At 50.8% G+C, this 559,695-nt stretch overlaps 18 protein-coding genes and 1 non-coding gene across 38 annotated transcripts; 12 read left to right on the forward strand and 7 right to left on the reverse strand.

Annotated features, from left to right (window-relative positions):
• Nucleotides 1-12,044: 12,044 nt before the first annotated feature.
• Nucleotides 12,045-41,994, forward strand: RAB26 (RAB26, member RAS oncogene family). The gene is made up of 9 exons (XM_061992911.1): nt 12,045-12,254; nt 14,691-14,801; nt 35,725-35,766; nt 36,617-36,683; nt 37,108-37,160; nt 38,536-38,601; nt 38,780-38,836; nt 39,257-39,333; nt 39,599-41,994. The coding sequence occupies exons 1-9, from the start codon at nt 12,045-12,047 to the stop codon at nt 39,699-39,701; spliced, it is 786 nt and encodes a 261-aa protein (XP_061848895.1). The 3' UTR covers nt 39,702-41,994.
• A 1,130-nt stretch (nt 41,995-43,124) lies between these two features.
• On the reverse strand, nt 43,125-43,215 carry LOC133625257 (small nucleolar RNA SNORD60). The gene has a single exon (XR_009818571.1). It is a non-coding gene; the product is annotated as a small nucleolar RNA SNORD60 (small nucleolar RNA).
• A 391-nt stretch (nt 43,216-43,606) lies between these two features.
• TRAF7 (TNF receptor associated factor 7) lies at nt 43,607-79,334 on the forward strand. Of its 4 annotated transcripts, none has more exons than XM_061992127.1 (21): nt 43,607-43,764; nt 57,622-57,740; nt 57,984-58,041; nt 59,199-59,290; nt 64,180-64,296; nt 65,606-65,698; nt 67,442-67,475; nt 68,760-68,943; nt 69,639-69,773; nt 70,701-70,918; nt 71,512-71,585; nt 72,603-72,651; nt 73,174-73,301; nt 74,395-74,477; nt 74,871-74,910; nt 75,293-75,409; nt 76,490-76,612; nt 77,653-77,772; nt 77,965-78,096; nt 78,311-78,430; nt 78,658-79,334. In XM_061992127.1, exons 2-21 carry the CDS (start codon nt 57,660-57,662, stop codon nt 78,670-78,672), a joined length of 2,013 nt encoding a protein of 670 aa, XP_061848111.1. In that variant the 5' UTR covers nt 43,607-43,764; nt 57,622-57,659; the 3' UTR covers nt 78,673-79,334. The 4 variants fall into 4 exon arrangements, with proteins under 4 accessions (XP_061848111.1, XP_061848113.1, XP_061848112.1 ...); XM_061992128.1 differs by lacking the exon at nt 43,607-43,764 and adding an exon at nt 46,827-46,914; XM_061992129.1 differs by lacking the exon at nt 64,180-64,296.
• Nucleotides 58,727-128,482, forward strand: MLST8 (MTOR associated protein, LST8 homolog). Of its 2 annotated transcripts, none has more exons than XM_061992132.1 (8): nt 58,727-58,731; nt 123,944-123,995; nt 124,075-124,237; nt 124,337-124,412; nt 126,386-126,538; nt 126,732-126,856; nt 127,269-127,432; nt 127,977-128,482. In XM_061992132.1, exons 2-8 carry the CDS (start codon nt 123,980-123,982, stop codon nt 128,093-128,095), a joined length of 816 nt encoding a protein of 271 aa, XP_061848116.1. In that variant the 5' UTR covers nt 58,727-58,731; nt 123,944-123,979; the 3' UTR covers nt 128,096-128,482. The 2 variants fall into 2 exon arrangements, with proteins under 2 accessions (XP_061848116.1, XP_061848115.1); XM_061992131.1 differs by lacking the exon at nt 58,727-58,731 and adding an exon at nt 123,440-123,775.
• Nucleotides 81,786-112,318, reverse strand: CASKIN1 (CASK interacting protein 1). Its single transcript, XM_061993411.1, is given in 20 exon segments — nt 81,786-81,882; nt 82,344-82,740; nt 82,846-84,957; nt 85,034-85,172; nt 85,551-85,652; nt 85,746-85,856; nt 86,239-86,336; nt 87,940-88,027; nt 88,923-89,041; nt 89,196-89,281; nt 92,803-92,951; nt 93,024-93,118; nt 93,221-93,329; nt 93,554-93,662; nt 93,738-93,868; nt 94,053-94,148; nt 94,237-94,382; nt 94,476-94,573; nt 97,317-97,368; nt 112,225-112,318. Coding segments are annotated over 20 exon segments (4,428 nt in total).
• On the reverse strand, nt 115,062-122,684 carry LOC104553998 (hexosaminidase D). Its single transcript, XM_061993351.1, has 14 exons — nt 122,616-122,684; nt 118,649-118,745; nt 118,248-118,485; nt 117,989-118,098; nt 117,613-117,700; nt 117,366-117,530; nt 117,088-117,271; nt 116,830-116,901; nt 116,515-116,719; nt 116,340-116,422; nt 116,045-116,123; nt 115,713-115,814; nt 115,477-115,566; nt 115,062-115,353 (listed from the first exon to the last, which is right to left on the reverse strand). Exons 2-14 carry the CDS (start codon nt 118,741-118,743, stop codon nt 115,170-115,172), a joined length of 1,695 nt encoding a protein of 564 aa, XP_061849335.1. The 5' UTR covers nt 118,744-118,745; nt 122,616-122,684; the 3' UTR covers nt 115,062-115,169.
• Nucleotides 128,483-128,491: 9 nt separating the features above from the next.
• On the reverse strand, nt 128,492-132,330 carry BRICD5 (BRICHOS domain containing 5). Its single transcript, XM_061992126.1, has 6 exons — nt 132,298-132,330; nt 132,006-132,137; nt 131,243-131,395; nt 130,873-130,980; nt 129,452-129,602; nt 128,492-128,974 (listed from the first exon to the last, which is right to left on the reverse strand). The coding sequence occupies exons 1-6, from the start codon at nt 132,328-132,330 to the stop codon at nt 128,880-128,882; spliced, it is 672 nt and encodes a 223-aa protein (XP_061848110.1). The 3' UTR covers nt 128,492-128,879.
• A 2,582-nt stretch (nt 132,331-134,912) lies between these two features.
• PGP (phosphoglycolate phosphatase) lies at nt 134,913-138,329 on the reverse strand. Its single transcript, XM_061992722.1, is given in 3 exon segments — nt 134,913-137,207; nt 137,629-138,218; nt 138,220-138,329. Coding segments are annotated over 3 exon segments (1,026 nt in total). The 3' UTR covers nt 134,913-136,881.
• A 425-nt stretch (nt 138,330-138,754) lies between these two features.
• Nucleotides 138,755-149,071, forward strand: E4F1 (E4F transcription factor 1). 4 transcript variants are annotated; one of them, XM_061994331.1, is made up of 14 exons: nt 138,755-138,985; nt 139,416-139,567; nt 139,704-139,803; nt 140,173-140,378; nt 140,581-140,701; nt 140,981-141,133; nt 142,000-142,166; nt 142,694-142,930; nt 143,211-143,316; nt 143,827-144,044; nt 144,410-144,608; nt 145,787-145,947; nt 147,275-147,337; nt 147,966-149,071. In XM_061994331.1, exons 1-14 carry the CDS (start codon nt 138,829-138,831, stop codon nt 148,311-148,313), a joined length of 2,388 nt encoding a protein of 795 aa, XP_061850315.1. In that variant the 5' UTR covers nt 138,755-138,828; the 3' UTR covers nt 148,314-149,071. The 4 variants fall into 4 exon arrangements, with proteins under 4 accessions (XP_061850315.1, XP_061850317.1, XP_061850318.1 ...); XM_061994333.1 differs by having other exon boundaries at nt 142,697-142,930; XM_061994334.1 differs by having other exon boundaries at nt 142,039-142,166.
• Nucleotides 142,540-158,182, reverse strand: ZDHHC4 (zinc finger DHHC-type palmitoyltransferase 4). Of its 3 annotated transcripts, none has more exons than XR_009818554.1 (7): nt 157,642-158,182; nt 154,964-155,037; nt 153,110-153,288; nt 152,881-153,006; nt 151,983-152,227; nt 147,453-150,961; nt 142,540-143,487 (listed from the first exon to the last, which is right to left on the reverse strand). XR_009818554.1 is itself a non-coding variant. In XM_061994335.1 (7 exons), exons 2-7 carry the CDS (start codon nt 157,762-157,764, stop codon nt 150,680-150,682), a joined length of 1,029 nt encoding a protein of 342 aa, XP_061850319.1. In that variant the 5' UTR covers nt 157,765-157,772; nt 157,853-158,182; the 3' UTR covers nt 144,565-150,679. The 3 variants fall into 3 exon arrangements, 1 of the variants encoding a protein (XP_061850319.1); XM_061994335.1 differs by lacking the exon at nt 142,540-143,487 and having other exon boundaries at nt 144,565-150,961; nt 157,642-157,772; nt 157,853-158,182; XR_009818555.1 differs by lacking the exon at nt 142,540-143,487 and adding an exon at nt 144,566-146,038.
• Nucleotides 158,183-163,225: 5,043 nt separating this feature from the next.
• On the forward strand, nt 163,226-199,016 carry GRID2IP (Grid2 interacting protein). Of its 2 annotated transcripts, XM_061993386.1 has the most exons (25): nt 163,226-163,617; nt 163,735-163,789; nt 166,586-166,740; nt 177,175-177,429; nt 178,932-179,017; nt 179,270-179,339; nt 180,926-181,020; nt 182,424-182,607; nt 185,072-185,215; nt 185,840-185,848; nt 186,721-186,752; nt 187,096-187,197; nt 188,600-188,697; nt 189,176-189,293; nt 189,695-190,020; nt 190,247-190,660; nt 191,837-191,924; nt 193,085-193,162; nt 193,907-194,103; nt 194,628-194,783; nt 195,653-195,739; nt 196,269-196,398; nt 197,778-197,896; nt 198,351-198,515; nt 198,945-199,016. In XM_061993386.1, the coding sequence occupies exons 1-25, from the start codon at nt 163,226-163,228 to the stop codon at nt 199,014-199,016; spliced, it is 3,627 nt and encodes a 1,208-aa protein (XP_061849370.1). The 2 variants fall into 2 exon arrangements, with proteins under 2 accessions (XP_061849370.1, XP_061849371.1); XM_061993387.1 differs by lacking the exons at nt 163,226-163,617; nt 163,735-163,789; nt 166,586-166,740 and adding an exon at nt 173,723-173,757.
• A 7,939-nt stretch (nt 199,017-206,955) lies between these two features.
• Nucleotides 206,956-219,243, forward strand: SLC5A11 (solute carrier family 5 member 11). The gene is made up of 15 exons (XM_010200715.2): nt 206,956-207,087; nt 208,003-208,074; nt 209,106-209,210; nt 209,290-209,349; nt 209,848-209,952; nt 211,302-211,407; nt 212,215-212,295; nt 212,709-212,914; nt 213,713-213,848; nt 214,517-214,624; nt 215,011-215,161; nt 215,398-215,566; nt 216,323-216,538; nt 217,753-217,915; nt 219,023-219,243. The coding sequence occupies exons 1-15, from the start codon at nt 206,956-206,958 to the stop codon at nt 219,241-219,243; spliced, it is 2,031 nt and encodes a 676-aa protein (XP_010199017.1).
• A 1,160-nt stretch (nt 219,244-220,403) lies between these two features.
• TEX47 (testis expressed 47) lies at nt 220,404-224,878 on the forward strand. Its single transcript, XM_061992134.1, is given in 8 exon segments — nt 220,404-220,511; nt 220,600-220,672; nt 222,151-222,207; nt 222,210-222,418; nt 222,789-222,862; nt 223,636-223,852; nt 224,310-224,469; nt 224,841-224,878. Coding segments are annotated over 8 exon segments (936 nt in total).
• Nucleotides 224,879-225,092: 214 nt separating this feature from the next.
• Nucleotides 225,093-273,749, reverse strand: ARHGAP17 (Rho GTPase activating protein 17). 4 transcript variants are annotated; one of them, XM_061992275.1, is made up of 21 exons: nt 273,618-273,749; nt 250,307-250,346; nt 246,059-246,163; nt 245,169-245,245; nt 243,977-244,088; nt 243,718-243,794; nt 242,896-243,007; nt 242,187-242,255; nt 241,943-242,024; nt 239,728-239,855; nt 239,250-239,361; nt 238,605-238,686; nt 238,090-238,170; nt 237,250-237,363; nt 236,825-236,916; nt 236,534-236,690; nt 235,077-235,319; nt 232,948-233,111; nt 231,947-232,564; nt 230,945-230,968; nt 225,925-226,014 (listed from the first exon to the last, which is right to left on the reverse strand). In XM_061992275.1, exons 1-20 carry the CDS (start codon nt 273,668-273,670, stop codon nt 230,946-230,948), a joined length of 2,541 nt encoding a protein of 846 aa, XP_061848259.1. In that variant the 5' UTR covers nt 273,671-273,749; the 3' UTR covers nt 225,925-226,014; nt 230,945. The 4 variants fall into 4 exon arrangements, with proteins under 4 accessions (XP_061848258.1, XP_061848262.1, XP_061848259.1 ...); XM_061992276.1 differs by lacking the exon at nt 230,945-230,968 and adding an exon at nt 228,926-228,970 and having other exon boundaries at nt 225,929-226,014; XM_061992274.1 differs by lacking the exon at nt 230,945-230,968 and having other exon boundaries at nt 225,093-226,014.
• Nucleotides 273,750-273,925: 176 nt separating this feature from the next.
• On the forward strand, nt 273,926-294,334 carry LCMT1 (leucine carboxyl methyltransferase 1). 2 transcript variants are annotated; one of them, XM_061993971.1, is made up of 11 exons: nt 273,926-274,402; nt 275,590-275,681; nt 276,270-276,391; nt 277,796-277,872; nt 278,853-278,914; nt 286,206-286,308; nt 288,186-288,306; nt 289,070-289,171; nt 289,589-289,680; nt 291,695-291,792; nt 293,413-294,334. In XM_061993971.1, exons 1-11 carry the CDS (start codon nt 274,305-274,307, stop codon nt 293,433-293,435), a joined length of 990 nt encoding a protein of 329 aa, XP_061849955.1. In that variant the 5' UTR covers nt 273,926-274,304; the 3' UTR covers nt 293,436-294,334. The 2 variants fall into 2 exon arrangements, with proteins under 2 accessions (XP_061849955.1, XP_061849956.1); XM_061993972.1 differs by having other exon boundaries at nt 274,309-274,709.
• Nucleotides 294,335-306,395: 12,061 nt separating this feature from the next.
• AQP8 (aquaporin 8) lies at nt 306,396-311,684 on the forward strand. The gene is made up of 5 exons (XM_061993846.1): nt 306,396-306,607; nt 308,808-308,934; nt 309,721-309,935; nt 311,152-311,286; nt 311,642-311,684. Exons 1-5 carry the CDS (start codon nt 306,396-306,398, stop codon nt 311,682-311,684), a joined length of 732 nt encoding a protein of 243 aa, XP_061849830.1.
• Nucleotides 311,685-329,763: 18,079 nt separating this feature from the next.
• On the forward strand, nt 329,764-455,601 carry PRKCB (protein kinase C beta). Of its 2 annotated transcripts, none has more exons than XM_061991950.1 (17): nt 329,764-330,135; nt 330,448-330,479; nt 378,793-378,875; nt 392,348-392,459; nt 393,482-393,610; nt 408,908-409,064; nt 409,450-409,584; nt 411,692-411,788; nt 417,761-417,907; nt 423,791-423,964; nt 427,767-427,858; nt 428,823-428,885; nt 430,756-430,894; nt 433,691-433,771; nt 434,042-434,149; nt 440,456-440,596; nt 455,349-455,601. In XM_061991950.1, the coding sequence occupies exons 1-17, from the start codon at nt 329,966-329,968 to the stop codon at nt 455,499-455,501; spliced, it is 2,013 nt and encodes a 670-aa protein (XP_061847934.1). In that variant the 5' UTR covers nt 329,764-329,965; the 3' UTR covers nt 455,502-455,601. The 2 variants fall into 2 exon arrangements, with proteins under 2 accessions (XP_061847934.1, XP_061847933.1); XM_061991949.1 differs by lacking the exon at nt 455,349-455,601 and adding an exon at nt 449,846-451,231.
• A 9,831-nt stretch (nt 455,602-465,432) lies between these two features.
• CACNG3 (calcium voltage-gated channel auxiliary subunit gamma 3) lies at nt 465,433-495,976 on the forward strand. The gene is made up of 4 exons (XM_061993626.1): nt 465,433-465,643; nt 491,853-491,936; nt 493,891-494,031; nt 495,465-495,976. Exons 1-4 carry the CDS (start codon nt 465,433-465,435, stop codon nt 495,974-495,976), a joined length of 948 nt encoding a protein of 315 aa, XP_061849610.1.
• Nucleotides 495,977-526,330: 30,354 nt separating this feature from the next.
• RBBP6 (RB binding protein 6, ubiquitin ligase) lies at nt 526,331-555,715 on the forward strand. Of its 5 annotated transcripts, XM_061993660.1 has the most exons (18): nt 526,331-527,020; nt 532,150-532,249; nt 534,139-534,177; nt 534,807-534,843; nt 539,541-539,585; nt 541,954-542,042; nt 542,163-542,259; nt 543,088-543,227; nt 544,123-544,295; nt 545,014-545,117; nt 545,558-545,913; nt 546,971-547,064; nt 547,145-547,223; nt 547,316-547,373; nt 548,513-548,875; nt 549,235-549,336; nt 550,754-552,499; nt 553,603-555,715. In XM_061993660.1, the coding sequence occupies exons 1-18, from the start codon at nt 526,855-526,857 to the stop codon at nt 555,290-555,292; spliced, it is 5,478 nt and encodes a 1,825-aa protein (XP_061849644.1). In that variant the 5' UTR covers nt 526,331-526,854; the 3' UTR covers nt 555,293-555,715. The 5 variants fall into 5 exon arrangements, with proteins under 5 accessions (XP_061849644.1, XP_061849646.1, XP_061849645.1 ...); XM_061993662.1 differs by lacking the exon at nt 549,235-549,336; XM_061993661.1 differs by lacking the exon at nt 534,139-534,177.
• Nucleotides 555,716-559,695: the final 3,980 nt, after the last annotated feature.

A 559,695-nucleotide genomic window follows, 5' to 3' on the forward strand; every position in this document is an offset into this window, starting at 1 on the left:
TGACGGTCAGAGAATGCTGGGGAGCTGCTATCCTGACACCCCACAGCAAGTGTTGTGTCAGTAGGGCCCTGTCAACTGGAGGGCTCAGGAAATCTGCCTGGAAGCTTTCAAGGGAGAAGCCACAACAAAAAGGGGTGGGAGACATACTAACTGTCCACAAGTATCCAAAGAGTGTGAGCAGCAGGGAGCCAGAACAATTGTTTGGGGTGGTACCAAATGAACGATGGGAGCTTGCCTACTGCAACCCCACTGTTCCTCTTCTGGGAACAGACCTGGGGGAGAGGAGGGCTGTGGATGTTTGCCTGTCTTGGTGGCTGGCCTTTCCTAAAACTTGTCTCTCAATCAGTGGAAAATGCCCTTGCTGGAGTTGTCCTGCGTACATGCATTTGCTTGGGGGATGAGTTTTCACCACCTTCCCCGGCTCCTGTGTCCAGGTGAAACACGGGCACTTTCTCTTTGCCTCAGAGAAATCAGATAATTGTTGCTGAGCTGCCTCCACCTTGGGCACGCTGTAATCTCCAAAAGCTCAGGAAAGAGGAGGATGATTAGCCAAGGGTGACAGTCAGTTTGGTTTCAAATCACATAGGAATTGTTAAGCTTCTTGTGATTTGGGGCACGTAGGATTGTCTAAGGAACAAGGGACCAACCTGCTAGCGCTGGGTGTACATCCACTGCTAGTTATGAAGCCTGTGTTACATCTCTGGAGCAGCTCATCCCATCTCTGCTCTTCCCTGTGTGCTTGATCCCAAATGGTCCCAATCCAACAAGGTCTATAAGCATCTACCTGTTTTTAGGTATGTGTGGTGTCCTGCTGAAACCAAAGAGGTGATATCACCTGGGGCTCTGGCCCCCCTTATCCAAACGCTGAACAAACCTTAAATAAGAAGACTGACAGCATCTGATTTCACTCCTTGGCATGGTACTCACTGTGAGAATTCACTTTCCGAACACATTTTGTGCCTTTTGGACTTAAAATCTGCTTGAAAGACACATCATCCTTTGCATGAGGTATTGTGCCCAAAATAGCTCAGCGGTTACTACTGCCTCATGTGACTACGATGTATTTATTTCCGCTCCCTCAATTGTAAATTGCTTTTTGGGTTTGTTTGTTTGTTTTCCCTTTCTTCTGTACAGATGCCCATATTTTTTCAGATAACAGCAAGGAGAAAATTTCCTGTGTGTGGATTGTAATCAGCAGATTAGATCCCTACTGTAGTCCAACAGATATAATGAAGTTCAGGGCTCCCCCCCCCCACCCCTCAAAGCTAGGGCTGCCAAGCTGTAATGAGGGCAACAAACAAACGAATAACTGAGTGAGGAGGAGACAGCAAACCTTGATACAGCTGCAAGAGGCTCACTTGTTCACGTCAAATCCTACTTTTTTTATTTTGGAGAAAGGTCTCATCGCTGAACTGGGACAGATTTTAAAATGCACACTGCAGAAAACGTGGAAAGTGGAAAATGTACTCGGGTGGGAGGCTGCTGCTTACTGGGAGGCTGGGAATGGCTTAGTGTTGGGAAAGGATTCTTCTGGTTCCTCCTACTGGCAAGAAAACGGAGAGTTTCTCAACATTGTTTACTTGAAGCAGAATTAAAAGCCCAACGAAGAGGGTGTTAATTCTCCATGTCCCACCAGTCCTGCAGCCTGAACGCACCCAGAACATCAGCAGCGGTGGTAGATACACTGTGCTCAGCAAAACGTGACCAAGCTGTGGCCATCCAGGAATGTGCTGCTGCCTCCAGGCCCCTCCAGCCAGATCCCAAAAGTGCTGCAGATGTCTTCAGTGGCACCCACACAGTCCTGAACACTGCTGTGCATGGCCAGAGCCTGAGGCACTCTAGCACTGCCTTGCTATACATTAAGGAGCTATTTTGCTCACACCTGCAGTGCCCCAGTGCAGAGGGCCGTGAGCAGCTGGAGCAGAGCATGCTGTGCTCCCCACAGCCGTGTGCTGCAACCACTGTGCTCTGCAAAAATCCTCTGCATGGGCACCGCACTGGGCTTCATGGCAAGACATGATGGCAGCTGCTAAAACATGCACTGGGAGCAAGTGTCTTCACTGCATTGCCCTCCGACTCTGTTGTTTGTTTCTCACTTAGAAATCCTTTGTCACATTTACTCATGGGGAAGAAACGGTGGGGACACGTCCTTGCCCAGGTGGGTCCATGGCCCATGAGCAGCTCTGAGCAGGTAGGGGTTGGTTTGGAGCCAGAATAATTGAGCCAGGACAGGGAGCCTTCTGCCTCCAGCAGCACGTATCCACCGTACTTATGTGCAGTTTGAAAAAGATAGGGAAAAAAACAACCCTTTGAACCTTCTGCCCCTTTACTGTGAGCTTTGATCCCTTCAGAGGACAGCTGTATTCACTGTGGCCATCGTGCCCGGTTTGATATTATGTCCTGCTCAGAAACTACTGCCCTCCTGCCCAACAAGGAGCATGGCTTGTCCTCAGTGGGTGTTCAGGGGGAGAGAGTGAGTGCCCCTGAGGAAGTGAGGATCTCTGCCTCTTGTGCTCTCTGCCTGTATTTTGCCTGCCCCTTGCTTTGCAGAGGGTCTGCACATGCACGATGCCACGGCCCCTCCTGCGAAGGGAGCACCTGGCGAGTGACTCCCCTCGAACCGTCTCCTTCGCCTCTGGTACGAGCTGTTCCCCATCCGTTACCCAGGTCCTAGAGGGCTGCAGCCAGATCCATAAACTCCCCATCGCCCTCCAGGCTCCGTTCGCAGCGGCGGGACGGCCCCGGGGGCTGAGAGCGGGGCGGGACCTCGGCAGGGGCGGGCGGTTCAGCCCCTCACCGCGGCATCCCGGCTCTCGGCGCCGGTCGGCGGGACCCGGGCGCCCTCTAGCACAGCCTCCCGCTATCCTCAGGAAGAAAAACCAAGGGGGAAAAAACCAGATCGAGCTGCCGCACAAACGACGGTGCCCTAAAATGCGATGGAAAGGGAGCCCACGGGATGCCCGGGCCGTCCCTGCCACCTGCGATGGGCATCGTGGGGTGAGGGTGAGCAGACTCCTGCCCCCGTGCACGCGTGTGCACGCACCGAGAGCGGCACAAAACCCATCTCCGCGTGATGGAGCGGTCGCTGTGACGGGTGATTAGCCAGGCTGGACCGTGCAGAGCGGAGCCCTCCGCGTCCCCAGCAGATTGAACCTGCGCTGGATGAATTAAGCAGCCATATGCCCACCAAAGGGCTCCCGACAGCACTCGCTGGGCACAGGATACTGTAGATGAGGCAAGGAGGCATCAGCTCTGCACTGCAGAGTGGAGTGCCCACGGCCAGGTGGGATGAACATGACCACTCAGCCTCTCCCGGGTGGCTGGAAGAGAGAGTCCCTGCTCCCTGCACTGTGCAAGACACACAGCTTTTATTTAGTGCTGGAGTTGCAGCTGCTCAGGGGTGAGTTGAGTCAGCAGTGCTGGCACAAGCCCCTCTCAGGCTTTTTCTGGATGATTTGTGTGGACAGTTTCAGCTCAGGAAGTGAATTTATTCACGCTGCTTGTTTTCATCTGTTTGACGTAGTGTGAATGCACAACAGAGCCCAGCGGTTTCAGTGACAACACTTTCTGCTCAGTAACTAATTGGTGTCAATTCCATTTTTATTTACCACTCTTTCAAAGCACACAAAACTTCATGATTTCTCTCTCAGTAGTTTTTGATGTTCAAGGTTTTCAGGGTCGTTGGCTGATGGAGGAACAGACCCATCAGGCTGAACTTGCAGACTCTTGGTTTCTGGCTGTGGGTGCTCTCTGGCCCTTCCCACTCAGTTCTCCCCCCCATCAGCTCCCTGGTGAGCACTGTGCACCCCAGAGGGTTTATAGCTCCTCAGGATTTTCCAATATGCAAGTCCCTTCCCACCAGCAGAGGCAAGGTCAGAGGGATTGCTTTGGCTGCAGACAGGACGGATGGAGAAGGTGTTTGTTCTCAGGCACTTGTTAATCAGAAACTTCTGGGAAGCACACTTGGCCTGGACAAGAGTCAGCCACATGCTACACTCAGAGGACACTGCATGCCCTGCACACAGGCTGCAGCACATGTCACTGCTAGGGTGGGACATGAGCTTTGGGGCAGGGCCAGGTGCCAGGGCCAGCATGGCAGTGGGCTTTTGAACATAGGGCTGGCCATCTGTCACCTTTGGCCACCACGTGCCACAGTCCCTCTGAGAGCTGATGCTGATGAAATCCCTCTGCTGGCAGCAGGGACAAAACAGCCCCAGTTTCTTATTTCTTATGTTGCTGGAAAAGTCCAAAGCGCAGGGAGGTAATAACCAGTTCAGCCAGGAAGATGCTGGTGAGCGCTGGCGGCAGAAGCCAGGCAGAAGGCTGCTCTGTGCAGTGGGTGCTCTGTGGGGGTCCAGCCTCACTGCACTGGGGCTGACCGTGGGACAGTGCAGTGGGCAGTAAGGGGACAGCAGTACCTGCCCAGCTGCAGTATGGTCCCCCCAAACTGCTGCAGCTCTGCACCCGTTGCTATAGCAATGCTGATGTCGCAGAGCTGTCAGGAGGCATTGCAGTGCTGGAGTTGGCATCTTTCATTGAGGCGAGTTCAAGCCATTCTAGTTTCTCTCCCAATAAAAAGTTGGGGAGTGGACACAGCGTCTCATTTCCCCATGGCAGGGACTTCAGGAAGCTATCTCCCGTCTCCCTCGTCTCACACCCACTGTCATGCCATCATCCTGCCCCGCACAAGGGAAAGACTCCCAGCCTGCTGCAGAGAGCCTAGGAGAAGCATTTTCTGGCACCAAGCTTGGGTCCTGCTTCCACTGCAGGTGCCACAATGAGAGGAGGTGAAGGCCAAGGCTTCCCCTCCCCTCTGCAAAAGGGCCCTGTGACCATTTGCACACAGAAAGCAGAGTGCAGTAAAGGCACTTATGAAGCCAGAGGGCAGCTATCGAGAGGCACAGAAGCAGATATGTGGACTCAAAGCCTTCAGTACAGGTTGACTCCTTTGCCCCCTCCAGCCTGGTAAAGCCCAGGGTACTTAGCACCTGGGTGAAGTGAGACAGTGTTCCCCAAAACACTGGTAGGACACGGCCTGTCACACCACAACACCTCTGCTTTTGAGATGCCGGCTTGGAAAGGTTGCTTCTGTGCAGACTTTTGGCTTTGAATTGGCTGTAGGTGGTTGGATGTGACTGTGCCTCACTCTCTGCCTTCCCCAGGCAGAGCTGATCGCTCCCACGTGTGCTCAGCTGCCCAGAGGAGATTAGTCCCTCTGATCGCAGAAGGACAACTAAGGCAAAGCAAATTACTTGCAGACAAAATGTTTACAGGGCTGAGACAAACTTTAGCTTCACTAGGGAAGAAGATATTTCCATCAATAAAGAAGAAACACTTTCAAAAAGACCAGGGACTTGTAAATTCTCACAGAAAAGAGAAGGCAGGAGGAGACTGGCTAAGCAGATCTGTTGAAGCTGATGGGGTTTCAGAGCATAGGGTACCTGGAAATGGCTGGCTCTGACTGGCCATGCTGCTGGCACACTGTCCTCTTGAAGAAAAAAGTAATTACCCAAACTTGATAGAGTTTTGTTGAGAGGAAATGCTCAGCCTTCCTTGGAAATACTAACAAACACCATGAAAACTCTAAGCTGCATCTTCATTGTCCAGATTATTAATTACCTGGAGCAGTGCCACTTGCTAACAGCTCCGAATGGCGAATGTCATTGCAGGTGTGTCAGGGGATGAGCAGAAAGACAGAAGCTATTGATCCCTGGGCTGATAAATAACTGCCTGGCGTTTGCTGGCTCTAATCGGCGATCTGCCACTGATCTGCTCTGCTGAGTTGCTGAACAAGCTGCGGGCACTGATCTGCATCTCCCCAGCAAGCGTGAGCCCAGCTCCTCATCTGCCAGCTCTGCAACAGCCACCCAGGAGGTGGCCCCCCTCCTGCTCCCTGGTGCCTGTGGCTTTCACAGGAGGTGCATTTGATTTTCCTCCTAAGAGACCTGCCCATGGAGCCAGACCCCTGGCCAGCAAGGAGCCAGCACAGCTGCTGCAGGGGAAGACACAGGCAAACCCAGCCGAGGCACCGATGCACCAGCTCGTGCCAGCGGGAGCTTCTTCCCAGCCTGGCCCTTAGTGGTTCACTTATTCTCTGGGGCAAGGGCTTTATAAGCTTCTGCACATTTCCATGCTCACTCATTATGACTGCTGATTATTTTACAGGCCCCCAGAGCACTACAAGCACTACACACATCCCAGAGCCGGCGCTGGCCCAGGGTAGCTCTCTAGCTCTGTATTGCTTAACTCGCCATTTACAACGAGGAGAGTTTTCAGGGGTTTATGCAGGCTCCATGGGCTCTGCTGTGGTGGCTTTGCAGGCCGGGCCACAGGAAGATGCCAGGCACGGGGCCACCGGACTGACCTGTGCTCCCGGACATGGTCTGACTGGTGTGAACATATCTGGGATGGAAACGGCTGAGAGGGCACGAATAATGGACACACTCTGTGATATTTGTACTCTTGCTTTTGAAACCATAACCACGCTCTTACACTTCCCCCATCTCAGACTATGTCTGCATATGGCTACAAAACATCTTGGATGGTTTTGAGATATTGTATTTCTAAAATATTTGGTGCCACTGAGGCGTGTCTGAAAAGCGTTTAAACCAAAGCGTACACCAAAGAGCCTGTGAAGGTCTCGTATCTGGGAGGCTGAACGTTTGTCACTCGGCCCTCTTTCTATCTCAGTAAGACATGTTTCAAAGGCCCTTTGAACATCCAACTCTTCATCACGTTTGAAAGCTCTCGTGGGTGACTGCTGGAGCTGGAGGCTTTCCTGTGCTCGGTCTCCTCTGGCTGAAACCTTGGCTCGTTTCAGTCTTGGCACATGGAAAATTAATTTCCTGGCCTCTGCCCAGTGCAGGCTCATTAGGATCTGGCACAATCACCCTTTTGTGCACAGGAGGGGATGGCAGGGGCCCAGGGCAGCACCGTGGCTCCCTGGGGATGCCCGTGGGGATGTGCCAGGGATGCAGGAGATGCCAGGCAGGGCCTACGTCCCAGCACGCTGCTAGAAGGGATGGGGGATGCCGACCTGCAGGGAGCAAAACCCTCCAGGTGCAAGGGGCAGTCCCTGTCTTTGCTGGGGCTGGTTTATTTTATAGTCAGTATCAGCAGCCACACTGTGTCCTGCTCAGCCTCAGCTACTGCTGCCACCTCGCAGTGCCACGCTGTGCCATGGGCAATCCCAGAGCAGGGCAGAGGGAGAAGCTGTGCCACATGTCTCATCTGCCAGCTTGAGCCCAGGACAGTCAGCTGGGTTCTTGCTCTGTTCCAGAGCAGGGGACTGAGCCACCTTGGCTCTGCTGCTCTGCCGTGCTCTGGAGATGGGGAAGGATTCAGACCTGCAGAGCTGTGCCTGGGGCAAAGACCCCATCCCATCCTCCCACTGCCCATGGAAATGGTGTCTTGGCAGTATTTTGGGTGGTGCTTTTGCTGCCAGCGTGGGTCCTCCTCTTGAACATTGCCAGGGGGTCCAATGTGCCAGGAAAGATGTTTTCTGTTGACTTCACCTTTTGGAGAGGGAAAAGGGGCTGGTGGGGGCACTTCAGTGGATGAAGGACGGCTTAGGCTTTGCCCCTGGGCTGGACATATTGAGACAGGGCGCATGCTGAGGTAACAGCATCTAACCAGCTCTGTGGTTTACAAACTCCCCTGGGGCTCTGGCTGCTGCTATTACTGTAAGTTGCTCCAAAAGCAGCAACTTCTGCAAGACATTAACGTGCCAGCCTGTTTACAGGGCTGGTTTGCAGCATGTCAGAGCTGCCCTGCCCTGCATGGTGATGGACTGCACCTTTCCAACCCTCAAACCTCCCTGGGTCCCACTGGCATCACAGGGAGCACAGAGAGGGAGCACAGTCTTCCTGCACTGCCGGAGGAGCAGGACCTGCCAGGCCAGCCCACTGGTGAGAGTCCCGGGGCCCATTCAGCAGGGCTGACCTTGTAAATAAATTGAAGAGTTGAATGCCAAGAAGCACAACTTAGTACCAGGCTGGGCTCTCCAAACCTCCTGTGTACTTTGCAGGGCAAAAAAAAACCCATCAGTGATAAAAAGGCTGGCAGGTAAAGCTGCCCTCCAGGAGGGATCAGAGAAGCCAAGGAGCCTGAGATGGAAACAGAGGGACTGTGCACAGGGGAGATGGAAAACCAGCCAAAGGAAGGAGGGTTGCAATGCAAGACTGGGCTTGGCAATATAAGAAAGACAAGAGACAAAGCCAATCTCCCAGCAAAACACTGGAATTTAACTTTCACAGCTGCAAAAAGGAAAACAATTACTTCCCACACAAAAATAACTGATGGGCTGCGTTGATGAGATGATGTCTGAGGAATTTCAATTAAAAGCCAGCGACAAAGGCAACAAGATTGAAGTGTTCAAAGGTAAGTGAGCAATGGAAAATGAAGAACAATAAATGGTGAGGGAGGGAACAGTGCCTGCTCAACACTGTGTGGGCTGTGCCCTTCCTCAGGCAGCAGCAAAAGAACCTTCACCTGCTGAGGTGCTGGGCTGCCCCTCCAGCACGCTCCCCTCTGCCTCCCTCCCACACACCCACACCCCTGCTCCCCAGGGGGATGCTCACTGAAGCAGGTCTGTCCTTTCCACCTGACATCTCCAGGTGATGTCTGCTCATGCGCAACACAGAACCCAGATCTCCATCTCTCTGAGCCAGCCCCGTGAGCATGGTGTCACCGTGGTCAGGCTGCCTTCCTGCAGCTCTCATCCAGGTGATGTCCACGGCCTCAGGCCCTTTCTCTAGCTCATGTCCTTGGCAAAGGACCTGCAGCCCAACAGGGTGGGAAGAGCTCGAGAGTTTACACATGGTTATGAGAAAAATCCCTCGAACCTTGGCTGGTGGCACTGCAATAGGTGACAGCAGAGACGAGCCAAACTGTTGCCAGTAGCACATGGGAAGAGCCTGCACTGATTTTCCTGCAGCCAAAGGCAAAGGAGATTAATGTCTTCCAAGACACCACAGCTGACATTGTCTCTGATGGGAATAGCTCATCCTTGCAGCCCACCTGCGGAAGGGACATCTCTGCTCCATCTGAGTTGGCAACAAGAGCTGGGACCAGGAGGGCAGCAGCAAGCTCAGTATGCTCTTGGTCTGCTGGGAGAGGTATGGCTAGAGCCTGACTGGGACAAGGCAGATATCCTTGCCTGGGATAGGATAGCAGTGAGGAGCAGATGAGGCTGGGGGAGCACAGGGGCAGCCGTGGCACAAGCCAGCATTAGAGAAACTTGGCCGAGTGGGAGAAAGGAGGGATGGCCTCGCACTGAAATGTCTCACTTGGCTCCAAGCATGATGAGCAAATTCTGGTACACAGAGAACCCTGGCAATTGCCATGCCAAAGAAAATAGCTCGATTTAGAATATCATAGCACAGTGTTTTTGCAGAGCAGCTGGCCAGAGCCTGCTGCCTAGCCCTGGTCAGGCTCCCCGTGTCTCCAGCCCTGCACCAAGCTCTGCGCCCAGGAGGAGATGGCTGAGCTGTGGGCAGGTGCCTTCCCCTGCAGGCTTTGGGCTGCTGCTCAGCGATTGGCACAGGCAGAAGTGGCTGGCACTAGCTGCCTCTTGGTGCTTCCATTGACAGCCCCCCATGCGCTGCAACACAACAGACCTCTTTGGTTGGCAGCCCTGACAGGGATGAGCTGATTTTCTGCTTTTAAAAAGACCACAAATCTACTTATATCTAGATGTATCAGAGTAACAGATAGCCACTGTCAAGGCTGGCCCCGCTCAGAGCCCTGCCAGACACCAATCCTGCCTCCCCGAGGCACGCCGTATCTTCAGGCGCCTGTTGTTCCATTAATCTATTTTTAGTAACTATATCCCCCTTAGTTCAGCTGCAGTTATCTGATTAGTTCCTGTAACTATATGAGGAGCAACATCTCCAGGCGCGACTGCGATTTCTGAGCAGACTGTGTCTCTCTGCACACGCGTTTGCTAAAAGAGAGCAACTTGCTGAAGGTGCTTCTCCCTCTGGCGCTCACGGACGCGCTGCTCTGAGCTCTGGCACCGCATGAGGCTGAGTTTCAGGGGGCCAGGGGCAGCGTGGATCAGCACTACTGCAGGCACTGGGACACACGACCTTTGACAAAGGGAGGGTTAACCCAGACACGCTTCCCTGCTGCTGCCCGTGATAAGGGGCCATCCTCCTCCAGCGTTGCCCTGCTGCGGTGGCGATGAGCAGCTGGCTTTGTTTGCTCCCGAGCATGAGGCTGTTGACGTAGATTTCCACCATCAACTGTGGCTGAGACAGGGGAAGAGCTCTCTGCATCAGAGCTCATGGCCTGAGGGGGGGTGCACCCTGAAAGTGTGGAGGCCTGGGGCTGAGTCCCCCCTTCACCTGCACAAGTAACACCAGGGAAAAGCTCCACTGTGGCGTTGTTGCTGCACGGAGACTGGGTCAAAGCCCTGCAGCCACACAGATGGCTCCAGCATCACACTTTGCTCTGAGGCCTCAGCCTCTATTGACTGCAGCTTTCCTGGAAAATCAGATTATAGTGCAAAGCTCTGTCATTGAGTTTGCTCTGACGAGTCAGGTCTTCTATCTCCTGGCTAGATCATCAGGATGAAGAGCACATGAAGGCGAGTGGGGGGATAAGCCTCAAATGTGACAGCTTTTCCTCTGGCCTCAGCTGTGTCGGAGGACTGCTGCAAACCCAGAGCTCCTCAGCGTTCCTTGGGCCCACGATGGCTATGGCCTGGGAGAAAGGGGATCGTGCACAGGAACTCCTCACCCAGCTCCTCTCTCTTGTTGGTGGCCAAAGCCATCAGAGTTCTGCTGTCCACTCCTCTTTCTCCTTCCCCGGGAATGCTTTAGGCCACTGAACAGAGATTAACTATAGATTTAAATACTCCCAGGGTGGCAAAGGGAAAAGCTCGCCCGTAAGGCGTAAGCCCATAGTGACAGCAGCCGCTCAACATCACCATGGCTCGCACCTGAGCTTCAGCACTGGCCCTGGGGTTGCCAGGCTGCCTGTACTCGCTGTGGTGGCCATCACCTCCCCGCCTGCCTGTTATTTAGGTACATCTCCATTCTGTGCCTGCCTAGCTTCCACCACAGCCATTTAATTTCCACTCCTGCTTCGCTGTGACAGTTCAAGCCTCCTTTTCCAGCCAGGATGAGGCTGTGCTGCTGGAAATATGTCACAGAGCTACAGACATGTATTTCAGTCGAGAGACTCGCAACCGCCTCAGGTGACACTTCATTTGCAGTCAGAAAGAAAGACACCGATTGTTGCTTGCTGAAACCAGTTGCTGAGACAGGCAGAGGACTACATGGGCTCCCAGCTCAGAAAAGCTCGAGCCTGCTGTCCCCTGCAGCCCATGTTCCATCACCTTCTCGAGGGGCTCTGACCCCAGTGAACACCCCCACTGTGACAAACCCAGACCCCAAGCCTGGCTGGGGAGCTGCACCTGAACCCTGCTGTACTCCCACACTGGGGGGCTGAGGTGAGCGGGTGGCTTGGGGGGCCAGCGGTCGGGGCTGGTGTGGAGCACCCCACGCTGCTTTCCAGGGTGCAAATGCCGCATGGGTGTGTGTGCACTCTCAGCACTGCTCCCTTCACTTGTCCACCACTCCCCTCAACCTCTCCTCCCTTCGTGTGTGCAGCACCTCCTAATCCCTGCTCCCTTTCCGTGTGCAACACTTCCTCGGCTCCTTCGTGTGTGAAACACTCCTGCAACCGCTTCTCCCTTCGCGTGCGTTAACCACCGCGCCGCTCCCCTCGGCTGCGCATCACCTCCCCAGCCCCTTCTCCCTTCGCCCGTGCAGCACTCACTCCGCACCCCGCTCCCTTGGGCACGTGCCGCAGCCCCCCGCGCGTGCGGCGCCGTCCCCCCCGGCCGCTGCCGGTTCCCGCGGGCGCCGCGCGGGGCGGGGCGGACCGGCCCCCGCCCCCGCCCCCGCGGCGCTGCCATTGGCGGCGGGGCCGGGCCGTGCCGTGCCGGGCCGGGCCGGGCCGGGGGAGGCGGCGGCGGCGGCGGCGGCCGGTACAACCCGCGCCCCCCGCCCCGCCCGGCGCGGTGCGGCGGCTCCGGCATGTCGCGGAAGAAGGCGGCTCGCAGCAAGGGCGGCGGTGCCGCGCCCTCCGCCGCGCTGCCCCCCGCCGCCCCGGGGCCCGGCCGGGCCGCCGCCGCCGCCGCCCCGCGGGGCTCCGCGCCCGCCCCCGAGCTGCCCCGCAACGGCGGCGCGGCGGCCGGGCGGCCCTCGCTGAGCAGCAGCGGCGAGTTCTACGATCTCGCCTTCAAGGTGCGGGGTCCGGGGGGAGGGGAGCGCGCGGAGGTCGGAGCACGGTGCACGGAGCCGGTGCGGGGTCCGTCGGGTGCGGGGGACGGGGTGCAGCTTCCCCGCGGCCGCTGGAGAAGTTCCCGGGAGCGGGCGGGCATCCCTCCTCCCCTCCCTCCCGGCTCCGGCTTCGCACCGCTCCTGGATGCTGCCGCCGGGGCTCTGGCCGGGGCCGGGCTGAGCAGGGGGCTGCGCCCGCAGAATCCCCGGTGGCGGGGCTGCTTCTGCGGGACTTTTGCAAGTGATGCCTCAGGGCTTTCTGCTTTGCTGAGTTTCTGGGGCCCCTCACAGGGGGAAAGATGCGGTTGTGAAACGGGGCGAGGGTATGCCTTGAGTCGCATCAAATCTGCTCTGGCTGCTGGTGAAATGTCTCCAGCTTGCGCCTTCTTCTAAGGGCTCAGGTGGCTTCTTCTCCTCGCTGCTTCAGATCTAACGTATTTGCACCCCCCTCCATCGTGCGACCTGATGCAAGCCCAGCTTGGAGCTTGCTAAACGGTTTTGGCTGAGGCTGCAATCCAGCACGACCCATCTGACTGCATTTCTAACACAGATCTTCGTAGCCCAGCGTGGGGGATTAAGCTTTGAGAAGATGGTGTTTGCTATGGCGTGTGTATGCTGTGCCAGAAGGCTCGGTGTAGTTGTTGTGGCCATCACGTTGTTAGAATTTGGGACATGGGGTAGGAGATGAAGGGTGCTCAAGAAGTTAATTTGGTTGCTTTGGTCCTGATCCAGCTGCAGTGGCGGTTCAACAGCATCCCTACAATGGAGCTACCTCTTCATCACACTGTTTCCTGGCTCCTTGATTCTCAGTGTCCAGGCTGGGGCTTTCCTTGAGGAATGCCCCCATGGCCCAGGGCTGAGCCGAACCAGGTTTCAGATAACCCCAAACATGCCAAGGACCCAAAACCTCTGATAACGCTCTGGCTGGTTTTGAAGCAGTGGCAGAAAGTGTTTCACAGTCAGTAAAAACCTGGTTTATTAAACTTTCCTGTACCCCTCACTGGAAACCAGAGCTCTGCGAGAGGCAGTGGGCAAATGTGAGCCCTGGGCACAGGGTCCTGATCACCAAGCCCTTGATATGAGCCTGGCCCCGGGTGCTGTGGTGCTGAAGATGCTTTTGAGGGTCTCTGTGTTCCAGAACAGAGGTCTAGAAAATTTAAAAAGAACCAATTCTACTGTTTTGTACTAAAAATTACTTACCCACCCCCCCCCTTCCCCGAGCTTCTCACAGATATGCCTGTGGGCTCGCTGGCTTCCTAATCCTGTTGTGCCGGAGCTTGGTGTGTGGCTGCGTGTGGTGCTCCAGTGCTGGGCTCTGCACCGTGGGCAATGCAGCATCATTGCTCCCCTCCCTGGCCATGCCCCCTGCCCCAAAACAAGCTACAGCTGTGGCTGAGGCTACTGCCAGCCCTCAGGACCGAGACATGGAGCAGTGGGGGCATTTGTGGCTTCAGGTGGCTCCTGCCTGGGTTCAGCATGACCCAGGGCAGTGCATTCAGTCACGGGCTAATGGCTTGCAGAAGGCTAATGGCAGGGCTCTCTGGAGAGAGGGAAGCCTGCCGTGTCGGCATGGATCAGTGTGGGTGCACAAGCTGCTAACACCGCTTGGCTGCATGCTCCAGGATTTCTCAATGGCGGGAAGCTGTTGTCCCACTCAGGACAGGAGGGAAGGACAGGACAGGAAGGGATGTGGTTTGAGCAGAGGCTTCGGGGAGCTGCATTTGGGAGCAGCTTCAGCTCTGCTGTGGTTTCTTTGTGGTGGGATGGGTGCCTGCCCCATCAGCATCTGAGGCTGCTGCTGGCTGGGGAGACTGAGACAGCAGCAGGAGCTGCTCTCTTGGCACCTGCTGAGGATGGGGAGAGTGGCCATGAGGCTGTGTGGGTCATGCTGTAGGAGTCTGCTTGCAGAGTGTACCCCTGGAATTGGCATCATGCTCAGAGCCCCCATGGAGTCTTCCCATGGGCAGCGGTGCTCATCTGAAAGCCCTGTGTGTGGTGGGGTGCAGGGTGTTTCGTGGGAGCACCAGGGGCAGCGTGGGCCCCACAGCCGTGGAGTCACATCCTGCCTCGCCCAGACAGAACCTCTTGGTTTACAGGGAGTGTTTGTGCGCCCACGGGGGACCTGTTAAGTACTGGTCAGGGGAAGGTGTCTCGAGTTTGGCCAGTGCTTGGGAACACACATGATGCAGGCTGGGGACTGTGGAGCTTATTCTTCTCCCCCTAACCCTCCTCTGGGTCTGCAGACATTGCTCTTGAATGTGCTTTATTTCCTCTCTCTCAAGAATATGGGATCTGCTTCCTGCTCCCAGGATGGAGCTTTTCATATGGAGACGGGTGACAGCTATGGTGGGGCTTCCTCCCTGAAACCCGGTGTCTAGCACTCCCCTCCCTCCCTCGCAGGTGATGCTGGTGGGCGACTCGGGGGTCGGCAAAACCTGCTTACTGGTGAGATTCAAAGATGGTGCTTTCCTTGCCGGCAGCTTCATTTCCACGGTTGGAATCGACTTCAGGGTAAGTACCTGGGAGCTCCCTGGCCCCTGCCCATGGGGGCTGGCAGGTGAGTGATGGCTTTTGCAGAGGAGTAACAGAATGTTGCTCCAAGGACTTAAACCCAAAATGTGTCATCTCCAACTGGGGCACCTCAGGGCTGATCAACTATCTGATGGCAGCGGCAGCACAGCAGCCTCTTCACTACCGCTTTGCATGAGGATGAGGAATATGTCCTCTGCTCTGAGTCCTGGCGATGGTTCGTGTAAGAACAACTGCTGAGGCCCAGTGAAAATTTCTCCCTGAGTCAGTTTCCGTGTTTTTACGGTTTTGAAACAGGACTGACACAAACTAAAATCTCTTGGAAACATCTCTTGAGAGCAGCTCTGGGATGCTGATGTGGGATATGGTGCTGGGGTGGCCCCACACCCTCTGGCATGGAGGTAATGTGTTGTGCCGATGGATCTCGGAGCTCTCAGAGAGGTTTTTTTTTTGTTGGTGGCAACTAAAGCATCTTGGTGCTGGGGCAGCCCTGACAGCAGTGTGTTGGGACTGTGGGAACCTGCTCCAAGGAGGGAATAATGTAAGGAGTAGCGGGGCAGAAGAGGAGACAGCTTATCTCCTGCAATGCCCCGGTGTGGGCAGAGCATCCTTGGTGCTGTCCAGGGCCCTCAAAGCCTTTTCTGGGTGGCATTTCCCCAGCAGTACCCTGCTGAGACTGGGGGATTTCTGCCCAGGGATGTCTGTCCAGGCAACCCCTGGGGAATGTGGGTTGTGGTGCTGCCCCGAGCACCCTGAGTTGCAGAGCTGTCACCCCTGGGCTGGGACAGCAGAGTGAGAGGGATGGCGACGTTACAAAGATGGCATCAAAGACACCTTAAAGAAGCTGTGAAGGATGAGCAAGGGAGCTTTGCTACTACAGCAGCAGGCAGCAGCATACGTGGCCTGGGTTGCTGGGCTGACCATTAGATGCTCCCTGTCCTTCAGAAGTTCACCAACCCCTTGCTTCTCCCCAAACCACGAGCTCACTATCCCCAAGACATCCGTCTGGTGCCACAAGCTCCTGGGGGAGGCTCAGGCCTTGGGGTCGGGGCCGTGCCTGGTGTATGTGCTCTCCTTGCCCCGCTCTCGGGACACCAGCTGCATCGTCTCACCATGCTGTAGCTTTTTGGCTCCATTTCGGTGCTGCAGTGGCGATGGGTTCCTGTGGTGAAGAGCTGGTGGTGTTGCCAAGTGCCAGCTTTGAATCCTCCCAACTGTCTTCTCTCGGCAGGATCTCAGATCTCACCCTTTCCTGGAGGATTTCTGGGAGAGGAGTGTCTCTTGCAACCTGCTATTTCACCGGGGTGTGAATAATAACTTGCTGGTGGAGTGACAAGTGGCAGAGATGAGGGACGGCTCGGAAGGCCTTTAGAAAGCAAGCAATGTTCTCCCGCAAATAGGCATTTGGCGCAGAGCAGCACTGCGGGCTGCAGCAGCGACATGGTGGGGTTGGTACTTTGGAGCCCATCATTTTATACAAGGGTAATTACACGGTGTTTCAGGTGTTCTTAAAATGAAAAGCGTTTTATTACTGATTGCCATGACTGATACCAAGGGCAGCCATAAAATCCTGTGACTTATTGATTAGAGCACTGAAACGACTACTACTGAGAAGCAATCAAATTAGGGTTAATTTACTTCTGTAATAGAGCTGCTAGAGCTACATCAGCTTGAAATGTGCAGATTATACAGCGGGAAAGATCATGTGTGTGCCCTAAAACTCATTAATACCATCTTTGTGAGGCATTCATCATTTTGGGGGGATGTGGAAACAGTTTTTGCTTGCACGTCTGTTTCCGTCGAGACAATCCCATTTGCAGGCACTGTGTGATCGTGGCCCTCTCACCATTTGCATCACGATGCAGATGAAGCTCTGGGGTGGTAACACTGGAGGCTTCTGCCGGCAGAGCATGTTTTGGTTTGAATTGGTGTCGATCTAATAACGAAAGTGTCACATCGCAGCTCGTTTTCTCTGTAATCCCAGAATCTGGCATCGGGTTTTCTGACTGAAGCAAGTGAGGCTGCTCGCGGCCACGGGCAGCTGTGGCTGGAGAAGGCAGTCGCTGGGGTTCTGCTGCATTCACCTTGGACTGTCACAAGAGGCCCTGAGCAAGTGCAGGATGTTATTTCAGTGCATCTGACTTCTTTTGGTGGGGTTTGCAGTGGTCGCTGAGCCTCGCTGGCAGCAGAGACCGTGGGGACCTCCCCAAGGCCAGGCCATGCAGCAGCTGCGCTCCTGTGCACGCCTGACCTTGCCGGGCCCAGGGAGAGCTGCTAGGAGCCTGGGGACAGCCTGGGGACTTCACGGGGTTGGAGCTGCCCAGCTCCTGCTGTTGTTTTTTGGACTGTCCCCTCTCCTCTAGATACTGTCTGGTCTCTGTGAGCACCCTGGGATGGAGCTGTGTTGGGGATCAGCCCTCGTGCCCATCCAGCCATTCTCTGCCTCCTCTCCCGGTCCATCCGCCAGTGCCAGTGGGCTCCGGGATCACCCTCTTGTTTTCAAGGCTGTCAAACCATTAGATACACACAAAGCTATGGCTAATGGATTCTGTAGGCCTGAACAAACGTGAATAAATAGAAATCCATTAAAATTAATCTGGCATTACAGTTCCTAATGGCCCCCGAGGTTTTTTTCTCTCCTACTGTTTTATGCCAAGGAGAATCTCTTGCATTGTGTTTGTTTATTATCATCTCTTAAACAAAGAAGGATGCTGATCTAAATATATTTAGAATATAAACCACTGAAAGGGAAATGAAGATGATCATAGTACTAAAAAATGCATCGAAATATTACCTTTTGGCTTCTAGCTTAGGAGATGCTGAGGAAACACCTTTGAACATTGGGTTTGCTAGGGGAGCATCTTTACTTCCTCAGGAACACACCAGCCATCCCTGTTGAGCCAGGGCAGTGCTGAGGTGCCCAGGGTGCCGAGCTGAGGGTTTGGCCAGGGATACACTGCTGAGGTGAGACCCCTCTGCTGTGGGTGCCACCAAGGTGCCCAGAACCCTTGGGTGAGGGATCTTGCTGCCAGCGGCGGCTTAGTCTGAGCAGAGGGCTCACTTGGAGTGACAGAAACTTCAGTCTGAGTTACTGTGATGCTTTCCCCAGAGGGAAACGCCTTCTGTGGGAACAGACTCTTTTCTGGCTCTGGTGTCATCTCTGGAGTTTCCAGATGTTGCTAGATACCAGGGGGCTTAATTATTCCCTCCCTGCTGCGTGGTTGTGCTGAGCTGCAGCATGAGGTCTTCCTTCTTGCCTTCCCTGTGTCTAGGGGATCTTGGCAGATCCAGCTTGGGGGCAGTGGTGCGGCTGGGTCTGTCCCTGCAGATCCCACCAGTGAGGGCAGAGTGGCTCTCTGGGGCAGGTCGTGCATGCTTTCCTAACTCCATACATGAGAATTTTGGGGAGAAGGGTCTCTGTCGAAAGAGCAGGTTTGGCTCAGAACCGTGACTCCCATTTTTCTCAGTGCTAACGAAGGAGCTGCTGTTTGCTGTCATCTTGGGAACACTGCACAAACCTTGACAGAAATGCAAGTTCCAACGGTACTTCAGCCTTGCAACAGCTAACTAAGGAGAGGAATGTCTCCAAAGGGCTGTGCTGTGTGAGCCCACTGTGGGCCCTCCTGCTGGTGCTGGGCTCCGAGGGGCTACCCAGCCGCTGCTCACAGCCCTGTGCTCTGTCCCGAGCTTCACAGGGTCAGGAGAGGGAAGGTTTTTCTACTAATTGGACCTGAAAGGAGAAGAACATAAAAGGAAAAAAAAATAAAGATGAGACTCTTCTCCCCAGGAAGAGGTGCTAATGAGTTTCTTTACATTAGCAGGGGAGATGGCTTCTGTGCTAATCAGTGGGATGAAGCCATTAGGAAGCCTTTGCTGGCAGAGTTCAGAGCAGGGTGGCTGGTGTTCATTTTCCACGAGGTCTGTAGCGATATCGCTTCTTTCTTGCTGTCCCAAGGAGCAGGAGCAAACCAACCTGTTCCTGGCACACAGCATGCTTAAGTGCTGCTGAAGGAGGAAGAAGGTGCCAGCCATGGTGTTTTGGCACAGTTTTGGGGTCCCTAAGCAGGCAGCTGGGTGCAGAATCATGGAATCATTTGGTTGGAAAAGACTTTTAAGCTCATTGAGTCCAACCACTAACCTCACACTGCCAAGCCCGCCACTAAACCATGTTCCTGAGGGAATATTTCCTCTGCAGGTTGGGCTTTGACACCCACCAGCTTGCAGCAGCATGACCAGGAGGGATTTCTGCAGGTTGTTACCTGCGGGCATGCAGCAGAGGCCACACTCTGTGCTCCAGCCTTGGCCCTGCCACAGGTAATCTGCCTGCTGGGGCAGCTGCTCTGTGCTCTCGATACAGGCTGTCACTTATGATGCTGAGCTTTAAGGACTCTTGATGACATTCATCCCTGTGCTGCTTTGGGGGTGGAATCAGCAGTATATAATATGGTTTTTTGCATAAGAGATTTGTTGCATCTCTGTTTATTTTTTGTATTGTGTGTGTGTGTGTGTGTGCACCTTCTGTCGGATAAACAGCAGCTGCTGGCTGTCCGCTGGCTTCCTCCACAAGCTTAACTTTGCAGGAGAGGTGGAAAGCTCTGTTCCAGCCGTTTAGGGTACACAAGCTAACACTGGCCACGGTCTGCATTTGACAGATCTGGCCCTGGGTCTCCGTGTACTCAGGGGAGGGAGGTGTGGACGCCCTGAGCATCTGCTGGTCCCCAGCAGGTGCCCACAGCCCTGCCCTTGGGTGATACTCCAGCGCAGCCTTCGCCGTGGTGCAACCTGTAGCCATCTGAAAGCCAAGGGCTGGCTTTTATCTCAGGGATTGGCTCGGAGCACTAGCAGGGCTAATTTTCTGATGGATCAATCTGGAAAAAGTGGGAGGGGATCTGCTTAGGCCAGAAGAAAGAAATGGAAATAAATTAATTCTGGCATGTCTTTCTATACAAAATTAGTCCCAAACGTTTGAGGGAAGGAGCTCTGGGCATGCAGCAGAGCGTTCCATTCAGATGCTTTGCAGTGTAGCATGGCAACGTCTGCAGGGTCAGGTAGGGGGCTGCTGCAGGCTGCAAGTCCTTGGGTTTAGGTTGTTCCCTGGGGCTGTGAGCTGAAGCAGCAGAGGGGACAGCCCTGGCTCCTGCAGTGGAGGTGCCCTTCCCTTGGGAGGTGCTCTTCCCTAGGTTGCTTGTGCCAAATGTCCCTGTGTGGGGCTGCCATGCCAGTGGCAGCGTGCAGGGAAGGAGCCCTTTGTGGGTGCTGGCACGGCCAGGTGGGCAGGGGCTGCCTGTGTGCCTGCCTTGGGGGATGTTTCCAGCAGCTGTTTGTCTGAAATGGGCTTGTTCCACATCTCCAATCACTGTATAAATTTTAATAGAAGCCTGTAGCTGATTTGGTACTTTTGCCTTTCTCACTATGAGGAAAGCTGGTCTAGATTTGCCCAGAGGAGCTTTCTTGTGATGTTTTCCACTCTTTCTGCCTGGTTGCAGGAGGCAGATGAGATACTGGCACTAGTGCCCTAAGGATCAGGCCCTGCCTGTGCCCAGCTGCAGGCAAGGCAGGTCCTGGAGAGCCCATGCAGGGAGGGCAGGTGCTTGTTAGCCAGAATCACTATGGTTTTATCAATTTATGTCATGTCTGACTCTTGGGATGACAGCTTCTCCGCAGCTGATGCTGGTTCCTGTTCCCCACTCCCAGGATGGACTCTCTAGGGAGTAAATAGCTGTTTTTTCCTGGGAAACTGATCCCTGCTTTGCTTTCGGCTGTTGCTGTCCTCCCTTGCAGAGGGACACAGCTTTGCAGTCAGCGAAGCCTGTCATTTGCATGCAGGGGCTCAGTTGCCAAGAGATGCTGCGAGCAGCTCCCGTGGAGGGCTGCACCCGCTTTCTCACATCTGCTAGGATTTTATTCCTGTTTCTTTGGCTCTTGCATTTGTGTTTAAAAAAAACCCAAACCAACTCCTCGGTGTGCTCCAGTTCTGAAGCATACCAGTAAACTGCAAACACCCATGTGCTGGTGGTAATCCCGGTGGACAACAGACTCGATTCTTGCCTTGGGGGAGGCAAAGAGAAGTAAGATGAATGTCTTCAAAGTGGAGAAGTGCTTGAGCTGCTCTTTAAATGAGCAGCTGGAGGAGCATCAAGACCCAGAGCCTGGTTAAGGAAACTGAACCAGTTTGCAGGATGGTGTGAAGGTGCCTTCCCCACTCTCGGCATGCCGGGGCCTCTCCCACCCCCTCGGTGTTTAGGAAATACCACCCAGAATAGATCAGTTGTTTAATCCAAGTGTGAAATTTTGCATCCATCTCTGCTGATGGTGAGAGCGCTGGGGACGTGGGGGTTTGTGGGAGATGCTCCTGGAAGGGTGCCGGTGTCTCCCAGGCTCCCACCGCCCCACTGCTGTGCAGTGCCTTCCCAGTGTGTGCTAACAGCTGCCGGCCCCACGGGTCTGTCCTGGTCCAGAATGGTTGGCATAAAAGATGTATTGGCTCAGGTAGGGGGCAGGAGGCCTGTGGTGCTCGGGAGCTGCAGAAACAGGGCACAGGCAGGGAAAAACTACACTTGGGGGCTGCTGGTGGAAGGAAGGAAGTTGAAAAGCTCTTCACCTTAATCTGCTTCTGTATCCCCCTCGTTAGAGCTGTGTGGGAGCTCAGAACCCTGTTAGAGGATAGGGACCAATATGGTGGAATGTCGGCTGGAAACTACGGTTCCCACGTGTCTGCAGCCTGTCATGGGAAGGTCGAGCCAAGTCACTTCCCGAGCCTTGTGCTGTCTGACCAGAACATCTCTCAGCCTTTGATTTCTTCTCCTGGTGAGTTGTGCTGCCGCACAGGCAGGTAGGGAAGTGACATCCGGGTGCCTGTGTTGGCACTGCGGCATCCCCTCCCCAAGGGCCATCAGCAGGCACAGCCGTGGGTGTACAGGGCTGGCGACGTCTGTCTGCTCTGCCCTTGGCATGGGGATGGCACTGTGCCATGAGGATGGCTGCCTGCATTCCTGCAGCCCTCCCATGCCTCTGTCTGCTGTCTGTTTTCCCTGCAGCAGCATGAGAAGGTATGTCCTGCTTCACATGGTGTAACATTGTCCAAGTTTTTGACGGTAGCTCAGTGGCTTCCAAGTGCCCAGCAAGGTCCTGGGGGGTGGTTGGGTATTGGTGAGGGGGTGATGGACCTGTTCATGTGAGCATCCTTGCTGCAGCATCTCCTGCAGGGACAGTTCTGCCTGTGAGCAGCAGCCAGAGGCATTTCTCCACATCTTCTGGGGAGTGAGTCACTGTCCCATTCCCCACTTCGTCCAGCCTAGCAGGTTCCCAGGGTGAGGAGGATGAAGAAGTTGATGCTGGAGGAAGGCTGTGGGCAGACAGATGTGGTGTATCTGTGGCTCTCTGGATGGTGCAAAATTGGTCCCAGGGAGGTCAATTTGGGTGCTGGAGCATCAGCTGCCCCAGTGCAGAGCCAGGCGTGATGCTGGGTCGCTCCTGGTGCTGGGGCCTGCGAGGGAGCATTTTATAGCCAATAAAACATTTAAATGGGTCTAGAGTAAGTCTAAATGGTTTGAATATTTAATGGAATACATTTGGCTTCATTTCACTTTCATCTTTTATTTGTGATAAAATACTGAATTCAGCTGTGCAGAACTGGGTTTTTCTTTGAAAGTGGAGGGAAGGCGGGGGGGAGCAGGCTTGGACGTGCCACTGCCTCCACTGCCTGCTTCCCCCACCAAGGGCATTTCAGGGCATCCCTGCCCATGGCTCTCACCTTGCTTGCCCCCTGTATTCCCCCCGGAGCCCTCGCTGCCTCTCCACAGAGCTGCTGCCTCATCTTGTTATTGCTGATTAATTATTTGCCCTCAGCAGACTTTGGTTTATTGCCGGTGTGTATGCACGTGAGGGAGGGCAAGGTGCTGCTCCTGGGTTCAGCAGTGCTGGGGGGGGCTGCAGTAGGATGTCCTTCATCCTCGTTCCCAAAAAGCTGGTGTGTGGGGAGCCAAGCTGGCTGGCTGTTCATTAGCCTTCCCTGACAACCACTTTCTCTGCTGTCCTCATGTCTGCAAAGGGTGGTGAGACTTGAGCTGTAGGGATAGCGGTCAGGATGGTCCCATCGGTGGGGCTCCTGCTGGGACCTTGATGGTAACGCTGAGACTCAGTGTGGCAGATTGGAAGGGCAGTTCCAAAGCCTGGAACAGCGAGTGCCACCAGCAGATCATCTCTCTCAGGGAAAACAAGTGGGAAAAACACTCCCATCCAAGTGGATTGAGGCTGTGTTTACAGTGGAAGGAGCTGCAGCATGGTGTGTGTCAGAGCGATTGTCTGGTCGTCCTTGGCCCAGCAGAAGGGAAGGGAGCCACAGTGCTGCTGTCTTTGTGAATGCTGGAGCTGCCCCAGCCCCACTGGCAGGGATCTCTGCACAGTGGTGTAACTCATACAGCCTTGTTTATCTAACAGGGGCACACAGCATTTTTAATCCCTGGGCCGTTGCCTTGAAAGACTGCAGAACCTCTCAGAAGCAATACCCGATATTTTACCTCTATGCCTGCATTGGAGAAAGTATTTCTCCCTGGTCATAACTAATATGTGTTGAGAGATGATACTTCTTCAGCTTTAAAGATTGGTGGCCATTGCTCTGGTTCACAGCTGTCCCAGGTTGAGAAGATGCCCAGTGAGAGGTCGGGGCCTTGGTGATGCTTCAGGGCTTCTGTATGGGGAAGAACAATAGAATTCTTCACATTGGGGAAGACCTTTGTCAAGTCTAGCCATTCCCCCAGCACTGCCACAGCCACCACTAACCATGTCCCTCAGCCCCCCAGCTACATGGCTTTGTAATCCCTCCAGGGATGGAGACTCCACCACTGCCCTGGGCAGCCTGTGCCAGGGCTTGGTAACCCTTTTGGCAAATAAATGTTCGTGTGAGACACTGTGGGAGCCAGCGCTGCCTGCAGGCAGGTCAGCAGGCAGGAAAGGTCGTCTTCTAGAGGTTGTACGACTGGCAGCATGTCTCTGAGGATGCAGCTGGTCCTGTTCTGAACATCTGGACAGGTTTAGTTTCATTTTATGTGGGTTTTTTTAGATGTAATTTATTGAAAGGAAGGGAGTAGGAGACAGCCATGCCCAGCAGCATCAACGCAGCGACACAACACGCTGGGGAAACGGAGGCTTTGGTTTTGCCAGCTTTGCTTGCGCGGGCGTCGCCACGGCAACCCTCCCCCCACCGCCTCACCAAGCGAGCGGTATTAGCCAAGTGCTGCAAAGCTGCCACTGCCGGCCCTGGACACCCGCTGCCTGCCCTGGGCACCCACTGCCTGCCATAGGTACCTGCTGCCTGCCATGGGCACCCACTGCCTACCATAGGCACCTGCTTCCTGCCGTGGGCACCCACTGCCTGCTGTGGGCACCTGCTGCCTGCCATGGGCACCCACTGCCTACCATAGGTACCTGCTGCCTGCCGTGGGCACCCACTGCCTACCATAGGCACCTGCTTGCTGCCGTGGGCACCCACTGCCTGCTGTGGGCACCTGCTGCCTGCCATGGGCACCCACTGCCTACCATAGGTACCTGCTGCCTGCCGTGGGCACCCACTGCCTAACATAGGTACCTGCTGCCTGCCGTGGGCACCCACTGCCTACCATAGGTACCTGCTGCCTGCCGTGGGCACCCACTGCGTACCATAGGTACCTGCTGCCTGCCCTGGGCACCCGCTGCCTGCTGTGGGCACCCACTGCCTGCTGTGGACACCCACTGCCTACCATAGGTACCTGCTGCCTGCCCTGGGCACCCGCTGCCTGCTGTGGGCACCCACTGCCTGCTGTGGACACCCACTGCCTACCATAGGTACCTGCTGCCTGCCGTGGGCACCCACTGCCTACCATAGGTACCTGCTGCCTGCCATGGGCACTCACTGACTGCCCTGGGCACCCACTGCCTGCCGTGGGCACCTGCGGGGCTGTACGTGCCAGACACACAGCAGGAGGGTCCTGCCCCAGTGCTCTGCTCTGCTCCTTGGTACCACTGTCAGGGCTGGACTGACCTTGGCTCCTGGTACCATCCCTGTTGGTGTCAGCTCTTCGACTCTCCTCTACCCTTTGCTCTCAACCTTGAAACGACTTCCCGCTAATGACTGTTTTTTCACCCTCAAAGATGAGTAGAGGAGGCTGCTAAAGGTTTTCAAGAAGCCTCAGCCCCTCTGGGGAGTGCAGAGCTTGTCTGCTTGGTCAGCAGTGCTGAATTTGGTCCGAGTTGCTGGGGTTTGCTTCCCCTGTGCCGCTCGACGGCAGCAGGTCCCTGCCAGCACCTCCGTGCCTCACTGTTTCCTCTGAGCTGATGACTAAGAAAAACACAACTGTGTGGCTGGATGAATAATTCAGCCCAGCCTTGTTGTCAGGGGGTTCATAGAGAAGACCTTGTCCAGGCCCTTCCTTGTCAGAGGGGGCTGGTCCCTGGATGAGGATCTGTGCTGCAGCAGAGATGCAGTGCCCTGAGCGGTGCAGGGTCTCCACTCCCCTTCCTGGATGCACAGAGCCCTTTCCTTGTGCAGCCAGATGGCTGGGCTTTAATTTGTGAAGGTTTGTTTCCCCGGTGTTAAGCACACTCTGCTCTCGGGAGCTGTGGGGAAACAGATGTTTCTCTGAGGTCATGGACGTGGGAAGGACAGCACCATTTCCCTGGCATGCCCAGGTGCTGGCCCTCCTGCCCCGCTGGCAGCAAAGCCCCGTGGGCTCACTGCTCTCGGCGTCACCCCCTTTGCTGCGCGCCGTGGCGGAAGCGCCAGGGGATTGTTGCTACTCTCAGCATCAATTTTTAGAGCGCGGCGCGGGTTTTGGCAGCAGCAGCGGCCAGCCCACGCAGCCCCGAGCTGTGCCAGCCTCAGGAAGGACGGGCAGCTCTGCCGGGCTGGGAGCGAAGGGGCTTTCAGGGGGGACAACACACCATGCCGTATGCCCGTGCGTGGCACCAGCGTGGCAGGGCCGGCTCGAGCAGCGGGGCTGGGAAGGGACCCTGGTCTTCTGATGGCTATGCCACGCTGCCCCAGGCAGCCCTCACCAGTTGCATTTATTTTCCACTGTAACCATATGCTCTGGGGTGTTTCCATAGGGGCTGTGGGGTGCTGTGTGGTCACAGCAGTGGGGTCGGGGCTGTGAAGAGCCTCAAGCCTTACCCTGCAGGCGTGGGCTTCCTCGGGCTCCCGTGAGTCAGTGCTTTCTGAAGGAAGAGCTTTCCCAGGAGATCACGCATCGCAGGTTTCAGATGAGTGGGCTTTGCTTTTTCCTCTGAGTGCTGAGGCACACACGGCCTGAAGCCAACCCTGAGCAGCTCGAATGGTGCTGGGTCCCAAGCCCCGTGGGCACTCTTGTCTCCCTCTCAGGGACTCTGGCCACGGAAGAGGCTGGCTCCTTCCCCAGCTCCTTCCCTAATCCTGCGAGTTTGCTTATGTGGCTTGGGGAAATACAGCTGATGTGGTGGGACCGGGTGAGGCTGGGAGTTGCTTCCCAGTGGCTTCTGCTGCACTGTGTTTGGGAGAAGGGCTGGCCATGGGGCATCCCTGTGGGACAGTTGCCCTGTGGGGCATCTCTTCGGTGCATTGCCATGGCACAGGCACAGCAGCCCTGCAGCAAACAGCAGTGGCAGAGCTGGGGGAGCTGGAGCCATAAGATGGGTGACCCTGACCTGTGTCTGCCCGAGATGCTGGTTTGTTGTAATGAGGAGGGGGAATAAAGGGAGACTGTCCTCCTCGCTGCTCCCACTGTTGCTGCAGTAGGTCGGTGGTGCTCATCTGAACAGCAGTGTGCACCGGGGTTCTCCAGGGGCTTTGCTCACCCAAGAGAGCTGCAGGGATGGAAACACCCAAAATATGACAGCACAGCAAGCTGAGGGCTTCACTGGGAAAGGGCCAGCTCCTGCAGCATCATCTTGCTCTGAGAATGCAGGACAGGCACAAAAATCCCATTGAGCACTGCCTGCCGTGGCCCTGCATGCTGTGGTGCTGTCTGACCCCATGGAGCGGCACCGCCAGCCCTTGATTTAGTTTGTGATGAGGAGCTGAACCTGGAGAGCTGGATCTTGCTGCAGCAGGGGAGAGTGCTGTACCCACTGGCATCGGGGTGAAGGGCAGCTTGGCAAGGTGACTCACCAAGGGCTGGGGCTCAGCAAGTGCGATTGTACCTCAGCTCCAACTTTCAAATACAATAAAGTGCTGCACTTATGAATGTGCATGAATTAATGTGAGAAGTACTTGACAATACCTAAAATAACTTTGTTCCCAAGCGAGCATTAATGCATGGCAGATGTTTTTTTTCTCTCCTGAATAATGCACACGTGAGGTCAGATTGCTCCCAAGAGCTGGGCGTGCTGGCAGTGCCACGGGGCCTGGCATCACTGAGGGAGCGTGCCAGTGAGTGTCACAGCTTTGGGGGTGAGCAATTCCCTGGGGGAGCAGCCCCGTGGCTTAGCACAGAGGTGCCAATCCTCTCCTGAGGACCCAGCTGCTCAAGCCTGAGTTGTTGGCTGCTGTTGGGCTTTCCAAGGGATCTCCCTGGTGCAGCAGAAAAAAAAAAATCAAGGCAACTGCACGTAGGGTTTGGTTCAGTTTTATTTGTAAAAAGGGGCTCATCCTGCCTGATGTTTCCCAGTGGCTTTCTCTTCCATGAACCCCACCACTGCATGGCTGCATTGGGACCAAACCAGTTAAACCCCTCCTGAGCTGGGAGGGGTTCTGTGCTGGAAATGAGATGGCTCTTGCAGGGCTTAAGTGTGATTCCAGGGACCCTACACTCAGACACAACTGGACTGAGTCAAAATCACATCCTCTCTGGAGAATGGAGCACATGGGGTCAGGGTGCCTGCCCAGGGCTGGCTGCAGGCACCAAGTCTTTGGCAAGAGGGAAGCATAGGGTGCAAACCCAGGAAGCTGGTGAGCAGTGAGGCAGCAGTGCAGGGACAAGAGGAAATGGCCATAAGTTGTACCGGGGGAGGTTTAGGTTGGAGACTAGAAAAAAATTCTGAGAGGACAGTTAAATGCTGGCACAGGCTGCCTAGGGAGATGGTAGAGTCCCCATCCCTGGAGGGATTCCAAGGCCATGTAGATGGAATGCTGAGGGACATGGTACTAGTCGTGGGCCTGGCAGTGTGAGGTGAGTGGTTGGAGCTTAAAATGTCTTTTCCAGCCTCAACGATTCCATGATTCTATTATTCCACAACTCACTCTGCAGCTCCTGCTGCTCCAGCACCCTGTCGGCTGCTGTGAAGGGAGAGCTGGGTACAGGAGCACTTCTGACACAGGACTGTCTTGGACATAAAAACTGATACAAGGCTTTATTCCCCACCCCAGAGCAAACAGTTCCCTGTCTAATGGTAACTGATGACCCATTTCTCATTCTCATGGCATTGACAGGCACTGTGTTTGCTGTAAATGAGAAATGATATCGCCATAAATGCTCTGTAGACATTCCTGTTCTGCTTTGCAGCGCGGTGTGTCCTTGACGAAGAAAATGAAGATAAATATGTTGAGTGCCACGTTACTTATTCTCGGTATTGGCACAGATCTGCGTGAGCCAGTTCTGCCCCCTTTGTTTCTAAGACTGCTTGGTTTAGAAGGAAGCAAGCATGGATATTTTTAAAAATCTCTCTTCTCTTATAAAGTAGAAAAAAAGAGATGGAAGGGGTGAGTAATGCAGCCCTGCATGGTGGGGGAGCCACCGCAGACCACCTCCGGGCAGGAGGAGGGATGTGGCCATGGGCTCCATCTGCTCCCAGGACCCGACTGTGTGCTGGGAGCTGTGGGGATAAGCTGCAGCCTTCCTGTGGACTCTTGCTTTTCGGAGGCTCTGGGCTCCAGGATGGCTATAGCAGATCCTGTCCTGTAGATTTTTAAGGGTGGAAAACCGTTTCTCTGGCTGCCCACAGGGCTGGGGCACAGGCTCGCTCTGACACGGCAGGGACGGTTGAAAGTCTCCACCTGTTGGGATGAGCCTGAGCGGCCCCATCAGGCTTAACAGCAGCAATGGTCTGAGTCTCCTCTGCCTGCTGCTCCTTCAAGGAACCGTCCCCTTGGCCATCCTGTAGGCACTGCCTTGCCGGTTAGATGGAGCAGCCAGGCTGGGGAGGGAAAGCGTCACCAACCCCGTGCTGCTCCCTCAGTGCTGGGAGCCAGGCAGCTGCGGGACACAGCTGCCGCGGGCAATGCCACGAAGCGGAGCACAACTGTTTTAAAATACATGATCTTAAACAGATCCTCTTACCTCTAATCTGTCCCTAAGACAGGATTCTCTGCTTCATGCCAGAAAAACCTTTTATGTGCAGACTGATGGGAACAGAAGATGATAAGTCGCTAATTCTTCAGCGTGCCTGCTCTAACAAGAGCCTTGACTCTTATCCTCTGCAGGGCTGGCAGCCAGGGAGATGTTAATTGTGCTTTAATGTAGCACACATGGCTCTTGACACAAGCTAGTGCTGTGGCCAGCCCTGGGGAGGGGGCTGCGCTGCCTGTGGAGGAAGGGGCCCTACAGGGCACATGGTGGGTCCGTGCCCACCTCAGGACGACATGTTGAGGTGATTTATATCAGCCAGGGCTTGTGGCTTCTCCCATCTCACCTGCAGCGTGTGGGGCAGGTTGTGCCCTGGCCAGGACCCGGTGTGCAGGGGGAGAGGAGACACAGTGACCCCTTGAAGGAGGCGAGCGGGGGGACACAGGGCTGGCTTCAGCAGCAGAGCAGATGAGAAGCAGTCTGCCATAAAGTGCCGTGTTGAGCTGCTTTTCGCGGGTCTGCCGTTGAGCTGAGCCGCAAGCGCCGACACGTTGTCGTTTCTCGAAGGATCTTGGCACTGGGGATCGTCGTCTGGCACTGCTGGAGCCTCTCTGCTGCAGGCAGCAGTGTGCAAGTCCTGGGGAGGGAGAAAAAACCCAACAAACCATGGCAGAAGTTTCTATTTTTAGCTCCTGAGTGCAAGTGCACAGAGCTACTGGGGAAACAAATCACCTGCCCTGGAAGATGAATGGTCGGGTTTTCTCTCTGAGCAGGTTTATGGGACAAAGTGGAGGGACTCATGGAAGGATGTGCTGGCTGCCCGGATCTCCTTCGGGACAGGGGCTGATTGGGCACGTCACTGGCAGTGGCACAGCTGAGGAGGAGGATCATCAGAGCAGGTTCCCAGCACCTGGGCTGTTCTGTAGCAGGACTCTGCTCTGCATGGCCGGGAGGAACTCCTGTGCTGCCCTGTGAATGGTGATGGGCCGAACAGCCTCTAACGTGCACTGAAATCTTGTGTGAAGATAAGGGCTCAGCGCTGCTCCTGTTGCTCTGGTGTCTGCTCTTTGTTGCTGAAACTTAAATATTTATTCCTGGTGACTGTTTATCTCGATGAGCAGGATTTGCCTTCGGAAGTGCAGTTCCTTGTGCAGCTCCAGGTCAGCCTCCTGCTCACTTCCCTTTTGCTACCCCAGCAGAAGTAACAGGATCACTTGATCTATGTGGAACTGCTTTAGCAGGGGACTTGGACTAGGTGATCTCTAGAGTTGCCTTCCAACACCTATCATTCTGTGATTCTATGATGCTTTAAACCCAGCTGCTGACAGGACAGTTTCTCCAACAAAAGCTCTGGGCAGCTTTTTCCTTGGGGTCAGGTCCACTGTGATGGCCTTGGGCACAGCTGGGCTTGGGGCTGCCCCGTGGCATCATGCCAGGCTGTGTTGGGCACAGCCGCTCTCCCAGTGGGATGGGCAGAGCCAAAATTTGCTGGATGCTCACCCTGGGGGCCCTGAGCTTGCACCGAGCTGCTGCTGCTCTCCCTGGGCTATGCCAGGGGTGTGCACAGGCTGTAAATAATGCAGAGCTGCAGAGTGGGAAAAGCTCCGGCTCCACACCTGGAGGCTGCTCAGAAGGGCCCTGCCATGAGCTGGACCTTGCTGCTTTGTCCCAGCCTCTGAGCACTCCCTCTGTGGGCTCTCTGCGTTGGCCAGTTTACTTTTTATTTTAGTTTCTCTGAAAGGAAAACAAGACTTTTTCATGTTCAGTCTCAAAAACCGCCCAGTTTGGCTTCTTTCATTTTGAGGGACCAAATTACTAGAGAACCACTTGCACTGAGGGGGCAAGGAGGGCAGCTGCTCTTTGAGCCCTGACCTTGGTAATGGGCTGAGCTGTCCCTGAGCCAGGCTGCTGTGGCTGCAGAAGATGCTGAGCTGCCAGGACCAGCTTGCTGGCAGCAGCATGTGTGCGCTTGTGGGAAAACTTCAGGGTTTTAATGAGCAAATTTAATGCAGTGTCCTGCTGTTTTGGGCAGATTTCCATATCGATCCTTAATCTATTTTTGGAGGCGCTTTTGGAGGTGGTGTTTATTTGTCTGTCTGCTGTAGCCCCATCACAACTGCATCCCAGCTCCTAGCACAGAAGCATTTGTGCTTGCGGAGGCAGAGGCTCTCCGGGGCTTTGCCAGGTGGGAATTTGGATCCAGGTCCTGCCTTGGCGTGAGGCTGGGATCCCCCAGCATCCCTTCAGCCAGCTTGTCCTTTCCCTTCTGCTGTTTTCCTCATCTTCCTGAATATAAAGGATCCCCCAGTCTCTCACTTCTCCCTGCACCCCCTTGAGTGGTGATGGGGCCCTGGCAGCACAGCCAGCGTGTGATGCTGTGTCCCTAATGAAGTTTGCTGGTGGCTGCAAACGTGGTGCTGGTGTTTGCTGGTGGCTGCACCATCAGTCCCACCACAGAGCCATTACCACTGCTAATGAGCTCAGCCGGTGCCCCTGCTGCAGGCTATCAGGTTTGATGGACATTCACTAATGTCATTTTTTACGCTTTCCCCCCATTCAGTGCTGGGGGTGGGGGAGAGGTGCCACTTCCACAGTGTACTAATGACATTTGGGGTTTTTTTATTTACCGTTGTAGAGACAGGGATGGCTGGGGCTGGTCCCTTCTCGGCTCTGGGGCCTAGCCCACCACAGCAGAGGTGCTGGTGCAGCCACAGCCTCTGGCAGCAGTGATGGGGGTGGGTGTCACCAGTCCCTGCCAGGACTCCACAGACCCCCAGTTCCTCTCCTCTCCCCCTCTCCAGGCAACAACCCCAATGGTTTGGGGAGGAGTGAGGCTGTGGGCCGAGCAGTTCAGAGTCTTTCAGCCAGTTCTAAATGCTGCTCATCCCCTCTCCCCATTTGGGGCCGTGCATTTGGGGCTGCAGCCTGGCATGCACCGTGCCCACCCATGCAGGGGGACGCACTGGTGGGGGGTGGGCATTGGCGGGTGTTCCTGGGCAGCATTGCTGGAGCCAGTTCCCGTCAGAGGTGATGGGGAGACAGATGAAGGGTTCCCCTGGTGGAAGCCTGAATGGTGTCAGCGAGCAGCTTTCCGTTTGTCAGGCTCATCATGAAGCAAGTTAATCCATGTATCCAATTTACTTTTTAAGGCCTTGATTAGTGAGTTTAATGCGTGGACAAGCTGGGGAGAGGCCGGCTTGTGGTGTGACTGCTGACCCAGGCTTACGCTGCAGCCGTTCCCGGCGCCAGCTCCGGTGCCTGTGGACAGGCCGGGATGTGCCGGTTGCTCCTGGTGTGGTTCAGCGGCACCATGGGCACCGTGTGGACCTGGGGAGTGGCATCCCCCAAACTGCAACCGCTCACCAGCTGAGCCGAGAGCATTGTCCCTCGCTCGGGGCATGTTCTGGGGAAGAGACGTTTCACTCCATCACCTTCTCCCCGCTCCTCCCTGCCTCGGAATGGCCGCTCTCGCGCCGTTGCCGGGGCTGTTGATGTGTTAACGCTGCTCTTAATTGAGGACCATCTGCACTTGGTAATTTAATTTTTGCTGCATCTGCGAGGTTCCAACTTTATTTATCTGACATCCTGAGGATTATTTAGCTTACGAGCGTCATGTTCCTCCAACAAAGGCACTCCAGGCATTCCACCGCAGCCCCTGCTTGAAGATATTTTAATAACACTGCCAACACCCCAGGAAAAAGGACACTTAAAAACTGAAATTGCAAAGGGCAGCAGCAGAGCTGGCTTTCCTGCCTGCCTTCCCATAGCGGGTGGCCTGCTGTGAGCATTACCTCTGCTATATTAAACTGTGCAAGAGGAAGAACGAGCCCTGCACAACGCAACCCCTCTCATTGCCGTTAGGCCTGGCAGGCTATTTCATGTCTCAGAGAATTGACACACGTTGTCTTTTGTCTTTGGATGCTTATTAGTTGCTAAAGCCCCCCAGCTGGGCCTTTGAAGGGCTGTGAGGGTGGAAGTGAACTGCAGCTCCTTAATAACAATAATTGGAGGCTGGAAAGTCTATTAGCTGTGGTACGGGGGAAGACTTGGGCAGCTACTTCACGTGGCAGCAGCGGGAGCCGTTGTGTGCTGCTGGCAGGAGCCCCTGCCCTTTCCCACTCCACTCCTCCCACCTTCTGCTAGGTTTCACCTACATTTTGCAGCTGCCCTCTGCAGGTAGGGATGCAGGCAGGAACTGCTGCTCTGGAGTATCTCCTGCCTGCAGGAGCATCTCTGCAAGCATTCGTCCTGAAACACTGCTCTGTTCCACACCCAGACCCCAGAGAATCATCTTTTTTCCCCAGCACCTGAGTCCATGTGCAGACTTTAATTGGTTTAAGCGTTTCCCTCTCCTAAAATGTAGGTCACTTGTAATTAGTGTGAATCCTGCTGCCGCCAGCTTTGCTGTTAATTAAGCTCCTGAAGTGGAGGTTGCTGCACGAAGTGCAACAACAGAGCTTCAGCTTTCTTGGCTGCTCACCAGATGAATTGTGGTCACTTTGGCTCGACTGGCCCACGCTCAGGGCCAAGGTCACATTCTCTCTGTCTCCCTCGTGGTGGCTAGTCACCTATGGAGTACGGGCAGTGTGAGGCCATGGCTACATCCCTGAGCACAGCATCCCTCAGTGCCTGCTCTCCTCTGAGCTGGAGGTGCTGACGCAGCTGTGGGGCTACGCAGAGCACGCTTGTTTGGTGTATCTTTTAATGTGAAGCTCACGGTATCTTCATCCCTCATCATCATCCATCACACCGAGTGTCCTTGTTGCCCGTGACAGCAGCTGAGATCCAGAGCAGTCAGGTGTTCCAGGCCCAGTGAGGAAATGCAATTCCCTTCCACAGCTCCTGGCACAGCAGCCGTGGTGTGGACCCTGGCAGGTGGCATCAGCAGCTGGTTGCCACCAACTGGGGATGGCATTTGGACGAGCACACAGTGGTGCAGAACCCGAGGCTCCCAGCCCTGTGCCTCGCAGGATGCACTGGTGCCAGACCTTCAGGTAGGACCTGGGGATGCTCAGGGAGCAGATCTTCTGCGGCAAGCAAGTCTGCCCCATGCCACCTACCCCAAGGGTTCTTGGCGGTGCAGTCCTCCATCTGCCGCGATGATGGTGATGCTGCAGCTCTTCTTCTCATGTTTTCTCAGTTCTGTTTGCTGTAAAACATGTTTCCGTGCCGGGATGACTTGTGGCCACGCTCAGCCAGGAGTCAGTGTGCAGAGGCACTGGGGAGCACCTCGTGGCAGCAGGGAGTCTGGGGCTTAAGCATTTCCAGCCTTCTTTAGCCTGGGGCAAGCCTCAGCTCCAGGCAGGGGGCACGGTAAGGCAGTCCTGAGCTGCTGCCCAGCCCCCTGAGTGAGCCCTTCTCGGCTCTCCTACCCCACAGCCTGGCTGCCTATTTTTACTGCTCCTGGGCTCTGAATCACTTTGCTCCCTCATCTCAGTAGTTGTCTTTGAAGGTATTTATAAACTATGATTGCCTCCCCTGCTCCTGCTATAGCAGACACTGTAAATTTAGTGCTCCGGCTCATTACTGCCCTCTCCTACTTGCCTGGATCATCGCTATTTGGGGAGCATAGATGGGCAAGAGCTGAAATGCTCCCTCTACCCTAATGAAAAACATCAACCCTGCAGTGAAGAGCCTGGCCAGCACCATCCTGGCAGGGTGATGCCAGACACCAGCATCCTGAGGTGCCAGGCGCTTGGTGCAGAGTGGTGTGGGATGCAGGAGCATAGCTGTCGGTACCTATGCGCTGCCATTTGCCTGAAGGGGTCTTGATGGCATTGGAGTTGGTGGCATGTCCAGTGCTGGGAGAAGAAGTGAGGCAGAGCCTTGCATCATGCGGGATGGTGCTGGGGAAAGTGGGGAATGGGGCCAAGCTGAAGCCCAGCCTGGGTCAGGGCAGCCCTGGCTGTCCCACAGCTGTGTGTGTGTGGAGGGGTGAGCACCCCTCAGCTGCTCCAGAGCAAATGAGATTTATATCGGTCATCATCAGAGCAATGGGGTGGCAGTCACTCTGGGACATGGTCAGGATCCATGCCCAGCCCTCACTGACTGATACAGCTGCCCTTGAGGGGCACTGATGGGCTTCCCCTGTGTCTCCATGCTGCTCCACGCTCTGCCAGGGTGTGCTCTGGGCAGCCACTACAGGTTTCTTGTTAGCTTTGAGGAAAACCTTGCAGGGCCACTGCCCCCTCTCCTCCTCCTGCCCACCTTTCTTGCTAAAACCAAGCAAAACAGAGGAAAGAAAAACAACTGAGAGAGAAACTGGGAGAAAAAAATGGTATAATCATCAGGAAGAGGAGTTATTTTTAAGATGCTGGCTGAATATGGAGTAGTTGGCTGCATCTTCCAAAGGCCATTAAGATGGGTTGCTGGTGCTCGTTAATTCATTGCCAGAGGTGTTCCAGCACGAGCCACACACAGCACTACACCAGCCTTGCCGATGCAAGGAGTTAAGTATTCAAACAGATGCAGCTTGCAGCAGGTGCAGGAAATGATCTCCTGGCTGGGCCATAGTACAAATGGCTCCAGGAGGCGCTGGGAGTGATGTAGGGAAGTTTAAGCACTGGGGAGCGGAGATCAGACCGAAACACTGGGGCCTGGGTTGCTCATCTTCCCAGGCTCTCAGCATCCCGCAGCCATGCTCACCCCTCACTGCCCTTTCTCTTCTGTTTCAGAATAAGGTGCTGACGGTGGATGGGGTGAAGGTAAAGCTGCAGGTACGTCCCCATGTCCCTGGTAGCAGCTCTCTTGCCCCTCCCAGGTGTTTGGGGAGGGCAAAGCCACCGGGCAGAAGAGCACCCCAGAAGCGGGTCCTCCATCTCCATCCTCTGTCATCGTGTCTCCTGCCCCAGGGCAGCCTTACGAGCCCTTTTGGCTGCTCTGTCCCCTCAGCAGGAGCCTGCTCAAAGCTGGGGGCTGTTCTGGCCGCAGTGACCCCGTCCCAGCCCACCTGCCTCCTTGCTGCTTGGTGACTGCAGCCGGAGCTGGTGGGAGCGGGCAGCACCTGTGGGGCCTGCCCGGCACTTCCATGCGGCTCCTGCTTTTGAAAAGGCAGCTGATGGTGAGAGGGGATTGAGATGCTCTGAAGTGATCCACATGCCCTGCCTCAGCCTGCATGCAGCCCGCAGGACAGGCAGATTTCGCATTCCCCTGCAGCCAGAGCTGCTCTGGCCCCCTGAGACGTGACCGTTTCTCTGCCCCCTTTGTCAGGAGCTCGGTAATGACATTAGCGCTGCTCTTCCCCCGACAGCAGCGTGGCACTCTGCAAGCGCATTGCTGCGTTCAAAACCGATACATTGAATTAGCGAGTCCCCACGCATTCATCTGCTGGATGGATTTTCTGATTAAGAGTTGTGTCGGGAGCCCTTTGCCACACGCCACCGTCTCCACGCACTGAGGAGCAGGGAGGTGCTGCTTCAATATTTATTGCGCTCGGCATTTTTCTTCTCTCCATCCCTAGAAGCAAAGGGCTGAAGAAGCTTCTCTGGGGTTGCTGTGTGCCGTTTGGCTTGGTGTTGGTGCCGGGTGGCCCTTTGGCTGACCGCTGTGCTCCTCTCTGCCTTCCAGATCTGGGACACGGCCGGGCAGGAGCGCTTCCGCAGCGTCACCCACGCCTACTACCGAGATGCCCATGGTAAGCGTGGCCGCCTCTGCTTTGTGGTGGCGGGGCCCTCCCTCTGGCTCTGTAAATTCTTCAAATGGAATGCACTGTAAGTTCTCGGTTACTTCAATTTTTGGAATTCAACTGGAAATTTGGGCCATTCAAATTTCCACATCAGGTGCCCAGCTGCGACTCCAGCCAGGTGAGTTGGGAATCACTGGAGCGGTTTCCCCTCAGGAAGCAGGAGCTGAGGTACAAACACCTCAACTCTAAGGCATTGCCCATGGTGGATTTAAGCACGTTGCTCTATGTTTTACAGCAAGCACTTCGGCCATGCTTTAATGCTACGTGCCCAGGCCTCAAGGAGCAGGGCAGAGCGAGCTCTGAGCCATGGGCTCTGCTGGGCTGTGCTCCTGCCTGGCACCACGGCACTAACACGCTGTCCCTGTCTCCACAGCCCTGCTCCTGCTCTACGATGTCACCAACAAAGCATCATTTGACAACATCCAGGTACAACCACAGCCCCGGGCCCCTCCTGCCTGTCCCTCGTGGGCGATGGGCTGGGGGGCTGTGGTGGGTTGGCCAGAGGGAGGGAGTGTGTGCCATGAGACGTGTGCTGGAGGTGTGAACCACCATTGTTTCCAGAAGGGCTGTGGTTAGTACCCAGTGTCTGTTTGATGATGGGTCTGCCTATGAGGACACTAAAGGACAGAGAGAGGTTTTTCCTTTCATAGCAAGTGGAAGGAGTGATAGATTCACTTTGCTAGCAAATTAATGCTATGTGTAATTACAGCTGCAGCTGGAGAACTTGCTCTGGTAAATGCACACGAGCAGCTTTACCGAGGGAGGGGCTTGGAGCAGAGGACTCAAATCTATCAAAAGTCAGGGTGGAGCAAATGCTGACCGTGGGCATGTTGCCATGCCTGGGGTGGTCAGGAGGATCTGGCCTGGGTCTTGTCCTGCCAGACCCATGCAGCTGGGGGCCACCTGCACCAGTGCTAGTAGAGCCCAGGGAGCAGTTAGCCCTGAATGAATAGGATATAACTGCTCATGTCCTGGACACAGAGTACAAGGATGAGCTGGCTGCACCCCTGCAGAAATACAGGAGGTGCTGTGTGGGAGGGATGTCCATGGTGCCTAAGTGCAGTGCTGGTGTCCCTTGGGCCAACTCATCCACAGAGCTGAGTGCCCTGAGGACTGCTGGAGTGCAACAGGGTCTGAATGCTGTGGCTGTATGTGTCGGGCTCCTGGTATGATCAGTGCAAGGCTCTAATGCTGAAGCAGCCCTCACTTCCCTGGCAGGCTGGGTGCTGGTGCAGGATGCTGCTGGGCGAGGAGCAGTGGTGGTGTGGGGATCTCCTGGCACTGGCTGTGAGCCCAGCCGCGGGGCTCAGCTGCTTGCCCAGGAGGCAATGAGCGGCTGCTCACTGCCAGGCCAGGGATTACAGGGAATTAGGGCAGGTTTGATTAGATTAGGTTGGATTAGAGGGCAGGGAAGACACCCTGTGGCTTGGGGAGGCAGGTTCAGCTGCCTGCCAGGACCAGTGTGCTCGGCACAAGGGCAGCATGTGCAGGACACTGGTATGGAACAAACCCTCAGCCCTGTCCTCCAAAAGGAGGTTTAGACTTAACATCCCAACATGGGGGAGTTTGGGTTACAGTCCCACATGCGCCAGTGGTCAGATGGAGTGGGCAGCAGGGTTGCCTTGGGAATTGGGATCTGGTCAGGAGCCAAAGCAGGGTGTTGATTCAGTCCCTTGAATGCTGAGCTGGGCTTTTTGCTTTGCATTGAAGCCCCAGGGTGCCCAGGACTGGGGCAGCTCCCCATCCTCTTCCTCCTCGCCCCAGAGCTGTCGCTAATCCCTCTCTGTCTGTCTCCCTCCAGGCTTGGCTGACAGAGATTAATGAATATGCTCAGCAAGACGTGGTCCTTATGTTACTGGGAAACAAGGTGAGTCCAGCCCCGTGGCTTCACCAAAGCCTCCTCTTCCTCCCCTGAGGGTCCTGTGATGGAGTCACACTGCAGCCATGGGGAGGGGTGGCTGGGAGGGTGTAAGGGGACGTGATAGGTTGCCTACTGGTGACCTTCTCAGTCATCCCAAATTGCTCTTTGCTGTTACTGTTGGCAGGTGGATTCAGCCCAGGAGAGAGTGGTGAAAAGAGAAGATGGAGAAAAACTAGCCAAGGTACGTGAGGTGTCCACCTGCTGCGGCAGAGTTGGTTGTTACATGCTCTGACCAGCAATGTGCCAGTGCACCAACGTGTACTTGATGCTGTAACCCAGTGAAATCGGTAACTGGAGACCAATCTGACCCAAAATGTATCTGGGAGCACTTGGCTTTTCTTCCCGTATCTTGCTCTCCTCTTCTTCCTTGTCTGCTCTTCTTTAAGCTTCTACTAACATTTTTCGCTTCTTTATCCTCAAAAATTATTTCCAAAGCTGTGTGAGAAGCGCCTGAGCTGTGACCCCTGGCTCAGCTCTTCCTGCCCACCGTGGCAGAGCTCCTCTCCCCCAGGCGGGGTGTGAGCTGTGCCATGGCAGCACCAACGCCAGAGCAGCCTGGGGGACGTTCCCGACACTGACACTGGTGTGTCTCATCCTGCAGGAGTATGGAGTGCCCTTCATGGAGACCAGCGCAAAGAGCGGCCTCAATGTGGAATTAGCCTTCACAGCCATTGCAAAGTAAGTGACTCGGTGGCAGCCGTGTCCCAAAGAGGGACACCAGATTTGAGACAGGAGATTGGCACTGTCCCCACACTTCCATTCCCTGGGGAACCTTCAGCTCTTGTGCTGGCAAGTATTCGCCATCTCACATGAGGTATGAAATGCCTCATCAGGCAGGGCTTTAGCAAACCGTCTAGATCAAGTCAAGCTCCACTGAGCAGGGCCAGGCACCATGGAAGCAGGTGGCACAGGCAGAAAAATGACGTTTGTCCCCTTCCCGCAGGGAACTGAAGCACAGGTCCATGAAGCTGCCCAACGAGCCCAAATTCAAGCTCCACGACTATGTGAAGAAGGAAGTGAGAGGCTCGGGCTGCTGCAGGTCCTAATGTGCTCAGCACATTTGTACAGAGACTCATGCCAAGTGTTTGTGCACCGCGCTCTCTCACCTTGTGGACAACGTGTGCATGTCTGTCTGTCGTGTGTGTATCTGCCTAAAAGGGGAGCCAAGAGGTGGGGAACAGAAGCAGCAGCAGATAAGAGCTCTGTGGGCCAGGGTGGGCACTGCCCCCCGAGCCCCCATTGCACCCATCCGCACTGCTGGCCTTCCGCCTGCCCTCACCGGCCGCTCGTCTCTGTGCAGGGGGAAGGTGGGTGCTGGGGAAGCGACTGGGGCGGGCCAGGGTGCTGCCGGGGTCAGAATTACGGTGTGACTACGGGGAACGAGCGCCTGCTCCACAAGAAATCTCTGGGTAGGAAAAGCCCCAAATTCCCTTTTTCTTTCCCTGCATACCTGGAATTCAGCTGCTCAAGAGCCCTGGCCTGGGGCACACGGGAAAGACTGGTTTTTTGGAGGCAACCGTTTTTGTACTTGCTTACTTCTGCCCGTCCATCTCACGTGGCATAACGCACCTCCTCAATGAAGGTTTCTCCTCTTCCTTGCAGAAGACAAGAGCTTAGCTGTCTGTGTGAGTACGCTCCTGCTACCCTATCTGTTGTACAGAGATCTCCTGAATGTTTATCTGTTGGGCAAAGGCTTTGGTTCCCTTACTACTGCTGTTTCTAGTACTTTAATTGAGAAGCAAGCTCATGTATTGCAGCTTATTCTAAATGCCTTCATGTAAGTGTGATAGCATTTTTAGACTGCAACAATGCTTTGATATCTTCAAAGTTCTCTTGGGACAGCTCGCTCTTTTAACTGAGGAAAGCTGGGGGAAGTGCTGCAGGTGCTGATTGTGCAGGCTTCAGCCTCCTGCCAGCTCTCTTCAAAGGCGTTCTCACCCCTTTGGGCTGTGTCAGGTCTTTGGCTTTTATTTTTTTCCTTAAAGCTGCACTTCTGAGTACAAATTTGAATTTGGATCAAGGGTTTGGCAGCTTTCTTTGAAAATTCCACGCTCAGCACACTGGGTGCCCACCACACTGAACCTCCCCATGCTGCCCTGAATGGGCCACTTCAAAATAAAACAGCCCATCCTTTGCCCTCCAAGCAGCGGCTCCTACAGCGTGTCTCGCTCGGGGCTCAGCTCAGCACTGCCCTCCCAACCCACACAAAGCCCCTCTGCAGCTTCTACTGGGCTTCAGGCAGGCAAAGGCTCCGCAGAGCCATAGTAAAATGAGTCCTGCTCAGTAACAGTATGACAAAGGATCCTAAAATCAACCTGCTGCAAACAGAGCATTTTTTCCTAAATAGGTTTAAGGGAGAAATGAGCCTTTCAACCAGCTGATTTAAGTTATTTCAATTATTGATTGCAAACCTGTTTCTGCAGGACTGTGTGCAGCACACAGCCACAGTAAGTCAGGGCCCCCCGTGTCCCAACCCAGCAGCAGCACTCCCCAAGACCCAGCACTGGCACAGCTGCCACTTCCTCTGAAATCCTTGGACCTCTCTGCACTTTTCCCCCTCTGAAAGGCACGGTCCTCACCACATGCCCTCTCTGGCCATTTGTTTGTGAGTAGCACCAGAGCAGAAGGAAGGCTCTGCCAAGAAGCACATGGGAACCTGGAAAGCTTGGTTTGCCACTGCTTTGGTGAGCTTCACCGTGCTCCAGTGGCACCTGCAGCACTGCTGTCTCCTTCCCTCTTACAGGCGCCTGCATTCTCATTCTGGGCTGTCACACACCCACCTGCTGGCTGAGGTTAAAGAGCAAAAATAAGAGAGTGGGATGTCAAGTCCTGAGCTTGCCCAGTACTATTTGGTATCTCAAGGGCAGGACAGGGCTGGCCTCCGTGTTTTCCCTGGATCTCCCTTTCCCGGGTGCCAGTACCAACACATTCCCCCCAGGAGCCATGGGCTTGTCCCAAAGGCAAAAATCACAAGTGGTTATTCTTAATGCTCCCAGCAGGTTGCTGCCTTCCCTCTGCCTTGCAGGGCAGGAGCTTCACAGCTCAGTCTTAAAGAAAACTTACTACTTCAGGGGGGGACCAAACCAAATTTACAATGAGATATAATTGCTGCCCTTTGGAGCACTTTAAACGTGCCTGTTGGGAGACACCACAACCGCCTTTGTGGTATTAAACCTAAACCTTAAGCCACTCAGCACCCCCCCCCCCCCGCGGCAAGTTCCCACCTCACCCTAAAGCTCTTCCTCTGCTTACATGGGCTTTTACTGCCACCAAGTGACAAAAAATTGTTCCCCGTGCTCAAATGAGCCAGAGGACTCAGCCATTACATGCAACTTCTCATTGCTGCCTCTTGTTTACAGCTTTTGTTTCATTCCTGTTAATAAAATTTTTTAATACTCTTTGTGGCTAGAAGGGTAATTGAACAGCCTAACATAGGCCTGCAGCATTTTATCAGTTCAGCTTGTTCCCCAACCCAGCTCGGGAGCAGCATGAGTCCAGGTGCAAGGGCCGAAAAGGGAGCAGAGCTGCAGCACACATCGAGGCACTCTGGTTCCTATAAAGCCAACAGCAGATAGGGTCACCTGGGCCCCCAGCTGCAAAGTTTAGAGCTGGTCTGGGGCTGTCCAGGCTGCCCCTGGGATTCGTGGGGAAAAAAAAAGAAGCAAACAAGTCTTTTGTGAGCTTTTATTAATCCGTCTGTAAGCTACAAAACTGGCTTAATATAGAAGCTAAAGGGTAGATACAGCAGCAAACAATTTAGGAATGACAAGGATAAACATGATTTGAGACTCCAAGGACAGGATTCATATTGGTCATTTACAGAGTCCAGGACTGGAGTTCACCTGTACCGCAGGAACTGACGCTGTGAATCCTTCCAGTTACCCACCCTCCCGCACCCGCGTTAACCAAAACTGACCGCGTGTGGTAGAAGTCGATGACTTTCGACTTCTTGTACTTCGGGCAGTTCTGCAGCTGCTCCTTTGTGCTTTGCAAACTGCCCTCACTCACGAGTTGCGCTGCAGGTTCCTTCTTTGATATAGCAACCCCCAGAAAGAGCATTTTTCAGCTGTACTGAGAGTTGCATTGCTCGCTCCACTCGGGAGCTTGTGGTACGCTGGTACCACAGCACAGACTTGCTGCTCCGGCCCGTTAACCCACCCCAGACCCACTCGTGCTTTCCCGGCACGCCCTACGGGGCTGCGGCCATGCTACAAACAAGCGCTGCCGCCTTGTGCCAGCTCAGAGCCCCGGCACCCTTCTCGCAGGCAGCAGGGTCTGCGGGCGCGCGCCCGCCGGAGCGGCACGGAGCGTGCCGGTGCCCCGGCCGCGCGGCTCCCAGGTCGCCGTTCACGGCCGCCGCCATCCTGCTCCCGCCGCTGCGAGCCAGTTCCCGCCGCGCCCTGGGGAGAGAATCAGCGCGCGGTGAGCGCGGGTCGCTCCGCCCCGGCCGGCCCCGCCGCCGCGCCCTCGGGCCTCAGCCGTGGCTGCTCAGCAGGGGCCGCGGCCGCCCGCCGCCCTCAGACGAGGTGTCAGAAAGATGGATAGAGCTCATCACCGGCCCGCCCCCGGGAACCCGCCGCCCCGCACTAGCCCCTGCTCACCTCCCAGCCGGAAAGGCCGCCCGCGCCCCGCGCCGCAGACTTTATAGCCTCCGGCACGTCGCTATTGGTCAGCCCGCTCGACGAAGCTGCCAATCGGAAGCGATTGGCGTGATCGCTCTCCCGCCTCTCCCGGCGCTGATTGGCCGCCGCCGATCCTCGCTCCAATGGCGCGGCGCGGCGCAGCGTGGCCCGAGGCGGTGGTCTGCCGCCGCCTGATTGGCCCCTGGAGGAGGCCGAGCCAAGCCAGTAGCAGCAGTGGTTGTAACATAGAGTGACTGGGAATGCGCCAATCAGCGCCGGGCCGACAGCGCTGCTGGGAATTGTAGTCTCAATGTGACAGAGGCGCGCCGGGCAGCGGGTGGCAGGTGGCGCGCCGGACTACAAGTCCCGAGGAGCGCGGGGCGCGGGGCTTCCGGCCCGGAAGGCAGCGGAGCCGCTAGTCAGGCGGGGAGCAGGCCCGGGGGCGCGATGTGCCGGGGTCAGGCACCGGCGCTCGGGCCGCTGCCAGGTACGAGCGGGGCTGGGTCGGGCTGATGGGAGCGAGCCTCTGGCTGAGGGGAGCCGGCTAGGCCCAGCGCTGAGGGGGCCCATGAGGGGAAGGGCCGGGCGGTGAGGGCCGGGGGCGCTGGGCCGCGGGGTCCCGCGGAGGGGCTGCGCGGCGGTCCCCAGGGCCTCTGCGGAGGGGCTGCGGTAGCTTCTCCCGGCGCTGCGGGGTTGCTCGGGACGGCTGCCGCCGCTCCTGCCGCCGCGTTCCCGTCCATGGGCGGTTTTTGTGTTGGCTTTTGAACTCTGGGCAAGTGCCAGAGAGATTTGTCAGGTGCACAGAGGAGCTCGTGTGTCGCCTCCTGTGCTGTTCGGTCCTGAGTGAATCCTGCCCATGCCTTGCATTCTTCACCGCAGTTACCTTTCCTTTGCTGCTTGACATAACTCTTCACAGGACCTGCTTAGCTTTGTCTTTTTCTGTTAATGGTTCTGTCTCCCAGTAATCTCATCTCCTTGTGCTTTCATTCCACAACTTAAGCAATATTGGCTGTTTGGTGGCACATCTCCATAACTGCCCCAAGACAACTGCACATCTTGGAGCAGGCAGTGATATTGCGCTGCCCTTGCTTCAAATGTGCTGTTTAGTTCTGCTGTATTCTATTGGCAGCTGCTGTGCCTCTGACAGACTTACTGTCAAACACATTTCTCCTGTTTGATCTGTGGCTGTGTTGTGTGAAAGCCAGAGGTGAAGACCTTTCAGTTCAGTTTTCTTTGGAGCTACACTGGCATCAAAAACATCTGCTAGGGAAGGCTCTGCTGGGAGCTGAGGAGTGTGAGGCTGGTACGTAATTTGATAGTTTGATAGTATACAGCAAGCCAGGTCCAGGGTATTGTACCCCCTGGGGGGTAATGTATTGTAAAGATGTCTGGTCTAGCAGTTCTTTTTTTTCAACTTTGACAATGTTGCCCAACACTTTGTTTGAATTCAGCACTTTAGTTTTGCCTCCTTGTGCATTTTCACCCCAGGGATGTATTCTCTTTGGTCTGTCCTAAGCAGTTAGTGTTCCACTTAAATAGCTGTTGCAGTTTGGCTTTCTGTGTTTGGCTGTTGGTGACTCTTACAGGCACATGACATTTATCAAGTGTGCAGGGAGAGGGCTGTGAGTGAAAGACAGCTCCAGAAAGCCCTTGCTGAGGGAAGGTGGTGAGAGAAAGTCAACCGCTTCCATGACAGCCTTTACACGGCTCCCTGGGAACTGTGTGAGGAGGGAAGGTGGTTCACAGCAAGTGTGTTGTGGTGAAGGTAAAACCCAGTGCACCACCAAAAACTGGGCCATATGGTGTCAAGTCCTGTACAGATATCTGCTACCCAAAGAGCTGCCTGTCACCCTTGACAAGGGGCAAGATGGTGCTATCCTCATTGCACACCTGGGCAGTGGGAGATCAAAGAGTTTTGGATTTTTCTAAGAGTCATGGCAGAAACTGAAGGAGTGGGGAACTGTCTGCTGAGTCCTTCTCCATCTCTGTCATGGGGTCCCCCACTTTGGGCACTGCTCTATCAAGTAAGGCTGAGAAGGGACAAGGTAAATCCAGCCAGAAAGCTCCAGCCTGGCAGTTTGCTTTGCTGCAGCATGCAGCAGCAGACTGCTTGCAGCTGAAACTGCCCTGCAGAGAGGAACATTTCACCGTGAGGGAGGTTAAATTTTACTAAGACGCAGTGAGCAGCCTCAGCTGATCTGGAGTGAAAAGAACATTTGGTCAGGGAGTGCAGGTGCCTTCACTGGTAACACCAAAACGTGAATTTTCATGATGTTACTTGAATCTAAGGAAAAGGAAACAACCCCAAATCCATAGTTTTCAGGTAGTTTGCTTCCCTGATCGGAGGGATTGCATGGTGAGACCAGCCACACTGCAGCATGAGTGGTGGGGCTGGGCCCACACCTGTCTGTTCCTGTGCCAGCATGGCTGTCAGTGACTTTAAGTGACAGGTAAGTTTATGTCCCCTGGCTGAAACCCTTCTGCGGTCAGCTCTTCCCTCCCTGGGGCTGCACCAACACCAGCCAGCTGCCGGAGCTGCAGGGGGCCTGTGGGCTCTGGGAAGCTGCCGAGCAGCGGGTGATGGTGCCAGTGCCTGCTGTGCCCACTGTGCCGTGCCATGAGCTGCCCAGGAGCGGCCGTGCCTCAGGTCCTGAGCAGTGCCCAGCGTTTCACAGCTCTGCCAGCTGTTCAGCCGTGGGGCACCTCCTGGGCTGAGGGTTTGCCCATTCTGCAGGACCTTCCTTGCCCCCACAGGCATGGCTGTGATGCTGTCTGAGGCGGGATCCTACCTGCCTCTCAGGCTGTCTCAGCCAAGCCTGGCTATGCCAGGAGAAAGGCGCTTGAGAGAAAAATCCTTCCAGGATTCACTAACTCAATGCTTGGATTACGTGGACAAGTTCAGTCCGAGGTCAGAGCTTCAGCCTACGTTACCTCTCTGCTTTTAATGAGTTGTAAAGACTGGAAGAGGTGTATCAGGGGCTGGAGTGGGGTGAGAGCTCTCCCTGCAGTGCCTGCTCCTGGGAGAGCCTCAGCTGTGTGAGCTCATTGTCCTCTTGCAGGGGGTGGCTATGCGGGCAGAAGGAGCCCCCCACCATCAGTGTCCTGTCTTTCAGGAGAGCCCTGCTCACCATCTGCCTTTTTGTGCAGGTTCTTAGTGAACTGGGTTTCTCTGGATTGTCTCTACAAGCAAAGGCTGTGTTGCAGTTTGTTAGGCTGCTCGATTTTCAGTATTCTGAGTAGTTTGGGTGAGAAACTCAAACTCCTCTTTGAAGTGAGCGATGGACTGTCCCGTCCCTGGAGATTCCTCTGATCAGAGGAGTGAATCTGTGTATGCTAAGAGAGCCGGGTTTTTTTCTGCACTAGATTAAACCTCTTCGGTCTCAGAGCAGCCAGGGCAAAGCCGTGAGGCAGCGTGGAGATTGGCTGAGCTGTGGGATTTTCCAGCCCAATTTACATATCGCCCACTGCTCTGCATGCCTTTCTGTTTACATCACTCCACAGCGATACACACATGCACGCACACAGATAGCAGAAGAGACGTTTTGACTGAGGAAAAGCCTGCCCACAGCTCAGGAACTCAGGGCACGGTGGCGTCTCGCCGGGTTTCGCCGCTCTGTGCCAGCTTGGACAGGCAACGGTGAGTGTCCTCCGAGGCACAGCGTTTGCGCTGTCGGCAGCGTGCCCCGGGGCTGCTGCGCTTTAGCGGTGGAAGACGGTAGTGAGGGGGGAACTGTTTTCATCCCCGCGTGGAGACAGAGGTGTCTGAAATCCAGCAGCGGGTACCTGTCGCCCGTCCAAAGAAGCTGGAGCTGTGTCGTGCTGATTTTGTTGGTCCTCCAGAGTGAGCTTTGAAAGGATGTGTGACGCTCTGTGGCCACCCTGCAAGTGTTTTTCTGAGGTTGTTTCTGGCGGTTTCAGAAGTGGGAAATTCTTTATATTCTTGAAGCAAAGTTGTGAGCCAAGAAGTCAAGTTTGTGAGGAGAGGTGGTATCTGCCACAGCCTCTCCCTGGCATTCTGGGTCACCGTGGCTGCGTTACAGCTGCTGATGGCACACCATGGGAGCGAGTTAAATATGGCTTTCCCAGAGTAATGTTTGGTGGTTGTGGACACTGAGTAGTGCTCCTGTCTGAAAGTTGTCAGTAGATTTGCCATGGTGGAAGTGTCCATATCCACCGTTTTCTTTTGGAATCGAGGATTCAGTGCTTGTTTGTCAATGGGCAGGACATCACTAGTGAGCTGAGCAAAACACGATGAAACGTGCTACCTGGAAAGCACTATGATTCTATCCCCTTCCCCGCTGCTGGTTGACACTCCCTCGCAGTAAGTGTAGCTGTCTTCCATGTGCCCTCCTGCCTGCTCTCAGTGGCAAAGTCCAAACTGCAAAACCAGAACAGGTGACTGAAATGTACAGGATTTTCTTTTGTGTGAGGGTTTTTGTTTGTTTTTTGTGAAGGAGCTGATGATTTTCAGCCTGATCTTTAAAGTGGTCTAATTGCACCCAGAGGGCAAGCAAGAGCGTGTCATAAAGTTTCAAAGCTTTGGAGGAAGCTGGGGGGAGGAGGCAGTGGAAGTGATACTCTGTGCATTTTGAGTAATGATTGTGAGCTCAAGTTTCTTATGACTTTAGTCTGGAAGAATCCCATAATGTTGTAGGAGTGGTTGGTTAAACCTTTCCAGAATCGTGTGACCACCTGTAAGGCAAAGCAGTTTGAAAAGCCCTCGTTGACTGCACAGCAGTTGAGGAATGGAGTGGAGGAGAAACTTTAATGGCCTTAAGTCTGTCAGGCTGCCTCCAGGAGAGGAGAGTGCAGGAGGTGAGAGGAGCCCTTGTTCCTCTGGCTGTTTGGGAGCACAGGGGCTGCAGCATCTGCTAAAAGCTTGGTATGTTTATTGGTGTTTAACTCCTTTCCCAGGCCATCTGAGTGATGGCTTTTGAACTTTGGTAAATTATCAGCCCAGCGTGGGAGTAGGCTGTCTGGGGATGGGTTAGTTGCTGGTTTTCATGGACAAGTCTCCCGTGTACAGCCTATCCGAAGTGCTTGTGCTGACACTGCATGGGGCAGAGGTGAGAGATGTGAAAGGGAGTCTGGGCTCTGTTTGTACAGGTATTTTCTGTGTGAGCTTGTGCTGCTCCTGAACTGATTGACTATGACTAAAGCTCTCCAAGCAGAGATTTTGCTTCTTCATGTACTGTTTAGCCGGGAGAGAGGCCGAATCTAGCCAGAACCCAGGCTTTGCTGCCTACTTGGTGTGCCTTAGACGTTTTTTTTGAGTGACTTGCAAGTCTGCCTGTCTACTGGATTCCCGTGGGTCAGTTTGGGGCAGGGAAACCAGCAGCAGAGCCTCAGCGAGCCCACAGGACCCCATGGGTCTCGTCAGCCACTTGCTCTCACTATCAAGCAAGGCTGAGGAATTGCCAGTTAGCTGCAGCTTTGGTGTGATTTGTGTAAGTGACTATTCTTAGCTTTTGAAGGGTGATATCTTATATCATGACCTGCCTTACACAGAGGAGATGGCTAATCCCTCTCTAGATACAGCACTGGGACTGAGATTTTGCCTTGGAGGAGTACAAGTGTGTTGGTTTGGGAGCTTGGCTGGGTGTTTTTTCTTCTTTTCCCTAAACAAATCCACAATTTAATAATGCAAAAGTCCTTGAATGAGTCTGTTCTTTGAGTGATGATGTGAGAAAGATCACAAGCTGTGAAAGAAGCAGCATGCAGCACTGTAATGTTAGGGCCAACTTTTAAAGCACTTTTTAAGGTGTTTGTGTGGAAGAGCTCAGAGCACAGCTGTTTTAGCCAGCCTAACCACCCCAGCAGCCACTACAGAGCCAAGACAAGCCCATCGTGGCTGCAGGGACTGAGTGCTGCTCAAGCCTGGTCTGCAACCTTATGCATGAGTAAAATGGTGTAGTAGGTGGATGCTTCTGAGTTTCCTAAAATGGAAATGAACCTTCGAGTGTAGCTTCTGTGTCCTGGAAACAGCTGAGAAGGTTGGCCTCTGTTATGACTTGATTTTAGGTTTTTGGGAAAAATGTGATGCTTCATTGCACCAGAGCAATCACTTGTTATCCAGCTACAGACATGTTTGAAAGTTACTGCTTCAAGTTTTAACATGAAGTATTGCAAAAAGTTAATCTGTCCCAAGGACTCATTACCCTTTAGGAAAAGCAGCCAATACAAAATAATTTGCCTTCCTGAACTGCATTTGTCCAAAAGAATGACGGTGTTCAAACAGCTGTTGAATGTGCTCTCTCAGCTCTGCTGTCAATTGAAGTGCTGGTAAAAGTAGCTTCAATTAAAAATGCCACTTTTCTTTCTGTTGATGGCAGCTTAGTACAATTGTCATCACCCTTTAAGTTTGTATGACTTCTAAGGCCAACGCAAAACTTGTAAACAATAAAAAAACTCTTTGAGTTGCACAGAACCAAAGACCCACCAGGTGGAAGTGCCGAGCACTGTCAGTAAGGCTCAAATTCACGTTTTATGTTCTTCTAGCACCGACTGCACATCTCTGCATACGAGTCTGGTCTAAGCGAGGTCACCCTGAGTGTAAGAGATGTCCCGTTGGGTCAGGGGATTGCCCTGCCTGGCCCCAATGCTGTCTTCAGCAGTTAGGAAAATGGATGCTGTTACTGGAGAGCACACAAACCTGACCACTTTCTACCATCCATTTGCCTCATATTTCTCCACCACTTGGAGCAACTGGATTAGGGACTGATCATTTGATTTGTTGTTCCCCGAATTTTCTCTAACTATGCTGTGGCCTTCTTCTGAAGCAAGGGCCAAAGCTGCTACAGTGCTCAGGGCACAAGTACATCAAGGTTTTATGTAGCACCGCAGTGACATCCTTGCGGTTCTCCACAACTTTTGTGATGCTGCTCAGCATTTTGTTGTGCTGGTTGCTGCTGCCCTCTGGGCTAAGAACTGCAGCTCACTGTCCGTGGAGACTCCAGTGCCCCTTTCCTGAGTTGTAGCTGCCAGGTCAGAGCTGAGCATCATAAAGGCCTGCTCTCATTACTTTTTCCATAGCTGCACTGCTTGGTATTTATCTCCATGAAAGCTCATCTGCATCCTTCTCAGTTTTGTGAGGTTCTTCTTGAATTCCTGATGATCAACGTGATATCTAAGTATGCAAAAGGGCTTAGTGTCATCTGCAAACTTGGTGATTTCACTGCTTGCTCTTTCTTCACCATCTATGGCCTGGAAAAGCTTATTCAGCAGTGGTTCCCGCAGGAACCCTTGCGTAGTCCCCTCTAACCTGCAGGATGAGTGGTGTGCTCCACTCTTCACTTCCTGCCTGGTGACCGCCCTGATTGATGTCTGTCTCTGTGATCTGCTGTAGCTCACGCACATTCTTACGGCCCATGTTTTACAAGTCAGACTAGATGCTGATAGTCCTCGTCACCATGTTCTTTACACCCTGTGAGTGCAGTTCACAGGCACTCATGAGTGCAGTTTCCACTGGGGGCACTGACCAGGCAAGCCAGTGTGACCATCCCATGGCTGTCTCTGTAGCAGAGTTGGCACTTGAGGTTGTGAGTTTTGTCTCATTTTTGCTTTGGTCCGAGACGCTTCCTTGTAGGTTGCTGAGGGCCACTGGGAATCAGTTCACAGAAAGAGTGGGCAATACCTTGGTACTGCAAAAGGACAAAGTGGATGAAGCCTGCTGGCACTGGGCTGGATTTACTAGCCCTTTTGTTTCCCTCAGAAGAGCCCTAGATGTGCAGGGACCTGGGGTGCTGCTGAGAAAGGGGGTGTAGCCCACAAATCCCCACCCCCTGCTCTCAGCCCTGCTTACCTTGTCCTGTTGAGCTGGGCTGTTAGAGCACCATGATGCCTTTTGGCTTTTGCAAGAGGATTTCCTGGTGATGTGCCAATACTCTCAAGGATGCATAACCCTTCTTGTTCTGGCTGCAGTGTTGCAAGAGGCACAGAAGCTATGTCTTATGCCATAAATGCCCAAGCTGTGAAATAAGGAAATTGATGTCACCCGTGGGCTGTTCCCGGGGCAGCAGGATAACCCAGTGCCTGCTTTCTCACGAGGCCAGCTGCGTGTGTTGGCCTCGCTTTCCAGAAAATGTGCCTGTTGTGTATGATTTTGCCAGCCCAAGAGTTTCCTTGAGGGTAAATAACTTTAGAGATGGCTTCAATGAACTGAAAGGGAGATGAGGGGGAAGAACAAAGCCAATGTAGGACATGTAGCTGAGCTTATGAGCTGTTGATTGCGTAAGGCAGAGGTTTCTTGCAGATCTCTTGGCGGAAGCATGGGGCATGGTGTCTGCCAGCCACTCCCCGGCTGTGCCACGTTTCCCCTGTGGGATCCACTGCTGTGCCCGTCTCGCCCCGGAGAGCAGCCAGAGTACAAACCCCAGCAGTGCCCGCAGCCATGTGGTTCCTGTAGGAGATGTTTGTGAAGGATGGGATGCTCTGCCATCCCTTCTTCTCATGCTGTGTCCTCCCTCAGAGCCTCACTTTCATCTTGAGGTTGGTTATAAGGCTCTTTTACTGAATATTTTGAGTAGCCAGGGGCATGTGTGTGTGTGCTCTAGGGGCTCAGAGGGGAGACCCTTGAAGTCCCTGTGCTGATCCTACAAGACCTCTCTTGTGGGCAGACTCTTGAGCACAACCAGATGAGTAGCTGGACCACTGGTCCTGGAGTGATTCCCCTCATTGTTCTGAGGTGCAGTGATGGGGTTGGCAGCAGCATGAAACAGCTATCAGAAAACCTCCCTGTTGCTGATTCTGTTGGACTCTGCAATGGGGAGAAGGAGCACTGCCTTCCCCATCTCTCTCTGCAGCCACTGGTGGTTGTTTTTTTCCTTGCCTGGAGTACTAAAGTAGGAATTTTAAGGCTTTTTGTCTTGCTGAGTCTCAAAAGCCTGAGCTTAGTGCTGTGGTGTGCAAATGCTGAAGCCCAGCCCTTCCCCTCCCTCGCATCTGGTTACTATCAGCTGTGTGATTTGGCAAGTAGCAAAGTCCCCACGGCTTCTTTCTTCCAGGGTGGATTTTTCTCCCTCTTTTTTTTAATGTCAAAACTACTAAAGTTGCGTGTTAAAAAAAAAAAAGTAAATAAATGAACTGCAGGCAAGGAGAGCCTGCATCACAGGCTGAGTTCCAAGCTAATCTCCAGATGCATGGGTCCATGTGTGCCTCTGGTTTAGAGGGCAGCCCTGGGCTGTTGTGCTGCTGAGTCACACAGGTTCTTTCAACAGTTCTCATCTTTTCAGGGCACATGGAACATATCTTCTCACCGCAGGTGTCAGGGTGCTTCTGCAGCCCATTTTGCTGTAGATCATAACCTGACCTTGTAGAGTCCTGGGCTGGAAAATTAAGAGACTGTTTCTACTATGAGAGCTTCTGACCTGCTGCTCTGTGGAGCTGCTGAAGATACTCTGGGGATTTGTGGAGCCCCTTTGTGTTTGGTCCTCCGAGAAGGATTTAGGAGCCCAAAACATTCTGCAATTTCCAGTAGTAATTTTCCTTCTAGGTCACAGAACACATGTGCTTTCTAACATAAAATATTTTATCCTTTTAGGATGTCATAGTCTGTATTTCCTCAGGACACTATTCTGCTTGAACCCCACAGTCAGAGCAGGGTTAGGGGCTGCCTGTGGCTAGTGCAGGGTGCCCCAGGGAGGGATGCTAGCCCCCCAGGAGGGATCCTCTTCCTCCAGGCCTGGGAGCACAGGATGGCATAGCTGTCAGGTTCAGATGACAAGCTGAGATTCAGAGATCTGCTGGAGATTTTTGCAACTGCTGTAGGAAGCTGGTATTAATGTTGAAAACAGCAGCTCCTTCCTACCTCCTTTTAACTAATTTGATTTCAGTTAGAAAAGGCCCTTCTCAGTACCTCTTGAAAACTGAGATGTGAAGGAGCTGTCAGTGCTTTATAGAGAGGTGTCTCCTCTGTTGAAATGCTTTCTATATATGGTAGTCACAGAGATTTGGGCTGAAATCAGATATTCATGTGGTCACTGGTGTTCTGCAGCCTGGCTGATGTTCCACTTGGCGTTTTTACCATTGCTCACATTCCTCTGGTTTCTGTTCCGAGCAGACATGAAGCAGGCTCCCTGCTGCTGCCTGCAGGTAGGTTGCTTAGCCATAAACAATGAGTGGAAAATCCCTGTGTTTCAGCCCATCTCCCCTTCCTCACTTTGGATTTATCCTAGACCTGTTGAAGCTGGAAGGCATTTTGCATCTGTTTCAGTGGGGCTTTGGGACGGAGAGAAGCTGGAGATGTGCCTCCTTAATGCCTCTTGGCAGTAAGCAGTCCTGTGGCCTGCTGGGTTACCCCGAGAGCTGCACCATGGTGGACAGCTCCTAGCTCCCACGGAAGTTTCAAAGGCAATTGTTTAAAGGGTCATACTCAATCTTGACTGACAGGCCATGACTCACTGATTGCAGGAGCTCAAGTGCCTGCATGTCCCTGTCTGATGCACGTCTGCTGCTAAGTTTAATAATATTACAAAACTACTCAGACTGTTGGTTGTCCTCATTCCTGTTTTTTCCTGCCTCTTTGTGCTTCCCTATTGCTTTTTTTGAGTCGCCATCTGTTATGTTTGAAGGCAATACATACCCTGAAAATAAGAAGGGGATGAGGCATCTGCCTGCATCTCCAGACAGCCCACAGTCCTCCATAAGGATGGACTTCCTCTCTTTCCATCTGGGAGTCATCATTTGCATTGAAACCATTTAATGGATGGGGTTTTTAAATGGAATATTTGATAGGAGAGGTTCCCTTAGCGCTGAGATGGCTGGTGAGGTGGGAGCTCATCCTTGCTCTTGTCTTGTGAGAAGTGCAGGATGGAAGGTGTTTGGGTAGATGCTGCTGAGGTTCTCTGAAGAAGGAATCATCAGCTTATATCCCTGAAAAATGAATCCCTCTGTTTCCATCCTAATGTGGGAGGAGACGTGCTGAAACCCTCGAGAGGAGAGCTCAGTGGGCTTAGCCATATTATTAGACACAGGGAACCTGCAGAGGGGAGGAACTTTAGGGATACATACCTGCCATTAGATATGAGATAACGCAACCTTGAGACATAAAATTCCAGGGTATGTGGCAATTTGTGTCATTGCTCATGGAAATAGTTGCTTTACATTATTTATGAGCACTGCATCATCTGGAGGCCCCAGCTGAGGTTTGTGTTAGATGCTGCACAAATATCCAAAGGTTCTTTCATCTTCAGGCTTTGTAGTCCAGATATGCTGTGCAGAAGAGGTAAACTAAAGAGATTCGTTCAGGGAGGAAGCAGAGAGCTGCAGTGCCTTGTCCAAGGTTGCAAAAGGGTGAGAGGGATTCAGATCTCATGGGGCCATGGCCAGTGTGTTACCCAAAGTCTTTGCCTGCCCCTTTCCCAGCCACTTGCCCTCCTTGTGCTTCCTGCTATCTGTGCTCTAAGGAGTCACTGGAAGGAGTAAAAGGATCTTGCTGACCAGTGCCAAACTTCTCACTTGCTGGAACCCAGCTTTAAACTCATCAGATCTCCACAGTGCAGCAGCACACCACTTCTTCATTCCTGTTGTTCTTGAGACAAGTCCAGCAACTCTGCTTAGCATCTCCTAAGGGATCTGGCATTTGCAAACAGCCAGGACAGTGCTTTCAAATGTGTGCAGAACATTCTCCAGATGCCTGTTTTTTGAGATGGTCTTGGGTTTGGTTTGGGGGTTTCTGTTTGTTTGTTTGTTTGGGATTTTGGGTTGTTTTGGATTGGTTTTGTTTTAGACCATAGCTTTTTACAAGAAGTTAGACCTCAACAGTGATCCCCTGGACTGTGCTGCAGCTGTACCCTGGCTGCCTGGCAGCTGTCCGATACGGAGCTGCAGTGAGCAACATGAAGTGCTGCGTCAGGCGTGGCTGAGCACAGCTCAAGCGGTGCCTTTGCAGCTAAGTTTCAGATGGGAGTGCAGGCTGTTACGGGCCCTGCGGGCCGGCAGCCCTGTGCTGGGGCTCACAGGGGAGCTGTGTGTGCCTTTGGGCTGGGATTAAGGAAGCCTTGGGCAAGTCCCAGATCACAGCCGCATTGTGTGATTGTGTCTCTCTGAGCCTCAGTTTCCCATTCTAGAAAGTGGAGAAATCACAGTGATCTCTTTTTCAAAGAACTTGGAGATTTAGGTCTTATCACCCTCAAAAAACAATTGCTAGAAACACCCAAGACACTTGACGTCCCCAGAAGCTGGAAATGGGAGCGTCAGGAGCAGGAAAGCGTGGCCAGCACTGTGCCACCTCAGCAGGGCCTGAGAGCTCTGCCTTGCCTGAGTGCAGATGTCTCTCCCCTTGTTTCACCCATTGCTGGTGGTTGGCTTCTGTCCTGCAAAACCAGATTTTGGTTGTGTCTAGATAAACCATATTTTGACCCGTCTGTCTCACTGCAGATGTCTGTCTGTTTAGCCCATGGACTCCGCTGCTGGCAGTGAGAGTACCAAGACTTAACTAAACCTTGGACAGAAAGGAGTCTCTTAAGCTGCTCAGGAAGGATCTTAATTATTCCTGGAGCACACGTTCCTTGTCTCCTTGGGTGGTGCACGGGAGCTTTCCGGAATCAAAGACGTATCCTCATGGAGGTAGAGTCAGTGTTCGTTTATTAGTAATACACACTGATATTTATACAGTAGTACAGAATTCAGGTGATAGTAACATAACATTTATTGGTCACATCTGCAAAGCAATACGCTACTCGACACAAGCTAATTGGTTAATTGTTAAAGCTCACACTCTTAGTTTAAGCAAAATCTCAGTACAGATGTGATTAAAAATATCCTGCTTTTACTTCTTCTCAGCTACTCACTGTTTTCAGGCAATCTCCTCCTGGCATGTGCCCAAGGTCAAGCTGACCTGGCTATCTGTGTGAAAGCTTGGATTGTGCAAACATGCTTCTAACAAAACTCCATATCCTGTATTAGAAAGAAATTTCACTACACTTGGGCAAGCTGTAAATAACAGAGGACAAGAAATGAGCCCCTTTGCTGTCTTCTAGGGGGAAGAGGGTTTTTCCTTCTGGGTGATGATCCGGACTTTGCTAGTTGTTTCTGAGTGGCAACTGGGAGTGAGATCCAGAATCACAAACATGTTACTTGACGTAAGGTGGCTTTGATGGTTTCCTTGACCTCAGAGCTCAGATCATGCTGTAAAGAACTCCTTTAAATGTAAGCACAACTAAATCAAATGTGGGATTTCTGCTTTCTGCTGAGATCTAGCCCTGGCTTTTGTGTTCAGCAGTATAGCCCAGGGCTTTTGAATTAAATAGCAAAACCCCTGCTGAGTTCATCACAAGAACAGAGCAAGAGAACTCATCGCACTTTTGAATGTGAGACTGCTTTAAGTTCTGTGGGTGTGGGGAATTTTAGGCTTTGGTTTCCTTGTCTGGAAGTGCCAGAAAAGGCTGCACAGCCAGCCTAGGAAAGGGGCTCCCTTGGAAGAATCCCTCTCTGCCGCCCCAGCTGATGAGGATGTGAGACTGCTGAGCTTCCAGGGCTCATCTTCTTGCGGAGAAGGAAGGCAGTCACAGCCTCTCTGCTAAAGTAAAACCCTGGATGACTGAATGGGATGTTTTTGTCGTGTGCTTAGAAGGTGGTCTAAGCTGCAAAGCTAGGAGTAAACAAGCTCCCTGGGCTCTGGACCCCAGGAGTTCAGCTTCAGCCTCACAGTTAATGGGATGAAGGTTTTATTGGTCTAGCTTTACACTCGGAGACCTTCTCTGCCCTCCGTACGCTCAGCTCCCCAGCATGATCACGTTTTTGTCTGTGGCCTAAGATGAAATCCCTCTGCCTGCTGCGGCAGTCTGCTCTGTGCTTGCCCTTGCTGTGTGTTCAGGAGGAGGCTTCCTTTTAGGCCCCTATTCACTAGTTGCTGCTCTGCATAGAGTGTTTTGGGAAGCAGCAAGCAACCTGCTTTCTGAACTATGGACCAACCGGGCCAGGAGAGGGGACCAGACACAGAGCCTGCGTAGGGTTCTGCTCTTCTGGGACTGTCACAACCAGTACATACTCTCATTTTGAAAAGGCTGATACGTATCATGGCAATGGGATGCTATCTTAGAGTAGCCTGAGAAGTCTCATCTGCTGTTGAAACAGTTGTATATTTGTAAAAGCAGCTAATGGTTAGGAGTGCTTCAGTATTTGGTAGACTGAGGAGTTATTTTTAAAGATAATAGTATTTTTAGAAAGTGATGAACGCTCATCAGGGAATGATTGGAAGGAACCTGACTTCATCCTTGCCACTTGCTTCTGAAAATCCAGGTTTATGTGAGTTTAGGTAAATACTTACACTTAATGCTGCAGGAGAGTGTTCTCTGAGCCCAGGAAGACACATACAATGAACCTCTCTTTCTGTCTTCCTCCACAGTGCGAACTTCCCATGACTAACAAATGCTGGCCTAGATTATGAGCTCAAGCAAGAACGTTCGCTACAATCGTTTCTCCAGTGGCACAACAAACATCGCTACTTCTGAAAACAGTAACGGGGTAAGGCTCAGTGCTCCTGGCAGAGGGTAGGGGCTGGGGCTGCTGCTTATCTTCTCGTCCTTCCTTTTGAGCAGATGAGGATACTTCTTGACAATATGATCTTTTCACTCCTCTTAAAAATTCCAATATCCACACATAATAGTCAGGAGTATGTGTGTGTTTTTTCAGCATTGGGAAAAGGCAGCAAACCTTTGGGCTGTGCTGCAGTGATGTGCACTGACCCTCATCTTATCAATATTTCAGGCAAGAATGGAAACAACTTTTGGGACAGCCTACTCTGCTGTGACAACCATCACAAAGGGTGAGCGCATTTCACGCGTGGAGCTTCTCCCCAAAGCACTACGTGCAATTCCTACCAGGTTTTGTTATTGTTGTTGTTGTTTTACAAACCATAAAGCTGTAGGGAGAATCCCTGTGTTCATTACAGACAGGTGCCAAGATGCTGTTTTTAGCGTTACGCAGCCCGAATGTTATTTAATCGTGGCATCTGATCACCAGACATGATGGAAGTGAGCATGCATGGGAATTTTCTCCCATTAGGCAGATTTAACAGTACCACTGGGAAGCCCTTGCTGAAATTAGGATAGTACAACATGGTTTGATACGGAGCTCAGTACCAAATCTTATTTATCCCCGTGACTTCTCACTAGCTAGTCATACTAGCGCTGAATATTCCCATCTTTGCTGTCTGCCTGACTGTGAGTCACTCTGCACACGTTGGTAAACCACCCCCTGCCCATTTTTAGCTCAGACAGGAGGGAGTGCAAATGTACCTGCTCATTTAAAATTCTTGTGCTTCGTTCCTCAAAGCCCAGCAGGTGTGGAGTCTGAGCCCTGGCACGTGGTGTGAATGTGAGAAGAGGTCTACTTTCACTTCAGAATAAAAATATCCTTACTCTAGTAAAGACACTCTGGCACTTGACACTGATTTAAATAACAAAATGAACATCTGCTCAAGGAAAATGTTTGAATTACATTTGTCCAGGACTCCGGACTCTAGATGTTTTTGGACTCTGTAATATTTACATTCAATATGTTATATAAGTCAGTAATATGATCCTTATACAAATATCTCATATTTAATTTAGCATGCTTCCCTTAATGCTACAGGAATATCCAGACCACCCTTGATCGAAGCAACTTTTGTTGGTGACTGAGATATATGCTAGTATAAGGTTTCCTTTTAATAGTATTTTTGACCTATGGACCTGGTAGAATGTTATCTGTGCTCTTTTCTGGGCAAGCTGCCTTCAAAGAGCTGAATGCACGTCAGCAAGCTATTGGAGATCAGGGTTGCTCTGCCTGTGCTGTTGTGTCCAGGCCATGAACTGGAGTTGGGGAATCCCTAGCCTTTTTCATTTTTAAGGAACAGCTGCAGAGACTGACCCATAGCTTGGAAGTGTTACTGAGGAGCCTAAATGCCTTTTTTCTTTTTTTTTTTTCCAACTTGCTTTAAAGCTGATGGGACCAATACTTTTAAACAGCATCGTCGGACCCCATCCTCCTCCAGCACACTCACCTACTCCCCACGAGACGAGGACGATGGCATGGTAGGTGTTGCCAGGAGTCCCCTAGTGCATCAAATGAGTCCTCTGGACTCCTCTGTCTCCATCATCATTCCCATGCCCTGCATTATGTCAGAGGCAGATGTTTGCACTGGAGGCAGGACCAGCCTCAGCGTTTCCTGGCTGTTGTCATGGTTGGGGAAGTAGAGGCCACTGCTGACCTGGGGCATTAGGCTGGTACTGCTCATTTTCAGACTGCTTGAAAGTGGTATGGGGTTATAAATCCCAGGAGCTACAAGTCCCTCAGGCCTGCTGTTGAGGATGTACCTGCCTTCTGATGTGAGCAGTGTGCTTTGGGTCTCCTGAGCAAAGGAGAAAACAGAATTACCGTCAGCTGTGTCTGGGGCTGTGACCAAGGCCAGTCAGTCACGATAAGGGTGTGTTGGATGCACCTTTGAGCAGCACGGCTGGCCCTGCAATTATGGCCAGAAAATCTATTCCCGTTTCTACCTCCAGATGGAGCTTCTGACCACAGGGAGTAGGTTTGAAACCTGCAGAGTGGGATGTTGGACATTACAGACTGTGCTCAGCTCCTGGGGATTACATCATTGGGGTCTTCTCACACAAACCATTCCCATGTGTCACAATATCTTTGCAGAAAAGCACTTCCCAATTTTGTATCCAGCTTTTTCATTCATCATACTCACTCCTGAGTAACTTATTTTGGGGGAACTTAGTGATCCAGCAGGCCTTGAGGTTAGCTGCGTAAAGATAAGTTAAATCAATTAAATCAAGAGCAGTGAAGCAAACCTCGGTGAATGGATGGATAGCTCTGAGGCCTTGACTTTCTCCTGTCCCTAGTTCTCCAGTCACATTTCATAACCACAAGCTCCTGTTTAGATTTAAGCATGTTAGGAGCAGACTTCCAATTAAGTAAGCACTTGGAGACTTTGTCAGGTGATGAGGCCCAGCTTCCAAGGCAGGGATAATGGGATCACTGCTGCTGCTGAAGCTCAGTACTGTCAGAAACTGGGGTCAGCAACAGTATGGAACTACAACACTTCTTAAAATAAATTTGACACCAGATTGCAAAAAGCTTTATTGTCAGTATCCTATAAAGTTCCTTCTGTTGCTCAGAGATCTTGCTGTGTTTTATGTGAGCATGTATTTGGTTTTGTTGTTGATTTTTTTTTCAAAGTCCTTTGAACATTTGCCTCATGTCCTTGGCAAATGCAGCTCTCCATCACATCACTGACCCCATGCTGCTGGGCCACTGTTCCAGGAAGCCCTTGGCTGTCAGCACTGATCCTGTGGGCTGAGCGCTGTGCTCGCTGCACCCTTTGCACAGTGCTGCAGTTCTCACAGGGCAAAGGGGAGGGTTTTTCCAGAGGAGCCAGGAGGTACTGGGGACATTATGTGTAGCCATGTCTGGCAGAGAAGCTCCCTGGCTCTTTTGGAAACCCCAGTGCCACGAACCGAAGTGTGCAGCCAAGGACAAGCGAAATCTCTCATAGGGCCTTGCCTCAGTCCTCTTGGGCAGCCTCAGCCCACCTTCACTGGAGTGCTACACATTCTTAAGCAAGACTTTCAAGAGAATTATTGAGTGATCTAGGAAGCAGCCTGCAGTGTGAGGTGCTAACACACCAGAAGCACCACAGCTATGCTCTGCCTGCTGCTCTAACCCTTTAGGAAGCTTCCTCTGCTTTGTAAAGAAATAATCTGAGATTTCCCTTCTTCATCACTAAGTTTTCCCTTCTCCATAAGCTGCCAAGGGCTTCTTGGCCATCAGAGAGACAGCTGGAGACAAGTCAGAGTCCTCCTGTGACTTCCACCACTCCTTTGTCTTTCTTTTTAAAACTTCTGTTAATGAAGCCAAAAGCAGACCAGTGGGTTCTACAGGGATTATTGAACAGGTTGTTTAGCCTGGGGAAAAGGAGGCTGAGAAGAGATCTTATTGCTCTCTACACTTCCCTGAAAGAAGATTGTAGTGAGATGGGGATCAGTCTCTTCTCCCAAGTTAACAAGTGGCAGCACAAGAGGAAATGGCCTCAAGTTGCACCAGGAGAGGTTTAAATTGAACATTAGGGAAAATTTCTTCATAGACAGGGTTGTCAAGCCCTGGCACAGGCTGCCCAGTGAGGTGGTGTAGTCCCCATCCCTGGAGGGATTCAGAAGCCTTGTAGATGTGGTTTATTAGTGGCTGTGGCAGTGCTGGATTAACTGTTCAGCTCAATGATCTTAAAGGTCTTTTCCAACCTGAACCATACTGTGATCTTTCCTGAAAACAGTGCCATGGGTTTCCAGCCTCAGTGTGCCTACAGGGAGTGGGAACAAGGGCTGTACTAGAGTCTTCACATAGAGGCTGCTATTGTAGCTGACACAGTGGGAACTGCACCTAAGGATTATAGCCAAATATTGTGGCAAATGTGTGCTAATGGATGAGTAGCTGTCTTCATTGTTCAGGGGAAGCTTCACCTCTGAACCAGAGGCTGGACTGAGTTACTGGCCAGCCATAAGCTATCCATCTTCCATCAAAATATGTTTGAGCACTCCATCCTTGGGCTGTTTGAAGGTGGGTTTGATGTTTAGTGAAGAAGTAGCATTGGTGCAGCTGTGGGGAGCTGGGACTCTTCTGACAGATCCTCCCAAATCCAGCCCTGGCTGAAGCAGTGCCCCTTTGCCCCTGAACTCTGCAGGCCTTAGCCTGCAAACCCTGTGACAGAGCCTGGTGATCCTTGGCTTTGGTGCATATGGGTCCCCTCAACCTGGACAGGTGCCCATAGGATAGAGTTCCTGTGGTCTTTGCACTCTCTTGCTCTGTTTGCAGTGCAACAGCACCCTGCAGTCAGTCCTCTTATGCTGGCTGCTGTGCACACCACTAGTGCTGCAAAGCTCAAAGTAGCCAGGCTAGGAGTGGGGAGCAGTGCTGTAGGGCTGAGGTCTCTCGAGTCTCAGCCTTATTCACTTAGCAAAGCAAAGGCTGTGGATTCCTAGAGGGGCAGTGAACACCAGCACACACCTCTGCCATTCAGTGTTGTCTCTGCGTCCCGAGTGTGATGGTGTTTCTCAGCACATCGGCTTCTCTCCTGTGTAGCTAACACCAGCATTAGCCCAGCCAGGACACAGGGAGCTGAGCCCACAGTGTTGCACGAGCCTAGCAAGGCTGTGCCTCACATCCCTGCCTCCTGGAAGTGCTCTGGGCTGCAGTCCCCCCGTCGCCATTGGTGATCCACACAGGATGTTGCTCTTGATAAAAATGCCTCCCTACAGAGCCTGCCTTTGCTACCCTGATGTCTGTGTCACCTCCAGAATAAGAACTGTGCACAGTCACTCTTGTTATTTTAATAACTTGTGATACCAGTGGAGGAAAATAATGAAATTAATGGGTACACATAAAGTTGATTTACCTCGTTATAACCATTCCTCCTCGAGGTTTACATATTTAGCCAATAAACATGCCAACTTTAAAAAAATAAGAGCTTTATACTTTGGCTTCTAAGCAGATGCAGCATTTCTGAGCTCCCAGGATGATAAAAATTAAGCAGCAGAGCAGTGTGAAGAACCAGCAGGATCCTGGTCTGCTCCTCTTTTGCAGCCCAGCAAGGACTGCACTCAGACTGCAGTACAGTCTGTCTCTGGGGAAGGCAGCAGCCTCTGAACCTCATCTTACATGTTTTATTGATGAATTTCACAACTGCCCCACTGGACTAGTCTGTCCTTGAGTCTGATGTCCCACACTTTCACCCAGAGTGGGTGCACAAAATGCAGCTCAGGAGGTTCAGGTTGAACATGAGGGAAAAACGTTTTGCTCCCAAGGCAGTGCAGGGCAGGAACCCAGGGCAGCAGAGCCTCGGCCGTGCAGCTTTCCCATCCCAGCTGGGCAGTGCTGAGGCTGACCTGATCCTGGGCCAGGGAGGGTGTCTCTTTGAGTGGGCAGCAGGGCCAGCGATCTCCAGAGCTCCTGCCAGCCAGCGCTTGCAGGACATTGTGGTTGATGCAGGCAGTGTACACATGTGGTATGTGCAGGTGAAGGCAGCCTAGGCATTGGTCATCTCCTGACACCGACTGAAGCTTATGGCTTCATTCTCCCTTTTCTTTGTCAGCCCATCTGTCCCACTCCTTTATTGCTTCTCTGCACTCTTCCCAGCCTGCCACCAGCATCCCTTCCAGAGTCACCCCACAGTGGCTGCCCCACCAGCTGTGCTAGACCCCCAGTTCCAACCATCCTGTGGGCTGAAGTCTCTCCAGTTTCACTTTGACACCGAATCGAGTCTCAGCTACACGCTGCAGGTTGAAATTGCACCCTTGGAGATGTGCTGCTGGTTAGTATTCCAGCAGCAGCATTCCCTCAAAGCCAATCCCAAGGCCTCTGTAACCACTAGGATTTTTCTTGATTGGTGCTTTCGATGTCCACTTAGCTCTCCCCTCCCGAGCAGGAAGCGACAAAGCCAGTCTGTTAGTGAATTGAATTGAAGGAAGTCTCCACACACGCAAAGAAATTTGGCAGAAGTTAGATAGCGAGCGAAACAACAAGTGCTGCTGCAGAGATTGTAGAAGTTGCAGAAGCTGGTAGCAGTCTCTGGGGGAGATTTACAAAGCTTTCTGTGAAGGATTAGTTCTTCCAAAGCGTTGCTTCATGGGTGCACACGGTAAGTAGCCACACAAATGCACCTCTGGGAAAGCTGCATGCTTGGAATTCAGACGTCAGCTGGGTTTAGTGAGCCCAACCCGAACCATGGCTGTCCTGCCTGCCAGCACGGGGCAGCAGTCCGGCTGCCAGGAAGGGCTCACAGCAGCCGGGCGCCTGACTTCTGCGGGCTGCTCAGTGCAGCTGGGCAGAGTAGATGAACAAATGGAGCAGCTGAGTTTTGTGGAGAGGGAAACTGAACTTGAATTCTTGGAAGTAACAGGAACTGGATTTTCTCTCTTTGAAGCCTCCGATCAGCACCCCACGCCGCTCTGACTCTGCTATCTCCGTCCGTTCATTGCACTCTGAGTCCAACATGTCCTTGCGCTCGACGTTCTCACTCCATGAGGAAGAGGAGGAGCCAGTAGGTATTTGGGATTTGGGAAGGAGCAGTATTAGGAAGTTCAGTGTCAAAAGAGTAACTTAATGGACTCTTGTGAGGATGTTGAGCTGTTGTGGGCAGATTTTTCATGGTGTCTGGCAACTAAAAGCTTGGCTGTCAGGGCTCCTGCTTTTAATTTGGTTCCCACCGCTGACTTGTGCACGTTACTTTGTTTCCGTGTGTACCGTTTCTCTATCTGTAAAGAGGGGGCAATGTTGAGGCTTTTCTGCTTCTCAGAAAAAAACTGTAAGTCTTTGCAAAGTCATGTATGAGTCCCTGGCTGTGCTGTGGAGCAGTAGGGGGCTGCAAGGCTTCAGGATGGTGGTCCAGCCCCAGGTGGCAAGACTAAAACAATTCCCCACTGATTCAGAGCCCTATCTTAGTCAGTATTTAGGGCTAACTTGGTTGTAAGCCCCAGGAGGGTGCAAGGAATTGTCCATATGTGACTCTTGTTTGAGGAGGACACTTTTAAGCTGAGCTTAGTTTGTCACCCAGTAAACTAACCCCAGACTGGATGCATAAAAAGTTCAGCATCATTTTGCCACAGATTTGGGATAAAAGAGTGTGTTTCATATTTAGGAACCCAGAGTGTTTTGTTTGCATTTCTGAGAGCAGCACAGGATGAAAAGAAAGAGTGAAGTGCAGTGATTGATGCTCTGAAATGTGAAGCCTTGCTCTGGCGTGGAGTGGAGAGCTGTGCTGCTCCAGGAGGACGTGCTGAGAGCCCATGCTCCAGCAGTCTCAGTTGGTAAACAAAATCAGAGATGGGCCCATTGCAGCAGAAACAATGTTGTTTCTGCTTTGTAAAGAGGAATGAAAGAGCCCTTCCTTCAGGATGTTTCAAAAATACAAAAGGGCAGGCTGTTTAAAAATTGCTTGTAAACTTCAGGCTTAGTACAGGGGACATTTCTGACAATGCACTGTTCAGCCCAGCCAAGCAAAAAGTACCAGACCGTGCAGCTCACATGATTCTGGTCACCTGAGTCACTCTGGCTAAGAAGTTTGTCTCTACAGTCTGCTGTCAGGTCCTGATCCTACCAGATATTGGCATCCCCAGTTTGTGATGAGCTGAGGGTCTCCAGCCATCCCCAGGTTCCTCCTTCCCCTGCCTCTTACACACTGGAGGTCAGCAGATTCAGACAAAAGTTTATTTGGAGCTAATGGAATCCTTAGTGTACCCTGTGCCCCAGGCTCACTGCTGGAATTGTTTTCTTCCTTCTGCAGAGCTGGAGGCTCTTACATTTGACTAATCCTTGTGCTCTCTCTTGTCCCTTTCTCTCCCCCTCTTCAGGAGCCACTGGTGTTTGCTGAACAACCGTCCGTGAAGCTTTGCTGCCAACTGTGCTGTAGTGTGTTTAAGGATCCAGTCATCACAACCTGTGGGGTAAGGCTCTTCCAAATCCCCAGCGTGGGCTCCACAGGTGTCCTGTGTGAGATATAGCCAAGCCCTGACTGTGCCCAGTGACTGACAGCCTGACTGAACAAAGAGGAGGCAGCCCCTGGCTGGGGCAGCCAGGCCAGCGTAGGAGCAGAGCTGCTGATGGGCACGTGTTAGATTTCCCCACGAGCAGCTCTGCAGCAGTCTGCACTGGGGGGGGTGGGGCGCTCTGCGGTTAGCTGGAGAAGCATTGGGCTTGCTTAAAATTGGGTGGCTTTTCCCAGGAGAGCTGTACTGTCAGCCTCCCTGTCCTGGCCACGTTCAGTCTCCTTGATGTGGCTTCAGTGAGGGCTAAAGCTCCTCGTTCCCTGTCCTGAAGGGCTCTGCGGAGCACTGCTGCCTCGTGGGCACCCCAGGGACAGCGGCTCTCCGGTTGTGAAGAAAGCGTTTCTTATAAAACAGGAATGGCTCACAGCTTCATTTAGTTAATGCTTGCAATGGGATTTGAGATGCTCTGATGAAAGGCACAGAATATTATGAATATTCTTCTATATGCCATTTTACTGGGATTTAATAGAAACTGTATATTATTCCTGCTCTGTGCTACATGTGATGAAAGATGGCTTTGTGACGGGCTCTCCAGTGCTTCTGACGTGCTCTGATTGCTAGGATGGAGCTGTAGCAACAAAAGCAAGACAGCAGGGTGGTTTATTGCAGTGAGGGTGCTATCCCCAAAGGTGCTGGAAGTTGGTGCAGTTTTGCTGCACCATTTCAGTAAGCAGCTCTTCATGGAGACACCGAGAGTTACTGGTTAATATGGAAAAAACAAAACCTGCTTCAGGAAGCAGACTGACTTCATTTGCAGTCCTGGTTTGGCAGCTCTGGAGAGAGCACCAAGCAGCTGTGCCGGGCAGGAAAAGACTCTGTGAGCAGGGCAGCAGATAACAGCTCTGGAGAGTGACTTGCAGCCTCTCAAGCACTGCTGCCAAACTCTGTCCCTGTGGCATGGGAATGTGGCTGAGGAGGCTCCAGGAGAACCCACAAGGCAAGCTCAGGACCAATGAAATGCTGCAGCCTTTGTTCCTGTCTTTATATCCATTAGCATGTTAGATTGTGTTTGATACTTGAAGTTAAACTGTTACTATACATTTATGCTGTAAGAAGAGAGAGGGATTTAAAGTGGCAAAAAATTACAGTTCATTTAATGGGCTTAGAAACCAGCTGTCCCATCCACCTGACAGCAGGACAGCTTCAGCTGTGTTAGAAGAGCTAGAGAGGAATATATGTGATGGGCTGACTGGCCAAGGACAGGGAGAGGCCAGGCTTCCCCTTGCTCCTTCCCTTGATGGCTTCTCAGGGAAATGAGGGGAATTATGTGGACTGAAGGAAGAAGTAGAAAAACCCCGTGCAGACTTGGAGAGCAGGAATATCAGTGTGGCAGAACATGCTCATGGCTTTGGCTTGCACCATGATCATGGCCTGATCCCGAACAGGACAGAACCCTCAAAACTGTGAGCTTAATACTCAAGAGCAGGACCCGTGTTGCACTGTCAGTTGCCTGAGCACACAGCTGGTTTTTGCCCTGTGGTGCAGGCTCAAGAGCGTGCTGAGCTCTAAAGCAGTCAGAACAGCTGCTGAGGCCCCTGAGCCTCAGGCTTTGGTATCTCCCACCTTTCCAGGATTAGCCACAGGGAATAATTTGTCCAATACTGTTTACGCTGACACTGCCGTTCCTCTTTGTCTCCACAGCACACATTTTGTAGAAGATGTGCCTTAACATCTGGTGAGTACAGATCTGCTCTTGTGTGATGCAGCCAAAACACTGTTATTTTCTGGTTTGTTTGCTTTCACTTAAAAATCAACCTGCACAAAGATGTCTGAGGGGCTGAAAACGAGCTCTCAGTCACAGACAGCCACTGCAGCAGTGAGGGGCTGGGGTACGTGGGGCTGTGCAGCTCTGAGCTCTGATGGTACTTGCTGTAGCATGGGCACTGGAGGGCTGGGCCCAGCTCTTGGGCACAGGATGTTCTCAAATCCAGGAATATGCACTGGATAATCCCAGGATAATACACGTCTCGACCAGAGCTGCCCCATTGATTTCAGACAGAAAGCTTTTTGTGGCTGCCTGTCTAAGGAACAGGGGGGCTGTATTTGGCAGAGACCCATCAAACCCCTCCTTCCCCCATCCTGCTGGTGCCAGCTCTCTGCCCGCTGGCCAAGCCCGTGCACAGCAGCACACAGGGCTGCTTTAGCTCACTCAGCTCTTCCAGAAGCCTGGTGGAGCCCAAATGTCTGGCTACTGGCCTGGCCTAACCAGTTCCCGCTTGGTTTGGACACTGTGCTGCAAGAAGGACCGTATTTGGCACAAGCCATTGCCCCTCTTGGAAAGTGGCTGTTCAGCACAAAGCTATTCCTATTACCAGAATAGCAAGCCCAGAGAAGGCTCCCTGGGGAGCTGAACGAAGCAGCAGCTCTTTCTGCCTTAACCATGTTCATCTTCTTCATGTGAGGGTCCTTCTGCTTTGCACACTAATCTCCTGTCACCATGTCATGCTGTATCTATCCCAACCAACAGATTTATAGTAAAAGGCTTTGCAGTTGCAATCCTGAATTGCTCAGTTTTGCTGCTGCCCTCAAACCTCGTGTCTTTGCATCTCTGCAGCATCCCTGGCCTGCAGTGCCTCGCTGAGCCCCAGGCCTGGGTGAGGGAATGACTTATGTGTGGGGCATCCGCTGATCTGTGGTCATCGGCAATGAATACTCTTTCACTTCAGTGAGCACAGGGTCCTCTGAATGAAGGTGGCCCTCTTTCCTCAGCAGCTAGTTCAAATTATCATGAGTTGACATAAAATGTAACTTTTCACCAAGCCCAGAGCCAAGCCAGAGGCAGTGGCTTGCAGGCGTCGTGTGAATCTTCACGCTTTGCTCCGTTGCCGCCCATCTGGGAGCTGGCTGTCTTGGCCAGAGAAGGCAAAAGAATCAAATCTCAGTGCAGAGGCTCTTGGAAATGCCTCTGCACTGTCTGGGTCCTTGCTGACTCTCTCTCTCTCACTTCCCTACCTGGCAGAGAAGTGCCCGGTGGACAACGCCAAACTGACGGTGGTGGTGAACAACATCGCGGTGGCTGAGCAGATCGGGGAGCTCTTCATTCACTGCAAGTACGGCTGCCGGCCCGCAGCCAGCAGCAAGCCTGCTGCCTTCGAGGTGGACCCCCGCGGCTGCCCCTTTACAATTAAACTGAGTGCCAGGAAGTAAGTGGCTTGTTACCTCCTCAGGCAAAGGGCTCCAGCACCAGCAGTCTGCTGTTTTATCTGAGCTGCCCTGCACAGCCCCTGCCGGCAGTGCTCTGCTGGGGGGTGGGAATGGGCAGGGTGACTTGAGGGGAACAGTCTTTGCATTGTATCTCGATTTCAGGATGATGACAGATGGGCTGGTCTCAGGAAAATGAGGCTGTTTACTGTGCCCAGCTTACCTGGGTGTCAGTTTGGGACAGGGGATACACTGTGGAAGTAGCCACCTCACATCTGGGTTGAAACATTTTGGCTGTGGTCAAGCAGAAGCTTTGGGATTCTTTATTTGTAAGAGGAGTTACCCTAGTCACATCCTAGGAATCTGAAATCTACCTGAAATATATCTAACCCCCCATCCCAAGTGCATTCACCATCTTTCCTGTCACCTGGCCGTTGCCCATGGTTGATGGCTGCCTGAAGGCTTAGCCAATCCGCTGCAGAAGTAGGTGTTCCCTGTGTAAATGTAGTCTACTGTTACTCTCAACTTACTGACCAAATGAGAATTTAAAGCTGTAATTGCAGTCTTAGAGTAGGAGGCTTTCAATCACCTGGCAGCTTCACAGGGCTGCTTTGCTTCTTTACTGATGATCTGTGTTGTTTCTGTGAATTTTTGCTTATTGCTGATTTTCCCTCCTTTTGCTTCTCTCTGTGGGCAGAGATCATGAAAGCAGCTGTGATTACAGGCCCGTTCGCTGCCCCAATAACCCCAGCTGCCCACCTCTCCTGAAAATGAATCTGGAGGCACATCTGAAAGAGTGTGAGCACATAAAGTGTCCCCATTCCAAATACGGGTAAGGAGCTGGTGCTTCTTAGTGGGAACAATGTACTGAGCTCATTTCTGAGCTGCTTTTAAACTACTGCAGCTTTGGGATAGCCCCAGGGGCTCTTAGTAGCTCTACCCAGTGCTGTGCACTGGCCTGAAACTGAGATGAGGCCTGCAGGGCTCGCAGATGGCAGCCCCCAGGCTGTGGAGAGTGGGCAGGTCACGCTGCCCAGCTGTGAGCCTCACTGGAGGAGGAGGCTGAGGTGTGAGGGAAGGAGAACCATCTGGAGGAGAGTCAGAGCAGTGGTTGTGGGCAGAGCCATGCAGGGAGGAGGATGAGAACAAGAGTAATTTGAGCATCATGTCAGTGTCTTTCAAACCAGTCCTCTTCCCAGAGCAGGAGAAGCGCTGACCAGCCTAGGGAGGGCTGGTGATCACCCAAGCAGGGGTGCAGCCCGGGTTGGGGGTTCCCTGCAGGATGCACAGCTGTGGTTACTGGTGCAGGCAGAGATGTCCTGCCAGAGGCAGAGCAAGGCAAGTCCTGGCAGAGCAGCTCTGACTCCCTGCCATGCTGCAAGCCCCAGACAGCATCTGCTGACGTCAGATGATTTTTCCATGCGTTTTGATGGCTCTTACATTGGGCTCTTGATGAGCACACGGACTGACACCACATTCTGTCTCTTGCCCAAGATCTCCTTTTCCTTGCCACTGCCTAGACAGACAGGCAGATAGTTCAGTTTGGAGTCAACACTAGAAGAATGGGAGCTGCTCGGCCTCTCTGTTGCCCTGCAGTTGCCTGCACCCAGCAGGATGGTCAACCACAGCACCACTGCTCCTAGCTGGAGCAGAACAGCCAGGGACCCACAGATGCCTCACAGCTCCCTCTGAGGAGCCAGTTGAACAAGGAGGTGTCCAGTGAGCCCTGCTCCAGCCAATGCCTGCCTTCCCCTTGTAGGTGTACATTCATTGGAAATCAAGACACTTACGAGACCCACTTGGAGACCTGCAAGTTCGAGGGTCTGAAGGAGTTCCTGCAGCAGACAGACGATCGCTTCCACGAGATGCAGGTGGCAATGGCCCAGAAGGACCAGGAAATTGCCTTCCTGCGCTCCATGCTGGGGAAGCTCTCAGAGAAAATTGACCAGCTGGAAAAGAACCTGGAGCTTAAGTTTGGTGAGTCTGCACTGGATGAGCTCTGTGGTGAGAGCTGTAAGCAGCCCTTTGTTAGGATGATCCATTACAGGATTCTTTCCATGTTTAAAACTGGCCCTGAGCAGTTTCAGGAGGTTCAGATATTCCATTGCAGAGCAACAAATAGGGTTTCCATCGACTTCTCTACTGCCAAAACACGATGGGACTTAATCCTGTGGTCACTGGTCACATGGCAAGTCCTAGAAATGTCTGCAGGCAGCTGCCATCTTTCTCCTCTGACATTTTCCTGTGCAGTCCATGGGCACACACCCCTATAAAAATCAGCCAGTCCAATAGCCAACAGTGCAGTCATCCTCGAGCAAGCATGGTTGGTGGGCACCTTTGCTGTGTCCAGCCTTGTCTTGCTTATGAAATTTGCCAGGTCTTCATCATCCAAATACAATTTGCATTTGAGTAGCAGCCGCCCTCCTGCTTTTCCCTGCTGATCGCAGCAGTGTGTTCCCCTCCCTCCTTGTCAAGAGGGTCGGTGGCAGCAGTGGAGATGTCCTCTGCCCATTCCCCCCAGATGCTGTCTCTGGCCCTGCAGTGACACTGGGCCTCTCTGTCTCTCCTAGACGTGCTGGACGAGAACCAGAGCAAGCTGAGCGAGGACCTGATGGAGTTCCGCAGGGACGCCTCGATGCTGAACGTGAGCAGGGGGCTGGGCCCCGGGGCGGAGCAGGGCTTGCCTGCAGTTAGCAGCGTCTGCCACTAGTGAGGCTCCTCCTGCAGAGGGGGAGGCTGTGTGGTTCCCTGCTGTGTGCTGCCTCTGCTCAGCCCAGGTGTGGTTTGCTTTTGCTGCAGCTGGGGTCTGCATGAAGGTTTTCCGTTGGCTGAGTTAAAGGCAGCTCAGTGAGCACATGCTGGTCACTGTATCTGGGCTGCCATTTTAACTGTTTCTTCTGCCTGTTTTCTGAGCCTGTTGCTGCTCTGTAAATGTGTTAACAGAGGAAAGGACCCTGCAGTCAGGAGAAAGCCCTCTGCTTCAAAGCCCACGCACTCCTGCACTCCTCATACTAGGCAGGAACATTAAACCCTTGTCCCTGCCTGCAGAGAGAGCGGGAAGATAAGCAGATCCCTGCTAACATGCGGAGAGTGAGAGCTGTATCATGGTTTTGGACATTATTGGAGCCCTGTTGTTGGGTAGATATTCCTCCCTAGTTTTCAGGAGGAGTTCACCCTGCTTTACCTAAGCAAACTGATGAAGAAGGTCCCCATGGACACAGTAGGGACCGGGCCGTGAAGAGACTGCAGAGACCTTCTAATTCATCTCCACCGAGGTGGGCTTCAAGAGCCCAGCTGAGCAGCAGTCCCCATAACTGATCTGATTATTTTAGCAGTCTGGTGAATGGCAGAGCAAGGACAGTGTATTCTGAAAGGTATTTCTGTGCCTGCTTGTGTACTGAAGAGTTTAGTGTGGGTCTGAGATGCTGTCAGAGACCTGTAGTCTCTGGAGAGAGGAGAATGAGAGATGTATGCATAGTCTTAGACCAGGAGACATCAGAGCAGGAGTCATCTGCTGAGGGAGGGCCTTCACAGGGAGTCAAGACCTGTCCAAAGGCAAGAGTGGCTTTAGCAGTGGAAGGAGACAGTGTTAAAGCCATGCCCAGGAGGACAGGCTGGTCCTGATGGCTCTGCAGCTCATACAGCTTGTTCTGTTTTTCAGGATGAACTCTCTCACATTAATGCTCGGCTCAACATGGGCATCCTTGGCTGTGAGTATGCATGTGGTTTCCATCCTCTCTGGCTGGTTTTGTGTTGATGGCCCAGTGAGCCCTATCAGGGGTCACAGATATGCAAATTAATGGTTGTGTCTGGGAGCAGCAGGAATTTGTTCCCAGGGTCACTGCTGCTGCCGGAATAAATACTTGTGGGAGAGTTTGCCAGAGGCACTGGCTGAAGGAGAACCGCCAGTGCTGTGGGGCTGTTAGCTGCTAGGGGCAGATGTCAAGTGACCTCTCTGCATCTCTGGCTTCCCTACATTCAACCTGGGAGCTGCATTGGGGAGAGGAGTCCTGGGCCTCAAAGCAATGCTAAGTTGTTGATCTGTAAGGGTGGGACATGAGAACTTCCAGCCAGACTGGGGAGGGTCTCACGATTCCTTCTGGCCTGCAACAACATGGAGAGCAAGGAGGACCAGCCAGGTCAGCACAGGGAACTCTGTCCCCTCTGTGCTCAGCATGATGTGAGGTGCAGCACCATTCTCCCACCTCTCACCTGCCCTTTTGTTTCTGTAGCCTATGACCCTCAGCAGATCTTCAAGTGCAAGGGGACCTTTGTGGGACACCAGGGCCCTGTCTGGTGTTTGTGCGTTTACTCCATAGGAGACTTGCTCTTCAGTGGCTCTTCAGACAAAACCATTAAGGTAAGAGCTTGCCTCTGCTGCCTGTCTTCTGTATTTGAAGATGTGCCTCAGGTGGGACAGAAGCTGAGCTGCAGTTTTGGGGTTGGGGAGGGGAGGGAATGTCACTTCCCAAAGATTCTCCAAATGGATCTGAAGTGATTCTTTGCAATGATAGTTGGGCAGAATTCCCTGTGATGAAATGTTATGTGATGGAGAAGCCAAGAGACAGCAGTGATTTTTGCAAAGCCCTGGTTAGAGAGTCATTCCTGCTGCTGCCAGGTTTGCTTTATATGGTGTTTAGGGCATTCAAGCCTATTTCAGCCTCTGATTTTATTTTCCCTTGATATAAAAAGTCATCTCAGGACAAAAAAAAATAAATGTCCCTGATCACATGTGTCCTTTTTCCATCTTATGGCCTGTTTGTTTTGCTTTGTGCTGTTTTCAGTAACTCAAGCTGACAGCACTGCTCCAGTGCAACCTCACTAACCATTGGCAGTGCCACGGCCGTGGCTGTGGTGGCTGCTGGCCAGGCTGGGAAGCCACGTGTCCTGCCCCAACTAACCCAACAGGAGCAGGGCTTTGCTTTCCTTCCTTTGAGCAACAGCAAGGGCTGTGTGGAAGGACGTGGACATTGCTGTACTTTAGTGAAAGAAAACAGCTTTCTCTCCTGTCCCAGCAGCTCTGGGCACCACATTCCCCTGTCCCCTCTCTTAAGAGTGACGTGTGCTCAGTGGGGAGCACCTTTGCAGGGGCAGAGGAGGCTGTGCTGTGCCATCAGAGCCCTGGGATCGGTGTGAATTGCTAAAGCAGGAACCCGAGAGCTGCTTCTCTGGTTTGATGTGTTTTGTTGGTCTGGGCTGTGAAAGGCAGAGCTGGTCAGGGCTGACGCCTGCTGCTGTTCAGTGTCAGCTTGTTAACTTCAGCCTGACCCTTTGCAGTGAATTTCCTTTCCTAGACAAGCTTATCTGTGCCTGGGAGCCTGGCAGGCAGGTGCTCAGGTGACAGCCTGTTTCCTCATGTCGGTGCTTTTGTGGCTTTGCTGACATCCTGCCCGGGTCCCCAGCTGCTCTGTCTGCTGGCATGTGACCCTCTGCTGACTTGTGTTTCCTGTTAGGTGTGGGATACCTGTACCACATACAAGTGCCAAAAGACCTTGGAAGGTCACGATGGAATTGTACTGGCTCTCTGCATCCAGGGGTGAGTGGAGAGGGACACCTACCCCAGCAGGGGAGAGGGGGGAGAGCACTGGGGCTCCTGAGCTTGTCTGTGGTTCTGCATGTGCCAAGATTGTGCATGAGAAGCACATCTTGCCTCTTTGCTCTTTAAAAACCGACCAAGCGTGTGCCCTGCTGTCCTGGTTTCCCTCCCTGCTCGCCAGTGGGGTGCCTGGCCTCCTGCTCAAAGGGCCAGTCCAGCCTGGCCTCCCCATGAGACCCAGCCTCCACTCCTGGGGTTGGAGTGTTTAGTCTTGGCCCAGTGAGGCTGTGGGACTGCAGCTCCTCACCCAGCACGGTGCCTGGGAACGAGCTGGGACCCTGCCCGCGTTGCTCTCCCTCGCTGACCTCCTTTTGTTTTCTGGTGACATTACAGGAACAAGCTGTACAGCGGCTCTGCTGACTGCACCATTATTGTGAGTACCCAGGCCCCCTGCTCCGCTCAGCACTTGGGATGGGACATGTAGGGGCTGGCCCTAGGCTAGGACAGGGCAGGGCCCTGCATCCTTGGTTTGTAGAAGGGTCTTTGCCGACTGGTGCTGTGTTCTGCCCACTGCCACCAGCCACGAGACTGGGGGTTGAGTGTGGGGTGTCCTGCAGGCCTAGGGAGCAGGCGGCTGGTGCTCTGAGCCCAAGTGGGTCAGTCCTCATCAGGCCAGGCCAGCGGCTCCTCCAGCTACCTGTCCTGCTGCTGCAATTGCCTGTGTGTGACTGCCTGCCTCCAGAGGCAAAGAGGAAGGGCTATAGCACAGGGGACCTGCCCCTGCCCCTCATGGGTGCTCTTCTTCTCCTTTGCAGGTCTGGGATATTCAAAACCTGCAAAAAGTGAACACGATCCGAGCACATGACAATCCTGTTTGCACTTTGGTCTCTTCACACAACATGCTGTTCAGTGGCTCTCTCAAAGCCATCAAGGTAGAGTTCTGGGGTGGTTTCTCTCAGTCTGGTTGGGGACCAGTGGTACAAACTGTCAGGCAGCAGCATCCAAACAGGAATAAAGTGGCATTTGGGGCTCTAGGTGACCTTGTTGCTGTGCTCTCCTGAGCCACACAGAGAAGCACAGCTACGCAGAGCAGCCTGCGCTGCTGAGGTTTACCCCCTGTTCTATGTTGAAATCAAAGATGTTCTGGGGCCTGGCTGCAAAAAACACTTGTTTCTTCTAACTCTAAGCCTGAGTCTGCAGGTGAAACGTCTTGGCAGTTGCTGAGCACATGTGTCCTTCGGTCCCCGACGGACCTACTCATTGGGAGCTGTCTCTGGGGTACAGAATTGGCTGGGGATTCAGGCTGCCTGTTTTGCAACCCAAAGGATCTCGAATCTGCATTCTTTACCTAAAAGCATGCAGAAAGCAGGGAACAGCTTTGCAAGTTGCCCTTTAAAGCCTTGGCTAGCTTCCCTTGATTCTGCTTCCAGCTCCTGGCGAGACAGCTTATGGGACTGTCCATCTGTAAGAGGGCACATGCTCTTTTCTTATCTGGGGCCTGGAGTGTTTCAGGAGAACTTGAGGCCTTCTGTTTTTGTTGTCCCCAGCCACTCTGTGCCAGATGAGCTGAGGAGGCCCTAGAGCTACTCAGAGAGGCGGGGAGGGGATCAGTCAGTCTTTGGGTGCTGGGGCGTTTGGCTCTGGTTTCCAGGAGCTATGGGAATAGAGCTTTGTGGGGAGGGGCTGGGAGTGGAAGCCCAGAGCAGTTCTTTACTGTAGGTTTGGGTTAGGCTTTTCAAGCCCATGAGAAGAGTCTCTGCCAGGGCTCACGCAGACTCCAAGCCAGCCCAAGGGCCGTCAGGGAACACACTTGCTCAGTGTAGCTGTTGTGTGGTTTATCTGCAAGTCAGTGGGTTCAGGCAGGTCCTCCTGGGCAGGAGAACAGTGCCAGGTCCTGGGCTGTGGGCTGGTGGGGCAGAGGTGGGCAGCACCTGGCTCCCCTGCTGGAGGCTGACCCCAGCCCACTGAGAGCCTCCTTTGAACTTGTGTGTGTGTGTTTCTGCTTTCCGCAGGTCTGGGACATTGTAGGTACCGAGCTCAAGCTGAAGAAGGAGCTGACGGGTCTCAACCACTGGGTGCGAGCACTGGTGGCTTCTCAGAACTATCTCTACAGTGGATCCTACCAAACAATCAAGGTGAGCCCGAGACCTGTGGCAAAGAGCAGCCATCGGCTCTCCCGCTGCCTCTGTCTGTGTTCTGCAGCATGGGGTGGGAGAGCAGGACAGAAGGTAGCTGCCAGGAGGTGGGAGCACTGCCACAGCCTTGCTGGATGTTACTGTGCCAGTGGCACCCTGGCAGGCCCACGGTTGCCTGGCTGCTGGGGATGCTCATGGAGGTAAAACAGCCTCGTGATGCCTCTGTGGCTGCCACAGCCTTATCAGTCCTGCTGATAAGGGGGGAGGTCACTGTCTAGCTGCAGTTACCACAAATCTGTGCGTGGTTTCTAAAGTGCCCTTATCTGTGTTGGCTTGGGCTTTGATGAATAGTTCATCTCAGCATCTGGGTGACACATGAGAATTTGAACTCCTCGGTGTTACTTAATCCTGATTCATTTGTCTGCATCTGGTTTTAGTGCTCTCAAAGTCTGGGTTGTGTGTGCACATCTGTGCATGTGTGTGCATTGCACATGCATGTACAGTGTGCACAACTTTTCCAGCCTGGATGTCCAAAGCAGGGCAGCTAAGTCTGTCAGCACTCAACGTTCCAAGACATACAGATTTGTCCTTAAATAATACTTAGAAGTACCTAAAGGGTGATGTCAGGAGGATGGGGCGACACTTTTTTTCTGTAGTGCCCAGCAGCAGGACTAGGGGTAATGGACACAAGCTGGAACACAAAAAGTTCCACTTAAGGCAAAATTTCATTGCTGTGAAGGTGACAGAGCCCTGGCACAGGCTGCCCAGGGAGGGTGTGGAGTCTCCTTCTCTGGAGGTTTCCAAGCCTATCTGGACACATTCCTGTGTGACCTGGTCAAGGAGAACCTGCTTTAGCAGAGAGTTGGGCTGGATGATCTCTAGAGGTCCCTTCCAACCCTAACCATTCTGGGATTCTTGTGGTAAAGATGTAACCTGAAGCCCCATGGAGCCTGGCCAGAGAACAGCTTCAAGGGAGCTCCCTCCTGGAGAAGGGTCCATGCTAAGGCCTCATCCTGCCTTTGCTCCGGTGTCTCTTTCAGATCTGGGATATCCGCAACTTGGAGTGTGTGCACGTGCTGCAGACGTCGGGAGGCAGCGTCTACTCCATCGCCGTGACAAACCACCACATAGTGTGTGGCACCTACGAGAACCTCATCCACGTAAGGGCTACAGGGTCTGGCACACTGGTTGGCCTGAGCCTGAGGGAGAGGGGGAGGAGATGGGTGCCAGGTTCTGTGTGCACCTGCACGGGTGCAGCCCAGAGGTGTGCGTGGAGGTGGGCACACTGCTCGGAGGACGAGGCGGTGGCCTGCAGCCCAGTGCAACCTCTGAGCCCTGCTCTACACCCACAGGTCTGGGATATAGAGACAAAGGAGCAAGTCCGCACGCTCACTGGGCACGTGGGTACGGTCTATGCCCTCGCCGTCATCTCCACGCCAGATCAAACCAAAGTCTTCAGTGCGTCCTATGACCGGTCTCTCAGGGTACGTCTCCAGGGCTGTGCAGCTGCCTCTGAGCATTGAGCACTGCTGTGAAGCAGGGACAGCCTTGAGGGAGACTGGGGTCAGGGATCCTCACCCCTGCATTTCACGTGGCCTCCCGTTTCGTTGTTGGCACGTGGCTCGAACGCTGTGGCACTCTCCAGGTGTGCCCGAGCCCCGTGTGCTCGCGTGGCTCACCCTCCCGCTGTGCCCGCAGGTGTGGAGCATGGACAACATGATCTGCACCCAGACGCTGCTGCGACACCAGGGCAGCGTCACTGCCCTCGCCGTCTCCAGGGGCCGCCTCTTCTCTGGTGCCGTGGACAGCACTGTAAAGGTTGGTTTCCTCAGGCTTCTCCTTGATGGTTTGATCTCTTTCAGCGCTGGAACTAGGGCATTAAATGAGTTAGGAGCTGTCTTCAAACAAGCAAGGGGATGGTTCTCAATGGGTGGGAGGTTTAACTCCTGGCAGAGGGTGTTGTGGATGCTGGAAGCCTAAAGGGAAGCTCCACGAGGCCACTGAGAACGGTCCCTGCCACGGTCCCCTTTGTCTCTCCTCGGCAGGTCTGGACGTGCTGAGTGCGCCGCGTGGGTCCTGCACGTGGACAGACCAGACTCCTCCCTCCGCGGGCCTGCGGAGCGACCGACACCGCTCCAGGAGCCCCGCCGCAGCCCCTCCGCACCGACCACTGCCCGCTGCTGCCCCGCGGCCGCCCCCACCCGCACGGCCCCGCCGGGGAAGGGACGGCCCCGCACACGCCGGCTGCCCCTCAGCTCTGCCCGCTGCGGAGATGCAGAGGAAGCCGCTCCGGTGCCCCCCGCTCCTCAGGGTGCCCGGCTCTGCCTGCGTCCCCCCAGCCCAGGAGCATCCGCTGGGAGCGGGGCAAGGCCAGGCCCCCTTGGCCAGTGATGGGACTGAAGGGTTCAGCCAGTCACGATGGGGGTGGTGACACCGAGCAGCTGCTCCCCTTGTAAATGGCAGGACCGAGGGTTAGGCCTCGCCTCGGGCTGGGACCCCCACCCCTTTCTGTCTCTTGTATTTAATTTTACTGCCAAGATGTCGGGCTGATCCCTCTGGGAAGAGGTGTCTTCTTGAGTAGCCAGGTACGATTTTTACGCCACAGCTAGTTCTCAGATAACACAAGCCCATTGTTCACCACCCTGTAATAATGGTCTCCACATTAAAGACAAATGTCTCTGTTGCATTTCTACTCACATTTTCTACTGTTTTTAAGATTGTAATATAGATTTGATTATTTCTTCATTGACAATAAAAGTGGAAAGCATTGTTCCTGGCCAGCCTGAGTTATTGCCGGCTCGGGACAGGGGCCGGCAACCGCCACTGGCCCCGCAGCAGCCCCCACGACCAGCCTGCACCCAGAGCCACAGCGGCCACGCTGGTGGGATGAGCACGACCGTGGCCCCCACGGCGAGAAACAGGGCGCAGGGGCTGGGCACCACGAGGGGGAGAGCAGTTCCCAGGCAGCCAGGTTGCCACACACCCCCCAGCACACCGGCCCGGCAGAGGCACCCGGCAAGACACGGCCACGCGGCGAGGACCCGCAGCACCGGGCACCCTCTGTGCCCACCCTCCCCGGTGCCGTTTGGACACAAAGAGCGGTGGCAGCCCGGCACGGGGGGGGTATTTTTTTTTATTATTTTTCTTTAAATATTTGTTGCCAGACTTTGTATAGGAGCAAACTTCTTCACAGCACCACGAGCCACCTACTATTCAGAATAGGAAGAATAAGACGAGTAGAGGTGAAATCTAAGCACAGAAGAGCAGGGAGAAGCACCAAGATGCATAGCTTGACAGATGGGATACGATACAGAGTCCATAACTTAATCATAAAAAATATATATATGTATATATCCATCATGTAGAACTGTATGGATTTCTCTTTTTTTTGTAGATACATATTTTTTCCTTTCAACAGATATTTTCAGGCGGGTGATTTTTTTTTTTTTTTCATTATTTTTTAATTTTTAAAGTCTTTTTTTTTGGTTGGTTTTGTTTGTTTTTTAAAAGAAATTTCAAAGTTGTGCCAAACACATCTGGATCAGCGACCACAACGGGCGAGACGGGGGGGCGGGGGAAGAGCGAGAGAGAAGGGGAAAGGGGGACAGCGGGAGGAGGGAGAGGAAGGCGGAGGGAGAGACCGCTCCATACATCTCCAGAAAAGAAAAGGAACAGCAACACTTTTGTTTCAGAATCACAAGCAAAAAAAAGAAAAAGAAAAACCTAAAAGTTGCATTCATCAGGACTCAAGCGACTGAACCAGACCTCAACTCCTGTTTGCACACGAATATACAGCAGCACGCGCACCCCGCGTGCACACCCACCACGCACACCCACACGCACACCCACCAAACGCCAAGGAACAGGGACGAAACCCAAGGAAAAACCTGAAGACACTCCAAAAAAAAAATCCAAAAAGAAACAAAACGCCTCCGGTATACGAATGAACAGAAAAGAAACCAAACAATCCTCCAGAAAACAAGGCACATCCTTTGAGTTCTTAACGGTGTAAAAAGAAAGACGCGACACTGAATCCCAACGGCAAGACCCGAACAGAACTGCTCGCACGTACCTTCCACCCAGAGAAAAGGTAAATATTGTGCTACTCATAGAATGAGTTTGCCACAAGACACACAGCTTAGTATAATCTAATAGTTTTTCTCAAGCTAAAATCCAGTTTTCTCTTGATTTCTTTTTAAACTGCTTTATATATAATTGCTAATATTTTTTTAAAATCTTTTAAATATATATTTGTTAAAGTTTTTTATTATTATTATCTTGGGGGTGGGGGGAAATCTGCTTTATATCTTTTTCTCTCTTTTCTTTTCCCCCCTCCAATAAATTAATACTTCTTTATAGCTTAGCACTCTTCTCTCCCTCAGCAGGGAGGGGCCGGGGCTGGGCAGGGGCACGTCCCACTGCCCCCGGCCCACGCCGCCAAGGGCCCCGAAACGGGGCCTTTGCTCCTCAGTTTGCAACCCACGCAAACAAAACCCCCTTCCCAGGCACGAGGCGAATCCCCCCAACGAAGGGAGGAGCCCCGGGGCCGGGCCCCCGCGCCCCACAGGCAGCATCCCTGCGCGGGGCAGCCCCAGCCCCGTGCCCTGCCCGCGCCCTGCCCGCCCCCAGCGAACGACGACGGAAGAAGAAGCTAAAATTGAAAAGGAAAATTAAACAAAAGAAAAAGGAGAAAAGAAACCCAAGTGCGTTTGCCCACCCGGACCCGCCAGCAGCCAACGCCGTCGGCGACACGCGGCACCGTTGCTGACGGAGCCGCCGGGCAGGGCTTGTGCTACATTCGGGCCGCGGTCACCCGCAGCACCGGGGCCAGCAGGGCACGGGCCCGACGGCGGCGGCCACCGGACAGATAGGCTGAGGGAACCCCCCCGAGCCCCGGCAGCCGGCAGGGCCCGTTTGGGTCCGGGGCGTGTTGCTTTGTTTCTTCTGTTGTTATTTTTTGCTTCTGCGAAAGGGAGTCCTGCTGGAGCCGGCGCCGAGTCCGTGAGCACAATCCTGAGGTATCTTCTTTGTGCAAACCCCGAGGGACGGGATGTCTGGGAGGGGACGGCTGTACAAAAGGGCCGGGGGTTCGGGCGGCGGGGCCGGGGGAGTCGTGGATCGTTGTGCCCTTGTGCCCACGTAAGCCCTGAGGTTCGCGGGGCCCTGGCACCCCTCACTCCAGCATGGCGTCCAGCTGGTCGGCCAGGTCATCAAACATGCTGCCGATGTCATCCAGGATGCTCACGGTGCTCTTTGACTCCACGGCCGAGCTGGGCAAGTGGTGGGGACAGGTCAGTGCCTCGCGTGGGACAGTGCCACCGCACGGTCCCCTCTGCCCAGGGTCCTCCTGCCCCGCTGTGCCCTGCGGTGCTCGGCACCGCGTTCCCCAGGTTCACCTCTGCCAGTGCCACTGCACAGCTGGGGGCAGTCCCACCATGCTGTCTCAGTGTCCCCACTGTCACCTCTCCAATGCAACCTCAGTGTACCTGCCTGCCCAGGTCCCCTCCCGGTGCCGCTCTGGCACAGCGTCCACCAGCGTCACCTCCCCAGCATGGCTCCAGCCAGGGCCCTGTGATGCTCCAGCACTGTATCACCCCCAGCACAGCCCCGCAGACACCCTGCCACAATGCCCATGGCCTCTCAACCTCCATCCCCACACAGCTCAGTAGCACAGAGCAGCCCCACACCCTGCCCGGGACCCCCGGCCACCCACAGCCCCACGCCTGCTTACTCTGCCGCCTGACTGTCCTCCTGTTTGATCTTCTCCTCCACAGCCTGCAGCGCAGCGGCCAGGGATGCGCTTGTCTCCTCCAGCTTCTGCTGTGCCAGCTCAGGGCCGGCGGTGTCAACGGAGGGGCCAGCGATGGCGGAGCGCGGCGGCTTCACCGGCACCTGCTGGGGCTGTGCGCCGGGCGAGAGGGGCTTGGCGGGGCTGGAGCAGAGCGAGGGCGGCGTGCTGGAGGGCTTGGCGGCGGTGGCACCCAGCTGCCGGGCAGGAGACGGGGCTGGCGTGGAGCTGGCGCTCACTGACTGGATGGCGGCGTGAGGCTTGGGGGGCTTGGGTGCTGTGGGGGGTGGCGTGGGCTTGGGGGACACTGGGGGCGGAGTGCCGTGGCCCCGCTTCACCTCTGCAGAGAGAAGGGAGAGGGGCAGAAGGGCAGTGGGGCTGGCCGGGAACCCCAGCATTTGTACCGGGGTGCTACTGTCCAGGTGGGGGCTGACATGGTACCTACCTGGGCTTCCAGGGCTTGGGATGGGCACCTTTTTAGGAACAGGCACCGGCGGCCCAGGCACCTTCTGGGGCAGCTGCGTCAGCACGGGCTTGGGGGACACTGGCGGCTTGAAGGGCTTCTTGGGCTCAGCGGGTGGTGGGGTGTAGTCGGGGCCGTCAGGGCGGGCGGTGGGCGGCGGGGTGGGGGGCAGCTCAGCCCCGCTCAGCTCGGAGGCCGGCCGCCGCTTCACGGTGCCGGTGCCATTCTGGTAGACGGTGAGGGGGGCCGGCTCCAGCGCCGGCTCCTTGTCCTTGGTCTTGGGCCGGCGCTTGACAGTGTCTGACTCGGTGAGGACGAAGCGGACGCCATCCTGCTGGCTCTGCCGCGCCCGGATCCGCCGCTTGAGCGTGGCACTGGCCTCCACCTTGGCCAGGTCTCCGTGGCGGTGTGCTGGGGAAAGCCCCTCGCTCGCCTCTCCCCGGGCCGGCCCCAGGGGCCGCGGCCGCTGCTTGATGGTGAGGTTGCCCTCCTCGGCGAAGGGGATGTTGTCTGGCGAGCCACCGCGGTCGACCCGCAGCCGCTCACCGGGGCCCTCGGCACCCGCTTCCGACCGCACACTGTCAGCGCGCTCGCGGCGGGCAGCCGCCACCAGCCCCGTGACGGGGCCGCTGATGGTCCGACGCCGGTTCACCACCTCCCCGTCCAGCCCGATGGCCTCCTTGTGCTTGACGGTGGCCAGGACAGTGGCCACACGTGCTCGGTCAGGGCTGCCCGGAGGGGCCCCCGGCTGCAGGTAGTAGCCCTCAGGAGCCTTGGCCGGCCCTGGCCCAGCAGCCGCGTGTGGCTTCTGCAGCGCCAGTGCCCGGGCGCCGCCGCCGATGGAGGACATCTCCAGCATGGCCGCGATGCTGCGCACGCTGCCAGCGCTGCCCGTGTCCACGCTGCCGCCCAGGTCGCTGGCACGCCGTTGCTCCCGGCGGCTCTCCCCCTCAGCGGCAGGCGGCCCGGCAGCCGCCTCGCCCTCACCCTCCTTGGGGAAGTCCTCGGCCATGCCGGCGCTGGAGATGGCCGAGCTGGAGCGTTTGGGGGGAGGCGGTGGGGGCCCCTTCTTCTTGGGACGGACGGCAAAGGACTGGCTGCGGTTGACGTTCTTGTCGCCGCCGGCAGGTGCCCGCACAGAGTGGCTGCGGCCCACGCGCCGCTGGACAGTGGCGTAGGGCCCTGCGTCCGGCACCAGCAGCTCATCCCGCTCCTGCTCGCTGTCAGAGGCGGCGTAGCGGTTCAGGCTGTGCGCCCGCTTCTTCGGCCTCCCCGGCTCCTCCTCGCCCTCACCTGCTGGCGGCAGGCACAGCACTGGCACCGAGACAGGCAGGACGGGCACCCCCGGGGGCGCGCCCTCACCCTCGGTGGGCTGCGGCAGGACGTAGGCAAAGCCACGGTGGGTGGGCGACTGGGGCAGGGAGCGGGGCGATGCGGGACGCTCGCTAGGAGGCAGCAGCTGTGGAGTGGGCTTCACCTTGGCGGTGGCGTGGGGCACCGGTGGGCCCTGCGGGGAGGGTGGCCGCGGCTTGCCGGGGGTCTGCGGAGGCGTCAGCTGCCCGGCGGAGGGCTGGAAGGGCTGCCGGGGCTTGCTGGGCACTGGTGGCACGCTGGCACGCTTGACAGGGTGACCGTGCCGGGCCGGGCGGCTCTCCTTGGGTGGCGCAGGGGGACCCTCCACAGCCCCCTCTGCCAGGTACTCCTGGCTCTTGGAGATGGCAGAGGTGGGGGGAGCCCGCGGGCCATCCCCCAGCAGCTCCTGCGAGCTGCTCATCTGCCTGGCGCGGCCGCCCAGCCCTGGAGGCGAGCGATAGCCCGGGGCTGCGGGGTTCACCACCTTCTCGGGGGCCTCCTCAGGGCCTTCGCCCGTCATGGCCACCTGCAGCTCACTGCTGAGCTCGCTGTCCTGGAAGGTGGTCATCTTAGGCGACTGGCACTCGGGTGGCTCCGGCGGGGGGGACTCGATGGCCAGCACCTCGGGGCACGCCGCCGCCGCTGCCTTTCTCTTCAGCGTGCCCGGCTCATACTTGCCCAGCTCAGCACGCTGCAGCTCCGCCAGCTTCTTCACCGCCAGCATCAGCTTCTTCTGGTGGCCTGGGGATGGCACGGGGCATCAGCACCCTGCTGAGGGCTGAGCTGCCGCAGCCAGTGCCGAGGCACGCGACCTTACCCAGCTTGGTAATGCCGATCTCCTGCAGGTCCTCCCACGTGATGTCGGTGATGAAGTCGATGTTCTCATAGCCGTTCTCCACCAGCACTTTGTAGTACTGGGACAGGCCGATCATGGAGAGCCACAGCGCCAGGTTGGCCTGGAGAGAACAGGCACGGGCATGGCTCAGCACCAGCTGCAGCAGGATCTGGCTGTGCAGGTGATCCCATCCGGCTAGGGGACAGCCGCAAGGCACCCCCCTTGTCTCCACTCGGTCCCTGTGCTCCATAAGCACTCAGGGCCATACCCAGCTCCATTCCCATGGGAAGCCCCTCACTGTGCCAGCCGATGGGGCAGGAGGGCTGTCAGGGGACACGTTGTCACACCTGTGTGACAGCTGGCACCAGCCTGATGGTCAGGCTCCAGGACTGTGGGATGTGGGAATCATCTGACAGTGGCGACCCAGCTCCCATCCTCACCCCTCGCGCCATCCCCTTCCTGGACGTGGCCTCGGTGTCCCTGGCCACATGGCCCTTACCGGTTTGTACTCTGGCAGCCACTCAGGGATGTTCAGGTTGTTGATCTCAGAGGCGATCTTCTTCCTGTGCCCTGGCTTGGTGACACCAATGGCCGTGAGGTCCTGGGGCAGAGAGCAGGGGGTCAGTACCACCCCACATCAGCAGTGCCTCCCTCCCCATGGCACCAGCCAGCCACGGCAGCCCCGCGGCCTCACCTCCGGCGTCATCCGGCTAATGGTGGTGATGTCGTAGCCAGCATTGAGGAAGTTGGGCGCATAGAGCTGCAGCTGGAACTTACAGAGCCACTGGTACACGGCCTCTGAGCTCTGGGGCAAGAGGGATGGCCTGGCTCGGGGCAGCTCTGGGGACAGGCACCTACTGCCCATGTCCCCCGGGCTGTCCCCACACTCATCCCCGTGCGGGCAGGGACGCCCCTGGCACACATGTTGCACGGGGGGCTGGTGCCGTGGAGCTGGGAGGGCCAGCAGCGGAGGGATGACTCACACCGCTGGCTCACAGCACGGCATGGCATCCCACGGGCACTGCCGTGGTGGCCAGCACCCACAGCCACGCCAGCCTCAGTGCCTGCATCGCAGGGCTGCCAAGGCATCCGCAGCTACGGGTGCAGGGGGGCAGCCCCTCTGCCTGGCTGTGCCTGTGCTGGCCCATCACCGCGCTCCCCACGCCACCCCAGTGCTCCCTGCTCACCTTCCCCTCTGATGGCGGCTCCATCTTCTTCAGCTGGGGCTCGGCGGGGGGCTGGGGGGCATACGGGGAGCTGGCCACGCTCTGCGACCGCGACGAACCTGCCGGAGAGGCAGTGGTCAGCGGGGCTGGGGCCACCTGCCCCCGGGCTCCAGCCAAGCAACATGGGATGCCACAGCCACAGCCACAGCCCTGGGTTGGCAGGATCAGAGCAGGCATGGGACAGCAGCATCTGCCCCAACACAGCAGCCCCAGGCACCCTTGCGTGCCCTGGACACAAGATCTGATCCCCTGGGACAAGCAGGGGTGCTGTGGGGCACTGTGCCTGAGCACTGCTGTTGGGTTGCAGCCCCTATCACTTAATCCTGGTGAGCCTGGCCACACAGGCATGGGGCTCACAGCAAGGCTCACAGCAAGGCTCACAGCAAGGGCTGTGTCTGCATGACCACTAGCGCCACGGTGCACACAGCTCCCAGGGGCCCTGGCACTGCTGAGGCAGCCCATGCTGCTGCCCTTGCCCACGCACCCAGAGCCAGGCGAGCCCCTAGCCCAGCTAGAGACCAGGATGCTGCACTGCCCTCTATCCAGTGCTGCCCCGAGCAGACTGACCCAGCTGGACCCTCCTCTGGAGTGGGTTTCCCCATCTTCCCTGGGCAGCAGCCAGGAGGGTCCTGCTACCCAAGACCTCTGTCCCCACTTCTCCAGCCATGCCACCAACCTGGGACCATACACCTGCTGAGCCCTGCAGCAAGGGGCCTCGCTGGGCAAAGCATGCTGGCATGTGCTGCTTTGTCCCTCAGGACTCCCACATGGGCACTCAGGCAGCCCCACGGTGCCCCCCACCTCGCACTGGTGCCTTCACCAGCCCCAGGGGTGATGTGGGTTGCCCAGAAATTTCTCATCCTCTTCTCCGTGTGTGTGTTGTGCATCTCCCCCTCCCTCTGTGCGTGTGTGTGTGTGTGTGTGTGTGTGTGTATCCTTCTGGCATCCGTATCCTGCTTGCGTGGGCATCCTCCTCACATGTGCAGCCCTCTGCCGTGTGCATCTCCCTCATGTCTGCAGCCCACTTACATGTGCTTACCCCACCCCCCACCCCCTCCCCCCAGCAATGTGTGCATCCCCCGCCTCAGTGAGTGCATCTCCCCCTAATGTGTGCATTTCCCCCTCCTCAGGTTTCCAGCCCCCTGCGTCTCCATCTCCCCAGTCTGGGCATTCCCCCACCCCGCATTCCTCCCTCATGTGTGCATCCTCCTTGCCTGTGCATCTCCCGTCTGTCCCCCCCAGCACGTGCCTCCCCCACGGCGTGGGCACCCCCGCAGCGTGGCCAGGCTCCCGGCTGCCAGGGAGCCCTCTCCGGAACCCCCCCGGCCGGCGGTGATGGTGACGATGATGATGGAGGTGGTGGGGGAGGACACCCCAACTGGGGCTCCGTCGGGGGCCAGGGAAGGGAAGGGGCCGGGGAGGAGCGCTGCCGCCCGCCCACGCCGCCCCCCTTCCCCCCCGGGGCCCCCACTAACCGAGGCAGGAGAAGGCCTGGCAGCAGCCGAAAGGCGAGAGAGTCATTTTTTACCCACACGTTTTTCTTCTGGCGACGGGTGCCGCGGCAATAATAAAAGAAAAGACAGATCCCTGGATCCACGGCTCGCCCGCGGCAGGGCCAGGGCTCCTCCTGCTCCCGGCAGCCAGGCGGCCGGCGGCACGCACCTGCGGCGATGTCCTGCGCCTTGGCCGGCCCATCGCCCACGGCACACTCTTGCGCAGAAGCCTTCTGGGAAAGGACCGTTGCCAGCAGCTGAAAAACACCCCGGGAAGGGGGGAGAGCAGGCAGGAGTGAGGCGGGCGGGCGGTGGGCGCGTGCCGCGAGTGCCGTGGGTGCCGTGGGTGCCGTCGGTGTCACGGGTGCCGCGGTGGTCGCCCTGCCACCAGCTCGGGCGAGGGTGGACAGGGAGGGGGGCAGCAGATTTGGGATATGGGCTGCAGCGGGGAGAGCGGGAGCGGCACAGATGGTGCCTGGCAGGCAGTGGGAGCCCACGGTGCTGCAACACCCTGAATCCAGCTCGATGCTGCTGGCACAGGCTGCAGGACTTCCCCCGGCAATCCACAGCCTCCCCAGACGGCAGCACGGTGCCTGGCTCAGGGGTGTGTGGACCCCGGTGCACGGCCTGCTCAGGAGGAAGGCAGGGGGGTTGCCGGGGAGAGCGGCTCGTGGGTGCCTTGGCCTGGGGATGGAATGACCTGTGAGCAGAGGGGCAACACACGGCCAGCGACAAGCATGCAGTGGGCTGTGGGCTGGCAGGCACGGGCAGTCGGCTGCTCTGTGCAGGGCAGAGCTGCAGTGGGCAGCGTGTCGCTGGCAGCACGCAGCGTGCAGTGCAGCACACAGTGCAGGCACTGCCACTCTGCCACTCAGGACACAGCACCCGTGGACAGCCCCTGCCTGCCCTGCAGCCCAGCAGGACGTTGTGCCAGGGGCCAGCCCGGAGGGAACACGCTGGTGGCCACCGTCAGTGACACATGTGGCTGTGGCACATTCAGTGCCCATCTCACAGCACCCGGTTGAGCTTCGATCCCAGCAGCGACCGGGGGCAGCTGCCAAGGCAGCAAACACCAGCCCCAGGGCCCGGTGCCAGGATTTGGAGCCACGCGGTCCCACAGGCCTGGCACAGCTGCCTCGGGGCTCGCCTTACCTTGACGCCTTCAGAGCCAGCATGCAGGGCGTGCGCCCCGCTGCCCGCGCTCTGCCCGCTCCCTGAGCTGCGGGCAGAGGCCACGCTGCCCGTGCTGCCCAGGCTGCTGCGGTCGCCACCTGCGCACAGAGAGAGGACGCTGTCAGGCCACCGAGCCCCTCGGCCAGGCCAGAGGAAGCCACAGAGCAGCCATGCCCCACTGGAGCTGCTGCCACGTCCTGGCATGTCCCCTCCCCGGGGACTGGGCAGGGCCCAGCAGCACGTCTGCCATACCTGCAAAGGGTTTCCGCAGCACCCAGATCTCCTCCATGGGAGCCGGCGCAGCTGATCCGCCCTGCGATGGTGAGAGGTGGGACGGGCTCATGTCGGCCCCGCGGGTCCCTTGGTGGCAGAGCAGAGAGAGCAGCTGTCAGGCGAGCGTGGCTCCGTGCCCTTGGGCTCGCATCGCTGTGGCACGGCACGAGCCCAGCACTGCTGCACCCAGGGAAAACCTCACAGCGGTGGTGTGGGGGTGCCGGCCGTGTGGCCAGGGGTGCCAGTGCTGTCCCAGGGACACTGGGGTGACAATGATCAGCCCTGAGACCCTGTCCCTGCCACCGTGGGGGGTGTCCCAGTGCCCAGTTCAGCCCTAGCAGGGACAGGGACTGTGTGGTCCCTGTGTGGAGCAGGATGGGGGCAGGACCTGGTGCAGGGGAGCAAAGGGAGCCAGGCAAACTTGAGCAGTGGGGACCAGGGTCCTCACCCCTCAGTCCTCACCCCACTGTCACCTGGTCTAGACAGCACTGGCCATGCCCCTGCGGCTGCCTGCACCCATCTAGGAAAGGACACGGGGGCCATGTGGGGCAGACACTGGGTGCTGAACCCCCTGCACCCCTCACAGGAGACACAGCAGGACCCGGCCCTCCTGGCACGGCACGGCTTGAGGGTCACCCCTGAAGCACTGCTCCTTCACCAGCTCACCGTGCTGCCCACCTCTGCCAGGTCCTGCTGGCACTGGAGCTACCTGGGGCTGCCCAGCACCGAGCCTGGGGTTTAAAACAGCATCAGAAGAGACGGACAGCACCCTGCCAGGCCCAGCACTGCCACAGCCCTGCCGCCAGCCACCAAGGAGCCACCAGGAATGGGGCACTGTCACCCTGCCGCTGCCCAGCCTCTGGGCAGTCATTATGCTGCCCAGCCCATTAGCAGCCAGGCTGGAGCAGGGGATGGATGGTACTAGATGACAAATTCACCGAAGGAGCACAAACGGCCACACCATAATTGGGCTGGGACAGGCGTGAGGCTCTGTGCAACCCAGTCAGGAGAGAAAGCCCTGGGGAAAAACTTTTCTCCCTTGTCCCCATCACCAGCACGGTCACCCCGGTGATTTCTCAACACAACCCGCTGCACCACTGCCTCCCAGGCATGCACAAAGACCCCCATCCCCAGACAGAAGACACTTTGCAAACTCCCACTCAAGTATCTGCTCTCTAGGCACTCCCGGTACGTGGGCCTGCAGTGCCTGTCACCTGCCCATGCCATGGGGACGGGCCCCAGGGTGCAGGCGGGCACTGCCTGTGCTGAGCCAGCCCTGTGAGCATCCCCTGGGCACACACACCCGGCGCCATGGCCCCTTCATGCTCTGAGCGTGGCCCAGGCCCAGTCAGAGCGGCTGGATGGCGTTGGACACCCTGTGATGGAGTCTGCAGCGGGCAAGAGGGTCCCTGCGCCCACAGCTCCTGGTCGGGCACCACGTTGCCCAGCCCTGTGCCCCAGCACAGAGCCTGGAGTGTGTTTATGGAGGTCCCCAGGCTGGATAGACAGGGAAGGCAAAGACAACGGCGGGTGTGGGCAGAGCAAGGACAGGCAGCAGCATGGAGCCCTGCCCTGCAGCCACGGACACCGGGGAGGGGGTGGCGGAGGTGGGATGTGCCGGAGAGCGTGCAGGGGAGGGGGCGGATGGCATGCACGTGTGCACACACACACCTGCCTACATGCACACGCACGCACACACATGCACACACCGGCATGCACACACACACGCCTGCATGCATGCACACACGCACACACTCGCACACGCCTGCAAACGCACCATGGCAAGGGCGGGGAGAGTGGCCGAGCAGAAAGAAAAGACTCGATACAGGCTTCAAAGGAAAAAGAGAGAAATCCATCAAGAGCACGAAGCGAGCGGTGAACTACCTTGTCCGTAACGCGGCTCGTCGGCACTGCTAGGGGAGAGCCTGTGATAGCCAAAGGAACTGAAAAGAGTCTGATGGGAATGTGGTGGTGGAGGTGGAGGTGGAGGCAGGGAATGGAACGGATGGGACGAGGCGTCACCGTTTAGCACAGCAGCCCCGTAAGCCGGGAGCGGGATCTTTTGGTACTGTTGGGGGATTGTTACAGTCTCCCATGAACCTGATAATAAAACATAACAAGAGATAAAATGAAAAGAACCAAAATAATAAGAGACACGCTCAGCGCCGCCAGAAAGGTACCAAAAGGAAAAAAAGAAAAGAAAGAAAGGGGGAAAAAAAGCAGCAAACGAAAAAAAGCAACCAAAGGAACATGGAGAAGCCAGAAGGGAGACCCAATCGATGAATAGCTGAGCCAAGGAGCAGCAGTGGGAGCTCAGTGCAGGCCCCAGTCCCACAGCAGGGTACGGCCCATGGCACATCCACAGCTCCTGGCACACCATGAATACGCTCCAGGCAGCCCCATGCGGGAGGCAGAATGTGGGGCTTCTGCAGCTGGGCTGCCGAGGGTCCTGCTCCTCCTGAAAGCATCCCAGGAGGAGGGGAGTTGCTGCGCGGCTGGGCTGGGGGCTGCACTGCCAGTTTCCCCTGTGCCTGGCCAGTTGAGCCCTGGTGCAGCCACTGCTGGCACCCCACGCTGCTGCCCCACTGCACGGAGCCAGAGCTGCAGCTGATGGGGTGGCTACAAAACCCCACATTCTGTCAAACACCGCTGAGGAGCCAGCTGCATCCCAGGAGCCATCGTCCTTGCCACTCTGGTAGCAGCACACAACCCACACCCAGAGAGCAGCGTTTCCCCGTCCAACACATGGCACTTCTGCGGCCTCCACGGCCAGTGCGGCAGTGCCTGGCAGCCACTTGTGCCATCGCTGCCTTGGGATCTTGTTCAAGTGTCACCATTCCCTGACCACAGCTGTCTCCAAGATCGCGTGGCGCCAGGGAGGAGACACTCAATGTGGAGCCTTTCACTGCTGCCTGCAGAGGCACCAACCAGCACCATCACACTGTTCCCGGCAGTGGGCACAGCCATGGGCCACGCCAGTGACCACAGATCCCCACAAGACCCTACAGGGATGGGGATGAGGATAGGGACAGGCAGCCGCAGGGCAGGGGAACAGGGTCTGATCCCTAAGATGGACCCTGGCCAGGAAGAGAGTCCCCATGGGGCATTACCAAGTCCCTGGTACCAGTGCCCAGGCCCCTTGCTCAGACCCCAAGCACCAGGTCCCACTTGCTGTGCCGTCACCCCCAACCTGCAGTGATGTCCCTGGCTCTCCCAAAGCACTGACCTCCTGGCACCACAAATGCCTCCTGCAGCGCAACGCTGGTCTGGCCCGGGGGCTGCCGCGAGAGCACCCCGGGACTGCCAGCATCGACCCCACAGCAGGAACAGCAACCCCACATACTCAGTGGGGACATCGGCCCCACATGCACAACAGGATCACTGTCCCCACACACTTCATGGGGCACCGATGCCCCACGCACAAGAAGGACATCAGCCCCATGCCCTCAAAGGCACCATCCTCACGCCCACGGCAGGGACACAACCCCCCACGGAGGACAGGGACGTTGCCACTTCACTACCTGACACCTCGGTCACTGCCTGACCCAAACAGGGCTCCCTGGGGCTGTGAGTCTGGGAGGTGGACGGGGTCAGGGCGAGTGAGGGGAATTATTTGCCTGTTCGTTTGCTTATGGCCTCGACAAGGCTGGAGGGGAAGTAGCCCACGCGGTCGTTGCCGGTCCGGTTGTCGTGGATGCAGCCCTTCCAGCGCCCGTCCGCGTGCTGCTCCAGCACCTGCGGGCAGGGGCCGGGTCAGGGGCCGGTGCCGTCAGCGGGGTCTCCCCGGCCCCCCCCGGCCGCACTCACCGTGATGACGTCCCCGGCTTTCACGTTGAGGCTGGTCAGGTCGTAGTTGTTGCAATAGTCCTTGACGGCCCGGACCTGCAGAGCGGCGGAGGCGTCTGCGGGGACAGAGAGGGAGTGTCACTGGTCACCCAGCCCTGGGGGGCTGTCACCCCCCTCCCCCAGCCCGGCACCCCCCTGGGCCCTCCCAGTCCCCCTACCCCGCAGCATCTGCTTGATCTCCTTGCTGGCCTGGCTGGTGGTGAACTGGTTGACGATGTCCAAAGCTGTCTGGTTGTAGGTGTTCCTCACATGGGCATTGATCCCGCTCTGCAACAGCACAGAGAGCATTTGGAAGGCCACCCCCAACCCCCTAGAACCCACCAGGGCACCCTGAGCCCGGCAGCTGGTGGGCACAGTTTGCTGCCTTGGTGCCCTCACCCCCATTCTCTTGGAGGGGGGCACATGCTGATCCACAGCCTCCAGCCATGGGATCCTTTCCCACAGCCTGTCCTTGGGCTGGGGGTGTCTGAGGGTGTCAGGGTGGCCCTTACATCCAGCAACAGCCGCACCACATCCGTCTTGCCACAGAGGGCTGCCTCGTGCAGCGCCGTGCCCGCCTTGGTCTGTCGGTTGATGTCGATGCCAGCCTGCAGCAGGAGCCTGCAGGCAGACAGGGGATCAGCAAGGATGGGGGCAGGGGGCAATGGTGCTGCCCACCCTGTCCACTGCACTCACCGGATGATGTCAATGTGGCCGTTCTTGGCTGCGAGGTGCAGGGGGCTGGTGCCGTTGGGGTCGGTGGCATCCCCTGGCTTGGGCTCCAGCAGCGCCGCACACATGTTGCTGTTCAGGAGCAGTTGGACCACCTGGCTCGGCAGACAGATGGAGTAGGGCTGCAAAGGTGGCTCAGCACACCCCTCTAGCAGCCACAAATCCCCCATGGCGCGGTCACCACAGCTCCCCTCCACCAGCTATCCCAGGGCGGCCCTGAGACTCGCCATTCCCCTTCCCAACCTTCCTCTCGGGGGCCTCAGCCCTGCAGGGACTTACTCCGACCCGACCAAACTCGCACGCCAGGTCCAGCGGCGTCTTCCCCGAATTGTCCATGATGCAGGGGTTGGACTGGTGCTGCAGGAGCATCTCTGACTGCAGAGGAGTGAGACTCCAGCTTGGCGAGGGCAGGGACAGGGAGGGTGGCACGGCCCCCCTCCCCCCACCACCAGCCCCACCGTACCACGTCGTAGTGCCCATGCTGCGCAGCCAGGTGCAGCGGGATCTGGCCCTCGTCTGACGGGATGTTCACAGAGGAACCCGCTTTCAGCACCATTTTCATGGGCTCCTTCTTGCCTTGCCAAGCCGCATAGTGCAGGGGCCGCATGCCTGTGGGTGGGCAGGACGGGCACGCAGTGAGCCCCTTGGGATGGGCAGAGGGACACAGGGTGGGGGGTCCACAGTCAGGACCCCAGGACTCACCTTTGTTGTCCTTGATGTCCACCGCAGCCTGTGCCTCCAGCAGCAGCGAGATGAGCTCCGTGTTGCCGTTAAGTGCCGCATGGTGCAGAGCCGAGAACCTAGGGATTGGCCATGGTATCAGGGGTCCCGTGTCCCAGTCCCCTCCCCAGCCCTGCCAGCCCCTGCCTGCCAGCACGGCCTCAAGCCTGCACCTGCCACAGCACCTCAGGGCATCCGCTCTGCCTCCCACAGTCTCCCATGTGCACAAGTACCTGGGCAACCCCACCTCTACATCCCTCCACGGGCACTTGGAGAAAGAGCTGTCACAGGGACCAGCGGTGGCCGAGCCAGGAGCTGGTCATGTCCTGGTGTGCAACAATGCCCAGAGGGTGGGAGGTACCAGAGCAGTGGGAGTTTGCTCTCCAGCCTGTCACTTTATTTATCTACCCCTGGGGCACTGCAGACTCAGGACAGACTCCCACAACCCACACAGTGGGACACAAGGAGGTGGATGCTCCAAACTGGGAGTGGGGCCTGGTGAGTCTGACCTGGGGATGACTGCAGATGAAACGCTCCCTGGGGATATTGAGCCCCCACGGGGCTGGAGATGACGGGCAGTGCAGGTACAGCGGGGGTCTTGCCAAGGCTGAGGAGTGCCAGGGAGCTGCCCTCCCCACTGACCCACTTTCCACAGCCTGGCCCCAGCATCGTGACCATGGGCATGGGCACAGGGTGGCACGGGCTGTCAGACAGCAGCCGCGTCCCTGCCTTCTGCCGGGCCTTGCCATGGGGCAGGGAGAGCCCTTGGCCCTGCATCCCACGCTGCTTTCACAGCACCCAGGACCGGCCAAACTGGGAGGCTGATTGCTGGGAAGCATGGCAGGAGCTGACCTACTTGCTGCTCCCAGCAGCGGCACTCTCCACATGGCTGTGCTCGCGCCCGCCATCCCGCTGCTCCAGGCCTGGTCACGCTCAGTGTCCCCGTCACATCCCCAGGGCCACCCGAGGGTCACCAGGACACAGGAATGGGCTGCTGACCCCAGCAGGATCTGTCAGCCCCCATGGCTGCCTGGTGCCAGAGATGGGCAGTGTAGAGGTGATCCCATCTGCCCCCCACTGCCAGGATCCCCATCTGAGGGGGGACACGTCCCCCCCTGGGGACCACGCTCCGGCCACCACGTTTCCCACAGAGCTGCCGCCTGCGATCCTGCGGCGGGGAGCGGCGATGTGAGCAGACAGCTTGTGCAGGAGGCCGATCCCTAACGTCTGCCTGGGAAATGTCAACGTTTTCCACTCCAGCGCCCTGCTCAAATCCGCTCAAGATGGTGCAAATCGCAGCCCTCCCCAGGGCTGCCTCGGGGGCTTCCCCCAGCACGGCACAGCCTCATCGGGCCACAAAGGCCACGTGTCGTGCAGGGCACCATCCCCTGGGGAAACCAGCATGGTGCTCGCTCACAGTGCCGATCAGCCTGGGAATCAGGAGGCACAGCAGAGATGGGGAAACTGAGGCATGGCCCCAGGGTGGCTGCACTGGTGTAGCACAGTGGAGGTCGGGCAGAGCACACACAGGCTGCAGCCTGGGTCTGCCCTGCACCATCTCTATGTAGAGCCCTTCCCAGAGCAGCGCAGGAGGCTAGAGGTTGTTCCCCTGCTGCAAGGCTGCTCCTGCACCCCCCAAGCAGGGTCCCTGCCTGCAGTTCTTGACAGTCACCCCAGCCCTGTTGTGATGCGCAGCACTCCAGTGAGCTGCTGGCGCTGGTCTGTGGGGTGATGCATCCCCTCTCCCTCCACCCCCTGCCCCATGCAGGCAGCACCACGTGCACACAGCTTGCATGCACACGCATGCTCAGCTGCACATTCGCATGCTCACACGCACCACTGCACACGCACATGTGTGGACACACAGGCTGACAGAGATGATGCATTGGCAGGTACCAGGGGATGATGCCCACTGCCACCGTCCTGGTGCCAGAGCCCTGCTTGGGGGCGAGGATGAGGAGGGACCTCGGCTGCTGCAGTTGCATGTCCCCAAGGCATGCTGTCCCCTCCTTCATCCCATCTGGCCTCTCCACTCGCCATCATTTCCATGGCCACAGCAGAGCCATCCCTGGGGAACAAGTGGCATCGTCCAGCCCCACGTCCTGCCACTCTGCTCAGTGAGTGGAGCATAGGGCAGGAAGAGCTGAGGGACCTGAGGGGCAGCTGCTGCCCAGCCCTGCAAGCACCCCTGCCTGACCTCACTGCAGCCCCCTCCTCCCCAAGGCTTCAGCTGACTTCCTGAGCCTGCAGCCCCATTGTGATCAGTGGGTAGTGGGCCTGCAGCCCCCTTCCCCACTCCCCCTCACCTGTTGGATGTCGGCTGTGAAGCAGACAATGGTGGCACAGCCTGGCGAGATCATGGCTCACCCGCCTGGCACCTGGCAGAGCTGCTCCCGACACAGCATCCACAGAACCCTCAGCCTGCGGCAGGAGTTGGGAAAAGGCCAGCAGACGCGGGGCACAGCTCTTCCTCTACCTCTCAGCCCTCACCTCCCGCCTCCTCTGATGTCTACAGCAGCTACATACAAGCCCACCAGCTCAGGGGTGCAGGCAGGGCTCAGTCACACTGGCTAACAGGGATGAGAGCCCTTGCCCATGCAGATCCCAGTAGCTTGACCACATTGCTCTGGAGAACCTGGCGTGCCCACACAGACACAACAGACTCCATCCCCACACACACACATATCCTACAGCTCACACCCCACGGCACGCACTCCCTTGCTCACATCCCACTGCATGCACTCCCTTGCTCACATCCCACTGCATGCACTCCCTTGCTCCCACCCCACTGCACACAACCCCAGGAGCGGGGCTCCCACTCACCCGTCGGTGTCTTGGAAGTTGACATTGACTCTCTTTGCAGATCCGAGGAGCTCTGGGAGGGAGGGAAGGGGACAGCATATGAGTGGCGTGAGAAGGAGCCAGTGCAGGGACCCAAGGCATATGGGAGGTGGCAGCTCTGGATTTCTCTCCCCATCAAGGTTTTGGCTCCTTGCAGCTCTGCAGCCCAAGCTGGGGCACAATGTGGTGGCAACCAGGGCTGCCCGAGCCTGCGGGCAGCTGAAGGCAGGTAAAGGGGTCCCCAGGGATGGCAGCAGAACCCAAGGGCCTCTCCTGGCACTGGGGCCTCTGTCCACCCAGGCTGCTGTGGGTTTCCCTCCCCAGCTCCTTCACCTCGGTGGGGCTCCGGCACGGTCCCTTAGTGCCACGCTGGATCACGGGGTCAGGCTGCTTCAGCAAAGCAGGGAGCTGTGTACACCCCGCCCTGTCCCAGCATGTCCCCTGTCCCTGCAGCCCCCTGCCTGGCACTGCCCCCCGCTACCACCCATTGTGGGAAAATAAACCACCTCGGAGCAATCCAATTAGCACCAGGAAGAAGGATAGAGACAGATTTACATAAGATTTAACCGAAAAATGCCACTCAGGATTTCCAGTGAGCCAGTTCTTCCTCACAGCACCCAGCAGGGAGCCCAAGCAGGAGGAAGAGGAGGAGGAGGAGGGTGGTCGCAGCCAAGAAGAGTCCTAGGCTGGGGACCCATGCAACAGCCCCCGTGCCCACTGCAGTGAGCCAGAACTGGCATGGCCCTGAGCCTACAGCAAATAACCCAAAGGCTGCACGCCCAGCAGAGAGAAGGGGTGGCTATGCACACATGGCAGCTCAGCATGTCGAGGACAAGCGCTCACTGGGAGAAGCCAGCTGCAAGGGGTGACTTCAGGCAGAGAAGGGAGATGTGAGGTCAGGGGGATGTTCCCTGTGCACCACGGCTGTGGCCTGGCTCATTTCCCTTGTCCTCTGTTTCCTTGTCAGCATCCCACTGAGATATTCAATTATTGGGCACAAAAGGCTGTGTCAGCAAAGGGGGCACAGTGGGCACCAGCGGCGGAAAGGGCAGCTGTGCCCGGCCCTGACCCACAACCCTCGGGAGCAGCGCCAGGCTGAGCCACCTCTGCCTGGGCCACGCCTGATGGATGGAGCCAGGAGCAGCTGGAGCAGTGGCAGAGGTTTCTCCCTGCCCATGCAGAGGCTCCCAGGGTCTGGCACCCAGTGCTGGCTCCCTTCCATGCTCCATTGGCCACTCGACAGTTCGAGCTGCAGGACACTTGCTAATGATGACACAGCCCTGTGCCGGTGGGCGTGAGCTACAGAGGACAGCTTCTGAACAGCCGCAGCAACCAGCCCTCGCTCACCAGGTCCCTAGCCTCTGCTCCTGGCACATGGTGCCATGGGAGGGCCGTAGGATGAGAAGGCTCTCCAGGCTTTGGGGAAGGTCACAGGTTCCTCTGGGTATGAGGAGAGGCAACAGAGCAGTGCCAGCGGGTCCCCAGAGCATAAAGAACAACAGGGCACTGCAGGGTCCCCACAGGCAGTCCCACTCACTCTGCTTCCAGCAAACAAGACACCACCAGCCTGAGCCCCATGTGACCGGGCAGCTTCCCTTTGCCCTGGCAGCCCACACTCCTAATTTAACACATTAACAGACCACCCCAAGAAATTCCCTGACCTGGGGAAGAGTCCCCCACATCCCATCCCCGTAGCAGCATCCCCATGCACCGCTAGGAAAGATGAGGCACCGCTGAGGGGCAGAACCCCCCACTACCGGGAGCAATCACAGAGGCTGAGGCCAAGCGGGTCCCCGCCAGCCCCGTGCTGCTGCCAGGCTCCCCAACAAAGGTGTCATTCAGTGCTGGTGGAGAGGAGCCCGGGGCCGCTTCCGCTGCCACCCCAGCGCCAAAGGAGCAGCTCCCAGGAGAAGGGGGCCGAGCCACCTCCCCCCAGGGATGCAAATGGCCAGCAGACAAAAGGAGTCGGCGGACGCAGGAGCGGCATCGTGCCCGGCACTGGCTCCAATCTCCGGCCCCAAGACGGGCCCCGCTCCGGCTAAGCGGTCCCTGCAGACGGACAAACGGATGTCAGTGGGTCTGCGGCGCACAGCCTTTCCCACGGGTCGCTCCCAGCGAGGGGCTGGGATGGGGCAACGCCTGGGGAACGGCGTGGCAGGGTGCAGGGGTGATGCCGTCTGCGTCACCGCTGCACCCTGCGACGCCGGTTCCCAGGCGCGTGCCGGCAGTAGCCAACACCGGCCCAAACCCGCATCATCCACACACACCGTAGCGGTGAATCTCTCCCCCCTGCACCTGCAGGAGAGCCTGCGGCTGCCAAAATCTCTTTAGCGCTTCCATCAAACGCCCGTGCCAAGTGCTTAGTCAGTGACTTCCAGCCACGCAGCGGTTTGACTTTCGTTAAAAGCTCTGGCAGAGGCCACGAGCCTCTGCCGGTGCCTGTGTCGGGCTGCGGCCAGCTCAGGCCCCAGCGTGGCTTCAAGTGCTGCTGGGAAAAGATCTTTGGGTGCAGCATCGGTCCCACGTCCCAGTAGGCAGGGCACGGAAGGCAACACGAGGGGCTATGAGCAAAACTCTCTTGTGCCATGGTCCCAGAGCCCAGCAATTAAGCCCCTCCTGTAATGAAGTGCCACGCTTGCCTGGCACAGCGGCCTGGTATGGGGCATTAGGGAGCTGTACTGAGATCACAGGGATGCAGCTAGAGCCTGAAGCCCAACCAAGCCCTTGGCATGACCCTGCCATGGCTGTGTGTTTGTGGTTTTCAGGGCAAAGGGGGTCAGGATGGGCACCCCAACACCCGACTGGATCCGCACCCAGAGCCATCTGAGCCCCACCGCCACCCTGCGGGGTCTGCAGCCTGTCTGGAGGCAGTGAGACATGGAAGAGCTCATTAATGGCTGCGAAGCACAAGAACTCCTCCACTAACAAGGGAGAGGAAGGGAGCTGAGAGTGCTGCCAATTAAAAACACTGGCCACAAAAGGAGAAGGGCACAGCGGGGAGGAGAAGCGGGCATTGAGTATGTCCCTGGCTGTCCTCCCTGCTGATACTGCTGGAGGGGCGATAGAGAGCACTGACCACCTGCAAGCACCATCCTGCCCTGCCTGCACAGGGCAGGTGTTGCAGAGGAATGCTGGTACTGCCGGCGCTGAGGCCCCTATTCAGACCATCTGAGCCTCACCACTGTCCTTGGGACAACCCAGTGTCCCCTCTTTGCTCCCCATCAGGTGATGGGTGTGTAGCATGGGAGCACAGGACTTGCCTTGCACCCTAGCCCCGGGGCACGGCCCCCCTTGGCTCTCAGAGCAGCTTGTACCTGTGAGCATCCTGACAGTGCTGGGCAAGGTCAGGCAGGAGCACATCAACACCAGGAAAGGGGGACGTGCTGTGCTGTGGGATGCAGTGAGCCCCAGCACTGCCGGGTGCAGCTCCTGCCCACAGCTCCTGCGTGCACTGGGAGCCGCAGCCGCCCGTCATAGACACCAACCGCCAGCAGCGTCTGCTGTGAGTAAACACCACTGCGGGAGCTCAGCGCAGCCGCTGCTCCCAGAAATGCCTCCACTTAAACACGAGGCTCACAGCAGCTAAATGCACGCTCGAATTCAGCCCGGTGCTCTGCATGCAGCGAGGGCAGCGAGTGCCTCGCCAGCCTCAACCTTCCCTGCCAGGCGCCAGCCAGCCCTCAGCAGCAGTGTGATGGCAGGCAACGCACCAGCCGGCGGCATGTGCCGGGCTGGGGGTGCCCAGGGGGGATGCTCTGCTAGCACCAGTGTCAGGCTGGATCACCCTGACCCCCTGCACCCCTGTGCCTGCCTGCTTCTCTGGGCATCCTGGTGCATACCACTGGGAAGACCCCCATGCATAACCACAGCTCCAGGCATCCTGGTGCACACCATAGGAGATCCTTGTGCCCAACCAAGGCTTCAGGCATCCTGGTGCACACCATGGGAGATCCCTGTGCTCAACCAAGGCTTCAGGCATCCTGGTGCACACCATGGGAGATCCCTGTGCTCAACCAAGGCTTCAGGCATCCTGGTGCACACCATGGGAGACCCCTGTGCTCAACCAAGGCTTCAGGCATCCTAGCGCACACCACAAGGAGACCACCATGCTTAACCACAGCTCCAGGCATCTTGGCACACATCAGTCACAGGGAAACTCCTGTGCCTATCATGGCTTCAAGCATCCTGGTGCCCATCACAGGGAGACCCCCACGCTCAGCTGCTCCAGCCCTTCCCTTGCACCCATGTCTGAGGCCACAGCCCCGCGCTGTTTGACACCTCGGTGCCTCCATGTGGCCCCTGACCTGGGGCTTCTCTCCTTTCCCAGCAGCGAGGACACACAGTGCCTGGTTTTGTGCTCACGTGCCAGCCCCCTGCATCTGCAGCCAGCGCCGCGCCAGCAGCAATCAATGCCCGGCCGGGGCACAGGGGCTCCCGGCCAACCCCCCGCTGACAAAGCACACCCTCGCCCGGCTCCCCCCGCGGGGCAGCACCGCATCAGCTCACAGGGATCCGGCGGCTGCTTGGAGCAGATGGCTCCAGCCTCTGCTAAATAAACATCTACTTAATGAGGGGAAAACCGTCACTGCCCACCCCCCACCAGTTTGGCGGCGGTGGCCGAAGCAATCCCCTCCATCACTCCACTGCAGTGATCCTCCTTCCTTCCAGCCCCACCACCCCTGCCACTTCCCCCTCTGTGTGTGTCTCCCAAACACAACAGGGACCCCCAGGACCCCATGAGCAGGATGACACCGAGTACCCACAAGGAAGAGGTTCACAGCAAAGCCGAGCGCCTATTTCAGAGCTGGGGGGAGGTGAGGGGAGGACCCTGCAGCGGCACCGCCGTGAGCTGCCGGATAAAGGAAGCATCCAAAATAGCTGCTCTTAATTATATCCTTGCTGACGAGTGCCACGCAAACAACGGGCGCTGACAGCGCTCGCTGCACGAGGAGCCCTGGCACAAGTGGTCTTATTCCTTGCAGCAGGGACAAGGTCCACTCTGTGGGGAGATCCCCACGGGGGCACATGCGTGGGCAGAGTGGGTGGGTCCATGCATGTGTCCCTGTGGGGACCCCATGGAGGTGGAGGGAGCAGTCCCAGTTGGGTCTGGTGACAACGCCAGGGAGCCAGTCCTCACCGCTGTCAGACAGGGAAAGGCTTGCACTCCTGCAGCCAAGGTCATGTCAAGAGCCGAGGCAGGCTCGATGTTCAGATGCTAATGAAGCCTTTATCATCTTCTGATCGATTTTTACTGTATAAATAATGCACCAGGAAGCTCACAGGCTGCTGGATGTGCGTGGGAAGGGATTGCCTTGGGGCAAAGAGGTGGCAGAGATGAGATGGACCCATTGCAGCCCAGTGCGCACCACAGCTGGACACCACAGTGGCCCATCAGAACTGGACACCCATCAGCTAGGCACCCAGTGCCTAGCACAGCTGGAAAACAACTGCCCATCACAGCTGGACACACACTGCTCACCACAGCTGGGCATTCCCGTGCACATCACAGCTGGAAATCTCAGTGCATATCACAGCTGGACACACATTGCTCACCATAGCTGGACAACCCAGTGCCCATCACAGCTGGACAGCAATTCACAGCTGGACACACACCACTCACCACAGCTGGGCATTCACGTGCCCATCACAGCCGGAAATCTCAGTGCACATCACAGGTGGACACACACCGCTCGCCACAGCTGGATACTAACTGCTCATCACAGCTGAACACCCACTCCCATCACAGCCGGACACCCCATCACACACCACAGCCAGACACCTACAGCTAGGTGCCCCAGTGCCCATCACAAGCCATTTTCCAAATTCTGAGACCCTTTTAGGGGATGCTGGCCCTGTCCTCAGTGCACTGGTGGGTACTGGGATGCCTGGCCCTCACACAGAGCCTTCCCCCAGGAGCGCAGCAGAGCAATCTGCACTTCAGAATCAATAGGCTGTGGCAGCCTGAGTCACGGTGCTGCAGCAGCGCAGGGCTGTCCCCTGGGGCCAGGAGGAAGCAACTTAAATGTAGCTTTCAAGAGGCAGTGGGAACTCCTCTGTAATTTTATTTTTGTTTAAAAGGGTGCTTTTCCATCCCAAGGGAGGACAAGAGGCTGATCCTGTAGCTGCCAGGGCAGGTGGGGGACATGGGCACACTCGATCCACCAAAATCTGGATCTGGAGCTGGCCAGAAGACTTGCCATCCCACGGTGCCCACCATCACAGTGCCAAGGCAGTGGTGCTCACCAAGGCTGCCATGAGCATTCCCACTCTCCCTGGCCACCGAGCTGTATCCTCACCTGACCTTTTCCCTCATGGTGCTGCGGAGCCTATCTGAGCCACACTGCATCAGCCAGGTTCCCCCGGGGCAGTCCCAGCCCGATGGGGCCTCTCTCAGCCCCAGGTTTGGAGCTCAGCCTCCCTAGCTTTGCAGACACTCCTTCCCAGCGTGTGGACCCTGCCTGTCATGTCCCAGCAGTCTCCTGCCCACTCCAAGCTGTCACCAAACCTGCTGACCCCTGAATATAACAAGGTGCCACGTTGCCCTGCCATGCAACAGCTGCTGGTGCTGTCCCCACACAGACAGGGATGCAGGAAAGCCGGCAGCAGGGATGGGCAGCGGTGCAGGCAGCGCAGTGGCACAGCAGCTTTGGCCTTGCGGCTGGGACACAACCAGTACCGAGCCTCACAGCAGCCCCGTTATACCCATTACCACCGGCTCGGTGCCAGCCGTACGCCCACCTCCGTCTCTGCGGAAACACATGTTGGTGCTGCTTCCACGGAGCCTTAATTGACAGCCAGCTCTCCCCGCACTGGGGCGGCGGGAAACGGGTAATTTCCAGTAATCACCCTGGCTGGAAGGAGTCACCACCAGCACAGCGAGACTGCCACGGCACGGCACGGGACGGGGCTGCTCAGGGCCATCGGCAGTCCAGGGCTGCCCACCTGTCCCCACGTCCGCATCCCAGCACCCCTGGCACCGCGCATCCCTGGTGCCCCAGCAGAGGCTGCCCAGGCCATGGGCGCAGGGAGAGACAGACGCTGAGACCACTCACCTCCACGCCCTGGCAGAGATGATCCTGCCCAGCCCCATTCCAGCCCTGGGAAGACCAGTCCCAGCCACAGTGGCCTGCAGGGACAGATCAGTAGCTTTGTATCTCTCAAAGTCACTATCATCCAGCCTTTCACAATCCCCATGGCAGTCCAGCATCACTGGGACGTGACAGGGAGCTCCCCAGCAAGTGTGCCTCTGGGCACATGTGTTTATAGGCAGTCCAGAGCAGTAAGAGGGCAATAGGTTCCGCTGCATCTTTGGGCTCTGAGCTCCTACACTGCAAAACATGCCGTAAGGGTCTATTTTAACCATAGTGCCTTCAGTGCCACCATTTGTCCTCGTCCACAGAGCAGCCTGGCTTCTACATGTGGCCATCCACACACCCTGTGCACTGCAGTGTGTGCCTGTGGGCAGGACGGGCACGGCGATGGGCAGCTCTGCAGGCAGAGGGGCTGGCAGCTCGGTGACACCGGGGTCACTGCCAGGGCAGGTGGGCAGCATTAAGCATGTGCAGCTGGGAGACAGAGGCCTCACACTGCTACCGGCCTGGCAGCACTGCAGGGGAATGGCAGGGCTCGCAGGACCCATCCCAGCATTCCCAGTATCCCCAGCAGGGCAGGCACTGGGAGGGAGCTGGCAAGGGCAGCATGGGACCACCTGCCCCATCTCTTCCGAGAGCTGGGGCTTAGTCAGAGGCAGTCCCAGGATCGGTGCACACCGGAGTGCAGGCAGCCAAGAGAATGGCTGCTGCGGAGCTGCAGAGCGGCAAGGAGCGTGCGGCACACAGCCCAGCTGCAATGCAGGAGCCGGGCAGGCGGCTGCTTTGTCTGCTCCAGCAGCTCCGGCAGCCACAGACCAAAAACCAACGGGGGCCTCGGTGAAGGAGGCGGTGCAGAGCTGGGCTCGCAGCAGCCACATCTGGAAGGGATCAGCCGGCTGTTGCCACCGAGCGCCGTCCCCAGCACTGAGCCCCACACCAGGCCGGGGAGGAGGCACTGCCAAAGCGGGCAGCAGAGAGCCACGGGTGCACATATGCACAGGGCAGACACAAACAGGCGCATGCAAACAGATGTGCAGAGGCACACAACACCCGCTGACGCACACGGATGCACGTGTGCGCTCTGGCACATGCGTGTGCACTGATGCACACGTGTGCACAAGAGCACACAGATGCACACGGATGCAGAGGGGCACACACGAGCACACTGGCAGAGCAGCGCTGGAGCGGAGCAGCCAGCCACTGGCATGCACAGTGTGCTTGGAGAAGCAGTGCCTGGGCCATGCACTCCATCTCCAACCTACTCCATCTCCAGCTGATATGGGCCATGGCAAGGCACAGAGCCGGGGTCCCATCATCCTGCTGTGCCCTGGTGCACCCCAGTCCCACAAGCACTTCAACCTGCTCGACTCTTCACCAGGCGGCCAGCAGTGACCTTGCTGGCGAGACCCAAGGAGATCCAGCCAAAGCCAGCACTGTCTCTCGTCAGCCACTCTCCTCCACCATCCCAGCACTGGGCTTCCCTGGCCACATGGCTTGTGCTGGGCACTGGCATCCATCCATCACCAGCGCAGGCCTGGCAGTGCGGGGCCAGCAGACCAAGACAAGGCCAGTGCTGCATCCCTGGCTTCCCATTTCTCAGGCTGATTGTTCCTGTCGCTGCAGAGCCCAGTGTTAAACACCTCATTTTCTACTCCCATATTGAGTTGGAAAATACTATTAACATTTCATTACAGCTTAAAGATCTCTCTCAGACTGGCATGAAGAGCCAGTCCACTGGCAGGATCACTCCTGTGCCCAGCGAGCTGAATTGGCCCCCGTCCCTCTAGGGAGAGAGTACCAGGAGCATGTCCCACATGCCCCAACTGCAGGACAGGACAGTAACCTGGGATTGGATGGTAACCCAGAGCAGAGGTGGACATTGGCACTGCATGCCAGCTCAGTGACCAGCCCAGCATGGCCCATCCTCATGGCACTCTTGTCTGGAGCTGGGACACAAAGCGATGATGGAGCATGAATGCCCACGCTGACCAGCATGAGCCCAGATCCTCCCCAGCAGGTTTTGCTTCCCAACACATTTCCCTCACCTGCAAGAACCCTGGCCCGGCAGCAGCAGCAGCAGCACTTGTTAAACACCAGCACTTTAGTTCTCCAGCGGTCTCCTGGCAGTGTCTGAACACTTGGAAAAGGCACCTTTACCCACCAGCTCGTGAGGGCAGCATGCAGCAGGTTCAGGGGCAGCATCCAGCTAGAGGCTCAGCAGCCTCAGCCCTTTGGGGTCAGTGGTGCCCAGCCCCGGTGCACTGGCAAACACACATTTGCCATGCCAGGCTGGAGACTGCCATGGCAAACACGTGCAAGCACAGCCAGGGGTGTACGTTCACCAAAGACACACCACTGCTTCAGCACCCACCCGGGCCCTGGCACAGCACCGCACAGTTGCCGCCCATGGGCATCACCATCACGGCTCGTGAGGCTGCCAGCAGGTCCCACAGGCACAGAGGCAGCAAGAAGGGGCTGAAAACACGCAGGCTCACCGAGCTGGGGGAGGGCCTGACCACAGCCTTTCCCAACAGCTGGTAAGGGGAAAGAAGGCTTAAAGGGAGAGAAGGGCAGGGGAGAAACCACCCATCTGGAAACCACGGATGGGCTGGTGGCGAAGGGTATGACCATGGAGCGGAACTCAGGGCACTCACAGCACCCAGCCCTGCTGCAGCACCACCACCTTTGGGTACAGCCTGGCCCTGCATGTCCCAGGTGACACCCTGGGAGCATCACTCCACCACTGTGCATGGGCAGCAAGAAGTATCATGGTACCAGTACCACGGTCATTGAGCAGAAAACGCAGCCTCGGGAGAGCCCTGAGCACAAGGGGCCACCCACTGCCAGTAAAGGGCTAATTGGTGTCAAACCAGGTGAATTTGGGACCGCCACAAGAAAATCCAGGCCAGTGAGGAGCCTCGAGCTGGGACTGGAGCTGCCAGCCCACGGCCCCGCTGTTCCTTGGTGGCAGCAGCCAACGTCCCTTGGTCCCTGCAGCATCCCCAGCAGACAGGGGCCCCAAAACAGGAGCTGCACTGGGGCAGAGGCGGGGCAGTGGAGGGGTTGCACCCACAGTTCCATCCCAATCAGAGAGAGAAGCAAGAAAACGTAAAATAACGAGATGCCACCCCAGTCTGAGTAATAATCCCCCTCTGGAAGGAAACTTGGCACACGCCAGCCTGCGCCCGCCTGCCAAGTCCTGCTGAGAGCGAGGTTTCACACGCGGGCTAGAAGCCCCAAGAAGAAGTTTCTAAGAGACCCGCTGCCATACCATTAAGCAGAACGGCAGCGGGAGCGGCTCAGCCCTGACCACCACCCCGGCCCCTCAGGCCTTTGCGCCTGGGATTCACTGGCATTGCCCCATGTCAGCATTGCCCTGTGCACACCAACCCACTCCCTTAGCCTTTCACTCTGTAATCCATGCCAAGGGGGTGGGGGGCACAGGAACAGTGCCTGGCCATGGCATAAGGGATGCACGGGGGCCAGCACCCCTTTGCTGCCCTTCACCTTGGCTAGGTTGCTACAGGACCCAGTCCTACAGCTCCTTCCTCTCACTCCAGACGTCCTGTCCTGCACCAGTGGCTCCAGAGGCTGCTAGCACCCAGTGGCTCTGGCACCCTGACAAGCACCCTCTGCTCTCCCTGTGCCCAGGCTTCCCCTGAAGCGAGGAGGAAGCTGCCAGGGAGCAGCAACAGGAGCCATTAGGGGTGGCTGTCGACCCAGAAAGGTTCCTGCATTACCGGAGGGCTTGGGGCAAGCGGGCAGCTCCGGTGGCTGCTGGCCACACGTGCCCTGGGCACTGCACCACAATTGGATTTGCAGCTGCCCTGCCTTTTACTGCATGGAAATTGAATTGTAAAATGTCAAAGACATTTCCTAACTGCGCCATATTAGCCTGTTTTTATTAAATACTGTTATCAGAGGAGATTATTAATGCAATCAAATGCAAGCAAAAAAATCCCCCAATTAACTGGCCACTGTGCTGGAGGATGCACTGGGGGCAGGAGGCAGCCAGCGAGGCCCTGCCTAGAGAGCCCATGTCCCCATAGGGCCCGGCTCCTGTTCCCTGCTGCCCTCACACCCCAGAGGACCTGCGTAGCAGCGATCCTGCCTGGCTGCTGCAGCTGTGCTTGCATCCCAGGAAAAGACCCCACAGAATGGCAGCACCCCAGACGGTGACAAGTCCAGGGGTGCTCGCTGAGCTTTAGGATCCCTCCCTTGTTGTCCACACTGCCTACACCACGCATGTCCCTCCAAAGAGCTGCCTGGCTCCTGTCCTGGTCTTTTCACCCAATGTGGGTTCTGCCTGCTCCTCACGGCCCAGAGACAGGAGCAGCATGGCCAGAGGCAGCCATGGGGCCAGGACAGCACTGGTAGCGCCAGCAGGGATGAAGTCCACCTCCCAGGCAGGGCAGGAGCTGCTCCCTGCACATGGCAGCAGCGCCAGGGCTGGCTGGGATAAGCCCTGAAACGCCAGGGCTGCTGCCAGCAACAAGCAGGGCAGGACATAGAATCCTGCACAGGCAGCAACATGGGAGCAGGGGCCTCCCACTCAGAACAGGGGCATCTCGAGAGCTGCCCGCATGTCGGCACCCCTCCTTGGGCAGTGGGGCCCAGAAAGGCTGGGGCGGGTGGCCTAGTGGGGTGCAGGGGGTGTGAGGCTCAATGCCCAGCTCCTGAACCTCACCAGACTGTGTGGCTCACCTGGCCCCCAGTGTCCTGCAGAGAGGCATACAGAGCTCCAGCAGCACGTGAGTTTGTGAACCCCAATGGCAGTCTGGAGCACCCGGACAGCACAGAGGGTCAGGCATGGGGTGGGCAATGCAACCTGACCTGCACAGCCCACCTGCAGCCAGTCCCTGCCACACCAGTGCTTGCCCACCACCACAGGGCCATGTGTGCTGGGACATCCCCTTTGCTACATGAAGCCACAACGTGTGGAAGCACTTTCCAAATCTCCTTGCTCAGTGGGAGGAGAAGTCGGGACAGAAGGGCCCGGCCCTCAGCTCAAAGTCCCTCCTGCAGCACTGGCGGGTGCCATGCAGAAGCCATTTCCAAAGCGGATGAGCCTCTGACAGCACCAACCTCACAGGCAAGGAGCCTGCTCGCTCCACCACACCACGGCCCAGGAACCACGCTTCCCCTGTGCAACACAGCACGGCCCTGACTCCCACTGCCCGGGGCCCTGGGTACCCAGGATGAGGATGCTGCTGGGGACACCCCCGAGCCCCGTCCTGTCCCATGGCACTCCAGCCAGGGAACCGCGGGGAAAACGCCAAGTCACTACAATTCTTCGAGGTAGCACCGGGGAGGAGGGGACAGGGAGGGAAACAGTTTGCTGCCAAATCCCTGCATCTGATTTGCGTAACTTTCAGACAACCTCATCAATTATGGATGCCCGGGAAGGGAGCACGGGTGGGCGCTGCGGCCGGCCTAGGCCCCACAAACTCATACTCCACATGCTAAATTGGGCCCCACGTCTCCATAGCAACCCATGTTAATTCACGCAGGGATTTTTAAAATCTCATTTGTTAAACCCCACATGAATGGTTTATTATCCAGATAACAGAGCTAAGTTACAAATCTTCCTGGTGCTGTGCGGCGCGGGGAGCACCAGAGGCACGCGTGGGACCAGCACGTGGAGGGGACGGGGGGTGTCCCGGCATGGGGGCAGCCTCTGCTCGCTGCTCTCCCACCCTGTGCTGCGTGCTGCTCCTCCAGCCCTGCTGCAGCAGCCAGAGGTGCTCGTGTACCCGCAGACCGGGAGCATGGCACCTGCTGCCACTCATATGGCCCTGCTGCCGGGCAGGGAGTCGCGTCCCATGGGGAAAAAGTACCCGAGTAGCCCAGCACTGGCACTGGGGGACCCAGTGTAGATTGAGACATGGACCCCAGCTGGGACACAGAGGAAGCATCCGGGCCCAACAGCAGGAATTTCCCCAATGCCAAGGTGTCTGGGCTCAGCCTCGCTGGGTGTCCCTTGTCCCTCGCTCCTGAGCCTGGCACATGGAGCATCGTGGGCCCCCGTGGTGATGCCCGACAGTGCCTGGTGGCCAGAGGGCTCTGTGGTGGGAGAGCGGCTGGATTAGGCGATACAGCAGAGAAGGGCTGGGAAGGAGAGGGATTCGGGAGGAGGTGGTGGCACTCCAGCACCAACACCAGCTGTGCACCCGGGCCAACGGAATTGGAGAGGGGTGTGTGGGGACAGAGCTGGGCACAGACCAGGTGTCATCCTTGTCCCCGCACGACACTTTGAGAGGCCATAGAAGTGGCAGCAGCTGGAGCAGGTTTGGATGAAGGGGGCTCCGTTCTGGAGGCCCTTCTCTCCCTGTATAGACCTTTGGCAGCAACAGCAATGATGGCACTGGGGACACAGGACCACCATAGTGGCCCTGCATGGCACCAGGACACAAGGGACACCACAGCAGTCCTACATGGCACTGGGGATACCATCCTGGCCCTGCATGACACCAGGGGCATGGTGGATGCCACACAAGCCATGCACTACAGCAGAGACACAGGGGATGCCATGCTAACCCCGCTCAGCACCAGGACACACGGGCCACTATACTGGCCCTGCTTGGCCAGGACCATCCTTGCATGACCAAGGACAGGGGACACCTCACCAGTCCTGCACAGCTTCAGGGACAGGGGGATGCCCATGTTTGGGGAGTGCTGGGCCCTGGAGGGACGGACGCAGGGTGCAGTGGTTAAGAGGCAGCATGTCCAGCAACACAACGCCACGCGAGTGCTCCCTGTGGTTCCCACCTGTGCCCAGGGACAGTCCCTGCCCCCCTCTGGGTTGGCCTCGCACACCAGGCCTGAAACCTGCGGCTGCATCAGCACCATGAATAATTCAGTCCCGGGTGGAACGCCTCAACAGAGCAGTTAAACCGTACAGAGAGCAGATAGAGCAAATACTCATAAGAGCTACATACACACACACACACACGGAGATATAGGCACACAGCCACACGCACACCCCCACAGCCTCACGCCTGGACACACGCACTCAGGTGCTCACACGGCGACGTGCAAAACCAGCCGCAGAGATGCACAGAGGGAGATAGCCGTGGAGCTACATCCAAACACCCCCACATGGAGAAACCACATCCAAACACACATATGCCAGGGTACACACCGCGACACAAACACAGCCACGCACCCAAACACAGCCAGGCGTGCACACCCAGCCACACGGACACGCGCACGGGCACTTGCACACGGACACACTCCAATGTGTGCTGGCAGCGGCAGCCCCGTGCACACGCGTACGGTCCGTGCACACACGCTCCACGCACACACACGCAGATGCCTCTGTCCCTGCCCGAGCCCCTGCCCGTGCCCAGGCGGAGCCCCGCGGCTGCGCTGGCCCGGCCCGGCTCCTCGGGAGCTGCTCCTGGGCGCGGGGCAAGGGCAGCACCGCGGGTCGCATCGGGACCCGCGGGGCCACCCTGTGCAGCGCCGAGCACCCGCGCAGCGCCTGGGGATGCTCCGCCGCCGCCACTGCCCCCCGCCCCGCTCCGCCGGGCTGCACCCCCCCCCCCCGCCTCCCGGGGCGCCGCCAGGGGTCCCCGGCACGTCTACGGCCCCTGCCCGCCCGCGCCGCACCGGGGAAGGGCCGGGAATGCTCAGCGGCCGGGCAGGACGCAGGGCGGCATGCCGCCCGGGCCCCGGGAGCTGCGGACGGGATGCGGGCCCGAGCCGCCGCGCCCGCTGCTGCGATGCCGGTCCTCCCCCCCCCCACCTCTCCCGCCGCCACCGGCGCCCCGGCCCGGCCCCGCCGCCGCGGCACTCACTGGCTTTGCCGGGCTTGGGCCTCTGCAGCAGCTTCTGCACGGCCGCGACGTCCTCCGCCTTCACCGCCTGCACCAGCTCTTGGTCCTTGCCCATGGCTCCGCGGCGCCGGGGCTGCCGGCTGCGGGCTCACGGCCCGAGCATCCTCCGCGGTGCGGCGCGGCGCGGCGCGGCGAGGGGCGGGAGGGCGGGCGGCTCGGCGCGGCACGGCACGGCACGGCTCGGATCGGATCGGATCGGATCGGCGCGGGCCCCCCCGCCCAGCCCGCTCCGGAGGCGGGGGCGGCGGCGGCGGGCGCCCGGGGCGGGGCGGGGCGCGGCGGGGCGGGGGGGCCGCACCGGGAGCGCTGGGGGCAGCAGAGGGGAGGGGGAGAGGGAGAGGAGGAGGAGGAGGAGGAGGGGGCAGGGGCTTTCGGGCGGGGCACGGGGATGCCTGTGGGCGGCGAGGGATTCGGGGCCGAGGCCCGGGGGTCGCCACGGCGGGAGCTGCGGCCGCGCAGCTGTGGCGTGTGATGAACCGTCCGGTCTCAGCAGACCCGGCAGCCGCAGGTGACAGCGGGGAGCAAGGCTGCTTGGGGCCTCTTCTTCCTCGGGGAGGGTCCCGAGGCCGGAATGCTCCCCACATCCTGGCTGGGGGCCGCAGGCGGGGGCTGGCGGGCCCAGCAGACCCCCACCCGGGGAACTCCACACTGGCCCCGCTCTGGGTGCCCTGCCCCGGTCCCCGTCCCACTGCTCTGCCTGGCCGTTGCAGTTGCCTGTGGTGACTGACAGCAGGACCTGGGCTGGCACAGCTTTTCAATTTCTTTACCTACAGCCCTTATTACTGCTTAATTTTCCACTTTTGTAGACACAATGGCTAGTGGCATTCATCCCCTTCCACTTTCTTATGGCTTAAAATGACCAAGACATCAAAGATGTAGAGGGTGCCTGGCTGTGTGAGGGCCGAGGATGCTGACAGGAAAGCCGGGCCAGTGATGCACCGGGCGTAAATGTGCTAATGGTGCCCAGTCAGCACAGAGCATTGCTATCACCGTGCAGAATCACACCCAAAGTTCTGCTCTCATGGGCAAGGTACCATATAAAAGCCTTGCAAAGAACATATCTCCAGCAACCCAATGTTGGGGCACACTGATGGTACCCAGCTGGCTCCTAGAGCGCTGGTTGCTGCTGGGCAGGCAGGCAGGCAGGTGGCTGTGCCAGGGCAGGCAGCTGCAAGACCCCATTGTGTGCCTGTGGCAAAGGGAAAGATGGAGGGAACCAAGCAAACACTAAACAAACATGAACCAAACTCCTCCCTGATCCCCCTTGCTCCCCCCATGCTGGCCCATGCCTCTCTCAGCTGAAGCCCAAGGATGCCCTCTGCAACCCCCAGCTCCAGGCTGACCCCCCTCAGGGACAGCAGGGTTCGGCTCCTCTCTCCACCCCCACTTTCCAATCCAGGACATTTGGGTTGCCAGTGTGATACGCCATCTAATCTGTCCTCTAATCCCCCAGCCTGGTGATATGTGGCTGCACAGGAGCCCTGAGCCGCTGCGGGTCTCCTCGGGCTGGGGGCTGGGGCTCTGGATGCAACCAGGAGCCCAGGCAGGTTGGGGGCTTCCCTCACATCTGCCACCACTTGATAACCAACAAAGCTCCTCAACAAAGGTCCCTTTGTGCCCCACAGCTCTCTCCTGCCAGGCTCCCGCACCCAGCGCCAGCACCGGGGGACTCAGCATAGACATGGGATGTGGCAACCTCTGTCCCCGTGGCCTTGCCAGCGCCCAGCACCTTTGTGACAGAGCCGGGACACAGGGCAGCAGGGTTGTGTGGGGCTGAGTGGGGTGCTCGGCCACCGTCCCTCTTCCCCTGGCTGAGCCGGGCTTTTGTAGAAGGAGCTCCAGACCTCCTCGCATTTCTGTGGCTCCCTCCAGGCTCTTGCCAAGTCGGGCTGGTCTTTGCAGAGCAGAAATATGTGCAGTGAAATGTCCGTGTTACTGCCCTGCACGCTGAGACAAAACCAGCCCCCTGAATAGACAGAGACGCAGGCATGGGGCATTGGTTTCGCCTCCCCCTGCCGCAGGGCTCCGCACCACAGAGACACAGGCACAAGGAGACCCTCCCTTGCAGGAGCCGAGGCACTGCCAGCAGCAGGAGGGCTGGCCCCACACGATGTCCCCCGCGTCCCCTGGTGTGCTCACCGCCTTTCCGCCAGCCGCTGGCGAGGAGGGCGGCGCAGGCCCCTGCCCGGGCGCGGGAGGCAGGACGGGCCTGAGAGCGAGCGGGGACCCTGGTGCCGCAGTAACAGAGAGGAAGAGATGAAAGGGGCCTTTGGAGGATTGCTCAGCTCAGCTTGGCACAGCACAGGAAGCGAGCACCGTGCTCCTCACTCCTTCCCAGCCATACCCCGATGGCGGCCGCTGCTGAAAGCACTTTGGGACTGAGTGTTGGTGGGAGTCTGGGAGGTCCCCCGCACAGCCCTCCGTGTGCCACTTGATCCAAGTGCCAGCCCTCACCGGTGGCAGGCAGCACCCAGCACCCACGCTGGGCTGGATCTCATCCTGCAGGGAGGGCACAGCTGCTCCTGAGACCCACATGAGGCACAGGGGTGGCCCCCAGAGCCTGGCTGCACCATGGGGCATCAGCTTCCCTCTCCCTGCCCTCATCATGGCTGCCAAAGCTTTCAGCTGAGCAGGAACAAGGGGCCAAGGAGCTGCCGCAGGACAGACCGCAGCCCCCCGCCCCGGCCCCAGCTCTCCCGTGCCTGTGCTGGACAGGGGGCAGAGCTGCCGCCCCCTCCAGCACCCAGCAGCATCTATGAAAATACTTTATTGTGGAAGTGGGAAGTGCAGCAGCTCTGTACAGTACAAACCAACGGCAGCGACGCAGTCACCAGCACACAGACACACGACAGTGGCACCCAAAGCCCACCCTAGGTGGGCAGTGGGAGCTGGGGGGGCCACAGCTCCTACGTGGCCTTGGGCCTGGCATTGAGGCGGATTATGGCCTGGTAGTCCCGCACCAGGTCCCGCAGCTGGTCCAAGTAGGGGTTGACATTCTCCTCCATCCACTCCTCCACGGTGTCGGGGAAGTAGACCGTCTCCAGTTGGGCACGCAGCTCACGGACAAAGCTCTCCCAATCCTCATGGAGCCTAGAGGGGGGAGAGTGGTGGGAGTTCAGCTCCTTCCTGCGAGGGACTCCAAAGCCGAGCCTGGGACCCCTCCCGGCCCTGAGTGGGCAGCCCAAGGGGCTCCCAGCCCCCAGCACCACTTACTTCAGCACCTTGCTGCCGAAGTTCTCCATGTTGCGGGGGTTGCCGAACTGGCGCTTGCGGTGATAGGGGCTGAACCAGCCCTTGATGGTGCTGGGGAGGCACAAGGGGAGTGGGGGTGCAGGGGCCAGGTGGAGATGGGGAGCTGTGTGCTGGGCAAGTCCCCTCCCGTGCAAAAGCCCTCATGCTCTGACCCCATGGCCAGAGACAGCTGACCCTGCTGCCTCCCGCTCTGTTACCTCTCTTCCTCCAAGGCCTTAAGGATGCTCTCCTTCAGGTGTCCATTAACCTGCTCAACCATGTGGTAGATCTCTGCGCCAGGGAATACTCCTCTGCCCTCACTGGGGAAAGGGAGGAAGGGGTGAGAGTGCAAGACATGGGGTGCCCTGGCTATGCTGGGGCTCCGGGCTGGGTGAACCCCAGCAGCCTGTGTGGCTGGACGTCACCTGCCCTCGCCTCAGGCAGGTCTTTAACTGGGGCATTTGGGTAACCAATCCTCACATCCCTTCTGATGCAACCAGGGCAGCAGTGCTGCAGCTGCCCCTCACCATAGCCAGACTGTGCCACGCACCATGTGCTCTGCTCCAGCTGCATGCTCTGGAAGCCCAGCGTGGCCAGGACCTTCCTCTTTGTCTCCTCTGTGAAGCCCCCTGGAGAGGATGAAGAGAGAGGCCGAAGGGCCAAGGCCACCCCCTCATGAGGCGCTCACCCCTGGCTTCACCACTCTCCCAAAACTCGGGGAGCTGAAGGTGTCCTTCCCCTGCCTCCTGCATCCCTCCCCCAGGATGGGGTCTCGCAGGCAGTGTCTGCCTGTGGGTGAGGGAGGCGGGGATGAGCCCACAGCTGGCAGCATGGTGGTGGCTCACCGTTCACCAAGGTCTGCAGGCAGATGGCCAGGGAGGGGATGCTGACCGGCAGCAGCTCACAGAGCACTGAGTAGTGATCATACCTGTGAAACAGGGCCAGCTACGCCATCGCCCCCTGCGCCGCTGCCAGCCAGTCTGCACAGGCAATGGGGAGGGGGGTCCCGCTGCCCCTCACCTCTGCCAGCCCGTGAGGACAATGCCCTGGAAGCGCAGCGGGGCCAGCTGCGGCAGGGCCTGCATCACCTTCAGCCAGCTCAGGTGGTTTTTCAGGTGGTAGCTCAAGGGGGTCCAGGACTGCACTGGCCCTGTGGTGCCCTTGAAGGCGCTGGCGAACCACACCACGTCAAAGCCGCTCTCTGCGTACTTGGTGAGGAACGGGACTGCAGCAAGGCAGACACAAGCCACCAGTGCTGCTGTCCCCGAGGGGCTGGGGGTGCTCAGTGGGGGGTGTCTCCCCTGCCAGCCCCAGGAGCCCAGCACACCACCTTACCAATCTGCTCAGCATCGAAGTCAGGTGCATAGAACCACACCACAGGTGAGACGTGCTTTGCTATCCCAGACTCTGCAGAGAAAGCAGAGACAGGGATGTGAGCAGTGGTGCCAGTGGCAAGAGGATGCCCGGGGCTCCTGGTACTCCCCCAAGACCCGTGTCCCTGCTGGGCACGATGCCTGCCAGGGCAGTCATGCAGACAGGCGCTGCCGAGACCCCCCTGCTCGGGTGCCACTGCTGCTGTCCCCGTCCTCTCACCCCGCAGGGCTCCCACGCTGATCTTCCTCAGCATGTCATCCCACATGAGTGCCCGCAGCCCCCAGTACTGCATGGAGATGAATCCCAGCACCTCCTTGATGTGCTTCAGGTACATGGTCCCTGTGTCACCCTTGTTGCGGCTCATCCAGTTCTTGGAGTCCATCCCCTCCCCGAGATGGAAGACCTGGGTTTGGGAGGAAGGGAGATGCTCAGCACCCCTGGGAGCACACCTGGTGCCTGGGGTGAGGGCTGGGGTCCCTGCACAGCCCACTGCCCACCTCATCTGCACCAATGTGGATCCAGGTGGAGCGCCTGTGCTTCTCGATCACCTGTGACAAGATGCTCTTGAGCAGGGCCAGGGTGTCTGGGGCGTGGGGGTTGAAGCTGTTGGGGAAGCGCTCAACCTCCCGCAGGTGCTGGTACTTCTCATGCTTGAGGATGAACTGTGTGAGAGAAGCTGTCAGGGGGCTGTCCAGGGGGAACCCCCTATGAAGCAGGGTGAAGACCAGGACCAGGACCCCCTACCTCCACGTGCCCAAAGGTCTGCACCAGGGGAACCACCTCCAGCTTGTTGAGCTCTGCCAGCTGCTGAATCCGCTCAATGTCCTCCTCACTGGGAGTGCAGGGACAGGCTCATTGGGAGATGCCAGGACAGAGCGTGAGAACACTCCCCCCTGTTCCAGCACCCTGCTCCTGCAGCCCCAGCTGTCCCACACCTGCGTGGACTTTGTTATGGGGATGCAAATATTGACCCGGTGGGGCAGGAAACTGCTCTGCCAGGACCACAGCCTGGCACTTTGGCAACGGTTATCGTGGGCACAGGCCCAGGTGCGTCACACCCTGGCCCTGGCACATGGGGACCTGCCAGGGCCACACCGAGCTCAGCACGGCCCCTGCTCACCTGTAAGCATACGGTGACTTGAGGATTTCCAGCTCCCCCTTGAAGGGGAACATGTCCTCATACTCAATGAGGATGCCATTGGCTCCCAGCTGGGACAGGAGGGGGAACACCTGTGGGATGTGCAGGAGGGGCTTAGCCTGTGGGGATGGCACAGTCCCAAGGGACAGCGAGAACAGCCGGCAGGTTAAGCTGTGCTCTGCCTCTGCCCCCTCAGCACATCCCTCCTCAGCACCTCACACCAGTCACCAGGCTCCCTCACCTGCTCCAAGTAGGAGACCCTCGGTGCAGCTCCCTTCAGGTCCAAGTGGACCAGCCGCATCTCGGTGGCACTGACATCTCTGGGGACCTGCTGCCCAGGCTCTTGCTTTGGGGCTGTTATCTTTGCTGCAGGAAGCTCCAGAACCTGGCTCTGGGGGCCGGCGTCCTGGCTGGTGTCACCCGCGTCCCCCCAGAATGCACTGTCTTTGCTGACATGCTTGTGCAGCTCCAGAGTAAAGCTGCAGAGAGCAAAGGAGGGCTGTGGGTGCCATGGGGCCTGGGGACATCAACTGCACCCTGGCACCAGGTCCTCACATAGATATGAGCTGGGGTCTCCCTGCAGACCCCTCTTGGGACCCTGAGCCCACCAAGTCCCTGCACTCAGGGTCTGCTGCCACTCACCTGTCACGGAAGAGGAACTTGATGCCAGCCAAGGCCACGAGGAGCAGCACAAGGAGGCGCAGGAGGTTCAGCCTGTGGCTCCGCTGGAAGGCCATCTCTGCAGGGCACACACGGCGTCTGGCTGAGCAGCACTGGCCGGAGGGACACAGAGCACAGCTGACTCCCACATACTGTGCCCTACTGCCAAGGCAGCATGGGATCCAGAGAAAGGGGACAGAGGAGAGACCCCTCCTGCCACCCTGGTCCCCACTGGAGACCTGAATACAGGTACCCCATGTCCCTCTTACCTCCTGTGCCCCAGCACAGAGGCCAATGGCCCCACCTGCCTTTGCCTCTGCCTGCAAGGACGCAGCCTCCTTGGGCTCTGCCAGCGCAGCAGCAAACAAGGCGGTGGCTGCAGGGCAGGTCCCCGTTGGGGGATCACCTCGAGCCACTGTGCCACCTCCCAGGAGAAAACTGTGTCACAGGGCAGCAGGCTGGGGTGGCATCATAGGGTGGGCATGTTGCAGCCAGGGCTGGCCAGGAGCAATGCCCCTGCAGATGGAGGAGAGGTGACTGGAAAGCACCCAGGCACATGCTGGCATGCGGCTGCTCTGGCAATGGACACTGGCACAGCCATAGGCACTGCCAGGGCAAGGGCAGCAGCCCAGACCACCCCAGCATCTGCAGGGATGGGCACACGCTCACTATGGGGGGTGCCACCCGGCACTATGGAGGCGAAGGGGCATGAACTGCTTCACCCACCAGGAAACAACCTTGGAGTGGGGCAGGAGCCCAGTGGGATCCAGCTGCCTGGGACCTGAGCCTGGAGAGGAAGGACAGGGGTGAGGATGGGAATGCCTGTGCTGCTACTGCCGGAGGTCTGTGAGACACCGTGCTGTGCTGTGCTGTGCTGTGCTAGGCAGCAGGAGGCTGGTCTGCTTAAGGCCCTGTTTGATCCCTCAGGGGACACGTAGCACAGGCCACACAGGGTGCAGGTAAGAGCTTGTGTCTAATTGCTGTTACAGTTAAGATTAATAAAACTCATTTGAAATCCATTTTTTCTGCAAAACCCATTTTGAGAACTGAGATGGGGATCTGTCAATTGAAGTGAAAGCGAGCCTGAACCAAAAGCAGTCCCTGTGGAGCAGGAGGCAGCAGGTGCCCCTTGCCTGGTTCCCCCAACAGCCACAGCTTGAGGGATTGAGCAGAGATTTGTACCCGCTGGTGTGTGATCAGCCCTGACAGCAAGACTTGCAGCAATGTCCCGTGCTGCACTGTGGCTGCAGTCGGAGATGCCCACCCAGGCTGTGCCCGCTGAGCATGGCACTGAGGGCACTGTCATGGCTGAGGGCACTGCTCCCACAAGGCCCAGGGAGCCCCTGGCCTCTGCAGCCCCAACATAACCCTCTGGGAGAGCACGGCAGTGGGGAATGCTGAGCACAACTTATGTCTCCTGCTCCTGCAGTCCCCTCGGGACTCCACCTTCCCCACAGCTCTGCTCTGGGTGGCAAGGGACCTGTAGTGACATATGCTCCTACCCCAGGAGCCCAGAGCCACTCTGCTGCAGACCCACTGCCCCCACAGCACAAATCCTCCCGAAAGCCACATGTGAAAAACATGAGCCCCATTTCTGCCCTTTTTCCTCCTTTGTGGACCCTGGTGCATGCAGCGAAGCAGGGATAGGGCAGTGCCCCAACACCTCCAGCCGAGAGCACCGGGGCAGCTGCCACCAGCCCTTTCACAGTGAGTTGCCACCTAAATACACCCAAAAAGTTCAGGGTTGAAGTCAGCGTTGCCAGATTGGGGAAGAGAAAAGCAGCTTTTGGTGGCTGCTGGCACGCAGCGGCTCAGCTGCTCGCGAGGGGTTTGTTTGTGTCGCCGGTGCAGTGGCACCAGGGGGGAGCTGTGCTGAGCCGCCCCACGCCAACGGCTCTCAGTTAGCCCTTTCTCTAGACGCAGCCCTAATCCCTCCTGACACGCTCCTCCAGCACGCTGCATGGGGTGAGGGTGCAGCGGCCGGCACCCCTGGCATGTCCTGCAGAGCCAGCGCTGGACATGCTGCCCCCAGAGCATGAGGCATCAGCAAGGCCACGTCACAGGCAGGGCAGCGGCGTGCGGGAGGGAGCTGCAGCGTGCCCGCTCCATCCCCATCGTTCAGGGGGGTCCCACGGGTTCCCACTCCCTCCATGCTTGTGCGCAGGAGGCTGGGCAGGAGCCCACTTTTGGGGCAGGTCATGTCGGTGTGTCTCCTGCATGGACAAGATGCCTCGTGCTCAGCACTGTGTCTCCAGTGCTGTAGGACACAAACACACAGCACCCACTCTCTGCCTTGCTTGTCCCCGCTGCGTTTCCATCCTGCCCAGCCCTGGATGCTCCTGGCAGCTCCAGCCCAGCCCAGCAGGGATGTGTCAGGCTGGGGATGGCTGCCAGCCCAGGGCTCACCTCCGCTGGGTGCAGAGCAGGGGGCTCCTGGGCATGGGGCAGGCGGGCAGGGAGAGCCCAGCACCCAGGAAGGCCATAAATATGCAAAGTGCTAATCACGCTGTCATGGGAACACAGCGCCTGATCGGAAGAGGGATAAATATTTAGACAGACGCTGTCAGCTCGCCAAGATCTGGCGTTTTTAATATATGTTATTTAAATAGAGAACATGTTTCCAGGATTTGAACCTCCCTGGCACAGCCCAGGTGAGGGCAGGTGGGACGGGCACATGCCAGCGGTGGGGTACAACACCAAAGAGTGATGGGGGGCAGCCATGGCTCTGTGCCCACGTCAGTGGGAGATCCCTTCACAGTGAGGGCTCAGCTGATTGATGTCGCCCCTCTAACCCAGCCACTAGCACCCTCTGTATTTATTAATGTGACATCTTTCTCTGCCAGTCCTTTGGGGATGGTGCTGGCATGGTCCCTGGGAGGCTTGGAAGAGCCCATGGCTCCTCACAGCCGGCCAGCCTGGCTCAACACTCTCCGCAGCTGATGTGCCAGGAGGGGGCTGGGTGCTTGTCCCTTCCCTGCCACCATGCAGCCCACATGAGTTTTGCTCCCAGCTCCCCACGCTTACCTTCCTGAGTCTGGAGGAGAGGGCAATGAGTCTGGAGGAGCAAACCAAGACCTGAGCCTGAAGAGAGCAGGGCCAAGGGGAAGACAGAGCTGAGTGCCCCTAGCTGCTCCTTTGGGCTAGCAGCAAGAGTTTCCGGTGCTGTCACAGGGTTTGGATGCTGCCCTGTTGCCCACCACCCTGCCCCGGCACTCCCCAGCCATTGCCATGCCAAACCCCTTGCTCTCATCAGTGTGCAGGATGACGGTGTAGCCATGGGAAGAGTGATGCTGCTCCAAGCACACTCCCGTGCATGCTCACACACACACGCACACACTCACACGCTTCCAGAGCCTTCAACAGTCAGCCCAGCTGGGGCCGTCCCTGTCCCTCGCACCCAGCCTGGGTGTCCCCCATGTGATGAGTTGCCTTTTCTCAGAGGCCACAGCACTGCAGCCCCACAGCCCTGCAGCTCCTGGGTGGGGAGGCCGCAGATCCCCTTCCTGCAAGGCTACAGACCCGCTGGCAGCAGGAGGAGACTGTTCGCCGGGGCTCTGGACAGAGACGGCCCCGTCCCGCAGGGACACGCACGGGGCAGCCCCTGGGCCCGGGGAGGCTTTTCCGTACCCCACCCAGCCCAGTGCACCGCCGGGGCACCACCCGCGCCCCACGAGCCTGGAGCACCCCACGGCCCCAGGCACTCCGCGGGCATGCCCATGACTCACGGCACCCTCCAGGCTCCGCTGGGCATCCCGGCGGCGCCGGTGCCCGCTGCGGCACCGGGCACTCCTGCGTCCCCCCCAGGCATCCCCGCGGCGCCCGGCATCGCTGCGGCACCGAGATTCGCCGCATCCTCCCGCGCATCCCTGCGGCCCCGGGCGTACCGGCCGTCCCTGCATCCCCGTTCCCCCCTGCGGCCCCGAGCATCCCCGGCTTTCCCGGCCCTTACCGGCAGGTGCGGGGCCGCCGTGGGCACCGCCGGGAGCGAGCGCGGGCACGGACCGCAGCCGCTGCCGCTCTTAAACGGCCCGGGCGGCGCCGGTGCCGCTGCGGCGCGATGCGGGGCCGGGGCCGAGCGGCAGGCGAGGAGGGATGCTCTGGCTCCCGTCACCCGCCGGTGCACAGCGGGGCGGCACCGGCGGGGCGGGGACCGTGCCCCACGCCCCGGCGCGACTTCCGCACGGCGGAGAGCAACGGCGCAGCGCGGAGCCGCCCCCGCCCGGCCCCGGGGCGGCACCACCGCAAGCGGCGGCGCGGGAACTCGTTCGCCGTGCCCTCGCGGGCCCGTCCCCGCACGCCGTGTCGCCCCTCCGCGCCCCCGCAGCGCCGCCGGTTCCCCCCGCGGCTCCCGGCCCCGCCCGCGGCTCCCGGCGCCGCACGGCCGCGCTCGGCGCTGCGCCCCCCGCCGGTGCCACGGGGAACCGGCTCCCGCCCCCCTTCGGGCAGCGCTCGGCGGCCCCGCCCCGCGCCCGGCCCCGCCCCGCGCCCGGCCCCGCCCCGCGCCCGGCCCCGCCCCGCGCCCGGCCCCGCCCCGCGCCCTGCCCCGCCCCGCCCCCGCCCCGCGTCCGGCCCCGCCCCGCGCCCTGCCCCGCCCCGCCCCCGCCCCGCGCCCGGCCCCGCCCCGCGCCCGGCCCCGCCCCGCGCCCGGCCCCGCCCCGCGCCCGGCCCCGCCCGGCCCCGCCCCTGTGCGCGTGCGCGCCTGTGCGGGCGGGCCCGGCTCCGGGCGGCTGCGCGCTGCGGCGGGGCCGTGCGCGCGTGCGCAGAGCGAGGCGCGCCGCCAGCGCCGGGCGGGTGCTGCCGCGGGGACCGGCGCTCGGCCGCGGTGTGTGTGCGTGTGTGTGTGTGTGCGGGCTCCGAGGGCCCCTGCGCCGCCGCACGAACGCGCGGCGCCGGTCGGAGGGCGCAGGTGCGGACCCCCGGGAGGGGAGGCCGGGACTGCGTGGCGGGGGAGGGGCCTGAAGGGGCCCCGGCGGCGGGACCATGAACGCGGCGCAGGGCACGGTGGGCAGCGACCCCGTCATCCTGGCCACGGCCGGCTACGACCACACGGTGCGGTTCTGGCAGGCGCACAGCGGCATCTGCACCCGCACCGTCCAGCACCAGGACTCCGTATCCTTCACCGCCGGGCCGGGCCTGGGGGCTCTGAGGGGCCGCCGTCATCCCCCGCCCCACGGACGCCGTTAGCTCGGTGTCGCGCCCCGCGGGCGCTCCTTTCGGGTCGCACCTTTCGGGTCCCGGCTCCTGCTGCTGCTTACTGACCTTAACGGGCGGCCACAGCAGGTGAACGCTCTGGAGATCACGCCGGACCGCAGCATGATCGCTGCCGCAGGTGAGCCCCTGGCCCCCCCGGCCTCGGGTGAGGCTGGGCACGGGGCCGTGGGTCATGCCCTGCACCGTCGTTACTGCAGGCTACCAGCACATCCGCATGTACGACCTCAACTCCAACAACCCCAACCCTGTCATTAACTACGACGGCGTGAGCAAGAACATCACCTCTGTGGGCTTCCACGAGGATGGGCGCTGGATGTACACGGGTGGGGAAGACTGCATGGCCCGGATTTGGGACCTGAGGTGGGCAGCAGAGCAGCCCTTTCCCCCCTAAAGCACCCCAGAGGCCACTGAGCTGATCACACCCTCTTAACACGCTTCTTCCTCACTGTTTTGTTGCAGGTCTCGTAACCTCCAGTGTCAGCGGATTTTCCAGGTGAACGCTCCCATTAACTGTGTCTGCCTGCACCCCAACCAGGTGAGTGCCACAGCTCAAGCTTTGCCGTGGATCCTCTGGGCAAACCTGATGTCCTGCAGAGTGTTTGACAAACACGGCAAAAGATGTGGGGGCTGGCTGGGCCGGGTGGCCTTCCTGGTCACACAGGCCCACCAGCACTTTGCGGCATTGCTGAGCAAGCAGCAGCCGGCTTCCGATGCCCAGGCAGGCCCAGGCTGTCTACTCCCTCGCCATGCTGTGGGTGCTGGGAGTTTTGGGTCAGTGTGGGGCCCAAAGAGCTTGTGTAACATAGGAGCTGGCACAACAGATGCATGGCTCCAGGAAAGCCCGTGTGCTTTGCTCAGTGGAGCAAACCTCCCTGAGCAGCGATGCGAGGAGGACACAGGTCCCACAGGCACACGCTGTGCCTGCAGCTGAGGGCTGTGCATAGCATGGGGGCTCGTTTGCTGGCCCATGTGGTTGTGCTAATTACCTGGTGACTGTTGCACAGAGGCAGCGTGCTGGCTGTGCTGGAGGAGGGGATCTTTTCTGCCCAACCAAGGGAGGCTGATAGGAGTGGAAGTGGTGGTGTGGGGCAGGCTGGGCAGCTTGTGAGCAGCACCGGTGGCAAGAAAAAGCATCTTGGGGCCCCCCTCGTTGTCAGGACTTCGGTCAGATTTGCTGAAGTCAGTTTAGAAGCTGTTGAGGGTCAGACAGGTCACAGAGAATGAGGCTAAAAGGGAGCGTGGGACCTTGGCAAGGTTGTTGGTGCAGATCAGTATGTATCATGGCAGCGGTCATAACCTGTCGGGTCCATGTTGCATTCAGAGTGCTGCAGGGTCCGTTTGCAGACATGGCAGTGTGATCCCTTTCAAAGAGCTGAGTAATAATATCTTTGCCTTTGTTTTTGCAAAGGTCTATTTTTGCAAGCCCAGAGTTTGGACCAGGTTTGAGACCAGGCTTCTGTAGTGCCGGCACTGTGAGAATATACTATGTTAAACCAAATATTGTTGTACGTAGATGCTACGTGTGAAGCAATCGCTACACCACATACTGCAGAGGTGCAGAAGCATTGCTGTATGTACAGAAGGCAGTTACTTACTCCAGAGGTGGCAATGGTTATTCAGCCAGCCTCCTGGCCCTGCAATTTCCTGCTGTGGCAGTGCCCATCCAGGTGTCCCAGAGAGATTTCTGACAGCTTGGGCAAAGCCGTGAGGGCTTTAGCAATTGCACTTACACAAGCTGAGAGGGGGGTGAGGATGGAGACGTCTGGGCGACGTCTGCAGTGTGCCATCAGCTAAAGATATCGAGCGATGATTGTCTTCCTCAGAAACAAGTCTTTGCTTACAGGTCCAGGATTAGCTGTGTCTGATGACCTGATCTCCTCTAGGGATTCTGCTAAAATTATGGCCAGTGCAAGACTGTCGATAAAAGCCCTGGTTTCAGTGAAGAGCTGCCAGCATTGTCTTCTGGTCTGAGCAGGGGATTGGAGCCAGAACTCCTGCCCTTCAGCTGGCTCTTGTCCTTCCTTTGAGAAAGGAGGAGAGAAAAACCCATTTAGGCTCGTGTTTTTCAGGTATCTGTACACTCTTTGAGTGCTTCAGTTGTTCAGTGGCCAACTTGCATCCTATTGCCTGCTTCTCAGACGTGCTGAAAATCATTTGGCTCCTGTGGCTGTTGTTTGAAGCTGTAGCTGTGTAGCGGTCCTGGAAATTGGGCAGCTGTGGTCTCCTCTGGGCTTTATAAAGTTAGCAAATGCTTCTGCAAAGGTAAACAGCCCTTTTGCAGAGTGTAACGTGAGCTGAGGATTCTACTTGCTCTGAGGACACAGTCAGCAGGCTGCTGGGGCTCTGAAACTGCTCCATGCTGGGGAATAATTAGGCAGAACAGGACTCTGATGCTTAAAACTAGATCAAGGCTCCACGTGGGGCTCCACAGGCGCGGTCTGGGCATCGGCTTGAGGCTGCTGCTTGCAGGGTTCTCCACAGAGTGATGAGGCTGCTATTCTCTTGCAGGCAGAGCTAATTGTGGGCGATCAGAGTGGTGCCATTCACATCTGGGACCTGAAGACTGACCACAACGAGCAGCTGATTCCAGAGCCTGAAGTGTCCGTGAATTCAGTTCACATTGATCCCGATGCCAGTTACATGGCGGCCGTTAATAGCTCGGTGAGCTGCGGCGGCCCTGAGTGTGGGATGGGCCACACAGCACTCTGGCAGCTGCTGGGCTGTGCCTCCCACGGGCAGAGCAGCTGCTCGGTGCCTACTGGCCGTGCTGGGCTGTGGCTGGCCGTGGGAAGCCTGGGCTGCTTTCGGGCAGGTGACTGCCAGTACAGCCACAGACCCCACTGTCTCACCGCAGGGAAACTGCTACGTGTGGAACCTGACAGGCGGCATCGGAGAGGAGGTGACCCAGCTGATCCCCAAGACCAAGATCCCAGCGCACAACCGCTACGCCCTTCAGTGCAAGTTCAGCCCTGACTCCACGTGAGTGCGTGCCAGCCCCTCGCCTACCTGTGTCAGGAAGCGGTCCTTTTGGGCGGGCAGAGGCCAGCTGTGCCTCCAGCTGTTGGCTGGTGCTGGCTCCACACTGCCCTGCGGGTCCCTAGTGGGGAGCAGGATGTGCTGGGAGAGGCACCCCAGCCTCGTGTGACTCCCGTAAGCTTTGCAGCCAGGAGCTGTTCCTGCAGCTGGGATGGAATTGCTGACGTCTGGGAGAGAAGTGCTGCATTTGGTGTAGTTTTTCACCAAGGCTGTTTGGCTTTAGTCTCATAAAGCAGATGATGGGTGTGTAAAGAAACCTCATACAACTACCACATGTGTCCAGTTTGCTACTGTTCCAGGCCCTTGGGCATACACACGATTACTGAGGTTGCCTTCGCGTGTCTCTTCCTGGCAGACTCTTGGCTACATGTTCTGCAGACCAGACATGTAAGATCTGGAGGACGTCAAACTTCTCTCTGATGACAGAACTGAGTATTAAGAGCAATAACCCAGGGGAAACGTCTCGGGGCTGGATGTGGGACTGCGCCTTCTCTGGGGACTCCCAGTACATTGTCACAGGTGAGGCCCAGTGCTTGCTTTGGGCTGCCCAGGACTGACCAGTTCCTCTGCCTGGGACATTGCCAAACACTCATGCAACAGCATATGTGAGGAGAGAGCACCCCACTTTGCACCCACAGGGCAGCCTATGGTCCCGTCAGCATTTGACCTGTGCTGCTATAGGGCCCTGTTTAGACTGGAGAGCTGATCTCACACCTGCAGTTGTACAATTGTGGTATCATAGAATCGTTGTGGCTGGAAGAGACCTTTAAGATAATTGAATTCAATCTATTTCACCTGTTGGCAGTGCTCCTTGCAGCATGCAGCACCATAGTCCCTTCAAAACATATAAGTTGTAATTTCCACAGTACCTTCTGTCTGAAATAATTAAAGCCCCTGTTAGTACAGAAATGCACCAAGCTTCTTGCTCTGCACAGCTCCCTTACCCATCAGCAGCAGCCCTAAAACGGTGTTGGATGAAACAAGAGGAAAGTCTGTCTTGAAGTGATAAGAGTGTAGAGTGTAATGCCATATATCCCACTGCTCTTCTCCCTTTCTGTTCCAGCGTCCTCTGATAACCTGGCCAGGCTTTGGTGTGTAGAGACAGGAGAGATCAAGAGGGAATACAGCGGCCACCAGAAAGCCGTCGTCTGCCTCGCTTTCAACGACAGTGTGTTGGGATAACATCACAGGTGGGAAGGAGAGGACCTCTGCTGCTTCCCCTGGTCTGACAGAGGCAAGCAACCTCGCTGGAGCCTGGGACACACACTTGAGACCCTCCCTCTGATGGAGAGGGCTCAGCCTCTGGCAGGAGCAGCTGTATCTGCCTGGAGTGGGACCAGGCTTCAGCACCGAGCAGGTCATCACAGAAACGTGCAACCTCTAAGGGATGTGACTGAGGGGAATGGGAGAGGGAGGCACAATCCCACCGAGGGGAGCTGGGCACAGTTGAGCTGAAGGGATCCCTGTGGCATTGGCTGCTGACAGCTTTGTAATGTCTTTGTTTCCCAAAGTGGAAAAAATAAAAGCAGCCTTTCTGAATGATGGAAGAGGCTGAGCAAAGACAGGAAAGGCAGCTGCTTTCTTGGTTTGCAATCCCTTTATTCAAAGTGTACTTTGCAGACTCGCTTGAAGAGCTACACTCTTACAAAGCCAACCAGCCCCAACGAATTTAATAACCTTGTGTTGAGCAGGGCAGGTAGCCATAAAACACTAGCTATTCCACTGGGCTCCTCTAGGCTTGGATCTCCTAATACCTACGTACAAGATGCAGCCCTGCAGCAGAGCTGCAAATGTCTGTACTGAGAGTGCTGAGCAGAGTCCTGTAAACTCCTGAACTGCAGCACGAAATGAGCGGGCAGCTTTGGGGGATACTTGTAGGTGTTACCTTCCTTGTGGAAATCAGAGGCTTTTCAGGAATTCAGTTCAAGTATGTAGGGCAGTGAGAGGGCATCTGCAGCTGCAGGGCTTACTCAGGGAGGTAATAGAAGCAGATAGACACACAAATGTTGCTTGGAAAACAGATGTCAATGCAAAGGTAGATCAGCCGCTGCTTCCCTGGACCTGCCAAATGAGCAAGGACAGGGTGAGAGGAAGGTTTTTGCAGTGCTGCAGATATGAGTCCTTGAGGAGCCAAACAAGTGGAAAGCCTCAGGGAATGACCTGTCTCGTTAAAGCTGGAGTTAGAACAGAAGGAGAGCTCGACAGGCTGCTTTTGGTGGAAATGAAGGTGACAAGTATGAAGCCAACAGCGTCACGGGGGAATGCTCTGTGTTGTGGTTGTGCTGTGCTACCCAGGGAAATAACTCTGAGCCATTCCCAGCCAACACCACAGTACAATGCAGGCTGCAGGTACAAGCCAGTGCTTGGTGATCACTAACAATGGCTTGATTTGGAACTAGAGGTCACGTGTCCCTGCCTCAGCCCATGGCAGCCCAGCCCAGGACATCCAGCAGCTTCTGTACAGCAGACCCTGCTCCTCTTGGAGGTACTAGAAACAAATGTGCTTCCCTCTTCTGCAAAGGGACATGTACAACTTACCTTTCCCTCTCCTGACCCAAAAGATGGATGTCTGCTCACACAGGCTCTGGACAGCCTCTCCCAGGCTTCTGGGGTCCACCTGTTCACCTGCCAGAATGCCCAGGAACTCCCGGTAGTACTTGGTTTGGTTATTCTGTAGTAGCTGATCAGCCTGAAAGAAACCTCCCTGTTAATTACTCCCAAGGCACTTGGCCCCTCCTGGTGCTGCCCCCCAGCCCTACAGACCTGCTCTTGCTCTGGAGGCACCCAAGGAGTACTCCCTACCTTGGCAGCAAGGGAAGGTTTCTCCTGACAGCTGTTGGGATGCTCTCTCCATCCAGAGCTGCCTCCTAGGAGAAGCCAAGCTGCTTGGGGTGAGGCTGGAGCAGAGACAGCCTGTGGCCTCTCACCTTGCAGCTCAAGAAGGGGAGACATGGTTCCTCAGCCCCTTGCGGTGCTGCTCGTACCCAGGCCTGGAGCTAAAACACCCCTTTTGTGCCCACACACCACAAGAGCCACAGCCTGTAGCTGGAGAAGTGTGGGTCTGACCCACGCCAGCACCCCTGACCTATGGCACCCTGACCCCTCTCCACCCACAGCAGCAGAGCCCCCAGCACTGGGGGTGATGCCAACCAGTGTCTCTCGCCTATAGGGGCTGAGACAAGACAAGCTGAGTTCAGTGGCTGTATGGGCTGCCAGCAGCCCCAGCACCTCTTTTACTTGCAGAGCTGGGCAGATGCTTTCCTCCCCTTGCATCCCCTTTGGCAGGCTGTTTGCATGGGTGCCATGTCCCTGCGCTCCTCTGGGTTAAACCCTGCCTGTCATGTCCCAGCTGGGTGGCAGCGGCAGGCGAGAGACCAGGAGCCCCCAAGGAAGGGGAAAGCAGATGGCAGGAGCACAAAAAAAATGGAGCCTTCTGTCTTCTTGAAACAGAATCTGCCCCCTGCCCATGCATCCATTAACATTTTGTTCAGAGGGGCCACATACATGATTTACTCCAGCCTTTTACCCTGTCAGTTGCTAACAAACCACCTTTGTTTTTTGTTCCCCAGATTTTTGAGCAGGTAACTGAATCCAGTGGGAGCTAGTCCTGCGAGAGCCCAGCTATTCACCTCTGTGGGACATGGCCCCTTCCCCACCCTGCAACTCTGCTGTTTCTCACAAAGGACAGGGTATCAGTGAAACTGGGATTTGTTGCAAAGCAGAGCTCTGCTCCTGTGCAAGACACCAACCCAGCCCCCAAGCAGTGACAACACAGAACAGGGGCCTGCCACTGCTACCCCAGTCTGGGGGAGAGAGCCCCTGCCCTTATTTAGCCACACTTGGGATGCTGGTGTCGAAGAGCCACCACTGCAAACACAAATCTGTGCAGGAAAGGGCCTTCAGTGAGCCAGGACTCCTTGCAAAGACCAAGTATTCACTCCCATCCACTCACTGCTCACCCTCTGCTCAGGTGTGCTGGGTGATGTCTGTAGGGTCTGGAGGTCCCAGGTGTCCATCCTCCGCAGGTAGCACACACGCTGCTCCATGGGCTTGTAGCACACGTAGCCCTGCGAGACAGGCCACGGCCCATGAGAGCAGGCAGCACACACCCACAGCTGTCTCCAGAGCCCCCCAAATGGACATTCCTCCTTTTGGCCTGTGCTATCTTTCCTACATAAAGGTGCAGAGAAAGGTACCAAACAACATCTGGTGGATGTTTTTGCCGGTCTACACCTCCTGCTCCCACCCCTGTGGCTTGTCTCTCAGCAGCCTGGGCTCCTCTGTTGGCTTCCACACTAACCAGGCGGGTAGTTACCCCAACACACTTACGTTCCTGCTGTCATACAGCACCACGGCCGTGTGGTTGCTCTGCGAGGTTATGTAGTAAGTCACGGTGCTCCTGGACTCGTCCACCAAGGCAGTCTGATTCCTCAGCGGGTCTTGCTGGCCCTGAGGCGTTAGGCGCAGGAGCTGCGAGCCAGCCTGTGCATGGAGAGAGGGGAGCCCAGCACCACCTGCTCGGTCTGTGCAGTGTCTTCCCATCCAACATCCCCACCCAGCCCCTTTGCTGCCTTGTCTCAATTATTTGGCAACAGAGAGAAGCAAGTACTGACCCAAGGGAGGGTAGCAGAGCTGTGAAACATACCATTCTCCATCGCACAATGCTGGGGGAGAGGTGCCGGGGCCCCTGACGCCGAAGGCACCCAGGCTGCCAGCAGCAGGGGGCTTGCAGAAAAGGGCCAGGCGACTCGCCAGCCTCTGCCACAGCCGCATACCGGGTCACACAGCCCGCTGCTGGCGGCAAATACGCTCGCTCCTCGCCCCGGAGGCCACAGCCACCCGTTGGAACGCGCCTGCTCAGCAAAGCACCAGCCCGCGGCTCTATTTACAAACGATGCGCTCGAGTTCCGCTATTTTAAGCGCCGGTTTCTGGCAGGCGCGATGCAGGGCTGAGGCAGCCGCGGCTCGGCTTGCTACCTGCAGCGCTGCTGGCACCTGATCTCCGCCCCTTCATCCCTCTCAGCAAGTGCTTCCGACACAAATCAGGGCTGCGGGCAGGAGGAGGTTTCCTGCCTGGCTCCCGACCCCCTACCTGGGCAGAGTTGGATGAGAAGCTGAGAAATCCCCCGATGCTGATGCCGACAACTGCAAGGAACAAGGCAAGAGACAAGATGATCCAGAAGGTCCTGGATGGAGCTGAGCAGTGTGCTGCAGCTCTCCTGTCCTAAGAGCCGAGGCAAAGGAGGAAAGAACAGAAGTTAAAATCCCCTCTTCTTCTGGTTATTCTTCTTCTCCATGAAGTGCACTTCCTGCTCTCGACACAAGCCATTGTGCAGCTGCAGGGGTTTCAGTGCAGAACTGCCAGAACTTGGCAGCAGCCCTACAATAACACCACCTTTATCCCTCAGCCCCGACATCCTGGTGCCGAGCGCTTTCCTCCAGCGGCCAGCATAGCACAGAAGCACTGCAGACCCGCCGAGGAAGGGCAGCCCCACAATCAGGGGCTGCTGCTGGGCTCTGGCAGCAAATTACAACATTTTAGTTTATAGCTGGAATCCCCAGGAGAACCGTCAGCATTTGAAATGGGCCCCATGCGGAGTGATGCTGCTTCCTTGCCCTTGTATTTTATTTTCTGGATAAGTTGTCTCCATGCAGACCAGGCTGTTGCTTGATGCAAAATAGCTTGGCAGTCCTGGAGTACTTCTGGTGGCTTGACATAAAGATCACATTATTTCTTGCGTTGAAACAAATAAATTTACCTTGATGGTACATGAAATCGTTTTTACAAAGCAGAAACAATGTGCTTTCAATAACGTCAGCTGTACAGCCCACACTTGAACTCTCAATCCTTTGAAGCACACAGAGAAAGCAGATAAATACCCATGGCCAGATTGGCTACTGCCCTACAAGAACAGGATCTCCAACCCTCCCAGGCACTGATCTTTTTCCATAATAGGTAACTTCCAGGTAACTTCCACCATGTCTTAAAGTTAAAAGGGGGTCAGGATGAAGTCTCAGTTCAAATGCAATAGAGCATTTGCATTGCACAGTAACAGTTCAATAACTGAGGTCTACAGTAATGGGCAGCTAATGAAATTCCCTCAGGTGGGAAAAGTGTAAATAAAGAACTCCAGAGCCCACCCTCCCCGCAGGCAGCGGGTCACACACACACGCACGTCCCCTGCCGCGTGCAAGCTGGGGTTCTTTGGCACCTCTACCCTGACCACCCTGCCCTGCCCCACAGTGGGTTTACGTCATGGAAGTCCAAGCACTCAGAAGAAACTGACAGTCAGCTGCCTTGTGAGGAGCCAAGCTGTGGGGTGCTGAGGTTGGGATGAACAAGGTCCTGCTGGAATCCCTGGGACTGGCAGGAGCTCAGCCCTTTTAGAAGAGGAATCAAGCAAGTACAGAGTGGGGGGTCTGTGATAGCTGGGACTCGGGAATACTCACTGCAGGGACGGCAGTGCCGCTGCCATTCCCACCCTCCATCCTCCGCTTCAGACAAGGACCTCGCTCCTGCAGCTCTGCCTCCCAGCCCCGCACGGGCTGAGCATGGTCCCTCGCTCCAGGCGCGCCTGGGAAACCTGAGTGTGTGTCTACCACACGTAAATACCCATCCCTCGCGGCCAAGGCGCTGCCCCACTGACAGCAGCTCCCAGCTAGAGGGTGAAACCTTAGAGCTGCCACCTGGTGAGAGGCGAAGGTAAGGGGGGCAAGGCCCAGGGCTGCTGAGCGATGCTGTCAGTGCCTAAACCCACTCTTCCTGCTCACCTTGCGAGCCGGCTGGAGGGGGGGTGGCAAACAACAACCAGGGGCTTTGTGCCAGCCCTCCCTGCTGGCAGGCCCCAGTAGCAGGAGCGGGGAATCTCATTAGGAGACACAATGAATAGAGGAAAGTTGCAGCCTGCCCTGCCAGCATTTATTTCTACATTTCAACATCAACTTTGCTCTGCCGGAGCTCCCTGGGCTGAAGCCAACCGCTGATCCTGCTGGTTGCTGGGCTTCCACCTGCAGCCCTGGCTTTGTTCTCACCCCAGGGAGAAGGATCTTTGCCACAAAGTCACAGCCACAACCTCAGCTGCCATCCTGCTGACACTCCTGAACCGTGACAGGAAACACTCTGCAGGGAACAGTCTCGCCAGGTCACCAGCCCGTGGGTTCTGAGCAGTCCAGGAGCCCCCAGGAGCTTTGTGATGGGAGACCTGCCAGGTGTAACCACCTGAATGGTGGCAAAAAGAGGCTCAACAGACCTTCTCCACATGGCATCCACCAAAGGAAAATACAGCTTTCGGGCATTTTCCTATCAAGTAGGGGCCAGGACTGATACAACTGAGGCACCAGCAGTCCTCTTCCCACCTCCTGCTGGAGCATGTGGCATCCGTGGGACGTGAACCCAAACTCTGGGTAAATGCACACCTGAACGCTATGGCCAGTGAGGTCAACCAGCAACCTCGGTCACTCCTCTGAGACAGCAGAATGGAATGCAGGACTGCAGCATCCCCGCACTGAGAGGAACAGGAGTGGTGCAGGTATTGTCAAACCACCAATGCCAGAGTGCAGGCAGTACTCCCTGCTAGGTGGCTGCTACTGCTGCAGCAGGGCTTAGCACAAGAAATGTGAAAAAGGAGCTGCCACATATAGGCAGAATGTTCTCCCACCAAAGATTTCAATGGCCACACAGCAGATGCTTACTTTACAGAAATATGTGCTCTGCCTAATCTGAGGCACAGGAACAAAGTAAAACCATGTATAAAACACTGGTTGTGGAAGGATTATTGTGTTCTGGTCTGTTCTTATTTGAGAAGCAAAGGCCAGCCTACACTAAGAGCTCTGAGCACTGGAACCACAGAAATACACTCCAGGGCTTGGATTTCCTTCTCTGATACTGCCTGTGAGAAGTACAGATTACAACCACAAACTGCATCCCTAACTTTTACATGTTCCAGATAGTGCTGCTGCAGCAAAGCTCACCAAGAAGAGACCACAACAAAAGACAATGCCAGGGGACAGCAGGTTTCTAAGTTTAATATGAATTCAAGTAGAGGTTTCAAAACCGTTTGGAAGCTGATACAGAGTTCTAAAGCACAACTGACGCCTTCACCATCACATTCTAGCAGAGGTGGATGGAGGCAACGCCGCCCCCATACAGCGGCAGGGGCAGCGAGCTCCTTGGAGGCTGAATGCCTCTCCCAGGGATTACAGCTCGACAAACTCTGAAACTGTTAAGAACCAGACACAGGAGCTGCAGCAAAGAGCACACCCTGCCCATAGTAAATCCACAGAGTCCATTTCCACGTTACCCAGACACAGCGCAAGTTCCACCAGCGAGTGTTTCTCTGTGACTTTACACAGCCGCAGCATTCTCGCTGGGGAACAGGGAAGAGATGACCCGTGTCTCCTCACACAGCTCCGAGGTACACACAGCCACCCCTGCAGGGGATCAGCCAACATTCCATAACACTGAACCACGGTATGACCTGCACGGTTATTGCTGTACAGAGGTGGTGGCAAGTCTGCTTGTTTCAAGTGTCCGAGTGGAAGGAAGCAGCATCGACACACTGCCAGAGCTCTTCAGCCGAACAGTGGGAGGTGAAGGAAGCCTAGTGTTTAAATTTAACTGCCAACAGTGGAATCTACGGAATAGAAGCACGTTATTTGCATATATATTTTTTCACTTGATTCTGTAACGCAAAAACTTTCAACTGTGGCCTTCTACTCAGCCAGCATAAAACCCTATCCTGCAGCCTGAGCCGTGTGTCACCCCAAGATCAAAAGGAAGCCACCCCCTGAGCAAGTGAGCACTCCTCTGCAGACAGGCAGCTGGAGCCAGGCCCCCGTGCAGGACTCAGCATGAACCTGGGGGTTTAATGGAAGCACGTGCCCTCGCCACATAGCCGTTGCTGCCAGGGGACCACCTGGGCAGAGCCGTACCGTGCACTGCACCTGTCCCCAGGGACTGAGCCTTAACTCGCATTCCGAGCTAATACCGAGGCAAGTGGCCATTTGGATGCCGAGGGAAGAACAAGAGCTAACTCGGGACTAATTGATGCGCTTACTCCTGGGAAGCAGTGGTAGTGATCGACAGTTCAACGGGGTTACAGACTTTCTGCATTACCAAATGCAAAAGCTTGGGAGAATTACATCTGCTGCCATCAGTCAATTACATTCCTCTCATCCTCCCTTCTGGGAAACAATATATATTAACATATACTATTCTTAAATTTATAATTTAAATATATTGATATATATTTAGGATCAGGGCAGTCCTTGTACATACATGTACCTTACACATACATCCAATGCCTGGACAACACAGAAGACACAGCTTGTATGTTGCAAGTGGAATTGTCCTAATCTGCATCACAAATTACAATTTGCAATGGTCAACTAAAGGAGAGGGAGGGGTTTCAGTGCCTGTGAGATGGAGCTTGCAGTGTGCTGCAGTGCTAAACAGGACCCTGTCCGGAAGAAAAAAACCTCAATTAAATCAACTGAGGACCAACGGCTCCCTCTGGCAGCCACCACAAGCGTTGCCAAACACAGCTGCAAAGTTACTACATGCTCCAAGAGTCATTTCCCTGAATAAACCAGACTGAGCTAGGACCTGTCCAGGCCAGCACACACCACAGGGTGTTAGGTTCTTTTTCTCCGATCAACCAGCTCTACTTTCCCCGACTCAGCCTAGAGGACAACGTGACATCAAGCATCACAAATATTTGGATAGACGTGTTACTTATAATTTAAAATGAAAAGCCCCAAGCCCTCAGTGACACCATAATGCCCTCTTTGCTTCAAAGTGCATTTAAAAACTGAGATGTAAACAAAAATCACATCAAGAGGACGGGAAGGTTAAGAAGCTAAGGGTTACTAACTCCAGGTGGTGTCCTAGTGAGCAGTTACTGTCACAAGGTGATTAACAGGGGCCCTCTTCCAGGTGCCACTGCAGAGGCTGCACGCACTTTGCTCTATTAATCCCCCAGTGCTGGGAGAAGGTCGGCTATGCTATCAACGTAGTAGTCGGGAACCAGGCTCTGCCTGGAGGGACAGCTGCTCTCCTGGTGGCCCTTCACTTCGTCCAGCGTGGAGACACCAGTGAGTGTCAGCAGGGTGGTGAGGCCGCAGGTATTGCCCATGAGGATGTCTGTGTCCAGCCGGTCTCCCACCATGATGGTACGGGCGGGATCGATGTCAAACTCGCTCACCACACAATCAAACATGTACCGGTTGGGCTTTCCTACGATGAAAGCCTCGCGCTGGGCTGCAGTCTCCACTGCTTTCACCAGGCAGCCAGTCCCTAGAAAGGAAGGGAAAGCGATGATTAGAGGCTGCAGGAGGCTCTAGGCATCCACATGGGTTGGTACAAAACCACACGGTGCTTTAGAAGCACACAACTCAGCCTTAGAGAGGTGGGAACAGATTTGTCCCCAAAGCTGGAATACTGTCCCACAGCGAGATCAAACAGGAGTCATTATTCCTCTGGTAAAGGATAAACAAGAATTCTCCCTTTTTCGCGGGGGTGCAGTGAAGATGACGAGGTGAAGCCCAGGCTGCCGCAGCGGAGTACAATGAAATGCAAGGCCAAGGCCAGACACCCCCCCAGAGCTGGGGAACTCACCACAGACGGGCATCACCACAGACCCAAACCAGCTAGGTGTGCTTCCCTGCCCGTGCCGGACAGCCCCCCCCCCCCCCACTTCCCCTCCCGCGCCGCGCACCGGGGATGGCGGTGCCGCCCTCGAGCGGAAGGCGGTGGTCGCGGTTGGTGCCGACGAGAAGGCAGTCGGGGCCGCCGCGCAGGAGGTAACGCAGCGCCTGGCACAGCTTGGCGTAGCTGAAATGCTCGTCGAAACCGACCAGGACGGCGCGCACGGCGGGGTCGAGCGGCGCCTGGGCCCAGTCGGTGGGCGCGGGGCCGGGCAGGGCGGCGGGGCCGGGCCCCGCGTGCGGGATGCCGACGGCCTCAAGCTCGGCGGCGAGCGCAGGGCTGCCCAGCACGTAGGCGGCGGCGCCGGGCGGCAGGGCCTGGCGGAGGTAGCGGGCGGCGCAGTAGGCCGAGCCGAAGATGTGCCGTGGCTCGGCGGGCGGGAAGCCCAGCCGCCGCAGCTTGTCAGTGTAGGCCGCGCGCGTCCGGCTGCTGTTGTTGGTCACGTAGCAGAGGCGCTTGCCCGCCGCCGCCAGTCGTCCCAACGCCGCCGCCGCGCCGTCCACCGCCGCCTCGCCCCGCCACAGCACACCATCACAGTCGAAGAGCAGCGTGTCGACGGCGCCCAGCACGGCGCGGGCCGCCTCGGCCTCCAGCCGCCGGCACCGCCGCGGACCGCCGCCCGCCACCGCCGCCATCGCCGCCGCGCCTCAGCCGCGCGCCCGCCCCCCGGCCGCCCCCATTGGCTGCGCCGCCGTCCGCCCGCGTCCCCATTGGCTGCGCCGCCGTCCGCCCGCGTCCCCATTGGGCGGCGGCAGCGGCGGACGGGTACGCTCAACCGCGCCGGAAGCCGTTGTCCTCGCGCGCCCTCCCGCACGGCGCCACCGACGGCGCCCGGCTGGCTCCGCTCCCATTGGCCGCCCCCCACCGGCCCTCCCGCCGCGCACTGCCATTGGCCAGGCGCGCGCGGTCACCCCACGAGCTCCGCCAGCCATTGGGCGGCCCGGGCGCTCGCTGGGGAGCCCGTTAGGTAACGCGTTAGGTAACGCGTTGGGTAACGCGTCGGGCCGCGGCCCGCACGGGCGCGGGGGCCAAAGGCCGCAGGAGCCGGGCACTGGCTCCGCCCCGGCCGCCCGCGGCCCCGGAACCCTTGCGCAGGGACCACGTTGCCCGGCGAGCCCCGGCGGCAAGCGGCCCGTCCCGCGGCACGCGGCCCGTTGTTATGACGACACGGCCGTAAAGCCGCCATCTTGGCGGTGCGGCTCGTTGCGACATGGAGGCCGCGATGGCAACGAGCGCGGGGCCGGCGGGGCTTACGGCAGCCGCGGCCGAGGAGCGCGGCGGGGCGGCGGCCGCGGGTTCCAGCCCCGCCGCGCCGCCCGCCGGCCCCGCCGCCTTCCTCAGCCTGCCGGCGCCCTTCAGCGAGGAAGGTACCAGGCGCGGGGCGGGCGGTGCCGCCGCGACAGGGCCCCGGCTGGAGCCGAGGGGAAAAGCGGGGCCGGAGGTACTCGAGGGGACCCGGCCCGGCGGACCCGGCCCCTGCGGCGCTCGGTGGAGGGGTCCTGTCGGCTGTGCCTGTTGTGGCAGCGGGGGCCGTGGAGGCGGCAGGTGCCGGAGTCTCCGCGCCCCGTCCCTCATCCGGGCTGCGGGACGGCCCGCGGGGCCTGGCCGGGGCGATCGCCCCGGGAGCCGCCGCACGGCGGGAGCCGAAATACCCTTCGGCAGCACATCCCCCCGGGCCCCGTTGCTTCTGGCGTGGGAGCTCGCCAGGACCCGCAGACCGAAAGTTTTTCGGTATAAGCGCTGCTCGTTAAGGCGTGCCGGGCTTTACTAAACCGATGGCTGGGTTTTAAATTGTAGATGAGGACGATGTGCACAAGTGTGGCCGCTGCCAGTCGGAGTTCACCTCCTTGGAAGAGTTCGTGCAACACAAATTACAAAAGGTCTGCCAGCGTGTGCCAGAAGCTCTTGCTGCTGCATCAGCAGGTCTCCTCACCCAAGAAGTACAAAAGGTGACAGCAGGCTTCTCCTCGAGCCATGGCTGAAAATAATTAGGATGCCACGGTCTGTTGGGTTGGAGGGGAGAGAATCAAGTACAGTGTTTTTAAACGTCATAAAATTGCTCTGCTGAGATGTTATCTGTTGCAGCAGGTTGTTCCATCTGTTGAGGAGTCGATAACTGTTGCTCATATAGTTGTTGAGGCGTCTTCAATAGCAGAGGAAATTGGCAACGCATCTGCTCTAGTGGGTGAGCCTCGGCATGCTTTGCCTCCATGCCCTGTGGGGGTGGGAGCTTGGGTACTTGCCCCTTGTCCTCCTCTGTGGGACTTGTGTGATAGTGACTTCGGGGTCACTGAGCTCAGGCTGAGAGGGCTCAGAGAGGCATCCCTCGGGCAGCTCTGTGATTCTCCCCCTGTTCACGCAAATCAGATCTAACAGTCCATCCCAGAAGTGTCCATATTTCTGCTGCAATAACGTGAACGTTGCAGAGACCCACGTTCCAGGCTTAAAATGCCCGTTTCTTGTTCCCACTGCATGGAATGCTGAAACACTTTGCTGTAGTTGTGTGGAGCTCTCTTCTGTAAAGAACATAACTGTCGTCCTGTCCTTTTCCCAGGCAGTGGGCACATCAAAGAAGTCATAGTTGCAGGAGACCACGTGTTTGAAAACCCAAATGGTCACATCGATGGGGAGGTTGCTGAAGAGCAAGGCAGCCCCGATGATCAGGAGCAGGATATTTCCACGGAGCTGATTAAGGTTAAGCTGCTGGTTAACAAGGAAGGGCGATACGTGTGCGAGTTATGCCAGAAGACATTTAAAACTGTAAGTGTCCCTTCTGCTGTGTTTGGGCTAGTCAGCCGTTTAGGCTGTTAGGATAACTAGGATATAACCATGTGCTTCTCTACTGCGTGTTGCACTTTCAGAAGGGAAGTTCTGCTTTCAGAAGAAACGTTGCTTTTTACAGCTGAAATGTAAAATCCATAACCATTTGGGAACATCTTTTGAAATGAACCTCTTTCCATAGGCCAGCATCCTCAAAGCTCACATGATCACTCACAGCAGTAGAAAGGACTATGAATGTAAACTCTGTGGAACGTCCTTCAGGACAAAGGGGTCTCTGATTCGACACCATCGGCGTCACACTGGTGAGATACTTCTGCAAAGTAAGAACTCCTTGTTGCTGGAGCGTGCTGTGGGGGGTTTATCCAGCTTACCTTCCAGTGGCGTTCATTCCAGCTTCATTCTGCTGAGCTGAGACTGTGGGGCAGCTTGATGTTTGGGGTGCCAGGAGGCAACGCGAGCTCCTGGGACGAGTGCAGTTTGCTCACTGTAAAGAGCCGAAGGCATTCCCCTGGCAGCCTGTGGCGCAGAGACGGTACTGGCAGTGGTTGGTTTAATATTGTTTTAATGTTTATAATTTCCAGATGAAAGACCTTACAAATGCAAGAAATGTGGGAAAAGCTTCCGGGAATCCGGAGCTTTGACTCGGCACCTGAAGTCTCTGACCCCTTGCACCGAAAAAATTCGCTTCAATGTGAACAAAGAAATAGTGGTCAATAAGGATGGTCTGGCAACAGGTCAGTGGTGCTGCCAACACCCCACCTGCAGATGATTGAGCAAGTTCCTGGCACTTGAACTGAGAGTTATTTCTCAGTTATGAAAAAAGTTCTCCTCCCCCTCTACTCTGCTCTCGTGAGACCACATCTGGAATATTGTGTCCAGTTCTCGGTCACTCAGTTCAAGGACAGGGAGCTGCTGGAGAGAGTTCAGCGCAGAGCCACAAGGCTGATGGAGTGGAGCATCTCCCTTATGATGAAAGGATGAGGGAGCTTGGGCTCTTTAGCTTGGATAACTCTGAGGAGTGACCTCATTAATGCTTACAGATATGTAAAGGGTGAGTGTCAGCAGGATGGAGCCAGGCTGTTTTCAGTGATGGCCAATGATAGGACAAGGGGTAATGGGTATAAGCTGGAACATAAGAGGTTCCAAAGAAACACAAGGAAGAATTTCTTCCCAGTTCAGGTGAGGGAGCACTGGAACAGGCTGCCCAGATGGGTTGTGGAGTCTCCTTTTCTGGAGACATTCCAAACCCACCTGGATGAGTTCCTGTGTGACCTACTCTAGGTGGCCCTGCTCTGACAGCGGGGTTGGACTGGATGATCTTTCGAGATCCCTTCCAGCCCTTGAGATTCTGTGATTCTGTGAAAGTATTTCTGTGGTATTCAGTTTATGTCATTTATACAGGAAAAAAGTGATTTCTAGACCTAAACTATTAACCTGAAATGCATGTAGCCAGGCATTGGCTGCAAAGAAGGTCTGAGGATCTGGTGCAAAGATGGGTTTACCAGGAACCTCATAGCCTAAGAGATGTTTTGTACAGGGCACAGCAAAGGGGTGAGGGATGCCAGCTGCTAAGTGCTTGATTGTGCTGCTTGTCTTGAAGGATCTGGTGGTTCAAACACAGATGCCGTTTCGCCAATAGCAGGTGAATCCATTGAGGCCTCACCCGTCATTCATCTGGTGACAGATGCAAAAGGCAACGTCCTTCACGAAGTCCATGTCCAAATGCAGGAACTTCCTGTTGTAGATGCGAAATCCCTGGACCAAGATGTGAGTGTCATTTCTCTTAAATACTTTTGTGTGTTTCATGCAGAGGAGTATTTTCAAGTATTTCACTTCCTGAACAAAATTCTCTTAGGTGCTGAGAGTAAATCTATGTAGTGGAAGTAAGTGGTTAATTAGCTTCTGTTTCATCTGAGAGTGTAGAAGGCAGGCTTTGGTCTGATCTTGTCTGGCCATCTGCTGCTCAGGCTCAGCAGCATGTGGTAGCATACTGAGGGATGAGTAGAGTTCACCCCCACATACAGGATGATAGAGACAGGGAGAGGGTGTTTTTGTTGGCTGTTCTCTGCTATGAAGCTGTGGTAGGAGCAAAGGCTTATCCCTTGGATTGTATGTTTTCAGAGTACAGGCTGCCCTCATCTTCCTCCCCAGTCCAAGACCATTCCCTTGTTGGTCTTTCAACCCTGTATCACAGCATTAGACACCCTAGAAAGTACAACTGTCGTAGCAGCGTTACTCTAAACAAGAGGCTGTGTTGTGTGCTGTGCCGGTGACTGGACTGTCTATTCCTTCAGCAGTCGCATCCCGAGGAGCTGCCATGTGAGGGGGAGGTGAACAGTGAGAACCTGCTGAGGCAGGCCATGAGGAATTCAGGTATTGTGATAGAGAGAGTTGCTCTGGAGGAGATGCAGAAGCCTGAGGAGCCTGCTGTAGCTGCTGTAGCTGCTACAGAAGAACTAGAAAACGCAGCGGTGGAAGCAGAAGAGGAGCCGTGTGGGGAGCAGTGTGTTGAAGTGGAACAAGTGGAGTCTGTACGTTTGTATTCCATAAATAGATTAGTTTTTTAATCCTCCTTGCTTGTGAACTCCCCTGCACTGTCCTGTGCACATCCCTCCCTGTGCCTGGGCCTTAGTGTCAGTGTTGATAGCTATGTTTCTCATGTGTTCTTTATATGCACACTCTCTCCTGTTAACAATATCTAGGTCTGTTTCATGTCAAAGCTGGAATATTTCACTGGGGATCTGCTTAGCAATACTTACTGTACACACTAGTACAACAAATATTTCTGTCGTACTGTTTTCTTTCCAATAGACAGATGCAGAAAGAACAAATGGGTACAAAAGTTTCATTTGTCCTCACTGTAATGAAGCCTTTGGTGAAGCTGCTTCCCTTGAAACTCACGTCAAAGGTCATTTAGGTAACGTTCTACTGCTTATGCTGTTGTCTAAATTGCGCCGTGTCTCCCTGTGACCTTAAGCATAGGTCAGCTTGCTTCGTTTCAGGTTCCTTGCCTTGATGTGGCTGTTAGCCATGCCAAATCCATTGATGCTTCACACACTCATATGAGAAGGTTGACTTTGTTTGAACTCTGAATAGAGGGTAAAAGAAATGTTAAAAAAATACTTCAGAGTATTCAGAGTACTTCCACGCTTCAGAGTCTGCATCCTTGAAAGCAGGATTTTGTCAAGAGGCCAATTAGGGAGGCAAGGTGGGTTAGAGGCTGAATGCTGCTTGAAAGGCACCAAAAAGGAGCAACACTTGAGCAGAATTCACTCGTGACAGAGACAAAGCCCATACACACAGTTAAAAATATAACTCCTGTCCTTCTCAGGGTTAATTTTTTGATAAGAATTTTGTTACAGCGATTACTAGCTCCTGCTGGTTGTCCCACATCAACCATGTGTACTCTCTCTCTCTCTCTCTCCAGATTACAAGCCTTTTAAGTGTGAGGAGTGTGGCAAAGAGTTCACAAAGGGCTATTTACTAAAAAAGCATCAAGAAGTGCATGTGAATGAGCGGCGTTTCCGCTGCGGGGAGTGTGGGAAGCTCTACAAGACCATCGCCCACGTGAAGGGGCATCGAAGGGTGCATTCTGACGAGCGGCCCTATTCCTGCCCCAAGTGTGGCAAGCGGTACAAGACAAAGGTTTGTCTCCCTCACAGCAGCTCGGCCTTCAGATTTGCCTTTCCAGAGCCAGGGTTTGGGAGAGGTTAGAACGCTTTGCTCCTAAAAGAACAAATTCCAGCTCACTCGCCTCTTATTTGATCCGAAGCTCCAGGAGGTTTTGTTGTAGTGGGGAAAAGAGGGATAGTTTTAATAAAACCTTCACATTTGTGAAGAAACTTCCTTCATGTGTGGGGAAAGATTCACGCAGTAGTAATAAACCTGAGTCTTCATTGTGCCTTCCATGAAAAGAATCTGTCAAAGATGTTGACTGTAAGCTAAAATACCGCTTGCTTGGATTTCATGTCCCCTTTAGCTGTCCTTGTCTTGCTTCCCTGTTTGTACAGAATGCCCAGCAGGTTCATTTCCGCACACACTTGGAGGACAAGCCCTTTGTGTGTCAGTACTGCAGCCGGGGCTTTCGGGAGAAGGGCTCCCTGGTCCGCCACATCCGCCACCACACTGGAGAAAAGCCTTTCAAGTGCTACAAGTGCGGACGAGGGTTTGCAGAGCATGGCACTCTCAACAGGCACTTAAAAACCAAAGGTGAGCTGGCAGAGCCCAGCTGAGTCGCAGGGGGTGTGCTCTGCCACGACTGGGTTTGGAGAAGCTGCTTTATGGCTGAATGGTAATGCTTTTTCACAGTGGATCTAATGACCTTCACCCAAGGTCATTTGTTCACCTGCATCTGAAGGAGACGTGGTGTCTATTTCTTCACCTATATAAGTGAATATTTCTATTGTGATCTTTCTGACCAAAAATGATGTGAAACAAACAGCCATAAACCAGTTCTAATATAAAATCTAGGACATCTAAATAAAGATAACCAAACCACAATTTGCATTGAGAATCTAACCACAGGAGTGTTGTGGGCTCTCCGCTCCAAACTCTGGCTCAAGTGGTCTCTGAAGTGTCACCACTGCCCTAGGTGGGGAATGTGGCCCCTGTTCCAGAGTCATGCTGAACTGTGGAGTGGTTGTGCTCCAAGAGGGAGAGGGAGAAACAGAGAGGGAGAAAATGAACATTTCTGCAAAGGAATGCCAGAGAGAGCTTGATTTCTGTGTTGAGGAAGAGGACTACAGATTGGAGGGTTTTGGGCATTAACTTTGTACCGATTTGAGGGTTTTATGAAATGCTGTATAAGCGCTGAGTAAGGGTGGATGTTCTGTGAGGAAAATGTCTCAAGCAGAGTTCAGTTTTCACACATTATCTTGTTTAATCAGATCAGCTGCACTGGACCTGCTGCTTCTTTAGCTCCCAAGCCCAGCTTCAGGTAGTGATGCTGATGTATTGAGGTTGTAAAGGACAATACAAGTTAATTGGAGAGAAAAAACTTTCCTAGGTAGATACTGAAATTCAATGCATAAGCAGAAAAGATGTGTGACTTAGAAACATACCAGAAGTCTTCCTGCAAGTTCTTTACATATGGCTTGTGAAATCCTGTGTGGTTTCACACATCTGAATTTAGTTGTGTGTGTTTTGACATGGCACTGGACAGTTGCTCTGCTCAAGGCTCAGTTCTGTTGGCTGCTGTCACGTAGGCCTTTTCTAGGCCATTTCTTGGCCTGTCATGGTGGGGCGACTGTGGTCTGACTGCAATTCGCTTGTCAGCGGCATCCTGTTAAAAAGGTCTCATTGGTTCTGTGTAGTGTTTTTTCAGGTGCTCATATTTGAGCTGGTTATGAAAACTAATGTTTTCCTGTGGTTTTTGGAATATCATTCAGGTGGCTGCCTCCTTGCTTTGAAAGAGGTGGAAGAAGTGATAATGTCTGAGGAAAGCCAGTCAGCTGATAACTTAGCTGCCACAGTCATTTCTGAAGATCCTCACACTGTCTTGGTAGAGTTTTCTTCAGTGGTGGCAGATACTCAGGAATACATCATTGAGGTAAGAAGTAGGTAAACAGCCTTCTCCTCCTGAACTTGGCATGGTATTTTGTCAATAACAACTTGCAGTTGTGCATGTTTCTCATCTTGGTCTTTGGGAGAAAGTAAAACAGCATCTAACCAATGCTACTCCTGCCTGCGTGACCCTAGGTGTAAGTAGGACTAACCTTGTTCAAGAGGAGACCACCAGGAGCCTGCTTCATCCCCACTTCTGAAGTCCTGCCTGTAACACAGTCACGGGAATGCCAATGTGGCTGTCCTGATTTCAGTTGGGACAGAGTGAATTTTCTCCCCAGTAGCTGGTACAGGGCTGTGCCTTGAGTTTAATGTGAGAATAATGCTGATAACACCCTGATGTTTCAGCTGTTGCTTATCCTAAGTGAAGGACTTTTCAGTTTCAGTGAGGAAGTACCCAAGAAGCTGGGAGGGAGTGTGGCCAGGACAGTGACCTGAACTAGCCAAAGGGCTATCCCATAGCATAGGATGTCATGCCCAGTACAGAAACTGGGGGGAGTTGGTGAGGAGGGGCTGATTGCTGCTCAGGCACTGGTCAGTGGTGGGGAGCAACTTCATTGGGCAGCACTTGTTTGGGGTTTTTTTTTTGGTTGGGTTTTATCTTTTTGTTACGTTCCTTTTCATCGTATCTTATTTCATTTTAGTGAGTAAACCGTTCTTATCTCAATCCACAAGTTTTACTTTCCCCCCCCACCCCCTGATTCCCATCCCACTGTGGGCAGAGGAGCAGCGACTGGCTGTGTGGGCTGGAGTTTCTGGCTGGGCATAAACCATGTCAGCAGGGACAGGCTGAGACTCAGAACTTGTGACTATACCAGATTTTGTGTCCTTACAAACTTGCTTCAGCTTTCCCTCAACTTTTACTTTTTTTCCATTTCTATTTAGCTTATTTTGCCTGAACTAGTATCTTGTTTTTAACTCTGGCTGCCAAAAACAATGAACCATGTGTTTTGCTTCCTCCCCGTTCATGACAGAGAGCCAGTACTCAACTGTGCAGCATAACACAGTTCCCTTTATTAAGTCTGTTTAGTGCTGCCACAGTTTTTCACCAACAGGAGAAAAACCTGCCACTTGGCCAAGTCCTGCTGGGAGAGGATGTTTTCTGTCAGTTATTTGTGAGCACTTTGCATTGCTCTTAAGCAGCTCTCAATAATGGGATTGGGAAGGAATTTCAAGGAGTTGTCTTTAGAGTAGCTACTGCATCATGGGAGGAACAGAAAGACTTCAGTAGAAGATCTTAAGTGTCTTACATCTTGGTAATAGAATATTTTTTTTTGTAATAATCTAACAAGGGAATTCTTTTGTCTTTCAAGACTGCTACTGAAGACATGGAGACCAGTGAAGCTACCGAAATAATAGAGGGAACGAGACATGAGGTAAAGCAGTCACATAAACTATTACTTTTGGGACTTGCTGCAGATGGAACAAATCACTTTTAGTGTCTGAAGGGCATGCTAAATAAACCCAACTTCAATTCATTGATTTACCTACCTCTGCAGTTTTGGAGATCTGTCTGTGTAAGAACACTGGGTTTGCCCTGGATCCTTTTGGTGATGGCAGCTTCATAGAGTAGAGCACAGCTGCTGCTGAGTGGAACTGTACAGTCATACTTCAGCCCTGGGGAAACCGTCCTATTAGGGCATTCCTGAATGCCAGAAATCTTGGTTGCTGCAAAGTCAAGAGGCTGGCCAGGTTCTTGAATGCATTCGGTCAGCTCAAATGTCTGGGAGTGTGTCGCCAAAACTTTTCTATAGACAGTAGTTTGACGTTGTGTGGGAAATACCCTGCTGGCAAAACATCTTTGGTGATGTGAGGTGGGACACGTTCTAGGGGTCTGCTGTTCTCAGGATGATGGGAATTGCTATGGACAGCCGGAGGAAACTGGAATTGAATGCTGCTTGTACTGCGCTGCTGGGCATTGAGCGCTTTATGGTGACCATAATGGTCTGTCCTTCTGAGTACAACACACCAAGTGATAACATGGCCTGTTTTCTCTTCACATAGGTCGACAGCCACATCATGAAGGTTGTGCAACAAATAGTTAATCAGACAAACTCTGGCCACCAGATCATTGTACAGAACGTCACAGTGGCAGAAAACTCGGAAGTGAGCGCGGATGCCGCAGACACCATCACCATCGCGACCCCCGAGAGCCTGACGGAGCAGGTGGCCATGACGCTGGCCTCTGCCATCGGGGAGGGAGCAGTGCTGACTGCCGAGGGCAGCATCCAGACAGAGGAGGGGACCGTCACCATGGTGGCATCTGAGGACATCGAGATCATGGAACACGCAGGAGAGTTTGTGATTGCCTCCCAGGAGGGGGAGGTGGAAGTCCAGACTGTGATCATCTAATGGACAGCGAGAAGAGTGACAGGGGTTAATCTAAAACTTGCTCTTTTGGGGAAGGGGATCAGTCCTAAGTTTGCCATTGTAATTGTTCAGAGAGCAAGGGACAGAATGCTTCCAGAGGTAAGTGGCTTAACAGGATGGTACAGCCCTGAGACTATTTTTGTTTAAGATGGAAATCACAGTAAAACCCTCTGCATGGTTATACTGTGGAAGTGATGGATAGGCTGTATTCGACAGCTTCAGTATTTTGTACAGATGCTTCAAATAAGTGCTTTGCAAAGGATCTTAGTTTTATCTCTGACCACAGGGCAGGAATGTTCTGGTATTTAAAAGGACTCCCAAAGTGAAGCAAGTAAGTAGGGTCTCATGAGAGACTACTTAATCACATGCTTACATTAAAACAAGAAAACCAAACCTAAGGAGTGCAGGTGTGCATTCACCACCACTCAAAAACTTCCATGCCTTTGGCCTCACTACTTTAGTCCTCCTTAAGGCATGGCACTGCAGTATTCTTCTCTTTCTTTTACTTTATATCCTGGACAAGTAGCCTTATTGTACTGGTTGATGAAAGGATGCATCCTTGCACCCTTGCAATGCCAGACAGGCTGCTCTGAGAGCCAGTCTGTTGGTGTGTAAAGCCATATTGTATATGATTTTTTTCCTTTTTTTTTAAAACCATATATGGATTTTTAATTGCATATTGTACAGATTCAGCATGTAAATAAATACATTTTTAAAAATAAAATTATTTAAATTTCTTACTCTATTTTTCTAATTCCTGCTGTATTATCACTCAAGAAGAATTTCTGGGATGAGAACAGGGGCACTTAGCATTGTGCTTAGGGAACCCTCATTGTTGGGTGAGTCAAACACACTGTTTTTCTCCAAACAAGCACAAGGCTCTAGTAGCAGCCAGTTCGTCTACACTTTGGAGATCTTTTGAGTTATCCCTTGTTAGAGGGATTTCATAAGGCCACTTGCCGAGCTTTAAGTTCACTTTGGTCTTGTGCTGTTAAGGCAGAAGGTTTTCCTGAGGGACGCCGACGAAGGGCCTTTCAGCATTCACCTAGAGAACCCCGGTACAGAAGTGGAAGACCACATCACTGCTTGGCTTTCAAAGAGGCCTGTTCAGCGGGTGGGCAGCCCTAAAACAGCCTCATGAACTCCTCTGCTGCAAAATGCTCCAATACAAAGAAATGCCTAAGAGATGGTTGAGCCTCTTGCTATGAACGGATACATCACACACTGGGAGCAAGGTGAGGAATGTCAGAAGGATTAAGTCTGTGATCTGCCAGGGCCTGTATAGCCAGAGCTCAGCATCAAATTTCTGATACCCTTGTCAGGATGTTGAAGTTCTGTCCAGAAGTGCACCATTTTCATGACTCCAAGGCTGAAATGATATCTTATTTTGAAGGAGCTGAAAACTGATACCAAGAAGCAGACTTGGCAGGTTAGAAGAAGTAGCACTTGCTGTACTTTCCTTTCTGAAATTAAGATGCTTCATACTAGCACACATATGCAGTAGAAGGTGGCTTCTGCAGGTTAAGATTCTGCCAGCAATCATGGGGTTTACTATCTAAATATATGCAACCCACTCTGGATACTGTTCAAGGGCTCATTATTTGTCAAACAAAGGTACTCCGAAAAAGATGAAGCTTGCCAGAAGTTCGTTGCACCTCTTTGTTGGTTCTTCCCTTGAAAGTGCATACGTAGAGGAAAAGATTAACTTGAGGAAGAGAGGGACCAAACTTGCCTCATTGTGCCAGCAAAATCCCTCCTGCTCCCTCTGAACAGGAACCAAGAGGACTAAGCTTCACCTCAGACATCTCACCATATGAAGTACCTTCAGTAGTGCTCTGCTGAGGCGGTGTTAATGAGAACATGCTGGAGCGAGCTGTCAGTTACTCTTATTCCTGCAGGGGGAAAAATGTGACTAATTGACAAATAAGTGTCCTTTCCAGAAGTGTGGCACGTTCCTGTAAAAGCTCCTGCAGGAAGTCCCACGGAAGATGCACCAGAATAACTCAGGAGCTCAGTTTGCCCATTACACAGTGGTATATATTCTGCAGCATACAGAACAGTAACTGGAAAAATCCCAGGTCCTTGGGTATGTGCTCCTTAGCTGAACCCACCTTGTCCAGCTTGCTTCTGTACCATGACTGTCTGAAAAGACCAACAGGCCGCTGTCACAGCTGGTAGTGAGCAGTGTTACAGACACACTGGGGAGAACTCCAGTTTTTTGAAGACTGGTGAGCTTTATGAAAACATGTTTTCCAATTGCTTAATTGAAATACAGTCATCTTTTATACAAAAGCTGTTTGGGGCATCAAAGTGCACCGCTGAAATTGGGTCTTACAAAAAGAACATCTTCACATTTTCTTCTTTCTTTCCAACGCTGTAGGAGGCTTAAAGATTTCCTTTAAATTCTTCCAGATTCCTTTGGAATAAATGTGTTTGTAGACAAGTCTGTCACGGGGCTGCAGTGTTAGGTGGTGGGAATACCCGTATCTTCTGGATTTATACCATTCATTGGCAGTTTGGTTGGTGAAGGCCAAATAGAGATTGAAGCAGCAGTATGAACCCAGTACGAGTGTGAGAAGAATAACAAAACCAAGCATGAAGACAATCCTAGGAAAAGTCAAGAAAAGGTGCTGCAAAGAAAGAAGATAATAACTTAGTTTAAAAGTTGGAGCATTAAATCACATAGAGACATGTAAGCAACACACCAACTGAAAGGCACACCCATAGGCACAGGTAACTGACACACAGCCCATCCTCCATCCACCTCAGCAATGGTCCTTTCCTGAGTTGATACAGCATATAGATTTCCAGAAATGGATTTCCTCACAAGTCTTGGTAATGTGTGGGAGTATATTCTATACTCATCTACCTCTGACTATTTGTATTTCTTACTGGAGTTTTGCTTCTTAGGGTTGTTTTGGCTTTAATTAAAAAGTAATTAATGTAGACCATCTGAAAACAAACCGCCAAATGAAGAGGCTACAATCTGGTACTACTTCAGGATTTTCTGACATGATACAGTTTAAGCCACCCTTTTCTGAGTGAAATTCCACTACCAGGGAGTGGGAATGGTGCTGCTCAAACACGAGCAAACATTGCCTGGCCAAGATCCCATTGTAAGAGGCCAAGACTGAAACATCTGTTGTCTAGGATAAGGAAAAAATAGAGCATTTACTACTTAGCACCTTACTGCTATGCTACAGAAAAAGATGAGGGGATTGAAACATAAATGACTGAAGTGCTAGAAAGACTCAAAGTCACCCTTGTATGTGAGAGAAAATACTGAAGTATCTAAATCCCAGGGTAGTAGGGTCCTGCTTTAACATCTTCATGAAGGTATCTCAAGGGTTGTTAACTGTTTCCCAAATGTCACAGTCATTCTTTATGAATCAGATCTGCTGAGTGAATGCAGCCTGGAGACAGAAATCTGATGAATGGGAGAGCAGAATGAAGTGCTGGAAGAGAGACCCTGTAGTTTTATAATATTCTGCAATGGCAATTTCTAAACAGAATCAGCTACATAAAGCTGATAAAAATCTGCAGTCTGTCCACCTCCCGCTTGGGAGAACAGGTGGACTCACAAGATTCCTGAAAGCAAAGACTGAGACAAACCTTTGTATAAGCTAATAAACCCAGATAGCATTAACTTACCTGGATGACGAAGAGAATGTCAATGGCATGCTCTTGTCCTTGCTCATCGATGTAACTCCCCTGCATCATGTTGGACAGCAGCACCACTTGGATGAGAAGCGCCGCTGTGATGGTCGCAATGGCTGCAGCCATGGCAGTCAGGGAGAAGAGGTAAAGGAAGAAATACTTGGCATTGGAGGCACCGATGCAGTTGTTGACCCACACGCAGTGGTGATCAAAGCGATGTACACACAGCCCGCAGAAACCTGATGGGATGAGACAGTCTCGTCATTTGGAGTTTAAGTAACCAATTGCATTTTTACACAGTTTAGGTTAGTTTTTCATCTGAATGAAGAAAGTGAAAATTACGGTTATGATTTAGCTGACAGCTTTTTAAGCAAATACATTCATTTCAATTGCGTAGCATAAACTCCTCCCAATACTAAAACCAAAGACATGTATCTCATTTCCTCTTTTATTCACCAAGACTGCAGCTCAAAGACTTCAGTTTCTCTGTCAGCACTGACTAGCAAAACATATGAAAAGACAGAGACTGGAGCTCCCAGTTTTGAGACAGTAACAGCAAATTCTGCAAGAGAAACACTAAGTGTTTCGTGTCTTGACAAGTGATGATTTTTCAGTTAACTTCTAGATGATGAAAAGCTTTCCTGTTCCTGACCCCAAATGATATCCTGGAAATGGTAATTTCAGTGAGAAGAAACAGCAGGAAAACTGTTCCATGTAAAGGAATATGGAATGCAAAGGGCAGCTGTGATCTGGGACCCCAGTAAAATGAACACAGTCCGGTGTGGGTCAAGCTGGGTAACAGAACAGCTGTGGTGTGAACTGCAGTTATTGATGAAGAATTAATTTGGGCAAGTATTACTGTTATGCTCTTCAAGGAAGTGAAGATTCTTACTGCAATGTTTAGATCTGGCTGGCTTCTCCATGTCGCACACAGGACACACGGTGCCTTTCTGAAATAATACACCATCATATGCATAAATCTTAACCAGTGATGAATGATTTGATTTTGTTATTACACCTGAGAAAGAAACAAGAAACATAGTTAAAGTAACAGTGTTTGTAACATTTTTTTTTAGGTTCTGTTTTCAAACAGCTACAGCTCACCATCAGCAGGAGCTTACCAGGGTCAGCCCGGGAGCAGAGAATGAAGCAGCCTACGTTCCCAGCCAACAGCAGGTAGGGCAGCAGCAGGAGGAGGAGGTGGAACTGCATCTCCCAGCAGTAAACAAACACTTCCCATGTGTATTCCCCATACACTGCAGCTTGCAGGGCTATGTGCAGAGCAACAAACAGACAGCTTCTGTAACAGAAAGGGAACAGTCTATTTAATACTCAGCATCCTGACTGACAGGTCAAGTACGCTTAGAGGTGATCAGCAAAGACTTTCCAAATGCAAGGAGACACCTCTTTTAGGTTTTCAGGCCAGCATGGATTGCATGTTAATAGTGTTTTCTCCATCCAGTAGCTTCTCCTTCTCTTCTTCTCACGTACACTCCTTTAAATATGCCAGCTAAATTCAATTCCATTAACAGCAACTTCCTTTGGATTTAGTTTTTTTCCAGCAGTAAAGTACAAAGCACCCTTGGTGCTGGCAAATACGCTACAGCAACAGGCCACAGAATATTTTGCCAGAAGACATTTGCTGTGTGCTGCTCCTAAAGCAAAGAAAACCCCAGTAAAAGGTAATCTCAAAAAAACCCTGTCATAATATGAGCAGCCATTACAAAACAAGCGTGGCAGGAGGCTACAATGGCTCACAGGAGCTCCAACATGCCAGCAGACTACAGCTGCTTCCATACACACTGCACAACCTTTTGGCATGCAGGTTGGTTTCGGATGCTTCATATTGAGCAACAACTGTCAGCAGCTTGGCAAATGGATGCTCAGATAAGGCACACATTAGGAGAGCAACGTTCACTTCCTACCGTTCTCTGCGTTATACATCAGTTTGCTGGGCTTTTATTATGACTTTTGAATAACCACTGATGTGTATTTTAATAGAGCAGGAAGTACGTTGCAGACAAGCTCACTGCTGCTCTCTCCCACTCCATTTCTGTGTGCAACCCAGCAGCATCCTGCGGAGCCTCAACTGCAGGGCTACAAGAACATACCCTCAAGTGCCAATGCCTCATGGGACTTCTGTGGGAATTGAGAAATCTCTGGCTTGCATGAGGGAATGTAGTCAAAGGGCGTGTGTGGAGTATCAAAGTGCCTCCAGTGCACAGTATAACCTGGCAAGGACAACTACACGAGGCTCACTGGATAATTAGTCTGCTGCTGGCTGCACACTTGACAGCGTGACCACTCTCTCTTGAGCCGAGCTAACAGCAGAGAACCTGCACAGCAAGCAACAAAACAACTGCAGTACACACTCAACACACATATTAAACAGCTGTGGACATTATGATCCTGAAGTGTCTGTCACACAGGAGTTGCTGCCCCCAGAGGAAAAGTATTGAAATCGTTCCTGAAGCTGATTCTAAAGCACCAGTTTACAGGACAAAATTCACCTTCACAGAGCAGGCTGCACATTGGCAGCCGTGCAGCTTCCCCTTATGCAACCTGGACACCCGAGCTGCTGGACTAAGACTAATGGGATTTGAGGGAGAGGATGAGGATTACTGGCTCTGCCCAAATTCAATCTGCAGCTGCCAGGGTCTGCTGTAATTCTCTCATGGATGCAGTCTCCCACCAGCATGACCAACATCTGTTACGCTGGAAGCTACTGAGCCACAACATCTTCATTTGTCAATATGTTCAAATATTTCAGGGCATCCGTTGTCCCAACAATAACCAAGGAACAGAAAGACAACAGTGTGGAAAACCTTAAAGAGAATCTGTAACCCCTCACAAACTCCTCTAATGAAGTGAGACTATCTGATAATACTGAAAACTCTGACGGTGGCAGGAGCTCACCAATAGTAACCAGAAATACTAGTAAAAAAATAACAAAACCACAAAAAAAAGTGCAATACCTTGTGTGGAAGAGCCTGTGAAGTGCCCTGTGTGTCACTCGCTGGAGCTGTGTGGGGATTACAAATGACAAGACCTGAAGCAAATGAAAATACTGAGTTACCTGAATCGCACATCGCTTCTGCCCTGGGGAACATCCCAGTAAAACCACAAGTCACCTGCTCCCTCAGTTATGGATCACTGTAGCCACATCAGCGGGGAAGAAACTCACTTTCAGGGGCATCTGAGCTCCTAATACAGGAGTATAGGCAGGCATGCTGTTTGGATCTTCAAAATGGGAGTGAGGCGCCATATTCTCAGGAGCCCAACAGGCACAAACAAACATATCTGGGTTAATGTGTGAAAGTTGTAAGGAGCTTATATCGGGTTATAGACTGGGTAACGGGTTAAGCAGGGGATAGAAGTGAGCAATTTCTGAAGCACAATATGCTTCATCGGGACATCTGACAGATGCAAGCAGATATAAGCAAAGGGATAAAGCCTCCAGAAAAGGGAAAAAGCTCACAAGCTAACAAAAAACCAGCCAAACCCCATCAAAATAAAAAAATCCAGCTTCCTCAACTGCAGCTACGATCCAGTCTGATTACTCCATGTCTAACTGCCGTTTCAAAACCAGCTAGACGCAACAAAGAAGAAAACTGCCCCTCTTCATTCAGTGAAACCTTCAGCAACAGCCTGTGACTGCAGATTGTTTGACTCTGCTGCTCAGAAGATGACAGATCTCTATAGCAACACGCTGCTCCATCCGTGGTGGAGGAATTAGTGCAGCAGAGCCTATTTCTAGCTGACACGGAAAGAAAATATGCAGCGAGAGCTTCTTGTCTCAGATGTGAAAGACCAGAAGGCAAAAAGCATATGTGAAGTTGAGAAGATGTTAAATATTTCTCTTTTAACTGGTATGCCTTGTATCAGCAGCTCAAGTGACAAGTCTTTTTAAAAAAGAGGCTGTGTACTGCAACAGCAAACACACAAATAGACGGGAAGGCAACCTGAATGCAACTGCAAAATTCACATGTCAATTAGCTGTATGTTAGTACAGTCTAACAGTACCTTCAGCATCCCCCATTTCCCCCACAGGCAGTACAGCAAGCCCCTGTAGTTCAGCTTTTCCTCATGCCAAATCAAAAGGCTCTTGCCAATATGACTTGTGCTCACAGCAAAGACAGAAATAGAGGAGAATGAGAAGACCTGCACAAAGATACAACCACCTCACACAACTGAATCGCAGGCAGTCAGGAAAGAGACTGAGGGGGGAAGTGACTTGCCACAGGGCCAGGAACAGCTGTTCTCTGTGCAAGTGAATGGGTTCACATTGCTCTCGTGAATACTGTGTGTGATCCTACAGGAGTGCAGTCAAACAACTCCAGCAGACTCCCAGGCTTAGCATGCCTCATTAGTTAGCCAGAAATTAATTTAAAATGCAGAGTCTAGAGAAACTATGTAGAATTTCCTACATTTAGTTCATGCAACGGTTACGTTTCTCCAGACAGTGACTTTAAAAAGCAGCAGCATTTTAATTGCTGGTTGCTACACGTGTTTCATAGAAACAGCTATTAAGAAATGTGGAAAAATAATAAATGTCTCTGCACAAGGATCTGCATGTCTTTAAAGCAAAATAAAAAGTAATTGCCACAGTAGCAATAAAAATCAAAGTCTGTTTAGACTCCTGTAAACAGCATGAAATACTATTTACAAATGGGAACTCTCATATCCCTTCCAAGAATGCTACAAGTTTCTTTTTTTTATCTTCTTCTTGATTCAGATACAGCCCAACAGACTGAAAAATAAGCTAGTGCCTTTTCAATTAATTCCCTGTTTTTACACTAAAATGCCAATTCTTAATCCTCTTTTAAAGCTCTTCATTCCTCTCTCTTTCTTAGGGAACAACAGCCTGCAGTATTATTATAGACTCACATTAAAAAGCTTCCCCTAAAATATTTCCTAGCAGTTGTAATTCTCTCCCTCTTTTAATCTTCAAACCTCTCCCTCACTTTTTCATCTTAATGAGAACAGCAAATACCATAAAAATGCATATACTTGGGGCCACATTATTATCTCATTTCTCAGAGCTGATGTGTTACAGTGTCACTTTCAGTATTGCAAGCAGTTCCATCCTTACTGCTCTCTCTCCTGCAGTGCCTACAGCTGGACAGGCTGGCACACACAGAACAGGGGCTGCAGAATCATAGAATGGTATGGTTGGAAGGGACCTTTAGAGATCATCTAGTCCAACCTCCCTGTCAAAGCAGGTCCACCTACATCAGGTTGCACAGGAACGTGTTTTGAAGACCTCCAGGGAAGGAGACTCCACACTCGTTATGTTTAAATGGAACTTTCTGTGTTCCAGCTTCATCCCATTACCCCTTGTCCTTCCACCAGATACAACAGAAAAAAAGTGATGCCTCAACCTGCTGACACAACTTGTCTGTGTATGACACAGCTCGTTTTTTACTGCCTGCTTGGGCAGGACTTGGTTAGCCAAAAGGAAGTGTACTTCTACTTCCAATCCCAACGAGCACTTACTCGAGGGTTGTCAGAACAGGGTGAAATACTGGACACACTGTATTGTCACTCTAACAGACACACTAGCATTTTTTACACTGGTTTCAGCACAAGGAACTACGGCGGGTCAGCTGCCAGAACGGGAGATGATCGTGGCTCTGAAAGCTCAGTTCTTTACCTGGCTCGCACCGCTGACACTTCTTGCGAGAAAACTCTCTTTTCTTCCCGAGCAGACGCAGAGCAGAGCGGCAGTTACGAGAACACAACACAAGTAAATCAGGAAGAGTGTCAGAAAGTCCATCCTGAGCCCTGTAACGTAACAGAAGCGGCTCGTTAGTGCCCTCGGCGCAGTGCCCGGGCCCAGCCGCGCTTCACGCTGTTCAGCGCACCGCTGCAGCACGGCGCTGCGGCAGCTGGCGATGCCGCCGGCGCTGCCCAGCTGCCCGGGACTCCGGGGCTAACGTCATCCGCACGGTGTACGTGTTTCTGCAGGGACAGGGGACGGAGGGGCCCGGCGCCCGCCAGGCCTCGGGCTCCGTGTGCTGCCTGCAGCGGGGACGGCCAACCCGACCCCGGGCACCGAGGGCCGGCCCGGAGAGCCCCGGGGCAGCGGGAGCTGCAGGGTGCCCCGGGCAGAGCGGCGGGGCGCGGGGCCGTGGGTGCCGAGGGGCCGCGACAGCGGTGCGGGGGCAGCGCGCGCGCGTCCCCTCAGCCCGCAGCACGGAGCGGGCCCCGCCGCGCCTCCCGCCAGGCCGGCGGATCCATCGCCGAGCCGCCCCCGCCGCGCCTCCCGCCAGCCCGCCTAATCCATCGCCGAGCCGCCCCCGCGCGGCGGCAGCGCGCGCTTCCGGGACGGGCCGCCCCCGCGCCCAGGGGAGCGGGTCGGCGGCGTCGGGACCAGGCCGCGCTGGGCCGCGCACCGGGATGCGGCTCCGCACCGGGCGAGAAGTAGGCCGCCGCCTCCTGCAGGAGCTGGGGCTGCTGGGGAGAGCGCCTGGCTCTGGCCCTCTGCCTTCCTCCGCAGCAGAAAACGATGTCAGAGCAGTTGAAATAAACGTTAGATCGTGTTTTGTAACTCCCGGAGTTGTGTGTCGAGTTGTCGCGGCCCCGGGCTGCTCGCTTCCCCGCGAGTTGAGTGCGGCTGGTGCGTTGTTTGCTTCTGTCTCGCGAAGGTCTGTGTAACACTGCCCACAGGCATGGTGCTTCCCGGGCGATTCCTTTGGGATCTGCAGGAATGTCCGGGCTTGTCCCTTTGGTGGAACCTCCTCCAAAGCAAACCCCTTTTTTGCCTTCCACAGGAGCTCTGAGTGTTACATTCCCTTTTAATACGATGCCTCCTCTCTTCCTATGGCATCCCACATGCTGTAAGAGGCAGAAGTGAGTTTGCTCAAGCATCCGTAGGGATCTCATCCCGATCCAGGCTGTGGTCGACTAAAGCAGGGAGATCAAAGTGGTGTGCTGGGGAGATCAAAGTGCTGTGCCGGTTCCTTACGTGGCGGCTGTCAACTGAAACCGTCCCAGCGGGCAGGGCGGCCCGTGCTCTCCTGAGCACCGTTAATGAGCGGCCGATTGGGTTACGGTGCATGGGTAGAGTTTGCCATAGAAACTCAGACGGTTGCTGCCGCCGGTAACTGATCCAAAAGCTTCGAGGGTGCTGTGATGATTTTGCCGGCTCTGGGTCCCAGTCTGCCGCTGGCTGGATCTTGGGCACAACAGGTAAGCCCTCAGCGGGGTGCCCGGGCTGCTTTGGCACCGAGAGGATGAAATTCATTCGCTCGGTCAACATGCAATGGTGGAAAGTGAGGTTGGGTTTCAGGAAGGGAAACTTTGTTTTTTTTTCCCCTGGTAAGTTCTTGGCCCCCAACATACCAAACAAGAACCTGAGAGAGAAAAATGCAGCCGAAATATTGCCAGCACAGAGCTCTCCTAGAGTGCAGCCTGAGGTACTCTGCTCCTGATAGAGGACACTGGGAGAAAGCCATTTTTTCTCTTCCTACTGATAGAGCAGAATTTCTGCACTGCTCCGGGCACAGCTGTAGATCTGGGACATTGGCAAGCTTTTCAGCATAGAAGGGGCCTTGGGCTGGGAGGCTGGGGTCAGTGTGGGAGTGAGGTGGCTGGTATGTCTGAGGGCACAGGCAGGTCCCTGGCAGGAGCTGCAGCAAGTGCCACCAAGGAGCAACTTCCACTCTTAGTGGCGTTACAGGCTGTACTCAAGGACCAAACAACCAGCAACTCCTTCACTAGCAGGTTGAGACAGGCTCATTCAATCCAAGCACTGGAAAATCAGTTAAAAAGTTTTGTCAAAGCCTATCAGAAAGTCTTCAAGGAAACAATCTTCTCAGTAGCTCAGAATCCTGTAACTATTTTCTTGCAAGGACTAAAATGAACTCAGTGTTTTAAAATACTCAATTTACTAAAAGTGAAGGGAAAAGAGGCAATTACTTCACTTGCTGGGAAAAAAAAAGAATATGCACTGGAGTTTTTGCCTGCTTGTTTGGGAGTGAAGGGCAAAGAAGATGCCCTGATGGTTTGTAGGAAGGTGTGTGCATTTCTGTGTCAACATGGGAAGGCAGCGCACGCTCCCCCCGACACATGCCTGCAGACCTCAGCTGCTGAGGAGACTTGTGTTTGTGCAGAACCTGTGAGAAAGGAGCCATGTCCCATCTCCAGCAGAGCATCACCAACACCAGAGCAGGAGAGGACAGGAGGAGCAGCAGGGTGGCTGCAAGTCACTTGCAGCAGTGACATGTGTGAACACAGAGGGCACAAGCGTGAGGAAGATGCTCTGCCACATCGTGCTCACCTTCAAATTGAGCAGAGCAGGTCCCTGCTGCTCTCCTTCGTAAGGCTTCACCCCATCCCATGTCCAGTCCCCAGGTTTCCTAGGGAGGTTGTTTCCCATCCAGCTCAACGCTGCCACCTTCCCAGCCCAGGCTGCTGCCAAGGGAAGGCCAGACTGCTTTGTGGTCTGTGGTGGCATGCAGACAGTCCTTCCCTCTGGGGCCGCAGCAGGACGTGTAATACTCTAAAACCTCTTAGTGTGCTAAGCCCTGGGATCCCTGAGTGCTGAGGAAGCAGTGGAGAGAATCAGAAATAGCAGCTTAACGAACAGTTGGTGCCAGCGAGGGGGTCTCTGCTGTGGAACACTCACAGCCCCTCCCCACTGTGAGAAGCCCCCTCCCCTGCATGTAGCGGCCTGGCTGAGCAGAGCTCTCCTGGAGAGTCCTGCAGAAGTCACTCTAGACCCCCAAATCCCTACAGAAACAGTGTGTTGTTTGTGCTAGACATACTCTCAAATCTCTGGTTTCCTACCCAAATCATTGTCGGCAAAGCCAGCAAGATGTCAGCATGCCCAGCTGCCGTTTGGGAGTGGTGATGGTGTGCTGCCTCTCTGCTGCTTTGCAGAGGACATCTCTTTGAATTTGCCAGCAGGGATGGGAGATTTCCCTCTGCGGGCGCTAATCTGTTTTACCTCCTTCCAGCTCCTAATTCCCCCCAGATCCCTGAGCTCAGGTCAGCACCAGACTCAGCCAAGACCAGCGCAGCAATTAGTCTGTCCACGCTTCTTTTTGCAATGGAAATACACTTAATTAGGAGAAGAGAAGGCAAGAAAGACCTTTCTGTGTGCCTGGTGCTGACTCAGAGCATCTGGAAGGGCACAGGGCTCAAGTAAGAAGGGGCAGGCACCTTCTGCCCCAGGGCTTTGGCACAGCAGCCGTTCCACCCACCCCTGGACTGGCAGCGTTACATGCAAGGGCTGTGCCCCCAGCACCCCGGGGGCTGCAGCGAGGACGTGGGGGGAGATGTCCCAGGGAGCCTGGCGAGTAGGCAGGACGTGCTTCCAGGGGTGATGGAGGAGGATGGAGAAAGCTTCGACCCCTTAGAGGGACAAACCTGCTGCCGGTGAGAGCCCGCCAGGCTGGCTTGGATGGCTGCGGACTTCTGTAAGTGCTTGAGCCGTAGGTTGTAGAGGTGGAAGGGGGTGATGCAGTTCCCTGCAGCAAGGCGACGGCTGCTGCTCTGCTGAGCTTTGCCACAGAGCTCAGCGCAGAGCAGCAGCACTGGGGCCATCCCAGTATTTGCTGGGCTCTTGCTGGAACCTTCAACGTTTGTGCTCTGCAGCCCCAGGGGTGCCCTTGCACAGGTGGATTTCATCTCACATTGCCAGACTTCCCACATGCTTTACCCTCAATGCTTCCCCTCTAGCCCTGACAGTCTGTACTTGTTAACACAAGCGACAGCTTTGTTTCCTCTTTAAGTAATAGCAATAATCCCTGATTTTTATGTAGCATTTTAATCAGCACTGCTGTGCTGAGAAGGACAAGTTATTACACTTACAGTGTTAGTAACAGCATATTGCTTGGCCTTTTTAATATTTCCTTATGAAGGTGGCCCTTTTAGTGCCCTCTGTGATACAGCCTTGAGGAGTTGTTTGCATCAGCAGAGCAGGCTCAGGTTATTAATACAGATTTCTCTAGTAATGCTGTGTTCTCTTCCCATCCTCACGATTCTGCTCTCAAAGCAGCCTGGGCCGTATTATCTCTGCTGAAAATGGATGTGAGACGAGATCCTTTCGTCCTCTGGTCTATAATAGGGTATTAAACAATGTTTTTGGTGCTGCTGAATTTTGACCAATCAGTCCCAAATGAGCAGAAGAAATTTCTTTCAGTCATTCAGAGCCGAGCCAGCTCAACAGTGGTGAGGTGGAGGTGGAAGACAGATGGGAGTGAATTGGGACCCTCTGGGCTGCCAAGGCCAGGGAAGCAGCTGCTTAGGGGGATGAAGTCCTTATGCCTGTGCTTGAGACTCAAGGTGCATTTGTGAGGATGTTTTCTTGGGGGATTCTGAGTCCTCGTAGTCTCCATCAGGTAACTTGCCCAGGTACGACAGTCTGCATTTCATTTTTAAGTAACACAGACAAAATAAATATGGGAGTAAAAGGCGTCTACACAGGCAGGTGAATTGTTTTAGCAAGTGTCATTGGGCAGTGCAGGCACTTACACATCAGTGGCATTGAAAGGACATCCAAGCGAGCTGCATAGATCAGCTGGTCCACATTACCTTGGGCAAGGAAGACTTCTGCAGATGTTTAGGGCTCTTGTGCCCGATTTCTCCTTGAGCATCCACAGAGCTAGTCCTAACTCTTCAAATGAACCACAGACAAGTCCTCTTGAGAATCTCCATCTTTGTATTTCAGGATGCTGTGACCAAGTTAATACTACACACAGGACAGGAAATACTCCTAGGCCAGCTGAGAGGATCTGGCAAATTCTGATGATTTTCCAATAATTTTGCAGTTGCAAACTGCTAAAATACTGGGTGTTGAGAAGAGCTGGTTAAAACGAGGCTGTCTTAGCTCATCACATGATCTGTTCATTAATGTGACATGCCAGGGCTATTTCATTTAATAATAATTTATCTAGACAAATAAATACAAGCAGGTCCTCTCCTGGTTAGAGAGGGGTTAGGTAGGTGTCATTGATGGATGCAACAAGGGCTATGCAAGGCCACAGTCAGGTGTCACATGGAGCCCCAATCTTTCTAGCCAATGCAGCTTCCTCACTGCTAGTGGTGCTGGCAATAAAAGAATAAAAGCTATTTTTTTAGAGAACTATATAAGAAAGGAATCCTTCTTGGGGTATTTCTTCCCATGGTGAGTGGGTGGAGGCAGCACAGACTAGAACCCCCACACCTGATGTGATCCACGTAGCTGGAAAACACATTAGAACTTTTTTCCCCTTCCTTTTCCAGTTGCAGCCATGCCGGCAACCAACCAGGGCTGGCCTGAGGCGTTTGGGTTCAAGATAAGCGGGACTGGCCCATGCTACATCCTCTGGGTGCAGGAGGGCAGCAGTGCCGCTGTGGCAGGGCTGCGGCCAGGCGACGAGGTGCTGGAGATCGAAGGGCAGCCCGTCTCCTCGCTGGGCTGCGAGGCACTGCTCGGGCTGGCCAGGCGCTGCGGCAATGTGCCCCCCAGCATCGGGGTGGTCTCCCGCCTGCAGCACGCCAACATCCCCCCCGGGCCCCAGGGATGCTTCGGCTTCGAGTTGGCGAGTGGCAGCCCCCCACAAGTGGCCAGCGTCAGCCCGGAGTCGCCGGCTGCTGCCTGCGGGATTGAGCCAGGGGATTATGTGCTGGAAGTCAACGGGAAGCCGGTGATGCTGCGTGAGGCGGCGGCCGCCATGGTGGGGTCCTGCCACGGGCGGCCCCTGTGGCTGGGGCTGCTGCGGCCACAGTGCGGGGCTGGCACGTGGGACCCTGTCCCCAGCGCCGATGGCGTGCACCAGGAGAGGAGGCAGAAAGCACGGGAGTTCAGCAAAAAGGTAAGGCCAGGGCATGGGGTGAGCACCCTGGGCTCTGGGCATGGGATGAGCACCTGGGGCTCTGGGCATCCCCTGCACCCAGCGGGTTGGAGGTGCCCATGTTCAGCCTTTGCGGCACGCTTGGATAGGAGGAATGCTCCTGGCTTGGTCACAGAGGTCGGGGGCAGATTTTGGGCCTTCAGTGCCTGAGAGAAGCATCTGATAATTACCTGTATGTTACAAATCAGTGGGAGAGTGTATGGATGCTGCGAAGAGCTTGGAGATCCTCTGAGGGATGGCCCCAAGTACTTCTTCCTTTGCACTACAAGAGCAAGTGGAAACCCACAGGAGTAGATCCCTCCTTCCTGCATGTCTGGACATCCCTTCAAAGTTTAGGCACGTCATCCCACAGAGATTTTAGCTCTTGTTTTGCTGCAAAGGAAAAACATCGATGTGATTACATCTTCATTGTGTTCCTGAAGGATGCCTAGTGGGTAGTGTACCAAACACATTGCCTCGTGCTAATTATAAATTTGATCATGGTTGTTTTTTTAATCTTTCTCATTTCCATTTCAAAGTAGCCTTTTAAAATACTGTTATGAAAATAACCAGACTTGTGGGTTTTTTGATGCCGAGCTAATAAAGGAACATGACACTCATAAAGAGGTTTGGGAGTATCACCTGAACCCCCTCAGTCAGCTTCTACATTAAAGATTCACAAGGATGCACTGAGGTTTGGATTCATAAGGCAGAGCTTTGCATGCGAAACAGATACCTGCTGATTATAGGAGATGATGAACAAGAGGATGAGAGGTCGTTCTATGCTGCCTCCATCTCATGAAGTCACATTAGACCTTGTAAAGGTTTTCTGCGTGACCACAGGAGAGCACTTTTGAAGCGAGCACAGGAGAGTGCTTTTAAAGTGAGCAAGCTGGTTGTGATGCCGAGTGCCCACAGCAACAGCATCTCTGCCACCTCTCTTCCTTGCCTAGCAAAGCCCCTGCTGGCAGCCCCAGCCAGCCTGTGCAGAAGCAAGCTTGCAGTCTACTAGTACCACTGTCTCCTAGGTGCTGGGGTGCAGCTCAAGTGGCAAACGCCTCTCTAGAGGGAGTTAATGGAGCAGATGTTTTAAATGGCTTATTTTTTTTGTATGATAGAGAAAACAATAAACCCCAGGGAGTGCTTTACCCTTTCATTTACCAGGGAACTTGGCTGCGGTAGGTGCTGCTGGTGCTGCAAGCATACAGGTGCTCCTGCCCACCCACATCGCAAGGCTGGAAGGCCAGAGTGTGCCAGTGCTTTGCCATTCATAGCTGCACTGCCTGCAGGCCACTTGTGAACCTGAGGTACACAGGCTTTTCCCACCCTCATTTGTTTGGCAGAGCCCCTGTTTGAACTTCACTTTGCTGGCAGCCAGACAGGGGACTGCATTAGTGGCAGCGTGGCCAGGGCTGGAGAGGGGCTGTACCAGTCCAGCAGCCTCAGAGCATCACTGGGAGGTGCTCAGGCTCTTGGTTCCAGGTCTACATCTCCTCTTGTCCCCTACACACTCTGCGACACTGGGGACTGCACAGACATGAGAGTGGCTGTACCTCCCATTCCTACCCACCAAGCCCTGTGGTCTCAGCCCTGGCAAAAATTTAACAGCAGTCTCCTGGGATTGTGCCCACGAGGAACACCACTGTCTGTGTCATTTCTTTGCTGGACCTGGGGACTGAAAAGCGTGAAAGTCTGCCCAGGAGATACAGCTGCTTTGGCTGCCCTAGATTTGTTAACCTTGAAGTGTTGCTGCTGCCAGGAGCCCCCATGGTGCTTATGTGGCAGCTGCACAAACCCAGCAGCACCTGCAGGGCTTCCCTGGGGGGTTGCAGTGCGGGCAACGGCCCTTCCTAGGGCGCTGCCAAGTGGGACAAGCACCTGGAGGAAACCACTCTTCCCCTTCTCTGGGCAAGGGCCTCTCCAGCTGGCGCAGGGGGCTCGGCTGGTTGATGCCAGCTCCCTTGCAGTGCTGCTGCAGGGGTGTGCACAGAGTCCTGTGTGCAGCCCCTCGGCACCGGGGAAGAGTGAAGGGCTCTGCTCCCCTCGCTACTGCTCCTCCCTGCACTCACAGGGCCACAGGGAAGTGGCCAACCCTGCTGTCAGCATAAAACCCTCACCTTCCAGGAAGGCCCCACACCAGCAGGGACTGCAGGGTGGTCACAGGGAGTTTTCTGCATCCCAGCATTTGCTGCACATGGACAGGCTGCAGGCAAGGAACAAGCACCCTCTCCCTAACATATCCCCACGGCAAGTGACAGCCCCCTGGCTTGGGAAGAGGCTAATAATGAGGGTCTTATGCAGGGTAATCAGCTCGATGGTAATTAGCTAAGTACTCTGCCTGTCATGGCTGTCGAAGGCGGAGAGGACAAGAGAGCAGCTGGGAGCTGTTTCCAGGGATAGTGCTTATGTATGTTCTCCCCTTTCCCCACTTTCCTGCAGCCTTCCAGACTTAGTGGTAGGACAGTCCTGCCTGGTGGGATCTGGACATGATGCTTAATACATGCATGAGGCTTAAATACCTCCAAAAGCCCAGCACACCACTGTTGGGTGCAGTGTTTGTAACAGGGAGAAGAGCAATACTAGAGGCACGTGCCAGCAGTGCTGAGTGATGGCCCGATATCTGAAGTTCCTCTTCCCACCCCAGATAGGTTCCCTCCTCATTGACTGGTCAGGTGCTGCAATGATGGACACATTATCTGCACTGTTGGTGCCTCTATACGTGTGGCTAACTGCTCTGCCTCTCAGTGCTCCTCTTCTTCCCTGGCTTCCATGCTGCAGGTGGATGACATCCTCGGTGACCAGCCAGAGGTCAGGGAGAAGGTGTTCACCATCCTGAAGCAGTATGCAGCAGAGCGGAAGGTGGAGTACTTGGCCTATGCCCTCTGCATGGTCCTCACCCAGGAGTCCCACCAGCATCTGATCGACAACATCAGGTACAGGCTATCAGTAACCTCCGTGGTGCCGTGCTGGTTGTTAAACCACGGGCAGCCATGTCCCCTTTGTGACGAGCACATGGGGCTGAATGGTGCAGGCATGGGTCAGGAGGTTCCTGCAGGGAAGATGCCAACTCCTGTGCAAAGAGAACGAAGGTTCCCAAGGGGCAAGGCAAGAGCTGTCGGCAGGTGAGAGGTCAGTCAGGGCTGCCACCAGCTCTGGTGGGGGGTTAGTGTGTCTGTTGGGGCCTCCACAGCATCCCAGGGTGCCTGGGCTGTGGTCATACAACCTGGGATGCTGTGGCAACACTCTGCTTGGGCTCAGGGTGCCCAGCACCTTTGAGCCCCCAGGAGTGTGGTTGTGCCATGGGTGTGCAGGTGGTGCAGCTGACCTGCTGCTCTACCAGTCGCATGGGCCAGCGCTGCAGGACGGTGCTGGTGTCGGCACATGGACACGTGGTGGGGATTATGGCCAGGCTGAGACGATGGCCATTAGGGAATCAGGTCTCCATCTGGCCTCACTCCGGGCCCGGCTTTCCAATTCCTGCTTTAATCAGTGGAATTGCAAGATATTACTGTTACCATAACAACATCCCAGTGCCAGGGTCTCTGCCGCGCCTGCTGTGATCTGACGGTGGGGAGGATGGGGAAAGCAGGTTGGTGGCCCTTGCCATGCAGCATCCCTCTGCTCTGCTGCAGCTGCACAGGGGCCCCTTGGGCACCCCCATACCTAAATGAGGACAGGCACAGATGCCTGCAGAGCCAGGGTGCAGTGAGGACCATTGTCTCCCCTGCAGTCACCTTGTCTGAGTGCCCATGTCTGGATTGTCCTGTCCCTGCTGAATGTCCTTGAGACACTTGACCTGCAAACGACTGGAGCTGGGAGCGGGAACGGATGGCACTGAGTCCTGCCTGAGCTGTCACCCTAAACTAGTCCCAGTAAAAAAAACAAACCCAAAAACCAACCAAACCCCACCACCCACGGTTCAGGAAAAAATCTTTTCCTCAGCAAGGTCCGTGGGAATACCTCCAACCCCTCAAGGACCCCTTTTGTCTTTGTCCCTGGCAGTTATACAGGATTATTTCCCCACAGAGGGGATTCAAATAGGTGTCCAAATTTTCTCCAGACCCAAACCCCTCTGCAGGGGATACAGCAAGCTCCCCCCGGGGTGTCTCTGTCCCAGAAGCCCCCATGTCAGAAGAGGAGGCACACTTGGTGCTACCACGTCCCGTGTGGTGCAGAGCCTGCCTCACGCCCAGTGCCATGATGCCACGGGAAAGTGCCACATTACAGCCTCCCTGGTAACGGAGCCAAACCCCACAGCCGCTCTGTGCCCCCTGTGAAAGGTTAATGCCAGGGCTGGGGCAAGAGGCCCCGTAAACCGGGCAGCTAATCTCGGTTTAATGGAAATGAAATATTTAGCTTAGGGGAAAGATTTACCATTTAATCTTAATGAAATGAAGGCAAGAAAATAATAAAAAAGGTACTTTGGAGACTGGGTTTCCCAGCTGCAGGGAGGTGGGGGCAGCTCCGTCTGTGCTGCCATGTATGGTGTGAGCTGCTTGTCCCAGGGTCTCCCAGCCGACGGGTTTGCTGACGAGCAAGGTCTTTCTGTGCTTTTAATAACTCACTGAAAGGTGGTGAGAGGCTCTGGGTGCTGTGAATTCACGTGGGTGATTTTCACACAGCTCGAGATGGTTGGCTCTGACGCTGTCTGAGGAAGGGGTTGGGGTCTGTGGCTCGAGCCAGCACCCTGAGACTAGGGAAGCACTGTGAAGGGCATTTGTGCAATCGGGGGTGTCTTAGTTCCAGTACTGCCTCTGGAGATGGGTTGCTGGTGTGGCTGCCTCACCATCCCTGGGGTGCAGGGCAGCCTCCCTAACAGCAATCTGTGTTGGTGCCATTTGAGTGAACAGAGCTCAGTGGGCATCTTTGGGGCTCTTCCTGTGGTCCACCCCTGTGGGCATGTGGAGCTGTGTGGGGATGGACTTGGGACCACGCAGGTACGCAGCAGCCAGCCTGGGTGTCCCAGCAGGACTGTGCTCAGCTCTCTGAGGGCTGTGGCCACACAAGATGTGGGGTGCAGTCCTGCAAACCCACATGCCACAAGCTGACCTGTGCCTCCTGCTCTGTGAAGCCCAGAGGAGAGATGCCTAGAAGAGAGTTTGGAGGGGCTGGGACGAGCCCCTTCCCTCTCATAATGGTGATGCCCGTTGACAGGACCTGTGGATGGATGCTGGGGCAATGCTGGGGGGGCATGCTGGCAAGGATGCCCAACACTCACTTTGCTGGCAGCTCTGGGCCCCATCAGGCTGGCTGAGCTCTGCCATGAGGTGTGTGGTGATGGCCCACCATGGGTTACCATGTGGCCTCTGCTGTGCAGAGCCAGGCGCTGACCCCTGCGCTGGCCTGATTGGATCTTCCCTCTGCACCAGCTGTATTTATTTTCAGGCCATGCCTGCTGCTGGCTGTCCTCCCTCCCTGCCTAGTCCCTCCTCAGGCTCCCCCCGGGGTTTAGTGTGCTCCCTGCAAGAGGGTAACCCAAGACCCCCATCTCAGCACACAGGCGGACGCGGGGCTGCAGACGCCTCTTCTCTCATCTGTCCTTGGGCTGGGCTTTTGCCAGTGTTGGCTTTTTTTTTTTTTCCCCTCTTTTCTTTTTATCTCAAATGGATTTCATCCCATTTACCCAGAATTAAGCTCCTGCAGATTTTAATTTGCTGAACATTTTCTTCATCTGTTTGGTTGTGGATAGCAGGGATAACGCACGTGCTGCGACGGTTCCTCCCCACTCCCATCCCCTGCCCATATGGCTGGTGTGCGTAGTAAAAGTGCACAATTGTAGTTCTGCTCAAGAATGAGGAAATACAGCAGCGAGGGGGAAAGATGAGCTGTCTCGGGTGAGTAACAGACAGACCTTCCCTGGGAACTGAGGGGGCTGGGAGGGTGAATGGGTCTAAAACAGCTTAATTGTGGAATCTAACAACCCCCGGCACTGCAAAAATGAGGTGTGCTAAAAGTTAATTAACTCTTAGCATCCGTGTTGCATCGGAGCTGCTCTCGGCAGGGAATCCGCAGGCTTCGCGGCTCCGCTGGGGAGAGGGAAATCTCTGTTGTGTGTTACTCCATCACCTGCAAACGCGAAAGCCTGGCTCTGGTCCCCAGGGGAGCTGCGGGGTTCATCTCCTCTGCTCCCCGCAGCCGTGCTGAGCCTGTGTGCAGGGGCTGCGTGTGCCTTGCGCCAGCATGGGGAGGGGAGCAGATTATTTTGGGCACGTTGGGGTCCCAAGGGTGCGCGCCTCTCGGCATTGCTCTTATTTCTGAGCTGTTTTCAAACCAGGGCAGAGCTGTGATGGAAGCAGAGGAACAGTGTTGGCTCTGCAGCTCTGGCACAACAGCCACTGCTTTTTCCCTGGACTCCAGGGCACAAAGTTGCCCTTGGGGCCAAACAGGATGGAGTGGTCCTCAGCTGCCTCACACAGGGGTTCAGCACTCACACACCACTGTGGACCCGTCATCCTCTCCCTTTGCACCGTGCGTTCCCCCAGCACCGGTGGCAGGACCGGCGGTGCCCGTGCCAGTGATGTGCCAGCTCCCGGCTGCGGCGTTTGGGTGATGGAAACATCTGTTTGCAGTAGAACTGGGGAGCGATGGAGGTGCAGTTCCCCCCCTCCTCCCCACTGACCTGCAGCATTACAAAGCCAGGTGCATAGGGCGCTGGCGTTGATGCTCACATGGACATCATCCCGTTCACCTGGGCTGAACAGTGGGATGTGCGTGTGCTCCGGAGCTCACCCACCCACTCACCGTGGCCGTGTTAGTTTGGTAGACGATGGCTCTTGCGCTGTTCAGACTGCTATGTGTTGGTGTGAATCTCCTTTCAGTCGTGTTGTGCTTCACTCTGCTAGAGAAGGAATAGTTAGGGGTAGTTTGTTACTCTGCTGCTTTGGTTAGGGTCCGTTTGCCTCCCAAACAGCCCCTACTCCCGGGGGAAAGCCAAAGCAGCTGGAGCTGCTGGCCCGTGGTGGCTGGGCCAGGGTAAGCCCCACTCTAATTGCTGCCACTTTTGATCCTTGGCAACAATAAAATCACTGCACATCAGGGGGTTCCCTTATTACGGGAGAAATTCCACCGTGAGTTCATTTTAATAATGCTCCAAACACTATCTGTCTCAGCTTGTTTTTCGTGGCAATAAAATCGCTTGGCATGTTCCCGTATTAAAATACTCCAGCCATCTGTGACTGTCTCTGGATAACAAATTTCATTTTAGCCATCAGGGCTTATACATTATGGCTTGTGCTGCTGCTGCCCTGCTTGCCGTCCCCCGTCCCCCTCCTCTGAGGCTGGGGGAGCTTTCTGGCTGTCTCGGGTGCCGATGCAGCTCGCAGCAGGGGTGACCTCCTGCCGTGCCCGCATTGCTCTGGCTGCTCCGTGATGCAGTACTTCAGACTGCTTGTGGCCGCTGTCCTCTTGCCCATGGTCCCGGCAGAGCCGCTGTGAAACTGCGGGGATGGCAGGGTGGTAATGGAGGAAAAGCAGCTCTTGTTTGCTTCTGTTTGAAACAAATCCCTAATCCGATAGCCCAACGTATGTTCAACTGCACACACACACAAAAAGAGAATTAGGGCAGCGGGGAAAAAAATGCCACCAGTGAAAACAATTGGGAATGAAGTTCCTTTTTTATTGGCTGAGTTCAAATAGGTCATGACCAAAATGCCTCAGTGCAAAATTTCCTGTGAGGAGGTTAATTCCTTTTGACAAATAGAGCTATGGCTGTAATGCATATTGTATTAGACTGCCCTGCTTGCACCCCACTACTGAGTCACAACTCTTATTTTGGGAAGTAATTTCTTGGTCAGAGTTTTACAGTATCTGAAACAAAACAGGGAAGGCTGCATTTGTGCTGGTGTTCCCTGCAAAATGCAGGCTGGGAGTTGCACCTTGGCTGAGAGGACTACTCTGTGGCTCTGGACTACTCTGTGGCTCCAAAAAGCTGGGAGTGATGCAAGTCACCATGCCCTAGGGCTGCTGTGAGGTGCTGGCATGGGGCATGGAGTGTGTGGGAGCTGCCCAGGCCCCGTGTCTCCCTGGCACAACCACTATCAGGGTCCTGCGTGTGCTGCAGAGGGTCTGGGGCTCTGAGCAGCCGTTTGCACCTGCTGACCTGGCCACCATCCCTGATACCCTCCGAGTGATGCCAGGCGGGATGGAAGCTGCAGAAAGCGCCTTTCTGGGGTTTTATTTGAAGGTCGTTGTGTCCCCAGTAGCTATGGGGCTGCCTGTCCCTGACAGAATGGGGACAAAGCCACCAGCTCTTTGTGCACAGTGTGGTTTGGGCAGAGGAACACAGGGTCTGAAAGAGGTGAGAGCACCCCAGGCTGTGACTGCTACAGAAAGGTGACCCCAAGCCAGGCACAGGCTGTGATGCTGCTCCGGGGAGGCTCTTATCATCACTGGAGCTGGCACAGGGATGTGTCGTGAGAGGGTGACGCTCCCCAAAAGCTGCCATACAGGGTCAGGTGTTTTGGGCTGTCCCCAGGGATGAGTGAGGTGGCCGGGAAGGGCTGTGAGGGGCTCCTGGTCCCAGTGCATGGCTACTACATCCCACCACATCTGCACTCTTGAGTGGAAAAGTGCCTTCATTCCTATTTAATGATAACAATGGTCACATCTGCACAACATCTGCAGCCAGACGAGGGACTGCAGAGCCTCCCATTACCGGGGATAAGAGCCCCTGTGAGAATGGCAGCTCCGCGCTTGCTGGAGTCAGCCCCGTGTGCACATGAGGGCTCAGAGGCACCGTGTCCCCTGTGGCTGTTGGTGCTGCTGGCACTGGGGCCAGCACAGGCTGCAGACAGCCCTACCTGTGCACATGGGTCCTGGGTTTCAGAAAATGTGTACAGGTTCATAGGCAGAAGTCCTGTTACGTGAGTAAAGCCGTGCAAGAGTTTTCTATCCCAAAAGCATGTAAATTTTAGCACTGCAGCACGCTGTTAGGGGAGAAATGCTTTTCCACACTGGTAGCTGTTTGCACAGTACAGTTCAGGCATAATGCAAGTGTAGCTCAGTGTTTTAATCCACCCTGGGACGTTTCTTTCTGCACAACTGACAGACTCAAGGTTGAGTCTTTGCTGCTCGTTTTGGGGCTAAACCATGCCTTTTTCTTTTTTCCTTCCTTTGCTACCTGGAGATTGTGTCTGATGTTGGCAGCTCTGGAAAGCTTCACATCCTCTCCATCAAACGCGAGTGCTGTGTTTAAAGATGGCGTTATTTAAATGAAAGATGTTGCTTTATCTTCTGTCTCTAATGCAAAGCGCTGCTGTGTTACCCTGGGGGTAAATGATGCTCTGCGGCTCGAGGGGAGCTTTGGGCCCACGACTCTGGCCCTGGTCCCGGTCCTGGTCCAGCCCATGTGGCTCCACTGCCACCGATGCTGTTTGCCTTTAAGGTTTCTCACCCATTACAGCGGCATGTAATTTAAACAGAAACACTTTAGAAGTCAACTAATTAGCACCAGGGAGGCATCCCCCTGGAGTTCGGTGCTGAGCCGTGCCCTCCTTTCTGTTACAAGATTGTTCCAGCTGGAAATTACAGCGACTGCAGTTTTTAGGGGAAGTGAGAGGCTTGGTGGCTGCGAGCCGGGGCAGAGCCGGAGCAGGGAGGGCAGAGCAGGCGCCAAAGCCCGACTGATAAAAAACGGAGGCTCTTGGTAGATGGTAAACCTCCACCTGGGGCTGAGAGCGTGGTGGGGAGGTGAGGGCGAAGGGAGGCAGGGACTCAGCCCAGGTAGAGTCGCCGGCGAGCCGGCCCATCTGGCCGCGGTCCCCACACACTGCGGGGGTGCCAAGTGGCAGGGGGGGCACCGGCTGGCGCGCGGTTTGGTTGTTGGATCCGGCCGCGTCGTGGGCGTGAGCCGAGGCTGAGACTCAGCTGCATGAGGATCTGAAGCATCTCCCTTTTGTTCCCACTGCACACTGACAAATGGGAAAGGACCGGAGTTTCTCTCGGCATTTTCGGTACGTGTCTGCGCTCCGCTCTTCCGCGTGGCGTGCATGGCGTTGGGCGTGCTGGGAATGCCCCGTGCCCCGGCCCACGGCCCCGTGGTGACCCTCCTTCCTCCCTGGGCTGTGGGGACGCTGCCTCCGGGCACTGCTGTGGCCCTGTCGCCAACCTGCTCCCACCACAGCAGCGGCAGGAGATGCGGGGGGCAGCCAAGCAAAACTCAGACGAAAAACTGGGGGTGGAGGACTGGGGAGAGGCAGGAGGGGCCCATCAGGGTCTGCTTTGTCTCCGTGACTATAGTCCAGCAAAGAGATGGGCAGTGAGGATTGGAGTTTGGGGTGCTGTGTGGTTCAGGGAGCTGTGATGGTGTGAGGACTGGGGACCCCTCGCTCCTGGCCCTGGGTGACAACAAGCTCTGAGCAAACTTGGGGCTGGTTTTATGTGTGCCTGCTGGGGCTGGAGCCCCTGCTGCTGCCCTGCTCGAGGGGATGCATCATGCACCACATCCCAGCTCGGGCTGAGACTGTCTGGGTGAGCTCAGCACCCACTGCAGGATGTGTGCACTGTGAAAGGTGGTTTTCCAGGGCGTTGGGCTGTCAAGGGAGGCAGCTGGCACAGGCAGCAGAAACGGGACTGTCTGCTCAGAGGGGAGCTGTAAGCGACTCGCCTGGGAGTTTTAAGAATAGTGAATGTGACAATGACTGAGATGTCCTAAGTACGTTCTACGGAAGCGAGCCCCAGAGCAGGGAGCCGAGTGGCTGGGGACTGGCCCACTGGCAGACAGGCTCCTGGCACATGGTTTCCCTCCCCCGGGGCAGTGTGCCTGGCCTGGTCTGACCACTCTGGGGAGGGAGTACAGGGTGCAGCACACTCTGGAGTGGGGCCGGGTAGTCAGCACAGGGCTGCTGTGCCCAGCGCTGGGGATGCCTTTCCTGTGCTGAGAAGGAACAGAGCTGAGGCTGACCTGGAGCAAGGGAGACTGAGGAAGAGGAAGCTGATGGCGAGAGATAGCGCTGCACGGCTCCCAAGCCCTCCCATGGGCATTCAGGACTGCAGGGCACTGCAGACATGGCTCTGGTTCCCTGTGAAGCATTGGGCACCATCCACCCATACCCGTACCAGTGCAGGTGCTGGTGCATGGGCAGCATTGTACTGGAGCAGAGGACAGGCTGAGGCATCAGTGCTGTCAAATGCCACCCCATGTAGTGCCTTCACTGAGTCCCTCGTTAAGGACCGGAGCAGGGCATCACGAAGCCTGGTGCAGGCACTCCCCAGCAGTGCTGCAGCATAGGGCCAGCCCGGGCTCCCCCAGGCCACGCTGCAAATTCTCTCAAAGGGTTTTGCACAAGGAAATGATTTTGCACGCTTTAATAGGATTATTTTTACCAATTGCTTAGCTCCTCTCCTTGCTAAGACAGCATTTCATTTCTAGCACTGAGTCAGTCCTTGGTGAGTCCCTTAAAGCCTGTGCTTGTGCCTGGTTGTCGAGCTGGCCACACGTGGCTCCTCAGCCCTGATGTTTGTCAGCCCACAGGTGGAGCACAGTCAAAGCAAAGTGGGCCAGCCCTGCTGACACGAGCAGGGCCGGTTTATTTTGGCCAACTGAAAGGGGAGTGTGCTCATTTTGCCTGCAAGGAACCCATCCCGGGGCAGAGACGTGGGGTCCTGCCGGGGCTCTGCCGTCGTGCCGCGTCCTCCCCTGGCCCGGGGCTGCGGCAGCCCATGTTCCCGCAGGACACTCTGTGCAGCCGGGGCAGCTATTTATTGCGTGATTTCACTCATTTTTTTTTTCCTAGCTACCGCTTAATCATAAATTGACTGTGAATCGTAGCAATGTGTTACTTATTTTAAATTGTCAGCAAACGCTTTGTGTGAGCATATGTCAGCCTCGGATGGCTTGTGATCTGTCTGCTCCTGCTCAGCGTGAGCATCAGCTCTTGAGTTCTGCCTTTTGTTGTGGGGAAATTGAGACATCCTGGTCCTGCTAGATTTGGGATTTGAAGCCTGCCCTTTCTTCTTCTCTGACTTCACCCAAGTTTTTGGGTTCCTTTGGTGAAGTTGCCTGAAGGAGAGGGGACCCCAGAGGATGCCTCCTGTCATCTCCAGCCTCTCAAGCCATACATTGTTAGCAGCCTGTGCTATCATCACAGCCCATCATGCTGGCGCTGCAGCCCCCCAGAGCAAGTGGCTTGGGGTCCTCTGTTGCTGGCTGTGAGCTCAGCCTGGTTCATGTCTCTGGGAGATGTGAGCCCTGGGTGATTTGGAGGTGATGCTCCTGTCCCTCCTCTGCTCCAAGTGTTGGGGTTTGTGTTAGCTCGAGGAGCACGGCCTCATGCCCATGGGGTGAAGCGCACTAATGGACCTCACAAGGCTGCTGTCTAACGAGCAAATGCAGCTGCGACAGGCGCCTGGTGCAGGGAGGGGTTGCTATAGAAACACATGGAGATAACAGCTCCTCCAGAAGCCCCTAAATGTGCTTGGGAGGGTAGGAGCAGGTGAGTGGGGTGTCAGTGTCTCACTGTTGTGATGGAAGGAAAAGGAAGGTGTTACAGGGGTGAAGCCCCTGCCAGGATGAGAACAGCGCAGATGCACCCTCCTCCTGCCTGGGATCCCACTTTGCACTCACCCAAATTTGTAGAGGGTCCTTGTGGGGGGCACAAAAGCCACTTGGCTGCCAGCAGAGCAGATCCAGAGGGGAGGTGACCTGCAATAGAGTAAGTTCCCAGTGGTGTCCTCTTGCCTGCAGCACCACTGTGCCCACCCTCATCCCTGCAGCATCAGAATCTCCCAAGGGGCTTGCAGCTATTCTCTGGCTGTGGCAGGAGCTGGAGGGTGGCAATTGCCAAGACTGGAGCCTAGGAGAGCAGAGTTCAGGAGTCCCAGCAGAGGACCTGGGGCAGGAGATGAGGAGCAATATTGTGTGTCCCAGAAGGTGCAGAGGAAGAAGTGGATTTGGAGAAGGCAGTTTGGCACCAGCATCAAAGGAGGCAATTGCACATTGGGATCCCTGGCTGTGGGTACTATGCAGCAAGGAGCAGGTCACATTGGAATGGGAACCACGGGTGCAAGGGTCTTCTCCTTACCAGCCTGGTGTGGGGCATGGGGGAGGGCAATTAATCTGGGACTAAAGCTCAACCTTGTCATCAGCATACTGGGACCGGCAGCAGGAACTGAGTTGAGTCAGTCTCTGTGAATGCTGTGAAGGGCTCCAACGTCCTCACCCTGATGGAGACCCTCACAGGACTAGGCAAGAGATGCAGCCTCTGTCCCCAGCATCCCTGGTGTCCCCAGCCCTGGAATTTGCAGCTCTGGGGACCAAGAGCGCACAAGGGGCTAGGGCTGCTCTGATCTTTCCTTTCCGGGCACAGCTGGATCCAAAGCTCTTGGCCGCTGCTGCCTTGACCCCACTCTGCGTTGTCTCCTTTTCGCAGGATTTTCATTCCCAAGAAGCACCGGCAGCGCTTTGATGAGGTGGTGTCTCAGAGCCTGATCAGCAAGCTCTGCCGCTCCAAGAGCGAGCAGCACAGCAACCGGCTGCGACGCAGCCGGAGCGAGGACCACCAGGAGCGGCTCCTGGTCTCCACCCGCGCCAGCTCCGTGCCCCGCAGCCACGAGGAGACCAGCAAGAGCCTGCGGAAAACCACTTCGCTCATCACCAGCAATGTGGCCTCCGGGGCTGCCCGCAGGTAACACCTCTCCTGGGCGCCCTGAGTTCCCGGCGGCAGCGTTTGATTGGCATGGATGGTGGCGTAGGGGAAGGATGCCGGGGAAAGTGGGGAAAGGAGACGTCTTTAGCGTATAGAGTGGGTGAAATCCTCCTGGGCTGTGCATGAAGGGTGGCACATTTGCTACCCTTGTCCCAGGTCCAGGCCACCCATTCTGCCCCCTTGCTGTTTTAGGGCTGGCTGGGGTCAGCTGCGTGAGGAACTGAGATGGCACTTGCAGGCTGCCAGGGGATATTGGCTGCTGTGCTAGGTGGGCCGTGGGATGCTGGCTGTGCCAGTGGGACGGAGGACACCACAGCACAGAGCATGCTGTATCATCCTGGCCTGCCCCAGTGGGTGTCTGGGTGCCAGGCCATGGAAGGAAGGATGGTCAATCCCCAGTGTATGGGGGATTAACCCATTTCCCACTGTCCATATGGCCAGACCTCAGTAGCCCTGGAGGGCCAAGGAGCTCTGCCACACTGGCCGTGGCTCCTGCTCTGCTCACGAACAAGAGAGCAGGATTTGGTCTGCCAGCACACTGAGGAATCCTGCCCAGAGGGACTGCTCTGTCACAGGTGTGCCCTCAGCTATTCCCCTGCCTCCAGCTGGTATCTCCATGACGTTTGCCTACAGCCCACCTTTCTGCCAGGGTGATTTTTGGTGTGACACAATCCAAAACCCATTTCCAGCACTGACTCTCTCCCTGACCGTGTAGGTTCATTCCCTACACAAGGCTTTCTGGTGGTGATGCCTTTCCCCGGTTCTCTGTGGTTAACAACTTCCAGCTCCAATCAGCCTCCCAGCAGGGAGATTTCCTAATGCTCCTTCCAAAATATCCTAGCTGAATTTAATTTGTCTGTCAACAGTCTACGAGATCCTTGCCCTCTAAAACTCATTGTCTCTTTTATTCAATACAATACGTAAGCCCTAACCCACATTCCACTTTAAAACCATGCTGGAGTTGAAGGACTGGATGGTGAGTTTATGACTTTGGTAATTAATACAGAGGAAGAAGGGTTCCGCCCCTAAAACAACAGCATCTCTTCCTGCCTCCAGAGCATCCAGATCCCCTCAGCTCTTCCTGAGGTTTTGTCTTGGCCCTTTCTAGCACCCTCTGTATCACTTCCCACCTGGTGTCCTGGCTCAGGGCTGGGAGCTCCCTCCATTCCCCAGCATGGGCAGGCTGCAGGCCGGAGAAGCTGGTGGCACTGGCAGGATAGGCAGCTTCACTGTGGCCACTCAGGGCCACTAAACCAACACATACCTTCTCTCCATCACCTCTCCCTGTGGGCAGGGCACATTTTGAGGGCTCCCACTTGAAAGACAATGGTATCAAAAGGACCTTGCAGGGACATGGGGTGTGCTGAAGGCTTGGGCATACAGGAGGCACCCAGGCTAACAAGGCTTCAGAGGGGCTGGGAAAGGAAATGAGAACCGAGTATTTGGCTCTGATTTCACATTTGGTTTTTATTCCCCCACAGAACTGTGCGAGTTTATAAAGGCAACAGAAGCTTTGGCTTCACACTACGTGGCCATGCCCCGGTGTGGATCGAGTCTGTCCTGCCAGGTAAGAAAACCTCCTCCCACAAGACTCAAAGACACTTACTTATCTCTGGTCTGAACTTGAAATTTCGAGTGCCTGCTGTTTGCTAGAAAATAGGCACTGGCATCACTGTGCCTGGTGAACAGCTCTAGCCCACCCAGATAACCCATCTGCAGTGGCTGCCCTGCCCCAGGGGTGTCCCTAGGCACAGAGTGGCCAGAGAGCTGGGACCCCATCTCTGTAAGCTACAGCCCCTCTCTTTCCCTGTGCATTTAGGGAGCCCGGCTGAGAAGGCAGCTCTCAAAGCTGGAGACCGGATCCTCTTCCTCAACGGTCTCGACATGAGGTAAGAGGCTCTTTAGAAGGGATCTGGGGGTGGTAGGTGGCCAAGCACATGTGTGTTCACTTGTTCACTCTTGTGCAAAAGAAACCAGATCTGGTAATCCTTGAGAGCTGTCTGCTGAAGTGCGTGAGGGGTTTCACCCCATATGGCCATCTCCTTTCATGTTATTTTACAAAAACTGGCCTCAAGAGCAGCATTTTGGCTCCATCCATGCTCCTCCTTTGGCTTCTCTGTGCGAATAACCCTGTGTAACACACGATGCACTATATATAACTGATGTCTCGACCTACCTGCAGACCCCAGTTTGAGCCACTGTAAGTTAAATTGTATTGTTAAACACCCAGGGCTCTGCTTTTGAAAGGAGCAGAGCTCCAGCCAGCCAACAAATCACTCCCAGAACAGCATCATAAGCTTAAAACCACACACTGTGTTTCCATTTGCACACAGCAAAAACAATCAAACCTGAGCTGAGGGTGCACCTCACCAGCTCAGTGGCAGCAACCCATGCTGCCTCGGGTTGGTCTTTCTTCACAGAAAGCAAGAGCAAAGGGTTACAAGAGGCCACGTGATAAGAGGGAGTGATGAATATTTAAAGGTTAAATATCTGATGCTGCTTCTGTCAGGGTTCTTCTCACATTTCAGCTGAACCAGCAAACTGTTGGCTGATGCAGCACTGCCAGAAAATAGAGGAGGCAGAGTTGAAGATTGTCCTCTAAGCCCATGTTTTGGCAGGCATTGTCCCAGGACCCTTCTCCAAGGACAATCTGAGATTTTCTTTTTGCCAACAAAAGAACATTTTACATCCACCTTGCATTTTCTTTTCATGCAGAATTAGGACAGGCAAGGGGAGAACTGCAGCACTGTATCATTTAAACTGAAAGTTCACCTTCTGGGTCTGAGCAGAGCTGCAAGTAATTCTGCCTCTGTTTGCTGTGGGGGCTCCAGAGGGCACAAGCAGGCATGTCCTGCTATTAGGCTGCAGGTACTGCGGGCAGCCCAGGCACAGGGGCAATTCAGGCTCTCCCTCAGGGATGCTCTTTTCTGGGCAGCATATTAAAAAACACGCAAAGAGTGAGAGTCCAGGGGAATTGTAGTGGGGCCCAGCCTGGCTCTGGGTGGCAAAATGAGGCTTTTTACGAGATAACAGAATCACACAGGATAGCAGAATAGTGGGGGTTGGAAGGGACCTCTAGCGATCATGCAGTCCAACCCCATGCTAAAGCAGATTTCTCTCCATCAGAGTCCACAGGAACACATCCAGGTGGGTTTGGAAACCTCCAGAGAAGGAGATTCCACATCCTCTCTGAGCAGCCTGTGACAGGGCTCCCTCACCTGAAGAGTAAACAAGTTTCTCCTCAGGTTCCAGTGTAAATTCTTGTGTTCCAGTTTGTGCCTATTACCCCTCGTCCTGTCACTGAGCACCACAGAAAAAAAGACTGGCCCTATGCTCTCAGGACCTGCCCTTTAGGTATTGTGAAAGCAGCTATAAACTCCATTGCAGCGCTGCTGTCCCAGGAGCTCCTGCCTGCAGTGCTGCAGCACAGACAGGCAGCCCCACAGCCCTGACCTGGCTCTCCTCTCCCCTGCAGGAACTGCTCCCATGACAAGGTGGTGTCAATGCTGCAGGGCAGCGGGGCAATGCCCACTTTGGTGGTGGAAGAGGGGATTGTCAACTTCTCCAATGGTAAGAACATGGGGAGCAGAGGGCCTGGAGCAGCAGAAACCCTGCACGGGCTCCCAGATTCCCTGTGGGGAAGGGAATAGCCAAAAGCCTTCTGTGGGCTCAGCAGGTTTAACACGCTACTCAGGGGGCTGCTCCTACTGCTTTCTGGGATCAGGTTTAATCTCAGGCTTGGCTGCTCTCCAGAAGGGTTCATCCTACTGTATGATTGTCCTTGACAGCCCTTGCCAGTGTCCTTTCCATGCAGTCTGTGCCATGTACTTGACCGAAGTAATCCAACCCTCTGCATCTACGGTGGCTGTGCAAACCCCACAGTTGTGTATGGGCTGTGCTGTTCAGAATAACTGCTGCTCTTATGAATAATTCAGCTTGCTGCTGGTGAGCCAGTCGTCAGGAGCTGAGGGTACCTTGGGCAATGCGGGTGGTTGTCAGCACAATGTCAGCGGAGGGGCAGGAGCTCAGCCTGGGGCAGAGCGTGGGCACTGCTGTTTCCCAAGCTGTGAAAAGGTAGGAGGGCTGGTGTGTTATTGAGGTGCTGCTCCACAATGCAGAGGCCCAGGATTTAGGGACTGGTGCTTCCCTCTAAAGCAGCAACAGACTCTCCTGAGCTTCACATTAAGACCCTTGTGGTACTAACCTGTTTGTGCTAGAAACAAAACTGAGCACCTCATTACTTCACAGTACAGAGCCAGTGGCACTGAAGCTGCTTCACTGTCTCTCAAAAGAAACCAAGAAGAGATGGAAGTTTTTGCTCCCACTACCTCAGCTGTGTTCCAGTGTGGATAAGTGCATCCCCCAGTTTTGGCTGGGTTCTTTTTCCCAGCTGTGCTTGTTGTCCTGTGCAGAGGCAGCACAGGGACAAATGAGCATGGCAAAACAAATGACCTTCGATGCCTCAGTTCTCACAGGTAACCCATGACTGATGCTGCTTTTGAAGTCAGTGATTATCATAAAGTGGTTTGAAACTCAAGCAGAGGCTTTAGAGTCAGAGAAGGAATACCAACTGCATGTATTCACAGAGACTGTGGAAGCAACATGATTGAAGAGATAGATCCCAGAGAGCACCCCACTCAAACACTCCTGCTCATCTCCAGTAGGTCCATGGACCTACTGTAACAGCCACAAGCTCCAGAGCAGCTGGTCCAGGGTGTGGGAGGAAGGCAGGGGCAGTCACAGCTCCATATGGGCCATTGCACCTTGCCACCATGCTGCCTTCCAGGGACTGAAATCTGATTTTGCTGCATCTATATCAGCACATCAGGATTTGTATTTCTATGGAACAGCCCTTGTGTGTGGGTGCAGCCGCTCCCAGGACTGACCTCTGGTTTTGGGACAAGCCTTTTAAGCTGTGATTAAGACCCATTGTCTGTTGAAATTTCTGTTTTCTTTCTACCTGCGCCTTGCAGACTCTGACTCTGCTGACTCCCCGAGCGCCTCCTCCGCCCTCACCTCCCTGCAGTGGGTTGCAGAGATACTCCCCTCTAGCATCAAGATCCAAGGAAGGACCTTCACCCAGCAGCTGGAGCACTTGCTGACCCCCCCTGAGCGCTACACCATCTGCAAAGCGCTGGAAGGCTTCTTCCAACATCGGTAACTCATTAGCAGCTCCGCTCCTCTAGTGCTGGTACCTGCCCTGGTAGCAATGCCCACATCCCAGTGGGTCTCAAAAGCTCATCTGTGTGGCTGCCAGCACTCAGCTCTGCTGGGATCCTCTTCTTCAGTTTCCCCAGCCGTGGATGGCCTGTGTCTGCAGGGCACAGACCCATCTCACCAGATGTCCTACCTGTGGACAGGGCAGACCCATCGGCTTTGAGGTTAATTCAGTCGCCCCTTAATCCCTCGTAAAACGACCTCGGTCCCTGTGGCCCCAGCTCTCTTGCTCTCTGGCGGTCCCTGATGGCCACAGATCCGGTTCCACCTCTTCCAGTAAATCTCACCGCTTTTCGTCCTTGCCTGCTCCCTGTTCTTGGCATCTTGGCTGCAGCGGTCCCTTGGTGGCAGCACAGGAACGGCTGTGGGGGCAGAGCCTTCCTCCTGCAGCCGAGCACATCCTCCCCGACCCTGCTGCAAGGGTCGAAACTGATCCCCTGAGCAGACTCGAGGCTTTCAATAGTGACCTTGTTTTCTGCCCTCAATCTTTCCAAATAAGCCATCTCTCTGGGCTCTGGGAGATGCTGGCTGCTTCTTCCTACAGCTGCTGAGCCAGCCTGCCCCGATACTCCTTGGGAGCTCAGGTCCCACTCGGGTGCAATACAGCAGCCCGCTGGGCTGAACACAAAAGGATCAGAGGAGCCACATCCTCAGCTGGACAAGGAAATGCAATAAAGCCCTCTAGGTTACAGATAGTACCGAAACCACTGAGTACAAAGCTAGGGATTGTCCCTGTGCTCCTTGGCTCAGGCTGAGGGCTGCAGTACCCTGCAGCATTCCCCTGGGTCTGCAGGTGCTGGGATTGGGGAGTGGCACAGCTCTGTAGCCCCCCAGCATCAGCTGAGTGAACCCTCTCTCAAGGCCCAGTGATCACTAACATTGCCCCAGTAAAGCAGAAACCATTGCATTGTGCTCTCCTCAGGCTGCACTGCTTCCCCGGGATTCCCCATTGGGCATTTCAACCCTAGGCACAGCAGATCCAGTGCCTGGGGTCTGCAGCAGGGAACCACACACCCAATCCACTACCACGAGTCAACTCCCCAAGTTCCCCTCCCAGTGCAGGAGGGCACACGTTGCTTGGTCTTCCAGTGGCGTTTAGCTGTGGCTGCTGCTTGCCCCAGAGCTGGGTGCCAGGCACGTGGGGATACAGGCAAGCCCACCCTCTCCTCCAGACACCTCATTTTGCCCACCACTGCCCTGGATGGCTCAACGCAGAGACTGCTGCTCCATTTAACAATAACTCATCATGACCTAATTGCATGCCTGACCCAGATGAGCAGCTGTGGCCTCTAACTGCTCCAACCAGGAGGGAAATCACCAAATATGAGGTTTTATGTTGCTTGCCACCAGAGCATGCAGATACCAGCGCTTCCCAGCAGCAAACACAGAAGTCTGAGTCAGGACACTCCTGTTCTGGCTTTGGCCCTCCAGGCAGTTTGCAGGTGACAAGCCTTGTGGGAGGAGCCATCACCCTCCTCAGCATCTCCTCCACCACAGCCAAAAGCTGCGTCCATCTCCACAGAAAGGCAAATTAGTCCCAAACTAGAGAGGAACTTAACAGGTGACTGCTGGAAGGTTCTAGATGGCTCCTGCTCTTCTCATCCCTGCTGGGGTCCCTGAGGACCTCCCTTAGTGAAATCCATGGAGCAGCTGAGCCTCTTCACTCCTCATCCATTCCCTGCATGTCTGATCCCTGCTCCTTCCTCCTCTCCTTCTGGCTCTTCATAAGAGGTTCTTTCTGATACTTCCACATTAAGGATGCAATAGTTGCAGTGTGCATCAGCCCTCCCTCAATTTTTCAGTAGAAAAGCCACCTGACCTCAGCTCCCTGACTCAAGACATCTTCCTTCCCTGAGGCTGCTTTACCCTCCTCACTCAACCAAGTGCTCAGCCCTGCTATTCTCATCAGCCCTTTCACCTTCTCCACACACTGCAGATCCAACCTGAGACCATCCTTCAGCCCAGCAATGCTGCCAGCCCAGCCTCCCTCTCCGAGGCATTTATCCCTGAGCTGCCTTACCCACAGCTGCCCAAGAGTCAAGTTTTTCTAGGATTTCCTCTCTGCCTCCCAGTGCTCCCCCACAACTCCCTTTATTCCCCAGCCACCTTGCCTGACTCACAAACCAGGTTTTATACTTGTGTCTCAGGTGCTGCTGGTCCCCGGCAGTTTGCTCTCCTCATTTGCACCTGCTGCCCCACTCCCACTCCCAAAGGGCTGCATCTCTTGCCCACAGCCTGGCACCTCAGCTTTCAGACATTGTGTTTGTGCCAGGGACTCAGTGGCCAGGCTCAGTGGCATCTGGAGGCAGGCAGGGGAGTGCCAGGGCCGGGGGCAGCAGCACGGTGGGGCTGTGCCCAGGGATGGATGCACTCACTGCCCAGGCCTCTCTTTCCCATTTTGCAGGAACATTGACACTCTCATTGTGGATGTGTACCCGGTGCTGGACACACCAGCCAAGCAAGTCATTTGGCAGTTTATCTACCAGCTGCTGACCTATGAAGAGCAGGAGCACTGCCAGCAAAAGATTGCCAGGTTTCTTGGTTACAAGTCCTTGGCAGGTGAGAGGAAAGGCCCTGTGCTCTGACACAGACATGCCTCAGGACCTCAGGGACCTTGGTCAGGCTGGGAGCAGGCTGTGGCAGCAAGGGAGCAGCCACTGACTCAGCCCTGGCTGGCTCCTGCCCACACGCTGCCTGCACAGAGGGATGCAGAGGAGTTTCCAGCTCTTGTTAGAGATGAGGCTGGAAGTACAGGTCAGGAAGGAGGTTACTTTTTCTGCACCACAGAGACATGTAGTTTTGGAAAGAAACTCTGCATTAGGACAAGAAGTGGCTCCCAAGAAGTTGTCTCTGTGAGCAAAGGCTTTTGCGAGTTCCTCAGGTCATTAGAGGTCAGGAAGTCCTGAAAAGAAATAGCAGGTTTAGAGGCAGTGTTCGGATCAGAGAGGCAGCAGTGTCCTTGGGATGTCTGCAGCAGTCAAGTGTACACAGGCACCTGTGGCTGGAGGAGGTGGGAGCACGGGTCCCCCAGCAGCACTGTGCCTGCCTGGGAGCACTGCTCTCCCAAAAAGACTTGGAAGGCAGTCAGCAATTCTCCTCCTCCTTGGTCCCCGTCTCCCCTCACCATCATCTGGGGTGGTGGCAGCACAGAAGCCAGCTCTGCTTTGCTGAGGGCTTTGCGGTCAGACAGCAGGAAAGCAAGGGCAAATTTAGAGTGAAATGTCTTCATCTTTGGATTTGGGCTTCTTAATTGCTTTGAAATTATTCTACTCTCAGCTATGTACATTGTGTCAGCGTGCTTATTTTAGACCCAACATAGGTAAAGAGAGATGTTGCTTGAGGAGAGACTTTTGGAGGAGCACAGTTATTTTAGCACAGCCTTTCCCCTCGCAGGGAGAAACAGCTGCAAGTCCTGGTGCAGATGCTCTCTGCTGTGCAAGGAAACCTGCTGGGTATTTGCTCACCTAATTTGCACTCTCATTTATCACCGCTTCTGTGCCTGCAGAATCACAGCCCAACCTAATGTGTTGTATATTCCCAAGAACTGAGACTCTAAAGTTAGTTTATAAACTTTAGAAGACGGGAACCTGAGATATTTGCAGTTTGCAGCTGTATCTTGGGAATACAAAGCAGGTGTCCCCAGGCACTAGCAGAGGAGGAAAGCACAGGAGAAAATCCCCCAGGACTGGGTTGTTTCAGACTGCTGTCCCCCGTTTCCAGGCTTGTCCCTGGCTCCTTTCAGCTTCTCAGGTGAACGGGGAAATCTCTGACCATGTGAAGTTCTGGTTGTTCTGGTGCATGATGTGTGTCCACGTGTGGAAGTGCAATGGCCAGAGATCTCAGAATTTGGGTTAGTCCTTCATCTGGGCTCCTTCCAAATTCGGTGGTGATCTCTGATGTGTATCAGCTGTCTGAGCATTGGTCTGTCAGACGCCATGGGGATCAATGTTCTGGTGTCTTCATCCTGCTGTAGGTCTGAGCCTCTTTGAGCCACTGCATTGAACTGCACATGAACCAAACCATCAGACAATGTGGTTCTAGGCGGCATTTCAGTGCTGGCCCCACTCCCACCTTGTCTCTTGAGGGCAGGAAGGAGTTAGCCAGGTTCTGTGGGACTAGTGTAGCTCAGGGCTGGAATTTCATCTGCACCATAAGCTGGGGGCTGCCAATCCTACTGGAAAAAGCAATTGCATGTCTTGGGCATCCAAGAGTGTTTGTAACCTGCTCTGCTCCCTGGGGCCAGCGTGAGGATGGGGTGACGGGCAGCCGCAGTGCCAGTGAGGCTGTGCTTGGGGTTGTGGTGGAGTGCAGGGCTCTGAGGGCTGCTGTGAGTCCGGGGGGCTTGGGGAAGCCCCTTGGCATGGCACAGGAGAGCTGCGGGGCCCAGCAGGCACAGCCAGACCTCACCAAGGGTGTTTTGTGCTGCAGCTGAGCCAGAAGCAGAGGACCGCTACCGCAGCTCGGTCCGAGGGGCCTCCTTGTGCCGGGGAAGCCTTCGAACCCCCCGCCCCGAGGAAGGGGGGGCAGCAGGTGGGTGATGGGGGCTGTGCAGGGGCTCCTGCTGTGGGGAGGAGGGAGCTGGGTCCTGGTGCCTGTGCCTGTAGTGTACTTCTGCTCTGCCCCAAACCAAAATCCTGGCCTATTCCTATGCATGAACGGTGGGAAAAGATGGAGGTCAGCATAGAGACAGCATGGAGGCTTTGCCTGGAAACCCCTGTTTTCAGAAACCATTGAAATAAGCAATTGAGTAAGAGGCCACATGGACTGAGGCTGAACCTTGTTTGCAACCCCTTCCACTATTCAGATATGAGCTGATGCTGCTGGTCTGAGCCCTCTCTTCTGGGGTGCACAGTTTCAAGCTTCCCTGTGAACTTTCTTGTACACCATCAAATTCACCGGGAAGACAGCATGTGTGAAATCTATGTGAGGAAGAAGATCATGGCTCAGTGCCACTTTGAAACTCTTGATGAGCTACAGCTCACAGCACAAACTCTCCCTTTCAGAGACAAGCCCCATATCTCCCCATTCCTCTGAAAATCCCATTCTCCGGGTGTTGCTGCGGGGCGTCCCACAACTCCCGAATCTCTGGCTTCTCCCAGCAGCACTCTGGGTTGCTGGTTGTGTTGTCAGTCCTTTGGGTCCCTTCAGCCCTCCTCTCCCAGACGAGGCATCCTGCTTGTCCCTCCATCTGATTGCAAAAGGGCACTTGACCTGTGCTTATGGCTGCTTCCCTTGACCTCTGTGACCGTCCAGCCTTTGCCAGCATGCCAATGCACACCTTCATCCCAGCACCTCTCAGCAGGACCTCAGTGCTCCTCAGCTCTTGAGATGTCTCCCCAGAAAAGACCCTCTAATCTGCCTTGGAGGAGCATTTCTCGTCGTGATTACAGTATGGAGAGTGGCTGGTACAGCACGAGAGTTCTCGATGTAGTGCAAACTCCTGAGTGCACCCTGGATAATGTCTCTTGCCCTGAAATACCGTGACAGAAACTCCTCCCTCAGCGTTGTCTCCTGGCCTGTGGCACTAGTGAGGAACCCACTAACTGGTGCTGCTGAGAATCCATGAGCAAGCTTCCAAATCTACCAGTTGGGTAGATTGAGAGAGAAATAATATCCTTATCTTACAGAGAGAGAAACTGAATATGGAGAAGTAAAGGGCAAGGCATAGGAGGACTTTTTTCTCACCCATGCTTGTTTTCTAGCAGACATCATGCTTCATTCCAGGTGACCTGCTGCTGCCCGGGAAAACCCACAGCGAGATCATCCCTGTTTCACAGTCACCCTCATGCATGGGGAGACCTGCTTTGGTCCCTTGCAGCTCCAACTCCCAGCAAGAGATGGGGGGACATTAATGGGTCAGAACCGTTGGGAGCCCCAGGGAGCAGAGGCAGAAGGAGAGCTCCTGACTGGTTTGTCTCTTCCTTCCCCGCAGGACAGAGCGACACAGTGGAGGTCCCCGTTCGCCTGATCCCTGGAGAGAGACAGGCTGGCGACGGCACTTCCCTCCCAGAGACCCCCAACCCCAAAATGGTGCGACCTCATGGGGCTGGAGAGGGGAGGAGATGCCTCTGGGAAGGGCTTTGTTGACGTGTGCAGGACTGTTGGGTTCACAGGGAGGGTCGACAGTTTGACTCCTTTCATGTTAACGCAGGAAGGCGGAAAAAAGAGAACAGGGAGAGATGTGTCTGTGTGTAAATACGTGCTGGTGGGTGACGACATCCCTGCCTCAGAGCTCGTCTCTGAAATCGCTTCCCTGGGCAATTAGCTTTAATAAAGCTAGCGTCTGTCAGTGTCTTTCTGCAGCCTTGTGAGTAAGCGGCTCTTGGAGAGCAGCAGAAAGGCAGAGCAGCCTTGGGTTGGGGTGAAGCACTCCTTTAAAGTGAAGGAGATGAGGGGCTGGTGGGTCCATAGTGGCTGTCCTGTGCCCAGGACATGGCCAGTCTCTGGGGGCTGTACAGGCCTGGTCCCGATTCAGGCATCGACAGCAGCTCTTCTCCCTGTTTTGCAGATGTCAGCTGTCTACGCAGAGTTAGAGAACCGCCTGCTTGGCAGCTACGCCGGCAAGATGGGCAGTGCTGCCCTGCACAGAGCATCGCCACCTGCCCCAGAGCTGGCACACGCTGCAGGTATCACCCAGCCCCCCGCGGCCTGACAGGCACTTCAAGGGGGTCTCAGGCGATGGTGGATGGCATTGGCCAAGTAGATGTAGGAGAAGACACTCTTCTCTTGGTGCCGTTTTATAATGAAGCCGTGACGGTGCCATTTTATAATGAAGCCGTGACAGTGCCGTGTGTGTGCCCAACAATGGCTCCTGCAAAGCTGACTCTTCAGGAGGGCAGTGGAACATGCGGGATGGCAAATTCCAGGGCACCCCAGCATGCTGCAGTGCAGCACAGGGCACTGCTCCTGGGATCTGTCCTCTCTGTCCTCTTGCATCACACTCAGCGCAGCACTGGGGCTCCTCATAGCCTGTGGGTGAGGGCTGCAGGGAGCACCCGGTGCAGGACCCCCTCGCTCTGTCCCACAGGTACTCGCAAGTCAGGGATGGCAATCTCATGGCCAAGTGACCCTCTGGCCTCTCAGCAGTGCTACTACCGCCTGCACAGCAGCGTGGCCTCCCCAAGCAGCACCGAGTCCAACCCCTACGTCAGCCTCGACAGCAGCCCGGCGCCATCCCCCAAGCACCGGGGCTACCCGCTCAGCCCTCTGTCACGACAGAAGAAGCTCTTCACCTTCTCCAGGCCCCTGCGCAGCCGCGACACCGACCGATTCCTGGATGCACTGAGTGAGCAGCTGGGACACCGTGTCACCGTCGTGGATGATTTCCTTACCCCTGAGAATGACTACGAGGAGGTGAGCGTGGTGCAGGGGTCACTCGGTGCACGGCCTTTGCCCTGGCTGTGGAACCATCCACCGTGCAGCCTGCACTGAACTGGGACAGGCACAGAGCATCCGGGGACACATCCTGGGGCACTGTGGGTGGCAGAGGTGGATGAGGGTTGGGGGATAGGACGCCCTGATGGCTGGGTGAGTGGAGGACGAGGTGCCACTTTCAGCCTCTCCCCTCTCCCTTGCCCAGATGAGTTTCCACGATGACCAGGGCAGCTACGTCACCAACGACGTCAGCAGCAGCGAGTACATCAGCAGCAGTGATGAGGGCAGCTCCCTCACCTACTCCACGCTCTCGGACCACATCCCCCCGCCGCCGCTCAGCCCCCCGCCACCACCGCCCCCGCTGCAGTTCAACGACCCCCAGCCCGTCCCCACCAAGGCAGAGGCCACCAAGTCTGGTACATCACCTGCCCCCAAATCCCTCATTGGGCACCTGCACCCCATCCCGCCACCGCCACCGCCGCCGCCGCCGCCACCAGTGCCCTGCGCGCCCCCCCTGCACCGGGGGCTGCTGCACCGGCGCAGCGAGTCCAACCACATGAGCGTCAAGAGGCTGCGGTGGGAGCAGGTGGAGAACTCGGAGGGGACCATCTGGGGTCAGGTACGGCCCAGGAGCGGGGTGCGGGGCGCGAGGCCAGGCGGGCTGCGGGGCTGAGGCTGAGCCGGCTGGCAGGAGCATCCCTGGGCACTGCCCAGAGCACCAGGGCTGTCCCCTCCGCGCAGCAGTGCATCCTATCCTCTTGTTGGGCCACGCATTTGGTACCTTGGCCAAGGGAATGCGCTCTGAAGAGGCTGTGTTACAGAAAGCCTCACATTTCTTTTCATCCTTTTCATTGTTTGGAGCAAAAGGCAGCTCTAAAAAGCCCCTGGGATGCTGGTCTGACTGCAGCGTGCCCTGGGGGCTGATGGAGTCAGGAGCTGCCTTCAAATGCCTTCTGAAGGTTTTATCCGTGGGGAACCACGAGGATGGTTGAAAGCAGAGTGATGGAGAGGACACCAGAGGGGAAAAGCAGAGGCAGGGACTGAGACTTAGGTGTGATAAACCTTTGGCATCATGGACTGAAGTGATGCAACACTGGAGGTGAATTTAAGTCCCTGTGGAGACAAGCTGGCCTGGGGCTTTATTCTCAGCCTCTGCCTCTCCTGGTGAGGAATCTGTTCAGCTTTGCCACAGTCTTTCTGCCTTGAGCAGCTAGAGGGGGGGGAGCTGTGGGATCAGCTTGCAGTCCTATGGGCACCCTGCAGGTCCCTCTCCCTGGCACTCCGCAGTATGAGATGCTACTTCCCAGTGATTTTCTTTTTTGTATGCAAAAAAAAATCACAAAGTTTCTGCAGTTAGCACTTTGTGCTTCAGTGAAGCGATGTGCCCAAGTAGCAAGTGAAGACCTGTAGTGCTCTATAGGATTCCAGCTGTGGCAGAAGGTAGATGAATCCATGGGACCATGCTGCCAGCTGCAGGGTGTGAGGAAATGCTGATGGGGTGAATCTCTGTGTTTCTTCCTCTCTTCTGAAATGAGAAGAAGTCCCACCAAGACAGGCTTAGAGACTCATGTAGAAACTGCCTCCATGGAGGTGAAGGGTTTGCCAGGCTCTGGTTTCTGCACAGGGCTTATGATGGCTGAGTCTCCAGTTACAGGACAAGGCCACCAGCCTGCTCTGGTTTCTTCGAGGGCCATGGAGCTGAGTGTGGGGTGGGAGGAAGGTGGCCCAGTGCAGGTGGGTGCTGTCGGGCTAGCCCCTGTGCCACCACGGCTCATGACTCTTCCTCCTCCTGCAGCTCGGGGAAGATTCAGATTATGACAAGCTGAGTGATATGGTCAAATACCTTGACCTGGAGCTGCACTTTGGGACGCAGAAGCCCACAAGTAAGTACTTGAACCCCAGAGCAAGTCCTAGTACCATCCAGAGACAGGGGTGCTGGGAGGAGCTGGGGCTTGGTGGGCAGCATGGCAATGCCTGGTGCTGGCACAGAATTCATTTGCACTCGGGATTTTGTGGCTTCTGGCACAGCAGATGATTAAGGTGGAGATCATCTCACCATCTCCCTTAATTTTCTTTGCTGCCATTATCTTTTTTCTCTCTGCAATTCAGTGGATCAGGGCAGTGAAACTCAGCTGGAGGGTCTCACTCCCTGTTGCGCTCAGTGCTGCTTCCCAGCCCCCACAACACAGCCCACCATGCCCTCCCCAGTGCCATGGGGCAAGGCAACACCCCAAACCTCCACCACATAACGCAATGGCTGATGTACAGCCTCTGCTCGTTACGGCCCATGCAGGACGGACAGTCAGCCAGGCTGTCCCGTTGGCACACATGGACGCTGCATTGTGCTGCAGCAGCAGCAACGGCCGCAGAGTAGAATTGCAGCTCTGTTGCTTTGAGAACTCAGCCCTGAAAAAGCTGTAAAAACATTGGAGAGCATCACAAGCATATATAATGTTAGCTCCCCTCAAGACCAATGTAAGGGGTCCATAGGTACCTGCCAGGGCAGCCTCTCCTGTTCCTCTTGAATCGGGGGGTCCCCCAGACCCATGGCCCCGGGGAGGCTGGGGGTGCCAAGCAGCAGGAGCTGGCAAGAGGCACTTGGGGCACGGGCTGCCAGTGCTGCTCCCCACCACAGCCTTACCTGACAGGGAAAGGATGTCTGGGCTCTCTCATGAGGGACATGACACACGATGGCATCACAGGCAGAGCTGAGCTACAGTGGGCAGATATGGGTGGGACCAGCAGTGGCAGTGGGATGAAATGGGCTTCTTCCTAGGGGCTGTCTTCTTTTGGGGTGTTTCTGGGCAGCCTGGGATTTTCTGTGTGTTTCACCTCTCGTTTTGCCTTTTTCAGCTCCAACTGAGTCCTCCATTGAGGAGATCTTTGAATCGCAGAATTCAAGGATTCCCGGAGCCATTGCTGTGTGCAAAGCATCAGTTCTCTCTTTCATTCATGGTTTCACTGTTTTCAGGACAGTTTTTTCCTGCTGGAGCCGGCTGAGCCTGTCCTTACCCATGATTAAATCTTTCAGTTTCTCTTCCAGAGCCAACTCTCATGCCTGAAAACTTTAAAAAGAAAGACGTGGTTGAAATTTTGTCCCACAAAAAGGCCTACAACACATGTAAGTAGCCATCAGGGCAAACGTACTCCCCAAACGGGCCCAGAGGTGGGACCGGGGATGTAGAGAATTGGAAAGGTAAAAGGACTAAGGCTAAATGAGCACCATCCCATGAGCACAATCTCAGCACAGCTCTGCAGGTCTGGGTTCCTGCAGCCCAGAGCCTCTCTGGGCTGGGCTCAGCTCCAGACAGGAGGAAGAAGGTGGCTCTTCAGGAAAGGATGGAGATGGGATGTGACTCATTGGCCTGGGGAGAGAGAGGGTCCCGTGGGACAGCTGAGGTGCATGGGCTGCCCAGCCCTATGGGGATGGATCAGTGCTGCTTCTCTAGGAGGTGCGTCTGGTAGGAAGGTGGGTGGGAGGACTTGGTGGGACCCCATGGGACCCTGGTCTCCTGGACACGGTAGATATGGGAGACACAGTGCTGGGAGGGGGCTCTTTTGCAGCCTGATGCATTGCTGTTGTACCTGCACTGCCAGGGAGGGTCTGGCAGAACCAGAGTGGCTCCTTGGGGTCCACACAGCTTTTGCAGGGGCTTGGGGAGTGGGAATCCCTTCCTCCCCCCAGGGCTGATCCTGTACCAGCATGGGCACTTGAACAAGTCTACGTGATGCTCATGCTGTAGAGAAACTGAGCTTCCCTTCCTGGTCCTGTCCTGCCAGGCAGTCTGTCCCTGGACTGCACAGCCCCCCCGCCCCGTGTCTGGTCCCACTCCCCTCCCAAGTGACATGCCTGCCCTCCCTGCAGCCATCCTCATAGCCCACCTCAAGCTGTCGCACATTGAGCTGCGCCAGATCCTCATGACAATGGAGACAGACCGCCTGGAGCCCTCCCACATCAAGCAGCTCCTGCTGTATGCCCCGGATGGGGAGGAAGTCCAGCGCTTCCAGAGCTACAAGGAGAACCCCGGGAAGCTGAGTGAGCCCGACCAGTTTGTGCTGCAGGTACCTGCGGGTGGGGACACGCTCCAGGAGTGAGGTCTGCACTTGCAGTGTGCCCAGGGTGCCCTGCTGAGAGCTGGGCAAAGGCAAACACGCAGCAGAGAGGAAGCAGGCAGTGGGATGCTGGTCTACTGGTTCATGCTGTGGGATGGGGAGAGCGGGTGGCACCGGTCACAGGGACTGCTGGCGAGTGATGCTTGGGCTGATGCCTGAGATGTCCAGCAGCTCCCACAGTGGCTATTTCGCAGCTGGAGCATGCCATGATGTTTACTCCACAGTAAGAATGACTTTGCCCAACTCTGCCTTACTTTCTGTTGACAAAGTCACTGGTGGATATTGGCATGAAACCTGCCTGTCCTGTGGCAGCGAACTGGTCGTTCTCCACCAGCTGCAGCAGCCGCAGTGCCACTGGCTCTAAGCACATGCAGACTGCTTTCATGTACAGGGAAACATGCCAGGAAACCCACCATGGCAGAGGGGTTGTGGCTCATGGTGACAGCTGTCCTTCTCTCCTTTTTGGTTCTTAGATGTTGGCAGTACCAGAATACAAGATCCGCCTGCGCAGCCTACATTTTAAGACCACTCTGCAGGAGAAGACAGAGGAGATCAAAGCTAGCTACGAGTGCATCTGCAAGGCCTCGCTAGAGCTGAAAAGCAGCAAGAAACTGGCTAAGATCTTGGAGGTCAGAACAGTCCTTCCTTCTGGTAACAGCCACCGGGGGCCCCCAGCGTCCAGGCAAAGGCTGCAGGCAGCTGGCAGACAGCAAGCAGACAGCTGTAACACAAGATAAAAATCTCCCCTTCAACATTAACAAAGCTTGGAGACCTGCCTGTCAGTCTGGAAATGGCCGAGGAGCTGAGCCTTTGTGTGTTAGTGGTGGTGGGCTCCTGGCAGCTCTTTGCCGTTATGGACATTCCTGGCAGCTGCAGCGAAGGGAAGGGGACTCCTGGGCAGCATCCACCTAAGCCTGATGGGGAAGCATGTGAAAGGGAGCTCTTATAACTATGGGCTGTGGAAGTTTGGGTCTGCAGATGAGAAATGGGGTGTGTTTTGTAGCTGGAGACACAGGAGAGGGGGCAGAGGGCTGTTTCCTGTGGCTGGGTTGTGTTGAGGGTTCAGTGCAGGTGCCGTAAGGGAGCAGCATGGGGAAGGAACCAGCCTTTGCCTCCTGACCCATGGCCTGTCCCTTGGGCTGTTGTGTCCTCCTTCTCCTCCCAGGGTGCCATAGCTGCCCTGTGTAGGTGACAGGATGCATGGCATGTACAGGCCCAACAGAACTCTGCCTTTAACATGCATTCATCTGCCTGATCAAACGCACTGAATATGTTTTATCAATGCTCTTTGAGCACCTGTACAGAGGGAGCCCTTGGCAGAAGAGACCTGGCAAAAAAACAAGTGCTTTCTCTCCATCCTGTAATGAGAGGGAGGCTTTTTACCCCCACTCCTACCGGTTTGTTGGTAGATCTCTGTGACCCAAAGGTACAAAAGGAGATGGGATGATCAAGTGCTGGAGGTCACTGGCCAGTCATTCACTGAGGTTTCTCTTTGCAGTTTGTGCTGGCAATGGGAAACTATCTGAACAATGGGCAGCCCAAGACCAGCAAAACAACAGGCTTCAAAATCAACTTCCTCACTGAGGTAAGCAGCAGCATGCTTGTTCCCATGGAGGAGGCATCAGTGGTGGAAGCTACGAGTGCCTGGCTCATGCTGCCTGTCCTTGTATAGGACTCCCTGGGAGGGACTGGTGTGAGGGGAGGGATAGATGTGCAGGGTTGGCTTCAGAAAGGCCCTGACAGTGGTCTGGTGCTTCAGTGTGCTGGGACCTGAGAGCCAGGCTTTCTGGCAGTGGGAGTGGGAGAAAATAAAGGTCTTCTATCCCACATGGGATGCTGTGGGGCTCCTGAGGGGTGGGGGACAGGGTGGCAGCCCTGGCCTGCGGGAGGGAGGCATTGCTCAGCATCTCAACACCACTAGTCTGGGAGTAACATGCTCTGTAAGCAGTAAGTGTCCTATTTAAACATTAATCCACACGGCGTGGCTGGGAATTGCCATGCACAGGAACGCAGAGCAAGCCCAGCCGAACAGGGGAGCCCTGTGTATTCAGGCACTTGGCAAAACCCACCCTCCTCTGCACAGGAATCTCCTTACTTGTTTTGCTTTGCTGTAGCTGAACACAACCAAAACTGTTGATGGCAAATCCACCTTCCTGCACATTCTTGCCAAATCACTTAGCCAACATTTCCCAGAGCTCCTGGGCTTTGCCAAGGATCTTCCTACAGTGCCGCTCGCTGCCAAAGGTAAACGAAAAGCATCTGCAAGCTCCTTGTCCCCTTGCACGGTCTCTTGGTTTTGTATGGGTCTAGAACTGGTCATGAACTGCACCGTGTTGACACAAGCAGGATGGCAGCCCAAACAAGAGGAATGGTTCTGAGTGAGAGGACGGGACTAGGAAGTGACATGGGGGGGTCTCATCCATCCCACGCTGCAACACATGGGACTTTCCAGACAAGGCTCTGTCCTTGGCTCAAACCTTCCCTTTTGCCTTGGAGTTCAGAGGTATCTTACAAGTGCAACTGAGGCAGAAAGAAGTGCCAGAAGCAGGTGTGCTCCACTCAGGCTCTGCCTCTTCCCACACATGCTGTGCAGCCTTCTTGGCACGGGTGCCAGCATGATTGCTGCTGGCAATTGTGTGTTGGTACAGAGTGCAGAGCACCCCTCGTTATCAGTTCACAGTCCAGTTGCAGCTCCTCCACACTGACTGAGGAGCATATGCCATTGTTGCCTGACATAAAGAAAATAGTCAGATAGATGCTGGGGCTGTCATCCATGCGCTTGTGCTGGTGGTGTCACCCAGGCTGGCTGCATGGGCTGCATTCTTCTTGCACACCATCCTTGTTTGTGAGTAATTCCCTTGGGAATTAGTGCTACAGGGGATAAATAAAAGAGAAAATTCAGGCCCAGGGATGTAAATTTCCACTTGGTGAAAGTCTGTATCTCTAGCTTCCCTAGCTAGACTTTGTATCTGGCCTAAATGTTTAACATTTCTGTCACCCAAGGCTCCCTGCTGCCCAAATTCCCGCCACTTTATACCTAATTTCAGACATCCAAGGCTGCCCATCTTTGCTCTCGTAGAGGCCACAGAGCGACAGAGCTGCAGCACCCAAACCTCCCAATGTGCGGCCATTCACCTTCTCCCTTGCCTGTAGAGAGCCAGGGCTTGGCTGCCCAGGACAGCAAGGAGCCTGAGCTGCCCATTTCTGCTGCCATGAGATGCCCTGAAGATGCCACAAATGCCTGGCTGTTACCCTTTGTCCCACTCTCCTCTGCACCTCCTCTGTCCTCCTCCCAGATCAAGTACCTGTGTGCCCACCACCACCTTTGTGCCACTGAGTCCTGTGTGCTCCTTGTACTTGGCATGTTCCAAGCTCCTTTTGAGGTTCTTGGCATCTCTTGGCCTGAGTACCCAGCAATGGCTGCTGGCAACCTGCTGGAACACAGCATGAGGGTCTGGTTGTCCACTGTGCCCTGGGCAAGGCAGGCAGGTTGTGCAGAGCCATGCAGACAGGCAGCCCAGAACTCCTGACTGACAGCCTCTGCTCCGTTGCCCTCACTTTGCTGCAGGAAGCAATCCAGACCTGAGTCTCCTAACACTGGCAACTCCTCTCTTCTCCTGTAGTGAATCAGAGAACACTAACAGCTGACCTGAAGGACCTGCACACCACTGTCAGTGACATACAGATGGCCTGTCACAGCATGCCAGCTACTGCAGAGGACAGATTTGCAATTGTGATGTCCGTATCCTTCTGTGAAAGTGGCAGAACACCAGTGGGACTTCCTGCCCTCGAGTAAAACCATGCATCTGTCTTTGTGCCTCCTTGGTAGGGAGCAAGGCTATGTCTGGCTGGTGAGAAAGCACCACCTCAGCACTTGGTGAGAACATGGTGGGCACTCAGGCTCAGCCAGCATGGAAACAGCTTGTGTGGTGAGCACCAGTTCACCTGCGTCTGTGTGGCAGAAACCCAGTGCCACAAGGCCACAAAGCTTCCCAAATCATCTCTCCTCCCAGAGAAGTGCTGTTGGGAACAGGCGAGCATGCCAGTGGGCTCCCTTTTCATGTGGCCACAGCCAGCATTTGCAGCAGGTCCTTCCTTAGACTAGAGACAAAACCCAGCCATGTGATAAGCAGAAGTGATCCTGAGCTGTATCAGACCCACAGTACAGGTGTTTCCCCTTAAGCCACTTCTCTCAGTCCTTCTTGGAGAGTGCCCAGCCTGCCATGCGATCCCTGGATGACCTGCAGCACAAGGCCATGGAAGAATTCAGCAAGGTGTTGTCCTTCTTTGGGGAAGACTCGAAAATGACAACTTCTGAAGCTTTCTTTGGCATTTTTGCAGAATTCATGAGCAAGTTTGAGGTGAGTTGCCCTTCTCGAAGACAGACAGCAAGGGGTTTCCTGTTAGATGTCAGTGAAGCGTTTTACTTACATGTGAGCTGTGGGAATGATACGAGCTTTTTGTTTGCACATGTGCCTGAGTGTCTGTAAAGTGCCATTTTTCTAATGTACAAGTTGGCTGGCCAGTGCAGGAGGCTGAGGTGAGGGCTGATGGGCTAAGCACCAGCCCCAGGGTTAGTAAAGCAGATGTTGTCACAGTCTGACATTCTCGGCTAAAAAAGGCTGGGTCAGAGCACCCCAAAACAGGCCCAAGGACAGGCAGGGCTCATATAGTGGGAAATGGGAGGAGAATTAGGTCTGTAGTGGCCAGTAACCATTAAAACATCTCCCTGTCCCCCCCAGCTGCCCTTGCCTGACCCTCAGCTCCTGCTCTTTGCTCTCTCCCTGCAGCGGGCACTCAGTGATGTGCAGGTCGGCGAGAGCCAGCGCAGCCCCAGGATGAGCTCCCCCCTCGCCTGGTGACAGGCCCTGCAGCAATGCGAGGTGCAACTATTTATTGCCAACAAAGTGCAATTTGCTCCTGTTGAGTTTGGTTGTAAATACGCTGCTGTCACCTGCTATCACCAAGCAGAACCACGGCCTGAGGGGTCGGGGCAGTCTGAACACTGAAAAGGCACCAGAGGTGATGGTGGATGGATCCACGAGGGTGAGGCACAGGGGCACGAAGGTAAACCCTGCACTGGGCTTCACAACAGCTTTCTTAGCATCCTCCATTTCCAGCATATTACCGAGTCAAGGATTTCAGATGCATCTGGGTGAAACCCCACTCTCTTGTGTTCCCAGAACTTCTATCACTGGCACCAGAGAGACCTTCCCCATGTCCCAGTGGCCAGTACCTGAGCGTGGCTATGCCTGCCAGGCACCTGCCCTCACAGGACACAGCTTTCCCAGGCTGGCATCACTCAGCCCTGCCAGCCCTGGGGCTGGGTGAAAGCCCAGCCACAGACTCTCTGGGCAGCCAGAGTGGGTCAAGCAGGGCAGGGAGCATGGGGGGACGAGGGCTGCCCCAGGGCCCTGAGCAGCAATGCTGCTGAGCTTCTTGGAAATCCCTCACCAAGCCCTTCTGCTCTTGAGCTGCACCATGGGGCTGGAGCTCCACTTGAACAGTGGAGGAGAGATTGCTGGAAGTGGTCTAGAGGGTTTAATCCCCTGCCATTGCTGGCCAGTGGTGATGAAAAGCAATATGACCTTGCAGAACCCTTCTGGCATGTCCGTGTTGTCCTGAGTACAGATCCAGTCTGGTTCTACCCTGCTGCACTGGGGAGGAAAGAAAGCCCAGATTCCTTCCTGGACATCAGCTTTGCTTAAAGGTGTGGCAGAGACTGACAGGCCTAGAAACATTCCCAAGAGTTTAACATCAGCAGCACTAGGCTTATTTGAACTGGCCAGGAGTCATAAATCCCTGAACATTTTGGTGCCTCCTTGGAAAGCACAGAGCCTGTGGTAACCTAGAAATAAATGGAGTCCTCTGCAGCCACACGTACAACCTCTAAGGCACGGCAGAGACCTGGGAGAAATATATCCCCTGCCCTCCTTTACTCACTCCCAAGGGCTGGGGTCCTGGGAGTCCCTTTACTGTGTGACTACACGCTGAGCATACCCAGGGGCCTCTGCAAGCATGCAACTCCACCTTTCAACAGCAGCTGGTTGTTATTGCGATGACTTAATTGCCTCTGAGAGGTCCCCTGGGACCAAAGGGCTAGCAGCATCCCTGCTCAGTGCATGCGCCTCGGGGCAAGACAGTGCCCCCAGAGAGCTTTAGGGCAGCAAACCCCCAGCTCGTTGCTATTGTGCGGCATTATTCTGTGCAAAACGCTTCTGTTGCCTTTCAAACCCGACACGCTCCAGCGTCCTGTCCTGCAGAAGCGCTCCCACAGCTGTAGCACAAGTCACCTCCCCCCCTCCCTGTAGCCAGAGGGAGAGCTCTTGCTGCAGCCTCTGCTCACGTACAGAATCACCACCGGGTGCATTATTAACGGGAGACCTTACGACCCTCAAACCGTCCGTTTTCAGTACTTTTCAAGCCCTGCTGTAGGAGCGAAGGATATTTTCACAAGTGTTCTCACTTTATACCGCTTCAAGTGCCAGGTAGTTTCTAGCATTGTGTTCCCAGAGGTCCAGCCCGGCCTGCCCCTGCCTCTCCTGTGCCCCGACAGCAGTGACAGGGCTGTGCTCCCCCAGCCCCTCCTTCCCTTTGGGATGTTGCACACTGCAGTCAGTTGATGTATTATTACTTTTCTTTTTTTTCTAAAAACATTCAATATTTAAACCACTGGAGGTTCTTTTGAAACTGTCAGTGAAAATGTGAACATGCTGTACATAGATTTTGCTACATGTTGTAACTTTCCAAATAGTTAGAACTCCAACCCCTTTGGTATTTTTATGTGAATATTTTCGGAGAACCAGAACTTCTGACATATGGTTATATTATTTGATAATGGGACGATGTATATTCACAATTCAGTCTGTACTCAATGCCTATGTGCTGTTCCTAAAATAAAGCTACTGCCTTTTGCCTCCTGACTGCATATTCCTCCGCCTTCTGACAAAAAGTTGCTTCAAACAATAGCTGCAGGTGAAGGTCTGGGGAGTTCTGTATCTGGCCCTTAATAGAATCTCAGAATGGTGGGGGTTGGAAGGGACCTCTGGAGATCATCCAGCCCAACCTCCTTCTAAACCAGGTTCCCCTCCATCAGGGTTCACAGCAAGGTGTCCAGGCAGGTTTGGAAACTTGCAGAGAAGGAGACTCCAACACCCTCTCAAACTCAACTCAGCTTCTGCGATTGCACTTCTTAATATTGGCTGCCTACATCTACAGGAGAGAGATGCAGGAGCTGGCCTTGCTGGATTTGGGCTGGTCTGTGGAAAATAACTGCATAATTGTGAAGAGACCTGCTTGCACGAGAGCATTCAGGCTGGTATGATGAGCATGAGCAGCAAATTCTTAAAATAGCATGATTCTTTTTGTTCTGCAGCCTTCAGAAGAAAACATTTAGCGAGTGTATGCGCCAGTGAATTGTTTCCCTCTGGAAAGGAATTCTTGGCTGAGGTTGAGTTTATGTCCCTGGAGCAATTTATCTCGCTTTCCACTAACAGCAGATAGATAGTGACCAGCTTCATATCAGATTTCCTGGTTGTAGTTTAGCTTGTTTACAGCAGCCTGCTCAATCACTGGAGGCCACTGCACCAGCAGCTGTGAAAGGGCTCTGAAGAGAGTTCACAAAGATAAGGGTGGAAGTCCTTCACTGGGCACGTGCAATTAAAATGCTCACGTTCTCCTGGTGTTTCTTTAGCCTTCCTGGCCACCCAAGCCTGGCCCTTCTGCAGCCCCAGGGCTGCCCAGCACGGCTGTGGCACCTCTCATCACAGAAGTGGTGACCTGGCGCATCTCTCCTGTGCAGTGTGGTACGCGCAACGGTCGGCATCACTCACCACACATGCTTCTTGCTTTGCTCTTTCTTGGTATCTGCAAAGACTAGGTAATCTGTCCCCCAGAATCGGTGTACTGGACTCTTAGCCTTGTCTGCAGCTCAGCCCTAACAGAATGCCTGTGTCAGCCTCGGTCATGGGATCGTCTTCACAGGAAAGCCTGTCCTCGGAAAGGAAATAATAAGTCAGGCAGCAGACGGGGTCAGGGTGGAGAGCGCAGCCATGGCACGGCTCCTGCTCCACGGGGTGCCACTTCCATCCTCTGACAGTGACAGGGAAACAATGACCCTGAAAATCCCAGGTTGCATTCCAAACCCTGGATTATTTAAAGATTTTCACTCTTTCCTGGAAGAAATGGAGAAAAAAAAAAATGCAAGACCTCAGAGAGGAAATGAGCAGCTTTAGTAAAGTTACAGCGAGGACAAGATCACAGCTCTTGTTGGTGCACTGGCTGGAATAAAATAGTACCAGGCTGGCATCTCCAAACCAAAGTGGAACCATCTAGGAACCCTCTCTCCAAGTATCTTGGTAATGGTTTGAAGGGCCATGATCTGTAATTATTTTCCAGGTGCCATAAAAGGTGCTGAAAAGATAAACGGAGGTCTCAGCTTCAGACTGACAGGGCTGGAAGCCAGGAAAGAGCAATGTAGACTGGGGGGTAGCACAAGACACCCAGATACTGAATTTGAAGCTGTGGAGGATGATGCAGATTGTGTTCTAACATCATTTAGCTTTCCACATTCTATCAGACCAAATTAAAGCCTCTCCAGTTGCAAGATTCAAAGACCTTTAGTTTTGTCCTTTAGAATTTAGACCTTTAGAACTGTGAGCCAAGTGTGAAACAATGAGATAACTTACAGATACCAGGTTTTCCTACTTTGCTTCCTGGTTTCTTAGTTTCTGGGCTGCCTTTCCTTTTTAAAGTTGTCAGCACTGTTGAACTAGAAAACTCAAAAGTGAAGGTGAGAGCTGAATTTCTGATTCTAGCAGCTGAGATTGTCAGAGAAGGGGGAAGTTTCACAAAACCTTTGGTGAAAGCAGTGGAGTTCGTCACAGCATGACATGACTGATGAGCAAAGGGACAACAGTAGGACCTGTACTGGGGGCTGCCTGGCTTGGGCTGAGATTTCAGGGAACTGTTGAGGATTCACCAGTAAAACATGCCTTTAGGGGATCCCACACATTAAAATTGGGGTTGATGACTCCACTGTCGGGACATGGATTAGGCTCATACAAGGATGTGCCCATGCTCGAACTGCCCAGCAAGACATGCAGCTTCTCAGTAGTGCTGCCCTGGGGCTCTGTGCACCTTGATTTCAGAGACATGTGAGCTGCCTCCTGCCACAGTCTCTTGCTATGCTGGAAGGTCCCTCTTCAGCACCATTCTCTGCATGTTATTTGGCCTCGTGTTTATCAGGTTCTTCAGACAGATGATGCTGAAGCCAAAACCTCCAGCACAGTCCCAGGAGGGAACTCAATTCTGGGACTAACCTACAGACTCAGAAATGAGTTATGAACCCCAGCCCATGGATGAACCCTGCTCTTCGTAAAGATTAGGCATAAACTTAGAGCCAGGATTAGCTGTCAGCTCCCCCTGTGTCACGAGCTGTCAGCATGGGAGAACATCAGCAGGGATTTTTTTTATTGTTACTTGTCCCCTCTCTAGCTGTGCAGATTGCTTAAGAGGATGGCACTCTGTGGAGTTTGACCCATGAGCCCTGATAATGAAAATAATACACTTCTCACTGGAGCCACAGGAGATCGAAAGAGCAACTTCGGGCAATTAGTTTAACTTTGACTATAAATATTCCTTCTCATTCCTTGTGACACTGTTAACAGCTCCGCTGGCAAATCCCGATTCTCTGGCAATATTTAAGCTGCCTGTCAGTTGGCAGAGGCTGGTGGTGCCCGGCACAGGGAACAGAATGAGACCCAGCTGAGCACAGTAAGTTCCCTTTCGGCTTGTACCGCGAGTTGGGGACCCCCAGTCGGTGGGTGGGTTTGGGGCTGCTGCCGGGCTGTGCCTCAGCCCAGGCAATTGGCTTTGGGAGGTGGATGGACCTGGGAATGCTGTAAAAAATCCCGTTGAGGAGGCATTTAGAGAAATATAGTCCCAAAGGGTTACTCGAGACCCACGTGGGCTGCGTCTCTCCCTGTACCATTGATAAAGGGCTGGCTTCAGCTGCTTAATTTCAATGCCACGAATGTTCTTCCTCTCAATTTCTGGCAAGGAAAGTGCTGCTGCCTGTGCCAGGAACTGAGGGAGACCAGGCCGTGAGCTGAATTCACAAATTGGGCAAAATTTCCACTGGGCCGTGGCAGAGTTAGGATCTGAAATCAGAGCAGCTCAGTCTACTGCCTTTTTCCTAACACCCAGCCTCACTCCTGGCTCTAAGAGATACAAAACTAGCTTTAACCGGGTTCTGGGAATTTCCCCTGGGGCGTATCCTTCGGTTCCTTTCTTTACTGACAGGCACAACAAATGCCTGCAGAGCTCTGCCCCAAGTCCACACGCATTTCGGGGGGAAAGACACGTTCTCCTGCAGGTGTGCCTGAACTCCATGGGAGCTGAGCGTATAGAGCCTATAGTGCTGGCTGTGCTGCCTGTGTTAACCACCTGCCACGGGCCCTGAGATGGGAAGTGTCTCGAGGTGAAAACAAACAGCAATATCAGAGCTGCAAATAAATAATCAGGAGATGTTGGAGCAACTTCCCAAGGCTGGCACACCAAAGCTCATTTCTCTTTTCCTAGTTAGAGGTTACGCGTGCCAATAAAAACTTGGCAACAGTCAAGATACATTGCCTCTTAAAGAGGTAAGATAGCTCTGGTCCTTTGATCATCAGAGCCCTGCATCCTTGCAAGGATTTCGGTGGGATCTGGGGGCTTTATAGGGCACAGCAATGACTCTGCCAAGGTGCTACAAGTCCCTGGTCTCAGCCCAGCACTGCCACTGCTGCCACTCAGCCAGAACATGGCTCTGTATCATCTTTGGCTCTTGTGCTAGAGGCTGCTGATGTCCCAGGATACAACTCCCCCAGCTGTCGAAAAGCAGATGCTGGGATGGGCCCTTCTGTAAATGCAGAAGCCCAGCAGCCCTGTACCAGGCAGAGGCAGTGCTGCAGGACTGGGTGTACTGGGGACCCAGGGCAGGGCTTGCCCTCCTGAGCACCGCTCAGCAGCAGAAATTGCTGCATCTCCATCACGCTTGCGACTCCATTCCCTCTCGGCTTTGTTCCCACGCCTGGGCAGGGGGTGCCTGGCAGTGCTGGCGGGGCCCAAGAGTAGCCCGTTGCACTTCAGGCCAGAGGAGAGGTAAGGGCAGGTTCCAGCAGCAGCTCAACACATCCACGAAGGGGTGAAGCTGGTGGAGGTTGTGAAACACGCAACTGAGGGATAGGGTGGATGTTTCGGTCTGTTTCGCTCCGCACCTGACATTCAGAGGAAGAACTCGTTCGACTGCTTGCTGTCCAACCATCTGCTGCGGGAGCCCCGGGCTGGTGCAGGCCATCCTTTGCCCCACCTTCTCCAGCTTTTTGGCAGTGGGGAGCTTATAAGGAACATCTTACAAGTGCAGGAGAGGCCAAAGGACCTGGCCATCCACATAGGCAGAAGGAGGACAAGGACCAGCAGACACCTGGTCTAAGCCAGCCCGGTGACGCCAGGGCAGGACCTGGAGCTGAGCTGGTTGCGTGACAGCGCTGAGGCCGGGGACTGCCAGCTAAGCCCCTCTCTGGAGGGACCGTCTCCTGGGCTCAGCAGGGTAAGAGAAATAACCCCAACCTGTGCTGTGGCTGGGGTGCTGGGCCCAGGGATTTCTGGTGACTGACAGGAGCTGCTGCCAAGCCAGGGACTGCCCTGAGGTGGGTCTTGCTCCTGCCTGGGCCACACCAGGGCTGCCACTCGTCTCTTGCCCTCTCTCAAAGCAAGGTTGAGCCTCAGTGAGAGGAGGAGGAGGAGGAAACGAGGAGGAATTGCATGAACTCAAATCCCTGACTGACCTCCTCACATGGACATTAGAAAGGGCAGCAGCCTGGCACCACAGCCTCTCCGGAGGGCTCCAGGGAACCCTTGCAGGGGTCCGACAGTAGTGCCACGTCTCCTCATCAGGTGTTTCTGGAGAAGAAAATGAGATTTTATTCCTGTGTGATGTGTGAGACGAGTATCTCACCTGCAGGGAATGCCTGTGTGGCTGGTGTGCTGGAGGGAGCCCAGCTCTGCGCCGCTCCATGCCAGTCCCACACTGCAGCACCATCTACGGGCGGCACTTGCTGCTCATCCCCGCTGCCCTGGCCCATGCTGGCGTGGCAGAAGGTGCATCCATCCCTGTGCTTGATGACACGCTGCCAGCCTCCCTTCCCGATGAAGGCTGTGGAGAGGGCAGTGCCTGCTTGCCAGGAAGTCAGCCTTGCTCAGCGGAGACCCAAGGGCTCTCTGCATCCAGGGTCAAGCTCTCCTTGTGGCAAAGGAGGACAATGCTACTGCTGCTGGAGCAGTTCATGTGTCTTTATGGCCTGATGGCTCACCATGGTCACGTTTCTGGCAGCAGCTTCTCCTCAAGTCCAGTCCCACAATGCTGCTGCACTGAGACCTGCAGGCTGTCGCCACCAGCTGTGTCACATCCCAGCTCTTTCCTCCAGATAGTTCAGCTATTTCACCTCCTTTCTAACACACATATTTCCCTGCCAGCTGGAAAATTATTGACTGCAAAGGAAATCCAATCCAGCCTGCTGGCAGCACCTTCATGTCACAGAAAAGGAGTCACTAATGGAGGCAGATGCCAGGGACAAGAGGCTTCTCTGCAGCTCTGGCACAAGCAGCACCACAGCCAGAGCCACATAGCCCATAACTCCTGACATTCAAGAAACAATCGACACTTTCACGGTGTTTCTACATCCTCTCCTAATCATTCCACCCATTTTTTAGCAGATATATGCATCAAGACAAAGAAGCACTCAACCTACATCAGAAACCATGGAGACTACCAGCAGCACTCCTTCCTCTGTGACCCCCTCCTGGGATGTGTTTCCCCAGAAGAGGCTGGAAGCCATAGACATTACTGTCCTGGTGCTGTACTTCATATTTGTCCTCGCAGTTGGGTTGTGGGTAAGCAGATAACGTTAAAAGTTTTCATATGTACGCTATTATGCTGAGAAATGTGGCTGTTCAAGCCTTCAATTGTTTTACTTTGGCTTGAATCAGGCTCTACTTCACTGGATTCAACTGAACAAGCGGAAACAGAGTTTACAGGTCCTTTTCCTCACTTCAGCCTGGGGAAGTGTCCTCAACTGCTCCAGGAGAGCTGTTCAGCTCTAGTGTTTGCCAAGGTTTTGAGAACCCTTGTAAGGGAGAGGTCATCTAAATACAAAGTATTGCTAATAATAACATTTTGTTCATCCAGGAAGGAATTGCTGTCCTATAAATCACCTGTGCTTGTCTGCAGTGGTCTTGACAGCAGATGCCATAAATGAAAAATACTGTTTACGTATAATTAAGGCAGAAGGACATCCTTTGGGCACAGCTTTGGTAATAGCAAAAGCACAATCTGGCTGCCATAAGGCAGAGAAGAATAGCTGCTCCCTTCAAATGTGGTGCATAACTCTCATGGTATTGCATGAAACTCTGAAATCTCTGAGCAACAGGAGCCAATGAGCAATATGTGCAATGCTGAGCATTTCTCCTGGCTGCGCTTCATTACTAGAGATGTCCACAGTTCTTCTCCAAAACTGCTTAACTTCCTTGCCGACCTGCAGTGATTTAATTTGCTTATCACAGAAACCATTTGCTCGGGATGCTGAGGTGGTAGAAAACTTTGCCCGTGGCTCATGGCATTGGCTGGTCTCCTCCCTCACCTGCTGCTCTCTGATCCCCTGGGATTTGCCAGCAGCAGCTGCGGGTCCTTCCAGAAACCCTTCGCTTCATCCTGATGAGAGTACAGAGTCTCCTGCTGGGGAAGCGTCTCGCTGATGCTCCGAGCAGCAGCTGAAATGATTGCTGAAACCTGCTTTTCTGCTTTCCCAGGCCATGTGGAAGACGCAGCGCAGCACTGTAAAAGGCTACTTTCTAGCTGGAGGACAGATGGTTTGGTGGCCTGTAAGTGTCTTTATTGCTACACTGCTTGTGCCTCTAGGCTACAGCAAGACTGGAAAGCATTTCTGTCTAAGTAGAACTTACATTTCCAAAGAGGAAAATAACCCCAACCAAAAGCTTTCCATGTTTTGCAAGGTCCTGTGCTCAGCAGGAGACAGCCTGCTGGCTTGCAAAGCCAGTCTAGTTCTGTAGCCTGTAGGGCTACCAAGAGACCGAGGAGACTGGAACATCTCTCTTACGAGAAAAGGCTGTGAGACCTGGGGCTGTTCAGCCCAGAGAAGGCTGAGAGGGCACTTTATCAATTCTGATAAATACCTGAAGGGTGGGTGTTGAGTGAATAGGACAAGGGGTAACGGGCACAAGCTGGAACACAGGAAGTTCCACTGGAACATGAGGAAAAACTTTGCTGTTCAGGTGAGGGAGCCCTGGCACAGGCTGCCCAGGGAGGGTGTGGATTCTCCTCCTCTGGAGGTTTCCAAACCTGCCTGGAGATGTTCCTGTGTTCTCTGATGGAGGGGACCCTGCTTTAGCAGAGGATTGGATTGGATGATCTCTAGAGGTCCCTTCCAACACCACCATTCTGGGATTCTGTTCTGTACGGTTTGATCTGGAGATTTCCAGAACTAACTGAATGGTCCCTGCTGTGGATGCAGCTTTATGTTCAGCCAGTCTGCTCTCTGGAGTATTCCATTTAGGCTGGTCTAGCAAGTCATTATGTATCAGTATAAGAACTTGATGGCTCGACATTTCTACTGTTACCTCCACCTTCTGCCCTGCTCCCCTAAAGGAGAGCAGACACTGTTTTGGAATCAGGATTGCCCACAGATGAGTAATAGGCAGTGAATGATGAAAGGAGCTGGAGAAAGGTGCCACAGCCATGGCACCTGGCTGTGCAGGCAAAAGAAGGTGGCAGAGGGTGACAAGGATTTCATGTTCTCCATAGTCATGAGCCGGGGAACAGCATTGTGTGTTCTCACTGGGCTGAGAACAATGCCTTGTGCCAGGGCCATATCCCACTTCCTATTTTTTTCCAGGTGGGTGCATCCCTGTTTGCCAGCAATATTGGAAGTGGTCACTTCATTGGCCTGGCTGGGTCAGGAGCTGCCTCGGGAATTGCAACAACAGCCTATGAGTGGAACGTGAGTGTGACACAGTGGCTCTGTAGCTGTCTCTGTGCTGGATTAGCATTGCTAACCCTCCTTTGCCTTTGCTTTGCAGGGGATGTTTTCTGTTTTGGTGCTGGCCTGGCTATTCCTTCCCATCTACATTGCTGCAGGAGTAAGTAGATGGGATGTTGTGTCCATCAATGATTAGGTAGTATTTAAACCACTTGTTTGGTTCATAGGCTTAGCCATCTCCTGCTGCAGCTGGGCTGCTTCTGGAAGGCAAGGCCTGAGCCATGGTGCTCGCAGCTGCTTCAGTGCCCCAGGCCATAGGGGAGGAGAGCTGCTGCCTGGGAACAGCACAGAGGGTTCCAGGAGGGCTGTCACGCTGCTCTAGTACCTTGGCCATGGAGGCAATCTCTTGAGGAGATGGATGGAGGCTCTCGAACCACTTTATAGTGAGCCTTGTGCCAGACATTACAGCAAAGTCAGTGCTTGCTAAGACTGACCTAAGGCAGTAGCTGAGAACCATATATCAGGACAGTGCAACCGGCAGGGCCCTCCTGGTCTCCTACCAGTTGCTAACCACCCACACTGTCTCCATGGGTGAACCCTCTGCAATCCATGACAGCAACCGCGTGCCACCTCCTCTGACAGTACGTCCGTCCTGTAGGTTACCACCATGCCAGAGTACTTGCAGAAGCGTTTCGGAGGCAAAAGAATTCAGATATTCCTGGCAATTCTCTACTTGTTCATCTACATCTTCACCAAAATATCAGTAAGTAGAAAACAAATGGAAACAGACTGAATTCAGTTCCCCTGGGAAACCTGTGCTAATCACTGAGGCTGAGAAGTGCAACTGCTGACTCTTTCCTATTAGCAGAAAAGGATACCAACAAAATACCTTAGAAATATGGGCCAGAGCTGTTTTGAGAATCTCCCCAAAAACACTGACTTCTTTTTTTCCTCCCCTTAAGCATCTGAATGCTTGCTACAGTAGGAGAGAAAGCCAGGTGCCAACATCCCAAGCAACAGTTCATTGAAAAGTTGAGTCGTGAGTGTGAATGCATTCATTGTCAGGTTTTGTATGCCTGGCAGCTTATTCAGTTTCTCCCCTTTGCCTGCACAGACACCAAATGCTGTTCTGTGCAGGAGAACAAGAACACAGGAGTTGGTATGTGCTTAGATGAAGAGTTTAGTGGTTTATTACATCTGTTTGATGTAGTGCCTTGAATAAATAACTGAGACAACCCTTGCGCAACTGCTCACAAGCTGTTTATTAACAGTGCAGCAGTGCATGAATCTGTGAGATCAGCCCCTGCCAGTGTTTTTCCTGTACATACAGGGCCAAAGTGAGACACATTCCCTGACACGCCTACCTGTGTCCCTGCTGAAACAGATGCTAGTCGCAGGGCTCAAGTGGCACTGGGGTTCTGCTCTAGAGAAAACTAACCATTTTGGGGAAGCCTCTGATAATATGACTCCTGTATTCAGGATGCTTTCATATCTGCCTGTCATTCCGTGGTCTGCAGTTTGCTTGTCCTAAAGCTCTCTCAGAATACATTGTTTTCACATAGCTGCAGAGCTAGTTGGTCAGGGCTGGGTCCCAGCCCCAGTACAGTCTTCCTTACTATCTGTCATTGTGTCAGTAGGGAGGAATTCACGTTATTGCAAACTGGCGCTGGGGCTGGTGCAGGCTGAGGCACTGGAGAAGGTTTGCAGGGTAGGTGCTACAGTGTACCAGCCAGCACAGCTCTCCCACACCACTCGCCAGTGCTCGGGAAAGAGATAAGCTCACCCCATTCAAATGCCTTTTTCACAGAGCATATGGTCCCCCTCACAGGACAGCTCCATCATCACCCCTGCGACCTGTAACAATAAACTGTGTAAATGCTGAATTGAACCTGGTCCTAACACACAGCAGGCAGGAGCTGGGGCTGCAGAGGGATGTGCTGTGTGGAGAAGACACTGCAGGGAGCTGGGGAGTCACCAGCAGTTACAAACCAGACTGGTCCCACCACAGGAGACAGCTTGGTCAGCTAAATGCTCACCGTCCCTGGCACCAGCAGCTTTGAGGGGCTCAGGAATATCGTCACTGCAATGGTGGTAACTATCCTTTTCCTCTAGGTCGATATGTATGCCGGGGCCCTGTTCATTCAGCAAGCCTTACAGTGGGACCTCTACATCGCTGTGGCAGGCTTGCTGGCCATCACAGCCGTTTACACAGTCGCAGGTACGTGCCTGAGTTTTAGAACATCCCACAACTCCTGCTTAGTCAGCTCAGTGTGTTCACCCCATGCACCATGCACCCTTGTGCTGGTGATAGTCCTGTGTTCTCCCTGCCATGAGTATGGATAAGGGGGGTGGGAAGCCACTGACAGCTCGCCTGTCAAGAAAAAATTACCATGTAAAAGTAAATGAATACCCCTTATAAGACCACACCAGATATGGGTGAGTGTCAGTTCTGCTTTAAGGAGAAGCTACGCTCGGGGCATTTGCACAATACGTTTTTCCTCTGAGCTTTCTGGAGGTAGAAGTGATTTACATAACAATGAGCCGTGTAATGTGGAAAGCCTTGTCAATCTTGGATGCCCTTTCAGGGCTTATGAGTGGCCAAATGGAAAAAAGCCATGCATGGAGTAAGCAGTAGATCCCAAAGAAATAAAGGTTGCTCCTTTCCCAGTGATGTTGCTCATAAAGACCCTACCCCTCCCCCCTTTTTTTTTTCTTCTCCTTATTCAGCTCAGGCTTTGTTTTGGAGCTTTTCCATGCATTTCCCGTAGAAATACTTATACAGGACTTTGGCTTTTTAGAGACAAAATGGTGACTCATCATGACTCAAAACATGAAAGATTTCAGCCAAAGTATCATGCACAGGAATTGGCCAAACTGGGCCAACAGAGTTGGGAGACGCCAGCCTGCCAGGCATGGGGCTCAGCTCACGCTGCTCCTCAAAACCTGTGCACAGCGGGAGATGTGATGGCAGAGCCAGCCCAGTTTCCCCCAGTTTCCCCCAGCTTGCTGTTCTCTGCTTTCTCAGGTGGCCTGGCAGCTGTGATCTACACAGACGCTCTACAAATGTTCATCATGCTGGTTGGGGCTCTGACTCTAATGGTCTTCAGTAAGTGTTTCCCTGGGGTTTTGTTACTGAAACCATGACACAAGCTTTGCCAAGTACCACAACCAAGCTGGATCGTCACAGCTGACTTCTCAGTTGATGTTCTGGGAACTATACATTCTCCTGTTAGGATACATGCTTGTATAAAATCTTTACAGTAGTTCTTTGTCCTTTATGCATGAGTACTCCCTGGAAAATCTCTCAAGAAATACATTCTGAAGCAGTTTTGCAGGTGAACAAGCACCTTCCCTAGCCAGCAGTTCAGTGATGTGCTACCCCCAGTCCAATATTAGAGTCAATAGCTTCTGATTTTTAAAGAATCCCTGGGGAAGATCACCCATTGCAAACCAGAGAGATTGAAAATCAGCGTGCCAACCTGGGGAGACGTGATAACTGCTTCTCATGACCTATTTTAGGCTTTATTGAAGTTGGTGGTCTTGAAGGTTTGCGGGCAAAATACTTCGATGCCATTCCCAGCATCCGCAAGGAAAATAGCAGCTGCGGCTTGCCAAGACAAGATGCTTTTCACATTTTCCGAGACCCAGTGAGCTCTGACCTTCCCTGGCCAGGAGTTTTGGTGGGAATGACTGTCCCATCCCTGTGGTACTGGTGTACAGATCAGGTGGGTCACTGCTCATTTCTTTCTTTGGTTTCAAGAACAAGCTACTGTTTGTTTGACTACAAATCGTGGGCTTGACACATAGCTGGGACTGGTTTACTCTTTCTGATGGGAAATCTGATGGTTTCAATTGTGAAGATGCCACACTGATAGCCACAGCTAAATTTGGGGATTATTTTCGACATAAAAAGGGGTAAGACTGTGTTTGTAGGTTAATCTCAGTCTATAAGGATGAGGTTTGTCTGGGTTTTGTTTACTGGGTTTTTTTAACTTAAGCTTTTCACTTCCTGTGAACCACCTGTGAATTCACTCTTTCAGCCTCCCAGGGGTCTGGCTACCATTCCTCCCAGTGAAAACAGCAGAGCCAGCAAGACTGAAGCTCTAAGCAATTTCCTGATGTTCCTGCAGTACTCTCCTCCTTAACTCCCTTTGCTCGTTTCAGACTGGAGTCTGAAACTGCTTTGACAGGAGTGCTGCTGACCTGGCCGTGCCTAGCCATTGGGTCAGGCAAGTCCTCAGCAAAAGAAGAAGACAGTTCTAAGCCTGATGATGATTAGTTGAGGAACAGATTGTACAGGACAGTATAGTGCAGAAGCCAGGGTCAGGTTTGATGACACAAGCAGTGCCTTTCAGTTCTATTCTTCTGTAAGGTACTCGGGATCTGAAACACAAATGATAAAGCTACAGTCAAGCTCAGTGTTCACCCTTTTAATATTTCAAGAGTTTAGAGGAGGACAAAGTACACACAATCCATATGACATCTCTGCTGACAGCAGACCAAGCACATTTCTTAATTTCCAGGTCATCGTTCAGAGGTCCCTTGCTGCTAAAAACTTGTCTCATGCCAAAGGAGGCTCCTTGATGACCTCCTATCTGAAAATTTTGCCCCTCTTTATGATGGTGATGCCAGGCATGATCAGCCGGATTCTCTTCCCAGGTAAGTGCTGAAGGAGAGACGCATTCCTTCTGTCACTCCTGGTTCTGCCTGCTCTATAGAGCTGGAATGGCCTTGAGTAAGTTAAAAGGTTTCAATGCATCCAGTGCCCAATATACAAAGAATTCTTCTTCCAGTTACGAGCTGGAGCACTTGGTCATCATCCCTTCTCAGTTGTGCTGATCTATTCTGAGCTTGCTACCTGCAACTGCTCTTTGCTCACGCAGCCTTTTGCTTGTGCCCTTAGGCTCCTCCTGCACCCCACCTGTCACTCCTCCTGCAATTTAAGTTTGAGGCCCTTGCTAATGCACCACCTTGCACGTCTCTACTCATTGGGTGGGATATGTGGATGTGCTTGTCTGTGAGGAGCTGTGCCTTAGTCTTCAGTCAGCAACATTCCCAGAGAAGAATCAGACATGCAAAGCAGGTCAGCTGCCTGCAATGATTGGATCTTTTGCATATAAGGAAAAAAAGGGAAAACAGGGAAGCCCGATGCTGCTCTTTCTCACTGTGTTGAGATAGTCCTCTAACATTCACTGGAAGCTTTCCAGGCTTCCTGGTATTTCACTTAGAAAGCAGTTTACAGTATAATGAATTAGAATATTTCATTACATATATTGGTATATTGTGGCTGCAGAACACTGCCTCTCTCTCCTCCTTACTTATTTTAGATCTGGTGGCTTGTGCGGATGCGGACATTTGCCAGCAAATCTGTGGCAACCCCTCTGGCTGTTCTGACATTGCTTATCCTAAGCTGGTCTTAGAACTGCTGCCTGTAGGTAAGGAGCTTGGCAATGGTGCTGGCATTGATGGGTATGGGATGCACCAGCCAAAAGGTGTCGGTCAGAGAGGAAAGTATCCTGCAGCTGTCATTTTCGTGGGGTTTGTGTTGGGCTTGGTGAGACACTGGCACGGATGGCGTGCAAAAGGAATGATGGGTGATGATCCAGTATCCAGAGCTCAAATTCACTCGTTTGTATATGAGACAAAATGCAGATGTTTAACAACAAGACTCAACTGTGAACACCTCCCTGTCACAGCCATTTTAAAATTGGGGCTAAATACATTTTTAAAAGTCTGTTCCAGTTCAAAGAACTTGAAGACATCCTACAGTCAGGCTGTTGAGGATTCCTCAGAGCAGCTGTACTTCTCCTTCTGTTTGCAGGACTCAGGGGCCTGATGATGGCAGTGATGATAGCAGCTCTCATGTCCTCCCTGACTTCCATCTTCAATAGTGCCAGCACTATTTTCACCATGGACCTCTGGAAACTCTTCCGTCCTCGTTGCTCTGAGTGGGAGCTCATGATTGTTGGCAGGTACAGAGAACTAGGTCATGCATATTGTATCAGAGCCTGAGCATTAGAGGCACATCTCAGTAGGCACAACTCACAGCTGCCCCATACAGGTGCAGTATCTTCACATTGCACAGGCTTGGCAGAGGACTAGAGTGGAGGTCTCATGGTTACAGGAGAGCTCAGTTGGAGCCTTGCAAGCGAAGTGACTGGAAAAGAATGGCCTGACCTAACAGTAATGGCATCTTTTTCTTGCCCAGGGTCTTTGTGCTGCTGCTCACTGTGGTCTCCATCCTGTGGATCCCACTGGTACAGGCTGGCCAGGGAGGGCAGCTCTTCATTTACATCCAGTCGATTAGCTCCTACCTGCAGCCCCCTGTGGCGATGGTGTTTATACTGGGCTGCTTCTGGAAACGAGCAAATGAACAGGTAACAACTGCACTCAACACAGTCACCTCTGTGGCCTTACTGTCCTCACAAGAGTCCTGCAGTCCAAACGATACCCCAGGCCACAGTTTTGCTGCCTTTCTTAGCATTTGGGAGAACCAACGGACCCAGACCTCTATGTAACCCAAGCAGCCATCACCAGTACAGGAGGGATGTTTTGCAATACTCCGTGGGCATTTCAGAAGGAGCGAGATGGCTGCAGTGCTTCTTTGCAGGATGTCTTTCACAAGTCTTGAAGCCAATGTTAGAGTCTTATTAGCCACCAGCTTCTTTATTCCATTGACTTACGGGCATCAGAGGGGCTATAGAAGGCCCAATGAGTCCTGAGGGTGAAGGATCCCCAGACTAAATGGCATCAGGAGTACTAAATCTCCAGTTTCTTCACAAAGACTTGTGCTAGGTAAAGGGTAAACCCTTCCCAAACCAAGAGCACCAGTGTCAGCCCCTCAGGGTTAAGGCAACCATTAGGATACAAATACTACTCTGCAAAGTATTCTGACATATTAACCTTCCCCTCCATACCAAACTTAATTGACCCCACAGAGGAGAGGTACCAGGCTACTCTAATAGTCCTGGCTGACTAAGATAGGGAGAGCAGAAAAGGGAAGGAAAAGACAGCCATCAAAAAAACAGCAAGGAGAAAGCTTCAACAATGTAGCCTGAGAATGTGGGTGTAACCCTGGATCCTGGGTGCATGCAGATTTCTCCCTCCAATAAAGACTACTCTTCCTCTCCTAGGGCGCATTCTGGGGCCTGGTGATTGGGCTGCTTATGGGCGTCATTCGGCTGGTGCTGGACTTCATCTACCCAGAGCCCCAGTGCGACGAGACCGACCTCCGACCCGGCGTGGTGAAGTACATGCACTACCTCTACTTCTCCATGGTCCTGGCCGCCACCTCCACGCTCATTGTGCTGGTTGTGAGCATGCTCACAGAACCCCCCTCGGAGGAAATGGTGCGTCACCCCTTCAGGTTTCTCTAGATAATTATAAACAATCTCCAGGGTACCCCCACGACATCTGTGGGAACAACGCGGGGATAAATAACCTGGGAATGGAAGTTTCCATTCATTCTTTCTTTCTTTATGATTGCACTTGCAATAACCTGTATCAGCAATCCCTCCTCTGCTACAGCACCCTGCTGTCAGTTAAGATTTCAGTCCCAAAAATCCAGGGTCCCACCCTGGAAACTGGTCAACAGTAGATGTGCTACAAAAAGCTGTTGTTAAATTCAAACATGTGTTTAATCCATGACAAATTAGCTTTTTCCCTCTATTTTGCAAGAAATTCCAGCTTCTGGGTCATCTTTATCAACTCTCTTACTAATTTAGTGAGGAACCATTTTTACTCGCAGAAAAGAGAAATCAAGGGCAGAGAGCACACTTCCTCTGGAACAGGTTTGTGCCAGTTTGACTACTTTCAATAGATACACTGAGGCTACAGAAAAACCTTAATAGCAGAAAGGAGGGCAGAGGGACCTTCAGAAATCATACAGCCAACGCATCCTCTTGCTTCAAGACAGGACTAACCTGACATGTGTCTGAAAGACCTGGGGAACTTATTCTTAGAAATCCCCAGCGAGGGAGAATGCCCAGGGAGGTGTGTGACCAGCTCGAGAGCTCACCTGCCCTCCCAGTAGCAGCTTTTCCTCATCTCCAACATGAATCCTTCCAGCTTCATGTTCTGCTCATCCCTTCCTGTCTGCCCTGTTGCTGATATTGAGAATATTCGTCTTTCATGGGTCTTTTACATAGTTGGAGAAAACTATCATATCTCCCACCTGTCTCCTCTCAACCCCAGTTCTTTGAACTATTCCTCCCTGGCCACAATTTCCCTTCCTCTCGCTCCCTTCACTGACCTGGTCTCAGTCTGCATCCGGTGACGGTCACACACAGAAATGCCTCCTCCTCAGCAACAGCAAGTGAAGAATGCTGTCCTTCAGAAGTGTGGCTGTACAAACACCTGCCGTGTTCCAGGCAAAACTAAACCCACCACACCGATGGTGGCCATCCTTCTGAGCTACCAGCCGAGCACTTGGCTGTTCACCTGCTCCAGCAGAGCAGGAGAACAGATGTCGACCCCTCTAAGTATTCTCTCTGCAGGCTGCTGAGGTAGTCCTTTGAACAACCACGAAAGCAGTTTTCTTTAACACCACTCTTCATGCCATCAGATAAGTCGGCTTACCTGGTTCACACGTGGGGATCCACCAGCCAAGAAAGACCTAACAGTCAGCCCTTCCCCTGATGCTGCAAAAGGAGTGTGTGAAGCTGAGCGTCCAGCTCTCCAGATTGATATAAGCATTGCACCTGAAAATAGTTCAGATGATAATAAATGTAAGTGCTCCAACATCGTATTCAGTAACACCTACACTTAACAACCCTAGGCATTGAGTAAAGGCTTTGAAGACGAGAGACATTAAAACTACTTCCCCTGGACTTCTAGAACTTCAGGGCTTGCTAAAAGGTTTTTACCTGAGAGTTTTACCAAAGCAGAAGTTTAGTGTCTTTTCCATCTCTTGATGGCATTACACATGCTTGAAATGAAGGAGGAGCTGGATGGGACACAGAAAGCCATGCCCATTACCCTGCACTAGCGATTGGTGCCGCTTGCGCCCGCTGCACGGAGAACTGGTTGAAAAAGGGGAGGGTGGAGGAAAAAACACAATTATTTTCATGAAATTCCATTTCTGTTTTTCAGTGATGTTTTCTGATCGACTCTAGCAGCAGGGAGAACCCAGAGCCCTGGGCGGAGTTCTTGACAGATCAGTGAAGGAGGATTTACATTTTTTAAAAGTTGTACTTGTCGGTATTAGGTACAAACACCATAGTAACTCATTCTGCATTTTCCAGCAATGATTATCCCTATGTGTTTTTGCCAGGCTTGGGACACTGTTTATGTAACTGTGCAGCTTTTGCTGTGTATTCCTTTGATCTATACAAAGCTGTTGAAAAGATCCGCAAGTTAATGAGTTACGGTGCAGATCTCCTAACTGCTAGGAAGTCTCACGCTGGCTGTGCATGAGTGCTGCCTTCCCTGCCTTCAGTCGTGTGTGCCCTGACCCACATCAGAGCTGGGAAAACTCAATTTACACATGTATGGCATGGAGTAACCCTAAATGGACAGGAGCATGGGCTTGCGAGAGGAAGCTGGTGGGTGCTGAGCAGCTACAGCTGAACTTTTAGGATTGTTCTACTGTTACCATTTCTTAACGTGTTGGGAACAGCAGAACTTGAGCTCAGAGCTCCAGGGTAGAATGAAATTGGTATTACATCCCCCAGAGACGCTGATGGGCTTCCTACCCCTCAGCGTAGCTAGTGCATTCATGTAAAGAACGTTGGTGCGTTCTTACATCAGAACCCTTCGTACAGGACCACACTGATACATTCCTAGGATTCGTTTTGTGGGTGAGATTTGTAGCTTACTATTGACCGTCTTTTTAGGTGCGACTAAGACCAAAAAGGACTCGAAGCTGATGACCGCTGTTCTGTGGCTCTGCGGGATGGAGCGCAAACAGGAAACTGCCGAGGACGCAGTGCCAGCCAAGCCTGAGCCACCTTCCATGGCTTCCCTGGAGGAGAAACCGCTGGTGAAACACGTCCTGAACATCAACTTGCTATTATGTATATGTGCCGGGATATTTCTCTGGGCCTACTTCGCATAGCAGCTGGCTATTCGATTCCTGCTGACATCAACTAATTTTAATCGGTGTAAATAATAATAATTAGCGGAGGGTTAATGTAATTCTTAATGCTTTCTAAATTTTATTTCTTTATTTAAGAAGACAGACCCTCCTCCCTAATCCTTTCCTTATTTCTAATGAGGGCCTGGCTGTGAAAGGTGCTGAGCACCTGGCACCATCACAGTAGGACTCGAACTGGCAATAAGACGGGTGTCATGAGCTAAGGAAGGCAAGAAGAGGATTGCTAGGTTTAAATATTTAATTATGTTCTTTGGGGTTAGAACACTGCCTGGAGTTTGGGAAGTCTGGATTCTCTTCCTATTTATGTCTGTACAACTAGCTACAAACACTTGATTCACCTTTAGTTCAGCTCCTCTACCCTCAAGAGGCGAGTTAGTTTCTCCCAGTGCCCAGAGGCCTGCTGTGGAGTTGCAAGCTGTACCTCTGGGGCTCAGCCATGCCCTTCAGCTTCCTCCATCACAGCATCAGGCAGCAGCGTGCCTGCAATTAGTGCTCTCGAGCCCGCTGATGCTTCTGCAAGTTCTTTGTGTATTAACATAGCTCTCAGGGCCTTTGCTGCAGCCTCTCCACACAGCACAAGCACTGCTCACGGTTCTACGAGCTGACACTGACCAACACCGGCATCCAGCGTGGAAGCTGCCCCAAAACTGTCATCAGGGACACCCAAAGGAACTAAACCAGCCCAAAGCCACACAGTGCTGATGGGGAAGAGGTGCCCAGCAGCACCCTCTCGCCTCCTGAGCTGCCAACTGCCATTTTGTGAGCACCTTCACAACGTGCAAACCCTCAGCTGGGACCGTCCACTACCTTTCGCAGGATGGCCCAGCCCCTGGGGAGGCCTGGCTGTGCTGGCGGTGTGCTTCCGCCCACCCCCGTCCATGGGGATTTGTGTAGCTGCAGATCGACTCATTAAAGAGCGAGGGATGCTCCCTGCCTGCCTGCTGGAGTGTGTGGGGCGTGGGGCGGGGAGGGGCGCAACTGCGGGGCCGCCCGGCGCCTCGCGCCCAGCGCGGCTGCTGGCGGCCTCCACCGGCCCTGGACTGGCTCCACCGGCCCTTGGCGGCCTCCACCGGCCCTCGACTGGCTCCACCGGCCCTTGGCGGGCTCCAGGCCCCGCGGTCATGTCGGAGGCCCCGGCGCTGGGGCGGGCGCGCTCGCCGGAGCCCGCGGCGGTGGAGCGGCAGAGCCTGCTGGCCGTGCGGCGGGAGCGCCTGGGCCGCGGCGCGCAGGTGAGGGAAGCTGGCGGGGCCAGGATGCCCGCCCGGGGAGGGGCCGGGCCGCGCCAGAGGGGCCTGTCCTCTCCTCTCCTTCCCGCAGTGCCGGTACCCGCTGCACAGGCTGCTGGTGGTGGCCCGGCTGGGCGAGGGGGCGGCGGCGGCAGCAGTGGCAGGTGGGTGCCGCGGCCGGGAGCGGAGAGGCAGCCCCACACACCCACTCACAAAGCCAGGGCAGAGAGGGGAAATGTGCACTGAGCATCATGCCTAACGTGATCATCGCCCATAGAACTACATGGAATACATTAAATATTGCAGCTTGACCGGCGGGAGAGTTGGGCAGAGAGGAACCTCATGAGGTTCAACAAGGGCAAGTGCAGAGTCCTGCACCTCGGTAGGAGCAACCCCATGCACCAGGACAGGCTGGGCATTGATTGACCTGCTGGAGAGCAGCTCTGCAGAGAGACCCAGGAGTTCTGGTGGGCAGCAAACTAACCCTGAGCCAGCAATGTGCCCTCGTGGCCAAGAAGGCCAATGGCATCCTGGGGAGCATCAAGAGTGTGGCCAGCAGGCTGAGGGAGGTTCTGCTCCCCCTCTACTCTGCCTTGGTGAGGCCTCATCTGGAGTCCTGTGTCCAGTTCTGGGCATCCCAGCTCAAGAGAGTCAGGGAACTTCTGGGGAGAATCCAGTAGAGGGGTGCCAAGATGCTGAGGGGACTGGAACATCTCTTATCAGGAAAGGCTGAGAGATCTGGGGCTGTTCAGCCTGAAGAAGAGAAGGCTGAGAGGAGACTTTATCAATGCTGATAAACATGTGAAGGGCAGGTGTCAAGAGGACGGAGACAGTCTTTTTTTCTGTAGTGTCCAATGACGGGACAAGGGTTAACAGACATAAGCTGGAACACAGTAAGTTCCACTTAAGCTCAAGGAAAAACTTATTTACTGTAAGGGTGAGGGGGCCCTGGCACAGGCTGCCCAGGGAGGGTGTGGAGTCTCCTTCTCTGGAGGTTTCCAGACTCCCTTGGACACATTCCTGTGCCCTCTGATAGAGGCAAAGCTGCTTTAACAGGGGGTTGGACGAGATGATCTCTAGAGGTCCCTTCCAACCACCACCTTTCTGGAACCCTGTGAAATACCACCTACAAAAGGTTCCAGCACTGCACATGCCCTGAGTACCATAGCAGGCAGTATGCAACAGGGATGCATACAGGCCTTGGGGGAGACCATGAAATAAGAAAATACTCTTTTATTAAATAATCTAAGGAAAATTGTTGCTTGGGAATCTTTCCTATCCAAATGAAACACACAACTATGAGAAACCCTGTGGGATAGGGAGACTTTAAGTCTGACATTGCTTTTACAACCAACTTTCCATGTGACTTTCTTTGTCTGATGAGACATATTCAGACCATTTTAGTTCTTTAAACACCTGTGTCAGCTAGTGTCAGTGTTGAGCAGAAGCAAGGATGCAACTGCACACACAAGACTCTTGAAGTGCTCTGCTTCTGGGTCATTCCAGTGATCCGTCCTACAAGCAACAACTAATGACATAATTAAAAAAATTACTAATGGGAATTTTAGACCTGGTGAAATATTGCACATTTTGGAGCAGTTTTAAAAACAAATGTGAATTGCACTGGTGCATATATCAAGAGAACCCCATGGCAGCAATGCTTTCATGTTTCTTCTGAACAATAAAAGCAGGATCTGTGACTTGCCTGTGGCAGCAGTGAGGCACAGAGTAGGCCCCCAGCACTGATGTGCTGGAACTATAGCTATCAACTGTTTGACAAATTGCCAGCTTTTCTTTTTGAACAAGGTTATCACAGAGGATTGTTTGAAAATGCAGTGGAAGATTACTCAAGAGAACAAGTCTCAGGTCTGCTCCTCCTCTATTCCAGCCATATTTTTCATGTAATAGAGGTAAGTTACAGAAATTCCTAGTGGGATCAAGTAACCCTGATTCATCATGGTACAAATCTGGCTTCCATTACTACAAATGTGTAACCACTTTGTCCCCCATACTGTAGGCTTACAGACCTGAACACTGCTGTGGTGGGGTCAGTATCTAATCTCTGGGTTTTATACCGCCCAGTGCTTCAGATAACATCCTCACGTTATTCTGGTAGAATCAGATGACATATTCTGTCAGATGTAATACAGACAACATGTGTTGTCCTCAGCCTGCAACTCAAAGGGAAAGCCCATGTAGGGCAGCTGATTAATTATTTTTATATTCCCAAATTAGTCTGCAATATGCAATTCTGTAAAAACTCTACCTTTTCCCCCACAGTCTTGCAGTAGCACAGTCCATCTCATCATCCAAGATTTAGCTTCTCTCCAAAATCAAGGTCATAGGTAAGTGTTTCATACTACCTTAGATGAAACAAAATTTTCACAGAAGTCATAAAATGGTTCCTTAAGGTTAAACTGAACATTAGCTGTGGTTACAGCAAGCTTTTGTTCTCCCACTGAATACCTGCTGACCACAGAGAGCTGACATTTTCCAGTTACCATGACCTGTCTTCTTAGGACGCAGCTCCTGCCCAGCCCTCTGCATTGGAGTCCATCCTCAAGACATTGAGACTTCAACCATCAGCATAGGTTTCAAACTTCACAGCTTTCAGAAAACAGGGGAATCAGCTGTACGGTTTCTGCACCTGCTTTGTAAATGTTTGTAGATGTATGCACTAGAAGTCCAGAAACGATCTGTAGAGTTTTACTCACCACCTCCCACCTGCCATTTGCCCTCTCCACTGAAGCAGGCACACAGTTCATCCAGTCACTGCCTGTAGCGTTACTCTAGAGCCCTGCATGGATTCACTGAAATCCAGGTTCAGGAAAATTGTATCATTCTCTTCATTGTGAATGGAATTCCTATCACAGCAAGCTACTGTTATGCTCCTGCATTTACTTATTAAATCCCTACTATTCTTTTACTCATTGCTTACACTCACATCTCACCAGTTCTGCTCGAGCCCCTCACACAGAACCCTGGAATACACTTAGAAGGGGTTTCTGCTGGCCAAGTCAGGAGGGGTACACCAAGCTGCATGTAAACAGTCCTCTAATATAGCTCTAGGAATGCAACTACTCACTGCTTCATATGTAAGAACTCCTTGATGTACTTTGGGATGGAATTCATTCTTTCCACACAGTGCTTTACTCCAGGAAATCAAAGTTATAGTGGTGGCACATAACATCCCCACCAGACTGTTTGCAGACTGGTACATGGCGGTAGCAACGTCTCCCAGGACACATCCACACACCTCGACGCAATCACAGTCTACAGCAGAAGTGGTGGCAGAGTGCCTTACCCTCCTACCCAAACTGGCAGCCTGCATTCAAAGTGTGGAGGTAAACTTCAAATAACTGGGCTGTAAGAAACTTACCTAGTTTACCCCTCCAAATCCCCCAAACTATGCAAGCAGACAGCTGCACAGGTCTCTCAAGCAGCATTTGCAGCATTTACATGCATGTACACTTCAACAGATTCTAGCAGCAGCATTAAAACACTACAAAACCTCATCACTTTATTCCAGGTTTCCTTCTAGACTTCTGTAGGGTTACTTTGTGCAGCCTTTTGATGAACTAATTGTACCAACATAACAAAGCCAGGTAAAAGCCAAGCAGGAAGGCAACGCCTTACATTGCCCCCTTACCCACAGCAGCATGCTGCAGGGGACAAGGTTGGGTTTGGGAAACCAAGGACTAAGCCAGCTGGGCTGCTTTAGGGAAGTTTCCTCAGTTTTAACTGTGTCATAGCCCTGTGCTTTTACTGTAACTGCACTGAAATATGCTGTGTACTGTCCAGCACGATGATGAGGATACCGATGAGAGTGTTCACACTCTTGCACCCGAACTGCTGATCCCGGCAGAGACAATTCAGCATTTGTGCAATGCTGAAGAATGTGCCAGTCCAGAAGACTTTGTGAGAATGTATTTATGTCCTTCGCAGCCTGCTCTGGATTCAGGTACACTGCATAAAGTTTGAGAGAGAAACATCAGATTTAGTCACAACTAGAACTTGTGCCCGATAACCCTGAATTTTGAGTCTCAGGAGTTGGTTACAGAAGAAGGCAGGACTACACCCACTAGCAGGGGTCACCTTCTCTCTAAGAGATATCTGAACATGAGACAATGGGGCAGCCCCTGGGATTTCAAACGGGGGTGTCAGGAAGAGGGCAGCTACAATATGTGCAAAGTGTCTTATGCAATGCAGTTTTATTTTGTAGTTAATCCTGAGGTCTAGTTTAATAACTTCAATGAAATGCAAGTAGAAGTAAATTAATTCAGCTGGTTATGTGAATGTTACCTCAATTGACTGGTTTCCTCTCATTTTCAGAAATAGTATGGCCTGTTCCCTCTCACTTCTCTGTGTGACAGGCGGCATCCAGTGTTCCTCTTTGCAGCTGGGCTCATTTGTGTTTAACATGAAGCTACACTTTCAAATAGATTTGTGTTCATCCCCTCTGTGCTCCCGTTACAGTCCTTCGGGAAGAACAGGCCAAGCAGCCAGGCAAAGCCCAAGGAATGACTGTGTAACCTTCAGTGCCAAGTGGAAGCAACGTTACTCTCAAACTTGAATAAAGATGCCTTAAGTTGACAAAAGACAATCTTTAATTCTATAAATGCTCACCCAACTGATGAATCCAAATAGCTGTTGCAAAGTTCTTTCAAAATCCAACCGTTTCAAATGAAAGCACAAAAAACACTTCCACAGTTTCATCCTGAAACAGTTGCAAGTCTCACAAACAAAAGCAGGCTTGGTTAATACAAATAACTATGAAATAAGTATTAAGTACTGATCATTAAGTAGCAATGAAATGATTAAAGATACAGTAAGTTTCCTTCTACAGTATGACAGTCCTTCAAGGCACTAGAATACATCCACAGTTTCGATAAGGTGACTGATAACCAGCAGTCACCACCAGCACTCTGGCATTTTTTGGTTCATGTCTTAAAAATAATCTGCAGCAAATCAGTGAGGGAATGTCTCTTGCAAGGCATCTCCTTGTAACGTCTAAGAACTAGAAATAACAGTCTAACCGTGACATTACAAAGATTACTTCCATAATACATGCACTTTAAATAACTAATGTCTTGCTTTTTATTCTTTTGGAATTCCAGCTAATACCATCTGTATTAGCAGCAATTCACACTTCCTATGCAGGTTTCTGCAGTAATTAATTCCTTCCATCCAAGATTTTGAAAACCATTGTTGAGACACAGATCATTAAACTTCTTCTGAATGGCTAAATCACTTCCTCTGCCATGCACACGTCACAACTCTACAACAGTTTCGCCATATCGTCAAAGAAGCTTTTCACTGTCAGGTCTGCTGGCTTTCCCTCCAGGAGAGGAACCTTTGACAAGTGTGAGACTCCGTTACAGAGCGGTGCTTTCCGTATCATTGTCAATATCAAGCACGAGGTGGTTGGGCAGTTCTTTGCTTGCTGTCTCTGTAAGAAGCTCTGAAGGAGGGGCTTGAAGTGGTTCTTGAATACTGGAATTGGAGTCTGCACAAAAAAAGGGAAGAGCAAGTTTAAGCAGTCTAGAGAAGGACATCCCATTTCTAACACATTTCTGGTGCACTTCCTTAGACAGAGAAGGGAAAGGAAAAATCAAAGAAGGCTTTTCAAACAGGGCTGGCACATCTGTGCATGTGCACACAGAAAGGCTAAGCCAAACTAAGAAGCTTATGGGTTGCTTCTCCTACAAAACTTTTTTCAGTCTCATATGTAATAAAAGAGAAACATCTTTTTCTGAAGAATGGAAGACAGCAAGCACAATTTAGTATCAGATTCCTCAATGCCTCTTGAGAGTACACTACTTCAGATTTTCACATCCGAACACAGTGGGCACTCAGCAAAAAAAAAATCTGTCACCTCAATCAGCCAGGTAACCTCCATCTATGATTTTTAAAAGCAACAGGGAAAATGTATGGTGTCAAAAGCAGGCACGGTCACAAAAAGAGGGTGAAATTACTTAAACCAAATGCAGATTTAAAGCCTTGTCCTGTGTATAACAGGGAATGTAATGTTCTTTGCCGCCTCTGAGGGGAAGAAAACTTTATTCAAGCCAAGGCATTGCATTTCGGTTGACTGAATGCTCTTGTATTCAGAAGACCAGAAAAATCCAGAACAGTTTAAAAAAACATAACTGAAAATATTAAGTCAGTATTTTTGAAAGCTAGTTTACAATATGCCACAACATCACTTGCTGCAATCCAGCAGATGTTCCAAATAGAAGGTAGTTTATATCACTTAAAGAATCCAAATAAATGCCTTGCTTTTCAAAATAGATGGCATAGACAGGCATCCTGTAAAGACTTTGACTCATATCTCAAGCTTTCAGTCTTAAATTTACTCCAGAAGTTACAAATGTTCAAGCTAAAAGTTTGAGCTAAATGACACAGAATCATAGAACATTCATAGAATGTTTTGGTTGGAAGATATCTTTAAGATCAACAAGTCCAACCACTGACCTCACACTGTCAAGCCCATCACTAATCCATGTCCCTCAGCACCTCATCCATGTGTCTTTTAAGTATCTCCAGGGATAAGGATCCCACCACCGCCCTGGGCAGCCTGTCCAGTGCTTAAAAATCCTCTTGGTGAAAAAGTTCTTTCTAACATCCAGTATTACATCTCACCTGGCACAATTTGAGGCTGTTGCCTTTTGTTCTGTTGCTCATTACTTGGGAGAAGAGACCAGCACCCACCTCATTACAACCTCCTGTCAGGTAGTTGTAGAGAGTGATCGTGTCTCCCCTCAGCCTCCTCCAGATTAAACACTTTCAGTTACCTCAGCTGCTCCCCATCAGACTTGTTCTCTAGACCCTTCCCCAGCTCTGGTGCTCATCTCTGGACATGCTTCAGCACCTGTCTTTTTTGTAGTGAGGGGCCCAAAACTGAACACAGCACTCAAGGTGCGGTCTCACCAGCACTGAGTACAGGGGGACAATCACTTGCCAGATCCAGCTGGCCACACTATTTCTAATACAAGCCAGGTACTGGAGGTGGAAGATAGTGAAGCCAGGGCATTGAAGAGGTGAAGGCAGAGACAGGACTGAAGTCCACATGCAGTCTCCCTTGTGGCTCTTGGGTCATTGCCAAAGTACAGCCAACCTGGTGCCATGTGCATCACCCTGTTTTCAGGGACACAATGCAGTTGCTGGAACTCCATCTTATTATGGCCTGACACTGATTAAGCAGTTACATGTTTGCATCCATATTGCTGCAACTTTCCCAAAAATGTGACTGTAGGATTAATGTTTTCTTGTGAGCCGAGTGATACATTTTCTCTACAGTTTTGTACCAGAGGCTTAGGAGTACTGCATCTTGTCAAGGTGGCATTTCTGTGGTAAATTAAGTCATCCAGAAGGCACAGAACACACTGTCAGTATGGTTATGATTCAAACACCATCATCACAGGGAATCTTTTGAATAGATTTTCCTCCCCGGCCCTCTTTCTCACTTTAAAAGTCAGTGCCCAAGTTGCTGTGTTATACCCAGCAAACACTGCATTGGGGCACCTACAAGATAATCATTGTTCAACAGACCTTTGATGGCAATGAAGAAATAATTACTGAGGCTACTTAAAAAACAAATCTTTTCACTTGGCCTCACATTCATGTGTTTAAAATAAGTCCCTGAATGATGAAACTAAGTTTCATAAGATTAGCAGCTCTCCTTTACCCCCACTATACTGTGTAACTGTTTCTGTAAGAGATGAAAATCTGAATACTTTTAAAGTCAGTTGATTAAAACTTCAGGGGTTTTTTTTTGTCATTTTTACTCTTACATTAAAAACTAAACTGCAACCATTTTGAGTTCCCAAATTCTTCTTTCATTTTTCTCTTAGTCAAACTGTCCCACCAAGCTTGGCCTGAGAAGAGACAAGCATAGCACTGAAGAGCAGAGGCACTGCACCCTCCTTGCTGTCTACCAGTACCTACTGCTCATTTTGAGCTTAAATTTACAGTATGGTTCAAGAGCTGTGCTTCAGCTGCAGACACAAAAGTCCTCTCTACCACGACTGCATACTGAAAGATGGCTCGGAAAAGGAGGTAACTTGAAAGTGTGAGGTGACACAGGACAGGGGTACTTGTGACAACGGCATAGCCACATCAAATACAAAATGAACCTCTATAAAAACACCTGAATTTCTAGATAGAATTTTCTGTAGGTGGAAAAGGTACAATGTGAAACTGGCCAGTCAAAACACAAACAACTTGACACATTCTAGTCTCCAATACTTTTAGTACGTTAATGTAAGAGCAAGCATCAAACAGCCATTCTTTGTGCATGCCACGCTAATGGTAATGCAAGCAAGCGGTGTTATTTGTGACAGGTTAGTAGTGGGCATTAGCACACACATGATTATGAATTAGCAACATTTTTGGCCAATCATATGCCTTTTCCTTACCATTGAACTTTCCAATACAGTTCCTACTGAATGCAGGTCAAACATCTAGATTGTTTAATAAAATTTTTTGATTAGAATATTCTTTTTCTAGGGCTTATTAATACCATAAATAGAATTTGAGGCATTAGTGAAGTCCAGTACATGGACAAAGGAACTGTATTATCCTTACAACAGTTCAGAATTCCTCTTCTGATATTATCAAGTCTGCTGGCTTCCATTATTCCTATCTATCTCCACTTGCTCCACTATTTAAGGTTAAAATTAAAACCATCTATTTCACATTGTGAATTAGGTAAGTCAGTCTGTAACAAGTGCTTATATGTGTATGTTAGAGCAGATACTCTTATGTAATATGCAGTGGTGTTAATTCAGAACAAATATTAATCCTTTCAAAAAAAGACTGATCTGAAAAAGGTGAATGACCCTGTATGGAGGGGTCTGCTGTAGGTAAGCCTGAGTACCACTTCAGCTGTTCCCCAAGGGCTTTTTGCAAAACATACTAAATTTTCTACGTTCCTTTAACAGTTTTGCTCGAGGATCTTTCCTCGTCAGCTTTCCTTTACTGGTTGTCCTGCATGGCAGCTTTCATACTGTTGGTTACTGTACACAATTTACACAGTCAATTTGCTGTGGTTTGCACTTAAGGAATGACATTAAGCTTTTCCAGTTTTAACACTGCTTCATTTCAACACTGCTGATTGCAATATTTTTTTTGTTTACCCAGGCTACAGGACAGTTTTGTACCTCTTATGCCAGTAACTGCTGAGGAGTCAGCACCACGTTGTATTCAGAGACTCTCCCCCATAGCAGATGCTTGCCTTGCGTAACTCGAACCTCCCCGCTAACAGAGCAGCCCCTGCATACCAGCTGGGTGTTATGTGGAAGACAAGCATTTCTTCAGTGACACTAGGGTAAAACAAACCCTGCTTGTCTGCTGCCATTAAAGCAATTCTATAACAACTAGAAAAATTCCAAGCTTAAAACAAATGTGGTCAACCTATGAAGCACAACTTCTAAATTAAGGTGAAGCCTTTCCCTAAAGTTTGGCTCATCAGCACAGTTCCCATTCCTATCTGTAAGTGCTGTAAAGATCCAGAGCTCAGCCCTACTTCCGAATTCAGTTTGGAAATAAATTGCCCTTATATTTTGAAGGTACTGACAAAAAGAACATAAGTACAATCAGGAAAAGCCTGATATTTTAAAAAGCAAAACTACTTTGTAGTTGCTTAAGCAGCTCATTTACTGCTAGTTTCTCAAACAAAAACTTCCAACTCGACTTCAGTCCAGTAACTGCTTTCACTGTCTTTCTGTAAACAGTAAAATCTTGAGATAATCCAGGATTGCAGCCTCCACTTTTTCAGCCTGTCATGCAGTTGTTACCTTAAAAAGGTGGCATCTCTAACCCATTACATATGAACAGTGGGATTATTAATGTGTCGTGGGGCAGCTGCAACTGAACAGCCCAGTTCTATTAGTGAGGCTGGAACTGACAAAACGCAAGTGCAAACATGCCAGAATGCTGCTGAGTGCTTTTCTGCAAAGGGGTTTAGTCACATGAACATGTATTTTGCCAAATAAATTCCAAGTAGCTAAAAATAACTAAAAGCCTAAACTGAAAGCTACATTAAAGTGCAACCATAGACCCCTGAATTGTATGAAAAAACATGAGCTCTGCTATTTGCCTGAACTGAAAAGAATCAGCCTCTTTTAAACTTGGTCACTGGCTTCAACACTTGACTTGTGGACTAGTAGCTCTGGTGACACTGTGAAGTGTTACTCACTTCATTATAGTTATTTTTACAGCTTGTTTTAAGGAATACCTTAATGTTCCCAGGACTGTTAAAATTAAGCAGCATAGGTCTTAAAATCTCTTACAAACAGAATGATATGTAGTAATGAGATAACACAGAGTCGACAGAGCACATATTCCAAAGCGCATATACAAAATAAAGCTACAAATAAAATATTGCTGTGCAGGAGCATTTTAGCTGATATTGCATGTTTCTGGTAAGTACAAACCTTATTCGCAGTACCCATCCCCACCTGTGAAGGCATCATGGGGTAAAGCTGTTAGGCAACAGAATTTATACTTGGCATTCCAATACATTAGTCTTATTCTAGAGAAGCTGCAGTCACTGGAAAGTTCTCACCATTATTAAATATAAGTAGATTTAAAAGCATTAGTCTCCCTCTTCCTTCAGAATTTCCTAAAATAAGCAGAGACTCAGCAGGAGAACATTTCAAGGTCTGCTAGTTTTGACTGTCCTCAGCAGTTACATACTTTTCCCCAAGATTTAAATTATCAGTCTAGTCACTACAAGCTTGATGAAGTTCCTGTGAGAAGATAGAAAGTTTCTCTTTACAAATATCTTGGAACAGAAAAAGAAGGCTGCGTTTAAAATATAAGACACACAGTTTAGTGCATGTGATTCTGGATGTTTGATTTAAAAGCCCACCAGAAGACTCTGTCCTCTGTCCTCAGAAGGTAAAACACTCATTGTGTTACTATCATGTCTACTAGAACTTGCATCAGTGAACACTGTTGCCATTTTCTTATCTTCTGATGTGCTGAAATGTACTATCCTTGCCTACATCTCCTCCCTCCTCCAGATATTTGCTTTTTGGCAACAGATGTGTAAGCATAATTGAGACTGCCATGATGCTGAGCCTGAAGAAAGCCCCAGAGAGTTGGTTGCTATAATAGCATTTTGCTTCCAGAGCAGCAAAACAAAAAAAACCCCTCACACAAAAACCTCAAAACAAACAAACAAAAATCAAGCAAGCTAACCTACATTTCCCCCCAAATTCTTCTGCCTCAGAGATGAAAGCCTTCACTAATTAAGTGCCTCAACTCCTTGGGCACAGGTGGGTGGGCCTTTGAATTGGAAAGGAGCAATTTTGTATTTTAACTGTTATTTGTCCTTTTCAGTTCCCCTCCCGCAAAATCCACTGACAGCTACAGGCATAACTCTTCATTTCCAATCCCTGAGAAGACAACCGAAGCTGAAAGAATCCACTCACCTGTTACTATTTTGGAAGCTGTTTGTGTGGGATTTGCAATAATACCATCTCCAGCCAGCTGAGAAGGAGGATGAGGCGGAGGGGGAACACTAGGTCTGTTTCTGGGCTTTGGTACTGGCCGGGGCCTCGGCAGCGTACCGCTCTGAGAGGGAGAGTGAGACTGGGAGGGTTCTTGAGCAAGTGGCTGTGGCTGTGACGATGGGGAACTAGTATGATGTTTTCCTAGAGGAGGGGTATCGGGTGGTGTTGGAGTCTGTGGAGGAGTGTAACAGGGCTGCTCTGGTCCATGCTCACTGCTGGGTGCAGCAAGAGGAGATGCTTGACTGTTAGATTTGGGCTGCAGTGGAGGAGTAGCCTGTGTTGGGGGCTGTGGTGGTGGATGGCTGGGAGCTTGTATTGGGGAAAGGCTGCTGGAATATCTCCGAGGTGCAGAAATCTGGCAAGTGGAGGTCTGGGCTGCTCCTTGGTTTGCCTGTTGAGCAGGAGGAGAAGAACTTCTAGCAGGTGGTTTTGGAGAGACAGAGGGTGGTTGAGCAGCTGGGGCAGAACTTTGGCTTCCTGGCTGCCCTGGTGGTGGGTTGGCTGGCTTGGGAGGAGCCGGTGCAGGCTTCTTAACAGCTATGAAGAGAAGAGGTGAGATGTCATGGTTGTGTGCTGTGAAAGCAAACTCCAAAAGGAAATTAGTAGCACAAAATAATACTTGGGGATGTTATCAAAAGAAAATTCTGTATTATCAAATAACAGCAATACCAATAGGAAGCTACAGAAACAAGTACCCAGGTTTACTGATCAATAGCCTTTGAGTGACTTTGTTAAACAGCACTAGTAACACTACTACCAGCATTCAGAAGAAAGTCCAAAAGTCAAATCACAGCTAGGCCTTAGTGAAATGCAAACCATTGCCTGTCACAGAGGAAGAGATACTGATTTTTTTAGTAAGCATTTATGCAGTACATAAAGAATTGGAACTTAGTACTTTGAAAGCTAACTGAAAAACACACCTCTCCTCATTGAATGGGGACTGGGACCTGCTGCATTCTGTGGCTGATTAACAGAAAGTTGATTGGTGTTACTTGTTGACTGGTTCTGCGCAGTGCCCACGTGCCCACCATTTCTCATGGGTGGAGGAGTAGCTGAAGATGTGCTGTCCTTAGACTTTGAGGTACTGAAAATCAAAAATCCTGAATTAGAAGATGATTATAAAGTGCCATGCTCAGATCAGCTGCCTACATTCAAGTTTACATTTCAAACTGTGCTAAACTTCTGATCCTCAAACACTTCAGAGACACTTCTGCACGAGCTGGCATTTACTCACAGATTGAACACTGCCACAGCTCTTCAAATAAGCAGCAAGTAGACTTTAGGTAAGCCTGTGCAAGAGATGCATTATCAAAATTCAATCAGGAATCCAAGTAGTTCTGCAGTGTCACAGTACTGGGTTGAATGCAATACTGTTACCTACAAGTCCAGTCTTCATGCTAATGCACCCTTATTGCATTTGCAGATCCTTTAAAAATAGTCTCCCAACATGAAAGTTGATATAAAATTACTTCTCCAGTTTCCTCTTTTAAATACACCTATCATCCTTACAGCTGTTAGCCTTTTCAAAATATTCTGCTGCAGCAGTTATCTAGTAGACCTAGCTGCCAAGGACTGAGTGATGCCAATCTGTGAAGCTCTGCCAGAAAAAAGCCCCCAAAGGATATGAACCAACTTGCTATGTATAGTATAAGGGCAAGGCAGATGTAGTCCTTACTGCTGAAGCCCCCAGAGCCTTTGGAAGGCCTCATGAGGGCCCAGGGACTGCAAGAGCCAGATGTGGAGACAGCAGAGGTTCTTCTCCCTTCATTGAAGAATGGCAAGGGTCTCCTCTCCACCCTACCTAGAATTAACTTTTTATCTTGCTGAAAGACCAGAACAACACCTTTGCAATTGACATCAGGATAACCCACCTGCTCCTGACCTTTGGCTATGAAGACAATAGAACTGGAAGGAAACACTGCACTAGAGTATGAATCATCTGAGTTGCCCCCTCTGGCTATGCACTTGCAGCCTTCCCTCCTATTTTTAGAGTCTCTTGCGGCATCTTCTTGCAAAAGGACTAACACCTTCCAGTCACTTTTACTGGCATATCACAATCCTAATTTCTCCAGACGCTGTTAATAAACTGCAAGTACTTGAACACAGCATCTGTGCAGATTTTAAATACTGCTTTTAGACACTACTCTCAAGGTTTTGTTCTACTTGCCCATGGCAGAAAAACATCTGTGGAGGAAGTTTAACTCTGTGGGGGACTTCTGACTGAGAAGTGGTTTTCATACGAATATCACCTGAGAACAGAAGCTATATGCAAAAGAGTCAATGCCGTGTCGAACTCCACGGTGGTGTCTCACCACAAGATGAGAGGCTGATGTCTGGAGAGCACTACAGGCCTTTACATGTGGTTTGTTACATCTCTCAGACCACAAAATGTTGAAAGCCAAGTGCTGCTTTCACCATACGTGAAAGGAAGAGTAAAGGCTACTGCCATTAGTCTTGGCAGTCCCTGTATGGTGATACTGGAGACACAATTGCACAGTTTCAACAGTAACTCAGTAACAAAAAAGCCTGCACACATGCCTGTCCTAAAGAAACTAGTATCAAAGTATGATAAACCAACTTCCAGTTTTCTAGCAAGTAAGCCTGGCTATCACTAACACTTGCTACAGACAAAGAGACAACATATGCAGATAACGTGTACGAGAAACAACAAACAAGACCAACGAGTTTCCAGTATTGCCAGTGGTAGGTTTTGTTCTTTCAGCAGCAAACTGACAAGTCATACTGTGTGGACACCTCTAGATTGTAACTTGGAACGGTGGCCACATTTAGTAGACATAGAGATGTCTTTAGTATTTTTCAGCATCATTTTTATCCCCAAGAAATCTCTTATGTTAGAAGATCAATAAGAACAATATGCATGGTAAGAGAACTCCTATGTAGTGCTTCTGTCCACATGTGGAAAGGCTTTACACAAGACAATATGTGCTCTAATTAGAAGAGGTGCCTTGTGAAGCAGACACGCTTGACATATCAGTTTGCTGCTGATGCAGACTTCTAAGCCACTGTTAGCAGAAGCCATGCCTCTTACCTGACATCCTCATTTCCTTGACTTTGTAACTGTTCTGCTGTGCCAGCAGACAGAGCAAAACCAGCACCCACTGGGCTTGTTTCAGCCACAGAAGCTTGTGAGTGCTGCTCCGCTCCAGACTGAGCCAGCACGCCAGCCTCCGTGGGTGGAAGGGGTGGCTGGAAAGCTGGGGATGTGTGCTTTCTATTTATAGTGCCACATCTCCGAGGATTCGCTTGGAAGTCCATAACCTTGACACCAAAGCTACAGAAAGAAGAAAGAGTAAACACACCACGCCAGCCAACACCAGGTAACTAAAGCAACAGGACAACTGCATGTTATAACCCACAAGGACACACGCAACCCGTGTTGCTTGGCATGCAAAGCAGCAACAAGGAAAGCTTCAACCGCCCACATATGACACTGTTAACGTTAAGACATGCAGCACTATTTGGCTTATCCACACAGAGGGGTAAGGCAAACATAGGCGGGACAAACTAATCCATTACATTTGAAGACAGACACTGATGACAATGAGATCAAGTCACTCAGTAATTTTACATGTAAATACATACATTTCCTCACATACCAGAGTATCTCCTCACTGGCATATCTTTTGTCACATTAGTTTTGTTTCTGTTACACACTAAGTTGCAGTACAGATTTCAAGACAGACATAAAAAGCCACTGGATACACACTACCAATTTGTATCTAAAGGGGAACTATGGATAAAGAGACTCAAATTCTAACAGATGTTAGAATGTATAGAGCACATCTGTTCTAGAATTTCATTTTATTCTTGTTGTGTTAAAGACAGTGACTCCTGAATTCATTTTCTTCTTCCTCTGCCACTGCAGACAAATTTGCATGTGGCTAGTCATAGTTAACATTCAGGTAACAATTTGACATTTGCATAAACAGCTAAAAACAAAACAGCACATCACTTAAATACTCATGATATGGGTGATAATAAATGAACGTTACACTACAGGTTATATGAGAAAACAGCACATTTTATTTGTATTTTTTAGCATTCTACTGTTCGTTGTGGTATACTACACCATCATCAACTCAGAAGTCTTACCATGAAGTCACCAGGTAACACCACCTCAGCTTATGGGCTTTGAAAAAGAAGCCATGGAATACCAGAAGTTAGACACTGATAGATGCTACTGTGTACACTTCTGTTTCAGTGGATTTTAGACCCCCCCAAATCTGTAATAGGAAAGTGATAACTGGAAGCAGTAATTATCTGCTTGGTTTTTACCATGCATAGACTAGAACTGGAAGCAAAATACCAGAACATTACCTTTGAACCTTCCTCAGGCTGCAACAACATGGGAGGGGAAATAAATCACTACTGTTACCTATGGTATTTCCACAAAATTTTACTCCTGAGATCGATAAAAGTGTGTCTCATTGCATCTTCCTTAGTAGTGGGCTAATAGAGGGAAGCTAATCCACGAGTGAAGCATACCTTTCCTTCTTCAATAAATCCCCTTCCATTACAGTCATACTAACAGGTCTCTTCCGTTCCAGTGTCCCAGACTCATAGTCGTTCCCAGTGTGTGACAAGTGATTTGAATTAACAGCAGGAATCGCAACAAACGCTCCAGACACATTGAAATCTTGTTCTGAAACAGTCAGACAGAATGCATCCTAAGACACAGATATACAAAATGGTGCCTCACTGCAAAATGCTACTGGAGTGTCACCTGCATAGAGTTATCACAAATACGGAATTCTTTTAACTATGGCAAGAATTTACCTCCAGGGAAGAACCAGTCTGCATGCTGAATAATTGGCTCAATAACTGCTACCACATGGACTGAAGTTGCTGCTGCCATTTCAGCAAGGGACCTACAGAAGAAATTTGCAGAACACTTTATTACAGACTCTTATCAAAGTATGAAAATGAAAAAAAAAATTACCTGAATGCTAAATTATGCTAAGCATGATGTATCAAAGCTCCTAAGTGCCACATAAAGAGCAGTTTCACCCTTTGATGAAATTTAGACTATTCAGTAACCTTCACAGCATGTGAAAACACACCTAAAAAGATCTGGAGGCACAGGTCAGAACAACTCAAACCTTTTACAGGCTATAAATAGTCTACAAGATTTAAAACAACCTGACAAGTAATTCTACAGTTTCATGGAAATTCTGCTTTGTAGCTTTCCTAAAACAACTTACCCTTCATTCCTTGCCCACAACAAGTTGGGGCCCAAGACTATCGCGACATTGCTGGGTGTCATTTTGTTAACATCGCTGTTCTGTGCAAGCTTTGCTAAAAATTTGATTAAATATCTACAAAAAGGAAAGAAATAATTAAACAGCAGGAACTAACAGCATTTCTTGTTGAAACCAGCTAAGTAAAAATTCAAGAACTTGCAAAGACATCTCTCAACAAAACAGAAATAAGATGAACAGTCTTCTTGCTTGGTTGCTGGCTACTAAATTTCTAGTCATGAATCATAAAAATTGAACTGGATAGAAAAGAAAGTATCTCCCATCTCAACAAAATGGAACTACAGAGCTGTTACATTTTCAGAAAAAAACCCTGTTTAGATTGACAATGCCTCATCAACAGCTATTTCCACATCCTGTAATGAAACTTCTGCACTTCTAGGAATAACCAGGATTGGTTTTGTTCTGACTTATTTCCAAAAGGCAAAATCAAAAGGAAAAATAACACGTGTAAGACACTTCCAGGTGACTTCTAAGACTGGACAACAGAACGACGAGCACAGCTAGTGAAAAGTCAGGCACTGTTGCCAACAGCATGACTTTTAGGTAGAAGGGTTCTATGCCTCACTATTTCATTACAGTCAATAGTGCGTTAACTTGACTGAAAAAAGTCTACCACCATCAATGCACTCCAACTACTTGATAAAACAGAACATCCCTTTATAAACCCAACTAAATTTGGCCAAGGAAAAATCCAAAGATTAGAGTTTTAGCTAGCCGGCTTCGCAATGTAGTACTAGATCATCAAACCTGCTGTGCTAGGAGTCGGTAGATGTTCATATGTACCTGAAATTAGCGTGATAATGCTTAGGTAATCTGTTACAAATTCTCCATAACTCTTGTAGCTTCTTATCCTGGTCCTGAATACTGAAAAGAAAAAAAAAAATCTGTTATGTTGTACTTTGAGACGAACATTGTTGTTTGAGCAAAGAGGTGACTGTATAACCTTCCATTTGTGCCAAATAAATGTATTGATTTACATTCAGTAACATGCTAGTCAAATTCTTGAATTCTCTATCTGCAACAAAATAAAACTGCTTCAGCATCAATATTATGCAGACAAGAGTCTGAAACTGCCCTTGTGTTTAAACATAAAACATGTATTTCACCACATTTTCATGCAATAGGTCTTAAGCTAAACCACAACACTTCAAATAATTTGTTAGACAAAATATTTACCTGACAGGGCAGAAATGACAAAGTAAACTCTGTGAGCTTGGTTTCTTTTGAATTCATATGTGGAGAACCAAATTGATAATATGTAGAATGTTTTCCCATGTAACTATTTTTGTTATGCTTACTTTGCAGCTTGTGTCCATTCTTCATATAGACTGTAGGTCATTAAAGGTTCTGGCAACTCTCGTAAATAGGATTTCAAGGCACCTGCAATGCAAAGCAGAAACAGGCTAGCTTCTTAGCCAGTGCTTTCAGTCTTCATTTAAAATTCTAAAATTTCACCTGTGCAATAGGACCCAAGTTCCACCAAAACACTGGAAAGACTTGATACTTCCACAATATCTTTTCTCAACACTTAACACAAAACATCTTACGGCAATTACTATAACTTGAGAGATACATGTACTATAGAGCTATGAATCATCTCTTCAGAACAAAGATGTTATTAAAGGTCTATATATGTCTCTAATCTCCTTTGGTCAAATTACATTGAATGCTCTTGTCATGAGAGGAAAGAGGATATCTGGATTACTACGATCAGCTAAATTTTAAACACTACTCTCTCATGCAGACCTGAATACATCAGTGTGATGCAGATGCGTATCCTAATCTGTGTTAAAACTGTGCAGTGAACTTTCTCTTAATTTTCATTCCTAGTTCCTCTGCAGAGATCAACACTTTACACCACAGCAAGTCAGCAATTCAGTGAGCAGCATAAACTTGCATTTTACCCATTTATACCTGGTTCTGATTCAGGACATTCACAGTACCTGCAACAGCATGGGGATCAGAGTAAAATTCGTCAAGCTGGGAAGTGGAACAGTCCAAGGCAGCTTTCAGCTTTTTTAATTTGGAGGCTCCAGCAGCAATTCTGAATAAGCCCTGCATAATAAAAATCAAATGTATTTGACTGGTAACAGCATGTGAGTACAAGCATGAAACAGTAGATGTTTTATGCCCTTTGCTGTCAGAAGAGTTTCAAGTTTGGTGTCTCCACCTTACATTACCATGACTCTTAACATGTTACTGTCGTCTGACAATGCTTTAGTCCCCTCTCACCCTTGACCCATTCCTAATTTTTCATTCTAGGCACATTCATCTCAAACATACTTCAAACAGCTCTGAAGGTCATAGTGTTGCAAAAGATTTACCATCTACACTAATGAACAGAAGTACTTAATTAACTTATTTAAAGCTGTAGACACCAGCACATGAGTTTGAGCTTTCTTCCTGTCCTTCATTACCTACCTCCTCTCTCATTCCCGTTTCCAAAAGCATCATTACACATGCTTCAATGGGGACTGCAATTTCACGACCACTGCGCTTGAGATGCTCTTCTAATGGAGTTCCAAAAGCTGGTTTTTCAGTCCATTTGTCTAGTTGGAGAGTATCAAAACACTGAGCAAAATACCTTAATATACACTTGAACTATGTCCCAGACAAGAAAAGAAGAAAGTCTCCAATTACAGCAAAGGCATTTTCAGAATACAGTAGGAGTTTTACAGCCCTTGATTGGTAAAGTTCCTTCCTTATATCATGAGCAAAGAGAAAATAAGTCTGCTGTTGTTCAAGGCAAAAAATACTTCTGCATCTTTTCGGATGGCATATCACATGCTAACCCTTTCAGTCACTGGAAGTGCAAGTCCCACTAGGCCTCAACACAAATGCCACCACATGGCTGTAAATTACCTTCGTTCTGATTTGCCAAGACACCAAAAGGCTTAGGTTTGCAAGAATGTGAAATTTTTTGTCCAGATTGAATGACCTGGGCTGAACTTAGTTTTAACTGTATTTAAAGTGCATAAAACCTGAGCTGTTAACACAAAGTTTATTGCTGACTTAAGGAATCAGCAACTTAAAAAACAGATGTCAAGAGTCCCAGCGTCTTACATTAGAATTACCACATTAACAGGCCTTAGTGAACATCAGCTAGTCAACATTAACAGTTCACTGACACCTGCACAAATTCTCAATTCAATTTCTCAGTTATTGCTTAACTCATAGCCAAAATTGGCACGTTTCTCCAAATTAAAATGATTTCCTTGTTTCCTACAATTTATTTTTTCACTCATTCCTGCTGTCTTGATTGCAAAAATGCAGATGTAAAAGGTCATTGTTAGTGCAGATGCATTGTTTCCTTTTATGTGGAAAAAGGCTCAAGAAAGATGAAGACTTTGAAAGAGTCCTCTGAAGTTACAATGTGCTGCTGCAGAGGATTTATCTTTTCTATCTATAAAACCACATCAACTGTATCTCTCGTAAAGCTCTAGTTCCCCTCATTAACACACCAGAGAAACAATTTTCCCTAGCTTTGCAAGTTACAATAAACAATAGGAGAAAAAAATCCTAGTAATTGTTCAAAGTCACAGTAATGTCTATGACATCTAGAAACACAAGTCATGCACCACACTTTTATCTCAGATGCTGAACCACTTTAACACCATGCCTCCTAGCCCATCTTCCAGGAAGGATACTATTCTGAAGCCTCTCACATAAAAAGTTTGTACGAAGCACCACCACCAACAACAAAACTTCAAGCTGTCATATATGCAAACAGAGAATCTTCCACAGAGCCATAACTCAGTCCTGATGGTGGTAAGCATTACTTGTTTGCATTACCTCATTTCCCATCAGATTGACAAGAGCACAGTTATTCTATACCATCTTTCAGCAAGATGCCTGTATTTATTTATACATTTAAATGGTTCCTTTCACAACTCATTTATGGTCCACAAGTGAATACTTGAGCCCTGTTCATCTTAAAACACATTTTTCTCAGACTTTGTTCAGCCTACTTCTTGTTCAAAGCAATTAGTAAATTAAGAGAGAGTAGAGCCAGTATTTATGACAGCAATTTGAACAACACAGCGCACCTTCATACTGAACCATTAACCATACACCTTAACTCCCATGGTCAATGGAAAGATTAGTAACATGGGGAAGAAATGAAGCTGTATTACTTAAGTGTTGATATTCAAGACAATAACATGAACACTCCATTTGCCAGCTGTAGTACAGAAAAATAACTGCATAAAAGAAGGAAAAAATTCAAGCTCCTTAGAATAAGGGGAATTTTTCCGATAAGCACCTACTAATAATTCAAGAAGCAAGAATCCTAACAAGTTCCTAAATCACAATGAAACTTCCATTGTCCTAAAAAGCCAGGTATGAATTACCAAAAGTCACATGATATCAAGGAAGAAGTGCAAGCAAATAGAAAAATCCTTTGTTTAGTCTCCTGAGTATCAGATCCTTAATATTTTATTAGTGTGTTAAAATATGGCTGGAGAACTCCAGAGAACACAAAGATGGAATTATGCTTGGGAATGTAAAATTGTTAAGTAGATCAAAATGGCCTTATTTAAGAAGTCTGCATGCAAGAGAATCAAGATAAAGGAGGAGAATATTGTGCATAGATGGCACAGGCAAGGAGAAGCATCAGCCAGAGCACAGGTTACTTTACCTTGATGGGCTTGAATTTCGGGAAGGACCTTTTCTATGACTGCTAATGCTTTTCTATGGTAATCTGCTTGTGCTTCTAATAACTGAGAACAGAAGCCACATTTTAAAAACAAAAAGAGCATTAGCTTCTGATGAGCACATAATAAAAGACTAGAAGGTTTAGCACACAACATGTAATCTTTTGAGAATTGAGTGTCTATGCACGTATGTGCTGCAAATGAAGTCATACTGAAAAAAATACTCACCATAACAAAACATCTAGCATAGTCTCCTTCTTTGGACACAAAGTTATACATGTCTGCTGCTAGTTGATCCTTTGAAAAAGAAAAGAATGCAAAAGAGTACATCAGGTTTACTGAGGTGCTTCAGCTTACACAGAAATACAGAAGTACATATGTTTATCTTGTCTGCAGTAACTTTGAACTGTCAATTCAGGCAGTACAGGAAGCCAATAATTCACCTAGTCTGCTACATGTATTCTTCCATGCAAAATTAGTTCAAACTGCCTAACTTTAGTTTTTTATACAGCAAAGCAGTTGCCCACTTAAATCAAGAACTGGACTGTATGGCAATATGTTATTTACAGCCCATTCTAGAATACAAAGTACTACTAAAAGGTTTTTGGTGCTCAGCTCAACTGTGAGATTTAACAATTAGGAAGTGAAACTGAATGCAAACTGCTCAGAGCTGTAATAGTCAGAATGCTACTTTTCTGTCAGGAGTCTGAATTTCATCCAGGTAGCTCACACTGAGTGGCTACTCATGGCTCAAAGTACGTAGCCACTAAACACTTCAGTGAAGGCTAAGACCCAGTTCCTTCTTATAATCATCTCACATTGACACAAAGTTATGTAAAATATCCAATACCACATGCAAGGCTTCCAGAAGCAATCATATTCTGACTGCTATTGTTAATGAGAAGTTTGTAAAGGATAGGAACACATCTTGTCATACCTTGCATTGTTCTACTTTATTTCCAGCTTCATCCATCTCTTCCTTCAGAGATTCTATTTTTGAAGGATGTACTTGAAAATTTGTTCCTGAAGTCTTGTGGGCTTGATTATACCTGTGGAAGAAAAGCTTCAGGCATTTGGTGAAAGCTAACATAAAACAAAAATCTGCATTTATGGTTCCCTTGAAATTGGTTTCTTTTGATAGGAAACAAGCCAAACAGATTCAGAGGTTTTCCAACAGAATTACAGAAGGTGTTCAAAATACACCATTTATGACATGCTGACATAATTCACAAACAGCTAAACAATTATAAAAACCCACAAGAAATCCTGCATTCCCCACTCTGTAAACATAGGTACACAACATGTTAGAACTATCAGTCCCAGAAAATGCTACAGAAATTATCACCAAAATTTAAGACTGTTTAAAGAGACTTAAGGGTAGGCTGAAGAATCCAGGCCCCTAGCAGTGACACAGCTCAATATAACACTGTAGCAGCACTTGTCATGGTTACAAAGTTAGATTCCTATTCCTTATTTAAATTCACAACGTAAGTAAACTGGAAAGATGATGAGTTTTCATCAGTTTTCCAATTATATACAAGCATGTAAGAACTCCAAAATCTTGATTCTGTTTGGACCTGGTAGTCATGAGTCCTTTTTTGGATAACTGACATTTAAGTTTGTCTTTTTTGGGCAAAGTATTAACATGCCTACAGTAGCATTTCAGGAGCAAGTACCAGCATCGGATCAGATGCCATGAGATGCCAACAAGAAGTCAACATGAGTAGAACAGAATCTAGTAATTAAAACTGTTTCTTACCTTCCTCTTGCAGAATCCCAGTCCAACACCAGCTTTGCAAGCTGTTTCCTTTGCTTCTGAATGTTTGGGATCTCTGTCTAAAATGAGAATCCATAGCTTACACTTTTTGAAATTGTCTGTTGTAATTAAAAACATTTTGTAGACTTCAGATCAACTTTCCAACACTAAACAGTTTTATTATTAGCAATGAGATAAACCCTTTTTGCTGACTTTCACATAAATCCAGACCTACTTCTTCAGTCAGGCCAAAGTGACTTACCTCTGTTAGTAGACATAGTGGATCTAAAACTTCTCTTTCAATCTGTACTTCATGCTGAGAGAGCTCCATTGCCAGTTTATTCTCCGCATCACCACACGTATCTAGCATTTTCCTTGAAGAATTATAGCAAGTTTTAAAGTCAGTTACTACTGACTAAAGAAGAAAGATTTAAACCAAAACAGTGGTGGTTCTCTGTCATCTGCTATCGTTTTGGAAAGCTATGTATTAGACAAAGCATGGAATTAATAGCATAAGCCAAAGAGGTTCCATGTCATCATGGGCAGATTTGGGATAGTGAAGGAGTGTTATTAAACCTTTGTCTTATAAAATTCATTAGTCGTTACAACATTTTTGGAGGCTTTAAGTCATCTAGGTGATTATGTTGGCCCTAAGGGCGGAGAAGTTAGTATTTATTTCAAAGCCCATCCTTCCATCTAACCAGATACAGGAAAATTGCTCACTGTATTTTCCCTAAGGCCCTTTAACATGAAAAAGTCCTAACACCATAATGCTAAACAATCACCTATGCAGCAGTCTCAGGTTCCAAAAGCATGGTTTGACCTTTGTTTTAAGTTTGTTCTAAGGAAAAACCTTATTCTCTAAGATTTATCCATGTTTATATCTCCTGCAACAGTTCACAAAAATGCACACAAAGGTTTACAGTCATTCTATACTGTTTCCATTAGAATTTGCATCAGCAATAAGGAAACACATTTGCTCTAGGAATTCAGAATATTGACACTCATTTGTTTTGTCCCCTTTCCTGTAAGTCACAAATATGCACTTTGTCAAGATAAGGAAATTGGCATTATTTTAAACTAGATGACATTAATGCAAATTGGCATTATTTTAAGTCATTAATGCAAGTCTATAGAATATGAAGTATTTACACTAAATTTTAAGCTTTAAAAGGAGATAATTCTAATCCACAAGGAGAAAACTCATTTTCAAAAGCTTTTGAGACAGCAGAGAATCAGAATCTTCTGGAATGCATTTCATACCAAGTCTGAAACTTGCCTCCAGAATTGCTCAAGAAGAAATGCTTCCTCACTTTTTCTCCCTTTGGATTAATGAAGGGAGCTAGAAATATTAGCTTCATTAGATTGAAAACAGTCTTTGTGTACCCAAAATCTCTAATTGGAGCCCTGCAGGCAAGACAGACTGCAGCTTATAAAGCAAGCCAAATACTTACCCCAACAGAGTTTCGTCACTTAGCTGGACAGATCCTTCTTGCATATTTTGAGCAAGAGCTGTTAGAGGAAGTTTTTTCTATTGAAGAGAAAGAAGAGTGCTTAGCTTAGTGCTATTTGCCCCTTCCAGATTTCCTAGCAGATTCCCCTCTAAGGTTCTTCTCTTCTTCCATGTGGTTTCTATTATACATACACAACTCATTCTTTGACTTTAACAAAACACCAAGTCACAAAGTTTCAAGCCTCAAGATTCCCTTCCTTGGATACTGTGCAAAGTATCTTCTTCTCAGTCTTAGTTGGAATGACTGGCCCAAAATCTATTTCAACTACCGCCAAAGACAAGCAAACAGCTTCAACTTCAGATCTAAGCAACTAGAGCTTGTCATCCATCTCTGTGCAGAGGTTTGTTCTGTGCACCCCTGGTTTCAGGAGGTCTCCATACTCAATAAAAGGACAAAACTTCAATGTTAGTTATTTCTAGTTCTAATGCTTTCAGAAAACTTCTTAAAGAGGAACAGAAATCAAACATGTACAGAAAAACATTTACAGTTAACTGGAGATGTCAGTGTGCAAAGGTAATTATAGATAGGAGGAGTTTGATAATATTTGCAGAGTATCTTCTCTTCTTAGTCAGGTCTCATGAAAGCCGTAAGTACTCAGCACACTGCAGAAACAAGTGAGCAACCTGACACTACAAAGGTAATCCAAGGTTGTGTTACAGTGTATTTGGATGGAGAATTAGAGCCATCATTTTACCAAATAATGTCCATGTGTGAGATGACCATAAGGGTTTTTTTCCCTTGGATAATTTGAGGCATAGCAGCTGATCAGTATTTAGAAGGTCAGACTGCATTCAGACTAGTCTCAGAAGACAAAGGACAATTGTACTTACATGTCTCTTATCAGGATCTGTACCATGCTGGCCCTGAAAACATGCAATTAATCGCTTCTGTGCAATATGGCAAACAGATCTCACAGTGTCAAGACGTCTCTCAATCTAGTCAGCAGGAGGGGGAAAGAGGAGGAAGAGAAAACAAAAGAAAAAACAGAAGTTATTTCCCTAGCCTCAGCAGAAAATCTTCCTCCTGTACCACACTTAAGTTCTGGGTTGCATATTTCTCAAGTTCTACAACTTACAAGTTTAGATACTCAGTAGAAGTGTCTGACAGCAAAAACACTTTGAAAGATACTTAAACTGCCTTTTTTCTCAGTGGAACGGTAATTCAGTCAGAGCTTGCAATGCCCACAAGACTCGACAGTGGAAGAAGGAGAAAAACACTGCCCCTCCATTATGTCTCAGGAAAAGTGAATCAGGTTAATGTGGCTGTCTGAGATTAACAACATATGCAGATACCTAAGACACTATTTTAGGGAGGAAACTGTGGGAACACTCATATTTTTTCGTTGTGACCTTGTAAAATAGAAGGTTGAAGACATACCTGACTGCTTCTTTACAGTGGGCCAAACCTATGGTGTTTCCTTCTCTGGCCATTAAATACAAGGACAAAGTTCCTACATGCTAAGCAAAATAATATTTTCAGGGAGCGATTACTGGGATTCAAAAGGGATGTGGAATGAAAAAAGAGGTGTCAATGCACAAACAAGAGTTCTGTTTATCATAGTATATTTGAAACACAGCTTATACATAGACTGTGAATATGACAAAGATATATATTAATGAACTGTTCTTTTAAGGGATTTTAAGTGGGGCATTTGGACTATTTTATTTCTAAGAACATCAAAAGCAAACAAAGTGATGAGCACTGGGACAGAACTGCTTATGGCACTGAGCTCTCTGTGCATAGCACCAAAAAGAATGCGGTTTATCTGCATTTTGATGACTCACCAAGAATAAAAAGAGGCCCTTTGGAATGACTTATATTTAAAAAGCAAGGGCGGGGGGAGGGAACCTAGACTTCAACTGTAGAAATAATCTGAACAGACTGCAAATTTTGACAGCTCTCAAATCACTCCTATTCATTTTCACAGGAGGGCAATAATTGTCTTCAGCTTTCCTATCATTCATAAATATAGATTTGCTGACAGAGTAGTAACTTTAGTACTAAATTACGATGTCCTCTGTTGGTTCCTGTTCAGGGCACCCTACCTGGATTTAAAACAGGAGAATTATCATTAGTTTTCCCAGAGGAGGCACACCACTATGTTCTAATGAACATAAAATGCTATAAATTCTCATTTAGAATGTTATATATCCAAGTAAGAATGACATAGCTTTTCCTCCAACAGATTTATTGGGCGCTAATGTATATGGGCATGTATATCCCTAACGTGGTTACAAGTGGAATATGTAACTAGGTTCCAACAGAAGCAGCTAGTAAAAACTGCAGCTAATCAAAGGGACAGTAGATCCAGCAGAAGAGGAGCCTTCAGGGGTGTGGGCTGGAAGAAGCTGCAAGGAAGATGCTAGTGGAGGGAGGCACAAACAGATAGGGACTTAGTGAAGATTAGCACAGAATCCCTGCTGTTGGATGCGAGAGTCCTGTCCCAAACACATGAGCAAGTGCAGGACTGGGCTCCTCAGTTCCTTTCAGGAGAGCACAGTTCTGCTATAGCCTGAAGGAGCACCCAAAGCTGGGCCTTGGGACTGTGCTGCCCAGCAGCCACCTTTGCAAGCCTAAAAGAAAGGGGAAAAAGACTCAGTATGGGAGGGCTGATGAGTCGACAGACCAACATAGGGAGACTTAAGTTTCACTGACTACATGAGGCATTAAAGGACTAAAAGCTTGAGAGCCACAAGATGAATTCAAGTTGAGGTGCTCAAAAAGCTTCATAAAAATCTATTACAGTAGAATAAGGTGCAGAAAATCTGCCCAGGGAGGAGCGCTCTGAAAGCACAAGGCATTGCCTTTTAGAGAGCATACATCAACAAGTTCAAAATTAAATGCACTTCAAAAAAACCTCCACATGAAGATACTGTTTGTGGTCTGCTGTTGTATCTAAGACAATTTCTGTTGGGTTATCTTCAAAATTAGATACCACCATCACATTCTAAACCATTCACTGCTAGTGAAAGCACTTATTTTGGCTAGGTCACATAGATCAGCCTTAAAACATTGAGCACAGGTTTTGTGAAGGCATTTATTTTTGCAAGGTCACACAGTTAAGACTTCTTAAAATACTGAACACAGTTTTTTTTGCCCACAGCTGAAACATGGTGACATCCTGTAACTGAACCATCTCACAGTTCCCAGCAGACTAAACACAGCCCTTGTTAGCTGCTCATGGTGACTTAGAAAGTTCCTTAGAAAGACTCTGGAGCACAAATATTCCCATCAGCCTCTTTCCCAGCAGTCTGAATGCCAAACTCAGAGGGCAGAAGACTCACAGGAGGAACATGACCCCAAAACTTCATGATACCATAGTCTCCTCTCTGATCTGCTTTTTAGTTAAAGAATGTCAGGAAAACTATGAAGGACATTAATCTTCATTAAGCTACCTCTGAACTGAAAATGTGACCTACGGGCCATGCTATCTGTACCCACAGGGCATCTTCAGTGTACAAAATATCATACAATTGCTTTATTATACACTACAAGAGCATGCCAGAAAGTGGGCCTATTGTGGAAGCCTTTTCAGTTCTGAATTATATCCCTTGTCTTCAGACAGGAATATATTTAACAGAGTTACTTAAAATGGAGTACTGTATTTCAGAAAGTAGGAAAAAAAAATAGCTATGGCCATCCTATGCCAAAGTTTGAGCTAAATGTAAAAAAAGAACACTGAGAAACATGTTTATAAAGCAAATAGCACCATGCTTTTAAGCTCTTTAGTTAGAGGAGAGCCTCCCTCCCCCTCCACAAGCCCCCAAGAGCAAACAAACAAGTGAGTAAATTCTTCCACTTGGGTGTAGCCAGTCTGCTCCGGGCCTGGGAAAGCCGTACTTGCAAAATTTTTTTGGCAACAAGCAGCAGTACTTTTGGCTTTCACTTCTTGTTACTACTCTGCAGCTAACCAAGAAAACAGATAGGTCCCTGAAGGCTACCAAGGTGTTTTAACATCCTGTATGTCATATAATTGTACACATCTCTTCAGAAATAAAAAATCACATTGTCAAACTGTTAAGGTATTTATAGTTCAAATAGCACAGTCCCTTAAAAAGCAGGGTAAAATGCTTCAGGTCTGCTCATTTCACCATAACTCAAGATGATTTCATGCACTGGTGTCAAATTCAAGATTTATTCTCTCATCTTCTACTTTAATCTGAACAGTTGGAGAGATTTGAAATAAAATGTACTTGTATCATTTGTTTGACTGCCATATTTCTCATACAGATCCTGAACTTAAGCATACTAGGATGTTTTGTAATCAATTTGAAATAACTCCATAACTCCACTCCATGTCCTGGGTAGCAGCTACACTGGCTTCCTTGCCAATTTGCGTTGTTCTAGGGTTTTTTAAGAAGTCTTTCACAAAGTAAACAGCGGCAGAAACATAGGTAGAACAAGTCTGTAGTCAAACTTGCTCCACTGAAATCTGTCAATCTTGTTACCCTAACAGTTACAACTAAAATTGCACCATGAAAGTAATGATTGATTAGATGGTATATTTTGAAAAAATGACAAGTTTGCAAACAAATCAAATGTCAGTGTGACAAATCTGAGAAAAAAAAAAATCTCAAGCTAAACAAGCATTTGTACACTTATTTAAAGCAATTCCAGACTTTCAGAAAAAAAAATTACACTACCTATTAGCATGAAAGTTTGCACGTTTTTTGACACTTATCTTGAGGCTTAAGTTGAACTCTTCAAGAGAAACAGAAAGGAAGACAGAAACCAGCTGAGCCTCATTTCTTCCCAGCAAATTGTCCTCCACCAGACTGGCAAGTTATCAGCACTAATGGTTCATATGTCTAATAAACTACCTCATCTAATTTAAGGATGCTTCATCCTCCATTTTACCAAGCCATATGATCAGATTCAGAAACAGAAGTATCTCAGTTTTTCCACTCAAATGGTATCATAGTTTTCTCAGGTGCTGAGAAGTCAGCCAAAGACATCCTTGTTTTCATTTCTGTCATTTGCAGGGGTTTTTTTTCCCCACAATAGGCACTTCACAAAATGCTGAAGGCTCAAACTTCAAATAGCATTTAAAAAAACAGTCATTAACTGTGTTACAATACCTGCAACAGGTCTTCACTGAGTACCTCTGTTTTCTCAGCCCTAAGGGAAGAAAAAAGACAACTGTCAGACTAATTAGCATGTGCAGGGTCAAAGATTGCTACAGTGCTTGCAATGAAACAGTTCAGTTTCAAGTTATAATCTCATTACCACCAGGTTCACATGTCATGCATCTTGTTGGCTCCTGGCCTCCCACAGTGGACTTGCAGCACTTGCCCTGAACAAGGTGCTTGAAAAAGCCTGACATCCCCAGCATGAATCCACTGCACCAAGCTCTAACAATACCTCAGGCTGCACAAGGTTTGACACAAAGCAGATCAGAATCCAAGTAACTTCACTAGAATGAAAAGATGTATTGAATCAACTTGAATTTCTCCTCATGTTGGTCATGTTAATGTTATCAATGCACCAGAATATAAAAGAATATAAAGACATGAGAAAAGCAAGACAGACAACTTCTTCTGTTTTACCACTGCACAGCTTTATCAATCAGCAATTGGTGGAAACTGTGACCTCACCAGAAGTTAATAGTATTGCCAGTAAAGATCTACCCTCAATAGACAAGCATCTGAATACTTGCACATATTTCCAGACAAAATATTAACAGTTGTTACAAATGCACAAACCTTTACACATACAATTCCACACCTTTTTCCAAACCCAGTTTACACAAACTTTGAAGTGTTTAATGTTGACACATATTTGTTTGGTGTTAACTCACTTGCTATGACACTGCTACCTCTGCTACTTCTCTAAATCCTACCTCTGCTAGTTCTCTAAAATAAAGACAAATTTAGTTCACTCGTGATCTCTTCTACTTGGCTGTTCACCATTACTACGAGTCTGTTGCTATGAGGACCCGGAGGTACTCCAAAACTCCCTCTTCCTGTGCAGACAGTTTCTCCCCTATTACCCTAACTTCCTCCTGCTATCTGTTTAATTAACCTACTGCAAGACTGGTCATACACATTTTCTTGATCAGCTGAACACACAAAAAGCCTCCAAAGACAATATTCATTCACTTTAAGTTCGGTGGGGGTTTTTAGTTTTTAAGGTATTTGACTTTTATTTCATGGCACATTATCATAGAATCATAGAATGGTAGGGGTTGGAAGAGACCTCATTATCTGCTTGAACTACTTGTGAACCATAAAGTGTTTAATAATTAAATACTAGAATACAGTAATGCTCAAAATCTCAACAAGACTAAGACAAAAGCCACTTAAATACTTTGACAGCAACACAAACTGCAAGCCCTGTAATATTTGTTTAGGAAAACACATACAAGACTGATAAACTTCTCTTCTTTACAAATAGAAATATTCTGTCTGATCAAAATCGTATCCTGTTAGAGAGCAATTATTTGACTATACAAAAAACCCAACTTTTCAGTCTTGCAAAATCCCAACAGAAATTACATCGAAGAACTCCAGAGTAAGAATACTCCAGTTACAACAGCACATTTCTTAAACAGATTTTAATCTAATCTTAAGAGGCAATCACAATACATCAGCTAACTGATTAGACAGAATAATACAGGGCTACTAAATATTTCTGTTAGGAATACCATGCTGTATATTATAATGTTTGACAGAAAACCCTTGAGCAGCCAGAGTGTGCAGTCTGAAGGACAGAAAAAGAGATGAGCCACCTCTATTTTTAAGACTGAATTTGATCATATATGTGCCGCCTTTGATTACGAAAGGGTTGTATTTACCATGGCTACCGTGGGTTTTGGTTTCAAGCACCATTTTGTCCTCAGTTCTGTTTGTCCTAGGTGAGTAGATGCATTTCACTAACAGTTTTCGTGAAGTTAAATTTTAACCACCTTTAAGAAAGAGTGTGTGATACACTCTATACGATGCTACTGAATGGCATATCACTGCAGCTTTGTATGCCCCCAGATCCATCCTGACAAACAGTTCAGCTTAAATAGCAAGACAGCCCAAGCAATGCAGATAAAGACATCAATTTCAAATACCTGTCAGACAAAACTCCATCCTGATCAAGGCAGCACACCAGGCCAGGACCAACAGACTAAAGACAAAGAGCATAGCCCTGAGAAGGAAGCAGTCTGACCAGAATGCATTTCTCAGCAAATACAGATAAAGTGGTCTTCTGCTAAAATACAGTTTCTTTCAAAACCACATGCAGTTGTTTATTAATAAAACAGCCTACTGGAAATTATTTAATTTTGATTTTAAATTTAATTTAATTTAATTTAGTAAGAATAGCTACTTGAAGTTCCAATCATGTTAAGATTTCCTAGTGGAAGCAATCAACACTTCACAAAGGATTAGCATGGCAGTTTAATAGTGCTCCAGTATCTGGACCGCTAGTGGAGACACTTTCCGTGTAACTTGGAAAAGCAGGAAGACAACAGCAGTACCATAGACATGGTGTATGGGGATTAACTACGTGTAACAGGCCATGGCAAAAGCAACTGGAGAGCAGTTCCCTTCTCCATCTTTACACATATCCAGGCCTCAATCCCCTTTTTTTGCCTAAAATGGACTTCTACATTTACATTTTGCAACTAAAGTTTGCACTGACTCTCCTATCTGTCTCTCTAGTCCTTAACTTGGCTCAGGATAAGAGAAAGTCAGATTAGACAAAGGTGTTTCAGCAGGTGCTGATACCTGGATACTGATACACATGTATTGACGTGACATGAAACAGACATCAGAGAAATGAGGATCTGACATCCCAGGAGAGAGCACACAACCTTCACCGAAAAGGCAATTTTAGAAATAAAGTCACTTCAGGTGGTGTAATTCATAACTTCTAAGAACATTTAGTGTACTTATAACTGGATATATACACACCATTAAGGCACTGAACTGCTGATAATCACAGAACAGTGATTAGCTCGGTTCACAGAATTTTTCCTACCCATGCAGCAACGATTCAATTACTATAAGATTTTTAAAATTCACCGTTAGCTACTGAGAATCATAAAATGCATTTTATAGAAATTATCTTTGGAAGAAACTGTTATGATGATGCTAGTGATGCTCATGCAAGACTGTAAACAAACAAGGAATGCAGGTACAAAGACGCACACGGGCAACGTAGTACAACCAGTAGGGTTGACTCAAAGCCACCCCTTGCATGCCTTCCACTTCCTTATGTATGCTGTCTCCTCCCACATGATTACCCAGGACTCAATTGATTAACTTGCAGCACCTGTTTCTGATAACTGGAAGTGGTTTGCCAGCTGTATCACGTTTATTGAAGAAATTTCTGGCTGGTCCAAGTCATAGTCATACCCACAAGAAACAATGTTCTTTTTAATATTACTCCATTACACATATCTTTTGTTATACTACTATAAAGTTACCGGATGCTGTTCATTAGCTTCAGCCACAACATTATTTTAAAGCCACCAAATAGTAGAATAGAGCTTCTATACAGCTTTAGAGTCATTAAAAGTTTGATTCCTCTTTTATCCTCAGAAATTATATCCAATTGAGTAAAGAGCAAAGATGGCTCAATAGTGTGCTAGCAGAAGTTTGTTTCCATTTGAAATATATTTACCTGTGGACTATCTATCATTACATGAAGTGCAGAACAATGTTCATGTATTTATCTTGAGCAGTCTTTGCACACCTAACTGGTTTATCGAGGCTATAAAGTGACAGCTTGAAAATCCGGATCTTCTCCTTTGAGGTCAGGGATGTTTTCTGCAGTCATCGGTGGCAGCAGGACAGTGTTGCCAGGACAGCACTGATTTAGAAGAGCCACTCATGAGGATGTCAGGTTTGTAAATGCAGAGGGAAGGCCTCACCCTTCCTGCAGGCCCACATTCCACCTTTAATAAGGAAGCCAAGAGCCACTAAATAATACTGTTTTTCAGTGACTACAACCATGAATCAGAAAATGCAACTCTGATAGCAGTATGGTGCATCTGCTTACTGAGCAGAGAAAAGCAACAAACCATCAAAGCTACCTCTGTCTCCCTCTGAGTAACAGGCACTACTAGTTTAAAGTTTACATCTAATTGTGGTTTCACAGCATGCCAATTCCTTCTACCAACTAACTATAGAATTAACAAACTTACAGAAAATAACAGAATTTCTTTTTCACTGCTACTTAAGAGTTCTGTCATCCCTTGCTAGGTCTTATTTGTATTTTATCTAATCAGTAGCATGAAGTGATGAAGAAATTCTTCTGGAATCAGGACTTGATTAAGAATTGGAAGATTTAGTTGCAGAGTGTTCCCAAGGGCTTTATCAAGCCCAGCAGCACTGACAGTTGGCTTCCAGCCCAGAGACCCTCCACTGTAAGCTTTCCTCATGAGATATGATGAACCCAGTACATCCCAAACTGGGATTACGAAGCTCAGACTACAGCAGCTATGGCTGTTTACATTCCTAGCAGCTAAACTCAAGACAGACCAAACAGTTAATTCTCAGTTGCAAAACAAGGTTCCTCCAAGGCATTACTAAAGGGGAAAGCACGCTTTGCTGTCTGAGCCCCTCCCTCATTGAGGGCCCCAACATGCCGGTTTGTGACCAAACTGACTGTGCAGAAGCCATCCCTGCACTTCCAGACAGCAAGATCCAATGGCAGGTGGCAGTGAAACTGGGACCTGTCCAGTCCAGGGCCTCTCAACACCTTCTACGTGAGATGGGAAAGAACACAGCAGGAGCAGCAGCCTGGGGGTTGCTGGATGCTGCAGCCAGGGCTTGGCGTCACAGCCGACCGCAGCAGCAGCGTGCAGGCTGTGCCATCGCCTAAATATAAAATAGCTGCTTGACTGGCAGCAGGCCACTGGAAGCAGGAACGGAGCTGGTCTCCTGGGAAAGCACAGTTCCTGAGAACTGAAGGTGAAGTTTTCCTGCTACAACACCAAGCAGGATACCTGTGACACCAGAACCTTTATACGAATCATCTGGTACAAAGCTTTACGGTGAAAATTGAGCAGTGCACTTTAAAAGCCTGCTTCTAAAATCAAAACTGAAAAATCATTTGTTGCATCTATAATCACCTACTTAATGAACAAAGGGATAAAATACTGACTTCCTTTAAAATGGTACTTTCAAATTGTTACACACAGAGTTGTTAGAACATTCTGCCCACTATAAGCATCTGAAGCACTGAGCTCCATAGCTAACGGTGGCAGCAGACACAAAAAGCATCTCCTCATTTCCTTGCCATCCCTCTCCTGTACAAGACTTTGCTCAGGGTGTAAGACAGCTCAGGCTGCTTATAATAAAAATCTGACAGAAACCATTACCTTTCAATCAAATCAGCTCTCCAAAAAATCACCCTTCAGACAAACAACTTTGCTGAATGAGCTGAGGGGTGGCACCAGGTGGCAAAATGCAGGTTAGGCTCTAAGTACAGCTTGGTGAACGTCAATTTTTTCAAAGACAGTCAAAAAAGCTCAGCAGAGCTAGCTTTTCCCTTTCTGATACCATAACACTGAGGAACTGCAATTTTCAACAAAAATTTTGTTGACAAATTGTTTTTTCAAACAATTTTTCTTTTCCTTTCAAGACAGCAAATAGTGTGCTTAACGTGAAGTATGTCCTACTGCCTAAATGCTGGTGCTCTTTTCTGTTTGGGAACCAGAAGTAACTGCCTCTTTGCTTCAAGCAAAACCCAAGCAGTTTGAGAGCAGAAAGAGTGCATTTTTTTAATTCTAGACACATTAATTGTTATACCTTAGCTTGCTGTGACACTTTAACACTTTATTGCATGTGCCCCCAATTGGCCTTGCCTCCAAGTGTTTTATAGCATTATCCATTCTATTTCCTCCCTGCTTTCTGAGAAGGCACTTTGGCCCAGCCCAACCTAGCACACAGCTCAACTTGCAGGGCTATGTGCAGCTCACTGCCCGGTTCAGCCCCCAGCAGGCTGGGCAGAACAGCTCTCACTCCCCTCAAGGCAAAACTGGTCCACTCCTTTCATTTTACAGCCCCCTTCACACTTGCAGGCAAGACGCCTTCTCTGTACATCTGGAAACAGCAGATGAGAATTCCTGAGATAAAAGTGTTTATCTTCCCCAGGGAACAAATTTACATTTCTGTGCATAAAATGAAGAGGCTCTATTAAACTAGTACTGGAGATTTAAAAAAAAACATAAACCTTCACCTAAATAATATTCAAGACACCACTGGCTTCACAGCAGGGTCCTGTCCACCACAATGGCACCACTCCTGACCCAGGGGCTGATTGCCAAAGCAGGTCAGAGCTACAAAACCAGAGGAAGTTCACATCCCCGAAAAGCTAACAAGGAAGAAACAACAGCAAATTTGACACTAACAGCCATAAAAACTCGGACATTCACAACAGAATAAGTGACTCAGTTCAAACGTCAAAGTGGAAACAGAAACCTTGACTCACACGCTATGGATGGGAGGTGGAGCTGGAGGGAGGTGATGCCATGGGAGGGCAGTTCACTTCATGACAAAACAAGCCCACATTCCTGAACTCTGGAAAGATTTTGGCGGAAGCAAGGAGACATCCACCAGAAACATGAGCCAAAATTAAAGCTACTCTTCCCCGCTGTTTGGTTTTCCTTGTTTGTTACCAGGAGTAACCAGATGAGCTCTGCTGGTGAGCTAACACTCCAGGGCACCTCTGCTGGGTGCAGGACTGGCAGCACATCCTGCCTGCTTTCCACGTACAATAGGTAGGATTTGTTGCCAGGAAAAATGAAAGAATTAGCAGCTCTGTTCCAAAACAAGGAACTCAGAATTAGGTGACAATTTCCCTTCTAAAAGGTTTGCTTTTTTAACATTCACTAAGACAGTCTTCATAGAAAATATAACTTAAAGGTATTTCAGGAATACCAGCTTACTTTTCTCCATTTGACATTGTGTAAAATCCCAGGAACAGGCTTTCCTTTTAAGGCAGGTGAACTCTACATTTTGTAATACGAATTTATGGAATCTAATAATTAGATTTAAAACTTTTAAAACTAAAGGAAAAATTTCAATCATGGGAGAGACCTGAAACAGCTGTACAAGACCAGAGACAAACTCAGTGGTGCCTTTTCACTAAGGATGCTGGAGAAGCACCAACACGAAGGATAATCAACTCCTGGGTGCCATTTACTGTACACTTCAAGCAACTGATACAGTTGGCATCCAAATGTGAAGTAAATCACTGTTTATAACAATATCCTCAATTTTTAATTGGCTTTGACTTCAATAAATCAAGCTGATGCAGGGAGCTTCTTGATTTCTAACTTGGAAGAACATAACTCTGTCCTGCCCCTTCCTCCTCACGGGCAGCCAGGCTCACGCAAAGGCTCCTCATCTGAACTAGAATTCAAAATATAGGTTCTAATATTCACATTTCTCACTCCCTGCATTTTACAGCAGTGTGCCCAGGTGTCCAAAAAGGTCAATAGCAGCCCAGCTTGTATCAGAAATACAAGACTTGGTCCTGTGACCAGCAGAACCAAGAAAGTGATTGTCTCCTTGAACTTGGCACTAGGGAGGCTGCATCTCAAATACTGTGTTTGGTTCTGGGCCTCTCCAGACACTGAAGTGCTTGAGTGTGTCCAGAGAGGGGCAACGGAGTTGGTGAAGGTTCAAGTCTTATAAGGACCAGCTGAGGGAGCTGGGGGTGTTTAGCCTGGAGAAGGCTGAGAGGAGACATGATTAGGCTATACAGCTACCTGAAGGGGAGTTGTAGTGAAGTCAGGGTCAACTTCTTCAGTAATAAATGACAGGACAAGAGGAAATGGGCTCAAGTTGTGAGGTTTACATTGGACAACTTTTTCACTGAGAGGGTTATTAGGCTTTGGAACAAGCTGCCCAGGGAGGTGGTGGAGTCACCATCTCTAGAGATATTTAAAAGATGCATAGATGAGGTGCTGAGTGACGTGGTTTAAGTGATAAGCTTGGCAGTGTTAGGTTAATGGTTGGGCTCAGTGATCTCACAGGTCTTTTCCAACTGCAATGATTCTTCGATTCTACTCAGATTCTGCATTTCTGTATGCTTTTCAGAAGCTGTGAACTCTAACACATTAAAGGATCTTCATCTGTAATTGAAAAGCAAAAATTCTATAACCGTGGCCTTCATAAACACATCTATCACTTTTCAAACCCACTATATTACATCATATTTATTTTGCTTCCTTTGGCAGCCTGTGGCAATATTCAGCTCTATGGAGATACTGTAGGAGTTTGGTTTCACCTGCACAGCATTTTGAAGACAAGCCAGGGCAGAAATGTGTTTGGCCAAGTACACTTCTTACCACAGAAACCATAACGAACTTCATTATATCACACAAGTCCCAAATTAATCTTGTTTTGACTCGCCACAAAAAAAACTACCCCAGCATTCATACTGAAGGTAAGCTGATGAATTGGGATTCTTAATGTGGTTGGACTTTTTTCAGAAGAAACTAGCATGAGCCAAGGTAAGTATCAATATTCTGAGAGTTATTTTTAAACATTGTAAAATAACTTCAAAAGACTGCTGGATGATAGTCAGCATTTTCAACATTTACTTCGTATTTAGGGAGCATTGCTCGTAACCAGCCATCAGTTAGACTCAGTTTGCTTATTTCACCCAAATTAACATTATAAATTTCTGTACAAGTATTAAAATTACTTTTGTGATAAATCTGGTGATTGCTGATGAGTGGCAGTAGCAGAAGTCACAGCAAAGACTGTTGGTTTTGGAGAAGAAAACCAAACAGTCCACTTCCTACAGAAGGTCCTCATTACAGAGCCAGTTTCATATTAAAGTGATACTCAGGTCACCAATTTTAACTCCTGCAGTTTTCTGCACTTCTAATCCTTTAGACATTCTTTAAAAAAAATATGGTGCTACTTCATTAACCCAGATCTGTATCTTCAGAAACCCAGGAACTGCAAAACTACAACTGAGGCCTCAATACACGGATAAAGATTTCTGTATCTTACTCTTCCTTCTTCATTTTCTCCACTAAGTTCCTCCATCAAACTTCTCTTGGTTGCTCAATCTAAACGCTGAAACTTTGATCTTAGATATAGAAATAACCTCAGCCTTCCAGTGTTGAAGAATGACGCCTGCTTGCTCTAATTAAAGGCAGACTAAGCTTTAGACAGATAATCATCTTGGAAAGAAAGCAGACTGCTCCTTTGCAGTTGCAGGGAAACCCAGGACAGACCATTCTTATTAGGGGATCTGAAATTCCTTCATAAGTGAAATGGATCCAAGGCTCCTCTCCCAAGTGAGGCAGTAAATTTAGCTATTTAGAACAACTGTGACTCAAGCCAAATCCTATTTTAAGGCCAGTCTTAGAGGTACAGTCACTGCAACAAGGCCCTGCGCTGCCCTTCAGAACTCCAAACCCTCCTTGTAATATATACACATTTTTAATATTAGATATTGAGAACTAAACCAAATATGGTGCAGTTTGAGAAAAAATACTGTTCAAACAGTTAGGTCTATTTAACAAATCCAGGTGGATAATGATGAGCCACATGCACTTCATAATAGAGATGAATGTGAGCTGAACATTCTAGATGCCAAAAGTAAAACTGCAGTTTAAATGGAGAACCAGATTTAAAGCAATTCTGTTGATGGAGGAAGTGAGTCTGAGTTTGATAACTGCACATTTTTATTTGTATCCAGAAGGTTTATAAGGTAAGTGCTTTCAGTTGACTGCTGTCCCAGTAAATCAAATACTTACTGTGAATGTACTATTTCACACCATGAACAAAGTTTTAGCTAATAAAGTGCTCTCTGTATTCTTTTTGACTTTCAGAAAACCCAAATCTCTGCTCATCGTGTATGCTCGGCCCATATAACAAAACATGGCTTCTTTTTTAAAAGCACATTGAATTTGTGAAAGTATTAGTACCTCCTGAAGAAAACAGAAAGTGTTGCTGTAGGGTATTAAAATTCCAAATGCCTAAATCCAGCCAGGATGAAATCCAGCAGCTGTCTTATGGTTTGTTTGGTTTTTTTTTTTTTAAACAAAGTAAGAACTCCTACACCAAGCTGTCACAAATTAGTGATAAAAAAACCCCAAGAAATCTGAGACAACTCTAAGCTACACAACAAAAATTGTAAACCAACCAAATCAAAATGTATTGTCTATACCTTGATTTCTCCCCTTTCAGTATTACCACATACATTTCTGATGCTATGTGCATTCTACTTAACATTACTACAGAACTTTAACATTCCAAATGTCAATTATTAATATAATCTATTTAAAATATATACAAACATCCTTACATATTGTCTTGATAAATAATTGTTTTTAGTATTTAACTGCCCAGTATTTATTTGCATTAAATGTTTATTTTCACACATGATCCTTCACTCCTCCAAGCAAACAACAGTGTTTTACTTGTGTAGGATAATTTTATCTAATGCTAACTGGGTAAATTTTTTGTTTAAGAGATAGTAGAGTAGAAAGCAACCTAAATGGTTTGTTATTCCTTAATCTCAGATGTAATTTTACCACCTCTGCATGCCAACACAAATGAAGCTGCTGCCAAAATGGGAATTCCCCCTGCTGTCTTTGGGCTTTAACAGCACTCACAACCAGAGCCACACCAAAGCACTAACTCTGGTTGAAAATTAACATGGCCATGCAGCAGCAATAAAGCAGCCTGCAGCCACCTCCCTTTCCCAGGCTGGCCCTCCAGAGCTGCTCACCTTGTCCCTCCACAGCAGCCTGAATTTGTGCCAGCTCAAGTCATCACTAAATCAAATCTATGATAAAGAGCAAATATTGGATTCCTCCCCCATATGCTTCCCTACAACTTCTCTCTTTTCAAGAGTCTTGTCTGAAGCTGTACCCCTTACGCAAACTTCAGAGGCAGGTCCTTACATCCCACCTCTAAATCAGTAGCAGTCATAGTGCAGTGTCCCCCTCCCGAGGCAGCCCACGACTGCACCACTCCCTGTCTGCAAGCAAGGGAGTTGGAACCAGTGCAGGCTGGGCAGGGAGAGGGGAAATCTGTCCCTTTTAGCAACAGCAGCTATTCAAGAACAGAAGCTGATCCTGAAACTGCACCCTGAGGCCAACATTTCATTAATGCAGAGGTGACATCAGCTGGCAGAGCTGCTGAAAAAAGTTGCTCCTGCCACCCTCGACTGCTCATATCTATCTCCCTTTGCCCCATGCATGCATCTCTACCAATCAACACCTCCAAGGACTGACCTGGCTGAAAATTAATCTGGTTGGAAGAAGGCACATTTCAGTCAGACAGACTTCACTGCTGAAAACAAATATGCAACTGCAAAAAAGGTGTGGGAATAGATGGAAGGGTAGCTAGGGAGTCGGGGCTTGGCAGAAAGGGCACTGCTGCAAAGCATGATGCAGCTGTACATCCTGACCATGGAGTTAGAGCAAAGCTGATCGTTCTGTATAACAGAATGGCTCACAAACTTCCTACACATGGGTTTGGCAGCATTTAGTGTTAGGTGAGGGCCAGTCCTCTTGCCAAACCACCTGCTGACATGAGAACTACTTCACATTTAAAAATACACCCCACTAAAAAAAAAAAAAACCCTCAATTATATCCTGAACTTTCAAACAAGACAAATTTCCATTCCAGCCACAAAACATGTGGATTGCCCACTGACTCAAGACATTTTAAAATTTTACAATTTCTTTTACTAGAAGTTGTGCACTGGCAATGGCTGGAACACTCTGAGAAGCAGCACTGCCTTTTGCAAAGACAAGCTTCTTATAGTGCAGACATGTTTGAATATATGTAATATAGGAATGAGCAAAATACTCTCAACTGCTAAAAAAAACCCAACCTGGGCATTTTTTGCATATTTCTTTAGGTTTTTGCATATCTTTGTTTTGCACTTCATCAGGCCATTTCAGCTACATATTACCTCCAATTCAGAAATGAACATTTCATCAAAGGTAATGTTGTTCTTAATTTAACATAGTGTCCAGATAGGCCTATTTTAAGTTTGGGCACTCATAAGAGCAGTGAGATAAAGCTTTTGAAAAGGAACAAAACTGAATCAAGACAAGAAGCAAAAGAAGGAAATACAGAAAAGGCAGAACAATGAAGTAGGAATAGAAAGTAAGAATACAAAACGGAGTTAGAAGCTTTGAAATAACAATAAAAAAGCATAAGGGAATACAGGGACTTGAAGTTACAGAATTAGCTAACAGGCTACTGACAAAATAGGGTTTATTCTTTAAACATCCTATTTCACAACGAAGCTTTAGCACTGATTTTCTGATCAGTAGCCATGATTAACAATTAATGGCTGAACCCTTTATCACGTTTCACGAACAGGAAAGCAAGTTTCTGAGCTACGTTTGACAATTAGTCTGCAACTGAGACAAGTCATCCAATTACTGGGGTTTATGGCCCTGGATATAGACATCTGTTTTTATGTTGCTTAGATACATTGTATACAAGACCCTACTAATATGTATAACATGCAGAACTATTCCATTACTGCCCTGCAGTGTTGCACAGGAAGCTTTTTGTTACTCTTCTAGCATGAAACTGAAAGTTAACTCAATCACTAGAGTTTTGAGAAAGAAACAGAAGCCTCAGATCGACAGTCTAATCAAGGTTTATTAACCTGTACTGCATTTCCACACACACTTGGACCTGCTGTTACAAAACCAGGATTACTTTATCCTACTGTTCCATTCCTACAGAAAAACATCAGATCAGAACACTTAATCTGCGTATTAAATCGGCTTACAGCATGACAAACCAGTTAAATGTTCCACTGAACTAGAAGCTGCAACAGTTTAGCTCACACATTTCTTTTTCTGTATGAAAATGTATCTTCATTTTCTAGAGAAAACAGAACTTTCAATCAGTTGAATTAACAAGGATTTTGTGCACACGTGGCATGCTCCAACAGCATTAATTGCTCTCAGCAACAACCCATCTTTTCTGAGCAATGCTCAGCTGTACAAGTTACCATTTTTTCTTTTATTAATTTTCACTCTGGAGGCATCATTGGGATCTTTGGACACATGCAATTTAGCCAGCAACTATCTTCATCCAAAAATCTCAGTCTGGCAATTTGTGGGACAGGTCAACTTGTCAAACAGGAGGGAAAAAAATTCCTCCTTTACCAGTCCTCCTCACCTAGAACTGATTTGGCTATTTGGCATACTTGTGTGTTTGCAGATCCCCTGGCTCTTTGATCCACTCTGCAGTCAATCCAGGATGTTCCTGTCATTTTGCAATGCAATTAACTTCACAAGAAAACAATCTGTGTCAAGGAAAAAAGGCTCCACCTCACTCAGAAGAACTCGTGACCTCACCCCACTGGCGTGTATTGATGAACACCCGTTTCCTGGTGAGACACCAGGACTGTCCAAGGACAAGATGCACAACTATTCTGAAATGCTTTTCTCAGCAATGACAAACTCAAAGCTTTCAAGGCTACTTGGTTCCTAAGGAATACAGTTAAACAAAATGTGCTAATTCAGTCAATAAAGCAATGTTTCTGATAAAATGGATACTTGAAAGTTCCCTACTTTTTTTCTTGTCTAGACATCAAGAGCTGCTCTAAGCATTACAGTGTTGGTGAGGATCAATTTAGCCTTGCTTTCAAGACCAATACCTATAACAATTACGCAAACTTGAAAAAATGAGGGAATCAAGCACAGTTATCTGTTCAAAACCACATTGCTACTCAGTTCTGAATTACCAAGATCAATCACACCTTACCCAGTTTAATTTGTGTTCTTAAACTCACACAGATTTCAGATCAAAGCTGTGCTAAGGCAAACAAGGGACAGCTAATTCCTGCCTTATGTAAGGCCAAACACAGTGGGCTGGAAGTCTCCTAAAACACACTAAAAGAGCTAATGGAGCACTAATGGAGCTACTTCTTTTAAGTTATGAAATCTTTCTTTCTAGAAAGTGTGCACATTAAAAAACATTTCTAACACACAAAGACAGTTTTCATTTAACTACTTCCTAAAAAGATCATATGTATTTAGCACTTGCTAATACAATGACCTCTAAAGAACAGTTCTGGTCACAGATCCATTATCATAACCTAAAAATACCATGCAAGTATCTTAAATACATTTGCTTTCATAAATTCCAACTGTATCATATTACAGCATCAGGTTGGAAGAGCTTGTTAGATCACCTCTATCTATTTTAGCAGATTAAATCATTACTATTTTAGGATTTTGACTCTGGGCATCACCTGATATTAAAATTATTTTCACTAATAATCATAGTCATATCAGGTTAAAATCATGGAATGACAGCTTCATCCAAAAAGATGGCAATACCAAGGTTTTGTTTATATGAATAAATATCAAAAGCACTGGACTTCCCCTCCAGAGGTGACTGTTCAGCTAAGCAGCTGTCAGTAAAGCAGGTTAAAGTATAGTTTTACCTTGAACTATACAGCTGCTATGTCAGACACCAAAACCTCCACCTCAGATGTACCTAACACCCCTGGACAACAGATCTTTTCCTACTCTTTTATCCTCCTCTGCTTCCCACAGGCAGCTGCACAGGTCTGGCTCAGGACAGTGACTCAAGCTCTGGTTCAGTGCCGTGACCACAACCACAGTGCACCAGTTTTGGCACAATCATTATGGCTGTCCTAGATCCTTCAAAATCTTGTGAAACCACGTGAGAAATATCTGCATGGGACAATGACATTTTGATTAATGATTTTAAGGCAACATAAGCCTGTGCTTTCCTGAGGCAGATGCTCCTTTTATCCTTGCTGTGCATCCCTGATCCCTAGCAAAACCGGAAGCCCAAGATGACCCAGCTACAACAGATACAATGGCATATCACTGTTTGCTGTGACTGTTTTATCACTCCACTGATCTGTTTCATCAAGCAGCAGTATGACAAGAGCCAAAGGATATGAGGATATGCATGCAAGAGAACAATTAATTTTTCCCAAATCCCCGAGTTTAGAATCTGTTAATTTCTCCTTCTTCAACAAAAATCTCAAGTATGCTGCCCACTCAGCAGCTGACACGCAAATCTGTCACAAAATTATACAATACCTTTTTTTCTTCTAACCAATAGGCTTTATCTAGCTCTCTTCTGGAAAGCACGTTTTTATTAAGGTATCTTCAAGCCAATAAAATTTAGCACAACTAAACCAAGCCATTCTTCACCAACAAATACCAGAAACGTTTATAAGTTTGAAAAGTATTTTCTGCCTCTGTTAAAGGGAAACAAAACAACTAATGCATCACCTGCCCTAGAAGCACTCCTTGCTCAGGAAAATCAGGTAACATCCCCAAAACCTCATTCTCACAAAAAGAAAAGAAAAACATTTTTCTCTCAGACGAGATTCACTTAAATAAAAACAAATAGTTGAAACTATTCAAATCTAGACTTTCTGAGAACTAGGGGAGCAGACTACATTCTTCATCCATTTGGTACAGCGCAGCTATATATTAGCAGTGATGGCCCAGTCAAGGCTGAGATCACCACAAGACTGGTGCTACAAGACACCTGCCACAGAAGACGGCTTTGCTCAGGAAGCTCCCCAGACAGACACAGCTGGCCGCCATGATAACAAATATGGGAATTGCCACAGGATAGCTGAGTCTCACACCATTCCCATGTCATCAGCTTCTGGACGCTGGGCAAGGCAGACACAGTCAAGGAAAGGCATTCCTACTTTTTCATGTGGTCTGGAATTGGATCACAAGTGGTGAGGCTTCTTAAACAAATAGTTAATCATCCATTTTAAACCTATCACTGCCCTTGTAAGAGTAGCTCTCCATGTTGCACTTATATCTATAAAGTTTCATTATGGCGGTTTTCTGGGTGACATCATACTCCAAAACATTAAGAGAACAGCATTACACACAATGAATGTTGTCTGCAGAGAAATGAGTTTCTTAAAAACACGACACAATTTTCTTAATTTCCAGTCTTAAGCATTCCTAATTACCTAGACTCTATACACCAACACAATATCACCTTGGCTGCCAATGAATCAAGAGATACTGATAAACTATCTTTACAAAAATTGGAGGGAACACCTGAAAGTAGGTCAGAAGACATCCCTTTGTTTTCTGACAATCTGTTCAGAGACAAAAATCTCTCTTTTTGCCATGGGTTCCTGCACTGCATTGCCCCTTCTCAGCAGCAGCAACAGTTCAGCCTTGCAGAACTCATCAGTTCACAAGTTGTCCACCAAGGCATAACAACTGAAAAAAGTCACTGTGCAGGCCTCAACTTCAGTAAATTCTGGTAATTTTTCCTTTGGCTTTAGTAAACTGTTTCGAAGGGCACACGGATCAATGGAATTAACAGACATGCTCAGGAAATTTACTCTAGACCACAACTTGAACAATTGATATCCAACAGCTACTCCATTTGTTGCTGCATTAATGGCAGTCACAAATTCACTGACGAGTGCCAAGTCTTACCACAAGAAGCAGCCCCGAACTCAGAACATAATAGCTGCATGTTTTTCTATAATTGGAAGTTTGTGCTGTTAGAAAAATCAGATTCCTGAGCTGCACAACGCATTACATTGTGCCAGTTTTCCCCAAAGGGTGGAGGAAATAGATAAATATGCAGATACCAAGAAACTCTGTTGATCATGCTTAGGCTGAGAAGCAGTGTTAAAGGAGTAGCTTTCAGCTCTTGGCTTGCTTACGTCTCAGATGGAAACCCCTTTTCACAAAGTTCTGCACAGCCCATTTGGTAGGCTGAAAATTGCCAAGAGTTTGTGGAGCTGTATATGCCAACTCCAGTGTTTCCATCAATATAAAGCTTCCTTGCTCTGTCTATTTCACAGCCAAACTACTAACATGCAGATATTAGACACTGTAATCCGTTTGCTACTAGTATAGGAGTGCCTTAGCATTCACACGCATTTTATTTCAATCAGTTACAGTTACATCACGTCCAAAAGTCTGCACATGTTCAGGAAAACAGATCTTCCCTAATTCAATCTACCCAGGCTCTTTAAACCTGTCATTGAATTAATCCACCATCCAGAAAGATCTAAGTCAATTTTCTAATTAGAGACCTTGAACTTCATTTGGAGATAAACAGGAAATGTTTAAGATAACTATTATAAACACTGAAATGAGACTTTTTAAATAAGTACTCAGATGTAGATTAATGCCAACCTAAAAGACCAAGTAAAAAATCAGATTCTTCCCCTGCCCATAAATATGGACATATTTCAGTGTTGTCTACCACTTTTTCAAGTATCTTTGCCAATGACAACAAGCACTCCAAATAAATAATGCTTATCATTTTTTAAAGAATGTTTGGGTGAGCCAGAAATTTTGAAATACTGGAGTCATACTCTATTTATTTTTTTTCCAACACAATTAAGTAGAAAAATATTAAACAAGTACTTCTTTGACATTAAATGGCATTGAGGATTAATGATACATTGATTAAAGTGTTCTGGACTTAAAAGAAATGACTGCACACTTGTGTGACCCCTGGATGCTCGAAAAAAATAGTTTGCAAAGTACTATCAACAAAAGAAAAAGAATCGAAAGAACTTCCTTTAGTAACTCACAGAACAATTCTGGAAAAGACAAGAATCAATGGATAACACTTTAGCAAGAATTAAAAAATATAGTTATTTGGACCATCCACTTTTTTCATGAAGTATTATTAAAATTTATCAGCTTCCAGCAGGTCTTCTCTTACACAAATCAAATGTCGGCAGCTCCTACTGTACACAATCACTCAACAACAATCATTTTAACGTCACTTGCTTTAATATAACAATTATGCTACAATAACACCAATTCCAACTTGGGGCTTACAGATTGCCATAGAAATGCTGAATATAGTTTAGCATGCTATCTTTTATACGGGGCATGGTGATCTGTTATAAGATACATTCACATACTCCTGTTGAGTCACAGTAATCTCATGGGTATAGGGCCTGGAAAAACCTTTTTGTATACAAGAAGCTGTATTTACACCGTGGAAAACTAGTAAAGAACTTAGCTGCTTGCATAGAAACAAAAAGATCTTTCTAAGTTTGCGGTCTCTTCCAGATTTCTAATTAGTTAGATCTTCCTGTCCTTGGTTTAAATTACTGTCGCTGCCCGAGGGCAGATAGAGTATCTCTCCTCATAAAGACAGTAAGTATATCCACCTCTCTGTCAGTCTTGTTCTTAAGATTATTTCACCAGACCTAAATGTTCCAGACCAGTTAGCTACACTAATCTGTACGGTACTCTGCTGATTGCACCTAAAACATGAAAAAACAAATTGATAGGAACAACATTAATAGTTGTGTCCCCAGAGTCAGGAAAGTCTAACTCACAGAAAATTGTTAGACCATCTAACAAGTGTCATTAATTACCAACCTGTTTTTCTGTAAGTAAATGGCATGATACAAACACCTCTGTGGACTCATTTCTCATATGAATTACCCAGCTATGTAGTTCAAATGCTTATTAGTGTATCATTTGAAAGCCTTTAATGACAATACTTCTGAACATTTATTTTCATTAGAGATGACTGCAACTTCAAGTAGAACACTTCCTGAGCTTCTAATCAAGATCTATCTCCCTTTGTAATTTATTAAAGGGTATGAAAACTGTAAGACAAGTGCTCACAGATAACTGAAGAATTATCTTCTTCATGTCATACACAATATAATCCTTTCCATTTCTGAGTCTAACACATAGCTGACCTGCTAGAATGAGCAACTGCTTATGAAGCAGACGGCAGTACCTCACCTCTTGTAATCTGTCAGCGTGCACTAAAGCCTACTCTGTGACTTTTATTTCACAAGGTATTTTACCCACGTAAAGTAGACGTGAAACACGTGTGGAACAGAACAACTGGGCATGAGTCTCGGTCCTCAAAACAGATAAAGGATTAGAGGAATTAATACATAATTTCCATTAAAAGCAGTCTCAGCACATAGCCTCTAAGGAATCACGGTCCAACTGAAAATCATGAAGTTGAGAACTATGGTTGTTTCTTCTCCACTGTCTCCTCCCCTTAATTTTTCAGGCCTAACTAAAAATTCCAAACTGTTTCCAATTGTTTATACTGGAGTTTGGATGTGGTTCAAAATAAAGTCAGATTTGAGCTGGTTGAGTGATTAGCTGTGTGTCTGTCATGGTCAAGATGCCCATTAATTCAGCTCATGTGGAACTAATGACTTCCTAAGCCATGCCTCCACTCCCCCACACACCCTGGCCCTGATTCTTGTGAATTCTCTGACTACATGAGATATCCTTCACAGTGCCACAAGAACCACCACACACACCAAGATTCACAGTTCACTATTCTGGCCAAGACTGAAAGTTCTGATGCCACATCCCAAGATGAGTTTGTCTCAGGTGTCTGGCCCAGATTTGGACAGTCTCTCCAGAGCAGCCAACAAGCCACAGGTGCCAGCACCTGAACTGCCAGTTTTTAATAGGTTTTCTCTCTAAACCACATTCAGAGAGATAAACAATTGGTATTTTACTTCACAGGTTAGCCAGAGCTCGAGTTGCTCCCCTCAGTAGAAATGCTTGCCTGCAGACCTGCAGCACTTGCAACAAATTCATTTAATACACAGAAAATAAAGTATTTAGTGGTAAATTGGATATTGTCATGTTTAAGGCATCCAACAACATTCACAATATAATTGCTGCAAAACATTTAACACATCTACCAATTACTGTGGAATCCTGGTCCACTCAGCTAATCCCCTCTTTAATTAGTTTCCTACATATACTTCATTCTATATACTACTATCCATACAGACCCATAGGCCTCCCATTAAATGTCATTCCTACTTATGTCAAGGTGCTACTTCTCTGATCCTGTCACATATTTATGGTACAATGTCAAGGATGTCAACCTTCAGAAAGTGGCTGTACAAATGGCAGAATCATTCATACCCATGGTAAACAATGGAATAAATCCTGAAATATTTTAGTTAGATGTCCTTTTGTTAGAGACCAAAACCACAGTAAGACATCACCGATACACAACCAAGGTCTGATAACATGCCCATTCCGTCCATCTCCCCACCCTTCAAGTAGGGTGAAAAAGGCTCTCAATGAGTAGAAAGAAAATCAGTAGAAATACACTACCTTGAAAAGCAGCAGTCAAAGACCACCCTACAGAGCAGCAGATTATATCAAAGGACAGATGTCCCAGAGAGGGTAAATAGGAATAGGCAGTCCACCCAAGGTCCACAAGTGCCCCAAGTGAACCAGCAGAGATGGAGGAATTTGAGCCCTCAGCACAGGTGCCTAAACTGTTCCTCCAAATGCTGCTTCTCTTCTAGGGCAGCTTATTTACCTGTCAGATCTCCCAACAGCATACTGATTCCTGACATATTGAACACTACACCTCTGCAAGATGTTCACATAACCTGAAGAGTCCTTTTGATACAGGAGTTGGCCCAACTCAACATAAACTCATCTAAAAGTAGCAAGCTGCAGCAGTACCAGTTAGGATGCACGCTGCCACTTTTTTTTTAATCTCTCTTCAGTGTTATAGAATTGAAATGGTTCTGTTCTGGTACCCATTGTCACAAACACTGGCCTCTGCCAGTATGGCTGCAGGATCCTACTGAGCAATGACTGCTGCACCTCCCACATCAGCCATGAGTTCAACAGCACTTACCAAACCACAGAAAGCATCATTACTCAAAACCTGGAAACCTCAGCCCTGATATTTGCAAGTGAAACCAATCACTAATCTGTCACTAAGTGATTTTACTTTGGGAAATGAAATAAGACCCTGTGACTATCTAAATGCTTTCTTAGTACATTAAATGGAAGGAAGCTAGTAACATTAAATATTCACCAATTAATTTTAATAGCAGATTTGATACTTCTTGAAACAATATATTTTTCAAGATAACTACTATTAAAACTGTGCAGTGAAATATTTCTCCTTCTTTGTATGCTGACTAGTCTAATCATGCTTGATTTCTCGATGGAGCATTACAGGGCTGAGACATCCCTCTCACCTCCTCAGCTGGAGGAGGAAAGACGCATTTCCAGAAATTATCCTGACTCTCAAATCAAAACCTTCATTAGACTGTGGGTTTTGACAAGCTTCAAAAGCAGTTACTATTTAAAATGCTGTTTATATCTAAGTGAACATCTAATGCAAATTAATTTCAACCTCTCTACAGGTTGAAATTCAGATAAAAGACATTATGATGATGTATCAAAAAAAAAAGGAAAGAAAAACAGTGCTCACTTGTGCACACGTATACACTGCACTCTGGGACACTCCCTGGACTCTACACATAGAGGTGACTATACATTGCAGCAGACAACACAAACCTCTCAAGTTTTGTTTCCTTCCCTCTCATCCCCAAATGATGCCCATAAACTATGTTTCTTGAGTTTCATCACCTACAGTGATGAAAGTTTCCTTTTTTTTCTTCAAAGATTTTATTTCTTGGAAAGACAAAAATATTAAGATCAGTAACAAAAGAGTAAGTACCATCTTGTACTAAATTAGACTACAGAAACAAACTCCTAGAAGAGGCAACTGGGTTCACTCAAAGCACTTAAAAACTTTCATTGTAATTGAGCGAAAGTGAGAAGACTCAAGAGTGAGAATGACTTTTTGAATAGCACTTGTTGCCTTTTTCATATATGATTTATACCTGCACGTTTGTATGTTCTTGGGTAAGGAATCAACACAATTAACTTAAGATACTTCATACCAGCTAAAACAGGAAGAAGAAGCAGTTTCAAGTTTAAACTATTAATATTAGAAAAGCAAATGAGTCGGTGTCATTTTAAATAGTTTTTACTGAAAACCAACTGCAGGTAGTTGTTTGTATTTTAATAAAACCAGACTTCACAGTTGCAGATCCAGGCTGTGAAGGTGCTGGCAGACTACGTGGAGAAGAAGCACGAACAATACTCATGCACAGATCACCACACCCCAAGACCCTCCACTGTGAAACAGCCACAGCTTCAGCTGCAGTCAGTCAAAGGTTATTACCGACCTCCCAACCTATACACAACTCTGAACAGTTCTCCACATTTAATTCAGATTTTGCCCTTGAGGTAGAAAGCAGCCCAAGATGTTTATCCCACTCAGTACAGATTACTTGAAATTCCACTTGGGATTTGGAGCTGTGGGCCCAGCACATGCAAAAAAAAAAAAAAAAAGAAAGCCAATAATCACTCCAACCATACAAAAAAAAACCTATTAAATTATAGGAAATGGTAATGAAAGTACACAAGATTTGTTCTGAAGTTAGGCTCTCTTTCGCAGCAAAACAAACATCCTATCAAAAATCTACTACTTAGCCATTATTAGCTGACATGCTTGACCTATTTCATTTGTATACAGGCCTCAGAGAAAATAAACAGTGTGTTATTAGAGTGGAGACCATAAAAGTATAAACTCGGATAAAGAAAAGTTATATTTGTAGATTAAGTTCTCAGTATTCACTGAAAGCAGCGAGGAGCTTCTGGGAAAAAAAACCCAAACCAAACCCTACTAGAAATGCAGCAAAGTTCCATGTGTTCTTCCAACACAAAGAACAGCGGCAGAAGGACACTGTGGGTCTGTGCACGGATCTCCTTCCATAGAATCAGATTAAAGACCTTCCCGGACTGACAGCTGGTAACCGGCAGAAATTACACCTACAAGACTTCTGTTATTTTTGTTAACATTAAGTCACAGAGAATGCACCCTCTGAAGCCTTCTTAAATGTGAGAATGAGTGTGAGACAGACCAAATAACTCCGTACTGATACAGTAACAAGGGAAACGAAAGTCTCAGCACCCACGAAGGGAAGCGCCCAATGCAAGGAGCTCCGCGGATCTTCGGGCGGGGGCATCGGGGCTGCCTTCTGGAGACTCCCTGCTTCGCTTCCCCGCCAAGCCCCCCGGGGCCTCCGCACCTCCCCACGAACCCCTGCGAGAAAGGCGCGGGCCCCGCGCCGTTCCTGTCGCGGCGCGAGTAAACGACACGCACAAACAGATGAGATGGAGCCGGGGGAGACTGAAGGACGGACGCTCCGACAACGAGTTTCAGCACGGTCCGGGGCTGACACCCTGCCCAGGGCCCGCTCCCGGCTCGAAAGCCGAGGACCAGAATCTTCTGGTCATCTGTTTGGTTTCTCTCTTTTTTTTTCTCTCGTTAAATCCCCGAGCAGCAGAGGCCGCCGCCGCATCCCCTCCCCGCCGACACTTTCTTTCTCAGATGAGACACGTCTGTCTTCCCCATATATCCCCGCGCAGGAGGAGTGCGGGAAGCCCGGCCGTGTCTGCTCCCCTCCCCGCCCCGACGTGTGGCCGAGATTGTGGATGGCCTGTGCCCGCTTCCAGGCGGCGGCTTCGCAGAGAACAGCGGAGCGGAGCCGCCGCCCGAGCCCCGCCGGCGCCCCGGCCCAGCCAGGCTGGGCCACCCACGGCCGTGGGACTCTGGCCCCGCCATTCACCTGCCGACGGTCTGGTTAGCCAGCTGCTTCATCCGGTTGAATTGCTTCTTCATGGCGGCGGCCGTTCGTCCGGCGTCCCGCCGGGAACCCGCTGCTCCGCCGCCGCCGCCGCCCCGTCCCCCCCGGCGCGTCCTCCCGGCTCCTCCCCCGCCACCCGCCCCGCCCACACCGGAACCCACGGTCACTTCCGGTCCCGCCCCATTGTCACGTGCCGGGGAGGCGGGCGGAAGCCCGGATGTCCCGCCCGGAGCCCGGATGTTGGCGCTCCGCCGCTCCTCCAGCCGCCGCTCTCTCGGGGGCAGCGGCTGGGCCGGGCTCGGTGGGCCGGGCTCGTCCCTCGCGGAGTGCGCTGCCCTGACAGCTGCCCCCGTCCCGCGCTCCGCTACTGCCGAGCCTTCCCTGAGACTACAGCTCCCGGCTTCCCTTCTGGCACTACTACTGTTTCCTGGGCGGGGCGGGGCGGTCGCGCTCTCTTATTGGGGGCTGTGGGAATGGACGTAGCGCTGGGACAATCGCTGCCGAGCTGCGGCGGGCCGCCCTGGGGAAGCCGCCCAATGAGAGTGGGCAGGGGGCGGGCCGCAGGGGCGGCGGCAGCGGCGAGCGGCCGGGTAGAGCCGAGGCGAGCCGAGCTCAACCAAACCAAACCAAACCAAACCTAACGGCCCAATTCTCGCCCCCGCGCGCTCCATGGCGACCGCTGCCCGCGACCCCATCTCTACTGCCCGCCTCGACGAGGCGGACGAGGCGGTCCGGGGCACGTGCGAGGACGCGTCCGTCTGCAAACGGTAGCGGCGTCCGAGGGCGGGGGAGCGGTGTGGGAGGGTTGAACGGGCCCCTCCGCCGTCCCCCCGCACCAGGCCGCAGCCTTGGGCCGGGGCTGGCCGGGGTGAGGGCTGGCGAAGGACGGAGCAGCCCTCAGGAAGTGGGGCTGGAGGAGCGGGAGTAGTGCCCCTTCTTCTCCCTGGTGCCGCCCCGCGGAAGGGTGCTGCGTTGCCCGGCGCTGCCCGTGTCCTTTATCGGCTCCGTGAGAGTAATCCGGGGCTCCCAAAGGCCGGGGAAGTATACACATAAAGCTGCGCAGCAAGCTGAGATGTACGTGGGAGAGTGAACTTCAGAGGACCACCACAGTTCCCCTTGGGAATGGCGGATGTTGTCTCTGAGAGGCTTTTTGCTTGGACCGACAGCCTTAGCCTTCAATTTTGCTATAAACTTCTTACCTCCTGTTATTAAACACACGCCCATTTTCTTTGTAGAGTTTGTTTATAAAGCAGCAGAGAATGCTAGCTAGAATTGTCCCATCTAATAATGAGGGTCAAATATCTCACTGGTATTCAGTATCTCAGAATAAACCCACAACTTTGGTATTTTTCATAATTCTGTTCTGGAGGATGGGTGCTGGGAGGGTGATGAGTTTCGTTGCATGTGCATGAATTTAACTTGAGTTATTGATGGCTTTTTATGCTATCCTTCTATTACAAGTGTAGCAGCAAATTGTTGGGTGGTTGAGTTTGTTTTTGAGAGTTTTACCTTTTCAAATCAGTTGTAAAACTAGTATTAGAATAGAGTACCACTGTTGGAGGTGTCGGAGAGATACATAGAGGGTCTGGAATAAGTGCAGACAGCTCATATCATGATGTACAGAAGTAAAACACACTGTGTGTGTTCTGAGGAACTTGAGACAGGAGTTTCCTCTGTTTGCTGGATCCTCAATGAGAAAGTATTTGAGATTAGGGACTTTGCTTGCACAAGTTCATCTGATAGCACAGAGGCCATTAAAAAAGATGCTTGTTTAATATGACAACAGCCAAAACTTGAAACCAGACTTTATATAACTTCTTAATTTAAATAGTTACGTGCACTCAGCATTTTTTTAAAATCACATCTGCATGTTGACACCTTTTCAATCTGTGTATTTGTTAATCTTGTTAGCCTTATTTCATAATTCTCTGATTTTTTCACCTCTGCTGTACAGGTTTGCTGTAAGTGTTGGCTATTGGAAGGACCCTTACATCCAGTATTTTGTGAGGCAAGCCAAAGAAAGAAAAGCACCTGAAATCAATAGAGGCAAGTTGGCATGTGAATGTCAATGAAAGCAGTGCAAATATAATCTTAACTGGTCCTGAAGAGCACCTGACCTCTGTGTACTGGGTAGTATGGAGTATAGGAAGGATGTAAAAGAATGAGACAAGTTTCCTTCCAAGTAATAATTACATACTGTGTCTGATCTTTTATATGTTGTTCTCTAAATCAAAACTCTTACCCTGTGCTTTCTCTAAACGGAATGTCATTGTGTGTCTCAGCATTCAGTAATCTCCACAAAGCAGTCAAAAATGCTGATTTGAGCCAGTACAGGAGGGTTTGTCAGCTCTGGTCACTTCAAAAATGAGCACACCTGCTAAGATTATTCCAATTTGAGGTGAAACTTGACTGAAACTTTTATTTGCTCAAGGAATCCTGTTTTACCAGTGCATTGGACTTTGCTAGTAATAAAAAAGAAACCCAAATCCCTTAGCTATCTTTAAAAGAGTGTATTGTTCTTCCTAAACACCATTTTTAAATAGACCACCTAAAAATCTGCATGAGTGTTAAACACCACATATTGTATGAAAATAATAATGAAAAAGAAACTTTTCCTTTTGTTGTTGCTACCAGGCTATTATGCTCGTGTTCACGGAGTCAGTTATCTGATTAATGCTTTTCTAAAGAAGACAGAATGCAACTGTCAGATTGTTAATCTTGGTGCTGGAATGGACACCCTGTTTTGGAGATTAAAGGTAATGATAGCTGAGATTAATGACCTTGCCGGAAGGCAAAGATTTCTCTGGACATTTGAAGTAGGATCCCGTGAGGGCTTATAGGTGCTGCATGGAGATGTGCAGCGAGCCCTGGCCTTCTTGGCTGCTCTGCCTTGCTTCTCAGCTAGTTTAAAATTAGTTTAGGTACCTTTAAACCTCAGCCCCGAGGAGGGCCTGTGGTTTTCACTGGCTTGTACCCAAAAAGTGTGTGACATGGCGCTGACCTCTAGTGGATTATCAGGAAGGGAGCTTGAACATTTTGCTGTCATCTCAAAGCCTCAATATTTCTTTTTTTTTTTTTGTCCTGTATTAAAGCAGGAATAAGGTACCAAAGTACAGGATTGCACAAGCTCTACTTGTGTTTGTGAGTTATTTCTATAAATGTGAGATTTATATATGTAAGTATGTATGCATATAATGCACAAAAATTCAGGTTATTCAGGTATCTGTTGTTATCTTTTGGAGTGAACACACCTCTAAGTCATTTTATATTCTCGTTAGCATTTACATTTTGTAATTTGGTCTCTGGAAGAAAGCCCAAGCAGACCAGTCACATTTTGTTTGGTCACAGTTCAGTCAGTGGAAAGGGAAAAAAGCAAAGATTTCCTTTCTGAGATGTGAAGCTTGTTTCTTGCCTGCATTCCTATGAAAACTGTGTCAATGCACAGTTTTACTAACTTTCACGTAACAATTATTCTAAAAGCTACAGTGGGGCCTGTAATTCCAAATCTTCCTCCTTGTAAAGAGCAGGTGTGTTGTCATTAAGGTGCAGAAGATGGGACCCAGTTAAGCGAGCACTTCAACGTTCTGACTGCTGATTTAATCTGCTCTTCAGAAATTCATGAGATCGACAAGCTAGAACAGCAGTACATATCCATCACAAAAGGACTGCTGCACAGGGAGAAACTTGGAGCAGCTTATCTATCTATCAGGGTGTCAAGTAGTGACATAATGAAATTAAGAGATCCTCTCCTTTTTTGTAGTAGAGGAACACTGATATGCCTGCATCTGGCTGTCAGTTTGAGGACAAATTGTGGAATCTGGTCACTTTATGTGTAAACCTGTGCAAAATTTGCCCAATTCCTTTGTGCTCTTCTAGAACCTGATCATATATTGTTGGAATGTGTGTTTCAATTATCTGCTGTCAAGGATTGCTGCATTACATAAAATATAAAATAATCTTAATGCTTAAAGGACATTCTGATGTCTCAAGCATTTTTTGTTGTTTGATTTGTTATTTTTTAAGGTGGGGTCATTAAATTGTGTTACATATGCCAATGTCAGCTAAAACAAAACTGTTTAGGACTTAGCGGCTGTGTCGTCTTATCATGTGCAAGTGAAACTTGAATGTCCCTAATTCTAGAGTCTTAATCCAATTCTCAGGATGAAAATCTTCTCCCTACAAAATATTTTGAAGTGGATTTTCCAATGATAGTTGCAAGGAAAATACATAATATCAAGTAAGTATAATGCCTGTGTTTGGCTGTGTGAAACTGAATGTAATTCAGCAAAATGTCATGAATTACAAGCTACAATTATTTCATCTCACTTCAGAGAAACCCTTTGTGCATTAGGATTTCAAATAAAGGTTTCATTATGCAGGCAAGTCATATATGTGACTGTGCAGCCACTCTTCCAAATTGGAGAAATGGATATGTGGGACCTGGGACTGTTCAGCATAGAGAAGCAAAGACTGAGGGGGAATCACATTAACACTTAAAAGTATTTTAAAGGTGCATGTCAAGAAAATGAGGTGGCACTTTTTTCTGTTGTCTCAAGTAACTGGACACAGGGTAATGGAAAAAAGCTGGAACACAAAAAGTTCCGCTTAAACGTAAGGAAAAACTACTGTAAGGGTGAGGGAGCCCTGGCCCAGGCTGTGCAGGGAGAGTGTGGAGTCTCCTTCTCTGGAGGTTTACAAACCCGCCTGGACATGTTCCTGTGTGACCTGATGGAGGGGAACTTGCTTTAGCAGGGAGCTGGACTGAGTGATCTCTAGAGGTACCTTCCAGCCGCCACCATTCTGCGATTCTGTGATATGTGGAAGCTTTATGGAGACAAGCAGACTTTATTCTTAATTGTGTAAAATAGAATGGGCTGGGGAAACCTCTTGATGATTAGAGGCGATTTAGTTTCCTTCTTTTACTATTGAAGACAGTAAATTCCCAGACCTGCTGGTGGAGAATCTTGAGGAGACTGACTGTCTTTCTCTTGAAAGATTACCCCAGAACTTAAGTCATTGAGTATGAAACTCAGCTGCAACTCACCAAGTCTAACTTGCAGGTGTTTATCTTTCCAGTAGAGGGCAGAGATATTCTCTTGTCTGTTTTTTAACACAGGCGCACACACACAGAGTCTCATATATATATGTTAAAAAAAATGTAAGTACACTGTTAAACAAGCTTAACTGCTCAGAAATGCTTCTTCCTTCTTCCCACAGATCAAAACCTCCCCTGTCAAAACCAATTATAGAATCCCATTCAGGGGACTCTCTTCTAATAGGTGAGTCATCTTAAAAATGTCAGCGATGTACTGCAGCACTTTTAAAACTTTTCTGATCATTTTGTTCTACTATGTGGGCAGGCTTTTAATGTTTGAAATGCTGTTTGGACAGAGAATTGAGGAGGGAAAAGAGGCTTTTTTTCTTATCTTACAGATTCCTGCCCATTTGTTCTCTGTCATGTTAGAAAAAGTCTTCTCTTTAAGTGGATTTATTCTACCAGAAAGTTTTGTGTGTTTTTTCTCTTTCTCTCATATGTAGCTTAAGTTATGTTTTCTGACACAGCAAAGGAAAAATGCTACTGGTAGTCATGTATAGTGGGTTAAGGTATCTATTGCTTGTTCTCTCTTATCTTCTTTCTGTCTCATTAAGAGCACAAGTTCCTACATTAGCAGAGTCTTCACAGAAGAAATGCAGCCTGCGAAATTAATTCTCTGCAGCTGTTTGTTACATTTTAATATTAGGAGGATATTAGATTCAGGTGGTGTCATGTGGTTGTACTGACTTGGCTTTATGGCCTTATGTTTGTGTCAGGACTGTAATTCAAAAACCTCAAGCACCAATTCAAGCACCACTGTGCATCAGCTAGGAGACCTTCTTATAACATCTCTTCTTACGTACAGTGAGATATGCTGCACTAGCGCTGTTAAAAAGGCAGTAATAGAAGGTCGATGAGAAGAGTTTAGTAGTATTTGTGTTGCACAACAGTTGTAGATATGCCTAGTACAGCAAAAAATCTGCAATGTTATCAAGTTGCAGCAATGTATTGTAACCAAAAGCTACTAATTAGCAAGGCACAGCAGTCAATAGCAATTAATGTATCACTATTTGAATATATTGGAGTGCTTATTTCTCTAAAGCTGTTTCTCTTGTTCTTTCTCAGTACTGGCTTTTTAATACGTTAGAGCAGCCATTTTACTGTAATGCTGCTGATCTAGGTTCTACTACGCTGAGGTCTTTAGGATGTAGCATAGAGTCCAAGTATTGGGAGATGGTGGAAGTCTGTTGTGGTATTCCAGTTTGAACTAGTGCTCTGTAACTGCAGGTCAGTTTGAGAGAAATTGATGTGGAAATTCTCATTAAGGACATATTAATGGCACCGCTTCATGTGGAAGTGCCACCAGAAGAGGCTGTGGGCTAAGCAGAGATATCAGTTAGATGAATAGAGATTTCTTACTGATCTAAAGAGACTTTTCAATGAATTCACTCAGCTACTAACTGGTATATACCCTCTCGATTTAAAACTCTCCTAACACCTAAGAACTGGAAGGTGAGGACTATGACTCAAATAGGTTCCAAGAGAAATCCAGGGAACTACAAACCAGTAGGACTGATATCTCTACTGGCCAAATTAGTAGAAACTCTAACAATCAGACTTAATGAAACACGGGAATAATATAATATGTTGAGCAGAATCAACAAGGGTTTTGTAAATGTAAATTGTGCTTCGCAAACAGATAAACTGAGAAAGTATGTCCAGTTAATATAGTGCATGAATTTAAAAGTTGTATCTTGAAAATATCCCTTACCAAAGGGTGCTGGAGAAACTGCGTGGTTGTTGTGGGGAGAAGGAATGGTTTTCATATGGATAAAGAGATGAGGATGAAGGGTAGGCATATGTTGTTCATTTTTGTTATGGAGGGAGATGGAGATCTGTGCTTAAGTATATGTTGCTATTCAACACTATGAAATGATTGGGAAAATAGAGAGATTAGTAAGTGGCAACTTGTTGGCAAGTCCAAACTCCTCAGAGTGATAAAGAACTGTAGAAGAATCTTGTGAAATTAGTGACTTGATGAAAACTCAATGTGGATTAATATAAAGTGATGCACATGAGTAGAAAAAATAGCTTGTGCCTCACATGTAAATGCTAGGCTGCTGGCTGATGATTGCTGCCTGCGTACGAGATCTGGGTATTAGAATAAATAGATATACGAAAACATTGGCTCAGTAATGGTCCAGAAATCCAAATCAAATGTAAGGGTTTAAAAAAAAAAAAAAGGAAATGACATAGATGACAGCGGTAGCAGAACACGTTTGTCCTCTTCTTGTCTTTTCCCTCAGTAGCTGCTGTTGGCATCTGTGAGAGGCAGGATACCATACAAGGGGAACAAGCTTTTTTGGCTTCAGGCAAACACCTGCTTTCTCCTTGCCCTTTAGACAAGGCAAGAACAGCATGGCTTGCAATTCAAGCGTAGGTGTTTGTGGCCTCTGCCCTTGAATGCAGCAAGATGACACTTGTCACCAAACAGCTTTGTTGTGTCCTAAGTTATGCCAGATCTCCAGGGTGAATTTATGCAGTAGTTGGACATTGCTGTGGCTATATCAGATGAAATGTTTCCAAAGTTCAGTGGCACTATCTGGTTTATGATGCAGTTGCTAGTGTTGGGAAATGAGTATTCTATCTTGGCTACCTTGCAAGTGCAAATTACATTTCACTGAACTATTACTTTTCAGAGCCCCTTGTATGCTCTCTGCACCTCTCTAGTCCAACTTTGGGAAATAGTTGCTTTAGTTTCCTTTTCTGTACTTTTCCAAACTTGCTTGTGACTAAACGCAGACATCAGGGATGTTACTGTCTTGCTGACTTGCATGCCTTGTATTGGGGATGATCCTATGCTTGCAAGACAAATGGAAAGCTCCACTTAAACACGAGGAAAAACTTCTTTACTGTAAGGGTGAGGGAGCCCTGGCACAGGCTACCCGGGGAGATTGTGGAATCTGCTTCTCCGGAGGTTTCTAAACCCGCCTGGATGTTTTCCTGTGTGACGTGATCTGGGTAGACCTGCTTTAGCAGGGGAGTTGGACTGTTTGATCTCTAGAGGTCCTTTCAACCCCCACCATTCTATGATTCTATGAAATTTCTTTGTGTTTTGATACATAACCTGTTCTGATGTAGGTAGCATTGATCTTGCTCAGGTAGTTTGCCTCTGAGCCTGAAGAATAGGTTGTATGGGCTGGTTATTTGTAAAGCTGCCAAAGATACCTTTGGATGAAAATCCTAATGAAATCGGCTGAGTCAGTAGTATCCTGTGTGCTGTCTTCTGGAAAACCTCCAGGAAATTATTTTGCTAATGTGAGAAGAGAGTAAGAAAAGAAAATTCTGAATTCTTGTAGCAGAGAAAATGCCCCACTTCGTGCACCTGTGATTCTGTAAATGCTGTTTCAGCAGATGCATTAAGGTAGTGGGTGAGTGTTTAAGGGCCACCATAAAACAGAGCATGGACTTGCTGGTAGCACGTTTCTGTGAAGAAGAAATTTATTGCAGTGGGGTCAAAAGGCAATTATAGGCAACCCCTGCTACTATTCAGTTAATGCAATAATGTTTAAATTGAAACCACTGGTATTGTTACTTCTGGGCCAAAAGTCATGGAAAATACAGATACAAGCGGCACAGTGAGAGCAAAACATTCTGCATTGCATTATCCCTGGATAACAGAAGTATGTGCCTATGCTGAGAGTCTGTGTTGGATGGATGAGGTGGGCTGGTGTGATGGAACTTGATTTCTTTCTCTCCTTCACTCTCTTTTCTCTTGTATTTTTCAAATAAATCTGAATCTGATGTTTCTCAAACCCTCATTTCAGACGAGAGACACTTTGTACATAATGTGCTCAGTGCGAGCATCACAAAGAAAACCACAGGTAGGTCCGTGCTCTAGAAAAGAACATCGTGACCAAAGAACTTTGCTAAAACTCCACATATAGTATTGGCACCTGGGTAAGAATTAGTGCTTGGGATGTGGCATTTCCAATGGATTAAGCCACTCTGTTACTGGCTGTGCCAGTATTAGGGCAGTTGGCCTGAGCCAGGACAAGATGGCCCTATTTATTTGAAAACTACCACTGATTTGGGTGTTTGTGCAGCACCCACATGATGTTTTCCAGCCTGGTCAAGAGGGACAGCAGCAGCACTCCTGGCAGCAGTAGAGATGTGATGGAGCGTACAGGTCTCCTGTCTGTGGGGAGGACAACGTGTCAGACACCTTCAGAATACTGAGGATTTTTTTTTAAACGCCACAAAAAAATGATTCAGTTAAAAGAAACTTTTTGTTTAGAAGAAGAATTTAATGGAGACTGTGTGAATGGGCTACCAACCTGAAACTTGTGTTTTATTTTTCTGCTGCTCTGTAGATGGGCAGGTATCATAAAATATATTTGCACCAGCCCTGCTCCGTCAGGGTAGCAGCATATTTGCAAGTTGTCATACTTAGAGCATCGAACTCTGCAATAAAGGAGAAGTTGGTGCCAGACCATGACCTAGCAGTATGTTATTTTCTGCTGTGTTTATGGCCATAATTCAACTTTTAGTCTCTGGGCTGGGAACAGTGGCAATTCCAGCTATCAGCAGCTGCCATTGCCTTACAGAAGTGTCTGCTGTCAGAGCACAGTGATGGATCAGTTGTCAGTCTGATTTTAAAATCTTGAAGTTCTTTGCTTAGTTAAGTATGATCTCTTCATCCCTTTGACTCCATATATAAAATAATTTTTTAACGCCATGTATTGTCCAAAGCTTACAAGGAAGTGTGGAAGAAACTTACTGTAAACTCTTTCCCTCTTGCTTTTTTCGTATTTTGCCTCTCTTTTTAGGTTTTAAAATTGACTACTATAAATTTCGTATTCTTCCCTAAGATTTCCTACAAGGTCAAAGTATTTATTGAAAATGTTGAAATATATGAATTATGGAAGTATTTAACAAGGTGCTTTCAGATGTGTTTAAAATGTAGAATTTTTAGCAATTGTATCAGCTTGTGTATAATGTGTGTGCAGCTCTGCCTGGGTACTATCTGTGGTTGAGTTTGCCAACAACCATCAATGGAGAGCAGAGGGAAGTTGGCAGGAAAATGTGTGGAGGAACAAGTACATTCTGTTTGAATGGACCAAAGAAGAAGAACCAGGCAACCCAGATATTGGACATGCAAGTAAAATGACTTCATTTGGAGTAAAAGGCTTTTGAAGAGAGAAAGACAATCTATTCCTCATCAGCTTTGTCGGCCTTTTAAAAGTTTCTGCTTCAAGGAGTCCTGCATTAAGGCATTAAGTGTACTGGGCTTTAAGGTTTAAAGAGTATTTCCACTGAACCAAGTCACTCTTAAAGAAACTTGTTCTAGTTTGGTGTTTGGTTTGTTTTGGGGTTTTTTCCAGTTACTAAGTTGCAATAACCTGACTGTGGCTATATAGCTGTTAGTTTTCACCTGTCCACAACCTGCTTCTCCAAGAACAACTGTTGACTGGCCTGTACAGCTCAGCGCTGTGGTTTGCCGAGGTTGCTTCCTTTGGCCATCCCCTCTCTCGCCACGGCAAGAAAATTCTGTGGGATGTTGTTCATGCATATACAGGCTTATTAGAAACAGTGTTAGTAATTTTGATTGCTGAAATTGGAACCATTGTGAAGGACAGATTTCTAACCTGAAGTCGGAGAGGTTTTGATCTGTCCTGTTTTTCAGTGATATAAATGCTTGAATCGAAATAGTGTGAGCAAGAGACATTTATTTCCACCTCTGAAGTGTTAGTACTGCTTCTGTTACTGCATCACTTAGAAATTTTTGCAGTTTATTTCTGGTTATAATTAATGTACTAGTATATCCAAGTCCATGAAGCTGGGCAAGAAGATTGCATCGATCTCATACTAAGTGTGGGGACTGATACTTGCTGTGCTGCATCTCCAGACAGCAAACCAGTCACTATATAGATACTTTCCTCTGTGGGGTGGGGTTTTTTGTGTGGCTTTTTTTTGATGCCATTATCATGGCCTTGATAACAATAACTTAAATAGAAGGGTGTGGGAAGTAGTAAAGCTATTACAGAACATGCACATGGAAAAAAGCTTTGACTCAAAATGTTGAATCATTTTGCTGCACAACTTTTTTTTTTCCCACCTGTAACTCTGCATGAACTGTCCTGGTGTCTGTATCTGTTCAGAAATGTTGCTGGAAAGACAACTATTGGCACTTGCTAGTGCCATTTCAAACAGTTGGTCACTTGAAAACTAAATGGAGGTGCCTATTCCAGAATGGTTTGAATGTAACAAATTGCCTTACTCCTTTCCCCGTTTTTTTTTCCTTTCTCCTGAAATGGAAAACTGCTTTCATCCCATCTCTTCAGTTGCTTGGTTGGTGGTCCTGCTCTTGCAGGGGAGTTAGGCTAGATGATCTTTTGAGATCTCTTCCAGCCCTTGAGGTGCTGCTCCCACAGCTCAGGAGCTGTGGCTGTCTGCAGCAGGACTCCGAGCGGAGCTTGCTGCTGCAGATGGGTATTGACTGCCTATTACAAGACCACTTTAAACTCTCTCTCTGGGGTTTTTTACTGTTTATTTATTTTACTGCTTGATCTGTCACACTCATATGGTAAGAGGGGAAAATTATGTGCTGCTCTGCCCTAATGGCTACAGTCTAGTAAAGCTAAAGCATGAAAGAGCAATCTGATGTATTCCCGCAGAACTTTACATCTTTAAGTGGGTTTGATACTATGCTTGCAAAATGCTTTCTGTGGGGACTGGGCTTGTGTAGTTGAATTAATTGCAACTGGTTGTCAGAGTATTTGATAGTAAGATGCTCACGTTGCTGCTGGCTTCCTTACAGTTTTCCTAGAATGGCAAAGTGTCTCTTCACTTTAGTATTAGTATTCCTTCCTGTTGGAAAGCACTGACAGGAGCTTGCTGTCTGCTATATGCCAGGGTGGATATTTCTCACTCAGAAAACCCTTTCTGATTTGGTTCTACACTTAAATGTGATTGCCAGATGATACAAAAAGGCTAAAGGGTAACTTTTTTGGCCCCCAAATCTGTGTCTGATACCCATATATGGTATATAGCTATGTGTATAATTAATTTATACAGCTATATATATTTTTAATATTTGGAACATTGTTACTCTTTGTTTTTCAGAAACTGACATACTTGTTTTTTAAACGTAGTTCGTTCTGTACATATGTTGGGTCATCTAAAATGACTCGACAAACAAAAAAACCTGCTATTAATCTTCACATTTTTCTTCACTCTGCATTCCTTGAAACCATGGTAACGGATGGGATAACCTATCTGTGACAGAGTGGCTGCAGAGTGAAAGAGTAGGCTTGTTGCAGAGTCTTGATGCTAATATTTCACCATCTGTAAACCACAAGAATCAGGTATAAAGGAAATGAATGTTTTGTAAATAAGAGTTTACTGTTAATTGCCTGGTATAACAGATCAAACTTTGACTTCGAATTCGTATGTTCCTGGGTGGTTTCTTTATTTACAATTTGAGCATCTCTCTTCCGTGTAACCATTAGTCTCTGCACATTTTGAACTCGCAGATTCTCACAGCCTAGATTCCAGTCGGTATTCCATAGTAGGAGCAGATCTCCGTTTCTCGTCAGAGCTGGAAGAAAAACTAAAGAAACATAACCTGGATACACAGTAAGATTTCTTAAAAATTTTTATTTTATGAGAGCTTGAGGAAGAGTACTAGTGAGAGTGAAGTCAGGCTTGGGCATACGGTATGTGCATCCAGTGCTCATTATGCTATTTCCATGGTTACCTTTTCCTGAGCCCTTTGAGCAGAAGGAATTGTTCAGACACTTCATGCAGCCTCCCTGGGCCGAGCAGGCTGGCATTGCTGTGACTGCTTGGTAGTTCCGAGTCTGAGGCAAGGTTGTTCCTTGCGTAGTCTGTTCTGTAAACTGTGTTTTTGTCCTTCCAGAGAAGATCAAACATTACAGAACTATTTGCCTTGTTCTGAAAATGGTGGGGGTGATGAAGTAGGGCTTTCTGTGAATGTGTTCCTGGTAGTTGCTTCTCTTTGGGGAATGTGATCCTTTCACACAAATTAAAGCTCTTGTTGCAGGGCAGGCAGCTGTAATTCCTTCTTGCTTCCCCGCTATCCCTTGCCCTGGAGGGGATGAGTTCCTGCCAGCAGCCATTTTCTGCCTCAGAACTCATACCAATTTTCTTTCCCTACTTCATGAATTTGACTCTTTCAGAGATGTCTAAAATAAATATATTTTACATATTTAGAAATCTCTTTTAGAGAAAACTCTGTCAGAGATTTCTAAAAGAGTTATCCCTTGCTCCAATTTGGTTGAAATCGTCAGTTGCCCAAGGGGAATCTCTAAACTAGAGATGTATCAAAATGTCACAAATCACTCTTAAATGCAACTGAATCAATTCTTTTTAGTTTTAATGCTGACTGACGGGCAGTACCCAGATCAGTGAACATCTTGCTCCCCTATTGGAAGGGCTGGATGAGTCAAGGTTTCTGGGAGCTTAGCTGGTGAAATGAAGAATCATTCTGGCACTCATGAATTATTTCAGAGTTTTGTCTTTGTAACTGTTTTGTGTTGCCTCCACTTACAACCCCTGTTGTTCCCTAGAGCTTTTGGTAAAGTATCTGGGATTTTATTGTTCAAGTGTCAGGCTTCTGGAGGGGGCAGGATTTAAGATTTTGGAGTGGGTGATGGACATACCTTTCAAATATAAGCTATATAAATAGCGGCTATCTGGCTGGGTGGGAGAGAGCATATGGGTAAGCAGAATGCATCAAATTGCCATTTAAATCTTTACACTTCTATCTCCTGAAATCTTGCCTTGCTTGCCTACATTGCTGCTCCTTGTGGAATTTCTTCTGCTTCTAGTGACTTTTTCCTGTTCATTCTAGCAATTAAAAGAAAACTCCGTAATCCTGAGGAAAATTACCCTTGTAGATGTCTATTTTTGCTTTTTTGTGGATGGAGGAGGAAGAGGCAATGTTCAATCTATAGATTGCATTTCATTAGATAATATTTGAAGCTTATTCTACAGACATTGAACAAAATCGTCTAATTAAAATTCTTCTTAGAACTTTCTTTAAAGAGAAAACTTCTGGGATTTTTTTTCCCCAGTCTGTATTTTATTCCTCATTTTACTGATCTATGCCAGTGCAGATGGTGTATATAGGGGACAATTCTTCTGTAAATGAATGATGATCTGCAATTCAGCTCATGCTAGCACAGATGAGAGAAGGTTTACGGAATACATGGCCTGTGTTCATGTGGCTGACTTAGTTGATTGTTACCTAACATCTTCAGGGTTGTATCCATAGGAGTCCTTTGTGGTTAATTCATTGACTGCCAGGAAACCCAATTCTAGTCAAGTTGGTGAAGTGATTTCATTCAGTCTAAAATGTCATTAAGAGGGCAGTTCTTCTAAGCAGTTTTAGGGATGTGAAATTACCTGCTTGCTAATAATTCCTCTTCGCTTTTTCTTGTTCTTTTGCTAGAAATAGTCCTCTTGTTCTTTTTTGTTTGTTTGTTTTAAAGTTTGCCAACGCTTCTGGTGGCGGAGTGTGTGCTGGTTTACATGACACCGCAGCAATCTGCGAATCTTTTGAAGTGGGCAGCAAGCACTTTTCCAGTGGCGATGTTTATAAATTATGAGCAGGTAAAACAAACCCAGCATTTTTAGACCTCCATTATTGTCATAAAAAATTGCTCTCAAAAGTGGGAGTTCTGCTTGTAAAATAAGAGTGGGCCAAATCCTTTTGTATGGACAGCAGTTTCTGCTGAATTTTTTAGCAACGTGTTTTAGCTTGTAGATCTACGAGCTCATTGTGAAGAGTATACAGCTACTCTGAAAGACAGTTTCTGGATTATGTTGAAGCAAAATAACTGAGACTTAATTTGTATGTGGAGAAAACCATAGAATATTGGTTTAGATAAGACAGAGGGAAAAGAAACTATGCTGAATGTTGGATATGAGTGTGTAACATTATATAATTGCCTTTCTCTGTTCTTTGGCAAAGTGGAGCAAAAATCACATCAGCATGAACTCAACTTCTCTGCATGGAAGTACAATGCTGCCTTAGGGGAACTATGTGGCTCCAGGAATGAGCAACAGGATCTTCCAAGCTGAAGATCACTGCTAGAGAGCTGAGACAAGTCAGTTTTTAGTGCCCAGTCCCTGTGTCTGTAAAGGCAGTTCCATTGTCACTGTTAAACTGGCACCCAGCTTGTAAGCACGAGGTAGCTGAGGGGATTGTGGTGGTGGGAAGTGAGACCTGGTGTAAGAATGTGAAATTTACTTTAATGTTATCCTGTACATTTTATGACAAAGACAATTCAAGAGTTTAACCAAGTTACTGCTTTTCACTGCGATTACATTCTTCTCAGAAGGGGGAACACTTTTGTCTCATTCTCTACCTGAGGTGAATATGACGGACCGGTTTGGACAGATCATGATTGAGAACTTGCAGAGACGACAGTGCAACCTGGCTGGAGTGGAAGTTTGCAGATCCTTAGACTCTCAGGTAAAATGGGCACAGAGATCTGAGTTTGTTTGATATTAAACTTAACCTGTCTGCAAGTTCTGCCTCTGTGTGTGGTCAGAGCAGTGCCGAAAGCAGGTTTGGGATGGGGTAGCTGCTACATACTGAAACCCTTCCCTATCCATGTTACAGGAGTTCGCTGTTGTGACAATTACTGTGATTGCTTGATATCACTTAGTTTCAGTGCTTGTACATAAGCTGCAGTAGATCAGAGCACAGCTCCGTCTATCCCACCATCATGTCAGTGCAGAGGTTAGCAGCAGATGCTTAGAAAAGAGTAGAAGAATTCTTCAGAGAGTATATCAAGAAGATGGCCTACAAAACCCATAGGGGCAAAAGCTGTTCTCTGGTATTTTTCCTCAAGTCTTCTGACAACTGTACTGCTTGTTTCCTTTACAGAGAGAACGATTGCTGCTAAATGGCTGGGAAACTGCACATGCCATTGATATGATGAAAGTGTACAGCTTTTTGCCACAGGCTGACGTCAAAAGGTATTACTGATAGCTATTGTGCAGCCAGAAGTCATCTTTACATGCCATTTCCAAGGTAGTTCACATGTGTAGTATGGAATCCCCTAATATAACAGAGAGGAGGCTGTGTGCAGATACTTGCTAGGTGGACAGAACATGTCTGGGTCTGAAGCTCTGCAGAGCCTGAAGGACAATGTCTGGAGCAACATCAGTTGCCAGGAGAAGGCTGTCAGTGGTGATGTTTTATTTGTGTGTGATATAAAGCATCTCATGAACATCTAGCCTCCACAATGCTAGATGGGTAGACTGGAGCCCTGAAGTACACTCAGAACAGGCACCCTGTTTTCGTGTCCTCAGGGGAGATGACATCCAGGTGTCTACTCCAGTCTTGTAGGCCTAGGTAAGAATACTTATCCCTTTTTCCGTCCGCTTTTAGTAAAAAAGCAATGGCCAGTTCTGATGTTCCCTTCCTTCCTCCTCAGCAACATATTTAGGTAATAAGGCAAGGCAGTAGTGTAGTGCTATGACCTATTGTACTGTACAAGTGAAGAGGGAGAGAGAAGAGAGGTGTGCCCAACAGCAGGGTGTGACTGTCTGTCAACAGATGGATGCATCTTCCCTTCACACCATCATCATGAGCTGGACTGGTGGGTCTGTAGGCAGAGATTAGTATATAGAGTATAACTAGAAGGTACAACAGTCAGTAATCTGCATGGATTTTGTTAGGTTTTTTGCATTAAAGAAAAGTTAAAAAGGAATAAAGTCTTTATAATGAGTCATTTCTTAGGTATATAATATGAAGTGTGAATCGCTATGAGTCACTCATTAACTATAGTTTGAATTAACCTTGGTCAAAATAAGTATTCACATATGGGGATTTCTCAAACCACAGAACTGAACAGGTGAGACTGAAAATCATAGGTTGTTTAAATAGGAACACTGACTGTGTGATTGTACCATATGGTACTTGTGGAGAGACATAGCTTGTACTTTTTTTGCAACATTTTTGACTACCTTAGATCTGTTCAGCTCCTTCCACTTGTTCCAAATGCCAAGAAACAGGTTATGTAAACTCTGTCCCTAAGCATTAATGAGGAAAACAATGCTTTCTGTTTATAAATGTCTTTACAGTTCTTCTGTGGCACTTGCACATAGAATCATAGAACGGGAGGGGTTGGAAGGGGCCTTTAGAGATCATCCAGTCCAACCTCCCTGCAGAAGCAGGTTCACCTAGATCAGGCCGCATAGGAACATCTATGAGTATACTTAGAAACTTTTGCCCTTCAGCCTCTTTTCATCCTCAGTAGCTGGCCTTCCAGATATTTGGTATGGAAAATAAACACTGTGTTATCTGAGTAATCTGGAGTAAGAGAGAGAGAAATGTGCCAGGTTAAACTTTTTAAATCAAGCACAGCTTGGGAGAAGCTCTCCCATTTGTTTGGCAAAAGACATGCAAAGATCTTACTTAAAGAATCCTAGGTAGGAACCATTTTAGGAAAAAAAAATCCTCAGATCTTTTATGTACCATTTGGTTTGTGCTTCATCGTGAGCTCATGTGGGAGAGTTGTTAGAAGCTGCACTGGTGTACCCATCACTCTTCCAAGACATAATACGGACTTGTGATTGTCTGGAGAAAATACTGTCTTTGACTGCTCGCTGTAATCCTTTGGTAAAGAGAAATCTCTTTCTGTTAGGCTGTACTGTAGTGTCAGCTTCAATCCAACAAGACCAGATACATGCAGTAAAAGGGATTAGAGGAGAAATGTTGATGTTTGTGAGAAGTTACACAGAACAGTCCTGGAACACAGAATTGCAGGGGTGAGAAGTTGAAAACATTTTGTTGGTCTTTTGTTTCACACGTTGACAGCAAAGGTCAGGAGTAGTGGTGGTATCTTCATTATGGACCTGTATTAATTTAGTAGACAGGTAACTGCCTTGTTGTCCATAGTTTTGACTCCTATGGAGAGAAGAATAGGAGATTAAAAACCATACTGAGACTCCAGGTTGAATCACAATTTTGATTTTATTTCTACAGAATAGAAGGACTGGAATTCCTAGATGAAAAGGAACTGTTTGAACAACTAATGCAGCACTACTGCATCTGCTGGGCTTCAAAGGACAGCAGTAATCTGGGTAATGTTCTCCAATATCTGGGAGGTGACCTTACATGGAAAGGCTGGGACTGTGTGCAGCAGATGTAGGATGCAAGTATCCTGTCAGAGGAATGGGATCTGCTTCTCTGTTGTCACTGGGGCTGTGAACACCTCCCAGGGCGTGTCTCATGACTCTTTCTCCACAGCCTTTTGAGGGCTTCTGTAGGCACCTGAGTTGCCCAGCGGGGAGCATGTCCAGTACCAAGGCAGTTAGAATTTTTACGCCGAAAGATGCCGTATGGGTTACTTTAAATAACTGCCTGCTTTATACTATCAGTGCTAATTGAAAGGCTTACAAATCCTATGCATGGGAAGTGCCATATGGGCACACAGTATATGAAATCACAGTGTCCTGACAACATAAAAATAAATTTGTATTACTTAGCCCAGTCTTCTTCTGCACTGTCCCCATTTACAGCCATCTGAGGCTTTTTGTTCTTTCAATGCTACTTTCTCCTGGGAGAAAAAATACCTTCTGAAGTTAACTCTTTTAAGTGTTTCTTATGTTCTTAAAATTCTGCCTCTCCTAGACTGGAATTTCTTTGAAATAGGCTTGATTTATGCTTTGTGTAGCATTATGTGTGTTGTTGCTGCTTTAAAAAATAATGTCCAAACTAGAAAGACAACTCTATTGCAGATATAGTTTATCTCTTCTTCTGTTGGCAGTTTTAGGGACTTCAGTCTTTACAGAAAACTTCTCTGCCTGCCAGTTTCTATCTTTTTCCTCCCCTTCCCCTTCTCTACCCTCCCTTCCTCCTGACAAAGCAATATTCAAGAACAAATTTTATTTACAATTCGCTAGCAAATGTGAATCGATGTGATCTCTGCTGAAGCTGTGCAGCCAGGGTAACAAAGCATCCATTACAGCTGGTGAAACTAGATCTTCAGTACCCTGTTACTGCTGCTGTAACAGAGATGGCAGCGTGGGGGGTCTCCTGACAGTAATCCTACAACTTTGATGGTTTTGACCTGCAGAAATGCAGGTGATGACTGTAATACACAACTTATTTCTGGAGGAGCTAAGGCCAAAAAGTTCATGTATTCATACTAGCTGGTGTTCCTGGCACCTCTAGAATTATTCTTCGGTGTGATTAGAGAAGTATTCAGGGCAATTTTGGGTACTGAGGTTAAGTGATGCAGCGTATCTTAGAAGTCAAAAAAGACAAAGGAGATAATCAGAGGACTAATACATGGATGTGTCTAAATCTAAAGCAATTTTTCTTTATCCATGTGAATTTACTACCCTCATTAGTGATACCTTCCCCAACTCTCTCTTTTTGATTTCATGGGCAAACCTTTAGTTTCAACAGCAGCTTCTGTGCTGTTCCTTCTGCTGTGAATAACTTCAATACCCCTTCAGATTGGCTTATTCAAATTAATTGCTGCATCACAATCCAAAAAAAGGTTTAAAAAGTAAAGATCAATCTGTTTTCTAATTTCCTTTCCTCCCACCAAATCCGTTACATTTAAGTTTTTTTTAAAGCAAAGAAGGATCTCAAAGCATCCTCCCTCCTGTGTCTGACTGCCCGAATAGGAGTGAAGTACAGGTGGTATGTGAATAAACACTTTTCTTCCCCCATCCCTCTTTCTTTTTGAACAGGTCTTGCAAACATCACCTTCTAGTGCCCTTGCTGGAGAGAAGCTGTGGTCCCAGGAGGCACAGCAGCTGCCTTGTGCTTGGGAGAGGATTACAGAGGTGATGGGACTTTGCAACGTGCCACCTTTGGTCCGTGCACCTGTGTGAGTGTGGAGGGCGATGGGATGCTGCTGGCGCCAACCGACCTCTTGGCTTTTGGTACTTGGAATGAATCTGTTTTTGCCTGTTGTGAGCAATTGTTAGGAGGCAAGACTTGCCTCCTATTCCCAGATATATAGTGACAGGCTCTCGTAAGATATCACTGATTCCTGTTTTAAAGCTTGCCTTCTTTAGTTTAAAACTGAAACTAAAGTGTTGTTGGGTTGTATGATTTTCCTATTTTGTCTTTCTGTGGATGTGTAAAATGTGTTTGTGACAGGAAGCTGGAAAAGCGATGCTGGTGAGCTGCACTGCTGGATCTGCCGGCACTGTGCGTGGCTGATCAGGAAGGTTAAATTTTGTTAATTTGCTTTCTGTTCAGGTTTCATTTTTTACGGTGTGCCACCACATTAGCTTTCTCCAGGCTTTACTGTTGCTACCTGGCTGTCACTGTATCAGATGTCTTCTTGTAGGGGAAGGATGAAAGAAGAATGGGAGTGTTAATCTTGGTCAGTGATGTACGAGAAACTGGCTAATATTAAAGGAGACTTTATTTAACTGGGAAGGGCTTGGCTTGGCAGTTCAGCACTGAGATAGTGAAGGTAAGAAATAAAGTAATCAAATTTGCACTGCTTCTGGTAGTATATTTACACCAGTTTCTCATTCTTCTTTCTTTCCCCTAAAAAGAAGCAAAACAAAATCCCAGCAGCAATGGAAGACCTTCCCCTGTTGTTTGAATCTTAACAACCTTCCTATGAGAAAAATAATAAATGTTTACTATTTATAATTTGCCTGGTGTCTTACTCATTAAAATTACCTATTTCTGTCAGGTTAATTCTTCCTCTCTCACCAACTGCCTCGCCGAGAGTATTTTTTCCATAGCAGCTACAAGCATAAGCAACCATTTTTGTACTGTATGTGACTTTCTGTAGTGTTTTCTGGCTTTTAAAACAGTTGACATGGGCTTGAACTGGAGATGTAGAGATGGAGATTACTGAGATACCAGGAAAAGTAAGTAGTTCTTAGGAGTGACAGTCATCATTTCCCAGGAACAGAAGTAGTAAAAAGAAATGGCCTTCCCTTCCCTGCTCTCCTCTCTGTCACTGATTTTAGTCACTGACAGCTACAGGCCTCCTGCTGTGATGTCTGTGTAATATCTTTAAGCTGATATCTTAAATATCAAGGCACAGAAATACAATGTTTGGTTAATGCTCTGTTCAGCCTTTGCAAAGGGTTCACATAAATTCTTTGCTCCTGGAAGGGAAAGGATGGGCTATGCAGTTATGAAAGGAGCTCCTAGATAACAATAATGGTGTGCTTATGCCTGCACATTTCAGACTTCGGTCTTTTTCTGTACCCCTGTTCTACTGGGAGATGTGTGCGAGTTGTTTCAGTATTGGTGTGGACCCTTGTTCTTTGCAAATGCAGGAGAGTAGAAGGGCATGTCTTATTTTTAAAACTTACCCTCAAAGTTCCTTTTGAGCACAGCAGCTGGAAGCAGGGACTACAGGGTTTGCCACTAGCTGGTCTCCCTGGGCAATTGCCTGTTGCCTGGATTGGGAAGTGGACTTGCTGCTGAGCCTTTCTGCTTCTTGGGAAGCAAAAGCATTCAGTAGTCTGCGGCTTCTAGGGTTTGCCTTCAGGGTTTCACACTGGTGTTAGTTTGAGGTTTTGAGTATTTTTCATTTCCACTGTGCCATAGCTCTGTCTTCCATCAACTCTGCGGGCCGAACTCAATAAGGACCTATGAATCTGTCCTCCAGATTTAACTGCCTAGCTAAACATAGCATTTCTGCCAGAGACCTGGAGGAAGATGAAAGCATTGTGCCTCCTTGCCCATTGTCAGTGTGCAGTTTCTCTCATGAGTTAACTTGTGTAGCCGTGTAGATATTCAGCTGGCATAAAGCATACCAACATGCAGATTTATCTGTTCAGAAGGTTAGTGCAAGAAACCTGCCTCTGAAGATCTGGATCTGTCTGCAAGTTTGGCAGCTTTCTGGCAGATACCAGAAGACAAAGTGTATCAGGGTCACAGGGGCAAAATTATATGGATAAAAATTCATTTGAAACTGCTGGTGCAAGTTTATATCTGTGGTCCCTATTCAAAGCATCAAACCTGAGAAGCTTCTTTATGGAAATGTGCTTTTGTCATTCTCCCTCTGTACTGCCCTGCTTTGGTTTAGGAGGCAGGGCCCAACAGCTGAAAGGGTAAGCCGAAATGGTAAGAGTCTCTATCTGAGCTGGGATAGAGACTTGAGAAAAGGTGAAAGAATTCAAGAATCTTAGTCAGTTCTGTTATATTTGCAGCATTCTTTTTTCCTCCTCTTTTGCCACCATGATTTGGAACAGCAGTTTTGTATTTTGGCTGTGCTCCCTGAGACCTGTGTGTTGATGAAAAGATGTGTCTGATTCTGCTGACTGAGCCACAGCCTAGTAAAAGTTTACTTCTTGGTTCTGCAAACATAGTTTCGTGGTGCCCAGAAGCTTGGTTGTGGATATCCACAGCATGGTTACTCTGAAGATTTACTTAGCCCTGGTCTTTTTATCTTCTTTGCTTGTTCAGGCCTCAAGTCATCTGAAATTGTGATGGATTTATAACGTGTGATCTCTTCAACGCTTGGTTTGGACCATGCCATTGTTGGGTTGGTTGGTTTGTTTTCTTTCTTTGTTGATCTACATTTGAGGAAAAATTAAATCACTTTCTAAAAGAACTTGTGTATTACAGCTGCATGTTTATGTTGGAGTCCTTGTCTCGGCTTCATGCTCTTTCACCCTCACCCAGCCCTTTTACCTCAAGGCTCTTTTCCCAAGTCTAAATCCTGGAAAGACTTTTATTTGGATGCTGCCATCTTCAGACTTTTCTGGAGTTCATCAGTATTGCATCTTGGATCATGCTGTGGACCACTAACTTGCTTTTCATGATTTTAATGAGTGTATAGCATATGAGGGCCTCCCACCTGCAGATGCTCTGACTCATATGAGAGCTTTGCTCCTGTGGAGTGCATGCTGACTTGCAAACTCGATTGCTAGATCAGAGACATGATGTTAGGAAGGCATGACGAGAGGTTGGGTACTTTATTGGTTTTTTTTTTCATTTTGAAGCAGTAAGATGCTCTTGTCAACACTAACAGAGCCCAGAGGATGGTGATCAACAGAGACAAATTGTAGGCCTGTGGCCAGTGAGGTTCCACAGCGATTGGTTCTGAGGCCAGTTTTATTCAACAACTTCATCAACGACCTGGATGAGGGGACAGAGTGTACCCTCAGCACATTCTCTGATGACACCAAACTGGGAGGACTGGCTGATTCCCCAGAAGGCTGTGCTGCCATTCAGCGGGATCTTGACTGGCTTGAGAGTTGGGCAGAGAGGAACCTCATGAGGTTCAACAAGGACAAGTGCAGAGTCCTGCATCTGGGAAGGAACAACCCCATGCACCAGGACAGGCTGGGGGTCAAACTGCTGAAGAGCAGCTCTGCAGAGAGAGACCTGGGAGTCCTGGTTGATAACAAACTGAATATGAGCCAGCAATGTGCCCTCATGGCCAAGAAGGCCAATGGATTCTGAGGGGCATCAAGAAGAGTGTGGCCAGCAGGCTGAGGGAGGTTCTCCTCCCCCTCTACTCTGCCCTGGTGAGGCCTCATCTGGAGTCCTGTGTCCAGTTCTGGGCTCCCCAGCTCAAGAGGGACAGGGAACTTCTGGAGAGTCCATCAGAGGGCTACTAAGATGATCATGGGAATGGAACATCTTCCTTATGAGGAAAGGCTGTGGGAGCTGGGGCTGTTCAGCCTGGAGAAGACTAAGGGGAGAGAATCTCATTAACACAAGTATTGAAAAGGTATCAAGAGGATGGAGCAGCACACTTTTTTCTGTTGTCTGAAGTGACAGGACTATGGGTTATGGACAAAAGCTGGAACAAAAGAAGTTCCACTTAAATGTAAAGAACGCTTTACTGTAAGGGTGAGGGAGCCCTGGCACAGGCTGCCCAGGGAGGGTGTGGAGTCTCCTTCTCTGGAGATTTTCAGAATCTACCTGGACATGATCCTGTGTGGACTGATCGAGGTGAACCTGCTTTAGCAAGGAGTTGGACTGGATGATCTCTAGAGGTCCCTTCCAACCCCCACCATTCTGGGAAGCTGTGAACCATTTTACTTCCAGTTTCAGAGTGGGCTGCAGCACCCGGGGAACACGGTTTGAGCTGAGGCCTGTTGTTCTACCCAATGGTGCTCTATTTGAGATTACTTTTGCCTCAGGTGAACCGAGATAGTGGAATTTGATGTGGTTTTTTTAATCAGCAGAATCAGTGGGGTTTGGGAGCAGCCTTATACCTACTCTGTCCTCACAGTGTTCATTAACCTTGCTGTAGAGGTGTTTCCATTGTTTGGAAAGGAGGCACATTGAATGTGTGTCCTTGCAGACAGCTGCCAGGCGAGCCCCTTGGAGCAGAGCATGGTGGGAGCAGCTGTGCCACTGCTCTCCCTCTGCCAGGAGTCACATCTGGCCTCCCAGCCTCATCACGTACCTGACTGTCCTTGAATGTCTCTGGTGATGTCTCAAGATTCTCATCCCAGCTGGTTCCTGCTTTCTTGTGTGCTCATATGGCTGCAGTTTTCTTCCTTGTGGTTTATGGAGTAAGAGTTGGTTAATGGATGGCAAACCTCTTGGTGTTGGAGGCTCCTCAGTTGTCTCATTCTGCCTACAGTACTCTTTGATCTCCTGCTCCTTGATCTCCTTCCACAAATGGCTCTGATCCGATTTGCTGGAATTGGCGTTGCCTGTGTTTGGTGCTGCACAGTCATCTGGTGAGAGATGGTGTCTGTCCCGAAACACCTCTTGATTTGAGTTCATGTGCAAAAAGTGTCTGAAATAGCTGAGTCAAAGGTACTTAAATATAAAGAGAGGGGAAATGAGACAATGTGTAGTGTCACAAATCTGCTCATAGCTAAGTTTGACAGGTTACCTGACAGTTAATATCTCTGTTAGTAAGAATAAGGGATTAAAACAACACCCAACCCACCAACAGACCCGAAGCCCTGTAACACCCTCTGCACTGTAGGAGTCTTGTGCAGTGACTAATGCTTGCTCTGTAGCAAGAAGACTATCCTGCTGATTTGAAAACAATGAGTGAACACAGTAGCATAAAAGCCCCAGCTCTATGATCAATTTAATTTTGGCAGGACTCCCTCTGAGAGGCTATTCCTTGAGCCTCTTGTGACTTATCTTTATGAGTGAGAGACTAGCCAAAGTCTCACCTGCTCTGGAACAAACAATTCTGTTCTCTTTGAACTGATCAACATCTAAGATGCAACCACTGAGCTGCTGCAGTCTTCATATAAAGGGGCTTTGAATGCATCTCACTCTGGGAGACGGACTCCTTGGCTCTGTCAGTCCGTCTTTTTCTGTTGTTGTCTTTGTCATGGTTTAATCCTCTTTGTGTTTGGAAATGATGCCTCTGCTACCATGAGGCAGATATTGGTGAAATTTCTGCTCATCAATTTCTATTTTAGGTCCCTGTGTAATTTGTTTATCTGAGGAAAGCAGTGACAAATGTAGCATAGGAGTAGAGCTGATGCCGTGGGATGAGAGGCACGATGGTGCCCTCTTGGCTTTTCGGCTAGATGAGTCTGACTTTCTGTCTTGCAGCTGCTCAGTTGAACAGTTCAGCATCTCCTGTGGAGACAGGCTGAGAGAATCAAGGTGCTTAGCCTGGGGAAGGGAAGGCTCCGGGGAGACCTTAGAGCAGCCTCCAATCTCTAAAGCTGGAGATGGACGTTTTTTTACACAGGCCTTGAGTGACAGGACAAGGGATAACAGCTTCAAACTGAAAGAGGGAAGTTTGAGGTGAGATATAAGGAAGAAGTTCTTTACTGTGAGAGTGGTGAAGCCCTGGCACAGGTTGCCCAGAAAGACTGTGTTGGCCCCATCCCTGGAAGTGTTCAAGGGCAGCTTGGATGGGGCTTGGAACAACCTGGTCTAGTGGGAGATGTCCCTGCCCACGGCAGGGGGATTGGAACTGGATGACCTTTAAAGTCCCTTCTGTCTCGAATTTTTTCAAGAATCTCTTCTAGCTTCAGTCATGAAGAAAGTAGGTCACCTTGTGGTTCAGGGTTACAACAGGATCAAAGGAACTTGTGATACCTCGGGAGCTTGTTGGGGGTGGATGGATGTGGGCAGTTGAGCTCTCATGTTTACACTAACCAGAATAAATCCTTCGCCTCTCTTCAGGGAGTATTTGGGTTTGGAGAGTGCCAGGTGCTACTGAAGCAACCCTACTCTGCTGGAAAGCCATTAGCTGAAAAAAGCTGAGAAATATTTTCTAGCTAGGAGAGATGTCCTGTGCCTTCTGCTGCTGCTGTTGCTGTCTGGGGTTTGTGTGACTGCTTGTCAGCAGCATCTCTCTTGAGCTGCATGTTGAATCTCTGCCTCTCTTTTCTGTTCCCAACCCAGACATTTGTCAGGGGTCTTAGTACTGACAATGCAACAAAATCCATCTCTGCAAAAGGTTTGTTTAAAGGGAAAAAAAACCCCAGCAACCCAAAACAGGTAATTTAAGCTTGAGTGAGCTGGAAGGTGAATGTCAGCAGCATCGCACCAGGCAGCCAACTATGGCACAGGGGCTCCATCATTCCCTTTGCAGCCTCCAGACCCCTGGCAGCTTCCCCTGATTCTTCAAGGGCTTTTCCTGGCCCTGCCTGCAGAAGGAGAAAGGAGACTGGCCTGGCTTGGGGCTGTGGGGCACAAGGAGGGAGGAAGGTCCTGCTGTGGGGCACGAGGAGGTGGGAAGGTCCTGCTGAAGGAGCTCTTTGGGGAGCGAGGGCAGCAGGGAGAGGCAGCCACAGGAATTGGCTCTGGTCATACTTGCCCTTCTTGAAGCAAAGTGCTGTTCACTCTCCTTGCCTCTCCCTGTGGCTGAAGCACTTGCACAATGAGGATGCCAAGTCCAGTTGCCATGGCAAACATGGGAGTCGAGGCACGTGAGCCTTGCCTGCCTTTGAGTTGCCAGTCACAAATTGTTCCTGACAGGTACAAGAAAATCTTCCTGTCTGCTCCATGCCAAGTCCTAGATGTTGATCCTCACTCTGTCCAAGTTTCAGCCACAGTTTAGGTGATTACACTTGCTGTGCCTGTGTTGTGCCCATGTTAGCTGGGCCTGAGCATTGCCTACTCACTCTTTAAAAGATGCATAAAAGAAGACCCTTTCTAGAAAGTTTAATAATTTTGTTCCTTTCAGGGCTTATCTGGCTCTAGGAACTGAATGGAAAGTAGCTGCTAGCTTGGCACGTAGCATTTCAAGCTTCTCTGCAGAGTTAACAGTTCCTGGTTTTGTGCTTACAAGATTTTCCGGGTCTCTGTTCTGCTGGGGCACAGGGAAACGTGGTTATGGAGGGTGGAATGGCACCATTGTAGCCATCCTTAGAGGGCAGGGGCTGAGCATTAGCTAGCACAGGGAAGATGTGCATGTGTGGATGCTGCAGGGGATGAGGAGCATCCAGCTCCTCTGTGAGAGCTTGGTGGATTTTACTCATAAATACTCAATTACGGTCCAAGTGTGGCACCATCCAACTGGTGGTTTTCCCTTCTCAAAACCCGTTCTCCTCTATGCATGCAGAACCGACCCAAACCTGTCCCTGCTTTCCAGCAGACAAGTCTGTAGTAAGAGCCCCTGGAAATTTCCACCTACACTCAAGCATTACGGTAGCGATTTGGAGTAAAACTCTTGTGCAATCTGAGGTCTGTAAAGGGGCAGAGGTCAGCTAACCCCAGGGCACCACTGTGGGCTGCACAGAATTCTGCAAGTTCTCATTCAGTAACGGTGGTGTAATCATCAAGGCTGTCAGTCTCCAAGATAAATACTGTAAAGATAAGGCAGTGTCAAATGAGTTGCCTTTGCCTTCTTTATTGCTTTTTAAAAGAGCTGACCATGGATGCTGGCTGCACTGGGGTCTTCCCTTGCAGCAGCACCATTGGGCAGCACTGAAATGCTTGGTTGATAAGCATTTTTTTATAGACATCCAGCTAGAAGCCTGGCCCTGTAGAACGTGTGGGTGCTGATTCAGCAGAGCCTGCTGATTCAGAGTATGCTCTGGGCCTGCACCAAAGCATCGTTTTAGGTGAATGGCACTTGAGTGTGTCATGGTGATCTCATTAATGTTTACAAATATGTAAAGGGTGGATGTCAGAAGGATGGAGCCAGGCTGTTCTCAGTGATGTCCAATTATAGGACAAGGGACAATGGGTACAAGCTGGAACAAAAGAGGTTTCAAAGAAACACAAGGAAGAATTTCTTCCCTGTGAGGGTGAGTGAGCACTGGAACAGGCATCCCAATGGATCGTGGAGTCTCCTCTAAAGACATTCAAAACCCACCTGGATGGGTTCCTGTGTGACCTACTCACTCTAGGAGGTCCTGCTCTGGCAGGGGGAGTGGACTAGATGATCTTTTGAGGTCCCTTCCAACCCTTGGGATTCTATGATTCTGTGTCCTTAAATGTCTGCCTGAGGCTTGTTTGAGTCTGAGTGGGTTGAGTCCAGGTGAGATGGTTCGTACAGAAAAGCAAAGGGAAGGTTGCAGATCTGCAGGATGGAGCAGGGAAAAACAGAGTGAAACACTCAGAGAGGGGGCTGAATAAAGTAGGGACTTTTCTGCCCAGGTAGGTGGAGATGGAAAATGTTCTTTACAGTTCCTAAAAAGGATCTCTGGGAGCTGTTGCTTGTTTTGTGCCACCATTTCCTGCACTAATTGACACAGTTGCTGTTGTTGCTTTATTTAACAAATCGGTGCAAGTACAAACAAGGACAAAAATAAGCGTCTGCTAATATGAACAGATTTATCTGTTCTCAGCCCCACGCCTTTTCCCACGAGCGTAGTCTCTATCAAGCATACTGAGCAAACCTTAGTGCCAAGTATTTAATCTTATCCGTGAGGGCAAAGGGTGCTAAGAGCAGAGTTGTTTTCTTTACATGTTAGTGGCGTCTCTGAACTCCAGGCAGGTGCTGGGGCAGCCCCTTCTCAGAGTCACACGGGAGGAATGTTGGACAGACGTAGCTGAAACTGGGTCTGTGGCAATCACTTATTACGTGGGGAAAATGCATTATGCTCAAGAGTTGTAAATGCAGGAAAATCACCGTTCAGGGTAAGCCTAAGAGAAATCCATCACCACCTCTGCCAGTTTGTGGTGATAAATATAGACCATGTGTGTTGCTGCTGTAAAGCTTTGGCTGCATGGGAGAGTCCAGGCAGCCACGAGCGTGCTGGAAGGATGCCATTCCCTTCCAACCTCACTGGCCTCTTGACCTGGAGTTCCTTGCCCTGCCCATGCTCCTCTTGCCATGGTGTGACTTCTGGCTATGCTGCACAGCCCTTCATCGCTTAGTCTGCACGTTCTTCTGGGCCTTCTTAGTACAGCTGAAGGCTTTAGGTAATTGCTACATGGCTAGGTTGTCTTTTGCCTGCCATGCTGACAGGACTGGTCCTGCCCTGCTGCTGTGCGTGCCGTGGGGATTTATTTGATGATGAGCCAAGTGATTGCTTGGCTTTGTCCATGAAGGTGGGATTTATGCACTCAAGGGTGCTTTAGGAGCCACAGCTGACAGGTGCTGAAAATATTATTTTACTCTTTTGGTTTTGTCCCTGGTTCTGAGGTTAACTCGAGTTCCATTTAGGGAGTGTTATTTTCCCTTGCAACCATCCTTACACCAAGGCAGTGGCAGAGAGCAGACGTGTTCCCTGGACTCCAAGAAGAAAGGTAAGAAACTGCCACCTCAACTGCTGGGTTAGTGGCACATCAGTTGTGGCTGGTGAAGAGGTGTTTCTTTTCCCCTAGTCTTCCAAAACCAATCAGTCAGTGTTTTGCACAGTGCTGATGTTTCCCAGCTGGTTTCCTCCAGCCTTTTTTCCCATCAGTCCCACGTGGTAGACATGGGATGCCCAGGCAGCGCTGGGCACACTTGGTGTGGAGCCACTTGGCTGGAGCTCCTATCAATGGGGGGGAAAAAGTTCCCTCAAGATCACACTTCTGTTTTGTTTCAGTCCTGTGCTTAGTAATAATTAATTCCTTTGTTGCCTGAACGTGGGGCATTTCCTCTAGAAGGCTCAGACAAACATCCCCACTCCCTCAACAATCATGGTAAATGTTTAAAAGCCAAGGACACGGGGTTAATCTTCACTTTTCGGCTGTGACTTTCCAGGGCTCTGAAGCCATTGCTCTGCTGGAGACATCCACTGCAGTCCAAGCATGATGGCCTCACCGTTGGCAATGTTCCTGCATGGTATATGTGGCAGCACAGTCTGGAATCAGCCATTTTGCTGCTTCTGTCCTGGCTAGGGAGCAGCAGAGCCATGGACTGGCTCCTGAGGCTTGCCCATACTGCCTGTCACTGCTGCCAGTGGTCTGGGACAGCTCAGTCAGCCGATGTGATGCCAGCTTGCTTGTACAGTGCTCGGAGAGCTGCTGGGAAGAAGCAACAGATGAAATCTAGACATGTGTTACATTCATCTCTCATAATAAATACCCCTCAAAATAAATGGAATCTGGATTCTTCTTGCCCAAGTTAAAATATCTTCCCAGTGAAACCCTCATCTGATTGTACTGGGCAATGTGGTCGCAGATGGCTTTGAGTTGCCATGCTTGAGGTCACGGTGCTCTGTGAGCTGGTGACATCTAGCCAAGGATTTTTTTTGTTCCACAGGTCCATGCAGGGGTTCAAAAAGGAGACTCAAGACCAGCCAACCCTAGCACTAGCTCTCCATATTCCAGTGATGTCAATAACCTGATGCCAAGATGCTTTGTCTGTAAGAAGCAAGCTCTCAGGAAGAGAAAGGAGCTGGCAGAGGCTCATTTAGAGGTGCCTGAGCTGGGACTCCTGTGTAGCTCTGCCCTGTGGCCAGTAACAGCCCTCCCTGGGACAGGCAAGTGGAAATTTCCTTCCCATCCCCAGTGTCTTGTGAAAACACCATAAAACATCTGTGATGTTCTTTACCTTTGCTTACGAGAGGGAAAAAATATCTATAAACCCCAATCCTTGATTACCCACCACAAACACAAAATGCTGCAGGCGATTGCTCAAGGGGCTGCAATGCTGCAGCGGTGGGTTGCGGGTCCGCTCGGCGCATTCCTGCTGCAAGCTGTGCCGCAGGGACACGGGCACTCACGTGAGCACGGGCACTCGTGTGGACACGGGCACTCACCCAGACAGGGGCACTCACACAGACACAGGCATGGACATGGGCACTCACATGGACATGGGCACTCACACGGACACGGGCGTGGGCGCTCACTCAGACATGGGCAAAGACATGGACCTAGACACGGGCATTCACCCAGACACAGGCACCCAGACATGGGCACTCACCCAGACACGAGCACTTGCAGAGACAAGGGGACTCACATGGACACAGGCCAGTCCTGCTGTGCCCACCGCTGTGGTGATGCCCAGCCTGCCATGGAAGCTGCAGCCCCCAGCAGTCCCCCCACACTTCATGGCCTCTGCTGCAGCCTGACTGGCTTTCTGGGCAGTGATACCTTATGAAGTATCACTGCGGCAGGGTTTGGGGAGGTGTTGTTTTAAGTGTTTGACCAACATCAACTTTCAAAGCTGCTGGTGCATCCCTTGGCACCCTCAGCAGCAATTTTCTGAGAGCGTTGCAAGGGGATACGGGTCTCTCACTTTGGGAGCTCTGGGCAGGACATGGGCTGAGATTTAGGAGAACCAGCTTTGGCTGTGATTTAGGTAGGTTCCTTTGGTAACTCGAGGCAATTTGGTCTCTTTACCTGTTCTTGGATCTGTAGGAAGAGGCTGATGATGGGTCTTTCCATGTTGATGCTGTCTTTAAGGCTTTAAAGCCCCTTAAGTGTTACTGATGTAACACAAGTTAAATCCCATGTGTTCACCATGCCCCGAAGTATCAGCATCTGCTGGTTTTTCAAGGAAGTGTCTGCCCTACACACCTAACCCTGGACACTGCTCTGAGTCCCATGCTGGCTCCCAAGGGCTTCAGTTTGCCTCCTCCTCACCCAGCAGCACAGTGCTTCTAGATGCTCTTTCCTGGGGTGCACCCTTTCCCCTTGTACAAACATTTTGGGGCTCCCAATTGCACCATACCAGGACTGGCCTCTTGTGTTATGCCCGGGCTTAGACTTAATTACAGAGAACTCAGCCTTATCCAGGAGTAATTTTTCACAAAAAGTGGGTTTTTCCCCTCCCCAGGGCTAGGTAAGCTGCTTCCCAAGGCGCTGCTGGACTCACGTGTGCCCCCATGCCCATGATATTTTGGTCCTTCTGGCACATGTTTCCTCTTGGCATCACAAGCAGGTGAAAGCCGCCCAGCGAGGCAGCCAGCGAAGCTTCGTGCAGGTGCTGGCATGCCAGGCAGCCACATGGAAGGAATCATGTCCCGAGTCTTGGCAGAAAACCATAAAACCAACAACAGCTGAAAAAAACTACAGGGAAAAGAAATCCAAAGCCTTGAACCAAGGCAGGGCAGTGATAAAGAGCTTTTATATTCCTGGGGGCTGGCCTACCAGCTTTTATTGCCCTTTTTTTTTTTTTCCCCTTTTAGCAATGCAAATCCAATCCATTTTTTAGAGCCTCCCATCCACTACCTCTTCATACAGGTCAAGAGAAGCCTGATAGCCTTCCAGTGGGACAAGAGAGTGCTCCTCGAGGCTCCTTGTCCTTGCATCAGCACCCCTCAGAGACCTGAGCCAGCATCTCCAGGTTCTCCAGCCCTCTGCTCTGCAGCATCTCTTCACTCGTGCCCACGGGGCTGGCTGCTACCAGCGCTCTGCCTGCCTTGCTCCAGCACTGCTGATGGCTGCTGACGAGCACTGTCACCTCCCAGCGAAGGAGACGATGGACATGGACATCCAGTTCAAGCCCTCGCGGCCTCACTGGTACGAGCGCTACGTCCAGCCGTGCGTGGCCGAGCTGCTGGGCAGCACCCTCTTCATCTTCGTCGGCTGCCTCTCTGTGGTTGAGGATGTGGAGGGCACGGGGAGGCTGCAGCCTGCCCTGGCGCACGGGCTGGTCCTGGGGCTCATCATTGCCGTCCTGGGAAACATCAGGTAAGGGGGGCTGGTTCCCGGGGCTACACGTGCTCCCCCTGATATCCCTCTGCACCCCTCGCTGGGGGAGGTACAGGTCCTGCTGCAGCGCTCGTGTGGTTTCCGTGTGTGGACAGAAGATGCTGGTGTCTCCTCACATGCTGTCTTTAGGATCTTTCCTGCCCAAACGTGAGTGACTGTGACGCTGCACTGCCACGGAGTGCCATCGAGCCTCTTGGTTACCAACATAGCCATTTAGGTGGTGGTTGTCCATAACACCCTGGGTTTGGGGGAGTTTGCTTGTCTGTTGATTGCAAGGTTTTCATCTTAGGCCCTTCATATAAAAATAGTCAAAGCTGAAAATGAAGCATTCCTTCAGAACACTGAGGTGTTTCCTTTTAAAAGGCTGTCAGAACAAAACATTTTGCCCCAAGTATGCTACTCCCCTGGGTATTTTCAGGTGAAAAAATTGGATTCCATTTACAAATAGTTTCAATTTCTCAAAAGCAACATTTAGACAAACCTGCTCATTGAAGAAAGGTGTTGTTTGATGCCAAGATACAGATTTCTCCCGAAGGAAGAAGCTGAAACAGTCCCGGCAGAGCTTTGTTCCCTCCAGCAGCTCACGGATGGGGTGGCTCCAGGCTGGGACACAAACCTCCCACAAACAAGCAGGGTTGCAGGGAGAGGTTTGAGTCCAAGGCAGGTGTGAGCCCAGAGCAATTGACTGCTCCTGATTTATCAGCTCCTGATTAGGAAGGGCAATGCTGCAGGGTGAGTTTTGGGCCAGGACTGAGTGCCTAAGGGTGCATGAGCTGGTGGAGCTGAGCTGGATGCCCGCTGTACCCCAGCCCTCAGCACAGGGAAGCCACAGGCAAGAGGAGCAGCATGAGGGGCTTCATGATGAGGGGGTTGCAGAGGCATCATCCTCCATTAACTCTGAAGCCAGCAGGAGCTGGCTCAGGGTCCTGCACAGGGAGATATTTTAGCCTAAAGTCAGTGTTTAGAGGTTTGTGTCCATAGAGGCTGAAGAGGAGCTTGGCTTGGGGCACATGCTTGTTGGCCCGGCTGCCATCTGTGCTGTGGGTGCAGGGATGCTCCAGACAAGGTTTACTTGCAGACACATTCTCCTTGAGCTCCCACTCATCCCTGGAGTATTTGCAGCCAGAGCCCTGTCCAGCCAAGACACTCGCTAGCCTGAACACTATGACTTCTTACTCTCGTATGATGGGTCTTTAATTATAGCTGAAGAATATGAGGTGATTATAGTTCCTAGACACTCTGACTCATCAGCTTCACCAGGAATTATTATTAGGGCTGATTGGTTATGAAACTTGTTCATTAACATGTGTCTCATGGTAATCCGTTTTCACTAGAAGGCATCTAAGTTTGTCTTGCACGTGGTCTTCAAGACAGATGATTTAGGTCTTGTAATGAGTCGAGTGCCAGCTCCTTCCAGCCCTTCCCAGGGCTGTGGTGGGTCGCATGCGGGGATGTGGAGAGGCCTCTGCCTTTGCATTTCCATTGAACAGAGGGAGACAAACCCCCAACATCCCAGTGGAGTCCAGCAGTGTTGGCATGGCCAGGCTGTGGCCTCAGCCCTGCCCAACAGCGTTTGTCTTCTTCCCCACCTCCCTGGGGGACCTATGTCTGGCCAGGCTGGATACCAGCCCCATCAGTGCCTCCTCTCCTCCTCCCAGCAGCAGGGATGGGGGATGTAACGGGGAATGACTTTCCTTCCTGTGTATTTGCTCCTGAGAACCTGCTCCAGAGCATGCCAGTGGCCAGGCTGTGCTGCTGCTACAAGCAAATCTCTTGCACAGCAGCATAACTCCCATGGCCTTGTGCAACAATCTGGGGCACTCCACAGCCTGCAGCACCCTGCAACAGCCAGAGATCCCTTCTCCCTGCACCTTCCCTGTCAGAGCTGCAGCAGCTCCTGGAAGGACCCAGGGGGCTCTGGAGTCCCTGTCCCTCAGAGGGCACCTGGGCGGTTCCTGTCCCGCCAGCACTGTCTCAGAGGTTGGGTCTCCCATGGAAAGATGCTGCTGCTGCTTCAAGGCAGTAACTGCAGAGCAAGGAAATGGCTGGATTCTGCTCTTCTGCAGCACTTAGCAACTTCTCACAGGAAAGATGGGAAAAGCATCTATGGCTCCAGCTCCTGGGGCTGAACTCTGTGCTGGGGGCAAACCTCTCACTGATGCTCCTCTCTCCTTTGCAGCGGAGGCCACTTCAACCCTGCTGTGTCCCTGTGCGTCTGGCTGGTCGGTGGGCTGAACATCACTATGCTCGTCCCTTACTGGGTCTCCCAGCTCTGTGGAGGGGTGATAGGAGCCGGCCTGGCAAAGGTACTGACACGCGAGGAGTCTCTTCAGCCAGAGCTAATGCTGGGGTGGAGAGACTCACCCTGCTCAGCCCCATCCTGCTGCCCAGCCCCAGGGCCTCCAGCAGCAGCATGTGTGATGCAGGGGAGGGTGTCTCAGTACATCAGTCTGCATGTAATTAGGAGTGCTGATTTCTCACAAGGTGATATGGCTCAGAGCTTGGCTGCGTGGGCTGGGGCTTGGCTTGGTGCTCGGGAGCCTGGTTCTTCCTCCCAGGTCTAACATGATCTTACTGCAGGACTTGGACAAGTTGTCCCCAACCACAGGCTCAAGTCTGGAAGTGCCACACAGGTGCCCAGCTGATTATTCCTTGACCGCAGTTACTCTCCAGAGGTTTTCTGAGCAGGGGCAGAAAGACATGTGGTACCTCTGCAGCTCCAGTCGTTCCCCCCAGTGTTTGCCTGTGCCTCTACTTACAGCGCTGCACTGTGAAGTTCATCTATTCTAGTGCTGCCCATTCCCAGCGCCCAGGCAGCTGGTTCCCAGGGGCATACTGAGGTTTGGCCTCTGCAGGCTCCTCAGTGTCTGGATAAGTTCATTTGGCCAGGCTCAGGAGTGGCTGAGAGCCTTTGCTAATGAGTTAGTATCTGCCAGGCACTTAGGGTTGGCTTTCAGGAGGAAAGCGATGAGATTAGCTCCTCTTTAACCTGATGCTACGCCCGCCCACGCTGCCCTGGCAGCGAGCACATATGCCCGCTCAAGCCCGCAGCGTGGAGCGCGGCCGGCACAAACAGGGCTCCTCCCGTGCAGGCCATGGCGGCGGGCGAGCGCTACGCCAACGCCAGCGGAGGGGCCTTCGGCACCATCACGGCCGACGGACAGGTCCCCTCCGTCCTCGCGGCTGAGATCGTCATGAGCACCCTCCTGCTCCTGGTGGTCTGCATGGGTGCCATCAACGGGAAGACCAAGACCCCGCTGGCACCCTTCTGCATCGGCTTCACCGTCACAGTCAACGTCCTGGCAGGGTGAGTCCTCCAGTCCTCTCCCTGTGTGTGTTCCTGCCAGCCAGGCGGGGCCCATGCCAGGCAGGTGCCTCAAGCAGGGGGTCAGGATGGGACCACGGGCTGCGAGGATGGAGCTGGCGCTCAGGGCTCCCTGCAGCGTGGCTGAACGGAGCCCAGGGGCAGTGCTGAGCACCCAGCACCACAGCTGCCCTGCTCCCTCCCCGGCTGGCACCGTGGCTGCCGCAGCCTGCACCGGGGTAGGCTGGGGTGGGACGTGCCCCCTTGCAGCACAGTGCAGAACCTGCTGGCCAGGGAAGCCGAGGAACGCCGAGCACCCCAGGGAGGCTGGCACATGAGCCCACTGGCCCCCTGTGATATTTCGGGGGAGAGCTGCTGGGTGCAGGAGCGGCCGTTGGCTCGAGCCCAGCGCGCGGCACTCGGGCCACAGGAGCCTTGGCAAGTCCCTGCTCCGGGCTGATAAACCGGTGTTTGCTGTAGGAAGCTCTGAGCAGACAGGCGCGGGCTCCCCGGGCGCCGTTCCTCGCCGCGTGTGGCCGCGGGAAGCGCCGCCAGGCCCAGCCCCTGCGCTGGCAGGCTGTCGGCAGCGGGCTGGCTCGTGTGCCGCCGCCGGCACGGAACGGCAGCAGCTCATGACGAACGTCCATGACTCGTTAGTTAAGGCGCTGCCCCCTCTAGCGGGATTCCCGGCGCTTACTCAAACCCTGCACAACCCCCCCTCGGGCAGATATGTATCCGCTGCGGTTTTCTTTCAGCTGTGAACGCTATTGTCTCTTCTGCCCCGCTTCCGAGCCTGGCTCGGAGCTTTCACCGTTTAAAAGCCCGGCTCCCGGTAAACGCCAAACGGTGTCGGCACTCGCGCTTCCACCCTGCACGCCGGGTTCTCCCCGACAGCTTCCGAACAGGCTCCGGGCAGCTCGTGAGCGAGGGCGGGTGCCCGCGGTGGGCGAGCCGGGGCTGCCACGGGCCCTGTGCCGCAGCTCAGCGGCCGCTCGGGCACGGGCATCCTCCTGCCGCACAGGCAAACGGTCCCCGGGCGCTGAGCAGCCGTGCCCGGGCGGGGGCTGGGGTGGCCTGAGCCTGCCGGGCAGCCAGAGCAGTGGCAGATCCCCGGCAAGGAGGAGGGGGCTGCTCTCCCCGCCCCGTCCCGGCAGCGGGGGGATCGGGCGCTGCTCTCGTGTCCCGTGGGGCTGACGGAGACCGCTTGTTCCTCTCTCAGGGGCGGTGTGTCCGGCGCATGCATGAATCCTGCCAGAGCCTTCGGGCCAGCTCTGGTAGCCAGCTACTGGGACTATCACTGGGTTTACTGGGTCGGGCCCATGGTCGCTGCCCTCCTCATTGGCGTGCTGATAAGGTATGTGGTGTCATAGCGGTACAGAGAGCTGAGCCAGGCAGGATGAACCCACCTTACACACCCTGCCACCGCCCGTGAGGGCTCTGCTTGCCTGCTCCCCCGGTCAAGGCTGTAAGCAGCCACTTTTCCAGAGCTGTCCAAGGCCTAAAGACTCTGTTTCCCTTCTCCTTCCCATTAGGACAGCGTGACAGCAAAAACCCAGCCTGTTTCCCAGTACACGGGTTTGTTCCATCCGTGTCTTCTTGTGGGGCCAATCCAGACTCAGGCTAGTGCTGGGCTGTTGCTGTGTTTCTGTTGCACACTTGCAAGGCAAGACTGCTAACCCGCAGTTTCGCTCCCTTTTACTTCTCCCAAGGCTCCTGATGGGTGACCAGACGATCCGCCTGATCCTGAAGTGATGCCGGACGCGGGGCTGCCCACGTGCTGCTGTTGCTGACCTGCCGTGGGAAGCCCAGTGTGGCTCAGCACAGCCCATGCACACCCTTGTTCCTCACCATCCCACCTCCCCTCTGTGTCTCCCAGGCAGCCTGTGCTCAGGAGATGGTTCACTTGATGCTGCCAGGACAATGGAAAGCAGCCCAGCCAAAGCAGGCAGCCCTGTGCTGGCAGCACTGCTCCCACCCCAGTCCCCAGGGCCCTGCCAGCCCCTGCTGTGGCTGTGGGACCACCTCACTGGGAACATCCTCTGACTCACACCAGTGTCCAGGAGGTCCCAGTCTCCCTGGCATTGACTGGGCATACTGTCTATCCCACCAGGACTGTGCCTGAGCAACTGCAGTGCCAGGGAGCTCTGTGCCCTCTGGGGTGGGGACCACTGCCCTGCGCTCAGGGGGTCAGTCAGCCTGGTGCTGGGATGCTCTCCAGCAGCATCTCCAGCTCCCTGCAGCTGCTGGTTCCCAAATGCCCCGTGAGGAGCCTCCTGACATCTTGTCAAGATGGCAAGAGGCAGAGTCACACAGCCATGCCCAGGATGCGTGTGGCATCACCCGCCAGCACTGACACCAATCACTTTCTGATTTGTTCCCGAGGATGTGCATTCTGAGGCCTGATGCAGGTACTCGTGGGAGTTCTCCAGCCCCCATGGTGGCAGCGGGCACTGCGAGGCCCCATGTCCTGCCCCCAACAGCTCCTTCACTTGTCTCTCATTCAAGCATCTCTGCTCTCTCTCCCTCAACTCCTCCTCAGCATGCAGCCTGTGGGGAGCTTGTGCCCCAGCATGGTAGAATGCTCCTCTGTGGGAATCCACTCCACAGCTTGTGTCTTCGGATGGCTCCTGCCCCTCATGCAGGTCCGGGGTGATGCCATGCAGCTCTTTCCTGTGGCCTGTCCCACATGGGCTGCCTGTAGGAGGATGATGAGAGAAGGGACTTTTGGTGGCCATCCAAGTTCTGGCCTCTCTGAGCATCAGGAGGGGCAGGGGGTGATGCACCCACCAATTGCTCAGAGTGGGTCTGTCCCTGCTTGGCCAAGGGGTGAGAAGGGAGGCGAGAGGGTTGCCCTGGCAGAGGGAGCTGCTGCCACAAGCAGGAGGAGCCGACAGAAGGAGAGTGAGGGAGCTGTGTGGGCAGGAGGATAGAAGCCAGCGCAGCAGCTTTACTTCAGTTGAGTGCCCATCCCTGTGGCAGCTCTGCCCTGACTCCCCGTGCAGACTCCCCAGCCTCTCAGGGGAAATCATAGGGGCCCCATTCCCACCATTTGCTGGGTGTCACAGCCAGTACTCCCAGCCCCAGCACAGAACCCCACAAGTTATCGGGGTTCAGTCACTCCTAATTTTGCAAACTTTTACCTGGGGAATTGTCTGTTGCTTGCCCAGCCTCTACCAGTGTGGCTCTGAGGTGACCCTGGGCTGGTCCTAGGACAGAGTCTGTGCTGGGAGAGCTATGCCCCTGCATGGGGCTGCAGGGCCAGGGGAGACAAGAGTGGGAAAGGGCCAGGCTGCTGCGAGTGAGAGCCACAGCATCTTCCCAGGGCCAGGACCTGTGCGCTGGGCTCTGGCTGTTCCCCTCACCTGCTGCCAACAGCTCCAGAGGAAACCCCCAGGTAAAGCAGGTGCTTCCCACTGCTCTTCACAGGCTGCTCCACACAGAAGCAGAAAAGATGTTGCTGGAGCAGGGAGGATGTTCCTGGCTTTCCAATGTCCCCCTGGGGCTGGCAGAGCTCTGCACAATGTCACCTGTCTATTTTCAGCTTGTTTTTTGTTTTCCCGTCCTAGGAGGTGACCCACACATGCACAAAGATGTATTCTTTTTTAGAAGAGGACAAGGCTGTAGAGAAGCTGAAGTGAGGAGATGCAAGAATCAGAGCATCCCCGAGTCAGGGTGTGCGGGTTTGCCTGTATCCCCTCCCAGGGCTGGCAAAGGGACAGTGCCCAGGCACAGGCACTGCCCCTTCAGGAAAGAAAATGATGCAAGCCACAGAAGGAGACAAATAGCATGGAGATGTCACTAGGATGGTTGTCATGGCAACACCACCAAAAATGCCAACCCAAGCAAGGGGCTGCTTCCTTCCCAGAGGGACCCTGGGGGTACTAGGGGCTGTGGGGAACCACGGAGGAAGCCCCAACCCCTGCTCAGGATGCAGAGCTCTGTGGGAGCGGGGCTGCAGGCTGCTGCTGCACTCAGGCGTGACAGGTGCCCACCTTCCCCTTTTGAGAGGAAGCAGCGGCCCTGCGACACCGCAGGAAACACATTCATGGCTGCAGCTGCCTCTGCGCAGGGCCGTCTGCAGCCCGGCACCCCCTCCTCACCCCAGCGCCCTCCTGCACCCCGGCTCCAGGCTGCAGCCCGGGGGACTCGGAGGCCTCGTCCCTCTGGGGCAGTGACGCTGTGCTCGGGGTCCCAGTGAGGGTGAGGGGGGCCGGAGGTGGGGTGCGTGGCTGCCTGTGCTTCCCTCTGCTGCTGCTGACGCTCAGCACATTCACGTTTCGTTTGTCAGGATGGTTTTTAACAAAGCATCTGAAACACGGCATTGTTTTTCCCCGAGTATTATTAAAGAGCTTAATTTATGCTAATTAAATACCAATTAACTTCCAAGCACTTAATGTGCTTTAAGGACATAAAATACAGCTCATTCCCATTCAATTAAATTTGCATCAGGCCCGGCCAGGGGTCTGCACCGTGTTTTTAGCAGCACACGGATCTGCCACAGAGGCGGGATGTTGCCTGGTGTTTCCCAGGTTCTTTGCACCCCTTGGGATAGAGATGCTGCTTGGGAGCAGGGCAGGCACGTGGCACTGATGCTGTGGGCACTGGTACCATGTGGGGTGGTGATGGCTGGGGTTTGGGACTGGTGAGGACACCCACGCTCTTCCCTGGTGGGATGAAAAGCCCAGGAGGAGTCCGAGCATCACCCACTCCCTGAGAGCCAATGAGCGCTACCAGCCGTGGCTGGTGCCAGCACTTTGGGGAGGAAGGGGAGAAAATCAGGGCGTGCTCTGGGAAGGATGTTTGTCTGTCCCTGTGTCTGTCCCAGCTCCTCCCACCCTCACACTGCAGCTCTTTCACACTGGATAAATACCCAGGTTAAACACTGATGGGGGAAGGAAGCCACACCGCTGCCTGCGGTTGGGCACGCTGGTGCCAGCCCACCCACAGGAACAGCCACATGTCTGTCCACGGTGAGAGGCTCCTCCTGGAGGCCTGAGCCCTGAGGGATGGGCAGCGAGCTGGGCTGCTTGCTCGTAGCCCACCTTCAGCAGTGGCCTGACCTTGGCTTGTGGCCCCGATTTGATCTGTGTCTCTGTGCAGCTCAGGTGATCCCCCAGCCACGCAGAAACCCTTGCTGAGTTCCACACTGTGCCCTGCAGCCGATGCCCCGGTCCCCTGGCAGCAGCATCACGCTGGAAACAGCTGATAAGCAGCGTGCAGATGTGGGAATTAATGAGTCAATTAATTCTCTGAGTGTCTCTCCTCCCTCCCCTCTCAGACCTGCCGCTGCAGCCCCCAGCGAGGGGATTCACAGCCAGCTGGGCAGCACTCAGTGCTGTGATGGGAAGCCAGGGTGGCAGTGAGGTGCTGCACAGGAGGTCCTGGGCCCCAGAATGGTGCTTGGTAGGATGTTGCCCACCCTCTGCCATGCACAGGGCAGCCCAGCTCAGCCCTGAGCTCAGTAACATGAGGCTGTGGCTGGTCTGGGGCATTCCCTGCAGAGCTGGGGTGGGATGCAGCCCCATACCCTGCCCGGGATATCCATGATTGCACCTGGCCATAGCCATGAACACAGCCTGGCCTCAGCCATCTGGTCCCTGCTGAAAGAGGACAGTTCATCCCCACTGTCTGTGGGACGGGGTGACTACTCTGTGCTGCATGCAAGGGGGTGGCACCCTTGGGGATGTGCCAGCTGGGAGGGAGCTCTCTGAGGTCCCAAACACCAATGCTGCGGGACCAAGTCCCTTATTGCAGAAGACTCAACTCCATTGCTGAGCTGATGCCTGAGCACCCCTGAGCTCAGCTCCAGGAGAGGGACAGGCCTGGCCATACAGAAAATCTCCATGTTAGCAACAATGAGGCACCAGTGCTAATAACACAAACTCCTCCCCAGGGTCCTGAGCTGCGCAAGGCATGGAACGGCACCAGCCCTTCTGTGGTTCTTTGCCCTGTGGTGGTTCTTTGCTCCCAGATGGTGTTTCCCTGACGGCAGTGGGCTCACAAAAGGCTTTTCATGGTGGCAGAACACCTCACTGTTCCCCTCCACCCGCACCTCTACCACTCCTGACCCCATACTCCAGGAAAGGTGGAGCCCCCAGACATTTTCCTTCCCAATTCTCCCCTCTGAAGGATCAGGGGTGTCTGGCAGTGTGCTGCCCCAAAGCCTCTTCTCAAAATAGCAGCATCCACGAGCAGAGGCAGCACATCATGCTGCCAAGAGTGTGGCTGCAGCAGAGTATGATGGATGAATGCTTTTTGGAACATGCCCCATGAGAGCATCTGGGAATTCTCGCTTTGCTCTGCTGTAAAGCAGCGTTGGGTCTTTTTTTTGCCAGTCTAGAGCTGGAGAAATCACAGTCTTAAAAATAAAAGGCGATTTAATTCTTTGAGCTCATTTTGTCTGTTGGGTGGAAGCACAGTGGCTGTGTCGGGCAGACATGGGCAGCAGTGAGCAGGGACAGCTGGGGCAGTGGGATGCTGTGCTCCTCGCCAGCACTCACTACTTGAGGCTGGGCCTGCTCCCATGGCACTGACCTGCTCCTCAGCTCCCTGGCACCTCCCAGCATCTCCCAGCTCCCTTCTGCCTGCAGGAGCAAACTGGGGGTCCCTGGCACCAGCCTGTGTGAAAAAAAAAGTTCAAAAGCCATGAACTGCACTAAAATATAGATGAAGGCAGGGCAGCAGTGGCACCAGCACAGGGCTGGGGGTTTGCAGGCCTTTCATAAAGAAGCCCCGGGATGTACAGCTCCCTGACTCCACTGGTGCTCTCAGGTGTCACGTAAGCCTTGCAGGGGAGTGGGCAGCCGAGGTGCATCTGCAGCAATGGCCCGGTGTGAGGGCCTGCATGGGAGCAGGCAGCAGCACAGCTCCTGTGGCTTCTACAGCTCCTGCAGCCCTCTCGCTGCCAGCAGCCCCGAGGGAGCGCGCAGGGCGGCTGTGGTGCCCACGTGGCTTCCACGGCAGCTCGTCATCTGGCTGGCGCGTCTGTCCCAGCCTGCCCCGGCCTCATCTCTCAGCGTCTGCCTGAGTCCTTGGAGCACCCCACTTGCCACCCTGGCTGCCAGTGCCACAGGGAGCTCCCACGGGTGCTCGCTGCAGGGTCCCAGGGGCGAGTGGGGCAGTGGCTGTGTGGGCACCAGCGCGGGGGACAGCGGAGGTGGGCGATGACGTGCGGAGCCAGTGCTGCGCGTGAGCTGGCATCTGTATGTAGGAGACAGGGAGCGAGGCGATGGGAGAGGGAGTGGGAGTCTAAATGTATTCTGGGGAAGCTTTCAAAGCCACGCCATTAGCGAGGTCCAGGCGGCACAGGCACTGGAGCAGCCTCCTGCCCTCCTGTGCTGGGATGGTGCCTGCAGGGCTGGGGCAGGGGTAGCATCCTCGCCACTGTGCCACCTCCCTCGCCACCGTGCTATGTGCCTCGCTGCTGTGCCGTGGCCTTCATCCCCATGCCGTGTCCCTCAGCGCCACACCATGTCCCTTGCTGCCCTGCCACCCCAGAGCATGCTATATTTACTCTCCAGCCCAAGAACAAGGCACAAATGCCAGAGCAGTGTCCCTGCCAATTAGCATATATGCAAAGAGCACTAACGAGCACCACCACGTGAAAATCTCTGGGGGCTTTTGCGAACAACACAGCTGGAGATCTGAGGGTGTTTCATGGGGGGCAGCTGGGGACATTCCCAGCTCAGCTTTGAAGGTCCGACCAAGCAGTCCCAGACCTGCCCCCACAGCAGAGCGGAAAGGCCGCTGAGCAAGGCTGGCAGAAGGGAAATGGGCAGAGGGGCCTATGCCTCTGCTTCCTTCCCCTGCTTCTGTTTCTACTCCTCATTTTATTGATCTTTAATTTCTTTCCACTGTCATCAGCTGCCCACTGTGGCTCCCTGGAAAGGAGCCAGCACAGAGATGCGCCTCTTTGGGAGGGAGCGAGGGGATGGGGTGGTGAGGGGGTGCAGGACCCCCGGCGCCCTGCTTCCTCCTGGCTGCCAGAGGAGCTGACCTGCTCACAGCAGCAGGGGCTGCACCTCCTGTCTGCATACCCGGTGACATTCAGCCTCGCTTCCCCCAGCACCAAAGTGTTTCTTTGCCCTGCATCACTGGAGCTGGAAGGATTTACATTTTAAAGGGCTTTTTAAATGGATTTGGATAGATGTTTCTTTCCAAGTAGGGGTTTTTTTTTTTGAGCTTTCGCTACTTTGAATGCTTGTGGAGAGGAAATAAACAGAAACCACAAAGGCAAAGCCTCAGATAACAAATCCGTGCTCATGAAAAACAGGTGAGAGTGGAAGCCCAGGCTCAGCCGTGGAACTCCTGACCCTCGCCGTAGGGCGTGGTGTGAGTGTCGGTGCTAGAAGTATGTGAGCAGCCTGTGACTGTGCTCTCCAGGCCAGGGGGCCCCTCTTCACCCCACAGCATGTTCCCAGGGCTCTGTGGTCCCAGCTGGGTTCCAGCTGCTCCACTACCCAGCTGCCCTGCACTCCTGTACCCAGCACTGGAGACTGCAGCCAGCATAGGCTTCTAGTCACCATGGAGACCCAGGAGGAGGATTTTGAACCATCTTAGAGAAATTTCTGCCCCTTCTAGCTGTGCACAGCCTGTTCTCTCACTGGACTGCAGCTTCGTGCTGCCCTGACCCACACAGGGGCTGCAGAGCTGACTGGACAGCTACACACATGACCATGAACCTCATTCCTGTCCCTGTCCCTATCCTCATCTTCCTCCAAGCTCAGCCATGGTGGAGGCCATTGGTGCCGACTCTGCTGGGAGAAGGCAGCACGGAGCTGACCACCGCCCTGTGCCAGCCTTGGGCCAGCCTCCTCTCTCTGCAACACAGGCATGTGCTCTCAAAATGGGCTAAACCCACCTCTGGGACCTATGGCAGTTCCCAGTGGGCTTCTCACCCCTCCTCTGGGATGCTTCAGTCTCTTCCCAGGACCCCTGTCTGGATGTGTGCCCTTCTCTCACACCAGTGGTGACCTGGTGGGCCAGGGGGCACTTACACTGCAGGACCACTGTGAGACACCCCTAGGCCCTATGGGAAGGAACCTCCCAGTCTGGGGCTGGAGCTGGCAAAGGGATCATCGCCCCAGGCCACTCCTCTCTCTCCCAGACCTCCATCACTTCATTGTGCCCATAGTGGCTGGTCCCACTGCTGCCAGCACGACCCCAAAGAGAAAACTTTGCTTGAGAAACAAGTTTGCATCACCCTTTGGCATGTTGCTGAGCTTTTGGAGGCTATCAAAGCTCCATTTGTCTTTTAGCAGTGAGGAATCAGAGCAGTGGGCCCGGCAGGCGTGAAGGTGCTTGGGCTGCCTGTCGCTGGCTGTGCCGACACTGGAGCCAGAGGCATGAGGGTGAAGGAGCTCAGCAGAGCAGCAGGACGGGCTGGAGGGGAGGCTGGGTGGAAGGGGAATGCTAATCAGGTTCTGAGCTGGCAGCAGCCAGAATGCTGCACAATAAATAGCCATTTTAATTACCACACAATATTTACAAGATTGCTTCCTCATTTGGGAAATTAAAACAAATGCTCCACCAAAATGATCAACATTGTACAGAGAAGCACAGGGCTGATAAAGAAATACATTGGCTGCTAATGAAGGAGTAATTGGCACCTTGGTGCCCGTGGTGCTTCCTCTTCTTTGCCACCCTGGTGTGAATGATGGCACGGGACACCCCAGGGCATCCCCAGGCTGAGCAGTGCCAGGGTGAGGTGGGTCTGCGGGGTTTGGCAGCTCAGCCCTGGGGAACCCCTGTGAAGAGAGGCCACGTGAAGGCTGAGCAGAGGATGCTGGGCTGCAAAATGGCCTTTCACACCCCTGGGTTTCCCTGGGAGTGTCCCTTGGGCGCTGACTCAGCTGCTGCCTGTCCCCTGCAGGCACTTCCCCGGCTACAGCCCCGGGCTCGGGGCGTGATTTGGGACTCAGCTCGGATTTAAGAAAAGAGGTGGGAGAGGCGCAGAAAGCCTCTCAAGCTGCACTCACAGAGGGGCACAGTTTTGGTTCTGAGTGCTGACATGGGCTTGCCAGCACGCAGGGAGGTGTCTGTCCCCAGCAGCGGACACGAACCGGGCGGGGGCCGGCCCCGCGCCCCCCTGTCCCGGTGCTCCCAGCCCGCAAAGCCGCAGCTCCGCCAGCCGCGCTGGGCCGAGCATCCCGCGGCCCGGCCCGGGACCCGCGGCCCGGCCCTGCGAGGCGGGAGCAGCCCCTGGGTACCGAACCCCGCTGCCATTCCCCTCCCCCCGCGTTCTCCTCAGCTCCTTCCCCCTCTTCTTCCTTTCTCCGCGATCCGCAGCGCTCCCGTTGCCATGGGAACGGTGACATCCCGAGCCGGGCGGGCCGAGCCCGCGAGCGCCCGCGGCGCCCGGGCACGGGGCGGGCCCCACGGGTGGGAGTCCCCACGGGTACGGGCTGCCCTCGGAGCCGCGGTGGGGCCGACCCCCACTCCGGCCGCTGCCTGCAGCAGCCCAGCGCTGCCGTTCCCCTTCCCCGCAGTACGGGGCGGCAGCTCGCACACGGGAGCCGGCACGCCCGAGCCCACCCGCGCGGCCCGCGGGGCAGGGCGAGCTGCCGGGGCGGGCACCGGGCTCTGGGGCCGCGGCACTGCCATCGTGGGGCTGCATCTGAACTGGGTCAGACGGAAGGCTTCTAAGGTCGCTTGAAAAAGCAGCAGGATTTAATTATGTTCAGAGACCTGCTGACAGTCCAGCAAATCATTTCAGGGGAGGATATTCCACCTGGAACGAAACAGGGATGGAAAATGGCAGGATGGCTCTTAATATGCCAAATGTTGGTTTACAAAGGTCTCAGAGGGCTCGATGTATGTGGTCTAGACCGAGCCGGGAATCCTGAGCATTTCACCTTCCCCCCGTTCCAGGAGCAGGCAGCCCTGAAGCAGGAAGGATGCCTGGGAAAGCCCTGGTGACATCTCACGGGTTGTCCTCGGGCCGCAGCGCTGCCTCAGGGATGCAGAAGCAACTGGATTTCATGGAAGGGTCGGGAAGATAAATATAGAGGGGCTGTCTCAGCTCAGCAGCTGCTGGTGCAGCACAGTCCCTTCCCTGTCACCACTAACGGCAGCCCTGTGAGGGATGGGGATTCTTCCCACCTGAGCACATTTGCCAGCTTCCAGGCTGGGCTCAGGGGATAGATTGGCCACAGTCTGACCTCCTCACACAGAAACAAGTCCGATTTCCCCTTAAGACAGGAGCTTCTGTGATACTTTTTGCCCCCTGGAGCTATTGTTCCCAGCTCTTGCAGCAGCCCGGGGGTGGGGGCTGGGTCATGCACTGTGGAGCTGACGTGTGCCAAGCCCACGTCTGCCCAGGGGCTGCAGAGCCCGAGAGGGGCAGGAAAGAGCTGGAGAAGCTGCAGTCAGTAGGGAAAAGCCAGAAAACAATTTACAGCTTCCTCCAGATGGCAAATGGTATGATCTGGCTAACAAACACAGATGAGCAAGCGTAAGGGAGGGATAAATAAACTTTGCAGTTCGCGGAGTGCAACAACCTGCTGCCATTTACAGCAGAAAAATCCCACTCAGAAACACAGACTTATTTAGGTTGGAAAAGATCTTTAAGATCATTGAGCCCAACTGTTCCCCTAGCACTGCCACAGCCTCCACTAAACCATGTCCCTCAGTCCCACAGCTACACAGCTTTGGAATCCTGACATGAATGGGGACTCAAACCACAGCCCTAGGCAGCCTGTGCAAGCGCTTGACAATCCTTTTAGGGAAGAAATTATTCCTCATCTCCAACTAAACCTTCCCTGGCACAACTTGTGGCTCACTTGTAGTTTGGGAGCAGAAACTGACACCCCCTGGCCACAACCTCCTGTCAGGGAGCTGCTGAGTGAGAAGGTCTCCCCTCAGCCTCCTTTTCTCCCAGTGTTTAGGACAGTGTTTAGAGCACTGTACAGTGTTGAGGGCAGGGAGATGGTCACTACCCTGATCCTTCTGGCCTCACAAGTGCTGACACAGCAAGGATGCTGACTGTACCAACCCTTGGGCAGGGCGGTGCCCAGTTCCCTCTCCTCCCCTGCATGGGCCAGTGGGGTGGGCTGCTGGGGCAGACCCTGGGCCCTGGGACACACCAGTGCAGCCTGGACCCTCATCCCTCCATCCCAAAGGATGCCCTTGGGTAAATGAAACCCAACAGCAGCTCAAGTGCTGCTGTCCAAAACCCAAGTCATTTAGTTAGAGAGGAGGGAAAGTCTCATGCAACCGTTTTCCATTCAAAAGCTTGATTTCTAAATTAGTAAAGCAGCAAGTTATTAGGGGGGATTTTTTTTTCAGCCTTTTTTTCTGTAAATTTTCCACATTTCCTGGAAACTCACCAACAGGTGACTTGTTCTCTGTTTTCAACATTTTTTTCATTGCTTTTCCTCTCTGGCTTTGTCTGACTTTAACTGTTCTTGGTCTGAGCAGTACCAGGAGGTGCTGGTGAGATGCTTCACACTGTGCAGAGCAGACCAGCCTGTCTGCAGCTCTGGTGCTAGAGTCTCAAGTTGTGTCCTGAAGCTGTCACCAGCAAGAGCTCACTGGTTCACAATGGTGCTGCTGGAGGGAATCCAGCTGGGGGGGAGTAACCATGCTGTAGAGCCACAATGCCACAGCTAATGGTGGCAGCAACAAGACAGGCTCCCAGTGTCTCTGCTCCTCAGAGGGAGGCAGATGCGCCGTGGCCATGGCTATCACAGCCCATCAGTGATGGATTCACTGGCATGTGAGGATTCACAGCCTGGCAGCTGATAGCGGCGAGAGAACATGTTCCCTGGGCTGGGCCAGGCCTCTCTGCCCCATAAACACAGAGCCTGGGGAAGAGGTTGTTGGCATCTCAGCAGTGGCATCCACAGCCTTCACCAGCACCAGCACTGAGTGGTGGCGGGTGTTTGCATCTGTGTGTGTGTATGTGTGTGTCTATGTGGGCTTTTGAGGAAGAGGCCACTGGGAAAGCAGAAACAGCAGTGAGTGCCACAGATGGGGCAAGGACGAGGGAAAGCCATGTCTCTGGCTGCAAAACCTCTGGAAGCCTCCCTAGCAGCTCTCTTCTGCCAGTTCCACTGCAGTGTTTGGGCACACTCCCGCCAGCTAGAGGGTCAGGGAGGGTGGATGGCGGGACGTCGGGGGACAGTGAGGCAGGACCCCTGGGACGCCTGCCCCACAGCTCTCGCCTGCATGCTCGCCTTCAAGCTGGAACAATCTCCAGTGGAAAATAACGAGATAAGAGTGGTGAGAAAAGGCAAACCCCACCCTGTGCTAACGAGGATCTGTGCTTTATCCCAGGCCTGGTGTTACTGGGAAAGGACCAGACCAGCTGGAGAGAGAGGTCCAGGAGTAGAGCTTCTGGGGAAAGGGAGTAGAGGATGAGCACCACGTTTCAGTGGCACAAGCCAAATGAGACCTGTGCTCACTTGGAGCCAACAAGCAGGGAAGAGCTGCCCGATTTTCTGTGCGGCATCTGTGTGATGGGATTTACATGCTGAGGGCATGCCAGCAGCGATGCCAGGATAAGCTGGGCGTGGACAAAGGCCAAAGCCATCGTAGGAACATCTATCTGAGGATTTCCATCTCCCAGGATTGAAGGCAGACAGCATTCTTGAAGAAATAAGCTGTGGGACGTCCCCCAGCATGTCCCTGACCTGCAGCAGGGCCCGTTTAGGCTCAGTGGGCCAAGGCTTTGCTGTCTCAGAGACAGTGGCTGTCAGGGAAGAGGTTAATGGCTCAGCTGTGAGGAAAGCCCTGAGAGGCAAAGCTTAATGAAGAAGTCATTGTGCACCAGATCAGCCTCACCGCCTGTAAGGGAGCCTCATTGTTATTTAAATAGAGCTCCTTACAGGGCTGGGTGAATAACTTCATGATCAGATGATTTTTCTGAGGGATTTGATGAACCAAGTACATAAAACCAGCCATCCCTTGTGAGGAGGAGTGCTGCAGAGAAATCCAGCTCCTGGGGGATGGCAGCTGGAGTTTTCCATGGCACAAGCAAAATTGTTTGGCTTGCAGGAGGAGGCAGGTGCTGCAGCCCTGGCCAAGAGGTAGGAGTGCAGGGCCCTGTGGTAGCACTGACACTGGTGGGTGTGTGGTACTTCCCCTCCACTCTGCCTCCAGAGCTGGGCTTGGTCCTCAGACAATAGTGATGCCAAAAAGTGTGAGGGGTGAAGAGCTGCCTGACTGGAGTGTGCCAGGCACCCGCGGGTGCATGCATTTGGCAGGGGTTGCATTAGTGCAGCTGGATGGCAAAGTGGCTGTGTACCAGCTCAAGCCCATCCCTTACAGTTTAGTCCTGTGGCTGTTCAGTTTGGGCTCCACTTTTATAATCCAGTAGGAAAAAAAACAATGCTGTCCTTAACTCTGTTGCTGCTTGGCTGTCGTGAGCCCAGAGCTCCCTGTTGCACCACACTCCTCCTGCACCGGCCTCAGAAGGCAGCGGGAAATCCCCCTGCCAGTCTAGCTCAACAGCAAGAAGTAACCACCACTTTCTACCTTAGAGTCTTAGGACATGAAAGCCACTTCTCAATCAAATGGTTTTGGAAACAAGCAGCAAAACCCCAAGGATTTCACCACTAACTTTCTTTAACGAACTGTGCAGGAAGGCAGTTTGATGTGGGCCATTTCTGGGTACATGAAACAGAATTAATTTGTTCTCCCTGAAAGCCAGCAGACAGGAATATGAAATATTTAAATAGCCTAACCATGTTTGTGATGTGCTGAACCACGCAAGTACCCGATGTGTGACTGCGCTTGCCGCGCACGCGGGTTTGGAGCACTCAGGTTCTGCAGCTTCTTACCAGGTTTGGTGCCCCTTTGCCGGAGCAAGTTGAGGGTGTATCACTGTGGGACAGCAAACAACACAGGCTCCTCAGCTCATTTATTCATCTGCATCATGCTTTGCCTTGAGGATGGATGGGAGAAATGTTGGTGGACCTGAAAAATAGCAATGCATTTATTTACACAAGCCCCGAACACCAGGTACTGAGAGTTGGCAAAACAAGCCAGGAACCAGCTTGGATCTGTTCTGGCACTGCTAATGGCCTGGTGGGTCCCTGCTGGGAGCTGTATCCTGTCTTGCTTTGGTGTGCACATGAGTCCCAGGCAAAGAAGCACAGACCACCTGGGAAACTGGGAACGGGGCACGAGCTCTGCTTCAGCAGGAATTGTGTACTCTGGTATGATGGGGAGATGCTGTCCTGCCTGCTCTGCCCTGGGATGGTGGGCTTGGGGTGGATGGAGCCCTCTAACTACCATTTTTTTGTTGCAGTCCCTTCACTTGCTCCTGTCTTCCTGCCACGGGATAGCTGGGTGGAAGGTCAGCAAGTGCCATCTTTCTGCCAGCTGAATAACCTGTGCTCTGGGGACTGTTAGGATAACATTTCTTTGCTTTCTTTGCCCACATTTTCTCCTCTTTGCCCAGCATACCTGGCTGTCCCTGCTCCCTGTGTTTGGACTGCAGACCCATGGCTGACTGGAGTGTCCCCTAGCAGCCCTGCTGCCACAGACACTGGTCCCAGTGCCCTCAGTGACAGCCCTGAATGGTGGAACAAGGCAGGAGCGGGCAGTGGCTCTGCATTGGCACTGCTGGACCTGAACAAGGCTGCTAGAAAAGTCATGTGAAGGTAAATGAGAATGATTGCTTTTGGCATCTGGGATTGAAGCAGTGGCTGTTCCCGCTGAGCACTGCTGCCCGCCCGTGCCTCTGCGGCTCCCCCCAGTGCTCCCCCCAGTGCTCCCCCCAGTGCTCCCCCCAGTGCTCCCCCCGGTGCTCCCCCCGGTGCTCTCCCCGTTGCTCTCCCCGTTGCTGCCCCCGTCGCTCTCCCTGCTGCCGGCCGCTCGTCAGGGTTTACGTAACACTCAGGCGATAGCGTTTGCGCTGCTTTTTTTTCGCACAGCGGCTGGCTGCGAAGGATGCTCTTGCCTCCGGTGGGTGGGTAACTAGGTCTCTCCTCGCATGAACACAGCTTCTCTCTTCCTCGCTCCATCCTCTCTGCACGGAGGACGTGAAACATGCAAAAACTGCGAAAGCAGAAAGGGAAAAACCGGCGCAGCTGACTTTGCCCTGCTGTGGGGGGGCTGCCCACAGCCCTCTGTCCCCAGTGTCCACGTGGAGGCCGGGGCAGAACTCCCTTCCCCCGCGGGTGATCCGTGGGGCCGGCGCTGACGAGGCCACAGCTTGGGGCCGGGGATGCCCTGACCTGCAGCTCCAGCTGCAGCTCTGTCCCACGCAGCATCACTGCTCCCTGGAACCACTCAGGCAGCCTCTGCTGTGGGGCCTGAAGAACCAGCTGCTGTGAGCAACATGAAGCTGTTCCAAAGTTTGGTGGGACCAGCGCTTTCCTCCAACAAAAACAAAAACAAAAGTATGTGTGTGTGTGTAGAGCTGCAAGGTGGCAAGGAGAGATGCATGACATGAGAACCAGGGTTGAGACTTGCTGCTCATGGAGCAACTGCTGGTCTCTGCTCCAAGTTGCCTTGTCCCCGTGTCAGCTCTCCTGGCACGCTGAAGGGGGTGAGATGGCATCTGCAAATGGAGGCCGCTGAACACTGCTGTGAAACCTTTATATTTAATTAGAGTTTGACTCTTCCTCCACCTGTTTCCTGTGGCAGATTTAGGTCCTAAGAAACAAATGCCAAAAAAAGGAGAAAAATCTCCTCTATGTTTCTTTTAATTCTTTGGAGAAAAACAATGTGGGCACCAGGGGAGCAACAGCCCTACATCAATGCAAGGCTGGAGGCTGCAGCGTGCTTGCCAGGAGCTCACCTGCACTCCCACACGAGCCACTGCTCTGGGACGGCAGCTGCTGCACATTGTGGTCCTGTCCACACCAGCAGCGTGAGGGGCTCCTGCATGTGTGGAGACACAGCTTGAGTAGGAAACAGGGGGCATTTACCTCATTTTTTGGGATTCTGCCTCTTTGCTGGACGTTGGGGCTGGCTCTTCCCTATCCCAGTGCAGGGCTGGAGTCAGCAGCACCATGGGCAAGGTGCAGCATGCCTTGGTGCAACACAGTGGGTCATGCGATTGCAGAGGGTTTCTGAGCCGAACCCCTGCAACCTGCTAGTTGTCGTTCAGGGGTTTTGTTGAACAGCATTTGTGTTCCTTGTCTCCTGCAGCCCCAGCCCTGCAGCCTCATGCCAGGCTCTGCTCGCACATTTCCCGACGCGAGCGGCAGCCCCACGGTGTGCTCAGTGCTTTCCCTTCCACAGCAGCTCCTCGGCTGCCTGGTGGGAGGATGAGGTCCCTTCCTCAGGATGTGAATCATGTCTCTATGGGAGCCTGCTCCTGTGCCCGCTGTCTCCGCATCTCCCATGGCTGCAGGGCTGCTCTCCCACGCCGGCAGTGCAGGGAGGCCGCAGTGACTGCGGTCAGGGTCAGCCTGGATTTCACAGCACTGTGTTCCACTGAGATGCTCTGCTGCTGCAGGCAAGTAAAAGAGACCCCTGCTTGCCCCTGGCACCAGCTGGGTTTTCGTGACCTCCTCTACCTGATGGCAGGAGCTGATATGATGGGGAAATGTGATCCTGAACCTGCATTTTTAAGGAAACAGGAATGAATTGGTCTGATTTCCCCTCTGCTCCATGTGCTGTGCTCCCTGGAGAGCGCCAGTTCAGACTTGTTTGTGTGTGAGTTCTCTCAGCACACCTGGGGACTTCGCTGACATTAATAAATATAACAATTTCCTTAGAGGAAAGAGCTGTTGGGATGTTCAGCCCGACATTTCAAAGTGCTGAGGTGATCTGGATATGCAGCTCCCCTGAAAATTAGCAGGGTCTTCAAACTCCTGCCTTGAATACCATACCATCATGAGTGTGCTAAATAACGAAAGCAATAAAGTGCAGAAGACAGAAAACCTCCTGAGCACAGCAACTGCACCTGTCTTTTGTGCTCGTCGGCCTAGCAGAGTGAAAAAACCTTGTACATGAACACCAACATGAGCATCAATACTTACAGGGAGGAACTTTAGACATATTCTCAGTGCTTGCTGCTGCTGCTGGGTTTGATATGCAGCAGCTATGCGGGCTGCATTTGGAAAATGGGTACATACAGTAAAAGAACAACAAAGAAGAAACAGGCAAAGCCAAGAGTTTACAATGGAAATGAGAAGAATTCAGCCTAGCGTTGGCTACATAAGGGCAGCATGCACTTGGGGTGGTATACTTTTTTCCTTCTCAAAAGTACACAGGAAAGGAAGCAAAATGACCTGTTATTACCTTCATTATTACTCTCATTCCTTTGCATGCAGAAGGAGTTATTTCTGTTGCGACGATTTCTATGTGCAAAGCAGCAGTGAATAGGACCTCGTTCCCAAGGCAGAAGACACCCTGCAGCCCGGGCTGGCCCCGTGGCAGGGAGGAAAAGCACCACCTTCGCCCCCGCTTTCTCTGGCACGCCACAGGGGGCTGTGGGAAGGCTCCCCTTCATTTCCTCTCAACACAAGCACAGCACGAGGAGGGATGCCTGCAATTTATTTCTCCTTCTTAGCATTAAAATTGCGTGCTGCTGGGTATTAGGAACAAGCCTGTTTATGGAAAGACGGTATCAGCAGGACAGGTCAGCTACATTTTATTACTGTAATGAACCTTTTAAAGCGGCTGCATAATAACAGCTCTGGGCCTATTTCTGGTAAGGCTCCTGGGCGTTGATTGCTGTAGAGCTGGAAAGGTATTCTGCAGAGAAAGAGCTGGTAGGCTGGAGGGCTGGACCCCAGCGGAGCAGGGATGATCTTGGGCCACAGAAGGAAAACGATCACCTGGCTACAGAGCCAGAATTAAATCGCACAAATGAGAGTTCCGACAGAATTCTTGTTTGCAGAATTATTTTCATTATATTTCCATTCAAGTTGTCTCTTGTTTTGATTTACACTTTCATTGCTTCAGCTCCCAGACCAGGCACGATGCTGCACTGGGCCGGCACGGGCAGAACTGGATGTTGCAGGAGGAGGCTGACAGATCTGATTTGCAGTGTCTGTGAACACCAACGGGTAGCAAGGAAGAGGAATGGCAAATGCACTCTGAAAACTCCTCTGCCCTACTCAGCTGACGCGTTTTCGGCGAGTTGGGTAAAGGAAGGTCATTACTTGGACTGGAAGTTTAAAAAACTATTCTGAGCTGGTCGGCTTTGCACCCTTTGAGCCTGTGTGTGAGTCCTGCCCAACCTCCGGGTGGGTCGCCCTGTACAGGCTGCTGGTGGCCGTGCTCCTGCGGTCACCCCCAGCTCCGGGCTATGCCCCTCCTGGGGTCCGCTCCAGCGCGCATCCCCTCTCGTCTCACAGCTCCTGCTGCTAGCTTGTGCTGCTTAGAAGTATCGCACAATAACGGTGGCCCAGCCCCTGAGAAACCTCGGGCTCCTGAGCGAGCCTGGGGAAAGCCGCCACGCTGAGCGCCAGCCCCGCCGCGGCATTTGCCGTTCAGTGCAGGTGCCCCCGCGACGGACCCGAAGAGAGGATTTTCCTCGTTTTTTTCAGTGATGTTATTCTCGTCGTTATCACCGCCAATACCGTCCCTCACCCGCCTCCCCCCGGCCTACGCTCGCCACTCTCCGCCGCTGCCGCCCAGGTTCCCGCGGGGCCGGGGCCGCGCCGGCGCGGGGCCGCGCGTGCCGCATGCAAATGAGGCGAATGGGTGGAGCCTGTGTCTGCCCCGCCCACTGCGCCCCCCGCCCCCTCCGCGGCGCGATGCAAACCCGCATGCAGAGCAGGGGGCGGGGCCAGGGCCGCGCGGCGCGCCGGGGGCGGGGCTCGCCATGCAGATGAGGGGCGGGGCGGGAGCGTTATGTAGATGAGGGGGCGGAGCGCCGCCGGGTGTGTGTCGGTGCTTCCCGCCAGCTGCAGCCAGAGGTGCTGAGCGCAGCCGAGCTCCGGCCCCAGCTGCAGTGGACGAGCCGAGCTGAGCCTGACCGGGCAGGGCTGCGCCGGGCCGCTCCAGGCTAGGCTGAGCTGAGCTGAGCTGGGCTGAGTTGAGCTGGGCCGGGCCGGGCCGGGCCGGCCCGAGCTGAACCGAGCGGAGTCGAGCCGGACCGAGCCGGCGGCCGGCAGCCCGCGCAGAGCATGGCCGAGCCGCCGGCGGCGCCGGGCCCCGAGGGTGAGGAGGGCCCGGTGCGCTTCGCCCGCAAAGGCGCCCTGCGGCAGAAGAACGTGCATGAGGTGAAGAACCACAAGTTCACGGCGCGGTTCTTCAAGCAGCCCACCTTCTGCAGCCACTGCACCGACTTCATCTGGTGAGACGCGCCCCTCGCTCCTGGTGGCACCGCCATCCCCGGGACCCCCGGCGCACCCGGCCCGCGGGACACCCCTCTCATCCTCTCCGGGACCTCCCTTCACCCGCATCGAGGCTCCCACCCCGGCCCGCCGGGCCCCCTTCCTCCCGGCCCGGCGTAATCCCCCTTCCCCTGGCCCGGCGGACCCCCTCCTCGACTCCCCCTCAGCCTCCTCGAGGCTCCCGGCCCCGTTCCCCTCAGCTCCCCCGGTGCCCGCTCTCCCCTAGCCCTGCCCGCCGGGGCCGGTGTCTCACGCCGCGTCTCTCTCCACAGGGGCTTCGGCAAGCAGGGCTTCCAGTGTCAAGGTGAGTGTCGCGCTGCCGGCGGGGCTCGGGGTGCGGAGGTTAGGGAGGCAGGGAACAGCCCGCAGCCCGGCCCGTCGCTGCCCGCGGAGCATCGCGGCTGGTGCTGGCGGGCAGCATCCCCGCAGGAGCCGCCGTGCCCAGGCCCGGGAAGCAGCTTAGTCATTTTTTTTGTTTTTTTTTTTAATCATCTGAGCAACTGGTCGGTGCTTTTCAGCCAGTCGGATTTCCACGCTGGAGATAAGCGCCCCAGACTTGGGATAAATCCCCCTCCCTGAAAAAGGCAGAGGGAAGTTTATTGTTTTTAATGTACTTAATGTGAAAGCGTGTGTTTTAATGGCAAACAGGCAGCTGCTGGCTCCGTGGCAGTGGCTCAGTGGCAGTCCAACGCCGTAACTATGCAGTCTGAGAGAACTTGAATAGCTTACTTGTGTTGCTGGGGAAAAATAAGGCTTTATAACAAAATCCACGGCGATAGCTTTTGGGTTACTACATCCAGAGTTCTTCGTTCTGGTGATGCTGGGATTCTGGAGGGTCTTCTCGGGGATTTGTAGTATATCCTCAGGAAATTGGAATGAATCAACTGGCCTTATCTGTCTGCATGGTGCTTTTGTAGTTAGCTGAACTGCAGGTTTCAGATGCTTGCAGGTAGCCTGGCTAATCCTGGCCACGGCAATGCAGGTCGCACCTGTATGGGGTTAAGGTCTGGGCTTGGGATTCACATGGGCTGGTGCTTGCAGTTTGTGGCAGTGAAATTTTGCTCTTTGGAGGATTTAGGGCAGAGTTTTATTTTGACGGGTGGGTGAATCCTGAGCTGAGGTATTTTGCATGAAAATAAAACCACCCTGTAGTTCTATCTCGGGAACAGCTCATCCTGGCAGCCTTCATTATATCTGAAGCAGAAAGTAGCCTCCCCCCCCCCCCTCCTCGCCAGGTTACGTTGTGGCACTGAATCAAACCGCGGAGGGTCCAAGTGCCCGGCAGCAGCTCTGCCAGCACTGCGCCTGCCAGCTGGGCGGCTGCAGGCACCAGGGCTTTGTCTGGGGTGCTCTCAAGAGCATCTCTGCAGACGCTCGTGCAAGTGCTATAAGTGTAGCCTAATCTAAATGTGCTGCTACTCATCCTTAACCTTAAAAGTATAACCTTAAAATACCAAAAGCCCTTCACTGCCACCTCCCAAACGCCAGCCTAAACGCCCAGGCTGCTGCTGGCAAGCAGAATAATGCAGACGTGGAGAATAAAACACGTCCTAGTGGTGTTACTGAAGGTCACAGCTTCCCCTGGTACCTGAGGTTTCATACATGGACGGTTAAGTCACATTACTCAGAGGAGTTTTGTGCAGCTTGTGTCTCATATTGTGGATCTCCCCAGGTTTACCCAGACATTAATTTTGTGACTTTCTTCATGGTGCAGGCAGCATCACACCAGGCGTGCTTGTGCTAACGCAACGCCCCTAAAATTTGAAGTGTGCTAGAAAAGCTAGTGGAGTTTATGTGCTGGTGGGGCAGGGTTTTCCTGTACCATTCCTAGTGCTTTGCTCGATTCTGCCTATGACATTCTGTGTCAGATAATTGGAGCCTTTTTTAGTCTATCTTCCAGCCGTTAGCAACTGTTGTACAAACCTGTGGTTGTGCGCTTGCTCCAAGGTTTATCCTGAAACATTTCTAACCAGCATTAAATAAGTCTTTGGTGCAAGGTCAGTAAATGGGGTCCCTAAAGATGGCCTCTGGCTTGCTAACACACAGCAGTTGATCCCCAAATGGGGAGACCTTCCACCAACTCGTAGATGTCGAATAGTGCAGTCTTGTTCTGTGGTTCCTGGAGCAGGAGCGCTTATGAGGCTGCAGTAACACCAGTGAGATTGCCAGTAGCATGCTGTGCTTGGCAATGTCTCTAAAGGTTTGTGACTGGTCTGTAACATACCTTTCTGCATTAAGGAACCACTCTCCAGGTTATTCTGGTACTGGACGTGAAAAACGCATTACTGTATTGCAACAGGACATTTGCAGCCTGTGATATGTAGAACTGACTGATCTTTAGCCCAAGTACCTTCCCCAAATCAGTGATTTTCTGTGGATTTTTGCATGTGTCCCCTTCTGCAAGGTTCTGAAGTCTCTGGTTGAAGGTGTTTCTGTTAGTGGGGTAGACTGTGAATGTGATCCCAAACTCAACAAAAGCATCGTGCCGTGGGTGCCCCATGATGCAAGGCATGCCGTGTCTCCATGCAGAACACTTCCAGGCTGGAAAGTCAGGCACAAGCTGGAAGTTGCTGCTGCCTGCCACCTGCTTTGAAATCATAGCTAGCCCAGGAGGAAGGGCAGTGGTTCTGTGATGGGAGGAGGTACTGGGAGTGCCAGGGCTGGCACCACGTGCCTCTCCTGTCCCTGCCATGGGCCAAGCCCTTGCAGCGGAGCTGTTGGAGTGAGGACACTGCTCCTGTTGCTGGGAAGCTCTGGGCTTTGGGTTTGTGCCCCACACGCTGAGGTGCAGCTGCTGTTGAACTTGGTAAATAAGTCGTATTTACATGGGAGAAAAAAGACCTCAGGGCTAGTTTTTGTCTAGGAATTCTTTCTCTTGAGCTCTACAGGGCTTGCAGTAAGCTTTGATTGTCGTGTTTAGATTTCCTTTTAGTGAATGCAGCTTTAATTCAATTTTAACAGCTTCCCCAACTGTTGTTTGGTGGGAATGGCTTGAAACGTAGCTAAGGCACCTGCCTGTCTCCTTTCTGAGCTGTTGTCTACTGCTAGGCTTGCTTTAAGTAGGTTTTCACCTGTGCCCTGATTTCTTTCTAGGGCATTTGCAGTAATTAGATTGTTAATTAGCTCATTACTTGTGACTTTTGGCAGGAAGTTAGCAGAAACTGACTCTTTGTAGCTTGAAATACTAATGGATACCACAAATGCCACTTAATTGCTTACTAATCTGCTTCTTATCCTTGTATACAATCATCTTCTTATCCTTATATGCATCTTAAGACTTCCTGGGCCAACATCTTTCTTCAGAGCCAGAAAGCCTTTCTGTGCTGGACAACAGGAGGTCTGTGTGCAGGTGGCCCCGAGAAGCAGGGCTGGTTCTTACAGGTTAACAAAAAATGCCAGTATATATTTGGATGTTGGAAGACTGAAGTGCCGCAGCACTTCACTAGGATGTGCCTGGAGCTGCCATAAAAACGAACTCTTCCTGGGAGAAGCTCATTGTGCCCTGACCGTGTGTCAGCCTGCGGTACAGAGAGGCTTTCTGACTGTTGTAACAGTCCGTTGTAGCTGGAAGGTGTGTGAGCTCTCATAGGAACTCATAAGTAACACAGAGAAAGGGGTGTACATGTTTTCCCCTTCCCAGGTTTTGAGGTCCATCTCTCCAATGCTGTTACTAGGAAATATGTGAGGACGGAAGAGGCAACATCTAGTTATCTGCAGGCTCTCTTGTTGAGGGAGTGATGTGTGGTGAAGTTACCAGCCTATGGCATTGCTGTCTCGGTTCTCCTGACTTGAGAAGTGCTTTGGGGGTGGTAAAGTAAGGGGAACTGGTTTGAAAGCCGTCAAGAGTGAAATTCTTGGTCTTGTTCTCGGAAACTGCTGTTTCTGGGAACTGGCAGCTTTCTCTTTATCTTTCCTGCTCATAAGCCTCCTTGCTGTCCTTGAGTTATCTTTCTCCTGTGGTCCAAGCAGCTCTCTGTTCCTCTGCAGATCAAGGTACCAGCTTCACTAGAGATTTGTGAGGTGGGGCTCTGGGTTTGTTTAACCTAGAGTTGCTATCACAGCAGCTGGGCTGGGCTTCGCTTCCACTCTGGAAGAGGTGAGGAGATGTGATGTGATTCTCACTTAGGAGTAAAAAATAACCTGCATCTGTTACTGCTTTCACGTGTACAGAGTAGAAAACATCTTGGAAAGAATAATCTTGATTTCTTAAGAGGGGAAGGGGAAAAGAAGGCATCATTTGGTAATGGACGCTTAGATCTCATGACGTAACTTTTCTGGGGAAAATATTTACTTCCCTGGGTGTGGCTCAGTAAGCAAAGGTACTCTGCAGATTTAATCTCTTTCCAAACTTCATACCAAATATAATTCCTTTTTATTTTTCTCCTCTCCCCATCCTCCAAATCCAGTGCTATCATTTTGTGGTGTTCTCACAATTCAACCGTAGATACTGAAATGAAGCAGCTGGAAAGTGTCAGACCGGCCTTACCTTTCAAGGAAGTCTTTCTCCCTTGCTATCTTGCCTTCAAAACCCACCCTTCCTTCCCCCACCTCTTTGCTGCCCTCCAGACGGAAGCGAAACCCGTAACAGCTCTGGTCGTAACTGCAGCCCATGGTGCTGCTACGGGGTTTGGTTTGTCACCATTAACTTCACGCAGGCATTCAGCGTGTGCTTTTATTGACTGTATTAAGCAAGTGAGAAACAAAAGCAAAACAAACTCCAATCATTCAGAGTTGCCTCAAACCCAGTAATTTCGTGTCAACATATTATGCACACTGGAGAAATGTTAGTGTTCAAATAGACTAATTAAAAATGTTACTGCAATTACTTTTGCAACACAAACGAAGCTAATTATATAATGCTGCAGAAATTGGAAACATAATTTTGGAGGGTTTTTGGTGTGCCTTGCAGCAGTAATACAATTCTTGGTTTGGTACTGTGGAGCCTTGGGCAGTGAGAGCCTGGTTCTCCGGCCACAGGGGCAGCGCCTTGGAGCAGGTAGAAATAGAAAGGGGAACTCGGTCGGATCCTCTGCGCTGCACCAGATGGTCTGTGGTTCTGCTGAACTGTGAATAAAAACAGAGTTGATGGGGAAAATGGGAAGATGTGCCCCTATGCATTTTGGTCGAAGGACCAAGTCTCCTTCAGAGCCTAGCTTTAAAGCCTGTAATCCTGCTCGTTCCTGCACTAGATACCTGTAGCTCATAAGAGCAGCTGTAGAAGATCTGTTTTGGAGGGAAATCTGGACCTACAGAACCCTCTTGCAGCACAGAGTTTGTAGCTGTAAGGTTCATCAGGGATCACTTGATACCTTGAGCCCTGTTAGTGTCCCCTTACAGTGCAGAAGGGTTCATCTGAGCTTCTCAGTGGAAGTGGTTTCTCTTTTCCCTCCCCCTTTGCAGTTAGCGTGGTAGATTTTTCTTTCTTATCTCCTGAGATAGCTGCCATCCTAAAACGATCTTAGACTTTGCTCAAGAGGTAGTCTGTTTCCTTCCCAGGGTCTCTCTTGCTGACTGGTGTTGGCAATAGGCGGCTGGAGAGAGGGTCTCGGGGGTGTTTGGGTGCCATGGAGGTGGCAGAAGTGGGGTTTGCATCATGTTCAGCTGATGTCTGTCAGTGACTCCACTATAGAGTTTAAACCATGCTGGTATGTGAGCCTCTACCATGATTATTCTCCAGGTATTGATTCTTCTAGGGGAATTTAACGCCTGGGCTGTCTCTAAGGAGACTTCTCAGCAAACCGTGCAGGCATTTCTGTACTTCTGCTAGCTCATGCATGCGTCATCCTACAGATCCCTGCAGCACACGGGCTCCTGGAAGAGTGTGTAGGGCATCCTTACGCTGGCAGTAAGTTGTGGGCGACAAGGTGCCGGGGTTGCAAAAGAGATCAAGACCTTGAGGGTTTGATACCTGGTATGGAACAGGAGGTGGGATTCAGTCTTCTCTTAAACCTTGGTGTGAATTCTGTCCACTGCTGGGGTTTTATCTAGAAACTCAAGCTAGAGGAGTTACACAAGCTCTTCTTTCTTCTGACTGTACGTGAAAAGGCAAAAATCTGAAAATGCCTGAGATGCTCATCAATGCCATCCCGTCCCCCTTTGGATTTATCAGCAAATAAGTTGCATGATCACAGTGACTAAGAAAGTAACTTCTAGCTGTGCCCATAATTTAGTTCCGGGCAGAACTGCTTGGAACATCTCATTATGAAGTGTACAGTTGGAAGGGGAATGCTAAAGTGCTGTCCCCTGGTCTGAATCAAACGTGTGTGGTGACAGGAAGAGATGCTTATAATAGTGGGTGGGATGGGATTTTGCCCAAGAGAAATGGCTGAGAGAATTTTTCCTGCAGGAGCCAGCTGTGTGGAGGATTAGTGCTGCACTTTAACACAAACAGAGCTCTGGACCTGCCAGAGTCTGACTGTGGGCTGGTCACCTTTTTATGCGTGTGGTAAGGTTCCAGCGTGAGGGACAGCACAGAGCAGTGGTGGAGGGCGTTCACAGTGCCGTGCGACTAATTCCTCCAGCGTGGCTTCATGAGTCATTATTCTAAAAGTCCATGAATTAGAGCCATTTAGAAAAGGTGAGTAACAAGCTCCCTGTAGAGGAGGGGTAACTGTAGGTTTTCTGGGCAGCATGTCCCTCTTGAACAAGGGCTGCAACCCAAGATGGATAGCTGAGAACAAGGCCTCTGAAAAGAGGCAATAGGAACAAAAGCAGAAAAAAGAGTCCTTGTGCAGTGATCCTGGATGCAGCCTTGGGTTCCCATTGCCGCGTTCTCATGTCACCTTGTGTGTTGCCGGCACAAATACCCTTTGCTCTGCTGATGGCTGATGTGCGCACTGTCCCTGATAGCTGGGCAAGGGGAAAAGGGAGGAGAGAGGACGAAGCATGCCACAGACCCTCCAGGCTTTTCAAATGATGTCGTAGAAAAAGTGCAACTGAGGACTTGTCCATCCCTTGGGCTGGCATTGCCCTGTACCTTGTGGTTTAGTAGAAACTTACTGGATCCGGGGCTGCCACACTTCTCAGAGTAGAACCCCTGCAAGGACCCCCTGGAGTGTGAAACCTTGTACCCCTTTCCCCCACTGTGCTGAAACCTTATACCTAAGCAGAGATGCAGGAGTTAGGGTGTGTGGGCCCCAGGGCAAGAGGAAACAAGGGTTGTCCCTTGTTTTGCTTTGCACAGGGCAACAGCTGAGGGCTGCTGCTTCCCTTCTCGGAGCCAGTCCCACAATCCAGCCAGCCAGGGCTGGGCTAGTGTCACTGACCACTGTGCCTTGGCCAGGAGTTGCCTGAGGCAGAGAGATGGTAGTACAGGCAGTGTTGTGTAGTGGTTGTAATCCTCCAGATGGTGTCCTGATGGATGAAGGTGAAAATCTCTCTACAGCCCATCAGGGTGAGCATTAAAGGGTGTTTCCCGAGCACAGGGGCTATTGATCCATCCGAGAAGGAGCTCTCACCAGGAGAGACTTGATCCTGGCCGGCCCTGTCCTGCTGGGCTGGAGCAGCTGTGACCAAAGAAGTCAGTTTTTCCACAAAAGCCACAGGAGGGGTGGGGGAGATGAGAAGAAAGCTCCAGTTGTGTGGTGCTCGGTAGCAGCCAAATGCTGTGTATTAAGCAGAAGCAATTCCCAGAAGTAGCTGTGCTGGCTGTAACCCTTCCTGGGAAGGCAGCACTCCCAGCCCTGAGCTGCTGTTGGAGAGAGTTGCAGCCGATCCTATGCAAGGGCAGAAGCAGCCAAGTGCTTGGCTGGCTTTGCAGGGGTGATAAGGATTCCTAGGGGCACTGCACAGAACAGTAGCCATGGGGACTGTCCCAGGGGGTTGCTCACATACCCCTCAACATGTCTCATCCCAAGAAGCTGTGGACTCTGGAACAGCAAAGAGCTTTGACTGCAGTGAGCTACTACTGCAGCTTCCAGGGTTGAGCTAGACAGGATGCTGAACTGGGAGAGCTGCTTGTGCTGCTACATGTGGCCAGGGCTTGATTGAAACAGCCAAGGACAAGCAGTCTTCAGCCATTCAAAGCTTGCTGCTTTGGCTTTTTCTGTGTTCAGTCCTGCTTGGCCCCTATGCTGTGCACAGAGGTAGTTGGAAGCCTTTGCCTCTTGAAACAGTTGCTGCCCCATGAGAAGTACTTCAGTGGGTTTTTTCTGCTGGTGAGGAGAGAGGAGGGGTGTTCAAAACCCTTTTCTTCCTCAAGCACCATCAGGAATTGGGGATGTCCAGTGCTCTGCAGTGCTGGAGTGGGTACATGACCCTGAGGTGCGGCAGGGGCTGCTGCAAGCTGTGCCACAAGGACAGAGGAATCTTCACGATTCATGGCTGTTTGTGTTGGCATCACCGTGCTCTCAGTTGCAATTACTTTAATATGGGTTGAGTGATCTACTGGTCCTGTTCTTAGGCCAGCCTACATTGGAAAACAAAAATAAATGCAAATGACCACCTTATGAGTAGGCCACCTGAATTATGTATAATTAAAACAATAACTTGCAGGCAGCAGTCACTTTTTTTCTTGTTTAGGGTTATTTAACTGTTCATTGATAAGGGAGGAAGCATGACGAGTCCTTACAGGGTCCCACTTTATGCAGTAAGTCAGCCCTCGCTCACCATTGCTTCCAACAGCTCATCCTGGTTCCCTGGAAAAGGAAATGCATTTCATGAGACATGACAGCTCTGCTCCTGTGGCATCGTGGTGCAGCTGAAGCTGCGTGCTGCCACTATCGTTGAGCTCAGCATCTGCTGGCAGCCATGGGCATGGGCTGCTGGCCGCATGCTGGTCTACAGCGTGGAAATCGCTTCAGGACTGTACCCTGCAGCCATGTCATCTGCACTTTCATGCTCCCTCGTTGTGAACTGGAATAGCACTCACTGTCATCTTCCTGTGAAGAGGTTGCTGGAAGCCGGTTACTTTCTCTTCTTGTTTACAAAGTGCCTGTCGTTCTGGAGGCTGGCCAAGGCTGGGCAGACCTGGGCTGTGGCAATCGTTGCTCTGCTGTTAGGTGCTGATAAATGCAGTTTAGATAAAGATGTGATTCTTTCCCTTGCTGCTTCTTCGGCAGGCCTGAGTTGACTGCACAATGTGTCTGCTGGTGTGTCAACTGTGTGGAGATGCTCTCAGGCCAGTGGGAATGGTGGGCACAGGCAGAAGCCAGGTTTATTATCTGGCCAGCTCTCTGTGGCTTGTAGTTGACCTGAGACAGAATTGTGATTGTATTCAAGGTGTTTGCTTTTGAGGGATTTGAGCTGACTTCCTCAGCTGTTTATAGCTGTCTTGCTCCTTGCACTGTGGGAAAGAAACCCCCAGTTCTAGTATGGTACCTGAATCAGCACATACTTGGTATGAGCACCTGTAGCCTCATTAGCCCTTTGCTTTCAGAATTCAGTTTCTGTAGTGCAGGAGCACGAATACTCCTGCCCCAGCTGAAGTGCATTGATTGCTGAACATCTAATGCATGGGAGTTGCATTTTGTCAGCTTAAATAATTTGATTCCATATTTGGTCTTGCTTTTGTGCCAGATTTACACGTCTTGTTTAAATATGACAAGCAGAATATTAATCCTAGCTGGACAGGCAATGCCTGCCAGAAGACTCAATATTAATAGGCTTCAGTACATGCAAGTTACTGGGCTTGTTAACCTGAGGCTCGTTAAGTAAAACTCCCCTTTACTTGGCATCCAGTTAAATCTGTGTTTTTCCAGAGAGTGAGTCTGCTGCAAGCTTTCCTCGTCGGTTGGAAGCGCTCACTTCTCAGAGCAATCTTCTGAGCAAGAAAATCTTTCTATCTCCAACCAGGTGAATATTTTTGGGGTGGTAATTGAGGAAATAGGGAGGATAAGTGTTGACTCTGGAGGGAGGTCTTGTGAGCAGCTGGGTTTGAGCAGAGAGTGTAGCTGCTGGTGCAAGCAGCTTTATCAGGGATGTGTACAGAGGACAGGGTGAGTTAAGTGAGGGTGCACATGTGCAAAAAGCTGAACGTTCAGGAGGGCTTTGCTGCTGCTGTTGATTGGGGATCATGTTTAAAAACTTCAGTCTCCTGTAGTTCTGATCTGGTCTTCCTAGATTTGATATTTAGTGAGCAGCAGGGAAGCTAAAAAAGATTCTGATGCCTAAATCTCAGCCTTCAGCCGCTCCTCCTCTTTCTTGTGCTGTGGTGCTGGTGCATTTTAGCTGATCATGCTGGTAGATTCCTCCCCATCTTCTGTTGCCATGTGAAATGATGCAACAGTAATAGCTTCACCTTTGGAGAGAACAGCTATATACCTTTATTCTGATGGTCTGAACAACAAGCACATCTAACAGTTAACAGGCTTAGCACATGAACAAATGCATTTTCATGATTTCCAATTATAGCAGAAGAATGAGAAAGTGAGGTTGTGAAGAGGAGTGAAAGTCATCTTGGCTCTTCTGAATGGCTTCCTGCAACTTTGCTCGGTGACATAGCGATGAAGTCAGAAGTCAGTATCAAGACTGTTTTATAATAGCAGTAAGAAGCTGGAGTGAGGGGGAAGTGGCCCACGAATTTAATTTGCATCACTGAGTAGATTAGCTCCTGACGCAGTGCAAAGTCATTATTTACCATGTCTCTAGGTCTGTTGCCTTTATCATTGCAATGGTTTGGTGAGAGGCTGATTCAGAGATCTTACATCTCAGCGTATCACTTGTTGGGAGCTGTTAGCACTTGCCTTGTAAGCAAAATGATGGTGCTTGTCAAGGTTGTTAATATCGTCTCTACCCCAAGAGGATGAGTAATTTGGGTTTTTTTGGGTTTTTTTCTTTCTTTGCCATTCATTACACTAAATAACTTCAGCTTTAGCTTGGCTTGGGAAAAATATTTGGAAACTTGCCATTAAGCTTGAGTAGCCAAGAGAAGAAAGATTGCCTAAGGGATAAAAATGGTGCAACCTGTGTCCCTGGTCTGAGAGACAGATCTTCCCCTGCAAGCAGGAGAAGGTGCATCCGAGTCGCTCCAGCACGCGTGGTCTCTGCGGTCCTGGCTGCCTTCGGCCTTGGTCACATGCCGGAGCTCCTCTGTCCCCAGCAGTTGCTATTGCATTGTCACCTTTCCCATACTGATGGAAGATTTATGCGCAGCTTGAAATAATCCCCCAAACTATATATGTATATACTGTATAATTCATAGACTCTCCAGAGCTTTGATGCTGCCTTTGCTGTGGAGCAACCTTTGCCAGGTTGTCATGATGGAGGTGAGCTTTACCGGCTTTATTTTTCATTGCCTTGTGAGTTGCTTTGGGAAAGCAGCCTTTAAGGGAGAGGATAAAATTATCTGTGTTCGCTCGGCTTCTGGTGGATTAACTCATTTTTTGGGGCACCTGATCAGAGCAAAGTGCCTTCTTGTGCAATAGCCATAATTGCCAGTGGAGAGAGTTTCTGAGGACAGTAGAGTGTGCAAGAGGGGAGACCCCTGTGTAAGAAGGGGAAGGGTGGGCTGAGCAGGACACCCCTGCCGCCTCCATGTCCCCTCAGCCCCCCCCAGCCTGCCACAGGACAATCTGCTGCTTTTTGCTTGCTGCCCCAGGAATAGCTGTAAAGCAGAACTAATTCATGTTTGCGTGATCATGCGTCTGAGGACTGTCTCCAATAGCTCAGTCCATTAACTTCCAAATTTGTCTTATTCACTTGTCTTTGATGGAGAGGTGCCTCAGGGCCAGAGTCTTCTGGAAATGAGGCTTGTAGGTCTGTAACAACATTGAGTTATTCTCCTGGGTATAACAGTGACCTTTGTGGCAGCTGAGAAGCTGATTTCAGAGTTGACTTCTGGGGGTTTTCCCTGCCTCGGGCATTTGTATCTACATGCTGGTGGCCTGGCAGCTCATCCTGTGAGCTGGCCTCTTCAGAGGCTGGCAGGTCTCCGTCTCAGAAGCCTTCTAGCACTGTATCACCTCCTTCATGCCATTTCCTCCCAACTGGAGGGGGAGAAGAGAGCTTGTGCTGAAACAGGAGAGACCTGCCTCTCGGACCTGCCTCTCAGACCTGCGGTGAGGTCCATATATAGCAGAGTGAGCTGTGCCAGCAGTGAGGTCTGCACTGGGGAGAGGTTTCTGCTCTGTCTGCAACCTTTATGGGGCTTGTACACAAAGCTGCATAAGGTGGGATGCTAGTTGGAGAGATGTCTTTGAACCTGTGCTCTTGCACCACATGGCTAGAAGCAGCAGGGAGAGGAGCTGAGTTACCAGTCCATGTTACCTCTGCCCTACACACTGTCAGTGGGGAGGGCATGGCAGAGATACAGTCGCAGTGGTGTTGAGAGCAAAGCTTCTGACCTTAGAGTCTCCCAGGGCTTCTGAGGTGGAAAAAGTCTCACTTACGGGGTCATTTAGAGACTCTGAATCTGGGGGTTTGGCAGGAGGAAAGGCTTTAATTAGCTGCTGCTCAGTAGGACTGCTATTACATCTTCAGAGTAAGATGCTGCTGGACTGGAAAAAATGTAACAATAGCTCATTTGCTTAGGAAACCATGATGGTGATTTGCATTTTGCTTGAGTACTAAACCCTGGTAGAGAATTTTACTGAAATAATTCAAACTATAGTTCAAATTTCTTCCTTCTCTGAAATGAAATGAGAACTGTATGTCTCGGTGCCAAACATTTTTGAGTTTGAATTCCTTTGTCTGCTGCCCTTGCCCTGCTGTAAGGGAAGCAAGTGCTTGTCTGGGTTGTGGACAAGTACTGTCATCGAATACTGCGTGACAAATGGCTGGCTCCTCTCAACCACGGGGCAGAATTAAATTCTCCCTTATTATATACCTAAAAGGTTGCTTTTTTTTTTTTTTTCCTATAACAGCAGTTCATCTATTGACTTGAATACTCAAGAGACATGTAGGAAGCTTTGCAGCATGTTTTCTGAACCTCGGCTCTGCTGCTAGTTGAAAATGCAGTTGAAATACATTCAGGAAACTTTTGTTTCTGCCTGAGATGTCAGCTTGCACAAGATGATGCTGAGCATTGCCAGTGCAAAAAGAGAACACACCTCTAACCATGGACTGGCTGTTGCTCCAGATTCTGTTCATCTGTTTTACCCAATGAATGAGGACGCCAGCTGACTTCCACAGGTCAGCTGTTTGAAGGCAGTGGCCCTGTCAGTGAGGGTTTACATGGGGCAGGAGTGGCTGTCTCTCCAGCACTGTGCTGCTTGCTCTCAAGACAGCAGCAGAAGCGGGCAGTGTGCTCATGGGATGTCCCCAGGACCCCCTGCTCAGCTGGGTTATGGAGAGCCAGGGACTGATTTACCTTGTGAGCAGCCCCTCATCTTGCAGGGGTGGCTTTTGGTACAGATCTTTCTGGTCTGCATCCCTGGGGAATTGTTTGATCTAAGACTTCACAGCAAGTGGTTGCTGTTACTTTCCCAAACGGAAGTTAGAAATCTCCAGCTGTCTTGACCTCAGTGTGCCACGCTTCAGAAGACAAAATCCCTTTGGCCTTCACCTGGCTACAGTGTGGCCCAAATAGCAAATTACTAGGCAAGAGACTTATCTTTTAGGTCATTTTTAGTAATTTCCCCAAGCTGATATGAGAGTTGCTTGCTGGCGTGGGTAGGAAAAATGGGATAATAGCACTGTGACATAATGTGTCTCTGGTGTTGGGTGGGGGTAGTTATGCAGGGGATTGGATGGGGCAGGAAGCCCTCCTGCTCTACTGGAGAGCCTGCCTGGATGGGGACAGAGCCACAGAGCAGCATCCCTGGCCAGTGGCAAATCCCACCGCTGGTCTGCAGCACGGCAGAGTTCCCTTCCAAAACCACCTCCCCCGTTCTGGGCTTTGTAAATTTGGAAGAAACTTAATTTCACTGGTGTTACTATTAACTGAGTCCAAGAAGATGAAAATAAACGACTGTTGGGAAGGGCAGACTGACTCACTTTCTCATTCTCCTGTAAATTTCCATTTAAGTTTCAGTTTAAACTCAGGTTTGAGGGGAGTGAAAGCTAGTAATTTGTGACAAAATCTTCTATTTTAGATCAGGGTAGAAGAACTCCCTTTCTAATTGCAGAAATTATAAGGCTGGAATTCTTGTAAAGGAATACCAAATCCAGCAGTTACCTGCAAATTGCCTTTCAGGTACTCACTCCAGAGCCACCAGAATGAACAGCACTGTACAGCTTGTGCTTTGGTGGCTTGGGACTGCTCGTGCCCTGACTCTGCTGCTTCCCTGACCTGAGGGTTGCAGGGGTAACCTGCAACAACCACCTTCTCTTGTTTGCTTTTGCCCTTGCTATTCTTTGCATTGTTTGATGGCCTCTAGCTCTGATCCTGAAAGAGGTAGAACAGATGGTCCTCAGCCCTGCAGTGACAGGTAGAATTTTGTAGGCTTTATGATGTCTTCCATCGTCTGTCCTGTCTTCAGGTTGTGGGGTTGCAGCCTACTCCCACCATTCCTTGTCAGCACGCTATTCTAGTTTCGGTCATCTTGCCCTTTTCTAAACCTCTTCCTGATCTGTGGGACTCTGAAGGCAGCAAGCCTTTTCTGTTGTGGATGGAGAGGCTGCCCTGCATCCCCCCTGGCCCCCATGCAGCCCCAGGACCAGGCTGTCTGACAGCAGTAGGGGCCACTTCCTAGTTGTGGGGCACAGCTACTTATCTTATTCCTGAATCGAGTGCCGTGGCAGCTGGGTGCTTCAGACTCTGCAGCTCTGCTGCAAGTTCCTCCCTTATCGCTGTCTACTTGGGTGTAGTTTTTCTTCCACCATGTCAGAATGAAACAAGAATACTTCTTTAAAAAGCAAGAGGAAAATCATATGAGTAAGCAGTGGTATGTCAGAGAGGGTTCAAAATAATGCAGCTGATCTGGTCACTTCTGAAGAGGGAGGCAAGGGGCTGCCAGGCTGTGCTGTCATCCTTGCCCCTGCTCTGGGATGCTAGGGAAAAAGCAGTGGAGCCAATTGGATGGTGGTGCTGGCTGCAGCTGGTTAGTATGGATAGTAGTGCTGGGGCAGGGGGATGGAGTCGGTGTCCCTGAGGAGCCCACAGCCACGCTGACCCATGTGGGTGCCTGGCGTGGCAGCAGGACGAGCCTGCATTACAGGGCAAGGTGGTGCAGTAGGGTGTTTCCAGGGTTTGACAGTGTTGTTCCCTTTGGAGCAGGACCCTGTCTCAGCATAGAGTGGCAAGCAATGCCTGGCCCTTGCTGGCCAGCATCTTTGGTGTAGGATGGCTGGCATGAGCTATGACGGGGTGACTTCAGCCAGGGTCTCAGCTGCTGTGGCTGTACCCTGCCCCCACACTACATCTCTGCACTGCGAGGATGTTCATGGAGGGCAAAGCTGCCATGGGCGTACAATGGCCTCAAGGCTTTTGCTCTGCTCCCAGCGCTTCTTTCTCTGCACGTGTGGCACTGTGCTTCTCCCTCTGCAATGTAAAGCAAGCACATGTAGTGCCATTGCCTCTTCTCTTGCCCTTCTTCCATTTGGGATGGGTGATGTGTGTGACTGCAAAGTGCATTACATGTAGGAGCAAGAAGCACCTTCTCCGTCTGAGAGGGCACCACGGTCCCGTGCGTGTGCCGGGATAGTCCCTTTGGCAGCACAAGGGGAAGCTTGTATTTCCCCTCACTCTGAAGAAATTCATTCACTGAATGTGGTTTTGGGATGTATGCTCTTGGGCAGCGTTTTTTCTTGTCATCTTTTCTTTCTGCAGCAGCTTACATTTAACAAATGGGACAAGCAGAGTTGGGAGCTCTCGCATCACTGTGCTGCTGGAGCTGCTGGGAGATGCTCCATAGTTCAGTGGGCCCGGAGAGGGGGATGGAAACAGTCATCCACTCCAAGTCAGTCTGTGCCCTAAATTAGAGTTGCAAGATGCTGCAATGGGTCCATATGGAGACTCCTAAAATAATAGCTGTCAGCTCACTGCTGACTTGTATGGGGTGCTGAAGCTTTTGGCTTTAGGAATGACAGCAAACCGAAAGGCTGGTGGGCTCCAGGGAGACCTGAGGTGTGTGCATCTTGGCCCCATGAGGCATGTGTTCAGGACTATGATCTCCCAGCTGTTGGAATGTCCAATGGTTTTTGTGGAGTTGTTATCTGTGCACTTGACACAAGACCAAAATGGAACTTTCAGGAGAGCTAGGGCCAAACAGTTTCTTTTAACACTTCTATTCATAAAATGTCTGGGAAAGGTATATGACCCTGAAACGTGGAAGTGCTCACGAATGTGTGCCCACGTGCTGGGGCAGTGGCTACGAAATTGCCTGGTATTTTAGTGACAGAGGTGTCTGTAAATGGATCCCTGCTGCTCTCATTTAAATCCCTGTTTATTGGCCATTGGTTTTGATGTGCTTTTCTTCTTGTGAGTGAGAGCCAATGGATGTCTAATAAAGAACTTGCATCTCATCTTTCCACCGCTGCGGAGACCATTGGATTCCTAATTGCTCTGCAGTAGCCTTCTGGTGGTGGCTGCCTGTCAGGACAGCTGCTCCCCTTTCATTGAGTTATTGCACATTCAAGTCTTGTCCTGTTCAGGTTTTATTTGCTGTCCAGGCACTGCTGTATGTGAACTGCCAAGCCATTACACTGAAATGAGCAGCTTAATTGCGAAGGCTCGTGGCTCAGCATTGCTGATGGCGTCTGTGGGAGCGGAGCTGTGCATGGCCTCGGGCAGCGCCGGCTGGCAGCATCCGCCTTGCTGCGTGGACCGAGGGCAGTGCTTGTGTGTCCAACGAGACTGTAACAAACCCATGCTGACATAGCTGAGAAAAGTGGCAGTTTGTCCTGACAAAAATGCTTTTCCTTTGTTAGTGAAGCAGTTAATGTTTGTTTGGGGTGTGCAACTAGTAGCCACCTCTCCAAGCAGTGGAGGGAAGCAGATGCCGAAGGGGATGAGCGATGGTGGCAGTGAGTGGGGAAGGGCTGATGCTGTGCAAGGACAGTTAGACCCGATGGTGTAGTCTGCTTAGCTAAAATCCTCATATTTGCTTTGTAGTCAATGATAATGGAGCTTGGCTGGAACCTCTGGCCTCTGCATAGCCAAACTGGGGCTCCTCAACAAACGTCACATGTCGTGCACTGTGCTGCTGGTCCTGTGATGTCTTCTAGGAGCAGAGCTCAGCTGTGCTGTCAAATAACATCCTACCACTGCCTTATAGCTGTTTTCGGAGGGGGAAGGAAGGATGTGACAATTACCCTGTTCCATGTGGAAGAGCTGGGGGAAGCAGATGCTGCTTGTTTCTCCTATGAAGCCTCTGCCTCTCATGCTGCTATAACGCTGCCCAAACCTGCCAGCCCTGGTACCCCTCCTGTCACTGGTGAACTGTGTTGGAGGTGGCCTGTCCTGGCAGGACAAGTTTATTTTCATTGCTCCCTTCCTTGGGTGCATTTTTGAGCTTCCTGGCCCAGACAGAGGTTTCTCAATAGGGTTATGTTGAAGTAACTAGGAAACTGTAGAGTAACTTCCTGTAAATGGCTTTCACTCACTGGTAGAGGAAGGAAAATTATTAGCAGAAAAGTTACAGAGCAGGGCCTGGGAGAGCATTCAGGTTTGGGAGGGCTAGAGTAGCCTCACAGGAGCTGCTTAGAAGCCTCTCCCTGCAGAACTTCAGCATTCCTGGTGTAGTTTGTCTGGACGAGGGAGTCAACCTTGTCTCCTTGTGAGCAGTGTTCAGATGTTTTGTATGTGTCCCCAGAGGCACTGGGTTTAGGAAAGGCATCATTGCCATGTGTGGCTCCTGGGATGCCAGGGGGAGGGTAATGTGAGCGATTTGACCACAGAATGCACCAGCAAAACATTTACTTGTCACCAGCACTCTCCACTTTTGAGTGTGACAGGGACTAAAATCCCTCTGTCCTGGTGGTACCAGGGTATTGGGAGGCTGAGCAGAGCCCTGTGCCAAGGTGCCTGGCTGTGGCTGCGTGCCCTGGGGCATCCTCTGATGCACAGCGTGTTCTTGTGCAGTGGGTGGGCTGTGGGCTTTTAAACGTTGTCCCGAGCTTTGGTGGCTGGAGGCTCAATTGTTTAGCCTCTGCTCCCTGCAGTGTCATGCTCCCAGTCAAAACAAGAACCTGAGTTTTCACTTTCTTTCTTCACCCTGTAGGTTTTAGGTCAATCTTTGAAAAGCACAAAAGACTTTAAATGAAGAATGAAACCACATGTGTTTCAGGTGTTACGTGTATGAAATCGTCATTTTTAAAAAGTTTTCTTGTGTGAATCAGGAGCCTCCTCTGGGTAGCCAGTTGTGGCATGGGGTAACTCATCTGCTTGTCTGGGGGAGGTGACATCCAGCCTGTCTGATGTCATCATACCCAGATAAAAACTTTTCCTGCACAGCTCACTTCCACAGCCTGCCCTGCCTTCCTGCAGGAGCGCAGTTCCTGGAGGCTGTGCTAGCCCAGGATGATTGTGTAACCTGCCTGCAGGCTGTGCTGCTGTTGGTCCTTCCAAAACCAGGAGGACATGTGCTGTGCTTCTTCAAGCACAACCTTCACCTCTGTTTCCATAAAAGCCAGAGGATGAGTTTAGATGCGTGCAGCCTTTTGGTTGAAGGAATGCAGTGCAGAAATTGCAAATCCTGAGATGAGAGTGCTTGTTGCGTGGTGACACAGAGCCGACCTCACTCCTCGCCAGCCTGCAGAGCTGGAGCAGTGCTGTTGGTGTAAAACACAGCATTGAAGTGGGCAAAGCTGAGGGGATGGCTGTGGGGTGAATGTTGGGAGCTGCACCGTGTGCAGGCAGAGCGCCGCTTGCCCATGCAGGCAGTGAGTCCATGCTGCATGGCTGGGGCTGTGCTGTGTGGTGTTTGTGTGCATTGATGTTGCTGGGCTGACAGAAAGTAATGGAAAGCACCATCAGACAAACCTGGAAGGCTTCAAACTCCTCATTTCTCAACAAACCTCCTGAAGGGCAGTTTGAGCCGTCCAGCGACGCGTTGATACCAGAGCGCTGCCTGCTCCTTCCCCGTCACTGACTTCTCAAGATGAGAGTGCCTCTCGCTGTGAAGCCCCAGTTTGGCTACAGCCCCGTTTCTGCAACCTTTCCCACAACTTTCGTGGTTACTGCAATCAATATCTGTCTCTCTGCTGCTGCCTTGACACGTAGTGATTTTTCTTTCTGTGAAGGTTTCTGAGTGATCTAAATTGAGGAAGGGGTGGATCGCTTACAGACACAGCACCGCTTCAGATGCAAGAACAACTATTTTGAGGTTTGACTCAACTTTAACAGCTTCTCTGCAGGGAGAGATGGATTGATAGTCAGAAGTGGTAGCAGGTCAGGTAGTCTATTTTTAGAAGTGCCGTTTAATTGCCCAATGTTATTCTTGCTGGATGGTTAGTTATCTTCTATCAAAGTTTGTTAGCATAAGCCAGGTCTTTGCATGCTTGTATTTATTAAATAATAGATCCATTATAGGGTCTTGGATCTCTTTTATCTTGCTGGATTGGGAGAGAGACAAGCCGTGCAATAAAGCACTCAGCATCTCTGTACTGCCAAAGAAATGCTAGAGAGTTCTCATAAATGAGTCTTTAGTACTTTTTCCCTCCCATTACTGCATGTGCATGGGTGGGTTCAGAGAGCATCACTGTCCTGGGAAGGCTGCACTGAGGACCCGCTGCAGTCGATGGCCCTGCTGCCCTCCTCGCCTGCTGCGTCTCAGTTGCACTTACTGGATTCGGTTTCATGCTCTCATACTCTGTCTCAATTGCATAAAGGAAATGTTCTCTGCAGCAGAAAGGTCTTTAACTAAATGCTTTTTATTCATGTAAGCTAGTGATTAAAACGCTTTTGCTCTGCCTTACTCCCATGTTCCATTGCAGATGTTTTTGGTGTATAAGGAGGCACAGATTGTCCCAGCGGCTTTTTTTCCTGAGGTGGAAAGGTGCTTTTTCCTCTCATCTTGTGATGTTTGCAGTGGGAGATCTCCCTGGTTCTCGTATCCACAGCTGGGAGGAGGGAGGCAGCCCTGTTCTGCTAGCTGCCATGAGCACAGGATGCTGATGAACGCTCTTCTCTTGCTAGGTTTTCAGGCTTGTCCCTGTGGGTATCACTCTGCAAATGGATCTCTTTGCATAGCATTTCCATAACACCACCAGCACTGTTCAGTGACAGTGAAGCGTTAGATCCTCCTTGCTCCCTGGGAGTTACAGCAGACCCGGTTAAGGCATTGCTTTTGGACCTGGGAAACACTGTGGGCTCAGACCCCAGTTCTGCCATAATTTGCCTGTGTGACCTTGATGTCTCCTAGTCTTGGTGAGCAGTTACACCCCTACCTCTACAAAAGAGATGGGAAGGATAAATATATGCAAAGTAGCAAAGTATTTGGCTGACCTGCTCCTCTTTTCTCATCCTGCACAGATTGGAGATGAGTTACAGTTTGTTTCTGTTGCTGATCTGACTAGCTACATCCAAGTGACCAATTCATTTGGACTTACACAAATGCTGCTCTCTGCTCTCCACCAGTGGGTTGGTAATGGCTTCAGATGTTCCCTCAACCAAAGCATGACCTCTGTAGTCTCGGGAGTTAAAGCTCTCAAAACTCCTCTCCAGATCTCTGTTGAGGGATGAGGTCCCTGGTAGCAAAGCCCTGACTTTTTGTGTTGGTAGATGACTCGTTCTTTGTACAATCTGCTGCAGAAGACAGGAGCCAACATACTGGGGTTGTGTGCTGAGTCCCACTGATGCAACTGGTTTTGTTTAGGGTCTTGAGTATATTGGAACATGCTGGCTTGAGTGAATTTAATTAGTTACATTCTTAGGCTGTGGTTTACTGTGCTGACTCACTTCCAGCTCTCTGGTAACTTCAACACATGACTTTCTATCAAGGCAGAAGAGCAGAAAGGAGAAGGGAAGGTGGCAGTGCGCAGGCTTGGGGTGGGCTGTTCTGAGGGCTTGGTTTGGGGGAGGCTCAGGTCAAGCCTGCACTGGGGACCGAGGACAGGTGGGACCAGGCTGGAGATAGAAGAGATCATTGACATCAGGTGTCCATTCCCCAGACTTGCAAAGTGATGGAGAAAAGGCCTTCAGTCTTCAGGCTTCAAGCTTCTTCATCTTGCACTTGGTTTCCTCCTATATCTGAGACCACTGCAGTGCTGTGGCTCGATGAGAGCTTTGGGAGCTGAACTGCCCATTGAGCGTGTGCACTGCTAGCCCCGGGGCCATGGTCCTGCCAGCACCCGTGGGAGAGCAGGAAGCCACCGTTGCCAAGCAGTGCCATGCACTGCACCCTGAGAAGTCCCCCTGTGTGCCCTGAAGCGTCATCTGGAGTATCACTTCCCCAAAGCTATTTCTGAAGCCTGGAGGTTCTCGCTAACCATCTTGAACTTCAGAAGCTTGCTCTATCTTTGGCACAGCTTGAGCACTAATGCTGTGGTGTGGCAGGGCGTTCTTTGCAAGGTCCTGCTCATCCTTGCTCCAAGGAGGAGTTTTTTGGGGCAGGAGTAATGGCAGTGCTGGTGGCTGCAGGCAAGGTGTCAATCAGCCAGCACAGTGAAGCCTGGGTGAAGCCTGGACGCGCTGTGCCCAGCTGCTCTCTGGTCATGCTCCTGGAAATCCTGCAGTAAAAGGGAAGTGGTTGACACATGCACTCTTTGGTGCCTATCTGAGGTTAGAAGCCCCTAGTTACTCCCCTAGCAAGCAGTCAAGATCTTTCCCCTTGCAGCAGACCTCTATGCTGCACTCAGCATCTTCTTGCTGCCATGTGAGGTTTCTGGCTCTGAGCTGTCATTCCTTTTCCTTCCATGCTGGAGCACCATTCTCCTGGATCCCCCCTGTTGATACCATGGGATTCACCATCTTTGCTTTCTGAACTGAGGCACTGAGGACAAATTAGACTTACCTTGTGATAAAGCTTCCTGTGGGAGCAGTTCAGGATTTGTAAGCTAAGACTGTGGGTCTCCATAAGGGCCCAGCAACGGTTGGTACCCTGGGAGCAGCCTGCAGGAGCTGCACACCTTCCCTGTCCTACATTCTTCTGCTTTCTCATCACACATCTGTGCAGCCTTTCCTCTTTGCTCTATGCTTGCTCAGCTTTAAAAACAAGACCTCGATGGCAGTGCTGGCCCCCAACTTGCAGCCAAGGCTGGAGAGCTGCTTTGCTGGTGTCACTGTGGCACTTTCTCTGGGCAGCAACGCCTTTTCAGCAGTCCATCTCCAGCCACAGGTGAGACTGGACAGCAGCACCATCCCCAGCCTTTCTGCAGCTTCATGTGGGGGGCCTGCTGCGGTGGGGGGCCGTCCTCCAGCACTGCGGCATGACAGAGGGTGTTCACGAGTGGGAAGGCTGGAAGGGGGAGAAGCAGCTTGTTGCTGTTCCTCCTAATTGCTCTCCCACTTCTGTACCTGAGTGAGCGAAGAGCTGTCTTGAGCTGCGTCCCTGGGGACGCTGCCTGGTTTTGTCATCCCCAGCAGCTGTGCCGGGACCCTCCCTGCAATTGGTCAATTTAAAAGACATCCTTCTCTGTTTTGACTTAGTCCGTCTTTCCTTTGACGTGAGCACAATCCATCTGCCTTTTGATATAGTGGAGGATGCAAGGGCTGTAATGAAGTCTCCTGAGCGGGGGCGAGAAGCGCTCGGGCCCGTTCCCGTCGGCACTGAGCAGCGGGATGTGGCGTAGGAGCAGCGCTCAGTCCCCAGGCGTCGGGTCCCTCTGCCCACCCCAGCCGCTCCCCTGCCGCCGGGACTGCGCACGTGGGCTGGGCTGTGCTGGGAGCACTGGCTGCTGTGTTTGTCTCTGCTCCCACCAGGCTCCATTTCTCAAGTGAAAATTGTAATGTAGCAGCCAAAGTGCCGAGGACAAGGTAATGCTTAGCAAGAGAAGTTTGTTTTCTAGGGCTTCTGCATATCAACTGAACAGCACTAGTTTGTGGTGAGCCCTTTTTTGGGGCAAGATAGGTCAAAATGCGGTACTCCAAGGGAAGTTTCTGCTGCAGCCCCTATGAAGAGGGGTAGCTTTGGCTACTGCTTGCTCTTTTGAGGTTTGGTTTCTTTATGTGTTTGTTTTTTGGGTTTTTTTTTCCTTAAAGGAAACCTTGCTCTAGACTTGTTGCTAGAAACTGATAACAAAACTTGTGGGTGGATTTTCTGGTAGAAGGCGGGAGGGTGCGCAGGAGGAGCTCCTTTGATCTGTGTGGGTGGCTGTACATGGTCTGGGGTCACATGAAACCTTATGTGCTGCAGTCTCGAGGCTAGGCTTTGAGGTGGAAATCTGGATTTCATAGAGATGAGGTTTTGGGGCTTCTCTGTAATGAAGCTGCGTGGCTCTGCTAGTGCTGAGGCTTGTTGGATCCCAGAGGTGGGTATGGTGGAGCAAGGCATGTCTTTCGTTATGCACAAGCACTCCTGCAGAAGGAACAGTTATACCGAGGGAGTGGAAGATTGTGCCAATATTAAGGGAATGCCATTGCATGCAGGAGCTGGGACAGTCCTTTCAAAATCAGCATTGGCTCATCAGCCTGTAGCTCTTGAATTTTGCTACATTTCCTGTAAAGTCTGCTGGTCTGGTTGGTGCTTGACTCCTTTTGTATGAAACTGGAGTCCTGAATCTGCTGAAGCTGATCCTTGAATCAAGGTTTCGGTGGCTTCTTTGGGAGCTGAAAGGTGGATGGTAAGGTGGTGTCTCCTGAGTGTCTTGTTTCACAGAGCTGCAGGTACCAGAGCAGAATTGTGCTCCTGTCTCTTTGCAGTCCAAACCTTCATGACACAATCTTTATCAGTGAGCTCTGTCCACAATTGCATGGAAAGCATTTTCAAGGAAGCGGAGTGCTGAGAAGGAAAGCTGCCAAGTCCTTTGACATAAGATTGCCGATGGCACTTGGGACTTCCTACACAGGCAACTTTAGCGGGTAACTGACATGTGGCTCGGTTTGGTTTGGCCAAGGCCCAGCATGGTGCTGTTGGCACCACTGCTCTGGTGTCTGGTTGCTGGTGCAGTTCTTCTTCTTGCAGCCGTGTGGAGGTAAAACTCCCATGACCGCATTTGAGGAGCGTGTGCTAAAATTACGGCAAGCTCTTGCCCTCATTGCTTGTACAGCAGCCTGTCTTCTGTACTCCCCTGTGACATATGGCTGCTGCTGTAAAGCCTTGGAGCACTCAGCCTAACTTACTATATGGGGACAACTGAGATCTTCATTCCTAACTCCGTTAAAAGCTTTTTGGTGGTTTTACCAGATCTGTTCCATAACAGTTAGACGTTAGCCAGGATTGCTTATTTGTGTGTGAGGCTCTGAAAGGTGGAGTGTGGCGGGAGCAGATTGTTGGTCTTCTCAGCATTGCTGTGTGCTGATGTTGGGTCACTCTTGGTATTGAGCTTGTTGAAAAATTAATAATACATAAATCTAAGAGAAGTGGTGAGACTGGGGAGCTGCATTTCATTCTCATGATTACTTTGGGTATAAAAAGGAGCTTTTTCTGCTCCACAGCCACTTAGCAAATTTCACCTGCAAGTTGACTTCAGGCTGATTCTGCTGAAGATTAAGATGTTGGGTGTTTTTTCCGGTCTTTGTGTTTGTAGAAATAATGATGCCCAAGCATCATCATACCAGCTGGTCAGGAATTCACTGGAGAGCTGGTAATTCCCCATAGGAAATGTTTCTACACTGCTAACTCTTGATTCGTGTGTGCCCACCCGGATGCTTTTTTTTCCCTGGAGAAATTACGGGTTCAGCGGTTGTCAAGCACTTTCTCCTCTTTGCAGATGCTGCTGGCCCCTCTGTTTATTCTGAGCCATCAGAGCACGTCTTTAAAAACTAGCTCACTTCTGAGCTGAAATTCTTGTAAAACTAGGCTGTGGGTTTTTTTTCTCAGATTCCTGCTAAGCCTCAGCCTCCCCCAGCCCGGGGTGCAGCACTGACCATGCGGTGGGGAGGCTTCGGGGGCCCTCTGGGCAATGAGACATCGGCCAAGAGCTGCGTGCAGCATACCCATCTGCCCGGGCTCTGCCAGAGCCATCGCAAATGCCGCCGTTGCTACGGGAACTGGTGTTCTTGGGTTAGAAACCTGATTTAATTCCTCCTTCTCCCTGCTCCCTGCTAGTTAAGACACTTGGATTTTAAGTTGTGAACATAATAGTCTTTCAGGTTGGGCAGGGAGTTCAAGAATATCTTTTGCTAATGAAAGAGCTCCCTGAACTCTCAAGGGATTGAATGAAGTTTTTTTTTTCCCCTCAACACCTACTATCAAAAGCCGAGTTTACCAGCTCCTTGTGCCTCAGGGCTGCTCTCTATGCCACCTGCACAGATAATTAAGACCTTTCCAGTTGCCATAGAGAGTATTTTGGGTTCCAATATTGCATCAGTTGATATTTGGGATATTTTTCTTTAAAACTGCAAGAGCTGGGAATGTAGCCTTTGTAAGGTGTACTGGTGGCAGGTACAGAAGAGGAGGGCTGCAGCAAGCCCTGTAATTTGCAGGATGGAGGTGATGATCAAAATTCTAGCTGTTTCTTTTCATTTGGGGCTTTTAACAAATTCTATCCCCAATGTTCTTTTCTTTCTAGAGGGACTTCAGCAGCCTGCTTAAGGGTTTTATGTAGGCCAGATCCTGGTCTTATAATGGAGCCAGCAACTTCAGAGGAGCTGTTCTTCAGTTACATCAGCCCAACCAAAAATAATCTGAACTTGAACTTAGCACATGTGAGTGGGCACTGCCACTTCAGGGGACTAATACTGTAAGGGCAATTAACCTTCAGTGCTGGGAAGTTGTCTTGTCCAGCTCCTGGGATCTTGCTTGCCCTGTCTCACTTTCTGAAACCTCTGGTTAGGGGTGATGGCTTTAGGTGGTGACGAAAATCACGTGTGTGTGTTGTGATAATGGCTCTAGAGCCTGCACTCATCAGGGCTTAGCCACTTGCTCTGGCTGCTTTGGGAACTTGTGGCACTGAAAAGAGCAGCAGCAAAAAAACATTTTTTATTATAACTATATAGCAATGAACTTCCCTGAAATGTCAGTCCCCTGCTTTCTTGCAGTACATCCTGGGATGTGAACTTGGACAGCAGTCAGAGAGCAGCGTGGGGCTGTAGTAGGTGGGGGGTCTGGTGAGGAGTGGGGGCTCTGAGTTTGTAAAGACTGACCTTACAGGGGAAAAAGGATTAGGCAGCATCAAAGCCTTGTTTTAGTTGTCTCGTTTTCACTTCTGAGTACTACTGGGTGGTCATGTAAGCCTGGAGCTCTGAAAAGCTGTAGCTTGTCTGCTAGAGGATCAATGTGTGGTTCAGTATGCGCTAGGTAGCTTGCCTGTGCCTTGCTGTCACCTTGCCTGTGCAACACAGCTGTAGGGGCATCTGCATGAGAGGTGAGTGATAAGAGGGTGCCTGTCTGCAGGTTAGGAGCCTGGAGTGAGCTGATGTGGGTGGGAATAGCTGCTTGTTGAGCAAAGACAAATCCTCCAGAGCCTGCTGTCCCTCGTGCCCTGCAGCACACGGAGGTGGAGATGCAGCAGGTCGAGCAGTTGAGGCCTCTGTTACACAAGAGAAGCACGTAGCTCCTGCTCCCCAGGCGCTTGGGGCTGCAGAAGGAGAGGTAATTCCATTAGCAATGTGAATATAATAATATTATAATGAAATAGAATTATAATGTAATTGTTATTAATGGCAGTGTAGTTGGAATAGAGCTGACACAGGCAGGGAAGTGGTGTGTTGGACCACAGCTGAACAGGGACAGGGGGCAGATCCTGGAGCTGCTAAAGGAGAAGGGTTGATGCAACACAGGAAAATACGCAATAAAGAAGAAATAGCCATTGAAATATTCTCTATTTGAGAATCACACTTAGAGTGAATTGGGATCCTGGCAGGGAGTAAAACAATACATTTTTGGGGGGAAACATGTTTTTGTGGGTGTACGTTTGATTTTCCTGGAGTCTGAAGGGCAAAAAAGTGCTTCTCTGGAGGTGGCTGGCAAATGAATTTGCTGTCCTAGGCTGAACCTGCTTCCTCCTCTGTAGCTGCAGTCTCCATAAATCCCAGGGTGAATAACCCGTGTGGTGTGCAGTGTTTTAAGGAGGGACCATATTTATTCCAGCTTGGAGAGCTGTGTCTGATAGTCTCTGGGGTCTTTTGCAAATTTGACAGACTGCCCAATGTTTAGAGATGGAGGAGCATCCAGGAGATGTAGGAGGTGAGCCTGAGGTTTCCCCTGGCAAGAGGAGGGCTGGGGAAGTGAAGCTGGGAGAGGTGATGGGAGGTGTTCTGTCATGCCATGCTCTGGCAAGACGTTGAGAGGGATTCAGAGAGACTGTTCACAGCTTGAAGATCCAGAGTGAAGAACTCAGGAGCCTTTGCAGCTTGGGATAGGTGAGCCCTCCCGAGGGTGGTGGGGGTCGAAGCAGCACTTGCAGACTCCCGGAGAGCTTCACAGCGAGGAGCAGGCTCTTTAACAGAGCCTCTGCAATATGTTGTTACTGTTTATATAAAAATAACAAACCTTTCCAAATATTTATTACAATATCATGTGCTGAGGAGCGGGTGCAGTGCATTCAGAAATGGAAAGCCGCCCCCAAGCAGCTGCCAATCTCAAATGAGGCTGAATCTGAGACACAGTTGACATGGCAGGGCAGGAGCTGGCAGCTGGGGCTAGCAGCAGTGATGCCCTAGTACTGACCTGGGGCTACTGGTGCTCCTCCAGCCTGGCCCTGTGGATGCTAGGGAGCAGGGTGGGCAGGGGAGGACTGTTGGCAGGGTGCAGCATGGTAGAGGTGTGAGAGAGAGACTGGAAGGCAGGGTGAAGGGGTGTTTACAAAAAAATTTGTTTGGAAAGACCAACCAAAGACCTTGGAAGATTTTCTCACCGCAAACTCTTTAAAGGGACACAGGTTGGTGATTGCAATAGCATTTGGATGGCTTTGCAGGGAGCTTTGAAGGCAGCATGGTGGGAGAGCATCCCTTGGCTGTGGGGCCATGTGCAGCAGTTCTTCTACTTACCTACCCTGAGGTGGGTCTCTGCCCTCCAGTTCCAGGCCTAACCACAGACAAGGCTTTGTGCCATCTGCCTCCTGGTTTGCCACTAGCAATTCTGGGTGGCCTTTAAGCTCACAGGAACATTATTTGTCCTGCAAGGATATGCAGGAGGCTGCTGAACAAAGCAGTTTTAGAGATATTTCTGTGACTTTCCCTGGGCTCTGCAGGTGCTGGTATGTTGTCTGAGATGGCTTGGTGGGGGGGATGCTGCAGCGGCACTGCACCGTGCTCTCCTGCAAGGACAAGGGGAAGCTTCAGATAGCTCGAGGGGAGGTTGCCTGGAGGTGAGGTGTGGGGCTTTTGATCCAGCTGCCACAGTTTGATTTCCTGCTCTGGTGAGACTGGCAATATAGCGTCAGCCACAGGTAAAGGGTGAGCATCCCTCCTTCTGCCAAAGATCGTGGTTTTTATTCCAAAAGTCAAACTGGAGGATGGCACAGCAGATCTTGGTGTGCAGCTGTGGAAATGCAGCCCAAGCACGCTGGAGGAGCTGGCCTGCGTCTGTCAGGCTGACGAAGGCGGGCACGCAGGCTGGGGGCTGCTGCTTGCTGCATGAGCTGGTACTGAAACTTTCAATGAGTTACTAGAAGCTTCTATTCATTCTTCCCCCAGCTCGGCAGAAGACTTCTTATGGCTCAACAGAGAGATTTCTCTCTTTATCCTATGTAGCAAAGGGAGATGGGGAGCAGAGGCCAGTGTGAGCTGGAGAGACTTGCTGGGGATATACAAGCAAAACTCAGCCCAGGATTTCTGAAATCTGCTCTATTTCATTTCTATAAAGTACTACATTACAGCCGGGAGAAATCTCAGACAAACTCCACAATTTTTATTGTTCCATTTAGTATCTTATGTATGGCTTTTTTCCTTTTATTGCTGCATTAAAATAAACTGAATGTGAGGCTGCCTTTGGGCTAGCCGATGATGGCCTGCTTTTATCGTGCTGGGGACAGCGTGGCTGCTGTGCCAGCTGCAGCAGCACAGGCTGCAGAAAATGACACCTCTCTGCTCTGTGAAGCACCTGGACTTCAGAAGACAAAGCTCAGAGGGGCCGACAGCACACAGGCTTTGTGCGAGGGTTGTGGAGGCCGGTGTGCTGGGGGATTGGCTAAATTGCTTATCCAAATTTCATTAAAAATGCAAATGGATTCTTTCACTGGGACACAGTCGCGTTAAGAAGTAGGCCGTATCATAAACATTAATAAAGTCATATTGGCCAGCAGGGACGTTGATGTGGAAAGTGAGCCAAGAAAGCTCTTTGCAAAGCTCCATGTAAATAAACCAACTCTTCTCTTTTTCTCTTCTCTGAAAGCTGGCAGCCTAGATAATATTTTAATTGAACACGGTGGCATGTAATTGTACAGGACTGTTGCCCAAGAAGAGCAAATTTAATTCATGGTGTGATGGAGTTTTGTTAGTGAAGCAGAAGGCAAGCATAACATCCACTTAGAGCTAAAGCAAAATTTACCTAAACCATAATTGCTTTAAAAAAAACCCAGAAAATACTAAGCAGGACTCATTTCTTCCTCCTCCCCAACATGTTTTCAGACGCTTCCCTTAATGTGATGCTGTAGGTAGTATCTGATTCCTGGTTCTTCCAGTGCCCTTGCTTGAGTGCTGGTGCCACTGCACAACAGGCTCTCCACAGCCATGGCATTAAACAGGTTTCTGAGTGAATCCTACCCAGTGCTGAATCCCAGACCTTCCCTTAGGAAAACCTCGGGCAGGGACAGACAGAGCCTCAGGACAGAGTTGCCCCACTCTCCCCTGTAGCCAGGTGGCTCCTCCGGTCCTTGCTGCACTGTGTGCACTGCCTGTCTTGCAGCGTCAATAAAAATCTTGTTCTAAACAGCTTTGGCTGGAGAGAGAGGAGTGAGCAGACACAGTAAATCTACATGTTGGAAATGTTGTTTTAATATCTTATCTGTAGAGCATCAAAAGGAGTGCCAAGTACGCTAGAGATCTTGCCAGCTGCAGCCCTTTGAATGTCTTAAAGGCAGTAATGTTGCTGTATAATAACATATAGCGCTCCAAACTGTCATGAGATAATGGCCTGTTTTCAAGGGAAGAAAAACAACAAAAACCCGTGTAATCTGCATCCTTTCCTGCAGCAGCGTAGCTGTGGCATGTGGGGGCTGGAGTGTGGTAGCGCTTGTCTTGCGAGGGGCAGCACTGAGGGGTTTTGCCGCTTGCAGTGCTGCTGGCAAGCCTCTCCTGAGAAACGAGTAGCTGAGGCGTGCCTGGGATGGCACTCGCACCGTGGCCAGCATCACCTGCGGTGAAACTCTGCTTCCTGCCCCTCTGCTGCTCTGTGTTTGCCAAGAGCCCAGAGCCCTCTGTGGTCCAGTGCCGGGAAGCTTGCCAGAGGCAAGCTCTTGTGCCCTGGCTGGGCTTGTGATGACCAAGCTCTCGTGCCCTGGCTGGACTGGCAATCGGCACTAATCCTATCTCCCTCGTGCCAGGCTCTGCTGTCCCAGCTCGGCCAGGGTCTGCCTTACTGGCAGGATAAGCTCAAGAGATAAGAAAAGAGAGCCAAAGCCCATGCAGGGGACAGGGCTAAGCATCCTCTCAGTGCGGAAAAAGACTTTTGCCTCCAGCACTGCTGCCAGAGCTGTTGTGCTTTCACCCTCCATTCACTAACACTGTGTTTTTTTTCTGCAGAGGATGTGTTGATCTCTTATCAGCATGTCCCCATTGGCAGCACATGGAGCAGGAAGCCTGTGAGACCTCCCGAAATACCCCTGTGGACCTTGGGACTGAGCAGGCTTGTCATGAGGTGGAGGGCAGGTTACAGATGCTCTGCCCCTTGGTCTCTGCTCTCCACAGCCCTTGGTGCAGGGGGGATATTTTGGAGAGGTTTCACGGTAGGGAGGGCAAGGTAGTTGCCAGAGCAGCTCTATGCTTAGTTCTGTTCATGCCCAGTTTATGCTAGAACTGGGAAAATAACTGTGTTCTTTGTGGTGAGACCTGTGTGGGGGGCTGCCCAGTACCAGTGGGTCCCTGAGAGTTCCTGCTCCACTGAACTCAGCCTCCATATCACAGGGACCCCTGTGGGTGTCTGTCCGTTTGTCTCTTGGACTTTGACTCTGCTCAGGTTGCCCATGACCCCGGGCATTGCTGCTTGTTCTTGTGTGGAAAGGCCTGCATTTCATAAATGTTTTTGGTTTTTTCCTTGACTGGAACTTTCCCAAATTATTAGATTTTTATTGTGGCTTTTTTTTTGCCCATCCTCCTCATCAGCTTTTCTTTGGCTTCCCTGTGGGAGGAAAGGATTTAATGTTAGCAGCACCTAGAAGCCTTTCTATGGAAATCAACTGTCCCAGGACAAACTCTGTGGGAGTTTCTTCCTTTCATAATAGAAAATGGGGCTTGAAGTGCTGTGGGGAGAAGGAAGAGAGGGGAAGAACAGTGGGGAGAGGCTGCAACATCAGCAAGGGTTTTGGATAGTCTTGTTTCCCATTTTCATGTGCAAATTAGGGGAATGTGGTTTAGGTGAGTGTGAAATATTTTCCAGTATAGTGCATCTGGTGGGATTTTCCCTGGTGGATGCGAAGTCAGTCAGAAACTGGGAGTCTATGTGGCTCTCAAAGGAGGCCGGTAGTAGCTATGGTATCCTTCCTGACAGCTTGGCGTGTGTGCTTTTTTCTGTTGTATCTAGCAACAGGACAAGGGGTAATGGGATGAAGCTGGAACACAAAAATGTTCCATTTAAATATAAGAAAAAACTATTTCACTGTTCAGGTGAGGGAGCCCTGGCACAGGCTGCCCAGGGAAGGAGTGGAGTCTCCTTCCTTGGAGGTCTTCACGACTCGCCTGGACACATTCCTATGCAACCTGATCTAGGTGGACCTGCTTCTGTAGAGGGGTTGGACTAGAAGACCTCTAAAGGTCCCTTCCAACCCCTGCCATTCTATGACTGCTGTTGAGGACCCTGGCTGTGACTCTGTTGCTGCCTTTGCTAATTACAATCTGCTCCACTGCCCACCCTGGGGAAATTGCCCCATGGAGGGAGTAGAAGCAGCCTCGAGGGATGTGAGGGGTGCTGGGGTGCACCTCTCAGCACCATCTCTGTGGAGAAGGTAAGATAAATGGAAATTTCTTGAGTCCTGTCTTGAGCACATGGGCAACCACGAGCTTTGCGAGCAGCAAGACATGGCTGTGCCTGGAGGAGCCCAGGCAGGGTCTCGCTGTTCCCCCACCTAGGCTGGCATTCATTGCAGGGGGTTGCTTTCTCTGCCCTCTCATCCCCCTCCTGCTGCAGCACAAGAGAGGGACTGAAAACCACCTTGGAAAATTAAGCTTATCAAATGATCAGTGTCCATTGGGGTGATTAAGGCATGATACTTGTGCAGCGAGGCTGCAGAGCTTGCATTTTGCTCTTCCCTTGCCGCATCCTCTCAGTGCTCTGTGTGGCTGTCATCTGCCCCTGGGAGGAACGGTGCCTACTGTCTGGCTGGCCTGGGAGCCGTGCTCAGGAGCTTGCTGGGGCAGCAGCAACTGGAGTGCTTCAGTGTGCTCTCCTTTGCTAGCCAAAAACCTGGCTGCTGCCATGGCGTGGGGCATGTGGCCTCCAGACTGATGTTGGCAGTCTACAACCTTGCTTTGGTCTGGTGCATCTGCAGAGGCATCTGGGAGCAGCCCCATGTCACAGCAGAGAGCATCACCTCACTGCAGAGCCCTGTCCCTAGCTGCCTTGCCAGTGCCTGGGGGCTTCCCAGCATTCCTCCCCTTTTTGCCATGGTGCAAAGCTCTGAGCTGCTGCTTTCTGTCTCCTGGAGGTGCCTGTGCTTGATGGCTGTCTGCCTGTTTGAGGATGCTGCTGTGATGGGGGAATAGCTGCTGGTGGCCATTGGGGGAGGCTCTTCAGTGGGAGCTGCTAATGGAGAACATCCCTGTCATTGCAAGATGCCCTGCTCCATCCTGCCGTTTCCTGGGTCATTTGATGCCCTGCCCCCTGTAGCAGTGATCTTAGTAAAGCAGAGAAACAGAAAGGACCATATAACATGTGATTTCTGCCCCTCCCCACCCCCCATTTTAAAATAGCCTTCATGAATGGGGAATGACTTCTTGACATGTCTGTTGCTGGAGAGTGGCTGCCGACTGCCAAGCCCTGCTCAGCCTCCTCCCTGGGCAAGTGCTGGTGCTTTGGGGGTGTGTGAAGGTGCAGAGTGTGGGCAGGATGGGGGGAGTGTGGGGGAAATGTGAGTCAGCCACCCGTGCAGACGGAGCTGCTGCCTCAATAACGCTGCCAGAGGCTCAGAGACACAGAGACTGGTGCATGCTGCCGTGCTTGGACTTCAGCACCCCAGGGGTCCCTGCTCTGAACTCCTTTTTTGTTAGTAACTGTAGAGGTTTGGGGCATAACTCTCTTACAGGAGAGCCTGGGAGAGTAAAAAATGAAAGGAAACTCTTACTGTACATCAGAGCTGTTGAGGATGAGCCTGCTTTCTGCCAGCATGTTGCAGGAGGAAGTGGTTGAAATAACAAGATAAAAGTCCAGTAGGCTGTTCTCCTCTGGCTGGGGCACAGTGAGGGGAGCAACACAATCCCACATCCCTTGGGGCTCTGGGACCCAGCCGTGCTGACAGGAGAGATCTCTGTCTTCCACCACACAAAAGCAGGGATGGAGCTTTATCTTGTGCCATTTGATGGGTCCCCTGGCTGTCTCACAGGCTTGCAAGATCCAAAACATGCTGGCTAACATTCCTCTGGATGAGTTGGTGGGGAGCCCTGCGTGCCAGTTAGGAAGAAGGGGAAGAGCTGTGACCATGCTGTGGCCAGATCCTCTGGCTGGAGGCTCAGGCAGGCAGCATCAGCGTGCCAGTGACTTGCAGAGCTGGGGCAGAACATGGCACGCAACAGCCTGCAGAAGAGAAAAGCCAGAGAGAAACCAGAAAGTATCTTGAGATTGTCTTGAATGCTCCCAGTTGCTTGCATGGGAGGTGTGTTAATGTCAGGAGCTGTTTGTGCCTATCTTTAATGGTGCTGTCTGAGCAGACCAGGTTGCTTGGGTTCCTGCCCTGGTGTTGGTGAGCCCTTGGCTACTTGGGGAAATGCTTTGCTGGTGGTGAGGCAGCAGAGCAAAGCAACAATCAGTGTTGCTGTAGGAAACATAGGACTATGGCACAATTACACGACTCAGTTGCAACATTCAATAAATATACATGGGAAGCCTCACCTTATGAAGACCTTGGTGAACTGCTGCTTTCAGCTGTAATTAAATTGATCTGCTACCATTTCTGGGTGTTGAAGAAACCCTTCAAACATCACTTTGTATGCAGCAAATAAAACCTCCCAAGCTGCAGCCTGCTTAAAATAAGCCAGAGGCAGCAACAGGGAAGTCATTACTCTTCCTATCAGCAAAATAAATAAATAAATAAATAAAGCAGCTGCTGTTGTATTCATGATTTTGTGTTTTTTGCACTTCCTGAAAAGCAACAGAACTGTGCAGCAACCCCAGTGTTCCAGGGTGAGTCCCGGGTCACTGATGCCTCACCATGGAGCTACCTAAGTGGCAGGGCTAGGTGGTCAGCAGGGGAGCTTGCCCTGGGCTCTGGATGCTGTGTGGTGTGTGTGATTAATGCATAGAAAACTCCTGAAATGAGGTGACAAATAAATACCTCCACCCTTCTATTGTTCTGAAGAGATTTACTTTACAAATCACCTCAACTTTGGCTTAGTCTGATTTATTTAAAGCTTGTTTTTTGGAAATACACAGGGACAGAGAGGAACAAGGTTACAGACCATGCTGGTTTTTTAGCAGCACATGAATGCCTCCCAAACTTTGCTGTGCTGTTGCTGTGTGTTGATGGTCTGCTCTTGCTGATGTCTCGGTCAAAGACCTTAAATCGTCCAATGTTTGTAGGGTCAGTTTTGAACTCCAGCCTTTCACCTACCAAGTTACATCTCTGGAGGTAACACAAGTGCTCAGGAGTGCTCCTGGAGAGTGATGGGAGGGAAGAAATAACACTTCTGGTCAAGGGTGCTTGAGAAATTTCTCACCTGTGTATGGGCTTAGCTCTGTACCCTAAATAGACTATCTGAAGGAAACGAGCATTTTATCTTGCAATGTATGCTCAGCAAAAATTCGTCTTGCTCCAGTCTTCAGGAACAAAAAACCACTCAGTCTCACTAGATCTCCAGTGCCATGGAAAATTAACTTTGATTTCAGAATTATGAAGCTTCTTGGCCAGAGGCTTACAAGCACAGTGAAATTCTTGCTCTGCTTTGACTTCCATCTACGTGTTTCAGTGTGTTGCAGGTTTAGGAGGAAGACTGTCTGGAGTACACCAGCACCCAGGGCACGGTGGTGCTTTGGGGAAGTTACGGGGGGGAGGGTTATAGGTTGACTACTAAAACTTAATTGTAGGCATGTGGCTGCTTCCTGACCCCATCATCCTGAGACACTGAATGTATGCAGACTCCATGGTTCATAGCATTGTCAGAACAGATCTCTGCAGATCCTGTGGCCTTCATGGGACTTTAAGTGGCAGCTGCCCTTGCATATCCTGCTGAGGTTCACAAAGGGAACTTATGGGAAGCAGCCTACATCTCCTTTATGTGTGTGCGGGAGTTTCCTGATCCTCTCAGCAGAGTCTGACACGCTGATCCTCCCCATGGGCTAATCCTGGGTCTGTGGCATTGGAAAGACATCTTTTGAGAGCTATCGTTAGCTTTAAATCCCGTCAGTGAAAGCATCACTGGAGGTTACCCTGGTTATGTCAGACAAGCCTGTGAAGCTGCTGCTGGGATGGGTGTCTTGGGATGCTGATGGGGCAGAGACACAAAACCAGCATCACAAGGCAAGTGCAGATACTTAAAAATAACCATCTGCTCGTCCCAGGGCAGGCAGGCAGGCAGGCTGAGAGGAGCAAGGGAGGGCAGGTGGTAGCTGGCCAGAAGGCTTTTAGCTCAGTGCTGCAAAGGTTGTGACGGTGCATACCACAGGTGGAGGGAACAGTGCCAAGGACTGGTGCCCACCGGGCAGCTGACTGTGCCAGGAGCGCTGGGTGGACACCAGGCTGCAGGGAGAGTGGGACTCGAGGCAAGATGCAGCGAGCCAGGGGCAGTGGTCGGCTGTGGCTGAGGTACCCACCCCAGATGATGGTGCCTGCACCATAGACTGTTTAAATGCTAAAAGATCCTCCACCAGCCTGGTGTCTCTGGAGCCTCCTTGTTTATTTGGTGGTGAAGGCAGTGTTATCTGAGCATTGCTACTTAGTGGTTGTCTTGGTCTCTGGTTTTGGAAATAAGACAATGTTCAGAATACTAAAATGTAAGGGGGGTGTGGGGAATGGAAGTTTTCCTCTCTCTTGGAGATAAATGACAAAATCCAGCTTTAACTGAGTTATATTATTAGCACTTCGGGGACTGGGTTTTTATCTTCCTCAAACATGATTAATACGCTATTAGAAGAAGTAATGTCTTCAAAGCAAGCTAGCAGCCATCTTCTAGGGCTCTGAGAGGCAAGTATAATAATTGGGATGATGGTGAGACTGCCTGTTTGACTTCTTCTCTGGCCGGGACTGATCCTGCAAGGATACCTTTCCATATTTCTGCCTCCTCTCAAGAGGCTGACCCGGAGTTTCAATTACAATATTAAATTACCAGGTCACCAGAGTTAAAGTAGGTTGCCAAGTTTTTAACGATCTCTTTCTTGTCATGTGCGGGTTGTTGTGGTTTGGTGGTTTTTTTTCCAAGCCTCCTTTCCATCTATGCACTTTTAATTGAGACCATCTGTAATTTAACACATCACACCAGCGAGCCCGAGGAGCGCGCGAGCAGTGAGTTGTGTAACTGGTGCAGGCGAGGCAGGGTTTTAAGAGGACTCAGTGTGCATCCTCCAGGGACTGCCACAGCTTTCCACTGTCTTCTAGCGCCTTCATAAGAAATCCAGAACTAATTGCCAGGACTGTTTAATCTGGTCCCTCGGGGCCTTGATTAATCACAGAGTACTTATTTTTCATCTGTCGCTGCTGGAGATGCTGAAGGGTGTCGTTGAGGGGCTGGGACAGATCCTGGAGCTGTTGTGTGTGTGGGTGCAAGCAGAACTGGCTGCAGGCACTGAGGTGTCCTCCGGGATGTCTCCAGGGACCCAGACCTCATCCCCTTGTAAAGGGATCAGGCTCCGAGTGGGCTGCAGCAGTTGCAGCCGATCCCCCATTTGAGATAAAAACAAGTTTGTCCGTGTGTGCTGCCTCTCAAGAAGCTTCTCGTCTATCTAGCCTCAGCCAGCACTGGCAGCTCTCGCTCGGGTGCCTGGAATCCCTAGCGTAGCCACTGCAAGGTCAGTGTCCCCACTCACCTCTGTTCTGTGGTCCAGCAGCCGGGGCTGTCCCTCTGCTGCCTGGGGCTGTCCCACCCCCGCCCCGCACTATTCACACCGCCCCAGGCTGTGACAAGCTGCTCTGCATGCAATAGTGTGAGGCTCGTAACTTGGGCTTTTAAGAAACAGGTTAGAGGGGACGTTACCGTGGAAAGAAACAAATCCCAACTTGAGGAATTACCTGTTAGTGTTGCTGCAACATGTCACCTGGCTATAATGAAAGATTAGGGAATAGCATGTTTGCCTCTCGTTCATTCAGGGCATCTGTCGGGGCTGGTGTGTGGGCAGCTTCACGGCTGGTGCGGTTCCTCCTGGTTCTGTGCGTGGGTCTCTGTGACGGCACCTGGCACAGGGAAAAGGAGCAGAGAAGAAAGACGTCCGCGATTTCCTGTGCACTTCGTGCAGGGAAACATATTGGTGGCTTCGTTCTCATTGCTTTGAACTTCTCTGCTGGCCGTGGCCATGTCCCGGGAGGCAGCTGGGTTTGGAGAGCAGCCGGCAAGCAGCGTCTGCATGCTGCGTGGGCTGCGTGGCTGCCCCTGCTCCAGCGCTGGGTGTGCAGCGCTGCTCACTGCAAACAGCCTCTGTAAAAGTTCCCCCAGGTGAGCCCTTCTACCAGCACCTTTTGTTGGTCCCAGCTTTGTGCTGGGACTTGGCTGTTTACCTGTGTGACCACCCCTGCATGCACTATTGTGGGATGGGGGGGGGGGGGGGGAATGAGAAAGGAGCATTTCCCTTGGAGTGTCTTTGGATGCTGGGCTGCTCTTCTTGCTGCTCCCATGCAATTTGGAGAGGAAGCAGGAGCTGCGTCCTGGATGGAGGGACCCACCCTCTGCCATGTCCGGTGAACCCTGCACCAACAAGAGCTCTAGGAGCCAGGCCAGCCGAGTGACCTCTGTGGTTTTCCTTGGACATTCCCTGTCCCTTGCAGCCTGGACGAGGCTTTAGGTGTTTCTCTGGCACATGCTGTGGGAGAATGAAGATCTTACCCTGATCGGAGCTCTGATGCTGTCACGGTCCCTTTCTCCACCCACACCTATTATATTGCTGTGGATGATTGATGTTCTTCATCCCGCCTGGCTTCCATACATTCATTGTCATGCAGAGGATGTTGTCAATTCATTACTGGTATTTCATATAAAAGCTGGGGATTTTTTTGAATATTTTGTTCATATGTGCTGAAATACTACTAAAAGGACATTACTAGGCTCAGAATATTTAACCCCTTTAAAAAACAAAAGGAGTACTAAAGTCGTGCCTCTTAGAAGTGCACAGCAGAGCAGCCCTCCTCCTCTCTCCGGCGCAGCTGCTGTGGGCTGCTTCTGTGTGTTGAATGCTGCATGCACTGGATTCACTTGTTTTTTTTTGGTTGACAAGGTCTTAATCTGAGAAGCTACAAACTCCAGTTGTACTCCCAGCTTCGGTACCTGAGCATGGCTGTGGCTGCAGCTCTGTCTCAGATGGAGATGTTCCCCGTTGCTGGGCCAAGGTTGTGCACTTCTGGGCAGCCTGGGGAGAAGGCAGCTCTGCTGCAGCAGGGAAGGCGTCCCACCCTACATCTCTGATGGGGGCCCTCCAGATACCAAAGGAGCTACAAGACTTCCCTTCACGGTTCTGCAAGGCTGTGTTTTCTTTGTATTTTTTGTTTCAAGTCTCTAAATTATATGGGGAAATGAGTGCCTGGAAGCATTGCTTGCACTGAACAGAGAAACAGGTTTCTGTTTATGGATGTGTGTTGTGGGGATCTGAACCACAAGTACCTTTTGGGGGACAGAACCGGAGCATAAGAAGTTGGCTGCTCCCAAGGCACCCATACAGTTCACTGGGAGAGCAACCATCCAGGAACCTTTCTGGGATTCAGAGGGGGGCCATGGATAACTGAGCATGCTTTGAACCCCTGCCCTGGCTGCTATGTCCTCTCCCTTCTGAGGATGGAGGGCAGATGCTACTTTTGAGGGTGGGGGCAAAACTTGTGTTGGAATGTGAAAAATATGCTGAGAAAGTTGAGGAGCTCAGAGATCACACAAGTCATAACTGGCTCGGTGTCTCAGGATGGGTACTGTTGGCCAGGCAACATTGCAGGCTTTGGAAGACAGGCCCTAGAGAGGGGCTCATCCTGACAAATCCCGGATCTTGTCAGATACAGCCTTGTTTGGAAGGGATCACCCCTCTTCCCCGCCCAAACAGCAAGCAAGCAGCAGAGTGAGGGATTGGTTTTCCTGGACAACTGGGAAGTCTCCCTGGAGGGCAAATAAGAGATGTGAGCAAAAAGCCCAGAGCCAGCACCAGGTGTATGGGCAGACCAGGAGCCTAAATAAATAAGGATGTTTCTCCCCTTCCCCTAACAGGGTTTTGCACAAAAAAAAGAGGATTCCTGCTCTTCAGGCACATAATCCCTGGCACTGAACTCCTTGCCTGGGAGACTCAGTCCTCCCTGTGACATTGGGAAGAGCAGGAACATCCTCCTCTCCCTGCAGAAAGGGGAAACAGCATCATCCAAGAGGCTGCTCAGCTGGGGATGGCTCCTGGAGCCTGTGGCGGGCCCTGATCCTGCATGTGTCCACACTCCATCCCTTCCCAGAACGCAGCCAGGGATGAGTAACAATGGGCAAAAGTCCTGCCTGTGGGTTAGAGTCTGATGTGACCCCTGTTTCGGAAGCTGCTGACAGGATCTGCCAGAGGGCACAATGTGTTATAATTGCTGGAAGATTGTATAGCTTAAAAATATATATATACACATATCCTGCTGCTTTTATTTCAGAAATACCAGGAAATGCAGTTTTATCTTCCTGGCACTGAATGGCAGCTTTCTCAGCGCTAATTTGCAAGACTGGGCCTCTTCAAATCTCTAAAGAAGATTTCTTTGTGCCATTAGTGCAGAATTAACTGGTCTGAATAAGAATCAGTTTCTTGGATTAAAAATCTTTGTAGCTGTTCAGGCAATCAGAGTCTTCTAGAGGAAAGAGGCTGGTGAGACCTCACACAAGAGCAGCCTGACGAATTGTGCTGTCTTTTCTTTTTTCTTCTTTTCTCCCTTTCCTTAAGGAAAACGTCTTTTGTTTCCTTTTCTGTGAGAAACCCAGACCATGTAGAAATGCCTTTTTGCCCTCCTTATCTCCCGCACCTCTATCTCATCTGATTCAGCAGCATCTCCCCCTCTCCCTCTGCTCCTGTTCCCCATGGGCCTCTCTCCCCTCCTGCACATCCCAACGCCACTGTGCAGGTCACCTTGCTGGAACAAGACTCCGGGGTCTTCACAGGGATAAAAGTTGCTCATGTTTCCTTGGAGTCGCTGTGCCATGGGAGAAGCAGACAGGGATTGAATGAATCAGGGCAGGGTTTTGCTTCATCCCTCCAGTCTGATAACCAAACTAACGTGCAGAACCAGTGTGTCAGCCTGGACTTGCTGTAACCTCACAGCATCCTGACCCCTAGAGCTGTTCCCTTGTAGGTTTCTGTAGACAGCCACAGTCTAAAAATTCCTGAGCACAGTTGTTCTTACTGTGTCTCTCTGGAGCTGACAACAGGAAAACCCCTGAAGTCTGATGAGGAGCTGAAGATATTTGTGTTGCAAGAACTCCAGAAAGCTTTTAACTAAAGCTGGGGATTAAATCCAAATAGCGCAAATTTTAGCTCAGCCTCTCCCTATGCCCTCTGAGTGATTAAAAGCTCTAAAGCACTGTCAGAAATTCAGGACTTCCCTTCCTGGAAACCTTCTTTCCCCTTATTTTATGATTACCATGCTTCATTGACTTTGTTTGATGTAGTGAGTCTTATTTTTTAACACGGGAATAGAAAACTGTGGGCAGCTGCTGGCTGTGGTGCATTGGAGTACCCCATCAGGGCAAAGCTGGGCCAATGCATCTGCCCCTGTGGGTTTGCCCAGCGTAGGTGGATCAACATAAAGCTCCCTTAAAAAAAAGAAGTTGAGGGGTTATTTTGTTTTCTCCACTTTTGATAATCCAAATTCCAAGCTGTTTCCTAAATCTGTTGTTATTATGAAATGGAAACGTTATCCAAATGAGAATTTCCACAGGTTGTAAGGGAGCAGCTACGCACTGAGATACGCTCGAAATAATCTTCGAGCTTCATGGTATTAGAACCATCTGCTAAATCACGGCTCTGTCAGCTTTCTGGGGAGGTTTTAACTCCTCCCTGGGTTTGATTTTTAGATGAATCTTGCTTGAACCTTCTTCTGTCTCTGTTAACTCTCCATCTGTCTGCCTTATTTGACGTGCCGTATGGGAGGCTGTTCGTGGTGCCTCAGACCTCTCCCGTGCCCAGTGGAGGTGGACGGAGGGCTTCCCTGCCGCGGGAATGGGTGTTCTGGGAAGAGATGTACCCGGGGGAAGGCATTAGAGGTGGTTTCCCTGAATTATTCATTTCATGAAGGACTCTGGGAAAATTGATTAGCCCCTTCTTCAAGAACATCAGGACACGGAGTTCATGCAATGATATTAGAGCAACAAATGGAGATCAAATAAAAGTCAGCACTGCTAGTGCTAGGCAGGGTTGCTAGGCAGGGTTCATTCCTGCAGGAAGTCATTTGTCACAGCGTCTGGGTTTTTGAGGCGGACTGGATACCTTCCTGCCAGCTAACGACATTTCGTGTGGGAGATGAGGCTAATCAGATCTCATGTGGCAGGCTCCAGGCCGATAGCATGCAGGGGTCAGGAAATGATTTATCATCTCGAGCCAGTTTTGCTCTGCTTTGCCAGGGATGTTGCAGGTCTCTGATCTCCTGGCATTTTTAAGCCCTCAGCTGTGGGCTGGTGCCAGGACCCCATGCAGATGGCCAAGAGCTTGTTGGGATTGCTGCAGCTTGGTGGCAGCTTTGGGGCTTTCCTGGCTTTTCTGGGCCATGTGGAGATATGGTGCTTCAAGTGGCACAACGCCGCTGCTTTCCCTCTGGCATCTGGGACCCTTCATTCATCCTGCTCCCTGCACGAAGTGCATCCATGCAGCATGGCCAAAGTATGGGCAAGGTAGTTTTCCCTCTAGAGCATTCTTCTAGCATCCCAAAAATCTGATCCAGGACAAGGTCAAAGTATGCTGGAGATATTGTGTCCCAAAAAGATCCGCTCTGAGCAGGACTGGCCGCTGTGCTGGATACGCGTGTGTGTGTCCTGGTTGTAACAGTGTGGGCAAAGACACAGCTCCAGTGCTTGGGTCTGCTACAGCTGTGCTGCTGTCTAGGGTGGACTTAAGCAGTCTTGGGCACTTGGAGTTTGCAAATAATCTGCTAGCCTTTTCTGGATTTTCATATTCTTGGGAATATCAGTGCTCACATAGGACTGGCTCCCCGGATAGGCTGATGCCATCTTAAGAAGCTTTACATTTTGATAAAGGGCTTTTCCTGGGCAGAAGCCACTGGACTGGAACGATTTTGTATTCTAAGAGCAAATCTTTCAGCATTGTTGTATCTTTGGGCAAACTGCCCAACTGTCTGCTTTTGGGAAAGCATCTGAATGAAGATGGAGCATGTGAGGTGAGCTGTGGTGCAAATGGTGGGGAAACTTTTGTATTTGTTTACATCTTTTAAACAGGAAATCATACTCCTTCGCAGCCCTTGAGAGCCCAGGGTGGACGAGTGCACCCCCTGCCCAGGGCCGACAGCTGCCTAGCCTGTCCTGGCCAGCCTTCAGGGTTATAACTGCTGACCTTGTCATGCTGCATCGTCTCTGACAAAGAGGTTTTTTGCTGCTTTTACTGAGAGCATCAGAGGGATTGGGAGGTGGGGGGAGGAGTGTCTCTGTTCCTGCAGGACCAGCCACACCATAGTAACAACTGCTGTGGCTGCAAGGAAGTTCCTTATTAGTGACTCTGCCTGGAACCGTACTGATTCAGATGCTCATGACAGGTCCCTGTGTGTTAAGCAGTCCTTGTGCTGATAACTTAGTGTGCCAGAGCCCTGCACAGCTCTCTGAGTGCATGGCATTGACAGCTGGCTCTTCCCATCCACTCTCCTCCGTGTCAAGGTGATGCACCTTAAAACCTACCCACCTGCTCCCAGAGCTACTGCACCATGCTGGAAGTACCTGCTCTTCCCTAATTGCACTCTGGCTAACATTGAGGGCTGTCTTCTCTTATTTTTTCCTTTCACTGCAGAGATGGTTATTTGCTCTCTCCTGCTAGCCTTGCAGGATGACTGCTGGGGTCCAGGGGCAAGCCCTTGCCCTACAGCAGGGGCAGATGCAGCGGCCGTGGGGCAGGCAGTGTGGGAGAGGGGACACTGCCAAGGTCAACACTCAGCTTGCGTCTCATCTTGATCACTGGCCAGGGGTCTGGGATGTCAAAAGTCCTCAGCAATTAGGAAATTTCTACCTGTCTGCTTGCAGCAGCATTTCCTTGCAATGCAATCAAGTGCTGGGTATGACCCTCCTGCCATTGCCAAGGACTTAACCAGGGGCTTCTGTCTGCTGCAATAATTTGCAGCGTTGTTCCAAAACATGCAAATGTACGACTGCTCCCGACCGCATGCTGTTGAATAAAGCTTTAATTTGCTGGCCTGTCTCCCCGTGTTCAGCAGCCTGGTTTGGCTGGCTGTCAGCAGCCTGGAGCTGATGGCTGCTCTGCCTGCTGCTGAGGAGCTGCATGAGCAGCCCTCACTGCCCCAGGAGGGCCCTTCCCACGTGGAGGTGCAGCCGGACACGTGCTCTGCAATGTTCATCCTCTTGGAACACACTTGGAGGTTTTTCTGGTTGGCAGGTTCTGCCATCAGTTTGGGAAATTGCTTTATGGTTTCTCTCGAGGATTTTTTACCGGTGGTTTAGGCCAAGAAGCTTTAAGTATACATACTCTTCTCTTTTTTATTGCCCCCCCCCCACCTAAGCAGCACTGTTAGCATTTTCTTTCCTTTAATTATTCAAAATTAGGCTAGTTCCTAGGGTTTGAAAATACCCTGATGCCCTGTTAGTTTTGTGGTTTCTTAGGAGACATTTCTTCCTCAAACTGCATCAGGATCATAAGGAATGAAGGTGTGTGATCTTGCCCTGATGCTTTTGGTGTAAACCTCCCCAGACCTGAGAAATTTAGACTGGGTCTACTATTAAAAATGTGCCCCCCAGCAGGCCTCGTAAGCCTGTGGAGAGTCACTGAGCTTCACGGCTCTGCCCTTTGTTTTTTGTTAGGGTTTCATACCCATCATTTCCCCCAAGACAGAGATGACTCCCCAGCTGCCAGTGATGGAGGTAGCTCTAAAGAACAATTTAGGACCAGTAAACATTCTTGCATCATGCAGTAACAAATGGTAAAGGTTAATGTTTCATTTTTGTTGTGTTTAAATGACTCAGGATGTTTGTAGCTCACCAGTAGGATTTGATAACTTCATTATCCATATAATAAGATTTGCGAATTAACTGTCTAATTAGCAACCTGAGCAAGCTGCTGCTTGTGCTGTAGTTTCTAAGCTGACAACGATACAGGCCTAAAATGCTGAAGTGTGATGAAAGCAGGAGTGGGGCGGCAGCAGTCGCCCCAGCAGTGCTTGCTGGCTGTCTGCCGCAGCCCCGCGCCCGCTCGGCAGGGCAAAACGCGAGCAGTCTGCCCACCGCAACGCAATGCACCCGATTAGTCACGGGACCAAAGATCTATCACACCTTCTCGCATCTGTTGGGTAGGATGCACGTTTGGGAGTTAAGGCGGGATTACTAGTGTAAGCTCCTGTACCCGATTAATTCCCTGGGCCCTGCTTTTGGCATGGATTCCTTACTCACCTAAGCACTCGTGAAACGTTTGAATGGATCTTTCCAGGGCTTGCAGAGCATCCTTAGAAGTGCTGGATGCAAAGCCCCCACTGCTGCAATCTGTAGAGAACCTCTTGATTGCTGTGGACACGTAGGGAAGTGTTACGCTGCTTCATCTTCCAACAGTTTGTCCTTACACTCTATATTAATGCTGACTGCTGGAGAACCTGCTCTTCTTGCTAAATATGAGTCACTGCAAGGATGGCCTACAGTGATTTGGCCATCATTTGCCTCATTGAACTGCAACATCAGTGTTTTGAACACATGGCAGTCTGTTTTCACCTTGAAGAAAAAGTACTGCATTTCTGATGGATTCTTTAGATCTGGCCTCCAAGGGCAGGAGGTGTTATTGTGTGCATATATATTTAACACTGTCTTTAATAATTAAGTTCTTCAGTGGAACCTTGAAAGAATGTGGAGGACAGGCTGCGATAACAATCTGGGGTGGCTTTGAGCTTCTCGGACATTGGCTTTCTAGTCTCAATTGCCACTAGAAATGTGCATTTCACCTCTTCTGCTTACGCAAGTGCAAATGTCAAATGAATGTGTTCTGCTTTCCAGGTGTCTTTGGAGAGGTGAGAGAGAGCAGCTCGCTCAGAGTTGCTGTGCACACATCTGTGCGCTTCGCTTGCTTCAGTTGTCTTCTTCCACGTCCTGCACTTTCCCTTGCTCCTTCAAATTCCCTCTTTGTACTTCCTTATCACCTAACAAATTAGATGTGTAATGAGCAGAGCATAGAAAGTATACTCTTCATAAGCACAGCAGAACTTAAGGCTTGGAATTTTTACTAAAAAAGCCTGTCTTTTTTATCAACTGCATTGCAAACACACAGCTCTGGTGCTGTGCTGCATCTCCTGGCATTGCGATGCAGGCTCTGGGGAGCGATGCCTCCCTGTTAGTGCTCTGGCAGAGCCGGGCCTGGGCCTGTCTGCCTGGTACAGGGGGGATCCAGGAGCATTGCTTCTGAAAGCAAAGCACTGCGATTTTCTGAGAGAGGAAAAATAGAAAGGTCAGATTTCTGACTTTCCATAAAGTAAAGCCACACTGACAGCTTGCCCTTGCCCTGCTCGGGGGGGGTGCATGTGGGCAGGAAAGCACTGAGCACGCACAGGGATAGCCAAGGCGGTGAAGCTGCTATTGCAAGGGAGAGAAGCCAGCCTTTTTTAATCCCTGACATACCTTGAGCACTCCATATGCCGGTAGCAGCATTAGGAAGGCTGCTGCTTTCCTCAGCCTGCTCTTGAATGGCAGGAAACGTGTCATTGCCTGGCCAGCTAAGCTGCCGAGGTGGGGTGTGCTCAGCTGGACCAGATGTGGGGACCGGCTCAGCAAATAGACAGTACGTGGCATTACGTGGGTCTGTTGAGAGATGGGAGGAGATGGCAAAGGTGAGGCGAGGAAAGCTTTTGTAATGCCAGGGCAGGTTGTGGTAGAGAAGAGGAAGGCAGGTGGCTCTCGCATGGCAGTCGTGCCTTTCGGGAGAGAGTGGTGATGGCTTTGTTCCCCAGAGCCCTGTGGAGCAGAGCCAGGCCCGTGGGTGGTAGCATACCTGGGCACATCCAGACAGAGGAAGGCTCTAGCTGGGCTGAGGGGTGGGAGAACAGCTGCTGCCAGCACCTAGTTCCCATCGTGCCAAGCAGAACCTGGCATCTCCTGAGACTCGGTGTTGCGCTGGTGGGAAGGGCCAGCACAGACAGCTCCAGCCTTTTCCTTCTCCAGCTTGTGTCACCCCAAAGGCAGGAAGGTTATTTTCCCCAAGCAGGAACAAATCTTGGTATCCCTGAAACGCAAAAGATTCTTAGGAGCTAGAGAAGCACCAAAGGACCTGCTTTTGTTTTCTTTTACCTAGTCTTCAGAGTCAGCTTTGCATCCAACAGCATTTTATATGTGGCATAGAGGAATGACATTAGGAAGCTCAGCCTAGTAGCAATCTTGTTTCTTCTGTTGAACTGAGATGATTGGTGCTCCGCTGGGAACCTCTCACCACAGCTCAGACATTGGCATCAGCGTGCAACCTCCCGACAGCGCCTGCGCTCCAGCATCTCCTCTGGAGCTTTATTGAGTTTATACACACACCTCAGGACAAATCGTTGCTAATAGAGTTCTAAATTCTTTCTTCCTGCTTTGCAGATGCTTCTGTCTCTGTATACAAATGACAGAAAGAGTGAACAATGTTTTTGAAAAATGTTTAATTGTTAAGCCAGAAAGGCAAGCGAGAGGTCCTATGAGGAGAGAGTTCCTGGCAGTTCTTGTGCCTCTCAAACCTTCTGGGTTTGGTCTTCTTTCCATAACGAAAAATGTGAAAAGGAAAACAAGTTTAAATCTGACGCAGGGTACAACAGTGGGATTGTGAGTTTAATTGCCTTTTCCTTGTTCGTTAGGAAAATTCTTACAGTGATGTGATTGAAACCCGCTTCATTTTTGCACCGCCCTGTTTTATGTGCTCTGTATCTCTGAACTTGGGTAGACTGCATCTCATCTTCCAGTTGCTTTTAATTAGTGTAATTGTGGCTCTTGGGAAAAGGATGTGGCAAATAAAAGACTCCTGAAACAGAGCTGAGTTTAGTGCCCAGGTTTCCCCCGCACAAAGCACAGCCTTTGCACAGCTTTGCTTTGCTCACAAAATCAGCAGTTGTCAGGTTCGCTCCAATGCTGCTTGGGCTCCCTTCATGCAGCATCTTGCCTTGGAGCTGTGACCCCATCCCTCGGTCTGGGGCACGGCGTGGATGTGGTACAGAGCGCAGTTGGACCTGAGGGGCTGGTATCCAGGAGGAGATCAAGTGGGGTATGAGGTGGTGCCTCTGTTCCCCAGGCCTGGAGCACCCCAGCTTCTCAAAGCAGGAGTGCCATCTCCAGCTGCCAGGTGGGGTAGGCTGAGACCCTTAGAGAAGGACCTGGAGTGTCAGTTGAAGGCGTGTAGGGTGTCGAGCGGCCTTTCTAAGGTCTGTTGCTGAACGTAAGGTGGTTCTTTGGCATTTCAGGGAAAAAAATGCCTTTAAGTACAACACTATGCACAGACTGCAAAATACCGCTGGCGGCTTCAGTTTAGCACGTGCTCTGAGGGTTTGGTGGTTTAAGGGTCATGGATATAGCTCTGGATACTTGTGCTTAAAAGTCTGGGTGATGGCATGTTGGGCTGAGTTTTCCTACGCTGTTCCCAGAAGGGTAACTTTGTCATCAACGTGCGTGCGTGAGGGGAGGAAGACGTACGTGTCTTCTGGTCTGGCAAATGGAGGCTGTGGAGTTGCTGAAGAAAAGCAGAGCTGTGGGAGGAGAATTGCCCACCTGTTCCCATTGGTACAATCTTCTATTTTTGGACACATGCACTTTTCAGCTCAGATACCCGCAAATGCCAGATTCTCCCTCTTTTTATACACAACGTGACCTCGGAGCATGTGCTGGGAGTGACAATGAGCTCCAAGCGAACATAAGAGCTCCCAGCCTTCCTTTGACATTCGCTCAGCATTTTGCTTCTGCTTAGTTTTACTGAAATGCCTGGTCCAGTTGAGATCATTAGTCTGAAAAATCTGCAACAGGTTTACTTACAGAAGCCTGCTCAGTGTCCTGGATGTCAGACATAGCAGCTTTTTATTTTTTCAAGCTCTGGGTTCATGCAGTGCCAATCTCTTAACGTACCCCTGACGCTGTCCCTGTCTTCTCTTTGCAGTTTGCTGCTTCGTTGTGCACAAGCGGTGCCATGAGTTCGTTACCTTCTCCTGCCCTGGTGCTGATAAAGGCCCTGCCTCGGATGTAAGTACTTGGTCCCATGTCCCGGGTGAAGTGACAGTGTGGTGTTTTGTGGATCACTGTTTCACAACGATTTGGAGGTGTTCCTCCTGCTTCTTTGGCTGGCAACACGTGGCTCCTGTATATTTGTGAGACACTTAAAGCACTTTCAAGTCATACAATAACTTACTGTCAGCAGAGCAGGGAGAATGTACAGGAAAGCAGAGACTTTTGGAGCTGAGTCCACAGCCTTGCCCCATCTCCTTTTTGTCCCTTGAGTCACAGCCTCAGTTTCCCCGTTGGTAAAATGACATTTCCAGGTTCTGCCACTTGAAGTGAGGTTTTAGGTTTGAGGTGTGTGAAGCACTAAGTTCTAAAAAAGCTGTTATAGGACTTTGGCCATGGTGCTCTGAGCTGAGGAAGACTCTCTCTTTGTCAGGGTTTGGTTCAAGGTCTCGATTCCTTATTGTGACAACTGAAATACCTGGAAGAATTTGCAGTCATTTAACAGTTGCCTACCATGTTGATAGTCCAGAGTCAGCTCTGGGGAATGTGCTGGGACTGTTCCTCCTCAGCTCATCAGTTTGTTTTTTTCTATTTTGTATCCTCTTGCAGGTTTAATGAAACTAACATACACATTTGATCTTCTCACGGGGAAAAAAAAAAACCAGGCCAGGCACATTTCGTGCTTGCCTGTGATTTGTGTAGTCAGTGTTGTGTTTGCTCTGAATCCCTTAAAAAACACAGAACTGTCCCAACAGTTGCATCAAGGACAAGAAAATTGCTAGGAAGTGCCAGTCTAGGTGTGACTTTTGGAAGACAATATTGCTGTTCTTTAAAAACCCCAAAACCACCCAAATACCTTCTAACTAGGTCCCCACCCTTATTTTCACAAGGACTTAATTTCCCGGTGGATCCCCAGGCTCTCGGGGGCGAGTGGGGAGCTGGAGCAGCAGAGTGGAGCTGGCTTAGGCTCCTCAGTGTGCTTCTGCCAGCGCCTTTCAGGTCTGTCTGGCAGTTTTTGTGTTTTACCGTGGGAACTGGCTAATTTGGGGAACTGCTAGGAGAAAAGAGATCGAATCGGGGAAACGACAGTGCACCACAACTCTCACCCTTAAAAATAGAACCAGTGGGAGCAGGCGGTGTAACACGCAGCTGAAGGTGGAGGCTAAACACACACTGTCAGTCACCCTGCCCAAAACAGGGCTGCATGCCATGATTGGGATAAATGGGAGCTTTTGGGGAGGGGGTGAGGCTCCTGGGGAAGAGGCAGAGCTTGGGGGTTCAGCCCCATGTGGGTATAGCATTGGGCAGGGAGTCGTGAGCAGAGGCCGCAAAGAAAGGCTGTGGGGTGGTGTGGAGGGGAAGGACTGAGTAAAGGTCATGGCAGTCTGGGATCCTTTGCCAAAACTGCTTTTCTATTCCAGATAAACCAAGGGCAGGTGTGCTGGTTTCCCCCTTTTGTCTGGTTTCTCCTTCTGTATGAGTGTGCTGGGTTTGGGGCATTTCTGGTTTGAATCTGAGAAATCTAGTTGGCCTTTGGTCCCAAAGAACTGCTGTGCAGCTCCACCACAGAGCGGCAGGGGGACATGGTGGGATGGCACTTGACACCCCCCAGGTCCCCAGAGCTACCTGTGAACCTGGCCCAGTCCAGGATGGAGAGACCTGCCTGTGCAAAACCTCACTTTGCGCTAACCCCTGATACTGGATTCACTGGGGCACGTGTGCTTTTGCAGCACCTGCTGTGACAGGGCGAGGAGAATTGGAGCAGGTGTGGAGAAATGAGGAAAGTGTGATGGAAGGTGATCCTGTCCCTGAGAGTGTGAGATTGACCATCTAAGCAAGCTGATGACAAGCTTGCAGGCATGTGTCTGGTTCGCTCTGCTCAGGGTGAGGGCAGCATGGCAGAGCCCCTGCCTCCTGTGCTGCCTGCCCTGTGACCACCGGGCAGGAAGATGTGTGTCGGGCTCCCCGCATCTGCAGCCAGCCATGCTGGAGCTTTTACAACGACCTTTGCTGCTAACTAATGTCATGCTGTGAGATTCCTTCTGGCCATATGGATTTAACTCCAACCCTCATGCTTTCTCTCCTTCATTTCCCATCATCTAAAACATGTAAAGAAAATGGCAGCAAAACCCCCTTGCAGGTCAAGCACCCTGCAGACATAACCCAGTCTACGAGAGGTCTATGTCAGACATCCAGAAATGGATGCATTCAGACATTCGTGCGTGAAGAGGTGAAATCTTACTCATGAGGCTGCCTTAGGTGTAACATCGCCGTAGAAGGACCTGCTGTCTGAGTGGAGCCCCCAGGCTCCCACCCCTGCCTGGATGGCCATGGACACCCAACAAGGGTGATGGCAGCAGGCGAGGGGGTCACTGGCCTCATAGCTGCAAGTGGCCCCTTGCTGCTGTGGCAGCCCCAGAGCGTTGAGGTGAGTTCTCCGGGGTGCTGCAGGTGCCTCTTGGGTGGCAGAGCTGGAAACTCTTCCTGGCACAGCAGAGAAACAGCAGAAAGGTTCTGGCAAAGGCAATCAGGGCAGAGGGAGACAGAAACACTGAAACCACTTAACCTTGCTCAAGGAAAATGAAGCTTGGCAGTGAAAGAGCAGGGCCAGCTGTGGTCCAGATGCCACGTCTGGAGCTTTGCTCGGCATTGGGCAGCCTCCCCACCCAGGCGCCACGTTCTCATCCTTGCTCATCATCTGAGTGGCAGCTCACAGCCAGTGAGAAAAGCAGCAGGTATTGGGGAGGTGCTTCACCTGCTTTGATGTGGAGGCTTTTCTTTTTAACCCTGCCAACCCTGTCCAAGCTGGGGCAAACAAGGAGCAGCAAGGAGCCCTCGGACAGTCTCTCCTCCTGCCCTTTGACTATCTGGCTGCAGGCTGCTGCGGGTAGCCTCTGCCTGAGAGGGAAAGGTCTAAATTTAACCTAAATAGTCCCATTTTAAGAGGCATCACTTGACACCAGGACACATGTAAAGGCCTCTGATTGAGCTCTCTATTGCTTGCTGTTATTACTGCGTGAGACGTGCGCTGTGGCTCGTGGAGCAGACAGCTAAAAGCTGCCTAGTTGGTGTTGTTTTTTTTCATATATTATTTCTGAAAATGAAGAGAGGAATGCAGATGTTTGTAACTTAAAGCAGGGAGCAAAAATGACCCCTTTGTAGCCAGATTCTTTTGCCATATAGCAAAGCTGAATGGGAGACCCTCTGCTCTGCACTCCTGCTCACCTGCCAGCTTCACTGTATTGTGGGGGTGCACATAGGGCCAGCTTCCTTCCTTCTGCACTGGCAATCATGTTTTGCAGCAATATGATCCTTAAAGAGCTTTGAATCAGAAGAAAGGAAGCTACTTCAGCAAACAACAATTCCCTGCCTACTTGGGGAATAAGCCGAGGACAGGGGGCTTCGCTTTGAACTGATGCAAAGCTCGAGTTTTGCTCTGCTCTGTTGTTGCTAATATCCGTGGCATGAATCCCGAGTGACCTGTAATTATGTCAAACACTGGTAACATCTAGGTTATAGCAGTGATAGCTGTGCATTTTTTTGAGTCAATTCAGCAGTCTGATAACTGTCTTTCCTTTCACAAGTATTAATATGCAGTGAAATCTTGCAGAAAGAATGGATTTAATTTATTGCATTTGTTTAAACCTTGCAGCATTACAGCGAGCCACATGATTTCTCTGAGCTGGAGAGGGAAGAGATTTGTTTAGTGAGATGACATCCCCGTGCTTGGCATCTGCAGGGGCAGTGCCACGCAGTGGCTGCTAGAGGCTGCTCTGGCTGAGGCTGCAGAGAAGTTCAGCCACATCCTGGCCTGGGCTGGGGCTTTTATTGCCATCTACCTGTTGGTTTTCATCCCCAGAGCTGCTCTGTTCTAGTATGCTAGTCGTGGAGCCCAGGGAAAAGAAATGTATTAAAGGAAAAAAAAATGTTCCAACTTTGCCCCTCGATCCCTGTACCTTCTAGTACTTCATAATTACTTGAGAATCAAAGAGAAAAACATTTTGTGTCCTGTAAAGTGCTTGTGGTATATATAGATGCGTGTTTTTCAACACCTGAGTAATGCTCATTACTTAACTTCAAACAGAGGAGTTTTATTTAAGTATGTGCTTAAGTGCTTTATGGGATGGTGGCTTGTGTGTGTATCGAGCAGCTGACCCTGAGGGAGGCCGATGCCTTACGCTTTTGGAGCATAACAAAATACCTGAAGAGCAGTGGAATGCCAAAGTCTCTTTCTGGTACCATTGCCTACTCCTACTTTGCAGCAGTTTGCTGTTTGATCTGGTTGTGTTTGAACTTCCTTGAGGAGAGTGAGAGTGCGTGTGTGTTTAACCTTGCAGAGCCTACCAAACAGGAATCTTCCATCTAGGAGGGGCAGGCTGATCATACAGCAACAACAGGGCCTCTAGGTGAAAAAAAATAAACTACTTCTTGCACTAGAGAATGAAGCTGTATCTATAAATGCTGGTACCAGGGCTGCTTTCATGCTACATTGCTCCTAAGCCATAGCAGGGCTTTTATCTCTTGCTGATGGCTGACGCTGTGATAGTGGATGTTTGGGGCAATGTGTTGCTGAGGCCAGCATTTCTCTTAGTGCCAGCTGGCTGAGAGCAGTGCCACTTTTACCAGTCACCTCTCTAGCTTGGTCCGTGTGTGTGCTGTGCTGAACTGTGAGGTGCTACTGACAGGAGCTGCAGGGCTCCATGGCTGCAGGGGCCTGCGTTCCTCCAAAGCCTCACTGCACCTTGGATATAACGTACTACCAGGCTACGGTCTCTTCCCAGCATCCCCAAAGTGAAAATTAGTGAGCTGTTCTGGAGAAGGTGGCCTTCCCAACCCCACCAGCTCCAGTGCCAAACTCTGCTGGGTTTCAGTACATGCTGTGACGCTCTGGAGCTCTCCTGCTCGCAAGAGACTGAGCTGGCATGACCGTTCACGCTGAAGTTTTCTGAAATATGGCAAGGTCTTCAGGAGCTGAAGTCAGGCACATGTAATGTAATGCAGTTGGCAAACCTAATTATATTTGGAGCTATTAGTAGAATGCATAATTATTTAAATTGTAAGCAAAATAATCATTCAAATGACCTTCCTTGCATTATCCTGTTAAAGGTCATCTAATCAAGATGCCTTAATAAATATCAGAGTTGCTCTAGGAAAGTAACAGGCTACTGTAGCTTTGTGTCAATTTTGCATTTCATTTTTCCCTCATTTGCAGCTTTAGGACAGGATTTCTGTAATGCTGTCACCACGGCCTTTGGCCTTTCCATGCTGTTTGTTGGAGCATTTCATCTTTGTCTTGGGCTCCTCCTTTCTCAGAACGTTCCAGAGTTGTTTGTGCTGAAGAAACTATTGCTGACATTCTTGTAGGAGAGACACTGCCTACAGTGTGCAGGTGTCACCCAAGTCAGAAGCTGACTTTGCAGCATCAGGACGTGGCTGTTACCCTTCATACACAGCATCACCAGGTCCCAAGCTAACACTTGTAGCAGTGTGCAAAGAGGGTTGCTCTGCTTTCTCCTCTAGAGCATTTATGCAAATGTTGGCTGGAAGCAATTAGAAATGAGATGTCATCAGCAGAACAAATGAACATGCCATTTGTATGACCTGAGAATTAGCAGCTCCTTCTAGTCTCTCCTTCCTGGAAATGCCTCCCGGGGGAAGGGAAGTTCTCTGCCGAGCAGTCTCTTCAAAGAGAATAGCATCAGGGGGTTATCCCCGAGCTGTGTTTGTCAAGGTGGAGCTCCAGATGGGCCTGTGAGCCAGGAGCTTCCTGAAGACCTTAAGCATCCTCTTTCCCCAGGTATTGCCTTAGAGAGCAGGAGACCGTCTCTCTTCTCATCTCACATACCTCTGGGGTGTCCCAGGTCTGGTGCATAAGCAGATATTCACAGCCTTGCTGCAACTTGCTGCCTTCTCTGTCTTGCTAATTAACTTCTCCAGCTCTCCTGGTGTGCCATCTGCCCCTTTCACCAGGGCACATGCTCGCTGCTCCTGCCGGCACAGGCAGCCGGTGACAGTTCCCGTGGGATGAAGATGTATCTGCCTTGCTCCCTCCCAGCACCTTCTGGTGCTTCCTTGGCTCTACCAGAGCCCAGCTCTTTCTCCTGCCAGCCAGCACATGTCTTCAATCCTGTAATTGAAAAGCTCTTCTCTGATTTTCTTGGTGTGTATGTGTCTAGTTATGCCTGTAACTCTGTTTAAAGGAGGTAGGAGAGGGTGGTTGGGTTCATGTCCTGCCCATGGCTCTGGAGACCTGGTGCCTGGGTGTGAGCTGGGTTTGAGCAGAGTGTAACGGTTGGGAGGGCATGAGGTGGGTGGTGCAGCCTGTGCCTACCTGAGTAGCACAGGTAGGGGGATCTAGAAAGAGGAAGCATTCTGCAGGCAGGAGGTGTTTCAGGGAGTCTCTCTGCTGTTTCAGGCAACTCGGTGCAGGGATGGTGCTTTGGTAGCCCCCTTCTCACGGGCAGCTTACATTACAATAAATGACTCTCAAGGCACATGAAAGATAACAAACATTTCTAAATGATGTTACAGTGCTAGTGCCTCTCAGATAAAAAAAATGAGTGACTTTGCTGCTTGGTAAGCCAGTGTATTCTATTTGGTATTGGCAGCAGCAAGAGAAGAATAACAGTCATTCATATCCCTCTGCAGTTGTCTGACTAGCAGATGAAATCTTTTGTCAATAAAAATGTATTAACTTGCTGGAAGCTGTCAAGGGAAGCTGTCAAGGACAGGTTTTATCTGCGGCCATGTGTTTGACATGGAAGCAGCCCTAGCCATGATGCTCTTGCCCACAGACACGTTAGCTGCTGGAGTGTTGCTGGCTGTGCTTGGGGACCACTTGCCCTTCCAGAGCCAAGGTCTGGGCAGAGTTGCTGCTTGTATCCCACTGCCTGTGCAGCCATGCCCTCAGACATTGTGCTGTGCAAGCTTTTCTGTACTTCTAGTACTGTAAAATGATAGAAAAAGAGTTTTTATATCACTTGCTGGTGCAGCAGTGTTAATCATCTTTAAAATGTGGTGCGCTGAAGCAGGCTTCCATGGAGTTAGGTTATTGATGGAAAAGAGAAGCCCAAACCTTTACCATCTGGCTTTGAACAGGTCCTGTGTTTTCTTCTTTTGTGCAACCTTCCAGAGGAGTCTCCATGGTTTGTCATGGCTCTTGTCATTGAAACAGAGACCCATCATTCTGTTCATTCGTTTCTTAACTTCCTTGTTTGTTTTTTTTTCCTTGGAACTGGGAGCTATTTCTCACTAAAGGTGTTTTCCCAGCCCCGTGCAAACAGGTGAGAAGCTGTAGGAGGGGTGCATCCCCAGAGCAGCAGCTCCTGACTGCAGGTCCTGAACAGGACCAGGCAGGTGAGTGGTGCTGAAGCCTGTGCCAGCTAAAAGCAGCAGGTCCCTGTCTCTGGTGACTGCCAGTGTGTTCAGTTCATCCTCCCCACCACATTCCTGGCTTCAGTAAGTAGAATTTATGCAGTAAGAGGCTGCTGCCTGAGGTGTCTTGGGCACATCCCTGACCCAGCCTCTTGCAAAATATTGTTTCTCTGGAGGGAGCAACAGGCTTTTCTCTCCAGCATCACCTTTAGAGTTGCTGTCAGGCCACTTCTGTCTCTGCTCAATTGGTCCTTACATACCAGGGGAGATTTTCCCCAGGGATAGGTTGGGAACAAAGCATGAGGTTTTTGCATTTTGCAAAACAGCTTTCTGGAACAGTAAGCTGTTGCTGTGTGGTGTTTGCTCTGCTATTATGCTGCTTAGGTTCCTATGAAATTCACTTTGAAATAGTCTCTTCACTTGAACTGCGTTAGTTCTTCTTTGGAAGAGACAGTTTAAAGCTTTCTCTGCAATGAGAAGGGGAAAGCAGGAGTGTGTAATCTTGAGGCAAACGTCTGTGGCTGCTCTGTAGAGTCCAGCAAATGTCAGTACAAAGGAGTAGAACAGCCTAGGCTGTGGGTGCAGGCTGGGGCTGCCCATGGCCCCAGGGAGAGTACATTGACCAGACTCTGCTGAAGGACAAGTGGTGCTTTGCTGAGGGAGAGTGATGGGAGTGGAGTCTAGGGGGGTTATTTGCCCAAGGAAACAACGGAAACTTCAGAGTCTTTCACAGATGACTGATTTTAGAGATGAACCCAACTGTGCTGGACATGTTTTATGGCTCAGACTTGAGGAAGGGTCTGCTCCTTCCTCTGCCTCCTGTCTCCTCCTGCCCCAGGGAGAGGCGATGCCTGTGCTCCATCTCAGCTGACTTTAGTGCAGAAGTAAATAAAAGCCTGGGTGGCATCCAGTGCAATATTTGCAACTCTGGGTATGACAGAGGGCTGCTGCCCTTGCCAGGACACAGACTTTGCATGAGAAACAGCTGAAGCAAAACGCCTTTGCTTGGCAAGCATTGCTGTACTTGGCCTGAGCCTCTGCCCTGTGCTGTCCCGACAGGCTGCCACAAAGGAGCAAACGCCCTCCTGGCTACCACGAGCAGCACATAAATTGTCGATCTGATCAATGCCACCAACTGCCTGCCTGCACATAATTGGTAAGCGGCGGCTCCTGCATCAGCATCTCCATCAGGGTTCAGCGGGAAAGCACACATTATATCTGCTGCGGTCATTCAGCGAGCTCGGTGGGGAAGTGACCCTGAAGAAAGGCACAGGTAATTGCTGAGCCTGAGTAAGGGTCCAGCTGGGCTGTGCTCAGAGTGCCTCCAAGGCTATAAGTTGATTATTCACTAATCAAATGTCTTGTGTTCCTGGGAGGGCAGAAGAGCTCAGGTCTTTGTCAGCCTTGGCCAGCAGAGCTGTAGGCCGTGGTGAGACGGCCGGGGCCAGCTCAGGTAGGAGCAACTAAAGGTGAACGCAGCTCTGGGGGAATCGAGGGGCTGCGAGGTTTGCTCTGCAAATCAGGGAGGCACTGAATCAGGGATGCAATATTGCACTGCTCATTCCAGAACAGAAACCTACTGTCAAGTTGAGAAGCAGAAGCTGGCTGCCTCTCGTGGGTCGGTGCTTGCAGAGTACCAGGTCAAAGTCAACAGCGGCACCTCTCCTTCACTGGCTCACATTTCAACTCTTGTGTTTGGGCTCACATCCTCAGGACACGCACACATCCCTCCACTCAGAGGATGACAGATCTGTGGCAGCACTGATTAGAAAGGTCAAAGCTGCTCAGTGCAGTAAAACACGCCTAATGGCATTTTTCAGTTCTGCTCCAAAGAAAGCTTTGTCTGCCCTGTTCTTCAGGGACGACTCTGTGCTGGTAGGATGGAGGAGGAGCAGCTTTTCTTTTCGTGCCAAACTTCTTTTTAACCATTCTTGTTTTAAGTCTCTCGGCATCTACATACGCAGTGATCTCGTCATCTCTGTCTCTGTGGTACAAAAATAGTCTCTTTGTAAAATGACTTCAGCCTTGTTCAAAAATGATACCCAGAATTTCCAGCTTCTGGCACCTTCTAAAACACTGGTCAAGGTGAAACAGGCCCTCCCATACCCTGGCAGCCAGAGAAGCAGCTCTGCCTCTCTGTGCCCAGCTGCCTCCATCATCCCCACACCCTTTGGGTTCAGACCCTCTGGGTGCTGGGTCTCTTCAAAAAAGCCCCTTGGAGGTGGGAGGAGAAGGTGAAGCCTGAGATGCCCCCACGCAGGATGCGGCTCCCTCCGAGCAGAGGGTCCTTGCTCACGGGGTTGGGATGCTGAGGGAGTGGTTTGGAAACCTGCAGCCCTTGCTGTGCTAACACGCTCTTGCTGCTGCAGCGCAGTTTGGTGCATGCTTTTCTTTTATAGATCTGGCTTTTTTAATTCTCAGTTCCAGTGGGGATTTAACATCCTTCACATGAAGTGGAAGTTATCTCATTTTGCATTGAGCTTGTGTTTTTTATGAATGACTAAAGCTTCCATTTGCCTAAACAGGAATATCTGTTTCTAGAAGGGAACATAGAAACTGGAGCAGTCGGGGGCGATTCCTCCCCATGTCACATGCTGGGCTTTGACTGGCACGTGGCTTCTGCTGGAGCTGTCCCCATGCCCCCCAGCACTGCCAGAGGGTTTGCAGTAGTGGCCGAATAGCCAAGCATCCCCAGGGCTGGGATGAGTGGTTCAGTATCCCACTGGCCAGCCAATCCTTTCTGCTGGGATAGTGGCAAAAGAAAGCATTCCATTTTCTTGGATGCTTCATCTCCAGGCAGGTAGCCCCAGAGCTGTTCCTGTGCAGGTACTGGTGGGCTTGCACTGCCCCTGTGCCCGTAGGTATTTGACTGACAGGGCTGGTCCCTGGGAGATGTGGAGAGTTGGTTGATGCAGATTAGAGCTCAGTGTCACAGAGGCAAAGGTGCTGCACAAACAGAGCTCAGGCTATAAAATGAAGCAGAGTAAGTTTGTGGGGGCTTGCAGCATGTCCAGTGGAAGGATCTGACTGAACCTGCAAGCCTTTGCAGAAGCTGTGTGTGTTTATGGTGGTGTGTGTGCATGTTCTGGGCAGCTGCCCTGGGCACTGCTCTGCCTGCAGTGCCGCATGTGCCAGCGGCTGCCAGCCCCAGCTGCCCGCCTCAGCTGCCCACCAGCCCCAACTGCCTGCCAGCTGCCTAAAGCTGCACAGGGGGAAATTACCCCCCACCTCTTCTTCTAGTCAGAAATCCAGGTTTAAGTTTTCTATGCTCTTACATCTCTGGGAAACGCTGAAGGCTTTCAAATGCACAGGGTTGCTTAATGAACTGTCTTTTTGGTAGTAGAAGGCAAGTTAATTGTGAGCCTTCGACACAGCTGACACATGAGCTAGTAGACAGAGATGTGTTCTGCATCTAGGTTTGCTTAGGTTTAAATGTGAGATATTTCCAGGCTCACATATAATACATTTGCCAAAGTATGTACCTAGTCCCTTTCACCTAACAGATTGAATTAAATGAATCTCCATTACTTGTCCAGCTCTGGTATCGCTGAAGTTGTCAGGGATGCTGTGAAATAATGCACAATAGTAGTGATTAATGCAGCTGAAAGCTTCGATGCAACAGCAGTAAGAAAATTAATTTCAGGGGAAGGTAATGTGTTGGCAGCTCTGTTATAGCTTGGTTCTAACTCCACTCTTTATTTATTTACTTAGCTTACCCTGAGAAGGTGTCTTTCCTAATGCCTGGGCACCTTTCCAGGCCATTAAAAAGCCAGTCAGCTCAAATGACCGAGCCGGGAGCTCTGCCTCATCCCTAACCCTTAAACAATTAACCTGAGGTGAAATTAAGCCAGCTGCCACTTCCCCCTTGCCTGTGTGCGTGCTGGTGCTGAGCACCCAGGCAGACTGCCCCAACACCCTCTGCTGCACAGCCATGCTGCTCAGGGCCCTCCTTGCAGGATGGCGTTGCCTGCCCCAACATGGGCCTTAGCTCTGCCCTGCTGTGCTGCTAGTCCCTGTGGTCCCAGCAGTGATCCCAGCAGTGGTTCTTGTTCCCCTCAGCTCCTGGGACAGGGCACTGAGTCGTGGGGCTGCTGCTGGGGTTCTGTGTTTGCTGCCACAAGTTAAACCAATGCTGTCTGTGCTGCTTTGGGCACAGCAGGAGACATTCTGTTGTCCTGACTCCTGTGTAACTTTTTGTTGTCTTAAAATTGCCCACCATTATAGGCTGAATAACTGAGGATTGATCAGAGCTTCCAGGATTGTCTTTCCTTGCATGGAAGATACCAAGAAGGGCTACCAAAATGCTCAGTGGACTGGAACATCTTTCTTATGAGGAGAAATCTAATGAAATTCAACAAGGGCAAGTGTAGAGTCTTCCATCTGGGAAAGAATAACTCCGTGTACCAGTACAGGTTGGGGAATTAACTCTTTGAGAGTAGTATAGGGGAAAGGGACCTGAGGGTCATGAGGGACAACAGGTTGAGCATGAGCCAGCAATGTGACCTCGTGAGACCGCATCTGGAATATTGTGTCCAGTTCTGGGCCTCTCAGTCTCAGGACAGGGAGCTGCTGGAGAGAGTTCAGCACAAGGCCACAAAGATGATGGAGTGGAGCTCCCTTATGATGAAAGGCTGAGGGAGCTGGGGCTCTTTAGCTTGGAGGAGACTGAGGGGTGACCTCATTATTGTTTACAGATATGTAAAGGATGGGTGTCAGGAGGATGGAGCCAGGCTGTTCCCAGTGATGGCCAATGACAGGACAAGGGGAAACGGGTACAAGCTGGAACAGAAGAGATTCCAAAGAAACACAAGTAAAAACTTCTTCCCTGTTCAAATGAGGGAGCACTGGAACAGGCTGCCCAGATGTGTTGTGGAGTCTCCTTCTCTGGTGACATTCAAAACCCACTTGGATGAGTTCCTGCATGACCTACTCTAGATGATCCTGCTCTGGCAGGGCGATTGGACTAGATGACCTTTCGAGGTCCCTTCCAGCCCTTGTGTTTCTGTGAAAGGCTGTAGGACCTGGGGCTGTTTAGCCTATAAAAGAGAAGATCGAGGAGGCACCTCATCAACACTTAACCTGAAGGGTGATGTCAGGAGGATGGGTTGACACTATTTTCTGTAGTGTCCAGCAACAGGACAAGGGGTAACGGGCACAAATTGGAACACAAAAAGTTCCACTTAAACACAAGGGAAAACTTCTTTGCTGTTCAGGTGAGGGAGCCCTGGCACAGGCTGCCCAGGGAGATTGTGAAGTCTCCTTCTCTGAAGGTTTCCAAACCCACCTGGATGCATTTCTATGTGTCTTGGTCACATAAGAGGAACCTGCTTTAGCAGGGGGTTGGACTGGATTATCTCTAGAAGTCCCTTCTAACCCCTGCCATTCTATGATTCTAAGAACTACGAAATCCTTGGTTTGCCTGGCTCATTTGATCTGGTGATAGATCCTGTCTCCCTGATGAAAAGTTGTTTCTCGTTTCAGTTTGTTTGGTTTCAGCTTCTGTAGACCCTTGTTGGAGTCAAGGAGCCCAGCATGTGAGGTGCTTGTACGAGACTACAGATGGTGCCTGGGATAACCTGGCCTCTCCCAGCTTTCTGTGTTCTGCTGTTGCAGAAAAGTGTACTGTTGGTTTTAAGAAGGCTCCAAATGTTGAAGTATACCCTAAGCAGCTAGATTCCCTAGGAGTGTGTTGAGGAGGGTTGGCACTAGAGCACAAAGACGTTTACTGGGTAGTCTTTATATAGATGGCAATTGTGGCAGGGTTTTTCTGCTTTACCCCACTGGGTTGATGTGGAAGTTGAGTAGTGTCCAGCCCTTATGTTGCTCCTTATGTACCAGTTTTCCTGATCATTTTTGTGCTAAGACCGAGTTATTTAAAAACAATAAATCCTTAGACAAGCCAATGCATTGCTTTTTATTCTTATGGTAATATATGTAAAGCATAATAAAGCTGAAGCTTGGCAACTGTTGGAAAACATCCACATCAGTCAGTGGCAGTTGACTGAAGTCCATTAACAGCACCTCTGAAGCCAGCTGGCATGTGAAATGTGGAGAGCGGTGATGCCTTGCCAATATTTGATGCAAGTTTATAATCTTCATCTTTATTTTCCTCCTAGGATCCCCGAAGCAAACACAAATTTAAAATCCACACGTACTCCAGCCCCACCTTCTGTGACCACTGCGGGTCGTTGCTCTACGGACTCATTCACCAGGGGATGAAATGTGACAGTAAGTGATACAGCAGCGTGGGGCTCTGGCACCCCAAGGTCCTGGGCAGGGGCTGTGGCTGAGAGCCCGTCCCTCCTGGCACCTGAGTCACTGTGCACGAGTGGACACCTTCTCAAATCTCCTGCAGAGCATCTCTGAGCCCTACAGGGGAAGGGAAGGGAAAGGCATCCCACTCTCATCCCCCCCGCAGCATCAGCCGCCAGCACTCACAGCTCTGGCTCCGACTGACACCCTGTGGCGGTGGCGGTGGCTGCTGCCGTGACACAGCCTCTCCAGATCTCTCGGGCCTGCAAGCGGTGTGGGGGGAAACGCTGTACAGAGAGGAGAAAATGGGGGATGAGGGAGAGGATGGCACGAGAGAGCAGTTATTTTACCAAGTCCGTTCCTGTTTAGAAGGACTGTGAATATCCAGCGCCTGCTGCCACGCTCGCGCTGCCAGCGGGGAACAGCATTCTCTGCTGCTCACCATGTGCTGGCTTTCCAGTAAATATAGAAGCTTGCTGACTGTTGTGAGAACAGTGTATTCATTATCACCTTTAAAATGTTACCAAGTGGAAAAGAATTTAAAATATAGATTTATAGATGTATTTATATATTTTATATATTTACATTTTTATGCACGTACATATGTATACACATATGCAAGTGATTTTTAGTGCCCCACATCAGCTCCTGGCAAATCCAACTGAATACCCAGCAGCATTGCACCGAGAGTGTAATGGAGAAGTTCATTAAATCATCAAGGCTCAAGTAACTAGAGTAAAAGGCTAGAAATCTTGTTATCTTGGTAGGAAGACCTTGAATTGCTGGTGGTGGTGGGTCCCTGTGTCCAAGCAGGGCCCTGCCAGTCTTCTGGTGGTGTTTGAAGGTCCATTTGCTGCGTGTTTGTCCCAGAATCCCTCAAACATATACCCCTTTGAAAGGAGGACAAGTTCTCCCCCTGTCCCTTCTGAGCATCCCTTGGGCTTTGGCAGAGGTTGACAGGAGTGCTGAGCATCCCTTGCTTTCTCTCTGCCCCGCAGCCTGTATGATGAACGTGCACAAGCGCTGCGTGATGAACGTCCCCAGCCTGTGTGGGACGGACCACACCGAGCGTCGAGGACGGATATACATCAGGGCTGACATTGAGAAGGATGTGCTCACCGTTGTAGGTAGGTGTGTCACCCGGGTACAAATCCAGCATACATGGTGCACAGTTACCTCTCTGCCGCTGTGTGCCATACAGATGTGTGCCAGCCATGATGGGTCTGGGGAGTGCAGTTCCCAGTGTCTGCCTGGTCAGGAGCAGGCGCCTGGCAAGGCAGGACAAGGCTTTGAGCCTTCTCCAAGCACACTCCTGCCCTCTGGCAAGCTGTGGCTGGGACTGCAAGGACTGTCTGTACCAAGTAGCTTTTCCAGTTACAGACGTCTCTAACTGCTTTTTGATTCATGTCAAGTTCCAGCATCTGCAGCGTCCTGGAAAGGGTAGTAGGAAGTTCTCCTGTTTAGCTGTGCTGTGTAAAAAAGTATCTTGTTTCTATTGTGCTGTCTGTGTGGTGAACACCCATTGTCTGCTGTTCCTTTCATGGTACTTGAGCACAGACGTGTCTTGGTAAGGATCTCAGATGGTCCTTTTATTTGACTGGAGCCTGAGCGGGGCTGGCATAGATCCACAGGCTGTGTGGATCTGCCCACGCTGGAGAAGAGTGGCAGACAGGAGCCATCTCATGCCAAATGTCCCCAGGGAAGGCATGGAATGGCGATGCCATCTCACAGTGTCCACCTCCAGGGTTGTGCCAGGTGGCAGACAGGGCCAGAGGAGTCTGCAGGCAGTGAGGCAGCACCAGGATCACTAGATGCTCCTGCCTTGAGGGTCCCAGGGACCTGAGAGCCACCCACGAGGAACCGCCCTGTCCCCCGTCCTGGTTTCCTCTGTCCTGCAACTTCTCTGTTCTTAGTTTTTAGCAGGAAATAGGATTATCTCATCTGTAAAGTCTTTTGCTACCCAGATTTTGAGTTCCCAGGTGGTATTGCTTCCTCAGTGACCTGTAAGCATCGTAAGATGTATTCTTGTAAATCTTGTTGTTCCTCGCATGGAGAGATCAGTCACTGAAGATGTGACTCTTGGATACCAGCGCTCATGATGCGGGTACTGGCAGGGGGTAGGAGGCAAGGAGAGTTCTCTGAGGGCAAGGCAGGGAGCATGCAGGGAAGCTGGGGTTTGTCTCACGAAGGCTGAGCCAAGTGCTGCTCTGGGAAGGGAGGTTTCTGCCCACTCTGGGTAACCAGGCAGCTCCGGGTGGTTGCAGTCTCTGCAGGAGGCTGCCAAGCTGTTCCTGGCTGTTTGCAGCATGAGGTAAGACCATGAGGTTTAAAATGCCACCTACGTGCCCATGCTGCAAAGGTCAGTTGCCCCTCTGAGTAGGCTCCAGGGGGCAGCAGCCTGATGACACCGATAACAAGGACTAGATCCTCCTCTGTTATCCCACCAGCTTGGGCTGGCTCCTCCCTCAGAAGTCTGACTCCAGTATCCTGGAGGATGCGACATCCACACAGTCTTTGCTTCAGTTGAATGGAATCAGCTCTGAGGTATCCTGCTGTGCTCATTGCTGTTCTAACCAGCACCATATTCTCCAGGGACAGAGTGAGGCTGTGGGGCTGTCAAGTTCTTGCTACTCTGAGCTGACTCTGTCTTTCTTGAGAGGGCAGGCTGGGCAGAGCATGTCTCAACAGAGGCAGCTACAGCGCTTGTGATCCTGGGGTGGCTGCAGCCCTCCCAAACCAGCCCCACCTGCCGCCTTCTCTGCTTCAGCAAGGGATGACCTGAGCCAGCCCCCAGTGAGCCAATGCCTCCAGGTTGATGGGTGACCGAAGAGAGCGTTGGGCTGTGATGGGCAGAGCAGCTCCCACACCTCGTGGAGGTGCCTGAGGGTGAGCTGGCAGTGGCACAGCTGAGCTCAGCCTCGCATGAGTAAATGCTCAGGTGTGATCTGGGAGTGCAGAGAAGAGCCAGGATCCTCCCTGGCCTAGAGAGCTGTCAGAAATGTTCTCAAGAAAAATACCAAGTTACTGAAAATACTAATGAAAAGTGGGGAAAAAAAAGCTGTGGGTTTTTGAAATCTATTTTTGTTTTATTTGTCCTTAAAGGAGAGCCTCAGTGAACCACACAGAACTTTCTTTCACAGAAGTCCTGCCTCCTGAGCACCTTTCCTCCGGGGGTTGAGGCGGGACTGCTGCCCGGCCTCCATCAGAGGCTGAGCGGAGGCGAAGGGGCGCGGAGCTCTCCCTCCCGCTGGCACCACGGGCGCCCTGGCACCCAGCCGTGTTGCCATCGCTCCGGAGGCAGGGCAGAAACTCCCCCGGCCCCGCTCCGTGCAGCTGGATTTTCTTTTCTTCATCTGGGTTTGAAAGACCGTTTTATTTCTAGCCCTTTATGGAGGTGTTGGTGAAAACATGTCATCTGTTGGCTTTTCCAGAAAGGCAGGGAAAACGTACTGTGCGCTCCAGCTCAGCGCATAGCTAATGAAGGAGTGGGAGCACTTCGAGAGAGGAGAGGCTGCGCTGCCTGCCGCCGTGGGGAGCTCTGCCTTCCCCACTTTGCTTTCCCCCTCTGGCAGCTGAGGGGCTTGGGGTTTTTGCTCCTTGAACATGGAGGGGGGGTGCAAAGATTTGCTTGGACCCAAAGCAAACATGGGCACCCAGCCCATGTACCAGGTAGCCCACAGACTAGGGGCAGTGGTTTTTGCAACCGTGGCTGGCTTTGGCACCTGTTGGTGGGTCAACAGAGATTTCCATCCTCTCCAGCCACTGTTCATTTCTAAAAAGGCAAATCTGTCAAATAATGTCTGGGTTTACATTGCCAGATTTTGGCAGGGAGAGGCTGGATCCTGAAAAGTTGCCCCTCGAGTTGCTACAGGGGTGGCAGAAAGCATGGCAGAGGAGGACTGGGCTGGGTTTGAGTGGCCAAGGGACTTCGTGTGCAGGGTGGCACAGGGAGTCCAGCTGGACTAGAAGGGCCCTAGTGGGGCATGGCACCTCTGCCTTGCAGACATGGTGAGGAGCAGGGTGTTGGGCTGCCCAGAGAGGTCTGTGCTGCTAACTACCTCTGCCAAAAAATCCAGCGTTGTCTCCTCCTGCCAGACCTGTCTTGGCCACCCTGGGGGTCCTGTGGGGACACAGTCAGAGTTACTGCAGCATGGGGAGGTGGGAGGCTGAACTAGCAGGAAGGCTTCTGTGAGAACAGATTTCTGGTGGAAAATGCCCTTTACAGGTTTTCTGCAGGGATTTCAGTTTGGGGCGGGCAGGGGGTGGATTTCTGTCACGGGAGCGACAGTGCAGCGATGGGTGAGTGGGTGGCAGAGCACCCTGAGCCTGGCAGGGTGGGGAGGCAGCACTGGCTGGAGGTGAGCCCCACTCAGGCTGAGGGGGTTTTGGGGTGCAGGTGGAAGCCCTGCTGCTTGTCCACCTTCCTACCTTTCCAGCAGGTGCCATGGGGCTAGAAGCTGATTGGGATGGAGAAAATCAGGGCAACTAATTGTTGAAGCACAAATGAGCAGAGAGATGAGCGAGAAAGGGGCAAGAGGTTTCTACAAAGCGAGGAGATCAGCTCTGAGCAGCGGGATCAGAGACCCACTTAAAGATGAACCTTGTCCAGCTTGTGGATGGCATTTCATGACCTAGGGGCTAGCTACTGTTCCCATCACCCCAACAGTCAACCCCAAATATTTGTCAGTATCTTCAAACCATGTACGCCTCTGTCCCCATGGCGGCATGGAGTGGGCAGAGGCTCAGCTCCAGGCACTCACGCAGCCAAGCATAGGCAGCATTGCTCATCGTGGCAGGCAGTCCAGTCACCCAGACAGCAGGATTTGGGTGCTGGATCCCTACTTATCCTAAATACACCTCTCTGCTGGCTAAGGCAGATAGTACAGGATGCTGTAGTGGGCTGGAGCTGGTTTTGAGGGGCTTTCAATGGTGCCTGGGCAGCTTTGGTCCCGGCTGCACGGTAAAATGCAGGTTCCCGTGGTGAGGCAAGGTCTTCTCTCTGTCCCGGCGCATGTGGAGACCCATGCCCAGAAATTTAGTAAGCTTTCCCATGGTAAAGAGCAGTCACAACCGTGGTGGTAGTGTGTGCTGGGCAGAGACAAGTGTCTGCAGGTGGCAGCACAGGCCACGGAGAACAGCAGCTCAGTGCTTTTCTCTTTTCATCGGCTTGACGTGTCTGGCAGGAGTTTGCAATGTGCTGATGAGCAGCGTGTTTTTCTTTCTCTCTTTCTCCGACTTTTGGTTGTTTTTTTAAATCTCTTTTCAAAGCTCACCTTTTCCTCCCAACAGAAAACACAGCTTTTTGGTTAAACAAAGTGTGTTTTTCTACTTAAAATTACTTGTTTGGTTAGCTAGTGACCTGAAAAATTGCATCTACGTGCATGCTCCTTTTTGAAGACGACGGTGACTTGCCTCAGCAGTGTTTCTGTTATCAGAGACCTTCTCTGGGTGCAGTGGCAGGTAGGAGATGCTGCTGCCTCCCATGCAGTCAGTGCTCGCCATCTTTAGCTGACAGAATTGCAATGGATAAAGGAGGAGACACATTCAAGGTTGCACTGTGAACGAGGTGTGGGTTTGACCCCAAGCTATCTCATGGCACAGGAGAGTGGGCGTTTGGGTAGACAGGGCAGTCCCAGGGCAGGCAGTGGGCTGTGCCTGCCTTCAGCTGGGGCTGCGCCCATGCTTTGCTCTTCTACAGCACTTGGAATGCCTGTGGAATGCTCTGTCAGATGCTAAGATTGTAAAATTATAATAATAACATGAGAGAGATCCAAACTTCAATATTTTGACCCCATTCTTAGTTCTGAAGAACCAGGATGAACCTCAGAGCTGTAGGGTAGGACACTGGAGAGAGCATCTGTGTTGGCTCCTGGGAGGTCAGTGAGACTCTGGACAGTGGCCTATGGAGAGTCAGGGGACTGAAATTCAGTAGCCAAACCCCCAGATTTCTCAAAATCTACAAAGTGTGTAAAGGACAGCCCTGGCTGGCTCTCGGCGAGGTTGATTTCCATCCGCTGTGTGTGAGGTAGTAAGCCAGCAGTGTTGTCCCCGGCTGATGCCCACTCAGAGGGCAGCAGGGAGAAAGCCTGGTGCAGCTCTGCAAAGCCAAGCATGGCCACCTCACTGCTAGCCAGGGGCAGAGTGATCTGGGGCTGACTGAGGCTTTGCTTTACCAGTTTGTGGAGCAGCAGCAGCAATGGGAACCTGCAGTGCTGCTCCTCCTAATTAGCTCACCAGGTCTGGGGTGTTAATCGCTCCTTTCTGTTCTGAGAGGGCTCTGTTACAGCTGCTTTCACACTGTATGTTGGATGTAATGGTGTAAGGGCACCTGGGAGCACAACCTTGCAAACTGCAATCAACCCTGCACTGCCATGGTCTGCTGCTGCTCAGAGGTTGCTGAAGGCCTGGGATTTATTGGCATTCCTGGTAATTAAAATTATGTCGCTTTGCCTAATAAATGAGGCACCTGCATGAATAAATGGCACCTTCCTAATGCCTGTGGCGTTGTGCTGACAGCTCAGCCAGGTGAGGCTCTGGGCCCTGTCCTCCCAGCTCCGTGCTGGGGACAGGGTGTGCAGCTCCGCCAGCCAAAGGTGATTTCCAAAATATGGGAGGTTTCCGAGGGTCTTGTTAATTTGGGCACAAAACAGTCTGCATCTCATCCAGCAAAGCACTTAGATATGTGCTCTTGGTAAGCTGCTCTTCTCATTTGAAGCACCAACACGAGCTGTGTGGGCACTGTGTGATCAGCATCTCCGGGCCTAGATCAGCAGTCTGGGGGTGTGAGTGAGGCCCCTGAAAAGGAGCCAGCTGGGGTGGCCCTGAGCTCCTCACTGCCTCCCCTTGGGGACGCTTGGGGTTTTGCACTGGCAAAGGGGGAACTTTCTGCCAGTGACATCCCTGACTGGGACAAGCTGCGGCCGAGAGGTTGGTTTGGCTGTTGGTCCCTGGCACAGCCCATCTTCGTCTGCTCTGGGTGTTCCTGTGTAAGTCCCTGGCAGGAGGCAGGCCAGAGCTGCTCTGGGTGTTCCTGTGTGAGGCCCTGGCAGGAGGCAGGTCAAGTTTCGGGGCCTGATGAGCCTAGATGGATTTGAGCAGCAGATGTGTGTGGATGTCTGGCTTTTCTGTGCACCCAGGTGGGCTGGAGTTGAAAGCACTTATGATCAGCACTGAACAGACGAGACACAAGGAATGGGCTCATGAGTCTGAGAAACCTTAAGTAGCTGGCTAGAAATGGCTGTCTGTGGTGGTAGCTCTGCATGCTAAATGGGTTGTTTTACATCACAATAAAGCATCCTTGCACTGCTGGGAGCTAACCCTTGGAGAATCCTCAGAAGTAAGGGACCTGAGCTGCCATGAGCTCAGCCTCTTGGCAGGACATTGAGGGACAATCTTCTCCAGCTCTTATCATGGAATGGTTGGGGTTGGAAGGGACCTCTAGAGAACATCCAGTCCAACCACCTTGCTCGAGCAGGTCCACCTAGATATCACTCGGGAATGCATCCAGGCAGGTTTCTAAAACCTCCAGAGAAGGAGACTCCATGCCCTCCCTGGGTAGCTTGTTCCAGTGCTCCATCATCCTTACAGGAAAGAAGTTTTTCCTCGTGTTTAAGTGGAACTTTTTGTGTTCCAACTTTTGTCTATTACCCCTAGTCCTATATCTAGACATGACAGAAAAAAAGTGTTGCCCCATCCTCTTGACATACACCTTTTAAATACTTGTAAGTATTAATGAGATCCCCCCTCAGTCTCCTCCAGGCTGAACAGCCCCAGATCCCACAGCTTTTCCTCATAAGAAAGATGCTCCAGTCCCCTGATCATCTTGGTGACCCTGCACTGGATTCTCTCTGTCTCTCTTGGGCTGGGGAGCCCAGAACTGGACACAGTACTCTAGATGAGGCCTCACCAGGGCAGAGGGGAGGAGAACTTTTGGCTTCCTTACATCAATACCAGTATGTGGAGTCTCTGCTGCTTTTGGAGAGGTGGGCACCGGTTGTGTGGTATCTTCCAGCAGCAGCCTGAGTAGCTGTCAGAGCTGAGCATTGCTGTGCCGCTGCTGGGGGTCAGCTGGCACAGGACATGGCAATGGGCTGGGGTGTGAGGGAAGCTCAGCCCAGGGACAGCTCTGCTGCTTCTCCTCATATGGCCAAATGACATTTCTGCCTCTCTCACCCATGGGATGAAGCGTGGCAAATTCTGTTTGCAGCTTTGTCACACTAACTAGGTAGCATGGGTTATTTCCCTTGAGCTGTTTGACAAAAGATAAGTCACCTTTTGGGTCTGGTAAACAAAATTTGGGTAGCTAGCAGTGCTCTGAGATGTATCAAATTGCCAAAGCAAGTTACTTCCCTTCAGGTGCTAAAGATGGTTAATTGACTTGGGCAGTTTTCACTTGGAGAATCTGGTCCTTCATACCTAGTGAGTCACTCAGACATCTCTGGGCTTTGCCTTCAGTATGAAGAGAGGATTCGCTGGAGCCAGTCAGCAGTGGTTTGTCTGCATCCCACCAGCTCTGAGGATAGCAATGCAGCGAGGGTGCTGATGCTCTCCCCTGACCCCAGAGTCAACAGTAACCCATGATATCTTCCAAAGGAAGCAGTAAAAAAGAGACTTGTGTGATTCTGGCCTGGGGACTGGCCCATCCACCCTGTGTGGGTTCTGGCTGAGGTGTGGTGTCAGAATGCTGCAGCGTGGGAGGGATGTGGAGGAGTCTGAGCTGCCTCACACAGGAGGCAGATGTGGCAAGTGTGGCTGGGCATCGCTTGACTGCTGTTGGATAACAGCAAATGTAAATCCACAGGCTGTATTCTGGTCTGGGCTTTGATCAAGTATCTTATTAGCAGGAAAAGACTGCCGAATAAAGTGGGGAAATTGTAGGAAATTAAAATGTCATCAAGGCGTTGCACATTTTTGCTTCCATAATAGAAAAGCTTCCCAGTGCAGATTATTCTGAGCCTGTCATATTAAGGGATGTGAATATGTGAGTTGGGGAAACAGGAGAGCGAGACTATGAGAGCTGGGCTTGGAGTCCGTGAAATCTATTGCTTCTCCAAGATGGTGAGACAGCAAGTTGCATGCAGGACTCTGCTTGCGTATCGCTCCTTTCCTGCCACTCTGTTCGGGTGGGAGCTGCAGCCTGGCGTGTGGTGGCATGGCTGTGTCATGTCCCAGCAGAGAGCTCCCTATGCCAAGCTGGAGCTCAGGCAGTTTGTCACCCATCTCAAGGAAGCAGTGGTCTACAGGAGCTAAAGGCAGAAACTCCCCAGTAGGGTTATGCTGCAAGTTCTGGCGTGTGTCTGGGAGATGGGGGCTGTGCAGCGTCTTCAGGTCACTTCCACCCCAATGTGTGTGAGAGTGGAGTGGGCTCTGTCCTTGTGCCAGCGGCTTCTGGAGAATGAGGATGTCAGGTTCACTCATCCTTCTTGGGAGTCCCAGCAAGGTGTTGATGTCTTTGGTGTCACCTATGAAGCTGAGACCCCCGTCAGGACTCATTGGGATTGTGGCATGAGGTCAGGGTCACAGCTGGCACCCCTCTTGCACCAGCAGCGCTGGCAGAGGCTGCCAGGACTGGAGCCTTGCTATTTACCGAGCTGATGAAGTAAAACATTGACCAAAAGTGAAACCAATTATACGATGATTAGATAAACGAGCTGGAAGTGCATTAATTAATAATCACCAGCCCAGGAAGATGCAGCCGTAATGAGTCCTGTGCCTTTTCTATTGTATAAGCATGTGCAAATATATTCTTCTGCAGAGCATTAATTAAATGTTTTAATGCACGAGAGTGTTAATCTGAGCACTGGATACTCACTGGAATGTAGCTGCTCTCTCCTGGGAATGGTGAGTGCTGCTGGAGGAGGGAAGATGAGCACTGCAGGTCAGCTCAAGAGCCCTCCCTCCACCTAAGCCCCATCAGAGAGGTGTGAAATAGGGAGGCTGCTGGAGGGAGGAAGGTGAGTGCTGCAGATCAGCTCGAGAGCCTTCCCTTTGCCAAAGCCCCATCCAGGACGTGTGAAGTATGGGGAGCTGCTGGCACAGCACAATGTTTTGCTGGCCAAGGCCATGGTGAGGTGATGGTGCTGGGATGAGGTAGTTGACCTCTGACCTCTCCTTGCAATAAGCAGACCTTTCAGAAAGGGATTTTGCTTTGGTGAGCAATGAGTAACAGAACTATCCTGAACTTCATGTGTTGTAGTGGCCCTGCTTACTCAGAGGTGAAGGTAAGGGATTTGGCAGCCAGTGTAAGCTGTCTTTAAGAGCAGGGTAGGAGTGGGTTTTGTTGTAAGTTTGGATTGTTTGAGTTTTTTTACATAAAAGTGAACCTCCATATGGAACAGCATATTTAGCAAAGAACTTTCTGTTTGTCTTTATCTAGCATATTAATCTTGCCTTCCTATAGAAAGCTTGGTACCAGCTGCACACAGGCACATTACCCCAAGGAGATGATGAGGCTGGCTACAGCCCTTTCTGTAGGGCTGGGCAGCATCTCCCATACCCATAGAGGTGAGGCCAATGCAGCCCTGGGCAGATTGGGCTGCTCTGGGGGACAGGGAAGCAGTGTCAGAGGTTGAGAGCAGATCTCCAGGGGCTGAGCTGCGGTCTGCATCAGTCACATTTGCTTAATATGGGACTGGTTTTTCCCCAGGTGAAACACGGTCTCGAGAGCAGTCAGAAAGCACCCTCTTGTGCTTGCTCCCTCTTTGGCCATCAGTAGAGCTCAGCAGGGCCACGCCACGTGGTGCTGGGACTTGCAATACGTGATGTCCAGGGGATCTTTCCTGGCAGAAACCTGCAGGAGCACTGGGAGGGGAAGTGATTCACCCCCAGCGCTGCATCCCTCCCCGGTCTTGCATCATGTGGCAGCTCGGGAGCTGCCTGGCCCAGTTGCCCAGGGTACAGCACTCCATGGAGCTGGAGGAAGGGCCTTGCCTTGCAATCGCAGGTGCTGAGAGCATCTGGCCATGACCTCCGTGGCAGAACAAGCTACCTGAAAAGGCTATGTTCCTTTCTGCTGTGGGCATTCTTTGTAGTGATAGTTCTCCCCGTGGGAGATACGGGTGTCTTATACAAGTGTCTCTTCCCAAGCCTGTTCCTTCAGTTACAGCTGGCTGAGTAATTAAAGGATGTTGTCTGAATAATTTCTTTGGAAACTGTGGCAAATTTTGCAGAATAAATTATTCAGATATCTTTCAACTAGCTCTGCCTGCCCTGGCCCTACAAGGCAGCAGAGTGGGTGACACCTCCTTCCCATAGCAGTGGAGCAGTGTCTCCAGGCCAACTCCCTCCCTGCAGTGCCCCCAGGCAGAGGGGAGGCTCTTTGTCGCAGGACTCACTGTGACTATCACTTGTCACTGCTCGTGCAGAGCCTTGGCCGAGGCTTCACCAGGCTCTGGGGTCAGAGGCAGCATGTTCTGCAAATGCATTAGGAGTGATGGAAAGTCAGGGTCATGTGTGTGGGGCACAGCAGCAAGGACATCCCGGCGTGAGGGGATACAGCCACGAGTCCCCTCTGAGCAGGAGTGTGTGCAGGCAGCTGCCATGTCCACAGGAGGATGTGGGCACTGCCAGCACTGCCCCTGCCTCACATTCCCTACATCCAGTGAAGTCCAAGACATCCTGACGCCTCTTCCTGCCCATGACCTTGAAACCAGGGCGGCTTCTCCTCAACCGTAGCTGGGCTTGCTCCTCAAAGTGATTTAAGACTGACTGCTTTAAATGACATGGTAATATCCTTACTCATCACTACTAATAATGATGTTACTACTTCTTAATGATGCACAAAACTGTCAGAATATGACAGATGTAAAACTATTTTACATCAGATGTAATTGTCAAAGCAATGCCACAAAGGGTCAGGGAGGAGCACATTTCTCCTGATGTGAGGTATCATGCTACACTTCACAGAATCATGGAATGGTAGGGTTGGAAGGGACTTCTAGACGTCATCCAGCCCAACTCCTTTGCTGAAGCTAGTCCACCTAGATCAGGTCCCACAGGAACACATCCTGCTAGCTCTTGAAAATCTCCAGAGGAGGAGACTCCACACCCTCCCTGGGCAGCCTGTGCCAGGGCTCCCTCACAGTAAAATAGTTTTTTTCTTATGTTTAAATGGAACTTTTTGTGTTCAGCTTTTGTCCATTACCCCTTGTCCTGTCACTGAGTAAAACAGAAAAACAAGTGATGCCCCAACCTTCTGACACCCACCAATTAGACATTTGTAAATATCAATGAGATCCCTCCTCAGTCTCCTCTTCTCTAGACTAAAGAGCCCCAGTTCCCACAGCCTTTCCTCATAAGGAAGATGCTCCAGTCCCCTGATCATCTTGGTGGCCCTGCAGTAGGCTTTCTCCAGCAGTTCCCTGTCCCTCTTGAGCTGGGGAGTCCAGAACTGGACACAGGACTCCAGATGAGGCCTCACCAGGGCAGAGTAGAGGGGGAGGAGAACCTCCCTTGACCTGCTGGCCACACTCTTCTTGATGCATCCCAGGATGCCATTGGCCTTCTTGGCCACGAGGGCACATTGCTGGCTCAGGGTTAGTTTATTATCAACCAGGACTCCCAGAGCTGCTCTCCAGCAGTTTGACCCCCAGCCTGTACTGGTGCATGGGGTTGTTCCTTCCCAGATGCAGGACTCTGCACTTGCCCTTGTTGAACCTCATGAGGTTCCTCTCTGCCCAGTTCTAAAGCCGGTCAAGATCCCGCTGAATGGCAGCACAGCCTTCTGGGGAATCAGCCAGTCCTCCCAGTTTGGTGTCATCAGGGAATGTGCTGAGAGTACCCTCAGTCCCCTCATCCAGGTCGTTGATGAAGATGTTGAGTAAGACTGGCCCCAGAACTGATCACTGTGGAACTCCACTGGCCACAGGCCTCCAACTCCATTCTGTGCCATTGATCACCACCCTCTGGGTTCCGTCGCTTGTTGAGTTTTTTATTTCTCTTTCACTTAATTGCTGATTTCTGCCTGAAAAGTTAAAAACGTTACTTAAGGTCAAGCAGAAGCATTTTAGGGTTTTTAAATTAATAGATACAATTTTTCCCATTAATAAAATTTTAGGTCTACATGCTGAGATAATAACATGAGATAATCAAATCTCATGCTTCAGGACATGAATGGATTGACTGTGAGATATAGGAGTTACTTTTCCTGTTCCTTAAAGAGGTGAACAATGGCCTAATAAACAATGAAGGCTTGTTGATTTGTCTCCAGAAGACTTTGTGGTGGTGGTTTGGATGGAGGAACATGAAGCAAAGTCAGAGCTCTGATTCAGTGTGACATCATTCTGCATCCCCTCTCTGCAAGGGGACATGGCCTGGTTGGAGTCCTGCGAGCGAGCAAGCAGCTTCTCCTGGCCCTTGGCTTGGTTCTGCTGCTCGTACAGCAGCCATTGCTGTGTGTCTCAGGGCTGAGGAGTCCCTGGGGACTTCTTCTGACCCTGGGGCAGCTGAAGACAGATGATCATCCCCAGCTGAAGTGGTCCCATGTGGCAGCAAGTGGCAGTGGGCTGCCTGCTTTGGGCATGTGGATGAGCTCTTCCCCCAAGGCTCTCACATCCCCCTGGACTGCAGGTGGGCAGGGTCGCTGCAAATACATTTTAGCATAATGGTTTATAAACATCCTAGTGAAAAAAGGTAATTCCTGCTATTTCTTTGCAAACCCTGTGAACACTGCTTCCCCCATGGGCTCATGGCCAGTCAGGTAGGGCCGTGGTAGCTGACTGTGAGACTTCAATACCTTTTCATGTTTTATAATTCAAAAATTGCCTTTTTTTTCTATCAAAAAGTCACAGATAAAAGTTTGTAACACTCATGAGAAAATATGTGTTGTTCTTCTCTGTTGAGGGATGAGGAAGAGGAGCGTTCTGGCCCTGTGAGTGCAGAGCCTTGCCAAGGCCCCTGGAAATTAAACTCATTACTTAAAGATTTCACGTAGCAGATTGCAGGCCTTTCTGCTTGGATGGTGCAGAGCTTTCCACAGAAGATTTTGACTGAGAGTCCAAATTAAGCCACAAATTAACTACTGTGCACCCTCGGAAGTGCAGAGCTGGTATTTATGTCCAAACTTTTTGGGGCTTGGGTTTTGTTTTGTGTTTTTTTTAAAGATTCATTTATGAAATGGCACATGAAAATAATTGTCAAGACGTTAGAGATGAAGCCGTGCTGCGAGTGTCACCACAGGCAGTTACAGGCAGGGGGCTGCGCAGGTTTGCTGCGTGTTTGGGGCTGGTGTGGAAAGGGTAACACAGTGGGCACTGCTGCCCCCCCAGCCCGGGCACTGCAGTGGATTTCCACCCGTGCAGAGGCTGTGGAGGGATAGCCCAGGGCAAAGCTGACCCTGACCTGCAGAGCAGCCTGTGCAATACAGAACAAATTGGTGATAACAGATAAGCTTGAAAACCATCAGGGTCTGATATTTTACTGTCCTTCAGAGTTACCTGTTGTCTGTTTAAAGAAATTCAGAGCCTCAGTCTTCTCTGGTATGGGAAGGGTGAATCCTGCTCCTTGAGCTTCTTCCCAGCCTCCCTAAGCATCCTCCCAGGAGATGGTGGCAGATGTGGAATGGTACCATGTATGGGTTCCCTGGCTCCCAGCAGCAGTGTGGCCACTGGAAAAACAAAGTCACTGCTGCCTAAACAATCTGTGGGAGCAGACTGGAGGCTTGCTACATGTCCTTGCCCTCATCTGGACAGCGAAGCTGCTTCTTGCACACGAGCACAGAAAGCTCTTTGCTGGGAAGCTGAGACCTGTCTGGGGTCAGCGATGTGGCTGCAGCAGCTGCTTGGCATCAGCGTTTACAAAGAGACCCAATCTGTCCTGGGCATGACAGCATCCACGGCAAGGTCATGTGTGTCACTGCTCTTGGGGCTGTGGGTAATGAAGTCATTCCTTACTCTCTGCCAGAGGATCAGGAGGTGGCTCTGGCCTCTGCAGCCGCCTCCTCTCAGGACCCTGAAGAATATCTCCTGCTGCCCAGGCACCTGTAACTGTGGCGCAGGCGCTTCCCAGCGGGCTTGCCTCTCGCAAGCTGCTGTCACAGGTGTCACATTTGATAAATGAGTTAGTTTATAAATGCAGATTTGAGTTTTGGCTACAGGTTTTATTCTGTAGAGCCGGAAATTGGGCAATGCTTCAGGAGAACAGCAGTAAATAGAAGATTTTGGAGCGTTAATTTGCTTTTTGAAACTATCTTGCTCTCAAAGTTACATCAGAAATGCATTACTGGTGATTTTGAGACTAAGCGACTATTTTTACACATTCTGAGTCTCTAAAAGTGTCTTTTAATGTCCTGCAGCACCTCATGTGCAGCTGGAGTCCTCTCCTTCTTGGGGTTATGGGGTATATGGGGTAACACTGTGCCCCTGGTGAACCTTGCAGCAGAGTTGCTGGTGTGATCCATGGGGGTTTCAGGCAGCACTGAGGTCTTTGTTCCCAACACGGCACAACCATCCGAGCCTCATCTCTGAGGCATGTGCTAGACCTGGGGAGGTGTCAGTGTGCCATGTCAGGGGCGTGTTTTGGGGAGCATGCCAGCTGCCAAGGAGCAGCACGGGGCTCGTAGCTGCTGGCTGCAGCACAGGGGAGGGGAGTTTCTGCTCTGGCCTTCACTGCAAGCGGGTTTTCCCCTGCTTACAGCTGTACTTCATCGTGTGACATCGAACTTTCCATCTCTGATATCTTTGCTCAGGCTGGAGGGAAGATAAGATCCTTCTCCCAGAAGACAGACCCTTTTTGACTTAATCGGGGGAAGAGGCTTAGATCAGCCTGATTGTGTTTAACTTGTCAAAGCTGCAATCCAATTACAGGCAGTTGAGGTCGCCTGCAGGTTTGCTCTCCTCTCTTCTGCTCCTTGTTGTGCTGCTTGAGGAGACACTTTGGCTCCTGGAGCCAGGGTGCTGCTGCCCACCCCTGTGGGCATCTCCCTGGGCCTATGAGGCACACAGCAGCTGAGCCCAGAGGCCCTGAGAGGAGAGCTCAGTGCTGAGTCCAGCCACTGTGCTGGTGCTTGCTGGTGCCTGCTCTCCCTTCTTCACCGCTGTCTCATTGCTATTTCCACTCTCTGTGGAAAGCACCATCCCCAGGCTCCTATCTCACCCAAAAGAAAGATGCAAATCAGTGTAATTTTGCTGACGAAGGTGAAAGAGGAAATAAAGCGGCTTAAAACTGAGAGCAAACAACAAATCATCCTGTTGGGAAGTGAAAATATTCTCAAGTGTGTCCTTCAGCCTCCCTTGTCTGCTAGAGCTGTACTTGCTTTGCGCTGATACTTGTTGTCGTTTCTCATGTAATGTCTGTGTCTGCACATCTTCAGTTTTAATTCTGGTTTTAATCACTCTTTTCACACTTAGTCTTGGCACACAGGGAAGTTGTCAGTTGTTGAGTATTTTCATAGTTTGAATGCTGACTTTAATCCTTTTTCTCCTCCCCAGTAAGAGATGCAAAAAACCTAGTTCCTATGGATCCTAATGGCTTGTCTGATCCCTACGTGAAGCTTAAACTAATCCCTGACCCCAAAAACGAAAGCAAACAGAAGACCAAAACTATCAAGTGCTCCCTGAATCCAGAGTGGAACGAGACATTTAAATTGTAAGTATAAAAAAATGTTTAAACCTGTACACTGATTTTTCCCATCCCTGAGAATCAATGTGATTGTGTTTGCTCTGATTTAATTATTCAGAGACATTAATCTGATTCAACTGAGAAATAATTCCCGTTGGTCCTGTAAGTGTGACTCAGAAGCGCTCAAACCTCTGCCCTGACCCCTGATCAAAGCTGAGCATTTCAGCGCAGGAGCTCTGCATTCTCCATTTGAAACAGATGTAGTTGGGAAATTAAATATTAGAGAGCTCAAGAAGTCATGAAAGCCTGTTCCTTCATTCTGCATCCATGTTCTTACAGAGTGTGGAGGGCTGTGATGGCGTAGTAATGGCTTCCCAAAGAAAACTGTCCTTTTTTCTTTCCTCTCCTCCAGCCAACTGAAAGAGGCAGACAAAGACAGGAGACTGTCTGTGGAGATTTGGGACTGGGATCTGACCAGCAGGAATGATTTCATGGGCTCCTTGTCCTTTGGGATTTCTGAGCTGCAGAAGTCGGGAGTCGATGGATGGTAAGAGTTGCAGTGGTTTTAAAAATAGTGGGGGCAAAAAAGCAGGACTGAGTTCTTTGTAAGCAATGGATGATGTGGCAGCCCGTTGCACTTCACTGGCATTCTTCTGTTCAAGGTTCACCAATCCTTCTGGCTCCCATGTAAGGTGCCGCTCCATCTCGCAGACTGGTGGGAGTGGCTGGTGCTGTGGTGGCTGTGGCAGATCCCACAGGACACCCAGGGCAGCATCCGAGTGCCCTGCACTGGCTGGCTTCGTGTTACCTACTCTGTGTCCTCCTGCCCCTGGCAGTGGAGCTTGAGAGGCTCAGCAGAGCTTTTCCCTGCCATGGGCACACGCAGACCACTGTGAGGGCTTGTGCTCCCTGTGGGCTCTCCCAGCGTTTGCCTGGTGGGCGTTTCCCAGCGCGTTCTGGTTGGATTCCTGTAGTCCCTGTACTGGGAAGACAGTGTGGTGTGCTGGAGAGCAAGGGCCAGGGAACACGCTTTCAATCGGGATTTGTGGTGGGGGCAGCCTGGTTTTGCAGCAGGCAATGAAAGGAGAAACCTACCAAAGTGTGTAATTACCATCACTTGTTACCATACGAAAGATGAGCACGGTGGGTCTGTAACACCCGCACTGAATGAGTCTCTTCATTTCCATTTTATCTCCCCCAGCAGGACACATGCTACCTTATTTCCCTTTTTTTTTCCCCAGCCACTGATGCCTGAGAGCTGTGCTACCTTTCCATGTCAAGTGCAATAATTGAAAATAGATATTATGTGTCTTTTGGAAACCAAACCCTGCATGCTGTTAATTTGCATTCTGTGAGCTGAGCAAACACCCCGGATTCTGTCTTTTCCACTGTGGAAGCTGTACGTGTCTCACTTAAGCAGAGAATGGAGAGGAGGAAGAATTAGGAGGCAGGCTAGCCTGCCTGCACAGCAACGGGTCGTGCATCTCTTGCATAGGGAGGTGGGAGGGAGGGAGGGCTGGTACCATGTGGGACACCCACTGCCTCCCCTGGCACAGCCAGGGCTCAGGGGGCAGAGCTGGGGGTGCTCCCTGCCGCCCTCCACCTCATCCAGCCCATTCCTGGCAGCAAGGGCACATGCTGCCAGCCCCATTGCAAGAACCTTGCTTGCCACAACCCAGACCCTGACTGAGACAGAGCTTCTCTTCTGGAAAACAAATCTGTCCCTCTCCTCCTAAATTTCCAGTCCCCTGTAAGGATGTGTGTGTCGGCTGGGGTTGGTGCGCTGCCGGCTTCTGACGCAGCCCAAAGCCAGATCATTTTCCCAGCCTTTTAAAAATCATGTAAGTGGAGATCTAATTTTCCTTGTCACAGCATTTGGCTAGAATAAACTCCAGAAGGAGCTCTGATGTATATTTCATATCTAAACAACTGCAGTTAATGGAGAAAACAAGCTCAAAGGAAGAGTCTGTGCCCACATCATGCAAACACACTGTGCTGGTTCAGTGCAGCCTCTGTAGATCACACCCAGCTGATAACCTGCTCCGGCTGCTGGAGGCTTTGCCAATGGAGCCACAACTCTGCCCATGGCCCTGTGAAATGCCCCAGATCTAAATGGCATTTCCACAATGTCTGATAATAGCCACTTCAACTTTTTTTCTTTTCTTTGGTGAATGTCTTGGCTTATACCCAGAGTTGTTGGCTTCAGCATGGTACCAGCAGGCTCTGCGTGCTCTCTCCGTGGAGCCCAGCCTGCCTCAGTGCCTGAGGCAGCTGATGGGGCAGGAGCTTGCCCACATGTGTGTCTATGACCATCATGAGAAAGATGTATCAGGCCTGTGGGGTTTTTGTCAGGCTTGTGTGTTGGAAGAGGCATCAGTGCTTTGTGGTGTCTACTGTGGTGAGTAGTGGATGTGCTTTGTGGGTTGTGGTGACTGGAGTCCCTGGTACAGCGAGGGACCCCAGGAGCAGCCCTCTGCTGAGGTGTGTAGCTGGGAGCTTTCTGAGTGGGTTATTGGGGATTTGAGGTTTGGGAGGGCTCTCTAACCTTGGGGAAGGGTCAGCTGGATGCTGGTACAGCTGAGGCAGAGCTGTGTGACCTGCCCAGCCGCAGTCCCGCCTGCCATCCTGACCCAACGTTCTCCCTGTCCCTCTAGGTTTAAGCTGCTGAGCCAGGAAGAGGGGGAGTATTTCAATGTTCCGGTGCCTCCTGAGGGAGAAGAAGGAAACGAGGAACTCAGGCAGAAATTTGAGGTGAATTCATTTTTCTTGGGAACTTAGGGGTTTTCCTTGCTGCCAGCCATGTGCTTGGCAAGGGACTTTTCCTGGCAGCATAGGGAGCGTGGAGCAGGGCACAGCCCATCACTCCTCCCTCTCCCTGCTTTGCACCCACTCCTGGGAACCCGTGCCCTTGACTGGTCCTTCCCAGGGTTCTCTGTGGCATGCCTGGCTCCAGGGCATGAGCTTCAAGCAGTGTTTCCAGAAGGTAAGTCACTGAATTACGTTTAGCAAAAAAAAAAGAGGCCGTTCTGAATGTTTGAAGCTTCCCAGCGAAGCTTTGGGTATGTTGCATAATTAACAAGGACCACGTGGGAAGGGGAAGTTTGTGATGCATCCACAAGCCTCACTAGTTCAAGGCTGGGTCATGTCACGATGCCAGGCTGGGGCTTCCAGGACAGGGGAGGCCAAAGAGAGGCGGCAGATGCTTTGAGCAGGGTGCTGGTCGCTCCTTGGATCTCCGCAGCTGCACGGCTCCTCCAGGCACACGGGGCTCAGGAGCAACTGCGCAGTGGTCCAAGGAATGGCGGTAAAGGATTCAGATACACCAGGAGCTGGAAGTGAGTGCCTTTTTTGCATCCAGTTTTCTGATGGGATTAACAGGATGATTTTTAACTGTAGCACATGAATTTGGAAATACAGTGGCCTCCCTGCACACGTGTGTGTCTGACACTGTGGCAGCAGCCAGCCGCAGGTTGTCTGGGAAAGGGAACAGTCATTTTCTGGTGGAAGAAGGTGAGATCAGAGAGATGAAAATGAGTCTTAGGCACTTAGGTTGAAAATACAACTGAGGATATTGCACAATGCAGATTTTAGTGTAAGGCTTGCTTGGTGCCTTGTGCTCCCTGAGAACATACTTGATCCTATGTCTCTGCTACCTGCAAGTAGGAAGGAGTCTGAAATCCCATCGTTTCTAGGAAGTTACTTCTTCCTACTGCAAAGAATACAGCATAGCATTGTTCCAGGTGATGCCTGCCTTTCTGTTAGGGTCACACAACCCACAATTAGTGTTTACTAAAAGGAGTTCTAGCTAGATGAGGAGATACTTCAGTTAATGCATTTCCAGCACTGTATCCCAATTAGAGAGAGATGGAGATCCTGGATGTCCCAGAGTGACCTGACGTAACCTTTCTCCTGATGTCAGCACGTGCAGGCATTGTTGCCACAGCAGTTCTGCCCTCCTTCTGAAATGCCATATAATAGGATTTGTTCATCTGTTGTTTTTTTTCTTTCACACTGCTGACTATGAATTAATATAACTAAGATAAATTAAGATATTAATATAATTGGATTTGGAGCTAATCTGAGAAAGAAACCCTTTCTTAGTCATTAAACATTGTGGCAGCCTCTATACTGAGCCCAGTGCACCAAGCTCAGGCTGGGTTTTCAAGAGGGTGATGGGTTGGTGAAGTGGCACAGAGTATCAGCGATCCCTGACAGCCTTTGCACTGCTGCGTTACCAACAGAAACGCTGCTGGAGGTGTAAGCCTGGAACACTAAGGCAATATGTACGAGCCAGTGATTTAGTTTTCAATAGTGTAGGTAATCCCCTCTTCCTGTAGTGTGTAGCACTGCTCTCTCAGCAGGGATAGTGGGGTAACCTGCTGAACTGAAAGCGGAGTCTGAGCTCACTGAACTACAGACTGATTGATAGGAGCTAGTGACAGCAGAGATCACCTGACAGAGACAGAGCCTTGTCTGAAGTGAGCCTGTAACTTGGAGGGGGAAGCCAGCGGCAGCAGGCAGAGTGCTGGAAGGGAGCCTTGGGCTTGTGCAGCTGAGCAGGCGTCCTTGCCCACAGCCTAAGTCACCATGTGGACTTGTCCCTTTTAATCTGGCATACCAGGAGTAATGGCATGTTCCTGGGTTTTGGAATGTGAATCAATGCTGTCTGAGTGCAAGCCCGAGGCATGCAGAGAGGGTGGGAGACCAGGGCTTGGTGTTGCTGCCAGCTCTGGCCCATGCAGATGGAAGCACAGAGTGATCACTCAGGGAAAGCACTGGTGGTGCCTGTGAAAAGCAAAAGACATAAAAAGCAACAGGCTTTTTTGACTGAAGGTGGATGTGGGGTTTCAAGGAACCAGGAAGGCTCTGCAGAGCCTTATCACTCCTAGGTTTCCCTGAGGAGCTGGTCCAGCAAAGCTGCTGTCAGCATCTGAGAGCACCAGGGCTGTGCACTGGTGGCACCAAGGATCTGCACGGAGGTGAGCTGAAGCCAGTCACATTTCCCTGCCAGGCTGATACTTGAGTCCACCTCCCCAAAGAGGCTTCAATGAGAAATGTCTCTTTACTGCTCAGTAATCTATGAAAGATCTTGCAGAAAGACTGATCCAGACATTACGGAATTGATAAGTCTTTGCCATTTTTCAACATAGTTGAAGTCTTAAGTCCAGAGCCCTAAGAATGAGTGTGGTATGTCAGGAGACTTCACATGAAATGAGCCAGAGGTAAAATAGAATAGTTGCCTGTGTGATTGTCAACGTGAATTCCGTAATTGTAGCACAGGACTGGAAAGTTAGTTCCTTTTTCTTCTTTCTTTTTTAATCTCACGTTTATCTCATTTGTATATAACTTCCTTGAATACTTCCAAGAAAGTAAGACAGTTCTAATACAGCATTTGGCATGCAACCAATGGCTGTCAGCTCTGTAAAGAACTGACTACCTGCTTCTGTTGCATTTCCTGGTGTTCCAGTGGTGCTAAAACTGAATGTGTGTTGGAAGTCAGATTAGTTGTCTGCAGATACGAAAATACATTGTCCAGAGGTGTCATTCCATTCTGCCAGAGTACATCCACACCCTCTCCTTGCTGTGCCTTCCCCCATTGCATCCCCCTTTGCCAGTGGGTCAATGTCACAAGGAAGACCATCTCTGGCCAGCTGAGCAACGGCCTTTGCTAGTGCCCAGGGGATGAGGAGTGTGCTGGAGCCTGGCCCTGTGGCAGCAGCCACAGCCTTTTAGGTGACCAAAGAGAATCCTCTGATGGATCTACAATAGCGCTGCTTCATCCTACCTGCTCCTGGGCAGTGCCAGACAGTGCAACAAAGTTGAGATGCAGGTGATGGGTTTATGTTTTGAGGGGACTTTAAATTGCAAAAGCGCCCAGCTGGAAGGACAGCACAGACGGGTCAGCCCAGACAGCACAGTGATGCCCTGCTTGGCAGCCTGCAGTGCCAATCTTGACTGAAGTCCTGCTGCTGCACTTCCTGCAGGCTCTGTCTGCAGCAGGCACATCCTGTGCCGGCAGGGCAGCGTCCCGGGACAGCAGCGCAGCGTGAAGCTTTGTGCAGCATCCCTCACCAGTCCTGCTTGGTCTTTATCAGCCACTTGCTGAGACAGCTTGATAGATGTGAACATCAGCTGCTATTGCATGAATTCAGATGTTCTAAATTAGCTGTGACAAATGGAGCGGGGTAACGAAGGTCAAGTGCTTTTTTAAAAAAGCCTTTGTGAGCAATATGTGGCACACTTCAGTTGTAAACTGAAGGTTTACTCACAGCTCTCCAGAGATCTATGAGAGCTTCAAGAGTGTATTAAAAACAGGTCGAAGGACTTTTTTACTCAGAGGTAGACTTTAGGGACACTCGATAGAAAAGCAAGACAGTTCACTTGGGAGTGACGATATTCACTTCTCTCTGACTCTTATTTTGGGCTCTTTTCTGGAAATGCCTTTCCTCCTCTTGGCCAAACTACGTGCTGAGCCTGTTTTATCGGAGAAGTCGCATTGTTTGTATCCTCACGTTGCCTCCTGTGAACATACTGTAGTGCTGCAAATCCTGGTCAAGTGCAAGACTGACTGTGATTGAAGCAGCCTCTCCTCAAATGCAGCAGTGGGCAACAGGAGGGACTTGAAATTGCTCACACTTGGGTGCCAGGTGCTCTCTCAGGCATCTGCTGACCCTGCTGGGAACGCCGTGCCTGAAGCAGGCTGGTATGCTGCGATGAAGCAAGGGAAAATCCTCCTCCTTCCCCTTTCTTCATGTTGCTCATCCCCACTCTGGTCAGGACAGAAAGCCTCCCTTGGCTTTGGTCAGTGTTTTGGCGAGTCCCGTGGTGTCCCCAGAGGTGCTGGGCTGCAGACCTGCAGGAGAATGTGCGCCCATCTGAAGCTGGGCGAGATCTGCTTTTGGTATCAGTATTGCCCTTGAATTTTATTACAGCTTGTTTTCAGAGGTTCATTTAGTGTCAAATCTCATCTGACAGGGTTGTTTCTCAGCTGTGACTGAGTATTTAGGAAGCTTTCACAGAATATTTTGCCTGCTGGTAAGTACACGTTTCTTTTGGAGACAGCTTTGAAACACAATGGAGTGAGGACTGCCGAAGGCAGATGTACCCAACACAGGGCTGGCCTCGTGGAGACACAGAGGCTGCTCTTGTTGAGTTGCCGGTGGTTGGATCCTTCTTTGACCAGCTTCAATGGATGTTTGGGTCCCTCTTTGGCCAATGGGCAAAGGTTCAATGGGCAGCTTTCAGTCAGTGCCAGAGGTAAAGGCTTCGGTGTCATGAATGTCAAAGGGTCGAGTTTTGAGTGCCTGAGGCTGTGCACTCTTCTGACCAGAGGAGATTTTATCTTTCACTTGTATGAGCTTTTGGAGATTGCCGTGCTGAACTGCAGGGTGAAGTCATTCCACCTTTGGTGTACCACAACATGTCCAGTGGAGCTCCTCATGATGAGGCGAGCACTGAACGAGCAAGGACTGCCTTTTGTCACCTGGGCTGATTTGAAGTAAAATGCTCTGTCTGGGCATCCCCTCCTTTTGAGGACATTGCAAAAGCTTAGAGATTACTGTGAGGAAAATCCCTTCCACTCGGGGAGAGGTGACTTTATTTCCTTTCCAGTGTGTACACTCTCTGTGAAGCGGCTCTGCTCGTGGCAGGAGCAGGTACCGGCAGCTCCAGGGTGCTTTTGTCCCCCTCCCTACAATTACATTTGCAAATCCTGGAGACTGTTCCGATAGTTCTCAGTGGAGGAGTTTCTCAGATATTTGTAGGTGCTGCAGGTGACCTTGAATAGAGACTTTTACAGCACGGAGAACCTTGCAAGAACCAATTAGCAGCAGCAAAGGCTTGGAGATTACTTGTGAGGCTCCTATCTGGAGGAGCTGCGAGCAGCAGCCAAATTGAACTGCTGGAATCGGGTTAATGGAATTTCATGCTAGACTGAGCTCAGCGCCAGCCTTGCACTGGCGCATATTTCTAAAAATTAAACCCGAATAAATTGTGAGATAGCTTTTGCAAACTGTGGTTCAGCAAATTAGATAGCCCCTGGACCAATGAGGAGGTGCCGAGCCACTGATGAGATTTGGTGTTTAAAAGAAAAACGTGGGGGTTTTGTGAAGCTCCTTAATAAGCCATTGTGATTGCAGCAGCTTGCGCGGTTGCGGGGGGATGCAGGAGGAGTGCTTGCTATTCTGGTGTGTTCAAAATGGATTTGTAGCTTCCTACGTTCAGCCTGAACCGGCACGGGAGTGCAATTCGCTTCAATATCAGATAGTAAGGGAGGTGGGGCTGGATAAAAAGTCCTGTATCTTACCTTGGTATATTTATATTCACCTTTTCTGGTGGGGTGAGAGGCAGAAGCTAGCTTTGAGAGGGGAAAAATAAAGCTTTCTTAAGGGCTCTGTTCTGTGTTTTGAGTGACCTAAAGCATGTTACAGGGCAGCTCCCTGGGCACGTGCAGGCTGCAAGGAGAGGAGTAACAGGGTGATGGGCTGATGCGGTTCCCAGTTGCTCTGGCAGAGATTAACTGGGAACCAGCTGAGCAGTGCCATGTGTGGGGGTTGGTAACTTCCCCAGCGCCCTTCTTGGTGCTGTCCCTGTCACGGAGAAGGTTCCTGTAGCTCAGGGTAGGCTTTGACCTGCTGAGGAATGTGGGAATTCAGGAGCGCTTACTGGTTTTATAATGACCTTTCTCCATGCTGTTTTCAGTAATTTTTTTTCTCTTTTCTCAGAGAGCCAAGATTGGAACAGGCTCCAAGGCTGCAGATGAGAAGACAACAAACGCCATCTCTAAATTGGACAACAATGGGAGCAGAGATCGGATGAAACTTTCAGATTTCAATTTCCTGATGGTGCTGGGAAAAGGAAGCTTTGGGAAGGTGTGGTACAACATATGCCTTCTCACTTTCTGTCTTTGACATGTGTATTTCCAGCATTTCTGAGCTGTGGCCATGGGGCTACACCAGCCTGTCCTATCCTTGCCCTACCCGAGAGCACTGGTGTCAGGGCAATGGGAGCCCAGTTTATTGGCTCCCTTACAGGCTGTGTGACTGCTGTGTCATGGTGATGAAGACCTGAGATCTCAGGTCAGACCATCACAAAAATCGAGTGGTCTCTTTTGGGAAGCAAAGCACGTGCTATGTCTATAAGACCTCTTTTATTTGGCCATTTTTTTCCCTCTAATAATTACAAATATATGTGAACATTTTGATTAACTTTCCAGACCGGTTATAAGTGGTAACAGGATTTCATTCTTCTAGTAATTATGTGACTCGGAGCCTTCATTATTCTTGGGGTCTTGCCAAGTTTGTCATGATTTCCATTAGAAATTTCAGTGCTGGAGTGGCTGCTGGAGCCGCACGGCCAGGAAGGTGGGCTTCCTTCTCTGTGCACCAGCACGGCCTTTGCTGGTGGGATGGATGGCCTGATGATGCTCTGAGTTGCCTTAATTGCAGGGAGTACTGCTCTGCCTTTGGGCATGCCTCTGGGGCAGGCAGCAAAGGCAAGGGGTGAATGCCAGAGGAGCGATGCTCACCTGCTGAGCACGATGAGGTGAACCCACATTTCACAGCTGGGATGCATTCTCTCCCCTGGCCTTTTGCTGCTGGTGTTTGAGCTCAAGGAGGTTTGTTCTCTCTCTGGAGGGGTTTAGGGATCCACTGAAACATCTGTTATGGGAAGAGAATGGGGAGTCCCTGCTGGTTCTCAGCACTCAGAGCATCAGCCCACGGTTGCCCTGCCAGCAATGGGGCTGGGTAAGGAGGCTGCCGTTACTCTGCCTTTCACATCTTTGCTGCAGGTTGGCAGCCTGGGGAGCAGGAAAGCCCTGTGCCTTGTGCTTGTGCTGCTCTCAGTAATGTATACATATCCGTTTCTGTGTCGCTTTTGCCCCCTTTTCTCTCCCTCCCAACACCTAATCCCTTTTAAGGTCTGTGCCTGGCATCTGGAAGCTCTGTAGTTGTGATTATTTTATTTTTTTCCCCCCTCTTCTTCCTTTTAATTTGAGAAACATTAGCAAACTCTTCAGTTGGCATCATGGCTTATGTAAGGGAATGTGTGACAGAAACTGTTCCCTGGAACAGAATGTTATAAATATGCTAATTAGCGCTTATTAAAACAGCACGTTGGTTTCTACTGTCAGATGCAGCTTCACCCTCACGTGTGCTCGCTCCTCCACAGCTCCCTCCTGCCTCCCGGCACGGGGACGCCGAGCTGGCACAGAGGAGAGTGCCCAGCCACAGAGGACACTTTGCTACCTGCTTGGTTTGCAGTGGTGCAGAGGTGCCAGATGTTTTGGAAGCAGCCAGGCAGAGATGTGCAGAGTGGTGGTTGGTGCGGAGAGGAGCCCAGCTCTGCAGCCTCAGCTCCCAGCAGGTTCCTGCCCTTGGTGTGCTGAGCATCTGGTTGTGTCCATGGCACTGGTGTCCTTCTCCAGGGCTGACACTGCCAGCCTCTCTCCTTCCAGCCTCTACTGCTGCAGTTCAAGCAGGCTGTGAGAGCTCTTTGGATATAATCACACTGTTTTAGCGAGTCTTTGTCTCAGGCATAAGCTTATTAACCCTTTGGCATCAGTAGCTCAGATTGACTGAAGCTTATTTCTCTCTCTCCACCACTACGGCTGTCTGGGGTCAGGAGGAGCTACAAGTTGGCCTTGGCAGAGTGTAATAAACTTCTCTTTCTCCACATTGAGCATCAGGTTATCTCCAGTTATTATGCTGGAGCATTCCCAAACAAATACTCTATATTACAGGAATACATCAAATTAAATATCAGCTTTTTCTGCACCAAAAAAAAAAAAACCCAAGTACAAAAAAGAACACAATCTACTTTCCAGAGAGTGAGCAGGCAGAGGGAGGTCTCCACAGAGCCAGGCACTACGCTTTACAGGATGGAAAATTGCTCTTGTTTGGAAAGCAGCTCAGGAGCAGGGGCTTAGGCATGCGTGTGCTGGGTTGGTGTGTTCAGCCCCAGGATGCCAGGCAACCCTCAGAGCTCCTTGATACTCCAGGACCTTCTCAGGCTAGCCCTGCTGATGCCCGCCAGAGCATCAGGAGCTGAGTGGTGCCAGTTCCACATTGGGCTGCCAGGGTGAGGGAGATCTTCCTGACTGAAGAGGCAGCACTTGGCACAGCACAGCCTGGGTTTGCTTCGCTGTAATATAAATAAAGGAAAGTTAAATTCTGTGACTTGCTCATATTTTTGCAGCTAATCAATCTGTCATGCTATCAAACTGTCAATCTTTTCTGGGGGTTTTATGGTGTTTTTCTGAGCAGGGCTGATTCTTTTGCCTCTGCAGTTATGGATTACAATGCAATGGGAGACAATTTTCATGTCCTGTGATAATCTTCAAGGTCTAAAATGCTTTCGTCTCTTCTCTTGCTATGAAATATGGCAGAAGGACTGTCAGCTGGCATGCTCAGGCTCTGACTTGGCCCTGGGCACGTGGTGGGGTTTGGGTGCATGCACCCTCCTTGGCCTCATGTGGCTCATGCTCTGCGTAGGCCGTTACCAGCCACGCTGGGTGCATCTTCTTGGTCGTCTCTTTCTGTATGGCAACGGTTCCCAAGCTTTTTCTTTGTCATCACCAGCCATTGCTGAAGCTCACTCACTGCTGGCTGTCCTTCTCCTGAGGCCTTAGCTGTACTCATGCTGAGGTCACCACGGGAATGGCGATGCCAACGTGCTGGAGCCAGGCGCTGGCACACGGAGAACAGGGGCTCAGAGCCAGCCCCTCTGCCCAGGCTGTCACTGGCACTGCTCCCACTGAGCTGCTGCAGGCAGGGGCACAGGGAGACAGCCTCAGAGCAGCCCTAGCTCCTGCTCGGAGAACAGGCTAAGCCCTGCTAATGCCTGTGTAGACTTCATGCCTCTCACTCAAGGTGCAGGAGGTATTTTCTCGATTGGTCACAGGCCAGAGCCTGCAATCTCTTCTACATATGCAAATTCACGGTGATTACAGCATCCTGAACAGCCTTAGTTAGTCTCCACGTGCATTTCTGGATCTGCTCACTATGCCAGCCCAGATGTAAGAGAAATAGAGCGACGTGGGGTTCTCAGCATCCCACTGCGCCCATGCAGACCCGCACGCTCACGCTTGGCCTCTTCACTGGGACTTTTCGGCAACTGCAAAGTCCTTTTGCCTTTTACATTTCCGTAAGGCAAGACTGGTTGGCTCAGCTCTGGCTTGGGCTTGCCATGCCATTGGGAAGCTGCCACATGAAACATTCACAGTCCATGCACATCCCAGAGTGGCTCTTTGTGTTTGGTACACCAGTGACCCATGCCACGCTGCAGGGACCTGCTGTGCTGGGGGGCTGGTAGCTACATCCCCAACTGAGTGGGAATCACAGACTGATGGCTCAGTGGCACCTGCTGCTCAGGGAGAGATCTCCCATGTGGGACTGGCTCTGATCACCCCTGCAGCGTTCAGCTCCCCTGTGGTGTTATTTACCACAGCCCACCCCCCTTCTCCAGCAGCCTTTGTGTTTGTCTGCCCCAGGGAAAGCTCTCCTGCTACCTCCCCTGGGAGTCTCCAAGCAAAACATCTTGAAAAGCCCCAGGATGCCTCCCAAGCCCTGCCTGGTACTGCACTCTCTCTGCTTCCAAAGGGAGCTCCAGCTGCCGCCATCCCTTCGGGCCAGCAGCAGATGCCAGGCTCAGGTTCCCTGATTTAGTTACTTGTTTTCTGAAAGGTTTATGGATAGCAAAGTAGGGCAGTACGTAATTGATATTGCCTGTAGTGCACTTACTCCCAGGTAACAGTCTTCGTCTTCTTAGAAACTCTTCTTGGAGCAATCACTCCTCTTTTTCTGACAACTTTGAATGGCCAAAGCCCATCTGCTTTTATCACTTGAAAGTCAGCCCTGTTTTTTAGCACCTGTGCATCGTGACTTGTGAATCCCAACTCACATTACAAAGGTGAAGACAAATGAAGGCAATGAGCTGAAAGAGTTCAGCTGGTGCAGAGCCACAAGGGAGGGCAGAGCCACAGGCTCAGTGTGAAGCCGCTGTGTCTGCTGCTCTGGCACCCTCTCCTGTGGTCTGGGCACCCTGTCTGCAGGCCATGGGCACTCCTGTGAGGACAGCTCACCCATTTGGTGCTACTGCAAGGCACCTAAGGAAGCTGGAAAGGATGAAGCACAGATCTGGTCCCAGTCCTTGTGTCTTGCTGGGCTGTATCACAGCAGGATGCTGAGCTGCTCCAGGTTCTCAACTTTTTTAAACATCGGTGAGTAAATAAATCAGTTGCTGAGGTCACTGGCATGCTGTCAGTCTGCTTTTTAGCCCCGCTGACGGATGAGTGCAGCGTGTGGCTGCTGCAATCCTGGCCCTGCTGATGAAAATGTAAATGTCAGTGGTTTCTCCAAAGCACTTGGCACTGAGGAGCCCCGATGCCTTTCCTGGCTAATCCTGACAAGCAGCGTGTCAAGGACAGCCAGGCTCTGCAGCACCGCAGCCAGGCGCTGGCCCAGCCACAGCCACGTGCTGTCAGAGACTCTGCTTTCCCTCTGTACTGACACTTTCACTCTCAACAAGTTGACTGGGCACCAAAGACCTCAGTCATCAGGCTGTGTCCCCTGCCTTGCCACCCCAGGGCTGGCACACCGCTATCCTCTGCCCAAACCCCAAAGTGGGTTGCTCTGCCCCGAGACAGGCTCTGCCCATGCTCCAGCTCCCTGGGGAGGCTCAGGGCTCTGTGGGGCAGTCAGGCACATTGTGGTGGGGAGTGTGGGGCTCTTGTCCCATATTATCTATGTAGAGGCCACCAAGAACATTAATTCCACTGTCCTTGGAGTCTCAAAAGCCATCTGTGAGACCCACTGGCTGTTCCTTTCCCAGCCTGCTACAGTCTGAAATGCATCTCAGTTCCAGCCTATTGCTGTTGACTTGTGTAGTTTATTTTCAAAACACCCAAACTCCTGTTCTTGATGTGACTGGAGGATTTCTTCAGACTCTTTCAAATGGAAAGCAATTCATTTCCACTGAGCACTCAAACCTAATGTGATGAGAGAGTGTGAGGGGAAGAATGGGAAGCAAAGTGTGGTTTCAGAGTCTGTTTATTTTGCCGGCAGCCTGGGGAGCAGCTTCCACTGATGAAGCGTGCTGGATCGGTCTGGGGATCCTCACTGGGGCTGGTGGGATTAATGAGGGGAATTTGCACCAGCAGAAGCAGTGTATCCCATTTATTGCAATAAATAGTCCTGAAAACGGATGAAATTGGTTTAAGTGGAAGGTTGGATGGATTCTTCTAGATTAGAGGGGCTTTGGCTAGATGACGAACCAGCATGTAACTGGATGTTGATCACTGCATGTGCTGTGGAGGGCATGTGTGAGGCACAGAACATTTTGCAGGTTCTGTCATGCTATTGCCTATATACTGACTTAATCATTTGATGGACTCTGTGTTCAAGATCTGAATTCCCTGCCTTGATGCTACTGGTACTCTGAGGGTGCTGAGCTGAGACCTGACTCAGGGATTAAGGATGATGAGGGGTACTCAGACATCAGCAGACCCCTTGGACTGGGTTCCTTGAGGTGATTAGGTGATGAGGAAGTAAATGTGTAACTTTTTAGGTTCGTGCTTCTGGAAATACCACTGGTAGCTTTCTGCATCATTTGGCACCTGAATCGCTTTTCAGGGTTATCATGGGAGCCACGGGAGAATAAGCACACAGTTACTTTTAACTGTTGGCCATGGCAAGCTAGAAGCATGGCAGATCCACACTTTCCTTCATCCTGCATGTGTCCTGTGCCTCGTGCAGGTGATGCTGGCAGAGAGGAAGGGCACAGACGAGCTCTACGCCGTGAAGATCTTGAAGAAGGATGTTGTTATCCAGGATGATGACGTAGAGTGCACGATGGTTGAAAAACGCGTCCTGGCTCTCTCTGGGAAGCCCCCGTTCCTGACCCAGCTCCATTCCTGCTTTCAGACGATGGTAAGTGCCAGTGCCACAGCCTGTGCCAAGCAAAGGGCAGGGTGGGCTGGGGACCCTGCTGGGACCTGAATACGGAGCATTAGGAATCTGACACTGTGCAAGTCAAGTTTGAGTCACTTGGCTTCAACAGTGAGTTTATGAGCAGAAACCTTCTTCTAGAGACCTGATGTCACCAGATACTGGGGACCAATGCCTTTTGGGGTGGCTGCGGGGTGCCTGGGAGCTGTGTGGATGGAGATGTAGGAACTCCTATGCTAGTTATACATTTTAGCTTCTCTGAAACATACCTTTGCTTTTATTCACTTTTCTGGGTATCCATCAGCACGCTTGCAAAGGCAGCCACATGCTTTCTGCCTTGGCAACCGCGTCCCGTTGGCTTGCAAGAATGCCTCCATGAACACAATGTCTGTGTGTCAAAGTAACAGGCAGTAACAGTATCTGCACCCCTGAGATGTTTTCTCTGGGGAGCTGTTGATGGCGTTAGATGTGATTTCCTGGCCCGTGGTATCCCTTAGAGTGATGTGATTTTTCTCAGGAGTCATTCTTGAGGTCATAAACCTGAGTAGAGAGTGAAAACCAATACAAACCACGGGAAATTTGGTTTGCAACGGACGTATGGTTGAGTTTGTACAAATCAGAAACGGGGAGGGGGAGTGTTGAAGAAGCCAGGGACCTTTAAAGCAATCTTTGCCCGGCCATCAAGCACCTGTGAGCAAAAATGTCCAGGTATGTGTCAGCGGGAGCAGGGAGACAGAATCAGCAGAGTCCCTTAGAACGATGACAATGCTGTCCAGGAGGATTACATTTTAATACTATACCAGAAATTTCATTTACCAAACACATTCAGTGTATTTAAAGCCTGAGGACTGGCTTTGCAGCACAGTAATCAAAATGTGGCAGGAGAAACTATTTCACACAGCATCTCTCTGGCATCTGAAGTGAGTCAGCGCAGGATTATTCCTGGCAGACCTATAGTAGCTTAATAGTAATCGTATTTGTAATGTAATCAAAATGTATAGCTGGGTGTATTATCAAACGCTGGCACAAAGCGCTTGGATTTCTGGGAGCACAGTCCAGAGCACACTTCTCAGCCAGGACTGTTCCTTCAGCGACTGTGGGGAGAGAGAAAAGCCCTAAATCCATGTTTTAAAGTGAATACGAGCACTGAGAGCACTCATGCCTGGGTGTGAAGGACAAGACAAGCCCTGTGTTGGTCTAGCTGAGGGATCCTGGGGTGCTCTGCCCTGAAAGTGTCCTGGATCAGAGCCTGGTTTCCCAAGGAGGTGGGGGGGTGAGATGAGTGTCCTCAGGTGAGCCATGCTTTTGCTGACCTCCTCCCTTCCCTCTGGGGCACGGCAGCAAAGGGCACAGCAGCAGCAGTGACACTGAGAAATGATAAAACTCGGCTGTTGTCCTGGCTCTGACTCCTGTTCACAGTGAGAAGTCAGGTGGGAGATGGACCTAAGGAGTGGTTAATTAGAAGGAGGAAGGTATTGGAAGAGCCATTGTTGCTGTGCCTTGGCTGCCCAAGGAAGGAGATGTGCATGTTTTATCAGCTGCAGGAGGGCCTCTGCAGGGAGTATTTACATATCTAGAACTTGCTGTTGCTCAATGAGTTTGGATGCCCCAGACTTGGACAGAGCCCGTGTTTTTCTGTCATAGACCAGAGCCAGGACAGCCTTCCGTCGCCATCCCTCTCTTCCAGCCTGTAGGCTGGCCAGCCATCTGGCTCTTTATTCATGATGTGTTTTTTCTCTGAAGCACCAACATTCTCTTCTCCACTCAAATGAGGAAAGCTCAAATCCTGCTTTTAGAGCTGAGCTGGCTGTTTCAAGAGACTGTCTTTTTTAATATTCTTCCTTCTTGAAGTTGATCGATATATTTAGGAAACAGCTGCAAACGAGCACACTGTCCCTTGGCTTTCCAGTGACTGTCAGAGGATGACTAGGGTGCAGTGGTCGCTGAAGGTGACTTTGCCTGCCCTGCACATTACTGCTCAGCCAGAACGATGCTTTGGCAGAGGCAGCCCTTTACAGAGGGGTAGACTCTGAAATTTCCAACCATCTGAGAAGCCAAAGTCTTCTCTATCCCATCAGTGCCACAAATTCTACACATCCTGATTGCCCCTTAGGTACCATATTAAATTTCAGCAGTTGCCAGGCTGTGCTGAGCTGATTACCCCTTATCATGGTAATGTTCACATTTGCATATCTTCTGGGCTCCTTGTCCTTACTGCAAAAGCAGGGTAAGGTTGATTTAAGGAGGAAGTGGAGAATGGGAAATATGAAATACTATGTAAAACTGTGAACCTGAAGCTCTAGAAGTGCTCCAGCCTTTGTGTCTTCCCTTCCATGGTCCAGGGCTGGGCTGAGCCTGGGGATGTCTTTAGGCTCCTGTGCATTGAGGCCCGGTGGCTGGTTTCTGAAGGCTATAGAAAGTTGCTTATTGGAAGACGGATGACTTGGGCCTGATGTTATGCAGTGCTTTGCTTTTCTTATCCAGAAAAAACCTGCACACAGGTCAGAGCAGAGATGTCTGCTGGTGGGGAAGACCCAATCAGACAGCAGCCTACGTCCCACTCCTACATGCTCTCTGATGGTCCAGAGGTGCTGCTTCTCCCTCCCCAAGAAGCAGCAGTTTAGGTTGGTGGGTTTGTCAGTCACACTGGTTTCTTTACAGCCTTTTCCCATTATCAGAAAATGAGCTGTGAAACTTCAGAGGAAAGTAGCACTTCAAGGGTGTGGATTCCCCAAGGTAAAGACGTCATTGGTGTAGAGCTTCTACTTGCCCAAGTCTTGTGTCCTCCAGAGCTTGTTCTAGAGCTCTGTTTGAGATACAGCATGGTAAGATCCAGCTGCTTTTGGTTTATTAATCCACAATTTTGAGCTTTGAGAGAAGGTTCAGGTCTTGTTTCTTGGCTTATTGCTCTCCTCAAGGTTTCTCAAATCTCCTTATCAGTGTTTAGAGGACTGAGCTAACATCCAGCAGTGAGTGCAGGAGCCGTGCTGTGTACATGAGCCGTGCTGTGTACATGAGCCTCCTGCCAGCCCACCACAGTCACTGTAGCACAGGGCAGTGTGCAGCAGAAGCCCAGCCAGCCCCTGCACTGGCGGGGGGACTGGACTAGATGATCTTTTGAGGTCACTTCCAGCCCTTGAGATTCTCTGATTCTGTGTGTGAACATTAAGTGCATCCTCAGGTCAGGCTGGGAGGAGCAAGGAGAGGGGCTTCAGCCTCCTCCTGGCTCCTTGGCTTGACCACTGCAGGTATGTGCATCCGGCATCCCAGCACTACCACAGGCTGCTCCCAGGGAGAGGGTGAGACAGGCAGCTGAGGATGGCCCATGTCCCTCCTGGTGCCTGGCTGAGTTGTACTGGTCATTGCCTGTCCCCATGGGAACTGCTCGTGTCCCTTGTTTGTCTCTTCACTGAAGCTGTGTGGTGCATGGGGAAATACCATTATAGAGCTGTCTGATCAGACACCCTGCAGAGTGACTTCACTGAGGAATGTGAGCAAGTTTATTGATGGGAAGTGAAAAACTCAGTTTTAGGAATTCCTCACACGCCTTCCCCATCAGATTTATCTACATGAGTGCAGGGCTTAAGTCCAGAGTGTTGCAAAAGAATTGATGTATCTGTCTGACTGACTCTGTGTGTACATCAGCTCCTCCTGCACCCCTTGGGAAGGGCAATGATGATAACTGCACAGCCATGAAAAATGTAGGCTGGTCCTTATTTCTGACCCCTGCAGAGTCCCTGCTCTAATAATTCTGTTGCTAATTGTTTGCTTTGTTTTTCTTTAGGATCGCTTGTATTTTGTGATGGAATATGTGAATGGTGGGGACTTAATGTACCAGATCCAGCAGGTTGGGAGGTTTAAAGAGCCACATGCTGTGTAAGTTCATAGCCCTAGTTTGGCACCTTCAGGGTAGGTATTTGATGTACCTTGGTCACTTGGCTGGAAGTACAGTCCAAGCCACAGGCTTTTGTGATGCAAGTCCTGGGCAGAAAGGGAGGGGAAAGGAAGGACAGGAGGAATCAGAACACACAAGTTTATTCTTTGCCTGATGCCAATGATGCTGATGCCTTCAGCTTATCTTTGGGTTACATTGCACTTTTTAATAGGTGAAGAATTGACCTGCATAGAAGCACCAGGATGGGGAGGTTTGGAGGCTTCCTGGGAGGCAGGAGCAGCAGCCAGTGAGCTCCCAGCCACTGTGCTGCCAGCACGCCTCGATTCTGCCCCGGGCCCTTTCCCTGGATTTGGTGGGGATATTTCGTCTTTGGCTTTTCTACTGCAGTTGCCAACCTGTCTGTTAACTGGGGACTTTTGGCAGCTCCCCCTTGTAATCTGAACAGAGCAGACATATTTGTGAAAGCTATCCTATGCTTAACTAAAAAAACAGCAGTGAGCAGAGCCCGGGTGGGTTTGAACCCGGTGCTTTGCACTCTGGCAGAGTCCTCTGACACCCCGAATGTTCTTTCATGAAAGCAGTGGCAGTGCATGTTGTCTCCTGGGGCTACCCGAGCTGACAGGCAGCTCCTCGAGCCACATTGCCGGCACACAGTAACAAACAGCCGTGGAGCACAGCTCTCGCTTCATGAGAGTTGGCGTAAGGAGAAGTGACAGCCCCCTGCCAGCCCTCAGCAGCCCGAGTGCAGCTCTGCCCCATCCGAACGGAGGGTGGGTTGTGTCATTCTCCTGTGATACTTGTCTGGTATTTTTATGTCATAGCTGTCTGTATCCTTTGGTTGTGTATGTCCAACGCCTTTCCTTCAGTGCAACCGGGTTTGAAAGGTTTTCATTTTGATTCATCTCCTTTTAATTACCAGTCTTCCTTTTAAATCTTCCATTTCAGATTCTATGCGGCAGAAATAGCCATCGGCCTCTTCTTCCTGCAGAGCAAAGGCATCATTTATCGGTAGGTGAGCAAGTTCCTCCTTCCTCTCTTCCCCAGGGAGCTCCAGCCCTGCCAGAGCAATGTGGCAACCACGAGGTTGCATGGGGCTCCTGCAGCCCAGCTGTGCGGCACAGTGTGCGGCCACGGGGCCCTCCCTGCTGCTGCCACTTAGGGGTCTGGCAGCTGTGCCTTGGGTACACACACCCCAGAGCCTCACAATGTCACTGGGTTTAGAGAAGGTGCTTGCCTTTGTCCCTGTTTCATAGCAGCTTTGGTCCCTCTCTTGCCTCTATTTCATGTGTTTCCCTCCATGTGACACAAACGCTCACCGGCAGCACAGACCACTTCAGAGCCACATCAGGGCACGATTTTCTTACCGTTAACACCAGAGTAACGCATGCAAGTGGCTTATCCTGAGATCTGCAGTGCAAGTCTGTCACTTCTGGTGCAGACACTAAAACTTCTTTTCCCTTCACTATGTGATTGACAAGTTAGCCAGGTTACTACCAAGTGCTAGACTGGGCACTGAGGCCACTGGTGATGCACTGAGACCGACGTGCTGCTGCTCTGCCCTGCTTGGGAGTACTCCTAAAGCCCAAGGTAGAGCAGAGCATCCTAATAAGTGTCAGATACCATTAACTGCTTTGCAAAAAGAAATGCCAGCTGTGCTACAGAAGTCATGAGATGCTGAAGACTGTTCAAAGAAAGTGGAGCAAACCTGACATGAGGGATATTTTTTGCCATCAGCTACTACAGAAAGATTCTGGGTCTGTGGGTTCTCAATGGCCTTTCTTCTTTCCTTCAAATCTGAATCCAGGCTCCTGTCCGTCTGCCTTTGGCCTGACAGGGTTCTAAGCACTGGCACTGCAATTGGAAAAAAACAGTCTTTAAAAACAGCAAGAAGTTGTAAATTACACTGTTCCTTTTACTGGGCTGTTAGCTAAGCCTCGCACACAGTGCAGCCCCACAGCTCTTCCCAGTGAGGCATTTCCACCAGGACCTCTCAGCCCCAGCCTGGGCCCTGTGTGTTGTCTCTCCACCTGCAGACAAGGCTTGCAGCTGGGCAGAGCTGCAGAGACCCGGCTGACTGAGCCCATGGCAGGGCACAGCTTGTGCCTGCACCCGCGTGCCACTCTGTCACCTTCCTTGTCACTTAGTGTTTCCCTCGGGCAAGGGAAACCTTGCAGACATGCTCTGGTGCTGAAATGGAGACCTTTGAGTAATGCTTTGCTGTGCAGAACGTGAGCCAGGTGATCACAGCATGGCAATTACCTGGCTGGTAGCATATAAATTGCACCAGAAATTGGTCTGTCCTTTGGGTTGGAGCACCTGCCTCTGGAGAGGCTGCGTGGGGCTGGGGCCAGATCAGGAGCTGAAACAGCTGAAACTGTCTCCACAATTTGTGTTAAAGAGCAAAGCTCCTGCAGGGCTTGATATCACTGACAGATAACTCTGTGGATGAGGATCAGAGAGAAACATGGTTGATTTGTATTTTCGTGGGGGAACATAGCATAGCTGATGAAGGGACTTGTGCTGAGTAGGTACTTCTTCATTGCTGGTGAGCTGTAAGTACATTTTGATTTTCATAGGCGCAAAAAAAAAGTCTATTAAGTCTGTCTCCCTGCTAGATGAGAGTGTTTCTGTCCTACACTTAAAAGTGATTTGCCCAGCATGACATTCCTGTGGGTTCAAGTGAACTCAGCACTACCTCCTGACAGATCTCTGACTTATTTCTTAGGCCTTTCCCCAAACATTTTCTTGCAAAGAGACTGGGTGTGAGAAAAAGCCTGAGCTCACTCACAGGAGAGCACCCAGAGTCAGGAAACTCACGTCTTTGCTGGGTGGTTTCATGGGTGGTCTTTTGTGTCATTGTTCTGCTTTCACTTTGTAGAGACCTAAAGCTGGACAACGTGATGCTGGACAGTGAGGGGCACATAAAGATCGCAGACTTTGGCATGTGCAAGGAGAACATCTGGGACGGGGTGACCACCAAGACCTTCTGCGGCACTCCAGACTACATTGCACCCGAGGTAGGGGATGCACAAAGGCAGTAGATGCTCTGTGCATGTTTCAGCAGCCTCTTTTCCATGGGATGACCTTGCTTTGGGCAACTTTCTGATTGTAACTGAGACATTACTGCATTCATTGTCAGCTTGGAGAGTTCATCCCCTCAGTACTGTCCATTACCCTAAAGGCTACCTTTAAGGAAGCAGCAGTGCTGAAGCTGCCTCTCTGTTTGGTTACGTGCCCTGCTTCTGCCTCAAAGTACAGAAAAGCCTCTGTGCTGCTCTCCCTGCAGTGTGTTTTCCTTCTCTGGGTGTTTTTTCCACATCTATGCTGCTGGTGCCACCATGCCCATCCAATCCTTGGCACACTCAAACCCACCAAGGGCTGCTCCTTGCACGCCTCCTTGCTCCTGGAGAAGATGAGCCCAGGAGCTTAGCTTTGCCCTTCACCATGTGACAGCCACTTCCAGCACAACATGACGGGTGGGGAAAATGGAGTTATCAGTGGATGGTATTTCCATGTGAAGTGGAAATCTTATATAGATCTTTCCAGATTGCTACTTGCAGCAAAGGGCTGTATGCCTGATGAGGAAAGTTTCCCTACCTACAGCTCTAGATCACTCCACAATTGCTTTGCACTTGGTTATTAGGTGATGGAGTCAGATATGACATTTACATGAAGTGCTGTATGGGTGCAATTTCATGTCAGACTTGTGAAATTCGGGTAGGTAATTACTCCCAAATGTCTGTTCCTTTAATGTAAAAATATCCCTTCTCACTCTGCCGAATTTTCAATGAAGAAGTTAATATTTATCCTTTTAACTCTTTTAGAGACAAATTCTCTTTGCTAGGACACAGTTAGATGCACTTGTATGCTACACTACATTGTGTTGCTGCAGAGAGAGAGGTTTTTAATTACTCATTCAAATGTGTACTCCGTATCCTCATCCTACCGAGATTAATGTTGGTGTTCTGTTGGGACATAGCTCAGTTGCCGTGTGCAATTAATAGTCTTTCAAAGCAGGACAAATGACCAGTACTCTTGGTATTTGCCTCAGCATTATCATTTAAACTCTTATTTTCTTCTCCTTGCTCTGTTTGATTTTTTTTTTTCAAAAGAAGAACGGAAATCCAGAAATTAGGATGCAAATCATGATGGTACCCAGGGATGGTATTAAAGCCTGCTGCTAGTGAGTCTCAAAAGAGTGAATACACACATCCTCTGCTTTGGAAGCAGAAGAAGGGGTATAGAGTCCCAGTGTGGGCTCCTGCCATGTGGCCAGGCTGTGGCAGAGCCAGGGTCCCTGCATGTAGCCCCGCTCCAGGGCCCTTCTGTTGGACCGTGCTCCCTCCCGTTAGGAAGCTGCCATGTTCTCAAGCCAACGTGTCTTCAGGGTAAAAATGTCCTGTGATTTGCTTGACCCATTTTAAGCGCTTTTTCTATTCTAAGGTACAGCTCTGTGTGCCAAGGTGACAGGTACTAAGTGCAGATAACCCCACATGTGTAATTTCCTCTGAACTTCAGCTGTTGGGTTTTGACCTTCCCTAACGTGCAGTAGGCAACATCAATTTACAGAGATTGCTTTTCTGCAAGGATTTCTTCAGAGTACTGCTTTCTTTTAAAGGCCTTTACGGTGTGAACAGTTCACACCTCGGTTTCCCAGAGCACTCTTAAATCATCAAGTGAACAAGTGGGAGGAACTTCAAGGGCACTCAGTCGAGGAATTTCAGAGCTGAAACTGGACATCTGATCTCAGCAGGCAGGGCCAAGGCTGACCACAGGACCCCGTCAAGGCACTCGGGGCCATGTCTGCATGTTTGGATGTGTGGCTGGACCAGGAGCAGGACAGAAGAGAAGACTGCCACTGGTGGTGTTCTCTAATCATACCTTGGTGCTGATGCTTTTGCGGGATGGAGCTTGTCTCTCCCAGGGTGGGGTTGACAGCACTTGATGTGCATCTTGCTGAACCCCCTGGTTGCATTCTGTTGGACTCTGCAGAGGTCTTTGGCAGGGACAGGGGTGGCTGAACGCGAGGACTCAGACATTGCCCACAGACACTGAGTCACGGGAGCCTTAGACAGGCACAGGGGCAGCAACAGGCCTCTGGGGCTAGATATCTGTGTGCGTTCTTCTGTGATTAGCATGTGATTTGCACTTGAGTATAAGAATCTTTGCAGAATAGAGTTCTGTAATTAGGATGAATAAATTGCATAATTGTTTTGCAGTGAGTAACAGATGGCAAAGCCCAAGGCCTGTCAAACCCCAAACGCTGAAGTGATGCCCGTCAGCAGCAACCCAGCAAATTAACCAGAGCTTGAAAGACCCTTCAAAGCAGAAAGGTGCCCATGGGAGCCCAGCTCCTGCCATGGTCCCTGGGTTGGACCTGTCACTGCTCTCCTCCAGGCATGCTGGAGAGTGGAGGGACCCTTCATGCTGACAGGAAGAGGGGAGAGGGGGCTGACTGCAGGTAGCACCCCCAGCCAAGGGCACGGACCTGGCATCTTGTTGTAAATTCAGGGTATTCCACATTTTGTGGAGCAAATGATGTAAAAACACCAAAATTCATGGTTCAATGTCTTATCTGAAATAAATGTTGATATTTTTAAAATAAAAAAAAACCCAAACAACCAAACTCAGAAGTTATACCCTAACCCCAAAACAGCCCCACTGCTCGGTAAGGGTAGGGCTGGTGGTTGTTAGGCTGGCGTCTCAGTAAATAACCTTGCCCTTTTGTCCTAGGCTACAGCTTGAAATTGGTTTGCATTTTACCAAGAGGTTAAAAATGGGAGTTGTAACCCTGCTGTTTGTGTCGTTTTCAGATAATTGCTTACCAGCCCTATGGGAAGTCCGTGGATTGGTGGGCGTTTGGAGTCCTGCTCTATGAAATGTTAGCTGGCCAGGTAATTGAATTGTAATTGATTCCTGTGGGATTGTGTTGAGTTCCATTGTGAGCATATGCTGATGTGTGCTTTGGGTTGCTGCTGGCATGTGGGGAAGGGGGGGCAGCTCTCCTGTGCTGGGGGTGAAGCCGTGGCTGCAGCCCCGGGGACTGCAAGGCCAAGTGACCGCACAGCGCAGCCGGGGTGGATGTCACGGCTGGGGATCACAGCGGCAGATGGAAGCTCACGGATCAGGAAACACTGCTGAGCCTCTGTTTGCTTTGCCTTTAGGCACCCTTTGAGGGGGAAGATGAAGATGAGCTCTTCCAGTCCATCATGGAGCACAACGTAGCCTACCCCAAGTCCATGTCCAAGGAGGCAGTGGCAATCTGCAAAGGGGTAAGGGCTGACCTTCAATTTCTGGGGGGAGGGAGAAGTGCAGACGGCAGCACCGTGCTGTCTGCACACCTCTGGCAGTCCTACGTGCACAGCGGGGGCACAAGACCTCCCTTGCATCAGTCCAGGCTGCAGGCTCCCAGCACGAGGGGAATCTGACTCCATGGTGTTCTAGTACCTGTGCTCTCTGCTCCTAGAACCGCAACTTAAGCTTCTTTTTGTATATTTACTAAACCCAAGTGAAAATAACGCCTAGATCCTTTCTGTGCCATAACACTACTCTGAGCAGAAAGGCAGCTTGGACTGGAGGGCTGGCCTGTCTTTGGGTGAAGGTCAGGAGGAAACTGGAGCATTGTCTGGGATGTAGGAGTTGAGAGCATCTGCCCAGAGACCCCACTCCCCATTAGGTGACAATAGGGGAGCTCTAAGCGTCTTCACCTGAAATGGCAAATAAGGCTTAGAGAAAACGATTCCTAAGTAGTTTTGCTGAGATCAGGCACCAAGCCTTCATCCTGCAGAGGTTTCCGTTTAGCTCTGGTGAATCACCCGTTAGGGACACCTGAATTCAGTGCAGGTGTGTGACTGCTGGGGCAGGGCAGTGTTTTCATTACTATATCTCTTAATTTGCAGTGAAGCTCTGCATCGCCCAGCATCCTAAGCTCTCTGTGGACTGGGCCCAGGCAAGACTTAAATGAAGTCTGAGTTAATTTGGGTTGTGATGGATAAAGGCTGTCTAGGTACTGATGTTATTATACACATGGTTATTGCTTGGGACTGAGCCTCATCTCAGCCAGCCAGTGTCAAACAGTGCTATAAATATGTGTTTGTGTAGGAATTTTAAAACGTGTTTGCTGTTAATAGTTAATATTTAAAATGTCTGAATGTTCTGTTTCTCAAAATAGTGTTTCTATCTACAAATGACACATCTCGCACGTAACGCTCCCACTGTGGCATTTCAAAGCCTCTTTCCAGTGTCAGTGGGATTCAGAGCTGATGGTAGAGAGGAGGGCTGGCTTGTCCCATGGGAATGAGCTGCCACAGATGTCCCTTGGGAGACGATGTGTCCAGGCCACCTGGCACTCACCTTCGGCAGGACATAGTAAAACAAACCCTTAGTTCAGAAACCACGCTGATGATCAGAGGCGGGATTTCCACAGGGTTTCTCACCTCTTGCTATTGTTGCTTGGGACAGAAGGGGAAAGTCCCCAGCGTTCCAGGCAGGAGGGAGGGAAGCTGCTTGGTGATGCCGAGCATGGCTGTCCCCAGGCTGCCCGAGGGAACGGTGCTTGCGAGGGAGCGGAGGCTGGAACGGGGATGAATCTCACTGTCAGCCTTGTTTGCTCTTGCGTCAGTCAAAATGTGGATGCTGTAAATAGACGAGAAGAGCCCCTGACTGAAGCGTCTGCTGGGTGTAGCTGTAATGGCTTTTCTCACTTCTGGAAATGTGAGGCTGCATGGGAGGACGTTTAGCCGTGCGTGGAGAGCTTGGTGCTTTGTAAGTCCTTGCATGTTTTTAGAGCAAAGTGGTGGTTCCCTTTGTGCAACTGTTGTTTCAGGGAAGTGCACTAAAAACTCCTGATGTCCTTTGCCACCACCAAACTGCTACACCAGAGAGTTTAATTAAAAATGTGTGATATTTAAGAACCATCAGTAAGCAGGAAACCAAGTATTTACATTTTTCCCCTGGAATGCAGTAAAATATGTCTTAACTAACTGCAGGGGCATCGAGGCCACGCTGTTTGTGTTGCTACATGGTCAGTCTTTCCAGGAGGGCACAAACCAGCCTTTTATCAGTCCAGAGCACAGGCAGTTGGAGAAGCCTCTACTCCTAAATGTGAAGGGTTAGGTATTTCACTGCCAGGCTCTCCAAAACAATGTTGTTGCTCCCACGCGGTTTCGCTCCGGTGTGCCGGTGCCAGTCATCACTTACTGTTGCACAGCTTGGAGATGAAAAGCATTTGATCCTGAAAGCCTTGTGTCGGCCTGAGCCAAGAAACAAGCGTTAATCAGAGATCCTTGGCTGGGAAGCAAACTGGAGAGTTAACCAGAGCACAGCTCGGTGACTCGGCAGTCAGCATCAATTAGCAGATCAAATGGAGCATTTCCCTCCTCTGCTGTCAACTCAGATTTTTTTCCAGAGGTTGATGTCAGAGCTGCTGTCGGAGGGGCAGGTAGCTTAGCTTTGCTCTCCTGGTTTGGTTATTAGGAGCCAAGCTCCTGTTTCAGACCGGTGGAGCACGTGCACGTGCGTGCCCACGGGCACTGGCACAAACTGTCAGCTGTTTTCCGTCCCATATGGAGGGGTTTGACTGTGCCTGAGCAAAGCAGCCCTTTCCAGGTGAACAGATTGCCTGTGAATATAAGCTCCCTCTTTAATCTCTGCCTGGTAGCAAAGGCATAAAATGACACGTTTTCCACAGTAAGATTTACAGGTATTTTGAGTGGTGTTTCTACTGGTGATGCTGCCTGGGAGAAGCACGTCATAGCTGCCCAGGTGTGGGAGTGCCATGTGGGTATCAGTGGCTGTGGGTAGGAAAAGGGCAGCTCGGGGGTGGGAGGGTTGGGGGACACGTATGGTGAGCACTCCTGGGTGCTGAGGGTTTGCTGGCTTCAGCTGGAACGCCAGGCTGTGCTTGGGCTGGGGCCAGGCTGTGCTGCCATGGTGGCACAGCCTTGCTGGGCAGGAGCGTGCTCAGACTGGTGTCCTGATAGGAAGGTCCCATCCCAGAAGCCATGCAGTCTCATCAACCGTGGACAAAGATCACCTGGATCAGCTTTGCCTCTTTGGTGCAAAATGTACTACCATTAAATGAAGCCCACAAATGTGCAGCATCCACTCACCTTTCAGAGATAAAAAATAAAGCTGTGGCTTAGCAAAGCAGTTGAGTCCAGACTTGGGCTTTCCTGTATCCCAGCTGCAGCCATCAGATGTGATTTGGTCTAAACCAACATTCCTTATCTGCAGAAACCTGAAGGGTTTTCGCTGTATTAATATGAGGATTAAATCAACTTGTTCCTGTTTAATACGAAGCTAAATGATTATCCTGAGTAAGCCAGGAGACTCAATTTGCATGTTTATGGGGTCCTGTATATCAATAACCGTTGGTGCCTTCATGCTCACGTGCATAAAAGCACAATAAGAAAACAAGACAGTTTAATTTCTGGATGTATGTGTTGAAAGTGCTGAGTAACTGCAGTGTGGCACAGGTGTACAGGCAGGTACATGAGGTAGGAAACCCTTTATGATTCATTAGTTGGATGGCTGCTCTGACTTTGGTGTGCGTCTGTGTTATGCTGAGGAAGCTGGGGGTGTAACTACGACACCTCAGTTTTGGGGGCACGTGTGGGTACAACAGCTTCCAGCACCAGGCAGCAGGTAAGAACCTAAGCTCTGGATGGAAGAGCTGATGAGTGGAGAGAACAGACTGGATTTGGCGGTGTGTGTGCATGAAATGCCTGCAGGGCAATGGGGTGACTGAGGGTCAGCAGATGCGAGCAGTGATGTGGGTTGTTTTCACACTGGGTGGATGTGGGGGGATCAGGCTCTCCCCAGGTAAGGGTTCACTTAGGGGGACCCCCAGCACGGTGCAGCTTCGGCAGCTTTGCTGACGCCCGGGAAGGAGCCGGAGCTGGGGAGGGGACTGGGATGTGTGAGGACAGAGCAGCAGGAAGGGGCCAACACTGTAAGCCTTTGAACCCTGTAGACACAGACCTGCTTTCCCTCCTGCCTCAGATGATCTCTGGCAGTAAAGGCTAGAGGTGCACCAGTGTGCTCAGGATCCACACTCAACAGCAAACCCACAGACAGATTTCTTTTCATGTTTGCTGAATGCAAACTAAGCTATTTAGATTGAATGTTTCTTTCCCAAAAGGGTTGCCAAGCCGTGGCACGGGCTGCCCAGGGCAGTAGTGGAGTCCCCATCCCTGGAGGGGTTCCAAAGCTGTGTAGCTGTGGGGCTGAGGGACGTGATTTAGCAGTGGCTGTGGCAGGGCTGGGTAATGGTTGGACTTGAGGGTCTTCAAGATTCTTTCCAACCTCAATGATCCTGTGATTCTGTTTGATGTGACAGCCAAATCACTACATCAATTTATTAGCATATTTCAGGCTCCCTCCTTTCTGTCTGAGTTTCTTTGCTTTAGGAAAAACTTATTGGGTTACAGGATGCTTCTTATTCTCCTGCTTTAGCACAGCTAGGTGGGACTTGCTTGAATTGTCAAGATGCTGTCCAGAGCCTGCCAAGGACTTGCAAAGATCCTCTTGTTTAGCTGAACCCGAGTCACCTTGAAGTGAATGTAGTGAAAGCCAAGGGTTGGCAAGGTTCAGCACAGCTTCTGTGCGACAGATGTACTGCAGCTGGAGCAGACAGATGCCAGTCCGTGTGCCGAGGGCGATGGAAGCTGCCCGGTGGCCCCAGCAGCCAGCAGCTGAGCTGTGGTGCTGGCAGCAGGAGGGCCAAGCGCAGCCCCTGCCCACAGCACCTCGGCCCTGCTCCCCTCCCAGCAGGACAGAGGCTGCCTCCAGCCTTACCTGCTCCTCCCTGTACCTGCTACACTCCTTCAGAACAAGCCACCCAAAGTCTTCCACCTTGCCAGGGTGCTTACGCTGGGGCTCAGACTCGTGAGTTTTTGTTACAAAGGGCCATATGCTGCACTAGCAAGGGAAACTCTTATTTACAAAAAACAGTAAAACACAAGTTAGACACAAACCTTGCATTTGCCTTTGCTGTGCCTGGCACCCCCCAGACCCTCCCCCTGCAACCCCCCACCAGCAGCTCCAGCATGTGTGGGGATGAGCTGTGCAGAGCTGATGTTGATGCCAGTCACATCCTGGCCCTGCAGAGAGGCCGTTCCCACCATCTGGAAAATCACTTGTCCAGCTCACAGAGCCTGGCGGGTCCTTGCTGTCGGGCCTTCCAGGGGTGATGTGCCTTTGAGGAAACCTCTCTCCATCAGTTTTCCAGCTACAGTTTGCCTTGGCAGCTGCCTGGCCATGGATGGAGGCTGTTTGCTAGCAGAGGGGTTAGTGGCTCTGCTCTTTCTTAACGTTTTTGTTGTTTGGGCTTGTTTTTCCTTTTGCAGGCTTTTCCTTGCTTTCAGGTCCCCATTGTAGCGCTACTTTAAAAAATCAGCTTCCCTCAGCATGTTCGTTTGGTGTGGTGATGGATGGCAGGGCTGAAACACATCCACTGTGGGGCAGAGGAGCTCTGCCTGGCTGGAACCTGGTGGGAGTCGGTAGCTCCCCGTGGCACAGCAAGTTGTGTGCTGCCCAGAGGCTTGGGCTGATGCATTTATTGTTGTAAGAAGATGCTTGTTTGTAACAACCTTGTCCTTCAGAGGGGTGCCCTGTCGCTCCCAGAGGATCGCACGAGGGCAGTGGGGGTCTCTTGCAGACCCACAGCCCTGGGAGACAGGGTCAGACTTGCTGCAACTTCTGCACAGCTCTGGGGTCAGTTGTAACTGCCCTGCATTTAATAAAATAGTCCTTTTGTTGCAGGTGTATGGCTCATATTCTTCATGCCTATCAGCATCTCGCCCATCTCTGGAATCTCAGTCTGATCTCTGAACACAGCTCAAACAATGCCCTCAGGATATTAATGTTTGTACAGCCACCCTTAATTCCAGTGGCCTCATTTCACTTTTCTTATTGAGCCAGCAAAGACAAGAAGTTTAGATCATAAACAACATGACTGGGATGCTTGCACCGTTTTCTCTCCAAGTTGACTCTTTTGTTAGCAGTCTGCCTTTTGTCTGTGCCATCGTGGCTCCAGAGAAGTGGGGATTCTGCTTCAAGGGCTAATGACAGTTTTTGAGGGCAGGTTGTTCATCCTAAATGCGTGATGACCTTCAAAATTAGTTACGCAGGTGCTGAGAAGTTTACTACCAAGCAAAGGGACCTCAAAGCAGCTTTGCATGCATCCTGCTCCCCATGTTGTGGCAGGCTGGGGAGACTGCAGCAGTGCAGGGAGCAATACCAGTGCCCTGACATTATTTCTTGGTGAGCCGACTTCATGCCCAGAGGAAAAAGGGACGTGTTTATCCCACCCGGTGCTCAGGTCCCTGTGATCTGTTCGAAAGCCATTATCAACCTTGCCTGTCCCTGGAGCTGCTCCACCTTCTCCCTCTGTCCCCTGCTTTGAGCACCAAAAGCAGACAGGGGAGATGGGAGCCTCAGCATTGTGGGGCAGCAGCTGCATGGTGCAGGCTGCCCAGCCAGGCATCGCAGCACCCTGGGGACTTCTCAAAGTGGACGTTTTGGGAAGCCGCTGGGCACCCTTGTGAATGACTGTTTCTTCTCTTCCTCTCCCCAAGCTGATGACCAAGCACCCGGCCAAGCGACTGGGATGTGGCCCAGAAGGGGAGCGGGACATCAAGGAGCACGCCTTCTTCCGCTACATCGACTGGGATAAGCTGGAGCGCAAGGAGATCCAGCCTCCCTTCAAGCCAAAGGCTGTAAGTGTGCCCGCGCCTCCCTGCAGCCCCGCTGCTGCTCTCGCTCCCGCCCGCGCCAGCTCTCTCCCGCACAGCGTCCCACGCCGATGCCCGCGGGCGCAGGGGCAGAGCCGGGCGCTGCTGGTCCTGGCTGCAGCGAGGAGGCTCCGCCGCTCCAGCCGCTCAGAGCGCGTCTCCCCCAGCGTGGCCCGTGACACATGCTGCCGGGGGAGGATCGCTCTCGGGCTCCTCGTCTCGCAGCGGGAGAAACGCCACGCGAGTAGCTCGTGGTTGGAACTGCGCTGCCATGCTGCCTGTCTATTGTCTTGAGCTGGTCTTTCTGTTGGCTTTCTTTCCTCCCTTCCTCTTAATCTGGACAAGTGTCTGTCTTCTTGTTAATCTAAACTTTATTTCAACGTCCAGCTCAGCACCATAGTCGCTCTGACAGCTTGAGCTGTATTTCACTCAATGGTTTCTCTCCAAGGTGAAGCAGTGGAACGCTGGGACCTGGCTCACGTGTGGGTGCTGACGTGGGTGGAGAGGAGCTCTGCAGTGAGGAGGACCTGGCTGCTCTCTTATCTATGAGCGAGAGATGCTGTGTGTGCTGAGAGGGTGAGGCTATAGGGAGAGATAAGCTGCCAGCAGCCAAACTGAGGTGGAAGCATGAGTAATCAGAAAGCTATTTGTTAAAAAAGATGAGACTACTTGAGTACTCTGTGGTCCAGACATCTTTGCAGTGACATCTGTCTGTGCAGTGTCTATGCCAGGAGTGTCACCTCAGCCCCAACATCACCTGCTTCCTTCAGGGTTCAAGGGCATGAGCCTGCAAGCTGTACGCTCGGGCTGCTCTGTATGACCCCCAACACCTTGGTTTGCTGCATCTCTCTGCCCTTCCCAGGAGAGGATGAGTGCAGCAGCAGTGAGCACGTAGGGACAGGGACATCTCTGCCTGGATTCTGTCTTTCCTTTTACTGCTCTTGGGGCTGGCAGGGTCACAGCTATGTCAGAGTCTCACCATGGTGGTCCAGGTCGTTAAGGCAAAGGCTTATTCAAAAGTTTCCACGTCCTGCATGCCTGATAACTGCTGTGCCTTAGTTGGGCACTGGTGTTTTACAGAAAACTGCGAATCCAAAGTTAAACCTGATTGACGTGGCTGATAGGGACTGATATTTATGGCCAAGGTGGGGCTGTTGCATGCTCTCCTAATCTATCATCTTGAGTCACAACGCAGGAGTCCATAGATGCTCCATGTATTTAACTGAGCCTCTCCCTGGCCTGCTGCCCTTAACAACCTTAGCAACCAGGAGTCTGTCTGTGACAGTAATCTGTTCTTTTGAAGGAATCCTTCTGCACAACACTCCACTTTCAGGGAGAAAATGGAGAGAGAGTCCACCTGGTGTAGGGTACTCGGCTCCTTACGCTCTCCTCCCTCTAGATGCCTCTCTGCTCTAGCAACGTTTTCCCTTCTGCAGCTCCTTGCTTGAGTGATCAGATACAAATAAGCCGCGTGTAGTTGAGCCTGGCAGGAGCCTCTGCAGCCTTGTCTCTCTGCTGGCGGGGGAGCTCTGCCCCTCGCCCCAAGTCTGCCAGCAGTGCCCTGCATGCACTTGATACCATGTGTGTTGGCTTCAGACAGATCTTTTGTTGCAAAGTTAACTCCTGTGCAGCAGAATCTTTGCAGGAAACTATATGGGGTTCATGCTTAGAGCCTTTTGCTTCCACAGCTGGGAGCTGCCTCTGTGCAGCGCGGTCTTGGGCCACACTCTGCATCAGCAAAGAGACAAATGCCCCATTCTTCTCGTCTGTCAGAGACCCTGGTTGCTGGTAATCAGCTGGTGCTGGTTCACCCAGAGGTCTGAACTGCTGCCTGCTTTCCTGGCGCTCGGAAGAAGTGCAATCTTTAAGCCATTAGGCCATGCAGGAAAGGTGCTACTGGGAAAGCATTAACCTTGATACCAAAGAATAATAGTGCAGAACTGTTTGGGGCTCTTTGTACACACCGTGGTTTGTTGGTGAAGGGTGAAATCCAACCTCTGTGCAGAGGATGCTGAGGTAGAAGAGGGTGGTGAGCTCCAGCCGTGGGGAGGATGCAGGGAGGCACTGGAGTTGTGGGGTCTTATTCTGCAAGAGCCCGTTTCTCCTGAAATCCATAACTCCTGCTGTTTCCCACCCCGTATTTGTTTGCTAACAAAGCTGTGACTTGCTTCCTCTGCCCTTTCTTCCTGAGCACATCCCCAGTGTCGCTGGTTGCCTTAGGTTGTGGCACAGCATTGCTGAGTGGTAGTTTACAGTTTAAAAACAATCAAATTTCATCAAAAGAGCCTTCTGACTGGTTTTATGTTTCAAAATGCGTTATTTTTGTCCTGCTTTAAATGTCTTATTTCTTTAAAAATCCTTTTGAGGCCGGACCTCAGAAGGAGGACGCTAAGCTGCCGTCTGTCGCGCCTCACCGAACGGCAGGCGCTGGGGAAAAATCACCATTTGATAGGACAGGAAGATTAACAGCAAGGTAGGCGCAGCTGATTTAGGATTTAGGTAGGATTAAGACAACTCAGGTACCTGCTGATAGCTGATATTTCGACAGCATTGCATCTGTGCTGGAAAACGCTGCTCCTTTCATGCCAGCTGTGAGCACAGATCAGAGCAGCACAGAAATGAAAATCCGGGTTTGGGCACCTTCACAATGTACTTGGGTGGGTCACGGGGAAAGACATTGCTTACTGCTTCTGACCTTCAGCCATGCGTGCAGGGCTCAGCCTGGAGCTGGGGGATTTGTGCCAGCCTGGCAGTTTACCTTGACTTCAGTCTCTTTTTTTCCCCTCCTTTTTAATTGTTTTTCTTTAAAGTTAGCTTCTGTAAAGATAAGCTTACAGAGATTGTCTGCAGCCAGACTTTCAAAGTACAGACTATTAGGCAGATGTGGGTTCGGTGTCTGCCCACAAAATACCCACAGCCTCCCCATGCTCTGTCACCGTGTGGTGCCTGAGTGTGCCAGCCCAGAGAGCAGAAGTGAGGGGTGAGCAGAGCCCAGTTTGGATTGTCTTTAGCGTCATGTCAAGAAACCCTGCCTGTTGGAAGGCATCACTAATTCCCGTTTGCTCATTGCTCCAGTAGCTCGAAAGCTCCCCTTGGGAGGCGGGTGCCACGGCCGGCGGTGCAGGAGGTGACACGGAGGCAGCCAGGCAGCTCACGCGCTGCCTCGGCCCCTCTCCCGCAGAGGCATCTCTCACGGTTATCTGTCTCTTCCGTGGCACTCGCGGCTTTTTGGCCGTGTTTCTGTGATTGTGGAGCATCTCTGTAGGCAGTGAGCAGGGGTATAAGTGAGGGCTCTCAGTGCCATCCCAACGGCTGCTTGCCGGGAAGGGCTTCACATCACATCTTACACCAACAGGAAAATGGACACTTCAGCGCTCTGCCTGCTTGGGTGTTACGTACTCTGAGCTGCAGATAAATTCCCAAGAGCTCACGTGTTGCTTCTGCTTTGTGCTTGATTAACCTTTATCACAGAGACCGTAACAAGACAGATCAGGGTCTGATTGTCTTTGGTGTGCAGAAACTTGGCGGGTTTGACACGGGGCTGTGCTTGGCTGCTCCGTGCTTTGGCTTGTGCATAACAATTCGTGGGTCTGCATTTACCCTGAGAAGTGTATTTACACTCGCCTGCTTTCTCTGTCTCTCATTGAGATAATTATTGTTTTTGGTATCTAATTACTCCTTTACTTTACATAAAGCCTAGTGATTTGAAAAGTCTCCTCATTTTGAAGGCATTGAAATCACACGGCAGAGCACAGGATTACTCACAACAGGACAGTGATTGTAAAAAATTGCTTTTAATCTAATAATTTTTAATTGCATAAATTATTTTCCCTCTAACTGCTTGGAATTAATTAACATTGAAATGCCATTTATAGACCTGGATGCTTAAAAATTCCAGTTCTCCTCCACGTGCATTTTTGTAGCTTTAGTCTCAGTCTTCACAAGGTGAGTTCAGATGTTTGCATAAGTAATTTCCTAATTAGATGAGATTTAAGGATTTGAGGGGGCCAACAGTGGGCAGGAGCATGCCGTGGGGAGGCAGTTGAATGCATTAAGGTTAAACATCTTCTCTTGTAATCAAGTCAAGATTTGCTCTGGTAGCCTCGGGGGTTCTGTAAAGACTTTCTCTGAGATTCCCCTCTGATTAGTTAGCCAATATTTTCTGGATGTTGGGCAGAAACTTGGCTTTGTCCATAGGTGAGAGATGAAAGGCAGGGTCCTGCCTCAGAAAACCCTCACTGGGAGCACACCCAGCCTTTGCCTGGAGCAAGGATGAACATAGGCTAGAGCATCCTGAGCTGGGGTGTGGGATTCTCAGCCAGACATTTATGAATGAAAAGCGCCTTGATTCCCTCTGACTAGCCAGAGGCCTTTGCCATGGCCTCAATGCATGCTGCGAGCCACATTCCCCCAGACACAATGCATCTATTGCCAGAAGTGTCCAGGAGCCCTGATCCTCCCTTGGGTGCCAAGGAGCCAGGGTTCTAACTCAGAGCAGCACCAGGAAGGCCCGACTTGCTTAAGAGATGCCTTTGAGGCTGACAGGACTGTGGCGGCACGACTGCTTTGGGCCAAAACCCAGGAAATGGAGGGTGTGTTCAGCCCACCAGTTCTCCTCGACGCAGGGCACAGCAGGAGAACAGCCATCCTTGGCTTTTTGTCATTTTTGATTGCATCTCGGGGATCAATGGAAAATATTTTATTATGCCTTTTGTCTCTATTTGAGATCAAGCTAGAAACTGATAAAATAAAAAGGCTATCTTCAAAGCTGACAGTTTTATTTCTGCAGCTCAGAAAAAAAAAGTCATTCCATGCTGGCTATAAATATTAGACAGGACACGTTGAGGATTTATGTAAGATAAATTCCCACCCTCCCCCTTTCTCCATTCAGGATGGAGTGATGCCTGTACACTAATACAGTACTAAAATGAAGCAGGTTTTTCTCAACAAATGAAAAAAATCGTACAGCACGTCTCCTGTCCTTTAATGAGGAACTTAACTGTAGAAACTTGATCATTTTTGAAGCTGGTGCTCCTGCAGGTCGGGATTCTTTGCTGTCCAGAGCACCATGGATCCATCTTGCTGGGTCTTATCATGCATGTGGGACAGAACTCATATCTGAAACTGCAGCAGTGTTGGGCCTTGGCTACCAGGATAAAACTTGCCACTTCCCAAGAGACAGCAGCCATCCAGTGCATCTCAGAGGCGGCTCAGGACTGTCACAGCCTTGAGACCTTGGGTTTGGGCTTGGATGTGGCTCCTAATAAACCCAGGGACTATTTCTGACCTTAAAGTACTTTATCCATGAGAAAGCTCCCAAAGAGGAGTATGTGCTCTTTGGTTTGCTGACCAGGACAAGTTCATATGTATCTGAACAGAAAGTGTGCAAATCTCACAAAGCTGGCTGTGAAATACTATGGACAGATGCAGCTTTTAACATTTTCCATCCACATATTCTTGCCTTATTGCATTATAGTGAGAATTGTTTCTTAACAGATTAATTGCAATCTATTGCAATAGATTAATATACATATTAGAGCAGACATTGGTGCTTTCTGTTTCAATGACTGGAACCATTTTGTAAGGATTAGTTTTAAAACCTTTATGATGGGGGTACTTTTTGGGGGGTTTGGGGTTTGTTTTAAAGGCAGCTCATTTCTTGATGGCAAAAAGAAGGCTTGTGCTGTCACCCATTTCACGTGAACGGCTTTGCATGTCTCCACCAACATCTCCTGCAGCTAACAGGCAGTGACAGCTGCATTTTCAAAGCACCATGAGGCTTTGGCTGTATGTTGGGAGTTGATAGAATCTGCAGGTGAGCAGGTATTAGAAGGTGACCTCTGCCATACTCTATGTTAATACACTGGTTACCTTCCATCCTACAGCCATTCCCAGGAATGTTGCTCGTAGTTTGTTTTATCCAAGTGCTGAGAGGGAAGACTGGTGACTGCCTGGCCCCCAAAAGCCCCTGTCTCATTGTTTCGTGACTTCCAGGCTTTGTGAAACTGCCAACTTCCATTTTGGGAATTTATTTTCAATTCTGATGTTAATATGATGGCTTTCAGGAAGGCATTTGGTTCTTGCTGACCTGTCAAACATCTAAAACATAGTTCTGCAAGACTCTAAGGCTGTACTTGATTGCCTGGTCTGGAGCAGCAACCTGCTCTTCCCAGACAACCTGGACAGGTTCCATACAGTGGGAAGCGTCAGTTCATCTGGAGCTAACCCCATATGTATTTCTGGACACTGATGAACCTCACTGCTGTCCTGCCACGCTGGAGCAGGGAATCTGCCCTCCTTGGAGCCTGTGGGGATGCAGTGTCTCCTCTACACAGTCCCCAGAGCTCTCCCCCTCCGGGAACCTTCCCCCAGGCACAGCCAGGACACTGCTTCCCACCTGCCCCCAGCCTCAGCAGAGACAGCAGGCTGGGACCAGACACGAGTTGCAGCTGGGGAGTGTGGGGAGAGCCAGAGTCAGTAAGAGGTGAAGGAAGCCAGCAGGTCCTTGTTGGGCCACTCTGTGTGATGCAGAGCCTTCACCTGCCCAGGAGATGGGCACGTCCCCAATAGCTTGCACCCGCCTGCTTGTCAGGAATAGGGTGCTCAGAGAGAGGAAAAGATGCAGAGTTGCCTCAGGATGGGGTTTGTGCAGCAGTCAGGGTACAAGGCTTTTATGGGCTTTTTTTGAAGAGCAGCTACCAAGCCCCTTGCTTGCCGGTCTGCTCGCAGTGCTTGTGTCTTCATACTTCATCTCTTTGCTGTGTTTCTGTTGATCTGTCCTGGGCTCAATAGTTCCTGGTGCAGGGACCCTTACCCTTTCTTTGGAGAGGTTGTTTTCCATTCAAGTCTCTTGGGAAATCTCCAATTTCAAGCACAAAGTTGTTCCTGGAGGGCCGTGATGCAGACGGGACCGCAGCCCAGGGCAGCTGGGGCAGTCTGTCCCTGTCAATGCAGTGCTCTTCATGGGCTGCGGGAAAAGGCTTCTAAGGCTCATTTTGGGAAGCCCTCATTTCAGTCCCCTCCTGGTGAACTGGTTTGCACTGTGTTTGTGCATTTGGTTCGGCAGGATTTTGTTTGTCTCTGGGTTTGTTGGTTTTTTGCCTAACTCTTCTCCTGGGCAGCAACCAACTCATTTTTACATCAAAATACTTGAAAAAAGAGCAAACCACATTGTAATCTACCACCCCAAGAGCAGCATCTGTTCTTGCCCAAGCTCAGTGGTGGGTTCAGTGAGGGGAACAGAGACAGGAGCTGTGTTCCCTGAGGCTGATGCTGCATGCCTGTGACCTGAGGGATGCAGGGGGAAAATTGCCTCTGAAGTGGCTGAGCAAATTTGAGTGCTGAATTAGACATTGTGCTGAGCTCACAGGCATGAATGGGAGATGCATTTGGAAGCAGAAGCTTAACGAATCCAGACTAGATATGTTCTGTGTGTTAAGACATGGCCCTAGAAAATATGAGAGGTACGGTGGTGCGGAATCATGGGCCCAGAGGCTTCAGCACAGCAGTAACTAGAGTTAAATCAACTCAAATGTTACCCGTTGAACTTTGCTTAGAGGCTCAGGGATAATAAGAGTCTCGCTTGGCACTGTAAGAACGTGCAAGAGCTGTCAAAGGAGCATGCTCTTGGAGGCTGATGGATGTTCGTGTTGTCCTCCCTAAAACCTCCTCTCTGCTAGAGGAAGGAACTGGGAAATGTTGAAGTTTACATATATTTGTATTTAATATTTTATTATATTTAATCTACCGTTGATTAAAAATGTAAATGTTTCCTTAGCAAATGAAAGTTAAATACCAGGAAGAAATGTCCCAGCTCTTGAAGCATATGTTCTCCATGGGGAAATGCAAGGGGGGGAACTGAGGGAACAAGAGGTGCATCTCTTCAGAGCAAAGGGGGCCAGGCGTGCATCGATCTCCAATGAGCGGGAGAGTTGGGCAGCCCTTGGATCAGAGTCATTACGTGCGTTTCTCAGGGACCTGCCACGCGTGTGATGGGCAGTAATTGAGCACAATTTGTAGCTGCTGCACTGACCCACTATCCACCTGTTATTAGCTATCGCTATCATTATTATATTAAATCATCGCTTGCAGCACGGGAAGTTACAGGAGCCTTGTTTTGATTGCTAACAAAATTAAATAAGGCATCTGGCACGTCTCCCTGCTCCCAGCCTCCCTCTTTCGCTGCAGAGACTGCAGCGCAGCCAGGCAGGGCCTCAGCTGCTGCTCAAGGCTCCTGCTTCATGCAGCCCAGGAGTGACGGGGGCTGACCCACGTGGAGGAGGGTTGGATGCTTTCCAGGCCCTGTGTTTTCCTGCCCTGCAGTGCCACACCAGACAGGCCAGCGACCACCCAGACTCCAGAGCTTTTGATTTCTTCTCTCATCTGGCTTTACTGGCCACAGAGAGCTGGTCGGTGCCCTTGGACTCCTGCCTGTCCTGACAGAGGGGTTTTCATTAGCTGCCTTCAGAAGCAAGAGAGAAGAGCATTGCCACGAGCAGGGGTTTTGAGGTAGCGAGCCTTGTCCAGCTGTAGTGGAGAGCTCTGAGGATGCCATGTGAAGAGCCCAGCTGCCACACAGCAGAAGGCTGGCAGCCAGGAGCAGCTTGGTGCCCCGGCTCCCACCTGCCTTGGCCCAGCAGCACCCCCTGCACCAGCACAGGCCATAAGGGTCCGATGGGCATGTCAGGGAGGGACAAAACAGCCCTGGGAGTTCCCAGGCACAAGGGCCTGCATTAAGCATTGGACCAGCAGCTGTTTACAAGAGCTCTGTGGAAGCTGTGAGGAGTGAGGAGGAGCCTCTGAGCGCTCCAGACATGGCAAAAACTTCCAGGTCTCTGGGATGGAGGGATAAAAGAGTTAGTGAAGCCACAAGGGTCTTCCAGAAGAAGCTGCCGTGTGCGTGGTGTAGCCAGAGAGAAGATACGGTGCTGTGTGTGGGCAGGGACTGACAGCGAGTAATTGCTCTCCCATCTCATTCCTCTCTACTGTTACTTGCCGTGGCACAGCCGGAGGGGCTTTTCTCTGGTCTCTGGCTGTGCCACGAGATGCCACCACCTCACAACTAACCAACCTCATGCATATTCTGCACCTTTTTCTTTCCTGCCATTGCTGCCCCGAGAGCGGCGGCGTGCGGTGAGGCTGGGGCGTGGGCAGCTGCGGCCCCAGCCCCGGCCCACGCGCTGCTGCTGCTGCTTTCTCCACCCCACCAGACGTTCTTTTCTTCCCCTCTCATAGTGTGGACGCAATGCTGAAAACTTCGACCGGTTTTTCACTCGCCATCCACCCGTCTTAACACCTCCTGACCAGGAAGTCATCAGGAACATTGACCAGTCAGAATTCGAAGGATTTTCCTTTTTTAACTCTGAGTTTTTTAAACCCGAAGCCAAGAGCTAAGTGGCTGTGTAGATCTCATCCCTGCATCTCTGTCATCCAATCCCAACTGCTGTTGTGCTGACATTCTCCACTGCAAAACATCCATTCATGGTTTTTCTTCAGTACTGCTACTAGAGTGACCATATTTCCAAGCCAGAAGTGTCACCGTGTGGTTCGGAGCGTGCCTGGAGGGTGGGTGATGTGCAGTAAACACTGCAAACGTGCTTTTATCACATTTCATTTGTAGAAGATGGAAACGGTTCATTGGCCAATGGAGATAAAATGGAGACGAGTAAACTGGGACAATTAGGAGAAATCTCTTCAGCATGTATGAGCTTTGATTCCTGCTCTTCCCTTTTTCTACTCTTTTAATGTAATCATGAAAATGTAATACGTAGCCTTCTTAACCTTAGTAGCAAGTAAGAGCTTCTGAGGAAACCTTTCCCTGGTGTGAGTGTGCACCCACAGCACCAGCACTGCCAGCTGAGCCTCTCAGCTCATCCCAGAGCTGAGTGGTTGTTCTGGACAGCTGAAATGCCCATTTGGCTTCTTTTGGAGCTCTGTCCTGCTGTTTGCTGACACCCACCACAGCCTGGGACCTACGTGGCGCTGGGCAGGCACAGGTCTGGCCTCTGGGTCTTCAGCGGCAGTGAGAAATTGTCAGGGAAGCTGGGCCTGCCGCTTGCAAAGATTTCTCCTGATTGTGCAGTTTCTAAGAGGCACTTTCTAAACCAAAAGAAACGTATCCAGTTGTAAATGGGAAATTTGAAAGAGCTGTTGCAGATGCTTTCAAATCCATGGTCACCCTAGTAAACACCACACACCGTTGGTTCTTACAGCAAAACCTTTTCTTTCTGGGTTTTTTTTTCCTTTCAAATGCCAAAGCAATTGATTGACTTTGTTACCTGTGCTTTAAATGTGTCAAAAACTGGTATTAACACAAACAGGATGCTATTTAACTTTGAACAGTATTGTGAATTCTGATACGAAGCTTGTAAAGAAACGTGTTTCAACTAATAGCCCTACTTTTAAAAATTGTCACTGGTATCTAAGTGGCCTGCATTTTGTTTCTAGCATCAAAGAAGTTGTTTCAGGAGGGATGGATTTCTCTTGAAACAGTAACAATCAAGCAGCGTCCTTTTATAGTGTCCTGCAGATGTTCGTGGGCTGTCACTGTATCAATCTGCTTTAAGTTGTAATGTGCCATTTTCTTTTCCCCGATACTGATCATAAAATAAAAAGCGAGAAATAATGTTAGTGAAACCTGCATGTGTTTGGCAAGAGTGAGTCTCTACAGTTCTAGGCTCAAAGATGCCCAGAACTGTAGGGCCTCAGGAGCTGCTCTGTGCTGAGGGCTGGAAGCTGCTCTGCAGCAGCATAGGCAGCAGCACAGGCAGGCAGGAGTGCAGGCAACGGCACCCGCAGCAGCACAGGCAGGCAGGAGTGCAGGCAACGGCACCCGCAGCAGCACAGGCAGGAACGCAAGCAGTGGCACAGGCAACAGTGCAGGCAGCAGCGCAAGCAGCAGCACAGGCAGAAGTGCAGGCAGTGGCACAAGCAGTGGCACAGACAGCAGCGCAGGCAGTGGAACAGGCAGCAGTGCAGGCAGCAGCACAGGCAGCAGCACAAACAGCAGGCACTGGCAGCAGTGCAGGCAGCAGCACAGGCAGCAGGGCAGGCAGCAGCACAAGCAGTGGCACAGGCAGCAGCACAGGCAGTGGCACAGACAGCAGCCCACACCACAGCACAGCCTCCTGCACCGCCGCAGGCCATGGCTCGTTCATCCCCAAACCCTGGTGCACCTACTGAAAGCACCTTCCAAGCAGCCACCTGCACGTCCTCTGCGCCAACTCATGCCACTCAGGTGACAGGGAGAGGAGTTTCTCTGGGGTGTCCCTCAGAGGATGGAGAGCTGGGGCTCGGTGCTGCCAAGGCAAGCAGAGTTCTGCCACTGGGGATCTCTTTAAGTGCCTCCAACAGATAACTGCAGCCTGCGCTTTGGGCAGAGCCAAGACCTTGTCGAGGCAGCGCCGTGTTGGTGACTCACCTTCGCCTTCAGCTCCCGGAGGAGCAGCTGTTAAAAGCAATTGGCAGTTTCAGCTAAAGAGGGATCACAGGTTCCTATTAACTTCCCTTCTCCTGCACACCTGCAGAATTTCCCTCCTGTCTTTGGAAATCGGTTTCTGCTGAACTGCAGCGGTTCTGAACTCTGCAGGAGTCTTCTGAAAACACCGAACAGCAGCGGTGCCAGCAGGAGCTGCTCCATGGCCTCCTCCAGCCCTGCAGCCCCAGAGCTCTGCCATGGGGATGGGGCTCAGCAGCAGCAGGGAGGATTCCTGTTCCCTGTGGTCTAGGCACAAATGCTGCTCTGGGCCTGATGTGCCCACAGACCTGCTGCACTGGTCATGCAGGGGCTCAGGATGCCTATGCCATGCCAACCCCCTCGTGCTCCTCGTCACCTGCCAGAGTCAATTAGCCTTGCACGAGAGGCTTTTTCAGCCTTGAATTTCCCCTGCCTTCCCCTCTCTCTGTTTACCAGACCCATGTAGCTGTTCCCTACCCGTTCCCAGTCTATTCATGATCTCTGACAGAGGCTAAATTGCCACCAATTTCAGACAAAAATCAAGGTAAGCAATCAGCAAACCCTGCTTTGCCAAGCTCAGGGCTGGACCCTCCTGGTGCTGCGCTTTCCTGCCAAGCCTCTGGAGAGGGAGCTGTGAGAGGAGGCTGTGCAAGGGGAGCTGGGCTGCCCCAAGCCCCCACAGGCACATCACTGCTTTTGCCAGAGCTTTCTCCTGACAAAAAGCAACAGGAGGTTTTGCTCACCTGAGGGCTCCCAGGCTGAGCACTTGCCTTCTCCAGTGCCATCAGCAGAGGCCACTCCGATGGGCTGGGGACCACGGTGACCATTTGCACCAGTGGCAGATGTGGACATTTCATTCCCCTTTGCAGCCACACACAGTATTCCTGTTTGGGAGAAGCTCCTGGCTCAGTAGGACAGTGTTGTCTTGGCAGACGTTGTTCAGTTGGATGGAGCCTTCAGGAACCATTTGGTCAGCTCGTCATTGCACCAGGAACGGGGCAGGAGCCTGGTGCCATCATCAGCTCCTTCTGCACGTACTGAGGCTGCAAGAGAGAGCCCTGTGCCACCACTTCAAAGCAGCCCCTTCGCAGCCAAGGGCAGTGCCTGTGCTCCACACCAGTCCCTCTGGCCCCAAGGAGGACGCTGCCTTCCATCAAGGTGGGCTCACACTTTTATTCAGCCGCTTCACCCTTTGCCTGGCAGAACTCTAGACCTGAAGTTGGCTCCTTCACTCCATCTGCTCGTCCACACTCCTGCTCTGTGCCCCCAAATCCACCTCTTCTTCCTTCTCTGCTGGAGAGAGGAGCCCTGCAGGGACTGTGCCCAAGTATCACTTGGATGAAGGGATGGCAGACACCCATCTCCTGCTTGGGGACAGACTGGGACTTGCAGATGCTGGTCGGTTGGGACATCAGTGCCCTGAGCACCACTGCTTGGCCAAACCCTCCCTGGCTCGATTGCACATCCACATCCTGGCTCTTCTGGATTTTCTCTGTTCATTCCTTGAGTTCCAGCCCTGTTTTTCTTCCCACCTCGTCTCCTCTCAACTGCCCTTGTCTCTCTCTGATCTCTAGTCTTCACCCTGCAAGGCTGAAGCCATCCCTCCCAACAGGAAGCCTCTGGAATGGCCATGGAGGTCCTGGTCCATTGCTGTCATCAGGGCTCGTCTCCACAGGCTCAATCCATGTGGTGCTCCCGGGCCGGGCTGGCAGGAGGAGAGCAGGGAAGACCTGGAGGTATGAAGGTGCCGATGGCTCTGCCCCAGCTTCCCGGGCAGTGGGTGAGAGGAGCGGTACTGTGGTGAGGACACAGCACAGCGCCTGCCGGGCACTTCGTCAGTCCGAGCGGTGAGGAGGAAGGCTGTGGTGGGGAGGATGGCTGTGGCAGGGAGGATGGCTGTGGTGCAGAGGATGACCGTGAGGCACCAAATTTGTGACAGGGCCCTTCCCCTTGTCACATCAGGAGAAAGTCACCTCTGTCACAGGGTCAGGGCACAGGGGTGGCTGCGTGTGCCAGTGCCAGTGATGCAGCAGCAGAAGGTGCAGTGCTCTGTGGTGAGGCTGGTCCAGACCCAGGGCAATGCTGTGGATCCCCTCTGTCACATCCCAGCTCTGAGCCCAGCCTGTGGCAGGAAGCTGGAAATGCTGGGAGAGGATGACAGTGGCCGTGCTCCCATCAACTCCTGCATGGAGACACAGAAGAGTTGGGGCAATTCTTCTATCCCTCCTTGCTTTGGTGACGCAATGCAGCAGAGCGGGTTCCATGCAGGGGAGCTGCAGGGAGCATGGCTTCCCTCTGCCATGTTCTTTGCTGGTGGAGGATCCTGGGTGCTTACATTGTACTTCCAATGCTCGTGCTTTCTATTCAGCCCAGCACCTCAACCTCCTGCAGCCAGAGCGTGCCTGGACGGCACGATCTCTGATGCACATCCACCTGTAGGAACGGCTCAAGTGTCCCTGGCGATGGGCCCTGCAGTGCTGATAGCAAATTACTAGTGCTAATCACAGTTAATATTCTTTTACAGGTTGGATGTAGCTGCAAAGTTGACCTTCTTTCTTGTGAAATTAAAAAGCTAATAGGTGGCATATCTGGGATTTTGATTCCTCAAGGTTTTGAACTGCTCTTCTGTATACAGCCCTGGAGCAAATCACATCCTCAAATCAAGAAAACATTGTGTTGGTCAATAGCGTATTTTAACTTACCATAATTATAGAAAATCAAGCTTCAAGCAAAAGGAACTCGTACAGCTGATTATTTTGTGCAAATTTGGAAATCATGTTGAATGTTTACTTCTATTTCGAGGCATGTTGCTTCCTCCAGGCTCCTTCCTCCCATGTGTTGTGGATCTGTGTTTGCAGTGAGGGTTTTGCATGCTGAGAAGCTGCTCTGTTGCTCTCTCTCACAGCAGCCAGGACAGGAGGGATGCTCAGCCTGGGAGCGCTGTGGCCCTCCCCAACACCCCATCACTCTCCCACCATGTCCCTTTGCTCTCTGGTTGTGTGTTTCAAGACATGTAACTGGTGTTTTTCTGCTCTTGCCTGTGGCGTGGAGTTGCTTCTGTTGTACAGGGGCTGTGCTGCCTGCATGAGGTGTGTCCCATGGCAGCGGCGGCAGCTTTAGAAGCTGGTGTGGAGATCTCAGACGCAGGGCATGAGGCCTGGGGACAGCAGAGCTCTCCTGGGGACAGCAGAGCTCCCCAGCCACACGCCCTTGGGTGCTGCCACCTCGCTCGCTCGCGCTGCCCCCTCAACCGCCTCTAACTCTGTGCTTTCCATTTAACAGAAGGACAAACGAGACACTTCCAACTTCGACAAAGAGTTCACCCGGCAGCCGGTGGAGCTCACGCCCACGGACAAACTCTTCATCATGAACTTGGACCAGAACGAGTTTGCTGGATTCTCCTACACTAACCCCGAGTTTGTCATTAACGTGTAGTCGCGGCGCCGCCGCCCGCCCTCTCCTCTCCTCCTGTCCTCTCCTCTGCTCTCCTCGCAGTCCAAAACTCCAGATCGCCTTGTACATACCGACACTAGTCTTCCGGGATTAGCAGTGCAGACATACATACCCTCACGCAAAACACGCCGACCGCTTGTTTTAGGAGGCCTTTCTATGTCTGTGTCACTTGCTAGCTTGGTTTTCCCTAGCTGGAGATGTCTGGGGCTCGAGTTAACCATCAGTAATACTTCTAGGAACTATAGTTGGTGGTGACTAATAGAGTTTTTAAACAGAAATATACCAAATTGCTCCAGTCTTTGTAATTTTTGAGACAGGATGCTGAGATCCCAGTGACCCTAGCTACTCACAAACCATTTCTGTTGAATGCTAAGCATGGTTGATATCTTACACCCCTGTGCTGAAGCTTGCGATGACTGTGAGCTTGTCTTAGAGGAGCCTTTTGTTCGAGACATGGGTACATTTGATCAGTGTGGAAAAGTCCGCTTATAGACCTATATTTTTAAATGCATTGTATATACCGTCAGCCTGGCTCCCGGAGCCGCCGTCCTCCCTCGCCTCCCGCACGCCTGCGCCTCGCCATACGGCCTTTCCTCCACTCAGGCACCGAGACTCCAAACGAATCCCATGCCAGTTCTTGTAAATCAGAGCAAATCTTTTTCTAAGTGAAAGGTGGGATTTGATTTCATTTTTTTTTAAACATCTGGAACAGTTTGCAGTTTTGATACACTCTGTCAGCGCTCTCATCAATCTTCCTCCTGTTTTTTCACAGACACTGTCAAAATTTAACAGCTCTGTGGAGGATATTAATATTCTACCAAAACAAAACACATTTATATTCTCGGTTTACAATTTACCAACTGAAAACAGGCCCTCTACAGGAGGGCTGTACTGAGGGCTATTTATAAAGGTAACTTTTCTACTTTACACCCTCTGCTATTATCTTAAAGGCTCAAAGCCCGTGAATTTTACAGGCATCTTGATTTACCTGATTTCAGTCAAAATTCCTGGGGGTTTTATTCAGAAACCCAGGACCTTCTGCATCAGTTTTTAAAAAATCTGAATCAGAAGAGACAATTCCAGCAGCTGTTTGTAAGGCAGAGCCGCGCTGTGCTTGCAGCAGCAGTGCCAGGCAGGAGGGCAGGCAGGGGTAGCTAGGGGCAGGCACGAGGTGGCAGGGGGCAGGCAGGAGTTGCCCATGGGGATTCTTGCTTGCCGTTGAGTTGGCAGCAGGGTGAGCCCCGAGTGTGAGCATCCTGTTGTCGTTGGCTGTTGTCCCTCTCTTATCTCACAGCAGTTCAGTTTGCAAGAAACCCCACACATGTATTTTCTGAACCAGTCCTGATGTAAATACACATTACTCCGTGCCTATAGGGGGACATGGGGGTGGGATTTTATGAATCACAAGGAATCCTATTAAGGAAATTCTCATTTGTAGATCTTTTATAAACACCAAACTCAAGACCTTTTGAAATTATTTTCTTCTTTTAATGATTCATTGAGGAAAAAAGGCTGCTAGAAGCTAAAGCTGCTGCCGGCTGGGTGTCCTCACTCGTTATTAAATCACAGGCAGGCAGTGCCCTGGGCCTGCTGGGCCGGGGACTCCATGGCCTCGGGTATAGACCTGGGCTGGAGGAAACAAAATAAAACCCAGAAAAACTGCAAATTGTGCCAGATTGATGAGAGGGTTTCTGAGACACTCTGCGTGAGCCGAAGCCCAGGGAAGCCTGGTGCGTGGGTTAGCTCCTGGTGAGGGTGCTCATAACTCCAGCACACGTTTCTGAAGACGTCTCGCCATCCTCTGCAGACCACAGTTGATGTTCAGAGCATGTATGTTGCTGTAACTTTCAAACCTGTTGCTGCAGAAGTAGTATTCCTTCAGTGGTGAATGTTTTTACTTTCTGTATCTTCAGCTCTGAAGCTGCTCCCAGGGTCTGTCCAGGATGCTGCTGGAAGGTCTCCTGTGCCGAGGAGCACCCAGGGCCCCGTTTCCACACAGGGGCTGCCGGGAGGGGAGTCACGTCTTTTCTGTTTGAGATTTCTGTGTGTGTGTGTTGGGGTGACACTTCCACATGGAGCAAGTGCTTCTGACCCGCTGAGCAGCCCCTTTGGGCCCATGGGGAAGCTGAGCTGGCACACAGTCATGTACAAATTCAGCAGGGCTTTGGGATCTGCAGGGGTGAGGTCTCTGCTTCAGGAAGAGCTCAGCAAAGGCAGGATTCTGCTTGTAGGATTCACACCTTGATCGTTTCTGACACTGTCCATCCTGCTACTTGCCAAACTCTTATTTCAAGGTTTATTTCCAGGTGACCTGTTTCTTCTGTAGAGAAATGTACAGTGGGATATGCCCAGCCCTGCACAGACGCTGAAATTTGTCTGAACTCTTCCAAGGAAGGGCAGAGTGACAGTGGTTGACTCACTGCTTGCTGTAATGTGATGATATAATCTTCACCATTGGATGGGGAAAGCAGTGCTTCAGGAAGGTGCTCAAAGCTGACAGGCTCCAGGAGAGCTGCATTTGTTGGTCCCTGGGTGCTCTGATGCACAGATACAGTTCAGAACAAGAGCTGAGCGTGCCGCGAGCACAACGGGGCAGCCACCGCTGCAGCGACGGGCGGGCAGTGAGTGAGCAGAAGGGGAGGCAGGATTGGGTGCTGGCAGGGGGCACAGGAAGCTGCTTGGGTTCACCCAAACCACTTACTGCATGCCGGGGGGTGGCTGCAGACCCAATGTCTGCCCTGAGCAGCCTGGCGGTGGTGGGATGGACAGCGGGGTCCAGCACCAGTGGGGGAGAGCCAGAGCCCTGCACCCCCTCAGCAAAGGCAAAAGGGGGAATCAAGGAGGCAGGACATACAGCCACCCCACCCACAATGGGCAGAAAGCCCTGACACCTTCTCCTGTGCTGGATTACACCTGAACACTGAAGGTGAGTAGGCTTCAAGCCCCTTGGGTAGTTCCGCGTGGGGCGGGATGGATTAGAAAAGCCCCTGGAGCCGTTCTGGCACTGTTGCGGCAGCCAGGACTGTGGTGGCTTCTCAGGGCAGGAGAACCTGCAGAGCAGCATAGGCTTTGTAAAGGAGACAGTGTGCTGTGTGAAGAAAACTTGGAGCAGGAGTTCTGAGGCTCCTAGAGGTGAAGAAATAATCACTTGCATTTTCCCCACTGGCTAAGGATTTCTTTCCCAATGCTGGTAGCTGGAAATACCTTGGTGCAGGAGCAGATTCCATTCCAGTGTGTGGAGATGTTATGGCTGCAAATTCCAGTGCTCTTCAGGTGAGCCCTAGTCTTTCACTTGGACATTGTGCCAAAGAAAAGGGGAGAGGATTGTGGCTCCTTGTCCAGGTCTTCAGCATTCCTGGTCTAAAGTGCAGCCCATCTTGATCTGAGGAGCAGTAAGAAGGCTGCCAGGTGCCTGCAGCAGCAAAGTGCTGCTGGAAAGCTTCAGTGGCACTCGGAGACGTAGGAAGTGTGAAGGGAAATGGAGAAGAGCCTGGGCAGGGACCTGCCTGAGGACAGGGGGAGAGCCAGGGCTAGCTGCAGCACTCGGACAGAGGAGCTGTCTGGTGTGGGCAGTCTGCAGGGCTTTGCAGAGGCTGTGGGACTGTGGGAGGATGGAAAGCCCAGCCCACTCTGACCCTGCTGTCCTACAGCTGCGGCTGGCTATTTGGGATACAGCCAGTCCAGACCCAGCCAGCACACGGCAGCTCAGGACCACGTGGCCCCACCACTGCTCTCCAGCCCATGCATGCCAAGGGATTGCCCCAGGGATGTGCCACTGGCACGGGACAAAGGCAACCTCCTGCTGCTGCTCCTGTCTCGCCTGGCTGGACTGCAGGCTTCTCTTGGGAAGAGAGCCATCGCCAAAGGAGTTTCTGATCCATTTAACCCATTTAATAAATAAATGCAAGTGTGCACAGTGGCCAACCCATATAGGTAGTCTCAAGGATGAGAAGGTGAGTGAGCACCCTGGGCAGTAGATACACTCTGGGATGGTGAATCCCAGGATTTCTAATACAAGTGAAGAACTGAGGCAGTTTCTAACACAGAGTGCAAGGATTTGGCTGCTCAAAAGTAGGGCTCACATCTGGAGGTGGAAGTAATGCACGCTAGCAACTATGGCAGCTTCTCTGCTTTTGCAGCAGCAGGTGAGCCACTGAGCCTGCAACAGCAAAAGAAGCAGCAAGCACCTTGCTCCATGCATGGAAGTGTCATCTGAGCTGTTTATTTCTGATCACGTTCAAAGTGGCAATTAAAACAAGGAAAAAAATGTTTATTGTTGAACAGTTTGTGTTTGTGAATTTGATTTCACCTGCAAGTATTTGATGACTTTTCTACATCCTAGACTACCTGCTGTGTGTTGTCAAAAGATTCTCATAAAGACCTCCTTTTAGATGGGCATATACTCTTTATTCTATTTGCTGCATGTATGGAAAAAAAATAAAATATCTAATTTTAAAGAAGCTCTGACAGCTTGATTTCTTCCTTTGCCTGCAAGACTCCACTGGCCTGGAGAGGGAGAGCCGGCAGGCTGGGCACACCACGAGGTCCGGGTAGTGGGCACCTGGTTGTGGCTGCTGGCCACCAGCGTGGTCACCCTGTGGGGCCCACTGAGCCCTGGGACAGCAGGGAATGCTGAGGGGCTGCAGCTTCCCTGTAGGAAAGATGCGGATCCATACAGCCAGACAATGTCAGCCAGTAGAGCCTCAGTGTGGATCCTCGGCCGGTGACCTGCAGCTGTGGCTACACTTACTGATAGACCAGTGGGGAGGGAAGGCACAGGTTGGTTGTATCTTCAGTTAATTGCCAATGAGTTAATTAACACTTTTGCAGATGCTCTTCCCATCACCCCTTGAACCAGGTTCCCATTCCCTACATCAGGCACAGGGCTTGGCCCCAGGGAGGTTGATGCCCTGCAGCCCCTCTGCGAGGACTTTGGCAGGGGGGCAGTGAACTCAGGGGACTAGGGCTCTGGCAGTCCCCCAGCGCCCACACAGACTCCTTGGGTTGCAAGGGGTTTCCTGCTCGCTCACAGGGAGAGCTGCATGGTGGACACCCCCTGTTCTCCTCCTTGTGAAAGTTGGTAAGCATGTTCAGAAGGGCTTTTCCTTCTTGCTTTGGGGACCTTAGCTAAGCCTTCAGCAAGCTATCTTCATCTGTCCCATCTGGTGTGGCTGGTGGCCTCTGGGGCCACTCCGATTCACATGGGGAAACGGCAGGGGCCTGCCCCTGTACCTACAGCGTCTCTCCTCGGGGCTGCCTGTTCTGGTCTGTACCCCCTCCCCAAGAAGCTGTCCTTGCTCCAGCACTGTTGCCTGCGCTGCTGCCTTTGCTGCTGCCCCAGAGCCCCTGGCCACAAGGCAGGGTGAGCTGCAGGACCAGGAAGGTCTCTTGTGGCCCCAGCACAGGGTTTTGGGGTGGCTGGTTGAGCCCCCTCCCCAGATTCGCTGACGTGCCTGTTCCCAGCGTGTCGGAAATGCTTCTGAGCTTCAGCTATCCTGGCTTGTGTAAGTGAAACATTTGGTTTTATGACACTTGCCTTAATTATGGGAGCTAATGACAAAACCATTGTGACAAATGACTCAGTTTTTGATAGTGAAGTTAATTAATTCTGAAGTTAGAGTCTACATTGGAGTATCTGGCAAAACCTGATTAAGAAGTCTGCTTACCCAGCGTAACGCGGGCAGCAGGAGCCCGAGTCACTACAGCATGCCAGGTAAAAGCCTCCCACAGCTGTGAGGGGCTGATCTGCTCGGAGCGAGGAGAATAAAGGCCAGACATCGGCACGGCAGTGCCTCCTGAGCCATCCTTCCATCCATCAAAGGCATCAGGAGGAACACAGCCTCATTAATGTTTGAATGAGTGACCAGAAGCAGCTTTGCGTTAGGCTCTGACCTTCAAGAGCTGTCTCCCTCAAGCCATCTTTCATCTCTTTCATTTGCATTACAATCCTGTTTGCCTCATTATTCGTTATCCCCTTCTTCTTCAAAGAATTTAAATCAAATCAATTAAATTGCAGTGGGTTGGAGCAGCGGCAAACCTTTTATGGTGGCTCAGCGTGGTCCGGCTGGACTCAGGCTACAAAATGTCTTCTAATCTCCTGCTATTTGTTCTTTTATTACTTCTGTGGTACCACTGCCTCACAGAATCCCTTTGATAACCTTTCTCCTTTCCCATCTATCCCAGGCAGACTTGCTCCATGTAGAGTCTTGTCTTCATATGACCTTGGGGAAGGGGTTCCCTGGGCTTCCCTCCCAAGGCCCTGGCTTAGGATGGGGATGTCCCTGGCTGGGCAGCTGAGATGGGGGGCTGCTGAGCTGCATGCAGCACCCCACGCCCTCAGAGCCAGCGTGGGACAGCTGAGGGAACACTGTGGCACTGGCATGATGTTTGCTGTCCCCTGGCATCCCCTTCCCTCTCCTGGGTTTGTTTTGTCTGCCCAGGGTATTGGTAGAGAGGAGGGAAAAGCAGATGCAATGGGGGGACACACCAGTGTGTGCAGCTGGTGCGTCCGAAAGCAGACATGTGGGCGATGTGAGGTGGACTTTAGCACACGACTGCTGCAAGTGCACTCGCCTGAGCCTCCTGTGAGGCTGTGTGCCACTTGCTGGCCTGTCCCTGGCCAGCATTCCCTTTGCATCTTCCCAGAGTGAAGAGGCCTAATAAGAATGGATTTCTGTTCCTCTCCCCTGCTATTCTTACTGCTGCTAGTCTGTCCGAAGTCCAGCAGAGAGCTGCAGAGCTGGTAGGCAACCTCACAAGCTCGTGCTGAGAGAGCCAACTCATACCACACGCCCCTGGGCATTGCTCACGCACAGTGCCACATCTGGGAGAACCTCGCTGAACTCAGTAGCATATCACGTAAGGACACAGCAGCCTCACCACTGGGTTCCTTTTGGAGCCAGTAGATTGCAACCAGCCTTTCCAAAGCATGTGCAGATATAAATAATCCCCTCGTAGGAGTGGGGAAGGATGAACACATGCCAAAGGCTCCAGAGCCCTTATCCTTTTGCAGCCCCCTGGAGCAGAGCAATGAAGACTAGGCAAGGCTGAAGCTCAGCATCTCACTGCATTGCTAATGACCTAAACCCACCTTGTATCAGAGCTTCTCTCTCTTCCTTCAAGGAAAAAACCTAATCCAGCTAGGGATTATTTCTGACTACTTACTTTCTGTCACTTTGCCAATTTAAATGCAGCAGAGCTTTCATCACTGGATTTGGAAGGACAAAGCCTAACAGATCTCGGTTTAGGACATTTTTGCTTGCAAGGACAGCTCTGTTTTGCACAAGTTGTACAATCTTTGCAGCATGGACTGGTTTCCGTTATTCATTTCCACTTTGCCTAACTCAGAACAGCCCAGATCTCTGAGCAAGTGACAACAGATGAGGCAGTGAACGGCCAAGGGTAATGGTGCTGGAGCTGAAGGAACCCAGGTGCACAGGGCTGTGACCACTGGAGCACTCCGCCCTCCAGAACCTGAGCAAGGCAAGATACCAAGGTCCTCAAATTCTTGTTGGCTGCAAATCTCAGTGAGCACCCTGCATGTTTCTTGGGGTGGCTGCTCTGAGCAGGGCTTCAGGCTCACTCCTGGGACTGGCTGCTCCATGCAATGAGGTGTAGGAGGGGTGCAGGGCTTGGCAAGGGGTCCCTTTGCCACAAGCCCCTACATGGGCCAACATGAGCCAACATGGACTTTGATTCTGTTTGAGCTTGCTTTGTTAAAAGCCTAGGAAACGGTACATGTGCACTCTGCACACACCTACACACACTATGTTAAAATAACACAATTAAGGCTGCAAAATCCCCCACTCAGAATGCAATTTGCAGCCCCTTCGCCGTAGGTGTGAGATATCTTTGCTGCCTCCTCCCCGGGACGCCTGCCTCTGCGCAGGACGGGGGCTGGGCTGGATGCTGGCGTCAGGTGCTGCCCCACGCGCTGCGGGAGCTGGGTGACAGGCAGTGGGAGCGGTGGGGGTGGCAGGATGGGGGAGCAAGGTGCCGTGGCTGAGGCATGCCCCGAGAAGCATGAGCTGGCTGGGAGAAGCATGGTCTCTCCTTGCACTGTGCCACAAGCTGCTGTCATGGTCCCCGCCGGATCACTCAGGAACAGTATCCTGGTGCAGCCACTCACATGGCTCATCTTGGTATCCAATCTGTGGCCCCAAGGTGGGACCTGCCACCAGCCTGTGCCTCTGCCAGTCACAGAAACCACATGGCTCTAACCCCTCCTCAAAAACAGAAGAAAAGCCCTGGGATTCAGCTTGGGTGGATGCTTTTGACCACAGCCTCTGAGGCTCCATCCTCACTCTCATGAGGGAGTGCCATCCACCTCCCAGCCTGCTGAGAACCACAGCGTCCATGAGGGAAAGGCTGGGAAAGTGGGAGCTGGTGCTGTGCACCCAGGAGAGCCTGGGCAGCCCGGCTCCAGCCCTGGAGAGAGTCAGAAAACGAGGCACAGGGCCCGTAACGAGGTGGAGGAATAAACCACAGTGAGCCACATCCCAAACGGCAGACTCCATGCGTGTAGCAGGGCGCTGGGGGAGAAGCACAGTGGCAGAGCAATCAGCATGCCCTGCCTCGTGAGTGTGCTCCAGGAAGGTGATTTAGGGTTGAGTAGGCTACTTAATTTTCACACTTCTTAATTTCTCAGTACCTGGTGTTTTAGCAAGCTTTGTAATTTTCTGTTTGCATTTTGCAAGTAAATAACTAGTATTTACCTGTGAGCACATACAAATGAGAGCTGTGGAAGTACACACTATCACGTAAATCATAAGCTTTCCTGTCTCATCCATAGCCCTTAAAAGACTATTAATTTAAGAGGTGGGTATATTATAGGGCTTATTTGAAAGGTCGCATGAGTCATAAGCTCATCCAGCTGGCTGCAAAAATGTTTGAGAGAGATGAGGAGACAGCAGCAAGGCACAGGGAGAGAGCATGAGGGTTTTAACCGGTGGCAAACGATTCAGGCGGAGAACACCCCGAGGTCCAGTATCTGCCTGCTGGCACTTGCCGTGGGTCCGGGCTCCCTCGGAGCAGGCCCTGGGGCAGCGCGGGCCGGCACTGGGGCATCCCTCCGAGCCGCTGTTGCTGCGCCCCATGCTCCAGCTCTGCGGAGTCCCGGGGCTGGCAGGGTGTTGCAGCTCCCAGCCCCTCGCAGCCAGCTGCTACCGGGGATGCAGCTTCAGCGCCTGGGCGGAGCGCGGAGGGGTCCGGGAAGTTGAGCTGCCCCTGCCGAGGACTGGGGGCCGGCGTCTGCCCAAGACCTCCGAGGCGGGGCCGGCACCCCAGGGCCGGATCTTCTGTCGGTCGGTCCCGGGCCCAGCGCCCCGGGGTGAGGGTCCCCTGCACGGTCCCGGCCTCCCGGAGCAGTCTTGGTCTCTGTCCCCGCGCGGTCCCGGCCCCCACTCCCCTGCCAGGTAGTCTCCGCCCGGTCCCGGCACACCGGGGAGGGCCTCCCATCCCCGTTCCGGTCCCCGTTCAGCCCCCTCCGAGCGCTCCCCTCCCGGTCCCAGTCCCGCCATCCCGGGATGGGCTCCTCGTCCTTGGTCCCCGTCCCCCCTCCCGGGCCGGTCGCTGTGCCCCGCCGCCGGCCGGGCGGGGGGCGGATTCCAGGCGGCGCGGCCCCCCGCGTCCCGCCCTCCGCTGCCCCCCGCCCCCGCCGCCCCCCGCGGATGCCTTGGCCGGGCGGCGCGGGGGAGGCGCCGGGAGAGGAGCCGCGCTCCCGCCGCGGGCGCACGGCGGAGCCGCTCGGGCCATGCCGGCCGGGCGCCCGGGGGCTCGGCGGCGCCGCGCTCCGCCGCCGCGGGGGCCCGGCTCGCCGCGGGCCGCGGGGGCATGAGGCGCCGAGCGCGGAGCGCGGCGGCGGGCGGCGGCGCCGGCCCTTCCCCTGCGAGCCGCCGCCGTAGGATGAAGCAGCATGAGGATGTGTGACAGAGGCGTCCAGATGCTCATCACCACGGTGGGAGCCTTCGCAGCCTTCAGCCTGATGACCATCGCCGTAGGCACCGACTACTGGCTCTACTCGCGCGGCGTGTGCAGGACTAAGTCCACGAGCGACAACGACACGAGCCGCAAGAACGAGGAGGTGATGACCCACTCGGGGCTCTGGAGGACGTGCTGCCTGGAAGGTACCGACACCCCCCCCCTCCCCAGCCCCGACATCGCGGGGGGGGCCCGCCCAAAAGTTCGGGGGAGGGCAAGGGCATCCCGGGACCCCCCACCCCAGACCCAGGCCCCCGGCGAGCCCAGGCACCCGCGGCCGGCGAGTGGAGCCTCCCTCCCGGCCGGGCTGCCCGGCGGCCCCGGCTGCCCGCCCTCTCTCCGTTCCCCGGGCACGGTGGGGCCGGCCCTTGCCGTGTGCGGCACCGCGCCGGGCGAGGGGCAGCCCCGCGGGTGGCTCGTGGCCGCGGGGCGCGGGGTCCGGGTGCGGCCGGGCTCCGGGCGCGGCCGCGGGGTGCCGGGATCGCCCCGGGCCCGCGGACCGGGCACCCCGCGGCAGCTCGGGGCGTGTGCGGCGGACGGGGAGCGTCGGGCGGAGAGGCCACAGGTCCTCCTCCCGGCCCGGGGGCTCCTTTAACGTGAAGCGATGAGCGAGCGGAGCCCCTCAAGCCTCTCCCCCGCTCCGAGGCGCCGCAGGCACCGTGTCGCTGTCACGGGGAAGCCCATCGCACCCGGCATTTTCACAGCTGAGCCCCACCGCCGGTGTCAGCGCTTCCTCTCTGATCCGCAGAGTGGGGCAAGGTCTGCTGCTGCTGCCCCACCACAGCCTATCCCTCCGTCCCTCGGGATTGTGTCCCACCGCAGCTGCCGGGGCAGCCCCGCGGCCGGGCGGCTTCTCCATGGCTGCCCCACAGCCAGGCTTCCTTTCACCACGTCACCCCGTTGTTTCACTCCTGCAGCAGCACCCGGCCAGAGAGGCCACGGCAGCTGCTGCCCTCCTGCAGCACAGGTCACGCTTTGGGGACAATTCTGACCCAAAGCCACTGGCCGAGACTTAGGCGAGCAACAACAGGCTGTGCTTCAACATGAGCTTGAACGGAGCCAGGTGCTAGTACCTGCGCAGCAAAAATAGGCTGATGGCATCACACTGGGCCCTAACTTTAACATGACCGGCAGCAGTTGGTGTCCTGTGTGTTCGGGGGGACCTGCCCCACTGTCCTGTGTGGCCCCGGGGGTGTCGGGCTCCCCTAGCCTGGGAGTGACACTTCTAGGGGTGGGGGCAAGAGAGCTGCGGTGGCTGAGCTGCTCCCTTCACGTTGGAAAGTTCTCGGTGAGTCACGGCCACAAATGCAGAAATACCCTGTCTGTTCCTGGTGCTCGGTCCTAAACCTGGTGAAGCCAGTCAGAGCTTTCTTATTGATTCAAGGAGGATTTGGATCATTCTATAATTCCATAATAAATAATTTGAGATAATCTGTCTCCCCTCTTGGGCTGAGGGAGCCAAGGAGGCAGCAGCCAGGGCTGTGAAAGATGGGATTGCCAGAGGCATGAGTAATTTCCAAAATTCTTGGTTTTGCCGGCTGTATGTTTTTTTTCAGCGACTGTTTTATGTTTCCCTCACTGCGATAAATCACTGCTCTGGAAGGAGCCGGTGAGGCCCCAGTCTCCTGGGCACAGCACACTCAGGAAAGGGCTTAACAGTGCCATGCCAGAGCTTGGAGCTGAATCACAGTGCATCACCCCGCGCCTGGCGTGGGGCTGGGAGCAGTGAGGCATGTGCTCGCTGCGGGGTCACAGCTCCCCAGGCTGGCTTACCAGCTGTGCTGGTGCCACTTGCCCATGCCCCTGGCACAGCCAAGGCCTCGTACTGGGCACGGGCTCTGTCACCCCTTGTGTGTGCCTGGGTGGGCAAAGGGGGCCTGGGGGAGCAGCAGCACCAAGTCGGTGGCCTGTCTGGGAGGGTCCCAGCCAGCACTCAGTGTGAGCACATGAGGCTACAATGCTGCTGGAGGATGCAGTGGTGCTGCTTGTCACCCTCCTGAATTTTGCTGGAGACATAAGCTGGTGTCACAGGCTGTGAATGGATGCGATGCTGGGAAGGGAAGACTTTCCTCAGCCAAGCTGTGTGGGCAGCAGGGCTCAGGGTTGCTGCTGCAGCCACCCGGCCGCTCTCTCCTCCAGCACATCCTGTGCCGGGAGCGCTGGGTGCTCAGCCCCTGCACCCACTACGTGCTGCAGGTCCTGTCAGATTCCTGGTGGCAGGGCCTTGCTGTGCCTCTGATTTCTGTGTACTCGTTTTATCTGTCTGTGAAATGAGCAGTTTGTCATCCTGTGCTAGGAGTGAAGGCAGTCAGGCGAGAGGGTCAGTTCTCTTGTGGTTCAGAAGGTGCCTTTAGCACTGGGCAGTGCTCTCTGCCCGACGGGAAGCACCTCAGCCTTGAACTTTCCACCTCTAACAGGATTTTAATATGTGTAATGATGAAAGAATGAAGTGGCGAGCTCCAGTCGCTCGTCTGGCTGAGTGTGCATGGCAGATGATTAAAATGACCGACGTGAGGGCTGGGTGCACGCTCCGTCGCAGATGCTCTTTAAATCCATGTCAATCAGAGCCGTGCAGCGCCTGCGTGGGAGCCGCTCGCACCACGTGAGCGTCAGAAGCCCATAGGCGAGAGCGGATAAATCTTGAATGAAGCCGCCGCAGCCCGATGGAGACACCCACACTGGCAAACACAAATTAGCGGTTGACTCAATATCTGGAGCCCAGGCAGGCGTTCCCAGACTGCTGTGCCAGGATAGCCACTCTTTGAAATGGCAGTGTTTGGGTTCTAATTGTCACTTTTACAACATGTGAGCACTTAGTAGGTATCTGCTCGTACTTCCCACTCAAACGTGAGCAGCGTTTGTCCGTCTGTGGCCCCTGGGGCTGCTTGTCCTCTGGGGTCTTCCTCGTTAGTATAAAAAGTAGGGAAACACACGCCACTTCAGGGAGAAAGCTGAGGCTGAGAAATAGCTGCTTAGGCTTGGGTTGTTTTCGGGAAAGTGAAAGAACTTTGGGTTTTTATCAAACTTAATTAAATTCAGCATCATTAAAGGCAGGGAGCCTCCTTGTCCTCCCTGCTGCGTGGCGTAGAGTGGGACTGGCTCCATGACATCATGCGGATCTGAAACAGGCAGAGGCAGCAGGAGGATCTGGCCAAAGCTGCTTGAAACACCATATTTTAAGGCACTATGGTGTTTTTCTTTTCCTTCATTTCCCTCATCAGAATAGAGTGCTCTGTCGTTTTTGAAGGATGGTGAGCACTGCTCTGCCTGCTTCCCTTCAGGAGGATACACACCTGCTGACCCTGCTGCTGTGGCATCTGTACGGGCAGGATGTGGGCTGTATGAACGTGGGGCAGTCTGCAGAGGACATGGGGTGCTTTGCAGAGGGCTCGGGAAATTTGCCGAGGACACAGCTGACTGCAGCTGCGGGAGGGTGCAGGGCCCCAGAGCCATTCCTCGAGCAAGCTGTACCCTCTGTCCTGACCCCCCACAGTGTCCCCCAGCAGCACTAGCACAGCCTTTGCCAAGCCAGCAGCTCCCCTCTACCAAACCTGGAGAACTTTGCTTGGGTTTTGGCCTTCTTTGGGGTGATCCTGTCTAGATTAACACCTAATATTATGGGTATTACCAGCTGACCCCTGCAGCCCAGAGCACTCTGCTGAGCCATTTCTATACCTGACTTACAGCTCCTGCTTGGCTTCTGGTGTGATTTAGGTAGACTGTCAGTCCCAGAGACTTCAACTGAGGCCAAGTGTTGCACTGGGAAAAGAAATGAACCCCTCAAATTTGTTTTGAACAAAATAAATAATCTCTGATACTGAAGTCTCAGGGAGCTGTACAGGGTGTTACTCCTGCATGTTGTTAGTCTGCTCACGGGTCGCTTCAGCTGTTAGCTGCAGCATCTTCCAGGGAGCTCCCACCTATACTGGTCCACCGTGACACTAAGCCTCTTCTTCTGCTGCTGAGTGTTGGGGTGTCATCTCCTATGCCAAGCTCTGCCTTACTCTCCTAGTTCCTAACTCTAAAACCTTTGGCCTGGCAGTATGCAAATGGCCACTGTTGGATGAGTCCACCATATCGAGCTGCCCAAAGTCACCTGACCCACCTCCATCACTCACTGATACTGCAGTGAGTCCATTCTCTGCTGTTTGCCTCTTTTACTCTCACTTATTTAATGCTTTCTTTAATGCACTTGGTGAAGACATTGTTATAGCTCAACATTGTTCTGGTAATAGCTGATCCTGTGTACAAATATCCCATCAAATGGCAACGTACAATCTCTGCAATCTGCCTCCCAGTCCCTTTAATAAAGCTCTGTTGATTCTGCATAACACTGATCCTTTACTTTTTCAGCAGAGCTAAATCAAATACCCCGTGGAACTGTAAAAGTATTATGTGACTGATTTCCTTTATCAACTGAATTTGTAATCATATAAAGAAAAATTTATGAAGTTTGATAAATCAGTTTTCCACCAGGCTGTTTGACATTTATCTCATCCCCTGGTTCCTCCCTGCTGCTGCCCACCTCAGCCAACCCCCAGGCGATGCTGGGGACGCAGCTCTGATGGTCGCCCACCGCCATCACTCGTGGCATTAAACCAGCTTTCCTCATCTTTAAGAAATTCAACAGAGTGCCAAGGTTTATTAAAATCTATTTTAGATCTTCAGAAAACTTCTCAGCCCGATCTCTGGAGGCTCTTGGGAGAAAGTTCTCTCGTCCTACCGGTTTCATGTTTACACTTAATAGTCGCTGTTTAGCATCCTCCCCGGCTCCTGGCGGAATAGAGGAGCCTATTTGTCTCCAAGTACAGAACAGAAGTATCTGATGAATAAATAATTGTGTGTCACTTCTGCTTTGTGACTGACAGTTGCAGCGTCATGATCCTGTAGTGATTTCCATCAGCTCCTTTCTTCTGAAGGAGGCTAAAGAATTCCTCCTTGTTTGGCTTAAACCTTTCACTTGTGGTTTTATTTAACTGATGTCATTAGCTTTTCTGTTCTCAGCCATGTGTGTCCTAACTGCTACTTCCAATATCAAACACACCAATTTTTAATTTGTTTAATTGCAGTGTCCAGTTCCCCTTTCAGCAGTCCTGTCAGAAGTGCGGGGCGCCGGGGAAGCTCTGCCCCTTGCTCTTGTGCGGCGGTTGTGCTCTTGCAGGTACAATTTTCCCCCAGTCAGTTTTGTCTGTGGTTGCTTTTGGCTCTGCTGAGCTGCTTCACCAAAGGCGTTAAATTGGGCTGGAAGCAGCTGCCCCTGGACAGCCACCAGCTCTTCCCTTGCTTTCAGCTCCTCTCAGTCCTTCTGAGTGAGGCCAAGCAGAGAATTTCCCCAAGGTGACAGCAATATTGTTTCTGTTAGAAAGTTATTATCTTTAATTTTTAAAAGCGCCAAGCAAATGTCCCTGAGATTGCAATCATCCATGATAGAGCACTTTTCCTCGCTACTCATTATAGGTAGGTATTTAAGGAGCTGCTCATCCTGTTCCTCTGTCTGGTCGGTGTCTGTAATAGATTCTCATCAACAACCCGCCTTGCAATGGAACACTTCTCCACAGTGCTCTTGGTCCAGCTCCACACGGCTGCCAGCGCCGGCGATGGTGGCTGTGCCGCAGCTGCCAAGCTCTCTGCACACAGCCACGCTGACTGCCTTGGCAAGTGGCTGCTCCGGCCACCAGTCTGGCAGCCCAGCACAAGTCCCACCCTGATCCCACCACACACAGCTCTGGCCGGGGATGTCCACCAGCACCGGCACCATGGTGAGGAAAGCCCTGGGCTGATGGCTACGTGGGGAGGGGACTGTCAGCATGGGTGATGGAGAGGGAGACAGGTCTGTAACAATGTGAGAGCTGGGGGAAGATGAGTGGGGAGGGGTTATTTGCTCCTCATTGTATGAAAGCTGGGAGGCATCAAATTATCTCGTGTGATGGAAAGTAGGCGATGGAGGCATCTAAGATGATAGCGATGGATGAGAGTGAGGTGGGACCAGTTACCCATTTGAGAACGTCTGATGAAATTACCTCGCTGTGGGTTTAACAGCCCTTCCCCTCTGTCCCCACAAGCCTGTCCAGCAGGACAGCACAAAGGGGCATCAGGCCACGAACCTGGCACTGGGGTCAGTCATGGCACTGGGGTCAAAACAGGATGGAACAAATGCCGCAAGCGTGGAGCTCTGCGAGGTGTCATGTACAGTGCGCCAAGCATAACCTCTGATTTAGGAAACCTCTGAACCTTAGCTTGCTGGAGGTTATATTGAATGAGTGTTAATTACTGTGCCCTGATAGAGATCAAAATCAGGCTAGCTGGACCCTCCATCTGCTCCAGACGCATGTTCTTGTGGCACGTGGCCAAATGCCAAGAGGCATAAAAGTTCTTCTGGACAGAGAGGGTCCCTGGCCGCCTCTAGGCAGCCCTGCCACTGTTTGGGAGGTGTCCAGAGAGGAGCTGAGCTTTAGCTCACTGCCACCAGCTCTGCTTTGAGAAACTGTTGCTTCACACGGGGGGTGCAGAATTTACCCTGCTGGGATGCTGCAGCATTTATCAGGACAGAAATCCCATCTTCTGGGGTGGTGTAGGGAGCTGGTTCCCACATTGCCTGTGAGCAGCACGTGATGAGTGCTCAGAACAGCTCAGAAACAGGCATTTTATTGCTGCATAGGCGTGGTGCAGAGTCTGTCATCTCAAGAGCCGTTACTGTTTAATAGAGGTGGAAGTCTGAATTTGAATGAGGCTCAAGTGGGGTTTTTTCCCATGCAAGGTCACAGTCTCCATTACAGCTGTAAATAATTAGGGATGGCTAATGAAGGCTGCAAGTGCTGGTGCTGGGGCTGATGGGCTGGAGTGTGGCTGTGGTTTGGGGGAGGATGCCCCACACATTGATGCCAGATCCTCCTGGCCCCGGTCCTGGGGAGGTGGGAGGCTGGCACGAGCTGGCCAGGAGGTGCCAGCAGGTGATGTCTGCTGAGAGCAGCCAGGGAGCTGGGAGGGAGGCTTGGCTCCGCTGCCAAGAGTTACGTGGCCTTTGGTAAATCACTTCCCTTGTCTCTGCATGGGTTTTGCCTTTTGTAACGTGAGGCTGGGTGGATTCATCAGTGTTCATCCCACATACAGCTCCTGGAAAGGTGCAGGGTGCAGTTATTGCGGGTCCACAGGTGAAGGACCTTTCCTGGCCGCCAGCACAGCCCACCCAGGCACCACGGGGCTCTTGGAACTTCCTTTTCACATGGATTTTACCATGGATTTTTAATGAAGACAATGTACACTTCATAAATATACATTAACCTTCTTTTTCAGGAAAATCCAAATTGCTCTTAAAATGACAGAGATGGCACTAACCCATAAGTAGAGGGGGCTGCTCAGCTGGCGCCGAGGGGTCCTGCTGACAGAGGGGCCCTGCCATGAGTGTCTTGGGCTGAGTCACAGCCAGACGCACTGGCAGGATGCAGAGGCAGAGTATCCACTGCCGTTAATGCCTGTCAGAGGGATGCTGAGGGTGAGGTACTCAAAGACATCCATGGGGAAAGGGGCCCACCCCATTCCCTGAGCCCCTCCGAAGCGCCTGCAGGGAGATGAGGTGCAAAGCAGGGGAAGCGTAGCGGGACCCAAGCAGGGCCGTGCTCTGTGGGAGGACTTTCTCTATGCACCTGCAATGTTGAGGGAACTGGGGAGGACCTCTGCCTTCCCACAGCCCTGTTCTGCCATGGTAAGTACGGCAATATCTAACGCTCACTTCAGTTTTGAAACGACACTCGGAAGCAGATTCCTTGAAGCTGCTGTTTGACTGCATTTTGGGCTGGCGCTGGTGTGTGTAGAGGGTAGTTTCACATCCTTGCCTAAGGGTGATGGGTGGCTTTGCTTGGGCTGATGCTTCAGGCTCAGCACCAGGTATTTTCTGTAGCTTTTCTCTGGGTGAGGCACTCCAGCCACACATCCATCGCCACTCGTTCTGCGCAGTCCCACCACTCGGACTGTAATGAGCCGTGGCTCGCTCGGGGGAACCGCAGCAGTAGGTATCTTGAGATACATCTTTGATTAAGAAAACACCTGCTGTGATAAAGCATGACAGTGCTGGGGTGGCAACTGGTGTCTTCTCCCTCGCCTTGCGCGTGCTGACAGCTCTGCAGCGGCTCTGGGGAGGAGAGGTTCCGCAGCCTGTGCTGAGGAGGAGCAGTGGCTGCGTTGTCGCATGGCAGAGCAGTTACACAACCCCTGGTGCTGAGCACTGCTCCTGTCATGGGCTGGTAGGTCAGCCTTGGGGACTCAGGGATGCTTCGCAAAATGTTCTCGTCGTCTTTTAACTCTTTACTTGCAGCAGATATTTAACAGCATCTTCTAAATGAGAAGTTCAGGCAAGGGTATGCTTTGTGTTTTAAACCGTCCCATGTCCTTTGAAGTGATTCTGTTGGAGACAGAAAGGCATCAATCTGTCACGATGGCTCTGTGGGCTGGAGGCACTCTACGTGGAGAGCAGCACACCTCTGCCAGGCTCCCCAAGGAAAACTGTGGAGTGATGGCTTTGCTTGCCTGGCCTGATCCCTCATTTGTCCAAGGCAGGGAGAGATGCAGAAGAGCTGGCACAAATGAAAGTCTGCTCGCTATCTGGTCTCCAGAGAAACGTGAGGACAAAGTGGGATTTCTGCATTTGAGTTAGCCCACGGTCCCCAACCAGAGGAGAGCCAGCTGCCTTTGGCAGGAAACCCAGCTGGCAGCTCTGCCTCTGAGCCAGTGCCGGCAAAAGGGCTAGATCGTAATTGAGTTGCTCTTGTGGCAACTTATGTTTGCCTTTGTTTGCTCATCACTGGTAGTCAGGCTCCCAGAGGTGGGTTGCCGTCCTCCCCGTATTCCATGAGCAGGCAGGCAGCCTCAGCAGCAGGGCTGATCCGCCACCATTGAACCATGTTGCAGTTCCAAGGGTTACGAGGATGATAATGCTAAAACTGCTGTGGCCTGTTCCTCCATCTGCCTTTCCCCACAACTTTGGCCATGCTGTTGCCACAGCCCTCCTGCACCAGGGCTGCTGCCTCCCCACAGATCACTTGCCCAAAGGAGAAAGGTAGAGAAGTCTTCTCGCCACAGCACTTTGCTCCCTTTGGAAAAGTGTGGTGAGACACCTGGGCTTCACTCATCTCCCTAACCCTTGCAAGAACCACTTGCATACGGGGTGAACAACTGCATTAGACAGGCTTGAAAATATCAGGGTTTTTCAAAGTGATCATGAGGAGAAGCAAGAGAAATGTTTGTGGCTGCTGGACGGGTGATACTGCCTGATGATTTTCTCAGATATTGCCTCTTTCTTATCTCCTTACACCACAATCTATAGACAAACCTGGTGCTGTCGTTCTGCAGAGGATGGCTTAGCCATTCCCACATCAGGTTATTAGCAACCATGTTGTTTTATCATACAGACAAACGGAGTCATAAAGAAATGATAAGGCAGGCAAAAGAAGGCAGAGGGGTGGTGTGGGAGCAGGAGCAGCACCTCACTGCCACCCCCTCACCCTCACCAGGAGCTTCATCCCTCTCTCTTCCGCCAAGCAGTTTGTATTGAAGGAGGAGGATTGGGCTGGGACAGGAGCCCTGGGGTGAGTGCAGGCAGCAGAGGGGGATGGGTGAGCCCTTGTCCTTTCTGGGGGACGCTGGAGCCTATGGGGGTGTTGGCATTGGCAGTTCATCCCGTGGGATCTGGGCGGTGGAAAGCAGTAGCAAACAGTGGCATTTGGGGGTGACAGTTGTGTTTGTGCCTCTCAAATGTTCACATTTCCAATTTTGCTAGTGATTTAGTAATTGTCCCCTAATTATACCTTTATGCTCAGTTCGTGCTTGGAATCAGAAGGGGAGGGGAAAGCCACCCCCAAGAAGCTACCAACAACTGAATGCCCTTTTGCAGTATTTCTGATTTTCACTTCCCGAAGCCAGCTTATGCTGCCGGCACTTTCGTCAAGCCACGCGTTTGCTGTAGAACAACCCCTGGTCCCAGAGGTGGCATCGCCAAGGGCGCCTTGGAGAGGTTGGGCTCCCTCCTGGCAAGAGAGCAGGAACCCTTGGGACAGGCTGGCTGATGCTCGACTGGATGTTAAACACCAACTTACAGTCATGTTTTGCAAGTGTCAAAGTGCTTTGATGTATCAGCATCATTAATTGCATCACACAACATATTTTCACGAGCAATTGCAAGGGGCTGCAAGAGTCAGTGGCTGCCTTCCCTCTGGGCTGCCTCCTGCCCACCCTTAGCCCCGGGCTGCTCGCCCAGCCAGGAAAGGTCACTGTCACTTGATGAGACAGACTGCGATCTCACATCGCTGTTCCCTGCCGCCCCAAGCCCGCAGCAGCTCCAGCTTTGCCGTACCAGCCAGCCCACAGTCATTTCTGCCAGGCTGCACGATGTCCTTGCCAAATCCTCCATTTGCCTTAACAGCCTCTCTCAGCTGAGCAAACCTTATCGTGGCTCAGCAGCTGTGCCACACGACTTCAGCGCCGGGAGCCGCGTTGCTGCCGCAGAGCGCGCTGGGGGGACGGGGAGCCCGTGGCATGGAGTCCCCTCCTGACGGGGCCCTGTTGCTCCCCGCTGCAGCCCGCAGGCCAGCAGCAAGCCCGGCGGGCTGCCGACAGTGGCTGGAAGCCTCTCGCAGCCCTGAGGATCTTTCTCTCTGTGCCGAGAGAATCTCTTGTCATTCCTCAGCACGCTTCAGCCAAGGATGAAAGTGTTTTCTGTGCATTAGTCTTTGGCCTTTCCTCCAACATGAAAAGCTGAAGAAGGGCAAGAGCGATAACGCCTTGCATAGGGAGTAGGAAAGCTGCAGCCTGGGGTGTGAGACCTCTTAGCAGGGGGGAGAAGTGGGAACCAGTTCCTCTGCTTCTGTCACCAAGCAGTTGAAGGCTGCCAGGGACGGCAGTGAGGCCATCGGGAGGTGGCAGACGTGTTTTAAAGTATTTTAAATAATAAGAATAGTTTTAAGTAATGCCTGCTCTGCGTATTGCCCCAACGTGCCCTGATTCCCACTGTAGGAAGCACAAGAGCTGTTTCCGTGCCCCACCCTTAGCCAGCAGCAGGAGCAGGGCAGGTACCCACTCCCTGGCTGGGTCCACCAACTCATCCCCATAGGGCAGAGACACCTGGCCGAGCCTATCTGCGTCCCTGGGGAGGTGTGCCGTATGGCTTCTCTGTTTGTCCTCACTCACTCACGGCTGAGGTGAGAGACAGACGTGTCAGCGCCTCCGCCCCTGCGCCACGCTCCACGGCGTCTGCAGGCAGCGAGCTCGGCCCCAGGGAGCGAGCCTTGTTGTGCGCCGTGGTACGGTACAGCGAGGTACAGTGTGGCACGGTGTGGAACGGTGCACCACAGTGTGGTATGGTATGGTGTGATACAGTGCAGTAAGGTGTGATGTGGTGTGCTATAGTGCGGTATGGTGTGGTATGGTGCAGTACAGTACAGTGTGGTGTGGTGTGGTATGGTGCGGTACAGTGCAGCACAGTGTGGCATGGTGTGATGTGGTGTGCTGTGGTGCAGTACAGTGTGGTGCAGTATTGCGTAGTGTATGGTGTGGTGCAGTGCAGTACAGTGTGGTATGGTGTGATGTGGTGTTGTACGGGATGGTATTGTGTGGTGTGGTGTGTGGCATGGTGTGGTGCACCGAGACTCAGGACCACTACCACAGAGTGTCCCCCTCTGCCCGTTTGCACGTGCAGTGGCCACGGCTGTCACAGGCGTTGGCTAGGTGTGAGCTGCTCTCCACCAGCTGCGGCTCAGCGCGAGCGCAGCGTGTCCAGAACCACAGCCCCTCAGTGTGTCTGGCGGGTGTCATGGCTATGCCTCTCAGTGGCACCTCGGAAGTGGCCCTGTGTGTTACGATATGCAAGTTCAGTCTCTGACTTAGAAATTATTTGCATGGTCGATTTGAACAGATCTTCCCTGCCGGATGAGGAGAAGTCTTCCAGAAAATAGGAGAAGAATGTGCCATTGTCACCCCGGAGCTTTGCTCCTCGGAGCCTGGGTTTCATGGCAATTAGTGCACGCTCTGGCAGCGCTTGGGGCCGGCAGTGCTCTCACCTCCCGCGCAGAGCCTATTTCCAGGGCTGTGCCGAGGGCTGTGAAATCCTGGGCTCTGTGCAGCTCCAGCTGAGCACCCAAAATGAGCAGACGCTTGTAAGCTACATCTCTCCAGTCCTGCACTACCCATCTGTAAATTGGGGATAACATCACCGGCCCCGGCTCAGCATGGGAGCAGAAGGAGCCTCCAAGACGCTCCTGTGCTGCTGGAGCTGAGCAGGGAGCAGGCGAAGGGGGAATTGCTCCCTCCTGGCAGCAGGCAAGGGAAACAAGGCCGGGGATGCTCGCTGAACACCGAGTGCAGAACCCAGCACTAGCGGAAAGCAAAGTGCCCCAAAGGAGCTGGCAGGGGTGGGAGCAGGTGAGGGATGGGGAGGGATAACATGGCAAATACTGGTAAGCCAGCATGCCCAGGGGCTGGCCCCAAACTGTCCCCACAGCCCTGCCCTCAGGGCAGCTTTTGTCATCCTTTTTAGCCAAGTCTGTCAGTGCATCATGGGGAGCAAGGCACATGTGAGTGAGGAGCATTACCTAAGATGGGGCTGCTGCAGCAGCTGGGACAGACCCATTGAAAGGGCTGCTGCAGGGCATGGAGCTCTCTGCAGGGACATGCAGTGTGGGCTGAGCAACACAGAGGGAAAAGCCATGGACCCTGGGCACAGGCCTGAGCTAAAAATGGGGAATGAACCCCTGGGGCAGCCCCAGGTAAGCACCAAGGGTGGCAGAGACAGGTGGCAGGGCAGTGCTGGTGCAATGCAGGCAGTGTGTGCCATGCAGGTATGGCAGCCTGTGGTCCAAGAGTCTTCCCCTGTGCCCAGGGAGCTTCATGCCTCTGGCTGGCACAGCCACTCCAGCTCTCTGTGCTGTGCTATGGGGCACAGACCCACTGTCCTTGAAGCCAATGGCAAAACATCACCTGGCTTCACCAGCAGCAGGATGGGCTCTTCTGTGTGATTTAATGCAAAGTATGATGAAGATGGAAAGCATCGGCATGAGCTATGACACTATCTGCTTGCCCATCCATCTCAGAGTCTTTTACATCTTTCTTCTCTCCTGCTTCGAATCTCTCTTTGGCTGCTGCTTCCTCCTAGAAGGGCAGAGCCTGTGGGAGCTGGGGCTGTTTCAAAGCTCTGGAGTTACTCCAGCAAAATGTTTTGTGCTTTGAGCCAGATTTGGGGAGCTGGGGGAAGGTGAGGCTGGATTATGGCCATGGTGATGGTATGAGTAGCTCTGGGACCTGTGGGGCAGTTCGCCCATGTCTGACCTGTGTGAGAACAAAGAAGGTTTGTAGGGGGAAGCATGGTCCTGTTCCCTGTCCCGAGGGTGGCCAGACACAGAGCCCACAGTGCCAGAGCTACAGCACGGGCCAGGGAAGGGGAGAGCCTGAAATAGAGTCTCACATGCTGTCTGTGGGCAGGAGAACATTTCAAAGGCCTAGGGAAGCTGGTTGCAATGGGTTGGAGTATCTTGGTGCTGTGAAATCGTAAAGCAACGGACGATGGCAAGGACTCACCGTGCTCCTGTAGCCACTCTCACCTCTATCCCCAGGCAGGGTTATTTCCATTGGCAAAGCCCTCTCGAAGGCTGTGAGGCAGAGTGAGTGCTGTGGAATGGAAACTGAATTCCTGCAAGCCTTACCAGGCCATAGGCAGCCATCCTTTATTTTTCAGAGGGGGAAAGCAAGGTTGGTATCACCTTCTCATTCACCAGCAAAGTTCTCTCCTAATGTTTGGTCTCTAGGATAGTCCTTTTTTGTTCTCCAAAAAGCAGCCAAGAGTGAAACTCTGGTGCTCCTCTTGAATATCACTTTTCCCCATCTGGGGCGTTGGAACCGGCTTCCCGGGGCTCTTCCCCTCCTGCAGATGGTGAGGAGGCGGCTCTGCCTCCAGCCGGCAGCAAGCTAAATCCGTCGGCGCTGGATGTGCTCCGGTACCCACCCTCGTGCGTGGGGTTGAGCCGGACCCCGACCCTGGGCAGGCAGCCTGCACCCCTGTTCCCCACCAGCAAACAGACAGCATGATGCCCACTGAGCCCCCTTAAAGAAATAAGCTTTGAAAGGGTCGAGTCTCTGTTAGTGCATCAGCTGAAAACTTCAGATGTTTATATCATTAGGGAGATGTGACAGTACTCTCAGTGTGTGTGTGTATATATATCAGAAAAAAGGCAGGTGCTTGAGTGGCAGTCCTGTATTTGAAGTTCAGATAATTACCTTCAAATCAATGCTATAAAAGAGGAAAAAAAAATTAATATAACTTTTGCAAGGAAAACAACCTCCCGAGCCTCCTCCCAGGCTAAATGTGCTTTAAAGATTGACTGTGCAGCTGTAAAAACTATTGATGAACTGTAAACATGAAAAGATCACCCTGCTCGTGGCCTGTCAAAAGCATTAGGTTGGAAATGCTCTGTGCTCCGCTCCAGCATGACTCACTGAGTCTTCAGCAAATGTGTTTATTTGTAAAGATCCTTATTTCAGAAATAGTGACCTTTTTAATGCCTCGTGCAGCGAGCTCGGGAATTCGAAATTGCCTTTTGGCAACTTGCGAGTCTTGCTGAAGCTCTGACAGTGCTTTCCGTGGTGATTTACATATTTTTAGCCTTGATATTCTGCACTGTGGGGCTCCTTTGGAAAATGATTTGCTTTTCTCAGCCGTCCTCAATGCAATTTGGCATCTGCTGCGCTGGGCTGAGCTCAGGCTGTGCAGAGGGCATGGAGGGGTTCACTCGCTGGGCTCTAAGGCTCCTTGCAGCACACCTTCCCAGCCTTCTGCCCCTCTGAACCCTCCCTGCCTTTATTACATCCTCCTTGAAAAATGGACCGTGGGATTAGTCATAAATTTGAGCAGCTGCCTCACCTTGAAATAGGGAATTGAACTTTGAAGCTGTTTTTCCAGGCTGCCGTGCATCAAAGCACTGGGGTAGCTCTTTTGGTAGCTCTTTTGGGGTAGCTCATCACCTTCATCACCTCCTGGCCCACTGGGCTGCCACCCGTGCTCGTGCTCCGTGCTCACCAGCACAAAGTCCCTGCTGTCAGCATGCCTGCACCAAAGCGAAAGTGGTGATGGCCAACCTTGTTACTCTGTGTCCATGCCCTGTCACCTTGTTCTGAGTCCCCACTTGTGCCCTAGGTCCCAGCTCCCAGAGCAGTGGAAGGGAGGGAAGAAGGAAGGAAGGAAGGCAGGCAGCCGCGGTGCTCTGCTTGTCGCAGGGCCGGAGGTGCCGGAGGGTGGGCAGCCATGGGCAGCCACGCCACTACCGCAGAGCGTCTCCATCCTTCCCTTCCTGGGAACTGCCTGGCGAGGCATTAAACATCCCTGTTAGTTGCTCAGTCAGCTTCTCCGGCGTGTCTCTTTAAGCTCTGGGATGTGAATATGCTGAATATGAAATGTCGCAGTTGTACTAACAGTTATTTAACATTTCTCGGTCCTGTGACTAACGCTGCTGCCATTTGTGTTTGGTAACGGGCGATAGCATTGCTCCTTTCTGTTGTTGTTGTTCATCCTAATGCACTGGGGAAAGATGTTTTGATGGTTTTTCTACTGTTTGTTTGTGCCCTTTATCAGTGCTCTACAATTTCTAGTTGCTGATTTATATTCAGAGTTATGAATATCTCCTTTCTTCTTTTTGTTGGGCATGTTTTTATTTTTATAGCTGTTTACATATTAGCCAGGCAGTTTTTAAACTGATGCAAACTCCTGTCATGGTTATGAGTTTTGGGGTAAAACACTCTTAAATCATTCTCTATTCAGAGTAACGCTTTTACCCCTAAATCCATCCTCCTAATTCATTTGGCTTATAATTGTTTTCTGCTCTGTCAATTGACCTTTCAGAGCACCAGGAATATGTGCTAGTGCCTTGGACTTGCCTCTATTTGCCCATAAGAAGCATAATCAAGTCATGATTGCTTGGACTTGAGCAGCAACTAGTTTTTTAATTCTGTGATCCATTCTCCTTCAGCTGTCAACACAGAGTCTAAAATAGCACTCCCCTGTGCTAGATGCCACGCTTCAGAGCTATGAAATTGTCATTTATAGGTTTTTAGAAATTCAGAGGACATTTTAATACTGGTGAAGTGAAACCTCCAGCTTCCCATCATAATGCAGCTTTCTCTCCTGCTTATTATAACTGAGTGCTCAAGCAGCCTCTGGGATGATCTAGCCTCTGGCAGAGCTCGGGGTTTGAAGTAGACACCAGAGCATCCCTTACCTGTAGATTATCTGTGCCTGAATTCCTGGCAACTTGCGTAACCAGAGGGTCGCAGGTTTTTGCACTCTCAACCTTTGTTTTTCCCACTTGGTCTCTCCTGGGCACCTTTTGTGATTGATTTTCATCATTCTGACCATGCATGTGGGTCTCCGTAGGGCTCAAACACCACTTGGATCAAACTCACTCCAACAAATGTATGAGTCCAGATCCTTCTCTTCATTACCTGTCTCACAGCTGGGATGCACAGGCAATGGCCCAGTGCTTTCTTGGTGAGTTTTGTTCTTGCCATGTTGATGCTGTGCTGGAGGAGGGCTCAGTTGGTCCTTGGTTCTTCCCTCCTCATTTTTTTCCAGGTGTAATGCCTCCATGTTGCTGCTGGCTGCCAGGGAGGCCACTGTAGCAGGAGCGGTAACCTCCAGGTCCACGCTCCTCAGGGTGGATGTGGGAGCTGTTGCTCCCTGCACCAGCAGTGCAGCTGTGCATGAGTCCCTGCTGAAGGTTGGCTGAGTGAGAGAGGCTGAAGCTAAAGCATGTTAATGTGAAGCTTGGGTTATTCTACAGACCACAGAAAGGGGATCCCAAGATGCAGCAGGGAAACAGAAGTTGTAGACGCTGTGAATGATGCTCTTGCCAGGAGCTGAGCAGCAGCCTGGCAAGCGACACGAGTCTTGGTTTAGTCCTGCATCCCACGTCTGTGAGGTTATTCAGTGTCCAGAGTGGGCTGGTGGGGTATGATGGCTGGAAACACGATGAGGCCAGGATAGAGAGACAGCAGCAGAGAAGATGACCAAAAAAACCCAATATAGTGAAAGAGCAAAGGAATGAAAAAGACATCATTTGATGTATGGTAGTTGTATCCGAAAAGAGAAAGAGAAAAGGACATGAATTTCGACAAGTTAAATGAGGAGCCATTATAAGGCAGGCGGAAATGATCATGAAGGACAACTTGCTGAAGGCATAAAAAGCAATAAAAAAATCTTTACTCTCACACAGATCCCCAGCTGCCGTAGGCTGGGTGTCTGGCAGGCAGGAGATGGGCCGCCTTCCCCATGTCCGGATCGTAAAAGGCTTTGTGATGCAGGGTCCCAGGTCTGGGCTGGCTACCCCAGTTACTGATAGCCAAAGATGAGACTGGAAGGCAAACCCATGTCAGAAACTCATCGGTTAACCCAAGTGAATCTAAAATGTTCATTAAACGAGCGAGAGCAGGGTCCTGCCCTGACAGCATCCGCGCAGAGGGAGGCCTGGCGCCTCGGGCACAGGGATGCTCGGCCAGGGCTCCTGCCCCATCTCTTGCCGTCAACGTCTGCAAGCAGGCAAACAAACAAAAGATTATTATTTTCTTAATTACTAGAATTGTATTAATTTAAATGGATAAACTCAATCAGTGAAGCTCATTAATTTCTAGTACATGGCTTACTTACGCTGATTCTGGCTGCTCCAGCACTCATTTCACTATCATAGGAATGTCAATTACCTTTTAAAATAGAAATCAATGATTATTCACTGTTAAAGATAAAACATGAAGCGATTTTCTTAGACATGCTGATGAGCAATGTCCTCCCAGCCAGATGGAGGGCTCCTGTTGGCATGCTGCAGAGAGGATGGCAGTGCTGTGGCCTCCCTGCAGGGAAGGAGCCACCCTGGGTCCCCACACCGGCCTCAACCCCCTGCACTTTCCCACCCCATCCTGGCCAGGAGAGCCCAGCATCTTTCCAGGAGCCAGGTTTGAGTTGGGACGATTCCCTGCCATGAGCTACACCAGTGTGGAGTGATGGAAGGAGAGAGGAAGGAAACCCAGGGGAGTGCTAGGGGGGGATCCTGGAAGGCAGCCCCGGTGCATTACCTGATTACTTTTATAATGAGAAAAACAAAGCTAAGCCCTTGAAGCGGAGTGCTAGAAATTACCATTCATTTTCTAACTTTTTTTCCTCCTCTATTATTCAGAATTGTTTTGCTTTTCTGAACTGCCTTGTGTAGGTTGCAACAGCCCCACAGATTCCAGAATGGGAGATGATGAGTCACTGTCAAAATGCAGATTGTTTTTTTTTCCTTTCAGCAATGCTGAAGGAGTAGAGTCTTTGTGACACAGTGATCACCAGCACCTCGCAGGCTAAAACTGGCAGAAACTCCCAGTCCACCCATGGGTGTGAGTGCCCGGGCTGTGCCCACCACCCCCCCACTGTGTTCGCTGTGGGGATGCCCGTCACAGGCAGCGTGGAGCTGGGCACTGCTCCCCAAGCCCTGCCGAGCCACAGGGGATGTGTGGGGGCAGCAGGGCTCGGTTCTCACACGACTGTGCGTGTGTTCATCGCGTGTCTGCTCCAGCCTCAGCGTCCAGCCGGCACTGGCACGGCAGAGCACACCTCTGCCACCCCCTCGCCATTGCACTCATTTCATTGGACTCGGGTTTTTTCCACTGGTTGAGGTTTTTTTGGTTTTTTGAGTTTTTTTAAACAGGAAAAAATCCTTCAGAAGAGGCATATCTGTGTAGGTGACTCTGCTCAGACATAAGCCACCACCGCAGAGAGGGGGAGAGAGTGTGAAGTAGAGATGGAGCCAGATTGCACACCGGTGGGAAGATGGTGTGGAGCCACCGGGGCGATGGGGATGTGCTGGGGGGAGAACTCAGTCCTCGGGAGGAGGATTCATCCCACTGGCTGGCAATGAGGAGCCCAGCATCCATCCCAACAAGTGAGAGTACCCTAGAGCAGGGGGCTTTTTAAACCAGCACACAGGTTTTGCCTAATTTAGCTGCTCTCCAGTGGAGTTTAAGCAAACAGATGTGTAAAGTGGACCGGTCGTTTGCCTCATCCTCAAATTTCCCTGGCTTCGGGAGGGGAGCAGAGCCCTTCCCAAGGCAGCTGCATCAGGCAGCATCCTTGGCTCAAGCAGCTCTTCCAGCTGGGTCACAGAGCTGTGGTTCTGGGGTGTCTGTCACTGTCCCACTGGCCTTCTCTGACAATTTCTAAGCCACTTTGTGTTCTCTTTCAAACGGGGCTGTGTCAAAGACTTTGTGATGTGGGAGTTGAACAACATACAGGAGTTGGCTGGGACCCCAGCAGCCCTTCCCAGGGACACGGGACAGAGCCACTGCTCAGTCCTAGTGCTCCCATCCAACTGAGCTAAGCCCTGTGCAGTGGCTGTGGGTCTCTGGGTGACAGCTGAGTCTAATGAGGATCTGAAACCCAGAGCTTTGCAGTCTCACACTGGGGACTTTATGCAAAGAGTCTCAGGATCCCTCGGAGAGCATGAAGCTGGGGAAGGGAAGGAGTAAAGATAAGTTTCTTTCCATCTCTCCAAGCATCTGGGAGGTGGGTGGGAGGTAAAAAAAGATGAGCCCTGAAGTTTTAATTCCTCGGAGATATTTAGGTATCTTGCTCTTGTTACTCAAGGGAGTGCAGAGCCTGAGCATCTCGGGATGTGCCGCAGGCTTGTACCTCAGCACTTTGAGCTAAGCTTGGACTTCCGATTCTCCAACGAATATTAATTTTCAGAGAACTTAAACCATAACAACCCCCCTGCTTCCTCCAAGCAGATTTGGTGGGATGAAGTATCTTTAGGAAAGCCATTACTGTAAACCACAACTTAGGAGATAACTCACTTGAATTTACTAGGAGATGTGGAGAGCTGAGGGTTGGAATGTGACCTTGCCCCAGGACTGCTCCCGGCTGAGCCAGCCAACATGAGGGGAGAGAGGAATTTTGTCCTCGTTTGAGACCAGTGTTAGCTCATCTTCCCCAGCCAGTTTGTTTGCACACTGAGCAGTAACAACTAGAATAGTCTCTGGAAAACTGTTCCACTGGATGAAAAGTAATGAGATTTAAAAACCAAAACTAGAGCTCTTTAGTCTTCTGGCTGTCTGGGTTAGGCTCAATACTCTTAGCCATATTTCCACCATCACAAGACTCATACTTCCCTTGCAACACACACACACACACACACACATTCTCCCCCAGCCCTCCCTTGGGAAAAGGGCTTTGAAAGGAAAAAGACCTGAGATCAAATCAATTAATTCCCTTTGCTTTCTCCAATAAATGCAGTGCAGAGAGTACGTACATTGAAATACAAATGAACTAAAGCAGCAGCAACAAGACCTTGCTGAATTGAAATGTTTCCTGGTGTAAGACAGTCCTTGTCCAGGAGAAGGGGTGGCTCACAGGAGGCAGGTGTTGGTCACGTTATTTAGCGTGCAGCTGGGGTGCTCTGATCTGGTGGGGATGAGAGGGATCGGAGAATCACGCCGTATGCGGGATGAAAAGCAGCCCCGTGGGAGGGGAGGGGAAGGGAAGGGGGGATGCCTTTACAAAACAAGCAAATGCAAAATGTGTTACAGGAGTTCATATCTTCCAAATTAAATCCAGTGTTACCTAAAAGACGGGGTTTGCTGCAGCGAGCCTAGAGCCATCGGGCAGAGACACTCTGCAGGCACTGCATAGCCAACGGGCCCGTTGCCACATACGGTGCTTACACGTGGGAAATGCCCTGGAAGGCTTGCCAACTGGAGAGGGCTTCCCCGTGGTGCCTGGCGACAGCCAGGGTGCCCCTGGATTAAGCAGAACTGTTAAATCAAGAGCTTGAACTGAAGCTCACTGAGGCTGGTGCAGAGCGCGGATGGATGCTGCTCTGCTGCAGGCCACTGCAAAGGATGAGAGAGGTGGCACCTGAGAGCAGGAGCTGGAGTTGCTTAAGCTGACCCTGCCACAACAGGGTGCCCCTGGCTCCCCCTGAGGGAGGAGAGCCAGGGACAGGCTTCCTGCAGGACCCAGATGGGTCAGCTCCTTGCTGGTCTTCGCCAGCCACTCCTCTGCACGGGAGCAGCACAGCTGTGGGTGTGGAAGGTGCTGGGACTGCGTCCGCAAACATAGAAGGGCTGGTAGAAGAGAGGAGGGAAGCAAAATGAGAAGGTTGAGTAACATGACTCAGGATTATCTCTCAGGTTTTGTAGCTGACACTCGTCCAGCTGCTCCCAGCCATCCTTTCCGTGGTTTCTTGCCGGTGACTGTTTAGACACCATCCCTGTCTCTTGGGGCAGCTGGGGGGCCCAGCACTGAGCTCGCTGACGGTCCTGCATGCTGGATGCACCCCACACATGCGTTCTCCAGCAGGACCCTACAGGAGGAGGGGCAGGCAGGTCTGGTTCCTCGGTACACTGGGCGAGGGGAGGCCATGCCGACTGATTGGGGCTCCCCAGAGCGGAGCTGTGCAAGCTGCCGTGAGCAGAGCTGCCTGCTGCTGCGCCGGGCTCCGGGCAGGGAAGTGCGATGATAAGCTAAATTGGCTAATCAGGATTCACGCTAATAGGGAGAGAAAATTACCCAGCTTTACCACTGAGACAGCTGAGCAGGGAATGAATAAGCGCCGCAGCACGCTGCCTTTGGCGCTCGCCCGGCCGGCAGCTGAATTAAACCCAGGGTGGTGTGACTCATGCACACGGCGCAGTCGCGGCACAGGCACGGGCAGCAGCTGTGGAAATTACGCGCGAGCAGGCTGTGGTGTGCTGAAACCAGCAGCCCCAGCAGCCCAGTGTGTACCCAGCCCGTGGCCTCTTCCTCCTGCGAAGGAAGGGAGAGGAGCCCAACCACCATCAGCAAAGGGAGCGGTAACTACAGGGAAGGCAGCAGCCTCCCCCACCAGCCCGTTGGCACAGCACAAGCCGCTCTGGCTGCCGTGCCCAGGCCGAGGGTGCTCACAGCTGGGGGCTGGCAAGGGACGTAGGCACTGCCCAGCTGAGATTGAAAATGTGAGTGCCTGGAGCAAGCAGCTGAGCTGGTGCCTGAGTCAGGACAGTGTCTGGGTGAGTCCCACGCTGGCCAGTCCCTCCGGATGATTTCTGCGTGCAGCCGGCCCTGGTGCCAGGCAGGGCTGGTGTCCCAGGAGTGGGAGGTACCTTGTGCCTGAGCTCACAGCTGCAGCCTCGATTCTGGCAGGGGGTAAGACACAGCCGGGGAGCGGGCGATTCAGCATCGCCTCCACCTCGAGTCCTAGCGAAGAAAACATGGGCAGGGGAAGGAGGCTCCAGAGTTTGAGGGCTTGAACAAAACCCACTTTTTTTATGCCTGTGATGTTGTAATGGTGCCTTTACCAGGGCCCAGCTATAAAGGACAGGAAAGCCCAGACTTGCATCTGTCATCACTGAGGGACAGGGACTTGGTAGCTTGGGATGTACCATGCTGCCTGGCTACTCAGGCCAGGGCCAACAGAGTGGCCACCTTGTCCTTCCCCACAGCCCTTTCCAGCCCCACCTCCCCTGAGCACAGCCCCATCCCCAGGGAACATTTTAGGGGGTCAAGGGGGAGCTTTTTATGATTTAAGCCTTGTTGTGGTATTTGTTTGGAGGCTGGGAAGTTGTGTGTCAGGTGATTCACTGTTACCATGGCAACGAGCATCAGTTAATGAACAGAGGGAGTAAAGGAGCCAAAATAAATGTCAGTGTGTGAAATAGATGCTGTGGAGCCTGGCAGTGTGGGCAGGCGGTGGGGCTGCCCCTCTTGTGCCCTCTCCCTGTGTGAGGGGGCAGCGTGCTGCACTGCCTGTCCCACATCAGGCTGGGGCTGCCTTTGCTTTGCAGAGGGAGCAGACTTTGCCAAACCACCTGCAAGGCACAGGGCAAAGGGCTGGTGAATAAGGAGCACAGCAAGCCCTGTCTCTGCTGGAGTAACTGAGTGCTGAGGAGACCCCAGCCCCACTGGAACCATGGTGCGGGCAGGGACATGGTGACTAGTGCAGGGACATGGTGACTAGTGCAGGGACATGGTGCCCTGGGCCTGCCATAGTGTCAGAGCAATCTGCAAATAGCGGTGCTGCCATGCTTCCCACTCTAGCCGCTTGGCCACGCCTGCTGGGACTGCTCCTAGAGGCGCCTCCTGCTCCAAGGCTTGTCCTTGTCCTTCACAGTCACAGATTTACCTTAGGCACTGTGTGTGCCAGAAGCAAGGCCCTGGCAGGCTGTGGGGTCCTGGCTCATTGAGCTGCTGCTCAGGGCAGCGAGTGCCAGCCCTGGGTTTTGGTGACGGCTCAGTGGCGCAAGGAGCCTGCGAGAACTTCAAAGAGATTGACCCCAAGAAAATGAGTATCCTCATTTCCACACTGTGCCGATGGGCTGTCTCAGTCTCTAAACTCCTCTCCCACGTGGCACCAAGGGGAAGTTTCCTCTTGTTAATCAGATGATGAACGCTGGCCCCATGACTACCCGATAGGCTGCTGCAGAGGGAGATGTCCCTGTGCCATCACTGTGCCTGTGGAGAAGCACTTGCAAAGTCCCGCATGCTGTGCAGGGATCCCTGGCTGGCAGCAGCTTTGCAGCCATTTAAAGCCTGGGAGAGCAGAGCTACCCCACCAGGTTGGGGCTTCTGTGCCAAGGCAGAGTGAGGAGGGAGCTGGAAACAGAAGCCCTGCCACTGTGTCAGGAGCAACAGCCCTGTGCTGAGTGAGACTGGAGATGTGTCTGGGAGGACCAGGTATATGCCAGCTCTGCACATGTGTCTGAGCCTGTCGAGGTGTAGGGGTGTTTTGGGGTGCTGCAGGTTGGCACAGTCCCACTCTGGCAGCATCTGCCTGATGACTGGAGAGCAAAGGGGTGGTTCTGGGGCACGTGGGGCAGAGCCCTGCTGGCAGGTGTCAGGAGAAGGTCAGGAAACGTGGATGGAGACCCAAAAGCTGAGAGGAGGAAGAGGATGAGGGTTGTGCTGTGCAGCTGCCATCGTTGCCATGGCCAGTGCCTCCCCAGCGCTGTTTGTGGCATCCCTTTTCAGCTTCCCCTTCACCCGCAGTTCCCAAAGCAACGGCAGCAGGCGGTTCTCCCTCGGATGCCGTGTCTCCCCCTCGGATGACAGCTTGCCACCTCCAGAACTTCATCTCCAGGCTTTAATTGATGCCTGTCACGATGCTCAGCTCCCCCAAGCTTGTAGCTGGAGCGCAGGCTGATAGTGTGCCACTCGCTATGTGAGGTGCCATATGGGTTGGCCTCTCTCACCTGAAGCGCTATCCCCTGATGACATGTTCTTTCTAGTCCCATGGTGAGGAGACAGAGCCAGCATGAGCTGACAGCATGCTGCAGCACTGGTGTCATGAGGGGGCTGCCCTTCTGCAGGGAGATGCTGCAGGAATTCCTCATCCTGCTCCTTGCCACTCCAGAGAAGGCATACTCCATGCCTCAGTTGCCCCATTTATAACATCCAGCAGACCTGACTTGTGGCTCTCAGCATTGTGGCAAGCTGCCATGAGCAGCAGCCACGCGGCATCCGCAGGAGGAGACGGGCCGCGTCCATCACAACAAATCCATAAGCACAACTGGGCCTAGCCATGATCTTTTAAGTTATTTTTAATGCCTTTAATTTCTCTCTGCCTGCCCATCAGTAGCACATGGGCCATGGGGCTGGTGAATGGATAAGCAGTAGATGCAAGAGCCCATTCGCAGCCAGTCCCTTCCCCAGGCTGTTGTGTAAACACGTCTGAGCCATGGACACTGCTCTGCTGCATCGTTCTTGCCTCACATCAGTATCTTGCATCATGTAACTGAGTCCCCAGTACATCACCTGCCTGACTCCTCCTTAGCTTTCTCCTCTCATGGCACAATTGCGTGGCTTTGGCAGAGAGCTGAGCCCGAAGGTGCAGCACGGGGGAAGCCAAAGCAAATAGGCAGGCGTTTAAAGGTGAAATGCGTTTGTTTTGCTTCAGAGGCAGGAGTGGGGGAAAAAAGCCACAGAAAAGAGCCTTTTTTCCCCCAAATGCTAAGTGGGAGGCCAGCAGATGCTAGAGCATCTGCCTCCTTCCCCAGGCCTTCCAGGTGGCATTGCTGGTGCCCACCATGGAGGGGCTGCTCTCACCCCCACTCCTGAGTCATGCGGTGGGGACCCACAAGCAGGAGGAGGAAGGTGACACACATGGAGTGGCCGGGGGGCACCTGGTGGGACCAAGTCATGGGCCAGGTGGCACTCTGCCCAAGCCAAGCCCCGCTGCAATGCCCACCAGTGGCAGTGGGTGCTGATCCATGGCCATGTGTGGGTGTGTGCTGCGAGGAGCATAGGAAAGGCTGGAAATGGGGCACAGACAGGAAATGCTGGTGACTCTCTGCCCCTGTGTCACAGGCACAAAGCTGGGGTGGGAAGTAGCAGGAAAGGGTAAACAGCCTGGAAACTTTTTGTAGTCATTTAAGAACTTATCTGTGCCTCCAAAAAAAATCACATCTTGGAAGTTATGCTGCGGCCCAGATGTTACTTTAGCAAATGTGCTGAGGATCCTCATCTGCATAGCAGCCTGTGCCCTGCATTTCTAGGTCAGCAGTAAATCAAAGCTTTCATACAGCTGGGACAAAGTGGGAGAACCAGGCTGGTCACTTGGTGCTGTGAAGCCCCGGGCGATATGAAAGCAGATGACCAACATCCCGGAGCAAGACCAACATGCAGCCATGGAGCCCTTTGCCCAATACATATGAATAAGGTGATGCTTGGACATGAAGGCTGGGAGGTTTATTTACAGCTGCAGAGATTCTCTGTCAAAACCAATGAGGGGTTTGCCTGGGTGAGTGCTGGGAGGCAGGGAGTGCCTGCCCTGCCTTGGCTCCCCTTCGCTGGGGAAAACAGGGCCAGGAAAGTCTTCTCATGTCCATGGTGTGCCCAAGGAGGGGTGCAAAGCTTAGCAGAGGCCATGCCACACTGGGCACCGCTGAGCTGCCAGCAGCTCCTCATGGCACCATGCAGCTGGACAGGGAAGTGGGAGCTGCGCTGCAGAGAGGCTCTGCCCAAGGCTGCCATGGGGCTGCAGAGACAGGCAGGCACCTTGGGCTTCTCCTCCCAGCTCAGCAGCCCTGTGATGGCAGGGCTTAGTTTGAGATGTGAATGTGCAGCCTGACAGGAGGGGACCAGCAGTGCTGGGGGGTGCAAGAGCGGCCAGGGACCAAACTGGCTCTGGGCACCAAGTGGAGTCACTAGCAGTTTCAGGTCACTAGGAACCAAGGGCACTGTTTGGGGTCGCTGGCAGCTCCATGCCAAGCAGTGTCTGAGTGGCTCGTGGGCTGCTGCTGTGCCGGCCCTGTGCAGCACATCTAGCAGCACTGCTGCCAGTGCAGAGATGTTTGAAGGTTTCCTGGCTTGTGTCTCCCCAGGAACCTTCCGAGGAGTGTGCAAGAAAATCGACCACTTCCCCGAGGATGCGGATTATGAGCAAGACACAGCCGAGTATCTCCTCCGTGAGTCTGCTTTCCCGTGGTGCACCGGAGCTGCACACGCTCCCGGGGACCCCCTTGCCCCACACTGCACTGACACCCACTTCCCCATCCCCCAGCACCTGGAGCTTCACCCAGCAGGTCCCCTCACCCACTGGCAGGAAGCTGATGTGTCACAGCCCCCAGGCTCCCCACAGAGCAGCGATGACCCTCGGGATTACCCGAGCATGGCCGTGTCACGCCGCAGTAGCAGTGCTAATGGCACATTTGTCTGGCACTCGCCATCCCCACAGCCAGTCCCAGCAGCTGCTGCAGAGTCTGAGCTTGTCAGGGTACAAGGGCTGCCGAGGCTCTGGACTCCGCTGATCCTCGGTGCAGCACCCAGGGGTGATGTGTTCCTGCCGATCTCCCCATTCCCCGAGTATCCTCAGCAGGTTGGATTTGCTGGCGCTCACCAGGAGGCCATGAGCCTCTGCCATGAGCTCTGCCAGCAGCAGCTCAGCGCAGGGAGGCAAAGTGAAAATGACACTGGCGGCTCTCCTGGGAAAAGCGGAACCGTGGGGTTCTTCTGTGGATGTCTTAGTGCTGGGGTGAGGCCCGCCCTACAGCCCCATCCCAGCAGCCCTTTGCAGAGGCACAGGAGTAGTGGGGCACAGAGGAGCGTGCGGGCAGAGGGTGGAGGCGAGTGACACGCAAGTGACACGCAGAGCGACGGGGCACACGCATCTCTGTGTGACAGGCTGCAAAGCTGCACAGCAGAGCGCTCATCTGGACACACACATTTCCAGGCACGTAGGAATGTAAGGCAGGGGGGACATGGCAGCCTCAGAGGCATTGGCATGTCCTGACACTCTCTGAGCCACCAGAGCCGGGAGGAGCCCCCACAAGCAGAATGACCTCCTGTGCCCACTTCCCCATGCTCAGCCCTGACTCCTGGCCAGGCAGCAGCTGCCACTCACCCAGATGTTGCCCTGAGCTCCCCATTTTTTAAGGCTGCAGCCCTGCTCACCCATCTGAGGGGAACATGTTTAATGGAACTGGTTTGCAATTTTAATAGATTAGTGCTGAAGTTCTTCTCCCACCCCCTCCCACATTTAAAATCAAAAGTCTATTTTAAAGCCCCCAGAATGGCATTTTAATGGGGCTTCTCCGTATTTCTGTGATTTTAATAAAGGCCCTAATACAGGGATGAGAGCCCAACCAAGGTATGGTGTATATTCAGTGTAGCAGGTAGTGATTTGCTGCATTAATTACTCTTTACTGTCGTTTTCGAAGCTGCACTTCTGACAGGCCATGTAGAAAAGACCCTTCTTTGTGTAGTGCTCGGTCAGCAGCTCCTGAGGATGCAGAGATGGGTGCTGCTGGAGCTGATCTCCTTGGGGATGGAATCCAGCACTGGGGTCACTGCATTGCACGTGTTGGCCTCTGGGCCTTGGGCCCCTTGTTCATTTTAATAATGGTCCTCCCTTACATCAGAAAACGATGTTTTGTAAAACTTGAGGTGTGTTAGTTTGTAAATTTTTACCTTTCAAAGCAGCCACAACAGTTTGAGGCCACAAGGACCAGGCTCCTGACCCTCATGGCTGGCAGTACTGCTGGTTGCCAGCCTGGTGAAGTCTGGAGGGTTCCTGCAGGCTCCAGTGTCACATCTGTAGCCAAAACTCGTGGGTGCTGTATTTGGTAATGGGAAGGTAAATCGCTAGTGCTGACTGTGTGACAACACTGGAAGAAATAATTCCTTGAAAGAGCCTTAGAAAGGAAAAAGAAAAAAGAAATTGAGATTTAAGCTGTTTCCATGACAGGAGACCGGAATTGCAGCTGAGGACACGGAGAAGTTGCAGAGGAGGGACCAATGCTGGGCATCCCCCATCCCTCATGTTAGCAACCACGCATGGCATTGCAACAATTCTTGCTGGGCGTGGGAGATACCGGGAGCCCCCACTACAGGAACAACTCTGCCCTGCCTCCTGTCCCACAGGTGCCGTGAGAGCGTCCAGCATCTTCCCCATCCTCAGCGTGAGTCTCCTATTCTTTGGGGGCCTGTGTGTGGCAGCCAGCGAGTTCTACAAGAGCAAACACAACGTCATCCTCAGTGCCGGCATCTTCTTTGTCTCTGCAGGTAGGAGCTGCCCGGCGGGGTCTGCAGCGGGGTGGCTCTCCTGGTGTAGAAGGGTGCGAGGACACAGGGGAGCCAGGGATGGGATTTGGGTCCTCCTGAGATGTCGAATTCTGTGGTTTGTGATCCCAGGGGGAAAATCGTCCTGGCAGTGAAAAAATACCAGCAGAGATTTCTGGCAAGCGGTCACCATGCTAGACAACGCTTTAAGCATCCATCCTGCTCTGCCTCGAGTGGCTTCCATGCAGGAACTGCAGCCCAGGAGGGGCTCACACTGTGCAGCCATCTCACTGGGGTTGCAGGCAGCCCCGGGGAAGGTTTTGGGTGCTCTGCCCTCTACCGTCACCCAGCAGTGGGTCACGGGAACAGGCAAGGGCAGAGGCTGTGCTGGCAGCGGGGCTGCTGCAGTCCTGCAAGGAAAATCACTCTCGAGAGGCCATTCCTTCTGGATTACTCGTCTCTCTGTGCTGTTCCCCAAAGCTTCCACTGATTATCGTATGACAATGTCTTTGTCTCAAGGAACTGGTCTATTTTGTATTTTTCTTCTCCCCACAAAGAGACAAATTACTCTCCCTCCTTCGGCTGGCAGGAGCTGCTGATGCAGATGAGAAAACAACAGAAAGAACATAATCGATTCATTAAGTAAATCCAGGAATACATCAGCCGCTTCCCAGCCCTGCGGCACAGCCTCGTGGCACTGCTGTCAGTGCAGAAATTGCCCCAGCCTGGATAAAGCCTCTGGGCTGCAACAGAAATTACAAGAGACAGAACCATGTCCACTTCCCTAACCAGGGCAGAGTAGAGGGGGAGCAGAACCTCCCTCAGCCTGCTGGCCACACTCTTCTGGATGCATCCCAGGATGCCATTGGCCTTCTTAGCCATGAAGGCACATTGCTGGCTCATACTCAGTTTATTGTTAACCAGGACTCCCAGGTCTCTCTCTGCAGAGCTGCTCCCCAGCAGGTCAGTCCCCAGCCTGTACTGGTGCATGGGGTTGTTCCTCCCAAGGTGCAGGACTCTGCACTTGTCCTTGTTAAACCTCATGAGGTTCCTCTCTGCCCAGTTCTCAAGCTGGTCGAGATCCCACTGAATGGCAGCACAGCCTTCTGTGGGAATGGCAGCAAATGGCAGCCTTCTGAGGATAGCAGTGAAGGGCTGTGAGGAGTATGGCTCTGGTGAGCTGGCAGAGAGGTTGGTGCCCAAGGGGGCAGTGGGCTCTGGTGAGCTGGCAGACGGCTTGGTGCCCAGTTGGGCAGAGGGGTGCAGCCATGACATACAGCACCCTCCCTGCCTGCCAGGTCATGGTGGGCAGGAGAAGGGCAGGGCTTCAGCTGCACAGACCCCTGTGCTACAGGGAAAGGGGTTGGAGTGCTGCTGTTCCACCTCCCTCTCCCACCATTCAAGTGAGCTCCTCTCCCTCTTGTCCTTCCCTGAAGGTCTCAGCAACATCATCGGGATTATAGTCTACATCTCAGCCAACGCAGGGGATCCGGGGCAGAGCGACTCCAAGAAGAGCTACTCTTATGGCTGGTCGTTCTACTTCGGGGCCCTGTCCTTCATCATCGCTGAGATGGTGGGGGTGATCGCTGTGCACATGTACATCGAGAAGCACCGCCAGATCCGCGCCAAGTCCCATTCGGAGCTGCTGAAGAAGTCGGCCTTCACCCGCCTCCCCCCCTACAGGTACCGCTTCCGCCGGCGGTCCAGCTCCCGCTCCACCGAGCCCCGCTCCCGGGACATGTCGCCCGTCAGCAAGGGGTTCAGCACCATCCCCTCCACCGACATCTCCATGTTTACCCTCTCCAGGGATCCTTCCAAGGTCACCATGGGGACGCTGCTCAACTCGGAGCGGGACCATGGTTTTTTACAGGTCCATAACTCCATCCCCAAAGAGTTCAAGGAGTCTTTGCACAACAACCCGGCCAACAGACGAACCACGCCGGTCTGAGGCGGGCAGGGGCATTTGGTCAGGCTGCATGACATCATCCTCGTGACGGTGTAACACGTGAAATCCCGTTTTTAAGGACAAACCCAGATGGCTCCCCGTGCCCCTACCCGTGGGGCTGGTCTGTCACTCCCAAAACACCGCGGGCCGGGCCAGGCCGCTGCGCCCATGGTGGGACTGGGGCCCCCACGGCTCCCCCTCCCCGGTGAGGCAGGGATGGGGGCTGAGCTGTGACCATGGCCGCGCTGCCCCTGCAGACTGAGCGGGGCTTCCGACACCTCCCGGGACAGTGGCTTCCCGAGGTCTCCATCGTTAATGTTGATCATAATCGCAGTGTTACCGTAGCTGTGTGTCCCATGGAAATGCTGGCGATAGCCCTGTCTGTGAGAATCCTTAATCTGGTAGTTACATTTAAGCGAAATCGCCTGGAAGTCCAGACTTTGAAGCACTGAGTCGGTGCCGTAGTGAGTGCTCGTGTTCCAAGACCCCTTTCCCTGTCGTGATGGATGGAGTGCTCGAGCTGGGTTTCTCTATGGCGTTTCGTGCATGCATTAAATAGCTTGGAACTCAATTTTGTCATGTCAGGTTGGAAGAAACATCCTTTTGCAATTTTCTGTGGTCTTGAAAGGGCTTCTTTCTTTCCTTCTTCCTTTCCTTTTTTTCTTCCTTTGGTGCATTCAGGCCATGAAAGGACTCAGGAGCAGAATTCCTCCAATGACTGGTAGCAATTAGCCAGCGTTTAATTAACCTCTAATGTTGCGAGAAAATGAAGTAATTCCCTAAAATTAATACATCACGCAGTCACAAATTACTGTCTGGGCACAACCAAGGAGGCGACGCTTGACCTGGTGGTACCGCAGGAGAAGCTGGGGGGCTGGCTGGGCCGCCGGCTGCGGGCTGCGTGCGGGTGGTGTATGATTCTATAATGGCTGGGAGATCGATGAGAAAAGTAACAATAAAATCGTCCACTTTGGCAAGCGAGTTCCTTGGCTGAGTAGGTCACCCTGACCCCGCTGCGGGCAGCGGGACAGCCGCACGCCACGGCCCACGGGTGTTTCGTGGCAGCCTCAAGCTCTCCCACGGCTGTGTGGGCTGCCTGGGGTCAGCGCTCTCTGGCTGCGGGGGTCTGGGGCTCAGCCCTCACAGACACTGCCCCACTCTCCTGCCCTTTGTGGTGTTGCCCTGGTTTGTGGTGGGGAGGGGTTGGCCAGGCAGCAGCAGCTGACCAGGGTGTGGGATGCCTGAAGCACAGAGTGCTGTAGTGTAAGGGTGAGGTGTGTGTGCACATGCACTCCCCTAAGCCCAGGCATAAGCAGACCAGCTCAGAAAGTAATTTCCCCCAAAAGGTGCCACAGTGGGGTGACATCACCTTCCCGGGGGCATCCTGACACAGTCACAGCAAGAGTCCTCTCCCAGGGAAATGCTGAGTTGGCAATCAAGTGCCAGACCTCCTTGGGGAGCAACCCTCCAAGCTGCACTTGCCCTTGACATTTATCTGCTGGGACGGTGTGCCCGTCTCATCTGAGCTGCTGGGCAGCGATGTGCCAGACACCTGCACCGTGCCACAGCCAGGGCTGGCAGGGAGGAGGTTGGCCTAAACTGAGGTGCTTTTAAATCAGCTAGTCTTACAATTTCACATGTTGTTTAATTGAAATCTTATTTAACCTTCTGGCAAAAGTGACAGATTCCAATGGAGGCCCTGGGGGGCTCATTAGGCAGCCACAGGTAATTTGGGGCCAGCGTAGCTCTCATTTGCTCATGCTCTTTGCAGTTGTGAAACATCTGGTGCCTGGTGTGTATTTCCTGGAGCAGCTTTGCCCTACGTCTCTCACCCAAAGCCAAAGTGTGACTGGTCACAGGGCACATCTGGATCCGAATTGCTGCAGGAAGCTGTGCAGGAGTGAAATCCCTCCTGGAGCACCTAGACAGCCCCAGCAAGGGCTGCCAGCCTCTCAGCAGGTCCCAGCTGCATGGGGCTGCAGCCTCTGTGCAGGTTCCTCATCTCTGTGACCATTTGTTTGCTGCTGTTGAGAAAAGGGGAGTTGTTTGAGAAGACCGATTGAGACACTAATTAGCCCAATTAATGGCCATAGCTGCTGATTGCATGTACTAAAAGCAGTTGAGGAAGTGTAGCACTCTGATCTTAGGGAAGTATTTAAAAACAAAGTAGTGAAAGTACTGGCAGTGTAAAATAGAAAAGAGGCTGCATTTTAACTTACACAGGGTTTGCTTTATTAATGTATCAATGGACCCCAGAACTCTGACTGTCCTTGGTAGGGATCTGAAATTAAATCCCTACCGATAATTAAGCCGGCATTCTCACTAGGGCTGCTCCGACACCTGAGCAGCACCTGCCTAGACCTCAGCTACCATGGCAGCACAATGGCCCTACCTGGCTGCAGAGGCTTCACCAGCCTCTAGGTTTTGTATACATGCATACTTTGTGGCTTAAAGGAAAGATATGGGGGTTGTTTTCAGAATCAGATCTCCAGAAAGCAGGCTCTGGCTGAGTCAGCAACTGCTGCAGGTACAGACCCTTCTGTCTCCATTGGACAAAGCAGGGCATATTTCTTAATTAAAACCAAACCCCACAGCAGCAGCAGCAAAGCCCCAGCCATGCCAAAGGCCCCTTCCTGGGTGCTGGGCTTTGCCCTGGAGCAGCTTTGACTGGACATGTGGCTGTCCCGTGCTCCTGCCATCAGCTGCACTAGTTCCCAGAAAGTTACCTGATCAGCTGCAGATAAATTAACTCCTGCAGCATGGCAACCGGTGATAATATAACAGAAAGTGTTCTTATCATTACCACCTTTGTTATAGATGTATTGCTGTTGTGGCAGCAAATCAGAGCAACCGTTTGTTGGGGGCCGGGATGCTGCTGTGTCATGTCCCATGCACATACAGGCACTCAGTGCCACTGGGTGTCATTAAAGCCACATTCAGGGCAATTCGTGGTGCCAGTGTCGGGTTTTTTTTGAGGGCCACTGAGGTAGGAGATGGATTCAGAAAGGGTTTTGCCTCATTTTAAAGGGAGGATTGATTTTCTGACCTTAACTAAGTTATCTTTTAAATAAAGGCAAAGACGCAGGAGGTGCCCCAGGACATGTGCTGGCTGTCACCTTCCCCTGCACTGTACTGGGTACCACAAGGCAGGCAGCTGCCAGGGAGTCAGACAGCATACAGTTTGCTCTAACTTGAGGCAAAATTTGTGACCTGAAGCTGTTTGTTTCTGAGTCCTTGTGTCTTTGTCCTTTGGTTCCAACCTCTGGACTTGTCTCACTGCAAGTCTGGCAGCATGAAGCACCTCCAGAGTGGTTAGAGGAGCAGGGAGAAGACTCCTGAGCCTCTGCATCAGTGGTACCTTTGCTGATGGCACATGGCCGAGCCAGGCAGTGTTCGCTGGCTTGGGCAGAGGGTTGGGAGTGGCAGCGGGCTGGTGGCCCCACAGCCTCTGGGCCACTGCAGCTGTAGAGCTGCCCAAGAGCCTTCATGCTGCAGTGCCAGGATGGGGCTGCAGCCTCCTTGGGCAACGCAGGGCCGTTTGTTTATGAAGGGAGAACGGGCGGCCAGTGATTGAAGGTGTTTACTGCCATGTGTAATATCTTTCCTTCGTGCCGATGTCTTTCCCCTGGAAGAGAAAATCAATACCCAGGCTAAATCTGGACACTTCAATATTTTTCAGAGAAGTGCAAATCAATATGGATTTCTTAACAAGTTTAATTTCGATACCTGAAAGTGCACATTCTGCCTATTTGCTGACCTTTCCAGTCCTTCGGGGAGGACCATTAAAAAGATTTGCTCAAATTCAACGAATTGAATCAGCAAATGCCCCATTACCTTGTTTTCTTTCCACCAGGCCTTGATAAACAGCATGACAGCCCGTCATCATCGTGTGGCTCCCGGCACCCTGCCCAGCACTGCTCCCAACACTGGCTATGCCATCCCATGCCAACCTCCAAGCTGGGGCACAGATCCCTAGGCTGATGCACCTCCATCGTGGCGACAGCAGTGTGGGGTGGTGACGAAGGGTCTGAGTGTCACATGTAGATGTACCCACTCCCCCTTCTCTGAGCCCCAGGGGATTCACATCACACAAATGACCCCAGTCCTACACTTGGTTCTAAGCAGCCTGATTTAAAGATGCTGCAGTGCTCTATATTAATCCTACAATGCTTTTGTGTAGGTTTAGATCATTGTGTCTTCACTGTAAATAATGCAAAATGAGCACAAGCTTGCAGGCTCATCTGGCCAGAGCAAAAGGCTTTGGGTAATTCAGTCTTTGCCCTTGGAGTGATCCTGACCATCCATCCAGGTATGACCCCGCAGTGTAGGTGCTGCTACAGGCAGTGCCTTGGCTTTCAGCATCAAAGCAATAGTGGCTGTCGCTCACAGTGGACTCTCCATCGTGGGGGATGCACGCATGACTGGGTGCTGGGAGCAGCTGCAGAGGGACATAGCTGTGGTTAGGGGAGCTGGAGATGGTTCTCTAGTCATCATTGAGGCTTTCATTTGCTGTCATCATGGGCTTACGCTCCTCCTTACCTCTCAAGGGAGGTTTTTAGTTGCTGGATTGGTGCTGTAATAGACAGAACCCAGCGTTGAACCACCTGCTGTCAGCCTGCAGACACTGGCACTCACACAGGGAGCCGAAGATGGGAGTTGTCAGCTGGGTTGTTGTCTGCAGCAGAGAACTTTTCTTTGCACCCTTTTCCCCCAAGTCCAAATCTACATCAGGATAAACACACAGACTTCACCAAGGTTTGTTGCAAGGGAAGCTCCCTCGGCCCGTGTTCCTGCAGAGCAGCTGCCTCTTGGGCTGATCCTTTCTCACCACTGTCCTCTGCCCTTTCTTGCTTTGATTTGTTGGGGGTTTTTTACTGTTTGCAATAGCTCACAAAAGCCTAGGTAAGTCCAAGCAATTTATATTGCATGTTTATTATTTATTTGATGGACAGTAATGGCTTCTGTGCTGCCATTACTGTATGTCATCTAAATCTAAATGTTTGAGATGCTTTAAAGGGCAACCTTTCATTCGGGGGCTGGAACAGCTTCTCTGGCATTGTTTTCATCCACCCTGAGTGCCTGTGTGCCCATAAATCTTCACCTGACCATGGCCACTAAACTCAGCTCTTAAAACTACCCCGGAAAATTTTCAGCAAGTAAGACTTTCACCTACTTGCACAGTAAAATCTCTTTGCTAACAAGCTGCTGTCCCTCTGTCATTAACCTTCCCCCAGTCACCAGTGGAGAAAAGCCTCCTTGACCCACCTGAGCTGGTGTTAAAGAAGGTAATTAGGAGCTGGATGTGTTTTTGGAGGGTGGGATGTGGGTGGTGCGTGCCTGTGGCTGCCCCAGGAGCTGTCCTGGAGCTGCAGGAACCCCCATCCGTGGCACTTCCTGATGGGCACCCTGGGAATGCCATGGGAAAGTGTGATGCAGGTCGGTGCCATTAGGAATTAATTCTTGCTGGTTCCCATTGCCTGCCCCCGGTGAGCTGGCATCCCCCTGGGCTTGGGGAGAGCAATGGACGTTGTTGCAGACTCTTACAAGTCCTCAGCTGCAGCAAAGCCTAAAATGGGGCTCGCTGTGCTCTCTGCTATATCCCTGTACAGGTTATTCATCATCTTGGGGGCTTCCAGGAGGTTGAATCTTTCAGGAAACTGCCCCAAATAAAGCACCTGTGGCTATTGCATACTGCTGGGCAGCCCACAGGCTCAGCACTGCTGTAGGTCCCACTCCCCACGGTCCTACCAACAGGGCTGTGTGCTCCCAGAGGGAAAACCAGCCTGACCATGTGTCAGGATCCAGCCAGGCAGGTCTGGCCCAGCTGGGAGCTTGGCACAGGCAATGCTGTGAAGCTGTGACAACACACGGGAGTTACTGGTGTTGGTGTCCCTGATGACAAGTCCCCAGACAGTATCAGAGGGAGCAGATTTATGGGAGCATATTGTATCTGCCACTTCTCTGAGGTGCCACCTTGCACAGATGCCACTGAGATTTTTGTGAGTCAAGCAGAAGCTTCCCTTTTTCTTGATAAGCTGGTTTCTGTCACTGATTAAATGCAATCTGCCAAGGATATAAATTATTGAAGGCTTGCTCTCACCCTGCCCAGTGCAGGACAAGGTTGATAACAAGTAGTGCCAGGATTGCACAAACTGTCCTCCCTTTCTGTCTTTTTGGGGGTTTGTCATGACAAGTCTTGGCCTGTCTCTGTCAGTTCAGAGCCTCCTGGCTCCAGGCTCCACTGTGTCTGAGAACATTGGCCTGAAGCAGCCACAGTCTGAGCCATAGGTGCAAGGAAGGGTAGAAATCTACATTATGTACAGTACAGATGATTTGATTTGCAGAGGATCACATTTCCCAGTAACTGAAGCAAGTGGAAGACTCCGCGTCCTCGCTCGCAACAATCTCCTCCCTAAGGCCAGCTGGCTGCACCTCTCTGCTCCCTGTTTGCAGTGGGCTTTGCCTCTCCTATTAAGCAACTTTCTTTCCATCCTCTTTGGTTTCCTTAGTTACTCTGGTTCCTTCCAGCCTCATTAGCATTCACACCACTGTCACAGCATTGGCTGTCTCCCACACCAGCAGGGACTCAGGCGGTGGCAGCCGCCATGAGCAGGAGAGCCAGAGCCATGGGACAGCTGCCACCAGCCCACTGTGTCCCATGGTCTGGAGACTGACCTGTGTGACACCGAGGGGCCAGCATGCTCATCCTATCTGCCTTGGTGCAAAACTACCCAGGAGGTGTAACCATCTCTAGCGGGAACCTGAGGATCCAGAGGGCTTTTGCCCAGCCTGCCACAGGTGTTTTTAGGAGCGCTGTACCAGTGCCTGCCTTGCAAAGCCCCTGCCTCTGTGGCCATGTGTTTCTGCCCCCAGCAAGAACTGCCTGGTGAGGGCTGTGGCCCTGCCCTGGCTTGGCTTTTCTGCCTGGGCAAACACCTCGTCTCAGTGCACTGCAGATGGAGCCGCTGCTTTCTGTGCATTGCCTCCAGCAGAGCAGGCCTGCTGGGTGAGCAGGGCTGGGTGTTGCTCTGGGCACATGCCACCCGTTGGTGGCACCAGCACCCATGCACTGCACTGATGGTTCTGGGAACTGACCTGCAGCTAATTAACAGCTTTCTGGATCTATGGCCTGTGATGGCAAATTGGGGAGTGGGGTGTGCAGTGCTTTTGGGAGCCACCCAGTCTGGACCTGGTGATGAAGGTGGCTCTCAGCAGCCTCAGAAGGTGAGCAGGGACTGAGCCATGTCATTTGCTGTCAGGGGGATGAGCAGCCGAGGGCCACAGCCATGGCGGGAGACAACAAAGTGCCATCTCACATGACAGCAGATGTTTGCACCGGCGTCATTGGCTGCTGTGGGAGCAGCGGCAGTGGCCACTGCTCAGTGGCAATGCATTGGGCACAAGAGTCAACAGGGGGTTGAGATGCAGTGCCAAGTCAAGCACTGTGCCAAGGTGGGCAAGACCAGCATGGGAATGTTGCTGGTGTTAGAACACCCTGGCAAGGATGGCAGATCTCATGTGTGGCGAGCACAGGTGATGCTGTAGGGACAGGCCACGCTGGCTGGGAGAGCAGGGCAGGAGGCCACCGGGGACACGCTGAACACGGGCAGCAGGGCACAACCTGCCATCTCCCGGCAGACTTCAGGTGCCAAATTCACGTCTGTGGAGCTGCTCTCTCTTCAGAGAACTAAAGTTTCAGCATCTTTAATAACCTGTAGGTCCATTGGAAAAGTGCAATGAGTAGCATTAAGAAGCAAGTTGGTAAGTTTATTTTGATGAAATACAATAATTATCATGCTTAGCAGCTGTTGCTATTTAAAATAAGAAAAAACGGGGCTTGCATTGAAAATGTTTTGTAAACCATGTGCACCAACAATCTGTTCCAATGAAACCAGCCATTATGGAAACGGTATAATAGCAGGAGCTCATTATGGAAAGTTAAATTGCAAATCATATTTTGTTTCAAATGAGCTAGATGAATGCATAATTTGCCTCAAAGAAATAGTTTTGTAGTTCTGATCCTCCTGCCAAGAGCTGAAGCTCTTGGGCTGCAGCTGCCAGAGTGGCCTGATTGTCCATTTCAAACTACAGGAAGTTTTGGTTTCAAAGGAAGGTTTGAAGAGAGAAAGGAAAAAAAAGAAAAGAAGAAAAAAAAAGCAGCATGCTGCCACTGCCTCCTGAGCAGAGCAGTTGGGAGAGCTCAGTAGGTTTCCTATGCGAGATCCCTGCGCCTGCAGGGCTGTGCAGGCTGGGTTTAAAGCAAAACAAGGCAGTAAAAGACCTGTGTGGCCAGAGTCGGCTGTGCACTGCGGGCAGAGCACGCCATGCTGGAGCCAGACCCCTCTCTGACAGGCAGAGCCGTGCCTCGCATCCTGCCGGGGCTGAGGCAGGGGGAATCCTCGCTGGCAGCTGCTCCAATGGGCTGCACGCTGCATCTCAGGCAGGCGCAGCACGTGCTCGTGCACTGCGGGTGATGCAGCAGAGCAACGGGCTGGCAGCGGTGGGAGCTGGCCACAGGTGCCAGGGCACCATCTCACAGGCAGGGGGCATCCAGGGCTGGTATCAGGGGTTCCCCCATGGCACAGTGCTGAAGTGGCCCCTGGCAGATGCATGCCCTGAGCTCTGCCTTCAGCTAGGGTATCACGGGAGCAGCCACACTGATGTGCAGACAAGAAGCCCCACATCCCCATGGGACCTGCTGTGGGAGCGTGGCTGCCTGGACCGCAGAAGCTGGCAGCTTGTGTCCATTCAGCTCTGGCAGGGCTCGAACGCTTGGTGAGTCAGAGGGCAAAGTTGTGCAGGTCAAGATATCTGACTCCAGAGCCACCTGGATGTCTGACAAGAGCAGCCTGAGCAGCCAGTGCCATGCAGCCCCGCACGGAGCAGCCTCTGGGTGGGCTTCCTGTGCTGAGCCCCTTCAGTGTGCTGGTAAAGGGGCAACTGCTGCAGGAAGAGCCCTTCCCAACCCAAGCTCGCAGCACCAACATCCAATCTAAAAATATTCCTCTTCCATATCAAGGGAGTAATTTATCAATGTGGAAGTGGTTGATATGCTTTAATCAGTGGCTCTGTCCCAGTGACTCCTAGCAATCCCTGCATGGTTAGTAGGCTTGCAGTAAGCGCCACTAGAGCACCATGTTTAGGCTCATCCATTTTCACCAATTAGAAGCAACAGTAAATACTCCAAGAAGGCTTTAAAGCCTTGCCTACTCATTACCAAGGCGTGGGGAGAGTGGTGAGTGCCCATGGCCCATTTCCTGGGGGAGCACAGTGCTTCAGTCGCTGCCCGGGAAGCCAGTGCTGTGCTGCTGAGCATGTCAGCGCTGCACATCCCTCTGCATGTGTTGGCAGCCTGCAGGGATGGAGTGATCCCAACGGCTCCAGCTGCAGTTCCTCATGAACAGCGTGGAGGAACAGCAGAGCAGAACCTCCCTGGGAACCCAGTTCTGTGTGATGGGGATGTCCCCTGTATATCGATCTCAACTATGACTGCTGTGTTTTATTACCAGCCTTAAAAAAGAGCACATGTAGTAATGAAACCTGGCAGGAGATCCCAACACCCACCTATAAATTCTGCAGCTGAATGGGAGTTGAGCAGCCATCCTGCAGCACATGCAAGCCCCAGGAAAGGGTGGTCAGCACTGGACGTGACACAGCCAAGGAAGCATGTAGCTCCAGCTGCAGAGAAGGGCAGTAGCTGGGCAGATGCAGGTTGCATTAATGACTGTTTTGCTAAATGCTTGTCCCAGCAGCTCTGGGTCCCAGCGAGGGTCATCCCCCAGGAGCAGCCCGTCAGATGCATGGCTAGTCCCTGAGGGGCGGTTTCCAACCTCACAGCCTGTTCCCAGGACAAGGCAGCAGCTGGGATAAGGAGTCAGGGTGGCCCAAGGATGCTGCTCTGGAGAGCTGCCCATCACTCAGGGGTTGTGGGGATTCAAGAAGCTGCCTGCAGTGCAGGAAGCAGGGCTGTGTTTGCCCTGTGCTGCACTGATGGCTGCCAGCACTGCCACAGTCCGTAGGACAGGGGTGTTTCCCAGACTCTTGGGACAGCCTGAAGACAGGATGTCCAAGCAGCCAAAGCATGGCAGGAACCAGTCCTAAGGTGATCCTCTGGCCTGGCACCACCACCTCTGGCATTGCAAGGGGCTCTTGAGGAAGCCATAGCATAGCAGCATCAGGACACACAGCATAACCAGGGCAGCACTGACTGGGGGAGCTGGACCAAGTGACCACAGCCAGGGCTGCAAAACCTGCTCCTGCCTCAAGGACTGAGATGGAATCATGCTTGCAGAATCCCTTTGGACCAGCTCTTGGGTGCCCCATGGAGCCAGTGCCAGCAGTGGGAGAGCCTCTGGTCCCTGCTCACCCCTGCTCCGCTGTGAGCCCTGCAAGTACTGTTTGTATCAGGAAAGTGCCAGTTTAACTCACCCAGGCTCACATCAAACAGAACAGCAAGCCATTGGCAGCAGGTAAAGGGCTGATACTTGAACCTGTAAAATCAGGGAGAAGGCTGAACACAATGAGCAGCACCATCACCAGCCAGAATGAATGAGGAGCGTGCTTTCCCCAGCGCCCCGGGGAGCAGAGACCAGCTTTTCAGAGACTCTTTAAATGCATCATATATCTTCACAGAGAATTTCAAGCCAGTTAACCTAGCAGCAAACCAGCCAAAATAATTGAAAAGGCTAATGAGCGTTCCCTAGCCTCCGAGTAAATAGCAAATATTTAAACCTCCAAGCTCTTCTCTTTTTTTCCTTCTTTACCTTTCTTTCCTTTTTCAATGGGGGGCTTTTTTTTTTGCTTGTGCAGCCTGGAGCTCAAAGCAGGTACGTAATTGTCTTTTTCTTTCCAGTCTTAATTAGCCTGTATTTCCTGACCCTTGTCATCAATATACAGCCAGCTAATTATTTTATATTGCTGTCAGAGTCCTCACTGCCAGGCACTGCAAAGGCAGCACCTCCGTCCTGTCCTTTGCTGTCCGTAGCTCTGAACACAGTGATGTCACCTGTCCCTGCCACAGGAACAGCCCCAGAGTGTCCCACAACTGTCCCTGTCATAGCACTCTACAGCATGGGGGAGGTTTGGTGTCACCCCAGTGCGTACAAAGCCTGTGTCTGGTACAAAGGAGCTGTTGAAGGCAGCGGGGAATTCGCCCAGCACAAAGTAAGTGAGCTGCAGGGCAACGATGTTGGCATTAGCCCCACACACCTACAACTCCCCACCCTTCACGGACCTTGAGGTTTGTGGGCAGAGGGGCTGGGTACCAGTGGGATGTAGGTTGAGGGTACAGCTGGAGTAGCTTGGTGGAGGGATGAGCAGCCATGGTGCTGGCCAGGAGAGGACAGGAGAGGATGAGATGGGGACAGGGATGGGAACAGGCATGCATGGCACTTGTGCTGTTGCAGGTAGGAGGAGAACCCTGGCCATGCTGGGGGTATCTCCCCTCACAGGCTGATCATGTCTGAGAGGTTTAGTGCTTAAAAGTGAAATTCAGTGTCTGACAGCCCCAAGCCCTCGTGGCTTCCCTTCCTGAGCCAGCACAGCCTCTGTCACTGCCAGAGCAGTTTCTTGTATTAATCTGATGTCTGTGAGACTTGAGGATTAAGGCCCAGATTTGGCAGGCTGAGCCTCATGCTGCAGAGACCTGACCTACAAGTGATGGCACGTGAAGGGCCACACGCTAACAGCTAATTCTTTCCTCATAGCTAGGAAGCTCCAAGGGCAGGCAGTGGTGGCACAGGGGACATGGTGCCCCTGCTCATAGGTGCTTGCCACTGTGCTGCTGCTCAGTGGGAAGCAAGTGGGGAGGCAGCTGAGCACAGCTCCTCTGCCATGGGTGGCCATGGCTGAGCCCATGAACTGCCCGGAGCCCTCCAGCGCCCAAACATGTGTCAGGGCTGGGGCCAGCCCCCTCGCTGTGGGCTGGGCAGGTCTCCAGCACCACCATGTCCCCATGTCCACATACATGGCAGGTTGGAGCTGGAGGAGCACGGGGCAGTGGGTTTTGCAAGCAGAGGGGTCCCCAAGCCTGGCTGGGCAGGATCCATCTTGTTGCAGGTGACCTCATCTCGTTTGGCAGGGACATGTCACAGCTACTGTGCACTAAAAGCCAGATATCTCGTGCCAAGGTCAGTCTAGGGCTATGGCTGGGCAGGAGGAAGGAGCTGCCCCTCTTCTGCATCCCAGGCTGTCCCTGGGGTCGCCCGGTGCAGTCTCAGGCTATTCTGGTGCCACCCGCCTCCCCGCTGCATGCAGTGGAGCCCACCAGGAGAGCGGGGCTGCCACCATGTCCCAGCCCATCCCAAAGACAATTTCATTAAACATTGCAAACACCAGCTGCTCACACTATTAGGGGATGGTTAAAGACAGCAGAAGCAATTTGCAATTAAGATGTGTTTATCTTTGGAAAGAAATCCTGGAAACTTGTAATTAAAATGTTTATACAAAGGCCAAGATTTCCTAACCTGCATCTTTACAAACAGCAGTAGCACGGGTTAAGCTGTCACTGGACAGTTGCTAGCTGTGGCTCTCCAGGTGGTGCTGGGGACCTGGGATGGTGATGGGATTGTGGGGAAATATATCCCAGCACACCCAGAGCAGACTCACGAGCTTTGTAGCACAAAAGCTCTCACCCAGCTGTGATGGCCAGAGGATGTAGGACAGTGTCAGGTCATGTAGCTCCTCCCAGGGCCAAGCCACTGCCAGGCATAGCATGGGCAACTGGGATGCCTCTTGGCCAAAACAACATGGGCTTCTTGGGATGCTGCACCTTCCTCACTGGCACGATGCTGAGATGTCCCCTGGCTCACTCCTGTTGTCCCTCAGTTGTTTGCTTCTACCTCTGTGGGTCTGAGGACATCTCCAGAAGCAAGCGACCAGAGCTGCCCCTGAGGGTGGCCAGCGTGTCCCAGCAGCTCGGCCCTGGGCAGTGAGCTTGGTGTTGGAGTGTACCAGCCCCACAGGTGCTCCAGGTTCTCTGGGGACTACTTGCATGAGCAGCAGTGAATCTGCGCTGTGAGACCTTCAGGGCTAGGCTGGCTATGTAATACAGCACTGGCCTGAGCTCCTGAGGTAGCAGGCCCTGGCTGAGCTCCAGAGATCTGAGCTTGGCCAAAGTGCTCCAAGGGCTGCTTTGATTTGTACCAGCTCTGCTCCTCTGCAAATTCACTGCAGCACTGCTCCCCCAGGCCAGCAATTCATCTCCCTGCTTTCACAGGTTTGTATTTTTTTTTTCCTTTGTGGCTGCTTTTTCTTTTTATTCTGCTTTTGTTGCTGTGGAGGTTGGCTGTTGTCTTCCCCCAGTGCCCTGAGGGTCCCTGATAGCCACCATCTGCCTCATCCCACTGCCCGAGGGGCTGGGATGGACACCACTGCCTGCTCCCCTCCGCCCCACAGTCATCTCCGCCGCAGCCCTTGGGGGTTCACTGGCACCTGCACAGCAGCCAACACACATCTCCCCACCATGGAAGGAGGAATGGAAGTCAAACCTCCAAACTTTCAAACTTCTTTGAGAAAACACAAATAACTGCTGGGCTCTCCCTTTCCCCAGCACACCCCCCACTCCAGTCCTCCTGGGGTGTTTTTTGTAGGTCTACAAGCTTATTTTTCATCTAGTTATGGAAGGTGGGATCTTACCTTTCAGAGCCGGTAATATGAAAATATCTCCTGATCTAGGAAGTTGTAAAGTCAGAGGCCCCATAAGTCCACCCATGCCCTATGACTTGCTCTGCATCAGGAAAATCTCGGCAAGACTCTGAATGTTAAATCCTTTTCATATTTATTTCACAGTGATAACAATTAAAATAAGTAAAAGCAGAAGAAGTGACGGAAGCTGGCTCTGGGCGGATGGAGAAGCTATAAACCCCTCTCAGAGTGCATCCTAGAGGCTCTCACCTTGGGATTCAAGTGCTTTTTAACCTCTCAGATCATGGAAACCCTGCGGGAACTCTCTGTCTTGCTGTTGTTGAGGCCTTTAAGCATCGCACAGCCCAAACACAAGCTGCAAAACCTCAGTGCAGGCTGCCTGGGAATACAGGATCACCTTTGGCACTGCTTAAACATCCTAAAAGGAGGGATGCAATTTGTTTTATGAAGCATGATCTTTTTAGACAGCAAGGAAGGCTGAAGTCCCAGTTCTCCTACAAACGGGAACAGACTTTGAGATCGGCAGCCTGTGCTGCTGAGCTGAGAAAAGGTGCCTTTTGGGCAGTTTTTCTTAGCCTAGGAAAGAAAGAGAGAGGGAATGTCCTCTGGTCAGACTGTGGCCACTTGGCCTGACCCTTGGTGTGCAGTGATTGCTGCTGCCTGTGACCCAGACAGGTCCTTCAGCATCGTCTGCTGCAGCTGTGCTGTCCCAGGACAGTAATGCTTCTTTTCTCCCCATTCTTCACTGCTGATTTGGGCAGCAGAGAAACCTTCTGTGACCCTGGAGCTGGCCCTTGCCCTGGGTTGCCCTTCTGGATGCCAGGACAGTTAGGACATGCCACAATGGTGGCAGCAGTGATCCACGGATGGTCAGGGCAGCAAGCAGGCAGGGTATGGGCATACCTCTGCTCATCACATTGCTGAACTCTCCCACAGAGAGCAGTGTCTCAGGGAAACAAGATAAGAAGGAGATCAAAGAAACAGGAGATTCTCAGTTCCTTCCACCACCAGAATTACTGACCAGCAGCTTTCAGTCTCCAAAGAGCCAAGCCATCCCTCCCTGGCATCAGACCTCAGGGCAGGGGAGTGAGCTGCAGGCTGGCAACAGAATGGGAGAGTTACAGCAGGGTGTGCAGGGTGGCTGGTGCTGCACAAACCCCGCTCAAGTCCCCATGCTGCCACTGCCTACAGGTACAAGGGTGCCTTAGAGCCCGCAGACACCGTGATGTCTTGGTGCCCAGCCTAACAACTCGCTTCCCAGGAGCAGGAGTGCCCTGGTAACAGAAGAACTGAGCACCAAGAGAACCAGAGATGTTCTGTAAATTTTACATGACATACACAGGACTTGCTGCAGCTGCTGTTCGTTGTCTGTGTCCTGTTCCTAAGTCTGATCATTATTTTAATGAGCTGCAGCATCTCATGAAACCCAGCACACAGAAAATTATATTAAACAACTGTGAAAAGAAATCATCTATTTCCATAATGTCTGTGTTTAGGATTGAAAGAAAAAACCCACAACTCCAGCAATACGACTTTTCCTGCCGAGCCACAAAGTGGCAGGCTGCTCATTAGCGTAGATCATTGCCACTCAAAATGTAATCATCTTTAAAAAAGATTAAAAATACAAACCCCACTGTTAAGAAGTGGCAAAGGGCTTTGCACTCCTACTGTGCCACCCATCAGCACCCTGTGTTTTTCACTCTGAGCTCTGGTCTGTCCAACCTGCAGATACCCTGTAGCTTTAAAAGGCGATTGCTTTCAGCCTTGGATGCCCAAGATGTCACTGAACCTCCAGACCTTGTCTAGTGTCCTAATCCTTTCAACTGCTTTCTCCTGCCCTCTACAGAAAAGCAGCTCCGAGGAGGGACCAGAGAGCAGGAACCTTTCCTTGTAACGCTCCAAGGAGCACACAATGGAATGAGAAGCTGAAGCAGCAGCAGCTGCTGTGTTTTTGCAGGGTTTTCAGAGAAGTAAGGTATTATCAAGAACATGGATTCATGCCATGGTTATGGTTTGAGCCGGGTGTTGGACTCTCTCAGTCTTAATTACCATGTGGTCCCATGATGGAGCCTGCATGGGGCTTTGCAATCTGGACTGGGTGTGTGAGGCAAGGTTTGGGCAGTTGGGGCTTACAGCCACGGCTGGATGGAGAGAAGGGTTCAGCCCAGGACCCCACAAGACAGCGAAGCTGCTGCAGCAGCATGGAGCACACTGCTCTGCTCCCGCTCTGGGCTCATTAGTGGGGCCCATTAAATGTTATGCTATACAAGTAATGCACGAGGCAAGAAGGGAAATGAGCATGAAATCTGATTGCAAGTTTCGTAGAGCTGATGGGCCTGGGCAGCCGGAACAGCCGTACCTCGAAGGAGGCTCAGGCGCGAGCTGTCAGGTTCTTCCAAGGCATTCTGAAATAATCATCTATAGGAAATGATTATTCATGAGCACAATGAAGATTATCATTTAACATTCTTAACAATTCAGCACAGCTCCCGTTTGATGTGGCGACGCTCTAGCACCACATTTGCATTAGAGAAAGTATTACTACTTTTGATGGAGAAGGATTACAGGAGAAATCTGCATAAATTTATTGGTAAATGTCATTTAGCATATGTCCAAATGTAATTTATCATGGGTTTGTAGTGCAGACTGTCTGAGTCACACAGGGCTTTGTGGTTTTTTTCAACAGATAAATAACCCCTGGGACAAAATTACCTCATTGAATGGAAACTGGTATTAAATCATTACTGTTCCAGGTGAACAGAGCCTGCTCGAGGCAGACCCCTTGAGGCAGCTGCCCTCAGCCCAAGGCAGGAAGGGCGCAGGCTGCATGAGTGGAAATATAAGTCCTGCGGGGATGCTCGGAGGAGCCTCTGCCCTTCTTCTGCCCGCTGAGCTCCATCCCAGCTCCACACGTGTGCTAGCAGCCACCTCTGCACAACAGCCCTCTCCATCTGCCTCCAGAGCTGCTCCTCCCTCCTGGCACAGAAACATATGAAGGATTTTGTGACAGCTGCTGCTCTGGCTGTCAGGGACATCCCCATGTTCACACATGGACAGCTTTCCTCCCTGAAGCCCCCCACCATGAGCCCAGCCTCAGGGCTGGCCACTGCCAGGGGCACCAAGGGACTGGCAGCAGCAGCAGCAGCAAAACCCATCTCCTCTGGAAGGGTTTTCTTGAAAAGCCACCATCTCTCTATTCCCACAGGCCCTTTCACGACTTCTGTTTCAGTTCTTTTCACAGCTACTGGGGCTCATTATGTCCTTGAGTAACTCTCCAAAGGGATCTGCTTATCCACTGAGGCCGTTCCAGCTACCTCAGCTTTGATCTCTTTGGTTTTCCCTGTGACGTAAGGTTGTTTAACATGTGGGCTGTGACATGGCAAGGACTTTCTGGCACCCTGGAGCCTGCCAGAGCATCTCTGACAAGCTTAGAGCAGGTCCTGCTAAACCAGAACAGCAGTTCAGCTGCTCAGCTGAAGCTGGACATCCATGTCCATCCCCACAGCCACTAGTGTCCATGTCCACAGCCACTGGTGACATTTTAATTGTGATATCAGCTTGACAGAAGTGAAGGTCATGACAGCAACCTCAGATGTCACAGGCACTATGGCACTAGGACAAAGAGCTCAGTCTCCTGCCCCATATCCATCCTGCTGCTTCCCTGGCGCTGTCTGGAGGAACACATGTGGAGGTCTGAGAGACCAGCTCTGGACAGGGAACAGGGAGCCATATCTTGAGAATCAACTAGTCATTGGCTTCTTTAACCAAACTGTCCATAAATGCAACAGGACACCCTCAAACTGCTGAGACAGGGAGGAGGGGTCACGTACATCTTCAATATCATAGTTGCAGTGTGACCTTGCAAATGTTCCCGTTTCTTAAGGAAGTCAAGCTTGAGAACTGGAACTTTCAGCCTGCTTTGAACTCCAGTCCTGGGAAGGCTGAGGGCTTATGTCGAACCCCGCCATGCCCAGGCCAGGCAACAGCTTCCAGCTGTCGGACATCCACGTCTGTAGCAATTTCTGCATCTCACTCCAGACACTCAGCTTCCACACATCTCTCCCAAGAAGCAAACACATGCTCCATCATGACTGCCTGATACGTCTTATCGCCTTGTTAGCAATTAATATTAGCATGCTAGAAATTGCTAATATGTGATATACAATAATTAGAATTCAATTTAATTGCCTGGTAGCTCTGAAACTCTGCATACAAATGTGGCTTCGACTCCCTGCATTACAGAGAATGACACAGGAGGAGAAAGCCATCCCTGAGGAATGGGTGAGGCCAACGCAACCCAGCTGAGCTGCAGGGAGCCCACTGCAGGGCAGCCCAGCAAGCGAGGATTTCCCATCCTCCAGGCTAATGGAACAGGCTGGCAACCGGCAGAGCCCAGTTGCTAAGGTGCTGAGCCCGCTGCCAGGGGCGGGTGCTGAAGGGGACACAAATGGGTTGGGGTCAGATCAGGCAGCATTTGATACTCAGATGTGCCTCATTGCAGCAGAGGATGCAGCCTTTTCACCTGCAGCTGGGTCTTGTGTGAGAACAGAGAGATGCTTCTCCTGGAAATAGGTGATGCTTCACGTGTAACTGCAGATACCAGAGAGAATAAAAGAGGGAACCAAAGAGTGTTTCCCAGGGGTTAGTGCTTTCTGCACTGGTGTTGGGTGAAAGGTAGAGACTGCCTCACAGGCTGTGCTTTGCAGTCAGCACAGCAGAGGGGCAAGGATGCATGGCCCGGAGAGGGGCTGGGCAAAGGAGATCATGTGCCCCGTGAGAGGCTCCAGGGCAAGCAACAGCTGCAGTTGATCCCAGGGTGATGCTGTGGCTAAGGTGATTTCTAGGCATCACCGAGGAAAGACCAAAGCGATATCCACAGGGAGGATGTTATTTCTGTGGGGCACTAGTGTGACCAGTAACATCCCATTGCCAGTGCCTGCACTCTCAGCAAGGTGTTACGAAACTGCATGCAGAGTCCTGGCAAGAGCTATGAGAGCTGCTTGAGGTCTGACAAGCTGCTATAGAGCAAAAGATTAAAGAGGTGAGCCTGTGTATCTTGCCAAAGAGGGGGTTAAAAGATCACTTGACTGTTATCTCAAGGTACTTGTGTGTGGAAGTTTTGATGATGGATGGCATAGCAAGTTATTTAACTGAGACAGATTCAAGTTGGAAATACAGCACACATTTTAACAGAGGGTGAAATTAATTTGAGAACAATTTACTGGGTAGAGGTTTAAAGTGAAGACTACAAATAATGCTTTATTTGATTTTGCCCTTCCTGAGGGAGGTTTATCAACACTGGGGGAGGTTTATGGGCTGGCATGGTGCGATCCTCCTCCTGGGGGTGCAGAGCCATGTTAGGGGAGAGGAGCCCCTTGCTAGGGGGAACTGGGGCAGGCAGGGCTCACCCACAGGGGAAGCTCATGCCATCAGTGCTTATGGAGGGCAGGAGCCCCAGAGCCAGCTGAGCAGGGGTAGATGAGAGCCCTGGCTCCCATAGTGCTGGCTCCACAAGGTGACACAAGTGCTGGTGTGATGAGAGACCTCACAGCATGTCCTGGAGTGCTCCCACCATTTCTTTTTTTTCCCTTTTTCTGAAGTGCAAGCAGAGAGGCAAAAGTACCTGCACAGAGAGAACTGGATGAGGCCGTTATCTCAAAAGGATTAGCGGCTGCTGGTGACTCAGAACTAAGATGATTCAAAGAAAGGCAGCATCCAAGGGATAAAGTCAGCCACCACAGTCCCATCATCAGCCAATTCCACAAACTCAGCACCGTCTCCTGAGTGATTAGTGTAACCGTGCAGGGAGTTTGCAGGGGAAAAGTGCTCCACTTAGTCTATCCATCTGAAGCTTGATGTCTGTATCTTGTGATAGCTGCTGTGTACAGCCAGCCAGGCCTGGCCAGGGCTGGGAAAGAAGGGCTCAAGAGGATATAGAGAAGGCGCCTTTGATCCCTCTAATTGACTCTGATTTTAAATGTATTACAATGCCAAGAATTGGCAAGAAAGCCGAGATTGTTTTGATGTGTGTGGGTGGAAGAGGCCAAGAGGCTGCACAGAGGGATGAGATGAAGGGGAGGCAGGAAAAGTTTGAGGTGAGGACCTGGGAGCAGAAGGGGCTGACAAGCAGCGATGGGAACAGACCTATTGGTGCCCCACTGGAGAGCCTGAGGTGAGTGTGGTGGCCCTGGGGAACAGTGCAGAAGCTGCTGAGTTCCTGCCAGGTTGCAGCCCAGCAGCGCTTGCCCTCTGTGCTGAGGGCTGCAATGCTGCAGCAAAGCCTCAGCTGCTCCGCGTTGCCCGGGCTCTCACGTTCCCTGCGCTCGCTTCAGCGAGGGTGCTGGCAAAGGCCACGTGCATGCAGCTGCGTTGTGCATCAATCATAATCGATTTTGCTACTAGATGCGACCGTGTGTTACCAAGGGGATGTTTCCTGCCGTTCCTAACAGAAATAACCCCCCATTAATAGCCACCGGCCCATTTCTCAGCAGCGACAGTGAGGCAGCTGTTCGCAGCGACGTGGGGGCCGCAGACCCACCGCCCTCACTCCTGCAGCTCGGAGCTATCGGAGGAGCTCGATGGAGACCGCGTGTCCTCAGCGGCCCGAAACCCCGGGGGTCACCGCGGAGCACACTGCGGTCTGCAGCGCGGGGGCTCTGCAGCTGCAGCCGGCGCCCGCAGCCGCCGCCGCCGCTCTCTCGGTGCTGGAATGACCCCTAGTGGCGGGGGAGCCGGCCCCGCAAAGCCGCGGCACAGGGAAAACGGGTCGCGGGGTTTTTGTGGTGAGGTTTTTTCTTTCACTATTGAGGGGGCTTTGTTTTTTTTAAGAAAAAGCAAAATGCGCTTCCCCTCCCTTCCCCACCTTCCCCTCCCTTCCCCTCCCTTCCCCACCTTCCCCAGTTGCTTTCCAGGTACTGTAGAAATTCTCCCACTGCCCAGGTTTGGGACTCATGGAAGAACTGTGACTCCTGTTTGTTTGCCCCAGTGCCATGGTTATTCTGGAGCCCGGTGATGGTGCTGTCAGCCGTGGGGCTGGCTGCTGGGGTCTGTTTACCTGCTTGAGTAGCATCAGTCTCTTCTGGCCCATTCCCCCTTGCCAGCTGGGCCCCTGGCAGGCAGGCACAGTGGCAGCAGGGGGAGGTGGACAGACCGAACTTTGGGCAGTTGAAAAAGTTCTTCCCAAGGACTATGGTGGCACTGGTAAAGATGAGGTGAAGGGAAAAGCTGCCACGTGTTCTAATGCAGAGCTAGTACTGACCAGCAGCGTGGTGAGAAGCATTGCTCTGTCCTTCCTCTGGTGCCTTCTCCTCCATCCTCAGCTGGGTGCAGAAGTCAGCCTGTCCGTGGAGGAAGGAGACAAAGGCTCTGCTCAGGAGCATCAACTCTGAAGTGAGGAGTGACAGGTATTTTGTTACTTCACAACTGCTACTGAAATGCCAACACCCTTGCCTGTTCCTCTTCCTAGCATCACAGCAACATTGAGCCTCCGAATGAAAAGCAGAGCTCTGAGTCATCACCATTGCTATGCGCTAAATGTGACAGGTCTGGACAGCTTGTGCTGAGGACACCCTGGGTGGCCACCTCTGTCTTCTGAACATTGCATTGTTGTGGTCCTTTATGGGAGAAGCTCACTTACAGGTATAAGCTGGACCTTTAGGCTCCTCTATACCCAGGACGGGCCTTCCATCCGGCAGGGCCATGGAAAGGCTCAGGGTGCAGGGGGAGAGGCAGAGGTCCTGCCTTGGGGCATAGAGGAGGTAAGTAGACAAAGCCCTAAAGTGAGAGAGAAAACCAAAACTCAGCCCAGGGTGAGTCCAGAGACTTTTTCCCTTGCTGCTGATAACATTTGGAGCAGGGGGAGACCATAGGATGCATCCAGAAGTGTGTGGCCAGCACATCAAGGGAAGCTCTCCTCTCCCTCTACACTGCCCTGGTGAGGCCTCATCTGGAGTACTGTGTCCAGTTCAGGACTCCTCAAGAAGGATAGAGAACTTCTGGAGAGAGTCCAGTGCAGGCCCACTAAGATGATCAGGGGACCGGCGCATCTTCCTCATGAGGAAAGGCTGTGGGAACTGGGGCTGTTTAGTCTGGAGAAGACTGAGGGGGGATCTCATAAATATTTATAAGTATATAAATGGTGAATGTCAAGAGGTTGGGACGTCCCTTTTTTCTGTTGTATCTAGCAACAGCAACGGGACAAGTCTCTTTCCTTGGAGGTCTTCAAGATCCACCTGGACACATTCCTGTGCAACCTGATCTAAGTGAACCTGCTTCTGCAGAGGTGTTGGACTTGATTTTTAAAGGTCCCTTCCAACCCCTACCATTCTATGATTCTGTGAAAGCCCTCTCCTCCCAGCCCTGGGGCCATCATTCTCTAGACTCAGCAGGGCTGCAAAACCCTGGAGCCATTTCGCTCAGCTGTCGCTCAGAGGTGTCAAGCTCCCTCTTTCACGAGGTGGCAATGGTGAGTTGGTTTTGTCTTTTCTTTCACTGAGCAGAACAATTAGTGTCTTGAGATTCAGTACACAGCAAGGTCACCCCTGGAATTCTCCAGGCTGAGGGCAGGGATGAGATTCAACAAGGCAGTATCTCCCCAGAGCCAGGAAGGCAGACGTTCCGACTGCCAGTGTGAGCTCCTTCTGCACCTACCATCCTGGGCACAGCAGGCTGGCAAGGGGATTAAACTCTGCCAGCCTCAGGAGAAGTGATGGTGTGCTGCTGAGTCTTCTGCTCTGCAGCCCATCTGGTGGTCAGATCACAGGGGTGCTAGAGGAGTGCTACAAAGATAGACCCAGGGCTGGGCTTATCTCATGGCATCATTTTGAGATATCCTTTGATAAAAAAAGGAAAAACCTCTGCAGAGGAGATCTCACTGTAAGATGGGATCACAACCCAGGGAGAGCACTGTCCCCAGGAGTACAGGCTCTGTTGTGGGGTGCTGGGACTGTGAACCTTAACATACTTTCAGAGTGAGTAGTAGTGGCCCCAGGGCAGGCTTATTAAGGGGTAACTTAGTGATGAAGATCTTCATATGGCTTTTATCATTTCTTGGATAAATAAGCTCTGATTATTACAGGAAAAAAAAAAAAAAAAGTTACTTTTACTCCAGAATACTGCTGATGTAGGGAGGAAACGTTTTGTCCTGCAGTACCTCTCCTGATTCACTTTGTGATGATGGCAAGCTCTCATCATATTTCTGACTAGTTGATAGGGTCAATCTTCTTAATAGAAAGGGTAATAAATTCAGACATGCATGTAAGTTCGTGACAAAGGATGCCCAAATAGAAAGTTGCTTTCCCTTGCACCAGAGAGATGCACTGTTTTTCTTCTGTCTCTCATGGGTCACATCCAGGACGTTTATTTGGTTTATATTCCTGTGTACACACCAGTATAGTGCCCCTAGGGTTTGTGTGAGCTTGGGCCAGAACTGGCTGGGTGTGGGGAAGCAGGGCAGTGCTGGTACCCAGGTCTGAGCAATGGCTTCCTCTGCTCAGGTGCCCTCACCATCGCTGCTCATGGCTGCAGCAGGTCTGCCTGGTGTTGGGATCCACTAAAAACACGGTCAACATGACTCACCGGTCACAGGTGTGTAGGGTTTGCAGCATGTTGGGAGGGTGAAAGCAGAGCTGTGGAGGGAGCACCTCCCAGGACTTACAGACTCTCTTGGTAATTACAGCCTGAGGTTTGGCTTGTTTACTTCCTTCTTTTTTGGTTTCTTGAGACATAATAGCAGGTTTCTGAATTGGTTTTCTGTATTTCTGGGATGAAAGGTGTTAGTTTCTCTGCATCCAGGGGCTGTTTTCCACAGGTATAAAGTACCTGTACCACACAGGATGGCAGGGAATTGGGAGCCCCACTTTGCAGGCTGAGGGAGGCACAGTCCAGGGCTTGAGAGCCCTTTGAAGCTGTCTGGCACTGCCCTCTTACACCCGTGCCTCACAGCAGGTCTGGAGTTACAGGCTTTCCTGTCTTCTACTGCACTGCAAGGCTTAATTAATGTTTGAGAAGCAATTTACAGATGAAAAGCACAAGCATTTAATAATCCCAATAAACAGGTTAGTCAGGAAGAGGCCTGACCCATAATTATGCTTTGCTAGATGTTTTCTGATGGCACTCATGCATTCAAGTTCCTGTTGCACTGGGGTCTCGAGCAAGGTCAAAGGCTGCTTGCCTGCAACAGGGATGGGATCTGCTCATGCAAATGCTGCAGGGCCAAAATTGGTGTCTGCTGCCATCCAGCTTCTGTGAGCCTCTGGGCAGCAACAGGACAAAATCCCCACAATTTTCTGCCCTGCTGCCTGGGATGCCATATTTCAGCAGATGAATTGTATTTTTGTTCACGTGCTACATTGCAAAGGAAGCGTTAGAGGCAGGTGACCCCAAAACATCTGAGCATTTCCTGGTGATCTGTGGGGAGAGATACTTGGGAAATACATGTGGCATTGCCCAAAACACCAAGGACAGTCCTGTGAAATACAAATTCAGTGTCTTAGGATCTCTGGGTCCTGCTCCTTTGCCTGTTAATTATTTCTTCTCCCTTTTGCTTTATAAACTGAAGAACAGTTCCTCACAATAGCCATAATATTTATCAGCATTTAAAATAATAAGTAACAGCTTACTTGGGCCCCTGGGCCCATTTGTCCCAGCCAGTGCCACCATACATCAGTAGAGCAATGGCAATGCAAAGATGTACAATGCAAATACATCATCTCAGCACTGGCACCCTGATGCAGTGCTCCATGCAGCTCCGCCACTCCTCTTGGAGACAGCTGGCTGGTGGGGCCGCCCTGACCATTGCAAATGAGACAGATGGATCCTAGTCTTTAAAAGATTATCCTGGAACTGCAAGGGATATTTTAAATTTCATTTAATGAACAAGTAACTTTCCATGAACAAGTAACAAGTAACATTTTCATTTCATGAAAAGTAACTGTACACTTTTTCAGAGGCCAAGCAGAATCTGGTGAGTGACAAGGCTATGAGGAGCTTGAACAAAACTGGCCTCTGAGTAACTACTTTTAAGTAGATAATTGCCAAGCTGGGAGACCCACTGGGCAGCTGTGGGGCAAAAAGAGCTTGTAGGATATCTCTGGGTCCCAGGTGGGCACAACCATCAGAGTCAAGCTCCTTCCTCGCTCTCCTAGCAGAAGGGCTAATGATTCAATTAGGGATGTTGTCAGAGCACAAAATAAGAAACTTCTATTTCTTCATCCTATAATTAATCTGCATTGTTCTGAGAATAACTGGAGGATTCACAGCTCTACAGCTGGGCTATCGGGCCAGCACATTTCACATGTATTTGCCAGGCAGTGCCCAAAACACCGCTTTTTCAATCTTGGGTCAGAACAATGGCTCAGGATGCTTATTTTTAAAAAAGGGGAGATGTTCTGATTAGCTTTAGTCTGTTTCTGACAAAGTTCCTTCTAGTTGCAGTGGCAAAGATTAGGAGAAGTCTGGATTTCTTTCTCAGGTGGTACTATCATCTCAGGAAAGAAATCTAGAGGGACAGATACCTGAGGTGCTCTCACAAGGCGTATGCCCCACCTTCTTTCTTCTGCACTCGCATTTGGGATTTTTCTTCTGCCCTTGCAAAGGCACTTGTCTCTTGGGAAGCTTTGGGAATCATGAAGCCAGCAGTAGGAATGCTCTTAGAAAATATCTTAGGGGTTTTAAAATGCCCGGTGGGAACCTCAGCCTCCTTTCTAACCCAGAAAGGTGTCTGAATGAAGTGCAAGCAGGTGATCAGGGCTCTGCGGTGTTCAGAGCAAGTAGGGTCTCTACTCCCTCCAAAAATAGATTTCATTCCTCCTGTTCTCATCAGCAGAGTGTGACCCAATGTTAATTGATCTTTGTCTTTTATTTGACAAAATCATCTTCCCTTTTTCCTTTCAAAAATAGTTTTTATAAAAGTCCTAAACAAAACCAGAAAGATCCAACTCTGCTTTTGTGCTTTGCAGCTGGGGCTGCACAGACAGCTGAGGATTCCATGGCGTAAGAGAGATCCCTTACACTGCACAAGGCTGGCTTAAATCCAGTTTGATCAGAGGTTTAAGCTTGCCAGGGAGAGCAAAAATCAACAGAATTGTACAGAAACCAGATTCCCCCAGCTACAGTAGGGAAGTGGAACCAGAAAAGAGTGGAAACAGCCCAAGTGAGGATCTCACCACAGAAGACCACAACACCATTTGGTTTCACAAAAGAGTCACAGGGAAACCTTTTGGAGACTTGGAAGTATCCTCGTCACAACCAAGGCACCAGGCTTACAGGTGGAGGAATATGCTCAAGATCATGTATGATTCATGGACTGTTCTGAGTTTTAACGCAGTAATGCAGGATTCTACTATATGGTAAGGATTTGTTTCTCATTCTTAAAGTCTGTGAGCATTTGAGTAAAGATAGAGTTCAAGTAACTGTGGGTGTGCCACACTGGGGAAGTACGTTGGTTTATGGCAATAAGCATAAATGACCTGTGGATATAAAGACTAAGACAGAAATTCAGTGAATGTGATGCGTTGCCATGCCTAACGTGCTTTTTGACTGTGTACAGATGTTGGCATGCTGGTTTCTTTGTTCAGCTATACAAAGGTGCAAGGATTTGGATGGTATTCCTCTTGTCTAATTAGATGCCACCCTTTAGGATCCAAGTTTTGATCATCATGCTCAAAATGTAATAATTTATCAATGGCAATAAATGAGTGTGATGTGGGAGTGAGAAGTGGTGTAAGCACATGGAATGTACAGGAGTTCAGTAGAAGAGAGCAGAAGCAGAGAGGCGTCAAAGTTTTTGGGTTCTGTGTTTATGATATTGTCATTCTTAATTAAGGCTGAATAGCAGCTGTGCTACCTCAGAAGGCAGACTGATGACACCGAGCTACAGAACTGTGATGGAGAGAGCAATGTGGATATTCCAGCACAACTGGCCACATGGGCCCTCAGCTCCGCAGGCAGTGACCTGTCCCTGAGCACTCCTAGCAATGCAAGGTGCTCTTCTCTTACACACAACTCACAGCTAAAGTTTAAAAAAAAATAAATAATAAAGGAAGTAGAGTCTTTTAGTCTTTGCTCCTGACAAAACAAGCTGAAGAAGGAAATGCAAATACATACCTTTCCACTATCCCAGCTTGCTTACTTGCATGTCCTTTTCCAACAGACATGCTCCCGAGTCCTGGAAAGTACCAGAAATAATTTGTCCTTCCTGCTTTTGAGCGGAATTGTTCAGTTGTACAACATGTACCTTGCAGACATTCGGAAACAATCCGGCCTCCAACAGCCTTCAGAATTTCAGAATTAAAGCAGGACATACAACTGCAGTGAGCAAAAAGCATTTGGTAGAGCACAGCAGAGGTGTGTGCATAGATGAGCTGTTTCTAAATCGATAAAGTGGTAAAGAGGAAGTTCCTAAAAGTCTGTAATGGCTAAACACTGAAATGACATTTTAAAGCAAAAGTTTATCTTTATTGGTTTTTTTTTTTAACCTAATATGTGATTAAGACCTAAAACAGTGATAACAACATTTGAGTAACTTATATTTCGGTTGTTTTGCAGAACGTAGAGAACAATTTACGACTGAATGCACTTGAACGCAGAAGAGTTAAAAGTTACAGAAGTAACTTAAAGCTACAAAAATAGTCTTGATACCAACAGCTGTGCAGAAAACACCAAGCTTTAATGCTGCTCTCGTTTTTAATGACTTTCAGAACGTAACCCAGCTCCACTGAAAGCCATGGGGCATTTCTTTGCCTCCCTCAGAGATTCCCAATTTGTTTTTTAAAGTTATAAACGTGGGTAACTGAGAATACTTTCTTACTTGCTGCAACAGCAGGCTAACTCTTTGTTATGACACAAGCATTTATGTTGAGTGTGGTAAACATTGTCCAACAGGCATGTCAAACCTTTTGTTTTGTATAAAGTTGTCTAAGCAAAAACAGAGCAGCATTCCCAGGCATTCAGGATCCGGGGGCACATCCTGCTTTGCCTGCAGCTAGGTGGCTGCTGCCCAGATTGCCATCTTTAACTGTTCTCATTGCACTCCTGCCAGAGATTACTTCTCCAATCTCAAAGCTTAGATGCTCAAGGAAGCATCCCTTATCCTTCTTCTGTCTAAATGAGTAGCACTGGCTCCAACAGCCTCAGCCGCAAATCATCTCCAGGTCAGACCACTTTGGCTGAAATGCTTGAGGGAGGAATCAAGCAGTTTCTGCTGGACTCTGGAGGGTGATTAACCTTGGGCTGAGCACAGCAGGGCTGGGCAGCACAGCAGAGAGCTGGGAGGGGCAAAGCCATCAGCTGTCTCAGATACTTTATCCCTTGTGTGTGTGAGCAGACCCTAAGGCCAGGCTTTGTCAGTCATTGCTTTCATATTAGAACACCTAATACCAGATCAGATGATCTGGGACTACACAGTGCAATATGTTGACCTGGTACAAATTCTGCTGATAAAAATTCTTCTGAATTTTATTGAAGAGGTAAGTTTGTCCCAGCAGACCTTATCCAGATCAGGAATTATCCACTGTCCAGCTGCCAGCAAAAGCCAAAGGGCAGTGTAACACAGTGTGGTGGGTGCTGTGTGGATCGTTGAGGCATGACCATACCCATATCTGATTTGGAATAAACCGATAAAACAGGTGATCCACAGCACACAGCCACTGCTGATGGGAAAACTGGTTTTAAAAAATGGTCATCAGAGTATGCTGCCATTCTCTAATTAATGAAAACAAAAAACGAAGACAGTATAATGGAGGCAAATTGTTTTACACAGACTCTACATGGTTTGTAGACCCCATACCTGTCAGTCTCCTTGTTCATGCAAATCCTTTTCCCCTGGAGGAGACAAAATCCCTAAATGTTAGTTGTAGTGTTCAGACATCAGAGGTCTCCTAGGTTAGAATTTTAGATGAGAGAGAAGTGGGGTTTTTTTTCAAGCCTTCATTAATTTTACTTTTAAAATGTACTTGTCTTTGGACTGATTGAGAGAGAACTACACCAGCTGAGGCTCAAAAGTCTTTCTCTGTAAAAGAGTTGTGGCAAGAGGATTAGAAAATATTTTTAAAGTAAAAGATTGTACTTTGTAATTCTGAGTAAATGGGTTGAATGTGCAACTTTAAGCAGTTGAGGGTTTAATCATGACATTAATGAAAACACGAAATCCAGAAGAATGTGGCTAATATTAATTGTATTGTTTAATTTTCTGCAGTAAATTAGTGGACAAATAACTGGTAAAGGAAAAATGAGGAGTCATAAAGAAATGTGCACAGTATTGTAAAAATGCTTAGATGCCCGGAAAGTCAAGTGTGTGTCATAAATTTGTAGAAATAACAAATAGTTCCTTTACTAAAAAGCAATAATCTTCATAATAGAACACTAATAGATATTTTAAGTTGCAGTCATTGCCTGCATAATGAAAACTGTAAGACAATAATGACTTTTCTGTCTTCGTGTTGTTTATTTTGCAGTTTCCACACAGCACTTAATTTCCTTATTCCTGCTACTCAAGTTCTCCTCCTTGTTCTAGTTAATGTCTTTCACATTTCTAGTCCAGGCTACTCATCCTTCCCTTTGGAAAAAAAAGAGAACATATCTAGTCTGTTTGAAATCTGCTTTTCTTTGGTTTCTCAAGTCACCCTGTCAAGCATATTTGTGATACTGGGGTGACTCGGCTGCGTGTTAGTAGAGTAACTGCTTTGTCTATTCGGTCATTTACGTTTTCATGGGATATTTTGAGATGTAGACAGGAAAATATAAGTGATCTTTCCTTCTGGAATTTTTGTCATCTGTGTGGAGTTCATGAATGCCAGCACGTTCCCAAGATCTGTCCTGCACTGCTGCATCCTTCTCCACCCCCGGGTGCTGATGGTTCTGCAGGATGGCAGTGTGTGCAGAGCAGGGATCACTCCTCCATCAGATGACTGGCAGTGGGGGATGTTACCAGACCCTTGCTTTGGTACTGCCTCTCCTCAACAGAAATGGAATGTAGTGGTGTCATTTGTTCACTAATGTCAGAAATGAGGGAAACTCTGCTGCTGTTTCCCACGGGTAAGGCATGGCGTCAAAGCTCCCCAAAGCCCACGTGGTGCCGAGAGGGATGTCCCCTCTTCTCACAGTGTCCTTGATACACCCTTTTCGCACAGCCTGATACACCTCCCCTGACTGTCTCGTCCTGGCTGGCTGCTGACAGGAGGGGATACAGAGGGGTGACAGCCTGAAGGATGGCAGGAGGGACACCATGTGGTGACAGGCTGGAGAGGTGGTAGGACATCAGTCGTGATGGGCCTAGGGCTACTGGGAGAGCCACAACAGGCTCCGGGGCTGGTGGGAGGTGACAGTGGGTGGTGAAGGCCCGGAGGGTGACAGAAGGGCCACCACAGACCTGGACGTGTGACAGACGTAGCTAAGAGGCCCAGGTGACAGGAGGGACAGCGGGCAGTGAGAGGCCTGGGGAAGACAGGAGGGACACCACAGGCCACGGGGCTGGCAGGGCACCGGCCGGTGGCAGGCGCGGGGGACAGCGGGGCCACCAGCGGCCCGTGCCGGCGACGCGCCCTCGGCTGCCGGGAGGCGGAGCCCATCGGTAGCGGCTCTTCCCGTAGGGGGCGCTCGGCGTTAGGGACGGGGGCGGCGAGTGCGCGGCGCACACGTGACGCGGCCTTTTGCCATAATGCGCTGCGTCACGTGGGGCGCGGGCGCGGCGTCCCCCCTGCGCGTGCGCGGTGAGGCGCTCGCGGCGGCCCGTGCGGTTGGCGGCCGGGAAACCCCTCAGCGCGAGGCTGAGGCAGGGGCGCCCGAGTCGCCATCGCGAGCGGTGGGGCCCGGCTGTGCCGCGCGCGAGGGAGGGCGCGGAGGCCGAGCCGGGGCCGCGAGGAGCCTCTCCCGGTCGTCCGCCCGCCCGCCCGGGCTGCGAGGAGGAGCCGGCCGGGCGGGCGCCGCCGCCGCCCAATTCGATCGCTGCAGGCCGCGGGCCGGAGTCGTTGCAGAGGTGGGGGCCGGGGCCTCGCAGCGCCGCCGCGATGGAGTCTTGAGGCCTCCGCCAGCAGAGTCTGCCCGGGACCGCGGGGCCTGGCCATGGCGTAACGCCGCGGCCTCTGAGCGCCGCTGGCCCGTCACACCTTAGCTCGCGCTGCTTGCCCCGGCCTCCTCGGTGGGCCCTTCTCCCCGCCGCGGGCCCTAACCCGGCGCGGAGGCCGCAACCCCGGCTGCCGCCGTAGACAGCGTCGCGGAGCAGGCACCGCCTGGCCCCGACCATGTCGTGCGTCCACTACAAGTTCTCCTCTAAGCTGAACTATGATACGGTCACCTTCGACGGCCTCCACATCTCCCTGTGCGACCTCAAGCGCCAGATCATGGGCCGGGAGAAGCTGAAGGCGGCCGACTGCGACCTGCAGATCACCAACGCACAGACCAAAGAAGGTGAGCCCAGGCGGCGGGCGCGGGGCCCCGGGAAGCACTCGGCTGGCGGCGGCGCCGACCGTCCTGCCGCGGCCTGCTCTTTGTGGCTTGTTCCCCCGTAGCGTGAGTCAGCCTGGGGCCCATCCCGCAAGCGAGGGGCGGGGGGGGGGGGAGGGTTAGACTCAGAAGGTTGAGTGGGCCCGGGCGTGAAGCGAGTGGGAAGCGATAATGCTGTTCGGTCATGATCGGTATCTGTGACTTGTGTTGAGGCCTCACAGAACTGTTGTTCAGTAGTTGTTCTGACAACTACATTCGGATCCACGTTTTAGACACGGGGCTAGGCACGGAAGGATGCGTTCATGTGTTATATACAGTACTTAAAGGTTTTGGGTTTCAGGAATTTCGGTACGTAAATATGTAAGACAATGTGAGAGGAGATCTTATAATAACAGAGTTCTTAGGTTTCTTTGAAACATGTCAGAGAAAGATGAAAGTGATAGAAAGGAGCAGAGGGCTAAATTAAAGAAAAGAGTGGCTTTGGTGACCTAATTTTGTCTACAACTTCTTTCACCCCATCTTACTGAAAAACTTATGTGGCTGTTACAGACTCACTAGGGATCAAGAGCACATCTGTGGGTTGAAATTTGTACGGACCCTTTAAAGCCATCTTGTACTTGAGAGATCTGTATCTAAATTGCGCTTTGGAATTTCTTGTTAGTATAACTTCTACACCAAAGACATTGTCACTCACATGCTGTTGAGCATCATTTTGTAACTAATTTCTAAGTTTTTTTCTTGGTGTTACGTGTTAATCGGGTCAGGACAGCACTGAAGTTTTATGGCAGAACATTTATGGGGAATCCATGAAAGAAGTCTTCATAGAGAAATCTGAAGTTCTTCTAAATCTAATAAATGATGTTTGGTTTCCAGATGTGATAATGGTTTCATATTACTTAGTTTGGTAATCTGCAATCCTGATGAGTGTATGTGATTAAAGATTTTGGGATGTGACTTCAGAAATAAAAATATTTGTATAGTGTTTTCATTCCTTAAACATTAATATTTTTATTTTCTGAGACTCTTAGAGCAGTTTTTTCTTTAGAATATCTACTAGTAGTTTTCTTCTGTTTTGTTTATTAAACAGAATTATATGTATGCTACAGTAACTGTAATTTTAGCCTGGTTGAACCTAAAGCTTGCTGTTTAGCTTCAGGTATTTAAACTGTTTTCAGGACAACGCCTGTGGAGAGGCTTAACAGCAGAATGTTAGGGATCTTAAGGATGTCACTGGTTTGTAGGATCTGTAGGTAGATAGGTTTCAGAAGCTTTGAATTCTTCTAGTAGTATGGAATACAGTTGTCAAATGCTTTTGAAAAATGTTACATTTACTTTAAGAGCTTTTCTGCAGAAGAGTCTCTGAATTTTGTCTTCAGTTGCTGATGTACTCTTAACTTCACAAATGCTAGCAGGCTGAACAGCCACCTGGGTTGATGTCACTCGTAATAGTTGGGTATGTGTAAAACAGCTCTAAAACCAGAATGTTGTGTGGAAAACAACTGTGACAGGCACCAGTTGTTATCACCAGAAAAAAAAAAAATAGGCCAAACACATGAATTCTGTTGTGGCAGGTGAGGAACAGCAACAAGCAGAGTTTTTAAAAGATAAATTATGCTCACAAATGTGTTGCCTCATAAAGTGTTACTTAAAGAAGGAACATCTTTCATACTTTAAAGAGCAGTACTCTAACAGGATCAAGGTCCTGCTATAGATAAATAGGTCATCTTACACTTTGACGTTTGTAAAGACATCTATAAGAATTAAAACTAAATATGTTAATGACACAGATGCTTATTGAAGCTTTCATATGGGCATTTTTCCATATAAAAATGCAAAAAGTCTTCTGACTTTTAAGAGCAAAGCTAAAGAGTATTTCAGTACAATGTATATGTGTGCTCAATTTTTTATTTATAGATGTAACCATGGATTCCAGTTTTTATTAATCAGATGTAGATGCTTAAATTCACCTTCAGAAGATAAAGGAAAAAAAATAGCTCAGGGTAAACTAGGTCTAAAGTTGATGCTTGGAGTTCTTATGTGTAGACATAAAGTACTGGTGGTTTATAACTTTTTGCAGAAGTCCTGACTAAATGTCAAAATAATCTTGGAAAGAACAATGAACCATGAGCGACAATAGCATACTTGTTCAGATTGTTTTGAGTATTCTTAAGCTAGTAACAGAAGCAATGATAATATAAGCTAGTAATAAACAGGATTTTAAATATCGGCATGGGGAAATGCTATGATGGACTCTTAACGTGCTGGGGAGGCACAGTGGACATCTTAAAAATAGTTGTGATCTGTTTTTAAAAGGGGTATGAGATGTGTCCTCTTGCATACTCGCTATAGAGATGTTCTGCAGGGGCAGAACTCCCTTGAGAAGAATCCTCAAGAATGGTGCATTTAAACTTGATTCATTTTAATTTGATCTGATTTTTTTTTTCTTATGGGTGGCTTCATAATATTGTGAAGAACTGCAAACTCCATAAATCAGATTGCTCAAATATTCTTTCCGACTCTGTAACATTCTGACCTGAAACAGCTGGAGAATGTGCTCTTCTGCTTACCGGATAGAATAAAAGTTAAAAGAAACCAAACCAAAACGGGGCCTCTGAACTGGTCTGAGATGAATAGTTTCAAGGAAGAATAGTGCTCCTGTAAGACTGTTTCTTGAACTTGTAACTTTTCTGAGTTCAGTGTTGCAGTATGCACTTGACACTTGCAGTCATGCCATGATATGATGCCTTTAGAATGAACTCATACTTGCTCTTGATGAAGTCAGTGGTCTCACGAATCATGTCTGTCTGTCTACTGGAATATCTTCAACACTGTGTCAATGTAGCGTTTTAGAGAAGATATTCAACCCACTTTTAAATCTTGCCCTTCACTGTGCCGTTTTTTATTGCAGTACTGTTATGGGGGAATTCTTTGTTCATACTTAGGCCAAGCTACATTTGGTAGTTACCACATTGACTCCAGGATAGCTCTCGCTTTCCCAGTCCTTAAGACATCAATGCATTGAGAGGTCTGTATAGTGAGATTAATATTATTTTGACAGTAGGAGAGATTCTATTGACTCATCCTTTCAAAGCAATGTACATGCTTTTTTGTAGCACGTTGCTGTATAGTAGTGATGCAAATGGAAGTTTCATGACCCATCTGGCCTACTGAACTAGCTCATTCAGGAAATGATGTAAGAGTTGTAGATGAGACTGTTGATGGAAGCTGAAATCCAGAAATAGTAGTCCAGTCCATTAATTGGGGTGTTTTGATGCAGTCCTTTCAGTGCCAGCTACGTAGATGGGTGTGCAAGGAGTGCTGATTAGAACAGAGTGGGGGAAAAAAAAAATCGCGTAATGAGCACATTTCCAAGTGCCAGGGAGAAAATGTGTTCCTAAGAGTTGCCCGTTTTCTGGTAGAGACAATCTGGCATGTTAGTAGTCACCTTTATCTCTTATTCTGCAAGTCCTTCCCCCAGTAGCATAGTAGCTGATTAGCAAGTCATCTAAGGCCAATAAAGGTTTCTCTTTATTTCACATCTAGGGTTGCCTTCTGATGAGCTTCTGGGTGAAAATACTTTTCTAGATAGTGCTCAGAGAAATGCTTTTGCAATGCTATCAGTCTCAAAATGGTGGATTAAAGCAGGCCACAAAATACTTTTTTTTCAGTAGCTTTACTCCTTTCCTGTTAAAAAAAGTTAACTTTTAAATCTGCAGTATTGAACTTTACCTAGATCAGGAATTAGTTTCTGCTAAATGATTTCTAAATTTTGTCACTGGGAAGTAGAGGCAAAGTTTTCATTTCATTTTTTAAATAATATCTTCTGGTAGGTATGTTTTGTCCCGAGAGGTTCCTGCCTGTAGGAATAATATACTGAAAAATGGAGCATAAATTTTGAGATTCTTGTGATCACTGGGTAAAAACACCCTGAATGAGCTTGACTGGATATACAGCATCTTTGATTTTTAGACCATCATTCTGATTTGTTCTGCAAAGGTGTAGGGGCTTTTAATATTTAAAACTGTAGGCAGATTACAGGGAATGACTGCTGAAAGTGCTTGAAAATATTTAGTCATATCCAGCTTGTGTAAGTACACTATAAAAAAGAACATTCTCACGGAGAGATCTTTGCCTTTGAAGCTTATCCAGTCCAGATGTCTTAGGTAGTTGTTTTATTGTTTGAGCCTTCTGTAAAAGGTCAGAAGGTGTTCCTCTTAAAAGACTAACACAGCGTAAGCAAGGGCAAAGCATTGGTAGCTGCAGGCACAGGCTGTTTTTGAAAGTCTTTTCAAGGCTGTTGTCATCATTTGGGTCTGTGCAAAAACTGAACTGAAAGAATTCATGTCCATTTGGTTAGTTGAAAATAGTTGCTTAGCTTTGAAGGGGGAGGTACCACTCCAATTTGCAGTACTTGTGCATAGAAGTTCAAAAACCTCCCGGAATTTGTGTGATTCAAATTCTAGTACTGCCAGTTTAATTTCCATTCAAATATGAAGTACTAAGAAGCTGAGAAGTTGATGTATTATGCTCCAGGAAACAGAGATAACTGGCAGTCTCTGTGTCCTGTTTGTCTTGAGCACCAGCAGCAGAGGTGAATCATTTTTAGTTATTGCCTGTGAAAGCAGTGATGCAGTGGTCCTGCTTGCTCTAAGTGTTTATTTTGTTGCAGGGCAAGTTAGTCAGACTTCAGAATCTGCATTATGCAGGTGAAACTTGTCCATGATGTAGTTTTTTTCCTCCAGAGATCTTTTGGGATTTTTAGCCTAACAGAAGCAAAAGCATCTTAAGGTAGATCAGGGAAGAACATGCATTAGCAGATTCCCCTTTACTGACCTTGGTTCTGTTTTGCTGTTGACATTCAAACAGTTTAAAAAAAAAAAATGAAGATTTTGCTGCTTTTGTTTGATTCTTAAACCTCAAGGTGTCTTGAAATGTACTGTTAGTTTCTTGAGGCAATAGAAGCACAACGTTACAAACAAAATTTTGCTTTTAGATCTGTAAAGGGATTCTCTGAAGTGCTACGTGATTACATATTAATGTACATTCTTACAGATTGACTATAGAGTTTTTTTCTGTGTTTCTGATGTTTTCAGAATACACAGATGATAGCGCCCTGATTCCTAAGAACTCATCGGTTATTGTTAGAAGAATCCCTATTGGAGGAGTTAAAGCTACCAGCAAAACATATGTTATGTGAGTATCCAGAAAGCATTCTATTCTTTGGGGGGAAGAGTTCAACCTGTTAACTTTTTTATGGATATGAGTTGATAGAGGCATTCAGATTGTATCTTTCTTGTTAAAGCTGTTAATTTTTGTTGTCATGGGGTAGATTTTAGTGTGTCCTGCTTTTAAACCTGCTGGACATGGAGTTCTAATTTTGACAATGGGAAGTTGTAAGATGATACACTTGGGTATGTTCTTGGATTTGATTTTTCTGAGAGCTAAGTTGTAGATCCCATTTCCTCTCTGTGTGGGGAGATTTCTTATTACACGTTTTCTTATGTAAATTTATAATCTGCTCCCATCTCAGAAGAGAGTCAGATTCTTCGTGTTTGACTGTTTCTTGCATATAGGGGAAGAGTGCAGGTTATGGCAAGTATCCTTATGCCCTAAATCTGTGAGTTTTGCATACTGGCAGCAAAGGCAAGACCAAGGATTGCCAGCTGTTGAACCATGCAAACAAGAAATTCCATTCATAAGTGATTCCTGTTAGTTTCCTAAAAACAATGTCCATTTCAGACAAGAGAAAAAGAACAGTATCAGACAGGGTGTTGCCTTTTCTGCAGGAATAACAAAGGAATAATTAATCCTTTCCAAACTTGAAACTTACGAAGCGGTTTAGCATGTTACCAAATGTTACTTGTATTTTTTCCAAGTCTGTTTATACCCTAAGCTGACATTGGTGCTCTGGGTTTTAATTCTGTATTCCTAAGGTTTGTGCAGGACAAGACAATTAGATGTATTGAGTTAAAATGACAGCTATCCAAATGCAGTCCTGACTACAGGATTATTGCTGTCATTTATGTATTCATACATTCATTCTCTTTGTATTGACTATGTTAGCATTGTTTGAATGGTCATGTTTTCCATCCCTCCTAAAAAGATGGTGTCTCCCCCACAATTAGTTGTTTTTAGCTTGAGGTTTTTCCATGTCTTTCTCATGTTGATGCTCAATAAATAGATGAGTTACAGTGTGTCTCAGACAAACAGTACAGCAGCATCCTAGTACCCATGAAGCATTTGCAAGCAAAAAAGCCTGAATTTATGTGTCTCTGCATGTAAATTTTGATCATATTAGTACAGTTATGACAGGGCTTTCCAGCACTACCTAGTATTCTGCTGTAGCATTGTGCTTATAAACATGGCCTTGTTTTTGAAGTTAATTTCAGTATGTATACTTAGTGCTGTTGTGTCAATGCACCCTCCATTTCTGTTGGGATGGCCCCCTCTCCTGGTGGTGTAATGCTGCACTAAAATGGATAGATGCTGTTAGCATCAAAGGTTAAATCCACGCCTGCATATGGGGAGAAGGAAGGACTGACACTACTTTTGTATCATTGCAAATTAACCTGGCAGATGAGCTTTCTGTTCCTTCAGCTGGAGACATTGCAGAAACCAGTGGTAGAGTGGTTGGTATTTGGGAGTTAAGAATGTGTGCTGTAATGATGGAGACACCTTCAAAAAGGTGTTCTTCACATTGTAGTATGTTCCTCAAGGTAAATAGATGGAGAAAGCATTATGTGACAATCTAAAGTATTTACTAGTATTTCCTCATCTTCAGGAGGTTTGTGGCTGTACTTGCCAGCCTGATTGTGGTCTGGCAATGGCGGGAAGTACAAGCCTTTCTATTTACACATAAATTCCACAGCAGCCTTTGCATTGCCTCTGCTTGTGGGATACTTTGGATGATGTATGGATTGTTTGTTACCTGTATCAGTGGTTGCATGTCTGGTTCATGATCAATTAGCATGTGGAATCTCAGCAACTTTTCAAATGTAATTAATATTTCCTAAAATATTGTAGCATTTTCAAGATTACCTTAAAGCAAATTCTGGAAATTAAGACCTTTTTTTTTGTCACAGGACTCCTAAATCGCACAAAATCCTAGAAACTACTTTCAGGTGACATTTCTACTACTATTTTTAGTCAATTTAGCGTATGTAACACATTTAGTATCTTGGCACTTTAATGGCTAAATATAGTAGATATTGGAACACAGTGCTTGGACTTCCACAAAGAAACATGGGACTGTGCTGCTGACATTTTTGTTACTCCTTTGTCAAATGACTGGCTTTTTGTTTTTTTTTTTCACTTAAGTAAACTTGCACTTCAGAATGTCTAGACTATCACTGTTTTTTCTTAGAAATTAAAGTACTATATCTGGTACCTATTGTAGTATTAGGGGTGAAAAATCGTCTAAAGCTTCCTTCTTATTTTGATGGTTTATTATTTCAAAATACAAAGCTGTAGTACAGACTTCATCAAAATATCTGAGGACTTCCTCTTGCACTGTTACATTCTGTAGCCGTAAGAGTGTGTTGTGACAAAATATAAATGTGATTTTTGGGGTTGGTTTTAGTTGCACTGAGCGTACCAAGAGAAAATAGTTTACGTATAAGAATTAATGTCCACATTTATTAGACTATCAGAACATAATGTTTTGACGTTCATGTCTTCTCCATTTTCACTGCTTTATGCTCGATACAAGTACTTTATGTTAAATTCTGATCACTTTTATTTCTTCTTCTAGAAGTCGAACTGAGCCAGTGAGTGGAACTTCAAAAGCAGTATGTAAAAACACAATCTCACACTTTTTTCTACACACTACACTTAATTCTAAACAATGTAGCCATTTATTAATTTTCCAAACATTAATTTAATCTATTTTCCAGTAAAACATAGTATATGTTGTAAATACAATGTACTTGATTCAGCATAGTAAAAACTGATTAATGCCATCATTTGCACAGTTCTAATGTGAATATTGGTATTTGTGCCTAGTGATGCATTGTATTTCATATTGAATATGCTAGAATATTTCCTGTATGACTTTGTGTTGTACAGATAATGTATGATCTGTTTTAGGTCGTGTAGGTTCAAGGTTTGCACAATTGAACATGGTGCCATGTTCTACATCTGTCTGTCTATAGCTAGTAACATGTATGTTTGTATAGGTTGTTGTGTGCTTTTTGTTTCTTGCAATAAAACTTGTTTGGAGTGTATTTTTTGCCATTTTCACATTGTATCACTTAGCTTTTGTTTTTAACTTTTTTTTTTTTTCCTAATGGTTTTTGAAAATGTTATCAAAAACCACTGCAAAACTACTATTGTTAAACTTGGTCCTGTTCCTTATTTTTGATTTGGGGGTTCAAACACATACCAAACCCAACATATCCCCTATGGTTTGAGGACAGTTCCGTGCAGCTAAATGATCCCTTTTCACGTCCTTGAATATTTGGGTATTTGTTCCTAAAACTCTGTAATTGAAGTGACGTTGTTTGGGCCCTTCTGAGTACATAAACGTCTTCAATAGATTGCCGCGAATTTAATTATCCTTGCTTAAAAAAGTGGTATTCTAAAGTTCTGCATTTGATCTTTCTGCTTTACATGATGAAGCAGATTAGTTTAACAGTTTGTCTGAAAATATCAAAAACCCAGTGTACAAATTTTGGCACAGGGTAAGATCCCTGTAATTTTTCTTACCTTCATACTGCCTGCAGTATGTTTTTGGCTGTGGGTGACGTCAGGGTTGGATGCTGCTTTAATATCCTGAAGTTGAAGTCTTTCTTTAGTATACCACTGCTTTGAACTTACATTTGGAGAAGGAGCAGCATTTTTCTTCAGGTTTGAAAACACTATCGTTTTGCTGCTGAAATACAAATAAGTGACACGGAAATACCTGACTGGTCATGGTCTAGATCTTTATTTGACACTTGGGTGAAATACTATGTGTGACTATGGATTTCAAAGTAGTCTTTACAATTTAAAAATTTTGATGTGATGTTTTTTATTTTTCGTCTTTATTTCAAGTATAACCAATTTTTCTTCACTAGAGTGGTGAGAGGCATTACACTAACCATGGATCATTGGATCTGATGACTGTATAAGCTGTTAGGATCACTTAGAGATTTATGAACTCTGGCACTGTGTTCTGTGAAGAATACAGCCTCTGATTCTTGAGGAGTGTTACACAGTCAACTCAAAATTGAAAACTTTAGTGTGTAGGTCTAAAAACACTAAATCTGCATCTCTAACTATTGCTGATCAATTTGAATTCCTTTTTGCACATGGGTGCATCTCATTGTGAGTTTGAGTTAGTTTAACTGGCCCAGTGACCCAAGTAGTTATTGTAATGCATTTATGTAAACCACATTTATAGTATTTGATCTAATTCAGATGGGTTTTTATTTCTTGAAAACAGTTTTTTTGTTTACTAGCATGTGTATAAACACAAATCACATGTTCATAAATAAAGTTAACGTTCTTTTAGCCTCGTGTGTTCCCTGGCATGTCTGTATTACATTTCTAAGGAGCATCTTGCCATCAGCTAACATAGATGTCTTAAATCTAAAAAGGAAGAATCCTACAATGAGAGGGAAGACTTAGTTTAGTGTTAGCTAGAGCTAATTAAAGTAAATGAAAGACAAAGCAAAATCATGCCCTTCTTGTTTACTCTGCCTGTACCTGATGTGGGTTGTGGGTAACCATAGGGAGTGTGGAAGCCTTGCATGCTCTGTACAGGTCTTCTCTCTCTCACTGTGAAAACAGTGCTGTCTCAGGGCCTTCTAGTGTTGGAGACGCAATTAGCTTTGTTCTTAAAGCTTAACTCAAGTCTAAAGTGTGGAGGTTTTGTTGCCTTTTTTTTTTTTCTTAGAGCAGAGCCTGGGTCTTAGTGTAGTAGGAAGCTTGTCAATTATTGTTGAACACTAAGGCAGCAAAATTAAAATCAGTTAGGATTTTTTTAAAAGGATGCACGAACACTTGTATTTTTAATATTTCTTCATTGTTTTGCTCTCGTGCTAGCTGTCTCTCTACGCTTCCAAATTTGTGCTGCTGTCCTACCATTACTACAGCCAAAGCAAATAGTGGATCCTTTTTGTTTTAGTGTTACTCTTTCAGTAACTGCAAGGATCTCTGGTTGGCATTTGCCCTCAGAGGATGCATGAACACAGAGAGTCATGCCCACTGTTTTAGTGCCACTGAGCACAGCTGTGATCCTTACTGGCTGAATTTTTAGTTAGCCAGGCTGATGGGTTTTAGGAAACCACTGTCATTGAAATGGAGCACTCTAGCAGTGAGATCAGCCTTTCCTTCCTATTTTCTGTCCTCTTTCCCACTTTATGTTAGGTTTTGTTTAATCTTCTGCATGGCATGGAGGTTAATACATTGTCAAGTCTGGGTTTGGGGGAGTTTTGGTGTTTTGTTTGGGTTTTTTTGGGGGGAGGGGTGGTTGTTTTGTTTTTTGGGGGTTTTTTTTGTTGTTATTGTTCTTCTACAGTGTTATTTTAGGATTGTGTAGAATTTTCATGGGGATGTTGTTCCTACTTGACTGATGAGAGGGACTATCAGGAAATTCTTAGTAGCAATTTAAAGGAAAATTCAAAAGACACAAGAATGTAGACTCATTGGAGGATGGCCATTGGGCAAGTGTACTAAATAGCACATTAATTATGTATTTACTACTTTTGATAACTAGTAGAAAGGAGTGCCTTTAAGAAATTAGACTTGTCTGGAGGCCTTATAATAACTGGGTCCTAAAAAGAAACCCAAAAAACAAGAGCTAATTAATACTTTATTAACTGTTGTGTTTCAATTCCTCGTGGATACTAGACCGTTTCATGGTAGAGTCAAAGAGAGAGCTTTTGTAATTTCTTGTTTGCGTCTGAAGACCCACAGAAGAATGGTGGTTGTGTCTGCCATGAGAGTACAGAGGCCTGTTGTTTCACATGTGAAAAAAGAGCAGCATATGGAGCGTGAAGCTTCAAAATATGTAATAAGATTTCCTTTTTAACAGAACTAGGTACAAAATCTTCTGAAAAGAATGCAAGTTGAATAATCTCTAGTAGGACTTGCAATGGAAAGATCTCTCTCAAGATTTGGGTGTTCCCTTCAAAGACACATTTTTGAGAATATTTTAGTCATACACTAATAATTTGCATCCTTCCTGAATATCTAGAGCAGGAATGATTAGCTAAAATGAGGAAATGTGTTCTGCATGTAGGTATTTTTTCCCCCCACACTTTACTAGAACTGCTTTCTTGGATTCTTCCACTGCATTAGATAACAAAGGACAAGAGTTTTTTGCAAAGAAGGGTTTTAATCTCTCTTCTGGACAATTTACGAACCTCTTGAGGAGAGCTGTTTGGTTTACATTGTGAAATTTTGTTCCATATTTTTGAGCAGCTTAAGACATAATAAGCAGTGGTTTGAGTGTCTTTCTGATAATGTTTTGCTAGTGCAAGCTTAACTTCAGTATGCTGGAAAATGAACTAGGTAAGAGTTACCCTTTTTACTTGTGAAAAAACTGCAGTTCAGCAGTACTTCTCAATAATCACTGTCCGGTACTAACTAGTAGCCCCGGAAATTCATTCATGCAAGGTGTTTGAGTTGGCAGCTGGGAGGGAAGAGTGTGATTTCAATGAAGGAAAAAATACAGGTGCTCTGACTATGTTTTACACTTTGTTGTGTTTGTTCATTCATTATTGAGCTGCTATGAAAAATTGCTTTTGATCTGATAGGAAGGAAAGTGCTAAATTCTCACAGTTCCCAAACTATTTGTACAGTATGACCTGTGCTGTAGTAAAATAAAAGAAATAGGGGGTTTTCTCATTTTTTATAGGCTACTTTGTTATAATAAACACCTTTACATAAATTTTGGCAGTTCTTTTTTCTAGACAAAGTGGTGAGTTTCTTTTATGGCTGATATTTTGGATTGGTGTTTTTGTTTGGATTTTGGGAAGTATGGTGGGTTTGGCATATTTAAACTTACTGACAGGAGGGTCAGAGTTCATATTTCAGGGATGGTGTGCCTGTGCTTTTTGACAGGCAACTACTGTGTTTCTAAAAGCATAATGGTGTGCATTACAAATGATGAGACATTAGCTGATTAATTTACAAACTACATTGAAAATTAATTTCCTTTAGTGATGCTTCCTTCTCAGATTGTTGTCTGTTTGGGTTGTTTTAGTCCTTTTAGTTGAAAAGTGATAGTATTTGATGAGGGTCCCCCTCGGATATCCTGGAGCAATAAGTTGATCTCAGGCGGGTTGGATTATTTCAGTTTCTTCTTGTTAACCACTTTAGCACTTTAAACTGTTGTAGGCTGGGACTTAACTCTGAAGAAATATAAATTATACTAGCTTGGCAATGCCTTTTTTGGTGACACTCAGAGGATAAAGTACAGACTTTCAGACTACAATAGAGGTTAACTATTGCTATGTTTTGATTGTAGAACTTGAATATGTGTTTAATTTTTTGTGAACAGATTGATGACTCTTCTGCATCTATTTCTCTGGCCCAGCTTACTAAGGTATATATACATATATTCTTGTCAAATACTTTTAAAAAAAGTGTTTGCTGCTTGTTTTTAAATTTATACTGTGATCTATAGCTGGATAACTGTTGTAATTTGAGGAAAAAAAATTAATAATTTAAAGTATTTATTCAAACTTGATACTGTGTATATATTTTGATACTATCCTGTAAAGAGTAGTTCCCACTTTGGGAAGATAGAAGGGGAGTACCTTATCAGCCTCAACATAATGTTGCAGTATTACTCATCTTCAAGACTCAAAGAAGAAGCACTTCAGAAGCTGTTTACCGTTTTTCATTCGTTTCGTTAATTTTGCCTTGGAAACTAACACAATATTTACAGAAGAATTTAATTGGCTGTAATTTTTGGACATTCCAGGGGGTTTTACAACAGCCAAAATAGAAGCATTTCTGTAACATGGACACTTGCATGGTTATTTTTGAGTTTCTAGTCATTACAGTTACAGATCCAATCTCTGAATGCTGCACAATTTCTTAAGTTGTAGTATCTATACAGTGGACAGCACAATCTAATTTGTTTGAACACAGACTGTGTAAATTGTGTAAATGTACCTAACTGTTTATAGGAATATACCAATGTGTATGTGTGGCATATTAGTTGCGACCTTTTGAAACTGTTGTAATGCCATGTTTTGCTATGGAACTGCTTGCATTTTTTGCTCAACAACGTGTAACTTTGTCTGGGAAAGCACTAGTGATTGCGCTTTGTGAAAAGATGTGGTGCTAGCCAATTAAATGCCTAGTCTTTGAAGTTACAAAGATTAGCAAAGGCAGGGCCTAATGCAGAGTAGCTAGTTTGTTTTTCTGAAAATAAAAGATGGAGTTCCACTCTCAAGAAAGAGAAATCGCTTCCCACTGGTAACTTCTTCCCTCTCTCACTGCAGAAATCAAATTGTGTATGTTCGGGAGGGAGGAAAAATAAGACAGGAAGGTAGTCACCAAAAGCAGTTGGTCTCCATTAGTGCTGTCCTTAAACATGTCCTTGGTTCTGTAAAATCATGTGAAGTTCTACTCTAAAATGTGAAAAACTGTCCAAGTGGTGTACACATTTAAGTTTTCAAGAAAAATTTAAGCATTTCAGAAAAATACAGGAACATAACACACAGCAGCTCAAAACTGTTACTCTAACCTTTCTAGTGCAGACCAGCCTAGCATGGAGGTAATGCGTTAACAGTTTTCTGGTTTATTTTTACTGTGTATGAAATGCCATATTTGAATTTTGGTCTATTCCTACTAATGTTTTGTGGCTTTTGGATGTTTTTTGTAAACCGTTTGGGTTCAAACAAATTAGTCAAGTATCTGTAAAAGTTTTCTGTAAATGTTAATGGAACTGCTTTCATAGATGTCTATCTGGATTATGTTACTGTTGAGAAAAAAACTGTGTATATGAAATGACCGTTTAATAAAATGTTGAAACTAGTTGGTTGCTTTTGTGAATGAATGCATATATAAACAAAACCATGAGTGGTTGATCTGAATGATAGGTGCTTGAAGGTCCAAATCGTTTGCAGTCACTCCCTTAGACCCTGCTTGTATCTGGACTAGTGTGTAATAAAACCATTGTAACAAATACTACTTAAAAAAAAAATAATCAGTTTACTTCAATAATTTAAAGATTTAGTTCTGCATAAGGTTTATGTTACAATTTGTATGTTAAAAGGACACAGTCAACTGGAAAAAACTGCAAGTTGTGCATACCATAGTTAAGTCAGTACGGGGAGGACATGCAGTTTGGACTGTCTGCAGGGCAGGAGGGCTGAATTTCTACTGAAAAGAACCTCTTGTATTGCTTGAGAGATTATAAAATATCTGGATTCTTTTTAATGCTTATCATGGAAAGCTGAATTTCAGCAAGTAAAAACAACTTTGTGACTCAAGTTATGTGTCCTTTTAATGCTGCAAAATGTAAATAATAATAGTTGCATGCATCTTTATCGGTTAAATGTGCAGTGGATATCTTCTTCAAATAGTCTGGAGCTTAAAAATCAGCTTAAAAATACTTGATAGTCTATTTTTTTTTCCTACACATAGCTTCATATTACTTGGAAGAAAATTGGATTGGTTACACAAGTCTTTAAGTAAGGTACAAACAGAGCCTAAGGTTTTGAGTGCCCAAGAATATTCTTTTCAAGTAGGTTAACATAAACACATAAACATCATGTAATGGCGTAAGGACTCCCCAGAACATCTTCAGGACAAATATGTTTTATATAAGCAGCTGTTTACATGCAACCTCAGCTAGCGTTGTGCTGCTCTTTACAGGATTGGATGAGTGGTGTTGTCTTTGGCTGTGTGGGCTTAAATGTGTTTCTAATGTGTGTGTTAAATAATTACCTGTTAAACAGACTGCCAATCTGGCTGAAGCCAATGCTTCCGAAGAAGATAAAATAAAAGCTATGATGACACAGTCTGGCCATGAATATGATCCAGTCAAGTAAGTGTCAATCGTGTCAAATCTGTTCTTTGAAGATTATGATAAAAATGTAGAGATGTCTGTTTTGGCAAGAGACACACATACTTTTTTTTTTTCTTTTTTTCCTCAAAAAACTTTCAGTTACATGAAGAAACCCTTGGGCCCACCTCCACCATCATACACTTGCTTCCGGTGTGGAAAACCTGGCCACTATATAAAGAACTGCCCAACCAATGGGGTAAGGTTGTGAGGGACTTGGGGTGTTGCTTCGTTCTTGGTTTGTTTAGTTTGACATTGACTTAAAAAATCCTTGAATACTGAGAATTGTTACTCTTGAGGTGAAATACAGAGGTTGTCTAGCAGTGTTGAAAAGTCCTTCAGATTCATAGGTAAAATAGAATTCTTGAATTTTCCTTTTTTTTGTCAGAAGCATTAAATATGTCTGTGGGTCTTTGTGAACATTTCTGTATATTTTGATGTGTATCAATATTATCAGAATTTTTTTCTCTGTTCTGAACTTCTTTTAAATGTGATTCACAATTTTTAGCATTCTGTCTAAAAAGATGATGTTGCTGTTGACCCCATCTATTGAATATTTGCATGTTTTAATTACATTAGCCTCTGGCTGAGTATTTGTGCCATTTAACATAGCCACTGAATGTATCTGCATGAGGTGTGAATTCAGTCGTCATATACCAGTATACAGATGGTGAATATAAGTTTACCCAGTGGTTGACTCCGAGCCCTGAATTAAGCTGTCCCCCTCAGTGGCACTGTGGAGGAGGAGCAAATTTGTGTCTGTCCTCCGAGTGGATGGTGAGCTAAGGGATATTTCACCCTTAAGGAACCAAAGTGAGTCTTAAGCCAAAGACTGTTGACTCAGATCAAAAGCATTGCTCAAGGCTTTGGAACATCCTGGCTATGTTCCTGTAGGAAAATAAATATTTGAGTCGAGCAACCCTTAACGCTGGGTGAAAGGAGAGGGTTTTAAAGGCTTTTGCTGCTTCAAGTCGTTGAAATGTCTTTTTAAGTGTGGATCTTGAGATATGTCTGCATCTCTTAACAGGACAAAAATTTTGAGTCAGTTCCCAGAATTAAAAAGAGCACTGGAATTCCCAGGAGTTTCATGATGGAGGTGAAAGATCCCAATACGAAGGGTGCTATGCTGACCAACACTGGAAAATATGCAATACCAACTATTGATGCGTAAGTGCGGAATTGACCTTCCTGATGCAGAAGTCAGGAAGAGAAATCGTGCATGCATGTCTTGAGTGGCAGGACAACCAAGTTGGCCAACATCTGACATTATGAGGGAGGAGGCATTGTCATTGTATCTCAACTTTAAAATCTGTAATGCTTTCTAATATTAAAATAGGCTGGTCCTACTTTTTTTGCCCCTGGAAGTTGGTTAAACTTGTGATACGCTGAGAATCATTATTTCTGGAAAACATTTTTGTAGTCTTTATAGCTGGAGTCATTCTCTTTGTAAGCTCATTATGCTTCTAGGCTTTTTTAAAGGCTTCTTGCAAAATTTAACAAAAAGCTACTGGACTGAGATTTCCTTCCCCTCTGACGTAGTGAACCCTATGTGTGAAACACTCAAATTTTCATGTTGCTGTGAACTAAGAAATTGCTGCCATGTGCTGATAAGAGTGACTGTTTTAAAATGCACGTGGTAGCACTTCTGATTTTCTGTCATGACTCTCCTGTAGAAGCTGTTACACAGCCTTCTTAATTTATAAAATGTAATTATTAGAAGATTAACTTTATGATGAGCCTGCAATTTACATTTCTCTTCTGGCAAAGGAGAGATGGTTATTTAATCTGACTTTTAGCAGTCAAATTATTTTTCTAACCAATTTAAGCTAATTTCTTGGTCACTCCAATGAATGGGAGAGTTCTGCAGAAGGAAAATTGATCCTTTCGCCCTCTTCTGGTATTGTGGCTATAGAAAAGTAGTTTAAACTCAAATGTATGTTGTCTAGTAGGCGAGCATGGAATGAGAATAATTCCAACTGATAACTGCCTTTGATAAAATCCAAAGCTTGGAAGTTTCTCTTTTATGCATATTTTTACTTTTTCTTTCCCCACACCTCTCCAGGGAAGCTTACGCTATAGGAAAGAAGGAAAAGCCTCCCTTTTTACCAGAGGAGCCATCATCCTCCTCAGAAGAAGATGATCCTATTCCAGATGAGTTGTTATGTCTCATTTGTAAAGATATAATGACTGATGCAGTTGTTATTCCCTGCTGTGGAAACAGTTATTGTGATGAATGTAAGTGTTAACTCCCGTGCTTGTTAATTCAGAACATCACAACTGATCTGAAAGGGGAAATAGGAGATAACAAAATTGATTTGGTAGCAGTTTTAATTTAAGTATACACTGAATAGGAGAAGTCTCTCCTCTTACAAAGGAAGGAAAATAAAGGACAGAAACTTTTTTCCCCTTCCTATGCATCTAGTTAAATCCTCCCTACACATCGAAGGACAAGCGTGAGAAGAATGCATCATTGTGCAGGGGATTACAGTATTAGATACTGAATGCAGTTACTCTACATCCCTTTCATCTAAAATTCCGCATCCAGCTCTGGTGACTTACTGTGGTCTGCTACAAATGGGTAGTTGGGCATTTAATCCACATTCTTCTCCATAGGAGAGTTGGTTAAAACTTTCAGAACTCAAATCTGCTCATGTTTGCTTTTAACTGTGTCTTATTCATTAGCCTTGAGGTTGATGACAGCTCGCTGTGACAGACTAGTCATAGTATTAAGACGCAGTCTATTTGACATCTTCAAATGTTACAGCAGTGAAATACCAAAGCTGCAGTTACTTACCTCATGCTAGAAATATTTTACACTATTGAACACTTAGAGCTCTCAATTCAAGACCATCTTCACCTGTTAATGATATACATATTCTTATACTTGATGAGAACACAAAAAAAATTCCTTAATTTGGCTAAAAACTATTGTTATGATTCTAATTATTCACAGGTATTAGAACAGCATTACTAGAATCTGAGGAACATACGTGCCCAACATGTCATCAGACAGACGTTTCTCCCGATGCTTTAATTGCCAACAAGTTCCTACGCCAGGTAACATGATGACTTTAACGTAAACTGTAAGAAAAGCCTGTTTTTAAAAAACTGGAAGGAAAAAAATATTAATTTACATCTCCTTAAGCAAGGCTGAGTTGATTAAGGCTGGATTTACTTTTCAAATACGTTATCCATGGTAACAAGCTTCCAACTCCAGCAAATTCAGGTCACACTTTTGTTTTAACACAGTTGTCTCGCTTTCAAATTTGGTGTCAACACTAAAATACTTGAAGTACACATACTCCGAGTTACCAGTCATTTATAGCAGTGTTTAACGTGATGCGTTAATAGATCTGTATGTTGATTCACTTTAAGATTAATAGCATTTAAGGGAATACACATGAAATTTTACTCTGTGGAGACCCTTATTCTTATGTCTGTTGTATCTAATATGAAGTTTCATATTAACATTTCTGTAAATGTTCCTCTGCCTCTAGGCCGTGAACAACTTCAAAAATGAAACTGGCTACACAAAAAGACTCCGTAAGCAGGTTCAGCAGCAACAGCAGCAGCAGCAACCGCAACCACCGCCGCCGCCGCCACCTCCACCACCACTCATGAGACAAACAATAACACGCAACCTGCAGCCTCTACTCCGGCCGACAATTTCCAGACAGCAGGATCCACTAATGATTCCATTAGCTTCTCTGGCTTCACGTTCTGCTTTGTCGTTGGGCCCTGGTCCATCTGTGGCAGCTGGACTGCCAGTAAACCCATCTTCTGTTGTTGTTTCTGATCTCCCTCCAGCAGTGTCACTATCTCTCCGTGGTGAAAAGCCAGATGGACCTTTTCGGTAAGTAAGTCTGTAGATCAGCTTGAACATAACGGAGACTAAAATGCTGAAGTTAGATTTTTTTTTTCTTGAGCTTCTCAGTGATGTACGTATCATTACTGACAGTTCCATATAGTTGTGGAGGTTCTGGGTTTTGTCTTTTGCTTTGAGTGAGAATGCTTTGATAAGTTTGAAGTTTGCTTCATGCAAGAATTTTCCCAGAACTGTTTCTTCTGTGGTTCCTCTGTCAGTCATTCTGTATACGCTTACCCTGAAAGAACTTATTTTCCCCAGGAGTTCTTTGATTTTAAGTGGCTAGCAATTTCTAAAGTAATTGTTCAATGATGTCAACTCTTACTGAGTGTATTTATTTCTCCTGAGTACTGAGGAAATACTATTTTCATAAAGAGTGTGAAAAGCACAATTGTAGGTGAAACTGACAAGGTGTTTTCCACAGTATTTCCATCATCAATATTTTAAGTTTAGAGTCAACTTGAGTAATACTGAATGTAGTCAGTGATGCATCATAAACATTGAAACACTGTAAATGTGGAGTCATTACAAACAAGACAGTCGAAAGTTTGCAACCCAATGAAATCACAGGAAAATACATGAAAAATCTATTATTGCTTGGATCTTATCTCCTTTCAGCTCCATGCCTCAAGTGCAAGTGGGCCTTCTGCCCAGAGGACTGTCAGCCTCAGCTGAACTGTTGAATACAAAGGATCACAGTTCAGAAGAACCACCAAGGCAGCCTCTGAACTAGCACATAAACATTTCCTAATAGAATTTCAGTTCTTTGCATCTTGTAAAACTGAGATTCAATCAGGGGGTTATATATACTCCAGTCCTTTCATGTGCAGCAAGCTTGATAAAATACTTTTTCCAGTAAGCTTCCTCTTTAAATGCCAGTAGCCCAAATAAGACTTCTCAGCAATGCTTCCTTTGGAATCTGGTGAAGGGTTGTTGGTTTTTTTTCTTTCCCATTTACAGTAGTCAGTCTTTTCTCAGCTTGGACTTTATATGTCAAGTGTCACTTCAAAACAATGAATAATAAAAAATTGGGGTTTTGTTGCAGTGATGCGGATGTTTTACCTCCTGCTGCTCTGAGGACCGCCGTTGAACTTTCTAAATCTTCCTCTCTGTCAATCAGCAGTTTGTTGGAAGAAAAGGTAAATTCTGTTTCAACATACACAGTAATTCTTGTATTTTAGTAGAGCTTATTTTCTAATTGTTTGCATTTGTTCACAAGGGCTATCAGGTTCCTGTACTAAGACAACCAGCATTGCCAAGTCTTCTGGGTCCCCAAGGACAGTCCATACCCACAACTGGTAAGCGTCTATAACTTTAGAATTTCTCCTAAAAAAAGTGTCTTCAGAGAAACTGAATGGGATTGTTTCTTTCTCCTTTCCCCCTCCAAAAGGCCATCCAATGAGAGCCAGTACCATTCGCTCTGCAGGTGGCAGACCAGGCTGGGAACTGTAAGTATTCTACAGAAATTTGATATGTTATAACTTGTTAAGTGAGACCATAACACAAGTTACACAGGAACTGATGTATAATGAAATAAGTGTGCTCAGATAGTTGTGGAGAGTAGAAGTGGAAATTAATTTTTAAACAGCTTATTTTGAATTAGCTTTAACGGGGAATCTGTGCTTGCAGTAAGATTATTTAAAGTACAACTCCAGTACATAATTGAGAAGACTAGTCTGAAAAATGGACACTTTTTGAGTAAACCATAATTACATACAAAAATTAAATATAATTAAAAGATGAGATGGAAAGTCACACGTGTGATTGCTGGCTGAATAGGACTGAAGAAGTTGATTTCCCAACAGGAATCAGCCTCCAACATTCTTTCTTTAACAACTTAGTTGTTACTGATTGAGCAAATTATTGGAAAAATCAAGGCTGTTATTTTATGACCATTTTGAAATTTTTCAATTTAGTCCTCTGAGACAGCCAAGCTGCTTTCTCTCCATTGGAGAGAGAGGAGTCCTTTCATCTGTTATTGCCATGTCAAGTTAGTCCTTCCTTTTGGTCTGCATTTGTTATGGATAGATTGTAAGGGTGCGTTGTGTTTGTAAAATCTTAAAGATAAATCAAAACAAAACCCAGGATCCATCCCACAGATAATCTCCAGTTCAGGAAGCAAGAAAATAACAATTCAGGAGCGGGCCAAATGTGTCATCATGAGGCAGCAACGTAGGAATTCTGTCGGGGAGAAGTTAAAAGACATTTGGGAGAAGACGACTTAATATTTGTGTTGTGGTACTTGGAAGAGCCAAAGTGTGAAGTATTCAGTGTATTAAGGAGCGGCAGAGGAGCAGTGGGCACTTGACCCATGGGAGATGGAGCCTCTTTTAGGCATGGACAGCCTCCATCTACAGTCACAAGGCTGAGTGTAGGGAGAGAAGACTGAGGGGTCTGATGAGGGTGTGGAAAGCAACTGTGAGACTCAAGAAATGAGTGTAATCAGAAATGAGTAGAAAGCAGGGAGAAAAATGCTTAAGTTGAGAACAAGAAGTGCTCGCCATGATGCTCCTGCTTCGTTCGCGTTCCACTTTAAAATCAGAGTGCAACAAACAGTGATACGTGTTTTTTGGGTCTTTCTTTTAAGTTCAAATAGAGGACGCCCGCATGGTGACCGTTCCCAAAGGACTCAGGCCCCAACATTACCAGCATCAACACCAGTCTTTGTGCCTGTGCCTCCACCTCCCTTGTATCCTCCACCACCCCATGCACTTCCTCTTCCGCCGGGGGTGCCACCACCACAATTTCCTCCTCAGTTTCCACCTGGTCAGCCTCCATCTGCTGGGTACCCTGTCCCCCCTCCAGGATATCCCCCAGCTCCTGCAAACATGTCATCAGGTTGGGTACCAGCAGCAGTACCAACGCCTCATTCAAATACCATCCCAACGACACAAGCACCTCCTTTATCTAGGGAGGAGTTTTACAGAGAGCAACGGAGGCTCAAAGAGGAGTAAGTATTTGGCTCAGTGAAGTTACCTTGGTTTTCGTTCTTTTATTTCGATAGCGTTTCAGACGACAGTTACACTAAAGTGCATCTGGCATAAGCAAAAGTTGACATAGTGTTTCTTCCAATATACTTTTTCGTTGCAGATGGTAAACATGCAAAACTAAAACGAGACAAATGTAATTCTAAAAGTTTCCCTAAAACTTGTAGGAATTCTAAACTGTTTTTGCTTAAATAGGTTGTTCACCTTTTGCATTTGCATGCAGTATACATTTTCTCATATTGGCCATGTTTTGTTTCTTAAATGTCTTTTTGTAATAAAGGTCAAACTATAATTGTAATAAAGGTCAAACTTATTTTAACAGGGAAAAGAAAAAGTCCAAACTTGATGAGTTTACAAATGATTTTGCTAAGGAATTGATGGAATATAAAAAGATTCAAAAGGAGCGTAGGCGTTCGTTTTCCAGGTAACTGCTTTACATGTCCGTAATGGAGAAGCAGATTGTCTAGAAGAATCAGGAGGAGTTTCACTCCACCTGCTTATCATTAAATGGATTGGATGATTCAAGGGATTAGCAGTGATAGGAGTTTCGTGTGTAGGTTATTACCTGAAATGTGGCAGAGAATACAGTTGACCAAGAATTACAGTCAGTTGGGCAGCAGTTGCTCAGGAGTAGGTGTCTCTTACTAAAGCTTCTCTGCAGTGACATCCTTTATCTCCTGACAGCCGTGAGGAAGTTAGGAACCGAGTAGGTGTAGTGACTGGATTTTCTGTGTCTCCTTCTTCTTATTGTAACCATTACCTCAAAGCAGTTCGGAATAGATGCATGAGAGAAATGGTCTTAATTTCCTCTTTAGTCTATCTCATGTAAATACACAGGGAGATTTTAACCTGGACTGCAAACTGGCAGCTTTTGCTAGTATTTTGACGTTGGCAAATTTTTCTTAGGAATTAAAAATAGGTAAGGAAATTTGTGAAGGGCTTTGAAAAGAGAAAATATACTAATCAGAGAGCAGTTTGGGCTGGAAGGGATCCTAAAGGTCATCTAATGAACATATTCTTTAAAAAATAATAAAAGAAAAACTTGTGAAAGAAAAAAACCCCTCAGAGTAGCTGATGTCATTTATCCCAGAAATCCCTTGGGCAGGGATCTGCGTAACTCTATTAGTAATCCTGTCAGTATCTTTCCTAGAGTAATGGCATTGAGTCATATTACTAGAGGCTGAGTTTAGAAGCTTTTAGATATGAGTTTTCTTGAAATGCATTCATATCCTTGCTTAGAGCGAGAGGTCTATGTAAGATTTTGCTAGATAATTTCTCTAGGAGTCTTGATGAAAACAGACCTGTATGTAGGATTGCAATATTGTGCATCCTGTACCAATTGCCAAATAAGTAGTGGATAGACTGAGCTGACATTTTAAAATTGAGCTTTCCTGCCTTCAGGCTAAATTATGTTTCTGCATGTTTGGTACTGCACTGTAGCCATTAAGACTTGCTCTTTTTGCATCTGACTGCAACAAAAATGATATGCACTGCATGTAGCTGCTGAGCAGTGAAAAACGTGCGTGTTTGCATACCAGTAGAGGCCAGTGTGCACCACCTGAAATCAATCAGTAGCTGTGGTGGAAGTAGACTTACCCTTCTTGTGTGCTTTTACACTAACAAAGCAACAGCTGTTCTGTCTTATAAGCAGAAACTCTTATGTGTTACTATGTTCTTCAGTTTGCAGTAGCATTATGTCAACAGCTGAAAGAAGCTTTGACATAAGCGTATGGAGAGGATAAAAAAACCCCAAATTTGCAAGTAAAAAAATTAGGGAAGTGACTGATTTGAATTAACTTCATTTATTGGTTTTTTGTGTTGTTTTGTTTTGCTTTTTTAAGGTCCAAGTCTCCCTATAGTGCTTCTTCTTACTCCAGAAGTTCATATACCTACTCCAAGTCAAGATCAGGTTCTTCCCGTTCTCGCTCCTACTCTCGCTCCTTCAGTCGTTCCCACTCTCGCTCCTACTCACGATCACCACCATACCCAAGAAGAGGCAAAGGAAAGAGTCGCAACTATCGTTCTAGGTCAAGGTCACATGGTTATCACCGTTCAAGATCGAGGTCACCCCCGTACAGGCGATATCATTCACGGTCGAGGTCTCCAGTATTCAGAGGCCAGTCTCCCACCAAACGGACTATACCTCAGGGAGAAGGAGAAAGGGAGTATTTTAACAGATACAGAGAAGTTCCACCCTATGATATGAAGGCCTACTATGGCAGGTCTGTTGACTTCAGAGATCCCTTTGAAAAGGAACGATACAGAGAATGGGAAAGGAACTACAGAGAATGGTACGAGAAGTTCTACAAGGGCTATGCTGTTGGTGCTCAGCCTCGACCTCCAGTGGCCAGAGAGAACTTTTCTCCAGATAGGTTTGGTCCACCTGGGACGAGACGAGAGAATTCACCATATGCTCGAGGACGTAGGGAGGATTATCCTGGTGGACAGAGCCACAGAAATCGAAATATAGCCGGAAGTTACCCTGAAAAACCTTCTGGAAGAGAGAGCCATGGCATCAAAGATCCTACAAAATCAAAAGAGAAGGAGGTGGAAAATCCCCTGGGAGATGGCAAAGGCAATAAACACAAAAAACACCGGAAGAGAAGAAAGGGGGATGAGAATGAAGGATTTCCCAATGCCGAGTTGTTGGAAGGTACGAGAAAACCAAGAGAGCCAGTTGCAGCAGAAGATGCTAAAACGGACTCTCTGTTCATGCTCCCAAGCAGAGATGATGCCACCCCAGTGAGAGATGAGCCTATGGAAGCAGATTCTATTGCTTTCAAACCAGTGTCTGAAAAGGAGAAAAAGGAGAAGGATAAGCCAAAAGCAAAAGTTGACAAGACAAAGCGGAAAGTAGAAGTGTCTGCTCTTCCTAAGAAAGACAATACAGTAAAACCAGCTAAAGCTTCCCAAGAGAAGTTGGACACCGATCGTGAAAAATCTCCTCGAACAGAACCTCCTGTGAAAAAGGCAAAGGAGGATTTGCCAAAGACAGACAGTGTTAAAGCATCTTCTTCTCAAAAGGATGAAAAGGCTCTTGGTACCCCACGGAAAGTTCACCCAAAAGTTACAAAAGATCACCCAGAAACCAGACCAGCCAAGGAGGAGAAGGCAAAGAAAGACCATCCAAAAGAAACCAAGTCAGAGAAGCCCTCCAAAGAGGACAAGTCGAAGAAACCTGCAGAAAAAAGCAAACCTTCTGATGCAAAACCTGAAAAAAGAAAAAGAAAAGCAGATGAAAAGGGTGATAAAGAACATGAAACCACTTCTGTAAAGGCCTCCAAAGCAGAAACTGCTGAATCGAAAACATCGCCGAAGGGGAAGGCTGAGCCTGATGGTGAAAAGGGAGAGCGAACTCCAGAAAAGGATAAAGCTGCTTTTCTTAACAACCCTGCAAAGAAGATTAAACTTAACCGCGAAACTGGCAAAAAGATTGTGAGTGGAGAAAATGTGCCACCTGCAAAGGAACCTGCTGAGAAACCAGAGCTGAGCAGCAGCAAAGTTAAACAAGAAAAAGCAAAGGGAAAAGTGAGAAGGAAAGTAACAGCCGCTGATGGATCCAGTTCAACTCTTGTAGATTATACCAGGTACCATACCATTTCTTTTCTTGTTCATTCTTTCCTCATCCCCCCTGCCCCCAGTGTAAAATTCTTCATGGTGATTAGTGGAAGAGACAGATAAATCTGTGCTGAATGAGTGAGCAACCTGTGATTTTTCCTGTTAAACTGGACTTGGGAAAATGAAATTTTGTTAAAGATAATGAGCAATCTGTACTGCACAGAAAGCTCATCAGGTGAATTCATTGATGTGTTTGACCCTTACTTGTGGGACATTTTTGCTCCTCTTAGTACTCATCACATTTTGACTCTTTGACAAGTCTCCTCCATGTCCCTTCAGATCCAGCTTCCTGCTAAAGGCAAGGGTAACAGATGTCTCTATAGCAGGCAGTGGTTTACATCTTTAAAGCTGCAAGGTGCTGAAATCTGTGTTTTGTCAGTATGACATGAAAACCACCTTGCTGAAATAGCAGTTTGATTGCCAATATATTGGGCTGATTTTAGCTTTGAGTGCTGTGTTGACACTGCTTCCAGCTCAGTGCCAGCTTTTTTTGACACTTGCCTTGGAGATGTCTCTTCCATTGTGTGACAGGCTGGGTGGTGGTGGTGAGGAAATGATTTAGTGTAGAGCCTTCTTACATTTCACTGTCTGACAGAGCAGGATTAAGCCAACTCAAAACATTTAAGACATTGCTGGAGACTTCAAATAGTGTCTTGATACTCCAAAAAGTTTTCTAATGTACACTCTTCTAAAAAACAACACTGGGAGAGTAAAACTTTGGTTGTATAAACCTCTCATAATTGCTTGCATGTTGAAACAAGAATGTATACACTGTAATTCTCTGCTATTGGTAGAAATAGGACATGAAGGAATTACCAGATCAGACAGTCCTCAATCTGATAATCTTGTGTCTTAGTTAAATGTAGAGTAGCAAGATTCTAAAATAATTGATTGCTCATAATCTCAGCTAGTGGATTCCACTCTTTACGTTTGTTCCGTTAATTGAACAGATTTTGGGAAAAATGCTGAAGAGTTAGAATGGAAACAAAAGTCATTTTATAAAATGTTACAAAAGACAGCTTTTGGTGCTGGTATCTCACCCAATATTCATGTTTACTTTTTTTCCTTTTAGCACTAGTTCTACTGGAGGAAGCCCTGTTAAAAAGACTGAAGAAAAGACAGATACAAAACGAACTGTCATTAAGACCATGGAGGAGTACAATAATGATATAACAGCCCCTGCTGAAGATGTCATTATTATGATCCAAGTCCCTCAGTCCAAGTGGGATAAAGATGACTTTGAGTCTGAAGAGGAAGACATTAAATCTACCCAGGTGCCCACAAATGTAGGAAAACCTTCTAGCATTATCAAAAATGTGAGTGCTAAGCCACCCAACCCTATAAAACACAATGAAAAAGAGATTGAGCCTTTGGAGAAGATACAGAAAATGACAAAAGAAGTGAGTTATGAAAGCTCCCAGCATGACGCAAAAAGTTCCAAAAGTTCGATGTCAAACGAAAAAGGCAAAACCAAAGACCGGGATCATTCTTTGTTGGACAAGGACACTTCTGAGAAGAGGAAGAGCAGTGTTCAGCCAGAAAAAGACCACTCGGAACGTGCAGCTGAACAGGGAAATGGAAAAAACATTTCTCAGTCTTCCAAAGACAGCAGATCTTCAGAGAAACATGATACTGGCCGTGGATCCACCACTAAAGACTTCACTCCTAATCGTGACAAAAAATCCGACCACGATGGCAACAGAGATCATTCTAGTTCCAAGCGTAGAGATGAAAAGAGTGAATTGGCAAGGAGAAAAGACTCCCCCTCTCGAAACAGAGAATCTGCATCAGTACAGAAGAGTAAACCTCGAGATGAGCGCACGGAGCCATCCAAAAAGGGCACCGTAGAGGCCAAGCGGAGCAGCTACAGCCCTCCACGGGAGCGGAAGCAGTCTGATCACAAAGCTGCTCACGACTCCAAGCGGGCCACAGAGGAACACAAACCTCTAGATAAAAATGCAGGGAAGGAGAAAGAGAAGGAGAAGGAGAAAGAGAAGGAGAAAGAGAAGGAGAAGGAGAAAGAGAAGGAGAAGGAGAAAGAGAAGGAGAAGGAGAAGGAGAAAGAGAAGGAGAAGGAGAAAGAGAAGGAGAAAGAGAAGCACGTACCAGAGGTAAAGAGCAATAAAGAGAAAGAGCCAAGTGGTAACAAACCTCCTTTGAGACAAGAGTCGCTAGAGGTAAAAATTGAGAAAGAGACCGTGACTGCACAGAACGATAAAAGCGTGGTGAAGCCCAAGCCTCAGGTAAGCAGCTCCTCACGGCTCTCTTCAGATCCAACTCGAGAGACTGATGAGGCTGCTTTTGTGCCAGACTACAACGAAAGTGACAGTGAGAGTAATGTATCTGCAAAAGATGAGGAAGCTGCAGCAAAAACTCCTAAAGAGCTGAAAGAAAAGCCCGTTGATAAGGCAAAAGAAGAGACAGCAGTTCCTGCTGCAGCTGAGCAGCCTGAAGCAAGCCGGAGTCAAAGCCAGAGCAGCCCCAGCATCAGCCGCAGCCGGAGCCAGAGCCCGTCTGAGAGTCAGACTCGAAGCCACAGCAGCAGTGCCAGCTCAGGAGAGAGTCAAGACAGCAAGAAAAAGAAGAAGAAAAAAGAGAAGAAAAAGCACAAGAAGCATAAAAAACATAAGAAGCATAAGAAACACGTGGGAAACGAAACCGAATTGGAAAAGAGCCAAAAACACAAACATAAAAAGAAAAAATCGAAGAAGAGTAAAGATAAGGAGAAAGATGACCAAAAAGTGAAATCTGTCACCACATAGAATGACAGATAATTGAAAAATGACTTAATTCCTAAGTCATCTGTATTAAATTTTGTTAAAATGTAAACGAATTCAAGCGTTGTAAATAATGACATGAAAGACCCTGTGCTGCACTTAAACTATTGCTGCTTGATTATTTGATTTTTACATCAGAGCTTTATAAAAGTGAACATTTTGTACAGAATTGTGAGTTGTGACCGTGTAACATGAAAGGTTTTTGCTGGGGCATCTTATTTTTAACCACCGTTAATTAGTTTGGGTGGAGTTTACTGTACTGTGAAGATTTTCACATTTGAATTTTTTTTAATTGCCTGGCAGAGGAAGCTGGTATCAGTTCTAAAATATCAGCAGAATGATTTGCAGAATACATTACAGCCCTGTTATGTCACTTTTTGATTACAATAAACAGTTTTCAGTAAACTATCCAATGTGATGAGATTTGCCGTGACAGCTGAACAAATCAGAGGAGAGAGCAGTGACAGAAAAGAACCCACCAGCAAGCTTTTACAGGTGTGACAAATAGCCTGCCAACAGGTTTGGTCATGAAAGGACTGGTAGGACTTCAAGCTTTTGAACTGAGGCAGCGTGGAGAGGTTCTGCTCAGAGGGGCACTGCTGTCATGTGCCATGGGGACTTTTCCTCTCTGTGGCCCAGAGCCACTGGTCATAGCTGGTACCGACTGGTTTAAAATCACATTCTAGATGAAGCTGTTTCATTTCAACATTGTTCCAGTTTGTTTAGAAAGCTGTTATTTGCCAGTATTTACACCTATACCTGAAGATGCTTTGTATTTTCTCCCAGTGATGCTGATCACCAAGATGTGTGTGGTGTTTAATTAGAAGCTTTACTCTTGGTACTTATGTGCAGAGGTGCCATGCGATCCAGAACTGAACCTCCAGTTCAGTGAGGGTTCAGCAGGTGGGTTTGGCAGCAGAGGAAAGCCCACCAGAAGAAACAGGTAGAACATGTAAATTTAATTAGCTTAATAATTTTAAGACAGACATAACTTTTTTAAAAAAAAACTTGGCAGTGGTGAGTGTTGCTCAACTGTTGGAAAGGCAGCCTGGTCAGAAATACTCTCTGCTGGACATGATGGACACAACACCCCCGGTAAGGATGGAGTTCCTTAGGGAGAGCCCTTCACTGTTTGGCTGTGGGATTTGCCCTGAAAGAGTTGTGTTTGAAAGTGCTATAAATTAAAGCAGCATTTCAGGGCTTCCTGATTGCAGAGACTGTTTTCTTCCAAGTGTCATTGTTTCTAAGTCCTGTTCCTGAGGTACTTAACAGCACAGAAATAGTAAAGTGAGGAACTATTCCTCTTGCTTACCAGCAGGGTGATTGTCACATTTTAATCATGGGGTTAGGGCTGAGCATCCTGTACTTGTGATGGATAAAACAAGAGCAGACCAGAGCTGCACTGAATTCACCCCCAGTGGTTTGTGCTGTTTCATTCCAGAGCCACCTTGGTGCCTTTTGGGTGTTTCCTGTGCATGGCAAAGCTGCTTTTCCCACTAAGTCACTCCAGTTTCCAGCTGCCAGAATCGAAAAGCACAGGTCCATAGCACTTGTTAAATGTGCTTATCCAGCATTTCCCATGTGTGGCCCCAGGAGCCTGTGTTGCAGGGAGCTGTGGGGACTGTGGAATGGGCCTTCAGGACAGTGCAACAGCTTCCATTTAACACAACTCCAATATCTCTTATTGTCACAGTATGGAATAATTAGTAAACTTGGGTGGAAGTAAAATTTTGGAAGGGATCTGGAGAAAAGTCTCAGGGGAGGCCTTATCGCCGTCTACAGCTACCTGAAAGGAAGCTGTAGTGAGTTGGGAGTCGGTCTGTTCTCCCTATTGACAAGCCATAGAACAAGAGGAAACAGCCTCAGGTTGGGCCAGGGGAGGTTCAGACTGGATATGAGGAGGAATTTCTTTCCTGAAAAGATTGTCAGGCACTGGAACAGGCTGCCCAGGGAGGTACTGGAGTCACCATCCCTGGAGGTGTTTAAGAGACAGATGGATGTTGCACTTAGGGAAATGGTCTAGTGGTTGATAGGGCTGGGACAAAGGCTGGACTCAATGGTCTTAAAGGTCTCTTCCAACTGAAACAATTCTATGATGGAATAGCTATATCAAAACAGGCTAAGTCATGTATCTTCCTATAACCTTGTGCAGAAAAAGCAGTGGTAGAAACCTGTCTCGGTGCTTCATCAAACTCTCCTGTTTCCAGAGTGTAATAGCAGCATTCCTGATGTTTATTCAGTCCCCTGCATGTTCAGTTTGCTCAGCACATGGAGTGTATTGTGATTACTTTTTTTCCCTAAGTGCTTGTTTTTGCTGAGGATACCTGGGATGTAGTTATGGGTGAGCCCAAGTAGGTGACTTGTACTTACTTGGTCGTGTTTAGAAGCTTCCTGAGTGCCATTCTGAAGGTCCCCACAGTTGTGTGCGGGGCTCTGTATCCAAACAGCTCCCAGGGGAGGGTAAATCCTGGAGCACATCTGACTGGAGGTGGTGGGCTGCAGTGAAGGTGGTTTTTGCCCAGGGCGGGAAGCATGTTTCTGGGACAACATACTGGGACTGTTGTTCAGTTGTGAGAAACACATTGAGTCGGTGCCTCATTTGAGCATGTTCCCTCTGGACCAGTGCTGTCTGGCCAGCTGCTGAAGGTGGGGCTGCTCCCCTCCACAGAGATGATCACAGGCCCCTGTCTGTGTTCAGAAAATGCTTGGGCCTCTCTACTGTCGTCTTCAGCTGAGGATGGGTGTCTGACCAGCTTGAATGTACGGAGAGGTGGCAGCTCTGAAGCTGGAAAAGCTCAGTCAGGAAAGGAGGTGGTTTGAGAACCTAAGTGGAAAGGGCCAAACAAAACTACCCCAAAGCAGCTGACAGACAACAGGCTCACAGGTTCCCATCCACAGCTTCCCAATAAAAGAGCTATGTGGAAAAGATGAGGGTGAAGGCACAGGGAAGTCTCATCTGTGGGCAGAGATAAAAGAGAAACCCTGGACACACAATGAATTTTAGTTAGATCTCGTAATAATTGTTTTGCATTTTGAAAATAAAGGCCAGGAAAGAAAAGCTTGTATTGATTCCTTAACGAGGGAGAATAAAGTGGCTATAACACTTGTGGCAAATAGGCTTGCCTGGTCTTCTCCTGAAAAGGTTGCTCGTAAACAGCTGTAGGGAGATTTAGTGAAATACAAGGATCATGGACTAAAGAATAGAGTATGTTGAAGAGTGTTCAGATAAAACCCACGTGAAGAGGAAGGTTGTTAGCCAACATGCTTTCTTTGAACTGAGGGGTGGCATTATGCCTCTGATGACTGAGGAGCCAACCTCCCGCCTGCCTTCAAAAGGGAAATGAGTCTATGAGCAGTGCTGCAGAGCACAACTTGCCCACATAGTTGGAAGTTAAGGGTTCATGCCTTCCACCTGATGCTTGTGGCCGTGTCTCTCCCTGTGCCTCTGGGAAGGAGATGAGACTTGCCAAGCTGAGAGAGCACATGTGAAGCCAGCTCGCTGTGTCTGAACGTCTGGGACACTGGGTCTTGACCTAGAGGATTGAGTCTGAGGTGCAGGAAGGGAACCTCAGGATAGGCATAAGTACTAACACTCAGGCTGGCGAAGGGCCAGACTGGGCTGGTCGGGGGCTGCAGTCCCTCCTATGCCAAGCAGAAGGCAGGCATGGACCAGCCTGCCTGGGAGCTCAGCTGGGAGAGAGGGGGTGCCTGAGCTTCAGCTGCTTTTGTGGTTCAAAATGGGGTTTGTAAATGTGGTCATGAAGAGGGTGGTGACAGTTTTGTCGGTGTAGGTTGTGTTGTCTGATGGCAAACAGCCAAAGGAGGAAACAATGGGTGTGAGGTGATGCAGTAGGAAGCTCCTTCCTTAGAGGTGATGGAGACAAATATGTTGGGTGGCTGCTGTGCCCCAGAACAGAATGAAACCGAGCATGTGAGTCAGTGGCTGATAGTATCGCTGGAAAAGTCACGGTAACATGCAGAATTCTCAGTCAACCCTGTTCACAAGGAGAACTAGTGGAGAGGCATCAGGGTGCTGCACTGCAGACTGAGGAACTGTAAGACCAGCAAAACAGTGTTCTTCACCATCGGTCCTTGGCTCCGTGTGAACTGCAAAGGCAGACTCTGACACTGAGAAAGGTTACAAAGAGTGCCCCAGCCCGCAAGATCTTGATGTTTGCTCTGGATGACACATATCTGGCTGTTGGGGGGTTGATGTACCAGTTCCCTCTGGTGTGTCACTCCATGGGCAGGTCGACACAGTTAAAGGCCCTATTGTCTGTTCTTTAGTGTCTTAAGGCTCTATTAAGTAGCAAAAGCAGTGTGTCCTCATCCTGTCTGTATAAGGATTTCCACCCTAAGGGATGTGCAGCTAACCATCATTGATAAAA

The sequence above is a fragment of the Colius striatus genome, chromosome 3, assembly GCF_028858725.1.
Source record: "Colius striatus isolate bColStr4 chromosome 3, bColStr4.1.hap1, whole genome shotgun sequence".
NCBI lineage: Eukaryota > Metazoa > Chordata > Aves > Coliiformes > Coliidae > Colius > Colius striatus.

What these genes read in the sequence shown, in the direction of transcription:
- RAB26 (XM_061992911.1), top strand. Translation starts at nt 12,045, where the DNA reads ATGTCGCGGAAGAAGGCGGCTCGCAGCAAGGGCGGCGGTGCCGCGCCC. An exon ending in CTACTACCGAGATGCCCATG is followed by an intron (nt 36,684 to 37,107) that starts GTAAGCGTGGCC and finishes CTGTCTCCACAG; the next exon opens with CCCTGCTCCTGCTCTACGAT. An exon ending in ATGGAGAAAAACTAGCCAAG is followed by an intron (nt 38,837 to 39,256) that starts GTACGTGAGGTG and finishes CTCATCCTGCAG; the next exon opens with GAGTATGGAGTGCCCTTCAT.
- TRAF7 (XM_061992127.1), top strand. Translation starts at nt 57,660, where the DNA reads ATGAGCTCAAGCAAGAACGTTCGCTACAATCGTTTCTCCAGTGGCACA. An exon ending in GGGACGCCTCGATGCTGAAC is followed by an intron (nt 71,586 to 72,602) that starts GTGAGCAGGGGG and finishes TCTGTTTTTCAG; the next exon opens with GATGAACTCTCTCACATTAA. An exon ending in CTTCAGACAAAACCATTAAG is followed by an intron (nt 73,302 to 74,394) that starts GTAAGAGCTTGC and finishes GTTTCCTGTTAG; the next exon opens with GTGTGGGATACCTGTACCAC.
- LOC104553998 (XM_061993351.1), bottom strand. Translation starts at nt 118,743, where the DNA reads ATGGCCTTCCAGCGGAGCCACAGGCTGAACCTCCTGCGCCTCCTTGTG. An exon ending in AGACCTTTGGGCACGTGGAG is followed by an intron (nt 117,531 to 117,612) that starts GTAGGGGGTCCT and finishes TCTCTCACACAG; the next exon opens with TTCATCCTCAAGCATGAGAA. An exon ending in CCTGCAGACCTTGGTGAACG is followed by an intron (nt 116,124 to 116,339) that starts GTGAGCCACCAC and finishes CATCCTCTCCAG; the next exon opens with GGGGCTTCACAGAGGAGACA.
- MLST8 (XM_061992131.1), top strand. Translation starts at nt 123,647, where the DNA reads ATGAACGCGGCGCAGGGCACGGTGGGCAGCGACCCCGTCATCCTGGCC. An exon ending in GCCCGGATTTGGGACCTGAG is followed by an intron (nt 124,238 to 124,336) that starts GTGGGCAGCAGA and finishes GTTTTGTTGCAG; the next exon opens with GTCTCGTAACCTCCAGTGTC. An exon ending in TGGCGGCCGTTAATAGCTCG is followed by an intron (nt 126,539 to 126,731) that starts GTGAGCTGCGGC and finishes GTCTCACCGCAG; the next exon opens with GGAAACTGCTACGTGTGGAA.
- BRICD5 (XM_061992126.1), bottom strand. Translation starts at nt 132,330, where the DNA reads ATGTCGGGGCTGAGGGATAAAGGTGGTGTTATT. An exon ending in GGGATAAAGGTGGTGTTATT is followed by an intron (nt 132,138 to 132,297) that starts GTAGGGCTGCTG and finishes CTCGGCTCTTAG; the next exon opens with GACAGGAGAGCTGCAGCACA. An exon ending in TCTCATCCAACTCTGCCCAG is followed by an intron (nt 131,396 to 132,005) that starts GTAGGGGGTCGG and finishes CTCCATGCACAG; the next exon opens with GCTGGCTCGCAGCTCCTGCG.
- E4F1 (XM_061994331.1), top strand. Translation starts at nt 138,829, where the DNA reads ATGGAGGCCGCGATGGCAACGAGCGCGGGGCCGGCGGGGCTTACGGCA. An exon ending in CAGGCACTTAAAAACCAAAG is followed by an intron (nt 144,609 to 145,786) that starts GTGAGCTGGCAG and finishes AATATCATTCAG; the next exon opens with GTGGCTGCCTCCTTGCTTTG. An exon ending in CTCAGGAATACATCATTGAG is followed by an intron (nt 145,948 to 147,274) that starts GTAAGAAGTAGG and finishes TTGTCTTTCAAG; the next exon opens with ACTGCTACTGAAGACATGGA.
- ZDHHC4 (XM_061994335.1), bottom strand. Translation starts at nt 157,764, where the DNA reads ATGGACTTTCTGACACTCTTCCTGATTTACTTGTGTTGTGTTCTCGTA. An exon ending in CTGCTCCCGGGCTGACCCTG is followed by an intron (nt 153,007 to 153,109) that starts GTAAGCTCCTGC and finishes TTTCTTTCTCAG; the next exon opens with GTGTAATAACAAAATCAAAT. An exon ending in AGCCAGATCTAAACATTGCA is followed by an intron (nt 152,228 to 152,880) that starts GTAAGAATCTTC and finishes TCATCCCATCAG; the next exon opens with GTTTCTGCGGGCTGTGTGTA.
- GRID2IP (XM_061993386.1), top strand. Translation starts at nt 163,226, where the DNA reads ATGCCGGCAACCAACCAGGGCTGGCCTGAGGCGTTTGGGTTCAAGATA. An exon ending in TCCCACCTTGTCTCTTGAGG is followed by an intron (nt 186,753 to 187,095) that starts GCAGGAAGGAGT and finishes TTTGTGCTGCAG; the next exon opens with CTGAGCCAGAAGCAGAGGAC. An exon ending in AGGGGACCATCTGGGGTCAG is followed by an intron (nt 190,661 to 191,836) that starts GTACGGCCCAGG and finishes CTCCTCCTGCAG; the next exon opens with CTCGGGGAAGATTCAGATTA.
- SLC5A11 (XM_010200715.2), top strand. Translation starts at nt 206,956, where the DNA reads ATGGAGACTACCAGCAGCACTCCTTCCTCTGTGACCCCCTCCTGGGAT. An exon ending in TCTGACTCTAATGGTCTTCA is followed by an intron (nt 212,296 to 212,708) that starts GTAAGTGTTTCC and finishes GACCTATTTTAG; the next exon opens with GCTTTATTGAAGTTGGTGGT. An exon ending in GGAAACGAGCAAATGAACAG is followed by an intron (nt 215,567 to 216,322) that starts GTAACAACTGCA and finishes TTCCTCTCCTAG; the next exon opens with GGCGCATTCTGGGGCCTGGT.
- ARHGAP17 (XM_061992274.1), bottom strand. Translation starts at nt 273,670, where the DNA reads ATGAAGAAGCAATTCAACCGGATGAAGCAGCTGGCTAACCAGACCGTC. An exon ending in GCTAACCAGACCGTCGGCAG is followed by an intron (nt 250,347 to 273,617) that starts GTGAATGGCGGG and finishes TTCTTCCCTTAG; the next exon opens with GGCTGAGAAAACAGAGGTAC. An exon ending in CAAGGAAATGAGGATGTCAG is followed by an intron (nt 233,112 to 235,076) that starts GTAAGAGGCATG and finishes TTTGATTTTCAG; the next exon opens with TACCTCAAAGTCTAAGGACA.
- LCMT1 (XM_061993971.1), top strand. Translation starts at nt 274,305, where the DNA reads ATGGCGACCGCTGCCCGCGACCCCATCTCTACTGCCCGCCTCGACGAG. An exon ending in AGGGGACTCTCTTCTAATAG is followed by an intron (nt 278,915 to 286,205) that starts GTGAGTCATCTT and finishes TTGAACTCGCAG; the next exon opens with ATTCTCACAGCCTAGATTCC. An exon ending in GCAGATCCTTAGACTCTCAG is followed by an intron (nt 289,172 to 289,588) that starts GTAAAATGGGCA and finishes TTTCCTTTACAG; the next exon opens with AGAGAACGATTGCTGCTAAA.
- AQP8 (XM_061993846.1), top strand. Translation starts at nt 306,396, where the DNA reads ATGGACATGGACATCCAGTTCAAGCCCTCGCGGCCTCACTGGTACGAG. An exon ending in TAGGAGCCGGCCTGGCAAAG is followed by an intron (nt 308,935 to 309,720) that starts GTACTGACACGC and finishes CCTCCCGTGCAG; the next exon opens with GCCATGGCGGCGGGCGAGCG. An exon ending in CTCATTGGCGTGCTGATAAG is followed by an intron (nt 311,287 to 311,641) that starts GTATGTGGTGTC and finishes ACTTCTCCCAAG; the next exon opens with GCTCCTGATGGGTGACCAGA.
- PRKCB (XM_061991949.1), top strand. Translation starts at nt 329,966, where the DNA reads ATGGCCGAGCCGCCGGCGGCGCCGGGCCCCGAGGGTGAGGAGGGCCCG. An exon ending in AACTCAGGCAGAAATTTGAG is followed by an intron (nt 411,789 to 417,760) that starts GTGAATTCATTT and finishes CTCTTTTCTCAG; the next exon opens with AGAGCCAAGATTGGAACAGG. An exon ending in ATTCCTGCTTTCAGACGATG is followed by an intron (nt 423,965 to 427,766) that starts GTAAGTGCCAGT and finishes GTTTTTCTTTAG; the next exon opens with GATCGCTTGTATTTTGTGAT.
- CACNG3 (XM_061993626.1), top strand. Translation starts at nt 465,433, where the DNA reads ATGAGGATGTGTGACAGAGGCGTCCAGATGCTCATCACCACGGTGGGA. An exon ending in GAGGACGTGCTGCCTGGAAG is followed by an intron (nt 465,644 to 491,852) that starts GTACCGACACCC and finishes GTGTCTCCCCAG; the next exon opens with GAACCTTCCGAGGAGTGTGC. An exon ending in CACAGCCGAGTATCTCCTCC is followed by an intron (nt 491,937 to 493,890) that starts GTGAGTCTGCTT and finishes CCTGTCCCACAG; the next exon opens with GTGCCGTGAGAGCGTCCAGC.
- RBBP6 (XM_061993660.1), top strand. Translation starts at nt 526,855, where the DNA reads ATGTCGTGCGTCCACTACAAGTTCTCCTCTAAGCTGAACTATGATACG. An exon ending in CCAACAAGTTCCTACGCCAG is followed by an intron (nt 545,118 to 545,557) that starts GTAACATGATGA and finishes CTCTGCCTCTAG; the next exon opens with GCCGTGAACAACTTCAAAAA. An exon ending in ACTCTTGTAGATTATACCAG is followed by an intron (nt 552,500 to 553,602) that starts GTACCATACCAT and finishes TTTTCCTTTTAG; the next exon opens with CACTAGTTCTACTGGAGGAA.